This window comes from Plectropomus leopardus, chromosome 13 (assembly GCF_026936395.1).
Source record: "Plectropomus leopardus strain MGB_pleo_1.0 chromosome 13, ASM2693639v1, whole genome shotgun sequence".
Lineage (NCBI taxonomy): Eukaryota > Metazoa > Chordata > Actinopteri > Perciformes > Serranidae > Plectropomus > Plectropomus leopardus.
The window spans coordinates 28,831,865-29,322,500 of record NC_142188.1 but is presented as its reverse complement, the minus strand read 5'-3'; the positions used below and the strand labels follow the sequence as shown (position 1 = coordinate 29,322,500).

General features: G+C 40.1%; 14 protein-coding genes and 1 long non-coding RNA gene across 19 annotated transcripts; 7 read left to right on the top strand and 8 right to left on the bottom strand.

Moving 5' to 3' along the window:
* Positions 1 to 68,992: 68,992 nt before the first annotated feature.
* zfp36l2 (ZFP36 like 2 zinc finger CCCH-type) lies at positions 68,993 to 72,810 on the bottom strand. Its single transcript, XM_042502351.2, has 2 exons — positions 72,336 to 72,810; positions 68,993 to 72,138 (listed from the first exon to the last, which is right to left on the bottom strand). The coding sequence occupies exons 1-2, from the start codon at positions 72,423 to 72,425 to the stop codon at positions 70,939 to 70,941; spliced, it is 1,290 nt and encodes a 429-aa protein (XP_042358285.2). The 5' UTR covers positions 72,426 to 72,810; the 3' UTR covers positions 68,993 to 70,938.
* A 3,018-nt stretch (positions 72,811 to 75,828) lies between these two features.
* thada (THADA armadillo repeat containing) lies at positions 75,829 to 187,397 on the bottom strand. Of its 3 annotated transcripts, none has more exons than XM_088086194.1 (38): positions 187,312 to 187,397; positions 186,432 to 186,513; positions 186,156 to 186,265; positions 185,784 to 185,914; positions 185,256 to 185,404; positions 185,132 to 185,164; positions 184,982 to 185,030; positions 184,021 to 184,214; positions 183,188 to 183,282; positions 182,207 to 182,430; positions 181,264 to 181,976; positions 180,877 to 181,031; positions 180,607 to 180,762; positions 180,048 to 180,155; positions 179,831 to 179,954; positions 178,573 to 178,718; positions 178,112 to 178,340; positions 177,884 to 178,019; positions 177,600 to 177,736; positions 176,792 to 176,942; positions 175,299 to 175,452; positions 164,234 to 164,343; positions 158,842 to 158,974; positions 153,997 to 154,119; positions 153,273 to 153,395; positions 152,588 to 152,679; positions 143,976 to 144,065; positions 137,572 to 137,703; positions 127,553 to 127,721; positions 113,966 to 114,069; positions 110,820 to 110,902; positions 99,628 to 100,001; positions 95,352 to 95,476; positions 91,488 to 91,560; positions 90,933 to 91,083; positions 90,249 to 90,371; positions 77,124 to 77,302; positions 75,829 to 76,440 (listed from the first exon to the last, which is right to left on the bottom strand). In XM_088086194.1, exons 2-38 carry the CDS (start codon positions 186,502 to 186,504, stop codon positions 76,117 to 76,119), a joined length of 5,775 nt encoding a protein of 1,924 aa, XP_087942320.1. In that variant the 5' UTR covers positions 186,505 to 186,513; positions 187,312 to 187,397; the 3' UTR covers positions 75,829 to 76,116. The 3 variants fall into 3 exon arrangements, with proteins under 3 accessions (XP_087942320.1, XP_087942318.1, XP_087942319.1); XM_088086192.1 differs by lacking the exon at positions 187,312 to 187,397 and adding an exon at positions 187,050 to 187,187; XM_088086193.1 differs by lacking the exon at positions 187,312 to 187,397 and adding an exon at positions 187,072 to 187,115.
* Positions 187,398 to 187,613: 216 nt separating this feature from the next.
* On the top strand, positions 187,614 to 226,207 carry plekhh2 (pleckstrin homology domain containing, family H (with MyTH4 domain) member 2). Its single transcript, XM_042502678.2, has 30 exons — positions 187,614 to 187,777; positions 191,141 to 191,276; positions 203,104 to 203,166; positions 203,244 to 203,393; positions 204,882 to 204,965; positions 205,116 to 205,197; positions 205,342 to 205,530; positions 206,517 to 207,415; positions 208,642 to 208,717; positions 208,796 to 208,890; positions 209,061 to 209,220; positions 209,457 to 209,593; positions 209,852 to 209,965; positions 210,888 to 210,974; positions 211,131 to 211,289; positions 211,451 to 211,531; positions 212,239 to 212,418; positions 213,173 to 213,281; positions 214,591 to 214,703; positions 214,804 to 214,983; positions 215,692 to 215,789; positions 218,321 to 218,498; positions 219,531 to 219,686; positions 219,785 to 219,882; positions 220,127 to 220,268; positions 221,263 to 221,399; positions 221,651 to 221,780; positions 222,458 to 222,544; positions 222,782 to 222,931; positions 223,843 to 226,207. The coding sequence occupies exons 2-30, from the start codon at positions 191,154 to 191,156 to the stop codon at positions 224,026 to 224,028; spliced, it is 4,443 nt and encodes a 1,480-aa protein (XP_042358612.2). The 5' UTR covers positions 187,614 to 187,777; positions 191,141 to 191,153; the 3' UTR covers positions 224,029 to 226,207.
* Positions 226,208 to 227,639: 1,432 nt separating this feature from the next.
* Positions 227,640 to 230,744, bottom strand: epcam (epithelial cell adhesion molecule). The gene is made up of 9 exons (XM_042502065.2): positions 230,378 to 230,744; positions 229,526 to 229,627; positions 229,174 to 229,435; positions 229,013 to 229,078; positions 228,846 to 228,912; positions 228,636 to 228,734; positions 228,344 to 228,541; positions 228,192 to 228,233; positions 227,640 to 228,049 (listed from the first exon to the last, which is right to left on the bottom strand). Exons 1-9 carry the CDS (start codon positions 230,436 to 230,438, stop codon positions 228,026 to 228,028), a joined length of 921 nt encoding a protein of 306 aa, XP_042357999.2. The 5' UTR covers positions 230,439 to 230,744; the 3' UTR covers positions 227,640 to 228,025.
* Positions 230,745 to 238,003: 7,259 nt separating this feature from the next.
* On the top strand, positions 238,004 to 270,454 carry LOC148187741 (uncharacterized). Its single transcript, XM_088086888.1, has 26 exons — positions 238,004 to 238,306; positions 238,949 to 238,961; positions 241,670 to 241,725; positions 242,186 to 244,267; positions 245,776 to 245,898; positions 246,030 to 248,024; positions 249,181 to 249,314; positions 249,911 to 250,078; positions 250,287 to 250,466; positions 252,650 to 253,241; positions 253,588 to 253,737; positions 255,631 to 255,848; positions 256,977 to 257,052; positions 257,195 to 257,485; positions 258,268 to 258,504; positions 258,592 to 258,744; positions 259,538 to 259,716; positions 259,912 to 260,104; positions 260,202 to 260,321; positions 260,905 to 261,024; positions 261,770 to 261,790; positions 261,917 to 261,978; positions 262,163 to 262,355; positions 263,391 to 263,519; positions 263,651 to 263,786; positions 268,119 to 270,454. Exons 1-26 carry the CDS (start codon positions 238,087 to 238,089, stop codon positions 268,258 to 268,260), a joined length of 7,983 nt encoding a protein of 2,660 aa, XP_087943014.1. The 5' UTR covers positions 238,004 to 238,086; the 3' UTR covers positions 268,261 to 270,454.
* Positions 270,455 to 275,316: 4,862 nt separating this feature from the next.
* On the top strand, positions 275,317 to 279,877 carry calm2a (calmodulin 2a (phosphorylase kinase, delta)). Its single transcript, XM_042501739.2, has 6 exons — positions 275,317 to 275,444; positions 276,388 to 276,418; positions 277,861 to 278,004; positions 278,102 to 278,208; positions 278,357 to 278,492; positions 278,582 to 279,877. The coding sequence occupies exons 1-6, from the start codon at positions 275,442 to 275,444 to the stop codon at positions 278,608 to 278,610; spliced, it is 450 nt and encodes a 149-aa protein (XP_042357673.1). The 5' UTR covers positions 275,317 to 275,441; the 3' UTR covers positions 278,611 to 279,877.
* Positions 279,878 to 282,672: 2,795 nt separating this feature from the next.
* stpg4 (sperm-tail PG-rich repeat containing 4) lies at positions 282,673 to 296,329 on the top strand. Its single transcript, XM_042502635.2, has 7 exons — positions 282,673 to 282,932; positions 283,104 to 283,160; positions 285,382 to 285,636; positions 287,828 to 287,892; positions 288,176 to 288,221; positions 293,430 to 293,534; positions 295,896 to 296,329. Exons 1-7 carry the CDS (start codon positions 282,843 to 282,845, stop codon positions 296,001 to 296,003), a joined length of 726 nt encoding a protein of 241 aa, XP_042358569.2. The 5' UTR covers positions 282,673 to 282,842; the 3' UTR covers positions 296,004 to 296,329.
* Positions 296,330 to 303,459: 7,130 nt separating this feature from the next.
* On the bottom strand, positions 303,460 to 359,305 carry ttc7a (tetratricopeptide repeat domain 7A). The gene is made up of 21 exons (XM_042502243.2): positions 359,181 to 359,305; positions 357,581 to 357,767; positions 352,496 to 352,659; positions 352,204 to 352,372; positions 346,258 to 346,388; positions 345,762 to 345,886; positions 343,861 to 343,939; positions 343,391 to 343,560; positions 341,016 to 341,079; positions 340,666 to 340,803; positions 338,114 to 338,197; positions 337,116 to 337,220; positions 333,219 to 333,336; positions 332,873 to 332,930; positions 332,506 to 332,578; positions 332,235 to 332,395; positions 324,701 to 324,817; positions 323,967 to 324,079; positions 323,280 to 323,414; positions 320,181 to 320,383; positions 303,460 to 306,053 (listed from the first exon to the last, which is right to left on the bottom strand). The coding sequence occupies exons 1-21, from the start codon at positions 359,235 to 359,237 to the stop codon at positions 305,835 to 305,837; spliced, it is 2,670 nt and encodes an 889-aa protein (XP_042358177.2). The 5' UTR covers positions 359,238 to 359,305; the 3' UTR covers positions 303,460 to 305,834.
* Positions 359,306 to 359,815: 510 nt separating this feature from the next.
* mcfd2 (multiple coagulation factor deficiency 2, ER cargo receptor complex subunit) lies at positions 359,816 to 364,613 on the top strand. Of its 2 annotated transcripts, none has more exons than XM_042502117.2 (4): positions 359,816 to 359,945; positions 361,727 to 361,921; positions 362,079 to 362,238; positions 362,659 to 364,613. In XM_042502117.2, the coding sequence occupies exons 1-4, from the start codon at positions 359,872 to 359,874 to the stop codon at positions 362,788 to 362,790; spliced, it is 561 nt and encodes a 186-aa protein (XP_042358051.2). In that variant the 5' UTR covers positions 359,816 to 359,871; the 3' UTR covers positions 362,791 to 364,613. The 2 variants fall into 2 exon arrangements, with proteins under 2 accessions (XP_042358051.2, XP_042358053.2); XM_042502119.2 differs by having other exon boundaries at positions 359,847 to 359,945; positions 361,730 to 361,921.
* Positions 364,614 to 366,000: 1,387 nt separating this feature from the next.
* Positions 366,001 to 369,534, bottom strand: prop1 (PROP paired-like homeobox 1). Its single transcript, XM_042502459.2, has 3 exons — positions 369,175 to 369,534; positions 367,543 to 367,772; positions 366,001 to 366,372 (listed from the first exon to the last, which is right to left on the bottom strand). The coding sequence occupies exons 1-3, from the start codon at positions 369,266 to 369,268 to the stop codon at positions 366,001 to 366,003; spliced, it is 696 nt and encodes a 231-aa protein (XP_042358393.1). The 5' UTR covers positions 369,269 to 369,534.
* Positions 369,535 to 375,356: 5,822 nt separating this feature from the next.
* Positions 375,357 to 454,426, top strand: LOC148187740 (uncharacterized). Its single transcript, XR_015778547.1, has 5 exons — positions 375,357 to 375,466; positions 376,213 to 376,334; positions 427,740 to 427,881; positions 428,862 to 429,028; positions 454,295 to 454,426. It is a non-coding gene; the product is annotated as an uncharacterized LOC148187740 (long non-coding RNA).
* socs5b (suppressor of cytokine signaling 5b) lies at positions 401,013 to 417,369 on the bottom strand. The gene is made up of 2 exons (XM_042501685.2): positions 416,957 to 417,369; positions 401,013 to 409,189 (listed from the first exon to the last, which is right to left on the bottom strand). The coding sequence occupies exon 2, from the start codon at positions 409,168 to 409,170 to the stop codon at positions 407,488 to 407,490; it is 1,683 nt and encodes a 560-aa protein (XP_042357619.1). The 5' UTR covers positions 409,171 to 409,189; positions 416,957 to 417,369; the 3' UTR covers positions 401,013 to 407,487.
* Positions 422,985 to 442,251, bottom strand: rhoq (ras homolog family member Q). Its single transcript, XM_042501611.2, has 5 exons — positions 441,627 to 442,251; positions 441,219 to 441,277; positions 431,810 to 431,974; positions 429,096 to 429,191; positions 422,985 to 426,953 (listed from the first exon to the last, which is right to left on the bottom strand). The coding sequence occupies exons 1-5, from the start codon at positions 441,766 to 441,768 to the stop codon at positions 426,792 to 426,794; spliced, it is 624 nt and encodes a 207-aa protein (XP_042357545.1). The 5' UTR covers positions 441,769 to 442,251; the 3' UTR covers positions 422,985 to 426,791.
* On the bottom strand, positions 452,776 to 458,976 carry mxtx1 (mix-type homeobox gene 1). 2 transcript variants are annotated; one of them, XM_088086859.1, is made up of 3 exons: positions 455,062 to 458,976; positions 454,318 to 454,502; positions 452,776 to 453,801 (listed from the first exon to the last, which is right to left on the bottom strand). In XM_088086859.1, exons 1-3 carry the CDS (start codon positions 455,081 to 455,083, stop codon positions 453,052 to 453,054), a joined length of 957 nt encoding a protein of 318 aa, XP_087942985.1. In that variant the 5' UTR covers positions 455,084 to 458,976; the 3' UTR covers positions 452,776 to 453,051. The 2 variants fall into 2 exon arrangements, with proteins under 2 accessions (XP_087942985.1, XP_087942984.1); XM_088086858.1 differs by having other exon boundaries at positions 454,318 to 458,976.
* A 460-nt stretch (positions 458,977 to 459,436) lies between these two features.
* On the top strand, positions 459,437 to 467,908 carry tmem254 (transmembrane protein 254). Its single transcript, XM_042502364.2, has 4 exons — positions 459,437 to 459,595; positions 462,332 to 462,435; positions 464,780 to 464,839; positions 467,348 to 467,908. The coding sequence occupies exons 1-4, from the start codon at positions 459,509 to 459,511 to the stop codon at positions 467,466 to 467,468; spliced, it is 372 nt and encodes a 123-aa protein (XP_042358298.1). The 5' UTR covers positions 459,437 to 459,508; the 3' UTR covers positions 467,469 to 467,908.
* Positions 467,909 to 490,636: the final 22,728 nt, after the last annotated feature.

Genomic DNA, 490,636 nt, shown 5'->3' with positions numbered 1-490,636 from the left:
TTATACTCTTTTGGGGAAAATGTACAAAAAAACTAAATAGATTAAATGTCTGGCACAAAAAGAGAAGAGAATTTAAAGTTTATTTCAACTTATTTCAACGTGTGAGCACATTTACCTCATTTGACAATGTAATCAAACCTGTTAGGTTTATGACTTATCTTATGACCACCTGAAACAAATGGCTTAATTGCTCCCCCCTGAGATTATGTTCACTTGTCTAAAGAAAAATCAGATTTTAGGACTCAGTTCTGGACTTAATGACTTTGGTCAGATGGATGTTTTTGGCCTGGTGTACAGGCTGGCACAGGGACACTGCCAGGTGCCCACTGCTCAGGGCCAGACAGCACTCTTAAGCCCTGCCACCTTTCACTCTCTTTAATAGGTGGTGGTGTGAATGCCCGATGGCACTAACACCAGCCTTTGGTGGGCAGGAGGCCTGGACGAACAGAACCTCTTATAAAAGAGAAAAGATAGAGAGAGAGTTATAAAATGAAAGGCCGACACCGTAAAGCACCACTCCAACACAGAGGGAAGACGGAGAATCACCAAAACAACATACCCTCCCTCACACACTCACACACACACAAACACACATACGCACACACTCATCAGCCTGCCAGCCCCCAACATTTACATTAGAAGAGGAAGGACACAGTGGGCCTGTGGAGGAATAGAAGGATGGGGAGGAGAGGTCGGACACGCTATTGGGAGGTTGTAAACACTGTAAGACAGTATCTCCATGGAAGCCCGCACACTGCTCTGAGGCATCTCACCCCCCCTCCATCCAGCCGCCAGCCCCCCAGCCTTTCCAAAGCCAAGTACCCTGACCGCCGGGCCCCAGATCGGCCCCTCGCCTCGCCTGCCAGCCTGGCTGTCCAGCACAGCAGATGTGCATAGAGGAGTGGCCTTGGATGACTGGATCCCCTGGGCTTTACAGAGGGCGAGGGCGGAGGAAAGACGATGAGAGTGGCCTTGACACAGGGCTCGTGTGACCAAGGTCCAGTGATTGTGGAGGGCTTATATGTACTGTGGGTGTCCGTGTGGGTTCATACGTGTACGAGTTTGTATGTGCATGTTTGTGGATGTGTTTCCAGGAGGCATTTCTTCTTCATGTCATTGGTTTGGATTACATGTTGGCCTTCTATTATAGTCTAATATTACTCCTGTGTAAGTACAAGTAAATGATACATGCCATTTGTTTTCTAGCCTGGTAAGACCATCCCGATGACGTGAGCTCAACATTCTGTTTCTCTCGCTCTGTATCAGTGTGGACACTGCCACCCCAAACACTGGACAAACTCTTCAGTCGATCCTGATGTTAAAAATAGCCTCTGCTACTCAAAATATGTGTTGCTATATGGTTCAGACTACACAATATCAGCCCAATTATAGCACGACATGCAATGATGTCTGCTTGGCCAATAAATGAACAACAGAAAGTGTTGTGCACAACAATTGACTGTTTTATCCTGTGTAGTGTGGTGTGGTAGACGACCAATCCGGAATCCCTTAAATTTCTAAAAAGGTGGGGACACATACACCCACAGTGACTTACGTAATATTAATAATGAAAATAGGACAATAATAATCCAATGACATGACACACATCGTGAAGGACAAGCAGCGTCGTAGTCTATCATGTCAAAGTCACTGCAAGATTTTCATGACAACAAAATCAAAACAGAGAAACATGTTGTTTATTCTGAACCTGGTATTAGACAGTAACAGTAGACCTAAAAAATCCCATTTATTCATTTTTGTTAAATCAAGCTTTAGATAAATTCAGTCAGAAGAACATTAAAAACGTCTTTCCTTTTAGAAACTCTGCAACAGCATCATGTATTTCTTGTTTAATTGTTGTTATTGTCTATACTTCTGCAATAACTTCACTAGTTGCTGCATTTACTCTGCTAACATTAGAGCTAGCACTTGTTGTTTTTGGAGCCGCAATTTCTGCCTGCTTTTTTATCAACAACATGCAGTCCCTGATTGGCTATGGTGCTTATGGTGCAGATTCCTGATTGGCCCATTTGGCCCAGACTGGATTTTAATATCTGTTAAGTGTTTGGGGAAGCAGAGAATCCAGACTGTTACGTGCTACGTGTTTTCCAACAAGTATATCATGGTGTACAGATGATCGAAAATAAGGATGGTTGATAAAAAGAGAAATGTCACCCAACACTCGGCAGATACAAATTAGCTTTATGCTAATTCTGGCATGCATCAAATGGTAATATGTTTTTATCATTGTACATGGTTCCTCAAAAGTGCCATAAAATAAATAAATATATATGATGTATTCAAAATGTATGACTTTTGCTATAGACATTAAGGTCTGGAAATGTGTTAATGGAAGTTAAACAGATGTTAAACAGTAAATCATTCTGAAACCATTTGTACTTACACTTATGCACATATCTTTGTATATCTGATTTATATTAATTTGTGGGGATGTCTAGGCACTGTTAGCCTACACTGTAAGAAAAATCAGCAGCAGCAGCATCTTGAAAATCAACCACTCATACCATCCATGCTGCCAGACACCTGTTAGATTTGAATGTGAATTTGAATTTCCATCTGTTTTGCTGGACAGCTAGGCTGGCAGAACTTCACATAGTTTTCTATATGTGAACAGCTTTGAAGTTAAACACCCACTTTCTGTGTGTGATCAACAGCCATACAGCAAAGCCATACAGGCCTTTAAGCTGCAGCTCACTCCTCTGTAAAGGAAGGATGTGAGGATGGAAAGGAGGAGGAGGTGGTGGTGGAGGAGGAGGAGGAGGAGGAGGAAAACAGGTGGGTTTAAATGGTGTTCTGGCTTGACTGAGCCTCCTTTGAGCCTGTGGTCCCATTATACAGCCGCTATTATGAGACCCTCAGGAGCCGAGCCACTACATGGAAGTTCCTTTACAGACAGACAGGAAGACAGACATACTGATAGACACTTATTGACAGCCTGACAGACAGGAAGACATGCACTACTCCCTTTTACCTCCTTCCTTTTCTAAAATATTTCTTGATTTTTAAGAGGCATCCTGGAAGTTAATTTAACTTTAAGACCTTGTCAGTATACTGCCACTAAGTGTTGTCATATATATTTAGTGTTGTTACTATAACTTGCATTGTAATATGGATTGCTCTCTCTCTCTTGTCTCTTATCTGTATTTATCTCACAGGGGGGAAAGGGACATGGGATGGAGTTGCTGGTAGATGGGTGGATGCCCTGTAAAACAGATTCCCATTCACCAGCTCTGAATAAAGGCCTTTTATTGGGAACTCTGTTCGTTAGCCCTCTTACCTCCTGTATTCGCCACTTCACTCCCGGAGAGAGAGTGGGAAGCAGTTGAAAGATACACATGAGTAGGGAGCGGGAAGAGAAGTAAAAGGGTAGTCTAGGAAAAAACAGGCCTTTGGGGCTTTTTTTTTTTTTTAAACACACAAAAGACAGAGTTAGAGAGTGAGGGAGGGAGATTGAATGCTCAGAGAGAGTACAAGAGAAAGGGAGAGAGGGTTTACAGAGCTGGAGCGGGCAGCGCCTGCCAGGCGCTGAGGAATTCATGGTCGATTTGTCCTTGTTCGCGGCCGCTTTGCAATAAAAAGGAGCTGAAGGGGAGAAGGGGCTGGACCGGGCTGAGGGCAAGCAACAGATTGCAGATGCCTCTATTGGAGAGGGCTCCTTGTGAAAAAGTAGGTCCCCCTCTCTGAGTCCCGAGCCACCCTTTAGAGAAAGGAGCCCTTCTCTACTGTAAAGGAGCGCTCGGGACATTGTGGGGCTTGTCAATGGCTCTCGGCTGGGGCACTGGGAGAATACAAGGAGGCCCAGTGTTCAGCGCCGCAGCTCCTTCTATAGAGGCCAGAACCGTAATGGGGGCCCCGGGGGCTCTACAGGGAGTTTAGAGGGCCCAGTTTCAATGGAGACCAAGTCTTTTTAACTGGTACATTGTGCAACTCTCTCCCTCTGTCCTAGAGATGGGAGAGAGGGAAATTCCTATGCAGATCAAACAGAATGTCTTCATTTCCAAATGAACGTGGGATGGACGAAATTTGGAGGGACACAGTTTGAGACATTGAGGGGGCATTGTTTGTGTAGAGAGGCAGGGGGTTAGGTAGGTGGGTGTATGAGTGTATGCACGACTGGATTCATGCATGTGTGTGTGAAGTGTTGTTACCACAGACACTGGTCAGTGACCGGTACATCGCAGGTGAGATTAGAGCCAATCACTGCCTGTTAAAGCACCTGTCAATCATCACAGTGGCCCACTGCACCCAGGGCAACCTCCAGCTGTTTTCCTGTTTGTGTGTGTTTGTGTGTGTAGTCGGTGTGAGGATTCTGTGTGACTGTGTTAGGTAAGGTCAGTCATGAGTTGTTACGATTCTGTTTTCCCATGAAATCATTTCTGTAAAGCATATTTAACCTTTTACAACACAGTATAATCACTTATGGCATTGAGACAGACACACAAACACAGAGAGCTGGCATTTCAGTCATTCAGGACTTGGTTACACGCAACTTAGAAAAGACAAACTTTACACAGTCACCATGACCGCTGCAGAGCACTGTAGAAAATGTAGCTGATAAACAAAGTGCCGTCCAATGGAGCGGCCGTAGGATTTCCCCTAACCTCAACCATTTGAATACACAGTGGGAGCTCAGGTCTTTTTATATCTCCAACTCTTTCATCTGTCGCTATGTGTGCCACGCTCCTAAAAAGTCACATATGAAATGGTAAATGACAATTCCTCTTTTTTTTCAGCGTGGGTCTCATTTACATAGTTTTGGACATTGGTATTAATAATATAACACTGTACTGACCAAGTAAATTGCTGAGATACAGTCAATTCACACATTTCCTGCTGACCTCCTGAGCAGCCATGGAAATGGTGCCTTTGCTTTAGAGGTACGCTATGTATGGTTTTCCAAAAAAAAAAAAAAAAAAAACAAGACATATCCCTCTTTATAATCATCACCTATGGCCCACTAGAGGTGTGTGCTGGTGAATTTTTCTGCTGAAACTCTTTGCTGATTTCCAGACATTGGTGGGTACAGCACTCAAGTGAGGACAGGACTTTATAAAAAGGTAGAAAGTGGGTGCCAGACCATAAAACAGCACACATCCATTAGGAAGCTACCAAAAAAAAACAACACATACGAGGCGCACATTCAAATGAGCAAAACTAGCATAAATGAATATTTGGCTCCTGTTCATTTCCATTCAGTGCGAACAAAGGGTGGCAAAGGAAATTTAATTTTCTTGACATCGCATCAAGTTCAGCTTTGATGAACTTTGACCTGTGAAGTCACAGTCTAAACCAATAGCAGAGAAGTGTGTATGGAGGAGACAGCATCAGTCAGTGTCTCCTCCACACATACTTTTCTGCAATGACAATGAGTGATACTGACCATGAAAGATACAAACTGTCTATGAGAGATGCTGCCTCCTTGGCACTAAGTTGTGGGACAGGCATTGAATGCAAGAAGATTGGAAATGTACCAATATTTTGCATTACTTATTAGCAAGTAAGCTAACATTATCTAGCAAGTTGAGAGGAAAGATGACTAGGGCAGCAAGAGCGTACATTTTACCTTCATTCAGGCTTCTCACAGAACTGTAGTCGATATATACAATCTTTTTTTTATGTTATCGAAAGTTGATAAATATATTACCTTCTGTTGAATAAATTGTTTAAAAATAGCATTTTTATCATTGGCGGGAGATGATGATGACTTTGCAGCACTCTCAGGATGCAGCTTCAAGTTTGTTTTTTTGTTTGTTTGTTTGAATCAACTTTATTGAGACAATTATACAACATGTTTTCAAGCCTAAGCTGAAGCTGCAAGTCTGTCAAAACAGAAGCTGTTATGTTATCCTGTGAGCAATGTTGGTAGGAATTCCCAGATTTTCTACATATGTGATTATGCTTTGTGTAAAATAAATAACCAGATAATATTTTATGCATTTTGTCACATTATCGCTATTGAAATCATGTTACATGTGCTCTGTATGGAACACAGTTGGCCACCTTTGCTTGATACCACTGAGCCTCTGATCTCATGAAGCTAAGGTAGAAGTGTTACTTTTCCCCACTTTTCCCAAAAACTACTAGTCCAAAAGACATCAATCAAAATGCAGACTGTCGTGTAGATATTCTGGTGGAGAATGTGCAAACAAACATGCTTATCTGACTCTAATCAACAGAGAAGTGCTCTCTGAGGTGCGCTAAAGTGTGAAAATTGAATGGAACACCATTAGTTTATGGTAGGTAAAAGTTGAATCAGCATGTTGGCTTGTAAACTGTTATGGATGGTTACAGCAGAAAATTTGTGTGATAAATTCATCTGCCTGATCGTCTAACTAACTGGGCTTCTTGTCCTGTTTACCTTATTTTCTTTTAAGTCATTGCATCCCTAAAACACAGCAGTTACTTCTAGGAGCAAGACTCTATCATTACTGATGGAAACAATGGCTGTGTCTACAAAAAGTAGATCCTCCCCTGTGCTTTAACTCTCTGAAATAAACAGCAGATAATGAACTCTTTGCTCTGAAGTCATGTGAGACACAACTGTGCTTTTCAAGCTATCGTAAAATGAACACACATGCATGCACACACTGAATCCCCAGTTAAAACGGTCATCATCCATGAACTCCTGAACAGGATTAGGCTCTTCCTGCAGAATTCCCTCATCTGGCCAACTGTCTGTAATGTGTGTATGTGTGACTGCGTGCTCTATCTATGCAGGGGACAGAGATACAGGGAGATGAGAGAGCGTGACACCTCTGACTGCCGGGTTCCTCCAATTGTTATGCAGGAAGTCCGCTCCAGCCCCAGATAAAAGAAAACGAGAGGGAAAACACAGAAGAAAGACAGAGAGAGGCAGGACAGGGTGTACACGGAGATGCTCGCTCACCCCAGGGAGACACAGGGGCAAAGGTGAAGGTCGCGGAACAACAAAGAGCCCATGAGCAACAACAAGAATAACAACAGCATGGTGAGTCAGGCCTGTGGTTTTGAGGCTGCACTCAGTTGGTTCAGAGACTGCGTGTGGGTGCGTGTATGCTGAGGAGAGACTCCACAATGACGCACAATCACGCAACACCTGCTCGCTATCTGTAGAGTTCACACAAACACGTATACCACAAACGTAAAGAAAAATTTACATAAAAAGTAATAGTCATCTTACTGAGAGATATGGACATTTTTATATTGTTTACACATCGGTTGTCATTTTCTGTGTGTGTGTGTGTGTACTGTATGTGTGTGCAAAGAGTGGCATAGATATCCAACAGTGGACCTTGGCATCATATTTACAGACAGAAGACATTTTAGAGGTCCATACTTCATCATGCTATAAATCATATCTGAAACTCTCTGATGAATTTATTAAAATTTGACGCAATGGGGAACCTGCAGGTGTAGGATTTTTAAAAGTCATGCTCACGTAGTGCGCAGGGACTTGACTCACTAATGCTGTATTTCCACTGCACCGTACAGCACAGTTCTGCTTCACCCAGCTCACTCTTTTTTGGTATTCTGTTGGCAAAAGTTGTGGATTATACCTGTTTTTTGGTTGTTTTTTTTTTGTTTGTTGGTTTTTGGCACCTCAATTGAGGTTCCAAGTGAGCAGTGCTGATTCTTCTCGAAGGTGGAGTTAAGCTACTACAAACCATTCACTCACCAGATTGGTGAGAAAGAATTGTCACTTGTGTGACATGGGACATCCTGCACAAACCCGCCATTTTAAATAGCCAAGCTAATGTCAATAGCAACCGCAATTTTATTTATTCACCCAATACAGATTTTGAAAAATGGCAGGCAGCAAGAGCACGCCATACACTATGTACACTATGCTGTAAAATTGATCTTTTACTTTCGCCATCAAATGCATACTGGTCAATCAGAGCATAACATCAGCCAGCTGGTTGAACGTTGTGCCTTGGGCACATGTAATAGTATTCGTCTTTACCTGGCAAAGTGGAAAGTAGATAAACCTTAAATATACATTGTTAATAAGATAGCACTGATTGTACCAGTATACACATGCTACTTTTGCTGTGTGTGAATCAAGACCTACCCTGCTTTAACGGCGCAGTGTTACCCACACAGTCAATGGTTGTTCCTTAATGTTACTTCAATTTCAATTCTTGGGGTCACAATCCGATTCAGAATCAATTCTCGATTCAAAACGTTTTCCGATTTAAAATCAATTACCGATTCAAAATATAGGAGGTGTAATTTCAGGATCTACTCCAGTCTGTTCTGCCAGTGGCATATTATGTTATGAAAGCAAAGTGTGTATGAAATTATGAAGGGTTTATAATGCACAAGATTTTTTGTTGTAGAAAACCTTTCTCCCAAGTGTTGGGAATCAGAAAGTGAAAAAATAAACATTGTAATTATTAGAGTTCAAAAAATGAACACACTTTTCCAAAAAAAAGTCCTATAATTTTTTTGCAGTTATTTGTATTTCCAATTATCTGTGCCATTCTGCAAAACAGCTCCTAGCTGTGATGCTGCAGAGGGCCACATCACACTCCTGACACTTCAGAGAGGGGCCTGATTCTCCTGCCTGCTCTGCCTGCAGTCAACACAGAGTTTACATCCATATGAGGCCCTGCTGCTTGTTACACTATCTCTTAATTTACCCTTGTCTCATTATCATTATTATCATTATTATTATTATCATCATTATTATTATTATTATTATTATAGGGGCTACCAGAGTTTATTTTTAAGCACTAGGCGCTGCCATAACAAAGAGCGATAGATACAGTAGGATTAGGCCGATCACAGTGCAGTTTGTTCCAGATGAGTGTGGCATACATAAGCGGGTACAAAACGTACCTCCCATTGGTGGACAAGACCGAAACAAATATCTGACCTCTCCAAAGGACCTATAGGAAACCAATATCATGTTATTATCATATCGATGCTAATGTACTTTTATCATCGAAATATGGATTAAATATGGATGGAAGACACCGTATATCAGATCTATCATTATGGATTTATTGAACAAGGTCCCATACAAACACCTGGATACTGAGGATGCTAAAACGGCACAGAGGGCAGAATTCACTGGCAAAAAAAATTAAGGTGATCCGACAAACAGTCTCAAAGTTTTTAAGACTTTTCTAAATGATAAAAATTTTAGAGGGTTAAGAATAATCGACGTTTAGGATTTTTGAATCAATTCTAAATCGTTAAAAACGATAATCACGATTCTTATGTGAATCGATTTTTTCCCCCACCCCTATAAGCTACATACTAACTCCAACAGATTAATGGACTACTACAAAGGGGGGAGGCCTTGCAAAGGGTCAACCGACAAAACGCAGATCTTTCTGTGTTTGGTTGCTGATGAAAGGAATCAGAGAGTGACATATTGAAGATGATGTCACAGAAGTTTCATCCAGCATCGCTATGGCAATCAGCTAAAAGTCTCACCTACAATGAGGGGGTATGATCCGCAGCGGAAAAGGAAACCAAGAAAAAGACCTGGTACAACCACACCATGCGAAGGAAATAGGGTGTTACACATATTATGTTTCTCGCGCCCCATGGTTTAAATTTTGTGAAAGGCTTTCATGGGGTTTATTTAATGGGCAGCAGAGCCAACTGACAACGGAAGCCTCCTACTGAGCGGACAGATAGAAGAGTGGTATCAATATCTAATCTAATCCTTGAAAAATGCATTTTCAAAAACTGTCACCGATGACTTTTAACATTTTTCGTGATGACAACTGACACATGCAACAAGTTTCTAGCAGGAAAGCTGTTAAACAGGAAGCTTGTTAGCTTTAATGGTGTTTGCAGGTGATCCATTGTTCCTGGAGTTGTTTCCTCTTATTGTCAGCTTCACATAGATAAACAGGTAATACCACACACATATAAACGCATACACATGAGCAAACATGCATTTAGTAAGTGTGATCACAGACCTCAGAATGGTAAACACACATTAGGACAGCCCTTACTGCAGTTAGAGTGTTCAACAGGTCATGTAGACATGATAGATTTCACACCGGGCATGCTAAGTGCTTGTGCACCACTCTCCCATCGTCGTGGTTACCCATCGACAGGCGCACATTGTCACGGCGACGGTTTAAAGGGATGAAGCAGGATTGGCGTTTCATCAGGTCTGAGATTTTGTTTCACTCTGCCCTGCCTGAAGTACCAGCTGCATGGCTGGAGTCAGCGGCAGGAGGATAATGAAGGTATTGTGAATGAAGCTGCAAATCAGAGATAAATACAAACAGACAACCTGTGGTTATCTCAACTCTGCGGCACGCTGCGGTAAAGCCCCGTTCATCTGGCTTCCTGGTAAATGTTACACCAAGAGCACAAATAAATACTGTGTGACTCACGCTTATGTTTACATGTCTGTTTGTGATGTTGTTAGGGTTGGACAAGTATAATTTTAACTGGAGATATTTGGAGCAGATACTGAGCTTCAATAAAAACTAGACCAGCGATGTCATCATCCACCTTGGATATGATTGATGTGTTATTGAACTGTCATTGTCATTAAACAACATGTAGGCTAGGTGTGTGTATTCACAGTTTCACTAGGCTTCAAACAAGTATGCATTGATGTGTGACATTTATTAATTTTATTGCTAGTTTGAGTGATTTAGTGGCCCATGATGATGTACACTATGCTCAGGCTATGCACAAACACGTCTGCCCTCGCAAAAAGAATATAATCGGTTAAATGATGTTTACTGTAATTTTTGCAATAGGCTACTTTTTGGTACAAAGAGGCCAAATTTTAGAATTTAGAATTGAATGTTGGCATAAAACTGATGGTAACGGGCTGCTATCAGCAACTGCTGCAGTATGAGTCTCTGCCTATAAAAGAAATCAACATCCCTTTTCATAAAATAAACTACCGGAGGATAAGGTTGATGATATTCTATATTTTGCACTGTGTGACATGTTTTTTTATTACCATGAACACACATATTTTAGTCGGTTTTGACTCAGTTTCCACATATACCTCCTGCAGATGGAAATACTCACCAGAGAACAAAATGTGTATTCAGCTTCCGATAAAAATAGTTGTATCCTGTTTGAGTAATATTTGCTAAAAAGTACAGTGGCCAGCTGTTTTAGGTCATTCCTGAGCCTTTTTAAAAACGACGATGTACACACAATACATTCATGGCAAGTTGGGAGTGGGAAGCAGCAACGCCACATGTAGCACCACTACAAATTAGACTACATTTCCCTGTAGCTCATGAAAAGCTCAGAAATGTTTGACATGTTGCTCCACCATATATATACGTATATCACACAACAGCAGGTGTTTCTGATCATACGACATGATAAAGCTTAATATGTTAAAGAGACAGTACACTCAACAAGCAGCTTTTCATTCAACCAAGCTACCAACACTACACTTTTGATAAAGGAAGTAAGCTACTAATTACTCCCAAAAAAATGCACCATCGAGATAGATAGATAGATAGTTGTAACATAGTTCTTACATGTAACTGATAACAACATCTCTATGGTAGATATCTCCAACAATCAGCAACTCACACTAAAACAATCTAGATTGATAAAGAGCACTACAGGTAAGAGGCAAAAATATGTACTTATGATTTTGGGGCAAGTTTTACCTTTAAGCTACTTTTTGTGAGACCATACAAAAGTGGAGTGTAACAAGCATGGTTAAACGAAGAGTCGCTTGAAGCTTAAGTAGCAAAAATTTTAAAACAGCTTGTGAGTCACCCATTTTTCAAGATTAGTGCCTTTAGTAGGAAGGACTGGACTTCTTTGTGTGCAAGGATAGTTGGAAAATTGCATAACAGACTTAGTCATTGTTGGTTTTGGTGTTTTCATGGGATTTTTTGACAGAATATAGAATATCGCCACCCTTATCCTTGAACTAGTTTCATGAGTGGCCTGATCAACACTTTCTAGGAGCAGCATCCTTCCTAAGAAAACAAATAAAAGCAACATAGTGAGTCACAAGGCACTTCTGCAAAACTAAATCAGCCACTTATCTGAGATGAGTCATCGCCCACACAAAAGAGGAGGCAGAAACAATGGAAAGTCTATCCATGGCCTTGAGACAGGTTTCACAGTAAGACATGCTCCACTGCAGTCACCTGTTTCACCGCTGGCAGCCATTCATTATCTATGTAACGCCCTGATCCTCAAACATGACAGCAGCAGATTCCTCTGCATGGGCATGTGAGAGTGTGTATACAGTATCTGTGTGTGTATCAGACGCGGTGGGGATGACAGGCTGACAGCTACCTGCAGGAAAGTGTCTCAGTATGTGGGTCGTGTCCGTCAGCCTCTAATCCTCTGTGATGCCGACCTGTTTGAACAGCCAGCAGGTTCTCACCAACACAGTTACGTAAGAGCTGAATGGAGGCCAAGCTAAGACAAACACTAAGAGAGACAGACGGGCAGAGAGGGAGAGATTGGTTTGCACTTGTCATAGTTAATTTACCTGAGTTCTACAATTAGACAGGAATCTCTTGGCACCTCCGAGTTTTTGCAGTGAGTGTGTTCATGTGTCGAAAAAAGGACAGCGTGCATGAGTGTGTGTGTTTGTGTGCGGTAATGAGCAGGTGTTTGACTAAAAAGTTTGACTAAACAAAGTTGGGCAGCTGGAGATTCCCCCATGCTGCTCCAAGACTAACATTAGACATGTACAGCAGGTTAATCGGATGCCACATCTCAGTAAGTGGATGGAAAATAACCAGTGCAACACCTACTGGCTGCACTTAACTTTTTTCTGTGCCAACTAAAGTTGCTGAAAGACCTGATGATAGAAAATAGCAGCAAGTTCTATACAGTGAAACAGCATTAAAACTGATCTGTGTTTTAGATCATCATTCATGTGACCATTAAAGTTCAAATGTGTAGGATTTAGAGGGATTTATCAGCAGAAATGGAACATTATTTTCATAACTAAGGCCACACTCAGACAAGAATGGCCCTACTAAAACAAAAAAATCTGCATTCATATGATAACATTGTGAAAACGATCCTCGTGTACACAGATCTGCAAAAACAACCAAAAATGCTGTAGTATGCATGCTGGGCCAGTAGTACATTGTAATAACACGCCATAGAGGAACACCGCGCATCTGCGCATAAAGGCGCTCTTCTACAGAGCAGTGAGTATAAACAAACACTAAGGCCATGGCAAAAGAACGCACGAGAGCCGGCAGCTTTAATGCCACTTAATTCTATACATTACAGCTTGCCTGGACCTGGATCATTATCACTTTTGTTGTACTGCTTTCAGACGCTTTTCACAAGTATTTCACTCCTTGAACCGTGAGCAAATTGGTATGATTTCTTTCAAAAACAAAAAAGGCAAGGGGAAAGGCAAAGAGAAACTTGGTAAGAAATATTCAACAAATGCAAGAAATTAAGTTATCAATTAAAACAAAAAAGCTTGGGAATTTTTTAAGCACTTTTTTCATGTAAATTCCTTGATTTTTTTTTCTTTTGGGTTGGATGAAATGTTAATGTATAACCAAAGGTAATCAGTTCATCCTGAATCAAATTTCATGACAACCCATCCAGTGCTTGTTGAGATAGTTCACTCAAAACCACAAATGTGGGATTTATTTACCAGAAGACGCTGCGATATTCCAAAGTGAAAGCTTTAACCCCAGAGGAAAAGGCAGGGGATCGACACAGTGACTATGATTTATCCTCAGGCTATAGAAACAAAATTCCAACAATCCATTCAACCGCTGTTAAGATATTTCACTCAAAACCACAAATGTGGGATTCGCCCTCTTAGAACAGTAAATGCATGTACAAAGCTGTGCCAATCTATCCTGCAGTCACCATTATTCATTTGCTGAATGAACAAAATTCCCCCAAACCATCCAATAGTTATTAAGATATTTGAGTCTGGACCAAAGTGGTGGACCAAGTTTGCGAACAATATTTCTATCTGTAGAGCTAATGCTGTTAGCTTGGCAAAATCACTGTATGCTGATAGCACTGAAAACTGATCTGCTGTACAGTGAACTGCATTCAGGGGTTAAACGTCAGCCCGTCCTCAGAACAATAGGCCTGATTCTCAACATAAAATAGCTTTAGTGTGTTGCTCCTCAGTGTCACTGACTGTTGCAGGGCTCAAACACTTGACTTTTTTTACTCTGTAATTATCACAGATTTCTCTTTTTTCACACTGAGCAACATCAGATGTCAGATTTGAAAACGACAGCAGTGTTTTCAAAAGGGTTAAAACAACATTCCTGGTCCTCACATTTTTCTGCTGGCTGATTGGCTGAGAGTGTTGATACAGTGAACCTGCCGAGCCATGTCGTCCTCAATGGCGATTTATCTTTTTAGGGAGAGGTAGGATTGATATGTTGTGATTTACTATGAGACTTAATGTGTAATTTTGATCTTTTTCTCCAAAGTTCTTTAAACCCAATCTATATGTTTGTAAAGGGTAGTTTTAGACACAAATGTATGAACATCCTCTATGTCCATCTGAACCACAGAAAATATGCACCACTACACTCAAGTGCAAGTAAATATTATGGATTTTGACTTTTTGCTGTAAAGATACAGTCCCCTCCCGCCCTCTTTTCTGGGGTAAACCAGACATCCATCACCCCTAGACTCAGACACACACTCACACACACAAACACACCTGGGAATGACATCATTGTGTACTGAGGCCTGATAAGGTCATTAGTGGGACCTGTTGCATAAGAAAGCCCAGCAGGATGGAGTGTTTGACTGAGACAACCATGTGTTCGCCCACACATATACACACACCGACACACACACTAAGTGGGCTACAAGTAGTTAATGATTACAAGAGTAATGTGATAGGCTTAGCTTTAGCTCCCGTCCTATCAAGGATAGGTCCGCTCCCGCCTGTTTTTCACAAACCGTCATTGTTTTCACTGGCATGCAACACTGGCCCCAAACAAAGCCAGTGTGTGTGTGTGTGTGTGTGTGTGTGTGTGTGTGTGTGTGTGTGTGTGTGTGTGTGTGTGTGTGTGTGTGCCAGTTTGTGAGTGTGATTATCTGCAGAGTTCAGTGCCAGTTTGTCAGTGTGTATAAGGTGTGGGTTTGAGAGTAGCTGTACTTTTGAAAGGTGGCAGTGTGCTTATGTGAGTGGCTCATTCAAAGACAGCAGCATCGTTCAAAATGTAAAGGGATTCAGGAGGACATTTGCTCTGACGTATCAGATTGCTCTCTTTTTTCTAGTAGAGTTGCCTTTTAAAACTTAACTACAATTAGGAATGGGTATTGGTACTCGATTTCTTATAGACTCAGTTAATCCAGCACCAAGTAGTATTGAAACGTCTCCATTGATCCTTTCTGTGCTTCGGGTCTGATCCCAGACTATTAGACTCCCTGCTAGACCAGCAAACTCTCTGTTGCTGTTGTCTCAGAAGCTGCTCTCCCCCCGGCAAATGGTCAAATCCCACCTGCCCGTTTAGCACAAGCAAAACAGCAGCAGCAAACATCCAACACCATGTCGTTAAATGGTCCCAACAAACACAAAAAGGGCTCGACTTTGTCATTACACCGATTAATAACCATTACGTAACATTAGCCTTGTCATGCTAACAGTTAGCCCTGTCACTGTGTGTGCATGCGTGCTGCTAAAGAGACTTTAACAACTGTCACAGAGCTCACACTCCTGCAGCAGCAGCAGCTACATACAGTCTGTGGTGTGGTGAATTTGAATGCGGTGTACTCGACCAATTTGACAGTTAAGCATGCCCATTTCCCCTCCTAAACATTTGAATGTATGACTTTTTCTACATGCAACTTCACTCACATTATGGGTATCAATTGAAATACTGAAATACTTTTGTGATACTAATTGGTATCACTTTACTGGCATTAACACTGATATTGTAATGTATTTGATAGATACTCAGCCCTTGGTACAATAGATATTTTAATGTCTGCATGACTTTAATTATACATCATTATTCTATTTGGGAGTAGAAAATAACATTTTAACAAGCAGAACTTATCAAAGTTCACCAACAGTGAAGTTTGACATTTTGTTTTCCATTATTCTCACATACATCTTTCCCATGACTCTCATGACTAGATATGTCTGAAGTCTGGACCTGATAATGCACTAAGAATGAGTCATATGACAGATTTCCACTCTGTTACTCTTTGTTCAGTGTTAAGGTAATAAGTCACTAGTTAAGATGGTGCTTAAAGGAAAACTACGGTATAGTACAACATTGCTCCTATTTTAATAGCCCTGTCCAAAGGACTTATCCGCATAGATAACACTGTACACACGAAGGTTATTGCTGAGATCCCAGATTGCTGAGATCCCAGATTGGCTACAAATGTATTTGGAAAAAAATATAAAGTTTCTTATAATTGCAAACAACATTAGTTAAGAATAAATCAGTTAACTTGAGGGCTTGTTTGTAACCTATCTGATGCTACCTATGTATAGTATCAAAATATAGGCTACTTGAAGTACCTAAAGTAAAATTACTCATCATGCAGAATGTCCCATTTCTGAATCATATACTTATATTATTGAATTAGATTATCATTGAGGCATTAACCGTTCGAAGCCTGGATCAGCATCAATTTTCTTGTGGTGCGTTCAGACACCTTTCACAACTATTTGGACCCCTGAACCATGTTCAAAAATTGAGCCATGAGCAACTTATAACAGTAATGTCCTGCATATTGCAAGATTTTGTAGATTTAGAATTTTTTTTTTTCTTCTTAAAATTAAGCAAAACATGTTCAGAAAACTATATGTATAATCATCATAACTACATATTTTAAATTGTGTTTAGGATTTATTATAATTTTTAACAACTTTTTTTGAGTCATTACTTTGATTTTGGTTTATAGTTTCCTTTTCTTTTGTTTTCCCTTATTTGTACTAATTTTAGTTGTTTTTTGTTTTTTTTTTTAAAACTTTTTACTAATTTCTTCCTAATTATTTGGCTCATTACTTTTTATGTTTCTCTTTGGTTTCTTTCCATGTTTTTGAATGAAATCAAGCCAATTTGTTTAGGTCTATGAGTAAGCATCACTTATGCTGCAGCTGGTAAATGTGGAGTTGGTTTGAACTACTGTACATACTTCCAAGCAGCTTAATCTAAAGCAATATAGCATTGTTTATTAGCTGATTATATTTTGTAATATTACTCTAAATCTGCAGTTGTAAAAAAAATGTAGCAGATCATAAAATAAAAGCAGAAAATGATCATAAAACGGCATTCAGGTATAGTATAATTTATCTCAAATCTCTTTGTACACTGTTGTGCCCATGGCCCTACATCTTTAACTACATGTGGAAAACAAAAAACGCAAAACATCACCTTGGAAGCCAAGTGCAGGAACATGAGCTGACCGACAGTATTAAGATGATAGGGTTTCTTTTTCATTCCTGTTATCAGGCCAACTTAATAACCACAGTGTTCTCCCACACCGCTGAACCTTAATAGGAACATACTTGTAGCTGCTCATATTTCATCCCTGTGATAATATCCAAGGTCTCTACTTAGCCAAGAATCTACAAGATAAAACATGGAGCTGTTGTTTTAAAAGGGACTATTGAAATACAGAATAGGTGTGTATCACAAGGTGCATGCATCAACTTGCGGTTGGCTGTGTTTGATTTGTATTATTTAATCACACACAGTGGTTGTGTCTGTCGGGGTAGGTATCGCACAGCCATAAATCAGTAAGAACATGTGATCTATATCCACATGTCAAGGCAGTCTTTGTGAAAAACAGCCGTTGAAACAATGACTAACATTTGATGACTTAAAAAAAAAAAACACTAAAGAAAACAACCTGAGTCAAGCGTAAATGTTAGCTTTGACATCACAGCCCTAAAGGGTTAATTAAAGGGGCAGAGCTTCAGTTTGTTTAATGCCCAGGGAAACGGGTGCAGTGACTCAGTTGACAGACAAGCATCCAGTTCTGTCATTCCAGGCATAGCAGAGACAGAAGAGAGGAGCTCTGAGCCTGTGGTGTTTTTCCAAGCTGCAGAAATGAAATTTTGATGCAGAGAGGTGTGTCAGCGCAGGATTGGGGAGGGGGGGCAGGTGTAGCTTGTCATGCAATTATAAATCTTTGAACAATTCCTGCACAATAATAATCTGAGTAATCATCCACCTGAAGCTGAAGCTGCAGAGGCCAATAATGACTTAATGATGACTTAAATGAGAGCTGCCAGAGTTACTGCATGATGTCATCAAAACAGCCCATGGTGTGAGAGCTAACACTTGCTGCTGTTAATGCTAACTTATTTTATCTGACCAGCTAATACAATGATACAGAGCTATCCTATTATTTAACACAAACCCATTTGAAAATTATGCAAATAAAAAAAACAAAAAAACAAAACAGTATTCAATAGTTCAATTTTCTCAGCTGTTATTTTGGCATATCATAACAGAAAACCACAGGTGTAATTAATAACATTTATAAGGGCTAGCTGGCATGGCTAACTGGGACATTCAATAGCAACAGAAACACTATTATTATTAATAATTGCACCTGTGCTTTTCTTGCCATGACAAGTCAAAACATCTGCTGTGAAAAGACCAGGGTGAAAAGGCAAACAGAAACACTCTTATAGCACCAGATTCTCAATAGCTTCAGAATAAGCTGCTGAGTTTTCTTGTAAAATGCAATTTAACTTTGGTAGCAAGTTAACAGACCTGCTACATAATTTAGCAAGGCAGTTTGCAAGTCAACTAACAATAATGTTAACATGCTAATTACTATTAGCTAGGTTATGACTGGTCATACAATATTGGCTGGTTTAGATATTTTTGGCTATATTAGTAAGAAAGTAAAAAGTTATGTTGCTCTGAGTGATAATTGCTCTGTAGACATAAAAATCAGTCTCATAAAATCGATAGTTCCAGTCCTTAATTATGATTTACTAAGCCACGTTCAGAGCCATTGTAAAATACTGTATAAACACACAGCTGTGACTGCGTTACAATTTCAGTGGGCCTATTACCGCTCCAGTCATTGATATGTACACAAAACAGAGGGCTCTGCATATCTGCTTTTCTCAATAAAACGAAAACTTTCATAGAAAGTAATTCTCAAGTCATAAAAAACAACTATTCTCTCAGCACCCCCACGAATCGATCAAGCTCCTCCTTGAAATTCTGGTGCTGTGCCTGGCAGAGCTAACTGCCAGCTAAAGCCTGAATCACATATCGTCAGCCAGGATAAGAAAAGTCAGAAGTACACACACTGCCATTCAGTTAAAACACAAAGATACAGTAAAAGAAACAAACAGAACCTACTGAGCTCGACATCACTTTGTTGGAGAAATACCTGTCACTGCTTCTGCTAAACCACCAGCCTTTCATCTTCATCAAAAGTGGACAGACTACAACAACAAGGTAAATTAATGATGTAACTTTAGCTAACTTGCACGTTTTTTCACAGTGTAGCATGGTTCCTCAGCAAGTAGCTGGGATACGCTGTGTGGTTATAAAGTAACTGCACCAAAGAAAACTTGTCATGTCCCTGAGGCACTACTTTGCTTGGTGGAGGAATGATTATTTGTTGTTGTGTGTTTATTCAATGAAATATTGTAAGGTATATGTAGTAACTTATTTCAAAAAGCAATAAATAACTCAAGGCCATGGCTTACAGTTAATTTAGAACAGCTAAGCTGCATTTTTAAGCATGTCACACAGTGTCCAACAATGTCCATTTAACTGTTCTGATATCACTGTAAACCATGGCCTTTAGTGATTTATTGATTAAATATTTAACAACTGAAATGTGTTTAGAGCTACTTCAGAAATAAACCATGGAGTGTATGCAAGATATTTGTTATATTTGTTTGCTAACCTAGTTTAGACCATGAAGGTCTAAGGTCTTCTACGCTTAGTGTCTGATAGAAGTCATGTAATATAAACATAGCTACTGTTGTAACACCATTCATGGTCCAAAAGACCCACCTGTCTGTTTTTATGCTCATATTTATCTATAGGTTCCATTAGCATTTTGCTAACAATTAAATCTACACCAGTTGATGTCTGACATAAAATGTGTTGTAATCTAGCCCAAAATATTAACAAACCAAGTCAAAATATTAAAAATAACCTATTAGAGTCAATGGTTGCATCACAAGGTTAGAGACATAATTCGCACAACCTATAAAACCCACCTTGAATACCTGAACACCTGACAGGCCCTCCATATAATCTACAGTATATCCCTCCAGAGTGGACATATGCACATGTTGAAAATAACAGTGATATGTTTGTTTCCCAGGCAAGTGCAATGAGTGTGTGAAATGCAGGTCAGGTGAGTCATCTTCTTCTCTGACAGCGCTGTCTGTTTTTTCACACTTGAATGGAAAAATACACTTGTGTGTGTTTGAGCAAAGACACACACGGGCTGATTCATGCGCTTTTATGAGTGCCCTGACAGCAGGGCACAAAGCTGTGCTGAAAGGCCCAAGGACATGCAGGAGCATACATGCTTACACACACACACACACACACACACACACACACACACACACACACACACACACACACACACACACACACACACACACACACACACCACTGGGTCTACATTTTCCCTCCCAATTTTCTCACTATCACAGGACTGATAATATCACAAGTATCTTTCTACGCTTGGTTTCTCACAAGCACACACGCACAGGCACACAATTCTCTCCTTCACTAAGTTCTTCGCTATTACACACACAGACACACGCGCGCGCGCGCACACACACACACACACACACACACGCACACACACAGGCTGAATTGCTGGTGCTATAAAAAGACAGCAGTGTTTAACCTGTCCTTGAAACTGAACAGACGGCCAAAGACACACACACGCACACACACACACACACACACACACACACACACACAGAGTGTCACAACCCCATTCCTACACACAGTCTATATTACATAGTGCAATGTTTATGTTTAGAAATGACAGCTCTGTCTGGCTCAGCCTCATATGCATGCGGTGGGGATGTAAAGTGCCACTGTGTCTGCTAAAATGACCACTCAGGCGTAAACCATACACACACGCAAGGTTTCACTCGCTTCCTAACATCCCAAATAAAGTCGAGCATTTTCACTTCTCAGGGTGTATTTGTGTCCGGCACTATCTGGGTTAGAGTTGATCCTCCTCAAATGCCCATCATCAGTTCAACCATCAAACCACAACCTGCACACACACACACACATAAGTTGGACGGTAGTGTGTGTGTTTGTGTGTGCATGCACCACCCATCTGGTTTCTCCACTGTGAAGCCTTTTGCTATTCCTAGGGCAGAGCTGCACTTTTACTCAGCTTTGTCCTTTTGCTGTTGTTTAGTTAGCTGCTTTGTGTCTGATGCTCACTTTCACTCACACACACACACCAATATATCAAATCCCATTAAGGGCCAGCAGCCCCACTCCACACAAAAACACAGTCGTGACCCTACAAACACACACACACTGCAGAAGGAGTGCTGCTCAGCTGAAGTGTGTCGTCCTCCCCTCGTGTGCCACACTCCTCTGTTTCTCTCATTTACCTCCGCTGTCCTCCCTCTATCTGTCTGCTCTGTTCTTGTCATCTTCTCCCTCCTCCTCCTCCTCCTCTGCTCACCCTCCCAGTGATGTTTTGACCTTTGACATGCTGTTGACCCTCACTGGTTTCACTGGTGGCATTCCAGTCATTATTGCTGTCTGATGTCTGGATGCAAACACAGGTCAGTAGGCAGTTTTTTTAATATCATAAACAATCTATTTTTTCTCATTTCTGACTTATTGGGGTCCTGCTGAAATCTTGCTTCAATATTAGCAGAGATTACCTCATTTTTGTCCAAAACACTATCCTTTTATCAGGACTTTTAAGGAATAGCTTGGAGAGACACACTTTCTTGCTCTTTTGCCAAGACTTAGATGAGACAAACAGGAAAGAGTTGGGGTGGGGGCAGTTGGGACAGTGCCTTTTTAGCAAGTTATTTAACTTAGAAAAAAAAAACTCAAGTTGTTAATTTTTTTTCTTCAAAATGAAATACCTATGCAAACCTACAGCCTACATCTAGCGTATGATAATCACATTGAAATGAAAGCTCAACTAATTGCCCCTAGTGGGATTAATAAAGTTGTTTGAATTGAAAAGACTCAAAATTCCATATTTGAGTAATTTATTGAAATATTATTATTATAAAAATATTATAATAAATATTTTAATTCCCCAAATGTTTTCTTTCTCTTCAAAAAACACAGTGAACACCTGACATGGTAAATGTAAGGTGTTCAAAGTATGTATTTATTTTTATTCAATTTATATTATGTGGGTTTTTTTAACCCATAACAAGGTTACCCCAACCAATTTCATAAAGGCAAAATTTCAGGGAAATGTGCTCTTCACAGCCTACATTTAACACAATTGTGCCTGCCTTTCAAGTTTAAGTTTGGCTTGAAAAACTCTCAATTGTTAGCTGACACAAGTATCTTTTAAGAGATCAAATTATTTCCATTACTGTTCGAGTAGTATGTGATTAACGGAAGCTTATTTTTTTATTTATTTATTTTTTTAATTTTCATTATTGTCAATTTTAAAATCCCTCTTTCCACTTCTGTAGGCAGCTGGAGTGTTTTTCCCTCCAAAGCTTAGTGTTAGCAGGTGCTAGCATCTCTTCCTTCCCTTTAAATACACATTTATTTCTGTACAAGTGAAAGGAAAAATCAAAAACCATACTATCCCATGTGCTCACAATGCCTTCAATGCACCACAGCCACATACATCATGGTCATATCTGATAGCTATAATCTTTACAACAATGGTCAACAATGTCCAGAACATTGTGTACCTAGAAATTACATTAACAATCAGACCTCAAAAAGTCAACATTTGCACTTAGTGCTATTCTGGGCTGTGTATACCTAGATATCATTGCATTATTTTGTGTATAAATGTACGTGTGCTTACGTGTGCGTCTGCATGTGTTTGCATGTGCAGTACATGTCTGCCGCCATGGTGAAGGTCACAGAGATTATCAGCAGGGTTGTGTGTGGGAGTGTGGGTCAAAGCATGTGTGTGTGTGTGTGTGTGTGTGTGTGTGTGTGTGTGTGTGTGTGTGTGTGTGTGTGTGAGAGAGTATGTATGCTATCGGCTTGTGCATATAACTTGCCTGTTCCTCTTTGCTCCTCTTTAAGGATGACAACTGCATGCATGTGTTGTATGTGTGAGTGCATCTGTGTGTGTGTGTGTGTGTGTGTGTGTCTGTGTGGGTCTGTGTCTGTGTCTGTGTCTGTGTCTGTGTGTTTCTGTGTGTGCCCGAGCACGTTAAGATTCCAGCGGGCTGTAGATCATTTGCAGGTATGACAGGTCAATCTTCAATCCAGATGGCCTCCCAGACTCCTGGGCTGCATTCCAAACAGAAACAGACTTCGCTACAATGTCACCTCACTCACAACCTACATATACACCAAGCAAGTATATCAGTCAGTGTTTCAAACCCCATACTTATAAATCAATAATTCCATATTAATCCAAAGTGTGTATTGCAGAAGGAAAAGTTGCAAGGCCGCAACATTTTGAAAATGGAATGGTGCCGTACTCACTGACACACTTCACAATCAACAGCTATTGCACAGGGATCCATAAAGTAATAAAAACACACAGGTGAGGTTTATTACCATCGATATGGATTTCATCACTTGAACACAGATGGTACACACACACACACACACACACACACACACACACACACACACTCATATGCACAATGACAGGCTGAGTTTAGCTTTTCTAAGAGCCACTATCTCGTCTTTCAAACAGCTCCACCAAGTATCTCTGCTGCGATAGCCTCAACTGGCCAGCACAATATCGAGTACGAGTGTGTGTCGGTGCCCATGTTCTTGCTCTTAAGTGTTCATTATGGCAGACGTCCTTGGCCACAATGGCCTACTTTGCTATAATTAGCATATTTCTTATCATACAGTGTGCCCTCCAAGGGCAGAGGGGAAGAAGGGAGAGATAGCCGCATGAGATAAAACCCTGGAAGTGAGATAATAGAGCAACCTTCAGTAAAGCAATGGTCTTTCTTTCTCTCGTTGAAAACACTGGAGCATGATGAATGAAAATGGAATGAATGGAAATATGGAAAGAGTAGAGCCCTGAGAATGATTTCAGCTGGACCTCAGATCTAAATAGGAGACAAATGTCAGTTTTTGGCTCGGCCATCTTCTCTCATGAGTCAGGGGTGATGTTCTCAACATCTGTCAGCGTCCTCATTCTCATTTCTCTCTTTCTTTTTCCATCCTTCCGCTCCTTTGCTGAGTCCAGGACAGTTGTGGATGACAGCATGCAATGACAGCTTGCTTAAAGGAGTGCACGACTTATTGCAAGAAGTCCAAAGCCAGATATTCACACCAAAAAAATGTGAAAACTTGTGATCATAAACATAAAAAATTGGGATGAACAAATGTACAAAAAGTCAGATCAACTTTTGCTATAAACTGTGACTGAACACAGATTCAAAACTTTGTCATGATAATAGTGTCATAAATGTGTACAGTACATTTCTGGGTGCATGTGTTCCTTTTTACTGTTCTTCCTGATAACAGGATATGACAGATATGGAAAGACTGTTGGCCGTCTCACTAGCAGAGTTGCCCCTTCACCCACACACAGCATCGCACACACAGGTCAGTCAGGCTACCACTGAGATCAGATGTCCACCTTTTCCATGTAAGTGTCGCTTCACATCTGGTAACTTTTTTTTTCTCCAGGAAATGTACCCTCATCTCCTCATAGAGGCTTTATCATCACGCAGTGCTCACAGTGAAGCTGGAAATGACTGTGACTTTTACAACACCTAACAACCTTCAGTGAAACATAAACATGACAGGCAGGACAATGGGTAATATACATTCAGGCTCACAGGGCAGGATACCTCAGATAACAATAGCACAGATGGGGATGCTACACGAATGACACATTTATAGGTTTGCAGATATAGGCAGCTTTACCAAAGGTCGTAACAGCCGCAATTTACGCTGTATATGATGGAGGTCCCTCCCTCCTGCAGCAACTATATTTCTGGTGTTTGGCAGGAAAACATAATCTTTTGCGTTGTTTTTTGATGCAGAGGGTCAGCAGTTAAGTTTAGGTAACACAATTACTTGGGTAAGTTCAGGAAAATTTGTGGTTGATGTTAGTGGCATCAATCGACTTACATGACAACACATTGACAAATTAACTCTATGTTGACTTTTAGTTTCACATTGGACACAAACACTAGTTTCCTTGGTAAAAGTCCTGTGCTTGCTGGGCCAATCCACATTCACTCCCATCTGCCCTAAGCGGACTTTCTTGCTTTTTATACTACAATGCTGTGAAAAAGTATTTGCTCTTACCGATTTCTTACTTTTTTTGCACCTTTGTCACTCTTAGCCATTTCAGATCAAGCAAACTTAAATATAAGTTTATAAGATAACTCACAAGTAAACACAAAATGCAGTTTTAGGTGCCAATTTTATTTATTAAGGGAAAAAAGCCATCTGAACCTACATGGCCCATGTGAAAAAGTAATTGCCCCCTACACCTAATAACTGGTTTAACCACCCTCAGCAGCAACAACTGCAGTCAAGCATTTGCGATAACTGGCAATGAGTCTTTCACATCGCTGATTTGTTGGTAGAGAGCAGAGTTCATGGTTCCTTCAATCACAGCAAGTCGTCCAGGTCCTGAAGCAGCAAAGCAGCCCCAAACCATGACACTACCACCACCATGTTTCACTGCTGGCATGATGTTCTTTTTATCAAATGCTGTGTTCATTTTATGTCGGATGTAACGGGATGCACTCCTTCCAAAAAGTTCAACTTTTGTTTTATCAGTCCACAGAATATTTTCCCAGAAGCTTTGGGGATCATCAAGATGTTTTGTGGCAAAAGTGAGACGAGCTGTGATGTCCTTTTTTGTCAGCAGTGGCTTTCGCCTTGGAACTCTGCCATGCATGCCATTTTTGCCTCGTCTCTTTCTTATGGTTGAGTCATGAACACTGACCTTTACTGAAGCAAGTGAGGCCTGCAGTTGTTTAGATGTTGTTCTGGGTTCCTTTGTGACCCCTTGGATCAGTCGTTGCTGTGCTCTTGGGGTAATTTTTGTAGGCCGGCCACTCCTGGGAAGGTTTACCACTGTACCATGCTTTCTCCATTTGTGGATAATGGCTCTCACCGTGGTTCGCTAGAGTCCCAAAGATTTAGAAATGGCTTTGTAACCTTTTCCAGACTGAGACATGTCAATTACTTTTCTTCTGATCTGCTCCTGAATTTCTTTGGATCACAGCATGATGTCTTGGGTTCAATATGGCCGACTTCACCCTGTCAGACAGGTTCTATTTAAGTGATCTCTTGATTTTAAAGGTCTGGCAGCATTCAGACTGGGGTGTGGCTATGAAATTGAACTCAGCTTTCCACAATAATATGATTAATCACAATTACCTCATCATTTAACAAGGGGGGCAATTACTTTTTCACACAGGATCATGTGGGTTTGGATAGTATTTTTCTCTTAACAAATAAAATCATTACAGAAATACTGCATTTTATGTTTACTTTAGGGCTGAAACGATTCGTCGAATAATTCGAGTAACTCGATTACAAAAAATGATCGAGGAATTTTCTCTGCCTCGAGGAATCGTTTAATTTTGCCAGCTCAAAGCATGGTATTTCGCCCGGACTACTTCTAATGCAGCACAACGCGCGGACGTCACGCTCGTAAAGGAATAAAAAAGAGGCGGCGTATATGTTTGGTTTTAACCATGGATGAAGAGGTAACAACGAAGAAGGCGATGAAAGCGAAGAGAAAGGCACAAAGAAAAGGCAGAAAATGTCAAAAGTGTAGGAGCATTTCAAGCTGGACACCAAGGCGAACACTGCTGCGTGTATTCACTGTAAGACAGCGCTTGCATACCACAACAGTACGTCTTCAATGCTGCAGCATCTCCACCGAAGGCCCCCTGTTTACTCCGAGAGCGGAGGACCGTCCCCCGAGACAAGACAAAATGAAGTTACCGTAGAGCTAATTACTGAGATTAACGTTACTGTACCTTGCTAACATAACGTTAGCCCTGCGGAGGGTTAGGTTTCTATTAATTATAACTACTGTCGATGCGTGGCTAACGTGCCTTTCATACAGGCTTTATTTAATCTGTAAAAACACAGCGCTGTAGAGTGATGAGGGTGGAAAATAAGAACATAATAAAGCTAACTGGGTAGTTAAAAAAGGAAACCAATGGTTCATTGTTAGGTGAAATGTATTATTGTCTCATGTATATTTATAATTGCTCTTTAACTAAACAAAAATATGTTTTATCCGATTACTCGATTAAACGATGGAATTTTCAGTAGAATACTCGATTACTAAAATATTCGATAGCTGCAGCCCTAGTTTACTTGGGTTATCTTTGTTTAATATTTAAATTTGTTTGATGATCTGAAACAGCTGAGTTTGACACACATGCAAAAAAGTAAGAAATCGGTAAGGGGGCAAATACTTTTTCACAGCACTGTATGTCTGTAGCTCTGAACATCCACCAAAGATGTGGACGTGTGTACAATGGAGCTTTGTGGATGCTGAGTGCTTCTCATGAAGACGGTAAAGGGTGCATTGTGCATCCATACTGACGCAGACTGCCACTGACCAAGCAGCGTTTACTGACGCCCTGGGAGTGAGACCAGGTTGCTTCAGGGAAGTTTGGCAGGATTCTGCCCAACAATCAGTGAAGACTGCAGTTAACCTTTGAAATAATTTGCTGCCAGTTATGAATGTGTGTTACTGAATAAGAGACCATTCATGCAAATGGAGTCTTATGTGAGGGTTACAAAAGGTTGAAAATTGTCAGAAAATGCTACAAAAAGGAGCAGCTTAAAAAAACTCATACATAAGCAGCAAAATAGGTCATTTGTCAGTGCCATCCATTCAAAAGCTCCTTGCATATGGTGACCTCACTGAAAAAAAGGTCAGATGAGGCAAGAAACACAAGCAGTCAGATGATCAGACTGTCAGTTGTGTACATTATTATGCTAGCTTCCTGGTTCACGTTGACCTATCTTACTTGCCATAGTCAGGTTTCTAGCAATGAGCAATGATGGTGTTTCAGAGGCTTCTCAAACCAATTTTTGGTGAATCACTTAATTAAAGTCACCTTTATCGATGTCATTATTAAAGCAGTATTAAGTGAAATGTTTTGCTGCTTGGAAACACACTGTAAACACATCCATATAAGTACTAAAGTAAGTAGATATGGCAAATGTGCTGGCAAACCAGTCCTTATTTACACATCCAGCAGACACAGAGTGTTGTAACACTTCATTTGGGGTCATGTTTCTGGCCAGCTGATAATTAGAAGGCTAATATTTTCTCTCTTTTAGCTCTGTTTTGGTCTCCACCACCTCCAGAGGGAGATATCTGGCTCTTACGCTGCTAAATGCTCCACTATCTTTCCCAGCTAGTCGCTCACATTGACTGTAAGCCCTCTGACGCTGAGCAGGCAGTGTGCAGTGGGTTTATCATGTCTTTTTTTACAGAAACAGCTGCCTATCCTGATAGCAGCATTGATCAGAAAGGTGGGATTGTAACAAACAGTGAAGTTGTGGGCCATAAAACAATGTGCCTAAAGATGTCAAAACACTCCAAAGAGCTGAGCGAAACTGCAAAGTCGAGTGATAATTCAGTCTAAGTTTGTCACTATGAGTGACACCGTTCACATTACATAAAGGCATTTAATCCTTTGTTATTATAGGAATATTGGTCAGTTTTAAATTTAGCGATATTTAACACCAGTGCTTAAGGCTGTATATTTAACCCACGCGGCTGACCATGATGGGGGGCAGAAGGGGAGCAGGCAGGGACGTTTGTGCCCCGGCCTGCCCCGACAGTCCCCAGCAGGACCATGAAACAACAAGAGCCTGTCAGCACCTTCGACTGTCCGCATCACAGCCGGGACACTGCTGTCAGCAGGATGCTATACACACTGACGCACACACACACTCATTCACATACCACCGCCAAACACACACACTCACAGAGAGGGGCAGATACCCCCCACCTACACAAACACACAAATGAATGTTTGGTTAGCCTGTTTGTGCCTGTCAGTCACCTTTACACTACCCCACACCACACTACGCACATACATGGCTGGAGTCGGTCAAGTCTGGGTAACATACAGGCGTGAAATGTCCTTTTCCAGTGATGTCACTTCCTTCCTTTCTTTTTGTCTTCATCTCTTTTTCCTCACGTTTATTCCCTTTTTCCATTTGTCCTTTTTCAAACAAGCACTTACATGATCAGGTTCCTCCAAATCTACAATATGCACCTGTTTTAATAAACAAGACTCACTTTTTCCAACCCAGTTTATTCCATCAGTGTCCCTCCTGCCCCCACACTCTGTCCTTATCCATTCCTCATATATGCATCTCTTCAGCACGTCCATATTAACCACTGGGTGCTCTGCCTGCAGCCAGGTCCTGCAGTGGCAGCAGACCACAGATGGTGCTGAATACTGGATGGAGTGGCAGTATTGCATCATGGAGGCCGGCAGGGACGGGGTTAGATCGGGTGAGGTTTGTTCTCTGTGACCTCTTTTGGCAGACGTTTTGGACTACTGATGATATAGGTTTTACAGGTTGATTCTAGTTTATTAGAGTGTGGCTTTTATTTTTTTTGTAATTTTGGCCATATCAGTTAAGATGAATTATACTTGGCAAAGTAATTGCTGAAACGGGTGAGCACAGATTTCTCCCACAAAGCCAAATGGTAAGGAAAACAAGGTTGTCAACAAACAAGCATTAAGCCAGATTATCAACACAACTTTATTGTTTTATTTGTAGGTTAAACCATGGGTGAGAACATCCACATTGTAAATGATAATCCTTAAATGCAAAGCAACTGTGTCCTTACAACTACGGCAAGTTAAGTAGGTCAAAGTTAAATCAGGAAGTCAAGACTCTATCTTAAGTTTCAGTATTCTTTAACCTGTTCCTTAAAAAAAAACCAACAAAGAAATGTGTATTTTTTCATCATTGTTTTCTTTTTAATGTTCCTGTATGAAGTTTTATGTTGCTATTTGCTGATACAAAAGAGAAGAACATTTGAGCTATGGGCATGGTTAGTCATGTCAGTCCATTCTTTGTTTGGACACATTGTACACAATTCTTGCTGGTATGATGTTGTTGCACTAAATAAACTGTCAAATATATGAAAAGTTAAAGTGTTTATTATTTATAGATTATATATCTAAACAAATATATTATTATAGTATATGGTTTATTTTCAATTGGATACTTTAAGATAAAAGGAAATGTTCTGTGTTTTTTTTCTAGAAGTCCACCCTTTTTATAATTTTATCGTGTGTGTGTGTGTGTGTGTGTGTGTGTGTGTGTGTGTCTGTGAGTGAGATCATGTGGCTGTATTTTTATAGTGCAGTGATCCAGTCATATGATGGTCAACACCTCAGTACCACAAATTGCCTGTCACAAACAGAGGTAAACACACTAGTTTCAGCACATAGTGTACATTTACAGAGCAAACTGTATGCCAGTTTGTCACAAAAAAAACACCAAATATCAATATATATAATAATATATAATCAGCTTCTTAAATATTAAGGGTTGTTGTATGTTTTTTACTGGTATGTGGTTTTCACATGGAAAAAACAAATTTCAAATATGTTCACATCAATTCACATTAGTTTAGGTTTAGGAAAAGCATTGTTGTGTGTTCTCATGTTGTGTACTTAAAGGTTCTGTGACATTCAGAGCATCAATAAAGCAGCAAACCACTTTCGGCTATGTAAATATAAAGTAGGGTAATGGCCTCCTGAGCAGAGAATAAAATCACGCTACCTCTGTGTGTGTTGTTATCTAAGCTTCTCCATGGTTTGCTGTGCGAGGCCTTTCCTGCTGCAGGTGCATGTTAGCGCATGCGTGTATCTGGCTAGCTCATTGCTGCCGCTTTGCACTTCGCTCATACAGTGGTTACCACCAATATCAGTGGCGTGGAAGCGTGGCTCCCACACTTTTGTTCTCCTCTGGTTAACACTGGTAGCTCTGTCAGCACTGTTGCCATTGTTTGTGCTGTTTATGGAGTTAGCACTGTTAGCTGCTAGCCACCTGGCTCAGCTACCTCCATGTTAAGAACCATGCACAGACAACACATGCGCTCTAAATCTCTCATAGATGCCATTTAAAATTACATGATCACCTAAAGATGTGAGGTGACAATATAACTAGGCAATAAGGAATCTACACCTGAAAAATTCTGAAAACATCTCCACAGATTTTCTGCAGATTTTTAAATTAATGTTATTAATGTCTAATATAATATAATATTAATGTCTATTACATTAAAATTTTTCATTCTAGATCACTACTGAGAATTTTTTTTTTTTTTTTGTAAATGATTCTGTTTGGTTCTGAACATGACATTACATATGTACATAACCCAAATACACTTTGATGCTGATTTTTGGTTTTATGTGGGACACAAACTCCAGTCTCTTTGACGATTTCTTGTACTTGTTTTAATAATCTACCACCCTAACCTCTTCCTTCATGGATTTTCTTGCTCTTAATACTACAATACCTGATGTCCTCACTCCAGTCATATGAGGATGGACAGCCTGCAACACATATGTCTGTCACATGCTCACAGTCTCCTGGCTTACGACTACGTGGGTTATATATGAATTACAGTGCATTACTTTTTGTAGGTTTACAGTGAATGGGAACAGCCTGTATAACAACACTGATTTTGATGAGTTTCTCTTCATGAGACCCTGTGCTGTTTTTCAATGTGTTTCATCAGAGTTTACAGTAATGTGACAGACAGAAGCTGACACTGCCAAGGTTCTTGGTTAAGTTTTAACCAAAACTGCTACATGCACTTGTGTGTTACTGCTAAACTGCAAAGATATCACAAGCCAACTCTATGTGCATATGTTGAAGTGCTGAGCCAGGGCTTAAATTACTGTATAACCATTTTTTTCTTGGTTAAAAAGCTAAACTAGACCCTCATTTCCTCTCATATCAGCCCCGGACTCTGGACTGTAATTGACCCTCTTTTCACAGCTAACTTAAGCTCTACTGTACCATCTCGGGTCACATAATCACATCGTAGGTTCAGACACAAGCTGCCAAATCATAATAACTGGGCTCTTTTATATAAGTCAGAGTGTTAGTTATAATTAAGTAGGACTACATTGATTGATGGGTATAAATTAGTCTCTTGGACAGCACCATATATTTGTCTGATAACTTCTTATCTACCGCCATTGCTCTTATCAGCTGGCCTACATACTGGACTTAGAGACATCTGGATAAATGTGCATCCATGTGCTCTGTGCAAACAGCACTAAAAACTGAGGCAATATCTTACACCGATGAATCTCCAGTGTCCTGAAACTAAACAAAAACACTTTTCCAAACCGTTTTTTGCAGAACCGCACGACGTGCCCGGGTGCACATTCACAAACAATTAAGAATGAGTAAAAGTTTCCCAATACACACACAAAGCGTTACGTGAAGCATGAAGGCCTGTTTGTCCGCGGGGACGGCTCATAAAGTGAGTCAGGCATGACTAGGAGGCCTGAGACGAGGAAGCAATCACATCAGGGAGGATAGAGTTTCCATAAACAGGCCGCAGATCAGGTATGCAGCACCAGATTTAAAAAAAGATGTAATTTTAGACAGAGACAGACAGACAGGCAGGTAGACTGCCAGATAGACAGCTGCCCGCCATATTAAATGGCATTATTGTCTCATAACCTTTCAACCCCCCCAGGCCAGAGTTGTTCCTCATGCTGCATTATGGGTTATGACTGGTCTGACCACGACCAGATACAGTTATCCAACTTTTATTCCACTGCCTCGGGGCTCTCTGTCCCAAACAGGGCCTCTGTAGCCGCAGACAGAAGCACAGTACAAGGAAATACAGGAAATATGGATGCAGAATGATATAAAATCTGCTTCATTCACACACACACACATGCACAAAGATCGCAAGATGAGAGCCAACAACATCTGCACATACTTGTGTGCTTTGTCACAAGGTGAAATCTGTTTCTTTGTAATTGTCATGTAGTTTGTCAGGTAGGACCTTTTTATTGAGGAGAACGGTGCTGGACCCAAATAGAAAACAACATTATCCTTAAGTATAATTTATGTATACTTAGTACACTCTTATGAGCACATGATCAATGTACTAGAAGATATTTATAGTGAACTGACAATGTACTTAACATGCTAATGATATATCAGTAGTGATACTAAATATATCAACGTATCTTCAAAGAGCAGTTCATATGAAAATGCACACACAAAAGTTTGTACGATATCTTACAATTTAGCACCCCACAAATGACGTTTCGACCTTAACGTGAACTTACATTATTAACATAAACTTACATTGTTTACATAAAGTTATGGAGGTTATGTCCTATATGGGATTGTCCATGAGTTCCATATTGGTCCAAAGCCAACTGCCCACATGGGTGGGTTAACTCAAGTGGGACCCACATGGGTTATGCTAGGGCTCCCTGGGTACCAAGTTGGTATGGGCCCAAAATGGGCATCTTACCTGGGGCCACTTGTGTAAACCCTGTATCTGGACAAATGTCATGGGGCCATTAGACAATCCAACTTATGGCCCATTTCAAGACTTTTGCACAGTGCAGTAGTAGAGTAAAATACCAATTTTTTTTTTTTTTTGCTAAAAAACATTGGGGTAGAAGAACTTAATAACAGAAAATAGAAAAAACTTAAGTAAACTTTAAGTACCACAAAATTTTAAATTCAGTACTTGAGTAATAAAGACTACATAGTCATCACCACTAGTGAATAATTGGATAAGTTCAAACATACAAACCATGTACCACATAGTATATATGTATTTATGCGTATGGCTCGCAACAAGTTTATTTTTTAGTATCCCTTGTTATTGTTAATTATCAGTATTATCACAAAGCTTTGGCATTATCTTCCTCGTTTTGTCTCCTCATTCAGCGAAGGGACAACAAAGGATGTTTTCAATTACCCAAAAAACAGAGAAAAGCCATCTGCTTGGACAAGGATAATAACTATGCATTATTGCATGCAGACATGATTGAGTGAGAAACCAGAGAGTGAGTCACAGAGCAGGTTCATTAGGGGGCAGATAAGACATGAACGGCTCATATCACAGGAGCAATTTTCAGTTTCACGCTAATCTGAATACTGTTTCAAATAAATCCATCCAGAATCTCATGAGAAAAGAGATAAAAGGGTGCTTCTCAGCAAAGCTGCAAAAGCATGTCAAAAGCTAGCTCCCTAGTGAACTAAAATGAGTCAGCGCTTTGAGGGTTAAACCGAACTTTCAGTCCCTACATGGTTTCACATGCAAATGTGCAATGTGCAAATGTAGGACGCACATTAGGCCTTATGTATCAGGTCTGTTCAAAAGACACTTGGAGGCCTGGTTAAGCAAAGTATGAAGGGTAAAGAAAAACAGTTTGTAATGAACACATAAACAAAAGCAAGCTGATTTAAATTTTTTAATCACTTATAACTATATTGCTAATAGAAAGAGGCAATGAGATGTTCAGATAAACGTGATCACATGACACTACCACCACACACACATATACACACCAAATGACTGTTAGTTTTTAGGTCAAAAGGGGCAAAGGTCATCATGCTGACCTGAGGCTGACGCATACTGTAATGAATCTAATGTGAATGTCCTGACTGCGAGATGGTGTAATGAGCTTAATGTCTGCCTGTGTGTGTTTGGGTGTGTTTATGTGCTGGTGGAATTACAAAGAAGCACTGTTGAAGACGGACTGTTTATCAGGTATAACCAGGGTCAGTTTGTGGCTTTCTGTCACATTCACAGGAGTAAAAAAGAGGAGTAAGTGAGTTCATTAAACCGATTCAGCTATATATTAGTAATAATGACAGCATTAAAACTGTATATTAAAAAGGATAAATTTGGTGATCCCAAGGTTATGATGGTTTATATTTCCTTGGTGCTATACGACGCACCAAACCTTTATCTTGCTGGTGTTGGTTCAGTTGGCCTTAAAGACAAAAAAAAGGGGGAAAAAAATCGTTCTTTTAAAGCACTTATCTCTGATGTTGTTGCATCCAGCCACATAATTTAGTTTTTGTTTCATTTGCTCAAGTTTGGAAATAGCTGTCTCTAAAATAACTGCCTCCACCCCAAAGTGAAATTGAAACTAATGGGATTTGTCTCAGAAGAAAGGAAATGTCATTCAGATTCACACTGATATTTGTAGTGATTCAAAGTACGATGACTTGTAGAAAAAGCTTTCAAAGAGAATCTAATTCAGCATGTTTTGTGGTTCGTTTCATGTGTATAGATAAGGATGCCATATTTTTAAAAATATGGCTGAAGATGAATGTAGCTGTGCTGGATAGATTAGATTTTAGAGGCTTTAAACTAACAAACAGAGACCAGCTTGGAAGTCAGCTCCCATGCCGTTTGCAAGAATCAGTTTTGCGTATCAAGCAGTTTTTGACTGGCAGAAAACCTCAGAGTGGAGGATACCTTAACACCACTCATCTGCATACACTCCAGACACCGCAGTGACACAGACCTGGTTGAAAACTGGCAAAGTATCCCTTCGACGGGACAGTTCAATATTTTTGGGAAATACTCTTAAGCTTATACAGTATATATATAGTACATATAAAGTACATGCAGTGTATATACTGTGTATATACAGTAAATATATTAGGAAGCATATTTTCCCAAAATGTTGAACTATCCCCCTAAGACCCGCAGACATTATAAAAATAATTGACCTAGCTACCCTGAGTTCATCCATTGATTTGTGGAGTCCTGTTTTGAGGCCTCTAGTTTGGCATTTTAGCGGTCATCGTCTTGGATTTTTGGAGCCAGAAGTGACTGTATGTGCACCATGGATGTAGTAAGAACACCTGAATACTGCATTGGAGGTGGGGCCGAATTCATGATAGCCGCTCAGTGGCGTATGAATCAAAAAACAATCTGTTTCCGCGATCTAAAAATACCCAGATTGTCCGCATCATGTGGCCCACAGAGCATGCGCATTAGAGACTTCCGCCGGTGGAGCAGCTGACTTCCAGTAGCACTTTGTTAGTTTGAATGATAATCAAATTATTTAATTATGCAGTTCTTCTACACCAAAACTGTTTTTTGTATCTGGCTGTAACTTGTTTCTTTCTGTTGTTAAGTTGGGCATTTTAACATGGGGGTCTATGGGGACTGACTCACTCTTGGAGCCAGTTTCAAGTGGCCATTCAAGGAACTGTTTTTTGTGGCACTTTTCCATTAGCTTAATTTTTTAGCACTGGAGATTGCCAATTGGTCCAGAGAAGCCCACTGACTTGCCCCATTCTGTTTGTTAAAGGCCACTTAAACTGAACTATACACAAAAACAAATTGGGGGAGAATGTAGACTATATATAGCTTAAGGCCAACAATACATCCATACTGTGTCATGTGTTTCCCACTGAACTAGAAGAGACCTCTTACCAAGCAGTGTATTATGCAAAGTGTGAGAAGCTTCAGAAAGTGGTTTGTCACAGGATACAGGCAGACACTCCTACCCCACACTGTATTAGGTGGGACTGAATAGTAACTTCTATATGAAGAGCACTTACTGTGAGCAAAGTATTGCAAATGTAAGCACTAACGTACAGTGCAGGTCACGAGGAACCCTTGAGAGAGAACTCTAGACCTTGTTTTTCCCGTTGCATCTTGGTTTGGAGCTGTGTAAATGTCTTGTGTTGAAAATAAGCCACAAATTACTATAATTACATTTCATAAAAAATGGCTGAAATTCAAAAGTTTTTCTTGGAAATCTTCATTCATGCATATAACAAACACACACACACAATTTAGAAACATTCCCCAAAAGTCTTGGAGCCCTGTTTCCTGCAGTTTGAACAGTTATTGAAAAACTGATGTCAATATTTTTTTCAATAAAGGTAAATCAATTTAATCCCTATAAGTGGGGGACTCATCCTTCTCTCCATCCCCTTGTGTGTGTGTGTTTGCGTGTGTGTGTGTTTGCGTGTGTTCGTGCACATGCGCGTGCATGTGTGTGAGAGAGAGAGAGATCATGTGGCTGTGTTTTTATAGTACAGTGATCCGGTCATATGATGGTCAACACCTTAATACCACACATTGCCTGTCACACAGAGAGGTAAATACACACTAGTTTCAGCACATACTGTATATTGACAGAGCAAACTATGCACCATTTTGTCACAAAAAAACCCCATCAAATATCAATATATAATAACATATGATCGGCTTCTCAAATGTTAGGAGTTGCTTTTTTTTGTATCATGTTAAATGTAACATTTTGTTTTTACTGGTACGTTCTTTGCACATAGTCAAAAAAAAACAAAAATGCAGAATTCTTGCTGACATTTTTTCTATATCTAAACCTTTAATGTCAATGCTGACACAAACATTTGCATTTTGTTCATCTGACTGAAAAAATTAGTGAGTTCATATGCTTCCTTTGCTAATAATAGCAAGACTAATGATAAAAAATGTTTTAATGTAACACAACTGCTTATCCTGTATGGTAGATTTTATAATATACCTTGTACAATGACGTGTAATGTCCACAGCATGTCGGAAATGATTGGTTTAACCATGAAAAGTACGTTCAGCTGCTACACTTCCCCAGTTCTCTTTCTTTTTGTCTGATAATTTACGTTGTATGTGAATTGTTTGTGATTGCACAAATTATTTGCATTTGGTGCAAAAAGACCTTCAGTCAGGCGAAACAAGTCCTGTGAAGACATCACTTTGGAGTCTCAGAACTTTTCACAATTTTCTTAAGATATCCTACATGAAATTTTTCAGTTTAATATAAAAATAACCGACAGATTTTTCGATGATGAAAATAAACATTATCTGGTTATTAAAGAGACCTATTTTGCTCATATTTAGTTACAATTAGGCCAAAATTTCTACTACAACATGTTTACATGCTTTAATGTGTGCCTGGAGCAGATGACCACATGAGGAAATTAGCCAGTGGGCATCAGCTCGTCACAAAAAACGAAAAAAAAAAAAAAAAGGATTGGATTCAGTTTGCTCACTGGGATTACTTCTACAAACAGATATACATATTCCAGTGGGAATATTGATGGTGATTTACTTTTTCAGAAAAAAAAAGTGTCCTGCGATAATCAAGATTTAGATACTTTTTCACCCTTACAAAAACAACACTCTGGGTTAAAAAAGAATGCTTAAATATGCGCTTGACTTTGTGTACTTTTCTAAACCTGACTGTTTGACACCAACTGTCCTGGACTGCCCCGCTTTGGCTGACTCCACCCAACTGGTTTCCACACACGTTAAAACAAACACTGCGCGCTTTGCAAATATACTGCCTGACCCACTTCCACACTGCAATGTCATGTGTGTGACAAAGTCCTCTGTCATTTGACTGCACCGCCATGTTCCCCAAGGACGGAGCTAGACTGACAGCACGCGCGTGTGTGTGTGTATGAGTGCACTTCAACAAGATGTGTGTATGAGTGACTGGTCGCGCACAACTTCTGAGGGGTTTCAGGAAAATCTATAAATGTTTTGTGTGTAAAATGTGTTTTTGCTATAAAAAAAAGGAAAAAAGTGGTTGTAGTGTGTGTGTGTGTGTGTGTGTGTGTGTGTGTGTGTGTGTGTGTGTGTGCGTGTGCGCGTGCGTGCGTGTGTGTGTACGTTGAGGTAAACTAATTACCATGTGCTACGATCAGCTGTGGCCCCTTAGGCCTACAGGGAGAATTCCTCTGTGGTCAGCCGACCCCGGTTATTCTGTCTATCTCCACCTTCTTCCCTCTTTCTTTCACTGACACGCACAAATGCAAACACACACACACACGCATAATGTGAACTCAGTCACCCCTCTCATGCCACTCACTCAGGCACGTCATGTAGAGACCCAGTAACAGAGAGACTGCGGGAGAGGAACATACATTCACTTAGGCTGTCATTAAGTTCAGTGCTGAACAAGCACACAAAGACATCAAAAACAGCATTGTGGGTAAAGAGTTGGAAAAAGGGTCGTGCCTTTGACTGTGAAGTGGATTAGGGGCATACATAGTGGCAGTTACATAACTGTATCAGTGAGTTTTAATTTGGATGCTTGCCAGGGAATTTAGGTGTTATCTAAAACATGAATGATGCATCGCTGTAACGGCTGAGTCTAGTGTCTCTCAAGCTAGCTACTTACCCCTCGAGCATGTTGAAAACACCCATAAACAAAGCACCAACATGGGAGTGATGGTGCTACCTGCACTGTCTTGTGTAAACTGTTTTGAAGTCATTACGTAACTTCTCTCATGGGGTATCGTAGCCAAGCCATTACCAGCGGCAAAGGTGTTCATAAGACAGTTTCCTAAACACACATGTGGGTGCTTCGGGTTTAGCAACCATGACCTCAAGTGCTTTTCATCTGTAGGAGGTGGGTGCAGGCTGCAAAATGGCCCACAACCCTCTAACCTCCTCACTTTATGATCCTAATGTTAATCCTTGCTTTGGTTGATCATTTATAGCCCGTTTTTATTCAGAGATTGTGCTATACTGTAAAAATAAACCATTTGTTTCAGATTAAAAAAGTAAGTGTCCAGGCTGCCATATTTCTTAAATTGATGAAATGTGAGAATATAAATTGAACACAGCATGCCAGTACAGTGGACTCAAAAGAGTTCGACATTTAACACAACCGCGTCTGCCTCTAGTGTGACATACAACATATGTGTAGGCAATGCTTTATAAACAATAACATTGGCATAAAATCCTGGCTGCTGATCTCGTCCTCTGTGTGGAGCTCCTGAATCTCATTGTTTTCCCAAATTGCAGACATTTACAGCTGCAGTATTTCTTTGAGTAAGCCACTAACTACTACTTTTTAAATTTCCAACGGCTGGTTGCCCACATAACACACCATCAAAATATCACATACGTGAACCTGTCCTGCTAGCTACTTCTTTTACCGAGAACTTGATTTGTCGCCGTTACTACCTCTGTTAACGGCTCAAAGGCAAGACAACTGCAATGATACCTTTAATACAGAGCAGCAAAGTGACATAATGGCACAATAATACCACCTTAAACTGGCAGTCTAAAAGGGCCTAGGAGAATGAAGGTGCCTCGACTACTTGAAAGTATAGCAAAGTATAGCTGTAGCGCAAGTATGATGTAAGACATCTGCATCCGCTCTCTATATTTATCCTGTTGTTGATCACATAGATCATCCGTCTGATTAGCTATTACCAAGAAAAAGCAAGTATATCTGCACGCTATTTAAGAGGACCTTGCTGTGTCAGCTTGCCTTCATGTTCACGCATGTACACATGAAGGACAACCTTTTACATGCACACACAAGCATGTGCACATCTATTTCCAGTCAGTGAGGTTGTCAGAGGGCCGTCGGGACGAGAGATTACCAGCTGTCATGGTTAAAAACACAGGGTCTGCAGCCGCGGAGCTAAATGCTAGCATGAAGGAATCCAGGCAACCACCCACTGACCCCGCTGACCCCTAACACACATGTATGCACCAACACAAACACACCAGGCCTCTTTCCCACCTGCTGGGAGAGTCTGTGTGTGTCACCTCAGTAACCCTAAACCTGTTGGAGGCTTGCATGGCTCTCCCTCCCATATCTCAAGTCTTTTACCTTATTTTCCACCAAACAGATTTACTCTGAAACACAACTCAAAAAACAAGTCAGTCTATATATATATACATATATATATATATATATATATATATATATATATATATATATATATATATATATATATATATCACATATATCAGTATAGAGGCTTCAAGCTACATCACTAATTTAGAAACTGCACATGTTCATTGTGTTTTAGAATTGGATTAGAGATAAATATTTGTACAAGTAAGATAGTAAAAGTAACTGAAAAAAAATGTAGTGAGTGTGTGTTAAGTCTCTTTGTTGGTAGCTCCTGTGACATTTGTCTTTAGCCTCACAGAGTGCCAGGGATGATATATGATATGGGTCGGCAGGGAAATTAGTATTGCCGTGGTTCCCTTCTCATTAACCCATGGGATTTTTTTCAATGGATTTTAGATCACTGCAGAAAAAAAGCTCTTTGGCAACAACCATTTATGATACTGACACCACTTGTATGATTTTTGAATCCAAAAATCAATCACCAGAGAAAAAGTTAACGTTGGGCTATAAATGAACTATGCATGACTTAACGTCACCACCACATGGCTGTAAAGCCGTGTTCAGTGCGGCTCAGTGTGATATCGTTCTGTAGTCTCATTAAGCCACTTGTTAGCAACCACTTTTTTAAAACTAATTGACGTTTAAAAGTTCAAGAGTGAGTATTTACTGACATATTTTATGTCGCAGAACAAAACATGAACGTTTCTAAATTTTGTGTTAACCACAGACTATATTTCAGGCATCTAACCAAAAACCCATTCAATATACCTACTGACTTTGAGACAAGGGAACCAGGAGTACTAAAATGCTATACCATATCTGGATTTTAGGACTCTTTCCAGGGTAATCTATTTATTCAGAAATTAGTCAAAGACTAAAGTTAATTATCTTAGACATCAACTGCCTTGTGGCTTTATCAGCTAACCGGTTGATAAGCCACCTTTAGCATGACAGTTAGCTTGCTGTAAACATGGCTAGAAGTAATATGACCTGCTAGCAATGTGTAAAGCTAGCGCACTAGATACGTTAGCTATTTTGCAAATTAAATGAGATAAAGGTGGAGTAGCAATGATTAGTAAAATCATGCTACCATATCTCGCAAACAATTTGACAATTTGACACATCTATATTGTTTAGATGTATTCAAGAAAAAAGAAAGATCTCATTCACAAACAACACCAATGACAGCCTGTTAGTGTCTCCTAATGCCACACTAAATTAGAGTCCTAAAGTATAATTTCATGATATAAAGTTCTTCATTAAATGAAATATACATTTCCCAGTTTTCTGCCGCCTGTAATGATGGCGAAGGAGGCTGAGGCAAGCCCTCCAAAGCCGAAGGAAAACCACTCAAGGCAAACACACGCACTCTCTCTCTCACACACACGAACGCTCAACCAAAACCAAAAAAAAAAACCAGTTCAAAAGTCATGCATCCTTAAATGCACACGCATACATTGCTCAAAAATTATAGGTAGGGTGGACTAGCAAGACATCCACCCTCGAATCATATTAGCTACTTTACTGTCTGAAAGTCGGGCTTTTATAGCACTTATGCTGCTGAAAACAAGTCAAACCAGAGATAACAATGATCAGCAGAAATGTATATATTTAGGAAAGGAAGGGCCCTTTAGTGGCTGTCTGGGTCTGTGAGTGGTTGTATATGTAGCTATGATAACCCCCAGTCTTTTTTTTAAAAGCCAATTCAAATAAGTTAGGTAAGGTGCCTTACCAAAAACTGTTGTGCTTGAGGCCTAAAAAAAATATTTTCTAGTTCCACATAGAACCTTTCTTGTTTCTGGTGTAGCAGCAGAATAGGAAAAAGAGATAGAGAGAGAAATATGAGACAGAGAGTGAACACAGCTCTGTGGGGAAAGCCATGTGTTCCCCTGACTGTTGATGCACTGATAAAGACTGAATGGATGCGGTGTTGTTTTCACAGAGCAGTTGAATACACGGTGACGTGATTGAGCCATAAGAGAGCTCAACTGTGTGAACCAGCATGTGATACATGGAGACACACTTATTTCCCATGATACCTCTGCAAAAACAGAGGCCTGGTTGGCTCACAATTGGCTCACAATAGCGACTTTTAAATGGCTCTGTTAACTCAGGAATATACACCCTGCCATAACTGTATGTCATCTGGGTTCAAATCAGGTTTGGGATGTGTTATACATCAAACATATTACCTTAAATTTTCATGGAAATAAAAAAAAACATTTTTAAGTATTTCTGTGAGATGATAATTTCAAATATTTAAAAACTGACATGTAAATAAGTGCTCTTAACTATATTGTAAATTTGTTCCAATAACTTTCCTAGATAAAATGACTTGCTGACTGCTGCTTTTGCGTGCCTGGTGCAGTGTTATAGCAAATGTTAAAATGTGGATGCCAACTCCTATGCAAGGGGAGTTACTCTGTAGCCCCGTGGATACTACCATGCAACATTATCGCACCATCCCAGGTTCAGTTCTAGTCTCTGTCCCTTTGTTGCAAGTGGTACACCTCAGTCATCTGTATTATGAGCATGAATTTATAAAGAGAACTGGATACAGCATTGAAGGCAGGGCTCAATTCATTCCTAGTAAAGTTACTCAGTGGTACGTGAAGCCAAAAATGTAAGACGTCCCGGGTACAAATTTATCTGGATCTTTTGCATTATTGGGCCTGTAGCGCAAGCATACTCAAGGCAACTTTCGCTTAGCCTTCTGATAACTTGAATCAGGATAAAATGGCGGACCTTATCTGGATCAAATCCAGATAATGAAAAAAGTAATTCCACATTGGTTGTGGCACTCAAAAAAGAATGTATCCACTGATTTACAGACATCTTTATCATAATGTGATGTATGTGACATGATGTGTGTGACATGACATATGTGACGCGATGTATGTGTAAGTCACATACGTATGTGACGTCTGTCATGTGACTTACGTTGTATTACATAAGTAATAAAGTACTTAGTTAAAGCCAAACCACGATGTTGCGTCAACTTAACCATACATAAAGTTTTATAGCAGAATGGTATCATTACCGTAAGAACTTGTTAAAAACTGTGATTGTTAGAACAGTAAGATAAGTCATTCTGGGGCTGATCATATACGTCACTCGGGAAATCAGTGGAAATCGACTTATTCCGTCATTGAGTTGTGCGAGAGCAATGGATATTTTGATCAGGCCCTAACAGAGACAGAATTATTTGATCTCTCAGGCTTCTGAAACTTTATTTATTCACAGCTATTTGCAAAGTAAGTTGCACCCCCAGCTGCCTCGAGCGTGCTCTAATTCCCAGCAGAAACCAAACACACTCCCGCTGATAACAGTATTGTTAGCTGAGGGCAGATATGACTTTGACCCCGATTCCTCTGGAGGTCTTGCACTTGTGAGGCTCGGGTGGGGTGAGGGGCTGGAAGGCTGTCCGAGGTTAACACTCGGGTCATGCTAATGTGTGCGCAGTCATACAAACCCCTCCACACAGACTAACACTCAAAAACACACACACAGACGGGACAGAGCCAGTCGGTGTGTGCTTTGACGCGACTGACAGATGTTGCTACCTCGTTCCAGCTGTTCCCTACCTGGCCTCTATGGTGAGGTGGGCGGTGTTTGGCGCTAATGACACACACTCTCATGCTCGTACGCACTCATTTGCACACTCACTACCACAGTTATCTCATCAGCAATCTCTGACTCACCAGATTTATGTGTTGTGCGCCAACACACAAACACAGCAGTATTTCAGCTTATGTATGTGTTTGTGAGTGTGTGGGACGGGGATGTGTTTACCATTTGGAGGAATGTACAGTATTTGGTAATGTGAAAAGCAGCCCTCAGTGGTCAGGAGTCGTACAAACACACTCTGTTTTATTGGATGGGCCTGAGATTCCTCTGTGTACTCCCAGGGGCAGGAGCAAGGAATTTAAACGCTTTAACATGCTGTCTCACTGTTGGGGATCTAATACTACTATGTGTGTGTGAGTTTGGAAAGTGAATGTCAACACAAATTTATCTTTGTATTTGTCTATGAGTCTGTAATAAACCTTTTTCAGAAGCTGTAAACTTCTTAAAAGTATAATTTTATATTTGTCTAAAATCTGATGATTCACTGTAAAAAACTACTGTAAATTCTTACAATAACTTCTGTTATTTCTTACAGCAGTTCCTATGTTTTCCATGTCACATGAGTACTCCATGTACAGTTTCTGTTTGCAGAGTAAAGGCTTATAGTATTAGTGAGTCAATAACTCCAGTACAGCATGTGTGTTTTTAAGCATGTAAGGCCCAGTTCTATAGTCCTGTGCTCGCACAAAGTTGGCCTATGGTCTTATTTAACCTGATGCAAAGCAGCAACATGACCACCTGGGTCTCTCATCATGTTACATACATGCATAGGAACACACACAGACTAGTCTTTACGTAAGAATCTAGGTCAGTGTTGCAGCCATGAGTGGAGCAGGGCAGGAGTGAGATCCTGACACAAGGTGAGGAGAAACGTACCCAGCTGCTAACTGGGTTACAGTCACCCATGGTTACATTTGTTGCATTTTTGTAATAGGCATTTTCCCACTCACAGCTCCTGTTGCACCTCCAACTATCTAATCTGCCTTCAGATTGTCTCTTTGTGCTTTTTTTCCTTTCTACTTACATACTAAGATTTTATCTTAAAGGTTTCTTGTTTTGAAAAATGAAAAAGCCCATTGAAAAATTACAACCCAATTGCCATAAAAAAAAAATGTCAGCATTGTATGTTTCTGCATGCCACCAATACGTTACATGTGTCTGTTATTATGTAGCTGATACACTGAAACTTCATGCTGGAACTTAACATTTCAACAATGGCTAACGTGGTAAGAAATTACTTGATTATGGTTAGGAAAAGAACATGTTCTGACTTAAAATACTAAGTTTTGGGGACATAGTGCCTGCTGGAAAAGCAGCAATTTAGTAGTAAATTAAAAAACGAACAAAAAAAAAAAACATTTCATAGCAATATCTCCAGATGGGATGCTAAAAACACCCACATTTGGAGCCTAAAAAGCTGCTTGAAAAATAACTAAAACATGACCGGTTGTTGTTTGCTGTTCTGGAATAGTGGGATGCAGTGGTCTGCAGCTTGGCAGGCATCTGACCTAGGCAACATACCATCCACCATCCCCACCACCTCCTGATGACAAAGTCAGGTGATATACTACATCACTTTAGAAATGTTGATATAAAACATGAAATGTGCAAATGCAGGCTAATATATTTGTGGATTGCAGAAATATACAATGCCAATGTTTTCTTCTATTGACAGGGCTAAAACTATAAGTAATAAAATTAACTTATCATTGTCAGAACAGTTATGATGAGAAATGGGACTATTGTTTTTGGGCTTTCCCTCCAGACTTGTTGGAATGACTTTTTAATGGCTATGACTGACACCGTTATCTTCAGCCTTAAACTGCTGACAGCAGTAATCTATTGATCCAATGATAACATGACATGGTCATTTTCATTCTTCAGCCTTAAACTGCTGACAGCAGTAATCTATTGATCTAATGATAACATGATATGGTCATTTTCATTCTGAGAAAACTCCATGTAAAACTAATGTTTTCCTCAAGATTTCACTGCTAGTGGTAGAAAAAAAACCTTTGAGCCTATTCCTTTTCTGCCAGCAATTTCAATCATATAAACAGCTGTCATTACAAATAAACTTTAAATATACATTGTCATTTATGACAATTGCCTTTTTACATATCCAGCAGGCACGGAGCATTATTTGCACATCTTTGAAGTCATAATTCTGTAAAACTGAAAAAAGTCCAATATTCTCTCTCCTTTTAGCTCTGTTTTGGTCTCCACCAACTCTTGACAAAAATATCTGACTCTTTAGTTTCTAAATGCTATTTGGAGTTAGGCATTTAACATCCAGTCGGATTACAAAAGAGAGAGAGAGAAATATCTAGCTGTTGCGGCTGCAAACAAGGTTGATTAAAGTAAACTAAAAGCATAAAACTGTAAAGCTCTGTAAAGCTCAGGAGAATTATTGCGGTTGATCATACACTGTTTGTCAATACAAGCCATTGATTCTTGTTATATCAAACATAGTCATTTGATCCATTAAATCAAACTGTATCAAATCCATCATATCTGCAGATTACACATGTCTACAGTATATTATGGAATGAAAACCTGCTGCATCTGACCTGATTCACTGAAAACACTGAGAATGACTTCTCTATAGCTCTACTTAATTTCTCTCACACAAAGTCTTCACACATTTTGCCTCTTGGCTTCAGTTGCTTCTGACAACCTCACCTCTTCTGGAAAGACTTTTACAAGGAAGTAAAATAACCCGTCAGTAAATTTCAACCTCAGCACTGGAAACTACTTCTGTGAATATGAATTTTGGTGCCAAGATGTTTGACAGGGAATTAATGCATATAGCCCAAAGAGCGGCTAAAACACTCTGACTGGTAATGAATGACTTCATACACTTCTCCGGGAATGAAAAAAAGAAAAACTTTTTTCATAAACAGTTTATCTAACGCTCCTCTAATAAGCAGCAGCAGAGGAAAAGGACTCAAATTGGAAGTTCTGGCCCGATGGACGGCGCTGGGAAGCAGCAAGAACGTGCCGCTGTGTAAACACACGGTGACAGGTTTGCCGCTTTATCGGCAGAGAGATCTCAAAGCTCTCATTTCCTCTGGAGAGCAGGAGTCCCTGGGGATTTCTGTGTGGATATGAGGAGAGGAGGGTATGATGGGCCCTCTAAAAAATATTATTTCAGTGAGATATGGTTGAGAGTGCCTCCAGCTGGAATTGACCGTTGGTTAAACTTCCCGGACAGCGTTGTCCAATCTTAGCTTAGCAATCATAAATAGTCATGGCAGGCCTGTCAAGCTTTGGATTTCTCTGCATGGTCAAGCAATGAGCATGTGGTTCTATGAAAGCGATACTTACCATTTAGAAACTTGACTTGTTTACCAGCCACAACAGCGACACTGGTATTGTCAAGTCAATTCAAGTCAGTATTGCTTTTACCTAGAGAGTCTTTGTGTGCCATCAAGGAAACATGAGCTCTTGGGGACACCTATAGTAGCGATCATTACCGTAAAAGCCGTTTTGGGTACTTTGCCAGGTGTTTATATGTCTTTATGTCTGTTTGGCCATCTGTCTGTCATCACAATAGCTTCATAACTGTGCAAACTGCTGTCACAAAACTTCACAGGTGTAGATAAGATCATATTAAAGGCCCAGTTTGAAGATGGGTGCAGTCCCAGTAAGGGCATAGGGGCAACAGGCTGAAATGATCCAATTGCATATGACCTTTTTTTTTTTTTTTCTTTGTTTGTTTGGGTTTTTTTTTTCCTTTCCTAGAGCAAACGAGTGAAAAATAGTTTAAACTGTTTGTTTATATGCTCTTAAAGATGAAATTGTAAGGATACCTAATACCAGTATTACTATTTGGAAGCTCTGTCCTGCTCCTAAATTATCTGTCTTGAATTTAGTTCAAGTTTTCTCTCCAGCACCTTATGCAATATTGCATAACATTTGCCATACACATTAGTTAGACCTCATCCTAAAAGCCTTTTTCTTGTTCCATTAAGTGTAACATAGACCTACTGTTGGAAAAATATACTAGTATCTAAGCTAAGAAGCTAAACAGGATTATGTTAAAATAAAATAAACGTCCTTAACACGGCAATACAAGAAAATGCTCCCACTACATGGACCATGAACAGGTGAGGACGCTGATCTTTCCCCGGACATGTAGCTTTAGCCTCAGTCTTTTTTGGAGTTTAAATTACCTTAATTAGCTACTTAGCTGCAGTTGATAAAGTATGCAGTCATTTCGGTTCTGAAAACTGACAGTTGCCAGCTAAAAATAAGAAGTCTGTTTATGTCTGTCTAATTCAAATGGCCCATTTGTTTAGAAGTTATCAAGATTTTTTGGTGGTAAATCTGCCACTGTTATCACTGTAAACTGCATATGTACCGTGCAAGAATGGAAAGCTTTACAAGCTTAGCAGTAAAAGGAGGGCTTAGCTAATGGTCAATTAAGGACGGATCATTCCTAGTACGCAGCATTACTAGTACGCAACTATTAATGGGAAACACTGTCACATATTAGGATAATTATTTAAGTGGCATAGATTTAAGTGACAGTATCTTGCCTTGACAGTTAAACACATCATGTCTTACATAATGCAAAAACACATGAGCGGTTTGAAATAAAATCCTTTTTTTTTTTCCCGCAAAGGTTATGAAGTCCAAATGTTGCTGCAGAACAGGAACGACCCTGAGCGAATTGTGACCGGAGGGTTGGAGGTTCATTGGAAGGAGAGGAAATGTCCTCGTAAACTCAAAACACGTAGCACTCTAAATCATGATCACATAACTGTGTGAGGAAAAACAGTTATTGTTCCACTATCTTTGAGTTTCTCTGATGAGACGCTTGTGACTTTGTGCAGGCCTCGCGTTCAATAAATGGGGTTAAAGAGTTTCCGAAATAGACTCTCTTGGAAATGAATGTTGCATAAGGTCTGGGTGAATAACTGATGTATTGTACTGTAGTGACACACAAACAGGAATGAGAGAGGCAGATTGTGATTCAGGTCCAGGAGTCGAAACGCTTCAGGGCTAATGACTCACCATCTGTCATTATGTTCATTATTGCCATCGGTTAGCAGTCCGACATGCAGAATTTGTCACCGACACGCTGTGCTTGAACTCGCTAATCAGGTGGCATTGGTTTCTGGTTTAGGCTTTTATTGAGGTCTCAGAAATTGTTGTTTTGTGAGATTACGCCATTGGGCGTTTACCTATTGTTTTCATTTCAGTGTGGCATCTTAAATCAAGGTAAAATAAGGCAGATCTCTATGTAGTCTGAATCAAAAAAGCACAACTTGTGAATGAGTCAATATTATTATGACAAAAATCTGAAAAAATGCACTATATTTTGTTTCAGGACACATTTTTTCTTTATTAGTAACATCCACTTTTCCTGTTTTACTTGGACTTGGGGTGATTTGAGGCCATTCGGACTGTGTTTTTAAGGTGACTCAGCTTTTTAAATAAGAGATTACTGAGGTTCATTCCACTAGCTACAGTAACAACAAAGGTATGTGTGTGTGTGTGTGTGTGTGTGTGTGTGTGTGTGTGTGTGTGTGTGTGTGTGTGTGTCTGAGTGGGTCACTGTGTGTGTGTGTGTGTGTGTGTGTGTGTGTGTGTGTGTGTGTGTGTGTGTGTGTGTGTGTGTGTGTGTGTGTGTCCAACCCAAATAAACAGTGAATATGTGCAGGGGTGGTTATGACTAAACTTTTAAATAGTAATTTATGTATTATTAGAGTGAAATGCACCATTGAGAAATCTGACTGTTGTCGGGTAAACTTCATGGGAAACAACCAACGATGTCTTGGAGAAACTGCTGCAAGGCGCTCACCGAAAAAACCTAAACTCCTGCACACACGCACAAGCTTGAGATTGATCATTCAAATAAACACGAGTTTGTTTATCAAATGAAATCTATCTTTATTTACAGTAAACAGAATGTGTGTGTCTGTGTGTGTGTGTGTGTGTGTGTGTGTGTGTGTGTGTGTGTGTGTGTGTGTGTGCAAAGTCCCAGATGCAAAACACACACAGACACAGATGCACACGGAGTCTGCAAATGAGTGCAGGAGGTGTGTTTTCTTGCTCCCCGATGGTGTTTGAGTAAGCAAGTACACACATACACAGGCTTTGCTCAGTGTGTGTTTGCTTGTGTGTGTGTGTGTGTGTGTGTGTGTGTGTGTGTGTGTGTGTGTGTGTGTGTTTATGTGTGTGTTGCTGCAGATAGCTCCCCCTCTCTGGTGTATGAATGAGTGTCCTGAGAGTGCTAGATAAAGGTGGTCTGTGCTGCAGCTCTGCTCCACTGACCCTTAAAGAAGGCATTGATGGGAGGACCGGTGTGCTGCAGCTCCAGGACCTGCAGCACACCGGCAGAGGATGGATGGAGATGGTGGGGTGTGGTGGGTACAGCGGGGTGGAAGCAGGTCTGAGATCTGTACAGGCAAACTCCTAACAGTGAATTTGTGGAAATGGCAGCGGCTGCCAAATGTCAGTTCCGTCAGCATGCAAACACAGCAGAGACCTCCGGTATGTGAGGCCACCGCGGGTTTGCTTGTCCTGTATAGATGCCCAGTTGCTGAAAAGGCCTGAATGGATTTTTAATTGCCAATATAAATACGAGGTTTTTTGTAATGATATTCAACTGTCATGCCCAGATTAACCTGTGTGGGAGCCGCAAGCCAAAAACAAGCTCACAATCCACATTTATTTACCCTTATCCCATGTTTTTGTGTTTACGTGACTGATGTGAAAAACAATCTTTGGAATTGGTTCAGTATTAAAAGAGAAGGCTGCAGCTGCACAACGTCAGCAATGTAACCAGAAGAGTCAATTGTGCACCATCTGTACGTCCACTTAAACTAGCTATTTTTGCAAAAGACAGTCTCAGACTGTTATTCTCTGTGTTTGCAGGGTCTCTTTACCTTAAGCTTGATCCAGTCTGGTCAATGGTGTCCAATTACATGAACCACTGTTTCTTTTCTTTTCCCAAACTTTTGGACAATGCTAAACTATATTTTTTGTACTTCAACACAACAAACTACTCCCAGCACTACTCCAGCCAAGTCACACATTTCCAACCTTGTCTTTCTGCATAAGTCACGTCTCGTGAGATTGAGACCTCTTCTTGAGCGAAATTAAAACACAATAACAAAAAGACTGGATCAAGCGAATGGTAAAGAGACATTTCAGACACTTATAAAAAACTGGGCCAGTCTGTGGCAAAAATAACCCCCTCTAATGGACATACAGTGCACAATTGCCCATGCGCTTACACTGCGGGTGTTGCATGACTGCTAGCTCTCAATACTGGATCAATGTCAAAAACTTTTTTTCACATCTACACAAAAAACATGCGGTAATAGGGTCTAGGTTGAAAAATCCAGAAGGTACCCTTTAATTTAATGTGAAATCAAACACATATAAATGCAGGAATATGTACAAAACTGAAATGAGAAAAGTCAAACCTGGTGTCAAAGGTCAAGGACCTGTCATGTTAGTTGACATTGTGCTTTAATGGTGCATATTCCCAAACAAATAGCACAAAGTAGCTGACACACAGCAAGCATGGATCTTTCAGGGCTTATGGAGCTCTGGGGTCTCAGGGTAGTTGCATGCATAGCACAGATTATAAACCAGCCTCATCGACTGCAACAACTTGTGTTTAACGTACCATTTTTGAAAGGTGTACCAAGATAATAACTCTGGCAGGTGTGATGTACTCATGTATTGCTGGTTGACAGTTATTATGGCCTGAATGTAGGTGAACCAAATATGTGTAAATTAAAGAAATTGTTAGATATTTTGGGGAATGCTACAGAAAGACAGACCTAGACATACACCTAGTTGAGAAGATTGAGACCACCGCCAGCTGGTTAGCAAAGATTACCATGACAACTAAAAAACAGGGGACAACAGCGAGCTTGGCTTTGTCCGAAGGTAACCATTCTGCCTATCAGCATCTGTAAAGCTCAGTTATTTACATCTTATTATTATTACTACTTTATATCTTAGTAAGTATATAATCCATACAAACACTGAAGTGTAAAATCACTTTGTGGTTTTATTTGTGAAAAGACTATGTCTTGGTCTCGCATAGTTACCTCCTGGAGGTCCTGGCAACCATATAGTGACAAAAAGAACTGCATAGTAATTTTGGAAACAACTGCTCTGCACCTAAAATCCACTTGTTCACTCCAAACACACCATTACGATCATAGCTGATATTACTGCAAATCACAAGGTCACAGGTTTGATCCATACAAAGTTCAGTAAAATCACCCTGAACACAAGTTTCAACCTCACCTAAAAATCTGTGGTAACACCATCTGTTCACAGTAACAAATGCATCATGCTGAATCATAGGACATGATCTGATTGTCTTTCAACGTCACGCGAGTATAATGAAAATCTCTACCCAAAGAAGAATAGCTGTGTGGTTATGTTGAGAAATGAAATGGGGTAATCTAATGAGCTCAGTGGAAAAAACTGGATCGCATTAGAAAGAGAAATAGAAACATCATTAGTGAGCACACAAACACTCATTTCCTCTGGCTGGCCGGCAGATTGTATCAACATATGGCTTTTGTTTGAAAGCCGCAGATATGAAATATGGACGTGAGTAAGAGCACTGCAACTAGACCGAGAAGTAACCTACTCCCCTTCTCCTCTGTTAGCACACACACACAAACATACAGGGACACACATGGCCTTACCAGCACCACATCCGGGACTAGGTGACCCTCAGCCCCCTTTAACTCTCAGCCAGATGCAGGTCAAACCTCAAAGGGACTCTGAACTCTCTACCTCTGAGAGCAGGAGACGCCTTCATACTGATGTACTAATGAGCATTCATAATGTATTCATACCACCTTATGGATACCATGTGAAGCACAACATCAACAAAAGATTAAAGATAAAGATGATAATCATCTAAAGGTTCAGAGTGCCTTGACTTTTTTATGAATGGATGAGATCACTAAAAGTTTGTTTCAAGAAAAACAAAGAGTCCACAGCCATGCTAGCAGCTCTAGGAGGCCACTGGTCTGGTCGCATTTCCAGAAGTGTACCCAGCTTTACAATAATGACACAAAGGGCACACTTTGGCGTCTGTAGGAGTCAGCTTGAGCCTGTTTACACCTGATATTTACGTATGTTATCACCACTTGAATTCATATTTCCTCTCTACAGCTCTCAAGCTTAAAGGTCAAAGGGCCCCTTGCACAGTTATTAAGTCCATGCATTCTTGTTAGCTGCTTGCTAACATACTATTAAGACATGTTGTGTCTGTTGTGGATACATTTGTGCAAGTATAGCTGAAGATGTTGCTGTCAGCAGAATTCAACACATCTCCTTCCACAGGGCAAAATCATAGATAGTCATGTAACATTCGTCCAACTTGTCGTAAAATTGTGCAAGTTATAGCAGTTGACACACAGTCACCAAGAAATGAGCATACAGTAGTATAAAGAACACGAAAGCTCACTTAGGGTATGTGGTGGAGGGGACTGATGGGTCCAACATTCATAGGACTTTGGCCCAGAAGAGCAGTGTTTGTGTCCTATGTGAAACTAAATTTCAGCATTTATTTATTTTGTCATGTGAGTTGTTATTCACTCGATAGTCAACCAAGATCTCTCCCTAACCCTGACCAAGCAGTTTCGTTGCCTAGGCTTAACCGCCAAACCCTTCTTAGTCACAAGCGAACATGTGAGTCATCTCAAGAGACTTACCAGCAATCCCCTCTGCATCAAGATACAAACCAAAGGCTCCTCACGTCATGACTACAATTTTGCCAAGGCCTTCTGCCCAAGCGGCAAAATATGATTATTAGGAATGAAATTAATTGCTGAGACTATGCTTAGGTACAGGGGTGCTTTTCACTAAACGCTATAATCATGCATGTCACATCAGCATGCTGATGTTTAGGTATAAAATTTACGATGTTCACTTTCTTACTTCAGCATGTTAGCATGCTAACATTAGCAAATTACCACTAAATACCCAATACAGCTGAGGCTTACGGCAATGTCTTTAGTTTGGTCATAGTATAAAGTAACGTCAAAGTAATGGACAACTTAAAATTTTGGCCTGTGGTGGCTTCATGTGAAGAGTTAAGTAACTGTCACAGTTTTTACTTTGGCTGTAATGCCATAAATTTCAAAATGTGGCACCTCTGATATCTATCAACATCACTGCAAAATGTATTGCCAGCCCCATCGATTAAATGATGAGATATTTGACTGGATAAATGGAAACTTTGACCTGATGTGCTAGATGGAAATTCCGGGAATAACCAAAAGACATTCGGATTCATCCCGAATGACATCTGCACAAAAATTCACGGTAATCCATCCAGTAGTTGCCAGATATTTCAGTCTATGCCAAAGTGGTGGACCAACATTGCCCTCCCTAGAGCCAAGTCCAAAACTTTCCCAAGTACCATGTGTTTAATCTGAGACCGACATTATGTTCTCTGATTACACAAATAATACGACCTATGTTTCAGCCAGGAAGTAATACATCAGCGCTAATTAGGAAGGAAATGCAAAACGAGAGACTTCAATGACCCCAACATACTGTATGCATCATAAAAAAAATGAGATTTTGCATGATTATTATTTGGCAGGTGTGTATGAGTGCATGGCTAAATCAGAAGCATGAGTTATACAAATGAATTAGTTTGAAAAATGTGACGGGACTAATTGGAAAAACAGTTCTGTGGTTGAAGCTTGTCAGGGTGCAGGTATTCATGTGGTATGAACGTAGATTACTTCCTTCCCATGGCCTCTACTATGAGCTTGCAAGATGACTACATTATACAGTATGTCTTGATGATATGTTATATAGTGCGGTATGGATATGTTGTTCATAAAGAGTGTTAGCAGGCCCTCTGTCTCGCTGCATGACAATCTGAGCCTGGCCCTGAGCCTGGGTAATCACCGAGCGGCCGCGCTCATTCACAACGCCAGCTACACCCGTCCCACACAGCCACTCACTCAGCATAGTTAGGCTATTTGTACAGTATAAACATTTTGGATGATTATATGTAATTACTCGGTGCAGCATGGGTGCATGGACATTCACATCGACTCATAAACACACACACACTCAATGGACTGACGGATGGACTTGCACAAACCTGCACACTGACCTCAGGGATTCTCTTCCATGCTGAAAAGTGTTTACCGAGTAATAAGGCAAATGAAAGAAGTCAGGGACATGCTCACTGCCAAGATCCTCTCCAAATAAACACCCCCATTAAATATTTTCATGTCAATCTCCCCACTTATTGCCATACTCCATAATTTTACTCCCTTCTCTCTCACTCCCTGCTCTCTCAAACCGCAGCACTGACCCGTGAAGCTTCATTCATCGCGGCCGAGATCTCATGTGTGGCTCACTCTGTCTTTAACACCATTGGTCAGAAAGTGTAAGTAGGCCAAATGCACGCAATGTCAACACAGCATTCAGTTCTCCAGCGGGCCCCGCCCTCTCGCCTCACAGATACTTCCTTATCGCCTCCGAGCTCAGCTGCCAATCACGTGTCTTGAGACCGCGCCTGGGCTAAGTAAAGCCCCTTACTGAACTAGATAGGACATGTTAAATTTTGCAGCTGTGTCTCCCAAATACCCAGGCCTGAGACTTTCACGCTTGCTTTCCGTCTCTTCCCCCTCACCTTGTGTGAGTTTCAGACCGTTGGCTGCGAAGGCTGAGCGGGCAGTGAGCGACACATATAGCTCAGAGATAGTGATTGTTATTTCCAGGTTCCTCTCTTTCATGGGCACTTTAACTGTTTGCTAATCATATCTACTTTCAAAGCTGGTAGCTGACAAAGCGATTCTATAGATAGTGTAGACGTTTTCTGACCAACATCTCTTCAACTTAATGTGAGATAATGTAAGTTTTAAAAGAGAAAGTAACATTCTGTTCCTCTTAGAAATGAAAATTTGAAATCATCAGCAACAAATTACACACTTGCTCAATACAGCTGTCACAGCATAAAGGCCTTTAAACACCAAGTCCATGTTTTCGTCCAAAATTGGTGCATGTTTAGAAGTAAATATGACCTCACATTGTGTCAACCACGGTTACACACTGACTACAAAACTTTTGTCTGTCAATAAAGTTTTCGAAATGGGTTTGATTTTCTGCCTTTTCTCGCATCCCTCAAATGTGTCACAAAACAAACACCCAATGATCCCAAGTCCAGTTTCTCTGAAAATACACACTCCGTGCAGTTAGTTTCAACTTGTCACTTTGAGCGTTAAAGCTATCAATTCCAGGTGTTTTTATCAGCCCTTCGCAGGCTTTCCCAACGGTGTCTAAAGTATCAAACCTGGGATTTTTCCAGCAACTTTTGTGCCACAAAACATGTTTTTAAGCTAAAAGATGATCTTTTCCTGACATCACAAGTGGTTTTGTGCTTAAACCTAACCACTCAATAACCACAGCTTTGTTGTCAAATGTAACGTAACCATCCTTAACATAAACTTAAAATGCAAACATTTTTTCTGATAATTGGTTTGTCTAACTGCAGAGTGTGTATTTTTGAAGAAACAGGAATTTGAAGTAATGGGCTTTTGTTTTTGCAATACAGCACTGTTGCACAAAGGGATTTTCAGTCCATAGGACATTTTTTCTGGTACAATGAGCAGTCCCCTTTGCAAAAAGCCTTAGAGAGCTGTTTGATTAAGAAGCAGTGAAGAAAATGTGACCTGTTGGACATCCTCCACAGACAGGGGGGCAACAAGAGGTGAAAATATATGGAGGCAACATCCTCCTTAAGTCTTCTACTACAAAGAGAAGGTGATGTAAGCATATCCAGTAATGCACAACAGCGATGATGATGCTTACAGTGGAGTGCTATCAAATAGCAGCACAGAATCATTTCATAGCTCAGGTAGCCGCAGTGCAAAATGCAAAATAAAATGTTTTCAGTATGGTAACAGATTTTAAAAAATGCATCCAAAAAATATGGACTTGGATTATGTTAGCTAATAGTGCTGATTTTAAGGCTCTTGTGCTTCTGACACGCTACGTGTTAGCATTTAAAGTGAGAATATGTACCTTATGAAAGAAGAAATAACAAATACTTCCTCTTACACATGAAAAACTGGATTCTAAAGCAATAAAACACACCCTTTCTGGGGTCAGAGCATTGACAGAGGTACTCGGTCTGGTATGGGCAGTAGCTTACTTTTTCATACTTGTTTGTTAGCCCTGTGTGGAAGAATTTGATGTGCTTCTTCACTCAATTATTTGGGAGTTTCCTTTAATTTTCCCCTTTCTCCAGCTCTATGATAAAAAAAGTTTATGTTTTATTGTAAGTGGTTTTAAGAGAACAGCAAAAGCTGTTATGTAAGCATAAATATGTTATGTTACTTTTATAAGCTTCATTCGTCAAGGGATAATTAGCTTTTTTCTGCATGGATGTGGGAGGTTTATTTAAGTGTCTTATCTTATATTTTAAGTTTATCTTGGTCCCTGCAGGAGATTAGAGGGCAGCCAAGACTATTCTGACCTCTGGTTTAGCCAGAAACAGAATTAGAGCCGGTCCAGGTTAGCATGTGTGTGTAGCTTGTTAACCATACCACAGCGAAACTTCCGCCCATTTGCTCAGCCTGGGCTGCACAAATCTGGAAACATCCTTATACAAAGTCACTTGCCTAAAAACGGCCCCCGCCGGGCCCTTAATGGTATTTACACCCTCTGTATTATTTACATTGGGAAAGGAGTAAAGAAAACATGTTTTATGAGAATGTTCCACCCGCAAAGACGTGATGTCAGCGCCGCAGCCTCGTATACAGGGCGGGGCGAGGTAAACAAACACTTCTCCCATCTTTCTCTCTCTGTCATTTGCAGGGGTCAGAGACGGCAGAGTGAGGTACCTCTCTGCTCGCAGGCTCAAACTGTTGATTCATAAAAGGGACTCAGAGCCGAGGCCTGAACAAGAGCCAGGGGCCAGTGTTAGTAAACTGTGGAGAGACCAAGGGAAGTACCTCATCCGACACACACACTCACAGCTGAGGGTTTACACTGTGCGACGACCAAGAGAAGCATCTCGTCTGCATTGCTCACACACACACACACACACACACACACATACACACACATACACTGAGGAGCCACAAGCATTGGTGGTAAACACTCCTGCCTCTCACAAGATGCTCTGTAAATATTTACAGCTCGGCAGGCGTTGAAGAGACACATGGTGGACCGAGCAGCGCCGGCCGAACGTGACCGGCCCACTCCCTCCGCCCAAGCACATCTCCACCCCTCTGACCATCACCGGACTTCAAATCCACTGGCCAAACAACATTACCTTATTCAGCATCTGCGCGCTGTGGCTTATCTTGGCTTACCTTGTGGCAGCTGGGGAGGTCACCTCAGCGGAGCGTGGGGGCCGGAGGCTGCTTCCTGAAAATAAAGAGAAGATTATGTTTTTACCTGCTCACAATGAGAGAGGCAGTGGTGAACTGAGCGCTAAGGTAAACTGCGACCTCCTGTCAGTGGTCAAACTGAGGTGAAGGTGATATATGAAATGAAGTTATATCAGAAATATTTGTACAGGGCTAAAAAAAAAAAAAAAAAAGGGGGTAATTTAAGATATTCTCACATGGTACTTTTCACTCACAAAAGCACATCTTGTACCCAAATATTGCAAAGTACAACAAACAACTTCCCTTTACATTCATATTTTACATTAATATAACTTCATTTTACCACTGACAATTAGAGATTAGATTAGAGAATAAAAATATGGTGACATTTTTTTTTACTTCACATCACTGTACAGTCCACATGAGAGTTCACAGCATTAACTGTAAAACCAGATATCGTTCTTATACATCCCCCGACTGTAATTTTCTCTTGTGAATTAAACTTAAATCAAGACTGGTAGCTATTGCTAAACAGCAGCCACTGTAGCCACAAGTGGCAATTACAGGATAAAAATAGTTGAATTTCACATGATTCCCTTGAATCAGTTGTTTAAAACCATAGACTGTATAAAATTGGACACAGCCACTGTGACGTCACCCCTTGGTTTGTGGGCTTCTGTTTTGAAGCCTCAAGTTTGGCATTTTGGTTGTCGCCATCTTGGATGTTTGGATCCACAAGTGACCCAAGGCAGCCGTGTTTGGATGAGAGGGTGGAGCCGGGGAGGAGGGAGGGGTGAATCTGTCCAATTAGCTTAGGAGACACCTCGCATACGGCCAGTCACTAAAAACACACCTCTACCTTTCAAATCCATGAACTACTTTATAAACGCTGTGTTTGTGTCCAAGCAGGCCACTAATATGACTATCGGGAAATGAAAACATCCGTTAATATTTCATCGGAGTGTTTTTCATCGGCAGAACCTGTATAAATGTGAATTTCAATGTAAATATCTATTTATCTGTTTTCTTTTTTTCTATATTTATGTTGCACCAAACCACCAGAACAAATTCCTCGTATTGTGTTAACTATACCTGGCAATAAATCTTTTCTGATTCTGATTCTGATTTAGTGATTTTGATAGTGAAACGCACTTTTCACCATTTCTCTAACAGGATGCGTTGGTTTTACCAGTGAAGAATTATCCTACTCAAAAGTGTTTTTTGAAGTAAAACTGCTACTATAAAAAACTAAAAACACTTTACAGTAAAAGTCCTGCATTCATTTATTTATTTACCTTAAGTCAGAACAAAGTACACACACACAATGCAATAATGTTCTTTTTCTCACTGTACATCTTCATTAATTCAATAAACACAAAAATAAAGGAGAAAAAAAGATTTCTTTTCATTTTTTGGCCAGTAAGGGACCAGTAAGACTCTGATCTACCGGGGGGGCACTGATGCACGCATGTATACTCCTGTTAGGTTTAACACATCTAAACACATACAGTGCTGTGAAAAAGTATTTGCCCCCTTCCTGATTTCTTACTTTTTTGCATGTGTGTCCGGTGTTTCCTCTAGGATTTTTTTCAGCAGCGGGGGCAGGCTCTCCGGGGAGCCGTGGCGGCGTAAACAAATGACGCTTTTTAAAGGCTGAATGTAAAAATAAAAATAATAACAAAAATTCAACAATAAAATAATAAAAACAATAAATAATAATTTCTTGATGGGGCTGTAATCAGTGGCAAAGTTTGCACCCAGGCTCAGAACAATGGATTTTTCTTGGTTTTTTGTAGAACAGCTCTAAGGCTCTGTTGTACGGAAATTCCCCAAGAGGTGGCCCGTTGATGCTCAGCAGCATACATGCTGCAAGGTGATCCCCCTGCAGCCTGTTTCTCAAGTCAGTCTTCACCTACAAATAGAAACAATAATTTTTATTTATTTTTTTTATTTTTTTCAACCCATTTAGGGTCCCAGCCTGATAGCCTGTGTTTCCCTTTATGTTTTTCTCCTCTCCTCTCATCTCTCTCTCCTGCACCATCACTTTGCTCTCCTGCTCCTTCACTCGGCACTCCCCCTCCTGCACTCTGCTCTCCTTCACTTTGTTCCACTGCTCCTCCCTGTCTGTTACTTGTCTTATACCATTACATAAAACATTAACGTTAGATAATTTACACTCACGTCACATTTGATTACAAGTGTGAACATAATTTTTTACCTAACCATCATAATTTGAGTCAGTAAAAAGGCTAATGATACCTGACTAGCGCCATCCTCATCAGGTGTCTTTCTCTTCTTTGAAAAATATTTGAACAAGCTCATCTGAAAATGCAGTCAGCAGTTACATCATGACGTGTATATCGCTTAATGCTATCAATTAGTTTACTCACGTTAGCGACACTGAGTTGAGTTGGCACCGGGCCCAATTAACTTAAGCTACGTAACCTTAGCTGGCCATCACTAATAAAATCTATTTTAAGTTTTCTTAAGCTAATAAGTCTACCTTTTCTCCGGTAAGTTGCACGCTATTTTCAAGCCGACACTCCTCTGACTCTCCGACCTGATGCCTGGATGCGAGTAGCTAATTAACGTCGGCACCAGTTAGTTCTGTTGGGGGGTGGGAGGGGGCGGTGGTATCTACCCCAAAGAGTAGATATGGAGCAAGATAGTTATCTGCCTCAGCACTCGTGACACCCAACGCAGTGCAGGACTGTGCTGTGATGCGGCGGTGGTGTATTTGCAATTAAAAAAAAAAAAAACAAACAACCAAAAAAAAAAAAAACGACATTTGAAGGAGCAGCGGGTAGGATTTAGGAGTGGCGGGCCGCCACTCCTAAATGAGTGTAGAGGAAACACTGGTGTCGCATTCAACTGTTTCAGATCATCAAACAAATTTAAATATTAAACTAAGATAAACCAAGTAAACATAAAATGCAGTATTTCTGTAATGATTTTATTTAAGAGAAAAATACTATCCAAACTCACATGATCCTGTGTGAAAAAGTAATTGCCCCCCTTGTTAAATGATGAGGTAATTGTGATTAATCATATTATTGTGGAAAGCTGAGTTCAATTTCATAGCCACACCCCAGTCTGAATGCTGCCAGACTTTTAAAATCAAGAGATCACTTAAATAGAACCTGTCTGACAGGGTGAAGTCGGCCATATTGAACCCAAGACATCATGCTGTGATCCAAAGAAATTCAGGAGCAGATCAGAAGAAAAGTAACTGACATGTCTCAGTCTGAAAAAGGTTACAAAGCCCTTTCTAAAAACCAAACCAAGCCATTCAGAAGGTTTTGGAGTGGCCTAGTCAAAGTCCAGACCAGAACCCAATTGAGATGCTGTGGCATGACCTTAAAAAGGCGGTTCATGCTCGGAAACCCTCCAAGTGTGGCTGATTTAAAACAATTCTGCAAAGAAGAGTGGGCCAAAATTCCTCCACAGCGATGTGAAAGACTCATTGCCAGTTATCGCAAATGCTTGACTGCAGTTGTTGCTGCTGAGGGTGGTTAAATCAGTTATTAGGTGTAAGGGGGCAATTACTTTTTCACATGGGCCATGTAGGTTCAGATGGCTTTTTTTCCCTTAATAAATAAAATTGGCACTTAAAACTGCATTTTGTGTTTACTTGTGAGTTATCTTATAAACTTATAAGGTTTGCTTGATCTGAAATGACTAAGAGTGACAAAGGTGAAAAAAAAGTAAGAAATCAGTAAGGGGGCAAATACTTTTTCACTGCACTGTACACATCTAGATTCACCTGCATATCCACCTGTATACAATCCACAAACCACCTCAACCCTACTACAATTTTTGTTCTTTCTCACATCACACACTTAAAAAAAAACTTTAACTACATATAGGTGCAAGTTTAGTTTGAAATCACTTTACCAAAAATATATGTACTTGACCGAAAACAACAAACTTCTGAATAATTTATTAACATGATGAACTTCTTACACTTTCAGTTCACCTGACCAAGCTCCATTAACACACTCTATCTCTAACTCTAACTCTTTCTATGTGACCACTTTCGCAAAAAATAAATACATAATAATTCACTCAATTTCCAAAGATTGACCCTCTGAATAAAAGTTGAAGCCTGCTATCATACTGCCACAAGCACACTGAATAAAAGTCACTGCATCTGAAATAGAGCTTAAAAAGGCCAAAGAAGAGTCCTGGCTTAGAATATAATGGCCTAAAAAGATCACTGCTTCCCCTGCTAGTGCAAGCTAACATGGTAAAACACACATGCACAACAACAATGTGTCCGTAAGCTCACCTGGTAGAGCAGGCGCTCCCTGTACAGGGGCAGCTGATTCCACCTGTGGCTCTTTGCTGCATGTCATCCCCTCTCTCCCCCAATTTCACACTTGTGGTGTCCTATAAAATAATAAAGGCAAAAGCCAAAAATATAGTCATTAAAAAAAACAACACATATGCAACATTTGTTTTTACTCATAAATCCATGTTACCTGAAGTATGAAGGGAAAGATTTGGGGAAAGATGGAGGTCAGAGGAGAAACGTTGGGGAAAGGCTGTAGGTAGATTTCCAGCTGCACACTGCCAACAGTCCAACACTGCGATCTGGCTGTCGGCAACAGTTCAGAGCAAGTTGCAGCTGGCTCGAGACATCGTCACCTCACAGGGTCCAAGCAGAGTTTCACGGTCTTCTCTGTGTAATGAATACAAAAAATAATCGTTTAAAATAATAGTTTTATTTTCTTGTCCCTAAGAAGGTTTGGGTCAGGACAAGGGCCACAGCAGACATTTTTTAGCCACCTAAAAATTCAGTATAAATCAAAGTGTACACTTTATTTGAATATTTGCTCTTATTTACCTTACACAACAGCTGATGTAGGCAGCAGTACACCAGCAACTCCACCATTCAGTGAAGTAAAATGGTGATGTTTTTCTCAAAGGAGTCTGGTGTTTTTGACATAATGATGGCTTTAAATCACCATCAGTAAACACTGTCATATGGCAAGGTAACGCAGTGAAAATATTATTGGGGGCCTTAAGTGGGCCTTTTTTAGGTGGCTTAAAACTAATCAATGGAGGCAGAGTTTGCTCAAGGCTGTTTGATTTTATGTACATGAGGCAGCAGTTTTCTACCTAAAAGTTATTGTAAATAAACATTGTATTCTGGATGTATTGCTGCGTTCAAATGGAACTTGTGAGCTCATAGTTACAACACTGGAAGCCTTGTACATGACATGTTTGCTTTTTAAGCTTTTTTTTAAGCGGTTAAGTCTACTGTCCACGTCTAGAGACCACCGAGGCTCGCATTTTAGCATTAAATGCAACCCGTCTTCTTTGTAGCTTTCTATGTTGTTCCCACTTTACCACCTCAAAGCACATGAACACAACAAAGTCGGAGGAACAACTTTCCAACAGGGAAACTACAACCTTCCTACATCACATAAATGCAGCGTCAGAGGAAAAAGTCGAGGCTATTGGGAATGTCAGCATTTTCCTCAGACATATTGTGAAATTGCAAAGGACAACTCTATATAACTAAAGTAACAATATATTAACTTAGCATCGACATAAAAAATAAGAGTTTATGACCAGCGCGATGTCTGAAAACTTGACACAACTCATGGACTTGGAGCTTTCCGAAAATGTCAACTTACCAGGTCGCAAATACCACTTGAACTCGGTAAACAAGACCCCAAGTGAACACCGTCACTCCACTGCTATCATTAGCATGATAGCACAAATTCACTAGAATGCTATTCGTGATTAGCGTCCTAGCATGCTAGCGCGCTAACCGCGATTAGCATAATAACCTTTACAAACTAAATATAAGTACAATATCAAAAATGTTCTCACGCCTTACCTTCTGTAGATAACAATACGTCGTCAAACAGGTGGTATGTTCTCTAGCTGAAAGTATGGGCATTAATTCTCTGCTAACATAAACTGTTTTTACATAGTTAGCTGTGTCTGCTATAAATGAGGCTAATGAGGCTGTAGCTCAGTAGGTGGTGCTAACTATAGCTTGTCTTAAATACCTGTTTATATTTTCTCTAAAACGTGTTTTATTTGTGTAATTTTGAATTTCATAGGGTGTTTTCCTGTTATGTAATATTAATTAATTTATATGGTCATTAAAAATAGGTGGTGGAGGGGGGCCATTTTTCTAATAATTTTGAGTTTTGGGGGAGTTTTGAATTTTACAGGTTTGGGTTAATTTTCTATTCTCTAATTTAGAGGTGTTTTGGGGTGTGTTTGTTGGGGGGGAGGTCTATTTCTTAAATAATTTTAATTTGTGTTTTTTTTCTTTTTATAATTTAAAGTTGATCTTTTTTGGGGGGGTAGAATTTTGAGAGCATATGAGTGTTTTCTATTTTTTCTAATAATTTTTCTGTTTTTTTGACTTATTTTTATTTAAGTAACACTTTCAATGCAGAGCTTTGACTTGTAACAAAGTAGTTTCACAGGCTGATATAAGTACTTTTACTGGATCTAAATACTTCACCACTGCATTTGAATTCATGCTAAATAAACACATGAATAAATGTGCCTATCAGATGGCTATGAAATAAATCTTTAGAGTTATTGTACTGACAATGGATCAAGTGCAAAACTAGAGAACATGACAGTACACCACTTCACTACAGTAAGAGAACACTAGAGGCCTCTCATAATAATAGAAATAGCTTGGGTTTTCATGGTGCCTCTCACGAGACTCAAGGACACTTAACATAGAAGAGTAAACAACAAAAAAGGGACAGTCACAGGACAGTACCCTGGAAACCAAATACTGATTTATATAACTTGATTATTACAGTAATAAAATGAGAAATACAGCTTCTAAATCAACATTACAATCATTTAAAATTCAGTGCTGCTTGTTTTCTAACATTGCCAAAATATACATGTTGAAAAAGGGCGCCTGGCCTAAAACATCTGTGTGGCTTAATTAAAAATTCAAATCAGAGTGCTGTGCAGAATAGTATCACATGCAGTTGATAATCCAAGATAAGCATACAGAAGGGACATTTAAGGGTTTTTCTCTGATTTATGACACCAGTGACTCAGGGAAACCAGAGGGCTCTTTTGGGGGTTGTCCCTGCTTAACTGGGAGGTGTTTTGCTTTCTCTTTGATTATAAGTAGCAATTATACCTCATTCAAGATTTCACTTAAATCTCTGTAATCTACATTACAACTAAATTAACAAAACACAACCGGGGGGAAAATTAGATCTCTAATTAGGGACACGAAAATGATTAATAACCTCTGCTTCTATTTGGCAAAACGCCACCCATCTGGCACCCATGTAGGCTGAAACAAAGTCTAAAAAGCATGTGCTGTTACTACTTGACCCCAGGTCTGGGCTTAGCATGCCAAAACAATACCAGGACGAGCCGAGCTTCCCAGTGCAGCAGTGGAACACAAATAGTAACTTCTAGAAGTCGCCACTACAGAGGAGAAGGGAAACTGAAGGAGGAGGAAAAACAGCAGGACGAAGAAGAGGTGGAAATGGGTGGTGGCCAGGAAGTGGGACTCTTCCTGCCCTAATCACAAGTCAGAGAGTGTTTCCTTTCATTGTAGGAGCTCTAGATCCATTAACCAGCGAGACTGCACACACACACACATGCACACAGGAACACCACATACACATCCTTATATTGAAATGTTTTATAGACGCATTTTTAGACATATATATATATATATATATATATATATATATATTACGTTAGTACAATCAAACATTTTGTTGATTGACACACTGAGCCGCACACTCATATTCCCACACAGACTGAGTCACAGGTACGCGATCCTACTTGGCAGGGCCCGGCTCATTGTGCAGCCTTTTGGCTCTGCTCTGATAAACACTTCATTATGAAACCCTGAGGACACAGTAAATATTTGCCGGGGCCCTTATCAGGCTGCCTTATCTTGGCGTGAACTCCAGGCACCACATGACTCCTGGGCCCTTTATTTTCTTAATGCCTTTGCCACCGCTGATAACTTCACAGAATAGCCTGCAGAAAACAGTTCCTCTTTTGAAAGGTCCCTGGAAATCGCAGCACCACAACACTAAAATGGATTTGGTCTAGACATGACTGAATATGACTGATCACAGCAGGGGACAGCCGCGTTCTTGCCCCGCTTCAGGCACCATCGTCCCTGTTTTACCTGCTCCAGCGACTGATAGTAGAAACACATTTACAGCTGCGGAGTTAATCAGTTATGGGTTAATGTCTGGTGTTCAGTTCCCAGACTGATACATCCATCTCAGCCCGTCTGACCTCAGCTCAGAGAAAAACGATATCACTCACAATAACAGCTTTCTGATGGATCGCTGTGGAAGATTCATTAGTGAAGCCACATGTCAGGTCATTCAGATGGGATTGACGTACATTGATTTGTCACGCCGGTGAGCAATCGCTCCAGCTGTAAGCCTTTATCACACTCGCCTAGTCTTCATCATACACCCTTAATCTCTGCGGTGGAAAGTACATTTACTCAAGTATCGTACCTGAGTATTGCTCCTCTCAAAAAAGAAGTTGGAGCCTTTTGTTACCATCTGCTAGGAGACATTTCCCCTCTTCAGATGCAGTCGTTTAAATAACCATTTGATACTGAAAATAATCCAATAATTAACACAAAAGAAAAAAATAGGAGAAAATTCCAAAAGGTACATGACGAATTTTGTGAACATTAAGTGTTGTTTTCGTGTTACCTACCCCATTAATCCTCTTATGACCCCTTGTAGGGGTTAGTCAACAAAGTATGTCGGTCAAGAACGACTACTTTTACTTTTGATACTTTAAGTACATTTTGCTGACAATACCAATGTAATCCTACTTAAGGCGGATTTCGAATGTAGGACTTTTACTTGTAATACAGTAATATTTACATCATAGTGTTGGTACTTGTACTTCCTCTTCCAACCTAAGCTAATCTTCTTATGTACTTCAAGTGGCTGCCCCCTGAGGATGGGGGTGTTTTGTGAGTGCCAGTGTACATTATGACAGTCAAAGGGATAGCACACAACATATTTAAGGATTAAAATCTTATCATGATGTCAAGTATCCACACGGACTTGCAGCCTGACATGTTAGACTGACTTTCCTGTGGATCTGGGCTCCTATACATTTTCCATTTTAAAATTCCAGACCTCGTTCCTCAGATGGTGCAGACGTGTCTCTCATTGCCCTCTGTTTATAGCAGAACATTACAGATTATGTAATATTATATACAGTTTATCCAAGGCTATCACTTTCTTGTGGTGCTGTTGCCTTTTTATGTTTTTAATGAGCTTTCAGGATCAGATGTGTTTTGCATCAGAGCCCACCTACAGTTCACTTCTCCCTTTGTTTGACAGGAGATGGGATTTGGGGTCACGCCTTTCTCTGGAAACTAACAGGTCAGTGCTTCTACTGTATACTTAGGACCAGGGGCCAGAATCTTGCGGCACAAGGCCCCCTGAAGTGTATAAGCCAGGTAGTGGGAGACAGCTGGAGCTCTACTATGTCTGGGACACACTCTGTCCCTCCTGTCTCCAGGTTTTTCCACTAGTACCCCTTTTCCACTAAATTAGCCCTGATTCTTGAACCACTTCTGTTGAGGATTCTTGGACCTCACTTAGTTGCCAAAGTTCCCATTTCAGGTTTAGTTCCAACTGAAAAAAAACCCAACTTTTTACAAACAATTAGGTGCCAGACCCAGAACGGAACTGGTTCCACGTTGGGTGGAAAAAGGGTCTTGGTGACGGTGACAAGACTTGAGATGCGATTCAAGTTCACTCCTTTCTGTGGAAACTAAAAGGTTAGTGCATTTACTGTATACTGAGAACCAAGAGCCAATACTGGCTGCACAAGGGCCCCTGAGCCAGATTGTAGCACAAGACAGTTGGAGCTCCACTGTACCGGGGACACACTGTCCCTCCTGCCTCCAGGCTTTTTCCACTGGAGGAGGAAGACAGGAGTTGTGCTGTAATATCTGATGTGATTTTGTGAGCAACATGAAAGCCAGTAGTGTCATTCTTTCTGCAGTTATGCTCCTGAATATCAGCAGTTTATGTTTTTGATTGGATTTCTAGTAGCTGATGGGGTGGGTGTACTAATATGTACATAGGTAGGTTACTGAGGAGGAAGTGGGTATACTCTCCTATATATTTCAGTAGCTTTTGCCTAATAGGTGAGTACACTGACACTAACAGCCAGAAAAAGAGGTGGGTATACCCCATATACCCACTATGCATCTTGCCACACTTGTAGCATCCTCATACCCAAACTGTAAAAGAAATCACAGCCCAACAGTGAGAAGCTTTTTCAAAATGATTTTTATTGGGAGAACTACAAAAAAATGTACAGTACAAAGTTAACAGTCTCACACTCAATTTGTAGTGAACTGACTCCCCAAAAAATATTACAACTCTCGTTGTCTTTTTGTCCGTTTTTTGTTACATTCAAAAAGCTTTACTTCTGATAAAGTAGTCAAAAGTACATAGTGCGCATCCCCCTGTACCTACTATGTACAAACCAAACGTGTTCATCCACTTCCCTCTCCAGCAAACTCAAGACTCAGACTAGATTTCAATATCAAAAAAAGAAAAAAAAAAGAAGAAAAACAGAGCAAAAGGAAATCAAAACAATAAAGAGGAATGGGGATTTAGAAAGGTTACGGTTGTTGTTGTCAGAAGTGTCTGAGTGGTAACAACCTTTAAAAATAAAAAATAGTTTCAGAATCCAACACTACATTCAGTTCAACCTGTGTATAAAAGATGCCATGTAGGAAAAATACTTTATTTGGTTAATTTTAAGGCATGTCAAGATGGTGAACCCCATAGGCACTACACAATAATACTGGGGCACAAGGGATTGCTACATTCTTTAGCACGTGGCTGGAATCACAGTGTGACCTCGTGCAAACAGAGAGAAAACAAAAATACTTTTTGGTTAATTTATTGACTTGGGTTCTTTGTCACTGAAGTCTGATCTAGATCAACAAAAGAAGTACGGTTTGGACGGTCTGTACAACCACATCGTTTATACATTCTACAGAAACATCTACATAGGGATCCTCGAGAAAAAAAAAAAGCCTTCTACAGCACTGACACACAACCTCAGGAGCAAACAGCAATCACGCAAACTTTTTTTTTAATAAACGTAAACAAGGAAACAAAATTAATGAAATAAATATCACATACGTTCTCTTAAATTAAGATTTTTTTTACTCATTTACAATAAAAATAACCAAGTGAAGTTACAAAAAAAGGAGAAAAAAAACAAAATATATATATTACTGTGAAAAGAACATACACTCCACTTTATGCAGATTAATAATGGCGATCATAATTTAAACATAAAAGAATATAGATCTATTGCTTCATCATACTTGATAAATACAGTATGGACACAAATTACCAATGTAGCCTATACTTTTTTCACAAGATAATAAATAAGTTAAATAGTCCATAGCCAGTTATGCACAGCTATGTAAATCACTCAAAAACAGCTAAAAAAATATATATTCAACCATCAGCAGTGATTTCCCCGAACAAACCCAACTCAAGAGTGCTTTTTAACCAAGCAACAAACTAGACTAACCAAACGAACCACTGGGTGGCGCTGGGAGAAGACAGATCTGGAATGGAAGTTGAAGCTTTCAGAGAAGAAAAAGAAAAACACACTTTGATAAAAGAAAAAAAAAATGTTACTTTGAGTCAAGGCATATTCTTGGCAGGATGGGAGGAAATCTGAAAACCGCTTACAGTCTCTTCTTCTTGTCAAGTCATGTTACCCACACATCTAATCCCAGGAAAAGTGTGGCTTGCCTGATAGAGCAAAAGGGAGAGGGGGGCTGCCGTGAGCCCTCGGGCAAGGCACTGATGGAATGCCTTCTGTTTGCTATCTAAGTTTTAATACAGCTATATTACATACAAAGAAAAAAATACTAAACTAATGCCAGGTCAAGGACACTTTAAACTGAAGCTTTATTGATCCCTGTGGGTGAAATTCTCTTCTCTTGCCCCCCTCCAGGGAGGTCAGAGCAGGGTCAGCACCCCTGGAGCTGGTAGGGATTCAATGTCTTACTCAAAGGCACTTCGGCAGGGTGGTTTGCTGAAACGGGGTGGAGGACCAGGGGGTGAGGGGGCTTAACCGAGATCCTCTGCTTGAAGGACAGTCTACCTCACTCACTGACACCCCCTGGCTCCTCAACCACCCTGCCTGACCCGTCCATAAATCCATATGACAACAAAAATATGATTAGTCATCTGAAATCGACAGCCTGCTGAAGATTGGCAAACGTCTTCCAGCGTCCAGACTTGGGGACTCGGAGCCGCTGAGGCTCCCGGAAGAGCTGAGGGACCCGCTCGCATAGCTCTCCCGGTCAGAGAGCGAGTCTGGCGGGCTGGGAGGGGACTCGAACACCGGCGACTCGCTGAGGCGGCGCAGCGCCTGCAAGTGGCTCATGTTGTAGGTCGGAGGGGAGGGCGGGCACACGCTGCTCTGCATGTTCCCGTAGTAGGCACCGGTAGAGTGGTTGTTAGCGTACCCGCTGGGGGTGTGCACAGCCAGGGGGGCCAGTAAGGCTTTTAAGTCCTGTCCGGGGAAAGAGAAGGCACTGTTGATGCAGGACACGGAGTTGGGTGAAAGCACCTCCTCGTAGAAGCTGGAGGTGGAGGTGCAGGAGGAGGCGGTGGTGGGTGGCGGTGGGGTCCGGGACATGGGGCTGTCGAGCAGTGGAGACTCGAGTCCGTGATGGGTGGAGAAGCCGGAGAAGCTGAGGCTGTGATGAAGCTTTGGTCTGTCCCTCTGAGTGTAGCTGAGCTGCTGCGGCGGGAGGACGTCCCTCTGGTAGCTGCAAAGCTCGCGAGCCGACCTGGACTCCCCCGCCTGCACGTTCGCGTTGGCGGCCGGAGCGGGCCGGCGCTCGTCGGCGTTGTGGATAAAGTGACACCGGGGGCCGTAAGGGCAGAAACCGATGGTGTGGAAGGTGCGGCACGGCTCCGTTTTGTACTTAGGGTGGCGAGACAAGCTCCTCAACTCGTGGTAGCCGTGAGCGAACTGACATTTCTCCCCGTACTTGCACGACCCGTTCTCCTCGAAGGGCCGGCACAGCTCGGTCTTGTAGCGGGTGGAGTTGATCTGAGAGCCGGGCTTCTGCTGCAGCACGCCCCGGTCCCCGTTGTCGCTGTAAGCGCGGTCGCGGAACTTGTTCTCCTTGTTCATGAGGGCCGTGGCGCTGCTGTTGCTGCTCGCTGTGTTCTCCTTCAGGCTGCTGTAGGAGCCCATCGAGTATTTGTTGCCGTTGTTCATCGCCTCCACGTTGCTGGTTGAGTTTCTGCGGAAAAATCCCGGTGTGAAGGGGCCACCGGAGCCCGGAGTCGTGACCGGAGCTCCCACAGCTTTCTTGTCCAGCATGCTGTTGATGTGGAGGGCGTTCATGTTCATGCTTTTATCTTGCTGTAGAGGGGAAAAAAATACAAGTTAGCAATGCACTTCAAATTCAGTGTCTATTTTGACCACATGGCATGTTTAAGAACTGTTCGCCTGCGACGTGACAACTTGTTGCAGCATGCTAACTCCGCAAAGCACGCTAACGCTCAGCGAAGTGCCTCACTCTGAGCAGAAAAACTCTGCACTCGGTGTCAAAGTTTTACCTTGTAAAGCATGTCCATGTCGTAGAACGCAGACAAGACAGTCGCAGACATCTCTTTTCCCCAAGCTTGCTGCCGCACTCCCTCTTTCATGGAGGACCGACCAGGATCCTTGAATGCGACGTGCGGAAACGGTAGTTTGTGCCACGACTGGTTTTGGTTGTGGAAAAAAAAAGTTGCTTTAAAAGTTTATGTGCAGCTTAAGTCCGTAGAAAAGGAGAAAAAAAAGAAGGGGGGATAGGTTTGTATTGTTGAGTTGTAGGTGGCTTTATGTCCTCCCCTCGAGAAGCGCTGAGCCAGAGTGCTTCACTGTGCGCTCGAGCCTTTTTGCCTGGGTATAAATGCCTGGCGGTGGCCAGGGAGGGGCGAGCTGAAGTCGGTGCAAAGTTTTGCGAGGAGCCGCCTCCTCCCCTCCTCTCAGAAAAAAACTTCCATTCACCGGTTGGCCGCCTATTCTTTAACACCACGCCTTGAAATTCAACCCCAGCACCCCCCCTCCTCCTCACACCCCTCTAAACTTTTTTTTCTCTTTTAATCACACAACCAATTTTGTGGAAGTTGGTTTTGCTTTTTTGGTTGACTCTCGCTGAGAAAGAATGTGGAACCATCAAGGCCCTGTGCATGCAAGCTGTTCTCCAGCAAATTAACCATTCACACCTGGCTCCTCTAATGAAGCTGCGCTGCTGATCTCACTCAAAATCACCGCAGCTGAGCTGAAATGAAATGGAATTTGTGTATCAAACTTCCCAGCAAAGTTGTGGGGTTTGAACTACCAGTGACAAGGCCACCCCTCTAGCCTCTGGACCACCACACTTGGAAGCTGACACATGTATTTGTAATGGAAGGAAACTCTTTGCCTCACCCTCTCTCTCCCTGTGGATGGGGTGAGACCACAAGTATGAGCGGAGAGGAGTCCAGGCAGAGTGCAGCACAATTTTTAGAATCCACTGGTTGCATAATCAACTTCCACAGCAGTCTACTACACATGGAAAAACAGACAACTTCATGTGCCCACATGACCTACTTTTGCATGGTCTGAAAACTTCACCTTCAGATCAGAAATCTGTCACTCCTAAAAGCACAACAGAAACAAAAAATGGATTTAGTTTGGTGAAATCTTTTTAAGCCACTCTTCTAAAGTTCCTCCCTGACTTGTTTTTCCCAATCACAGCCCAGACTGCAGGAATGTGGTTTCCATGTGGTGCGGCGGAGCAACACTGCCCCCATGAGAGCAAAATGGGTACTGACTGGGAAAGATTGGGGCGCCACCTGCTGAGCAAAACTGGAGAATTTCAAGGTGCAATCAGGCATATCACACTTTTAGTGTAGAGAAATTCCATTTTTTACACAGAGAGGATAAAGTAGAGCTCCAGACACAGATACATCCATGTTAAGGGATGTTTTGGTCATTTCAACACTCCTTTTTTTAAGTCAGAAACTGCAGTGTGATCGCAATAAGCATGATGTAACCCTTCCAGGATGGCAAAATGTTCACATGAAAATGTCAAACTACTCCACTCTGCTCTTGGAGTTATGTCAAGTTTTAAAAACCACAGTGGAAAGATTGCAGTGTTGGCAGTGGAGGACGGGACTCTATATCAGGGCTCTGCAAAAAAAAAGGCAGATATTTTGGTCAGGGGGGTGTAAAAGCAGCACATGTCACCAGAAATTGCTTGTTTCTGCAAAACTGGTAACCATTACGGCCTTTCTCATATAGGATCATGATTGGAAAAGTGGGTATAAAAATTATTTTTTGTGATTCAATACTCGTTTAAGTGCTGAATGGTTTGGTTGGAGCGGCAGGGAGGGAGGTAAAAAAAAAAAAAGGAAAATAGCAACAGGCAAAAAACAAGTGACATAAGAGCTTGGAATCTACTACTACCAACCCTAAAATTAGGCTGAGGGCTGCCCCAGGACTATTTGCAAGTTGTGATAAATAGTTTAATGTGAAGGACAGACACAGAGAGGCTCCTGAGAAATCCCTTGAACATGTCCTCATCCGCAGAAACCGCTCTCCCATCACACGGCTCTGTTTTTATTAGGGGATGTCGAGCTGTTCCAAAACATTACGTCAGTTTTACTGTAACAGGGAACATGGCTACCAAGGAGGGAGAAGGGTCCAGCTGTACGAGAGGGCAGCATGGATCCACACACATATTCTTACACTTACACCACACACACACGCAGGACAGTAGTCCATTGTGCCGTCCTTCCTAATTACATAACCAGGAAAAGTAGAGGGAAGCATAAAAACACAGTCCGATGGGAAGAATCCTGCAGTAAATTAAATATCACAGGAAAATAACACCTCGTATAAACATACAGTAGAAGTCGAAGCGTACACTGAAATACAATTTTGGTGACGTGTCAGAGAAAACACTTTGCTTTCACAATCCCAAGCCTCGGCCCATAAAGCTCGTCTCACTGCACAATCGCACCATTGAAGTTGGTGCTTGAAGCTTTAGGCCCTGAGTTGTTTTGTTCCAACCTTAAATCCCTGGTAGACGTGGAGAAAGCAGAGCACTCTGTGGACTCAATACTGACACTGTTAGAAAGTTTGTCGTGTGACACATTCCCACTGATAGGAGAACAGGGCGTCAAGTGTTGCTTTTGCACGAACTGGCTTTAGTTATTGTTATGGTTTCTGCACACATATTCACACCATGTTAATATTATTATCTTTGTTTTCCCTCTCCTCACTTTTTATAAAATTATTAACATTAAAGAAGCGAAACATTCTACAACCCCAATTTCTAAAAAAGTTGTGATGCTTTGTAAAATAAAATAAATAAAATCAGAATGAAATGATTTGCAAATCTTTTATGACCTATATTCTATAAAAATACTTAAAAAAAGATATTTCATGTTAAAACTGATTATTCTTTATTGTGAAATAAAGCCTTTTTACAGAATTTGATGCATGCAACGTGTTCCAAAAAAGTTGGGGAAGGGGCATGTTTAACACGTTTTACATCACCTTTTCTTTTACTAACACTCAGTAAGTGTTTGCGAACTGAGGTCACTAATTGTGAAAATTTAATTCTTTCCCATTCTTGACTGATATATGTCTTAAGCTGCTCAGCAGTCCAGGTTCTCCTTTGTTGTATTTTGCGCATCACAAGGCGACACAAATTTTAATGCGAGACAGCTGCAGTCCAGTCTAGTGGCCACACCCTTTATTAGAAAGCCACGCTGTTATAACGTGCAGAAAGGGACATCCCTAAAAAAAAACATTGTGATGGCAGCATTTGTTGCACCAAAACCTGGATGTACCTTTCAGCTTTTTTAAAATTCAGTATTCAATTGTATATTTCACAAAAAAGGTTTATCAGTTTGAAAAAAAAATCTTGTCTGCGTACTGTATTCATCTGAATATAGGTCCCAATGCAAATCATTGCATTCTGTTTTTATTTCCGTTTTAAGTTACGTCTGAATTTTTATGGAATTGGGGTTAAACTTTATGTATTTATTTTTTTTAAAAAATAGAACATTGGAATAAAAATTTCAAACATATTTAATTAAAAAGACATCAAGGAACAATAACCATCAAAATTAAAACATCTGATAATCAACATTTGTAAGACAAAGTATGAGACGAATAAAGTACAAAAATCCAACTCTTACCTTCATTCCCTTGATAGTAAAAAGACCACAAAACCGGTCTGTGGTCTCATGCGTTGGTTATTGAGTTGTATTTCTAAAAAACATTTTCCGTACATTATCAGAAACTTTGATTTAAAACAAAGTTTTCCTAAAATGAAAAAACCAAAGACCACAAACTCTTCTACTTCAGCCTGTCCAGCACATCCAGAGCCAGAGTGGCCCTCTGGTGCCGCAGCACCAGCCGGGCGTGCTCCATGGTGAAGCAGAACTGGGGCAGGGTGGGGAGGGAGTCCAGGGCCTGCTGGGAGCTGAGGGCCTTGGCCTGGGCCTGAGTTGACAATGTGTGGATCTGGTGGACCTGGTCCGGCCCTGTGGTTCCTGCAGCCTGGGTCTGCTTGAAGGTCAAGATGAGAGAGCCAACATGTCTGTGAAGGAGCTTCACCCACTGCACCGGCTCGGCCCACAGGTTCAGATCCCCCTTCTCGAATAGGAAGTCGTCTTCATCCTGGTCACAAGCAAAATGAGAGTTGTTATTGGGATGTTGTTTTCAGTCAGTACCATTTGTGGGTTTTTGGTCACATGGGGGAAACACAAAAAGCTGTCAACACAACATAGACAAATTATAAAATTGAGATGAGGAAAGTTAGCCTTTTTTAGGCCCCTAAAATGCCACGGTCAAGTGAACGAAAGGCCAAACCGCAACAAAAGTTTAAAGTTTCATGCAAAAACCCTCAACCATTCATTGTGCTGGGTCTATCTGATCAGCTGATCTCAAACTGCTTTTGAGGAATAAAAGGTATCATGTTCCACCCATACATTAGCAGATGGCTGCTGCTGGAAACGCAAAAACAACTGTTAAATTAACTGCAATGAATTGAAACGAACTGCTTGGTGGAAACACGGCTTATCAGATAGCACTTTGCACGTAATCATTTAGCCCATAGTATAAAAAAATGACTAGTGAGGCTTTAAAAATACTACACCTTTCAATTTACAGCTTATGATATTTACATGACAATCATCATGGTCACTGGTTTCACTTGATACAAACCATCGTCTTCAAACATCTCGCCTTTGTACTTATTGTGATGTTCCTGTTCCGCTGTGTAACAATGTTAGCTGTCAACATGTATCTGCTCCGAGGTCACGGAGACAAAGTCACTCTTCAGTTAGGGGGCAGTTTCTCACCACACTGGAAGCTTCATCTTCATCCACTTCATTGCTGGCTTCTTCCTCATTTCCCAGCAGCCACTCTGTCAGAGCGAGGACACCCGCTGGTACCTGCCCCCACAGCTCAAAGAGCCGACACAGGAGCTCCACGCCTGCGTCCAGGGCCACCGGAGGACACACGGACACACCTGTCACATCTGAGGACAGAAGAGGCAACACATTTATACCAAATCTGTCAACAGTGTTTCACATTTAAGACACATAACACTTGTGTCGGCTTTGGTGTATGTGACTGTGTCCAGTTTTCCCACATTTACCCAATTCACACAACTTCTGCTGCAGCTGCCATGTCATCAGTGACTGTGTCAGCTGAGCAGTGGTTTAACTAACGCTGGTTTTGACTTTAGTCTTAACTTCAGTTCAGGAATGATCACATGACCTCTGCCCTGTGATCTGAGGTTATGCTCAAGCTCATAATGAGGTAGGAGGTCAGGGAGAAACAGAGAAAGAAAGAAAACTGCAACATTGTAAAATCTCAAAATCGGAGACAAAAGTTTTCTGAGAGGAAGTATCAAAGTGCAGGACTGGATTGTAACAGCTGTTCTTAAAACTACGCCTGGGAATGAAGTCGCTCAAAAGTTCTTTGTAACTATTAGCTTGTTTCAAATGACTGATTTACAAAATGCACAAATCAGCACCATTAAAGCTGGAGAAATATATGAGTCTGCAAAGACTTGAGTGATCCATAAATCGGATGCAAGGACACGTCTGTTCAATAGGGGCATAAATCACTAGTTTCATCACAATACAATATCATTTTCATTCTTTGGACAATACCATATTTGATTCAATTCAGGGGCCTGTTATTAACATGAGATGATATCAGTGAATATCCTCATTGTCTTTTTCTTAGATGCTCGCTCTTGTCTTCTTGCACTGTTTGAATGTTAAAGGAGGTGTGCTTAGAAGGAAATGGTGACACAGACGTGCCATGTGAATGTGAAATAAAGGCTTATTTTAAAGGTTATGATATGTATACGTGTTTTTTTTTTTCTTTTTTGCATTGACGACATTGGATTGTTAATCACTGAAATTATTAATAAGTATCCTTTCCTCTCTCAATATTGCACTGTGTTGTTATTTGTAAATGTGCTAACTGGCTGACTAGCATCTTGAATCTATCCTGTCAGTCTTCCATTTTTCAATTTTTAATGATGAATACAAACTACTGCTGTCTGCTGGTATGAAGAGCTATTTCCTCTCACACAGGTGCAGAATGTACCTGGGAATTGGCTGATGTCTTTGCAGCATGTTCAGTGCAACTTTTTGGATGCCCAGGTGATGCCAATTGCATCATCTCATGCATCATGATGCTATGGGCAGCTTTTGTTGCCACTAATTCTTTAATGCCGGTTTGGTGTGTCTGTGCCATTAGCAGAGGGGGAAAATAAAAGGACAGAGTAAGAAGTCATATATAGGGAACCCTAGACATAATCAGTTGGTGTGAGGTTGGATTTCTCAGCATGTTTCAATGTGTGCTGTCCAACTGAGTTCTTTCTGGTTCTCTGCAGTCACCTGATGTTTGAAAATCGACTTAGAGGCTGGTTTCCTCGATCAGGCTAAAAGTTGAAGATAAACCTGTTTATAACTGGGATTCTACGAGAGCAGATGTGCATGACTTAGACCCAGCCCATGGAGTATCGTATGATGCAGTGGCATGGAAGGAAAAACCATTACGCGTAGTGCTGTATCCCTGCATCCAAAATAATTAAATCCAAACCCTGACTAAAACTCAAGCTGAAATAAATAATTCTAAATAAGTCTGTTTCCAAAGCTGAACAGTGCACTTTTTGTAAAATTCAGATGCAGGGAAAAATGTGTGCGTGTCTGTCACTGCGCCGCATGCCAAAAAACAAGGGGAAAAAAACTCTTTGGGCTGACGGATTATCAAATACGAAATAAATATTCCATGTTTGGAAATGACGAAAACCTGATTACTGATTATGTAGACAATTTTCCACCTTCACCTGATTTCCCTCAAAAACCTGGTTTCGTGTAACTGTTGGTGCTTTTGGAGTTTAGCCTTTTAAATGATGCAGGGCTGAGTGTAGGATCCAAACTTAGTGTGTGTGTGTGTGAGTGTGTTTCTCTGGGCTTGGACGGCCTTCTGGGAAACAAAACTATAACTCATACAACCGACCACGATCGGGGTGTGTATGAGTGAAAACTATTCTGCGCCAATATGCTCACGCAGTAAGCGCACACGTTGCTCTAACTTCCTGTTTACGTGTTAATGAATGGATTGCCCACATGTGCGAACGGGATGTTCACGTAGACTGTCTTTATTAAATTTAATGACTAAATAAATTTATGTTTTTTAGTAGTCTTGTAGTATTTTTAGTCTTGTACAAATAGTCCTCTGTTGCCATAATGCTTTGACACACACACACACACACATCCAGAGACAGGCCCGTCATGAGTGGAGGAAGTGTGAGTGCAAGGACACACACTTCAAACGGAGGGAAAACATAACGTATGACTTCATTTAACGACTCCAGTTGTCCACGCAGCAACTATCTGACACAGAGGTTGTGTGTATGTGTGTGTTGTTCTCCCACCTTGACCATCCTCACCACAGCTGACACCCAGATAACACCAGAGACTTCAAAAGGCTTTCAGAGACACTAGCCAAAACACTACCACTATGGGAAGAGAAGAGGGAGGGAGGGTGGAGGTATACAGACCCCCATCAGCACACATACAGTAAACACACACACACACACACACACACCCGGATTGTTTTTCCTCTTCAGAGAGGAGGCGTAAAATCGTTGCAGAGCCTAAAGTCTGAGCGGCAAGGGAAACCCGCTCTGTGAACATTAGAGGCTGCTGATTGTACCGTATTAGAGGAGATTTAAGAGTTTAGGAGCTTGAGTGACAAATTCCTTTCTTTACCAAGAAGCCGCCTCTCTCAGGGACGGCCCAGCCTCTGATGTCAAGCCTTTACAGCCCATACATAATAGGAAATTTTAGCTGCGTTCAATTTATCTACTTTTCTACGGAGGTTTCACACATCGCTTAATGCGATTCCCCTCCTTGAGCTTTTGGCGCAAAATGCTCCGTTTCTCAAGGGGATTGTCTTTCATGCTGTTGCTGGCATGTGTGTTGGGTGTGTAGTGTGTGAGTACATGTGCTGGCATGAGTTTAGTCCTAAGTAAGCATTGTGTGTGTTGGAAGACTGTGTGAGTTTATGTCAGACGATCTTGTCTCAGCAAATGACAATATCAGTGCCAGTTGGTGAATGAATGGGTTTGAATAAGATGGGGTGAGGCTGTGTGTGTGTGTGTGTGTGTGTGTGTGTGTGTGTGTGTGTGTGTGGCATTGGCATCCACTGGCACACACTGCATCCACTGGCACTGTTATAGTACATCTGAGCTGGGCAGGGCAGGAGTGTGAGGGGAAAACTTAACCTTGTGCCACTTGTGGAAACAGTATAACAGTTGTACCATTCTGAGCTTCTGAGGGTTTTTTTTTTTTTAAATTGAACTAAGATCTTTAGTTGCCTTGTTAGAGACTTTGGCAACCAATGTTTCAGAAAGTGGTTTATATGTAAATCTGCAGGAACCATAACAAACCTTTCATCATGCACACACACTATCATCTCTGCTGAGGAAACATTAAAAACCCCTTTTAGTGGGACACAGAATCCAAATAGACAAAAAGATTGAGAGCTTATAGTTTGAACCTTTGGCTGTGCCATGCTACATGCCAAATCATGCCAACGCTAGCATGGCAACACGCTAACAATGAAAATATTAACATAATGGGGTTCAGCAGGTATAATCTGACATAAACCTGTTTGCATGCTACTGTTTGCTATTTAGCACTAAATGCAAAGTACAGCCAAGGATGATAAGAATGATATATAATAGGAATGAAGTCCATCTACTGATGAAGACCATGTGGTATGGTTACAGCTCTGGAAAAAGCTAGTGACAAGGCCTTGCGTTGGGCTTGTTTTGCCAAACCATGTTTTCTAAGACTTAACTTCCATGAGTTTACTTCCCTAGTTTTCAAATACAGCAGCATTCCAGACTCAAAGTTGAATTCATATTCATTACTGTATATGTTGCAATGTGCCAGTACTGAAGTACAATTATTTGTATGACAGCAAATATAGTATACTATTACAACTAGTGTGTAGTGCAAACTGTGTGCAATGTGTACTCTCTGGCATACAGAATAAGCCATTTTTGCCCTGATAAAGACTCAAGAGTTAAGCTGGAAAAGTTGATGGCTAATTCTTGAAAAATATGAATTAAGTTTTTTGTGTGTGTGTGTTAAATACAGAAGAGGTGGTGCCGTGGTGGTCAAGGGTTTACAGCCCCGACCCATATTTGAATACTGCACAACATTCTTGCAACCTGACATCTATTGTTGCATAGTATAAGATAGCTCTGATCATGATGAAAACTTTAGGTTTCAATAAAGGTTTCATCATAATCAAAAAATTAAAAATCATATGCTGTCTCATTCAAAACTAATCTTATCTTGTAGCCATTCACTTCCTTCCCTGTTTCAGCCATCTTACCTCAATTCATTGCACACATACTGTATACTAGTATTCTGTTGTTTAGTTATTTTCCCACACATTAGTCGTTACTTCCATATGCTCAGACTAAACACAAAATGACCACACCGGACAACTGACAAAGTAGAAATGTTTCTGTTTGGTTGCTGATAAAAGGACACAGCAAGTGTCACGTTGAAGATGATGTCACAGAAGTTTCACACACCGTTGCTATCTCTGAATTCTCCCTACTTCTATACTCAGTAAAATACAAAAAAAGAGGAAAAAACAGGTACCAGAAGTAAGTTGAGTCAAACTGAACAATGCAGAGGAAATGATGCATTAGTAGATTATCAGCATTTTTAACAATGTTCGCATTATTAGTAGACTAAATGTGCCAAATTGTGTAACTCATTATACACTATCAATAATAGCAGACTGTATAATAATGATATCCTTGAATGTTTGCTGTTTTTTGAACATCAGTGTTTGTCACACTGTTGCAGCCTCATTGTGTCTGATTAACAGTTGAGTCATTAAAGTCTTAGAATTAAATTAAGAGAGTGGAGAGACCTTCGCTGTTCAGTAAATCCTCACTGAGCCTCTGCAGCTGGGGGGTGTCGGATGTCCCATTGAGCGGAGGAGGAGGAGGTGGAGGTTAAGGGGTGGATGGTGGGGGTGGGTTTCGGCGGGCTGTCAGGATAGTGAAATGAGAGAAAACACTTCCCTGCCCTCACTCTACTCACTGGTGTCATCATGTCATTCCTCTGCTCAGCCACCCACATCTGAGGGATTTGGGTTAGAAGGCCCAACCTCAACTAACTGCTTCTACTACGCCCATCCAACCAAAGGGCTGTAACCTGCAGACAGACCACCGTTCAGGTCCCTCAGCTACACCTGCTCTGCCCCAGAGTCAGGTCTTTATTCCATATAGATCATATGGGGTGGTGTGGATTCTGAAAATTAGGGATGCACGATAATATCAGCACATCATCAGTATCGGTCGACATTAGCTTTAAAATGAAATACTGGAACTGGCAACATGCTGATTCCTGCTGATATGACAAACTGATACTGAAACTACCTTTTTTTACTGGCAAAATGAACATGAACAAAACATCCTCCCCAAGCCAAAGATTTTTTCTTATTTTGCACAATGAATGAATGTTACATATATTGAAAAGCATTGTATCGTGTGTCTCCATCTGTTGGTGGGCCGTCATGACAAGAGTTTGCTTTAAATCATGTTAATTTCACTACAGGAGAAAAACGACGATGACATAAGTTGGAGAAAAAAGTGGATATATCAGTATAGGTTATCAACCAAATGAGTTACTGTATATCAGCATATTATTATTATTATTATTATATTAAATATTGGCAAAAAATCCCTTATCATGCATCCCCACTAAACATCCATTTTATTAAGCTTGAAAGTGCATCATGCGCGTGTGAAAACAAGACTTTCAGTTGCAGAAAACCACAAGTGACATATACAAGATTTCCAGCAAACACCCACAACATACACCCTCACGAAAGCTCAAAGAAACACTCTTCCTCTCACATGATACACAGAGCATGTGACACAGACGCTGCAGTGGAGCCGAGACACCAGGAAGCATAGGTGTGAGATAGAGAGGTGTGAAATAAAAACACACTCTTTACAGCCCCGACTTCCTCTGGTGGTTGACGAGAAACGCCAGAGTGTGGAGACCGAGAGCAACAACAGCAGCAACAACAACAACAACAACAACAACAACAACAACATCATTCAAATGAAACATTACCATGAAAATAATTGCCCCAAAACTTAGTGAATGGTGAGCATTAACATAGAAATACTGGTCTGAGAATATGCTGGAAGTCTGAGTTCACTGAAGCAGCATCTGTCATGAAGCCCAGTCAGTGGTTCGTTCAGTCAAAGGATCGAATACAAGTCAATTGGTGCCTCAACAGGGAGCCAGCAGAGGCTGTCTCTGTCATGGAAACACCATCGTTACCTGTAGTCCTTTCATTTCCTATGAGACACAAATCAAAGGCGATCTACAGGTAATTGTTATGTTCTGTGGACTCTGACAGACTGTATTGGTAAAAAAAGGTTGTTTGACTGTAAATTCTCAGAGAATTGCTTGTGTTTGTTGACCAGGTCAAAGTAGCAAACTGATACCCTTTTAACACCCCAATTAGCATGAACATGCTGTTTTTTTTAAATGCGGGAAAACCTGCTAAATATAGGCAACAGACCCCTTTTCTCCATCGCCAATAGACCAAAACTCTGCAGTGGACAAGTGTGTCTTTATGTTTTTTCCTAATGTGTGACATTTAGCGTCACGGATGTGTCTAAAAACAGGTTAGTGAACGGCAGAAAGCAGCAATGAAGGCCAGTGAAAATGAAAATTCTTTGAGATATCTGTTAGTCATTCAGTCTCTCTTTCAAACTCAGTTCCGAGTAAATTAAATAATTTGTAAGCCATACTTGGCCGGAGGAGGACGAAATTTGTGGTGCCACTGCCCCGGAAAAGAGATAAAAAAATTAGCACATCCACTCGGCCCAGGTGTCGTATTTCCATAACTGCCAATTGGAGGCAATTGGAGCTGAGCCGATAAATATCCACGACTACTGCAGAGTCATTTGTACCGGGATCTCAACCTTTCTCACCAAAGAAATTAGAAGATATTAGTGGGTTTTTTTTAGTCTAGTTGGAAAGTGGTTTAAGTTGATTTTTGGTATGCCAAAAATTTCACAATTGAAGCACCAAAGGCAGCGATATTACGACTTCTAGTCCCTTGTATGGGCCAAGGTACAAAAATGCTGGATCCAACAATACCCATAATGCAATTCAGTAGCACATTTCATTATGAATCCCCTGACACAATCAGAGTTACATTTTTTAAATTGGAAAAAATACACAAAAAATTGTACAACTGCTTGTAGTAATCTTGTTGAGTAGTCCTCAAAATGTGCAAAATGAGTACAAAATGCTTTACATATAGCATCAAATAACCATACCCCACCCAAAAAAAAAAAAAACTAAAATCTTTATAGACTAATCTGATATTACAATCTCCTTAAAAACAAAAAAGAAATGGCTAGTTCATGTGGTTTGGTGGTTTACTTAAGTAACCGTAATCTCTTTGTACAAAAGTAAATGACGATTGAGGAATAAATTGGTCTTAAAAAGACGAATAAGACGCTTTCGGCATATTTAACTTTGTGCTGCAGTACTTTTTTCATTAAATTCCATATAAAAACATTTAGGTTGAGTCCAGGTAAAATTGCATAGAACTTTTATGTTAAAGTGATGCATGGACACATTTATGTAACCAGGTGCTTTTCTGACAGAGGCTTGTAACTGACACATGTCCTCAGTGTGAACTATCTGTATGATATCAACTCCACATAGGAGAAAGTGACCATTCAGCAACCTATAGCTCCAGCCAGATCTAGATCTGATTCTGTTTCACAATCACAGAGGATGCATAATGAGGCCGACTCACTGTCACACGGTTAGATTGTGAAATACCAACACCAAGACACTCTGCACTCCTATTTTATCTTCACAACACATCACGTTGTACAACCCACAGCTGTAGGCTGCAATGATTACAATGTACACACACTTGAACACAGCCTGCAGACACCAGTCATTTCTGCAGACTTGAGACTTTATTTTACACTGCCGAATCATTAAAATCTCATTCCACATGTTGCCTTTTCAGCCAAAGATGGCAAAAGCAGCAAAACACTATTCCTGTTTGTGTTTTCACAGCTTATTTACTCCAAAAGTAAACTTTACAGCTACAAATTGAAAGTTGAGAAATTCCGTAGTAGTCACAACTGCCTCTTGTTTCTTTGTATTTTATAGGATCTTCTCAACGTAGTGACACTTTTTTTTGAAATCTTGCTCACATTCACGATAAACCAACACGACATCAGGTTTGATGGTTGAGTGAGTATTGTGCTAAAATAGGACGAGGTCTGTTTAATGAATGTCCTTCAGCACTATTGGGTCGTTCACTTCCATTCATGTGCGTCATCCACTGTAAATGAATGAACCGGGGGAAGGACACATGAATGAAAATTGCGACCAGGCATTTGTTGGCTTTACTGTAAGCAAAGTAGGTCACTCCAGGCATGTTGGTGGATAATGGTTCACCGAGAATGGCCTGGAAAGCGTGCACATGTCAGCACAGTGTTTGAGGTCACTACTGCATTTTTAACAGAGTTCAACACTGCCTCACAATAGTGGATAAAACAGAAGGGAGGACTTAAATTGGTCAAGCTTTATGTACTGATGGACAGTTTGCATCACGTAATGTATTTTTTTGGGGGAGTAAGCTTTTAAACTTTCTGTCAGATGATTAGATGATAACATTGATACCACTCTTGTCAATGTTAAGTGGCAACCATGGGACTGAAGTCAATGCAGTAGTGCTAAAAACTGCAGTTCCACGAATGACCACTTGAGGCTTGCTCCAAGAGTGAGCCAGTCCCCATATATACCCATGTTAAGTTGCCCAACTTTACAGCAAAAGATAAACATGTTCACAGCCTGGTACAAAAAATACTTTTGGTCTCTAAAGCTAATTTCCCATTAACTGTTTCAAAAATCCAAGATGGCAATTGCCAAAATGCCAAACTCACGGCTTCAAAATAAGCGTCCACAAACCAATGGGTAACATCACTATGGCTATGGCCATTACTTCGATACAGTCTATGGTCAGTACATCAATCATTATGTTACAGCTAACAGCTGGTTAGCTTAGCATAGCACAAAGGAAAAAGGGTGAAACAGCTAGTCTGGCTCTGTCCTAAAGTAGCAAAATCGGCTTACAAACACCTCTACATTGTTAACTAAAACAAAATTATGTTAGAATCAAGACTACTAATTGTTAAAAACTTTTCTGTTAAAGGAAGGCTAAAGAACACGAGGCTGACATTTTTGAAGATACTTGAGGGGAGAGTCAGCTGAGTGTGAATTTCTTTGCCCTTATTAGCAGATACCACAAAACACAATTTAAGGTAAGTTGTACACAGGCGTCTTATTCAAATGGTAAATTAATCTTACACAAAATCCCAAAATAATGTTAAATTTCTGACCTGATTTGATTAGAATCTATCATATAAATGTCTTAATTTGGACGCAAGCTGTACTTATTCATGTCTTTTTTTTAATCTCCTTTTGTCTTCTTGCACATTTTGTCACAACTTCATGTTTTGCATATTTAAAGTCTAAAATAAATGATTTTGAGAAAAAAAAGTAGAGGATTAATGTGTAGCTTCATTCGCATTTCCCATTTGTCTTCCTAATCACAATTCTAATTGCTGGCCTCTCACACACCACCGTCCAATCCAAATCCCTCTGTGCTCTATATATAAAGGGATCCTTCTGTTCCTGCCCCGAGACTGTCACAGTGCTGGAGGTCCAGCAAGGGTGAGCGGAGTTTGATTTCAGACCCAATTAGCCTAGAGGTATTTGGGTGGTAGTAGTGGTGATGCTGGTGGGGGGTACTGGACGGTGGGATGGGGTTAAATTAGATTTGCTCTTCCTGTCCAGGACAATGGCTCCACTGTGGTTCACAGAAGAAGAGCTTCGACTAAACTGATGTGAATTTGCAGAAATGTCTCTCTCACACACACATTCAATGTGTTTATGTGGATTTTACCTGGTCTAAAATCTACGGGCAAATTTGTCAGCATATCGACTATTTAAGTTAAACAAAAAAGCTGCAAAGCATTTACAGACTTTATCAAAAGGCAAGGAGAGTCATAGCCTCTACTTAGAGCTCACCTCAACATTTTGGAATAGAATTTTTAGACTCATATACTTGGCAGAGTTATGCTAGCAGTTTCCTCTTATTTACAGTCTTTATGCTAAGCTAAGCTAATCACTGGCTGGTTTTAGATTCAGATTTAGTGTATAGACATGAGAGTGGCATAAATATTTTTCATTTAAATTTTGGAAAGAAAGCTTAAAGCCATAATCCCATTCTTTGAATTTAACTAAATTGCCTTTTATGCAAGATGTCTAATTTAGCTAAGCGTTTTGTTTACACTTGCAACTTGTACTGTCAGCAAGAGCAGCAAAACACTTTGAAACAGAGTTTAGACTGCATTTAAATTTCCTTCCTTTCTTTTTAGGAGGGGGATGAGTGTTTTGCATTTTTTCATTTTGTGTGTGTGTGTGTGTGTGTGTGACTGTTGGAGAGCCCAGGTCTGTTCCCACATCTCTGCCTGTCCTCCATATCAAAGGGCCAGTAGTCGTCGCCTCCATCTGACGCAGCTAACACCTCAGATACTTGACTCTGCAACGGCAGGTCATAAAACACACACACACACACACACACACACACACACACACACACACACACACACACACACACACACACACACACACACACACACACACACACGCTATGGGCAGACTATCTGGCTGGCTGGCCTGCAGGGGATGGGAAAGATACACACACGCAAACACACACACACACACACACACACACACACACACACACACACACACACACACACACACACACACAGTGACCTGTATCCACACAAACACACAGTAATGTTGTTTTTCCATTGGCACAGCATTGCACTCTATAGCTGTGGTGTGGAATAGCATGCCAGGCTATTCCATTTCTATTTTCTTGGCCTTCTGACAGCAGAGTGTTAATGTGCTGACCTGAGATATTATGCAGGTCACCGAGCCAAAGAGATCACAACCGGAACCCCACGTCTTTGAACTTTACCACTTTAACTGCACGCTACCCAAGCTCTTAATACGCTTTCCGAAATTTGACATTTAGCAGAATTTCATTTTGGTGCTAATGGCAGAAAAAAAACCTTCAAGTATCATTGACACCAGCTCTTGAACTTAACTTATTAACACACTGACACAGTCATACACAGAGACAGCAGTAACAGCGTTCACACAAAGATGACTTCATTAAATGCCATAGCTCTCCAAGTACCAAAATGTCCTCCCAGCTCCCCGTCGTGTGTTTAATTTTGGAAACATCACTTAAGTTTGAGCTCTCAAAGTAGAAAGATGACATATTGTTCCAATTGAAGGCTTTGTTTTTTTTTTACAGTCACTGGGATGTGATTTCTTTTTGGGTTTTTCTGTTGTTTTTCATTTACATGAGGAATTCAGCTTTTCTGGCAGAGTCACTCATTCATTTGATACAACGTTACCAATTTACCGTCTCATTTCATTTCGCTACATTCCTGCTGTACATACGACACATGATAAAATAGAAGAGGAATCTAGGGCACTTTTCATGAATTTCTAGGAAAGTTGAATGAAGTCACACGCTCAGACTCCTTACCCCCAAAGTGAGTCCAGTTTACGGTAAGTTACACACACTCCACCTCCCCCCTCACACTCGAAATGTAATCTCCAAATGAACAATGAATATGGATGGACAAAAGAGAATCCCCCCCACTCTTTTCTGCACACATAAGGACACCCACTCTGCAATTATGCCTATTGTGTTCTCTTCCTGCGGGAGAGAAAACCTCTCCGTCTTAGTCATGTTGTTGAGCTCCTATCTGATTCTTAGCTGACAGCTTATCTGACCCCGTCTAGCCTTATGTACATAAACACATATAGAACACGCACACAAAAAAATCCTGGCATCAACACACGTTCAGGAATTTCAAATGTCTTTCCTGTATCTTTAGATCATGAAACATGATTTGGATTTTTCTCACTTGTAATAAATAGATTAACAAAAATGTGGGCAGTAAAAAAAAGAAAAGTTCATTTCAGCCTTGAGCTAAAATTACTACTGGACTACATTTCCCTACTGTCCATGTGCAGTGTTGCTATGAAGGGCTGCGGAGACGTTTGAGGAGCTGTTTTGCCTTCTCGTGTTATGTTATGAGATACTATCAGTGGCGACAGACACAATAAGGGTGGCTCCCGGAGGAAAAGCTGGGAAAATACAGGAAGTTGAGTGTTGTGAGGAGAGGAAGTCGCACTATGACTGTTTGTGAGGGGCACTTGAGAGCCGGCAGCTGTCAGTCCTCTAATCGTGTGTGTGCGTGTGTGTGTGTGGGAGAGAATAACGATGGGGATAAGACTGTCATTAGTGTGTGTATACGTGAGGTATTTGCAAGCTGCCATCATATGATTCTTTCAGAAAACCGACCTCAGACATTCACCAAACAATGACACATAACCACCCACACACCCACACACACGCACACACACACACACACACACACACACTTTTCACTCTTGCGTCCCACCTAGAATTAGTGCCCTTCATTCCAGGAATGCTCCCCAACCCTTAGCACGAAATGATGTCATCAACCCTTTTTAACATGTGTTTGCGGTCTTCTTATGTGTGTGTGTGTGCCTCTGTTTATGCATGTGAGTGTGTGTGTATGTTTCAGTAATTATCATTGTTGTCTTACACTTCTTCTGTTTGTGTATGAGTGAATGAGCATGTATATTCCAAGTGGGCAAATATGTGTATCATGTGTATAACCATGGTTGTGTATGTGTGCTGAGAAGGTATGTTGTATTCGTTAGTGTGTATTAATTGTGTGTCTGAGTGTGTACCTGCGCTGAGCAGAGGAGCTGGTACATTAGAGATGAAGTCAGAGGCTGAATCTCTGACATCCTGGTCTTCATCCTGCAGCAGCGTGAACAGACTCCTCCACAGAGAAACTGTTGTGGACAGACCTGACACAGAAACACAGATTGTAACCTGCAAGGTTATTTAAGTTAACTAAAATTAAACTGAAAACTTAAAACAAGGTGTGAAAAAACATTTTAGCTAACTAAAAATCTTTAAAAAAAAAAAAAAGAAAGAAAAACCTATGATATTGTGTACTCATTGAAATGAAATAAAAATATACAGGAAATGTCTAGTTTTAGTCTTTGTCAGTTTGGTCAGCACAAGCATGAGGAGGCATTAAAACTAAACTGTTTCTAAAACAAACAAAAAAAGAAAACAAGAAAACCAACTCTGGAAACTAATAATTAGTTGGCTTTAATTAAAAAAAATTAAAAAGAAAAACTAATGAAAATACAAAACTGTAATAACGCTGCCAACTTGAAGAGCTGGATTTCAGGACCCAAGATTTCTGAATTTTTTTTTTACTCCATTCTTTGCAACACATTTCTGTTCACATCAAAGTATTTAACTTGACTGCCTGGGATGGATCCTACATCTATATTATATTTACATTACTATACAGTATATATCACATTTCTTTAAGAGGCTCCATAACTGAGACTCACCCAGTGGCAGATGGGAGCTGGTCAGCACAGTCCCTGCACAACTGACCAACACCTTGGCAGCCATCAGCTTCACCTCCGCTGGCTGCTCCTCACTGCAGCATGAGCAGACCAGCGCCCCCCACTGAGCCAAACATGCCACTGTGCTCACACCCTACATGATGGATTAATCAGAGAAAACAAAAGTTTATGGAAACATTTTTCAAGCAGCAGTGTTACTTTGGTTGCACAGAATGATCTTAACGTGTGTGTTGCATCTCCGACAGGTGCTTTAGAGCTGCTAACTAGAATCTGCATTTGACGTGTTCCTCCAATAATTTGTTCACATTTTTCATTTTTAAATTCGACTAATAGTTATAACAGAACTACATGAGTGAAAAGGTGACGTCTTGCCCTGCAGTGAGGGCAGTAAGCAGTATGCTCAGATAATGGAAACATGAAACAGTATGGGACCGATGGGTGGTGGCAAGAACCAGCAGCTTCTTGTCTTTAACCAAAGTCTGCTGGCACATTTTGCTGTCAGGTGAAAGACTGTGAGGTCATACAGTCAGTGTTTACCTGAGGGTTAGAGTTCACCAGCTGAACCACCAGTTGAGAGACCAGAGTCAGGGCAGCGCAGTGGAGCTCCACACTGAAACAGAAAATCAAACACCTGATACCAGCTTCTAAATGTCTAAGAATAACTGTGTTGGTTTATTTATAATGTCTGTGCTGGAAGATGGATCTCTCCTCTGTTGCTGTCTAAACCCCCCCACCCCATCCCCCACTCCACATTAACATTTCTAAGAGGAAATGGGCCCACAGCCACTCTGATACATTCATGAAAATAATTGAAAAACCAGAATTGCTGCCTCGCGAGTATGTGCCTACGCACACCACCAAGTTGTCTCTGAAAATATGGATGCTTCACACACATCTATAACCTGGCAGCACAAAAGATATATGTAATAAGCACAGTTTCAATGTGGACACCCATAATTCACCAACTTAGTATCTGACCAAATGTCTCCCCCTCTGTTCCTGAGCTATGACATTGAAAAATGGCCATTAAAGTGTTTTTTTTTTTAGAAAATTATGACACCACAGTGAAGCTGACTTCTGACCTTTTGGAAATGAAATGTCATCACTGTCATCATTATATTCTTTTGGAAATTAGTGTGAAATATTGTCAAAGTTAGCTTATGAATTTATAAGTTATGGCCAAACATGTTTTGTGAGGTCATAGTGACCTTTGACCCTGGGCCACCAAATTCAAATCAGTTCAACTTGAGTCCAAGTGGACGTTTGTGCCAAATTTCAAGAAATTCCCTCAAGGCGCTCTTGAGATTTCACGTTCACCAGGATGGGACAGACGGACGGATGGACAACCCCAAAACATAAAGCCTTCGGCCACTGCTGTCACCTGTGTGGAGGTTAGTGACTGGAGACCTTCTTTTAACCTGAGTTACTTTGCTCCCAGGCAATGTTTCGTTATTTACAATTTATGTCTCCTTCAAACTAAAGCTGTACATTTGTCTTTTTAAGGAAAAGGACAACCAGCCTACCTTAAGAACGATGAAACACACATCAAAACCGGATTGCTGTGGAACTCAAAATGTTAACCTTACTGCTTTTAGTCTATTTACCTTAGATAACTGGTAATATTAGCTGTAAAATAAGAAAGAAAAGCATATCTTAACTCTCATATTGACAGTTTTTAACCCGTCTAAATACTTGGACAGCATAATAGAGCTCTTGAAACCCAGTTACGGCATTTGGTTTCAGTGTGCCACCTTAAGATTTTTGGTGGCCCCATCTGGCCACCCCTATGAAACATTTCTGCTGGTGCCACTACTTAAAAGCCAAATAAGTCACTACATTTTTTTTTTATCAATTTGGGTGAACCAACCCTTTACTTTTACATATAAGTGCAGTGAGAGGGTCTGAAAATGGTAATGTGCTCCTGAGGTTGTTCTGTGGAAACCGTTAACTACACATAACACCCCAGCATCTCCAACTACACACACATCACTCAACTGTATTGACTTACAATCCACAAAAGAAGTGTGCTGGTACTCATCACTACATTATAGATCACAATAGTCTCAGTGCCATTCAATCACACGGCAGACAAGGGCAGCCAGCAACCCAATCCCATCCCTCCCCTGCTCTAATCATAACCCTGGGGCCGCTCCAAAGGGAAAGTGGATCCCCGGGTCCAAAGATTGTGGCCAGGAAAAGGCTTTACAGGGCTAAAAGCCTTTGTAATCCAATCCTTATTCAAGCCTCTATTCTCTTGTCGGGGTGAGAAAAGTACAGCAGTGGCTTGTCAAGGAAGGTGTGTGTGTCTGTCAATGCATGTCAAAGGGCTTACAGTGTGTGCACACACACACAAACACTGGAACACTTTGTGCCAAGTCAGTTTGTGGTAAAACGGGCCCAGAGTTTCTCAAACTCTCATGAAATATGTGCCTTTGAAAGCACATATATCTGCTTTCATCTACGTTTTTTTTTTAATTTATTTATTTTTTCTGAACTACCAGTCTCTGGTGGTGAACACTTTGCTCACCTAAATACTACAACAATATATAACCAACCACACAAACAGCGACACAGATGGGGGTCAGTGAACTGCAGATGTGTCCAGGTGCAGCCAGTGACCCGGTGTGTCCCTCCTCCATGGACTCTGGCTCTGAATGAAGGTTTGACAGCCAGCCTGCCACGGCAGCGTGAGGGCTCTTTCACAAGACGAGGGAGCCAGACGAAAAAAAAAGAAAAAAAAACCCAGGGAAATGGAGGAGGAGGAGTGTGTGGTTGCATCTTGCCATGCAGTACAGTCATGTCTCCTCCATCCATCACAGCTAAAAGCTTGTTTAGGGACTTGTTTTGACAGCGAGTATTCAGGAGGGAGCGAGCGTTTTGTTTCACTTAGTTGCCTCCCATTTCCTGCATTTACCTTGAAATGTATTAGGTATTGGCCTGTTTTATACAATGGTGCACAGAGATTAGGACCCAGAAACCATGATTAAAATGCTTTCTGAACAGAACTACATGCATGAACATGATTAAAAATATATATATTTTAAATGGTCTATGTGAGAGAACTTGGTTGCCTTTTTCAGGATATATGGTGGCTTTTTTAAAATGTATTTATTTTCTACTTATTTTAATTATTGACAGTTCTTTAAAGTTGTATTTATTAATCTAATTTAGTATTATTATTATTAGGGGCATAACATGAATTCAACCAATCAGAGTGTTATTTTTTATTCCTTTTACAAACCAACTGCCTACTCCTGGCGCACATGGCAGATTTGGCAAACCTTTGAAGGGAGCAGTTTTCTGTTGAAAGAAGAGCAGTCAGAGCAGTAATGTCACTGCAGTGAGTATTAGGGGACAATTAAGCAGTAAATCTAAGGACTGTGGTTATAAATTTAATAGAGGAAACAGAACTAAACCTTTAGCTTCTAAAATAATCAATACATTTATGCTGCTCTTATTTGTAAATGTGCACAGCATCTCTCTTAATATGGAGCCGGACAGCAGCTCTGCAGCTCTGCTCTGCTCTCTGCTGTGTTTACATTTTCATCCAGCTGCAACCCATCCCTGTGTGTGCAACAAGTGTATGTGCATTGCTAACTCGCCTATATAGGCGCATCTTACTATTTGAATAATGCACCCTTTAAATAACAGGAAAATATTGCCCTTTACTTTAGACAAGGTTTTTGTTGGTCTCTCTGCTGCCATAAAATAGCAATACGCCAGCAATGCATCTGACCACACCCAGTTTAAGACTATGCCCATGGATGCACAGATAGTTGCATTTGCTACTTGCACAGCATGGGCGCTGCCCGTGAAAATAACAAGCGTTTCTGAAACTGACAAACTGCGCTCACTCTGTTTTTCTGCTGGGTGTAAGAAAGGGGTCAAAGAGGACCAGCAACACTTGTAGTTTAGAGAGCAACTTTATTAGACCCAAGAAAGGGCCCTTTTTCTTGTTTCTAAATTAATGACAGTGTCTTGAGGCTCTCTGGTGGATACAATGTTTGAATCCAGGTACTGTCATTCCCAATTTCCCTCCCCCTCATTACATTAAGGCATTACGCAAAAAAGTGAGAAGAGTGAATCAGTGGCAACAATTAAAAGCATTAAAAAGAAACGCTGAAGTCCCTTCAACTTTCATGACACATTTAACAGTTCTGCAGAGACTTTAGTAGTTTAATGGTTGTAAAAGACAACCAATATTAAAGTAATTTGATACAAAAATCATGCAGTGTCTGTATGATTTTTGGTGTATGGCATTTCAGGGATAATACCTTTTTGATTCTATTTGTAGAACTAATGTCTCATCATTTGGCCCAACTAGAGGCTCACATTAAGGTGGGACTTAAGGATGATGTTTAACATGATTTGTACATGTATACAGTATGTGTCTTCTCTGACCTGTGAGCAGAATTCTGAGCCAAAGCGAGAAGGTGCAGCAGGACCTCCTCTTGAGACAAAATCTTCACACCATCCCTCCACTGGAGCTCACCGCTGGAGCTCAACACACACAACAAGGTGAGCACCTGAGAGGAGGAGAGAGAGGCAGAGACAAAGAGATTGTCAAAGGAGTAAGAAATATTAATGTTGTTTTACACACACACACACACACACACACACACACACACACACACACACACACACACACACACACACACACACACACACACACACACAGAGAGCTCCTGGTGAGGGAAGTTGCTCAGGGCCATCCATCAACACAGCTTTGGTGTCCTCTCTGCAGTGCGGCTGGCAAGTTGCCCCGAGGGTATTTTTACCGCACCGGTCAGATCCTCCCTACGCACACCCTAACCACGGGTACACAGCTGCCTCGCTCTCTCTTTCACACACACATTGCACACAAATATATGCATGAATATGTATGCACAAGCACGTGCATGCACACAAAGATGAGCAGAGTTGCAGCAAGCTTTCATCTATTCAGGTGGCAATATTTCCCTTGTCTTTTGTCTACTCTAAGCATCCTTTCAGCCTAACTTCCTTAACCTGATTTTCTGTCTCCGTCTTCCCTCGCTGCTCACCCCTCCTCTTCATCCTCCACATGCTGTTTTCTTTGCCCGGTCACTCCTCCAGTGAGGGAGGCAGCTGACCGAGGAAAAGACTAGTTTTCCACCGCGTGAGACCCCGTTAAAAACACACATCCAGCCGTGAACACATGTTGACATTCCTGCTGCATATCTCAATGATTATTATTTCTTTCAAGGCCCCAACCTGTTATTAGAGCTTTAAAATAAAGCTTGCTTTATAGGATCTGTGTGGGTGGAGAGCAGGGCGAGCGGGCGCATGCAATCGCTGTGTGTAAACATCTGTGTGTATGTGTGTGTCACTGTTTATTTGTGCATGTGAGCAGTAAAAAAACAAGGCAGCAAGGTAGACCTCCTTGCTGTGAGTCTGTTGTTTTGATTGACTGACTGATCTGATAGTTCAATCAATAATAGTCATCATTAGGTTTAGGAAAAAAAGTGCCATTTTAAAGCTGCACTAATCAATTCTTTAAAATAACAATGGATCCAAAGTCTATGGCTAATGTGGACTCAGCAGTTTCCTGCAGCTCTATGAAGCATTTTTAAGCTCCTTGTTTTGGTTCTTGGGGCCACAATATCATTTCAATTAAAATTTATTTTAGCAAAAAAAAAACCTCTGATAAACCAACTGTGCACTACACGCCCTGCACCAAATGTGAGACAGACAAGCTGGTGGACAAACCTATTTCCCACCCAAATTAGCATCCATGTACAGGAAAGACAAAAGACAAAACCCAGAAGTAATTGGTGTTTTTGTCCAGTGTGAAAGGGGCTACTGTTAAGTGGAACACTTAAGAAAAATATATGTTATTAGACTTAAACCAGAACAGACACAAAAGCAGAGTGAATATTAGACTTATTTGTGAGGGGCCAAAAACATAAATCTGTGAAAAAAAATGAATGCTCACTTTGCTCTGTGGCTGGTGGATACATAAATAGGCACTTGTTTTTTAAAAGGTTTGCTGTAACCACTTTATAATGTGATATCATGTCAATTCTTTCAGTTTCCATTAATGCAATTTTAAGCATCTTGCAAATATATTGCCTCCAGACGGTTAACCTATAATCAGAAACCCTGACTATTGTTCATACAGTTAATGTTGCCCATTTTCCATACTGTGGGAAACAAGTTATTTGTAATGTTCTAATGCACCAAAAAATAGGGTCCAGTAACCACAGCAGCTTATTACACTTGTGGTGGACATGGGATTAAGTGCATTTTTTAAAGAAAAAATTCACAGAAAGTCTATTGGCTCTTCTCAACTCCAGCGAAAGTGAATCAATCATAGCGCCTGAAATGCAAAGCCAGTGTCATTATTCATTGGGACAGCTACATTTCCCTCTCTTTATTGCATAAATGAAAAAATGCACACAGTTTTAATCCCAGCTATTGCCTCTGTGTGCTTTTCACTGTTCATCCACCCGTCTGTCTGCCAGGTATTCAACTGCTAGCCCCAACGCAGCTGCTCTGACCATCTCTGCTGCTTCTGACTTTAACAACCTGCTTTAATGAGCTCCCGTCTTGCAACACACTCGACTGCCCACATACTCATATATACAGAGTCACAGGAAAACATGCCAACTCAGGCGTAGACGCGTACGGACTTTCATAGCTGTAACATGCAAATAAACAGTGACGCCCACCCTGCGTGAACAGACACACACAAGAAGTTATAAAGGTTGGCCAGCTTGCACAGCAGTGCTGTCTGGCCCTTATTTTGTCAGTCTCTTAAGCCTTGACAGCCTCGAGGTGTTGCTGCTTTACATTGGTATTTACTGGCATCCATGGCCAAAGCCGAACCCATGCCAAACAAGGAAAGAGATGTTGACCAAAGAGAAAAACTGCCTGATTTAATTTTAATACATGACTTTTTATCTAAATTTCAAAAAAAATCACAATGCATGCAAACCCTTTAACTGCCTGTTGTGTGTGTAGGGAGAAAAAAAATCATTTTCACAGCAGAAAGACCGTACAACATCATCTGCTCCTCAAGTCATGGCTCCATACACTAAAACTCTCACAATATCATCATGAAATCTCTTCTCCTCACCTCCTCCTACTCTCTAGACATTACTTTTGTTAATGGAATCATGGCAGACAACCTAAGATTTGACTCACAAAACCAAGTGATGACTATCTGTATCACTTTCAGTAAAAACAAAGATTCAGCTAACAAAACTTTAAAACCAGAAAAAAACAGTCTGCATACTACAAGTCAGCATACTTGCTGAGTTACAATTTCCAGTTGGATCAACTTTAATGTCATGAGTCTCCCTCAACACCCACTTTCGCTGTCTTGAGCACTTAAGTGCACATTCATGTGTTACCAGGTAGCAGGCAAGTGTGTCTGAGGCCTGAAAAACACCAACAGCAGTCACCCACACACATCCTAACACCACAGTATTTTGTAAGACACCATGTGTCTTTTCCAAATGTTATTTATAGTTCAATGTTTTTATTTTGCTGACTGGAATTAAAGAGATTGTTCCCTGTGGCATTTCTAATCAGGAGAAATGGAATTTTGCAATTTAGAGTAAAGAGTATTACCCTGAGTGTCCCTGAAGAGTTTTAACAGTTTGAGAATGTGACAGGTTATACTTTCAGGACCATTCAGGCTGCCATATATCCATTTCAGTGCTAATGCAGCAGATTGGGGTGTCTTGAATGAGGACTGAAGATGACAAACATCTTCAGACTTTGGAAGCATCTTTACAGGGCAGAGCAGCAGACCAACACTGAGTCCTTGGCCTACTGCTGCTCCTGCTCCTCTCCCAGAATGCTTCAGTGGAGTCCAGGGTGAGCTATGGCAACTGGCCCGTTGGGGTTGGCGTGTCCTTGGCACAGGGGAGGCTCCACTTAACGGGGCCGACACTTTAACCATTAACGGCTGGCCTGTAAAGCAGCGCCTGGCAAAGAATGCACAACCAAACACACACATACAAAAAAACCCCAAAAAGCTAAAACACAACAAACATAAAACACACAAATCTGCAGCAGCGTGGAAACATACATACAGTAGAGCCAGCGAGTCCCAGCAGTGCTGAGTCATGTCAGCTCTGGAGGAGTGTTAACGACAGGAGCAACAGAGCAGGACAGAGCAGATCTGCTGGCCTCGCTTTATGAACACACTGAAATACAACCTCCTGTCCCCAAACAGGAAATAAGCTGCGTTTTCTCCTCCAAAACTTGTTAAGAGTGGAAGCCTACCAAACCTCTCATGAGTGTGTGTAAGTGAGCAAGTCAGCTCATTGCCAGTGTGCTTGGCGTGTCCCCCTGCGGCCGATTAGCCTCTCACGCAAGCCTCTGCAAGATGGATTTGGACATTTAATCAATTTGCAGCAAATGTCCCTGTGGTTCAGTGAAACTGTGATGAATAGGAAAAACTTATTTTTTGGACAGGTTCCCTTATTGTGTGATGACAAGACTCTGAAATGATGCTGCTCATCGCCTCTCTAAGACTCGCTCACATGAGCACGAACAAGGGATTATACAAACACAAACACACACACACACACACACACACACACACACACACACATCTATAAAAGTGCTAGACACATATACAGGCTCTCAAAAAACACACAACAAAAAAAATGCACCTCCTATAATGTTTTTGTGTGTGTGGTCTCACCTTGGCCAGACACTGGGGGTGTGTTTCATGCAGAGCCAGGCTGGTCAGTTTAGACAGGGTGGTCTCGTCCAGCCATTGTGTACTCCTCTCCTCCTCCTCGTCCTCCTGTAGCCTCGTAAGCACCCCCTCTAGAGCCAGCTCCCTCACCTCGTACTGTGGGCACTGCAGGAGACACTGCGGGAGCTGGCTCATGAGCTGAGGGCCCCCCCACAGCTCAGGGATCTCCACGCTGGCACTCAGGGCCACCCGGGTCAGGCTGAGCAGGTACTGGGTGCTGCCGGGCCCAAGGGTGCTGGAGGAAGCGTCGGGGTTGATGAGGTCTGAGGCCATCAGGATGGACAGAGCTTCCTGACGGAGATCACTGACCTCTGAATCTGACAAAGACATAGACATCTTCATGTTAGCAAAGCACAATGAGGACACAGTTTTAGGATGGATGTTTGTGTGATATATTTACTATAACTTTGGCTGTTATTTCACATTTGAGTATTTAAAGATATGATATGTATAATCCCCATGTCTAAAACTTACATGTTACATATTTTGTTGAGTTGTGTACGTACATTATCTCAAATGTTTCCAATAATTTTTAAACCCAAAATCTGTCATTTTATTCAAAGTAATGGTTGGTCATTCGGATGGCTGTCGGTGGCATCTTATCCCCTATACGCCCTCTAGTTACTCCAACTCCAACTCCAATAATTTGCCATCGTTAATCACACAACGTCATAGAACTGCACTTAATAATGCACAGCATCATTTTTAATTAACTGCATGCCATTTTTGCAATACAGAATCCAGTAGAGATCTTATTTATTTATATGTTTTAATATTGACCCAGCTTCCAGCAATATGCTTCTATGACAAGTAGCTCTTGCCAGCCACCAAACCAATGCGTACAGTAACATCACAATGTTACAATAATGTTGTGTAACATTGGTGTTTTAGGGTTAGTTTGGATTACCAACATCACATAATAGAACAAATAAATTAACGAAACAAAGCAGTGGTGGACCAGCAACTCCCATGTTCTGCTAGGTAAAGTTTATTTTTTTGGTCAAAGGTGTCCTGTTCCACACAATGGGTGTGAATCTTTCTCATGATTCGATTTGATTTCGATTCTTGGGGTCACAATTCGATTCAGAATCAGTTCTCGATTAAAAACTTTTTCCGATCAAAATCAATTACCGATTCAAAATATAGGAGGTGTAATTTCAGGATCTACTCCATTCTGTTTTTCCAGTGGCAGAGGTTTTATTATGTACAAGCTTTTTTGTTGTAGAAAACCTTTCTTCCAAGTGTTGGGAATCAGAAATAAAAAATTAACATTGTAATTATTAGAGTTCAAAAAATGAACACACTTTTCCAAAAAAAAGTCCAATCGTTTTTTTTGCAGTTGTTTTTGTGTCCCATTATCTGTGCCATTATTATTATCATTATTATTATTATTATTATTATTGTTATTATTATTATTGTTATTATTATTATTATTATTATTATTATTATTATTACTATTATTATTATTATTATTATTATTATTATTATTATTATTATTATTATTATTATAGGGGCTACCAGAGTTTATTCTAATGCATGAGGTGCTGCCATAACAAAGAGCGATAGATACAGTAGGATTAGGCCAATCACAGTGCAGTTTGTTCCAGATGACGTGTGGCATACATAAACAGATACAAAGTGTCAGATCGTCTTCCCATTGGTGGACAAGACCGAAACAAACATCTGACCTCTCCAAAGGAACCATGGGAAACCAATATGGTGTTTAGCATCAATGCTAATGTACTTTTATCATCTAAATATGGATTAAATATGGATGGAAGACACCGTATAACAAATGGTCTCAAAATTATTAATATGGTCTATAATCCATTTTTGAATTGATTTTGAATCGTTAAAAATGAGAATTGAGATTCTTATGTGAATCGATTTTTCCACCCACCCACACTGTGAAAGAGTTCTTATACAAGTAAATGTCTAGCATTGAAAATATTACTCACGTAAAAGTAAGTATAGTAAGAAAAAAGAGAAGAAAAAAACATGTAAAAAAATATCTTTAAAAATACATGAATAAATAAATCAGAAAACAACTGAATTGTTTACAAAAAAAATAGGTGGCACTAAATTTTCTAACATATTTTATAAACTCATCTTGTGCTTATTATGTAAAAATCTTAATTTGTAAAGTAACTAATGAGTAAAGCTTTCAGATAAATGAAGTCATGCAGAAGTACAATATTTCCCTCTGAAATGTAGTGGAGCAGAGGTATAAAGTGGCATCAAAATAATAGACTCAAGTAAAGTAGAAGTACATCATTTTATCATTTTGTGTATTCAAGCCTTTCTCTTTTGCTTATTTAACAAAAAGTTTATAACAAACTTAAAGCAGCTGCATGTAGCATCTCTCAGGGCCCTTTACAGACACTGCCATGCATTAATACTGACAGCTTTTTTTTTTTTTTTAGAATTGTTCTGCTGATATCATGTCTTAAATATTTTGTTTATGTTGATATCATATGTCTTAAATATTTTGTTTATGGTGATATCACATGCCTTAAATCTTTGGCTTATGTTGATATCAGAGATTATTTACAGTCTACACTTATTTGCTCTTACTGAATGGCAATTTAACATGTTACATTTGAATTAGCTCATCATTGCAATCTCACTATGTCATTTGGATGTGAAGTATTTTCTTAACATTTCCAACATGGCACATGTCTGAATAAATGCCGTCACATTAACGTAAGATACAGCAGAACAAGGTTATACGGAAATAATTAGCATTTTGGTCCAGCTTCTAGGGAAACTGTAATAAATTATGCCTGTTTCCAATTAGGATTTATAAAGTTTTGGCTCATTTTGACTCTATTATACCTGGCCATGCACATTTAAAAAAGTGTAGCGAAGCGTAGTGAAGTTTTTATAACAATCTTTCAAGAAGTTCAGGCTTAATTTCTTTCGACATATTGAGTCCAAGCTCTCTGCGAGAGAAACAAACAGACACACGGTCCTTTGTGAAGCAAACAGATGCAGACAACAGGCCAGACTGAAGAAGCCAGTCTCCTCTGTTCCTTTCTATTTTCACTTTTATAGGAAAGGCTGCGTCAGTGTCTGTTTGGAAATGCCCATGCCCGTGCCAACCCAGCCACCTGTGAACATACACCCATGGGGAGTGATGGACACACAAATAAACACACACGTGCGCACACACACACACACACACACACACACACACACACACACACACACACACACACACACACACACACACACACACGCGCTTCCTCTGAAATATAAGTATAATCCAGTGGCAGGGCAGCTATAGAGTAACCCAATGCCATTCTAAAGCTGTGCCCCTCCCTACAGTGCTGCTCCAAGACTCCACACAGACCCTGCTTTGACAGCCAACTCAATTAGTTTAACGCGAGTGCGCGCACACACACACACGGAGAGCTTATGAAATCCGGTGCAACTCAATCTGGCCCTGCAGCACCACTCAAAACGAAGCCTGACAAAAGAGCGGGAAATGCCGCATTCCTCAAGAGATGGGCCGGGTTACCGTGGAGACGGGCCAGGTTACTATGGAACATGATCCTCAAAGGGGGGTCTGGGGCCAAATAAGCGTACCCTAATGGTTATAATGGGTGGTAGGGGCACAGTAATGACACCGATGATGAAGGGAAGAGAGAGAGGAGGATGACTGAAAGAGAATGGGAGTGTGTCAAAGAGAAAACGGCTGTCTGTCACGCTGGAGAGGAGAGAAACACGGAGTGTATGTGTGTGTGTGTGTGTGTGTCAAAGGGTCATAGAAACAGCATGCTACCATTAGCTTGTCACATACTAATACATTCAAATGTAACACTACAGTCCTGATTCATACCTGATGATTTTGTGCGTCTTATTAAGATACACATAAATGTTTACACACAAGCTGCAGCCTGGAGAAGCACTAATGGGAGGCAAATGGAGCAAAGGGGCACAAAAAATACTTGGTTTCAACTGAATCTAAATGAAGGGAAGGAGAAACGAAGGTAGAAGAAAGAAAGAAACAAAGAAAGAAAAGGCAGAGGCAAAAACTGGAAAAAAAAATGCAAGATGATAAATGAGAGAAGAAATAGAGTACGAAAGAGAAAGAGGAAAAACATTATTAGTCAGGATACAAAGCTGTTTTTTATGATGGGCTTTATTAGAGGAGTGTGTGTGGAGGAGGTTGGGGGGGGTATTGAGGCATTCCCTCAGCAAATAAAAGGTGTTCCTGTGAGGGCCATTTCAATGTGATTTTTCATGTCTGATCATAAACAGCCATTGTTCTCCCACAGCTGTGTTTATTTAAATCCGTGTCTACAACACTTGTGTCTGTTAATGCTGCTCGTGTGCAAACCTGCACCTGGACCGTGTCCAGACTCCATTAAGTAGTGATTACTATTTGATATTTTGGGATACTGTGGGATGAGGCCTGGCTCAGTGGATTACAGGAAGCATTGAGATCTTTTTGTGTGTTAATAGATGTGTAGGTGTAGTGAGGAGTGCACGTGTACTGGTCTATTTGCTGCTAAAAACACAGCCGACCCCTGACATTTCCTCCAATGTCCTCATCAGCATGAATTTTTCTGTTGGAAACTAAAATGACTTCAACAACTATGGGATGAGAGAAATCCATGAAATCTGGTGTTACTGCTATCCATAGCTCTGCTTTTGAGAAAACACGCAAACATGCATCAGGTTTCCTGAACAACCTTCACAGGGAAGAAGTCAGACTTTGTTGGCCACAAAGTTTGTGGTTGTGCTGATTTTCACAGTTGTCATGTTTTAGCCAAGAAACCTGAGACTTGAAAGCCTTAACCTGGTGTTATTAGCTTGAGTAGACGCCCAAAATGAAAATACAGTGCCACTGCAGTCAGTGGGCTGTAGTTAAGGATGTAGAAGTGTATGAAAACAACCCAACAAACACACACATTAGACATGTAGAGGAAAACATATTCCTAATAATGTAATGCAGTAGAAAGTCATATTATCTGTGAGTCATATTTTTAGAGATTTGAGCATTTATGTGTGTTGGGATGTTTTACAGGATAGCTCAAATACCTAAACTAAATGTAACTACAACATCTGGTTTAAATAAACCCGTCCGACAGTTGGTGGTTTAGGGTAAGATGGGGACTGAACCATGTTTGGATGGAGAACATTGTAATCCAATCCGACTGTAGTAAACTTGAACATAAATGATGGAGGTATATGTAAGTCATGTGCAGGAAGTAATGTAAGAAGTGCTTGAGTGTTGTATTGAGTAAATCAAGACTTTGGATTGTAGTGATACACCACAAAAACTAAACTGTGCTGCATTTGGACTTGAGTGTCAGTGTGTGTGTGTGTGTTGTGATTGTGCCAGTAAACGTCAAGGGTTCTCCATTAGTATCGTCCGTAGACCACTAAAAGCTGGCAGACACTTTGCTGTGTCAAGCTCGAACTTTGGCGAGACGCTTGCACGCGCTCTCGCACGCAAGCACACAGCTGGATTTCACATCAGCTTCCACCTTCATTACCCAAACTGTGAAAAACAAACCCCAGACACTTTGTGTGTGTGTGTGTGTGTGTGTGTGTATGAGTGTGTGTCTGACAGTGTGAGAGAGCTGACCTCCTTCTCATGCTGACTGAGCTTTACAGTTCACCGAGGTCCCTCCCTCTAATTACCCTAAAGCTTTGTCCCTACATATAAATATACACACGTATATATACGTTAGTGTTTGTGGACTGCCCTTTGTCCTAAAGAGATCAAAATAACAGCAAGCTAAGAAATGACGACTCCGTCTAACAGCCACAGTAGCTGGCAGATTCTGAAATTCATGAGGAAGTTTTACTACTTCACTGGCCACATTACTGTCAAATAATATGGCGGCTTGTCAGTATAAAAAAAAATAAATTATGACAAAGGCAGTGCATCTACAGGAGGGAAAATAGAATGAACAAAAATGTTTCAGTAGCTAGCTCCAGACTGAAGCTCTGCTCTCTATTGTGCAAGAATGTTAATGTCATATTAATATCTATATATAGTACATTTTATAAGTTAGTTAGTTTTTATTTTAGTGTCATGCCAGTCTGGCCCATCCCATATGGGATTACAAGACACCATCACAATACAAAGCATGTGTCATCTTCGGGTTTTACAACAAAAAATAAAAGATAAACAAAAATAATAAACAATAAAAATAAAGATAAAGATATATGAAATAAATTAAGTCACAAAGTAATATATTATCAATATTCTTATAGAAAAGTATTGTACAATGAAAAATACATTTTAAAAATTTTACAAATCTACCCCTTTATCACAATAAAGAGTTTGTTTTCTCATCTTCAATGCTTTCTCCAGATTACGAGGTAATCTAAAGGTTTTATATGTAGATAACCACCTTAATCTTTGTGCATCACCCATGTGTACTAAATCAATATCTGTTTTCATGTTACTAAACTATAATTTGCACAATTCCACATGAAAATCGTGCTCTATATCACACATGGGACAAATCTGCATTTCTTTTTCTAAATTTATATACTGTCCAGTCTTCACCATCAGTGGTAAACAAAACATATAGAAATACTCAATATTTTTCACCTGGTATGTTTTTAAGGCTTGTATTTCATTTACAGACTCTTATAGTTCACAACCCTTTTTGGCTGGAGGCCCTTTAAAGTCGAGCAGTGCTCCGTTAGCACCGTGCTGCTGCTTCTTTTTAGGGACTTTTATTTTGATTTGATCATTCAGTTATATTGTATATTACATTCAATAGTTTATTGACATTTTAGTTCTTAAGATTTTACAGTTGATCTACTGCACTGCTCACTTTATCTACCTATCGACCTACTTGTTAATTCAGTGTTTTATTTATTATAATGTCATTATTTAAAGATTACCGAGACCTGAGCATTTAATTTTGTTCTACTCATGCGTTGCATGGCTGTAAAGAATCAATAAAGACTCCTTGATCCTTGTGACCGACTATCACAGCTCGCATGTAAGCAGTTCAACCAAAGAGCGATGTTGTTCTTAGTTTCATTTCAATAGTATCACTGTTCAGATAATGACTATCATTAGTATATTTATTCAGAATTGTTATGAAAAAACTAAAAACCATTGTGGGCAGAAAAGCTTTATTCCTTTCTGCGACCCTACTGGGGGTGCTCCCCATGTTGAGAACCACAGGGCGTAATGTGTGGACTGTAGTACCCTGTAGTATTTCATAAAAAAAGAGGAGGAAGTTCTCTCATGACTTTGCATGGCAGCGGTTTGTGCATAATTCCCAAAAAGAAAAGCACAAAGTAAAATGTGTGCGAGGATCCAAATATGGAACTGCATGGCTTACCAAGCTGCCAAAGATGAACATTAATCACATGCGCTAAAATTATGGTAACGTGATTTTTTGTGTACAACGACAGATTAAAGGATTGGTTTGGATATTTTCAAGTCTTAATACGACACTCCAAAGCCATACATGTATGATGAAAGCTTTATGAGATGTTGTTATGATTTCTCACATTCATACTGACCAACGCAACTACACTGTAAGAAATGATGTTTTTCCACATTTCTTTTTTGTGGGTGTGTTTTTTTTTTGTTTGTTTGTTTGTTTTTTTTTTTACATTTTTTTAAAAGGTTAAAACGGCCATTAAGCCCAATATTACTTCATGGGTGCTCTGAGTCTTCTTGTAAAGAAACAAATTTATATTTACAGTCAGTGTTTTGCCCAAAAACACACTGGGTGTATCCTAGAGGCCTAATAACAAATGTACTGGATGCATTTCTTTTAAAATGTCAAAATACATTTGATTTTTTGAATATTTGAAATGCTAGTTTGTTTTTATCCACTTTTGCTAGCTTGCCAACTGCCAATTAGTGGAAAAGTGTAAGTAAAACCATCACAAATGTATAGTGTGCAGCCTTTCTCACATCCATGAATGACTGGAAACAAGATGGGACCCACCAGTAAAAACACTGCTCCATAGGGATTTAGCAACGCACCAGTCACATCATGGCAAGAACTCTTGCACTGTTCCAGCACAACAGAAAGGTCTGGCTGAATCTATCATAATTCATTGCACGAAGGAGAAAAAAATGCTAAATCCCCTCAAATGAAAACAGCACATATAATATTAAAAGCAGTTTTATCATGCACATTCAGTGTTCCTATGCATTTTCAAGTATGAGATTTCAATGACTTTTCAAGGACCCATCATTATTCACAAGGTGTAACATGAGCACACTGTAGTGTACACTTTATTCCAAGTGTTAACTTCATTATTAAAGCTGCATTTTGGACAAAGAGCGGTACACTGATAGAGTTAAGCTGACAGTTCAGTTGGTCCGATGGTTAATTTGTTTGAAAAAGCGAATACTCTAAACCTTCAAACTACTGCTGTCTACTTTCAGAGCAGTTTAAAAAAAAAGGGGGGTGGGGTCTAATTTGCACTCTGAATGAGAATTAAAAGCCCTTAGCCTCCAGAATCAAATGTTAAATCTAAAAAATGCAGTATCCTACAATCTTAAAGTAGTGGTGGCATTAGTATGGAAACATGTTAAATCACAGTCAGAATGTTATTTTTCTTGTTCCAGCTGTCCAGGGTTATTCAAACATATCAGACCCAAACTCCAATCAAACATAACTCAAGCTAGCTGACAAACATGGGAGAGACAGAACATGTGGAGGAAATGTAGAAATGTACATAATGGTGAACAAAACATCAAGCGTCAGTGCATATTACAGCAATTTTACGTCAACAGCTGCAGAAAATACATTTGTTAGATTATGTGGAAGTTTATCCGTGGAAGATTGGTGTAAGAATTAATTTCACTGCACACAAGAAAATTAAAGGAAAAAGGGATTTTACTAATTCCATGACTTCTCAACCTCTGGAAAACAAGCTTGTGGAATTCCTTACCATGTCGAGGTTTTCCGTAACCGTAGGAACTGCGTAGATTGCTAGCTCGGAGGCTGTTGTTGTCTCACACACAGCGCTAAAACAAAGTGTGTAGATAGGTCTGGTTATGTGAGACTAGTTTCATGTAGTGACGGGGACTTTGAAAACAAGATAGGCAGCCGATGACCGGCTTACACCCAAAGTCTACATCCTGCGGGCCAGACTGACACTGCAAGATCCGGGCGTGTTATTAAAGCTTCGAGCTGCTAGCCTAATTTTTAAACTTGTAGTCATGATGTCACGAGTTAAACATCAAATATACCAAAACTTACAAAATGAAAATTCTGATATAAAGTGTTATAGACACACTCAGACACACTTGTTACGATAAAGATTTTCCAGGGTACTAGCAGATATTTCTTCCAGATAGAGAGAAGAGGAACAGTGACTCATGCAACATCATATTTTACCATCAGCATCTGCTCCCACACTAATAGAGACACATGAGATTCCACCACATTCACTAATACTTTAAACATTTAGGTGAGTTTTTTTCTTTTTCCTACTTTCCTCGACCTCCCTCACACCAAACCTCTTTCAGCTCTTTTTATTGGCACGGCTGAAAAGCAGAGAAACAGAAGACTGGTGGAGGTAGAGATGAAGCAATGGACGGTGGGAGCTTTTTTTATGAGTCCGCATGGATCAAAGGGCTGGGGCAGAAAAATGAGCGTGCGCACGCACACGCACACGCGCGTGCGCGCACACACACACACACACACACACACACACACACACACACACACACACACACACACACACACACACACACACACACACACACACACACACACACACACACACACACACACACACACACACACACAAACAAAGACCGGTGTTCAGAGCTGAGAGGAATTGGCTGGTAAATGCAAAGTTCCTACTTAATGCAGCGTGCCAGTTAAAGAGGAAAAAAAGAGAAGAAATATTGAAAAAGCTGATTGTTCACCTCCTTTACCTCTGGTGCCAGGCGCTCTTAAGAGCCTGCTGCTTTCATATGAACTTGCCCAACCTGTGGCTTTTTAACTTCTGATTTGTTTGAAAAGTGCAATTACACAAGAGGAAAAGGGTGAGGGATTGGAAAGGAGGAGAAGGAAGGAAAAATGGAAAGACAGACCGATGCAGGACTGAAACACCACCAGAGAGAGGGTGAGAAACGAAGCCAAAGACAAGCTAATGATAATAATAGAGAGGCATTAGAGGTGTGTGAGCGAGAGGGTGCTTATTTAGTTATGTAAGGAGCAGAGCCAAGTCAGGCCAGGCCGGGTCTTCAATCTGCAGGCTTGTTTTGAGAAATCCTCGGTATTTCCACTGTCAAGACCAACATGTGTTCAGCACATGGCCGGCCGAAAACATAAGTGCCTCCCCCTCCTCTCTCTTTTTTTCTCTCCTCTGAGTACAGCGCTCCGACACAAACTGGGTCATAGGCACAATCCCACCATCTGTCAGAGATCGCTCGCCTTTGGTTTCACATTCCTCCACTGCCGAGACCCCCGCCGGTCTGCGCACATGTGCACACAACCGCACCACGTACGCAGACACACACGCAGAGACACACACCGGGGGATGAAACTGACTTCTGTCAACAATCAGTCTAAATGGAGAGCAGCGGACAGCCTCGCCAGCAAACGTTGCGGGGTTGTCTGTTCAGACTTGGAAGTATTCAGAGTGCGATTCACAGCAAATGGAGGGAACACAGTTGCTGTTTACTGACATGATAACCTCTCCAGCAACTGGCTGACATCAGCAAAAGACCATACATCACAATCAAGCCTAAAACAAGAGAGGCGACAAACACTTTTCAAACCCTGTTCAACAACATTCACATATTTTCCACTCAATGAGAGACTTAACCATGACATCCAATTTTAAAGATAAAGTAAATCAAATACATATTAAGAGGATAGATCAGATCTTTTTAAGTGAGGCTGTATGAGGTATTTATCATCAGTGTATTACATACAGTATATGACAGTTGGCATGCTCCCAGTTTGGAGAAGCAGGCAGGAGTAAAATATTGTCATTGAGGTCTTACAGCTGTCATCGATGTTATCATTTGTATTTTTTTAAATCTTCATTAAACATATAATTTTTTTTATTTTTTTGTCTTTTTTTCCCAGCAAAATGGTAACAAGTATCAAGTATTTTTCTGGGTATCAATATCAAATTAGAAATTCTAATATTGCTACAAGCCTACTACTCACCATGCAGAAGACTGATCTTTGGCCCACACAGACACACTAACACATCCAGAAAGGCTCCTCTGGTCACCACACAGCTATTTTGTCTGAAAAAAAGGGGAAAAAAGCAAATGTTTTCTGTAATTCTTTAATTTTACTCTCTTCAATCATTTTCTTTCATTCAACAAATGTACCCTGGACATGAGAAAAAAAACCTACAAAAATGACAACATTGTAGTTTAGTTTAGTAATACTGCGTTAAAGTTTCCAGCCCATATACACTGTTTGCTATGTATTGACTGGTTTTACTGTATTGACTTTTGGCATCCGGAAAAACAAAAAAACTTCCTAACACAGGGATGGCAGATAAGGTTACAGCCTACATCACAGGCTGCCAGAATTGCCGCTTGCCGCCATTATGGGTTTTGCTTTTGATCTAGTACAGAACTTTGAAGAAAGAACTTTTTATAATGAAAGCTCTTTTTTATTACGGATGCTCCTTAAATGTTCCTAAACTGTTTATCAAGTTAACGAGAGAACACTGCAGCCTCCAGACATCGATCATCGATTTTTCATAGAGATCCTAGATGAAGTTTTGGTTTGTTTTTTTTCAGAAACAGGCTCATGTCTTACCACAAACTGCTGAATAAGGTCATTGGACATTTGTAATTCAATGAATCTATTGGATCTTTGTGATACTGTGTGATTTCAAGGGCTGATATCATATCCTCATCCTGATCAGACCTCCTGTTGGGGTTTTAAAGCTTCCTGTTTATCTGAAGGGTGAAATAAGGCAAGTTAAGTTTGTATATATAACATGCTTCATACAGAGGCAGCTCAAGGTGCTATACATAGTTTTTTATATAATATACAAATAATAGAAATATTAGTGCATAAAACTTAGTTTTATATTTAAAAAAAGTTTGAAAGAAACAGGGAAGAAAAAAGAGAATAACAAATACATAAAATAAGTAACGAGTATTATGAGCGTGCAATTTATTCTTGACCTTCTAAATAGGAGTTAAATAATAAAAACAATATATTGTGAGTTGAGTCTAATATTTGTACTTCCAGTGTAATGAGATTCCTTTTTTTATGTGCAATTTAGTGAGTCTCACCATTGAGCTCGGAATACAGGGTGTTTTTACACCCAGCCAGTACTGTATTCTCACGTGCACGTACACACACACACACACACACACACACACACACACACACACACACACACACACACACACACACACACGCACACACACAGTTGCCAGTTCTCAGCTTCTTTCATTATTTATGAATCCCATTCTGTTCCATTCTCATTTTGAGTCATTTGTCTTGTTTTAATTGTCCTTCATTCATATTAAGTTGGACTATCTTGAGCAGGATACTCTTGAAAAGAGATTTTTTTTCTCACTGGTACATTCTAATTAGTTGAAGATGAGATATATACATGTTTTTAAAAAAATATGACATAAAAATGTTTGTTAATCATCTTATCAAATAATGTTTTCAGTATGACTCCTGTTAGTTTGTACATGTGGCCATTACTGCACAATAGATGAAAGTCATCTAAATAGAGATTACCCAAACAAAAAGTTACTGTTATTACTGGGTCAACAGCTTCCAGGACAAGACGCTGATTAGGACAGTGATGTGTGTTTTCATTTGTGGTGGGTCCTCAAAGCCAAGTATGTGGGACCATCACATGAGATGCCTGCAGCAGTACGAGCACAGATTTGACTAATTCACTTACAGTTGACACGCACATAAACAAGCTAGGGCCTGAAAAGAGGAACCAATTATTTCCCCATAACCGTAAACATACAATAACTGATTCACTATGAAGCTCACAGCTCTTTGGTTTCTCTATAGTCACGATGTAGGATTAACTATCATTATATTATTTACGAATGTTTACATAAATGCGTTGTATCTGCCAATGGCTTGAGTTTAAGTGGAGCAGCGTGTGTGTGGGCAGAGCGGAGTGTGTGTTCAGTTCAGTGTGCGTTCAATTGAGGGAATGACCACAGCGCCGTGAAAGCCCGCAAGTGTGTGTGTGTGAAAACAAGGGAGACAGTGTGTGAGCTTGACGTCACATTTTCATCACTCGGATATTAATAAGACACACACTCCCACACAAACCCTCTGCACACTTCACACACAAACGCACATAATACACGTGACGGGGCATGGGAAGAGGGCTTGAGGAGAGCGTGTGTGGCTTCAGTGAAAACATCTTTGGGGCAGGGATGAGTCTGTAAAGTGGGCTGGGTGTGTTCTTGTGTGTATGAATGTGAGGTAACATTATAAAACAGGCTGAAAGTTAAATCATTAGATTACAATCCAAACACCAGAGTTGTTCTCAGAGGTTGGTACTTGGCCTAAAGTGCCACCACAAAGCCAAAGTCAACTGTAGCGAGCTCCACGAGTGTCTGCAGTCATCGCTCCAGCACTGACACCCTCTCGGAGCCAGAAAAAGTCCAAAATGACACAACGCAGAAACGGTGTGAGGCCAAAACCCAACACTGACTCAGAGTAGACGAACAATGCATTCCGTCCTTTTTGGAAGGTGGCCGTTTCAAATTAGTGGTGTTCTGGAAGAGAGACGAGGTTTTCTTTTTCCAAAAACAGAGATCCTCTGACCTGCGCTGTCCTTAGATCTGGGCGCCGGGCTCTGTGGTGCTGGCTACGTGATCAAACGGACAGACGCCGGGCGCACTCCGGTGAGCAAGAATTCACCTCGTCATCTTAATAAAGGCTCATCAGTGTAACCAAGCGCAGCTAGCAGGGCTAGTATTGCTAACCCAGCGACCCTGTGTTATCTGCTGTGGGCCGTGGCATAGGGGAGAGTTCAGTCCCAGGCCTGACCTCAGCTGGACAGGATGGGGCCGGCTGGGTAATCTGTGCCCCATCTTGAGGCCTCGATCTTCAGCAAGAGGGCCAGAGGTATGGGCGGGGGGGTCTGCGGATGGGACAGCAGGCGGTTGCTTTGAAATGGAAGCCTGGGCAGGACATGAAGCGGACACGGCCAGGGAGGGGATGAACGCTGAGACAAGGAGCTATTCTTCTGGTGAGCGAGTTGGAAGGGCGGGAGGGATGCCTATCTGTGTGTGCATGCATCTGTGTGTGTGTGTGTGTGTGTGTGTGTGTGTGTGTGTGTGTGAGTCTAGGATTACCGTGAAGCGAGCCACATGCGCTGACGGAGGCCTTCGGTGATGCCATTTCCTGCTGGCAGGGGTCTGTGTGAGTCAGTCTGGTACGAGCGCAGCAGAAACAGGACCTGCATACACACAAATACACCCTCATTAACTGATATACATGTGAGATCTATAATCTATACATATTTATATGAGCCAGGGTTAGCAACACTGACTGAAATGCTTGTGTACTGGGTGGCATAATGGAACTAGATGGCACTCGGCTTGTGGTAGCCAAAGCACCAAAAAAATAACTTTGAAAAACTCAACAGCAATGTCTCTTTCCAGAAATCATGACCATACTCAAGATAAACCACAGACCGTGTTGTGAGCAGTTTCTTGTAGGAACTATTTTCCTCACCTTCACCACTGAGCTAGCTAACGTTACAGCTCAGCCGAAGAGGATGCCATTAATGTTTACATCTCACGTTGAAACGAGCGTCTTGCTCATAAGTAGATGCACTCTTCCTCCTGCACAGTCATACAGGCATTGCTGTTAAGTTTTTGAAATGTATTTTTATGCTGCTTTGAGCACCACAAGCCAAGTGCCATCTAGTTCCATTACATTGAGAGAAGGCCGACATCTCTCCAACACCCTGCAACTCACACCAAAACAATCCAGACTGATAAACAGAGTGACAGGTAAGAGGAAAACTATGTAGTTTCAACTTTAGGATGAACTGTCCCTTTAAGTGATTTGAATTTTTTTTGAGATAGGCTGTAAGTGGCACTTAGCAGGGTCAATCTCAGATATCCGTGTGAGAAAGTCTTGACCCAGTCTTGACTACACACTCACTGACTGCTGGGCACTGGGAAGTACCCTTAAACCAGACAACAATTATGTTATCCCCCTTAAGACAACCATCCTTCCTTGTCACTTGACTTCGGGCCCATGTGGTGGATATAAGGGGTTATGCCAGTAGCAACTGTACATTATGTAATGGAGACAGAAAATGTTTAAGAATTCTAAAAAAGAGTTTGTTTCCCATTGAAGATGAAATCCCTCTTTTCATTGTGGCTGCTGTGACAGTGTGTGACTGAGCCAGTGTGTAGCAGGTGGACTGGTGGTTGGGAGTGTTCAGAGGCCAGGACACAGGCTGGCTGGCTGGCTGGCTGGCTGGGCTGTGTATTCTGGGCCTTGGTAAGTATACTCTTTAAGCCGGGGCCACGGCCACAGACCAGTAGGAAGCCATTCATTACGCAGTGCAGGGAAGGAAACGTGGGGAAAAACCAGGCCGACCACGTAGCACCAAGCCTGGCCACTGAGTCCTGGCCTGCCCCTTCTCTCCTCCTGCCGTCTCCACGCCCAGGCAACACCCACTGGCTCATACAAACAGCTTCCACACCCCTGGGTCCCTCTCGCTGTCACTCTCTGAGGGCTTTTCCACCTACGGGGAGCCAGTGCTGGAGCCGATTCCCAAACCAAATATTGAACCTTTCCAAGTGATTCCACGATCCAAAACTGGTTTGAACGGATCAGTCACACTTGAACTCATCTCCGCAAATATTTGCAGACCGTTGTGTTGACTTCGCTAAATCTCATGTGACTGGCAGATTCCCAGTTTTACACGTTTCACCAGTTGGCAAATGATCTTTTGATACATCTTGTGTTTGACAAGGGAGTATCAAATGATTCTAGCAGTGTCCCATCACTGTGTTTAATACACTGTTACCAAACTAGAGTAATCTTAATTACCTATGTTCTGTTTTGTTGGACTGGTGACAAGTCTGCCAAGCCTTAAACGTTCTGTCCTCTTGAACTTCTTGAGCACACATTATGTCATAAGTTTATCAAATGTGGCCTTGGATGGTGTACTAATATGAAGGTTGACTTGATGGTCTACAAGTCATCTGACGTGGCATTTAACTTAGCAGCAGTCATGTTTGAGGTGATACAGAAGTTTCTGGCTTCAGAATTGTCGAAGTTGGTTTTTTGCTTAAAGACTGTTAAAGAAAAAATCGGAATTTTCTCTGTGGTCACTGGTATGCTTTGTGTCATTGCTTTGTGTTCAGTGCTATTACATCCTGTCATGAAATTGGTCGACTCATTCAGAGGCTCAGGGCAGCAGATTAAAAGCACCGGTGCCAGAGCTGGTTTCAGTCAGTGACAGAGCACCATGCCTTCATTCCTTCTCCCTCCACTCCACACCTCATCCACCGGGCTGGGAAGTCCCTGAATGGGAGGCTCAACCGGCTCAATCCAGCCCGGCATGGAGAAAACCGGAATATTTATAGAAAATGCTGCCTCCCTGTTCCTCCTCCCAGAGACAGAGCAGAACTACACCCCATGTGGGAGGAGATGCTGGGATTGGATCAAGCTCAAATGAATGGGAGACGATAAGACAGCAGCACATGGACCTGCTGTGGGTTCATTAAATTTCAGGATTTTTGTCTTTGACTGTCTCCAAATAATGATTTTTCCCCCTTGTTTTGCCTGGTCTTAATATCACTATAAAGCACCATCCTTCAGTTAGCTACAGCAGCCTCACACACCTGTAGGAAATGTATCATTTGAGTTACTACTCCTTCTAACCCAACTACTATAGACTAAGCCATTTAAATGTGCTTTGTGGAGTTCAGATCAGTGGAATACAATGACACCATTGAAACTATCGTCGTGTCAACATTTGCATCCTCATGTGTTTCCAGGACAACGGACCAGGGAACCACACATAAAAATACTACCCGAAGGAGATAGTGGAAGAACACTCGCAGAGCACAGATCTCAAAGTCCCATTTTTGTAATGTTAACAAAACTAAGAAATAATTAGTGTATCAACACTGTGGTTCAAATCCTTTCAAAAATCCACTGAGTTCTTCCTTTGCGCTTGTTACACCCTTTCTCAAAGTTTCATGAAAATCAGGCAAGTAATTTTTCAAACAAACCAAAGCCAAAATATAACCTTCTTGGCGGAGGTAACTAGTGGTCAAAAACATTGAAGGGTAGCTCTAATTTGAGTTTCAGTTACATAAATTATACATTTAAAATGAAAATGGAATGAAATATTTTAACAAACATACATACATAGAATTAAAATGTAAAAGTAAAGACATTTAAAGGTCCAGCGTATACGATTTAGGGGCATCTATTAGCAAAAAATGGTACATAATATTTTTAACTTCAGTGCATGAAAATAATGATTGTTGTGTTTTTGTTACCGTAGCAACCTCACTGCTAGATGCCACTAAATACTACACACTAGACACAATAACATAACTTGTGACATTAAACGCAAAAACACAATGATGTAAGTGTTAAAGACATTTGAAAGCCCTGACCTTTCGTGCCGTTTCGAATAAATTAGGCAGAGTGTCTGTGACACCTTGCACATAACATTAATATATTTAATGCATCATTAACACAAAGATATTTAGTGCACCTTTAATTACTATATCCTTTTACTTTACAGGGTTGTCGTCAAAAATAGACTCTGAAATTGATTCTGAATATTTCCAATGGTTTCAATACTCATTTTCCGGAGTATTTACACACCAGCTGCACTCTCTTGCTTTCTCCCGTATTCTTTTATTGTTATGTTTGCTACAGTCATTCTGCTGTTCTCTGCCTCTAACTAAGCAGAAAAGTAATTGTTATGTTATAGCCTTCTTAAACGTATCTTTTAATAAAGTTTTAAATCTAACACCCACAATTTCAATGGATCCCAGTGGTATAGAATATCGATGTTTTTCAGGTATTGGTTAAGTTGGAAATTCCAGTATCGTGACAACACTACTTTATAACCAGAGACTAAAAATCAACCCCCCTCTGGAGCTTTGGGCTGCAACTCTAAGTAGAAGAAGAAGAAAAAAACTTTGGTGTGGTAGTGCTAAATATGAAAAAATATCAAAACCTATTTGTACGCCTTGTTTTCTAGTGAGGCATTTAACTGCTTGTGTGTGTGTGTTTCTCTGTGTGAGTGTGTGTTGCAACAAGCCTTGCTCCTCTTTTGGGCCCGGTAAAAATAGTGGTGGTGGATGTGAGGTCCCTTCAGACTCTGTTATCAGCCTGCCCTGCCGTCCCTCCCACTGCCGCAACCACAGACTGACCACATGCTGCAGCGAGCACGCACACACACACACACACACACACACACACACACACACACACACAAGCAAGTGCAAGTGCAAATAATTGCACGCCAATTCATGGCTCAGTCCAGTAAAACACATGCACAAAGCAACATATAAATCGGCATTCACATAAAACCAGATAGAGGTTAGGCAAAGTGTGGACGCGCCCAATTAGGCAAAAAGAGATTCCAATAAAGACGGGCTAAATATAAAAAGACATAAACACACTCTCTCTTGCTCTATATAGCAGTATTCTTGCACAAACAAAGCTTACATATGCACTCTAGACACCAAGTCACACTCCCTCATATATGCATATACCCATGGGCGTGACAGCCAAGTAATTTAGTGGTGTGTGTATGTCTGTGCGTGCATGCAAGAACTCTGTTACTACGTCTTCGTCAAAAGTTGCAGCAGCATGTTTAAACAAGCCCCAAGGGAGCTGTTTCTTATTTCCATTGACTGCAGAGACGTCAATGGTATGTATTTGTGTACTGGCAGCATGAGCTGAGTACATGTATGAGTGTGTGTGGAGGGAGGATGTTCAGTAGCCCCCTGCCATCATTCCTGCTCATGTCTCCTAAAGCAGTCAAATATGAGCCACACCGCTTAAAAACAGGGGTTAGTTCACTTTAAGTTTCCTAAAAAACGACAAAGCCGCTGTAGTCTTGTTTATTCTTACATCGCACACAAGAAAAATAGGTCAGTCTACACAGTGCTCTTTACGTTGTTGACCATGCAGACTCAACTACATGGACCACATGGGAATGAAAGCCTTCTATTCAGACAAAAAGATTAACTTCTTACCACAATCCAAAAAAAAATATCTGGATAAAATGTCTTATAATATGGCATTTATATGTGAGGATATCAAGAAATTAAAATTTGCTAATTTATTTTCTTTGCAGTCACTCTCACTTTCTCTTTTTATAGAACTAGTTCAATAATCAGACATTTGAAATTTAAATCCAGTGCAAGATTTGAACAATATATGCTTTTTTCTAATACATAATTTTTCTGTTCTTGATATCAAAATATTCCTAATTATCTTCTTGTGAATAAATGTTTGCATGGATAAAGTCAAATGGATGGATGGCCATGGATAAAGATGTTTTGACAACGCATTATGCATGCAACCCACCAATTTAGTAGCTGATAGTTAGCAGCGGCCGAAAATGTCTGCATATTTGGTAAATAATGAGGTCCAGGAGCTCCCTACCCTCCGAGCACAGAACAAGATCAACTGCCATATAGCAGGAATAGTAAATGATTGTTATTACCATTTTTTGGGTAGTGTTAAATGTCTCACACGTCACGCCTCTTTAGATTCTGACAGAGTTGAGACAGAGTTGGCTTAGTTCTATGACCTTAGTGTGAAACCTTGCATGCAAATCATGAGTAATACTGTGAAATGGGTTTGACAGCTCTGAAAAAAAAAAAAACGAGTGAGAAGACCTTAAGTTAAGATTATATTGTGAATAAAGTACATTTATGAAAGTCACGGACTTAAAGTGGAGTCCTTGACTCCCTAAGGTATGTGTGGGTAAGTTGCAGGAGGTCACTGGAATTTGGTGGGACTGTGGATATGAAATGGCATTTTAAAATCCATATTATAGAAACAGAGAGGCAGCCCAGTAATATGCCATGTGGAACTCAGTTTATTTAGTGAAAAAGAATCTTAAACATAGTGTTCCAACACTTAAGTAGTTTGAGGAACATTGTGAATGACAGACTTTTTTATATGGCCCCTTTACCTATTAATGTTAAACTTCAGGGCTAATTGTCAAACACCAGCATCTATCAAACACCTGAGGTCCTCTCTAGATTGGACACATCTCATGTCATTAAAAGAAAGCTGGTTTGGTTTTCAGGCCCACACATTCTTTCACTGGTTCAACCCTGAGGGTTTTCTCAGAAAGCCCAGGCAGACCACTGGCCAAAGGCAGCCTTCGTAACAACACACCAAAATAAAATGATTGGAAGAGAGCAGGGAAGAATGCATTTGGGAAAACAACAGCAGCATCAGCGCTGCCAGAGGAAAGGAGGCTGCGACAGTCCTAATTCTCCAGCCTCCTTCTCCTCAGTCTCCGTCTCATTTAGCCTCTGTTGTGGAAATACACAAAGGATTACATCCGTCCAGTAGGCCCTCCTCAAACCACCACAGGCCGCAGCTTTAATACGTCTGGCCTGTACCAGGCGTTGTGGGCCAGGGCTGTTGCTGGCGCGTGTCGAGAGTAGAGTTCGGTGTCGGGTTGGGTTAGTGCTGGCCCGTCCGACGGGCTTGTTAAGCTCAGTTCTGGTTGTGTCAACAGAGGTTTGGGGCACGCTGGAGCGTTTGAAGTGCTTCCAGAGTGTTTTAAAAAGTTTTATCAAAGACAAGGGCCTTACACAGACTGTCCAGAGTACAGGACTGCCTCAGGTTAAAACCAATAAATCACCCTAATCTTGGCCTTTCATTCAAAAGCTGATATCAGTCAGTTGTGTCTTATCTTATTATGTTACTTAAATATGTTATTATTAAACTAAGTTAAATGGAGAACCAGCATTAAGTGTACTCTTGCCAAATGTTGTCATAAGACTTTCACCCTCTCAAAACACTGCAGGGTCTGTCCGTAAAGTTCTGCTCACATCAGCATTTAAAACTGACATTCCATGGTGAAATCGTTTCATTCTAAATTAGTCTCTTTGATCAGCAAATTTGTCCGTGGGGACAAAGTCAACCCATGTGACCCTTTCATGTCGAGCCTGTTAACTGTCTTGTACCATCACTTTAACATAATTGTGCTTTTTTGCAGAATAAAAACGGACTCACAATGGAGGACTTGTTTCTTAAGTACAGTATGCTAATTTATTGTCACATTATGACTGTTGGCAAGCTAGCTCCCTTAGCTAAGATAAGCGCTAGAATTTCTCCAGCTCGTTACCATGGTAGCATGAGTGAGTTCCATGAGTTCTCCTGTTGTAGTTCACCAACTAGTCGCTCAAGCATTTATTACATCACCAAGCTTCTAGCTACTTTTATATAAGGATGTGCGCATGGACTTCACTTTCTGGTTGGACCGTGCATTTACTAAAGCCAGAAAAAATTTATCTGGGGAATGGTCTGCCCTTCTTGAAGTTAGAACGGTGAGTGTTAACCACCACATTTTAGTGTGAAAGAGTCTTACACCATAGTTACAAACTGTTTTTTTATGTGTCACGGACCCCTGAAATGATAAGATCTCACTTCAGGGACCTCAATCTGAAATGATTTTGGTTGTTAGATATGATTAAATCCAGAATTCTACAGTTGAGGAGATAACAGTGGAGTAAATAAAACCTATGATCAGAATAACCACACTTATGGCTCTTATTCTCAGTGTGCTCACTTCTATAGTTAATTAAATAGTGAAAATAAACTGTTCTCCATTTTTCTGGAGCACCCCTTACACTCTCTCAAACTTAGGTGAGAACCACCAGTTTAACTGACCCAAAACTGCTGTTGCAACCTGAAACCTAACTAAAGTGTTGATTTTTTTTGTTATTATTGTCATTGTTGCACAAGTTTGTTAATTTGGACAAACCCTTTGAGCTGAATCATCTCATTTCCAAGGGGGTCATAAAATGTGCTGTATGCGATATTTAGAGCCTTAATATAGCAGGAAACCGGTAATATAAATGAGTAATGGTCCGGCTGCACATGCATGTTAGTGCACATGTGTATCCTAGCTCATCATCGCCGCTTTGCGATGCACTCACACAGTGGCTGCACTCATTCCTGGTACATTGATATCTGAATGGTGTCATTGCAGAAGCATAGTACCCACCTTCCAGTTAACACTGTAAGCACTGTTTATTTGTGCTACTTATGGAGTTAACACTGTTAGCTGCTAGTCGCTGGCTCAGCCATCTCCATGCTGAAGCCATTTGTAGTCAACTCATACACACAGAATGTACCATATAGCCCCTTTAATACATAACAATGTGTATTTCTGCTGACGAATGTGGGAATATGCTTAAAGATATACTATGCAGGACTTGCCTAAGAACACTGTAAAGACTAATAGAGAAGTAAAGTCTCTCAGTCATCACTTATGACCCACTTTTAGCATGTGGCGGTGTATTCATTTGCAGAGACTCTGCCCTCTGCCTTGATTTTCTCATTTTCTTTTTATTTTCTGTGCTTGGGATGTTTATGGGTGTGTATCCCCACAGAGCTCAGGGGAGGTTGAGGCTTTATAAAAAGGTAGCAACTAGGTACCAGAGCGTAAGCAGGAGGCATCTAAGGGATGCAGCACTGAAACAACGTATAGAGAGGTGAGATGCCAAACTAAAGTGAACCAAGGGTCGGCTTTTCCTTTTCCTTTTGCTGGCAAGTGTGTTTACAAACAGAAACTAACAATCCTGCATAGCTTTTTTAAAAGAAAAAAAAAAGAATTGTTTTGCATTAGAGGTCCTGAATCTTACAACAGCTTCAAACGCAGCTCAGGTCTAACCCTGTATGAGTCAAACTGTTCAATTCAGCATAGAAGTCACATTCCTATTCCTTAATGACGTAGAAAAAGTGCAGCACTAGTGGACCAGGGCTGGAGGTGGGGCTGGATGGAAACACTTTGTCGTGTGTGGTTATCTTCACTGTGTGTGAGAAAAAGTCAGCGGGGTAGTTCAGTCTGCCACGGTAGCCGAGATGGTTCCCAGCTCCACACTTGGCCCACTAACAGTTGTTCTTTGACAATAACAGAGGAAGTCATTTCTCCCTCGAGCAAAAACATCTGCTACCTGTTAACGCACACACAATGAAGCATATTAACATACATTAGGCATCTCCCCAGGCTAAACACAATGTCCTCATCACCTCAGCATAAACACATCGCCAGTGTGTGGTGTACATGTACAGACACACACAGTCGTACTCACAATCACTCCTCTCTCTGCCTGAGAGGTCTAAAGATCTTAGCTCCCCATCTTATACGTGAGTGCAGAATATTTCACGCACACACACCGTGGACTGCATATCTCCTCTATCAGTGTGTCTCTGGTGTGATGCTCCCCTCCACACACACACTGCAAGCCTGCATACAGCTCTACAGCTATGCCAGTCATACCCCACTCTCTAACAGGGAGACACTCCTTAAATATCTGCTCCATCATCTCCACAATGCCCCCACCTACCTCCACACCTGCTATCTATAGCCTGATTACAGATGGCCCCTACAGATATACACAACACTGTCAGGACTGCTATCATTAACTCGGAAAACCCCTTCAATCTTTGCATTTATTACGCCGCCATATTAAAAGTCACCCGGTAACATAGAAATAACGTGGAAGATTCAACTTATTCTGTCAGGAATACTTTCCTCCTCGCAGTTTTATAGTATTTTGAAAAATATTCAAATAAATATTTCAATATTTTGCTAAATGACCATTATCACATTGGTTGTGCAACAAAGTGTGCAACTGTGCAGCAAAGTAACAGGTCACATTTATGTAGAAAAATGTTATAAAATTAATGTAATCATGTGTTGAAGTGTGCTGTTTTTTATATTGCTCAGCAGAAGAGATGTATTCATACATCCAGTGAAGCTAAACTCGGAGTGTGTGAGGTATGATGGCTGGTGTGCTTTGGGTGGACGGAAAGAGGAAATTAAATGGCCAAGGAAGGGCTGCAGGCATCAGCTGTGCTATATCCCATACAGACATATTTGTGTCTGTGTGAGTGCGGCGTACTCGACATCTTTACTTATTCTTGTGGATGGGTTAAGTTGATGAATTGAAAAAGAAGCTATAGAAACAGGCATCTAAATTTAAGTGTGGCACACTGTGTCACTAAGAGCCTGGTACAATGAAATATAAAATGTCCATTATTCTAAAAGTCTTAAATGTTTGTAGAAGTGTAACACCATTATACCATTTATAACTGTTGAAGCACGTAGCAACCTCTGGCACTGAAATTGTAGCAAACTCAGAAGTGCCAAAAACTGCAGTTCTCTGCATTACCACTTGAGGCTGGCAGAAGCCAGTCAGTCCCCTTATTCCCCTTTTCCACCGAAATTAGGGAACTGTTTTTTTTTAAATGTGGATAAACTCGCTAAAAACAGGCGAAACACTGCTTTCCCACTGCCAGTGGACCGGAACTGTGTACACAGCTCTGCAGCCTATGAGTAGGCCTTTGTGTGCATCTGTGTGTATATTTTGTTAAGGTATATCATGTTTGATGTCGCAGATTGGCCTGAAAACAGGTTAGTAAGAATGCAGGGAGACCAGTGAAAGTGTTGCTGTGTTAATTTCTAATGTTTGAGCACTGCTTTGGTGGAGATGAACCTAATTTTCTGGCGGCCATCAATTTCCATCAGTGTCTATGGAAGCTAAGCGGAGCCAGAGCCAATAAATATCCATGACTACTGCAGAGTTATTTGACCCTGGAATGAATGCTAATTTTAGTTTTTCCCATGAAATAAGAAAGCCAAATGTTAGCAGGTGTTAATGTTTTTTGTGCAAATACAATCACTTCTGGCTCCAAAAAATCAAGATGGTGACGAAATACCTAACTCAAGACTTCAAAACTGGAGTCCACAGACCAATGGATGGCATCATAGTAGCTACGTCCATTGTTTTTACTATTTATGTCTTGACCATAATTCACACCTTAGTAAGAAAGCTATATCTTGTACAGTTTTTAAATGTATAGCCTAGGCTTTGCTCTAGTTAGGACTTACTACTATGTTATACTGAACAGTATGCGCACGTTGTCTGTACTAATTTTATTTGTACTGCTGCAGGTATGAACAAGTTGCTATAACATGGTGAAAAGAAAACAGATAGCTAATGATACAGTGCTCACATGACACGACACAGTCACGGTGAAGATGAGACATAAGAACACATGACAGGATTAAGAAATTACCTCATGATACAACATTATATAATCAGACTAAATTACACAAGGCAGCACAAACTATGATCTCACCCTTTTGTATGGGAAAGAAAAACAGACAGTGAATGGATAACGAGTAGGAACAGAAGGACATAGCAACAGGAACATACTTAGAAGGACATTTAAGAAAGAAGAGACAGGAAGCAGAGACACAGACAAAGAGGAAATAGATGGAGATAGAACTGAAGAGACAAATGCAGAAACAGATCAGGAGACATCTGGGGAAGCTCCACACATGGCGGCCATGAGAGGAAAGCAAACTAAATTCACTCTCCTCCTGAAATCTCCTCTAAGCCTTTAAGAGGCCCTCCTCCTCCTCCTCCTCCTCATCCTTTGCCTTCATCCCACAGCGGACCTCCCTGCAGTCCAGACCACTATCAAACCATAAGTGATGAAGAAAACGGTGCAGTTTTCATTCTTTGTGTTGACCCCCTCGGCCCCAGCTCTTACCGCTCCGCACTCCCCTGCTCCCACACTGACCCCATCAGTGGCGTTTAATAAAAGGCTGGGGAAACTCCCTCTCCCCTTTTCCTCTGCGTGTGTTGATATTACCGGCAGACTGTTTGGTTGTGTTTGTCAGAGTGTGATGACAGAACTAAACACTGGTATTTACCCTGCGATAACTGCCTTGTCTGGACAGGCTCTGTGTGGAAACTGGGTGTGTGGGACTAACAGAGAATGTATGTGTGTGTGTGTGTGTGTGTGTGTGTGTGTGTGTGTGTGTGTGTGTGTGTGTGTGTGTGTGTGTGGGTGGGGGTGTGTGTGTGTGTGTGTGTGTGTGTGTTGAGGCTTGATGCTGCATATCTATAATCTCTGTGTGGGTGTGCACATACACATGTTATGATAACTGCTTTGCTAATTGCATTTTATATTTTGTCTCTGTTGAGTGAAAACCTCTAATCTCCTGTTGTGAAGACTTTCATGGTTTAACTTGAATTAAAGGATTATGAGCTCATTTAAGAATGGAGTGAATATAAATACAGCACAAGGCCGCTTTTATTAGCTCTGAAAAGTTTAGATTCTCAAGATATGGGTTTATTATCTAATAAAGGAAACTGATTATTGTACAGCAGTGCAGCTAGATGCACCACATAATAAAAAAATATGTCACTGGTATCTACACATTTTAGAATGGCTATTAAAATGAGCACAATTTCATAACTGTTTTCTTTAGCAGGGGGAGGGTGATATTGCCACTGTTAGCTTAATTACCACAGCATTTCACAGAACAGTAGGCTGCATTATTTAAAAAATCATACTGAAAACAAAAACATACTGAATACATTGACTTGATTCATTATATTGTGCTTTGGTAAAGCAAAGTCCTTACTGTACACACAGTTTATACAAAGAGTTTATAATGTTGAGAATAGGGCTGGACGATGTAGAGAAAATGAAATATCACAATAGTTTTGATACCTCCATATCAATCTTGTGAAGATATTGTAGGGTTCACTGTTGGTGTTTTCACAAAATATATACACAATGAGCTTTTTGATATATAATCATCAGTAATGTGGATATAATGACTAAGTGGGTAAAGGCAGTAGAACGGCCACAACTGTATGGCGTGTTCAGGAAACTGAACACTTTACTGTAATACAGCATTTAAAACCAGAGAGGTAAGGCATTGCCAAAAACTGTAGCTCCTCTAATGGCTACTTGAGACTCGTTCCAAACTTGAGCCCCATGTTTTAATGCCCAACTTTACAGCACAAATATACATGTTGACAACCTGGTACAATAAACGGTTTTGGTCTCTATAGCAAATGTCAGCATTCATGAACACTGTATGGGGGTGAATTTCCATATAACTCACCTGTTTATATTTTATTAAGGCTTTAAGTTGCGCATGATTAAGGCCCCCCGAGTGATAGTCTGAAGCCAATCCCAGCTGCCATTGGGCGTGAGGTGTGGTACACCCTAGACAGGTCGCCAGACTATCGCAGAGCTGACACACATAGACAGATAATCTTTCACGCTCACAGTCACACCTATGGGTAATTCAGAGTAACCAATTAACCTGACCTGCCTGTCTTTGGAATTTGAAAGGAAGCCGGAGAACCCGGAAAGAACCCACGCAGGCGCAGGGAGAACAAGCAGCCTCCGCACACCACCGTGCCACCCTAGACCACAACAGAGTTTAACTAAAACCATTCCTAAATAATATTATTTTTTATATTTTAAATGATTTCAATCTGTTATTTTTGCAATTAATCAGTACATTAAAAAATAAGTCTAAATGTGAGAAAATTGTTAAAAATGTTGTTGTTCCCATCCAAGGGGGACATCCTAACAACCCCAAAATTCCATTTACAATAAAGCAAAACAGCAAAATCTTTACACTGTATATGAGTGTACATTATTTAAACACACATGAAATTACAATTTACTTATGACCGACACAGTTTCGAGTTCTGCACCAACAATCAGGATTTGATTCCACCTGAGGTTCCCATCACCAAATAAACACGTGGTCATTGGAAGGATGTATGATTACAGTTCCCGCTGAATATTATGGCATATGTTATGTATATATGAGTGTACTGGTTTGTGCTGATGTGTGTGTGGGCGCAGACCTGCAATAGAGTCCCGTGGATGTGGTTGTGTTGGATCTCAGGTCCGGGCTCTGCGGGAAGCTCCTGTAGTAGCATGTGGACGGTGGATGGGACCTGGGTGACCAGCACAAAGGGGACGAGGGCCCGAGCCGCCATTTCTCTGGTGCGATAGACTGCTGAGCGACCACATCTGCAAAACACACACGCACGGCCATGGAACGTTATTAACATCATGGATAACTGCATTGTTATCATAATCTTTTAGTCTTACATTACGTAACATTGTATGTTTGAGTTAATGGAGGAAGTTAGAAGGGTCCTTATTATCACAGGTCATGGGTTGTTGTTGTAACTGTTGAGTTCAATTTATTTCACAACTTTGTTATGAAAATTATTTCATCACTGTGTATTACCATTATTATTTTAAACTCCTGCCACATTATGTCATGGACAAATTCTCAAGTTAGGAATGTTGACCTATGACTTTAATTTGGACAGTTGGTCGCTATTTTTGAGCATACGTTATATAACATCTCCATCTTCATCGCTTTTTTTGTCTCCCTCTCCCATCACAAAGTCAAGGGATCAGAACGTGAACGGGCCAGAAAGCGACTGATGAACTTGAAATAAAACATTTTCAAATCATAACTATCAAGAAAATAACCTATTCCATCTTGCTTTTGCCCACAGACATCTCTCTTCCTCTCTTTCGTCTTCTCATAGGGTCATTTACAGTATCCACTGATGACGGTGTATGTGGCCTGCAGGCTTAAAATAACCTTGTTTACAAGCTGATAGTCTTTCCTTATCCAATGTCATAACACTGCCATAGCTGACACAAGGGAAGGACGTGACCAAGACCTGAATGAGATGAGAGGAGGACAGGGAGACAAGAGATCTATAGGGTCAGAGCGAGAGTTACTGCTACTGAAGGAAGGAGGCATTCTCAGTCAAAACTTCTTAATATTTGCAAACAGTTCAGGGTCATATCCTCAAATAACCTGATCTCCATTATATCTGTTACTGTACCAGCTGCACTTTCAGCAGCACAGCTCCTGATGTGCTGCAAGGACAGTGGCTGCACTGTCTTCACCGGACTGCAACATGCATCAGTCTGTCCATGGCTAGCCCTTCCTAAAGGCTTGGACATTCTTTACGCATTGAACATTTGCATGTCCGCAGCTCTCAGTGTGCATTAATGCAGAAAGTATGTCTGCACATGGATCTGCTCATACTATATTTGGGTCCACATCAGCCTCCAGCAGTAAACGAGTGTGTGTGTGTGTGTGTGTGTGTGTGTGTGTGCGGGGGGGGTAATTTACCTTCCTCAAATTGGCAACATTGCATGAAACTGAAACTAAGAAGATGATGCTGGGTCTGGAGTGAATGTCTGTCAACTTGGCTAACTGGACCGTGGTTTGGCGGCTGCAGTTTGCTTGACAGCAGCGTTCTGGACATGACGTACAGTCCATGAGGTGGACATGCATATGTAAAAACTATGAAATGGCCTTCAGCCTCACAGTGGCCTGGTGTGTCTGATTTCTTCTTCCAGACCGCAACAGGGAGAAAAGGCAATTATCTAGGTGTTTTGATCCTTGATAATTCTCTTGAACTTACTCTTGCAGCCCCTGCTGCAGGGTAGAGTGGGGCCTATGGTGTGCCCAGATGAACAAATCAGTCTTTGCATGGCCTTGTGGTCCTATTAGGTGCTGTTTCTGTACCAGGCAGTGATGTTCCCTGGGAGGATGGTTTCAGTGGTGCAGAAAAAGTCCTGAGTACTTGAGCGGATACCCAGAATTTCCTCAAGCATCTAAGCTTAAACCATCTCTGCCTTTCCTTTCTCCCAACTGAGTCAGTGATGCCCAGGTCGGGCCCTTGGAGATGTGGACATCAATGTATTTGAGGCTATCCACCCTCTTCAACGAGGACCCATTGCTATTAAAGAGGGCATAAATCCTACACGAGTAGACAGATGTACTGTCATGTCCCCTACTTCTTCTGGTAGGTCTTTCAATTCTTATCTGTGATGAGGCCCAGAACAGCTTTGTCATCAGCAAACATAATGATGGTGTTGGAGTTGAAAGTTGCCACAAAGTTATGAGTGTAGAGTGAGTACAGCAGGGGACCCAAAACACAGCCTTGGGGTGCTCCAGCATTAAGAAGTTCAATGTAGTGTTTAAGTGAAAGTACAGGAAAAGCATCTGGAAGAAAAACTTTTTTTCAAATTAGCTGGTTGTTTATTTCAGTCCACTCACTATGAATTTGAACTGGCTGCCTCTGTGAATAACACATCAAAAGGCATGCAACAGAGGCAGTCACATACTGACGCCCAACTTGCTTGTGTGGATTGGCCTTTAGGCTGTGTACAGTACATAAGAACATACTGTACTCAAGGAATACGCACAGCCCAGATACTTGAATTCAATTTAGTGCAACAAATTTAAATGTATGCCTTTACTATACAGTCACATAGGGACATAACCAAGTACACAGTCACATACACGCACACAGGACAAAAGTCAAAGGAGGACAAGGTCTATATTGGCTAGTCTATAAGCCGACTGTGAAGGCCAAACAAGCAGCTCAGATCCACTGTGGGAAATTCACCAGAAGGTTCCAGAGAAACACCAATCCATCACTACAACAGTATGTAAGGAAACGAAAAGGAAGTTTGCGTTTCGGTTTTGGTATGACATGGTATGATGGTATGAGTGTGAAATTTGTTAAGACACAAACAGATGGCTGTATACAATCTGTGTGAGAATGAAAAACAAGCCAAATACTGCTTGCAAATAATTATTGACGTGTTTAATTTTCTATGAACACTGGAAATAATTTATCAAAAATCTGCTGCTTGCCTGACAGAGATGGGAAAAGACAAGAGGCTTGAAATCAATATGGACTTCAACAAAGAGAGGACTGTTTGAAGCAACAAGTCAACTGTCAACAAATGCTTTTCCACCTGCAGCAAGCATGCCTCTGTCTCTCTCTCTCTCTCTCTCACACACACACACACACACACACACACACACACACACACACACACACACACACACACACACACACACACACACACACACACACACACACACACACACACACACACACACACACACCTATGGCCAGACAGACAACCTTAGACCCTGTATCAAACACAGACAACAGTTTGCATTCCTGAGCTCCACACGCCTGTACATGTGAATATATGTGCACAAGCTCTCTCTCTCTCTCTCGCTTTCTCTCTCTCTCACACACACACACACACACACACACACACACACACACACACACACACACACACACACACACACACACACACACACACACACACACACACACACACACACACACACAATGTCTACTGACCAAAAATCTCTGTCCATTCTTCACTTTCCACCCCTCCCAGCCCCCATTTGGGGCCCATATGTTAACTATCTGTGCTAATTTGTCCCATTGAAACACTTTTGCAAAAGGAAATGACAGTTTGGAAGGGTGTAATTTTAGAAACAGGGCAGTCCCCTGTGGGGTCATAGGCAGACTCTTGACTGGCATGGACAAGACTCATCTGGGCCTCATTTTGGAGAGCCGGGAGAATAATTTCCACCACAGAGACTGTACCATGTTGGCTAAACAAAGAGGCAAAGTCTGTCACTGAAGAATGTTACGCAGGGAACTGGTGACATAATTCAAATTCAAATCTGTTTGCTTAATTCATCCATATGGAAATGATGTAGCTGTCTTAAAACTACCATTATTTTACTTTGTTTGACATTCAAGGGGACAGTCAAACACTAAAATAAAAAATGGATATTTTTCCTGTAGAGCTATTTATCAGTCTAGATTGCTTTGGTGTGAGATGCAGAATGTTTTGGAGATACCGGCTGTAGAGATGTCTGCCTTGTCTCCAATATAATGGAACTAGAGGCACTCGGCTTGTGGTGCTCAAAGCGCCAAAAAAAAATAAATTTGAGAAACACAACAGCAATGTCTCTTTCAAGAAACCATGACCCATTTACACAAGATAATCTGCAGACCTTGCTGTGAGCCTTTTCCACTGAACTATACCTGCCAATCCAATCACTGCCCAGAAGGATGCAAGCATTTACTCATGGACAAGAGGCTTGAGGTCGTGGCAGCGCAAGATATAACCATTAATGACGTCCTCTTTGGCTGACCTGTGAGTGTAAGCTAGCTCAGTGATGCTAGGTGAGCTAGTAGTAGATGCACACTCCCCTCTGTGCAGTGATACGTAGTTCAGTGAGAAAATAGTTACAAATAGTTCCCTAATCAAAATGCTCACAATAAGGTCTGGAGTAACTGGGTCATAATTTCTAGAAAGAGTTATTGCTGTTGAGTTTTCAAATGTATTTTTTTGGCGCTTTTACCACTGCAAGCTGAGTGCCATGTAGTTCAATTACACTGGAGAGAAGGCAGACATCTCTATGGCCGAAATCTCCAACACTTGGCAATTCACACCAAAACAGTCTAGACTGAAAAATAGCACTACGTGGTAAGAGAGAAAATATGCTCTTTTGATTTCGAGATGGACTGTCCCTTTAACTGTTTTGTTTACAGTCAAACCATGATGTATAGAATATGAAAAAGCTCTTTGCTGCCCTCTGAGGTCGTATAAACTAAGACCATGTGGCAATAAACTGTAGTTCTTGTATCTTCTAATAATACAGCGCTAAAGCTGACCTACGTTTAGTATTTCTAAATGCTGGTACCGTATTGATTTCCATTTAGAAATTTGATCGTGGAACAAACAGATTTTCCCTGTCCACTGTCCAAACAAAATGATGATAATGAAAGCACTGAGGTAAATCTTAAATATACGAGATCTCTGCTGAGAAGGAAATGACAGTGGTCCTTTTTGAAGCCTCACTTTGGTTTATGGGCATTACCGTGCCCTTTCAAAAGAAATGAGATATGAGTCAGTGAGGACGAGAAAGGAAAGGAAGGGAGTGAGGCATGGAGGGCGAGGAGAGATGCCTGGGCTGGATATCACAGGACATAAATCACCATCTCAGCACTCTGAGGCCGGAGCATTAAAGCAGAGAGTGAGTGAGGGAGAGGGGAAAGAAAGAAACTAAAAGAGAAACATTGGAGGAGATAAGACAAACTGTAGAGACGTCGAGGGCTGGAATGAAGCAGCCATCAATTCTTAAAATAAATGTGTCTGCTCATCTTCATCCTCCCACTCTGTCGTCATCTTCATCATTGTCTTCGTCATTATCCAGGCAGGTGTGACGCATGAGGAGGCCAGGCAGAAAAGAATGTCAAAAATCTTGCGGGGGATGTTAAGATAAAATGCTGTGTTGTCTGATGGAGGGATATGCGCGAGGAGTTATTAGGCCTGATGCTCCGTCCTGTCAACAGAAGAGGAGCCAAGCGACATTTGATCCTTGAAGGTGGCAGGGTCAGATCATTTGAGGAGAGGGAGGAGGGGGCCGGGGTGACAGTCGTCGACCTCACCAGACACGTCCGCACACGCCTGGGGAGGATGAGTTGGGGGATGGGGGGGCTGGTGAAGAGAAACACGACTAGAGCCAAAGAAGTTTGAGCCGGGCTATATTTAACATTTCCAACATGTGGGCTTCATTTGGGTGGATGTGTGCGCAGCATACCTTCTCTGACAGCGAGACTCAGCCAGGGAGTCAGTGCGCCAGCTATCGGCCGCTTAACTGCACCGACAAAAGACGGGTCCTTAAAGGAGCTACTGAAAGATTTCACTAAATTACTGATAAGTTAAAATTAAAGTCTTGTAAATCAGTTTATCTATAAATATGAGAAACTGATTTGGAAGAATTTCATTCTTATAGGCAACTTTGCACATTTGCCGCTCCAAATGGTTCATGTTTACAGCCCCTCTGTGATCCCACTTCACTTTCTATTTGCCACCTTTTGACCAAAATGTCATTTAGGCTAAAAGGACAAACATATGGTGTTTAAGTGAGAGTAAAGCTGTCTAGCCATGTTATTGTGATAAGGCAAATAAGTTAAAACTCCCACAGTATTAATTAAGAGCATCACAAAAGGTTATATATGGGTATCATTAGTGCTCAGTTCCTCTGAGAAGCCACCCAAAGCACTGATGATGTTGTTGTTAATGATATTTGAATAGTTTTTATATTTTGTTGTGGTAAGTTTGGTAATTTTCCAACCTAGACCCTATTTTCCCATGTGATGTGTAATATTGCAGCCTTTTTTGCCACTTCCACTGCACCAATTTAAAATAGTTATTTTCATTAAACACTTCGACACAAAAACATGGAAAAATAGGGTTCAGAAGGAAAAATACTGAACTTAAAATGTAGTATTTATAAATATGAGATGCTGTGATTACAGTAACAACTTTCTCTATTGTTTGGAATGACAAAACTACAACAGAAGAGGATTTGTTTCTTATTATTTTAAGGGAGAGAGCATGGTGTTAAAAGACAGGGTTTAACCTCCTATTAACATCCCACCTGTTCATATTAGCCATTAAAAGATCTTCACCTGAGATGTATCCAATGTAAGTGATGAGAGATAAAATCCACAGCCCTTTCAAAAATATAGATCAACCTAATATGAGAATCCAGCACACTGAATCTGGTCAATCAAGTGGATGTCTTCCAAAGTTAGTCTTTTTAGTTTAAAATTCCTTCCTTGTGTTTCTCCAAGCAGAAGTTTTTTTTCTGAGCAGTAGTGGAAGAATAACTGTAAGAGGGAGTTCCAGACTAAAAGAACTAAAACTCTGGAAGATACTCACTTGATTTGTCTAACTTGGAGAGGCCTCATATTAACTTCAGATAAAGGTGTTTGTGTGGTACAACAACTGTTGATTTTGTCACCTGTCACTTACAATTCATCCTACAGTACAGTCTGGGTGAACAAATACCCAAACGAGTGCTGTTATCTAAACCGTCAGTAAAGCATTCCAACCTCAAGGTCTCCACCCCCATCTCCTCCCAAAAACACAAACATACTCTGACTTACAGCACACTCCTCCCTCTGCCACTGTAAGAATTCTGCATTTAGCACAATAGCCTTGTTTGAACAACCTTACACTATATGAAAGCTTGTCTGAACACATGATTTGTTTAACATTTTGGGGGAAGGTATCTTTTCTAATAGATGCTAAATGGATGTCCAGTTCTGTTCACCTGAGAGCACGAGTTGCCCCAGGAGCATGTGAGGACAATCAATCACATTATCTCTCCAGCTTTCCATTCGCAAAATATCTCCAGCTGTGTTTGTTGGCATGTTAAGTGATGCTAGAAGCAACATCTCCAAAAGTCTCCATACACTGTAAAATCTGACAAGTTCATCTCACTTGAAAAAATCTTGGAAACCATGCCTTGACAAAGTTAAGTAAATATAACTATAAATCTTAATTTATATTTAGTTTATTTCTAATTGTTAAGTTTTCTCCAAATTTTGTTGCATTTACTTGATGTTGTGTCGTCATTGCAACTTAAAGTGACAAGGAAAATTACCTTGTGTTAGCAACTTCTGTAAACCAAATTAGTCTGACTTAACTTAATCATTAAAAAGAGGATTTTACCAATGATGAGGTTTGGAGATGTGTGAGTTCTGTTTTGTTGACATGATTAAGAAAATACGATTGACTAGTTTGGAACCAGAACAATTCAGATATACAGCACAGTAAACTTGGTTTGCTGAAATTGCTTAAACTTATAAAGACTGATTTAATTAAACTTGTCCAATTTAAGTTGCAACAACCTCACAAAATTAAGTAAATAAAACTTAACTTAACTTAACTTAATTGTTAGACGTAAAGAAAAACATAAATTAAGACTATTACTTAAATGTACTTACATTTTTCAAGGCACTATTTCTTTTTCTTTCTTTTTTTTAAAGTAAAATCAACCAGTGAGATTTCACAGTGTAGAAGTGGGCAGGTGTTTTTCCATCTCACCACCTGGACTCCTGTGGGTTTATTTTATACACATTTGAGAAAATACTTTTATTCCTGTTTTTGACCTGTAGAGTAAAAGGTTACAGTCTGCAGGTATGGAACTGTGTTAGTTCAACGAGGGTCCTCACAAGAACAGTAACACAAACGCATGTGTACAAGAGGTACAAGCTTCAGTTCTATTTGCAGGTGCATAATATTTGTAGACTTCTCCATCTCAGGAATGTAAAAAATGCAGCCTGTAACCACAGTTTCCCATTCGCCTGGAAGGTTCACTCCCCAGTAAACAAAGAGCGGAGTTCCGATAACTCCAGTTGCAATCTAATCAACGCCTGCGACACGAGACGGTACAAACGACAACTCAGAAACACGCTGGAGAGGCCACACTCAGATTGGGGAGGTGTTTTGTCTTGGTGTGCAGAAACAGAAAAAGCTGCACAGAGAAAAAAAGGTGCTTTTATTTTTAGCAGTTTGCCTATATTGTGATACATAAACTGGATTCTGGGGAGTGTGACATCGAACACACAACAATGACATTATGTGAGTCCATATAAAGATGTGGAAGCACCTGCACACATAAAATTAAAAAAAACAAAAACAAATGTGCATCAATGTTTAGACTGCAGGTGTTTTGTCTTTGTGACTGTTCTATACTTAGAAAGAATTCTGGTTCAGAGGAACGTTGAGAGGTTTATCACGGCTGAGAGAGCAGGTGTGTGACCCTCTTGGATTTGATAGATAGTTCCCCAGGCTAATGTTGTTTTTTTTTGTTTTTTTTTCTACGTTTATATAAGTGTTTGAGCTGACAGGAAACACATTATCATTGATAGTAATGACACTATCAAGAAGGGGAGCTGCTGATAGGGAGTGTATTAAACCCATTCCTGTACTGCAGCTCACAGATCAGCGCTGCTGGGACTATTGTGACCCTTTTCCATATACATTTGCCAGTCTGGCTTCACTTGGTTTGACTCAGTGATTTGACTTGGCCACGCTTAAGGCTGTGTTTTTAACTGATGACACACTTGTGCTTTTGTACAAAGGGAACATTTCTGTCCGTTCTGCTGGTGTTATTGTGTTCAATAACTTTCTTACTGTTGTCAGGACTTTTTAAATTTTCTCTTGGCACAGCACAAACATATACCAGATGCCCGTCAGATGCTCACTTGCAGTATCGCGGAAACAACTGAAACAAGGATCAACAGCAGTTTCCTTGTGCGGCATTCAGACGCCTTTAAAAGCTGTTTCACCCTTTGAAATCCAGGCAAGTGTGTTACATTTTGTTAAAAAAACATGGCAAGAAATGTCCCTTAAACTGCAAGAAATTAGTACAAGGTGCCAAGAAAAAGACCTGAAAATTAGTTGTTCTTTTGAAAGGGATTTTTTTTTAAAAATTGGAAAATTATCCTGAAATTATATTCATAACCATTATAATTATATATTCAAAATTATCTTACAGAAAAAATATATACATAAGGTTTTCTTTTTTTCAATTTTTTGCATTTTGGGCTACATTTTTTTGTTTTTGTGCGTGTTTTTTTGCCCCTTTTTTGTCATCTTTTTAGGTAATTTTACTGTAGCTTCTTAGAAAATTTCTTGCCAGTTTTTGTGCCAAGTCTTGTTAAGTTGCTCATTGCCTAGGGATTATATATCTTGTCTGGCCTGGGAACGCCTCGGGGTCACCCAGGAGGAGCTGTAAAGCGCTGCTTGGGAGAGGGATGCCTGGAGTGCTTTGCTCAGCCTGCTGCCCCCGCGACCCAGCCTCGAATAATCGGATGAAAATTTATGCATGGATGGATAGTTTCCTTATATACATTACAAATAATGATGATAAAACCGACGTTACCGCTACTCGCTTGGTGCAAGTCAAACTGCGCTTTGGCCTGACTCCGAAGATGATCCATCTTGGAATGAATTGATGTGAATTTGACATGAATTGTTTTTCAACTGGTAATGGAAACTTTAATCAAGGCAGTATGGTTTAACTCACTGCAGCCAAAAATGCCAATGGAAAAGTACAGGTATATTATGTAAACTATACTACTACTACTAGTGTATGTAAACTATATGATGTGTATGAACATGTAAGTGCCTGTGTGTGTGTAGCACTGACACCCACCTAATGATGAAGGGCATGAAAGGAGCGAGTCCCAGCGGTGAAGAAGATCCATCCATGGGAGAAGGGTAGAGTCGACTGAGCACCAGCAGCAGCAGGAACAGACTGGGGTGAAGCTTCACCTGACCACTGTCACTGAAACACACACAAACACACAAACAAACATTAGTCCGATGTTAAAAGTGCAACCTTGATGTCATCTGAAATGTCCAGCATACTAAAACCTCCACAGAGCATGGGTTTGGTAAGGAACTTTTGCTGATGCAGGCCTGTAAAGTCTAGAAAGACACTGTACAGCGTGTGATTCTGGGCCACACAAATACACTTAACTTGGCCAGTAAAGGGCTGCTGAAAACAATTGGGAAGACAAGTATGTGCATGAAATCTCAGCTATTACCCTGGGGTTGAACTTCAGCTTGCACGCACACTTTGTTCAGTCTAACATTGTTGAAACAGGGCAGCTAATGTTGCTGCAGGAAGTTTGCAGAATTAGATCCCCGGTCAGGTAGGTACGTCGTCGTTAATCCCATAACGTCATAGTTTACATATGACGTGCTCTGTCTGTTGACCTTTATTTTCTTCATAATCCAAAATATTTTCACACTGCTGATTTATTCCCAGGTAATTAACATTCTCCTCATCATCTTTATTTTGGCTGCTTGCTGTCTGCCTGTTGCTGTTTGATGGTGACACAGAATTTCAAAATAAAGGCATGTCCTAAAGATGATAATATGGAGCGATGTTTACACTTTGCATCCATCAATTTGGCATTGTTGATCACTGAAACAATATATCGATCCAAACTGATGGACCATTACACCCCTAGTGAAATCTTTTTTAATCCATTCACAAAAGTACAATTAAGTTGTGGTTTTACTTAAACTTATGTGATGTACTTCCGTCTTATTTCCAGTCTTTACACTTTAAGCTATCCTACGCTAAGCGTCTATTAGATCTTGCTACATACTGTATTTACTGTACAGATTGAGAGATCTTCTAATCCAACTCTCAGCAGTAAAGAAAGTGAGTGTATTTCCCAAAGGAATCACATATATAACAGGCCTAACCTCCGCTAACTCCTAAATGCAGGCTGCATATCTTAAACCATCCCCATTCCAATACAGTCATCTCCTCATCCGTCCTTGAGCTGAGCTTTTCACCTCCCTCTTTTTCTCCATCCAAATCTCATCACTGCCAACTGAGTGAGAATGGAAACTGTCCGTCTCTGCCAGCGGTTTCACAGTTTCACTCTGGCACACTCACAGTGAAGGACGGAGGGAGGAAAATTGAGAAACAGTTAAAAAAAAAACCTCAAACTACAGTACAAAGTAAGGAAAATGACTGTTGGAATATCAGGTATCTAACATGGAGAGGGGCCATGCTTTGCCTTCGGGACAGTTTTATTCCTTCTTGTCCTGCTGTTTAAGTCCAGCTCTGTGAGGGAGGAATAAAGCGGAAATCAACTCCGCAAAGGTTCAAGTTTAGTAATGTTGGAACTGGTGTTTTCTTTTTTTGTGTGTTAACAAAAACACTTAAACTTTAGCAGCATTTCTTTAGCAGTGTGTAATCTGAAAATATCATCTCATAATGTAGGAAAACAGTGTTTACATTGTAGGAAGCGCCTGCAGTTGAGCTTTGTGAAGGTCTGTAAGTATGGAAGGTCTGCTTTTATGAGTGTGTGTGTGTGTGTGTGTGTGTGTGTGTGTGTGTGTGTGTGTGTCTGTGTGTGTTTTTGTGTGTCAGGAGAGCAATATGTCCTCTGGGCCCTGTCATTAGTCATGAGGATCTCATAGAACAGAGACAGAACAACAGACCCCCTGCGAAAACAACTTGTGCTTTTCATTACTTCATTCAACAACACACACGCAGAACCATCCGCTGGGATTGCCACAGATCGGCAAGATGGGAAATGTAATAGCAGCCCAATTAGTAACTGGTCTAATGTGTTTAGTGTCACAGTTTAGTCAAGCCCAACGAGACAGGATGTGATGTCAGGGGGGGGCAGATTGCGGGGAATTGCAAACATATTAGGCCTTGTTGGAATACAGCTGGAGGCTCAAACACTTGACAGGATGAAAGAGAGACTGCGTGGCATTTAACGACATTCTCAAATTCCATGTTGAGCTTTTCCACGAATGTCTGCCCCCTCTCCCCAAACTCCTCAATCATCTCCAGTACCCGGGTGTTTGATGAAAAGGTTATTTTTGAAGAGAGTAGAAACAGAACACTGACCTTGAGCATTTTTATTCTTCATTTAGAAACGGACCTAAAGTGACGCAGTGGCAGAGACTAAAAAGAAGATCTAAAGTAAACAAAAGCTTTAGCTTAACATTTAGTTAACTTGCAGACAAATAAATCACCAGTTCTGTTTACGAAGTCAGATAAAAGTAGTTGGAATATGACATGAAAACTATTTTCTTTAAACCAGTAGCAGATAAGAGTGTTTGTACTGCAACAAATCACTGCAAAGCAGTTTAAAATGTGGGCACTGACCTGAAATAGTTTCACAGATAAACAAGATAATAACATTAGGAATTTGAAATGAATGAATCTACAGGCCATGCAAAAACACATATCTTACTAAGGAGCCTTAGCGGTATGATAAAAGCTCTGGCATATTTAAGCCAAAACCAAATTTGGTGCATTGAAAAAGTAAAAACAACACCGTGTGACTGGAGCATTGGGTGTCTCTGCCACAGAGTGAAGTCAAAGTAAAGGCAGCAACACCAAAAAATAAACACCAGAGCTGAAATTCAAAACAACACATATCTTTGCTTGTGTCAATCGTTATTGCTAATAATAACATTGGAGGAAAAAGATGATAATAGAACTGATAGTTGCAGTCCTTGATTATGATTGGCTGAGCCTTGTTTGAAGCCATTGTAAAATTCTCTATAAACATGAGGTGTAACGATACCTCCATCTGGATCAATACATCGATTCAATGATCAACGATTATCATCGATGCAAAGTGAAAAAATGTAGGTAAAGATTCTCAGTCATCCAGGTCACTGCAATGGTTCGAGTTTAATGGAGGCGTCTCAACTCTGTCACCTCTGAAGAAGTCTCTCAGATGAGAAGTGAACCTTTTTTGTGAAACTCAAGCAAGTAAAGTTGCCCATGACTTTGTACTTAGAAGCAGAGTGAAAACATCACGGTCCAAGCACACCTCCTTCCTTAATGTTCAAACAGGATTCATATTCCTGTTTTTGCTGCCGCCAAATCCACCTACCTTTACCTCCATCCATAGGAGACAAACTACACCAATAATCTGTGCCAGGTTCATGATGTAACTTGAGTTAGCTTACATGTTTTTGTTTGTAGTCTCAAGGGGTGACCCCAAATAGTTGAAAATTCGAAAATTCGATCCAAGGAGCCCAATTTGACTGCCAGTCTTAAAAGCCCCTTTTACACTACCTGTTCAAAGCAGAAATTTCACAGTTATGCCGCCTCACAGCTCTTCATAAAAGGGACAATCGTGGAATGTGGGTACAGAGTTGTCTTGCCCTTAAGCTGGCAATAGAAGTAGTTACAACGCCGAACGGTCTGTATAAAAGGGACAGCCAGCAGAACAGGGCAATGGACAGGACAGGTGTGAGGTTTACACAACATTTTATGTGTGCGACACATCCAGGGGGATTCAAAAAGCTGCTTTTAGCAGTGAGTGGCTAACTCAAAGAAGAGGACCAGTGGCCTTAAATGTCCACAAATTGGAAAAACAATAAGGTTCGGCAGCTCCATAGCTTCTGAGCAGAGGATCAGCAAGATCAGCTGCCATATAAAACAGACGGTAAATGATTGTCATTGCCATGTTATGCCAGTGTCATTTTTTCATAAAGCGCTGCTGACACTGTTGTATTACACATCACGGCCATCACTTCTTCTTTGCTTGCATGATGCTTAACGCAGTTAAAATCACACACTGGAGTGGCATGATGCCGACAATGTTTGGTTCTGAGTAAAATACAAAGGAGGCATCAGGAAGGGACTTTGACACGATCCCTTTTTACACAAAGATACAAAGTTGCAGGAAAATTTGGTTATGTAATAAAAGGATCATTCTACTTCTATTAAATGTCTACTTTCACACAGAATTACTTGTTCCTTACAAATCATGATGTCGAAGCTATTTTGGTATACATTTATTAATCAGAGCACTCACATATCGTGGTACTTGCATCATCAACAACAGCCTTTAGCTGTTTTAAAACCACTGTGGACAACAGCCTCGAGAGGCTTTTACTTAATTCAGATCTTGTACTGATAGAAAACATAGAACAAGAAGCTGTATTTTTTTTTAAACTAGCAAATAAAGAGGAGATTAATTTTTACTCATCAGCAATTACTTATCAATAAGATACAGAAATACAGAAACAGAAAATGTGACTGTTTTCATCTGGGTTAAGGTCAAGATCAAGTATGAACATTTGGGAGCAACTTGGGCAAAATGCTTCCAGGTTAGAATCCATCCACACATGGACGTCGTTTATTACTCATGTGGAGCATCTGATACGCAAAAGAACTTGAGCCCTGATCCAAAGCGTGGTTGGATAACAGACACTGATCCAGGATATTCTTAGCAAACTGCAGGTGCTGTTATGTCTGTTGTAGCAGTGTGAGTATGTGTAGATGCCGTATGTCAGTGGACTTGAATCACATGACTTGGACTCAAGTCACAAATTTGACTCCTTTAGACTGAGCTTGAAAAAACTGAAAAAGACTTTCAACTCAACCTCTACTTGGACAATGACCTGTGACATCCCTTAGATATGAGCATTTCTACTTGGGAATACTTGATACCTTCCCCCAAGCCCAAAGAATAAAAAGCATGCTGTTTAAAAAGTGTGCCATGAATCAGTTCATTTGCCTTCTTTAACCGAATCAACTAATTTCAACTCTTTTCTTTTCAGGCTAGTCGACACTTAATTACCCAGATTCAATTCTTTTGAACCAATCTGACAGCATCCAATCAAGTTACAAGAGAGAACCACGAAGAACTAACGTTATGTTACTGAGCACCAGTTGGAAAAAATCGGACCAAAGATAATTTACTTCGCGTATAAAAAGTACTGTATGAGGTGGTCAACAAAAAACAAATTGCAGTCTGGAAAACCTGCAGGGAGAAAATAAAAGACTGAGACGCAACAACTAATTACTTTGTTTCGACATTTGAAGTTGCACAAAAAAATGGGAAGTAAAGGCCATTGTTAACACAACCAATTCTAAGCTAACATCATCATTCTGTTGTTAAAATGGCATTACATTTGCTAAAAAGCTCATTATGACTCCAAACTCAAAGTTTAAGGCTTGGTACTTCACTTGGGGCTTGAGTGCAGTGTGGAGACTTACTTGTGACGTGCAAAGCAGTGACTTGGTCCCACCTCTGTGCACATGCATGCACAACATGCTGCCTATCTGCATGCAGATTACAGCCACTTTTTGTTCGTGTTTTGCTTCCAACTGTCTGTATGTAGGTTAGTTTGGTCACTAGCTATTCTTAATTTAAAAGCGTTTGTTTGGGAAGAGCATCTGTGGAGGAATGTTGGATTACACAGTACAACTTCACGGTTCCAAATCTCATTTCTGTAATCTTTTCATATACCGTGACCTATTTTGGGAATGCACTTGTACTCCAACTTCCACAAGACTGCCTGAAACCACTAACAGCAGCTCTCTTGCCTCTTGTCCTGCTGTGTATTGCTGCAGTATGGTGCGGTTGGTCTGTTTGGGTGGCGCGATACGCTGAGATGATGTGGGAAGTCAGACGGCTGAGATCTGGTTCCGTGGGAACTTTGTAAATGTTTTAACAAGGGTCGAAGGGAGTGAGGGGAATTGTGAAAGAGCCGGTCTCAAAGAGCATTCAATTAATTGGATCCATATTAAGATAAGGCCGCCTGGGGAGCTGCTGGACGACTCAGATGCTTTTAAAGAGGGAGTTTGGGCTGAGCTGACAAAGATAAGGCCAACGAACCTCCCCGTGGTAGAAAAACAAAACTAAATCTCGAAAGGACATTTGCTTTATTCGGTCGTAAAGTCTAATTCTTTGAGCAAATGGTCGAGATGTTGAGCAAGTGATACTTTAAAAAAAGGCCCACACGAGAAGTCAATCTAGGGCAACACTACTTGATTAGAGAAAATAGCTGAGTTCATGGTTCATGTTCCCACTTCTGTTCCCACAATCTAGTTTTAGGACTGGCGAAAAAGTTGCACGTACTTCACCTCTTCATTTCACCTCCCAGCTCAAAAGCACCACAGCTTAATCAGCTTAAGAAAACAAAAAAGCTGTCTCGAATGGCTTAAATGTTAGTAAAATTAAACCCATAATGGAATTAAGGGAGTGTGAAAAGCCACAGAGAGAGCTGAATGTGGATTGTGCATGTGTGTGGATTAAGAAAGGACCACCTCACCTTTCCACCGTGGCTGCAGCCTCCTCCAGCTGGTTCAGGAGGAACGGATAGAGAGCTGGAAAACGAGTGAAAAACTCTCGGCCGGTCATCCTGAGGAAAGATAAAGAAAGAGCATGAGTTTATTAACAGTTATAAGGCCACTTAGGTATATATCCATGAAGATAAGGATTCTCTTTTCTACATACAGAGCCACCAAGGTCCTGAAACACTTCACTTTTGAAACTCTCTCTTGAAAAAGATGTTCATGTTTTGGTACTTTGAAGGCTGTTTATGAAAGCAGTTCCATACTTAAGTTTTACAGCTTCTCAAGCTTTTTTTTCTAACTACGATGAGAGTCTACCTCAATGGCACTGGTGCTGTGAGGCTACATTTAGGCACAGTGGTAGTAAATGCTAATTTCACCAAACTTATTACAAATCATCTTGAAGGAGACATGAATGTCTGTACCATAATTCTTAATAATCCATTCAACGGTTGTCAGTACTTTCACTCACTCTGTCAACCTATTAAATCAGAGAATGGCTTTAGCCTCAGTGTACCTGGGTCAAACACTTAATGTGAGAGGGATAATTAATTTGCTGCACTGAATCCATTTAGCATAATGTCCGATATTATTTGTAACTCTTTTTTCCCAGAAAATATTGTTTTGCATTCATTTGTATTTATATGAAACCGTTTTTTTCCACATTTCTTTCTGATAAATAAGATTAGTCAAATGAAATAATCAGTAATCAGCAGTGTTGTTCTTGAGCAGATTCTGCTTTAGCACAATCAGTGCTTTTAGTATTGCATTTCCATAAAATGAGAAACTTTGGTCAAAATTGAAGCAGCAGAGGCTGAGATATCTTGACTTACAGTCCCTGGCGTAGGTCAGTTTTCAAAGACAATGAATCCTACACTTTCCGATAACTCAACATTATGGCATCTCTTAAAAATCTGTGGTCTGCGAGGACAAGCCAAGACTACTCCTCCAGAGCCACTGAAGACATTGTGCACCTGCTCTCGGACTATGTTGTCCTCCCTGAGACTTGTAAACTGAGTTTGACAACGAAAATGTGTGTCCGAGTACCACAGATTGTGAAACTTTGGTAGAATTACCAAAAAACAGACCAAACAACACTTTCTTAGAGAAATAATGTCTATAAGTAAACTACATCCAGACTATGAGGTGCAGATGAAAGCGTCTTTGTACTGCATAATCAGCTTAGTTTCATAAAAAGACTGTCCTCCTAAAAGTGAAATAAAAGTAGACTTGCTGCCTATTAGTCCTCTTAACATCCAGAAAAAAACACCGAGAGACAACCCATAAACTGAAATGTGGAATGAATGTAATCAAAAAACAAGCATAACCAGTGCCATTAGTTTTAGACAGATGCCAAAACTGCTGAAGTTTTGAGAAGCATACTGTCAGAGACAAAACGCAACACTAGAGTCTCTACAGAGTTTATAACTAATTGCCATCATGAATCAATGTCAACAGAGAGCAGAACAAAAAACCAGCACTGGTGGATTGACTTTGATACAACATGAATTTCAGCTAATTAAATTACCTAATAGCATAAACGTGACATAACAAGGAGCGGAGTCGGGGAAATGATGGCGAGAGCGCCTGTACTGATAAGACGTGATGTTGTGCCAAACACTCTGTACCAAAACAAATCCAGCCTTTATGTTTGCTTATCCTGCTACAGACAGAAATAAACAGTAGTGTGTATTCACATATACTTAACCATGTGTTGCCATCACGTGTGTTTGAGCTTATGTATTCACTCACACACAACTGTCAATAAAATGACAAGCTTTATATTTAACACTGGCGGTCTTGCTTGCTGCAACCGCCATTCAGCCTCAGGGCCAATAAAGTTTTTATTTAACTCTGCGCGTCTAAATCAAGTCCTCCTAAAGCAAAGAGGTCTGCTCCGCCAAGCACATGATCACAAGCCTGGAGACAGATCGCACACTGCTTCAGTCACGACTGCCACGGATTCTTAACTAATGCACAAAAACACACACAGTCTGGAACTGGTTCAAGTTAGCAGCAGGCACTGCCATGGTAGGACAGTGAGTCATGTGTGAACCCCTTTCAACCTGGATATGACACACTCACCTCCTATGACCCATCACACACACACACACACACACAGAAACACAGATAAAGTGTGAGCACAACTACACACTCACTGCATAAATGCAAGGAAAGAAGGGCAAAAATGATTTAAATCAGAATCTGCCCCTAAATGTGTTATGTTCACTGTTTGCATGCACAAATACAGTGTGTGTGTGTGTGTGTGTGTGTGTGTGTGTGTGTGTGTGTGAGAGAGTGTGTGTATGTGTGTGCATGCGTGCTCCCTGCCCTCCTCCACTCTCTCTAACGCGAGCCTCTCAGTCTGACAAAACTCTCCTGCCTGGAGGACAAAGGTCGTTGGTTGTGTCGGAGCAGATTAGAAGGGGTTAAAGGGGTAAGGGTCAGAAAGGAGGAGAGAGGAGGCGATGTAAATGAAAAAAGCCTGTTCATGTTTGTGAGCTCACAGCTGTGTGTGCATACAGGCTGTATTACCTTTAAAGGGACAGTTCCCCTTAAAATCAAAAATACACATTTTTCCTCTTACCTTTAGTGCTATTCATCAGTCTAGATAGTTTTGGTGTGAGTTGCCGACTGCTGGATATATCTGCAGTTAGAGATGTCTGCCTTCTTTCCAATTTAACGGAATTAGATGTCAATTGGCTTGCAACGCTCAAAATGCTAAAAAATACACTCGAAAAACTCTCTTTCCAGAAATTGGTTACTCAGGATAATAATCCACAGACCTTGTTGTGAGCAGTCTGATGTATGAGCTATCGTCTTTCTACCGAACTACACCCGCCAACCCGAAGGAAGTGCACATCTACTGCTAGCTCACCTAGCACTACAGAGCCTGCTAAGGTTACAGCTCAGCAGAGAAGGACCCCATTAATGTTTGTGTCTTGCACGAGCCTCTCATCCATAAGCAAATGCACACTTCCCTCTGCGTGGTGATACGATTTACAGGTATAGTTCAATTCAAAGAAAATAGTTCCTACATGAAAGTGCTCAGAACAAGGTCTGTAGATTATCCTGAGAAACTGAGTCATGAATTCTCGAAAGAGACATTACTGAGGATTTTTTCAAAAAGATTTTTTAGCACTTTGACCACCAAAAGGGCAAGTACCAGCAAGTTCCATTATACTGGAGAGAAGGCAGACATCTCTATGGCTGATATCGCCAACATCCGGCAACTGAGAGGAAGTATGAGAGATAATGTGCACGTTTGATTTAAGGGTGAGCTGTCTTTTTAAGGATAATGTAGACTATATGCACACACAGCTTTGGGCTAAAACACAAACAAGCTTTTTACAACTAGTGTGCACAATATGAATACAATATGTTTTCAGAATACATAGACAATACATAATAGTATAGAGATGGAGGAGGAAAGTAACCAAGTGCTTAATACTCAGGTACTTTACTTACGTACAAATTTGTGCTTTGAGTATTTGTAGTTTTTGTCACATTAATCTTGTACTTTACTGCATTTCAGAGGAAAAACGTTTTACTATTTGCATCAAACCATTTTCACAGCCGTAATTACTTTCCATATTAAAACGTCACTTAAATGAGCACCACAAGAACATATTTACCCTCTAACATCCCCAATGGCAAAGAGAAAAATGAAAAACTGAACACATTTTTTTTTGTATTAAACCCACTGCAACCACTTTAACTTTACAGTTAAAACCAGCTCCAGCTCGACCAGCTACAACAGAAAAACACAGCAGTATCAACGTTCTAATAATGTTGATACATAACAAAATATCAGTTGCAGGTCTGTACATTAACATAACTATATGTAATGCTTTTTTACGACCTTGAGAACTTCATAGGATATGTCCTTGTTTTCTTATTTAGTTATTAAAGTTAATGTAAATATAACATAAATGTGCTGAGGTAGGTTATATGTAGGAATATGATTAATTTTCTTCTAAGTGCAAGTATGAAGAAAAAGACAGTATTAGTCTCCAGTGGTAGGTTTCAGTTTCACACAGTAGAGCTTGACACATTTGGGCAAAAAAGAAATTAAAAGATGGATAAATTAGATGAGATAAAATTCTTGTTATAATAAAGATGTCACAAATTCAAATTTAAGGCTATTAAATGACTTTTAAAGCGAAACATTTAAAAAAATTGAATTGAAGACATTTGCAGACTCTTCAAGGACCTGCAGATGCCCTGCAATAGTGTTGTGCTTTTACAGCAGGATTTGGAATGCAGGACTTTTACTTGGACCACGATGTGTAGTGGATTGCAGTGTTGTGTTGTTTTGGTTATTTTGCTCAAGAAAAAGATCGGACACTTTATACACCGCTGTAATAAGTTATATAAGCAATCCTGCTGAGGTGTCTTTGAGCAAAGTCACTCTCTGAAGAGAAACATTTACTGCCATGCTCACAGGCCCCATTTGTTTAAACTTAAAAAGACTGACGATTTGAAGACGCTCCAGAAAGGTCAGACAAGGCTGTTTGGCAAAATGTTGATCTTTTTATGATGAAATAAATGTATCAGAGTTTTGAGAGTGCAGCTTTTCCATTCTGGTCTTTTCTCCAAACCACCTAAGTAACATTAATATGGACAGTTTTGCATGAACGAACACATGTAGTGCCAAGTGAGGAGTTGACGCAGGCTGGAGATAACTGGAGGCGTTTGGTTGGAATGCAGAGAGCAATCTTCTTTCTGTTGGCTTTGTTTACAGTTGCATCTATCTCAGCAACGATATCAGATCAACGTCAACGCACGGTCACGGAGCGGAGAAGCCCGAGCTCAGTGGAGCGACCATCCACAAGCAAACATTATGTCTGGATTCGAGTAACTATGTAAAATACACAGCCGAAATTCCCACAGACAGCAGAAGAAGCTCAGTCTTTCCAAACACACAAATACAAGCAACACTGTAAATAAACAGGTTTGTGTTCGAGGGAACTGTGTTTATGCTCCGGCTTCAGTGGACCAAGGGGCCCATACAAACGCGCAGCCAAATATTAGAGTGGACAAGCTGTCACAATGCATTTTCTGCTGCCAGAGATCACAACCGTAAAATCATGGTAATAATACAGACCAGACATACAACAGACTGCAGAAAAGACACAATTAGAAATGAGTTGCAGCTTTCTCGCTCACATTCACTAACTGCTGTATTTCAGGTCAATACAACAAGATTTACTGCCATGACAACTGACATACTACAAGAGCGCTACTGGAACAGAAAAGTGATTATTACTAAACTAAAAATATTTAAAAGTAAGCATGTATAAGCAATGTGAAGAATATATAGGAAAATATAAGTTCAAATGCTACTTTTCTTTTTGTCATTAATCACAGCCCTGTGCATATAAAAATAATCCCACGCAGTAATAATAAGAAAGAAAGCAGCAGACAGAGAGGAGGGGGAGACAAATGAGTGCTACACAAAGCGAGGGAGAGCAGACTGAAAACACAAGTGAAAACAGACCAGATAAACAGGAGCAGCCTTGGCTGGTTTAGAGTATTCAGAGGCCTTCAGAAAAGCAGCCAATAGAAATACAGTAAAGGGAACCAGACAGAGCTTCCTGGAACAGGGCCCGAGTCCTGTGAAACTTTACCCCGGATTATCTGTGGGTTAACAAATCACCTCTGGGCTTAATACAGACCTCAATACAACTATCATATTCAACCAAACGGTACATTATTGCTCATTTTTCTTTTAATAAGCTCTGAATTCTGGAGGTAAATGGACCTGTATGGTGCTTCTTTAGTCGTTCCAACATTCATAGTGCTTTCACCCCACGAGTCACATTCACTGGTGTGTGAGGCTACCATACAAGGTGCCACCTGTAGTTCTCGGTGTTTTTTAATCATTCAGAGACATGGACAACCCAGTGGAACAGCCATCAGGAGCAATTTGGGGATTGTTTCAGGGGTTTAGGCTTCCAAATTTAGCACTGGATATTTTATATAAATTTATCAGTAGGCAAAATGGTGATAGGAACACCAGGGGCACAGCAAGCAGCAATTGTAAAATCGCACGTCGTAAGACCTCCTTGGGGCAGTCAGTTTTTTTCCATAAGAGGCTCTAAAATGTGTAACACGTTGCCAACCAAAATAAAATGAACACAAGATATTAAGATTTTTTAAACAAAAGTGTTAAAGGTTGGCTGTAGCAAAATAAGAGATGTGAGCATTTTTTAATATCTTATAATGTCTTACAGTTGTAAGTGCATGTAATATTTGTATCTTTTTTTTTTTTTTACTGAAACTGTATGATGCAATGCTATGTAATCGTGATGTATATATTAACCTTTTTTGTCTTCTTTTTACCATAACTTTCATTGTATGCAAGCTATTGTATGTAACCATAATAACTTCTTTTTTCTTTTTTCACTTCTATGAAGTTCAATGTGTCACATCGTGTGGAAACCACATTTCTTGAGTAATACAGAATAGAGAAACTAAGAAAAAAAATTATTCCACTCTGTGCATCTCTGAGGGGAAAATGTTTCTTCTGCAGCATCAGATATTTTCCTGTGATTATATCATCCTGTGGAACCTGTTGCAGCACCCAATTTGTTCAATTCCACTTATCCTGCAACTAAGGTAGATACAACAAATCATACAAATATATGTGGAAAGAACACTTGACCTAGATCAGCTATCGTCTTCATAATCAAGATTTCAAAATACTTGGATGGTCGTTTGACATGGCATAATTTACGACTCTTTTCCAGAAACAATCCACAATTTTTCACACCATCCTTGACAGCAAAACAGGTCTAACAACCGATAATCTTCCATCTAAAACTGAAACAGTTAAAACCTCTTGACAGATTCCTCATTTGCACGACTCAACCTCATTTTTGAGTATGTGGCAGCTGCATTTTATCCACCACAATAAGATATGCACCGACAGAGCTCCTCGAACTAAATGATTATTGGCGTGACAGAGGGAACATTTTGGATCTGTGGATTTAGTGGCTTTTGGATTTATAAGTTTGTGGTAATCTTAGAGTTCTGCCCTGAAAAAAACAGTCAGGATATCACCACCAGTTTTTGCTGATTTTGACTATGGAATTTTAAATGATTTTTTTTTACCTAAATTAAAAAAAAAAAAAAAATGAAACTGGTAGAAAGTGGGTCCTGTCTATAAATTTTTCTGGCTGACACACATTAGGATGACCCTGTTTAAATAGCTACCAGAGGGCATGTCTGTTTTAACCCTTTAACACCTGGATTGACATCGGTTTTCTTGGGATGCATTCATAAGCCCAAGAAAAGTCTTATAAATTGAAAGAAAGAAGAGTTTAAAAAAAAGTGACAAGAAAATGCCCCCAAAATGTGTTTGTGGGTGTAGGGGGATAATTATATATTACTCTACTCCAAGAAAATCATCTTAAACTGTCATGCAAAGAGTACTATTGTATTCCGGAGGATATTGTTCACATTTGTGTCGTCTGTGAACATTTCTTGTCCCAATAAAACCAGAAACATGTTGCTGTGTTGACCCTATCAATTGTAGCCCGCAACTGTGAATCCAGCTCTGATACATTGTATTTTTTCATTCATTCCTTCGGATGTTCCAAGGTTGTTGTTTTTTTTATATATATATATATATATATATATATACGTTATTCAGCCTAATAATAACAATAAGTTATGTGAGTTTTAGTTTTATTTTCCAGTGTAGGACTTTCCTTCCTCTTTGCCTTCAGTGTCCTTCCCTTATTGCTGTTAAAGCAGCAGTGGAGACCTGCATCTCCACCAGCAATGATCAGCAATGGGTTTAAGGTAGAGTGAAAGCTGCATTTGAGCCAGACTGGTGTTACAACAGTGTCCCCCTGTGGTGTAAACTAACCACTGTTTATACAAATGCTTCTTTTATCTTGGTTTTAACCAGTGGTGAAAGTATTCAGATCTCTTACTTCAGTAAAAGTACTAGTACCACACTGTGAAAGTATTCCACTGCATCAAAAGTATGGCATTTAAAACCTTACTTTATTAAAAGTATGTGAGCATGATCAGTAAATGTTCTTAAAGTATGAAAATATAATGCTCATTGTGCAGTAAAATGTTTCCTGATGTGTTTAACTATTCTATCAGATGTCTTTAGATTAATATTTATCTCTGCATTAATAGGTATGTGTCACTGCTGTAGATGTTTCAGTTTATGCTCATTTGATCTCCTTTATATAATGTTGGGTAGTGTCTTCTAAAGAAATACATCATATTCTGTAAGATCATATGCTTGCAGTGTGGCTGTCCTGTGAGAATCAGGCATCTCTTAAGAGTTTTCACCAGAAAAACAGCACTGTTTTAAAATGACATGCATTCTTACATGAGTGGAATTAGTTCAAGCCACTGATGGAGTGTCCCTTCTTTGAAGCTATTAAATGAGGACCAAATTTGCTTGTTGCCAAGATCTTTTTTGCACCAATAAATCATGATTTTTGGAGTTCTCTGCACACACATGACTGATAATCACTGACTTGTTGCATCTCATTCTGCACTGATACACATGACTTTGAACCTGAACTGGTAGAGGAGTGTTTGAGAGGGAGAAGCAGCAGACCTGTTCTTTTTCGAGTGCTCATCCTTCCCCTTCTTCACCCCAAAGATCCTTGTGATCAGAGTGCTGAAGAGAAGAGTGGAGGAGTTCCTCACCTGGGAAATAAAATGAAAACAAAAGGAAGGAAGAAAGACGACAAAGAAAGAGTGTGCAAATAAGTATATGCGTCTAATTGTTTCCCTGTATTCCCTCACTAACATAAAACATTTTTGGTAGAGACGCCTTCATAAAGTGGTAGAAAACAGGTTTATTTCAACAGTGTCTGATTTACTAAACAACGAACTTGTAACTCAAAAAAGGTATGTGCTGCAATACAAATGTTAAGAACTAATCACTAAATTCATGGCAAACCCATTTTTAGTCATTTAGTGCAATAACACTAAGATGGCATTGTAGCTGCATTAACTTTCCCTTTTTAACAAGTTACTATTACAATTCATTATTTTTTTAATTTTTATTATGCATCACTGATCTCACATCCCCTCTGCAGTACGTCAAATTCCCCCTAGGGGTAAGTGTACCCTGTTTGAGAGTCACTGATCTAGTCTACCTTCATTCCGATAAATGCGGTGCTCAAATATTAAAAATACGTCCCTGGAGAGGTGCTAAAATGTTAACTGGGGACGATGGGTGCATGTTAATCAGTCTAAACTCAAAAAACAGACACAAACACAAAGTGGAGACTCACCGCCCAAACAGGAGAGGTGAAGCCGAGCACAGCAGCCTGCATTCCATCTGAGACAAAGGGGATGATGTTTTCCCCCAGACGAGTGTCCCTGTACAGAGCCCTGAGGATGTTCAGAGCATGGACCTACAGGGGAGGTAAACAGATGAATTACAATACATTGAGAATTCATGACATCACAATTCACACACTGATTAAGACAACAATCTGCTCTTGAAAAACATGAACAAGATCACTCAAAAAGTGTTTGAGAACACTGTTTGTCAAAAGGTCTTCACAGCTGGTGTGCCGAAAAACTGACTTCTATTACTATTTGAAACGCCAGAAAGATTTTTTTTTTCAAATTACATGAGCTTCAAAAAATGTCTAACATCCTGCTTAGACAAACTTACCAGCAAGCAGCAGCAAAAGTGCAGTAACGTGTGGCTGCTGTCTCCTCAGTGCCATCCACCATCATGATGGGTATGATGATGGTTGTTTCATTGATCAATAGTACACTTACTGCCTATATCCTTAAAAACCCCATTAGATTTGATTTCTAACCTGGATTTTATTGTGACAACAGGAGAGTCAAAATGTATTAGGGATGAGAAGTAAAATGCCTTAAAACATCAATTATGGCAGCACAAATGCTATTTTAGTGCATTCAGGAAACAGCTCTCCCAGGTAAGATCTGACTACATAAAGGACTCATGCACAAAGCTTCTTCAGTACCGGGTGGACAAACCTGCGGGACGGTGGAGCTGTCAGTGTTCCTGTCAGCAGATGGCATGGCCAAAGCGATCAGTTCTCTCATGGTCATTTTCAACAGGCTGCAACTGGACGACTTGGGCTCAGAGGAGAGCAGAGCCTGTGGGAGTAAATTGAAAAAAACATCAAAACAAATCTGACATGCAGCAAGGAGAAAAAGAGTCACAAAACAGGTCCGTGTGTTTAAAGCACACGTTTTAAAGATGCTACTGTTATTACTGTGTCTTCACTTGATTTTGTTTATGAGCACTCCATGTTGTTTGCTTCATTGCATGATTGAGATGTTGTCTGTTTATTCTGGGCATTCCTCTAACTTGTTAAAATCTATTGCCTCAGTACCCATAATGCAATTCAACTGCTGACAGCTCGGTCAGAGAAATGGGCGATTAAGATTTTTTTTAATTTTCAAACTTGTAGTCTACAGCTCCAACCAACGTTGCCTCAAATGATGTCATTTTAGGCAGCGGTTGGGGCCAAGATGGGTTGGGTTTTTTGGTTTTTTTTGTTCTTGTCTTTGTCCCTTTTCAGTAATGAGAAGGCTGTTTAGCTTACTTCTGACATGCAACAGTATGTGTAATAGACATATGTAGCAAAGTCTGTACAGTCCTGGATTCCTTGAAATACAGACATTCATATTATAAGAATATGTACATTTGCTGCCTTTCTCAGTATATAGGTCAGAAATATACTTCCTAATGAGTTCATTTGTAGCACAAAGATTTTTGCTTTTGCAGGCAAATGGCACTCCCACGCTAAAAATGTCTTGTCTTTAAACTTATTGTAATAATGCAATGTTATTCATCTTCAAAAGAAGTCAGAAAGCTGTTATGAACAAAGTAAGAAAAGTACACCTACTGCGTGTCATCTAGACTTTGTTAACAGCCCTTTACATAAAACTGTATGGTGTACAATTTAGCAAAGACATAACAGAGAACACCAAATGAGAAAAAGTTATTTAAATTTTCATGCATTTTGCAATCAAAAGTATTTCACAGGCCATCGCAGGGTGTCCCTGGGAACACCTGAGGGTTTGACTAATACCTGGAAAAACCATTACCATCCCATAAAGTTTTCATGAATTGGAAACACTGTCCACTGCTCCAGTAAATAGGACGAACCTTAGACTTGGCGACTGGAGACGTTTCTAGTCCACTCGGCTCATAAAACCCTCTGGCTGAGCTTTTAGCCAGAAAGCTAACATCATGCTAGCAAGATTTAAAGTCGATTAGATTGCGTATGGTTATAAATAAATATATACATGAAGTAAAATTGTAGCAGCAGACCTCTACAGTATACTTTATTATGCCCATCAGTGTACACAGTGGTATTTTATTATATTAAGACTATAGGAGCTATAAGATTACATAAATTTGCCCATACTGATAACTGAATGACATCATATGTTGGTGCCAGGAATGGGAGTTGGGAATGTGGGAGTGAGGAGGTGACAGCAATTGGCTGCTGTGTGAGGAAGGAGTTATCTTACTGTGGGAGCTGATGGGAGCCAGCTGTGTGTCTGGCCTGGGTTAACGGTTAAGAATTAGGCCTAGGAGGGATGGAGAGATGGAGGATGGAGGTAGGGAGGAGGAGGGGGAGGAGGAGGCACAGTCTGGCTCTTATGAACTCTTGGGGGGTTAGGGTGGAGGAAGGTTAAGAGGAAGAGGAGGGCTAGCCCCGTGTCTGTGAAGTCTGTCCCAGGTGGATCCAGAGCAGTGTGAGGCGAGCGCAGGAGCCAGCCTTCCCGGATCTGACTCTGTCTTTCTGTGTGAAAGAATGCAGCCAGAGCTCTGCCAAGGTGTCAACTTCTGCTTCTCCCCAGACTTCCTCTTTTTTGCTTCCTTTTTCTACTTTATCTCATCTCGTCTGTCTGCCTTCATCCTCATCTTAAGGCATCCATATGTGTTTTCTATTACGCTCTGTTCTGCTTTACTTCTCTCCTTCTCTTCTCTTTACTATATCTTCACCTTTCGCTGTTATATCTTTTATTTGGAAAGGCAATTTCAGCTGCACAACAGGGATGCTCACAGCAGATTATTCCCAAAATGCCACATAAATAATCAGAGCTGAGCACGATGCTGCCATGAAAGCATGTTTCATAAAGTCAAAGTCAGAACACTTGAAAACCTGGAACTATTTTACTCATCAAAATTAAAAATCAAATCTGGCTAAATTCAGCCTGGCATACAAACGCATAAAAACAGAACAGAGTTAATGATGTCAGCAGTGCAGCCATGCGCCTCGTACCCAAAACCACAAGAAAGAGCAGCCCTGCTCTGAAATGACTGCTATGATAAAACATGAACTCTGTCATGTCTCGTTTTAATATCAGTAATCAGAGGAAGTGGGCAGGCAAGCTGCAGCTGAACAAAACAGTGACGCTGGTTAGTCACTGATTACAACACATTGTTAGAGGTGTGCAGGACTGGTGACTGTCAGGGTCAACCAGAGGACAATGTGTGTGCATGTGTGTGTGTGTGTGTTATGAGTCTGTATGTGTGCCACTGAGAAAAAAGGCAGATGGATTAAGAAACTCAGTGTTCTTCCAGCATGAGTGCTCCAGTGGCATGCCAAGAACTGCTGATTGCACTACTTTTAGGAGTAAACAGGAACACAAAACACAGACACACACAGACACACACACACACACACACACACACACACACACAGACACGATTTCTATGACTAACACTCTGACAGTTGTCCAACATTCATTCACAAACCATAACCTTCGCCAATTCCACGCAACACATTCCATATCAAAACATTTTTAGTTTGACTAAATTTTAACCTCAGCTGTCACATGCCCTCGTGTTACAGTACAGACTGAATTCATTTGTTTTGTCAATTGGTCCTTACTTCTGATCCTCAGAACTCTGCTAATGCAGTCACACATTTTGACTGACTTAAATCCAGCAAATTACAGCATCGTGTACATAAAGATCCAAAAAAAAATTCTGTTTTGCCGCATTGAACGTTTAGCATCAGTTATGATTGTGGAAAAATCTCCACATACAAATAAAGCAATGACCCAAAAATTGGAAGAAAAATCCCAAACTGCCTCAAACACCACAAAAGATCACAAACAACAACAAAGGATCACTGTGTCCAGAGAGGATTAGATTTAGTAACAATGGGTAAACCAATGTGACCGTCACTCCACCACACACACACACACACAAGGAACTAAATCAGAGGAATGTGCTGTTTAGTGACAAAAGTCTGCATCTTCTTCCTTCCTTCTCAGTTGTTTGCTTATGTAAAAGAAAGAAAAGAAAAAAACACTTCTGTTGCGAACGGGCTGCTAACTACGGTGGCTGACACAAAAACACAGAAGGCCCTATCTATAGCCAGTGTTGGTTTGTCCATTCTGGGCTACTGTAGAAACATGGCGGTGCAATATGGCGATTTAGGTTGTCAAGTACTCACTCCCTGTGTAGACATAAAGGGTTCCGTCTAAGGTAACAAAAACACACCGATTCTTAGGTAATTATAAACAAATAAACCCATATTACAATACATTATTTTACTTTTCTGCAAATATATCCCCATAAATCCTACACACTGGACCTTAAAGTCCTGCGTCAAGACTAGTGCCATTTTTAAACTTCTTAGCCATGGACTGAACAAAAGCAGTGAATTCAGGCACCATGACACCGATCATTGGTGTTTGGACGATAGTTTGAAGCCTTGAGATTGGCATTTCGACCGTTGCCATCTTGGATTTTTGGAGCTTGGAGTGACCATTTATTTAGTTTTAGTGAGAGCGTGGAGCTGTTTAGGAGCGAGACACATTGCTACACCTCGATTCTGACTGAAAGGTCGGCGTGGTTGCGACTCTCATCACAAGATATCCACACCCAGAAGCATACCCCGCTTTATGGTCCATTTTTACCCTATAGCCTCATTCCCACTGCACAAAAAACCTGCTGACACCTGCTAATATCTGGCTTTTTAATGCAATGGCAATGTGTACGACCAACTTTCGCACCCGGGTCAAATGACTCTGCAGTGGAAACGGGTATTTACCTCTGGCTCTGATTAGCATTGATGGGAACACAAAACCCTCGGGTGAACGTATTAATTCAGCTCCTTAACTGGCGAGATGCAATGACAGGCCGTCACTAATTACTGCACCTCTCATCCTAAGCAGCGCTAAAACATTGTTCCAGATTAGTCTGTGTTGAGTTTGAAAGAAAGACTGAATAAGTAAGAGATATATAAAGAGGTATAACCACTGTTAAGTTTCCACAGACCTCTGTCCCTGCTGCTGTCTACTGTTTACCTGTTCTCTTGCCTGTCCATGATGTTGCACCGACACACAAACAAAACAACCCGCACACATAGACACTAGCTGACAGAAAGGCAGACTTGTCTGCTGCAGCGCTTTTTACAGGCCTGCTGCTGGCAGTGGAAATGCAGTCTATCACCTTTAATTAGCGGGTTTACCCATGCCTCAAAAAACTGCATGCGTGCACTAAATTGGTCGGAAAGGGGTATGAATGGAACCATGACTTACAAAATGATCATTGTGCTGTATTGAGGAAGACTTAAACCTAGCATTTAACACCATACATACATTATGAAAATGTTTATTGAAATAATAAATCAAGTGAGACATTGGGTCATTTTCTCAAAGATTTCTAAACATCAGACTTCATTTTGCAAACTGTGGAGTCGCCCCCTGCTGGCCATTAGAAAGAGTGAAGGCACTTCAACATTGGTTTCACTTTTCAGACCGCGTAGGCCATGTCCATTTCTTTTATATTGTCTATGTTCTTTGCCCAAGTATGATGTTTAAATATCAAAAACCATGCTTACACACCTGGATGTAGAAAGGTATTCCAGCGCTGCGTCGTGTGGCACACAGCTTGGACGATGGATCACTGGATTTGACCTCCTCCAGAACCTCAGAAAGCCAGCGGGCCGGAAGCTGCTGCAGGGCCTGACTTCCACTCCTTACACACACATGTACACAAGCAGATATATTTAAGTAACACTGGTCTAGAATCCTTTGAGATTCTCTTTTTGAGTTAGTAATTGTCACCATATTTAATCAAAAAAGTTTTTTCAAAAAATATTACATCAGATAAATTTCCATGAAGTTACACGTGGATTCAAGTCACATATCCACTTATTAAACTTCATTTTTAAATATTTCTCTAACTATGTATTTACCACATTTGAAAACAAGGCAGCTAAAATTATTTTTTTTTTATGAAAGTCAACCTTAGTCTTTGTTGTTTTTGATAACTGCTAGGGTTGCAGCGGTATACCAGTCTCGAGGTATACTGTGGTATGAAAATTGACTGTTACCATACCATAAACATTTGCTTATCTATGGTATTGAAAGAAAATGTGCTTGAATGGAGAATTTCTCATTTATTTTAATTATTTTAATGTTATACTTCCACTTAAAGAAATGGTTTCAAGTTTCCATTATAGGACTTAAACAACTGTTCAACCTAAATAAAAAAAAACAAAAAAAAACTTCTGTTTTAATTCTTTGAAGGGTCATTGTGACTGACGATATTATTATTTTGATACCATGATACCTTGAGACTGGGATATTTTCTGATGCAGTTATTGTACCATGAAAATTTCATACTGTTGCAACCCTAATAACCGCTAATAAATAAAACTATTTGTAAATGAGCAGGCAGAAATGACTTATGGCAAGTAGATTTCTGACCCAATTTTCTGAAAAAAATAAAATAAACCCAGAGCTGCAAGTCATTTTTAATATTTGTTTAAATCTACTTTGTCAAGCAGATGGATCTAAAAGCAGGTTTCCATAAAAAGTGTTCCATTAAATGATAGTTCAGAAAGTGTCAGATGAATTATGAATCACACCGCAATGTACTTGATCAGCTTTCAAGTGCTCTGAATCATTGGTTCCACAGAAAAATCATCACCATTCACCTCATTCACTGTACAGATGTAATTGCTCTTAAGTCACATCCAACAACCAGCAATGTATCATTTTGCTTTGCTTAAGACACGTGGCTCCATTGGTCTTATGCGTACATAATAGTCAAAAGTGGGTGATATCAAGGAAACTCCCGCTCTAAACTTTGTGATGCATTTACATGGTTATTCTGTGGCATCTGGTACTCAGAGCGTTTAAAGACAATGTCTAAGAATATGATGTGAAGCAGGTCTGGCAAACACACGCCCACAAGCAACAGCTCTGCCCTGTTCTGTAAGAAGCAGCTGTTTAACAAGAGCCGGTGGAGCGGAGAGAACAAATTAAAACAATCCAATGTGGAGGACAGAGCGAGGGCGTCGCTCTGCCACACACACACACTCCAGTGTGCTTCATCACACACACTCCAGGGTCGCCACATAGCCTCACTGACTCACACATGCCGTGAGGTATACACTGTGAACCAGCGATTTCCAACAGGGGGTACTTGGACCACAGGGAGTATTTCTGTGAAATAACTGATCTAATTAAAAAAAAGAAAAGTAAAACTAGTGAGTAAGTGAGCAGCAAGTTGAAAGAGTAAGCAAAAAGTAATTGAAATAGTTTGCTAAAAGAATGGCTAAATGGGTCAGCCTCTGCCACTCTTGTTCAGACTGCCAGCACAAATCCATTTTTTGGCATATCCAGAACATATCCAGTTTGATTTCAGAAAGTCTGGATAACAAAAAAACCACATGAAATGCTATTTTTGCATATCGCATCCAAACCACATTTGGAGGCGAATTAGAATATAACTCAAATCGTATTTTTAGAGATGCATCTCAGTCCAGACGCACGGCCCTCTCAAATCTGATTTCAAAGTGTCTTTTAGCGTCACTCGCAACACAACTTTCATCAACAAAATCCAGAGTGACGGGAATATACACAATGTATGCTAGCCAGCTCTATAGCTGAGTTTGTCTGTTGCAACATGTCACTACCTGATCCGAATCAGATTTTTTTTCCGAAAATATCGTCTTATTCCCATTCAAGTCAGCTGAGCGCTAAGACGGAGGTAGCAGAAGTGTGTGTCTGTATGGGCTCAGTGATGCGGAAACAGCCCCGATCATACAAGTTATTTTACATGTGGCAGTTGAACATTTTTGGTGTTATGCCTGACTGAGCAACTTTCCTAGGAATAAATGGGGTCCCACCTCCAGCTTGGTATCAAATTCTCTTTATACATCTATGGGGCAAAATGACAGACCTCCATTTGTGATGCTTTGGCGTTGCATCACTGGAGTAGCTACAGATACTGAGGCCTACGTCATTAACACAGCAACACATGCAGATAGGTTAGCGAAGTCTGGAAATACAAATCCAATCAGATCATTTGCAAATAAGTGTGGACAGTCTGTGTTCAAGATCTAATTGTATGAAGTCATTAATTGTTATGCAGTTTAAAATCAATTTAAATGAACACATTTGAAAGATGATGGGTGTTGTTGATAGAGGGGTGCTTGAGTTCATCTGACAGGGCTGTGGAGTCAAATTTGACAAAACACGTTGGGAAACACTGCTGTAAACAACTGCAGCTATGAATGCACATGTATAATCGGGGGAACTCAGTTACTGAGAAACTTAACAAGAGAAAGTGAAGAGAGATGGAAAAGAAAAATAAAAATTCAGACAAAATGTGGAAAAGTCAAGAGAGACGCAGAGACACAGCGAGAGAGTGCAAACACAGTGGAACACACCAGAGCCAGATCCCGAGGCAGAGCATCAAAAGGCCGTGGTTAAGCACCCCGCAATCAACACCCCATAACCCAGCACACGGCCTGCATACCATCCACACACTGCTCTTCTCCTCCTGAAAACACACTCACATGCACACATGCCCTGAGCAGAACACACACATACACACTCCCAGTGCTCCTCCACACAACCACTAGAATGTCTCCCTCATTACACAACACACTGCAAGACTGGTTTCTGTACAAGAACAAAACAAGTGAGTTTTGTTTTAACTGCTCAGCACTGGGTGGTTCAAAGTCAACACTGGTGCTGCGACGGCTTTGTGGTTCGTCACCTGCTGCAGGGCCTAAAGACATCCTCCACAACCCACCATTGAGGAAAACAGGGAGGTGCAAGAAAAGTGAGAAATTCTTTCATGTTGTTCAGAATTAAAGATTGTTGTTTTTCTTCCCCTCTGGAGGATAATAGTAGGATTATTTCCATGAATAGCGGAGGTGATGGGGAGTGTGGAGTCGCATGAAAGTCAGGTCATGTCACCACAGACGTCAGATCAGACTGGTGTTGTTCAATGTGCCATGAAAGTGCATGACTTTTAGTCATAAAACGAAACTGCTGTTTTTTATATTTGAATTTAGAAATATTTGGCCATAACTTGCTCACACAAAACACAAAAAACCGCACTGCAATCATTGTATGTAATAAAAAAAATAGGCTGATATCTTAAAATTGAAAGACCTATTATAATATTGAAATAGCAGAGTAGCAGTTCAACGATTCTTCCCAAAATTGTGATGAGAATATCAATAACATGGATGTCAGTTTCAGATAGTGTTGCTTTCAATAGCCTTACAACCATTAACCGGTGACTAACGGCTTCATTAAGAAATAAAATCTGGAAAATGAAGTGAAATTGATCCTTTCAGTTCTGTGCTCCATTGACTCAATGAGCTTTAGCACTGCATTACAATGCATTATCCATATAGAGATAGTAAAATTTTGTGTGTGTGCTGTAAATGTCTTGTGTAAATGGCTTTTATTTTATTTTCAGTTGGCTTTACTGATAGCCCAGCTGCCTCATCATAAGGTAAACATAATGCCCATTGCCCACCTTTCGGTCCTCATTACTTAGCTAACATCAGCTCTGCATTGCACACTACCAGTTCAGGTGGGAGGTAGCTAGTGCTGCTGCACATTTGGAAATTACTCCTGATAAAATGTATTGCTGTGGACACAAAGTAGTCACCCTCCGGTCTCTTCCCAGGGGGTTGCAGTAAGTGAGTGGCTTCATTTTGAGCCACAAAACCTCTTTTTTGTTAACTATAGCCCCTTTTACACTACCTGTTCAAGGTGGGAATATTGTGCCGTCACGTCGTCTCGTTGGATATAAGGTATGATCTTGGATCACAGGGACAGAGTTTGAGCCGCGACGGGAGGTAATAACAGCTCTGAAACAGCCATCGGCAGGACGTGTGGACGTTTTGACGTGTTATGTGTGTGATCCACTGCAGGAGGTTAAAAAACAGCTAGCAGTTAGCAGCTATCTCATAAATGTCCACAAACTGGGAAACAATGATATACTGTGGCTTCTTCTCCTCCAAGCAGAAGACGAGATCAGCTGCCTTCTAATGGTGAATGATTGTTATTGGCATGTTATACCATTGTTATTGATTATAAAGCCCTGCTGAAGCCTATAATATATCTATAATCACACACTGGAGCAGCATGATGCCACCATTGTTTGGTTCTATGCAAAAAAGCAAAGGAGGCATAAACAGAATTAGTAGCGGCCCTATAACGTGACCTTGGTGTAAAAAGGGCATATGTTAGGACCGCTATCCATGTTGACCCCATTAACAGAGCTAACAATAATGCTAAAGGGGGTTTGCGGCTCAAAATTGAGCCACCTACTCACCGGAGCTACTTGGGAGAGACTGAAGGGTGTGTCTAATGTTTCAATGACAACGCTGATGAGTTGTGACAGTTACTAGCTGTATTTGTCAAATAAGCTGCACAACTAGCAAGCTCCCACCAGCTGTGTGGTGCGCAATGCTGTACACTGAAGAGGAGCAAAATTAACCTATAGACTGATATATGTAACCGCTCAAAAGTATTTGTGGTGGTTACCCAATTAAGAAATATCCTAATATCAATCTTCTCATCTCAACTTTGGGAAAAATGAAATATGTGCATTTCCCAAAATGTTAAATGGTTCCTTACATTTAAATAATTTATCTAAATTTCTTGAAAAATAAAATGTTACCAGCTTTTACATTGCATTGTGAGTTGACACACTGTCTTTTTATATAGTCAACAAGCTTATTTTTTCCTGCTCGTGAGTCTCAGTTTGCTGTTCTGAAGGCTCCAGATGATGAATGATGCCAATTATCAAGTCGTGATGTAATTAAGTACATTATACCTGCAGAGTGATACTTAGAGAATTTGCCTTCTTGCTAATTACAAGGCACACTGACACTTGGTGTCATGATGGGAGCTATTGCCTGCGGCCATTCAGCAGTATTACCTTTCAGCCCTTTGCCCTGAATGTGAACACACACACCTGCACAGCATGTCAGTGAGGCGTACAAAGCCCACATAAGCCAGTTCAAAGGCGCCACGATGACGGGACTGCAGGAGCTGCTGACGGAAGTACAGGCCTACCCCCTCCACCTGTAACAGAGAGACACAGAGAGGGAATCAGCAGCTGAACTGTGACAAGGTGCTTTCTAGGTAAGTGTGTGTGTGTGTGTGTGTGTGTGTGTGTGTGTGTGTGTGTGTGTGTGTGTGTGTGTGTGTGTGTGTGTGTGTGTGTGTGCGCGTTATGTATGCATGACTTTAAAGCCTCTCCCTTTAGCCTTCAGCTGAAAAGGATGTCACCAGTTACAGTTTTGCTGTCACAAAAATTATGCTACATGCAAGGTTGCACACCACCTGAAAAGCAAACTGGCTCTTCATATGAAAAATAACACTGACTCTTCCACTCTGGTGGAGGGGACGCTGTTGTCCTCAGACAATATTACCTTCTGTCAGAGGCTGCGCTGTAGTGGAATGAGTTTTAAAGCTATAATGAAAATAATGGTATCATTTGAAACTAGAAGAAAGACTAGGAATGCATAGCCACCAACCATGTCATGCTAACTTTTAGGGAAGGGGGTTAAATAACAGTCCAAATTTAAGTAAGGTACGAACTGGCATGGCCATTTTCACAGGGATCTCTTGACCTTTATTGACATGGTATTCAGAGAATGTATGGTTTTCATAAGTATATTGACAAAACCGGCATTATGGCACATTTTCCCAAAGCCCAGGGTGATATCTTGAAATGAGTCTTTCTGTCTGACCAACTGTCAAAAACCAATGTGCGGTTGGGGGGGATAAGACAGGCCAGAATCAAATTGGTCACACATTAAGATTATGTGTTTTAAAAACCAGGCTACCTGGAAACTCCTGCACATTCACTTTATAATGATAAAAAGAAAAGTAAGACGCTCATTTTGACAAATGTTTTTCAACTACTGTGTAATCTTTGAGTGATAGCATTTTAATGGCTCCATTTAAGTGAAGCGTCATCATCATCTGTCCAATCAGTTGAAAGTTTGGAAAATGACTGGGTGGAGTGCCAAAAAACTACTGTAAAACTACTGTAAAACTACTCTACTTACTTGACAAGTAAGTGGAGCAAATCCTCACAAAAGCTGCATTTCCATCAAAACCAAAAGTTACACCTACGAGGAGGTACCTAGACCCTAGATCTGTTTAGTGTTTCCACCGCAGACAGCACTCTTACATGTGGGGGGAGTTGTTGTCACTTGCTGCTTTGTCCAGTAGCACTGGCTATATTTCCATGTTCACTAGTGATACAGAGTTAGGTCTGCACCCCGTTTCTTAACTACAGAACGGTGCAGGATGCAGGATGAATATAAATAGCGGGTTTATGCATTGACTCCTTCTCAGGCAAGAGTAAGGATTTAGTGCTGCCTGATCACACAGGAACAAAACTCTGCCAAGTGAGGATTAGAAAGTATGAAGTTCACATAATCTGGTCATAAACAATATACATTTTTTTAAACGCTTGAGGATCCACTCATCTCTAAAAGTGCATCCAAGTCATCCGAGAGAGACAACAAAACATGAAACGGTCAGAGTTTCCATATTGAAATTTAAGGTGTGTTGATGGATTCATGTTTTCAGTTTTTACATTTAATAACATTACAAGGAAACATTCCTCTTTAAAAGTTGCTGACAGCTGGCCCAAACAATGACTTTTTTGACAGTGGTTATTAAACCAGCCACAGCTCAGCCCTAAACACAGAGTGTTGGAGCGGCCTCTATCTCAGTGAGTAGAGTGTGCACCCCATGTAGGCTGAGTCCTAAGCAGTGGCCCGGGTTCGATTCCAGCTTGCGGCCCTTTGCTGCATGTCATTCCTGTTCTCTCTCCCCCTTTCCAGTCACTCTCTGACTATACTATAATAAAGACAAGAAAAGCCAAAAGAAAAAAATCTTTAAAAAAAAACCAAACAAACAAAAAAAAAACAACCAGTGACCAGTGAATGGACTGCAGCGTTTCTAGCTCCACCTTTTAGTACCGAACTGTGTGCAAGGAATCCCAAGCAGAAGGGTGACCAAAAATGGGGAGAGTTCCAAAGGTACTAAAGGTACCATCTATTACTTCTCACAATGGAAATACAAAAAATGCAAACCAAAATGAATAAACTGAACTGACCTGCTGGTGGAAACACCCCAGAAAAGAACACCTCTAATCGAATCTGTGAGAGCAAAGCCTGTTACCTCAAACGCCATGACATCAAGCGAGAAATATTCCACCAGTACAATGAAAACAAGGAAAACACTACGATCTAAATGAAACCACTCTGGTTTACTTTGTACTTTGTGGTAGAGTGTGAATCATTTTGTAAAATGGAGCAATTACATCTAAACACATGCATTACACCCGATACAAAGCCAAAGCAACCCACCCTACCCCACCCCTGCAAATGACATAATTCCATTCATTGGAGCACAGTCGTAAAATGAACAATTTAGCAGCTTTGTCATTTCGTTTCACTGTCTCTTAAAAATTCCAACTAAATGCAAAACAGTAAGTCATAAAAAGATTCATGGATGAACTGCATCCTGAAACCCTACTTTAGCCTTTTCTCTATTTGGCAAGAAAAGCAAAGCTGAAACGCTGGCTACACTCTTGTTTTAGAGACACCACTTAGTTTTCAGCCAGTGAGCATCGAGCTTGTCAAGCGTGAGAGCGGCATGTCAGTGGCGTGACAAGTGTGCTCAAATAAGGATGCTGAGACATCCACATAATGGCCACTGTCAGTAAAACCATCCAGTTAGTAATAGTGTTAGCAACATTATTCTAACTATACACACACACACACACACACACACACACACACACACACACACACACACACACACACACACACACAACTGAGTGCTGTGGCAGTGTGTAAACTGGTGAGTGTGTTGCAGGTGAGGCGGCAGGGCGAGGCGGACGCAGAGCTTCACTGCCCTGTCATTTAGACTGTGGTATCACCGCCACCACAGAGGCGGCCAGGCCTCGACTTAGTCAGGGGTGGCATGGAGGGCACAGGGAGGGGTGGCAAGGCCCTGGTGCAAAAAAACTCTGTGTGAAAAGGGAAAAAAAAAACCAACGGCCCCTTAGGGGATGTGGGGTTAGACACAACATCTAAACTAACACAGACGCAGACCCGCAGATGAACCAGGAGTGCGCCAGTCGCTGTAACCTTCGGCTATGAACCCTGATGTCACTGAACGAGAGGACAATGATGAATGGAGACGAGTTTGGAGGAGGAAAACAGCAGGAGAATGTGCTGAAACTGGAAAAATAAATGAATGAAAAATATGTGTAAAATGAAAATATAAAAGGAAGACTGAACGCAAAAAAAATGTAGGGCTTAGACAGCCCGTTTCTGGCCACATGACTGGTCAATAAACTCGACTGACCCTGTGGACCTGAAGTGGACTAACTTAAACACCAAAATATGGACTGAGTAAACCACAGCGGTACCAAGCCCAATGACTTATCACATTGGTGGCCAGAGTGGACTCCCAGCACAGGCCTGACCTCACCGGGGTAAAAATGGCAGCGACAGTCACTGTTAGATGGCCCATGGCTGCTGGGGCCCAGACCGCTGCGGTGCTGAGCTGGGCCGAGCCGGGCCGCGGCTTCGCCTATTTAAAGCTTCCCTCTCCCAAAGGTTCCCGTCTGTGTAACTGTTTAAAAGGACCAAGCGAGCTTCCTGCGCGAGGCAGGGGAGGGTTTGGGGGGGGGCTTTATTTAGACGTCAACTTCCTGTTTGCAAGCGTGCCCATTTCCCAGAAAAACTTCCATGTGCGGAGAGAGAGAAGTTTCCCAAGTCTAATTACATGTATGGCTCGGAGCCGTGACAGTGACCCAAATAGCAAACTTCTCCCCTGACAGCTGAGGGTTAGACAGCACTCTGATAATGTCTGTTGTTGCAGTCTTAGGTTTATAAATGGTACTGACAATAGAACGCCATCAAGTAACGAATCAAATTCTTTTATTACACAATAGACAAATGCTGTTCTCCATTGCTCTAGTCGAGTTCTAGCTGTTGGACGTACGTGTTATACCTGTTGACATGTAATATCAGTTATTATGTTTATGTGTAGTTGAAATATATGTATTTAACTTAGTTATGACATTAGTGAAAGTCTTAATTAAGTGTGGCAGAGTTATAATAATTTTGCATTTTTTAAAATCTCTTTTTTTCTCTATTTCTTTTGTTTTCATTTAGATTTTTGGTGTCAATTCAGTTAAATTTCAATGAATTTTACAAACTCATTTGAGTTTAGGTTGGATTTTTCATGTTAACGTTTCATTTAGTTTTTTTAGTTTTTTTTCAGAGGGGGTTACATTACATTGTATTGTGGCATATATGTCAGGGGCAAGATTTAATAAGTTCAGAATATGTATTTTAATACAAAAAAGTAACTTTGTGAAGGTATTTGAATCACAGTCATGTAGGCATCCTAGTTTAAACAAACATATGCATCAGCGCCCCCCCTGCATGTTGTGTTAACAAATTTCACCAAACAGACAATACTAAACCCAAGTAAAGAAATTTCTTTTTAGTTGTATTTTATTTTAGTTAGTGTTGTTAGTACACAATATTGTATCAGTATTCTTCTTTCTCAAGTCTAGTTTTTATTTTTTATTTAAGTAACTCAAATGCTTTCCCCACCCCACGTTTCAGTTAATTATTATAAACCTTATGTGTCAGACCAAAGCTTTTAACTAATGAAACAGGGTTACAGATCCATGTCTGAACTTCAAGGAGGCTTTAGTTTACTTATATCATACAAATATAGGCTTACATTGCATTTTTATATATTCAGGGTTTCCCACACATTCATCTAATTTTGGCAGCCCACCACCATTAAAACATCTGACACCTCATATAGATTTCCCATTTTTGGAGCTAGGCCGTTCACTTTAAGCGCTGTTGAAATGTATAACCTTTATCACACCACACTCTCTGAGCAGAGACCATACTCCGGGCACAGACGGAGCAGCAGAAGACAAAGCACAGTGAAAGTGAAACTTGACCCTTACATTCTGCTGAGTCTAAAAGTTTGCATTCACTCGCAGCAGCTGATCCTCTCATCCATCCATCTAATCAGATCGACAGATCAATAATCCACCCTAAAACTAACAAACTGCAGCTAAGTAAAAAAAAACTCATGAACAACTCCTTCTGCACTGTGTTTAAAGACTCGCAAAGACCCGGGGCAGAGAATTACAAAAAGGGCCATATGTATAAATTTGCGCTTCTCCCCCAATTCTTTGTTCATCTTTAACAGTATAATATTCGGGAGCATAAAATTCCTGTTTAGAATTTGGATACTAAAATAAAATGGCATTAAGTAAACATTGTGCACTAGAGAGCAAATATAGAGGGATGTCGGACAAAGCATTCCTATTGTGTTCATGGCGGTGTGTGTGTGTGTGGATGTGGGTGTGTTTCTCCCTCAGCTTCAGCGTGGCCAAACAAATGGTCTGTCTCCTCTGTGTAACCAAGGCTCAGACCGATCCAGGCTCAGCTATGCCAAATAAACACCCGAGCTGTCAAACTCCAGCTGACCAGCGACTTTGGTGGTCTGTCCCGCTCATACAGTACAAGGATGCTCACATGCATGCGCGCGCACACACACACACACACACACACACACACACACACACACACACACACACACACACACACACACACACACACACACACACACACACACACACACACTTGTCCTGTCAGTATGTCAAAGTGCTACTCCTTCCATTTTTTCTCTGGTACACTCAGTCACTGTCATAGTTCTGTATAGCTTTCTTTAATCATCAGACAACGTGTAAATTTGAAATATTATCTTTCCTGGAGAGCTTAAATATTGTGTTAACTGATCGTCAACAGAAAAGTTCAGTAATGCAATAAAGACAGAAATCAAACATTACCATTAATGCCCATCCACAACCACTGCTGCTGCCATGGTGCCACCCAGTGACAGAAACATCTGCAGTGTTGCCAGGCCAACAAGGATGTAACACAGGATGCCGGCTGAGGACTGCAGGAGGTGTTGAGCTCACACACATTTTGGAAAGCGATGTGTTTTGGACACACACACCCACACCCACACCCACACACGCACACGCACACACACACACACACACACACACACACACACACACACACACACACACACACACACACAAAACACATATGTTTGCCCATGCATGTCATCGCTGTGGTAGGGCAGAGTGACTGTGCCCGCAAAGACTTTGCCAGACCCAACTTTCCAAACACTATTGGAATCACCCCACTGAACGTTAATGCTAACACACACACACCCACTATTTGCAAATGCATACGCACGAAGCGTGGAACTGATGACAAGGGAATGTGAAAGAAACAGGGATGCGGTGAAGGCAGAGAGGACAGGAGTTCAGAGTTTCCTCTTGTCCACGTGGTTCCGCAGCATGAGTCTGTTAAATCATCGGTTATGTAATGAGGTCCATCGCTATAGTTACCACAGGGGACAACATGCTATCCATGATATCACCGTCAATTATCTCCTCAGGACATTGTGGTTGTGACATCATCATCCAGTCCACTGCAGTGACAGTTAAAACGCCTCTGGCTGTTTTATACGGCCTGATATTGTGTCCATCTGGCTTACAGAGAACACTGGATAAACGTTGGGAAAATTTAATGAAGCATGAAACTGAAAAGTCACTGACAAATTATAACATGCCAAACTGAGACTTACACATGGATTTAACATGTCTCTGCAGAATCTGGTCTATATCAATCTCAAATACTTCACTTAGATTGTTCAATGTCATGCAACTGTAAACCATTTTTAATGTTAGCTGCTAGCATCTGAGCTACACTGGTCCTGAATTATCAGTCAATATTATTGGGTTAGTAAAAATGTTGCGAGTGTGTGAGTGAAGATTCATGTTTGTGTGGTTAATATGAGGCTACCATTAGCATCTTAGCTTAGCAGAAAAACTGGAAGCAGAGAGACCGATAGCCAGAGATGGGACCAAATCAGTGTTTTACAAGTCACATGTACGTCTCAAGTCTTTGTTCTCCGGTTATATTTCATGTACTAAGTCCTCAACTTTGAGTTTCAAGTCCTGCACAAGTCATAATGTGCTCGTCACCAAATATAATGCAAAAATTAACAACAGAGTAATAAAATATTTAAAATTTTAAAAATTATCAAAACTTTAAAAAAAAAATAATTTATTTATTTGTTTTTGTTTTGTTTTTTTTTTTAATGTTTTGGAAGTTGTTGCATCTCTGTCTGCCTTTTTTTTTATTCACAAATTTTGCATGCTGCTGTTTATTTTTTGGTGAACACCAAGTAGTTTTTGTGTGCCAGTGAGCATTTGTTCCTTATTGTTGACAACTGATAACTTGATTGAGTGGCAATTAAGTATTAAGGAGTATTAAGTTTTGACTTGCTGATAATAAAAAGCATTTGGTTGATTAAAATTACTTAATTCTTGGCACACTTTTTAAATAATGGGAGGAAGTATCAAGTGTTTAAGTGAAAATGCTAAAGTCCAAGTGTGGTCACAAAGTCATTAAATTTATAACTTGCGACTGTACAAATCATGTGGCTCTGATCCACAACTCTGCAGATAGCCTGGTGTTCTGCAAAAGTATCAAAATTCACCCACCAGCACCTTTTAAGCTTACTCTTATAACAATCTCAGATAAGCTAAACAACTTCAGGCTAACTTTATATTTACCGAACAGACACGAGCGTGGTATCAACCTTCTTATCGAAATCTCAGCAAGGAAGCAAATAAGTGTATTTCCCAGAAGTTGAGCTTAACCTTTAGAGAAACAGAAGAACAGGAACTGTTAGAGTAAACTTAAACTAACGTCAAATGTTTGCAACAAGAGGTGCTCAGAGGTAACTGTTCAACAGTGCCAACTTACCTATTTTCACACATAGGCAATTGCATACAAAGCATTTTATGTCACTTTATGTTTAAATCAAAGTCAGTTTTTACCGAATGGTGACTGAGCATTGATAAAAAAGAATTGCAGAATGCATATAAAGATAAAGAGAAATATAATTCAAAACCCAATTGCTAATATATCACATACAATACAATGAATGAACCGCCTGCTGCTGACCCTGTAGTAAACAGACTGATTACTATCTTTGCACACATCCCTGACACCCCAAAAAACTGGGGCTTTCCGTCAAACAAACACAGAAAACACACATTCAGCAAATGGCACAGACGATACTTCCTACTTTCTCTCTCAGGACTGTAAATAAACGCTCAACAGGCAAACACAAACACACATGCACACACACCCTGTACCCCCTACACAGACAAACACAGCCTATGTCTGGTACCCTTGTTATTATGGACGTTCACATGCTGAACCACTCAGACAACTATTCCTGTGTGAGTCTGTCTGTGTGTCAGCCTATGTGTGTGTGTGTGTGTGTGTGTATGTGTATGTGTATGTGTGTGTGTGTGTGTGTGTATGTTGTTTGAAGCGCTCAGTGTTTTCCTGCTGGTGGTGGAAGTGATTTGGAAAGAATGCAGTGGAAAGGGAGGGGCGTCGCGGCCGTTAAACCAGCAGGATCGGGCCTCAAATGAAAGCGCGGCGCTAACGAGGGCGGATGCTAATTGAAGAGCCTCCCAGCGTGTTGTCACAAACACACACAGACAAACACACACATTCACATCATTCCCTGCGACCATAGGCATACACACATACAGGGAAACAAATGACACCCCTCTATGTGGAATATCTGCTTTTTGTGTGGATGTAAAAGCTTTCTAGATCTCAGCTGAGGCAGCATTAGCGTCCATGTTAGGGTACGGCAGTTATTTTTGGATTGTCCGATTGTCATTGTATGAGACTGGTGATTCCCGATGTGATCGAGGTGGGGGGGCTGGCCTGTGCTCTCAGCAGCACTCTACCACAGCTCAGCTGTTACACTTTGGTTAAACTTGTTAGCCATCCTATTCCCAAAATGTGACTTCAAAGCAGTAAGAATAGTGATAAGACAGAGCTGAGAAGAGGCAGCAGATGTCTGAGGGGCCGTTTGACAGATGTGCAACTGAAATACAAAAATCAGCTCTGGAGGGAGCACAGCTGACACCATTTCATATTCTAGTTCTGAATGTAGCATATCAACAGTGGATTAGCACAGCAATCTGATTTATCCAGTTCAAAATGACATGTAGGAACACATCAGTCCAAGTTTATTTTACCAAATACTGACTTCCAGTGGCAGTGCTCACTTTCCAAGATACTTCAATCTGGAAACCACACTGTGTGGAACTCACAGGGATTGTTTTTATGTAAGGTGACATTAGGCCAGAGTTCACTGTGGCACTAAAATAATACCACTTTAAATGGAATTTAACAGGGCTCTTGCTCCTTTAAAAAAGTTAGTCTTAGGACTTTTTAAGACCTTTTAAGTTTTACAATACCACAAATTGAAGAAAATAAAAACATGAACTGACATCAGTTACTTAGGTTAGGGACAACTTTGTCCAAATGTTTACATCAACATAAAACATGACTATTTGGGTCAAGTAAAAAGTAAGATGATCTAAAATGCTGAATATTTGTGAAACTTTTAAGAGTGGAACACATGAAAAACAATGAACATTGAATGAACAACTTTCATTTGATTGGATGTTGGTGTTGTTGGTCTCTCTATTCAGAACTGCATGATGTGAAATCCCCTAAATTATATATTTTTTTAAAAATAGATGTCAGCAGTTATTTTGAGATTTTACGATGCAACATCAAGTGATTCTTAACATCCTCGCATTTTTAAGACTTTTGAAAGATTGATTTAATTCATTTTAGTACCAATTAAGGCCTTATTCATAGATTAATGAATTTAATGCCTATTAAAACTTTTTAAGGATCTGCTGGAACCCTGTTTAAGAGCAAACTTTTGATGGAAATACACATCAAAAGTGAAAACATACTCATCCTACATGAACACACTGATGTCACCTCAAAATGAACAGTAAGGTAAAATGACAGTGATAATACTCCGTGCTGACTGCTCTGAGCAGAGGAAATAAACTGATGAGCAGTCTGGCTAGCAAGGCCTTAATTTAATGATGCAGATTCACTGCATGATGTAAATGCATAGAGGAGGTGAAAACAGGGCAACTGCACTCATATCTGTGTTGTGTTAAAGTCCCCTATTGTTCCCCTTTTGAAGTGTTTCACTCTTGTTAAAATGTTTTCCGTAACATTTTCACTGCAAAATCTCACAGCATGACAATGAAACATTCAAGACCCAGCCATCTTAATCTAACAATTTATTATTTTAAGGCCTTTTATTAATTTACATTGCTACAGTTATTGCACTTTTGTCCTCTGAATGAATTGTCGTATTTTTTTTCCTTTTTCTTTCTATCTTGTTATTTCTATTTGTCTGTTACCTACCAAGGGACTACAGATGTAAATTAGCAGTCCTGCTAACTCCAGCATATTTACATTTGTATTTTATACTGATGTCCATTAATATGACTTGTGACATCATCCTGTTGCGCCCTCTTCTTCTGCAGTGGTTTAATGGCTCCCGACATGAGAAGCTGCTTAGCTCAATACGCTTAACTTCTAATATTCCCATAACTGGAGAAGATGTAAACTTCATTTCATGAGCATTCTCTTTTGCAAATTTTGCGCTACATTTTGATGGAAACCTGGCTATTCCTTCTAAGTCCCATTAAAAGATCCAAACCAACAATGCGTTGTCTCTCAATACTTTGGAAGATCACTTTACAGCATTCACCCTTCAGCCAACTGTTTCCAACTTAAACCTGAATCTTTAAAACGGGTCACAAACTGCAGTGTGTGTGTTCATAGTAATGTAGGAACATGTCACCCAGGTCAACAGTGTGGCTCACTGATGTGTTTTTTAAATACTTTTTTGAGCTCTATGGCACAGAGGAGTAAGATCCATCAGGCTGGATACGCACACAACACATGATGCTACCGTTTACAAGGTAACAGCAGTGAGAGACAGAGTGTGTGAGTGTGTTCAGTATGTCAGGATCTCACCTGCTCTTCTGTGATGAGTCCAGAGTGTGTGTGCGTATCGTTGGTGTAGTGCAGAGGCAGGCTCTGACACAGCTGTCCGAGCAGCATGGCCACCTCCTTCATGCTCCGCCAGCAACATACCAGCACCATCTGGGCTGTCACCCTGTAGCTCTCGCTGCCTGGAGCCAACACACACACACACACACACAAACACACATAGACACAGTGAGACACACACACATGCAAAAAGTGACATGGAAAAAGTTTGATCAGTTGTTAGTTTATTACCTAATAATCTAAACTTAAAGACGTATTTGTCTTATTATGTAATGCACCATGTCAAAGCTTTGTATTCAATGAAAACCAGAAGAGTCAATTCATGTGTCTGGCTGCTGCTGTTATTTATGTTGGGTCACACATGAACACACGCACGCGCGCGCACATCATCATTTAATGCGATCCCAAGAACTGTTGGACAGTACACTGTGTGAATGTACCCCACAAAGATGAGATTAAATACTGCCCCCATCAGGACATCACTAGCACTGCATGCACCAGTAGTGATGAGTGCTGGGGAGTGCAGCACTCAACAGTGCCCATCGCAATTGAATCCACTTCTGTTACAGGTACAAAACATAAAACCAATGTTGATTATGGGACATTCTGAACCTAAGTAAAGTAAAACAGTATGATAACGCAACACCAAAAGTGTTTTACTCTCATTATTGACGACTACTGTGTCTTAAATGTATTTGTGGAAAAGCATGCTCTAAATTTTAGAACTACGTTTTCTTTGATGCTATGCAGGATGTAAAATAGGAAGTAGCAGCTAACTGTGCCACTAGCGGATCCTTTTTACAATGTACTCATGGATCTACAAACTACAAATCACTGAAGAAAACTCGACCGTGATGATTCTTGGGTAAGTTCTGTAGTTCAGAGGAGTCAGTAGAACAGTGAAATTCAACTTGTTTTGCCTGAGGACCACTTATGAAAAATGACAGGAGGCCAGGGGCCAGTTTATAAACAAACATTAATAATATGTATAACTACATCCAATACATCAATTGTTGAAGCAGTCCAGCACAGATAAGATGCAAGCATGGCACTTCTTGGATTTATTTTGGCTCTGTGTAAACACACAAAGGCAGCATACAGAAAAGGGTCTTAGTAAGGTCTTGGAAAGGGTCTCAGGCTCTGTAGCGCAATTTCTGTGTTAAAAGGATTACACTGAACCTTAGAATATGGATATAGTGTCTGTGGACTGCTATCTGACTGAGTTATGGCATGAAATAGTATGTGTTTTGATCCAATAAGGCACTGTTGACCATGCTGATTAACGGGCCAAATCAGAGGTCAAACTAATGTGTACGTATCTTTGATTCATGCCTCTCCCACACCCCCTAAGGGAGGTGCGCCTCACAGTCTGAATACATCTAAACTAGCATAATACTGGACTGTTATGAGGCATGGCAAAAAAAATGTTTACCAGCATCAGTGTTATGATCAGTAACTTGCCTGTATTCGGTGACGGTGTGTGTGTGCTTTGAGACTTTGTGTGATCATCTCCGTGGTGTGTGTCCAGCTCTCTGGCACTTGTGAAAAAGTCATTGGTGTCCCTGGGCTGAATCTCTTGCAGGATCCTCTGCAGACCTGCTGACGTCTCTGTCCACACACACACACACACACACACACACACACACACAGAAAAGCATGTCATATTAATAATATATCCTTTTGTAAATTTTTATGACCTTTGTTGTTTGCTTCTATCAGGTAAAGTTATTTCCTGCAAATTCTCTCTGAATGTTATTTTGGTTGATATTTAATACAAAATAACCTGCAGTAAAAATTATATCTTGCACATATCATACACTTATTATTATTGTGTTCTTATTGATCGTATCGATCTGTAATTATTTGTATACTGTGCTTATGTGAGAGATAAAGAGGACCATATAGACATACACACACTGGGCCTCATGCAAGAGTCACTTGTATGAGCAGATTTATTATTAATGGCATGTATGATGGACTTAAGAGAACTGATTGTGTTTTCAGCATCGGTTACATTTATTAGCTCCTGTTAGAAGCAGGACTTGCTCTGCAATGTGAATTTTTATCTTGTTACTCTTGGGAAACATTTCATGAAATAAACTTGCCCCAAACCAGAGCAGGACAGTTTGGTGAATCTTACTGGGTACACATGAACAACCAACCAAAAAGAATAAAGTTTGAGGTTTAGGATAAGAATAGGAGAGTGTTCTTGAACCACTGAGTGTCTGAACCATGATCTAAGGCCAGGCTGAGAAATCAGATTACCTGAGTCAGTATCCATGGGGATGAGCCCTTCTGGGGAGGAACTCTGGACAACAGGGGAGACCACATCAGACATCCTGTAGCACACAGCGATCAGGTCTGACACCAGATGTCTCCACTGCTCATTCTGCTTTAAACTCCTTAACACACACAAGCAAATATTAAACAAGTATATGGCTGAGATCGTGGCTGAATATGCTCTTCAAATACAAAACAGCAAAGCAATGGACCTAAATGAAAGCAGGTTGTGTAATGTATGCATGTGTTTTTGTGATGCATGTACTCACTCAGTGTTCAGATGCTGCAGGACAGCAGTGATGCAGTGAGCTCTGCCATAGAGGGGATAGGATGCAGCCGCCTGCAAGAGAGATGACTCGGCCCTCGACACCTCTAACTGCAGACAGTGCAGCAAGAACTGAACCACTGAGGACAGAAGAAAAAACAATCACTATTTATTTCTTATTCATTGTCAACAAATATACATGTATGTATTAGGCAATGCATCTGGATCTTACCAGCCAGGGTGTTGAGCTCCAAGATGAGGGTCTCAGAAGCATGAGATGGTGATGACAGAGGCTGGAAATCGAGGCCCTGTTCCTGGGCACAATACAGCAGAGCCTGGCCCAGGTCATGCTGGTGGAGCAGGAGGTTGAGGAGGTGGGCTGCTGTGACGCTGTCAAAAGGCTTGGTGCTGGTACTGAGGTCCAGAGCAGCCTGAAGGACACAGCGCATCCTCTCCGGCACCTCATACCATGAAGACCAAGGTGAGATCAGCATATTAACTCGAAATATACCGTACAAGTTAATGATTGTGCTTCAGATAGCGCTGGAATGTAACTTCTGCCAGTTGTAGTGCTATAAAACACTTCGGTGCTGCGGTGGTTGCATAAAACTAAAAGTATTTTGACAAAATCAGAAAGATCTAAAGTATCATATCACATATTATTTCCAGTTGAGTGACTGAGCTGCATATTACCTGTAGTCCCACAGCTAATGGTGGGAGTTGCCGTAGTAACGTTGACGCCAGTTGTTTGACTTCCAGGAAGTTGCTGGCAACACAGTAAAGGACATTCTGAGCATGGGCGGAGGTCACAACTTCACCGAGAGCAAAAACATCAGCTCCTGAGGAATACAGAGAGGTAGAAGAGAAGAAACACATGATGTGGCTGTGAGTGACAAGAGAGCATACGCTGAGCCAGCTGGAGCATCAGGTTGGCATCAAAGTGAAGAGGCTGGCCAGTAATGGATAGACTGCTGCTTCAGAGGGATGTGTTCCAGAGATGTGAGCCGGCTGCTGGTTTTACATGAAATGTGCCAGGCATCATCACTAAGGTGTCCTTGAGTAAAGCACTGAACTCCAAACTGCTCTGAGTGTGTTGGATGAAATACAACATTCAGTTCTGAGCTCTTTGGTGAATCTTACGACAGCCTTACACCAAACAACTTTTCAAGCATTTTACTGATGCAGACAAATTTCCAATGTCAAAATAAAATCATGAGAGTTTTATGATGCCCTCCTGTGATGTGGATCGTAAGATGTAAGGTGGTCATAAAACTCAGTTCAAGCTGTATAAGTCTGTTTCTATCTTGTCTTGACATTCCTATAAAATCAAACACGTTAAATATTAACTTACGTTTTTTGGCTCATACAAATACTGGAGTTCAATTACGTGAACATTGTCAACAACCAATAGCTGCACTCTCTCCAGGACCCAACGAGAGGCAGCAAACTAGAGCAAAATAAAGATAGTAACCATTTAAGGCCACAGAATGCAAATGGTACAGTTTGTACACAAATAAAGTTTTTTTTATAGATTATAGTGATACCAACTTAACAAGAATACTTTCAATATATGACTTTTTATCTTGTGTGTGTTTTTTTTCAGACTGTTAATATGTCATATTTCTTTTTAAATATTTGGCGTAATATTTTCCAGGATGTAGGATGGGACATAATCTCAAAAGGATTTTGGCTGATGCCTCTTAAACCCTGCCAGGTCCCTTGTCTTTGCAAAATCTGTATACCATATGACCAAGATTAATCTTGAATTGTCTGGTACACTTACATTTAAATACATAACATTTAAAATATGCGTATGCTTGTAAATCAGCCTTTGCAGTATATTTGCCATAAAACCATCGTGTTAGTTACAGAAAGTATATTTTTAAACAGCTGTTATGTTTTGCAGAGTTTGTTGAGTCATATGAGTGCTGCTGATGAACAGTAGGCGTACCAGTGCTGAAGGTGAAGAGCTCGCCCAGCAGACACAGCAGGTGGAGGGACATAATGCATTTAGAGAAGGAAGCTCCAGGCAGCAAAACCTCCAGCAGCTTCACACACAGCCAGCGCAAAAACTCCTACAGTACATAAAAACACGTAACAAGTCATTTAGTTCATTTTTATCAAGTAAAAAGACCTCTGCAGTGTTGTGTTACGTCTGTACGGTATACCTTGTAGAGGTGTAGTGTTTGTTGGTCTCTGTCTCTCTGCTCCTGGTCTCTGTCCTGCATCAGTCTCTTCTGCAGCAGCACAGTGCTGTCCTTCATTCTACAAAACAACTGGATCGAAGAGGAACGTATGTACTTATGAACTTATGAATAAGTACAAGAAAATGACCTGAAAATTGTATTTAAAAAAAAAAATGAAAAAAAAAATTATTTTTCCCCCTCCAGACACTTTCCCCTACCCTTTATAAAAGCATTTAAACATTAATAGCCACATTGCTTATTGCCCTTTAACCCATGTTGTTCAAATAAGTAGCACCAATTTGCTCAGGGTTCGAAGGTTTAAAATCCTTGTGAAAGGCATCTGAAAGCAGCACAAGGAAAGTCATGTTGCTCCAGGTTTCAAAGGGTTAAGTGATACCTTCAATTTGATCATTAAATCATGTCATCAATGTCTACTGCGTCATGTGAAAGGGTCGTTAGCACTGCGGATCCCTTTGAAAATCAAAATTCAAGTTTTTTCCAAAACATTTTCACACACAAAAAAGCAAAGTAAACATCTGACCTTCTTCAGCAGGCTCACTGTCTGCTGTCTGACACCCGGTGACTGACTGTTGAGATTAGGCGGCAGGAAGTGGCGGATCAGGTCCATTTCCTGTGAGGTCAGAACTTCGGTGCTGCGGTGGCTCTCACACACTAAGCCCAAAGCATCCATCCTCACCTGGGCAGTAGGATTTGATAACATATGAATACAGTGGAAATCCAAGAAATGTGCCAAGAAAAATTTGTTAAAAAAAAAAAAAAAAGCTGCATATACGCACAAACAGACACTCACTTGATCATGTTTGTGTACCAGTGCTTGTTGGAGAAGAGAGAGGGGGACCAGTCCTCCCCACAGACCCTCCTTTGAGGATGGAACAACACCCTGGGCCCTGGCTGCCCGCAGGCACGTCATGAGAGCTCCCAGTGCACCCCTGCTGCCTGAAGGACCTAATGAGAGAAAAACAGCATTTATAGAACAGATCTATATTCTGTCATAATTGTGTTTAAGAATGCTCCCACTGTAACTGTAGAGAGGAAATTTTTAACTTTACGTCTTACCACAACAGAATCATTTTTGAAGACATATCATGAGCGTAACCACAAGGAAGGAGAGAAAAGAGTTGTAGATAAATGGGAAATGAATATATTTATGTGCACACCTGTGTATTTGTGTATTTACCTGTGCTGCATGGCGGTGCGTCCTGCAGGGCCTGCACCATGTGCGCCAGACTAGAGGGGCTGCAGCGGAGCAGCTTGGGCAGGAAATAGTCCAGGATGTACGTGGTCTGGTCTAGTCTGGCTCGGCAAAGCACCTGCAGCAACGGGGTCACCCACGTCTGGTGCCAATGCTGCATCCAGTCCTCTGTGGCTGCACCAGCCTCACTGGCCAGCTGTGCCTTGTGGCTGACAAACAGCCTCTCCAGGAGGTCACTAGCATAAGGAGCCAGGGTCTGATCACCCATCAGGCCCAGGAGAGAAGAGGGCAGCTGAGGCTGGATGTCAAGCAGGTACCCTGCCCCGTAGAGCTCCACGAGGCAGCCCAAAGAGCCGTACTTCCCCCTCATGTGCCACTCCAGTCCCAGCAGGCTTTGGGTGAGCTCTGTTATGTACGGGTCTTTGGTTGGGTCAGAGATGGACGGGTTGGTGTGCTGATGGAGGAGGAGGAGGTTGCGGAACAGGGAGCGGGTTTGGTGACGGACTCCGTCTAGTGGGTGCTCCCAGTGAGAGTAGATGTGCTCCAGCAGGTGTCGCTGTAACTCTGAGCCTCCGCTGAGAGACTGCTGAAGACGGGGAGGGCAGGGCTGCTTCTCGCCCTGCAGGCAGTCCAGAGCTGCACTGCTCCACAGGGTCAGCACCCGAGCCACCACCATGGCCGTACTGGACTCCTTTATACTGATGCAGAGAAAAAACAGAAAGGCTCTTCACAATGTAGAAAAACTCTAAGTAAACACAGTAACACACAATATTGTTGGTTTTAGTCATGTTAAGCTCTGGGCAGCAACTGTAAAATTTGTTTTTAAGGTTTTTTGAGATGACTCTCAATTGTGAACCTTCTTCTATGATTTAAGAATCACAGCGTAAAATACGTCAGTACTGAACAGGGATCAGTTTAGCGGACCTACCTGACATCTAGATCCAGCAGTGTGTTTGGGACCAACAGCAGCAGCTGTTCCCACTGCGGTCCTGGGAGAGCACCCTTCCAGCTCAACATGGCCAGAGCCCCATGACACAGGTAGAGAGAGACACCCGGTGGGCGAGCGCCGGTGCACAAATCCTCACACTGCTTCTTTAGCCACCGCGGGGCTGAGTCCAAACCCTGCACTAAGCTGCGCAGCAAACTACACACCTGATACACAAACACACCAAGAAAAGAACGACCAAGAAGAATGACTACAGGTATCTGCAAGAAAGATTTCAGCAGATCTTTTTTTCCTGTAATTACTTAAACATTTTTATTTTATTGTATGCTTACATTACATGAATGTTTAAACCATTTAAGGCCACAAATGAAGATCAAACTATAAATCTCAATGCTTTGCAAGGAACTGGAAACAGGAGGTTTTTCTTGCCACATTTTTTACTGTGTATTATGTTGCTCAAACTATAAATGTTAATAACGTATTCATCTGTAGCTACTTAACACTGCTTAGAGTTTGGTGAGGAGCTGTTGGTCGGTTAAAAAGTCAAGTTTTAAGACATCACATGGTGAAACTATGGTGGGCATTTTGCATGACTTTTTGGCTTTTCATTTGACTAAACGATTAATTGCTTTATTAAGACAATAACTGACAAATAAATATTCAAGTTGCGGCCCTAGATTCCTCTATTCAGTGACAACAGAAGCTATATTGAACTTGTACATTCATTTTGAGTATCTGCTCTTTCAGTTTTAATATATTTCCTAGTAGAATATCATTATAATACTGTTTTATGTTGATAGGTTCTACACTGTGTTGTCGTTGTTGTTGTTGTTGCATGTTTAAGAAAGACATTTGTTTCCACAGTCATCACTTTTCAAGTCCGGTCTCATTCAGTTGTAAAGTAAATGTTGTCAAAATATATGTGTAATGTGCACAATCCAGTATTCTTAATCCTCAACTCACCACAGAAGCAACTTCATCTCCACAACCCATGACAGACCTGATCAATAACACCACCGCCATGCCGGCTGTACTCTGCACTGACTGGATAAACTCCTCTAGAAACAGGGAAAAGGGACAGAAAAGGAATGTAATGAGAGCAAAGTATGACCATCAAGGTATTTGTGGTTTCTCACGAGCATGAATGGCCCTCATTCAAAGTTTTGGAGCAATTGGGAGTTTGGAAAGATCATGACACTATGCATGACATCCAGCTTCTACAACTGAGACTTTGCTGAGCGAAGCACTGTACTACATCTGCTCTCGTCAGGCTCCTTGAAACAGATTTTATTGCTTGTGAGCATCATAAGAATGATTTAAAGCATGTTTAAAGACCTCATTTCCTTTCAAAATACTGATTTAGTTGAACTGTAGTATAAAAGGGGACCATGGTTTTATCAACAGCAAAACTAAAAGAAGTCATCCATTCAAAAACTCTCACATAACTCGTGCAGTATAATCCAAGTCTCATTTCTTCAGTCGTACGCTCAGTATTTTCCAAAAAGACAGTGCTTTCCGGACAGCACTTTCCGACAGGGAACAGAACTAAAGGTGAAATATATTTACGCTCTCTTCAAAGCCAGACTCCACTGACCAGAAACAGTACTTTTTTTTCTTCATGAATTGAAGTGAACACAGAGTGAGTAATTGATATACCAGTGGTCATTTGGGGCCGTGAAGTATTCCTTTACGAAAAGTCTGCCTCATATTAAACACTGGGAGACATCAGAAAGAACAAGGTTTTCATGTCTCTGTGTTTGCTGGGTGTTTCTGCATTTCTGAGTCCTGTTTCTTACCATCAGTGAGGATGCGTGTGTAGCAGCCCAGGAGGCTGCTCAGTGTGTCCTCCAGCTTGCAATGATTCTGTTCAGCCTGCAGGGCAGCACTGATGGTCTCTTGGGATCTCTGAATCACCAGCATGGAGGTCTTTACTGCAGCCAGACAGGACTGCATCAGCTGGGCCTGGGCAATGTGACGTCCTGCTAGACCACTTTGACAACAGCAGGGGGCAACAGAGACACATGAATCAACAATAAGCATTATATTGCCGCAAAGCATAAATAGAGGTACAAAAAAGAATTGAAGCAGGAGCTATGGAGAAATATGGAATAGGGAGTATGCATTTATCAGAGTTCCTGCAGCTTAAGGCAAATAGATTTTAAACTTTTAAAGACTTTTTTATGCCACTCAGAATTAAGTTTAAGACCAATTTTCTACTAACCAAAATTGAAGGACAATTTCAGTTTGCCAAAGTATTAATTGTGACATAAAATATGACTTTTTTTGTCCAGTGAAAACTTTAGATTATGTATGTCAAATGTTGGAAAAAAAACAACCCCTTTTAGAGTGAAGCACATGGAAGATAATGACCATTTAACATTATCATAAAAATATGTATTTGGTTTACCAAAAGAATTTGGAAATATCAGGTGTTTATGACTGGCTTTCTTGGACATTCTGTGTTTTTCACTCTGCATGTGAGATTCCACTGCTTGGATTCCCATCATTACGAGTTTAAGAGGAATTTATTAAACCATTTAACGAAAAAATAGATGTTACCAAATAGTTTGAGATTTTATTTTGAAACATCAGATAAAAAAGGCTATTCATAAAATCCTATTTCCCGTGTCTGGGTCTTTTAAGACTTTTCAAAGATTAATTTAAGTCAATTTAAGAACAATTAAGGCCTTATTTTTTGATTAATGGATCCCATTTCTTTTAAGACTTTTTAAGGTTCCGTGGGAACCCTGTTTATACCTGTTCTGGTGAAGGTATTCACTCAATCCCTTGTGAAGGAACTGCAACACTACAGAGAGGAGGGGACAGTCAATTAGATGCTTTAAAAAAAGAAAGAAAAAGTTAAAAAAAACTTTAAATTTTTCAACAAAAAGTAAGCTGAATACTAACCTTCAGGCAGCAGTCTGTTAATGCATCTCTCACCTGGAGATAAGGAGAAGTAGTTATTCTACAACAGGGACTGTGATTTATCTGATATCTGTAGTGAAGCCTGCAGTAGCAGTAACCCACTCACCGAGAGTGAAGCCATCCAGACAGGCAGTGATGGTGTCTACGATGTGTGGATACTGGTCTGAAGGTGGGTTGGACAGACAGTTGGACAAGCAGGTGGACAAACTGTGTACAGTGCGCTCTTGTAGCCAGGGTGGTACTGAACCTAAGGCACTGAGGGAACAACACAGAAACATGTCATTTATCAGGGGGGGCCATATTTGCAAAAAAATCCTACAAGACTTAAAGTAACTCCTAACTGATGGACAAGGAGCTTTTAAGTCTTAACTTTCAGACTCCTAAGTTTCTGATCTGTGAATAATTCACAGGAGTTGACAGTTTGTACCACATTGTGCTACTTGGATAGTGACATGAAATTAACATTACTGCTAGGACATGTTTGCCATTCAAAACAAAATAAAATCTGCTAAACAAACAAACAAAATCTGTTTGCTTCACTAGCAAGTGGCCACTGAAAAGACAATTAGTCTCTATCTTATTTCTTGAAGAGATGTGTTTTGCAAACTGAAAACACTCAAATGTAGCTATGTACCTGGCAATAGCTCGTCGTAGGGGGTTCTTGGCCTGCAGGGAGGTGTAGACCAGAGACAGGGTGTGAAGACAGGCCTCCAGAAGAGCTCCATCAGGTTCCTCTTCACGCAGAGCCTCCAGCTGAGACCCTGCCTGGTGCAGTATGGACACACAATCATCATATAGTCCTGTCTATGACACAACTCCATCCTTATAAGTTTGTTAAATCATGTAATGAAAATCAGAGTAGACACTATAATCTTGTTGTTATATATATTTTTTTTTTTGATGAAGCTGTTTGTATATAAAAATAATGTAATCCCTGCCTGTTAAAGATGACGAGGAAATACCTTCTTACATTATTGCAATAACTTACAATGCTCCTAAAACCAACCTTTTTAACCAGCTGGATCTGCTGCACCGGCTCCGTCAGCTCCAAGCAGGACTGCAGGGTCTGGGCAACCTGCCTGACTCCATCCTCTCCTCCATCCACAGAGAGGGACGCTGGAAAAAAAAAATCACACTTATAATACAATGACAAAATGTAGCTGAGAAGTGTGAAGTCTGTGCTCCATGTTAATATGTAATGGAAACAGTAATAGAGTTAATTGCACTTTTTTGCTTTTAATAACCATAGTTAAATTGATTAAAAGTAGATTGGTCACATTACCTATCAGCTTGTGTAGTTTGTCCTCCTCTAAAACTACAGCTTCTACTTTGGCTGTCTTCTTCTTCACCACCATGGCTCTGCCCTGTGTGAGGAGCACACACAGTTATGTCACTTCCATCACTGTTTCCACATTATAAAAATCTGAACTGTGACCTAGTTGTAGAGATAAAAATAGGTTCAAATTCACTTTCAGACTCTTACAGCTGTCACAATCGAGCAAAACACTGAGTCTTCACTTGGTACCTTTGAATGAACGAACCACCTTGTATTTGCAACAAGTTTTTTTTCTCTTATATATGTCTCACTCATACTCTGTCTTCACTATTCGACTACGTGTCTGTCTCTCTGTAAGCCTCTATCACACACAAATACACACATGCCATCTTTATGTCAATAAAGATTTTTTACTTTTTACGGGTAGCGCATACAGTATATCACTGTACTTTTGCTCCAAGTCCTGCTGCTAGGACTTCTGGTAGCTAACTATTGCTAGCTGTCTGGCTCTGACTCTACGTCCAAAATTTAAAAGGCGGGAAACGAACATTAAACACAGAAACAATAATATAACAAGCCGAACAGCCAACTAAATGTATAAAGTTAAATTTGGGTATTATTCACCTCAGTTCAGCATGAGGTTTACCTGGAGCTCCTCTGTTTCAGCTGGGTGCTGAACCTCGCGTGAAGTTAAAGAACAAAGAGCCTTAAACTTCCGGTGTGTGATTTTCAGAATGAAAGTAAGTTAAAAACCCATGACCAATAACAAAACAAAAGGCCACAGATACCCACTTTTTTGTTAATTTTCATATTATTTTTTCACTATGCATATCGTAATTAATACTTATGTGCAAAATTTTTGTTTAAATAAACGTTAAAGGCTTACTTGAACTTTAAATTTGAAGTCACAGTTGATGAGCTGTCTTCATTGTCCTTGTGAGCTTGCGGAAGCTTGACACACCTGTGGGCCATGCTGCACGTGTTAGACGTCACTTCCGACAAATTGTTACAACCCGCCTTAAGAAGCTGGCCTGTCCATAAAACAGCGCTCCGGCTGATCATTGGTGAATCATGCACGTCAATCAATCACAGACTGCGTGGTCCTGCAGCGCAGAGAAACGCCCACCGAGTGTGTGATTGGGCGTATTACACGAAGCCACGCCCCTTCAATCCAACCCGTCTCCAACTTTTGCCCGAGAGCCGAAATGAAATCCTTTGGGCAAGAGAGAAATTCAGCGTTTTACTCATGAATTAGGATTTTCTCTGCAGGAATAACAAGAAGTTCGAAGACACTGGAGTCGAAATGACGTGAAGTCCTTTGTATAGTTTCCATTTATCAGATATCATCAAGGGTAAGTCGAGAAACTGGAGAAAATTGCAGTATTTAATTAATTAGGAAACGACGGAGAGTTGTCTGAATGGCACTATTTTAGCTAGGTTCAAACGGTGTTTCTTATTCACTTGTAGAGCAAATTAACACTGAACTTTACTAAATATTAGTTTCTAAGTTTGCCGCCAACAGAATGTAAATACAATAGTCAGTACTGTTTTGCAACTACCTATAAATAGACGTACCTATTCAAATATAGGCTGTTGTGTGAACCAAAGAGTGTTTAGCTAACGGGTGTCAATTTATTTAAGCTATGGCCCTAAAAATGAGACACCAAAAAATGTTTTTTTTTTTTAAAATTAAATGGCTAAATAAGTCTTTTGACATCACAGAAAACAAAAATACTTGAGCTATAATGTGTTATTGTCTCTGTAAATTCAATTTAAAGTACCATAAACAATTTAAAGTTACACATTTTACCTCAAGAGTGGCTCACTGTTGATTATTGTAGTCTTTGTGTAAAAAAACAAACCCCTCTTCATTTTAAAAAGATTAACAGTAGTGGTGGGAGAGAAATAGGTACAGCATAGTATCACAACATTTATGTATGCCGATATCGTATGTATACATTATGCCTAGTACCAATTTTTTATTCTCTAAATTATTATAAGTGTAAATACAAATTAAAGTTTTTGTAGCCTTCTAGAATAATAAAATGATGTGCTTTTTCAGTCTACTAAATACATTTTGCTGTTATAAAAAAGACTGAAGTGCACTAAACAGAAAGAAAACTTACTGAATAGTACTGATAGCTTTAGATCATTTTATTGATAGATAAAACAGATGCTAAAATGTAACAAAGTTTTCAAGGTAATGAGTCGCAATATATCACAATATATGTCACTGCAATACTCAGCGTGTCGCAAAACATTTCAAACTGCAATAATGTTGTATCGTAACTGAAGTGTCGTGATAATATCGTGTTGTGGCGTCTTTGGTGATTCCCACCCCTAATAAACAGTGAGTGAAAAGGATTTAACGGCTCACTACATCACCAGACCAAAACACAGGGAGGCACTCAGACAGCCAATTCCCTTCCACTGTCTTTTTACACTGACTTTACTCACAACAGGAAGTGAGACATAGAGAAAGAGACAAAAAGAGACTTGGCGTCAGGGATCAGAGGTTAAATTGCCTTTGGTTTTCCACCAACCACATCCCTTCATCATCACTGTGGAATGATGCTTGGAGAAAAATTGTATCTGTCCTCCATTATAGAAAATTGAGTAATATACCCACAGGGTCTTATCATTGCATTCAACAAAACATGTACTTAGAAGGAAACTGGAGTGAATCAGCTTCATAAAACTGAAAAGGTACTATTGTGGAAAAACTGTAAGAAATAAAAAACACTCGCTATTACTGTCACAACAGCACTGTCAATTTTATAATGAGAATGTTACTGTGATTTTTATTAGTTTGGGGTTAGTTTGGTTTGGTTTATTTAGCTAAAATCTTAACAATAAACTGGATTATGAAGGATACAAGAGAGGGTGGTCTTACAGAGAATCCTCAATAAAATTTTATTATAATAAGCTTATCTGTGCAAACCCTGCTCTTACAGTATGATTCACAGCAATGGAATGAGAGTAGCATTTAAAAATGATACTAGGCATTTTAAAGTGTAGTTTGGCAACACATCTTTATATATTTCTGAGTTAAAATACATTGTTTTTTTTTAATGATATGATGCAAGAAGTGTTACATGGTCTAGTAATTTCTTAGCTCTTATGCAATTATGCTGTTATCCACATGCAATATGTCATATCAAATTCCTTGCCCATAGTCGTTTATGTTGTTTTGCATTGTGGGATGAGACCTCTTTTTTCCCCCTTGCCTTCGTCAGTGTTTACCACAGCAAACAGGCAACAGAAATAAGCCTGTGGAAACCAGTTTATGGCTTTCCTCCACACATGTTTGCAGTCCCTTTGTGAGGAGGCCAGGCTGGTAATGAGAGGTTATTACTTGGAGGAGAAACCCAGACTTTTTATCTTTCTCCTCCTCCATCGGAGATCCTCATCTGTCTCTCTCATCTCTTCGCTTTCTCGCTGTATATTGGCCGTTTTACTACGATAATGTTGGAAAACATGATGCAAGTCCATCAGTCCCAGGGAGGGTGTCGAGGTGTTTTGGAACAACAGAGGTGTTTTTCTGTTTGGCTGGGCTATAGTGATACGCCCACTGCCCAAATCGGTCCAGCTGGGCTCGACCGTGGAATTTTTCAGGTGTTGGCTGGTGGCAAAACATCTGCACAACAACAAACCCTCTGTCTATTTTTTGTCTGTGTGTCGAGATATGTCCAAGTGCATTTGGGTCAGAGAGATGTAGTGTATTGATTTGTAAATACATGACACGATCATTGGACTTCTGTCAAAAATCAGATATGGTCTAGTTTTTTTCTCTTTTTCATGATAGATGTGATGAAGTGTGATTGATTTCATGTTTTTTAAAAAAGCGAGTAAAAAGTTAAAAAAAAAAAAAACAAAAAAAAAAAACAAGTGGGTAAGCATCAATTCTTATGAGTTCTGTTTGGAGATGTTTCCAGCTGACACAAATAAAGTTCTGGGGAAAAAAAACATTACCTGTAACTTTTGGTATGAAAATTAAAGGAACAGTTCACCTTTAAAATAAAAAAATACACATATTTCCTCTTGTCATTAGTGCTATTTATCAATCTAGATTGTTTTACTGTGAGCTGCAGAGTGTTGGAGATCAGTCAGTCATCAGATTATCCACAGACCTTGCTGTGAGAAGTTTCATGTTGGAACTATTTTCTCTCTACTGAACTACAACAGCATCACTGCGCAGAAGCAGTATCTTAAGTAACCAGGTCATTATCTGGAAAGAGACATTGCTGTTTTCAAAGTTTCAGAGTTTTCAAATGTTATGCCAACCAGTTCCATCATAGTGGAGAGAAGGCAGACATCACTAGGGCAGTTATCTCCATCACTCGACAACTCACACCAGCTTAATGTAGACTGATAAAAAGCTCTACAGGTAAGAGGAAAAATATGCATTCTTGATTTTTGAGTGAACTGTCTCTTTGAAGCAGAAGATGTTAAATAGCTATACAAACTCATTTTAAATGTCCTTTAGGAACCAAACTGCAGTCTGCACGTTTGCAATCACTGACTGCCGATGTGCCCTGGAGCACGACGCTGAATCCCGAACAGCTTCACAGACAGTTGGCTCTAGCTGATCTTTCACCTAACTGTGAACAAGGGTTGAAAATGTTTTTTTTCCCACAGGAAACGTATATCGGATGACTGTGTTATTGTATGTATATACTCTGGGTCTCTCACCGCTGTGTGTTTGTGTTTTCCAGAGGGTCGGGCAGTATGGCGGAGGGGGAGGAGGCCATGAGCCAGGAGGACTGGAAGGAGAAGTGTATGGTCCTGGAGGCGCTGCTCATGAAGTTCAGAGTGCAGATAATCAAGATTCGGGAACTCACTGCTGACAAGGTTAGTTAAGTTAGTTAGTTAGTTAATTCATTTATTGTCCACAGTGTGGAGATTTGTCTTTGGTCTCATAAAAAACAACAAGCAGAACAACACAACAACAGCAACAACAACAACAAACAGCAACACTTACACACAGACATCTTCAGGGCAAAAAGCAGGACAGCAATGGCAGTTACATTACAATACATCAACGGGACATGGTGTTCAGTGCCCCAATTGCATTAGGAATAAAGGAATTTTTAAAAATATTACCATTTGCCCTTGGCACTTTGTAACGTCTACCAGAGGGAAGAAGTTCAAACTCCCTGTTGAGTGGATGAGAGGGATCGTTTGCTATTTTTACAGCTTTTTTACTAAGCACTTCCTCGTACATGCAACTTAAATGTTTCTGTCTTATCCCTATGATTTTTGAGGCAAGGTTTACTATCCTCTGCAGCTTGCTTCTTCCTTTTATGTTTAGGTTACCATACCACATTGCCATATTAAAAGTTAGAATTCCCTCTATCAGGTTCTTATAGACTGTTTCCATAATGTGCTTGCTCACTCTAAAGGAGTTGAGCTTGCGCAGTAGATGGAGACGTAACTTATTCTTTAAATCTGTCGTAGCCAAATGGTGAAAGCATCCAGTGTGGGACCAGTTGGAGTCTTGTTTTAGTGGGGGATAGTGTACAGTAAAGAAACAGCTGAGAGGTTTGCACAACACTTGCTGTATAAGTAGTGCTATAAAGGATGCTTTCCTGCAAGAGGGAGATCTGAGGAGGAGATGTGAGGATGGAGGCAGTTTATTCACCAAATGGGACGCCTTCGCTCTCTCCAGCATCATTTTGAAGAAATGGAAATCACTCATGATGCACAGCCTCTCAGCTGTTTCTACAATGTGAGGAAATCATTTTAAAAGTAAAGTAACAAAACTGGTGACACCTGACGACTTCTGCTCCATTACTGATGATAGATCTAATGCTTGTCAGAGCTTTATGGGATGTGACAGAAACAGATATTTAAACTGTGTATACAAAAAGAACAGAACAGATGTTAGGGAGAAAAACAACAAAAACACTCCAAATAAACTCTTGATTGGAGCTTGGATGAGCTACATATTTTTTCCTGAACGATCAAGTGGAAAACTAAGGCTGAAAAATGAGGCCATGCAGAAGTGCCAAAAACTGCAGTCCCTCTAATGATCACTTGACTCCAAAAGCAAGTCAGTCCCCATGGACCCCCATGATAAAGTGCCCAACTTTACAGCAGAAAAAATCCATTTTGGTCTCTCTCGATAATTTCAACATTCATAAGAAAGGTATGGGGGGAGAATTTTTTTATAACACACCCGTTTACATTTTATTTAGGCTTAATGCTACACATATTTAAAGGTGGGGCCACTTGAGTGACAGGCTGTCTGTCAGGCATCGCTACAGTCTGTGAGTCAGATCCACCTCTCGCTTTTCCACAGCTTCAAACTTTCATCCAAATATGGTCACCTCTGGCTTAAAATTAATGAAGATGGCAACGGCCGAAATGCTAAATTCAAGGCTAAAAACAGCAGTACATAAGCCGATGGTGACAGTAGCTACTTCCATTACTTTATACATTTTGGCCAAGATGCACCTGAAACAGAATGTAGGAGAAGAAAATGACTATAAAGGTATTGGCTGATAAAGAAAAATAGACAAAGTCGTAAAAGAGTTTTTATTGATGATAATACAGATTAAACACTAATCTGATCATAATCTTATTTGACCAAAACTGGAGTAACACTGGAGCTACTGGTGGTGCTGTGCTTGCTTAACCCACAGTATTAAAGCACAGTCATGCTGCAATATTAGTTTCACACGACAGGAGACCCTTTAACTGTCCCATCAGATCAGATAACAGATCACTGAAATGATTCCTGTTGTAGCAACGCTGTCTTTTGGTAAGAACTTAAGGATAAAAAACACCTGCAGTTCACTCCCCACTCAGTGTCTCCTTGTTGAGATGCATTTAAGGATTTGTACTTCCTCCATGATGGCAGACCTTTGAGTTGATTTTCAAGGATAGAAGGAACTGTAATGAGCTGAATGTAAAGCAAATGTAACTGTCACCAGCCACCACACTTAGCAGACTTCTTAAACTAGTGTGCTGCTTTTTTTTCCCATCAGCTGCTTAATCACAGGAAATTCCACACAGCTGGCATCCCAGGTATAACATAGTCCTGTATGAGATGGAATGAATGAAAACCAGAAGAGCTTCAGTGTTTAAGCCTTTGAACCATTGTTACTGTATATGGAAACGGATCATGCTCTAGGTTAGCTTCTCAGGAATCTACAGAGGAACAGGGTCGTTACAATAATGTCACCTTCAGAAACTCCAACTTAGGCCGCATTGGCGGAGATATCTAGATATCTAGATTTGGACACTGCACCACAGACGTCAAAATTAAAGAATCGCCAACGTGCAGTCCTCATAAGTACAGGAGGACATGCAGTCTCAAACAGAGGGCCCGTGGTGTGTCTGGTGGGTACAGAGCAGGCCGTCCCTCCCAGCTGGCCGGCACTGGGCCGGCCCAAACTGTTCAGTGGCCTAGATTTGAAGCTGCTCTCCAGGGAGGCTGATTAGAGCTCTAATGTAAACAGCAGTCTGACCACAGGGCTCCGCAACGCACTGCATGATGGGATTGACCCAGCTCCAGTCAATTACAGAGTCAGAGTAAGCTCAGCTGGACAGCAAAACAAACTCCTGGAGAGACTTGGAATAAAGCTTGGCTTTGGTGGGTTTTTGCAGCCCACATAGCACATGTGAAAGTCTCTGCTGTGTATTTTTGGTCTTATCCATCCTATCTGACAGGTTTGAAGTGAACTATTTTAAAAGCATTTTTCCACTGATCATAAAAAGCACAATTAAAAACAAAAAGACACTCAAAGTGATTTTCAGAAGCTTCTGCACAACTTTTTATCACCTTAACCAATTTATTTTTTCTTTTTGAGTGCTGTTGATTGCTAGTTTAGTATTTGAGAGCTTATTAACACGTCTTTTCTGTATGATACTTAAAATTTAAAGTGGTCTAATGTAAGTCTGACTTTTAAAAAACTTTAGAAGTGGGAATCTCCAGAGGCCTCGCGATATGAAATTATCAAGATTCTTTAGTCACAATACAATATTACTGCGATTCTAGTATTACGATAACATATTTTATGATTTATTTTTAAAAAATCAAACGCAAGTTATGGAAAACTTTGTCAGCATCTGTTTTAACTGAAAAGATTAAGTCTGTCCATCTCATGTGAATCATTATTGTGGCAAAAATGCATCTAGAGGACTGTTAAAGCAATACATTTTAATGGGGATCTAAGCACATTTTTAAAATTCACTCTATATTTGATGACATCACAAGTTTGAGACTCCTCAGGTTTCTGGCTTTGAGACAGAGTAACTCGTGTTCACAAATGTTGATTAAACTTTCCTTGGCCATGGAAATAAAATATTGAAATTCTTACTTTAGTTGGGGTTCCCCTTTAAATAAAGCTTTTATATAATAAAATAAAGTTACTTTGCGTCCATGTAGCGATACAATTTTGCAATAAAAAACATTGCGATACTATGCTGTATCAGTTGTCCCCCCCACACTCTGAGGTCATAGCCTTGCAGCCCTCAGCCTGTATTAAGCTGTTTTTCTCATCACACTGTAATGTGAGGTCTCGGAGTTTGATGTCAATCCGATGCAGAACAGCAGTAATCCTTTCATTTTACCTCATTTAGCTCCAATGAGCCAGAGTTCAACCAGAGTTTAACAGTTTTACTTTCAAGGACCACAGATCACAGCTGTTATTATATCCTGATTTCAATATTTTTTTTTTTATCCAATCCCATTCCATAATAATAAAAATGATACACAAATATTGCAGTAAACCTGTAAGAGGTTTAGTATGGTAGTATGAAAAAGCATCTCTAACCCTTTAAAACCTAAACAACTTGGCGTGATTTCCTTCAAAAACGTGGGAAGAAGGCAATGAGCAATGAATGAAAAAGTGACCCAAAAATTAGCAAGAAATTACTAAAAAGTACAAGAAAATTACCTGAAAATTAATAATAAAAATAAATTTAAAAAAAGAGTACAAATTAATTGAAAAACAAACAAGGAAATGACCAGGAAAAGTGTTGAATCACAAAAATGTATAATCATTTTGTAACTTAATTTAAAATATGTAATTATGATAATTCTAAATGTAGTTGTTCCCTAGTTTGTTTCTCTTTTTCCCTAGCCAATCTTGCCCAGCTTTTTAAAAATCATTTTCTGTATCTACTAATTTATTGCAATTTGTGGAACATTTCTTACCAAATTGCTCATTGCCATTTTTTCATGTTTTTGAAAGAAATCGCACCAGTTTACTCAGGGCTCAAAAGTTTATATACTTATAAAAGGCATCTGAAAGCAGCACAAAAAAGTGATGTTGCTCCAGGTTTCAAAGGGATAAATTCTCCATGATCCCACACAAGTTGCATCAAATCAGACATGAATGAAATTGTGTGGCCAATATCAGGCTTATAATAAAAGGCATTTTGCCAAGTCATGCAGATATCAAAACTAGCTTAAAATCTGCCATTTAGCGCAGTATGCATACTGCGCTTATACTGGTCAGAATTCACATGCAGTTATTTTACTCGTGACGATTTGTTGTAGAATGACCCGTCACTTTGTGCTCCCTGACCTGCTGATGCTATGAGCTCATCATGTTAACATCCAGACCCCTGCTGATGTTTTTTCTCTCCGCTGTGGCTCCCACCGCCTCAGCCACAGCTTGTTGTTTTAAAGCTGTGCGGGGGCGCATGTACGTCACTACAAAATCCCCCTAATATCTCACTGTGGAGGTGGACTACTATCAGGGCAAAGAAGTCATTTTGAGTGGTGATTCACTCTGTTGTTGAGGCCTCTGGTGCTGCAGGTCAGTGTCCGTTCATTGATGCAACTGCAGCATTCTGGGGGATTCTGTACTATCTCACAGGGAAATAAGATTTGATAAATGTTTGTAGTGATAGTGTATTTTTTCTAACATCATTAAGATTCCTTTTAAATTCAAAACCTCAATGTGTTTGCTTTAAAATCTCTCTAGTACCTCAACATTTTGAATTCTCTAATTAAGTCAAGCAAAAATAATAAACATGAATCTGGGTAGACAAATTGAAATCCCAGAGAGCCTGCGTGAGTGAACAGAGGAGGGGTAGAAAAAGAATAAAGAGAGAAAAAAATGAGGCATTGTATAAAGATTGAGCTGCCCAGAGGAGGATATACTAACTTTAGTATGCATGTGTGAGTGCAAGTTGAAGTAGTCAGTTATTCTCTGTCTGCACGCGTATGTGTGAAGGTCAAGTCAAATTCAAGTCTCAACTGTTTTTAAAATAAATTTTGCACAAAGGTGAAAACTGTGTGGGTGCAGCTATTTGGGAGGGGCGTAAGTTTTGGCGTGCAGGGCCTCCAGCTGTAACTGTGGGCTACACATCTCATGATGGAGACAAAGAGGCCATGTGTGTCACATTTTCTGTGAGCCGGCCCACCTCGACCTAACTCGCTCGCTGATCATTGTTATTCTCTCTCTCTCTCTGCCTCTCTGAGAAAAACTGTGGAATTCATCCCTGTGAAGAATGTATCAGCATATTGAGTGAGATGAAATTATATACCCCAACATTTTTGTAACTCAAGATGGTTTATCACCATATATTGGCACACTGAGCCCAAGCTCATTGGACCCTGCTGAATACTTTTTAGTGGAAGAAGACAACTTTTCAATTAGCTAATGTGCAAATGTACTTATGTCCATGTGTGCACCCATGGGGTTATATGACTTAAGTGGTTAGGTGTGGTGAGGCACATTGTTGGCATATTGCTATTTAAAGGCAGCAAAAAGCGATTGTGCCACATACCAACATAACCCGGGTCTAAAACAAAGCAATATAAAGGGCACATTGTTACTTACATAGGCAAGCTCACAACACGCCTACACTTTGGTTGATACGCAAACAAGGACGGATGGGTTGCAGGTGGGTAAAATGAAACATCATTAATGATGAAAATATTAATGATATTCTGTAAAATGTGAACATAGCAGAGAGCAGAGCAGAGCTGTTGTCCAACTCCATATTAAAAGAGATGCTGCTCGAATTTACACTTAAGGAGCAGCATAACTTCGTTGAGTATTTCAGAAACTTAAAGTTCAGTTCTGTTAGCTCTGTCAAGTTTATAACTCCATTTTTTATTTTTGCTTCTCAAATGTTCCACGATATTTGCTGCAGTGACATTACTGCTGTTACTGCATAACTCAGCAGAAAACTGCTCACTTCCTCTCGCTTCGTAAACCATTCTGTATTTGCCAAATCTGTCATGTAAAATGAACCAGGTGCAGCTTGCTATTAAAGGGAGATGACTCTTTGATTGATTGAATTCATTTTACACCCAAAATATACCTATGATTAATTAAGGGAATAAACACAACCCCTTTGCCTGTAACGCCTTACTTTGTGTCCAGATTATGAGCCCTTTAGCCAGCAAGGTAGAGTCGGACATGCCCTAAGTGCACGTGCCCCATGTATTTTAGACCATGTGCTATACATTGTTTATTTAGCATGGGACTGACTCTAATTATGGTTCACTGATGTGTTTTTAATAGTGCTAGGACACAGTGGAGCTGCATGACACAGAACAATATAAAACTTTGGAAAAACACACAAAACTTAATATAAGTTGCATCACTTAAGTGTTGTTGATTCAATGACAATAAAAAAAAAATAGAATATCACCAGACTTATCCTTTAAGAGAGAAACTACAACCACATAGAATACACACACACATGCACACATATCCATACTGTACATACAGTGGAGTCACACCAAAACCACAGTGGGTGGAGTGGCATAATATGGTCTGGTCTTCCATTCTGATTATTCCACATTTGGAGAGAAGCAAAACATCCTCCAATGTGGCAGACAGAGTTAACTAGCCATGTGTAATATATATATATATATGTGTGTGTGTGTGTGTGTGTGTGTGTGTGTGTGTGTGTGTGTGTGTGTATGTATACAGCTCTAGCCATCTCAAAATCCCTGAAAAATAGTCTATGGCTTGAGTTATTCAGACTTTTTTTCTTGCCCTTTACACAGACATTGCTTTCCTTCATCCTTGTCTGCCTCCATTTGCTTGTGTTTATATTTTTTTGTTTGTTCAATTACGTATGTGCTTGTATGCTTGTCCTTTTTGTCAAAGGACACTTGTTTGTGAGGTGAGTTGTCCCTCTATTTGTCCACGGCTTTCATTTAATTAGATCTACTGACAAGTGACACATTTAAACACAGCTTACGGGTGTTTGTGAGGATACTTGTCCGAGAATAACTCCCAATTGTAACTATATTTGGTGGAGCTTTTTGGTATTAAACCTGCAGGTCAGCACTGTGAGGCGCAGCGTCTACAGAAAGAGGCTTTGTGAGCTGGCTGCCTGGCTGCGGATGGAGCGATGAGGGGGGGATGGAGTTCAGGAGGAGGTTGGCCACAGAGCGCCAGTTGTGGAATTCCAGGAATGGAAGTTGAGCTGGAGTTTGGATGTGAAGAGGGAATTGACTGCTGAGGTGATAGAGCGTTGTTTTGGAGGCTGAGGGGAGGGCGTCACGTGTGTGTGTGTGTGTGTGTGTGCGTGCGTGTGTGTGTGTGTGTGTGTGTGTGTGTGTGTGTGTGTGTGTGTGTGTGTGTGTGTGTGTGTGTGTGTGTGTGTGTGTTTGTCAGGCGCAGGAACACTCACATTGTGTGTGAGTACGTTTCAGAGAGTCGTACGGGCAGTAACTCTTCACCATAATGTAAACCTCACTGGTCATCCAACAGGATATGACACACACACACCCACACCCAGGCTTCATTCATCCTATATATACCAAGGAGTATGAGGAAAACACACTTGCACGCATTGTCTCATCCGCAGGAGAACACTACCATCATCACACATGTGTTTAGGGGTTTTAATATGTTACGTCTGGTGTGTGTGTGTGTGTGTGTGTGTGTGTGTCTGTGTCTGAGATTGTGTGTCGTCTCCAGCTCTAGCCAAGAGTATAGATGCCCTGTAATTAAGATGCTGTTCTCTGCCAGATGCTAAATTTGTTATTGAGAGAGGCACATGTGGTTTGTCGTTTGCGGTGCAGCAGAGGATCTATATAGAGTGTGCTTGTGTGACATATATTAACCTTTTTCATGTCTGCTTTTGATCACAACACAGAAGAAGGATCAGTGAAAAGGGATCTGCGAGTGTTTCTGTAGTTCTGTACGGTCAAAATAACTACAGAAATAGATCAAGAGAATTCACGCAGAGGAGGCGTGTTTCTATGTTCTTTATATTTGTGGCATCAGAGCAGTTTTATCAGCACAAAAGGACACAGTTGGGTCACAATATCTCTAAAACCAGATGTGAAAGTACCACAGGTTCCACTGACATAAATACACTCACAGAAGATGTATAATTTCCAGGCCATGTGTGGACGTACGGCAGCGCAATCTTATAAAATCTTGTCTGTGGAATTTTATTCCTCCAAATTGCACTGAAATGACAACAGTGGCTGCATACAGGCCTCGCTTCCACTTTGGTCCAGAAACCGTTGAGCAGTGGAAACACTGAGTGGCTCTGACAGGGTGTGGCTGCTCTCTGGACCGAGCTGCGTCCACTTCTTTTGGTCTCTGAGAGTTAACAGAAGCAGGGGAAAGCTGGAGCACGGCCATGCCAGTCTCCGCCAGCTGCGTCCACGCTGTTGCTGCTCTTCACAGTGCGTAGTTCACACACAGTTTGGTTATGGCACAGAACAGCTGCTGCTTTAAGAAATTTGAGCGCTAATTTGTTGATTTCTACAGTGCGTTTAACAGAACCACTGTGCACACCAAGTAGCTGGCAACATCAGAGCACATATGACATTTGTGTGTTGGCTGCCATTTTCCACTTCTAAAATATAGTTCTACGTCACAGTACTAGTAAAACTGTGTTATTTCTAGGAATTTGGGCCGAGGAATAAAAAAAATGAAAATAGCTGTATGGGACTAAAAGATTTTTTTCCTTTTTTATTGATTCAGAGTATCTACAGGTCTTGAAAAGTTTAAAGTAAAAAACATTATAAATCACCTTGGAATTAATTAGAAAACATACTTTACCATAGTCTTAACAGGGGTCTTTGTGAAAGTCACAAAAATGACTTGTCCATACACAGTTCTAAACCGGAGGTGGCTGAGTGCTAACTTTATAAACAGGACTAAACAAGAGGTGAAAGGGGAATACAGATTGTTATCGAGCCAAACCACGCCGAACCTGGCTTTACAGCCTTGTAGTGATGGCAACGTGATGGTAGTATAGTTCATTTATGGCCTAACATTAGCTTTTTACTTCTGGCTACTCCATTTAAGCTTGAACATCATGAAAGTGGTGTTCATTTGTGAAGATTATCCTACTAAACAAAATGTGTAAGTATCATTACCATTTGTTCATGAGCTTATTTTTGCAAAGATCAATGGAAAAATGCCGTAGGCTATTCAACAAAGGAGCCAGGGTGAAATTAGCTTCAAGGATGGCCTCCAGAAAAATGTCCTCCCTGGGGGCACTCTATCAGCCTCCTTCCTACTATTTAATTCGGTCTGTCACCAGGTGCAATCTTCTTGGGGGAAAAAAAATCTCAATTCATGGGCAATTAAGAAGTTTGTTAACCACTGATCAACAGGAATAGGAAAGCACTTTTTTTTCCTGGGAAGGTATCCCCAGTTACTAATGAGTATCAATCTAAGTTCTTTGCAGTTGCTAATAAAACTGCATCATATGCAAAAGCACATCACGTTGCCACTATTTTGACAGATAATGCAATATGAGTTGCAATATTAGGAAGTTTTTGCACCTCATTTTCATTGAAAAATATAAAAATAATGATGCTGTGATTTTTGCTGGATTCTGTACCAACCCAGCATTGTCCCTTATGTTTGAGCACCACAGTTCTTCATTTATAATGGTATTTTATGGCATATTTTACCATTATTAAAAAAATACAGCTTCTGTGCTTTGGACATTGCACTTGGCCATACTGCAATTCCAATAGTATTTTGATTCATTGTGCAGTTACTATCCCCAGTATAGTGGAAATGGTGGATAGTGGAATAAGTGAAATAACCGTGGAAAACAAAATGCAGTGTGGCAATGTTGACATCAACTGGAACCACTTTGGATCTCTTCTTGAAAAAAAGGCCTGTGATTGTATATTTTCTTGTCTGGATTAACCTGTGAGTCCGTCACTGAAAAAAAGGTGAAGCTTAGTTTGCTGTATATTTATTCTTCAATAAATGACTTCCTTCATTATCTTCTGTCCTATTCTTAGCTTTGGTGTGTCAGCCTAATTTCCCCACAGGGATTGTTAAAAGTGCCCTCTAATCTAGTGTAATTTGTACGTGTGTATGTGCACATGTAGCAAAACATTCTAACCACGGCGGTTGTAGAGTTGCTACGCAGAGAATTTCCATCGACATTCCCGCATACTTTCCTTCATCAAGCCACTGAGGTTTGAGAGAAGACATTGGTTTCTCTGCTGCTTCCGCCACTTTGAGCCGAGGAATTTCAGAGGAATGTTGCTCATAAAGTCATCTCTCTCCTCGATTCCTCTAGGGTATTTCATCCCTGTGCGTGTGCGCGTCTGGCTGTGTATCCCGGCTGTGTGACCTTTGGTGCTGCTGCAGTTTTTAACACACTCCCACCAGGTTCCACATGCTCTGCTCTGATCTCAGTACACAAAGAGCTGCTTGTACCTTTATAGATGTGACACCTCATCATTGTTATGTAACTGGTTAAAGGTGCTATGTGCAGCACTTCTGCAGAAATAAAACTGCCTCATCAATTCTGAAACATAAGTTTGGGTGTTGTAAACAAATGGAGTCATTGCCAAAAAGAATGGGCAGCTCCAATTTGGCAATGGAGTCTGGATTTTATAGTCAGCGCTATAGCTATTGCATTTTATAGTTTTAGGGCTTCTAGCACAAACAGAGCCAACAGTTTCTATAATTTTTTACAAAGATAGCCAGCGAAATGACTCTATTGAAATCTCGCTACAGCTTAGAGTGAGACAAGAGAGGAAAAGGAGGTCTCACATTTGAAAAACAGCACTGCAAACAAGCAAGTAAGCAGTTGTTTTCTGTTAACCCTTTGAAACCTAGTAAATCGGCTTGATTTCTTTCAAAAACAAGTGAAGAAGGCAATGAAGAGAGAAAACAAATGGCGGAAAAACTAACTGACATTTAAATTTGTACAATGCAAACATTGCTTGAGCATGAGCAGAAATGCACACTATGGAAAAAATGAACCACACTATTATGAGGTTGCAGAAAATACAATATATTGCGCTATAAATAAAGCAGTATCATAGGGATTTTATCTGAGGAAATAAAATGTTGATAAATGCCTAACAAGTACATGCACATGCAAGATGCATCTGTGAACTTTGAGTATCCAAATTCAGATTCTAAACATTCTTTTGAGTCATAAATGCCCCCAAAAAACAGCTGCAAAGCATCTGCTCTTTTCCAGCATGGCAGCGTTATCTCTGGTAGCTTTCAGCTCTAGCATGCAGCATTTTCTTTGTCTTTATTTGGTGCTGTTGTGTTTGGCTCTGGACCGAAGCAGAGTAGATGTTTCACCTCTGAGGTGAAGCTGCGGGGGGAAATAAGGACTTATTTCAGATCAGATGATGTAGGTGAAGGGAGTGAATTACTATGCAGTTTGTGTATTTGCTTGCACAAGATATTAGGCAAATAAAAATAAGGTGAGATAAAATGAAAACATTGTGCTCTTCCTTTCCTAGATTCAACAGTTGGAGACGCAGGTGATCGATGCAGAAAAACGCGCTTTTACTGCTCACCAGCAGGTAAGGATCCAATCAAGTGTTAACCTGCACTGCTTTTGTTGTTTATATGTATATACAGTATATATGTGTGATTTCAGGTGCAGTGGATGGAGGAGAAGCTGAAAGCTCCAGACAGTCAGTCCGGAGACTCAGAGGTGCGTTTGTTTCAGAGGTGCCAGGAGCTGCAGGCCCTAGTGCAGGAGAAGGAGGATGTTATCGCCCAGCTGGAGCAGCAGCTGGAGGAGCAGGTAGATCACACACACACACACACACACACACACACACACACACACGCACACACAGAATTTCATCAAAGCAACAGATGTTGGGCCAGTGGAGGTTTTTTTCCCTATCTTTTTTTTTTTCAAGGTGCAAAAGAATGTAGAGGAAGATATGGTATGCAGTTAGTCCTCACTGTCACTATATCCCCACAGATTTAAAGGAAAAATTCACCCCAAAAGTGATCATTTGTGCATCATTTACTCACTCAGTGTTACATTGAATTTGTGAAGAAAACTCCATGGAGAGTGAAGAATTCAAAAAACGACATATTTTTCTGATGAATTAAAGTTATAGAGGTCCGCTTTAAAACAGAAAAAATACATTTAAAAAATCAGTTTATTGAGTCTCACACACTTTGTGCTTTATAATCCAAATCTCATTTATTCAGTCGTATGCTCAGCACTTTCCATAATCATGTATTTTCACTAAAACTTCACTTTTCAAAACACTTCCACATAAACATTGTTATGAATGGAAGAGTTTTGTCAGGGCTACTCAATGAAATGCACAAACAGAGTTTAAATACCCAGGCTGGCCAGTGCACGCTACTTGTGTGCAGAAGTGTTTTAAATAGAAAATAGTGAAAATGTATGTGTTTTGGAAGCACTGAGCATACAACTGGTCGAATGAGATTTGGATTATGCTGCACATTTTGTGTGTGAGTTTGTAAACAACAGTTTTGATAAAGTTATGTTGTTGTTAACACAGCCCCGATTTTCTCCAATTCATTAGGAATTTTCTCTGTTTTTGGATGCATTGTTCATTGTGGAGGAGTTTTCGTCACAAATGTAATATAACACAAAAAAAATTTCACATACAAACTATCAATTTATGAGTAATGTATTCCTTGAAGGAGAGCCAAAGTCAGTTGTAAAAGTACCAAACTCTTGGCCCACTACTGAAAGATTCCTTGTAATCCTTGAATAAGTAAAACCTTGATGCAAGAAGAGCAAACTACTTTCCTTTGTTTTATATTTACAAATATTTGTGATCAAAATTTTAAGTTTAACACATTAATATTAGTAATTTTGTTCTTAGCTTTTATCGAAAAGTTCTCCCCCGTTCTCTGCAGTTAAATAATTGTTTTATCTTTGCACCTCTTGTCTGCACTTTTGCTATTTGTAATGATTTCTTTTAACGTAAATCATTTAGTAATTCATTTTAACCTTTATATCTTATCTCTTTACTCTTTTATTTACTCTTCTTTTTTGTCATTTATTTTGTTTTGTTGCTCTGCAAAGCACTTTGAATTACCCTGCTGTATGAAATGTGTTTTACAAATATAGATGTCCTGCCTTGCAGTGATATTCCACGTCCCTTAGTAAAATACAATGAGTTGCTTTCATTTCCTTTTCGCACAATCTCTCTATATGTTACATGTGGCATGGAATATTCTACAGCTGCTGCCTGTGTTTAACCAGAGCCAGCTGATGTTTGTGCATCTCTTTCACCAGAAACAGAGCCGACTCCAAGACGCCAAAACAGTGGAGGAGAAAGCAGCTAAGATCAAGGAATGGGTGATGCTGAAGCTGTCAGAGGTAAATAAATTATAGCTTTAGACATAAATGATTCATACGGATGGAAAAATGTCAGCTGGATGGTGAGTGGGGGTCACCAGTATTTTATTCCTTTGGATAAGTTCCCTGGTCAAATAGAAGGTTTTATGTCGAAACATATTTCTCCTTCAGTTTGAGGTGGAGAACGCAGCATTAAGAGAAACCAACAAGCAACAGGAGGCTCAGATTGTGGAGCTGCAGAAACAAGTGCAGGGTGAGTTCATGTCCTGAGTTATCCTCTAGCTTGAGAATACTGTGCCTCAATGAAAGAAAGTGCTAGTATCTAGTACATGCATGTGTTAGAACACACACAAATGCATAGTAATAATGTTTAAACATGTTTGTGTGTTGCATGCAGCCTTTGAGCAGAAGTGTGGTGGTGGTGGGCGAGGAGTCCTGTGTAGACCAGGAGAGGCCCAGCGTCTCAGCAGCCTGACGTTTGGCTGTTTCCAGGTGAGGGGGAAGAGCCCTCAGGTCCTTACTGGACCAGCACCCTGCCAGAGGACCCTCAGCACCCAGGGAGAGACTGAGGAAAGAGACAAAACTGGTTAGTGCACATAGATTCACAGCTGTATATATGGAAACTGTTTCTGGGAGGTTTGGTGTCTGTAAAAACTGAAATCAGTGTGTCCACAAAATGTAGTGTAGATAGGCATAGATATATAAAGCTGTCATTTAGTCCCTTATGAAAACAAAAGTCTTAATTTAATTTATTTCTTAAAATGTAAATGTATTCTGTTGCATGTATATTTTTTTCTTTCTTAGAAAAGCATTAAACATGTTTACAGTGGTTGCTCATTTCCGCTAGTGTGGTTAAATAAAAGATCCTGTACTTCATGATAGGGCAAAACAAGTAATATCTTTCTATCTCAAAACGAGAAACAATACGAAGCCATTGTTTTGAGACGGTAACCCATTATTTCGAGATGCTAAATCATTATTTGAAGATGCTAACCTATCATTTTGATATGCTTACTTAATATTTTGAGATGCTAACTCGTTATTTTCAGATGCTAACTCATTATGCTAACTTATTATTTTGAAATGCCAACTCATTATTTTGAAATGTTAAGTTATTATTTTGAGACACTAACTCAATATTTTTAGATGCCAAGTAATTATTTTAAGATGCTAACTTACTGTGAGATGCTAACTTATTATTTTTGAAATGTTAAATTATTATTTTGAGATGCTAACTCATTATTTCAAGATGCTCACTCATTATTTTGAGATACTCATTATTTAGCGATGCTTAGTCATTATCTTGAGATATTTATTCATTATTTTAAGATGGTAAGTCATTGCTTTCAGAACATTTCTCATTATTTTGAGTTAATAGCTCATTATTTGGATAAAGTTTTCATTATAATGAGTTTTTTTCTTTAATCACATGGAGGGAAATGGGCTTGCACTTTTTATCATAAAATGATAAAATTATTATTGAATAGGTTGGGAGATTGGGAGAATGGGAGATTATTAATATGTATTATAAGATTAGTGATACAATACCTATTTTTATGTTTGCTTTGACAGAGAAGAATAGTAAGCAGACAGCCTCCTCAGGAACAAACGGTGAAGTACAGAGACCGGAGCAGACCGGCCCACTGGGTCCTCCTCTGGAGGATGACAGGGCATCTGAAGGCCTTGGTGAGACTGCGTGTGGATCTCGTGGTGTCTCCTCTTTGCTCTCCAGCGCTGCATCAGAGGGTGAGGGAGCAGTAGGGTGTGAGGGCAGAGGAGGAGTTGGAGTGTGTGGTCTGGAGTTCAGTCGCCCCGGCAGTGAGACCTACCTGACTGCTTCAGATGACAGCAGCTCTCTGTTTGATGATGACATGCAGCGTGCTGATCGGCCTGGCTTCAGCCTGTTAGGGTCAACAGATGGGACACTGGGAGGGTGTAAGGAGGGAGAGGAGGAAGCACATGGGGCCAAAGTGGAGGACTGCCCCTCCGAGGAGCTAAACAAACGTTTCCAATCCCAGAGAATAGACTCCTCATCCTCCTCTAGCGAAACTAACACTCCCAGCCCCATCCTCACACCAGCCCTCACCCCGAAACGACCCAACCCACCCCAGGACCCAAGGGACAACCCCGCCTCGCCAAAACAGCCTCGGCTGCGGACTCCAGCAGGGTTCGGGTTGATGAATGTGTCTCTGGCAAAGAAACACCTGAGCCAGCCACCAATCAGCTCAGAGGCAACACACGGACAAACACGCAACGCTCTCAGCATGCTGCGCCCCCTCCGGCCACAGGAAACCGACCTAGACCAGGAGCAGGAGGTTGGCATGGAGACGGGCAAGGATGCACCGAAAGTTCCTCTTACCTTAAAGACCTCACCTGGTTCACCTGAACCTGGCACAGAGGCCAACTCAGAGGGGCCAGACTGTGACAGCTCAGCACCCCCCACACCCCCTCTACACAGGCTGCCCTCCTGGGTAAGATAATGTTTAATCTAAACTGTGATTGATAGTGCATTGTGAAGGCTCATACCATCATGAAGTGCTCCACTAAAAAGCATACAAATCAAATTATTAGCCAGATTTTTTCCTCTGTTAATGATAGGCTACATCATTTGCTTTTTCACTCACAGTGTTGTCTGCCGCTAAAGTGCACTTAACAGCGATGAAGAATGTACAGTCTATAGATCAGGGAAACTTTATTTATTTATTCACACCATCAAAAACAGTAACAGCAAACAGGTTGAAAAGAATGCAGATAAACAGAGAGGTTAGAAACCCAAATGGGCTTATAGAAATCCCTCACCAAAGGTCATACAATAAATTACAATACTTTGATAAAAGCAATATACATTATGGTCAGCAATAAATGTCAAAAAGATCAAGACAGATTATTATTGTGAGTGTGTCTGCATGTGTGAGTGTGTATGTGTTCATGTGCGCATAATTAAACAGTATCTTGCTTTGCTCACGGGCCCCTTTTTTTTAAATGCCGGAAGGCCAGGGGTCAGTTAGTAACAAACATTACAAACCCAGTCACAGTAGCAGCACACAGGTTTACACAGTGGCGTTTCTAGGATTTTAAGAGATTTGGGCCTTAACCTGGACTCTATATCCTTCCCTGGCATTTTTTAAATAAACAAGCTCAATTTTGATGTTTTTTATTCACTCCTGCGCCATATATACATTCAAAGTGCAAAGTGCAAAATTTCTATTCATTGTGGATGAGAACATGATCAGCGGCACCCTAACTTGCCATATTTGGTCCACGCAAATTTGCAAATCCTAGGATAGAGACAGAATGACCCCTCCACTCCCCTTATGAATGTCTAGTACTCGTTGCCCTCGTTGGTTGGATTGGTTTGGTTTAGGCAAGAGGACTGGGACTGGTTAGTGTTAGGGTAAGAATGTCAGAGTAAGCCAATCAAAGGTGGGCCATTCCTTCGCCGTCCTAAGAAGCACAAATTTGCTTGGCCCACAGGCTGCAGTTATCAGTGCTATAGATGATCAGTGTCATGTAGAAAACATTGTCTTGACACCACAAGATTACAATACAAAAAAAAGTGCCAGCAACTATGCACTTGCACAGTTAACTTTTTTTGGACATTTCCTGAAAGACATTTTCATAGTGGCTGAATTTTCAGTATTGTTTTTTCTTTTTATATTTATATTGAATGTTAATTCAGCAAGTGTTTTTTTCACAGGAGAGTCGAATCTATGCTGTGGCTAAATCGGGAATTCGACTATCTGAGACGTCTTGCACAGACTCTGCTAGCAAAGGTGAGACAGTCTCTGACAAACACTCTCCAGCTCAGAGATGTTCAGCTGTATTTAATTAATCTGTGATCTGTGTTGCAGACCCTTCGCTCCAGTCCTCCTATCCTGCCTTTGTCATGTACACATCCCTCATCTATAAAAACATGACTACTCCAGTTTACACTACTCTGAAGGGGGTAAGCACACCGTCACACTGCAGAGCTTACTGCTACATTTATTTGAACTTTCATCAGCCTGTAATGATGGCAGCAAAGTTGACATTATGATACATTATTTTGGCTCTATTTATGACTGTGTACAAGTATTGTGCCAATGTCTTGACCATCGCCCTATATTCGACATACAGAAAGCCACCTTGCTGAGCAGCAGTCCATTCTCAGATGAATCGTCCAGCTCCGAGGATTCATCCAGCTCAGGAGAGGAGGACGGCTCTGTCTGCAGCTCCCACACCTCCTCCAGCTCCCGCAAGGACAGCAGTCCAGGCAGCCCGCGCTCTCTCAAGAGAGGTACAACGCACGCTAACATGAAGGCCATGAGAATTTCAACAGCAGCTGATTTAATATGAATCAATAAAAATTTGATTTTTGACGTATTTTGAATATTTTTAGGCAACTATATAAATCCATGCGTATCTTGTATTAAAAACATTTACTGCCAACTGAACATGAGGACAAATGCCTGAATGACAGTAGATGTGTATGTTTATATATTACGTTGTTAACTACTTTTTCTTCCCTTCCAGCTGTGTCCATGTCCTCAATGACATCAGAGAGCGACTACGCCATCCCTCCTGATGCCTACTCCACCGACACAGAGTGCTCTGAACCGGAGCAAAAACTGCCCAAGACCTGCTCTTCAACCAGTGACAATGGCAAAAGTGTGAGTGGAATTGTGCATCCGCAGGTCGGCCTGTGGATCGCCTTACCTGTGACACACCAAATCCACTTATTTGTTAACAAACAAGCTCCTGTATTACATGCTGACATGTTGTCTTTTCGGCACGCTCAATCTCCATAAACATATTTGCAAGTCACTGCACAATGCAACATCATGACAGTAGTCTCAGCAAATCTGAACATACATTACTCAAAGCTGTATTTTATTTGAAAGGTTGGACAATGTACTTAATTCTTGTAGGAGCCGATGGAGAAATCCGGCTACCTGTTGAAAATGGTGAAGACCTGGAAGAAAACTTGGAAGAGACGGTGGTTTGTCCTCAAAGATGGAGAGCTGCTCTACTACAACTCACCTGTGAGTTTAATACAACACTTTTCATTTTGTTGCTTTATTATGGAGGTCACATAATTAAATTTGAGTGTGGTTTTTGATATTTTAACTTTTATATGTTGCATGAGACCTAAACTTTTCAACACCTTCAATATATTTTAATGATTGTCCTTATTTTATGATTAAACACAGTGTGAATGGTATTCACCCTTTTAAACCTTTTGAGCACATGGAAACATGGAAAGAGGTTAAAACACGGAAAGAGAGTAATGAGCAATCAAAAGAAGAAATTACTGGAAAATTTGTTTTTAAAAATGATAAAGAAAAAGAAAGCTATAAATGCAAACAATTGCTTAAAATGTATTGAAATTGTGTAACATGATCTATATATGTAATTATGATAATTAAAAAATAAAAAATTTCCCAACCTTTTTTTATTTTTGTCCCTTGACATTTTTCCCTAGCTCTTTAAAAAAAATGCTTAAATCTACTAATATCTTGCCTTTTCTCAAACATTTCTTACCAAGCTGCTCATTGCCTTTTTGTTTTTTATAAAATGTTTTTTAAAGAAATCGTTCACTGGTTACAATACTTTTGACGGGCGTCTGAACGCAGCACAAGAAAAGTGATGTTGCTTCAGATTTCAAAGGGTAAATCTACTGTTCTGTCAGCAGACCTTTTGTATCTATTCAGCTCTGTGGATGGAGGTCTTTACCCCTGCAGTGAAAAAAAGGACCTATACGTATACCCTATTTTCTGTCATATAGTGTTTCAGTTTCACATCAACAAAGTTCGAAACAATGAGGTAAACCTATATAAAATAATCCCTGTGAGGCCTGTGTGCTGTTACTCATGATTTTTCATTTTAGAAAGTCAGGTTTTATTCTGTTAAAATCATTCCCTATCTTGAATGACAGTGCAGCGATGCAACTTCTTTTTCCCACAGAGTGATGTGATCAGGAAACCTCAGGGTCAGATAGAGGTCAACGCCACCAGCAGCATCGCCCGCGGAGAGGGAAAACAAGTCCTCCAGGTATTCAGCCCAGATTTTGAGAGTTTTGTCCACTCCAAAATATCTTACCCAAATTATTTATATTAACACATTTTAGTAGAAAACACAGTAGCACAATTTAATTCTGATTCCTCTACACATCCAATCCTTCACTTATGTTTTTGTCGTTGTGTGTAGATAGTGACAGGGAAGCGTGTGTACTACTTGAAGGCCGACTCCCCAAACCTGCTGGAGGAGTGGCTCAGGGTGCTGCAGAGCGTGCTCAGGGTGAAAGCTGCCAGTCCTCTCTTCACCCAGCCGGACATTCGCCCTGGGATGAAGGGACTACTCATCAAGGTCCAATAACCTACAAATATGACTGGAACAGTTTTAACAACCGTAACAGTTCAAAATACATACCTTTACCTAAATAAATAAATCTCATATATATTTTCCACCACATATTTTATATTTGATTGTCACTGCAATCAATGAAGTTTCTACTCGTTCTCTGGCAGGTGAAGCACGGCTACTCTAAGCGGGTTTGGTGCGCTCTGATCGGCAAAACCTTGTACTATTTCCGCAGCCAGGAAGACAAGGTAAGACCCAACACAGATTCAAGCAAGATTTACCAGCTATAGAGACAGAGCCTTATTTATCTTACCAGGTTAAAGGAACACATCACCCACAAAATGATCATATGAATATCAATTAATACTCTGTGTAAGGTTGAATTTATGAAGAAAACATTTTTGTGATGAACGAAGATCCAAAAAGGGAGAAAATTCTTGACGAATCAAAGTTATAGGGGCCCGACTTTAACAACAGCAAAACTATGACACCTTTTAACAAGCTCACACATCTTGTATAGCATAACCCAAGCAACCCAAGTTTATGCTCAGCTTTCCTAACACATGCATTGTCACTTCAATGTTACATTTTAAAAAAAACTTCCACATTAGGAGTCTTATGCACAGACAAGTAGCACGCCTGGGCACATTTGTGACCAGATGTCTTGATATTGTTTTACTGATGTTTAAATGCAGACCCCGATGACTCAATCAAGAATTTACTGTGTTTTTGGATTCCTCATTCACCGTGGTGGCATGCAAAAAAAAATTTTTTTCACAAATTCAGTGTATCCAGGGTAATTGATATAGAGATGGTCATTTTGGGCAGAAAGTATTCCTTTGATGTTTGTGATGCTTTGCCCAACCTAAATGTCTATATTGAGGGGCAGTACAAAAGCTGTTACCTCCTTTTACAGTGTGTCTGTGTGTGTCTGTCCATGTGTGTGTTTTTCTAGTTTCCCCTGGGTCAAATTAAGCTGTGGGAGGCCCGGGTGGAGGAGGTAGATAGGTCAAGGGATTCAGATGACGACTTGAAGGCATGTGGGCGGGGCTTACAGGCAGCACCTTTCACCATCGCCATCCACCCGCAAGAGCAAGGACCCACCTACCTGCTCATCGAGTCCCGCCACGAAAAGGTCAGCGTCACTCTGATAGCTCATCTTTTATTGACACTGTTGCAATTTTCCTGCACTGCACATATGAGTCAAGTCAAATTGTATTAATGTAGCCCACTATCACAAGTAAACTGGACTCATGGGGCAAAACATAAGTCATCGGGACAGGGATGCCTTTTTGTTCCTGCAGTTTGAGTTTCTGTATGCGGTGCTCTTTTTCTCTTTTTCATATGTCATGCATTCTAAGCTATGGCAGAGGACGTTTTTAAGTGTATAAATGTCTGCAAAGTATTTAATGTTTATCTGAAGCCAAAGACAAATTACCTTGAAAGTGGACAATAGAGATACAGTATCTATTCTATGAACAAAAAAGAAATCTGGATTACTATCACTGCATCACAGACTTTTAGAAAAATGTTGTCAGTTCAGCACAGAAAATGGAAATAATTAAGTTATTTTGAAGATGAGAATTTTCCCTTTAATTGACAGGCCATGTAGCGTAAAAGGGGGAATGACATACAGCAAAGGGCCAAGGGTGGAATCGAGTCTGTTGCCGCTGCGGCAAGGACATAGTTTATGTACCTGCTGACAACTGCTCCACCAGGCGAGCTCCTGGCGCCCCATAATTTCATATATTTGATACAGAAAAAAACAATTTAAGATCCAGCTTATTTATTCTAAGTTGAAGCCCAATTCTGTTTCCAGTGAGAATTTGTTCTTGTGTTTAAGTTTTGTGCCTCTGGTATCACTGAAGTTCATGTTTGTGGCTCTGCAGGACTCGTGGCTGTACCATCTGTCTGTGGCGGCAGGCACCACAGTGGGGAAAGTCGGTACTGAGTTTGAGCAACTGGTGGGAAAACTCTTCCAACTGGACGGAGATCCAAGTTAGTATTTCCTACGAATGATTTTCATTCTTTGTGCTTTACTATGATCTGACTCATCATGATATTATACCATATTATATCACACAACAATCTGCAACAGTAACCATCTGATAGGGAGTGGACCATTCTGAATGAAATTTGTTCGGAAAAAACTCCATTCATGAGCACACTGTAAACTGTGTAAATATGTTTCATCTTGCTTGTTTTCCTAAAACAAAAGTGAAGAATTTCCCCTTAAAGTCTTAAATTAGATGATCTCACTGTGAGATGTGAGAGATTCTTAGAATTAACCATCAACAACATCATGACCCACTTTTTTCTTGAGTATCATTGTGAATAACCTGGATCGCGTTTTCCCCTCATTTAACTACCGGCACTATTACAAATGTGTCTCAGCTCTCTTTTTTTAACACAACAAACAAGATGTGGAGAAAAGGTACTGATTGAAATACTTTAGAGCAGTCTTAATTGGTTTTAGGATTTATATTTATATTATGTTTGTCTGAACTTAATTGCATAGAATCTTTTACGAGATTTTTATCACTCAATTTTATCACTCAAAGACGGTTTGACCCAAAATAAAAAAAATACAAACCTGTCGTGTTTGTTTGGGTGTGAGTTGCTGAGTTGTTGGAGATATGAGAACTATTTTCTTTCTCTGGAACAACAACCACCGACCTTATCACCTCACAGAGTGAAGCGTCCGTTTGCTAGCTCACCTAGCACCACAAAGCTAGCTGATGTTGAAGCCCAGCCAAGGAGGACACCATCAATGTTTACGTCTCGTGCTTTCAGGAGCACGAGCCTCTCACCCAGGAGTAGAATCATGAAACTAGTTCTTACAATGAACCTGCTCCCAAGGTCTATGGATAATCTTGAGTAAACGGGTCATAATTTCTGGAAAGAGACATTGCTGTTGAGTTTTTAAATGCTTATTTTCGGTGCTTTGAGCTCCACAAGCCGAATGCCATCTAGTTCTATTATACTGGAGAGAAGGCAGACATCTCTGTCAGATCTGCAACAGTCGGCAACTCACACCTAAACCATCTTTATTAATAAATAGCACTACAGGAAAGAAGGGAAATATGTATTTTTGATTTTGGGATGAGCTTTGGCTTTAAACATCTTTTTAAATCTCTTCTGTTTGTTTTGTGTCTTATTTGTTTTTTGCATGTTATTAATGTTTCTCTCATTTTCATATTATATGTCTTTTCCTTTACTTCTGCTTCCCTTTGTCCGGAGCACATTGTGTTTTATTTGTTTTCGTGACATGTTGTCTCTAGCCTCAGTCTGTCTTTCTGTCTTTCAGACTCTCAGATCTGGAGACACCCCATGTTGTGTTTCAGTAAGGAAGCTCTGCAGTCTCCTCTCACCACCCTGCCTTCACAAGCTCTGCAGACAGAGGCTGTTAAACTCTTTAAGGTACACACACACACACACACACACAAAGTTTTAACTTTAATCAGAGAGTGATCTCTCTCTTGCGTCTGTCTTTTAACCCCTAACCATCATCTCTCCTCAGACTTGTCAGCTTTTCATCAACGTTGCCATTGATGCTCCGGCCATAGACTACCATGTCTCGCTGGCCCAGAGTGCCTTGCAGGTGTGTCTGGCCCACCCAGAGCTTCAGAACGAGTTCTTCTGCCAGCTCATTAAACAGACCCGCAGGAGGCAGCCGCACGGCCATCCAGGACCCCTGCAGGTCTATAATCTCACCACACGGGGGCAGTAGTAACACGTTCTTATTCACTGGAAACACTGATGTATGAAGTGAAGATGTCTGAAGTAGTTTGGAGTCATCAGGATTCACAGAGTAAATTATGTTTTTTAATTGTGTAGAAAAAACATGGATCCAGTCAACTGAAATAAATTAAATCAATGTGGCTGTTTGCACCTTCAAATTAGAAACTGTACTTTGAGGAGCCATATCTCCCTAATGTTTGCATGGTTACCTAAAAAGCTTTTATGTGCAAAGAGCAAGTCTTCAGGAGGCAATGAAATGTACACCTAATTTTGAAGAATAGGAGCTCTCCTGTGGTAATGTGATCTTTCATATCCAATAAGCAGATATACCAGTAACACCAGCAGAGGGCAGAAATTACATGTTAGAGTCAAAAGACTAAAATTCCCAAAGTGTGATTTATGTCTCAGACAGCTACAGGGTTTAAAGACAACAGAATGAGTCATGCCACAGTCCTTTGTGATGGTCTACATGAATGAAGTCAGTGTCTGATAAACAGGACCAAAACTAGCTACAATTGTGGTAAATTGTTTCTTAGTAAAACACCGAGCAATAGAAGAGAAGCTGCCGTCTGTTTTTCACATACTACACTAATGCTTCTGGTGCTTCTTGTGTGGTTTCACTGTGAGATATTTGTGACGGTCGATGTGTTTGTGTATCCCTCTTTAGGGTTGGCAGTTTCTAGCCTTGTGTGTTGGACTGTTTCTGCCTCAGCATCCATTCCTGTGGCTGCTGCAGGTTCACCTCAAAAGACACGGGGACTCCAGGTGAGAGAACAGCCGGGGCTCCAATGTTAGCATGAAGAACGGAGGCACAAAATTTAACAAGGAATAGCATAACTGTTGAAAACACAGAGAAATTATTAAAATAAACATTATCATGTCAGGGAAAATGAAACATCAATACCTGTATTTTAGGGACTTATAATAACTTGGCTTGCAACTTAAAATGACCATCATTTTTTCATTGATTGATTTTTATCTACTTGTAAGGTAGTTTCTCAAAATCTAGTTCTTCAAATGCCATGTTTTGTGCAAGATTTGTATTTTTACTGAGCAAAACAATGAGATAGGTGTGAAAGAAAATGTTGTTATACTTGAGTATCGTGATATTATGTTTTGTTGTACTGTACCAATTCTCAAAAGCATGCTAGTGATTTTTAATTAATATTCCTCCACTCTTCCACTCCAATGTTAAAACATGTAAATGCAAAGAAGACAGGCCTATGAAACAGGCACAGTCAAAGAGTTTTCTTAAAATCAGATCTACCACCTTGCGTATTGTATAGCAAATATATATCGCACAGTAGTAAATGGTAACCCCTGTATCATGATACGTATCATATTGCCAGGTACCGGTCAATACTCAGTCCTAATGTTAGAGGCTAATCCCAGAGAATGTTTAGACTTTATTGACAAATTACACAATCTAAAAAGCTAATTAATTGGTTAAAAAATATTTGCCAATGTAATATTCTGTTAGCCAACTAATGATTGACTGAGTAGTCCTTTCAGCTCTAAAATGAACTTTTCTGTGCTGAAACTATGTTGTTTTACATATTATACTTTAATAATACTATTATTGCATTATCATGGAGCCACTTTTCAGTCTTTTACAATCACTTTATCATAGTGTACTAATGCCTGTGGTAGCCTCTGCTGTACAAAAGCATATAATCTTTCTTTGTGTCTCTGCCTCACAAAAACATAATGCTGACTGCAGCAGCTGTCACAGTTTGTTGCTGTGACTGTATATTTGAATACAATTTGGCTGCTCTTTCCCTTACTCCCCCTCAGGGATATACTGAAGGGTGAATTAACTTGAACTCAGTTTATGTGCCTCAGTTTTTGTGAAGAGTAGTTCTTTATGCACTGACGTTATACTGTAGTCATCACGCAGAGGATTACTAGACCTGTGAAAACAGTATATACTGCAAGTATTACATCTTGTGTGGCTCTGGAGGAGATACTTCAAGTCTGAGAAAATAAAAACCTTGAGGATGTCATCAGGGCTTTCTTGGATTTGGGTTTTAGCTTCTTTTTTTTTTTTTTAAGAAAAATTGAACTGCTTGAAAGATGTGGGTCTTTCACGTAAAGTCATGATATCTCTGCGTCTACTTCTTCTATTTGACTATTCTGTTTCAAATATGTCTCTGAGTTTTCCAAACTTATGGAAGTGCAACACAACAGAAGATCACTGGAGTGCCTCTATAAGGCAGTGATCACATGGACAACTGACACTGAAAGAAGTAAAGAAGTTGTATAAAGAGCAAAGTTTGTATAAGAAGTCAGGTTGATTGGTGGATATATCAAAGAAACACAGAACTGTGTGAAACTACATACACTCTGAGTTATTTTAATGCATGTTTACATTGTGATATTGCGTTAAACCTTTGAAACCTAAGCAAGTTTGTTTAATGTCTCTCAGAAACATTAGGGGAAAAGGCAAGGAGCAACTGAAGAAGACCAGAAAAAATTAAAATTTCACAAGATTTTGAAAAAAAAAAAGTAAAGTTGCAAGAAAATAACCTAAAAAGTAAACAAAAAAGTAAAAAATAAAAATCCAAGATGATCAAAAGACAGCACTGAACAAAATATTTATTTTATATATTTTATTATATTTTCTGTAACATAAATCTAAATATTAAATTATTATAACTATAAAAATAGTTTTTTGCACATTTCCCCTATTTTGGGGGGATAATTTTCTAATAATCCTGCCCTCTTTTTTTAAACTAATTTATGGTCATTTTCTTGTTTACTAATTTCTTGCAAAGCTGCTCATTGTATTTTTTATCTTAATGTTTTTGAAAGAAATCAAACCAATTTGCTGAGGGTTCCAAGGGTCAAACAGCTTGTGAACATTAACTGAAGTCAAATGATGTTAATCCAGGTTTCAGTGGGTTAAGTATGTAACCAGACTATGCCCAACCTGTTTCTTTCCCTAAAACCAAACCTTTGCAACTTTACTTTCCTAAACCAAAATTATGTAACTTTACTTTCCCAAAGCTTAGCATTGTAATTTAATTGAACTAAACCTATGTTTCTTTTCTTAAACCTTCTTGTTAGGTGTTAATTCCACATCGTAGGAATCGATGTGTGAGGATACACTGAATTAACATATATCAACTTTAACATAGTATAGGTATATAGTGATCACCCACTAGATGGATTCTTGATTATTGATTGATATTTAGTGAACATGGTAATTGTTTACTTTTATTTCTTAATTTTAGCTGAGTACATTCCACTTACTGAATGGAACTGTACATTCTACTTAAACACCACTGTATCCTCAGGACTGAAGTGGGCAAGTATGCCATCTACTGCCAGCGCTCTATGGAGCGGACCCAGCAGAAGGGTGAGAGGCAGGCCAGGCCGTCCCGTATGGAGATCCTGTCCATCCTGCTTAGGAATCCCTACCACCACTCGCTGCCATTCAGCGTCCCTGTTCACTTCCTCAATAACACCTACCAGGTAATAACACACCACACAGAAAGGCAGATAATAACAGTGATGCCTTCAAAACTCGCTCATGCTAACAGAATGAAACTTGCCTCCACATTCCCACTTCATAGCCTGAAGTCACACTGAGTTTGCACACAACACTCCGTAAAGAGTGTGTATGTTTGAATTGTCATGCACGGCCTCACTGCTCCACCCCTCCTTCTACCTGTACACTTTGAGTCAGGGTTTCTCCAGAGGGAGTGTTTGTTTTTGTTACTCGCTGCTCCCTGTCTTTCTCTCGCTCTCTGTATGCTTGCAGAAAGTGATGACATCATAGTCTAGACTCCTAGTTTCAGCTCTAGACTGGTATAATAAACCTGCTTCATGACTTGTGCAACAAAAATACAATAAAAATAAACAATAAAATTACAATTGGGTTCAATGTGGTCACAGTGCGTCCCTAATCACCTTTGGAGGCGGTTTGGCTGATCAGATCACAATCCAATCACTGTTTTTTGTTCTGTCACGTGGTTTAGCACTAACTGCAATTTAATCGCCCAAAAGGCATTTTAATGAAAGGTGTAAATGATATCTATGAGACTTTAGGGAATCACATACTTGGTTTCTTTATTTTTCAGTTAATGTTTCAATATATCTTTTGAGCATAGACTAGTCTGTTAGCATTTTTATTTCCACAACAATCCTGTTTTAATGTGTTATTATCTATACATGTCTTAGGCAATTCATTGTTCTTCAGATAGGCTGGTTGTCCTTTTTTCTTAAAAAGTCAAGCTGTATTTTAAAGGAATTTAAATGAGTACATTGATTGTAAGGAACTAAATATTTGACAAGGGACTGTGAATAAGTCTTCTCAAGTTTAAAACACCACACAAAAGCTTCCAATTATTTTTAGTGCAGATTTATTTTGCTGTTGCCGTGGCCATGCCTTTGCAGCACCACTGGCTGAAATGTCAATAATTCTTTTTTTGTCTTGAAAAACAAAATAAGCAGCTTTACTGTCGCAATCATTACTTTCACGTTCTCTGCATTAATTGTGTATAGGTGGTGAGCTTCGATGCTTCGACCACAGTCGACGAGTTCCAGTGTCGCCTCAACCAAGACACCGGCATCAGGAAAACAGGGCTGTCTGGTTTCAGCTTGTACACTGATGACCCCACTGGGCGAGAGCTGGAACATTGTCTGCAAGGAGGCATCAAGGTGCATCCTCTGATCATGTGGAGATTTCTTTCAAAAGAAGACAAGTGTATTATTTCAAAACAATTACCATAAATGTGTCTTCTTCGTGTCATCTGCAGATTTGTGACATTATTTCCAAGTGGGAGCAGGCCTCTAAGGAGCAGCACACTGGCAAGTCTGAAAACACCAGGAGCGTCCGTCTCACCTACAAGAGCAGGTAGAGAATTAACCAGCCCGGTGCTGAAAGACAGGCCACGTTCAACAAGTCCACATGTTGATTCGCACTCAGGGTATCTGGGAAATTTGATAATGGTTTACTGTACAGGAATACAGATGAATGTATTTGTAGTACAGGTACTCTCATATCAGTGCAGTGCAAATGTTTTTTTTAGGCTCAACTGTAGTGGATACCAAACGCTTTTTCATCTTAACTCTCTCTTTCTTTACCTTTCCATCCTCAGGCTATACTTCTCTCTCCAGGTCAGGGGGGAGTCAGAGAGGGAGAGGCTGCTGCTGGCTTATCAGACAAATGACGCCATTGTAGCGGGACACTTCCCCGTCAACAAGGAACTGGCTCTGGAAATGGCTGCCCTGCTGGCCCAGGTCTGAAAGTTTTTAAGTAATTGCTTAGTTTTTTTTTTTCTAAATCGGATTAATTTGTACAGTATTTCCTGCCTTAAAGGGATAGTTTGGATCTTTTGAAGTGGGGTCATATGAGGTACTCATCAAAATTCAGTGTATTACATACAGTAGATGTCAGTCGGCACACCCCCAGTTTGGAGAAGCAGACTTAAGTACAGACACAGAAGCAAAGCAATGTACTGCTGTGGATGAGTCAGCAGCACAATGTATTTTAACAGCTAAATAATCAGTATCAGATTAAGTGTACACTATAGAATATTTTGTTGCATAACCCTGCTGTTGCCTTCTTAAAAGCCAAACTTCATTGAGAAAAGCACTAATTTAACAGTGCAGAACACAAGAACTGCTGGTCTGCTGCTGCCTCGAGGAGTTTGTCGGTTAGTGTTATTGTGTGACTTTGGCATTTAAAAAGGTTAGTTTGGATTCACCAAAGTCAATCCATAACATTAATAAACTAACTAATCGAGGTGCCAGCACCGTCCATGTTTAGGCAGCTAAAATGACCTTTTTGTCAATGCAGTCTGGTGGCTTTGACGAGAGCACTGATGGAAACTGAGGCTATTATCAGATCAGCTTCCCCAGTGCGGGGGGCTGTCTGGGGTTAGGTAAAACAATAAAAATATTCTCAATATAGTGACACTTAAACTGATACAGATTTTTTTTAGGTTGCTCTTGCTGTTGGTCCCACAGCTGTACCTTGCTTAGCTTCGATGCCGGACTCCAGTCTGCGTCTTTTAACTGGAGGTGTGCTAACTGACACCTACTGGATGTAATCCAGTGACTACATAAGCACTTCATCCAAACCCACTTCCATAAAAATCTGAACCATCCCTGTAAGAGAAGAACTTATTTAAAATAATATGAATGAAAAACATGAATATTTCATGTGTTGTTTGTAAGACCAGATCCCACCCTGAAAGACAACACAGTATAACAATTGCATGTCTATGTTCAGGTGGAATTTGGGGACTTTGAACGTCCCTTCTCTGCTCCTGGATCAGCCCAGACCAAGTCAAACCAAACCTTGAAACAAGTTCTGGACAGATTTTACCCCAAACATTACCGCAGGGCCTCGTCTGAGGAGCAGCTCAGGTACCAAAACACACTGACAACAGAATATGATTCAGTCTACACACATCTCCTGCTGTCGTGTGTGTGTGTGTGTGTGTGTGTGTGTGTGTGTGTGTGTGTGTGTGTGTAGTTATTTAAATGGCTATACATTTGCACTAATGTCTCTCTTTTGTGTGTTAACTCAGTCATAATGTCATAATCTGTTGTTACAGTTATAGCACGTCGGTTTCCATAACAGTTAACCCCTTAATCCCCCCCCCATCCCCTCTCAGGCAACTGCTGCAGCGTCTCTCTGCCCGCTGGGCCTCCCTCAGGGGTCGAAGTTCCCCAGAATGCGTCAGGATCTACCTGACTGTTGCCAGGAAGTGGCCTTTTTTTGGTGCCAAATTATTTGAAGCAGAGGTAAGTGGGTCTATATGTCATCATATCATCACGCTAGATATAAACATGTTATAATAATAATAACAACTGTATTTGTATAGCACATTTAAACACAGAGTTTACAAAGTGGTTTGATGAACAGGGCAAAGCAAAAGCAACAAGAGTTTCTTGCAGAGGCAACATAACTACAAGAGCCAAACCATATAGCCAGATATAATTTAAAATAGAATTAAAAGAAAAACAATTACAAAACAAAAACCCATACTAATAAGAGTAATTACAGTTCTAAGAATATAGGCAGTAAACATGGAAATAATAGTACTAATAAAGAATACTTCTCTAGAATAAAAGTTAAAGATGTTAGAAAGTCTTATTGTTTTCTTTCAAATTAAAAACATGATACAGTGTTGAGCAAATAAATGTCAACGTAAAACAGTGCACATACAGTGATGTCACAGCTATGAGTGTGTTCACAGTGGTGTTCAGCTCAGGCTGCAGGATGACTGAATTACAGTGATTGTTTTGTAGGAGTCATTCGTCCATTGACTCCATTCAAAACATGCTGTAGATCCACTTAATGTGTCTCCAGTTCTGTGAGGATCAAAAGCAGTGATGCTGTAATGAGATTGTGTAGCGTACTGTTTGCATTTAGTGTCAGTATATCATACTTCCTGTTTGTTCTCTCTGTGTGTTTTTAGTCAATCACTCCCTCTCCAGAGCAGGGTGCACGTGTCTGGCTGGCAGTGCATGAAGACGGTATCAGTGTTCTGGAGCACAACTCTGTCGTAAGCATCTGTGATGCACCTCCCTGCAACTGTGATAAACGATGTCTTTTAAAATAAACATTTCTATTTGGTGTCTGTGGTAAAGTAAAAAAAAAACAAAATAGAATCATCTTACATATATAATTAAGCTCAATTAATATGAACTCTTACAACTCAATATGGTGGTAAGTTGGTTTTATGTAGCTCTCAAAAACTCCACACGAATATATTTTGCATATTGTTTTCTATACTGTCCAGAAGCCACTGGTGTCCCACCCGTACAAGGCCCTGATGACGTTTGGAGGCTGCAAACAGGACTTCATGCTGGTTGTGGGGCAGAGTATTGGTTCCAACGCCGGCAAAGACAAACCTACAGAGAAACATTTGTTTGCTATGGACGCCTCCAAGGTTAGTGAGAGATCAGACTGTGTCTATTTCTATTTAACGTAGGATTAAAATGGAAGTTAGCCATAAACCCGTCAAAGTCCCTAGGCTGCCTGCTGGGCACAACAAAGTGGAAGTAGATCGGAAGATCTTGGTAATTTAGCACATGGAAGTTGAACTTCTCGGACTTCAGGCTCCACTGAGCATCTTTAATAGGAGTGAAGAGGACCAAATTCACACACCTTAACAAGTTCTCTTTACACATCAATGGTTTCCCCCTGTTTTCAGTCTTTGTGCTAAACTAAGTTAACTGGCTGCTGGCTCTAGCTTCATATTGAACAGACAAAGATGAAAGTGATAATAATCCTCTAATCCAAGTCTCATCAAAAATGAAATAAGTGTTATTTTCCAAAAGGCTAAACAGATTTAGGAATAACTAAATTAAGTTAAAAATGTTCAAAAGTCTCTCATAATGTAGCAGAAAAAAGGGTTAAAACTGAGAAATTTAATGTTGCTGAATGTCACAAAATGCCATCTGTTTGTAGCTTTAGTCTTGATGTATAAGTTTGTTGCCCTTGAGAAAACTTGCATCAACAAGATTGTTTCTGACATCAAAGTTTTCTAGATTGACAACTACTAGCACTTTCCTGCATCTTTATATTGCAAGAACTCAGTTTCCTACATCAGCTGAAACAGACCTTAATAAGGATTTCTGAGCAGTTGCAACAACTTCACAAAATTCAGTAAATATAACAAAATTGTAAGTAAATATAACAGTTAGATATAAAATAAACATAAATAAACAACATTGAGACTAATAGTTATATTTACTTACATTTTTTGAAGGCAATCTGTTTCCTAGATTTTTTTCTAAGTAAAATCAAATTGTCAGATTTGATAGTGCATGCTGACACCATGTCGCGTTTCATCAACAGATAAGGGAGATCACCCTCCTCATCTCCAGTTACGTCAACAGCGCTCACCAGCAGAAGGCCGCCGCCCACCACCTGTCTGCCCCGGCTCTGATGGTGGCTCAGCCCATCAGCCTGAAGAGCAAAGAGCTGAGGAGCAAATCCCCGCCAGCACTGGGACGCCCCAGCAAGACCCCCACGCTGCTGTAAAATCAACCCTGATCTCTCAAAGATCCTCCTTTTGCCTGATTTACATTTGAAAATGAAGGATTTATGTACAGCTGACGTCAGTGTCACACAGCTCCTCTTTTGTATCAGTGTAATGCTGTCAAATTGTCTCAGTGGGCCAGATTAATTGCTGGTATGTGGAATGGTCACTTCTCAGCCCACTGGAGGTGAAAAGTCACCTTTAACCATGGGTTCTCTGCTCTCATGTGTTCGGTATAACTTGATATCACAAACCATCAGAGGTTGCAGCTGTGATCTCATCAAACAGTATTCCTGGAAGTCTGCGTCCTTCAATTTTAAGCAGTAATTCCAAAATGGTACCTTTCTCTCCTCTGAACTGAAACTGAAGCAGTGGACTCTATGCATAGGTACAAAGGTACAACTAAGAGGCTTTGCTCAACACTCTATAAGGACATTTTTGTCTCCCTGATGAATGTGTTGCTTTTATGTGCTGAGAGAAAAGGTCAACACTATTTATTGACACACTAAGCTAGCGTTCTGATGTCCTTTCAATCTGCCCATGCTGTGTGGTTCATTTCATTTTGTAAAGATGCTCTTTGAAGTAAATTCTTGTATTCTCGTCTTAAATAACAATGCACAATCATACACAGTGTAGAAGAGCCAATAACGCTTTGTTAAGGAATAATTAGGAGGGTATTTTTGTATCTTTTTTCCTCCTGTAGGGCACAGTAACTCTACCAGGAATGAAGATCCTTACAGTGTTAGATATTGTTGTATAATGAAGGATACTGAACAATATGATGAAAGCAGGAGGCAACACTGCAGTGGCAGAACACTGTTCAGAAAGTGCAGTGAAAATCCTCATGGTTTGTGCGTCCTCTTTGCAATGCAATAGAGTGAAGAAAGAATCACTTTGGACCCTTTGTGCTCTTCGTTACTGAATAGCCAGGCGAGTGGTGGAACTTTAATCATGTACAAATACTTCAAGCCTTTGTGGTGGAGCGAAATCACCAAGATGCTTTTGCTCTTTTGTTCCACATGACATTAATTAGAGAAGTTAAGGTTACTTTAGAGGAAGATGGTTAAGAGGATGTGACAAGTAGGGTACAGGTTGGTGGGAATGCATGTGGCAGCTGAAGGGAAGTACTGTGCTCTCTTTGCTGTTTGCTAACTGGCATGATGCAGAATATGAAGGTATTTTATAAAGATGCAATGGGATCAGATACGGTGACTCATGTAATGTAAAGATAAGCTGGAAGGTATGTAAGGTACTTCAAACAAGCCGATTCCCTCCCACTATTATCTTAAAGGGACAGCTCACCCTCAAGTTTTGGAGCTATTAGCCATAGAGATTTCTGCCTTCTCTTCATTATAATTGGACTGGATTGTGCCAAAAAGCACCGAAAAAGTACATTTGAAAAACTCGACAGCAATGTCTCTTTACAGAGATCATGACCCAGTTACTCATGTATGAACTATTTTCTTTCTACTATACACCCAACAATCGTATCACTGTGCAGAAGGAAGCATGCATATACTGCTCATTCACTTAGCCCTTCTGAGCTGGCTAACGTTACAACTCAGCCCAGAAACTGTTAATGTTTACATCTTACACTGTCACGAGCACAAGCCTCTTGTCCATGAGTAGATGCACGCTGCCTTCTGCGCAATGATACAATCAGCAGGTGTAGTTCGGTAAAAAAGAAAATAGTCTCTACTTAAAACTGCTCACAACTAAAGGCACCAAAAAGGTAAATTCAAAGAATCATGACCTGGTTGCTCAAGATAATCCAAACAGCTTGTTGTGAGCAGTTTCATGTAGGAAATATTCTGTGGGAGTAGTTTGGAAAAATAGTTCCTACATGAAACTGCTTACAACAAGGTCTGCGGTTCATCTTGAGTAACTGAGTCATAATTTCTGCAAAGACACATGACATTTTTCACATGCATTTTTTAGGACTTTAAGCACCACAAACTGAGTGCCATCTAGTTCCATTTCTATGCAACTCACACTAAAACAATCTAGATTGATAATCAGCACTACAAATAGAAGGTGAGTATGTATTTTTGATTTTTGGTTGAACTGTACTTTTAAGCCTGTATACAGTGAGTATTGTCAGGTATTATATTTATTTGTCATATAAAATTATTATCCTTGGATTAAGTCTTATAATGCTTTAATAAACTAAACTACAGCAAACAGTCTGCTGGTTTCACTGAGTAACAGCCCATACACAATGGGCAGCTGTCCAATTCTATAGAAACTGACACTGACACAGTTTTTCCCTACTTCCTGTAGCTACTCTCCCACTAATAAGCCACCCAGCCTCCTCATTGGTTCGAGCGTAACTGACGTGTTGATACCTGCAGCCGGTGCCTGACAGCAAGTGACGCACCCTCATTCCTGTAGTCTTTCACAGAGAAGAGAGAGGGGGGTGGGGAAGGATATATGATACGCGACCTGTCTGAACTAGTTAGAGACATGCTTTTGTCCCTGTGTTGCTATGGAGATGTAGAGAGGGAGGGCTCTGGGGTTGGGGGTGGGGGGCTGGGTGAGGTAAGAGAACTAGTAGGCAAATAATTAATGATAATGCTCTGGCGGCTAATAGCGAATTATCAAAACTGCAGAAATGGAGAAGAATCAAATGCAGGAAGTCTGTATAAATTTATGTTTGATAATCAAACGTAATGCTGATAAGGACTTTCATGAGTAAACAGGTAAAATACATTACAATTATGGGCTTTTTTTGCTATTGTCTTGCATTTGTCACTTGGAAACTAGACATCAGGGGGACTTCTTGTGACACAAAGGTTTAACAGGGACTGTGTCCTAAAGTGCTGCCTTCAGTGTGAACACACCCACACAGAACATGAACACTGGTCATGTTGTGGCATGATACCCTTGTCATTTCACCTAAATACCTGTTCCTTTTTCTCATGCAACAAATTCCCACCTTACACTCTTCTCTCAGATTTCTCCAGCACTAACTTGTGAATAAAGGCTGCTTTATTGTTGCCCAACGCCCTTAAAACTCCATATTTGTTGTGCACATACTTCATGCATTTAGTTATGAGCGAGCTAGAACCTGACCAACAGGTTGAACGCAATGCCTAACAGTTTCAGAGTTACGGCAAGAAATGACTAACCACCTCCTTCTACGCTAACAGGTGTTATCTGAGTCTCAGCCAGTCAGTATCACTAAAACATGAAGCATACTCACATTCCACCAGCTCAGACACATCTTTCACTACAGTCATGCAAATTTAGATTAAATACAAGAGGTGGATTTTCTCTTATCTGTCTCATGTCTGCCACACCCACTAAAAAGCTCATCTGGGGAGGAAACCTGCATTCAACCTGCAGCGTGTAAACAAAGGACTTATTACAAGCCGCCATTACCGAAGCAGCCATCTTATGTGACACAAAAAAGGTTAAAAGTGTCTGACGAAAAAGTTTTTGTGTTGAATTTAGCTGGTTAAGAATAATTTAATCAGTTTAGACAGCATACAAAAAGCTGCCCCACAGTGGCTTTCTCCCTTCCCCCATATGAGCTGCTGTACTTTTCCACTGTGACCCAACTCTCACACACAAACCCTTCCCATTACAAAAGCAATAAACTGCACCACTTCAATTGTCTTTTAAAACATATTTTTTATTAAAAACAATCCAACAAACATACATACAAGTACGAAAGAAACTGTACAACCTATGACGTGGAATTTAATAACAAGTTCTGACAATAAAATGTGGCATGTGCCGGGCATGTTTTTAAAAAGCACAGTTCTTTATGGCATATAGATTGGACGTTATAGACTTTACACAATTTATAAATAAATGGCGGTACCATTAGTGCCATCATCATTAGAAAAAAAAAAGAAAAAAGCAAGTTGATCCTTTACAATCTGTTTTCCTCAAGTAAAATTGTAAAAAAAATGGCACACTCCCACTGCAAAAAAAGTTAATCCAAAAGATGATGTACAAGCTGACTCTTCATAGGTTCCCGCAGTGATGAAGACTTTACATGGCTTCCATTTCTCTTTGCTGAATTTTTTAAATAAAGAAGCAGAAAACAGGTTGTTATAAGGTTGCAAAAGAAACAGGTTGTTAAAACACATTCTAAAATGCAAAAAGTAAATTTTATACAAATTAATAGGCAAAATTAGTTACAGGAATTTCATCTCACCTGAGCTTTGTTGTACCTCTGACTTCGCTTCCTGGCGAAGAACTACACAAACATACAAAAAAAAAAGAAAATTAGGACTCAAAACACTCAACTCAAAGAAAATCTGTACTTTAGCTCAATGAATGATGAATTCTGTCGATAAATGTACTCACCAGGACCAGCAGGCCTGCAACCACAGCCAGCACCACCACCACGATGACAGCGATGATGCCCCCGGACAGGTTCTTCATGGTGAACGTTGGGGCCTCCTCGTCCACATAGTACACCAGGATGCTGTCCATTTCCAGCTTCTGATTGCCAATTGTGGGCTGAAACTTCTCCTGGTCTTTGAACAGGGGCAGCACCTTCACCTGCAGGAGAGAAAATGACAAGGTCAGGCAATGGCCTCTCTTTTAAGCCGTATATTTACCTAAAATATAGAAATATATAATAGTTTCGACATACGTCTTTCTCCATGTAGTAGGCCATGTTGGTGAGGTCAGTCTTGCGTTCACCCTTTGGCTTCTCCACATCCACCACAATCATGCGGGAATCAGCGTCATACTGCAAGACAACACACAGGAAGAAATTAGTGGAGGATTTTTGTATTTCTGTTCTAAAAATTAAATAAATTATGTGAAAATGTGACTTGTTTTTTCCATATTAGACACTCACCTCAACATTCTTCACCATGTCCTTGTTGAAGTTGTCATACCGTTTGTGAATAGCATCCGCAATGGCACTGTGTTAGCGTAAGAAATTACAGTAATGAGATATTGAAACTCACATTAGCAACGTGGGTGTGTTTTATTTATTAACTGTGGATATTTAAATGTACTTACGCCTTCAAGTTCTTGGCATCCACTGGAGTTGTCACAGGTTTGTGTGTCAGCTGAAGACGAACAAAGCTGCAGAAAAACGAGACAAAGAGTGAGCACTTAGTGTTGAACACTATGCATTATGCATTGCATTATTCCACACTGATGATGAGGATGACACTTACTAGGTCTCCACCAGCTTCTCACACTTGAGACTCTTGTCTCCCTTGTCAGTTCGTCGAACGCCGGCGCTGTTAACACACCAGCACTCCTCAGTGTTGTTGCACTGCTTGGCCTTGAACTTGCCGTCGTTCTCACACTCCGGGTCGTAGATGCCATCGTTGTCCACAAAGGCGGTCTCCATTGGCTTTCCTCCTATTGTTCGGGTGTCCAGGCCCTTCAATTTTCTGTACATCTCAGCCTTCATCAGGTAGCACTTAGGGATCACTGAAGGTCAAACAAAAGGCACATCATGAGCAGGTGGTAACCAAACAACCTGACAGGAAATCTAGTGGCTTGATCATATGTTTTACTCACACTTTTTGCAGTCGAGCGCTTGTTTATTGTTGCTGCCGATTAGAAGGGTGCACTGACATGGATTTCCGTCACAGGTTGCCCATTTCATAGTATCACAGGAGCCTGAGCAAAGACAAGGATGGTCATTCAGGATGAAAAACAATCAATATTAGTACTATGTAAGCAAACTCTAATAAAAAAAAACCTAAAGTAACTGGAGTGCAGGTCAAGTTTAAGATTGTTTATTTCAAATATCTAATGAATGAACTTCTAACAATCACTATGCTGGGATTGTGTTGTTATTCAGCATAATTCAACAGAGTAGTATTGAATTTAAAGTTTAAAAAACACAACATATATACATTTATATATATATATGCATCTTGTCATTGGGTTATTAATGGAGGATCTGTTGTATTGTCTGTCACACATGCCAGTAAACAGAGGGGGCCAGGTACAGCAGGTTGACTAGCAGGTTTCTCAAACACCTGGGCGTTGGTTTCTCCAAACAGACAGGTCCCCTGAGAGCGGGACAAATCCTCCCAACCCCCACTCAACTACCAAACTATCTGCGTTTGGTATCCAAAGCGCCTTTAATTTAGTTTTTATCCATCTTTTCTTGAATATAAAGACTCTTTGTACAAGCTAACATCACACTTCATACAAGAAAAGAGGATTAGAGACCAACTACAAGCTGCTAACACATATAAAAGGGAACACTTTAACTGTTTATTCCGGTTTTGTAAATAAAGCTGCTAAGCACTGGGAAAACCTTCTTAAATTAAAACATCACACAATAACGCGATATTTTAGCCTAAACTGCGTTGTAAGGCATTTTTAGACTAATAAAGTTTGAAAAGCCAAACTACTTACAGCTTTGAGCTGAGGCAGACGCCGCGAAAGCAGCCAGAAGGAGAGCAATCCACATTTTCATGATGAGATTAATTAAAAGTCAAGTAAGTGATTAAAAAAAGTTTTCCTCGTCGGTTTTCTATCCGTCTGTCGTCCTCAGAGGTCAAAGATGGAGTAAAGAATGGCGTCCGGGCACACAAGGCGTCCTTTTTGTCCCTGCAGGTGTGTCCTCCTCGTCAAACCTGTTTGGAGAGAAACTCAACGGGCGCGCGCACACTAAGGTAAGGACTCAAACTGGCACGAGCACCACTGAAGTGAAGTTGTTGTAGAGCTGCCTGTTATTATGTCCCTGTTAGTTGTTGTTGTCCAACTGACTAAGAGCTGATATGAAGTAAACTTATAAGACAGGCAGACGTTGACGTCACTCTCATTTGCATAGTTGACAAAGAGGAGGAGGGGGGGGGGGTGTCAAACGCACCTTTTTTTCCGGTATGACCATATTTGGTCTTGCTCTCTCTCTCTGTGAGTCTCTCTCTCTGTTGACATATTTCGTTCTTTAAGTTTGTCAATGAATCAAAATTTCCCTAACTTTCTACGATACTCCCGGTGAAGAACAAAAATGAAAGAAAGAAAGTCACGCACAGTACTTTTGCGGTTCATTTTCTACAGACCATATTCAGCTTCAATTCATTTTAAAACTGTGCTTAATCTGCTGGCTGTGGTTTATAGAGATATTTCTACAAGAATTACCTCCATAGTCTGTGTTAGGGAGTAACTAGTTACGTGTAATGGTGTTAACATGTAAATGAATATCAAAACAAATATGCACTTAAATTATGGTTACTAATCAACATGTTGATGATTACAAAGGGGTTACATACTAATAATTTTTTTCAGTAAAACATTTATGCATAAAATAAGACATTAATTCTGTTGCTTTGCACCTTTTACCACGCAGGACTGCCTTCTTTTAACATATTTCCAGACAATAAATTGGAACAAATTTGAGTTCAACAATTGTGCACTTATGTTTTTTTTTAAGACTTTTCAGCCTTATTGCCCAGACTAATACATTTGTCAAAAAAGTAATAAAAAAATAATCTAATGTCATAAATTAAACGACTTAATTTCTCACTAAAATATGGAAAGGGGATGATGAGCAATGAAATGAGCAATCAAAAATTGGAGTTAGTAAAGTTAGTTAGTAAAGAGTTAGTTTTTAAGTAAAAACTACAAGAAAATTATTTCAAAATTATTTTTTAAAAAAGAAATAAAGAACTTTTTTTTTTTTAAAAAAAGGAAAATTATCTGGGAAAACTTCTTTTAAAAACTAGAATAATTTTATAACATAATATATATATAATAAATATATTATATATATAATTATGGGAATTATAAATATAGCTTTTCTGTTGCTTTTGCCTTTTTTCTGTAGACAGTTTTCCCTACAGCTTTTCAAAAATAAATTTCTAATTCTACTAATTTCTTGCTTCTTTGTGGAACATTTCTTACCAAGTTACTCATTGCCGTTTCCCATGTTTTTGAAGGAAATCGCAGCAATTTGCTCAGAGTTTAAAGGTTTAAATATCTGTGAAAGGAGGATCTGAAAGGAGGATCTGAAAGCAGCGCAAGAAAAGTGACTTCACCCCAGTTTTAAAAAGGTTAATAAAGTAATAAACTAGTTACTTATTGCACTCTCAACAGAGTAACTGTAACCTATTACATTTCAAAAGTAACCATCCCAGTCTTCCTATATTCCCAATATGTTTATTGTACCATTGTAAATGTACAGTATGATATTGTAGTGCTTTGTTTTTAGCACCCAGATTTGTGTGCTCATATTTTATATAAAATAATAAACCAGAAAATATCCCACATTGCACAATGTTTAAGCAAATCATTGTAAATATGCATCTTGTTTATTGTAAACAACATGTGACATGATGACATCATCAGCTGTCCCAGCAGGTATTTTACCTGACAGAAACCAGATGTTGGGAAAACATTTCATAACTATTGTGCGTCACGCTCTGTTGGATGACATCGCTGAGTCACAGCCTCTCAGGTCTCACACAGATTATCTGTCTGAGAACTATTCTCACAAGCAGTGCACCCAGTATTTTTATCCTTATTCATAGTTGATGTCTGTCGAGAATCAATTAGGCAATACAGAAAGGAAGAAGAAGCCCTGCAGAGTGGATGCAAGGAGACTCTAAAATTCAGTTTAGTAATTGTTATTTTACAGAGAGCAAAGGAATACTCGTACACAATTTTTAAGTTATGAGTGTATCTTGGGAGGGGCGGTCTTAGCTGACGTGAAATTTCCTCGAGAGGGAGCAAGGGAAGGGCAGATTTGCGCCTCAGAACATATGTGTGCACTCTCAGGTGCAGTTAAATTTAAAAAAGAAAAAATAGCTGCTGGCAGGGCCGGCTCTACCCAGTTCGCACCCAATAATGACACATCACATGCTAACACATAATTTAGGAACATGCCACTGTTTATTTATTTGTAATGTTAGTATATATATTTTTTTCTAGACAGAAAACACTAAGTGGGGGCGCCAGTGGGCATAGAAAATTATTATTTTATTATTATTTTCCCTCGAGGCCAAGTCGGACTGGCAGCAGATGGCGCCCTAGGCGACCGCCTATATCGCCTATGTCAAAAGCCGGCCCTGGCTGCTGGAGATATGTTGTCCTGGAATGTCTGATTTTTCAAAGACGTGAGATGTAATGATGGGCGGACCGATTCTTTTCACAGTATCAGTTCCTTTGAGTGGATACATTTAACCTTAGAAACTTTTCGAGTTTTGATACTTTATGCAAAGTTTTGTGTCAGCTTTCCCCATGACACTCTCTTAAAGTATGAGAATGTTTGACATCTAGTGCCCACTAAACTTTGCATTTAAACTTTAACGTTTACACGAATTAAGATAAAATATTCATTTTGATGCAATGATTGATCACTCCACCCGTATGTAGGCAGGCAGCACAGGCTCAACACCGTGTTAGAAAAACGTCACTTACCAAAGATCTGTCGTTCTTTGAGGCAGATAGCCAACATCACAGTTACCTCAACAGGCCTTTGCATTCCTGTGTTGTCAAAATAATTTGAAAAATTAGTTTTCAATCATATTTCTTGGCTCACCTGAACCTTTTTTTTTGCTCTTTGTTATCGACATGTTGTTTAAATGCTCTGAGCAATCGAGCAATCGGATCGACATCGGCTTTCTTGTGCTGTATTCAGATACATTTTACTAGCATGCAAACCCCTGAAACCTGAGAAAATTGTTTATATGTTGTTGTTTTTTTCAAAAACACAGGAAAAAAACATACATGTATATATGTACAGTCTCTTAATTTTTAGTTTTTTAAGCGTATTCCTTTATATTCTATTAATAATGTGTGCTCTTTATTCTCTTGTTCTTACTGCATGGCGCTGCTACACCCCAATTTCTCAGTTTTGAGATCAATAAAGTCTATCTATCTATCTATCTATCTATCTATCTATCTATCTATAATAAGCAGTTTGGCAAGCAATGTCGTGCAAAAAAAAAAAAAAATTAAAGGTGACAAGGAAATGATCTGAAGATTATTACAGGAATTATTAAAAATTAGGAGGAAAAAGGTCCATTTATAATTGTTGTTATTATATACTTGATTGTAAAGTTAAAATTATGTTACAGAAAAAAATATATATATATTTCAATCACTACCTTGAATTCGTTTTCCGTTTCTACTGTAGAGATTTACTTTTCTTGCTTTCTCTCTCTTCCCCCCCCCCTTTTTTTTTGTACAGATTTCTTTCTCATTTTTTAAGCCAAATCTTAAATTTCTTGTCATCCTTTTGAAAGAAATCAAGACCGTTTGCTCAGGTTCCAAAGGGTTAAATGAAACAAATATTCTTTATAGCATCCACGATTTTTCCACATAATAATTTAAAGCTCATGAACACCCCATTGGAAGACAATTGTTCGTTCATTTTCACCCATCACTAATGAGACGCCCAACAGCTATTTTAGACAAATACCTTTCACGAGCTGTTAGTTTTCCATTTTCTGTGAATGTAAGGTAGCGGATGTCATCTTTTAAAAACTAATACCCCAGTCTTTAATTATCTCTCTTCAGTCCTGAATTTTGTGACCCTATCTGGCATGAGTTTGAAACAGACAGACAGTTACCACTCTTCTTTAACTTCTTTTTGCAGCCTTGTGTTTGCCAGGAAATATAGCCTATTAGGAACTGTTTTGAATATCTAGTTTGAAATGTTGGAAAGTCCACTTATGCATTTATTATTGGTGTCTCATCTTAACCGTGAGGTCGCCTGCCAATCAGCAGAGACTTCAGGAAGTATAGTTGGCATGTGCTTAATCCCCCATCAAACCAAAATTTGTCATTTTTAATCATTGGTTTTTGCACAGACTAGAAAACATGGGATGCCATGTCATTACTGAGCTTTAGAAATCCTAGTAGGTGGATGTTATAATTTTTCAGAAAGAGCAGGTTAGGTGTATCGGGCTAATTGTCTGCTGCATATAACCCTTATATAGACCAGACAGAGAGTGGCAATGGTATTAATCTTCTTTTGTTACTCTCAGCAAGAAAGTTAAAGAGCGTATTTACCAAACTATTCCTTTAAAGCCACTGAGGTCTGTCACAAAGCATGTCTTCAATATTGCAGACAGACTGGAATATTGATACTAAAAATGGTAGAATTTGTCAAATCAGAGTTCACTAAAATAAATAGCATATGCATATAATATTTTAATAATTTGATTTAAAAAAAAACAACACTGTATGCATTATTTAAACTCAGCTGTGAGAGGTAGAAATGTGGAAAACTATGTAAGAATGCCATCATTTTATGTGCATGGAGTGTTTTTTAATTTGCAAGCTTTCAGCTGATAGGAAAGTTATTGAACATACTGACTTTCTAACACCAGTAAATTTCTTTATTTGTTGAGTCATTTAGGATCACATTTTTTCTCACGAGTCCTTTTCATGCACTTTACCTCATGGCCTTAAAGTTCAAAGATATACAGAAAACATGCAACAAGCACAAAGTTACTTTTTTGCTTTCAGTGTGGTCCATGCCATGCAAGAACGCTGGGAAATAAAAGTATGTAGTTCCTGCCAGCTTAAAATGAAGCAATGCATTTACTGAAATTTTGAAATGTTGTGATGCCACAGAGGGAGGGTTGTTGTGCTGAAAGGAATCTGATCCTTTAGTGAAGCAAGTTCGTACATGCCTTAAAATCACTGCCAAGAAATTGCAACATAAATCAGGTGCATGCAGCAACATATTCCGCATGAGAAAAGCTCACGGTGTGCACTTTTTCCTCTGTGGCAAAAGTGACTGTCACACACAGGAGTAATATAATAATGTTAATGATTGCCGTGTGCATTCAGGTGAGCCGGCGCTCAGGTAGTGTAAGTGCTCCCTCAGTGGAATGCAGCCTTTGCTAATATGAACAGTGACAGCTGTGGTTATATGTTGTTGCTGTGTATAAATATATGCTGGATACTCTTTTGTACACTTTACACAATTTCTCGAGTATTTTTGCAGTTACAAACCAGTAACATACTTTATCATTTTTTACTAATGGGAAATAATAAAAGGCAGTTTCTGTAGTTACATTTGGAGAATTAACACAAAGATAGCTATTTTGTTTGCTGTGAGTATCATCACTATTTCGTATTTGCGCTCTATTGTGTAAAATATTTGGATTTTTTGGAAGAAATTTAAAAAAGAATACTGTACTATTTGACATATTAGTGCAGTATCCACGACAAAGGCCTGGTAGATGACTGAATGTTGTAATGAGCCATTCTGAAACCCATAGGACCCGCTTTAATATTACCCACACACTTGTACCCCTCAAAATGTGCTTTTCAAAATCAAGCTTTGAAAAGTATTATACATTAATATTATTTTCTACTTTCAGTGAGTTAATTTTTTTAACCAACATCATTGTAACCTTTAGAAAGCAGAGCCCTCATTAAAACTAGTTATTGCTCACTTGCTTGCTTAGCCGCTAACTGATCCATTTGAACTTCCATTAACTGTATTATTGTTTATTAACTGTATTTGACTGTTTCTTTTATCTGTGTACTCGACGTCTTTGTAGATGACAGCCAGCCCTCAATGATTCAAAAGTAATAATAATTTTCTGCACTCTCGCATCAGATTGTTTTAACTTCATTCCACCACCATATACAATCAGATGAAGCAACTGAATTTAAATCATATCGATTCAGGCATTTGAAAGTTTGGAAAAACAAACAAACAAACAAACAAACAAACAAAAAAGCTACATGATAGAATACAATTATACTTAAGTGAAAAGATTTTTTTCGCCCCTCTTTATTACCTATGACTAAATATCTGTCTGCAATGTTGTTATTTTTACTGGTGATTTTTATTTTTACATTTTGAAATCATTTATTAATTGATTTAACTTTTTTATCTTTTATATTTTATCTCCTTTCCCATTTATTGTAAATCTGTATCTATCTCTGCAAAGCACTTTGAATTGCCCTGTTGTATGAAATGTGATATACAAATAAAGCTACCTCGCCTTGAATACATCCAGTTCCTAGCAGCCTCGTGCTACATTTTGTGTTTAGTGCTAATAATCATATGTTAGCATGCTAACATGCTAATTCAAGTCTTTTGGGCGAAGCCCTGCTGGACAGGCTAACGGGGCCACCAACGTGGCAGTAATGGCAATAAAATGTCATCTAGATTTTGTCGTCCTGTCACCGTTAACTCCACGGGGAGGCAGTGGGAGTATGAGTGGGCAGAAACTCCATGACGCTTTTAGTCGCCAAGTGCCTTTTTTCATCTACCAGAGAGGGGCCTCAAAGGGCCCCGGTCAGCACTTCCCTGAACAAATCAAACTGTGTTTGTTTCGGTCTCGGACTGATAAGAAATATATAACGCAGACCATCAGTAGTGCAACTTAAATATCAAACAACAAACATTTATACAGGCCCAGGTGATCAGATATTTAAATCTTCTTTACAACAGGCCATAAAAACAGTTCCCACCTGTGGACAGAGCTCATAAACCAGCTCAGTGTTTTGTCTCATTGCTCTACTATCTTTATGACTTTATCTGTCACATGTTGTAATAGCAGGTCCACCATGTCACTTTTAAAAAGATTTAATGACATCTTTTATAAATAGGAGAATAAGCCTCGAGACCTTTTGGTTTTACCTCACAGTATATTCATGTCATATGAATGGGAACAATATAACCAATTACCAATTAGAAGCATGTACAAGTCAGTTCAGCTCATATTTGTAGTATTTTACTGTAGCATTACCCACTTACATTATGTTTTAACAGAGGTCACAGGTCACACCACACTCAGCTTGTAATAGTTTGGTGGTTTGTGAGTAAAGTGGTTATCATATAAATGGTTTGAGTAAAGTCAAGTTTTTTAGGTTTTTTTTAATCATATTGGCGTCAGTAGTGATTGTAATATGATCCACATGTTTTTAATACGCATCTTTAATACAACAGCGATATCTCCAACAAATACAGAAGAACCACACAGTAAAATTTCACTAATCCCTGCTGAACAGGTGACTGAAAGTCATATTGGTGTGCTGTTGTCTTACAGTGAGGAGGACAAACCAAGGCCTCAGGGGACTGGTCCACTTATTGTACGAGAGCTGACACACAAGCAGGGGAATATGGGTGTTCCCCTTCCCAGAGGTTTAAGATGTCAGGGCAGTGCATGGTATGGTGTGGTGTGCCATTGTCCCGAGTCCACGGGGTTGAGGAATCAAGACAGAGGTGGAGGAGAAGGACTAGGAAGAGGCTGCTTGACAACAGAGGTTGGATTCTGTGGAGAGAGACGAGGAAAAGGAGAGAGATCCAGAGGAGGGGAGCTCGCATTTTCTCCCCCACGAGACAAACACCAGGAGACGAGGAAATATGCGGTGAGTGCAAACTTCTGCTCCTGTTTTTTTTTTTTTACTTTTGAATGTCTTCAATGTCTTTCTTGTTAAAGTTTGTTTTAGTGGTGGTCAAAGACTTTATGGGTCAGCAAGTTACCATTAAGACATTTCATGTGACCCTGACCCAAATTTATAATTCTCAATGTTTGTATTGATCTTTGTTTCATGGACAATTTTTGCATGATTAAAGCAGATTATTAGGCTGCAAAAAAACTTATGTTTAGTTTAACCTAAAACCTGTGTTACTGATATCATTTTGTTATTCCGTGTTTACAAAGTTATGGCTATTATTTTAAATATTTATTTAAAGTTATGAATATGGTTTTAATTCTCATGAATTATATACAAAATCATTTTAATCGTTCTGTTTACTGATAGATTTTCATTTGTGAATGTTTATATAGTGCTAATGTATTAATGTAGTAATGTGAGTAATTAATTGTTTTATATTTTCTTCTATTACATGTATTGTCATTTACCCGGATACCATTTATTATAGTCACCTATCTATTATCATATATTAATCCAACTGAATTCATTCAAGCAATGAAAGAGTGGCAAAAATTGGTAGCAGGATATTTATACTTTATATCTACTTGATATCTGTACTTTATAAATTCTCAGAGCAGCTGACAAAGTATACAGATACCTAACTTAAATAAAGGTACTTCTACTACACTGTAAAGATAGAGGTCCTGCATTGAAAATGCAACTTTAGTCAAAGTATTATCAGGAAATGTACTTCAAGTATTAAGAGTAGAAAAATGTCCACCCATAAATATAATAACAGGTGATGAGTCAGGCTTTAATGCATGAAAAAAAGCAGAATTTTACTACATGAAGCACATTTTTACTTCTTACTGTGTGGACTGTAACTTGTGCTTATTTTATTTATAATAATATAATTACAATACAGCAAATCTGGAACCATGACATATTTTTTGCCTTAGATAATAATAATAATAATTTTGACTTAGATTATGAATCAAAATGAAATATCTATATAATGTTTTAGCTTATATATATTTATGTATTTATTTGTGAAGTACAACATATACCTATGAAATGACATGGAGTAGAAATATGAAGTGGCATCAGAAGAAAATACTTGAGTAAAGTACAGGTACCTCAAAACTTGTCCTGAAGTACTGTACTTAAGAAAATGTATTTAGATACATTCCATCACTGAATCCAAAAGTTAACATGCAGAGTTACGGCAGCCACATAAACACAAAGACAAATGAGATGGATAAGAGACATAATACAATAATAGAGACAAATGGTGTAAATTTATAAACACAGTTAAATACAAGTTAAGTATTGAGGGAAAAAAAATGGCTGAGGAGTGCTACTTCATATGCGTAGGTTTCAAAAACAGGTGCTCTTTGGATTTCGAATAATTCAAATAATATATATTCATATTGCTCAAATTGAATAGACCAAATTCCCATGCCAAAATACCAGGTATAGAATATATTTTCAAGTTGCTTGAATTCAATGGGCCGAGTTCACATATTATTTTAAACGTGATTTTTTGATTCTGAATTTGTAAACATTGACGAAAATTTAAGGTGTAATTGAGTCACTGAAAATTTAAAGAATTTAATTCAGGGACAAAAAAAAAATACAGATACAAAATGTCATTGCATGCATGTTCAGTGCTAGAAATTCAACATGAACCAGATTTGCTTCCGTTTAAGTGTAGCTGATGGTTGATGTTTATGAAAGCAGCTGACGTAGTCATCTCTGTCCCGGTTGTGGTCCCTCAGGGAAGCTTGATGTGATTTACAGGAGTCAGTTGTGCATTTATGTAACAGAAGTCTGCCTCTGTACTGTCACTGTCCACCCACAGTCTTAGCCTGAGACACACACACAATAGCCCTGCATGGCCCGCAGGGAATATTGACATTTAGATGGTAACCTAATCAGACCACACTGGGATTGTTGTCATTATTCTCATAATTCATTTTAACTACTTCACCGGCCCATTGCCTGTAAAAATATTGGGATGACTGATAAACCTGAGTAGAGAATTGTGGGAAAATACATTTGAAATCAGGGCCAATTGGTGTTCAACCCAAAACACCTGGAATACAATCTTATTTCAGTTTTACCAAAGAAAACTATAGTATTAAGGAGTGTCTAGAGAGTTTTTAGACCTCTGAACAAGGTGTAACAAAAGTTAGCTCAAGTGTTCATAAATCCTTTGATTAGACTGTGGAACCAAAGAGTCCCACGTGGTGCTCACTAACAACACCAAGATCACTTCACAAAACTCTGCTGAAACATCCTAAAAGTAGTCAAATCTACTCTAAAATCTATTTTTTATTGGCTAAGTCGAGTTCATCTAACACCTTAAACGTCAAAAATCTCATTTGCAATTAGTTAATTTCACAATTTACAATTTTATTGAGGCATCAGTGAATGATAGTGGCACAGAAAAACTGCATATTGTACTTTTGAATTACTTGTGTTCAGAAAACTTGAGTTATTTTGTGTTCTTTTTGGAATTGTGCAACTTTCAGTTTCAAGTTCAGAGGATGATAACGTTTTTTGTTTGGTAGAAACCAGAAGATACATTAAATCTTTTTTTCAAAGTAATACTAGGGAATTAATGATAAAATGTAAAGGAAATCAAATTTTTATTGCGGACTGTGATCATGGAGCCTCTATCATCTCAGCAATGAATGATATGGCTGATGAATAACAAATAAATACATAAATTAGTTATAAAATAGAGTTACTATAAATATACTCAAAAATTCAATAACATTCAATAAAAAACTAAGGGAAATATTTTATATATATATGTGTGTGTGTGTGTGTGTATGTATGTATGTATATATATATATATATATATATATATATAAAACTGGATCTAAATATATTGCAGTGCTGGATAAATCAGTGTAGAGTAGAATGACAATAAATGCTCCCTTTAAATGGTATGACTCAGCATAAGACCATGGGTTTATCTATGTTGTTACACCACCTGAAACAATAGACACCCAGCCATTATTCAGTGGGATGAAAGTAGGCTGCGGAAACAAAAAGTGCAGTCAGAAAGGTAACACATACTTTGCAGTTGGGTCAAGTCAATACTTTACTTCCTATTTCAAGAAAAGAGCTGGATGACATTTCACTGGCCCGGCTACATAATCCTCTGAACTAAATCTGCTGCATATTGTTTAGAGTTGCATGCTGTTTTTGATTTTTTAAAAAGTGCTACAAAAACCACAAAGTGAGTGAATCTAATGTCTCCTTAATGTTGCCAGGATTAAATCCATCCTCTTTCTTCTTAGATACACCTTAATGTTTCTGATTTTCTTTCTGATGCCCTCACAGGTTTTCACTCCTGTGGCTGATAAGTCTGTTTGCTGTGCTGAAATACTGCTGCGCAGGTATCTTACCTTCAATGAAACTATTTATCTTTACAGTCTTTAGTCTACACAAACAAAGGACACCCAATGACACATCTCTCTAAACATATCTCTAAACTTGAGTTGACACACCAGCCAACATTTGTGTGTGGGGCTCATGTGGGTAGTATATGGGCTAAAAAATGGGCCCCATATGGGACTGTTTACAGGTTCCATATTGATCCCATGCCAATTGCCCACATGGGTGGGTTTACCCATAGGAAAAGATGCCCAAATTGAGCCCATACCCAATTGGTACCCAGGAAGCCCTTGCATAACCCATGTGGGGCCCAATTGTTACAACCCAATGGGCAATCCCATATAGGGCCCATTTTTTAGCCCATTTTTTAGCCCATTTACTCCCCACATGGGCCCCACATACAGATGCTGGCTGGGACATAATCAGATTCAATGTTTATCAAGCTCCTCTTTCTCTTTTCAGTTGCCGACCTGAAGGAGTGTGAGACGGCAGGCAGCAAGTGCCACCCTCAGGCCGAGTGTCTGAAGGTCAGAGGCACCTTCATCTGTGAATGCAACATTGGTTTCCAGGGCGATGGTGTGCAGTGCAGCGACATCGATGAATGTCTCACTGGCCTGCACAATTGTCACGTTCATGCCCTCTGCAACAACAACCAGGGCAGCTACACCTGTGTGTGCCTCAACGGATATAACGGAGACGGCACCTCCTGTAAGGACATTGATGAGTGCCAAAGAGAAAATGGGGGCTGCCATGCCGATGCCCTCTGTAGTAACAATGAGGGTGGGCGTCAGTGCCAGTGTAAAGTCGGCTTCAAGGGCGACGGCTTCGAGTGTGTTGATGTTAATGAATGCTCTAACCAAAGGACCTGCCACTGGAACGCCACCTGCACCAACAACCCTGGCTCCTATGTGTGCACCTGTAATGCTGGCTATAAGGGCAACGGAAACTACCTGTGTCTTGACATAGATGAATGTTCAGAGACTCCTCATGTGTGTTCTTCTTCACTTGGCTACAAAGGGTGTAAAAATCTGCCCGGCACCTACCGCTGCACATGCAGCATCGGCTTTGAAAGTAACGGGCAGAGTTGTGTGGACATAGACGAGTGTGCGAGCAACATCTGCAGTCTATATGCAAACTGTGAGAACACCATGGGCTCATACAGGTGTACATGCAACAGTGGTTTTGTCGGCAATGGACTGACATGTGCAGATATCAACGAATGCAGTGGAGATAATCAGTGCGACCTCAGCGCTACTTGTATCAACAGGCTTGGAGGTTACGAGTGCTCCTGTTTGGAAGGTTTTATAGGAGATGGTCGACTTTGTGAAGACGTTGATGACTGTGAAGACTCGGACATCTGCCCTTCCATCACCGATTGCGTCAACACTGCGGGGTCATATTACTGCGACTGTGGCACAGGCTTCATCTTCACGAACAACACGTGCCATGATCAGGATGAATGTGCAGAGGGGCGCTGCAGCCCCAATGCAACCTGCACAAATTCTCCTGGCTCCTTCTCTTGTCAGTGTACAGACGGGTACAGGGGCGACGGCTTCAATTGCGTTGATGTGGATGAGTGCTCACTGGCTACGCAGTGCCACACCAGTGCCCTTTGCAGTAACCTTCCTGGCTCCTACCACTGCAACTGTCAGGTGGGTTATTCTGGAGATGGCGTGCTCCAGTGCAGGGATGTGAACGAGTGTCTGGTAAATAATGGCGGTTGCAGCAACAACTCTGTGTGTGTGAACAACCAGGGTTCCTTTGTGTGCATATGCCCAGAAGGGTTCATCTTGATTGACAAGATTCTTTGTCAGGATATAAATGAGTGTGAGGAACTGAGCCAACCGTGTGAAGTGAATGAAGAGTGCATGAACACTGGTGGGTCATACGAGTGCACATGCAAGGTCGGTTATTACCGCCCTGCCAGCAACATGGACTGCGTTGATATGGACGAGTGCAAAGACAACCCGTGCCACATCAACGCCACATGCCTCAACACCATTGGGTCCCACACTTGCACCTGCAAACGAGGTTTTGTAGCAAATGGCACAGACTGTGAAGATATAGATGAATGCTCTGTGAAGAGTACATGTCACCCTCGGGCACTATGCACCAACTTCATAGGGAGCTTCTTTTGCTCCTGTCAGGACGGTTTCGAAGGTGATGGCTTTACCTGTCAGGATGTGGACGAGTGCACCCTCTCTGATACAACCTGCCCGGCCTTTTCGGAGTGTATCAACTCCCCTGGTGCTCATGTATGTTCATGTTTGAATGGTACAGTGGCCTTCAATGACACCTGTGTGCCACCCAGTCCATTGTGTGACCCTCCCTGCCACAGCCATGGCTTGTGTCATCGATCGCCTGCTGGATACCAGTGTGTGTGTGACCTGGGTTACGTGGGTGACGGGCTGACTTGCTCTGACATAGATGAGTGCCAGAGGGAAAACATTTGTCCTCAAAATGACACAGAGTGTGTGAATATCCCAGGATCGTTTTCCTGTGTCTGCAAGAAAGGCTACACTCTCAATGGAACACAGTGTGTCGGTAAGAAAAGTCCTAATTGAAATTTTTAATTTAATCATTTTAAGTAAATTTATGACGTGCAGTGAAACCCTCAAAGATTTTTCATAGGGGTGGCCAGAAATGAAAATCTTGATGTGGCACACCAAAACCAAAAGCCATAACTGGATTTCAGGAATTCTGTTATGATGTATGAAAACTAAAAAAAACTAAGGAATCACATACTGATATACATTCCTGTTTTACAGTTAATCTTGCAAATTATTTGATATGCAGACTAATATAAGTACAGTTGTCATTTTGGGCTATATATCTAACACCCTGCATAAAGCGCTGCACTGCTCAGTGCAACTGTCATGGCTAGTTTGAGACTGACGCTGTTGTCATTTTCACAGCCAACATACACATTGTATATGTACTAAATGTACTTGCGCCCATCTGTGCACCCATGGGTGTGTAGGTCTTGAGGTGTGGTGAGATGCATTGTCGGCAGTTTGCTATTTTAGCAGCTGTAAGCGATTGACCAACAAAAACCTGTTTTAAGTCACAATGGTGCAGTATTTTCTGCTATTTATAGGGCGCATGATTCAGATAAGATATGCATACACTAGGGGGCTTCACAACACATTTTTACTGCTTGTTTCACACACAGTGACAAATTGTCGGTGGATGAGATGATACATCAATGAAGAAATTATTAATTATATTCTCTAAAATGTAAACATAGCAGAGAGCAGAGCAGAGCTACCGCCGCTGTCCGACTCTCCATTAAAAGAGACGCTGTGCACATTTACACACAAGGAGCAGCATTACTTCCTTGATTATTTTAAAAGCTAAAAGTTTAGTTTACTGCATTACTCTCAGCAGAAAAACGCGCTTTTCTTATCAGCAGAAACCGCCGTGTAAATAACAATACAGCAGGTGCAGCCGTACCTGGCTTTCAAAGAGAATGGGAGATGAGTCTTAGTGTGATCCATGTGCATAAATTACCTGTTCATGGGGCTTATTCAGGTTATGATCATTATCAGGATATATGAGAGTTGGACATGTCCCAAATGTGCTTGCTCCCAGCACTTTAGACAATAAGTGAAGGATTGTTATAATAGGGCCCCTTGAGCTCCACGACAATCGTGTTTTGATACGCTTTGTACATATGTGGTAGGTGGTTGATTGTTCTTGAAAGAAGCTGGTCACTCTTTTTCTTAAAAGACAAATTGACAGCATTAATTTGAAGGATTACATGAATTGTAAAATACAAAACATTTGCTGAAAAGAAACCTACCAAAGTTTTAACACCACATGAAGGCCTACAATTTCTCTTTTTAATTAATTTTTCTTTTTTAAATCATTTTCTTGAGGGGGCAGTGATTGTCCATAGCCACTTAACTAAGTCCTTTTTTTTTTTACCTTATTTAATTTGTAAATTTGGCACAAACAACACAAAAATCACTCACGGATAATACATTCTCCTCTGAAACAATGCTTCATTAAGCTTAATTAACTCTCTCTTTATTTGTCCACCACCTCTGTAGATGTAAACGAGTGTGAGACAGAGCAGCACGAGTGCAGTGAGTTTGCTCGGTGTGTCAACACAAAGGGCAGCCATTCCTGCTTCTGTCTGAGCGGCTTCACAGGCGACGGGAAGAACTGCTCTGGTAAGTATCACTGCCTCATTATTAAACCATCCATTGCAAAACGTGGTCCTTTTGCCCTCATAAGTGGACTCCCCTTTAGCACCATTTTGGACCTTCTTCCCTGACACTGTCCCATTTTGGATAAATTATAGACATTGATGAGTGCCAAGTCCAAAATGGAGGATGCCATCCAGTTGCCAGCTGCACTAACACACCTGGGGCTTTCTCCTGTGCCTGCCCACCTGGCATGGAGGGCAATGGCTTTGACTGCCAGGATGTGGACGAATGTGAGCAGAACTCCACCCTGCCACACAACTGCAGCGCCCAGGCTTTGTGCCACAACACAAATGGATCCTACATTTGCCAGTGCCAGGGTGGATACCAGGGTGATGGCTTTGTCTGTGAGGATGTGGATGAATGTCTGCTGGTCACAACCTGTGGCAGGAACATGACTTGCAGCAACATCCCTGGTTCTTATACATGTTTGTGCATCTTGGGCCTGGTGTATGACTGGGGCACGTGTGTGAGTGAAGACACCTGCCTGAATGCTAGTAGCATCTGCAACCCACTTGCCAAGTGCAATCCATACCAGGGTTCCTTCTACTGCCAGTGCGAGGATGGTTATGATGGAAATGGCACTGAATGCCAGGATGTGGATGAATGTGACGAATCACAGGATCAAGTCTGTCCTTTCTTCTCCCACTGCTTTAATACTAATGGCTCCTACATCTGTGACTGTTGGGAAGGGTTTCAGGAGAATGGGACACAATGCCAGGACATAGATGAATGTGTAACAGGGAACTTCACCTGCCCTGACAACAGTACCTGTAATAACATAGAGGGGAGCTATGTATGTACCTGTGACCCTGGCTTCTCAGGCAACGGCTCCCTTTGTTTGGACATAGATGAGTGCTCCCTTGGCTTCATCCGGTGTCCTGAATTCTCCAACTGCCTAAACACAGTTGGATCTTTTGTCTGTGAGTGCTGGGAAGGTTACCAAGGCAACAACACTTCCTGTGACGATACTAACGAGTGCTTGGACAACTCTACCTGCCCTGAGCATAGCACATGCGTCAACACCAACGGAAGCCACCTGTGCATTTGTGATGGCGGATTTTCCAAAGTGGATGACTTGTGCGTGGACATCGATGAATGCAGTGACATAGAGTTTGGGGAGCTTTGCACCAATGGCACGTGTATGAATGCTATCGGCTCATATTACTGTGAGTGCTTCAGAGGATTTTGGAGCAATGGGACAGAGTGCGTGGATGTAGATGAATGCTCAGATTCTTTTAATTCTTCAGTGTGTCAGCATCATTCAACATGCGTCAACATCCCTGGGTCTTACCGTTGCCCCTGTGATGAGGGGTTTATTCTGAATGGGACAGAGTGTCAGGATGTGGATGAGTGTAACAACCCAGACAGCACCCCTTGCCCTGAGAACTCAATATGTAACAACACAGCAGGGTCCTTCTTCTGCCTGTGTTCTCCGGGGTACACACCCATCAGCGAAGGCTGTGAGGATATCGACGAATGCCAGCATAACACCACCTGCCGCTTTGACCAGGTGTGCACCAACCTTCCTGGAGCGTACAACTGCTCTTGTCCGCTGGGGTATCACGAGGAGAAACAGGCATGTGTCGACACAGATGAATGTGAGGATTCACCCTGCCACCCCGTGGCTCGCTGCTGGAACACTCCCGGATCCTTTTCATGCCACTGCCCTTTAGGCTTCGCTGGAAATGGATCCTGGTGTAAAGACGTGGATGAGTGTGTCGCCCTGACCAAACCGTGCCACCCTCTCGCTCGCTGCCACAACACCCCAGGATCGTTTGTATGTGTGTGTGTGCCCGGCTTTGTGAGTATGGGGCCACTGTGCGTAGATTTTGATGAGTGCCAGGAGGCTAATGGACAGTGTCACCCTGCTGCCACCTGCTCCAACCACGCAGGAGGCTTTAAATGCTCCTGCAGTCGGGGCTGGAATACCACCAAAGACAATGGTCATGGAAATAGAGGATGTGTAGACTTTGATGAGTGTGTGTCCCCCATGGCATGTCCTGGGCAAACATCCTGCACCAACCTGCCAGGATCTTACAACTGTTCCTGTCCCCGAGACAGCACAGTGTGCAAAATGATGACTCAGATGGGTTGGTTATGCCTTTGTTATTCATGCGTTTTTTCCTGTTCATTTATCAAAGTACTTATTACGTTTGCAACCGGCGAATATTCACCCTTAACAGCTGTGCTAACACTTGTGCTAGCTAACTAACTGGGGAAGACAGACTTATTTGTATGTAACATAGATAAGGTATATTTTATTAAAACATAAAGACTAGACAAAAAAGATTTTAATAATGATAACAACTAGCAGGTCTAATTTATCCAGCTCTTATGTATTGTAAAGCTAAACTAGGGTGCTCAGTTTTTCAAAAAATAAACTTGAGTTTACTTTAGTAAGTTTTAGAACTGAAGTTTAATAGCAGACCCTCTTAAGTCTCATTGATTGACAAGTTAACATTACTCTAAGACCGTTGCATTTTATAATGTTTTTTTATAGGTTGACCCTGAAGACAGCGTTGCCCAGGTTCCCTAATCAAAAAACCACTGGGATTTTTACCATTTGGTCTTGGATTACTCAATGCTCTCTAGTAAACAAAAGTTTACGATACCTGCACATTTTATTCAGAGAGATAATCTTTCCAAATGAACAAACATTTGTATGATTTTTGAAGTGTAAATACTATGGCCAGAGGTAAAATGCTAAAGTGAGGCTAACTAACTACACCACACTACAGCTGCATGACTTTAGCATCCCCCGATGCCACCTCAGCGAGGCTTTCAATCATTTGGTATGATAATGTTTTTTTAGTGTCATTTAACCACTTTAACCACCACGCCTTATTTAAGACTCATAAAGTTTCAAAATTCACAATGAAACATTTTGAGTCATAGAATGAAATGTGACAATCTCTTCAGCTTGTGTTAACCACAGACGTTATTTCAGGCATCTAACCAGAAACCAATTCAAAAAGTCATTGAATTCTACACAAGGGACCCGGACATGCAAGAATGCTAACTGGTTTCTACGTTTTAGGACTCATTCCTGCAACACTCAATAGATCAGAGAGGTGGTTCTAGTTTTTTTTTTTTTCAAATGACCCCTACTGGAGAACAAGACACTACCTAACTTATTCATTGTTAATTTTGAATTTTAAATGATTATTACAGATCAAATATATAGGTCATTACAGTGTAATCATGTTGAGCTTTGCCACTGATAAACTGCTTGTGCTCCCCCAATAGAGAGCAGCCTGTACCCCTTTGGAGCAGAGATTGGTGATAAAGAAGTAACAATGGACACAAAAGATGGAAACTCCCCATACATCAAACCGCCAATGGTTTTCCCTCTTCTGGGAAAATCATATGACAGGCTTTATGTGAGTATCTAAGTGCATTTATCTACAACCTTGGAAAGATGTCAGAGAGTGCATACTGACAAAGTTGTATAATGCTTTAAAAGTGTTATTTTATTGAGAAATGTTTTGCATCTGAATCCAAAGGTCTCACAATCTTTGAAGAAATTCCTGGATCCACACTAACATTGAATCATATCTCTTACTTTCCAGGATATTAATTCTAACTTTCCAACAAATCCAATTAACAACATGGCCTCCTTGGCAGCGGTAACAGTAATCCTCAGTGGAATAAAACAGAATGCTGCATAAAATTTGATAGCAATACACATGGCTGGCTACAATATACAGTATATAGATGGCAGCATAAGATAACCAATACAATATGCGATCTGTATGGGAATTACATACAGATCACATATTGTATTGGATTAAATAGTGTAGCAGTCATTCAAACAGCTTATGATGAAATCAGAATATAATACAAAACACGACTAAATTATAAAATAAATAGATAAGAAACAAGTTGCTACACTTGCTGCAATATTGGCAATAAAGTTGTAGTTTCACAACAGAAGACGACAGTCAGCCTTTTATCATATTTGCATTTCCCTTTTCAGCTCTCGGACAATGGCCATATTCAGTTTCAAACTGTCAATGAGAATGAGCAGTACCTGCTCCCAGCTCCTCCAGCCAGTGGTTTCCCCGACGACATGAAAGTGGCTCTGCTGGCGGTCTTTTGGGATGATGCTGACCTCACCCAAGGGGACGGACGACTGTTCTATCAGGTTAGATGTTGTCAAGAAGGGGAGTCAAAATGAGACTGGAACTTGTTTTTCATTTTATGTTCAGGTGAAAGAGCGAAGCAAAAATAGACAGTCATAAATTGGCCTTATCTATCAAAACAAGCTGCGGTGTCATATCTAATGATTTTATAGCTTTATTCTGCAGTCAATGCTTTATATTACTTCTCCTTTGCTTTTTTAAATCTCCCAGGAATACTTTGAGCTGGATATGTCAGATATCTACTCCCAGATAGTGTTTAACCGCACAGCAGAGGAAGTGACAAAGTTTGAGGAGCAGCGAAACAAGCCTGCCTTTACTCCTGCCTGGATCCTCAAGGTCACCTGGGACCATGTGATGCCCGTCTCCTACCAGAAGATCAACTACTCAGAGGTAAATCCAATCTTTTTTCTTTTTTTGTGAATCACAGTTAAACCAAAATTGCTTTCATTATTATTTAGATACCAAAAACGCTGCAACACGTGTTCATCAATAACAGTTTTATATTGAAAGCAATGCTGAACAAGCATACTTTTTCCACTGGCTTGATTGTTCTATTTACAGTTTTAGATTTTGCTATCTTGCATAAAAACACAGCAGCTATTTTGTTTGTTAAATCTGGGTACATAGTATTGATGATAAATTGCCCCTCATTGCAGAGTTCCCATTCCCAGTCTCTAAAACACACCATAACCCCTAAATGCGCTGCTCAGTCATTTGGTAGAGCTCATTTTGAGTTTCTATATCTCAATGAAAAATGTCTTACACTTAAGCTGTCTTTACCATTTGGTTTAGATATATTATGCTTAAAAAAAAAAAAAACACTTGACGTTGCTGTGTTTTTAAAATATGTTTTCATTTTGCCTCCTACAGGAAGTTTGTAACAGGAAAAGTGTGGTTTAGTGTGGTTTGATTTTCAAAGATAGGCATATTTTTCAACACATTATCGTTTCACAGGTCTTATTGAACAGATAATACTAAAAATAAAAAGCTAAAAAGAGTCAAATATTCTTTTAAAAAAGATGCTCTACCGGTTGTCCTTTTATGATAAAGGTTGTGAAACTAAGCTAATGTAATTAAAATTGAGTATTTCCTACAAAATAAAAAAAAATCTTATGATCAATCATTGTTGTTAAATGATACATTTAATGTTATACATCATATATGGGCTGACAAAGTTCAGAAGTGTGATCTTTTTCTGTCGAAAGCCATGTTTAACCAAACGGTTGAATTGGCCTTTTATGGTAAATGTAACGATGCCCAGATAATAAATTTACAATTTTTATGAAATTAAAAAAAAGGATTAATATTCTCTGTTGTTAAAACTATATATCTATGTTATTACATTCTATGCTTTTTGAAAAAAAAAATTATATCAGTATGATTTTTCACCATCTATGAGGTGATTTTAAAGTACTGAAATGGTACATATCTAAAACTGGTAATACCACCAATTCCATAGTAACAAATAGATAAATATTCGTATACTGACATATTAAAAGGATTAAAATGGGTCTGTTTGGAAAAGAAAAAATCCATTACCTTTTTCTTAGTGTTGACCATATAGGGATAAGAATATAAAGTGTAATATATAAAATGAAAAGATCCCAATCATCATCATTATCATCATTCAAAACTCTATCTGACTGAAGCATTACTTGTCTCTTTCTGTTAACTCTTCTGTATCAGTCAGTGTTACTGTTTACATGCATCCTTGTCCTACTTTAAATGCTATTGTTAAGTGTCAGCGCAAAGAAAGCAGAATTCATAACTGGGACACTTTTTTGTTTAACTCTGGTGCCACCTTGGGGCTGTTTCACCTGTAGGGCTCGAATGCAAAGTGTAGTGATTATCTGCTGCCAATTGTCTGTTGTATGTGTCTTGTTTTGTCTTCTTGCAATCTCATTTTTATACTTGAGGTTTATTTGTTTTTATATGGTAGTAGTTGTGTATTAAGGGTGGATAATATAGCCCTAAACCCTAATCATATTAGAATAATATCAGGGCATTTTTGCGATAACAATATTATTGATAGATATGAAAAATATGGAAAAATGCTGTATTATTAATTTCAAGAACATACAATTGCAACAAAATAAATGTTTTTTTTATGTTAACATAAATGTAACATTTGTTTACAACATTAATAAGTCAGTGTGAGATTCAGATTCTGTATGAAATAAATAGTAAATAGTATGATAAAAATTATTGACCACTAATTACACAGCTGAATAGTAGCCAAATATGTGTAAGTAGACTTAGATAGATAGACAGATAGATAGATAGATGCCAACAAGTCAAATGATTGCCGTTATAATGATGTGAATTTTTCCTATCATATTAAAAATTATATCGGTATCATCATGAACGACATTATATGGCATACCCCTTTTGTGTATTGGTCAGTCATACACTGACTGATTAAAATTGGGATAATTGATGCTACTTGCAAGACCCTTTCAGTAATGATTTTGTTTCATGAAGATGTGTACCTGGCATTAACGTACAAATGTCAATAGACAGAGTTAATGTGGGCTTTCACTCTAATTAAAACTGTTCTGATTTGTCATTTTTAGACCAACACTTTCCAAGGTATCCTGACCACGGATGGAGCGCGCTCCTTTGCCCTTCTGCGTTATGGCGGGATGCACTGGGGTCCTGGCCAGAGGCAATACCACGATGCTGTCATCGGCTACACGAACGGAAACTTCTCCCACACGGAGCCCACGGTACCCCCAGGAAACCTCTTCGGGCCCGGGGGCAGATACAGGCCGCAGCAGGTGACAGGAGTCATGGGGAAGTCTGGTCAGCAGGTGTATGATTTGACAGGACCACCGGGGTCAGACGTGGATCATCGTCTCAGGTGCCAGGTGTGGGCGATGAAGGAGCCTGACCCTGCTATGTGGACAAAAGAGCTGCCTTCATGTCCCTGCACCCGCACACAGGCTCTGGAGGACCTGTCGTTCATGCAGGATACTGCTGCTCCAAAGCTGAGGGTGAATGAGCTAAGGGTTCAGCGGTGGGGGGGGGAAAGGGGGCACGTCTTCAAGTCCGTCCTGTCCAACGGACATGGTTCAGGGAAGAGGTGTGTGTATGATCCCGATGGTCCCCTGTTGGCTGGGTACAATGAACGCTACTTCTCCGAACACAACATACAGAAACATATCGGTAATACAAGTGATTTTTATTTCTTTTTTTGGTAAACATGAAAGAAGTATAAACAGACATGTAAGCTTTGTACTGTACCCCTCAACATTTTAGTGATTAATGCACAGGAATTCAGTTAGACAGACAGTAAGCATAGCTGATGGTGAATTAGTTTTCGATATTTTTCAGTCTCTTAGCTGATACGATTGTTATGAGTCATTGTTGCGATTACTGAGTCAGTATTTAGTGTATGTTCAAAGATAATTTAGACACATGACTGTTGTCTGCATTAGACCTGCAGCCTTCTACTTACAGTATGTTGCTTCCACACTTGCCTCAAAGTATTTATTCTAACTTTTCTCTCCAGATGATGATCTCCTGCCATTCAAGTGGTGTTGTAACGAGTCTTCTCTCTGCCACCTCTACCTCAACAAGAGACCACTGGACCGTTGCCAAGGTTACAGCTGGGGCAGTCCTGGCGGCTGCAGTCCTGGCAAGAGGGCGACGCAGGGCGTAGGTGAGGGATTCTTTCCAGTAAACAGAGCTAGTGAAAACCAGCAGAAGATCACACACTGCACAGTAAAGCTGAAGGTGTTAATTGTTTTGAAGTAATACTGATGTGTGCATCCTGTGTCCATGGACTGCATAAAATAATGGATGCAGCCACCATGACGTCACCCTTTGGTTTGTGGTCTCCTGAAGCCTTTAGTTCAGCCATTTGGCCGTCACCATTTTGTATTTTTGCAGCCAGATGTGACCATATTTGAATAAGAGGGTACAGCTAACCTCAATGCTAGCTGCGCTTTTTTAGCACGATACATTTACAGCTATGGGTTCATGGGACAATGCTAATGCTATTTTTTGTTAGCAAAAAACCAAGTGTCAGCTTCCAGGGCTGAAAAAAAGTACAAAAAACTGCAGTTTTTTGAGTGGCCTCAATCTCCATAGACCTTCATATTAAAATGCCCCAAATTAACAGTAGAAATAAACATGTTTACAGCCTGGTACAAAAAAATATTTTTGGTATATATAACTAATTTTCCCTTTCATGACACCTGCAAGGGGGGTTATCTTTTGTATAACTCACCTGTTTTATTAAGGTTAAAGTTACACATAATCAAGGGTGGGCCACTTTGAGTGACAAGCTGTTTCTGGATAGTGTCCTCAGCTTCTCAGTCAGATCCACCTCTCGCTCCTGCACACTGTAGTGTCATCCTCTGGCTCCAAATAACCAAGACGGCAGCAGCCAAAATACTAGACCGGAGGCCTCAGAATGGGAGTCCACAGACCAGTGAGTGACGTCATTGTAGAGACAACATTTTTTATGCAGTATATACTAAAAACAGGCTACAAACCATTAAAACAAAAACATATTTAGTGTAAAAACTGAGCATCTGACTACTTAGAGCGGTGATACTCAACTTACGGCCTGGAGCCTGACCACCATTTTCTAACACAATGAGATAAATTACTGGTAATTTGTTTTGTATTTTAAATTTACATCAGGTGAAAGAGTGCAGTAAAAAACATCAAAATAGAGGTTGTTTTTTTTATTTTTTATTTTTTAAAGTGCCAGTGGGCAGCACGGTGGCTTTGTGGTTAGCACTGTTGCCTCACAGCAAGAGGGTCCCTGGTTCAAATCCCGGTTGGAACGGGGTTCGGGTCGGGGTGGGGGGCCCTTCTGTGTGGGTTCTCTCCGGGGTCTCCGGCTTCCTCCCACAGTCCAAAGACATGCAGCTCAGGTTAATTGGTGACTCTAAATTGCCCTTAGGTGTGACTGTGAGCATGTATGGTTGTTCGTCTATATGTGTCGGCCCTGCGATAGTCTGGCGAACTGTCCAGGGTGTACCCCGCCTTCCGCCCGATGACAGCTGGGATTGGCTCCAGCCCCCCCGCGACCCTTACAAGGACAAGCGGTTACAGAAAATGACTGACTGACTAAAGTGCCAGTTAAAGCCCACAGAGGTCCAAATGACCTCAAATCCTAGGAAATTAGCTAAAGAGACAAAAATAATTTTTTGTACCAGGCTGTAAACATGTTTATTTCTGCTGTAAAACATCCAAATTTAGAGAGGGGACACAAAATAAGAAAAAAAGATTATATAAAAAGGGACACACACACAGAAGAAAAAGAACAGATAGAAAGTTGCATTTTGTTTTTTAATACATTGACTCACTTTTGGAGTCAGCTTCAAGTGGCCATTAGAGGAAATACAGTCTCTGGCACCTATTTGTTCGCTGTATTGACTGTCATGTGACCTGATGCAGTCATGACAGTCACTCAGTGGTTTGTCCATTCCCCTTTCCCTATTCCAACTTTATGCACCTTTTCATCAAAGAAGACCAAAGTATGATTTTTTAGATTTATGAATTTAAACCATTTCGTCTTTCGTCCATGTGTCCCTTTCAGCGATGGTGTACGGCAGCCTCCATTTCATCACCTTTGATGGGACAGAGTACTCCTTCAAGGCCCTGGGAGAGTTTGTGATAATGCGTCTCTCCTCCAGTACCGGCTCTAATATCTTCACCCTGCAAGGACAGACTGACAAGCTACACACAGACGCAAAGGGGATCACTGAGGTCCCAGTGGTGGTGCGCATGGCTGCCTTCCACCAGGGCATCGGCAAGGTCAGGATGTTTGTCTGTGTGGAGGGAAGACAATGTAACTGTGTGTGTTCGTCACTGAGAGAGAGTGTGTGTGTCTTAAAAGAATTGTTACATGTTGGAAAATAATCCTATTCACTTCCTTTCTGAGAGTTAGACATGATGGCACTTTCATGTTTGTGTGTAGTATGCAGCTGGAGCTGGGAGGTCATTAGCCTAGCTTAGCATAAAGAAGCAAGGGGAAACAGCTAGACTGATTCCCTCCAAATAAAAAATACACTCACCATAGTCAACCATAGACAGAAATATAAAAGCAACTATTTCTGGTGTTGAGGGGGTTTATGCTAAGCTAATCACCTCCAGCTATATGATAAACACAACTTGAGCCATTTCTTTCAACATTTTGGAGAACAACATCTGTGTAAATCTATATAATAATTACTCAGGTACAGAACTCTACAGTCTTGACTATAACAGATTAAGTGATTAAGTATCTCCTGCTCTGCAAAACCTACCCATCCCAGGGTTTTCCATGCATGTGTTTATTTTTGGCGGCCTGCCATGATTAAAACATCTGCCACCATAAACTGAATCTATATTTTTGGTTCTGGACCGTTCATTAGGAGAACTACTGGAATATATATATATATATATAGTTTTATATATATATATATATATATATATATATATATATATATATATATATATATATATATATATATATATATATATATATATATATATATATATATATATATATATATATATATATATACATACATATATGTATATATAGTTATTGTATATACTGTTGTTTAATTATACAGTACATACACCACACTCACTCTCGGGGCACAAAGTGTACTCTGAGCACATACGGAGCAACAGAACGACAGGTGCAGTGCTGTGAAACTTTCATTGCGCTGTAGCAGCTGCTCCTCTCTCATCGATCTGATCAGCTCTGACCAGATCGACCCTGCAACTCCTAAAACTGCCGCTGAGGAAAAAAATTAACTTATGACTGACTTCTGAAAGGGGCCACAGAATTTTAAGAAAAGGTGATGAAAAAGGGACACAAACACAAGCTAGTAAAAGAAAGGAAGTGTGTGAACCACCCCTCATAATCTCTTATTTTCTTGTGTTTATTCTCAGATTGAATGGAGATGTGCGGATGAAGGAGACGGACTGCGGGTTTTGGTGGATGATGTTGAAGTCCCGGTCACAGTTGGTAATTATCACCACACACATCTGGCATTTCAATTAAAAAGTTAATTAGAGAAAATCTAAGCCTATAATTAAATCCCACCTACACAGGTATGTCTTAGGACCTTAATCATTTTACACATACTATGTCACAACTGTCTTTTCAGGTGTTGTGCACACTGGTGAGAAGGACTTTGCTGTGCGTTGTCTGTCAGTGAGTCGCTGTGCAGCAGTGTACGCTGGCGGTCTTCACGTGGTGGCATGGCGGGTTGCAGGTCACAATCAGCTCGCGGCAATGGTTGAGGTTCCTCAGATATTCTACAACCGCACCGTAGGTCTCATGGGTCTCTGGAGCTCCAACCGCTCAGATGATTTCCTCATGTCGGACGGCAGGCTGCTGACCTCATCAGACCTCAACCCCCCTTCAGAGGGGATTCTGCATCACTTTGGCTTGTCCTGTGAGTGGACTGTAGATCCATAAAGTTATGCCATTTAATTGTGTTTGGAAGAAAAAACATTTAAAACTTAACTTAAAACATATGTTTCCTCATTAGACAAAACATTTTTGGATGGTGAAAATGACGTTTCATGTTTTTCTCTTATTTTGGTAAATGTGTTTTTGACTTCTAACATTTTCTTTTAACTAAAAGAGGAGCAAAAATAGGACTGCTCTGGTCAATTCTAGAAATCAATGGGTACAAATAAAGTAAGAGCAAACTGTGGATATGAACAAAAATATGGGGAAATTTGCTATATAATTTCCTGCACAAGGCCAGTTGTTCAGACTTTTTTGTGCTAAATATTTTCTTTTCAACTTATGCTAAGTTTTATTTGCAATAACAAAGATGCAAAGACACAGAATAGACATACAGACAGGAGGCTAAGAGTGGAACAGGTATAGAAAATCAAACTGGGGAGATTAACTATAGTTGCTAGTAATTATTTGAATGATTGTTTTAGGAGAGCTGTTTTGTGGAGATAATATGGGCCAGAACGTATTTGAGTCATTATTAACATTAGTGGTTGTAGTTATAATGTAAATTAACAAAAGGGCAGTCAGTAATACCTGTGTGTCTACATACATCATGTCATACATACATAGATATATATGTATATTAATATTGCGATTATCCTGCAGCCCAGTACAATAGTCATAATCTTGATAATTTGGGTGTTTGGCACAGGTACATCTGTCCTTTCCTACGTCTATACGAATCTCTGTATGTGTGTGTCTTTCTAGGGACAGTTCCCATCCCAGAGAGCCTGTTGTTCTCTTTACCTCCACTGAAACCACTGGAGTCTATCTCCTCTGAGCAGCTGTTGCAAAGCGTCAGTCCTGCTGAGGTGGAGGAGCTGAGGAGAACCTGTGATGGCAGCATGCAGTGTGTCGTCGACACGTTAGCGTCCGGCAGCTCTGAAGTAGGCCTGTGGACTCTGGACGCCAAGAAGCAATTTCAAAACCTGGCTCTGATCTACGGTAAGATGGTTTTACTTTTGGTTTTAATTTCTGTGTTTTCACAGCTGATCTGTACTAACTCAATGTGGTGTGTGTGTGGTCTGCCAGGTAACATGCCTCCCATAGTGACAGAGCCCACAGTGATCCACTGTAAGGTCAACTCCACTGTCAACGTTCAGATCGAGGCTCAGGAACCAAATGGAGACCCCATCACATACTCGCTGACACATCCCAGGCCTACACACACTTCCATAGGCAGCGGTGAGACACTCACACGTTTTTCCATCATATCAAAGAGAGCCCCCCTCCTCCATCCATGTTACAGATGACGTTACTGTTGACATTTGTTAGTGGGATGGTGAGCCTACTGCTGTAGCCAGCAGTTAAGTCTTTCGGCAGATGGGACATTTCGGAGCTGAGTCAGTGGATGGGTCACACGGAGAGAGACACGCACAGGCAAACAGAACGCACAAAAGACTGACAGAAAAGGATAAAATGCTGTTTTTACTCATACTGATACAAAAATCTTTCTGCAAATGTAGAATTTTCATGTTTTTTTTAATTTATTAAACCAGAGGAAGACCGAGGAATGGCCTTTAAAAGGGAGAGTTCACCCCAAAATCGAAATACATATTTTTTTCTCTCACCTGTAGTTTTGGTTATCAGTCTAGATTGTTTTGGTGTGAATTGTCAAGTGTTGGAGTTATCGGCCGAACTGGATGGCACTCAGCTTGTGGTTGTGCTCAAAGTGCCAAAGATATACTTTCCAAAAACTCAACAGCAATATCTCTTTAAAGAAATCATGACCCGGTTACTCAAGATAATCCACAAACCTTGTTGTGAGCAGTTTCATGTAGGAACTGTTTTCTTCTTCACCACAATACACCCGCCAAATGAATAATGCAACACACACCTAAATAATCTGGGTTGATAAATAGCACTACAGTTACGAGAAAAAATATGTATTTTTGATTTTTTGGAGAACTGTCCCTTTAAGAATGCCACCTATAAGAATGTGTATGTGAATGCATGACTCTCTGTTACATTTACCAAGGTGACGGCTTCCTGTCATGGACGCCCCAGACCACACAGCCTGTCAAGCTGACCATCAGAGTCAGTGACGAGCTCACCAGCTCCCTGTTCACTCCCATGCTGCGTGTCTGCAACTGCCTCAACGGAGGCTCCTGCCAGTACGACAGCATCACTGAAAACCACCAGCAGGGAAAGTTCCAGGTACATTTTTCAGTTATACACTCACTCTATTCATCACATCTGACATTCGAGGCTCCATTTAAAAAAACTGCCGCTTTGTGCTGATGTTGAACAGGAATAAGCGGGTGTAGTGCAGACAAAATGTTGTTTTAAATGTGTGCAGTATTTTAGCTTGTCTGTCCCTCTGCCTTTCTGTTCCACATTCTTCGCTCTCAGGTGGTGGGGTGCCTGTGCCCAAAGGGATTCAGCGGAAGGTTTTGTGAGAAAACGGCAGATGTATGTCGGGGCAAACCTTGTTTCCGAGGAGTGCAGTGCCAGTCAGAGTCCGAGCCCGGCCAGTTCACCTGTGGAGAGTGTCCCAACAATACTGTCTCTGCGGGGAAACAGGGATACAAGTGCTTTGAGCATGGTCTGTGGCACTATGTGTGCACTCACATTATCATTATGAGAGATTTTTTTTTTACCCATTTACTATAATTGATCTCATTCCTGTTTCGCTTTCTTAGACATGTGCAGCCCTCCTTTCCCTTTCCCCTGCCACGAAGACGCCGACTGTCTCAGCACGAAACTAAACTACACCTGCACATGTAAGCCAGGCTTTACTGGAGACGGACACAACTGCACAGGTATTCAACACCCAACACTTCAGCATGAACAGTAATACATTTGTTTATAAGGTTTTAAGCTTTTGAAACATAAGCAAATTGGCTTGATTTCTTTCAAAACCTCGGAAAGAAAACAACAAGTAACTTTACAAGAGCAAAAAAAAAAGAAAGAAGTAAAAAAAAAAAATTACAAGTAAATTAAGTCATAATTAGTGAATGTAACGATCAAAAACACAAGAAAATAACTTACAGATAGTACTTATAGACATGACTTTTCTGTATCGAAATTTTTTATATATAAGTAAAAGATTTGTAAATATAGTTTTCTGGACATTTTTCCCATTTTTTGATAATGTCTAGCATTCCCTGCCAGCTAATTTTCAGATTATTTTCTTGCCGCCTTTAAATATTTTTTTTCAATTTGTCGGACATCTCTTGCCGAGTTGCTCATTGCATTTTTTTCCATATGTTTAAAAAAAAATTAAACCAATTCTTTCAGGTTTCAGAGGTTTTATAGCTTGTAAAAGATATTTGAATGCAATGCAAGAAAACTAATGTCAATCCAGGTGTTAAAGGGTAAACAGTATTTGTCTTTGTATTGTAGATATAGATGAGTGTGCAGAGTTGGCGACCTGTCCAAATGCTAAGTTTGAGTGCAAGAACAAGCCCGGCTCTGTGGAATGCTCCTGTAGATACCAGAGGGCCAAGGACACGGATGGATGTGGTACGTGCACAATCATACGTGTTTGCTTTGATTTATCTGGCAAATTACAATTTTATTTTATTATTGAGAATATGTTCCAATAATGTTTATTTTTAAGCTAATTTACTGTGCCCTTAAAGGATGCTACAAACAACCCCAGCACATGATCCTTGGTATCTCATCCAAATGTTGAATATATTTTTATGCCTCTGCACCTGCGACAGCTTTCACTGGAGACATTCATTTTTTGGTTGTCCGTCCGTACAACATCTGTTTGTCTCATAATGGTGGACGCCATATCTCGGCAATGCCATAAGGGTATTTCTTCAAAATTGGCCAAATGTCTGCTTGGATTCAAGAATGAACTGATTAGATTTTGGTAGTCAAAGATACCTTTAACCTCACAAAAGATGATTTTGACCATAACTCAAGAATCAATAAGCTAATTATGACGCATTTTCACACAAATGTCTAATGGGATAAAATGATGAAGTGATGGCATTTTATATGCAGATTGTCAAATGTCAACTTCACTGTGACATCATAATGTTCTCTGTGATACACTTAACAATGTGCAGTTCCCCCTACAGGGGACAGGGGATGTAACACAGTGTCTTGGGACTCTTTTTTTATAAACTCATAAACTCTCTTGCAGTGCTAGTTTGTATATTTTTAAAACATAATGTCTTTGTGCTCTACATTAACTGCACTTGTCCAATGTGTCATCCATGTATCTAATGCACTTCTGAATGATGTTTCTCTGCAGGGGAATCTGCCAATCCTCCAGGTGATGTCTCCCATGTTGCCTCTATAGCTTTATTTAGTTCTTCCTCTGGTGTTACCATGGTAAATATGCCCATATATGGTAATAAGAGGTCATCACACAGCTGTTGCTGCTGTTTTTTATCTGCAGGTTGTAATGTGTTCAATGTCTCTGTGGGCTGGACCAAGAACAGATCTGATGGACTCAAACAGGTGTGTGTGTGTGTGTGTGTGTGTGTGTGTGTGTGTGTGTGTGTGTGTGTGTGTGTGTGTGTGTGTGTGTATGTGTGTGCCTGTATGTGTGGGCAGGGGGGATGCCTGTGAAACAGTGATAATATATTTAAGTAAATAAAAACAATTTTTTCTATTGCCTAATTACAGTCTCCTCCTTACACAGCTGGTGCACATCCTGTCGATGGGTTTCCAGAACAAATTCTACAACGCCAGCAAGAAGGATCCAGCACAGGGCGCCAATCCAGATGTGGCCGAGTATCGTATCAACGTGTCCAGTGACACGCCCCACTGGTACATCAGAGAATACCTGGCCAGAGTCAGCAGCCACTATGACATCAGGAGCGTAGAAGTTGATGGTAAATGACCAATACTTGTAGTGATTTTCACTTTTTTCCAACTTCAGCATCATAACTGTAACTAATATAATACAACCTTTCAGTTTGCCATAGTAATATGGCGTTAAAGTAACTATAAGAAACCTTTATTTAATGTTGATTTTGTCTGCCCCTGTGGACAAAAGCAGTCGTGTTTTCAAGAGTGAAGAGCAGCACTGCCTCATATTGATCTGGTATGTGCCTATCAAATCCCTTAGTTTTCTCTCGTGTTTTGGCCCATGCTCTATCACTTTTTTTGTTTTCCGCTAACGTCCAGCTTTTGACAGGAAGCTTCAAGTCCCGAGTAAAAACATTGACACTTCCAGCCAAAGACGAGCCAGGTCCTTTAAAATAAAAGCGCCATGGTTCCTGCTTTGATTTATTTAATTATAACAGTACTTTTTAAAATTTCATTTTAAGAGTACCTTATCTGAATTATTTTACACCGTATTTTATTAAATGTTGTTATAACAGTAGCATATTCAACTTTAGTAAGACAGTAACTACTTGATTTTAATTTATTGTAACTGCAGTTCATTTAATAATTTTTGTATTTTAATAGTTAACATTGGTTTAAAAAGACATTTCAAAATATCGAGATATATATATCGTGTATTGTGAAATAGCCTTGAAATATTGCAGTTTCAAAGCTATATCGCCCAGCCCTAGTTCCTTTTGTTCATTGTGGTAGATTCTTGTAGATGCCATTAGGAGCACTGGGTGGAGGCAGAGGCATCTCATGTACTACTGTCAGGATTTAGTGACAGTTTCAGCAAATATTACGAAAAGTTATTTTTATCAAAGCTACCTACTGAACCTTTAAGAGTAACAATATTAGAAATACCCAGTCTTCTCACTGATGGTCTCGTTTTTGTATGTAGGTCATTTAGGGTATTAAACTGAGACTGTATCGGCTCTAAAGTGTCAAAGCTACTGCAGCACTTTTTTTAATGATGGCAAACTGTTGGTAAGACTGCCTCTCTCTCCCACTTGCTGTTGGACTGTCCACACCTACAGATCTGGATGAGTGTAAGGCCAAAGAGGCGGTGTGCGTCCCTCCTGCCCTCTGTGCCAACACTTACGGAGGCTACAGGTGTGTCTGCAACGGCACAACTGATGTGGATGACTCCCAGTCCTGTGTATTAGGTGAGCATCTGAGCATGCAAATGGCATTTTTTAACATTTATCCCTCGAACCCTATTAAACATGCTGTGACTGCGATGACAGCTTTTTGTGAAAATGTTTGCCATGACTTAGTTTGATTTGACTCTTTGCAGACAGAGACAAGGTGAATGACGTGGAACTGGACCTTGTTCTGGGCTTGGTCCTGGGCATCGGCATCCCTCTGCTTTTGCTGTTGCTTCTGGCTGCACTGGCCTGCTTCTGCTGCTGCAAGAGGACAGTTACCGGAGAGTGAGTTAAATCACAATGACATAGAATCTGCATACAGTTTTACTTTATACACAATATGCATGACTGACTGAATTACACAGATTGGAGGGTTTTAACTAATGATGGTCTTTGAAAGCTGATAACATTATTATACAGTAGTTTGATCTGAGCTCCTGATTATGATATTCTTCCACTTTTTTGTGCTGATAAGGAAAACATACACACGAATAATCCACCAAAAATATGTACATTTTGACTAATGAAAATAACATAAAAATAATTAACTAATTTATTTATTTATCAAGGCCTACTAGCCTACTACATAGAGTACTGTGAGTACATCTGAAGCTTCGGTCAGCCTAAATTCTCAAAAGCTGCGAAGGATTTTAATGGTGACCCGGTTTTTGCATTGGGAGTTAAAAAACACAACACTCAAAGACAATTCTTAAACCAGAATAAAACATTTCTCCTTTTTGCCAATAAGTTATATTTTTGCCAAGATATGAGGGACTGTTCATAATATATGAGAGGGGAAGGGGTGGTGCAAAACAGGGGAGGCACTTAAAAAATTTTATAAAAGCACTGGGTAGGGACTTATGTTTTTTGTTATTTGGCTTGGGAGGGACATTCAAATTTTATTTGTCCTACTTGTTTGTTTGTTTTTTTTATTACCCTCAGAATTCAAAAACCTGCAAGTGGGTTTGGAAGTATGTTTACTTTTTTAAAAATGCCAAAATTACTCCATTTATTACCATTATTATGTTCACACATTGCTAACGCAGGCTGTTTGCCTATTGGTATCCAGTTATTTTTGGTAATTTATTTGTGGTTCCAGAGTAAAAATTAGATTAAATTTAAAAAAGACGAATAGAAAAGTAACACCCCAGACAGCCCCTCCTTTGATAAATAAAGTACAGTCCCTAAATGCAAACCTGATGATTGTCTCTGGCCATTTACATCTATTGCCCACAACCATTTTTTATTGCATTCATTGCTTTGTAATGACCCCGTAGGCCATTCCTCAATCATCCTCACAATGTAAAACTATGGCTATGGAGTCCTCAGAGGCGATCACTTAGAAACTCCAAAAAGACCAGAGACTCAAAGCTTCAGTGCTTTTGATAAATGTATCAACATGCCCTTTTCTGTTGGCACCACCCTTCTGCCGTACTTATGATATTCCCTCACTAATGGCAGAGATCTAAAAATACCAGTGTTGTCTCATTGTTCATCCATATAACAATCGTCTTATGGTGGGCAGTAAACCTCCCTCATCATGCTTGTTTTCTGACATGTAACGAGCATTACAGCCTCGCTCAGACTTTCTATAGTCACACAGACCTTCAGAATAATGGCCATTGCAGTGCTTTAAAACTCTAATGAGTAAGAAAAATGTGTTTAGGTGGGTCAGCAGCTTGTGTTGGGCGGGGTGAGACAGGGTTCATAGCAGGTCACCACGAAATATATTGCTGCAGAGGATAACCACACACACACACACACACACACACACACACACACACACACACACAGCGTTACACACTCAGTGTTTCAAGGTACAGTAGTCAAGTAGGTCTGCGCAGAGACAATCCTTTACAGCAACTTGAAGGCTTTAAATCTCATCCTCTGTACTGCTGCAGCAGCACTGCCTTCTTGTATTTAACTTCTCAGTTGGAGGACGGACTGCCCACTCTCTTACTATATTAAACAAAAACACTTCCTACTAACAGCTTTGGTACGAGTTATGAAACTGCACTGAGTAACACTGAGGAATGTTTGCAGATAGAATATACAGTAAACCACGGTAATGATGAGGGTAACACATCCACACATTAAAGGTGCTATATGTTCACAGGAAAAAGGCTAAAAACGGCATAATAATAAAACGATACAGTCAAATATCTTAAAGGAATGGTGTGATTCTCGGGGAATACGTACATTTGCTATCTTGTTGAGTTAAATGGAAAGCCTGATAGAAAAGTAAAATAACAGAGAACTTTTATTTTGAAGAAATTGAAGACATTTCCATCATAAAATGATGCATTGATGCATAAAAATTCACCAGAACACCAGAAATTAAGTTTTTGAAATTTCCTAGGGGAAGGATTTCTTGTGGAACAAAACCTATGCCCACACTAGGATGTTCCAGTATAAAACCGTTTTTCCTACAGAATTGCAGTCCAGTTTATTATGTGTGTCCTTTTTTCATTCTTCTGTGTCCCCTGTCTAAATTTGGATGTTTTTGTGGGTTCTTGAACACAGTACTGGTGCAACTCGTCAAGAATTCTTTTTTTCCTCTACAGCTGTTTGAAGAGTTTGAGTCGTGGGGTGGATAATTGATCTATCGCTCTGATCAGAGCTGATCAGATCCATGGATGAGAGATGCAGCTTCTGCAAACATTTGTGTCAAGTTTCACTTTATCTGCGCCTGGCCTTTTGCTGCTCCATTTGTGCTAGGAGTAGGCTCTGTGCTCCAAGAGTGTAGTATAATCAATAACCAAGTGGTATATCGAGTATATTCTGCTTCTATAACCATTGTACTTACTGTATCTTCATATTTGTATTTATTTTTATTTTTCTAGGATTCTTTTTTACATTAGGCAAGGGACTACCAAAGTAGACTAGCTCCCCAGCCAACTCAGCTGCATTTACATTTACAAAGCACAAACTACAGCTCTAAAAAAACAAAATGTATAAGTGACGGCAGATGTTTTAATTGTTGCGGGCCACCACAAATAAATGAATGTGTTGGAAACCCTGGAAAATACTGCCAAAAAAGAGCTTGCCTCTAGCGTGCCTGTTTAACGTGTTGTTTGTACTGTCGTGTTTTAGATTTATTACTTGTGGGTATTCCTTTAAATTAATATAAAATCACGTGGTGTTTGCTATCGTGAAGGGGATTGCGAAATATTTTTAGGACTTAGCTTGACCACAAAGATCAGTCACAAAAAAAGTGTTTGGTTATCATTTAATCACATTGTCAACTGCACATAGAAAATATATTACATCACAGTACCATTTTAATACAAAGCCGAATTAAAATCTGCTGTAACTGCTAAAGTACATCTCGTATCCATGTGTGCACGTGGATGTGCATAGCCGTGCATAATAATGTGCATGTGTCCTTGGCCCAAGCATGTGTGTACAGATGTATGGCATCTGGGCCAGGTGTTAGTGTGCCACAGAGACACATAATCCCCCTGATGACTGGCCTGCTTTCTCTGCTATCAGTAAATAGACCCTATGGATATAATGGAAGGGGGTCGGCGCCAGCATTGTGGGATTATGTTGTTAGATTAGAGTGAATAAGCAAAAGTCAGGTAAGAGGTTATGGCGTTGTCCTTTAACAAGACAGACAGAAAGAGATACTGGGATTATGTGTTATGATATAATACTTCATGTCACTGATGTATGAGATATAATAGAGCACAAGTGGTTTAAATTAATGAATATGTTGTTCCTTTTTTTAACTTCCACTTAGGTGCCATCAGTGTAGGTTTTCACAACATTTTTAGATAGATAGATAGATAGATAGATAGATAGATAGATAGATAGATATTTATTAGTTCTTTCAGGAATTTTGTTTATAGATGTATTTAATTTTTACAACATTAAATCTTTGAAATACTATAAAATCAGCATAATTTATGCACCTCGACTACAATTTGGATTTAGCTCAGTGAGTTTAAGTGCACATTGCACACATTAACTGTAATCAGTGTCTGAACAAAGGGTCTGAAGGGTCTCATTGTCAAGAATTGTGTTGGGTTTTTTTTGGTTATTTTATTCATATTATAATTCATGGCCAGGTTGCACAGTCTGTACCTCATTATCGGATAGGATATATATATATATTTGCACAAAGAATAATGATATACAATCCAAAGCATCTGAACTGCAAATCAGCGAGTCTTGGAGGAGCATTCGGGGATGTGTGTTTCATGTTTTTAATCAGCTTTAGCCCCAGATTTCAGCATCTTTCAACACTCAGAATATCTAGGCTAGAGCCTGTGCATGAATATTCATGAGTCACCGAGTGCTCCACAACAACTGCTGCCCATCCAAACATTTCCATAAATTGCTGGAAATGATTGTCTACTGTATGGAGAGTTATAGAAGGCACCAATTTAGAGAGGTACAAAATGTGCAGAAATCTAACTCCTGGCTTTGATGGAGATATATCACCACTAGATACAATTACACAGTACATAATGATCAACATGATGCAGGCTGAAGAACTCCTTATATACAGTGCAAGAGACAATAGGGACACTTTACAGTTTTTATCACTTTACGGCTGACAGTGGTAGTTTGGCGTTTACTGCTGCATTCTGATTGGCTTCTGTTTTCTTCCAGCCTCCCCCCCATGCTGCCAGAATACATCCAGGAGCAGTACAACCCTCCGCCCTTCAACTACTCCGACCCTGCCCTGCACTACATAACCCACAGCAGCCCTCGGATCCTGGACAGCTACATACCCAGGCAGCGCTACAGATAGTACATACCAAAAACTCACACATACAGTATCTACATTAATCCCTCAAACAGGCACTAAAAAGCTTGCACACTTGCACGCAATAATGCACCAGCTGACAAAACCAAGCACTTTTGGAGCCCCTGTATGTGTTTTATAAAGACAAGATGAATGACTCTTATTTATATCGTAACACACAAGTAATTAAACCTGAGTGACTTTTAAAGTCAATTATTTCCAATCCTCTTCGCTGAGCGATGGACCTGCCAAGTTTGAGCTGGAAGTTTTTTTTGCCAGGACAACAGTTTACAGTCAGGGTCTGACCCAGCAGAACTCAACCATCTCTTGGCTAGAGACAGTGATGAAAAGCAAACCACTGCAGTGGTCTTTAGTTTCCAGCTGATACTAGGCCAACTGCCTCCTTGATAGGAACATTAGCATCTGCCAGGATACCTGGCGTCAGACTCCTGCCCTCTGCTCACAATCACACTGAGCCTCGAGCCTGCTCAAAATGCACAGTGATGCATCCATATCTGAATCAGTCATAATCACTAAAACATAGTCAATTTATGTGCTGTTGTTTTGCAAGCACACAAACCATTAAAAAGTAGGTGACACTGTTTTATTAAAGCATTCATCCCACTTTGGGATTACACTAAATTATTGTTCATTGCTGGATTGTGTCCCAGATAATTTAGCACAGCAGAGCAATTCAGTCTTTCAACTGGCAGCTGTCTTTTTAAAGCTGGACTGTCACTACAAGTTAGAAAAAAAAGATTTGTAAATATAATATAAATCATTAAAAGTGCCAATTTAGCAACATTGTGCTGTGGAGATATTATTTCAAGAACAAAGAAACTTAAATGTTGTAACCAACGTGTCACTTTACAAGAGGGGAAACAGACTGTGTGACTTTAACACAAGAAAGGATTGTTTTTCTTGCATGCCTCAACAGTGAACGAAGAATCCAAAAACTGAATTTTTTTAAAGAATTGAAGTAAATGGGGTCCATGTTTAACAAAATACCCCTTTACGAACAATCACACAAATTGTTCAATATAATCCAAGTCTCATTCAGTCATTGTCTTTCAGTTGTGTGTTCAGTACTTCATAAACACATGCAGTTTGCAAAAACCTTTCTATTGAAAACACACCACTTACAGTACTGTATATGTGAAAGTATTCAGATTGTAACGTTTTGGTAAAAGTGCATATGTTTGGGAAACATTTAGCATACAACCTGATAAATGAGACTTGTATTATTCGACTCAAGTTGTGTGATTGTAAATAGATGTTTTGATGTAGCTTTGACGTGGCCCCCATGTACTTCAATTCATCAAGAATTTTCCCAGTTTTTGGATCCTTAATTCACTATTAAAGCATGCAAGAAATACAAAGTTTTTTTCACAAATTAAAAGTAACACAGGGTAAGTAACTGACATACAAATTACCATTTTGAGGGTGAAGTGTTCCTTTAAGATATCATTTAACAAGAATGCCACTCTTTACGTTCTCTAGGGATTTTCTCTGCAGCTCACCCTAACCTTTGACCTCTCACTGGAGAGGAATGTGAATACCACGTTTGTCATCTTCCTGCAAGCTGATACATGTCATGTAATGAGGCTGCTGAGAGATTGTAATTGTGTAAGGACTCAATGTCTTTAAAGGTGAGCATGCCATTTTCACATCTTACTCTTGGCAGGGTGAAAAATTGAATCATAATCTTGTTTTGGATTGACAATCGGGGCAGTATTAATCAATTTATATAGTTAATTAAAGTCAAATAAAGCACACTGTGGCCATCAAAGTAAAGTGGACATTAACGACAATGATCTTCATCTCATCAGTGCCAGAATAAATAATCTTACAGTGTAAAAATACTCCATTACAAGTGCTGTTAGGTATTTTAACCTATAATTAATGAAAAGAAATCACTAAGCAGAACGACACCGTTTATGTAGTGTTATATTATTATGCTATATTATATTAAATTATATTATTATTATTATTATATTATACATATAGTATTACATTATTATTGATGCACATGTAAACAGCATTTTAATGTTGTAGAGGTGGACCTAATTACACAACTTATTCTACAGAAATACATGGTATTGTTGGTGTTGATCATATTTTTGTATCTTTGTACACCTTCAAATAAGTAAATATCAACTAATTAAGTATAATTATAGCATTAAAAGGAAATATTCAGGTACACTTTTAAGATATTTTTCTTAAGTAAAATTACTTGTATACTTAGTTATTTTCCACTGCTGCATCTCCCATAATTAATTCTTTCTTTTGCGACGTCACTCTTTTGCTGTGCTGCAATTTCATCTCCAGCCACCAGGTGTCGCAGCTGAGTCTTCCACACGAGGCAGATCAATCACATTTGTTTATGAGTAGGGTTTAAGTAGAAATGCAGCACTCTCACAGCCACAAACGCACACACAGTCGCTCACACACACACATGCACAGGCGACTAGACACCTGCTCTGCAGCCTTCATCTGGAAGTGGCCACAGCATGCGGTGGAGCCCGCTGCCCCCCTGCAGGATGAGATCATCTGAGAGGGGTGCGGAGCGAGGCAGCCCTGCAGGTCCCTGCCACACTGCAGAGACGGACCTGGCCTATGCTACAGCCCGGGTCAAGGACAGGGCGCTGCTAAAACACTCTCAACACTGTCAGTTCCTTTTTGTGGTTACGCACCAAAGTACTTGTGCACACAGCTACCCCTGCATTAACCTCTGCAGTGCTTCTCCAATCCACTGGTTTCACTTTCAACAGGGCTGATTGAGAAAGTGAACTTAGACAACACTACATACAGGAAACTTCTGGAAAGAATTTTAAAGAAAAATCCATAGCAGGTAAAACTCCTGACAGCTGTTTCAGACAAAAGCCACAGCAACAGCAGCCACTGAAAAACAGCCACTGAGGATGAAATCACCTTGGCGAGAGAGCTTTGTAGTGCCACACTTCTGGAAGGTTCCAAGTAGCACTGTTTCATGTGCTGCTGAAGGCTGCAGTGTTTGAACTCCAGTTCTCAAACTGACTGCAGCAGACAAGCTGGAGGCAAGCCAGTGAGGGAAGGAGAGAGGAAGGGAGAGGGACAGAGTTAGATCGAGTCAGAGAGAGAGAGGGAGAGAGGACAGGAGGGAAATGAAAAGAGAGAGAGAGCGAAGATCAACAGCAGGGATTCTATTTGACAGCCAGTAAGTGGTTTTGTCCCTCAGATCCCCTCAAATAAAACAACTGACATGTGCAGGTTTAGAGATGCTTGATGATCTAGTGCTGGGGCCACAAACAGAGACACGTTAGGGGGATAGAAAACTAAGTGCATGCTTAACACTATATCCATTTCATCACAACATGATTGAAATAGGCAGGGAATAGCAGGCCCGACCAAATCCTCTTATCCGATTTGAGGCCATTAATCATTTCTCCCTCATGATGTAATTTTGGAAAACATGTCATTTCTCAGTAACAGGTAGGCCAGAATGCCGATGGGATTGGCTCCTGTGCGACTAGCCTGTTGTTGGCCCTGCTGATGCCTCTTATTGCACGGCTGTAAAACCATTCACGCTTACTGGGGGCGGTTTGCTGGAGGCCGTAAACTTTGTCCATTGACTGAGCCAGACCTTTGGCCTGAGCATGCTGGGAAGCATTAGTGGTAATTCTTATTAGACGCTTGTCAGATGTAGCCGACATTGCCCGTGGGTCATAAAAAATACATGCGTACGCAAACACACCCCTTTCCTGTCGTATATACCATCAGTGCAGATTGTATGGGAGAATTTGCATACAGGCGTATAGGCCAGTCTCACATGCACGGATGTCCAAACACACCCAAAAGCAAACAGATGCCTGCATGTGCGCTCATACAATGTCTTTTCACTTATAGCTTGACATCCATGACGCACAAACAACTGCCATTCACTCCCATGAAAGGTGATCCACTCCCTTGGCAAGGAACCAGCAGGTGCATTACTAAACCTCATTCATTAATAATGGCGTCCGTGTCTTTCTGTTACACAGGTAAACATCTTCTCATATTTGTCACCAGCACTACATCCCTCAAAGTCCCCCTAAAGCCACTTAGGTGCACAAAATCGCCTTCTCTTTAGGCTTTTTTCCTTAAAAGCTGCTTTATAGCACAATTGCGCAATAACACTACACACCATATACTGTATCTCGCATGCCGTGTGCCAACCTGCCCCCACTGCCAAAACTGAACTGTCCCACATGGTAGGCTTTTCCTGCAAAGGGAACAATGCTAACTGCTATCAGCGGGAGTGATGTTAGAGGCTATTGGGAGGTGACATTAATGAAGATGGAGGGGGCACCTTCAGCCCTGCTTCAGCTGAACCAGAATGACCTTTGACCCCTGCAGTATGGAAACGAAAGCGCTCGTTTTATATAAATGTTCTGGGCAGGGCTGCGTCCGATAAGGACTCATTACCTGAAGTGGTTACATATTCACAGATCTGATAAGACGAGGGTAGTAGAGAACATAGTAGAGAGCATAGTGTGTGGATTAATCTAAGTAAAAAAAAACCAAAACAAAATCAGTTAACATAATACCTAACATTCATAATGCAAAAACACTGTAAGACTGTACCGTGCACTGTGTTATGAATCCTCCTTGGCTTACATCATGCAGATTGGTTTCAGGTTTATATAGACCGTAAAGTCACGTCTCCTGGGCTCCAATATTCCCTATCCATATTAACCTCCAACCTAAAATCACCTTTGACCTGGAGCAGGTCCTCTGAGGCCTGGGGATCATTGAAGGGCATGTCATCAACCAAAAAAAAACAGCTGATTCTGCAAAGTGGGTGCAGGGTGGCTATGGAAATTTGGCAGGAAGACAGAGGTAAAAAGGTATTCTGATTTAGATTTATGACCGCACAGTAAACCATTGTCTCTTAACAACTGTTTGATTGGAGCAATTTACCATATAGGTTCTATAAGAATGTCTAGAACATGTGGTTATCAGAAGAAATGCAGCCAAGTGTTCATTACAACTACATATGACATCGTAGTGACGGGCAGAAATCAACAAATGAATCATCCTGAACTACTTTTTTAAGGTTTTTACCAGGTCACCCTGTCAAATGTCTGAATGCTCATGAATCCTTGATTATTTACCACTTTCTGCTATCACAGGGTACTGCTCACACTATCTGCTACAGTGGGTGAATGAGAATCGATTGAATCAGACTCAAGTCGAGGCCTCTGCCAGCTAAGGACAGTGCTCACTGGATGGTCATTCTTCTGACTTCAGTGAGTCCATGAGATTTAAATGTGGAAACAACAAGGACGCTGCAAAGAGGATGTGTTCTTTTTTATTGCTTAAAGCATGTAAACACACTGCTAACAAGGAGCAAAGAAAACGTGTCAAACGATCCGTGAAATAAGATCGAGAAGTCAATTTTCAGATGATTCTGACACCACATGTATGCAGCATAATGTTGTGTTATATTACAAAGTGCCGTAGAGAAACTGGCACCATATTTAGCGAAAAATGTCAAAACTCAAAAGGTTTGATCCATTTACTTGAATCTACTCAAAGGAACCGAAACTTTGAAAGGAATCAGTCCGCCCGTCACTGTTACATAGCATCTAAGTTCAGCAGTATTTTCAGAGAATTAATACGTAAATTCATACATACATGTCGTTCACACATGCTCCAGCTTATCAGGTTCTTGTGACGGGCCTTTGTGCCGTCACCTTTGGAATTACATAATCTGCACAGTGACAAAAACCCTGTCGCAGAAAAACAGATTTAAATGAAAAGAATCCAATGTGCTCCAGATTAGGTAGGTTGGGAAAAAGCCTGGCTGATTCTAAAGCTGCTCAGCAGATCACATGGCACAGGCAGCATCACCTCTGCAAACAGCGCAGATGGAAGTGGGAACCACTTTGGATCCTCATTCCTTCCATCTACGTGTGAGATATTGAGCTTTTTGCAATCCCCGCTCTCTAGTGTGACATCCGTGTCTAATAATAAGAGAGGCAGCAGAATTGGGAAGGAAGGGGGGCTGTTTTGGGACGTGGAGATTCTAGTACATTCTCTGAGTGGTTCTTCACATCACTCTCCATGCACATCCCTGTCCACCCTCCTCCTCCTCAGCGTCTCCCATGGGATCAGGCCAGAGACAGGTGGTCACTGGGAGACCAGTCAGGCATAAGCAATCAGGCTATCAGATACTCCCATCCACACCAGCAGCACAATTAGACCTGAGAATACAGTCACCTGACAGCATCACCTGCTACAGTCACATATTACACACACACACACACACACACACACACACACACACACACACGCACACTTATTACAAACTATTACACTCAAACACTTCAGTCCTGACACTGCATCTCATTATGCATAACATTTAAAGTGATGAAGACTGTCACAGCAGACATAAACTTCAGGCAACACACACTGAACTCTATCACAGTCTATGTAACAGCCATTAAAAAAAGCATAGGTAACAATATAATACAAATGAAAACACAAGAAAAGAAAAACATTGCAGCAACAGGAAATACACAAACTCATGTAAGCACAAACTGGGTCAGTAATACCCCAGTTACAAGTACCAAACTATGCTCCTGGTAGCTAATTACTTATCAAAACTATCTTATTGGGTCTCCCTAAAGATGATGCCCATATGTATACACACTGTGCAACAAGCTTGTCTGCTATGCCTGTGGCACTGACTGGGATGTCTATGGACAAGATGCAGCGGCAGCGCAGACCATGGGAGTGACGCATTGCAGGTACAAACACACCAATCAGAGAGCGCGATTTCTTTCAGCGACGTCTTGTGCCCCATCACAGAGTAGCAGAAAGTATTCATACTCCGTTATGTAGACCTGTAACTATACGCGATATCATTTCTAATAGTGACGTCAAAACTCACACCACAGTCGTGCGAGGGTGCTATTGGTGTATTTTGATTTTCGCGTGTAGCTTATGTTGTCTCTAAGCGTGTTTTTGATTATTTTAATAACTGAGGAAAAAGGAAGTTGGCGGAGGGATATTGAAAAGAGGAGGAGTTTAGGGTAGCCGTTAAAGGCGAGTCCAGTTGCTTCTATCTCAGTGTGTTCATAGAGGCTGTCAGTCCGCGTAGGCTTCGTGTTGGCTCTAGTTTATTACGGATTTTGTCGTGAACCAGCCGCTCCATCTACATCGAAATGGTAAGAAAAAGCAAGTTTACATTTTCTCTACAGTCTAGAATCGGTTGGCAGTCCCACAGCATCTGTCGTTTTTTAAAAGCGCGAAATTAATGTCAATAACGTCACCAGTGGCTAAGCTGAAGCCACCGTGAACTAACTTACCGCAGTGCTGGTCGAATAAATGACAGCTTGCTAGATGCTAGGTAATGTTAGCTTGTTAGACAAAGCTAACGTTAGCTGAAGCTGCGTTGGTCTGAACAAGTTCAGTGAGTTAACATCTTTGTGTCTAACGTTAGCACAGTCACATCAAACTGTATTATAGGGAGTTACGTTCTCCAATAAAGTTGCGTTCATGCAACTCTTATCAGCATGATGGACTGTACTGTAATGGTGGCCGTCTAACATTTGTCCGTCAAATAACGGTATTTGTCACACTTAACGATAAACGCTGATTGAAAATAATGTTGTGACTATTTGCCAGGCGATGGCTTGCTTGTGACGACTGCTGTATTAGTCAGTCATTCTGCTAAAAGTGTGCAGCGTTGGTGATCGTCTGTAACTGAGCCGGCATATCATGGTAGCTAGCTAACTTTAGCGCTTCCTAGCTAACATTTACCGCCAAATTGTAAGTCGTCCATTGTTTAATAAAGTTTGCGTCATCTGACAGTCAAATGTAGAAAGATTTGACGTTAAACGGCACGTCCTACATTTTATCGAGATTCCTGTGGGCTTCCAAGTTTAGTAACAAGATGGTTAGTTAACCGACACGAAAACGCCTGTTTTGTGTTATCTTGTAGATGATGTTACAGCTAGTCTAACTTCCAGATGAGTCACCAGTGTACAATTAATGTGTTTGTATCAAATGCAAAGGAATAAATGGGGGATCTGACTGTGAGGTCATCTATGTTGTTCTAACATATTAAATCTAATTCTATTTTTTTTTGCTTCATGTTGTATTTTACAGGCTGATCAGCTTACAGAAGAGCAGATTGCGGGTAAGACATCGCTGCATTGATCTACTACTTGCCTCATATCCTGCCAAGTGGCCTTCCTTATGGATCCTTGCATCCCTTGCAGTGGATTTATACTTTTGCCTTTTAAGGCGTTCCTCAGGGCAGCCTACTGGTCATAAAACAGGAATGAATGAAACGGCTGTTGCTTGCTGGCTCTAGAGCACAGAAGGACTCCCTCATGGAAAACTTTGCATTTTCATGGTTGCCATGTAATATATGATGTAATCTGGAAGGGCTGTGTGTTCTGGAGAAGTGTTGGCAGTCAGCTTTTACATGCAGTGCATGATGTGTCCTTTGCCCTGGGTGTGTTCTCTTTGGATGGCATGATTCAAGCACAATTGTGATAGTAACTTGGGTTTAGTACACTGATATCCTAAGATGAGACCTAGATGATGTAATCTAAATCATGCAGGCGGAGTGTGAGTGTGAGTGTGTGTGTGTGTGTGTGTCTAGGCTCTGCAGCCAGTATGTGCTCAGGGATTCTTACTGTAATGTATTCGGTGCATGTATAAAATGTGGCACAGTTGTAGTGGTTTCCCTGATTAGATCTTCCGGCTCCTCTTTACTTAATTCAGTTTAGGTCTCAGGTTTCACAATTTGTTGATGATGATCTTGCTGTATGTTGCCTCATGTTTTGCTGACGCATGACGGTTTAAGATTTATGCAAACAGCATGATGTTACCATGCACTTACATGTTCTGTTACCTTGGGGAAATGTACAGTCATTTAAAGCACAGTAAGCATCTGCAGTGATGTGAGTTTTAATGGCCTATAGCAGAGGAATTAAGAATCCTTTCCCGTCCCTGACACTTCCTGCAGTTGATGCAGACAGTAGGCCTATCCTCATAACAAAAAGGGTGTTGCCCTGTGTGTTTGACCCCGCAAATGGCAGGGCAGGTTGTAGTTTTTGTGACGCTGATGAGTTGCTGCATGCCACTACACATTGCCCGTTGGCCTCATCACACTTGATGAGTGTGTCATTGTTCCTCGTCCCTCACGGCTCCACCAAACCACCCAGGCTGTCGTTTGCTGTTGATGTAGCCTGACTGCCCTGCTGCCTGCTCTCGTGCAGGCTGCCCTTGTTTAGCCAGAAACAACTGCACTTGAAACCCAAAACAAAGAGGGCTCATCAGTATGCCGTAGGTAGTTTATTACTGAAACATATTTAATGTAAAGCCTCTTTGACTGAGTCCTGAGCTTATTTGGGGTTTGTGTGAGGGTGATTTACAGACTTAAGGAAAAGAGGAGTTCATTATCCAAGGTGGAATGATAGCATTATATGGATTTTTAATCTTTTTTTTAGCCTTTTACAGTGTTTTTTTAATCCAAACTACGGTCTTAGTTCTGCTGTGTATATTTAGCAAAAGGTGTGACATCTCTGCCCAACTAAAGAAGCCTATCTACTGTTTTTTTTTTGCTATCAGAGTTCAAGGAGGCATTTTCGCTCTTCGACAAGGATGGAGATGGCACCATCACCACCAAAGAGCTGGGCACAGTCATGCGCTCTCTGGGCCAGAACCCCACAGAGGCAGAGCTGCAGGACATGATCAATGAAGTGGACGCTGATGGTGAGAACTCAATCTGGCCTCAAAACCTGCTAACCACACGCATACTGTTGATTTGCTAGATGGAAATCCCTCATCGATGTCTGATTTCCATCTTCAGGAAATGGAACGATAGACTTCCCAGAGTTCCTGACCATGATGGCCAGGAAGATGAAGGACACAGACAGCGAGGAGGAGATCAGAGAAGCATTCCGTGTCTTTGACAAGGTAAATGCTGTCTGCACTCCCACACACACACACACACACACAGACACACATACATACATACATACATACATACATATATACATACATATAACACACATATGTGCAGCATTTTTTTAAGACTGTGTGAACTAACTGATGTAAATTTCAGGATGGCAATGGATACATCAGTGCTGCTGAGCTGCGCCATGTGATGACAAACCTTGGGGAGAAGCTGACTGATGAAGAAGTGGACGAGATGATCAGAGAAGCAGACATTGACGGAGATGGACAGGTCAACTATGAAGGTTGGTAGATGTTGCGTTTTATATTTTGACTCCATTTAGGTCTCTCGTAGGATACTGAGCCGCAACATTTCTTTTTCTCCCCCCTGCAGAGTTCGTACAAATGATGACGGCGAAGTGAAGGCCTTGTACAGATTTCGTATATAAATAATTTGCCTTTTTTTCTTTGTGTAATTTATCTGTAAAATCTTAATAGCCCCCCTTCGTCCCTGCCCCTTCTGCTGTCCAAAGGAACTGCATGTAAACTGCATAGGCTCTTGTCCCCATGTCCCTTTCTTTTGCTGTCATGGTGTTTTGGAGTGACGGAATGGTCATACAACCAGAAGCCTGTGGAGGCCCCTGGGAGCCGGAGAACTTCGAATCTTCCCGTCTTGTGTGCTCGGGGCCCCTCCACGCATGGCGACATTGGAAACCTGTCAGCTGGTTGTCACTTGGCAACACTGTTGGCATGGAAACAATGTAGAGGAGTTTAACTCTGCATGGACTACGGACAAAGTATATATGGAAATCTCTCAGCATTGCACTACTGCAAAAAAATGACACGGGTGTATCTCCTAGGTACTCGTACAAACTCTTTTTGTATCTGCTGTTCTATATACCAGAAAACGACTAATCTTACCATGCTTTTTAATGTTTTACTCACTACTTTTACTTCTTTCTTTTTCTTTTATTTTTTTTATGACCTCTGGTCATGCCTCAAATAATCCATTCCAAGTTGTATATTTTTGTTTTCCAATAAAATTTACAATCTACCCGGATTTGAAAATTGTCTTGTTTTCTCAGTCATAATGGATCCTTGAGTTTGTATACCCTGTAATAATTCCCATTTTTGTATTGAGGACAGGATGCTCCGTTTTTTGATAGGATATTTTTTTTTCTTGTTGCTTAGAAATACACATGAAATGTTTACCATTTTAAATTTAAAGTGTCCCCTGTTAATTTCAAAAAGCACTGAGGAGCATCAGCCAATGCCTCTTAATGTTCAGATAAGCTCAGATCAAATCTGTATTGTCATTAAAATAAAAGCACTGAGTGGGATCAAAGGCTTCTATTTTGAAGTGCACACAATGGTACTCGACATTGGATTAGCCTTGTACTGTCCAGGTCCCCTTCTGACTACATAGGCCATGTGTTGTCTGCTACTGTTGGCACAGCACCATGTAGAAGCTGACTGCCTCATGTCTTACTTGGCATTTGCCCCCAATCACGAGGTGCAGGTGATAGAGCATACATCAGAAACCATGGTGTAAATAGAGGTGTACCTGTTTTGTTTTTTTTTTGTTTTCTTTTTGTTAATTTCTGATTATTGAGTTTGTTACAGTAGCTTGCAGAGATACTAAGTTTGTTATTTTGATGAATGACAAAATAAAGCTCTATTGTGGACCTCAGCTCTGCCTCTTGGGTGAAGTTTGTTTCCTTTATTGAATGCAGTAGTTTGACAAACATTTGTAATGCAAATCTAGAAAAAAAAAACCTTCAACTGTATTCTTTTTATGAAGTAATGTGATGGTTTTGACTGTCCGTTGGGAGTGGGCTGCAGTTTTTTGGTCAGTCATGCACGTTAGGGCCCTACACAACACACAACTTGTACATTAAAGCAGACTGTGATGTAAATTTAATTAAGTACCCCTTATTTGATTTTCCTTAATCTTGTGTTACATGTGTGGCTAAAAATGAACGATATCCCTTTCAGAGTCTGCTTCACTTCCAAGTCATAGGACACGAAGGAACACTATGATCCACACCAATTTCAGGTGTGAATCCATGACACAAGTGGCTCTCATCTTGTCAAAACTAATTATCACAAAACTCTCCCAGCTGAAGTGTCGTCACAGTCTACTTATAAAAAAGCTGTTAATTGCACAGCACACGTAACACTGGTCTTGGCTCTCCAATGTATTCACACATTGTCCAAACATAAGAGTGAACATCAGGTGCTGTGATTAAAAGGGAGACAACCTCAAACAGCTCCTTTGCTAGCTGTGTGTGTTTTCTGCGTGTGTCTCCTCGTGCACTCTCAGGCCACATGAGACTTCCTTGACAAGCAGTGTAAAGATGAATTCTTGGCTCATTCAAACCATGTGTTGCATGTAGCCTAGCAACCAGGCTGAATGTTGCACTTTTGCTCCCAGAGCGAGATTTTCACTTCAGGTGATGATCTTTAGTTCTGTTGTACTGACAGTGACAGAGTGTGTGTGTGTGTGTGTGTGTGTGTGTGTGTGTGTGCGTGCTTCTCACACTCCAGCCTAGTATGCCACAAGAGGTAAGATACTTAAAGCTTCATGCATAAAGAAGAGGGTTAGTTTGAAAGAGTTTCTCAATATGAGTATCACACTCTAAAACCTGCCGTGTTCCTAATTTCCTCATTTAAAGAGCCCACTGTTCATACACATAACTACACACGAGACAACAGTATTCAAAAAATGTGGAATAGTCGAAATTGAATTTTATGATTTAATATTTAAGCCTTTGAAAACTGAGCAAATTGGCTTGATTCCTTTCAAAAACATAGTAAGAAGGCAGTGAGCAATAAATGAAGAAATGACCCAAAAAATAAAAAGAAATTAGTAAAAAGTAAGAGAACAACCTGAAAATTAGCTTTAAAAAATGTTTAAAAAAAACAAACAAACAACAAAAAACAGAAACGGAAATGACCTGGCAAGGTCCTTAAAAAGGGGCTTGACATAATTTTATTTGTGTAATTATAATAATTAAAAATTTAGTTTTACCCTAGCTTTTTTCTCTAGACATTTTGTTTTAGCTATTTAAAGATATTTTTCTAAATCTACTCATTTCTTGCAGTTGCAAGTTGCTCATTGCCTTTTTCTCATGTTTTTGACAGAAGTTGCACGAATTTGCTCAAGGTTGTAATACTTGCGAAAAGCATCTGAAAGCAACACAAGGGAGGTGATGTCACTCTAGGGTTCAAACTCATGTCAAAGGATAGAGGGGTGAGAGAGAAATCTTTTTTTTACATTTGAATTGTGCCATGAATTACACTTGATTGTAGGGGAAAGAATGAGACTCCAAGGTTATCAGGGTCATGTTTGATGGGATGATGGACTTTGGGGAGATGGAGTTGTGATGATGGGATGTTGTTGTTGCTGGGGGAGGGATTGTGAAAACTGCGATAAACAAGGTAGAGGGGGGTAGACACACCTGTATACGTCGAAGCAGGTGATTGAACTGATGAGGCGCAGGTGATTTGAATCAATGGGAAAGAGAAGCTTGGTCTTGTTACTGAACCTCAGTTTAGTTACTACATTTATTGTTAAAATATTTGAGTTCACTGAGTTGGTTTCACACGCAACAGCGTTGACTCAAACTGAAGGTATATGTTATTCATTGCACAATTTAAAGTAGATCCAAAAATTATTTGTCTCGCACCATCGACTGCTGTACATACTTTTTTTATTCCTGAAATCAGGTTCCATGGGGGACAGAGGAGTGGGGACTTTGCCTCTCTATCGGACCTCAGGTGCCCAGCTAGCAGGGAACTTTCCCACAGCATTGGCTAAAGTTACATACAAGTTGCAATAATGTTTTAAAGAAAGCATTTTAGCCTAATGTTCAAAGAACATTTTAAAGATGTTTGGCATTTCAAGTAATGTTCCTGTAAGGTTAAATGCTGGCTAAAACATAATGTTAAAACATTCTGGTGATGTTTTGGTGATGTTGAGAGGTGACAGAGAATTAAATAGAATATTCTTTTTATAAAATGTTCCCACAATGTTACATAAGAAGAAAGCAACATTCAGAGATTACAGACCTTTTTTTTTTTTTTAAAAAAAAAAGAAAATATAATGTGATATGTAGCATTGAAAAAAAATGTTTATAGAGAATGTTACCCTAAGAAAGTGTTACTAAAACAGTGCACTGATTGCATTGTACCATTCTCGGAACATTTTTTTAAACCAAAAATGGCTAGCTCTTAATACCCTAGTTTGGTAACCAATGCTTATTAATAGGCTTGTCCTTTACACGTATTTGGTAGATGCGACATGTATTCCTGTTTTGTGTTGTACTGAATTGCAGTTTGCACTGTGGTGGAAACTTCTAGATTTGTATATTCTAATCAATATCACAGTATGTCTCCAAATATCACACGATGGTGGACGATGATAACGAGGACCAAGTAACAAGCTGCAGAATGCACAGTGTGTTCCTCGGTGCTGGCTTGGTGCATTGTGTCTTACTCTCAGTCAAACTGGTCGGTGAGTCTAAATTTAGCCCTCCACCAGGCCAGCTTGTTGAAAAATTGATCGATAGTGGAGTCGCTGCTATAGTAACAGTCCCAGTTTTAATGGTGGTCAGGTGTCAGTGGAGCTCCAGTCGAGCAGATAGTGAGCAACAATGAGCACAGTGCAGGAGACGGCCGTGTGGAAAAACAAAGCCGTCTCCAAAGTCAGTGACATGTCCAGGGGTGGCAATAAAACAGATAAGGTAAGGCTCTTTAAAGCCCTCATAACTCGGAGCGGTTAATGAGGACGAGCTGGACTGGTTAAGAACAGGATGACACATGTGGAGATGCATCAACACATTGTTGGCATAGCAATGTCATCATAGCAGAAACTATCTACTGTGTTTTGGCTTGTATCCTGTTCTTATCTGCAGGGCGATGACAAGGTGGACCTGTGTGGCCGGGGGAGCTGGTGGCTGGGAACACTGAAAGTAGGTGTCACGCTGCAGAGTGCTATCAGAGCCTGTCTACCGAGGAGGAGGAGGAGAGGCTGCTATGTTGGCTTCAGTGCAGGCCCAAACGAGTGGCTCATTAGCTCATGTGTAGTACATTTTCAGTTAATGGCTTTTATTGCATAGCACTATCCCATTGTCTGTGTCCAAAGTGTGCAGTCTGCCAGAAATAAATCCACTGATACTACAGTGAATCCAGTCCCTAAGTGCCTTACAGAGCTTTCGTGGTAATAATGCATGGACCTAATTAATTATCAGTTTATCTTAATGTGGTCCCAGCTCTCAGGCTCCATTATTAATCAGCTGGCTAACAGATTCTAGGTGGATTGACAATTAAATGTAAATTGAAAGAAAATACAGCTGGTTTGCTGTACATTTACAGTGCATTTATGCAATTAATATAAGCTTATACAAACAGACATTTTTATTATGAAATGCCAGAGTTTACATGATGTGCCAAGATATTGCTTGCCAGTACTTAAAGATGAATGAGATTCAGTTAAAGTTCAGTAGCATTCTAAATCAGTGGTTCCCAACTGGTGGGATGCGGTCCAAATATGGGTCATGGGTGCATTCTGAATAGATGATGATGACTGATGAACATGTCAAATTTGTAAAAAAAAACACACTTTATTTTGAAGTACAGTAATTTTTTTGCTCAGAGCTGTTAACTCTTGCAATATGTTTTATGTTCTAAGCCAATGTCTTGTTTACATTTTATGAAATAAAATTGAATTTGTGGTAATTTATCAAATGTGCAGACCATGTACTAAGGATTACGGACTAGCTGGACCAGTTAGTAACCCCTGTTCTAAACAATAATTGGAAATAACTATTGCATTTTGCTAAGTATGAAAATCTAAATTTCAAAAACAGTTATACCATCATAAAAGAGTTTATTAACTTATGCTAGCGTTCCAGCTGCTTGAGCTGAATCTGGCACTTGCGGACAACAGTCCAGTAACGGAGACAACATGTCTGTTCAATGCGCTAACTTTGCTCCATTATGCTGCCTTGTTGTTCTGTAAATAAGGAATGGAAATTTAAAAAGCAGCTAATAGCAGTTAGCAGCTAACTCACAAAAAAGAACACCGGCCATAGTGTCTGTAAATTGGGAAAACAAAGTGATTTGACCTCGCCTCTTTTGATTCTGCAGTGCTGGTATGCTGTCTAAAAATCTGGGTGTGTTTAAATACTCACAAAGAAGGGACTTAGTAGCGGCTCTGTAACACAATCTCTGTGTAAAAAGGGTTTATCGGAGAACCTGGCCATGTGTAAACACATTCTCTAGCCTACTGATGTAGACTGTGTCAATAAGCCTGCCTTTGGCCAGCTACCTAGAATGGCATTTGACCCCCATTTTATCTGCATGATCACGTTTTCAAAATCCCTCTCACTACAGGAAACAACAACTTTCGTGTTAACAACCTACATGTGGAAAACAGCTACTTTTGACAAAGATTTGGTTTGTGTAGTATGATATGCCTTCTCCGTTCTTTGGGTAAATTGTTGCAAAGGTCTACAATGAACAAAACACCCTTGGAAAAGCCCAGACTCCATCTCACATGACTCTCATACCCGATCCATTTTCTGACGGCGAGTTGGAATTAATTCCCCACATCTTTTTACCACGGCGGAGGCATGAACCATTGACACTGACCTCACCAAATTACTGATTGGTTCCACTTCACACGAGCTTCTGTGATATCATCCTGATAATGTTCTGCAAGAACCACAAACAGCTGGCGAATCATCTGCGGTTTTAACGGGGAGAGAGCTCTTCCAGAGCAAAATAATAGTGAGGCTTTACCTCTAGGGTACAGATTATCCAATTATTGTCTTTCGTCACTGAAAGTTAAATCACACACACACGTCTGTTAGGCCTACTGTTTTTTGTGACGTTCCCATTTGTGGAAAATTAGCCTTTTTGAAGACAGTGCTTGCCTCCCCATGCGCAAATATTGCACTAAAACAAGTTTCCCCTGACACTAGGCCTATTTTACAAGGGCTCCATTGCTGCATCCTGGGCTTTGCAGTGCCCAAGACTATTGTGATTTGTTTCAAGAAATAAGAACAAGCCAGAGCACGATAATATATGGCTCCAGACCTTTCTCTAGCACTGACACAGCACTGTGGAGAAAGGTCTGGCTATGTCAGACAAATACATTCCCTAAACGTCTCTCCTCTCACCTCCTTACAGGACACACCCATCCCAGGTGTCTATCACATCCGTGACTTCATTGAAGAAGCTGAACTGAACCCAGTGAGGAAGACCTATGGGTTCAAAGGCATGGGCAGAAAAGCCCAAACTCTGGGTGTGCGTAAAGGGGATTTGCTTCTACCCGGGGCATATGACTTCACTGACTCCATCCAGGAGGTCCTGATGAACAAGGCGTCCTACTCTTTCAAAAACTGTCCTCGGCCTGACATCGTCACCCTAGGCATCAGGGATAAGGTAGGATCAAACATGACCCTCAGTGATCCTGCTGGCATTAAGAAACTCATTCATTTCTTTTCATTTATCTAATTTTCAACTGTACTCTTTCTGTTCTGACACCTGTAAAATGACAAAATTGATACAACAAACAGGAACTCCCCAGACAGAACACAAACCATGGGAAGCATCAAGAAACAGAAGAACAGTACAGAACAATAGCACAGCAACAACATTTAGTATTTTAGCACAAAGTAGTCATGCACGCAACATGAAACAACAGTGCACTAAACACAACATGCAGACATGCAGAGCAGCAATAGGGAGAAACAGAGATAAAATACAAGAGTCATAACGTAGACCCTTAATACAATGTTAAAAGATGCAGTTATAAAGGAATAGTTCACTGTTTTGAGGAATACACTTATTTCTTTTTTGTGATTTATTGAGAAAGTTAGATTGCACTCTTGTGTCTGCATGTTTAAGTCAACCCTGTGGTGCATTTGACCACTAATGGTGCTATGGAGCAGATCTTAAAAGTGTCTTATTAATTCCTGATAGACATGCAAGACAATGTCAACGGTGGCCCTGAGAGGTCAACACACTGCAAATAAGACAACATGCAAACTGACAAAAGCAAATAACAAGAAGTCTGTCTAAATTTGATGACACATTTGCAGCTTTTATAAAACATTTTCAACAACTTGGTGACACAGGAAGACATCAACTTGACGACCATAAAAAAAAGTGCTGCAAGATACACAACACAAGTGTTGTGAATTATAAAATGTATTTTCTTTGTTACGATGATTGCATTATACAGATATTGTAACATTACCAAGAGGCCAATGCTACATTCACAGCAAATATCTGAATAATATCTGAATCATGCCATCCCAATGTGAAAATAAGAAAAAAAAAAAAACTTATATTCTTTGTAATTTTCCAAGATAGTGGACCTCAATAGCTTCATTATCCACAAACAACAACAACAACAGTTCCAGCAGTGTGCATCACTTTCAACTGTTCCCTGGAAACACTCCATTGTGTTATGAGTTTCTTACAGCACTTTTTTGAAATGCTACGCATGTGCCTTCAAATTGATGTTTTTGTGTTGATAAAAGCATTTTTGCTGCTGTGAATGAGGTGTCAGATATATTTGATTATTTATTCATTTGCTTGTGTCTATTTGCATGTGTTCTCTTTGCACTGCACTGAGTTTTCAGGGCTACTGTAGGCTGTACATAGATGTGGCACATGCAGACAGACGCTGTAGCCGTCCCTTGGTGAATAAAAGCCAAGAGTAGTGATTTTTCCAAGTATTGTACAGGGCTGCTTTGCTAAACCCTTCGAAACCTGGACAAATTGGCTTCATTTCTTTCAAGAACATGGGAAGAAGGCAACTTAAGATGAAATAACACAGAAAAAATTGCAAAAAATCAGTAAAAAGTACAAGAAAATTTCCGGAAAAATACCACAAAAACCCCCAATAACAACCAACCACACAAAAAACAAAGTTATAAAAAACAGGAAAATGGCCTGAAAAAAGTTGAAAAAAATTATATTACCAAATATAATTATGGTTATCAGAAATATAATGATTTCGTTTGAATAATTAAATTACTTATTTCTTGCAATTTGAGGGTCATTTCTTGCCAAGCTGCCTTTTTCCACAAGTTTTCCACCAGCAATCAAACCAATTTGTTTCAGATTCAAAGGCTTAAATACTTGGGAAAGTGAAGTCCCTCCATGTTAACATTAGTTTTTCATGAAAATTATAAAAGCAATAATGTTTGTGACAGAACACCCCCTAAAACCAAAAAAATACATCTTTACATATCTGTTAGAGTATAGATGACATCAGTTTTTCACATTCTTCATATGTATGATGTATTGTTGTTTTTGAACTTTGGGAAAAGTCATTTCAAGTTATTATTAACATGAAGTGTTTTCACTCATAGCCCCTTACATAGTATGCATTTCTTAGCTTCAGGGTATAATTAACTAGTTGACACATCATCAGTACACTGCTTCAAAGTACAGTAGATGTTCTTCAAAATACACCTGCAGCAGACTAACAGGAAATAGAACGTGCTGGAAACCCAAGCCAGGTGTTGATGATGTAACACAACCAACTGAAAAAAAAACAAACGCTTATGCTGATACCGTCATAGATATTTAAACACCTCTTAATTTTTATTCCTTGTGCCAGCATATAAACACTTCACCGTGCGACTACGACGTGACAGCAAAACCAGTGGAGAAGATTCCCTGCAAGTAAGCTCTCGACAAACAGCCTCTCTTTAACTCTCAGATCACAGCGGAGCAGACAACCCATGAATCATCCCTTGATCGCTGAATCCTTCCCCCTCTCACAACTTTCCTTCTCTTCTCTCATCTCCTCGCAGCACAAAGATGGAGGAGCAATCACCAACCTGCTCCCTCATTTTCTCTGCCTCTGATCATGCATGGCCTTATTCTTTTCTTCTCTCACTCTTCTTCTCTTCGTCTATTTGACAGCCACCCCCCGCCCCCTCTCTGTTCTCTCCTCTTCTTGCAGGCATGTGATGTTTCGGTCCAGCGTGCAGCGGATCAGCTTTCCTCCTGTAAGTATCTAGTCACCAAGACGAGTTATTAGGGACCATTCAGTCTTTCCATTGCCCACAAAAAGGCTTCATTACAATACACTTTCAATAGGTTTTAGTTACAAGCTATGACCTAATGTGTATCTGGTGCTGAACACAGGCTAGTTATGACAACCACAAGGGTCAGAGAAAACCGATCCCACAGGCTGTCCGATTGTATCATTTGCCCAATCTGAGGGCCCGTTATGGCACTGTACTAGCTGACCAGTCAGCTTTGGTTCATATTGCAGTGTTGCAGCCTTCGCCGTGTGTCCATGCTGGTGGCTGATGGATATTTGAGCCGCGCTGGCAGCTGCTGAGTGTTGACAGAGAAGGAAAGGTGCTAAGAAATCCCGAGGGTGTTATTACTGCAGAGTTGGGAGCAGTTTTCTACTGTTAGTGGTGTCACAGCGACTCTAAGACAAGTTTATTGTCAAAGGTTAAGCACCTACACAAATCCTGCAGCGAGGTTAACTGAAAGCGCGGATCATTCAGACAGGAGACCTGGCGTGGGCAGGCGGACATTAGCGGATCAGAATTGAAGTGTCTTAATGGTTTACATTGGGAACTCTTGGTTCACCCTGAGCCTTGCCTCTTAGCTCTGAATAAAATGAAGTAGATTTTTGCATGTCCAAAGAAAAAGCGCCAGTGAGCTAAAGATGCTTGAGAACACAACAACAGCAAAAAAAGATGTATATTCTCTTTTCCTGATTTGACTTAATTTCTCTATCCTGGGGCCACTGTGTGTCCCAGATTTACATGTTGTGCTTTTTTGCAATATCGACTGCACGTGCTGCTCGGGAGGAACAAATCCTCCGTTGAGATTCAAGCCTGTTTGAATTAAAGTCATAATCCAAAACATTTTCAGTACAGACATTCAAGGTCCCCAGAGGATAAACCCTACTTAATTTGGTCATCCTCTGACTTTTCCTCTACCGTCACCATGAGGTTGATATTTGTGATTTTGAGTAAATTATATCAACAGTTATACAAACAAGTAATGGTTCATATGATATCCTGCGAAACTGCACACAGAACAGTTTGTATGATGGCCGGGGAGTTAGTACCCAATGAATGAAGTTACATCCTTAATAAAACTACCACTTTGGTTAGGTTTAGTAAAAGAAACACATGGGTGGGCGTCTTAAGGTTTGGCAATTACAGTTATTGTAGTTGGATTTAGGAAAAGAAACTTGGTGACGACTTACCTTAAAATGACTTGAAGTTCACTCAAAAATCACAAGGTTGTGAGCACCAGACTCCTATGTTTTGTAACCCCAACATCCCTCTAAACCAGACTACTCAGGACTGCTTCTTTCTTTACTACTGAAAGCTGATTGTTCATAGAATCGAATCTTCCAAAATATGTGTGTTATGAATGAATTACTGTCTCATCATTCAGTGGGAAATATAGCAATTTTTGTTCATTACTTTTGTAGAAAAATGCACTAACAGTGCATGAGCACAGCCTGCCTCACATGATGAGTTGACTTGACTTTTTGGCTACTACTGCCTTCAGCTTTACTTTGTGTTTTCAGATGATTTACAAATGTTAGAATTCAGGATTACCAAGTACACTGTTACCTGTACCTTATCTGTACTGTTACCGTTACCTTATGTGTATCCAAATCCGTACTGGGAGGATTTTAAGGCAAATGTAGGTGTGGCCTAATCAGAAGATGTTATTTTAAGCCTGAAATTGACATGGGTCAATCAACAGTTGATGTCGTTTTTTTCTTCTTGTTTTAAAATCAAAAAACTATTTTTCACAACAGCCTCGGAATTGAGCTTTAGATAAATTATGATCAAAAGTGTTAAGAGATTGAACACAGCTACCTGTGACAGATACCTGTTTCATCCAACTATTCGGCGCAACCATAGCTATCGTGCTAACAAGCTACACTAGAATGAAAAATGTGGTTATCGTTGTATGTGATAATAATGTTAGCATTGTCATTGGGAGCATGTTAACATGCTGACATCCGCATTTAGCTCAGCCTCGAAGAGCTGCTAATGTAGCTGTGGCATCTTTTTATCTTGAAAAGGAAAGATTTTTAGGTTTACGGAGGTAAAATAGCCTTGCTTTTATTTTCCCCATCAAAAATATGTCACGTTAAATTCACCTCATGTCACAGAAAAAAATAAAAAACTGAAGTGTCCAGTTGATTTAAGGAGTACTGTTTAGCATGCTCTCAGATGCAGCGATCAAAAACAGGTCAAAGTTTTAAAGTTTCACAGACATCCACAGCATGTGCCAGTTACCTCCGCCACACAGGAGAACGTTCCTAATGTGCTGTGCCATAGTAGGAAAGTAGGCCAGGTGCTTTGGCTCAAACACACTCACACAGTTTCACTACCGTGTGCCGGCTCCCGTGAAATACACCTGCATTAGCACCTCTGGGAGCATCAGGCAGGCACGCGGGGCTCAGCGGGCCAGTTGCCGCGGATCAAGTGAACTGGCCACTGGGATCAAATGGCATGTAATGGTAGCATCTATCCCTCCAAGGGGCAGAGGAGAGGAAAAGACACCTTCCTTACTCCTTCTGTCAGAATCAGGGAGCAGCTGAAAATGAAAGGCTGGTCCTCTGTTCAGGGACAGGGAGACAGTTTTATGTCTGAGGAGGAGGGTAGAGGGGGGATGATGCTATTTCTGCATGGCACGCCGCTGGTGGTGACCAGTATGTGTGTTAGTGGGTAAGAGGAAAGGAGAAGTGAAAGGCAAGGAGAGAGAGAGAGAGACTGACTTTTGACAGAGACCCTAAACGCAGATCACATGGACAAACAATAAAAACACGACTCAGTCAGAGACCTACAAAGGCCATAAAGACAGGAGTCAAGTGATATGTCAGAGGTCTTAAAAATACGGCTATGGGACCTTAAAATAGATCTGGGGTATATTATATGTGCATCCTTTAGATGACTTTGGTATCAGCGTAGTATAACAATAGGTTTATATGAGCTTATAGGTCTATGGGTCAAAGAATTTAGCTGTAAAATGTTAGAGGTCATGACGTACAGTAGGCGAACACAGTGGATGCTTAAAACATCACGTTTGCTTCGATTGATCTCTGTAGGGTTTACACAGTCAGCTCGTTTTGTTCTGATGCTTAAGAGCAATGCAGTTTATTTAACACGACACCATAAAAACTTAAGGTCTATGTTCGCCTCTGTAAAAACATGGCCTTATTCTTCAAGGTGCTTGTACTTTTCCAGAAAAACATGGTGCTAGCCAAATAAATCAAGGAATCTGTGCATACTCAGCTGTTTCCTTGTGTTTCTGTAACTAAATGACTTAAAGTGCGCACAAGTAGATTGTACTTAGCTAAGCCACGGGGACTGGGAAACAGTGGATTTAATTCTGCTGGATTACCAAAACTTTGCCCATTGAACAAGCTAATTAGTATCAGCTGCAAGCAACTGACATTTTTAATTAAATATATACTTCACCCACAAAATAATCATTTATGTATCACATACTCACCTTTTGTTATGTTGAAAATGGAAACAAGGCCAGATGGAAAAATATTGAACAAACAATGGGAAAAGGCTTCCCAGTCAGTGCGTTAATTGGGGACCCATCACTACACAAACAACTTATCGATCAAGATAATCCATGGATCACTAATTCATTAAAGCTTCTGAGTGATGTATCAAAACAGTTCAATTTAAAAAAGACGCTCGAAGGCCTGAAATGGTTTGCTTATGACCCACAATTCACACCTAATCAACACGACCATAGATTCAAAGAATGGACCTCCTTAGGGCTTACAACATATTATTGATTAATAAATAAAGGTACGGTTAGAAGTTTCCAAGATCTCAAGGACAAATTTGGTTTACAAAACCAGGACCTATTCAGGTATATACAAATAAGAGATTATATCAGGAAAAAAATTATAAAAAATTATGAACCTGAAAATGATATCCTACAGGTATTCGTAAAAGCTTATAAAGATGAACCTAATAAGAAGATAATTTCAAAACTATACATAAGTCTTCAATCTCTTAACAAAGAAAATACATCTAATGTAAAATCAAGATGGGAAACTGAAGGCAACACCATAATTGCCCAGGAGAACTGGAAGGAAATTTTTAAACAACAATGGAAAACAACAAATTCTCCGCTCTGGAGAGAATATGCATGGAAAAATGTCATTCGCTATTTCTATACTCCATATCAAAAGAGAACTTTTTCCAATCAGACAGAATGTTGGAGATGTTGTGGAAGCGAAGAGGCGAATCACTATCATATATTCTGGTGTTGCCCTGCTGTGACCCCATTTTGGTTACGGGTACATCAAACTCTAGAGACTGTGTTTTCAACAAAAATAACTTTCTGTTTCAGTTTGTTGTATTTGGTGGATCTACAGGATCTGGATTGGAGGAACAAAGATAAATATCTATTGAGAATATTACTGGTGGCTTGTAAGAAATCAATAACGAAGAAATGGCTGAAGAGGGAGGCACCTAGTGTAGATGAATGGATTGATACAGTGTACAGCATCTTTGTAATGGAAAGAATCACTTTTAATTTAAGAACACAAAAAGAGGCATTTATTGATAATTGGCAAAAATGGTGTGCATTTGTCTCTACCATAAGACCAGATTTCAAGTAATTTCAATCTGTACTATCAGAATACTTATAAGTACTCATTACTTTATTTTTATTTCTTTTTTCTTGATTTCTCAACTGGAGGTATTTACCAGTCCCCCTATGTACGCTTATACTTTTTCCTTGATACTTCTATACTCATTTATAGGTCTTCATGTTGATTATTTGACTGTTTGTCTGTTTACATGTAAAATTAAAAACCAATAAAAAGTAAATGACAAAAAAAAGAAAATGGAAACAAAACGTTTTTCTCGCATGTCTCCATGTTGAACAAAGAATCCAAAAACAGAGAAAATTCTTGTTGTGTTAAAGTAAATGGGGGCGTTGTTTAACAACAGAAAAACTATATTGAAACATCTGTTTAAAAACTCTCTCAGAAGTCAGAAGTATAATGCAAGTCTCATTTACTAAGTCTTATGCTCAGAACTTCCCAAAACAATAAAATGTGTTATAAAATGTAACATTTCAGCTAAAATGCATGTTTGGGAAGCACAAATTTAACACACAGTTTACTGAGGCTTAATCACAAATCAATCACTCTATCAATTAAAAATTGTTCCTTTCTCTGACCACATTAGAAGGAAGGACCTGCTCCATGCCACTATAATCCACAGACCAGACCAGGAAAGGGCATCACTTCCTGCTTTAAATCCACATTGCCACGTCTCCACTGTGTACACTCTGTGAGTCCAGTACTTCATATTTGATTACATGTTCAGTATAGATGCACACAGATCATGTGATAATATGTCCAAGAATACACTATTAGTAGGGTGGCTAGTTTGTTGCTGTCTGTCACTGTCATAGGACTATAAATTTAATTTACACAGTTTCTATCCAGAGTTAGTCAGCCCTCCCAGAGCTTCAAGGCCCCTCTGTTATTGTATGGTTTTATCAGGTAAGTCAAACGTAACTGAAAAACTCAGTGTTGTATGTCGCAAAAACTGTACATGTACAAAAACATTAGAAAAAACTCAAAGTATGGCATGTTGAAAAAGGTTTAAAATTCATACTATAGTTTGTAGAAAAAACTCTTAAAGAAGTCTTACTATAGTGTGATAGGAAAAAGTCAAACGATAGCATGCCAAAAGCACTGTTTTTAAATTTTACAGTAGTATGATGAAAAATGTCAAAATATAGCATGTCGAAAAAACGGTGAAAAAAGTCATATTATAGTATGTCTACAGGAGGGTTAAAAGGTCACAATATAGTATCTCAAAAAAGATGTTCTAAATTCATACTTAAGTATATTGAAAAAAGTAATATTATAGCATGTCAAAAAAAACAAAAATCATAGTTTAGTATACTGAAAATAAAAGTATAATGTGTAAAAAAAACTTTTAACAAAGTTATATTATAGTATATCAAAAAGTCATAGCATAGTATTTTGAAGAAAATCCAAAAGAAGTCATAGTATAGTATGTTGGCAAAAGTGATAAAAAAGTCGTAGTATTGTATGTCAGTAAAAGTCATGGCATAGTACGTCAAAATAATGTTGAATCAGTCACAGTACATAGTATGTTGAAAAAAGTCACAGTTTAACAACAAACAACAAACAAACTGTTAGTGAAGTTAAAAGAATGACATTTGGAAGGGACCATTCCTAGGGTCAGGGGGTAATAGACCCAAACTCTATTAACTATTGTTTGTCATGATTCTGTTGTTGTGTGGACTTTGTTTGGGTTTTTTTTTCCTGTTTGTGTTTACCTTCTTTCATGTTATTCATATTTTTTTCCTGTTTTATTTTGTAGTATCACTCCTCATGTGTCATGTCTGGTTTTTGTTCCCTCCTTTGTGTGTTTTCCCGTCTTAGTGTTTCCCTGATTGGTTTCCCTCACTAGTTGTACAGTCCTCACTTTCCTTTGTGGTTTCCCTTCTTTTCCCTGTGTCCACCTTCCCCAGCTGTGTCTTGTTTTTGTGATTGGCTCCCTGTGTATATATACCAGTGTGTCTCAGTTTGTCTGTGGTCCTCCTTGTTGTGTCTCCAGTGTTTGCTGCTGTCTTCACCCCTGAGTTCTTTCTTGTGATCCTTGTTGGTTTCAGTTTAGTTTTTGATTTGCATTTCATTTTTTCTTTGCGTTTTGGTTACCTGCTTGTCTTTTGGATGTTTCATCGGCATTAAAGCTCCCTTTTGCGTTTGTACGCCTGTCTGCCCTTTTTGTTCTGCATGTGGCTTCACATCTGAGCTCATACAGGACATTAGCTTAATATGTATGTGCTGCTCATAGTACAAAACACGATAGTTTAGTGCCATGTGAAGTGGCAGCAAGTTACACACCAAATCCTTCTTGGGTCCCTCAAAAGTCAAGAGCCGGCCCTGTTTATATTCTCTTAGTTGCATTAAAGCAGTTAAATTGTCGACGAGTGAGTAAAAATACAATAAACTAACGCTTGGATTAGATTCACTAATGACCTTTTCATCATTTTGACGTAAATCCCTCACAATTTAACCCTTTGAAACCTGCTTTTTTTCTAGGGAAAAAAGAAAGAAGCTAGGGAAAAACTATACTCATAATTATCACAATTACATTTTTAAAATATTACAAAATTATTATAATTTTTAAGTACTATTTCCAGGTCATTTATTTATTCATTCATTTATTAATTTATTGATTGATTGATTAATTTATTTTACTTTCCAAAATGGTTTTTCAGGGGATTTTCTTATACTTTTTATTAATTTCTTGCTAATTTTTGGGTCATTTCTCTGTTGCTCATTGCCTTTTTTCCATGTTTTTGAAAGAAATCAAGCCATTTTTTTTTTCCATTTTCAAAGGGTTAAAGAGTCATGATACAGATAATTCCTGTAATTAAAATGTAACATCACACCATTAAATAACAGAATGCAGCAAAGAAAACACACCTGAGATGGAAAAGCACAGCTATCTCATGGTTTCAGCACTTCAGAACACGTTTTGTAGAGACTTTATATAGGAGCTAACATTTCTCAGCAACATTAAGAGAGAACTTTGGAAATAAAAAGGGTCTGTCTTTGAAAGACACATTCATATGTTTGTGTGTGTTATTGTCTGTGTATTCCACAGAAGACCCCGGGGCCAGGGGCCTATGAGCCATGCTGGAAGTTGGGCGACCGTGTGAACACAGAGGCCGTAGATCCATCATTTAGCCTCTTCTTCCGCAAAAGTGTCTAGTGCCTTGTTCCACCATCACCTCCTCATCCCGTCAGATTGGCACATCACACACGAGGACCCTTTATAGAAATAAAAGCAAAATCATGAATGCACAAAAGAAAGCAATATTCCAGTCTCTTATTACTTGGACCAATGTACTATTTCTGCATGTCAGGGAGGGATTTTGTGGTCTGCCAACGACATAATAAGCTACATTCGCTGTGCTCAAATCGCTTTAGTGACGCCGGCCAGGGAAGCAGAATGATCTTATCTGCAACAAAGGGTACTTCATTCCACTTAACTACATGTTCCCGGTATTGCTCTCTCCCTTCATCTCTCCTCTCTCCTGCTCTCTCCCTCTCTGCCGGCAGTCAGGCTGCTTTGCCTTCCTACTATCTCTGCCCTGCGATGCACTCAGGAGGAGGAATGCTGCTCAGCCATGCGTCACATGCACATAGCTTAGTGTGGCATGCTGCACCCTCAGATAACACATTCAGTATTAGGGGCCAAGGCAGTGGCACACAATAAAACAGCTATTCTTATCGCTACCTACTCCGCATACTCTTTTCTTTTCACGAAACAAACAAACACAGCCAATAATGTCGGGACACAGGGAACAGCGGCGATAGGAATCGCCTCTGTGTGGAACATAATGGCGGTGTAGATTACAGCACAACAGGGGATAGGCACCACAATAAAAAAAAACAAACAAACATTGCAGATTTGTTAGTGTGATCCTGGACAGTGTTTTTTTTATCGTTTACTTCCTCAGAGAAGGGTTTTGCTGAGCATGCATGCAATTTGTCAGCACTGCTTCATATTCATAGAGTTAGACACTCATGCCTAAGAGCGGCAAAATTTTGTGCCACAGCCAGTAAGACAGTTGTCGAGGGAGCGGAGACTTATATTCATCCATTCTGCCCACCCAGATTCTGTTATCGGATCCAAGGATGGAAATATGTGCTATGATAATTAGAGCCCACTTGCTTGAGCTTTATTTTAGTGTTATATTGCTTTTAGAGCATGAATAATCACCCATAGCAACACAGACTGTGGCAAGGAATCATCGTAACACAATTAGAAAAACAATAATATAACTGCTTCATTGATGGAAAGTCACATTACTTTATGAACTTATTTTTGAGCTCATTTGGATGTAGACACTCAACTAGTTTGGCAAGAATCTATAAATTTCCCAAGCTATCATCAGTGGAGCACCTTGCTGTATTCTAGTATCCTATAATATGAAAATATGTGGATGTTGTTTACAGCTTGTTCATATTGTGCGCTGCTTATACAGAGAAGAGGAGAAAAGTGGGGTCATGAGTGCTATGATGTTACTGGAGGAATCTTTGTGGGTTTAGCTGCTTGTTAGAACCAAGCTGTGATCTCCAGTGCTGAAAGATGACGTCTATGCAGTAGTGGCACAAACTGCAGTTCATCTAATGGCCACAAGAGGCTGGCTCCAAGTCAGTCCCCCTACACCCCCATGCTAAAAAGCCCAACTTTACAGCAGACATAGACATCTTTACAGCCTAAGCGTACAAAAACAGTTTTGACCTCTATAACTAATTTCAATATTCATGACAACTTTATGGAGGCAATTTAAAAAAAACGGTTTAAATTTTATCAAGGCTTAAAATTACGCCTTTTTAAGGACAGGGCCACTTTGAGTGACAGCAGGGTCATGTAGCTACGAGGGGACATAGGTTTGTACGGTTATGTTGGTTTAGTGATGTAAGCCCAGAGTACAGATGTAAGTAGGTGGGTTTCCATTTACCCTGAAATTACACAAATTAAATAGGGCCCTGCTTTCAACACTGTATCCAGCTCTTTTTATACATCCATGGTTCAGATATGGCCACTTCAGACTCCCACAATCCAAGATGTCAAAATGCCATCCTTCAAAGCTTCAAAACAGCATTCCACAAACCAATAGGTGTCATCACAGTGGCTATGCCCATTATTTTGTACAGTCTATGGATAACAGAAGAGCGTTTTTATTTATATTTGAGTCATGTGACAGAATCATGGAGTGACTCACAGAGCGATGAGGTCACAGGTGAAATCTAGCTTTGGTGAAGAGTTGCTCATATCCACAAAACGCCTCAAACACCTCCACTTGTGTGTCAACACTAAAGGTCTGTTGCTGAACAGCATCCCTAAATCTGGTAGGGATTGTTTTTGTCATTTGCTCAAGGGTGCTTCGGCATGTTGGACATTAATCATAGGGAGAATTAAGACTAGAGGCTTATTTCAATAACGATTTGTTAGTGAAAGGGTATCTTAGAGCATGTGACATATTGTAGTATACACCACAAGGCGTTTACTCCTTCACCCGTATTGACATCAGTGGAGTGTTTTGTTTGGGACAACAGTCAGGCGAGCTGCACGGACATTATCATGGCACATCTACTTGGCCGACTTTAATCCCCTCCACTCTGTTTTCCTTCAGTTGCAGACACTTAAGAGCTTGAGGAGGTTCAAGAGCTGGACTCTTATTCCCCCGTCATTATTCTGGAAACAAAGGAGCGCACACTTCCACCCGGAGAGGAAGACAATCTTATTAACACGGGGCTTTGCATGGAGCCTCTAGAAGGCTGGGCATGTGGATCCACTGCTTGTGAGGAAGACGCAATGAGAGGGATGTGTGTGTGAGTGTGTTTGTGTGTGTGTGTTTGTGTGTGATGCGCAGCCATTCTGCCTGTGGTCAAGGCATCAAGCCCCCAGTAATCTCTTGTCTCTCTCTTTCAACCCCCCCAGTGTTCTTCCTCCATTCTCATCTCAGTGATCTCCACGGTCCTGCACTGATCTCTGACATATGCCTCATACTGACGACTTAACACCCTCCATCTCCCACAGCCTGCCTCGACCACAGGCACGGCTAGGCACCCTGTCTTTCGCTGTCAATCAAGCTCCCCCCTCGTAGACACACATTGCTTCAAAGAGCACGCACGCAGCCGCACAATGCCACGAATGCACACGCACGCATGCACTTTTGATCCTTTGCTTTTTTAAAAATGCACTTGCAAACCTGCAAACACGTGCACACATACACTCCCTTCTTGTGCCATCCGTATTTAAAATGCAATAAGTGAAAGCTCTAAAAGTGGACTTCCGCAGAGAAAATGATGAGGATACGGCAGAAAACCTACCGCACACACATTATCTTTTCATCTGTGGTTGTGTTTCCTGTCTTCAGTGGTAAGAAGGCAGTTTTAAGTGCGATTTAAGACGTGAGTTGTGTTGGCACGGTGGAATTATATCATTTAAAGGTCATGAGAACATCTGGTGTCAGGGGCAGGTCGCACCAGCAGCCCGAATATCAACCGAAACAGCTTAATGAGATCCGGTCAACATTCAGGAAGCGGTGTAGCACATCAGTGAGGTCTGGAGTAAATCTGTGTTTCTGGCAGCGGTGACCCTGCTACTCATTGGCACAGCTGGGCCATAGTCAAGGACGTCAAATTAACAGCTAACTCGGGGCAACATGCTGAGAAAATGTGACCCTGCTCCAGAATGATGACGAAAGCAGACCGCTGAAATTTCTTAAGAATGTGCACAAAAAAATACCCATAATCCAATACTGGTGTGGGACAAATGCCATTATCAGCTGCTGAGTCGCTGCTTAAGGTCGCCAAACAAACAACCCCTCGAACAGAGGAGCCTTTGTTTGTCAGTGACATTGTGCTGAACTAAAATGGCCTCCCAGTATCACAGAAAGCTCCTTTTCTCCCTCGCTGTTAACATGAGCACCTTGAGCGACTCCAGCCAGCAGAAAGAGGGTCAAACAAAGAGGTGGCAGGTTCAGAGGTGCTGCTCCCTCGTGTCCCCTTTAAGTCCAGGTCACATTCGCTCTCATCACCACATCCCCACACTAAGGGTGATGACTAGCCGGCTGGAGAATTTAGCGGGCAGTGTGACACACCGGGAGGGTGACCAGGTATCCTTTTACCCCCCTCGAGCTGCTGATAGACGCATCGGAGCAACGTTACACTTTTATTAAATGACATTTAAAAGTTTAATCAGCTGCAATGGGCCACTGTTAGCGAACAAGGGGGTCATTGTTTAAGTGGGTAATGGTGCTGGCACTGTCGTGGTGTGCGTGGACGTGTACCAAGAGTGCTGGAGGCCGATCAGGTGAGCTGGAGTGATTGATGGAAGAGAGAGCACAGTGCCGGCCAAGCTGAAGCGTTATTAGGCACGGCGCTTCACGATGCCAACCTCATAAATGAGCATCAGAGCAAGTCCAAAAATGAGGCAGATGATGGCAACAATGCAGGGATAAGTCAACACTTATTTCATATCATTAGACAGGGTTATCAGATCTGGTTGCACAGCAAATGACTGCATTGTGTCTAAAAACGTGACCTTTTTGCCCTTTGTTTTCTGCTGTTAGCTTAGCATAAAGACTCAAACAGGGAAACAGCCAGCCTGACTCGGTCCAAAATGAACGAAACACCCCTGCCAGCTCCTCTTAAGCTCCCTAATTAACATGTTATAAATCTGTTTGTTTAATTTGTAGACTTAGACTTAAGTGTTAAACCAACAAGTTGTTGTTTTATGGAGAGTTATGTGAGGTACTATTGTGAGGAAGATTTAGAAATGTTGGTGGGCAGATTTTGTTGCCTTTGGATTGAGCCAGGCCAGCTGTTTCTCTGTTTCTGCTAAGCTGACTTAATATTTAATGCACATGAGCAAGAACAAAAAGTGATTTCCAAAAATGTCATTTTATTCTTTCAGCCACCAGTAGAAATTTAATTCCTGGATTTCATGGTGATGCATTTGTATTATAGCATGTATTAAGTTAGATAAGATGTCGTAGCCATAAACAGCAGCTATAGATTATGTGAAGTTAAAGGTCCAGTGTAGGGCAGTGATGTCCAACTTGTTTTGCCTGAGGGCCACTTTGGCAAAATAATGGGAGGCGGGGGGCCGGTCACAGCTGCCCTGCACAGGTAGGGTGTACACAAGAGCATTTCTATGATTTGAGGACAGTAGGAGCTTGCATGGACCTCTGTTTCGGGGTCTGGGGCTCCTCCCGCTGAAGTTTTTTTGATAATGCACTATTTTAATGCTGTTTTTTTAAAAAATGAATAAAAGTATTTTCCTGGTGAAGGGGGGGGGGACTGGCACCCTAATGAGGGCCAGACTTTGCCTTGCCTCTCCCATATGTCAATTTAGGCATATGGGAGATAGTTTCAGTTTTGCAACCTCACAGCTTGATGCTAACCGAATCCTACACACCTTTAAGTCATGCCGTGTGGGATGGGTTCACCATGTTCCTGGGATCACACTGTTATTGTGCCTGCTACAGTGGGAAAGCGACGGTATTTGGACGAACTAATCATGATAATCAACATGAGAGCCATATGACTTGGCAGCCCAAGGCTGGATTACAGACCCCGATGCAATACCTCCACTCACATACCAATGCCCCCGTAAAATATCTTGTTTTGGACTTTAGCAACAGAGATAGCACAGTGCAATCCCAGGAACATGGTTGACCCATCCCACATGGCATGACTTTACTTCAAATTCCTCATAAACAGGGTCAGCAGGTCTATAAAATGACTGTGAAATCTTTGGTAAACAAGAATTGATATTTTGACATGACTTGAAGTATTTCTGAGAATGTGCTGTGTTTTTCCTGACCTTTCGGCAGTTCTCACACCCTCATGAATGCTTCCTTTCATCAACATGTGCTTTGAACTCCGCTGGAACACATTTGCCCCTTGGGGCATGAACTATGTATACGTCTACTGTAGTGTGTCATTTTATTTATAAATGAGATTACGGAAACACATCTGATCCTCATAACCTCCATCACACCCCTCACCCAGCCATGACTCCCTGGCCTTGTTTGGACATCACAATGATGGTTTATGGTTTCCTTCTTGGCGCCCTGCACCGACACCACCCAGCCCATGCCCTCCATATGCCCCTGCAGGACTGGCATCAACACACACCACTGCGACCTGAATACCAGGCCCACACACACACACACACACACACACACACACACACACACACACACACACACACACACACACACACACACACACACACACAATATGGTCACTACCCTTGATCGTCACTTCGTTATTGGTCATTATTCTATCCAATATGGCTGTGACTTATTTGACAAAGCTGTGTGTGGAGGTTGTGTGTGTGTCTCAGGCAGCCATTAAAGTACAGTAAGTACTGAACACTTGACACCAGTTGCTGCCAACCCTCATATCATACACAGACAATGTTGTGATGCTCCGGCGTAACCAGAGCGACACACCTGGGTGCTCTGACATCACGATGACGCAGGCGCACAAACACAATAAGATTAGCTCATTGATCCCAGGTGTATATACTGTATATATTTATGTGTGTGTGTGTGTGTGTATGTGTGTGTGTGTGGTGACGCTCGGTCCAGTGAAAAGAGCTTCCTCTTGTCATTCTGAGAGGCTTTGCAGCAGGCTGCTTCCTCCATTAATCTGTCTCCTTTTACTAGAGCTGTCAAGACCGTGGCATGTGTGTGCGCGCACGAGTGTATTCAAGCATTTGTACTGTACCGCACAATGTGTTCATGTGTCTCTCATTGTCAGTGTGTGTGTGTGTGTGTATTAGTGCATGTGTGAGCACACCATGTAATATTTCACTCCTTACCCACAGGGATTAGACCATTCATCTCCCGAAGCCCCTGTGTAGGTGTCACACACAGCGCTAATGAGGAGAGGATGGAACAAGGGAGAGCCGGTGAGCAAGGAGGGAAAAAGTAAAAATAGATTTTTTTTTTCGGACGGCAGAAAAGAGGCGACAGTGATCGATAATTCCTGCATGGAAATCGAAGTATTGACAAATGGGAGGGATTTTTTTAAATGCCTGGAGCGACAGGGACGTGGGCGACTGTGGAGTTTAAGGAAAAGACAGAGAAGGTAGGGATTAGTGTTTGTAGCCCTGCAGGGATAGAAAGGGTTAAGAACTGGGGCTTTTGCTGGGAGCAAAGACTCTTCCCATAACACAAATCAATTTACACCATCCTGAGACATTGATTATAGCTGGCTCATACCTCACATGGTAACAGCAGACATCAAACAGACACTGTCAAGCCTGTAAAACCACACAACGGGGGCATTATCTGCCGAGTGTGTGTGTCTGTGTGAGTGTTGTTCAGCAGACCAGATATCTCTCTGCTTCCCCAGTTACTCAAACAAGGGGATGGCTGCTAGGCAACCAAGCCACATCACATCACATCAGGCAAGCCGGGAGAGAGCGAGAGACATCGAGAGAGAGAGAGAGAGAGAGAGAGAGAGAGAGAGAGAGAGAGAGAGAGAGAGAGAGAGGAGGAGGCAGAAAAGTGTGCTGGCAGTATTACATAAGCCGGCAGCCCAGTCCCACTGCTCACATTAATGTGGTTAGGCACTCGGAAGTGATGTCCATTAGTCACAAGTGACAAGGCAGGTGAAGACGCGGCATCCAGCAGTGATTTTTAAAAGCCATTGTTGTTTATAATGGAGAGCATTACGAACAGATGAGTCAAAAAGGAATAACATACACACACACACACACACACACACACATTATGAGTGTATGAGTCGCCTACTGTACCGAACAAACAGAATAGGGACTGATAACACCCCAGAGGGATGGTTTAAAACAAACACACATGAGTGAAGATACATAAAATGAAGACATACTGCATGCACAAACAGGCTTACACATAAAACAACGACATATGGAGTGATATTGTCCCTGCTCGAAAATATATGAGCTCTTATTTGAAGATGAGACAGTGGGGGTGTTTGTGTGTGTGTACATGAAAGCTGCGTCAATCAACATGATCATCAAAAATACATCAAGGGCTAAAATAAAGATGAAGTGGAGCTGCTGTTGTGACTGACAATAGCATATATATATATATATATATATATATATATATATATATATATATATATATATATATATAGAGAGAGAGAGAGAGAGATAGGTATATATATATATATATATATAATCTTTGTGTCTGCATAACATTCTATGTTGTCAGGATGCAACCAGCACATCTCTGCTATTTATGAACCATTAAATTGCTATCACATCATTCTGATTATTACAAATATTACTCATTTGTCACAAAATTGCAAAAGAGCTATTACTTACGACTTATAACTCCATAGGAGATGTACATTGTTACAGTACTTACATCACAACATTATTCTATCTATACAGTACATCACTATGACATCTGAATGCCCCTGTTGCTTTTTCTGCACAAACAGTATTGTTGTTCAATATTAATGTCATTGTTTTTGTGTAAATACATGAAGAAAAAAAAAAGTAATTTTCTGCGATTTTTCAACTGATAATTTGTTAACAGTGAATAATGGATGCTAGGACTGCTCATATATAGTATTTGGACAATAAGATTGATAATTGAGAGAATGACAATGAAATTCACAGAGACTGACAACAAACATTAAATAAATACTTGTTAAAGGAATGCCTTCAAATTTGGAAAATACACTTCAGTCACTTTCTTGCTGAAAGTTGTGTAAAAAGATTGATACCACATTCATATCTGCTCTCTAAATATGAAGCTAAATCCAGAGGTAATTATGTTAGCTTAGCGTAAAGACTGGAAATGGGGAAACAGCTAGCCTGGCTATGTCTAAATAATACAAGAGATCTGCATACCGTAACAATGGTATTTGTGGCCCAAAGTCAGTGATGACTTTTTAAAATAACAACGTAGCGTAGTGTATTAGTAGCCTATGTGTGGCATACTACGCTAGTGACGTTAGATTAGTAACAAAGGAAAGTACTTATTCAAAGCCAGACCATGCTTTTTCTAAACCTAAACACAAAGTTTTCAAGTAAACTTTGATCATTTCATTGCTTACAGGAAATGTTTAAAACTGCATTATGACGATGATATATGTCGTTTCGGAAGTGGGTGGAAATGGACCTTTTATTTGTGAGAAAGTCTTGATTGGAACCCCTGTTATCACCCTCTGTCTTAGACGCTAAACTAAAGTTTGGGTAACATTCTCCATGAACGCCAAAGAACCTTAAAAATGTTTTGTTGTCGTTAACATATCATATAACAATCTAAATCTCAATCTCAAGCCTTAATAACATCCTGAAAACATTTTCTGATGTTGCTTTAAAAAGTGTTTTTCCTTTGTTCTCATGTAAAATTGTGGGAACATTTCATAAAAGGGCATTCTATGATCTGTCACTTCTCAACATCAACAAAACATTACCAGAAGGTAAAGTTAAAACTTTATGTCTTGGTTGGCATTTGACCTTACAGGAAGATTATTTAAAATGATAAACATCCTGAATAGAGTCTTTGAAAATTACATCAAAATATTTCTTTGAAACATTATTACAACTTGGAGGTAATGTCTGCTAGTGTTGTGGGAACGTTCCCTGCTAACTGGGCAGCATGTCTCGAAAGCAGAAAAAAAAATTGTTGGAAACAGAATATACAGAACAGTTTTTTGAGTTTTTTGCTGACGGAGATTACTTTTACATATGTTTATCTCACTGTTTGAAACTTTGACCATGTATAACATGAACATCTGATATTGTAACATTTTCTATATTTGACAGAAAATCAGGAAAAGTATAATAGGCTGGCTGTTACATTATATTTAACTGGCAGATATGAGTGGTATTGATCTTCTCATCAAGTTTTTGGCAAGAAAGCTAAGAGCCCAAAATGTCAAACTTTTCATTCAAGGAATATTTTGTCCCCCCAGCACTACTTTTAAATGTATCTGCATTAGTGTATAATTATCCAACAACAGGTCATTTCCTTAACCCTATAACCCAAACCTCCACCCCAGCCCTGGCCCCTCAAAGCTCCCTGGGGATGATGGTGAAGGGGCGGATGGGGCAGGAAGCTTCCAGCTCAAGGGCAGTCAAGAAGCAGTCAGGGGCCTGGCTGGCTTCCCGAGACTGCAGGGCCTCGCCCAGGCCGCTCCATGCCTCATGGGAGGTACTGTGGACCTGAACAGCATCACGGAGGACCTTCTCTCCGAGGTGGACACGCCCGGTTTTCACCAGCAGCCGCCCCTGGATGGACAGAAGGATAAAAGGGGGAAATATAAGAAATTTAGGTTTGTAAGTAACTACAAAAAAGTCAGTAAGTAGATGACCGAAATGGAACAAAGTGGTTCAATCCACTTGCTGATAGACCCATTTCTGAGCTAAAAGTTGACCTGTGGCGTGCTCTCGTTTTCACAATACATAACGGTAATATTGCATTTAACTTCAGTAACTCCTCCCTGATGTTTTTTTTTCATCCTAAATGTCTACCATTAAAACATTTTTCATAGCATGATAAGCTCAAGTAAGCAGATGGTGGCTTTTTGCAGAAAAAAAAAAAAGCCAAATCTTGGATTATAATGCCTGCTGTCCTGTGCACTGGAAAAAAAGGAAAAAATGCAGCAACAACAGCCAACTGTACTACACTTTACTAGAGTCATATTTAACTGGGATTGTACAACTGAAGGGAGAAAATCCACAAATCGTGAGATTAGGAGCAGTTGTCTGCTGAGAGATGATGTTGGGAGTTGTGCACACAGACACGCTCACAGTAATGAAAGCTGATGCTGTGTTTAACCTGTTCAAGTTGGAGGACAGACTGCTGGTCAAAGGGAACATTTAAGTGCAATCTAATTATTTAGAAGTATAAACTGCATCATTGCATAACCAACATTTGCTGATCACCAGCAGCTAGCTTAACATTAGCAATGGTAACTGCACATAGTCAGACTCCTAGGAAGAGTGGCAGGCTTTGAAGCAAATTTTTGTAGTGGCTAAACAGTGGAAAAGCAACTACCCAGTCCATTACGTAATGTCATTGGGCCCAAAAATACTTTTTTTTGTAACCCTTTTATTGTGAAAGAGACATCTTAAATTAGTGGACACATTTTTGAACTTCAAAACCCTGTGAAATGACTTTCACTATCAGAATTGGAAAGTCTGGAAGACCTGCACAGTTGATTGATTTTATCCCCATTCAAGTTAGCAAAGTGCTAAACTGGAAGTAGCTGGAAGTCTCTTGGGCATCTGCTGTATTGGCCACACAGTGCGGAAGCACTGCCAATCAACTGCGTAGTTTTATATATGGCAGCTGAACTTTTTTGGCTTCATATTTCAGTGAGCTACTTGTATAAAAATAAATGGGGGCCTGCCTCCAATAGGCTACTGTATCCAGTTCTCTTAATACGTCCATGGTTCCAAAACCCTCCAAGTTTGAATGAGACAAAACAATTCTAAAATGTAGGTTTACTAGTGGCTAACATTGGCAAGCCAGCTAAAACACACAAACATGTAAATAAGACAACTTTGTAGCTAACAAGCTAACAAGTAGCTACCAGACCAGTCTGTCCAATGCAGAGAGACCAAACTGATATCAGTGATTCATCAGTCTCTCAGTAAGAAAGTGAAAAAGCTGACACCCCTGTCAAAGTCGAAATGTGATGTATTAATTGAATTCCAAATTATAATGCCTTACACTACTCATTACTAACGAATGTAGCAGTGCCTAACACTGCTCATTACCAATCTTAAGAAAGTTTCTTACATATTAGAATGACTGAACTCTAGCTATATTGGAAGGCTGAAAAACTACTAAAATTGTATAAAAACGCTTGGAAATAATGAGTTTATTGCCCAAAACATTCAAAGACAGTGGCATGTTCCTTAAAAGGACACGTTATTCCAAAGTCTTCATTTGCAGTGGCGTGCTAGGCGATTACAACTTGCCCAGGGCTCTGCCAGGGAAAGTGGTGGGTATGCATGCAATCTCTACACTTGCTGATTTTATAGTGTATGAATGTACAGTACTGTATATATGTTGTTTAAAAAGCTACGAAAGAAAGCAACAAGAAGTGTGTCACTGGCACTATCATGTAAACAGTTTGGAAATGTGAGTTGGATAAATGCTTGTTAAAGCTGATGTGTAAGAAAAATAAGTGTCGCTATGAGGGTGTGTGCGTGTGTGTGAAGGAGTATATAGTATGCAAGACAGAGAAGGAAATCATGGATGATATCTGCTGTCACCGCGTTAAAGGTCGTGCAGAACTTTGTGTGAATGTGAAAGACTGTTGTGTCTCTTCGGAGCTCAGCTCAGTTGGGGTGCGGTGTGTTAGAGAGCCCGGCAGAAGAGGCTGTCACGCAACTGACCAACAGCATGGAGTCAAACCCCCCCCCACACACACACACGTATACAAGCAATAGTGTCACATGCACACTCAAGGTGACAACAGGCAGCCTCTCTTGCACTATATCATCCTCTCCCTTACTTTGACTATCTGTATCACACACACACACACACACACACACACACACACACACACACACACACACACACACACACACTGAGCTGGCCTGAGGTCAGACAGACGAGTCTTGTTATGCAGTCTCTGCTCACAAGCTCCAGATTAATTGGGCTGAAATTCACATAGCTGTCTAGGGGCTCTGATGCAACTTTCAATAAAAGCACACACACACAGCACACACACACACACACACACACAATATCACTCCGTTCTCCTTTTCCTCACTGCTGCTGTCAGGAAAACACAGAGGAAGATGGATTGAAACTCTTGGGTACGGAGAAAACCTGTCACAGGATGTGCAAACAGGGTTGCCAGCTTGTGTGTGTGCATCTATATGAGTGTGCATGCATGATAGTGTGTGGGTGTATGCTCGAGGAGGATGATGTATTCCTTGCCGCCGGTTTGGCCACTAGCTTCCACATCTTACTGTCTGTGCTCTTGTCTCCAGACTCACAGGGGTTACATTGTTCCAACATTTCTAGCATAAACAAGCCAGCTACTGGGATAACACAAACACACACCAACACTCCCACCCTTCCATCTGTGCCACATGTCAGTTATGCTGGTAACTATGGAAAAGTTGATCCTTCTAGGCCAGCAGCTCAATCAAATAAACACTACCGTACACTATGGTCTGATTGAAACAGAGGAGAGGCCCAACAAGACAAGCTGACAGGAAGGCACACACACTCACCAGTGGCTGTCTGTAAATTGCTAAAAGGAAGAGTTCAACACTGTCTTTTTGAGAATGAAATTGAAAGAATGATATTTATCTCACATCTGTGCATTAAGTACAAAGCTTGCTAAAGGACATGGTTAGCCTAGCTTAGTATTGGGGAGACAGCCAGCCTTGTTCTTGTCTTAAACAATATTATCTTGTTTATTTTTTACATGAACAAAGATGTAAAAAGGAAAATTTGTGATTCAGCAGAAGTTATACATTGAAGCAATTTCTTGACAAACCAGAGTTCATCCACCATCCAAAAAGGCTACTCTCATTTAGGGTCTCTGACTATAATGTAGGTTGTGTGACTTTCAGTGGTCTGTATGTATGGCTCGGATGTACTGTATAGGTTTTGGTTTTAGCTTGGTCACACCAGCATTTAAAATGGCAAAATTATTAGCAACATACGAAATTCCAATGGAATCACTACAATAACTGGATTCACTTGTTGGGACTAAGCATTAGCAATTCTTTTTTAGTGACTTTGTTTAGTGATAATTGTTACACCTTATATTCACCACTTTAACCAAAAGTAATCTGTCTCTGTCTCGGCCACACTGACATTTAAAGTAATTAAATGCCTGAATATCCGAAATGGAGGAAGCTGTCGTAGCTTCGCTGTGTTCTACCATTGCGTTTTATTTCACCTCATCTGTCAAAGTATAACCTCCCCACCAAAGAGATATGGCTAACAGACAGATATAACACAGTAGTCGACAGTACAAATATGTCTTTTAAATGAACTGGATCAACTTATTATCCTTTTAGTGATCAAGCTGATGAGTGAGCAATTGGTGGAACCATTAGCTTGTTTCCCTCTTCAGTTAAATAACTGAATCAGATGATCATTCCTGTAAACAAAAGGGAGTAAACAGCACTGTATGGAGAAAATAGAAAGAAGCTCAGGGAGCTTTTGTGACTAACTCGGGGTGGACTGCCCATTGTTCCGACAGCCTATAATTCTGAAGACCCAATAGTCCAATAAATAAATGATCCACTGAGGAAAAAGAGGATGTGTCCAAAGGCCCATTATGCCAAAACAACTGTGCATTACTCCTAAGAATTTTTTTCTCAGCAAACAGACAACAAAGCACATGGTTCACTGTCATGCTGAATGACATCATAGGACCTTTCTACTAAGTTAAAGACATGGCCCGGCCTTCTCTGCACTCTGCTTCTGATTGGCTTGTACTCGTTGCCTTCAGTTGGTTGGGTTTAAGCACGAGGACTGATTTTGGTCTGGGTAAGGGTAAGAACACCAGGGTAAAGATCAGGTAGGTCCAGCGATGTCTCTCTGCATAGTAATTAGCCATGTGCTTTGGTCTGAGAGAGTGCTATTGGAGAAAAGGTCCTTCCAAGCAATGAACATTTGTTTTCAGGATACTGGGATGTTGGACTGGCCCTTTAGTCTGATTGGATTATAGGGGCCTCAAAATTATGAGTTGTCAGAACAATGACATGTTCTAATTTGTCCTGGTGTTGTGCTAGCCCTCTCACTGTCAGCAGTTAGTATGTCACTAATTTTCAAGAATGGAATATTCCGTGGCGATATGCAGATTTCTCTCACTGTGTTTGGTAAGACAAGGCCTTTCTTGTGGTAAGACTGGGAAAGGGTTTGCATTTTTTTTATTTGCATCTGCACACAAAGTTGTTGCATTTTTGTTTGTGTAGCGGCAAAATAAACTAAATATAACATGTAAGTACACTTTAGAGGTTTTAGTTAGATGGTTTTTTTTCATTTTGGATGAAGCCTGGTTAGTGCCCTGCCTCCAGTCTTTATGCTAAACTTGGATAACAGTGTCCTGGTTTTAGCTCAGTATCTAACCCCATTGATCTTCTTATCTCAGTCTTGGTAAAACAAGCAACTTAGCATTTTGCCAAAATGTTGAACTATTCCTATAAGTTTGACAGAAAAGGGTATTAGAGAACGTTGAACAAGAACTGAAAATGAGTAGGAATGAAAAAGTAGGGAGAAAAATGTCCAAGGGAGTGAGCTGATAGGAGAAGTGAGTGACCAAATGTGTGCTCAAGAACATTTAGTTTGCTACCAAGTGATTCTGGCAATGCACTGATAAAACTGGTATCTATTGGTTTTTCTTTAATTACTCTCAGCCATCTGTCTCCAGTTTTACCTTAGCTGATCCCATGGTGCTTGGCAGCGCAGGTTTGTTTCTTGTCGTGCCATTAAAGCACAACTGAGCTGAGCTGAGCCAAACTGAGCGAGTGGGCAGTGGTGTTTTCATCCATCTTTCAAGCTACATTTAAGCAAACTTTTGAAATGCTGCAAACAATACACAACGTTTAATTAAGCGTATTTCCATCAGCTAGATTGAGGGGACTGAGAAAAGCTTCTTGAATGTCACAAACAAACACACCCAACAGAGATCTGATTATGGAATTGATTAGCATTGGGGAAATGAGTTTTTGTTCTTCAGTATCAGCTGATATTATTCATATTTCATACTGTGCAAAGACAAAAAGGACTACTTTGTAATATACAAACGTACCAACTACAGCTAAGCAGTAACCACAGAGATTTATTTATGGGAAAAATATTTATTGGATAACTTCTTTATGACTAAAAACTTTTTTCTGCCTGAAGTCAGAATAAAAACTTTTCATTATAGTTTGCATTATTTAATACTTGGATGCAAATCCAGCAAATGCATAAAGGAACACACTCAAAGCTATAGCATCAGCTGTAAACAAATGTTTGAGTGGATCCAAATGTAATTAACGAGATACTGACCAAACCATTGGTTAGCTAGATACACGACATAACCACAAAATCAGTCAGTAACAAAATGGTCATATGGATTAGTTCCCAGAAATTAATGTCTTCTAGACAGTGTAGCGACAGCTGAACTCTAAATTTAGACTTGCAATCTGCTGTTTTCAGCCATGCTACTGACAGAGCTGAAGAGCTGTAGCTGTCGAGACAATTAGGACAATAAGAATAACAAGTTAGGTTTGGGTAGATGGTATAACAGTTTTAGTCCAGAGAGGGTTAAGTGTGTGCTTGGCATGGTTCAGGTCATGAGGTCCATAATCATACAATATGGCAACCAGAGGACGTTATGTCATCCAAAAGCCGTCTCTTAAACCGCTGTAGGCTAACATCTAATACACATACACAGTGTAACCCAGTGGCCCATTGCCCCGCCACTGAACCAGGTCGAGGGCCTCTACCTGAACCTATAATCCCATCAGTGGTTAAGTCTGAGCTGGCAGGGAGAGGTGAACCAAGGCTGTTGTATTTACCTCTTACCTCATATTGACTTGAACTTTCCTTTCTTATTAACCCATTCATATACCAAAACCAAATCTGTTTTTTTAGTACAAAGATACAACAAGCAGCTTATTTAGCATAGACTAAATCAGAAAACAGCTAGTCGGGCACAGTACAAACTTAACTGGAGATCTTGAGAGATGTTCTTAAGGATATTAGACTATTCATAATGTGGTTATACAACTGGAATAATAATCTTATAACATCTGTCTGACATTGTCATATATTCTTGCTCGTTCAAACTCTCCATTGAAGCTTCATGTTGTTTGTACTAAGTGCAATCTTCAAAGCCCAGACTCTATGTTTCTTCTGCCTGAAACTTAAAAAGGAAAACCTCTTAACACTTTCATTGAATCTGCTGTCTACAGTATGTTTAACCCAACAGCCAGAAAAAACTGTCGAGGATACATTGAAACTCTACAGAGAAACAACACTATGCTTAATGTGGGGTTATAAATAGGCATAAAAACTTCTTGGTTATAGATAGGAAAAGATTGTTTTGGTTTAAAATACCTGTTTTTTCAAAGCACATCACCACTGGAAACACAGCGTGGTAAAAACAACTGTTTTTCATCCCTCTATCGCCCCATGAAACACAGCTTTGTCTCAGTAAAAAAAAAAAAAACATTAAAAAAAACCCAACTACTTTTCATGCCACTATCCCCACAACAAAAAGCAGGGATGTCTCCCCTAAACTACCCCTTTTCATGCCACAATCCGGGCATGAAACAGTGATGTCTAGGTAAAAAACATTTGCTGTATGTAGCACTATCCAGCAGCGACAGTTACCTATGAAACACACATTCAGTGCGTAAAAGGCCACTGGAAACAGTTGGTCTCAAATAGTGGTCTGTAGCAAAAGAGGCATCTCACCTCGGTGACAGGCCATCCACCATCCCCTCCTTTCCTGAGGACAAAGTCATCTCATAACCGTCACTTTAGAAATGTTGATATGATATGTATGAAATGTGCCGATGTAACATATTCATGGTTTGCAGAAACGTACAATGCCAATATTTTCTTCTGGTGACTTGGCTGGTATTCTTTGTTTTTGTCAGCATATGATAAGGACCATGCTGACCTTTACATCTTAAGCATTTCCAGCATGTAACGTCAGCATGCACCTGAACGGCATGTTTACATGGCAGATAAGAGTGTGTATGTACGTATTCAGCGTGCATGAGACAAAATAAACAGCATACAATGTGTCTGGAATCGAGTTCTGCATTGCAAAGTGCATCCTTACCTTCCCTCAAATTAGAGCTGATATATAAATATACAGCAGTATAAATGCAACGCGGCACACACACACTTGTACACACTCACGTGGGAATATAGCAACAGGAAGGGGAAGAAGAGGGAATGAAAGGAAGGGGTGATAGAGGAGCCACCGGAAAGGAAAAGGAAGAAAGCAAGGAAAGAAGAGTGTGAGCGAGCGAGAAAAGCTAAACTGGGAACAATGAACAGAGAGGGGGATGGAGAGAGAAAAAAAGAGAGAGGTGTCAAAGAAAACGGAAAAAATAAGTGAGCCCAGATGAGCCATACATAGCAACGGAGGCACCAGCCAACTCCCAATCGTCTCTCTGCACCCCCGATTTTCTCACTCTCTCACACACTCCTTCCTTCTCTCTCTCTCTCTCTCTCTCCCTTTCCGTGGTTATCAGAGGTCTTGCTCAATAGAATATATTTCCCTGGTTGCTAGGCAATCCCATAAAGCGGCAAGAACGTGCAAAGTGTTATAAATAATGTATTTGCATTATCTAATCAGCTGACAACCACCCCCATCCACACAGAGAGAGGAGAGGAGAGAGAGGCAGAAAAAGACAGAGAGAGGGAGAGAGAGAGATGGGGGGCATTTGATAATTGGACTGCGATTAATTAAATGAGCAAAAGTCCTTGTCCTTGAGAGTATACATGCATATGTGAAGCGGTGTATGAATATGCTTCAGCTAGAGAGGAGGAAAAGTAAAGGGTGTGTGTTAACTGTGTGTGTGTGTGAGGCTGACTCAGAGCAGGCTCAGCTTCAGAACAGGAGGGATGAGATGTGGAGGATGTTGGGAGTGGGTCAGATTCATTTCATGCCATCGCCGGAAGCCAGGTTGGGCCGTGTTTCAGGATCAGCTACCCATCAGAACACACACACACACACACACACGCACACACCGCATGCCACACATACACACACGTCAACTATACACTTACCATAATGAGGTTAACAGCACAGACAGACAAATCTGTAAAAGCTGACATTGCTAATACTGTGATAGATGAACAAAATAGACTCCTGTGGACTAAAACAACCTGGCTGTGACATTAAACTATAAATCTGTAGGTAGCCATTAGCACAACCATATATCTTACACACACACACACACATACACACACACACACACACACACACACACACACACACACACACACACATACACACACATACAGCATGCCAACATCCTATACTGGTTCCCTTCACTACCACACCCTTATCCATCCAAAAATACTCTGAAACCAGCAGCTGACCAGAGCTGTGAGTCACTGTCTGATCACTGCATTTCTCTCTCACTCTCTCACTCCTACACACACACACACACACACACACACACACACACACACACTCAAAGACCATGTGGACATGGTTGATGCTAATATGTAGAGGTGGAGTGAGTAAAGTGGTGTGCGGTGAATAAGGGAAGATGGTGGTGGTGTTCTTATTATGAACCGCACCGCAGGGGCTGCTGAGCTTCTGTATGGCTTCCAGTTATGGGTTTCCCTTACTCACATTTCCCTTTCCTCATCTGCTGTGGCGACTGTGGAGAAAATTACGACTTCCCTCCACTCTGGTTGGCTTGGGTGATGCTGTGCATAAACCTCAGGAAAAAAATCCTTTTACTTTATTTCTTGTTCTGCTTTTACAGGGGGAAATTTAGCTGTCAGTGTCAGTCAAAATGCTCTAAAATCTAAAGGAAATTTGGATTTTCCATTGTCAACGGCCATAAAAATGACTGCTGTATTAAAAGAGAGAGCAGCAGGCTAATTTTCTAGTGGTGCACAGAGTGGTGCATATAATCTTTTTCTCCATATATTTTTTGTCTCTATCTACACTGTAAATGTTGAATAAAGACATTATGCTATAAAAATCTGAATAAAATGTTTAAAGTCTAAAGCTCTTGAGGCTTAATACTGTTTCATAATAATAATAATAGTCAAGATCTTGGGTTTTCTCTTATAGTGTGGACTTAATTTTGGGTTTTTATGTTTGTGTTTACCTTGTTATTTATGATATGTTCCTGTTTTTTTGTGGCATCACTCCTCATGGTTAATGTTTGGTTTTACTTCCTGTCTTTGTGTGTTTTCCTGCTTTTGCGTTTCCCTGATTAGTTTCACCTGTCCCTCACTAGATGTACAGTCCTAACCTGTTCTGACTGTCCCTTATGTTTTTCTGTGTCCTCTGTTGTCCCTGCCTTTGTCTGTTTCCCTCCTGCTTTCTATCGCACCTGTCTTTTATCAGTCTTGTTTGTCCTTCTCTGTTTTCAGTCCTCCCTACAAACCTGTTCTGTTTTAGTCTTGTTTGCTCCATGTTTGTGTTACCTGCTGCACCTTTGGTTGTTAGCCAGTCCCAGTTTTTCCCTCCTTTTCCCTGTGTCCACCTGCCCCAGCTGTGTCTCGTTCATGTGATTGGCTCCCTGTGTATATATATCAGTGTGTCTGCCTTTGTCTGCGGTCCTCCCTGTTGTGTCCCCCACATTTGCTGATGTCTTCACCCCTGAGTTTTTCCTTGTGATCCTTGTTGGTTTCAGTTTATTTTATTTCTGTGTTTACTTCTATTTTGGACATTTTCATCTGCCTTAAAGCTCGCTTGCTTTTTGTTTGTACACCTGTCTGCCCTTTTTGTTCTGCATGTGGGTCCTCATCTGAACGCCTATGTGACAAATAATAAGTGTCCATAAAAAATATTCCACAAAGAAAATCAGAAGGATTTCATTGTGAAGCCACAACAGGGGCACATCTTGTTTTATGTGTGGCCTGAATCACGACAAAAAAAAAGATCTTAAGGACAGTCAAGGAAAGTACAGTATGTACTTTTGCAGAATAATAGCTCAAGTGTAAGAATACCAACCAAGAATATCACCAGAATTCCCCTTAAGGCAGAGCAGAATAAATGGGCCACCGGCACACAAAGTGTCCACAGCAGATACAGTGTAAAAATAAATGCATGAATCTAGAGCCACAGAGCGGCAGCAACTGTAGGTTGTATTCTGGCAGGCTGATGCGAGCCAGAAATATGGGGAGCGATCCAAATAAAAATGTCCCACACACTGTCCCACTTAGGCTCCATCACAATGCAAAGAAGTATTTACCCTACTGTTCCATTAGCATGTCTGATATGCTGTATAATCCACAACATGTAGTACTCAAGATAGCAGTGTTTCTGTATTTGGGCTATTAGTACCTACTAAAATGTGGACTTTAATGCAGGTTCATACAAGTCAAAAAAAAGGTCCATATGTGCCAAATCCATGGTGGAAGGCACACGCACACACACACATACACACACACACACACACACACACACTTTCAGACTAAGAACACATCTGCCCTGTAAGAGACCCAGAGTATAGGACACTGCCAGCTGGCTTTGTTTCAACTTCTCACCCCCTGGGATTGGTTCTCCCACAGGCCAAATATGGAAGAGTAGCGTACCTCCGTCTACCCCAATGGGACTGCACTTCCACACACACGCAGACACACACACACATCCACATTAAAGTGCACAGTCGGAGCAAAAGCATTAGCCTTATGTGGTCACAAGGTGGCCAGCACTCAAGTCAAAGAGATATCAACCAGCACATCTATGGTCACTATGGAGACCACAGACATTGTGTGCATGTGTGGTTGTGAGCGTGTGTCCGGCATTGTCAGTGGATTTAGGAATATCCCTCTCTGGTCCTTTCACCATGACAACAGTGAGAGTTCAAAGGTCATAGCAGCTGTGGTTAATCCAGTGGATCATCTGGAAGACAGACTGGGAGAGAGCCGGAGCGAGGGAGTGGGTGGAAGTGGGCGAGAGAGGATCTCTTTAGTGCGGAAGTGAGAGAGAGAGGATCTGCTCAGATGAAAGAGATGTGGGGGAGTGATCAGGAGAGAGAAGGCGAGTCTTTGAGCCGAATTTATCATTTGTTGGTTATGGACCAAAGTCTGTTTGTTTCTATTTTGTGAAATTTGAAGTTTGCCCACAACAAATCAGCACCAGCGCCATAATGTGATAATTTGAACTATAATGACCACAATTCTGACACTGACACAGCACAGCATTGCACAAGTGACAAAAAGATTAATGATTATGAGCAGCTGCCATCGCTACTGCCAACTTGAGAGCTAATATTAACAGTTAATAGCGAGCTAGCCTAATCATTTCTGCTGAATTAAACAGGAAATATTCTAATTTTATCAGCCAACCTTTATGTTTCCCCTCAGAAAGGGATAATACTCATTACTACACACAGTGTAGCTGAGTATATGAGGCTAACTTACTCTGTAGCCTTGTGGAACTCAACTCTATTTTTTTAATGTGTTGATTATAAGCAGCTGCCATTGCTCTTGAGAGCTAATATTAGCAGCTGACAGCAAGCTAGCCTAATCATTTCTGCTGACTTACACAAGAAACATGCAAATTTAATCAGCCAACCTTTGTTTCCTCTCAGAAAGAGACAACACTTATCACTACATACAGTGTGGTTGAGTATATGAGGCTAGATTACTCTATAGTCTTTTGGAACTCAACAAATGTTTTTCCAAAAACGTAAGGATTTTGAGCAGCTGCCCATTGTTACTGCCAACTTTTTAGCTAATAGTAGCAGCTAATGGCAAGCTAGTCTAAAAATGTCTGCTGAATTACACATGTAAAATGCTAATTTTAGCTACTAATCTTGCTGTTTCTTTTCATGGGGACAAAGCCTACTTACTACTACATACAGTAGCTGAGTTTATAGGGCTGATAGCCTTTTAAAAAAACAGAACAGATTTATTCAGTTCCAAAAGAGTAATGATTATGAGCAGCTGCCATTGCTACTGTCAACTAGTATTAACAGCTATTAGCAAGCCAAACTTGTTGTTCCTGCTGAATTGCACAAGATATAAGCCAACTTTATCAGTCAACCTTTCTGTTTCCTTTCAGAAAGTGAATACCACACAGATGAGTATATGAGGATAATTTGCTATAAATGACTATAGGTACTACAGCAGAGAAAAAAGTTGAGTATAGGAGGCTAACATTCTCTGTAACCTATTAAAAAAACAGAAGAATTCAAAGTTTGTTCAGGTTCAAAAGAGTAGGCTAATGAGTGGCTGTTTTTACTTCCATATTGGAAGCTAAAATAAGCAGCTAATAGCAACACAGCTTCAGCATTTTGATTGAATTGTGTTCCGCTCTTCCAACACACCTGATTCAGCCTAATGAAGTATTGATTAGATATTGATAAAACATGCCAGGATACATTAATGCTCTGATGAAGAATCACAGATATTCCAGTTGATATTGATTCGTCAACCCTTTCAAAGCAAAGACATTGTTATCTATGTGATTTATTCATATACTTGTTTAGTATTATCCTGTTTAAAATAAGGTTAGGTATTATGGTATTGATTTTCAACATTTTTACTGCAAGCAACCACTTTTTCCATCTTTTAAGGGAAGACTACTGCGGTAGACCACTTCTTTTTCTCTGCAATATTATAGCAATGCATCACTGCCTTCCACATAACAGTGGGGTGTCATTAATTTCTAAAGATGCCAGGTTTTTAGCCTACCTGTTGAGATGCAATCACTTGGCATGGAAAGAAAGATATTTCTCGAGATGACATCATGTGAAAGTACACCTTCTTAACCAACTGGCTGTGTGTTTGTGTACTGTTTGGTGGTGTGTTTGCAGTAGTAAAATGTAACATTTACTCAAGTACTTATGTACAATTTTGAAGCACCTGTAGTTTGCATGAGTAAGTCCATTTATATTATGTTACTTCATACTTCAACTCCTTTCCATCTTAGATGCTAATTTTGTACATTTTACAATACAACACTTAGTTGATAACTTTACTTTGTGGATTCAGAATATAAATACAAAATCTAAAAATATTTTCAAAACAATATATAAATTATGATGTAATATTATAGTTGAAGCTAAGCAGCAGCATATAAAGTAAATAAAATTGTCCCAGCTTTTACCAGCTGCAACATTAAAGCGATGTAGTGGCATATTAGTGCATCATTGATCATAATTCAGTAATATAATATATATAATTCTGAAATCAGCCATTCTGCACAATGAGCACTTTTACTTTTGGTACTTTAATACTTCCTGACTTTTACTGATTGTGATTTTGAATGATGTACTTCTACTTGTAATAGAGTATTGTTACATTGTAAGTATTTAAGTAACTTATTTTCTGAGTGCTTTCTCCCCCACTGTGTTTGTGTACAGTTACGAAGACCTGACAAAATGTATAATTTTGTCCAAGTTCTGATTGAATTAAGTGGATTTAAGAACAACATTTAAATGTTTGCATTCCTACATGACTGTGTGTGTAAAGTTCTTGTGCCAAAAACATTGTAATGCAATTCAGTGAAGTCAAATAAAGCATTAAACATGTGTGCATGGATGTGTGTATGCACACACGCGGCCTGCATCTTACATCAGCGGTAATCTAATAGAGTCAAGTAATGCAATTAAAATCTGTTTGCGTATCCACGCATGTTGTGGGTGCGTCTGTATGTGCATACTCACCAATGAACACAGTGTTACATCAAATTCAATTTATCAGCCTCTAAAGCTTTCCCTGTCTCTCACCATGTGCACAAGTATGCGCTCTCCTGTGGGATGGATGGCTAGGGCCTCGTCGTACAGGCCTTTGGCTTCGTCCAGTTGGCCCCGGAGCTCAGCCAGACGGCCCCGCTGCAGCAGCACGGAGTACGAGTTGGGGAAGAGTGCGCTGGCCTCGGCTAAGCAGAACTGGGCTTCCTTTAGCCGACCGTCTGCCATGAACAACTCCCCTGGAGGAGAGGATGGGGACAGAGGAGGGAGGAAGAGGGGTGAGGATGGTGGGAGGTAGGGAGTTAGGATGTGAGAAAAAGGTGGCAAAAGAGAGAGAAAAAAGAGTGATGCGGGGAGGATGGGGCAGGATGGTAAGGGGCAGAAAAGAACAGAGAGCAAGGAAGAAGAGGGATAGGGAGGAAAAGAGGGTGAGAAAATGAAAGATGAAGAACGATGGAGAGAGGATCAGGGAGAGGGAGAAATGAGAGAAATGTATTAATCCCATCAGAAACATGTGAGAGTGACAGAGATGACTTAACTGTGAGTTCAGCGGCATGACATTAATGTAAACTGTGCAGTACTCAAATACAAACACAAAACACTACACTTGGATGGAACCCCCCACAAAACACACACACACACACACACACACACACACACACACACACACACACACACACACACACACACACACACAGACAGTGTGAAAGGGAGAGTGGGAGCAATGAAGTGTCTGGGAAGTCATGAAACTCTTGCCTAAATATGGCCATCGCATACTAACGCTGCCTGCCTTCTTTCTTTGCCGCTGGGAAGATGAGGACAAACCCCAGGCACACACACACACACACACACACACACACACACACACACACACACACACACACACACACACACACAATCACGCCTACATGCAAGTCATTGTCCAATAAGATTTGAACACAGAGCTGACCAAAGGACCCGCCCCTGGGACCTCAGCAGACCAATATCAGGACGGGATGCTGACGCAGGGAGCTGCCAGTCATCCTCCTGAGTGGACGCTGGGTCAACACCCAGAGAAACCCTGAGAAAGAAACTCTTCAGCTCTGACAGCAGTCACAGAGAGATAGTGAACTGTGTTGCATAAATACATTGTACACGCCGTCTGCTCCTGAGCGCTGTGTGAACCCATGTGTGTGTTTGGTCGCGGATGTTTAGTTTGTTTACCTGTATCTCATAGATGCACAGATGGGAAATACTTAGTGCATGCATGCTACCATGGCGAGATGAAAAAGAGCCATTTCCCAGCCTCAGGGTTCCTTTTCATAGCTACACTTCGGGGAAAAAGGATTCAGTGAATGCTTTCTGGTTATGTAAGGCCGTTTCCTGCTCCTCACCTGAGCTCTCAGAGAAAATATTTCATTTCATGCAGCCTATTTACATGTTTGAAGGTATGTGCGTGTGTGTGTTTTGGCATGGATATATACAGCTAAATGTATTTAAAGTTTTAAAGTGTTTTTTTTTTCTCCCTATGTGGCTGATGAGGAAGTCAGATTGTGAGAGGAAGTGACCGATGAGAAGAGGAATGTTGGGAAGGAGAGAGGGGGTAAAACTGGCTCGGCCCTGAGTAAAGAGACCCGACCCTGGTCACACACACACGTAATTTAGTTCAAATCAGCAGCGAGCAGATTCCATTTTGCCTGTTCTCAGCAGAGAAATAGCACAGTTCAAAGGTTGGACATAGAAAATAACCTTCGAATTACAGTAGGCCACAGGGGACTCAACCCCGCGGCCCCCCCAACCATCCCATCCTGCACTGTAACACGCTGGTATGCTGGTTGCATCACTGCCTTCGCTCGGCTGCTGTATGGATTCCCGTTCTCATGCCTCATACACTCCAGCTGAGTGGATGGATGGAGTGTTTGTTTGTGCGGAGCATCTCTGCACTCTCTCCCTTCATTTCCTGCTAACGCTCTGCTCCTGTAAACTTCCACAGGCAGACTGAGGCTGAAGGGGTGGAAGTAATAGCGGTATGCATCACTGCCATTCTGCCCTTAATAGAACAGTGGCCACGTGCATGCAGGTACGCACTCCTATAAGGTATGCACCCTTTAACAGGGCTGAAATGGTTCTACCCACTAAATTGTTAAACATGCCCTTGTATACTGTTGTTTGCAAAAGCAGAAAATGGCTGCAGTAATGACATTGAATTATGTCATTTTACACTATACACAAGTATATCATCTCTGGCCAAAATTGTTTTGTTGTACATATGTGACCCTTATTTATGCCACGGGATTTTATAGCCTTTCATTTATAGCTGACCTGAAGTAAATTTCTGTGTCTGCAGTGCTCAGAACATGATAAAATGTGTGCTCATGTTGTACTAAGTGAATAAACGATACCTCACTCCCTAGAGATTGAGATTCAACTGAGCTCGTAAGCAGGTCAGAACGCTGCGTAAGACAGTTACACAGTAGCATCTGCACAGTACAGGCTGTGTAGAGAAGATTCTCATTCAGAAGTTTCCATCTGATATTTTTATTTTAGACTGTAAAAAAAAAATGGATATAAGCACCATAACATCACCTGTTGGTTTGTGGACTCGCCATCTTGGATTTTTAGAACCAGAAGTGACCACATTTGGACCAGAGGGTGGAGATATCTCTAATACTAGCTGCTAGCTTGGATAGCATATTACATTTATACTTAAGGTTAACTGTAATAATTCTAATGTTAATCTTCACTAACAAAAAAACAGGGTTAAAACCATTAAAACAATGTACTCACTGGAAAAACTAAGCATCTGACTCCTGAGGGTCTGTTAGTAAAACCAAATGCTGAACAAGACTTTTTAGGCGATCGAAATGTTACAATTAAACTTCATAAGCAACAGTCTATGTCAATTCAATTTGAATGTGGCCATTATTATTTAAAAGGCTTAATGGCAATGAGACCCACAAAACCGTGGAATCTGATTACTTTTAATTGCCAGTTTTCAAACAAACATTTCCGCATAGTCAACTTTTTACATTGCAACTAGCTGACTTGCACCGCAGACAAGAGTGAACATAAGAATATAAAATTCTTCCAAGAGATTCCAACTCTAAGGTTTGAAAATTTGTTGTTATACGGCAGTTGTGTATGCGGATGTCTTACCAGCTTGCAGCCAAATGCGTTCCAGGGTGTTCCAGATGTAGGTGGGTCCTTGGCGTCGGATGGAGCTGAGGTCTGATACCTCAGAGAGGGCTGCTTCCAGACGAGATGCTGCAACTGACGAAGGGCTCAATGAACCTGTGAGGGAAAGAGAAGGAATAAAAAACACTTACTTTTAGAGCTAAAAATGACTGTTTGGTTTTTTTTAGGTTACTTGAATAGATTACAAATAATGAACAATAAAAACAACATTTTGTTGTAAAAACACTCAAAATCTATTCAAAAGCCTCAAAACATGACAATATGAATCATAAAATAAAACATTTGCCATCAGAAAATAATATAATGACAGTAGACAGCCATTCTGAGAAAAACAAACATTAATTATCTGCTCATTTTCAGAACATCAATAGATATCCTGTGGCTGAATGGCAAGTGAACAGATCCTTGACCCCGCTAGAAACACAGGTGTTAAGGTGAGTCGGATCACTGATATTTAATATTTCAGGCAAACATAGTTTCAATCCACAACAGGTCAGATGCTGACCCACACACTAATTTTCATTTACACAACACCAGAGAAAATGGAGGAGGTGTTTAACTTAAAATAATCGATTCAGCATGTTGAAATCCAAACATGTACAGTGACAGCTGCTTATTAGAAAGACTTTAACCAGGGAGAGAGCAGACCAGTGGAGGCGTCCTGGAAGTCAGGCAGGGTGAGGTGGATAGAGGGTTTCCTGGCTCCGGGGCTGACCTCTGCCCTCTCGGCCATTGGTATACTGCTACTGTCATCTGTCTCACTGCAACACACACACAAACAGTGCAGCACAAACATGATGAACAAACACACGCACGAGCACTGATGCACACACTGCATACACTGTGCTGACCTCAGAATCATAAGGTTCGGCAAATGCTTCATATTAAACATTTCTTTCAAGTGTTGGAAGTTCAGTTTTAGATTTAAACATCGACAGCCAAACAATTAAAAAAGAATATGTTCTGTCCAAGCCACTCTCTAGCTTGGTTCAATTAAAACATTTAATAAATAAATGAGTCCATATGGTTAAATAAATAAATACTTTAATGATTTAATTTATTTTTTTAATTTTTAATTCTTAAAAAAATGACTACTTTTATTTATTTCAGAGGACTTTTACTTTAAAATTCCATATTTATTTATTTCATGGGACTTGTATATCCAAATGCCACATTTATTTCCCAGCTCTTTTTTAAATTTCATCTGTTTTGTTTAAATGAATGGTGTGAGCTTATCTCAAGATTAAGACCAAAGCAACAGCACCAGAGCAGCACTGAATCACAATCTCTTGCTCCACACTCATTCAGCATATTTATTTAATTATTTAACATTGACATGAATGGAATTCCATAAAACGCACATTTTGCTCGCACACACCCACCTGGAGCGGCTGACATCATAGCGGCTTTGCCACTGTTGCAGCATCTCCTCACAGGTCTGCAGGGCCACAGCAGGGCCAAAGAGGGCCTCCTGAAGCTTCACCTTTGTGAACAGCAGACTGGACCAGAAAACACACACACACACACACACACACACACACACACACACACACACACACACACACACACACACACACACACACACAATCGTCTTAATTAATTGTTATACTGCTTGTGGACCACAAACAGTATCAGCTGTTTTTATACCCGTATGGATTTTAACCTGCAAACTGAGTAAATCAGCGTGGAAGGATGATACTGTTGGCCTGAACCCAGTCAAACCTGTTCTTATTATCACTGATCACACTGGTTAAAGTATCAACATACAACATAACATTCAGTGACATGAACTGTGCTATAATGAAGTAAGGCTTTCAGTACTTCTTACTGTCGACTTTTGATAAAAAATGCATCTAACCTGCAAACAGCTCTATATTATCCCATGCAGCTGACGGTTACAGATTTAGTTCTAAAAACAAAGAAGCATATGAATAAGCATGTATGTACATAGTCATGTTCATGAACAAGTGTTTGAGCTTCTACATTAGCTTTGTAAGTGCTTAGAACCCATCAACATCTCACTGATGCATGTGGTGAGAGGCACACGTGGATCGATACAAACAGAGGGGGTAAAGATAGTCATCAACAACAAGCTCTGAGAGTGCATAAGCCACAGTGTGTGTGTGTGTGTGTGTGTGTGTGTGTGTGTGTGTGTGTGTGTGTGTGTGTGTGTGTGTGTGTGCTGTAGTGTGTTGAGAGGTTGATGAGTACAGGCCATAGAGTGTTTCCGCTCTGCCCTTTTAGTTGAAGACAACTGGTTAAGTGATGCGGGAGTCTCTGATGTGAACATGTGTGTGTGTGTGTGTGTGTGGTAATTGCCAGAAGGGGCTCTCAGAGGATGCAGTCTGTCATGGGCATCACTCATCCATGAGTGTGAGGAGAGAGAGAGCCAGAGAGGCAGAGAGACTATGGTGTTGGGCCCACTGGATGCCCGCCTGCCTTGCCTGTCCACTGCCTCTCTGTTCCTCCAGAGGTCCAGGGGGAGTAGGGGAAAGGTAGAAGGGAGGAAGGGAGGGTACGCAAAAATGGATGAAGGGATGGAGAGAGGGCGAGGATCAATAGCAGAGCAAGACGAGATCGTGTCAGGGGAAAAAACTCTCAGTGAAATGTGCCTCGTTACGGACTCACGGGTCGGTGGACGATTGGGGGAAGGGTGTGTGTATGTGTGTGGAGGAGGGTGTGCGGGGAAGATGGAGGGATGTTGGAAAAGAAAAAAAATTGAAAGTGCATGTGTGTGTGGGAGGAAGGGGGTTGGATTTTCTGACGTGCGGCTGACAAGTGCTGCCGAGGGACGCTGTGTTAAGGATACGCCTGCCAGTAGGGGTCCACCAGAGTGTGTGATTGTGTGTGTGTGTCTCTAGGCTACCTATTACCAGTGTGGCAAAGCATTTAGAAGCACTGTGATGGTACAAATCCGTCCTAATGTTGAAATGTGAAAAAGTGTGTATGGGTTTGTAACATACGCACAAAGACCTGACTTCGCTGACTCTGTATCCTGCATGTGCAACACAAAAAGCCACTGAAATTGAGTGTACTACAAATTTCCAAAATAAAAGTTGTTGTTCAAGGAATGGCTGAGTTTTAAAAAAAAATGTATTGTGCCTGTTTTTTCACAAACACTGGTCTCATTCAAAGATGAATTCTAATTGTATCAGCTCTGTGTTGGTTTTTCTTTCAAGCTATCATCAGTGAAACTCAGCACCTCCTGGTGAATTTTTTTCTTTCACAAAAAGTAGAGGGTACAAGCTTCTGTATGTCAACATTTCTAGGGAAGAAGTTAATTACGAAGCTACATATTATGCTGTTGAAAAACATACATTTGTAATCTGCATCTTAAATCACTTCACTTTTAAACTTGGGGTCAACTTTTGAGGCACTGTGTTTGTCTGGTTTCCTCCCCTTGGCAACAGCTCATGGGTATTATAGTTTTTAGAGCTGTCCGCCAAGCCAAAATTATGGATAGAACATGATTCACCAAAAAAAAAGTTGAAATAATTGAAACAACAAACATAGAAGTAATGGTTATCTTATCCAGAGGAGACCAGTGTATCTGGGATACTTTGCTGATTTCCAACCTGTTTTGTAAAATAGAAGTGTCAAACAAATCTTCCTGCTTATCTTCACTGACTTTAGGGCTGTTGCCTGAATTACAAATTGTACTTTTGCACTTTCATATTGCCCACCACCACAGACAACTAGAGTATAGAAGCGGATCAAGAGAGAAGCAAGTCTCTTTCTCTCAAACTCAAACAAAACTGAAATCAGACGGTTCAACTAAGCATTGCTTATTAAATACAAACCAAGACTGCGTTGACTATTTCTTTACAGAAACATATTTTAGCTCACTATTTGACTGTAATTTCAGATTGTTTGTTACCAGCTGGCTGCCATGTTATTTCCTTGAAAAAAAAACGGACAATCTGGCATCAACATAACTAAGCAGTGAGAGTGTTTATTGTCCACTGCGGCACAGTACAGTCTGGTACTTGTGAAGCAAATGCCACAGACCTTTTTCTTTGATTTCTCTGGTCACTGGTTTTTGTCTTTCTACTGTTTAGACAACCCCGTTTTATTCAAAGGCCATCTTTGGAGCAGTGAAATACTTCTTTAAGCATTGTTGAAAGACAAAATTAAAATGTTACAGAGCAAATGTGAAGGACGACTTAAGTTTGTATTGATAGTGAACAGTATTGTTGGGAAGTAAAGCAGAAAATGGGATAGACTGTACAAAAGTATTATAAGATATACTTATAAAAACTGGAAAAACTACTCATGAAACTCTTCTCTCATTTCAGGATATCTAAAAGCCCTTATTCAAAATGCAAAGCCACTATCTGAGAATTTAGACCTACCCATTGGCAGTTAAATTACATATTTAAAACTCCCTGAGTTTAAAAACTGTGCATATAACAGTATTATCAAAGTGATCTCAATCATCCAAGTATAGAGTATTTTCCACCTTGTTATTCAACACTCGATCACAGCCAGTGTTTCCCTTGCAGCGTCACGAAAGATAGATTTCATCAAGATTACAGCATTCAAAACTACACATCAGATTACAAAGGCTGTCATTTCGAGGCTCCTGAGAGTGAGCCTGGTGTGTGCAGAGCGTAGTGTTTGAGGACGGATGGCATCAAGCAGTGTAACTCTGTGTAAATGCTCGGCGGAGGCCAGCTAAGAGTGGTGAGTGCCAGCGTAAACTCCATATAAAAATAGCTAATAATGTTCCCTTGAAAAAGTGGTATATCTACAGTACTACTCATTCTGCACTCCCACAGATCAGAGAGTGTATTCTCTACACGCACATGGACGCATGCATGTATATATATATATATATATATATATATATATATATATATATAGAGAGAGAGAGAGAGAGAGAGAGAGAGAGAGAGATAGATATATATAGAGATATAGATACAGCATATACAATGCATGCATAGAGATTAACACACACAAGCCTGTGCAGACATGCTTGCTTTGTGTAGCAGAGCAACAGCCAGGCATGCATGTGCACGCTAATACACATGCTTGCACAGATGCACACGCATGCACATGCACACACACTTGCTCATACTGCAACATCCCGTTAGATGAATGCAGAATCAAAGGCTGGGATTAATCATTCTCTTTAGTACAAACTACGAGACCATGATCACTCTCTCTCTCTCTCTCTCTCCCTCTAACACTCACGCACACACGCACGCTCCCACACGCACACACACACACACACACACACACACACACACACCCTCCCCCTCTCTCCCTCTCTCCCTCTCTCGCCTTAGCTCTCTCAATCTGCAGCAGAATCCCATTTCACATTGAAATGCATGCCTGTTTACTGGGTGATTAAAATTTCAAAGAAAGGGGAGAAACAGACGTAGAGATAAAAAAGATGAGAGGCAAGGAGAGACAGGGTGAGAAAGAAACAGAGAGTAAGGAAGAGAAGGAGAAAGAGAGACACAGGAGCCGGGGGTAGAGAATGTGGGAGAAAAGGAGAAAGGAGAAATTCAGTGTGCTACAGTGAGCTGACAGTTTGCTGTGGTGCAGAGAGGCAGTGGCTAACAAGAATCACACACATGCACGCACACACACACACACACACCCACACACACACACCCATACACACATACTCACATTCTGACACACAAACATGTATGTGCCAGATTACAATCTAGCACACACGTACGCCCACATCCCCACATCACTACACAAACACACACACGACTGTCGCGGCATGCCCAGCTCCATGCACGATGCAAGCTTTGATCTCTGATGCTTGCTCACAAATCCAAAGCAAATGATATTCAATGAGCTTGTTACTGAGAAAACACCTCCTTTCTCTCTTTCTCTCTCTCTCTCCCCATCTCTCTTTCTGTCTCAATCTCTCATTTTGTGGCTCTGAGGTCTGCAGCTCGGCCTCAGTGCGATGATCCTAAGGGTTTTGATAAATGCTAACCGAGTTTCGATTCATTGTCATATACATATTGCAGGTTTCGGGTTCAAATACTGATGATAATTAAATGTTACAATCGAGTACTTGTCCAATTTTCACTGGGAACATTCTTCTCTTAACAGTGACCTACTATTAGTTGTAACTGATTAAGTTTACATTTTATGTACTAAACAATGTACACTAGCAATGTCAGTTACTGAGTCATTCTGGACAAGTACAAAGCAGACTAGACCTTGTGTTTGTTACACTGCCACCAGGGGCGTAGTGGTGGGAGGAAAAGTGAGACTGATTACTCAGGACCCCGATGGGAGGGGGCCCTTGAAAAGCCTATAATTAAAGTTTGGGTTTTTTTTGGTGTTTTTTGCATTTTTAAAATGTTATAATAATATAATATTTACTGTCATAACTAAATAAAAATTGGCTCTGTGACTGATTTTTGTATAAGGCAAAATAGTGGAGGCTCTCTAAGGCCCCTCTTACCCCTTACAAGAGGTGCAAAATGCTTTGGTTAACCCCTTGAATGCATCTAGAGCCGACTGATTAAATTGCTTATGCAGCTAGAGCACCAACTAGCTAAAATATTTTAGATTCGATTATTATTTTGTATGCATCTTATAGCATATTTGCATTGTTACATAAACAGTGTCATAAATTAGCATCATAGCTACAATGTTGTATGATTTATAGCCTTTTTTTTGTACGTCATGTTATAAGCAGGTTGAAAAGGCTAATATCAATCATACATGTGTCATGCTTGAGTAATGTTGATTGCTAAATTATCTGTAAAAAAGAAATCAATTTCGAGGAGGGGTGGGGACACAGAGACTGCTAATGGATAGGGCCCATAATTTGGCGCTACGCTGCTGACTGCTACACTCAAACAAGCGGTCCTACTTTGAGAGAAAGATAAAGGGATGAAAAAGTGTGTTAGCTGTCAGTCCCAGGCCAGTTGGACCCAAATGAATTGGGCCAGGTCAGGCTAAGGCTAACATTTCAGGCCTGCGGATCTCTGCTGTCTGTCTCTCTTCAGCTTTCAGTAGTCTCCATGCTTAACAGGCATGATAGATTGGTGAAATTATGATTAGAAACACAGGTCAGTGCATCTTAGAAGTTATATTGAAGTTAATGGACACTCAGTAAGAATTAATTGTAATTCAGCTGTTTCATTCAGTGAACCAGCAGTTTATAGATTTGTATCTCTCTCTCGCTCTCTCTCTCTCTCTGACTCAATGTCTCTCTGTCGCTCCATAACAACAGTTTGGGAACAACAACTGATGCTGCCTGCTCTACCCATATGACCTCATGGTTACCGGGGCGATGGGGATTCCTGGCGCAGAGAGTGATGTGATTGGCTGGGCTCGGAAAAGAGCTCTTAAATGGGTCAAAGCAGTCAAGTGTCTCTATGGAGGAGGTGTGTGTGTGTGTGTGTGTGTGTGTGTGTGTCTACGTGTGTGTGCATCTAAACAGAAAGAGAACAGATTTCATCTTCTATTTGTACATACAGTACTGATCAGTAAAGCTTGTGTAATTATAAAGCCATCGTCTCTCCTGCATCCACCCACTCCGTCTCTGTGTTCTCTTCTTCCTGTCAGGCTCTTACATTCTTCCTTCCCTTCGTTGTTTCATCAATTTGCTTGTTTTTCTGCATTTCCTCTCTTTTCCTCGCCCTCCTGATGTATGGTCGTACCCCATCTGTCTGTGCTGGGACCGTGGAGGCCAACACTGACCCCAAATGGCTGCATTATGAAATGCTTTACTGGGCTTTGAAATGGAGAGAAAACACATCAGAAAGATGATGCAACACGCTTCCATATTATGGTTAGTGTGAAATAATTGGCCTGGATAGTTGATGTTATCCACGCATGGTGCCACGGAGCTTCCTCCTCTGCTAATGAATGTTTTGTGTTTGTTCAGGATGACGGACTGGAGTCCTTCCTATGAGATAATGGGAGCATTTTAAACCATGCTCGGGGCCTATACTGCTGCTGACCTGCTATTAACAATTTCATTTCAAGCTGGATTCTCATTTAAAAAATTGTGACATATGACTTAACTTCTTTGAGTCCTTTCAGCCGAGAAAAAAAATTCAATTTAGGAAAAAAAAAAATGCAATAATTTCACTGTGATTGCATTTTTTGCCATTAAATCAAATACAAACGCAAGGTAATAAAACCTCTATATAATAAAATTATCCCTTTCCTTTTTAGCAATTGTGATATACTTTAACGTATAACATGTATCTGCATTTTGAACTTTGGTCAAGTGTTACACTAAAGGGGATTATGCTGGTGAAATGGATGCATGGTAAGAAACGCCAACCTATATCCAAAAGGTCAAAGGTTCATTCAAACCCTGCAACATGTCTTTTCAAAGTGACCAAAGCAGATCTCTGAATCTCTACCTGCCCGAAAATAATTAAAGTTTAAATGTTGGGGTCAGTTTATGTGTGTTTTAAGCTTTTAGTGCAACAGACGGGTGGGTTTCTGTGTCAGATGACTCAGTTCTGTCGGAAAGGCTATGGCTCGGGTCAGAGCTGCAGTGTTAAAAGGGTAAGGGTGTATGACGGGCATAGGTACCGCAATGCAGGCCTCCACTCTGGCACGGCTAAATAAGGCGTCAAGTTTGTGTGTGTGTAAGTGTGTGTGTGTGTGTGTGTGTGTGTGTGTGTGTGTGTGTGTGTGTGTGTGTGTGTGTGAGTGTGAGTGTGTGTGTGTGCTTGGACTCCAACACAGTTGAGCTGAGACACCCTATCCCTATGGGGAGGACTAGTGTTAGGACAGGGCCTCACTGCACCACTCACTTGAGCTACTCTTACACAGACACACACACACACAGAAAAAACACCCTAGTCTAAAAGTCCATCTGTACAGCCATCGATCAGTGCCTCATCATCAATTCACCAACACTTCCACCAACATTTTCTGTTGCCTGTGTGAGTGGGACAGTTTAGTGGGTTTTACTTGAAGTTGCTGGGGTGCTGGCTGAGGGCCAAGCCCAGGGTGTCCAGGGCGTGACGGTGGTGTTTCTGGGCGCTCAGCAGCAGAGTCAGCAGGTGGAGGGAGTGTAAGTCGTCCCCACGGAGAGATAAAGCTGCCTGCAGGGGCTCTATGGCTGCCGATACCTGCCAGACGTACAGACCATCTCAGGTCTAACTTAAAATCTGAAATGTTTTCTAATCATTCATAATATTAACAAAAAAATTTAATAACTTTTCTATTTTTCTGCTTATACCTGGCGTACAAGGGCCAGCTGGAGAGCCAGGTACATGGCAATCTGAGCATCCTGGGGGTCTAACGAATGAGCTCTGTGGAGGAGAGAGAGAAAAGCCTTACAGCAAACTTGATCAATATATGAAACTTCAAAAACCTGGGTCTTAGTAGCATAAAATACGAACCAAATCTAAAGCCACAATAGCTGTTCTTTGAAGCTAAAATGCTCACAACAACAATGCTAACATGGCTATCCCATGCAGATCTCCTGCAAACATGTTAACCACCTTTGTCTATTTGGTAAGGCTGAAAATAAAATGCTACACATATGATATGAGCAAACTGTGAAACAATACAACATGATGGAGAAGAAAAGAAAATTAACCTACTTGCTTAAAGCTTGTAGTGCTCTTTTGTTGAATTCATTACGATCAGCTTTCAGAGGTGCTGAGGAGAGATGAAAGAAATGTTTATTTGCCACAGTGGTAAAACTATATGTCATATAAAGTATATAAAGTGACAGCAAAGTGGGGTCAACTAGTCCTCACACTTCAACAGAAAAAAGGTGCATGTTATGCCCTTCTAAAAAATGAATCCTTAAAAGAATAGTTTAAATTTTAATTGATTGCTCTCCATTTGTCAAACATGTAGCTATAGCCAGGAGACAGTTAGCTTAGCTTAGCATAAAAAGTGAACAAAGGGGCAAACTAGCATGGCTAGTTTGAATGTCCTCACCATCAGAGGCCTGTAAACTGCAGCAGAGTCCCAAGGACAGATAGGCTCGAGGTAGAAATTCTCCAGCTTCTTCCCCCATAGACACCACAGTCTGTGACAGAGCCTCAGCCTCCTCGAACTGGACACAAAAACATACACTTAATTAGCAACCAAAGAAACTTGACTTCTTATACTTCACTGGGTAGATGAAAATTAAATCAAAAATTAAATTAAAATAAAAAATTAAATCATCCCTTAGCATTACACCTTCATTTTGCACAATCAAAATGGAGTGTGAAGAGAAAACATTAACAAGATGGCTACACGCAACAAAAGAAACCGATGAATGTATTTTCTACATCAAAAAAAGATCTAAAAATTACAATAACTATTGTATTTTTGCTGTTTTAATGTTATTCAATGTAATATGGCCTTTATAACAAGCATAACAAAAAAATAGCTAATAGTAGGCTGATGTCTTGGTAGCTAACTAACACTGTTATTTCTGATTTGTGTATAACAGTCCTGCATTTTGACATATTTCCATGTCATATTTATGTCCTGTCTTTGATGGTATATGATGCCCGAAATTTAACTAAAGTCCAGTAGCAACACTGCTTGTTACCGCTCCTCTAATATCAGTGCAGACATACTGGGTAGAAGCACAGGTTGCTAATGTTAGCCTACTGAACTAGTGATCTCTTTTATTTGAGGGCTCATTTGATCATCTGATAACATGAAACTTAATTTGTGAACAAATCGCGAGCGTCCATGCTTTCCTATCTCCATCAGATAAATGGCAAATGTAATTGTGAGTATACCAGTCACATCTGCATGACGATGACAATACTGATGAGATTTCAGGGTCTTGACGGGTTTGCCCATAATGTAGGAGAAGATTTCAACCACTACCCCTTGTTCTGAGGGGCAAAGGGGCACTTGAAAAGAAGGTGTAGGGATAAAAATGTGAATTCTGATTGGGCCAGTAACCAGTTATATTAAACAAATAAATCTCTTATGAGCAATTTGAGAAACTGTACTGTAAGCAGGACCTGCAACAACCTCTGATACATGACCGTGTGAGAGGAAAGACTTTGCTGCACTGAGCCGTAAATGTGGCTAAGGTGCAGCAGGGGAACGCAGTATTGATGGCTGAACCCCGTGTGAGTTTAGTGTGAGGACAGTCCGAGTAGATTCAAGGACGACGCAGAGTTTGCTGAAGGACACACACAAACACACACACGCTCGCCCACACACGCAGCAGTCGACTGCAGGCGCTGTGTGGCCGAGCCGAGCCGAGGTGCTCTGAGCCGAAGAGAAAGTGTGTCACTCTGTGTGAGGTATGGCTGGTGCCGGGCGGGCAGGCAGTTGGGTAGGTGGGCGTAGGGGGGTAATGCCTTTGACGGCACGCCAGCACAACAGCAAGCCAACTGCTCTGACACCCTCCCCCTCCTCCTCCTCCTCCTCTTCTTCCTCTCTTCATCCTCCTCCTCTGCTCTCTCTGCCTCTCTCTCTGAATCCAGCCCTTGCGAGTTCAAAGCCTGCACACAATAGCCAGTCTTTTAAACACACAGCTCGTCCATGCACATCTTAGGAGGATTAAGTTTTTTTTTTTTTTTGCCTCGTTTAAATGGTGTGAAAGAAGAATGTGTCGCTGTTGTCGGGTGAAAACCTTGCATCTGCAAAACTGCTCTTCAGGAATTTATAAAAGCAGCTTTGCTTTCAGTTCGCCGGCCCTGCAGTTTTTAGTGACGTCACGAGTTTGGAGAGGGTTGCATGTGCCCTGAGATCCTTTTTCACATGTGTGGGAGCGCGCTGAAAAATATGAAGAAATAATCACGAGTTCTGGTCTGTTCTGTGGGCTAGTGGACCAATGCAGTGAGCAAAAAGAAAATGTTGCTGGGTAGATAATAGTCCAAACTATCCAGTGGAGCTGATGGTGGATAATGGTGGCCCATTTTATGTAATGCCCCACTGCACTATGGCCATAGTGTCCCATTGTGATTAAGGCTGTAAGCTCCTTACTGTCTCCGGCCTGCCATGATCTCCAGCCACTGACAGATGTGCTCTCTCCGTTCGCCCCTGTTAGCTCCTCTTTTCTAATCTCTGACCCCTTTCTCTCTCTTCTCTCTCTGTCTCACTCATTCCCCCTCTCTCTCCGTCCACCATAAATACTGCTGCGGATGTGACTTTCCTCCTCCTGCACAGATCATGAACAGGACTATCCAAACTGGTTGGAGCTTCACGGTGATGTGTATCTCCCTGAGTGACCTCGGTGTCAATCCTGAAACATTAGCCACACACTGATGCTGTGTTGTGACTCTATGTACACATTAAACATTCTTTAAAGCTGCCGTCCGTGTGGTGCAGAATTATGTGACCCAACATCACCTTTCACCATATCATCTTATGAGTGTTCGCCGAAGCTGAGGGGGCAGGTGTAACTAAGCGAAAGTGAACATGCATGGATTATAGAACTGATCGTCTGCGATACTGCGTTCGTCTGCAGATTTATGATATCTCATTAGTTCCGGATAAAGAATGGATATGTGCCACTCTGTCTGTAATCCTGTGAAATTTGATCCTTTACATATATTTATCTGGATTTGTAATAAGTCATTCGCCTAATTTTAAGTCCTTATTTAGAATATTACTCAGATCTGCTACTGATGATAGAGCAGCATATAGAGTGGAATCATCCACAGACATAACAGCTCGAGCTCTTTTTAAAAACTAATGGAAGATAATTAACAAAGACAGAAACAATAGGGGTGCCCAACAAATGCCTTGAGGTACCCCACATGTAACCTGTCTGATCTTCGACAAACAGCCACACAGCTCTGCAGTTAGAAATCGCTGGAAAAAATATTTACATTGCTTTTATGTAAACCTCCTTTTATGTAAATTTCTCAACAATGTTGTGGTGAAAGTGTGGCTACGTTTAGGAACAAAAAAAGGGAAAAGATCACATTTTGGCTAAAACATCCACATTTGGTGGCACAAAAGTTGGTGGAAAAGCAGGGATGGTTTGGTGAAAAATCACTAGGGTTTGGTGGCTCAAATGCTTGGAAACGTTGCAAAGGATCAGTAACACTTGGTATCAGTTGCTCAAACAGTTTGGAAATTGAAACTAATTGTACTTTTGGAGAACCATGAATTCTGCACAATGGGCATTTATTTTTAGGATAGCGGGCTGTCAGAGAAATGGGCTTGAGGTCTGGTGGGACATTTTTCAGACTAATGAGACTTCAGAATTCTGGCCTGTTGCAACACTGGCATGGTGCTGACCAACTTTGCCATATGGCTCTGAGCTGCTAGCATGGCTAAACATGAGCAAATATTAGATAAAAGCCAGAAAAACAACCTGTCAGAATTTGATTTCTCCTTATTTTGTACCTGGTAATTATCTCATCACCCATGTAGGGATCCCGATTCTCACATTATTTCACAGATTTTCAGAATGCCGAAGAGGTTAATGTGTCCAAGGTTTCACAAGAAAAAAATAAAACATTAGCGAGTTGGAAAAAAAATAAACCTAATTTTGTGCTGCAGCAATGAATACTTTCTGTTTTTTCATTTTGATCGTCTCATGACCCCTCAGAATTATCTTGGGAGTCTTTTATGGGGATGTAAACATCTGCTACTGTGTATCTACTGTATCTACTCTCTAAATAGAGGTGTTAGCAGGAACGGTATAAGCCACCACATGACTAACTAGACAGGGAGAACAGCTCCACCTACAGACACTCATCCATAGAAAATTCAGAGGTATCACTGCAACAAGTATCTCTGGGAAATGTAGAGCACATACATAACAGCAACTAATGGCATGAAAGTACATTTATAGATCATCATTTTAATGTTAATTTCTGTACATGACTCATTCACATGGCTATGTGAATGTCAGTGTGTATTCACCCAATGCAGTTGACCAATGCAGACTTTAGCAGCCAATAGGGGCAATGAAGGATCCTCTGGTCTCATCCTGGCACACTCTTTAAATACAGACACAGCACCAACCCCCTGGAAGGAATACACACACACACACACACATACAAAAATGTCAGTGACAAATGATTCATGTGCACACAGCAGCCAGTTATCATGCAGCCACAGATGACATGGATCGCTTTAAAGCGAGTGTATCAAACACACATCAACTGTCCTTACACAGCCCTAATAGACCCATTTAGACACACAGTCACTTAATACATGTAGGTCAATCATTAATGGACCACATGCACGCACACACGCACTCGCACACATGCACGCACACATATGCACGCACACACGGCTGGCCCTAAATAGAAAGCGGATCTGACGACACTGAGGCGGCCCCTTCTCCTTCTAGGGAGCAGCCTATTTCTAGAGCTCTCCATTGATCTGCAGTGTCACTTTATCCTGCAACCCAGATCAATTTTTCTGTCACACACACACACTAACACACACAGACACACACTGAGGGAGACAGAAAAAGAGAGAGGATTGTGACTTATGCTGGCCTCGGACTCCCATTTGAAGAATGTGAAGTGTTTTTAACATTACAAGAGTATTCTCTTAATTTAGCAGCTAATGGTTTCAGAAGTGTTTCCCAATCATTTCAGTTTGATTTTTGAGGTAGCACATGGGAGTTGCCACGACAGACCACGTATGCTGTACTAAATGGGTTGGGGTAGTTGAATGCCCTTTCAGTGTCCTTGTTTTGCAATTAATTTACTTCTTAATATCACATCAAATAAATTTCAACCTATCTGCACCTCCAAGCAGATCGCACTTATCTGCGAATACTATGTGTTGCTGAACACGAGTTTGATGATGGAGCCCAGCAGTGTACAGGACAGAGGTATGGTGGAAGATGGATGTCGCCTTCGGGTGTGGCGTGACTGTTGCTGGTATATAAGAAGAAATGAGCTCACCTTCCCGGCTGCCATGAGTGACAGGCCCAGCTGGTGCCAGAGGTGGAACTCGTTAAATGAAAACTTCATGGCTCGCTCCAGACACTGCAGGGAGAAATGCAGCCACACACAAATGTTTTAGTGGCATAATTCATATAAGTGGGAATGCGTAGGCTCAGGCAGAGTGTGGCCAGGTAGACCCAGACTGAGCCCAAAAAAAAAGATGTAAAATGCAAATGAAAAATGTGTGCTCAAACTGTCCTAAGCCATTAGGAGAGCAATCTTTAAGTCAGGAAAGCCAGGGTTAGGAACATTAAATTTATTCCCTCATTTTCCCTCATTTACATAGTCACTAAACTGAATGGCCACTCTTCCTGAATACATTTTTCTAGCTTGAAATGACTGTCAGTCACCACTCACCACCCACTCAGTGCTGTTCCAGTACATAATGATGTGATTGATGTGTGTGTGGACGAGCAGAGGATGGCGTGGAGCGCCGCTCAGTCAGATGTTGTCAGTCATGCAGAAGTGAGCTAAACCAGGAAAAAGGTCTGCCAAATATCCTGATTAAATAATGTGCGCTGATTATAAAGACTGCTGACCATTAACCATGCAGACAAATACGCCCTGCTGTATAGAGCTCAACAAAGCAAATTGCAATAATGAAAATACTGCTAATATTTATTTAATGATATAATGACTTAGCTCAGTGTCAATTAAACATACATGAAATTCTGCTAAACTTTCACTGCTGCTGCTGCAGACATTATAGTGCTATCCCTAGTTAACCCTGCTAAATTACACATAACAAATCCCAATTTAACCCCTGGTAATGAGGATGATATGCAGAGTCAGAGCAGACAAACTGGGAAACAGGAAACAGCTAGGCAAACTGACTAAAGTGCTGTGTTTAATGTAAGTTCTTGACAGTTATACTACCAGTGTACCTGTCTACCTATTTTATAGTTTTAAATTTTAATCGCGGTCATGGTTCATTGACCCACAAGTACATAACGTAGCACTGCTAACAGGACCAGGAGTCTACCAGGCCCCCAGGAAGTGCACCATGCACTGAAGCCAATTTTCGTGAGACGTATCTAGCTGCAGCCACATTCTGTTCAAAGCAATCCCAACACGTCACTGTAAACCACTTCAAACACCAGTAAAAAACAAGCCCACCAATGCAACAATTATTTTAACCCTGCAACACGATAATGCATTTAATAAATATCAGACTAAATGTAGCAATAATTCACTTAATTCATCTACATGACTGTGTGTACCAAATTTCAAATTGTCAAGATATTTAACTTGGCAGCAAAATTCCAACCTCAAGGTGGCGCTAGATGGAAAGTCAATAGACCGCAGATGCCATTAGGAGTCATTCACTGGGAACCTTGAATATATTTACCAAATTTCATGGCAATGTATCCAATGCACCAAAATGGTGGATCGGCTGTTTGACATTTCCATCCTTAAAGTGATGCTGCTAGCCTAGCTAAACTGTCCCCGTACCTCAACCAACTACTTTCACATTAATGCACTCATATTATTAATTCAGTGATTTAACATTTATAATAAGACATGACTCTGAAAATTGTCATAGAATGAACGTTTATTTAATACATTCATAAAAACAGGGCTTTTACTCATAATGGACTATTTTTATATTGTGGTTTACTGCTTTTATTTATTTACAAGGTTTGAATACTTCCATTATAATTAGCTCATTTTATTCAGCAAAAATGTCAAATAATTGTAATTTTGTTCGTACAAGCCTCCAGCCTTTTTTTAAAAAAAGAATTATATTCCTTCATGGATGTAAGATGTACAGGATGCATCTGCGTTATTCAATCTTATAAAAATACATATTTGTGTATCCTCCTTCTGAAATTTGATATAAGAATCAGAACCTGCTGCAGACATCTCATGGATTGATTAATGCTTCAGTAAGTCTGCAATCAATCAATGTGAATCTTATTCATCACATCAGAGATGGATGGCACTGACTGGCTGACATCTAATTCTTAACAAATGGCCCATACTGGCCCCATATATCAGCAAACCGATCCACTGGTCCAAGTGGAACTACGTCGGGGTGTATGAGTGTATGTGTGTGTGGTCGCCCTTATAGGATGACTGATGCTATCTATGAATCAGTCAGACAGGTAGACAAACCTAATTTTAGACAGCTCCTCTAACCTCCGCCTCCCCAGCTTCCTACATCTGGGTAGAGGTCACATCAGGAGGGGATAATAGAGTTTGTGAAGAAAAAAAAGCAAGAGAGAGCAAATAGAAGAGGAATTTGGAGTGAGACACTGAAAGAAAAATTAGAGGAAAAAGTAGAAAAAGACACATAATCCCCTTGCTCAAAGTGATAAGGACATTCATTAAAAAGTTTGGCAAAGGCAAAGCTCTCACTAACACATCTCATCTCTCACGCCTTTGCGCTCCTCCCCTCAGACCTCCAGCGTGGAAAGTGTGTGTGTGTGTGTGTGTGTGTGTGTGTGTGTGTGTGTGTGTGTGTGTGTGTGTGTGTGTGTGTGTGTGTGTGCGTGCGTGTGTGGCTGCACCTCAGAGAGCATGCCGTACTGCCCCCTCCTGGCCATGCCAATGGTGAGCAGGTCATAGACAGAGGTGGCATCCTGCAGACTGGCCTGACGAGCTTCAGCCTGGTCTGGCAGACGACTGATGACCGCCTCGCCGCTGGCCTGGACGAACACAGATGCTGAGTGAGGAGGAGGAGGAGGAAGGAGGAAGAGGAGAAAAACTAAGGAAGGGAAAAGTGATGCTGATGGTAAAGAAAGTGTAAATTCCTTATATGTCTTTTGAATGAAAAAAGGCTGAGAATGTGGAGAGAATGGGAAACACGAGAAAAGGCTGAGAATGTGGAGGCGTGTGTGTGTGTGTGTGTGTGTCTCACCATGGACTCTGTGATGAGCAGCAGCAACACAGCCTCCTCCACCACGTCCTGAGGACAGAAGCAACTGCCAGGACACAGGAAACAGGAAATAGTACCAATAACAGGAAGTCTATCCCTCACACACACACACACACACACACACACACACACACACACACACACACACACACACACACACACACACACACGCACACACGGTTTTTCATGAGGTAGATTGTTAGATTGCTGCAAGTGTCCAGTTTCTGTCTCACTTGTGGTGCTGTAACACAATCCGGACCACCCTGGCTGTATCACTACACAGCTCTATCTCAGATGTCACACACTCTCTCTCTCACACACACACACACACACACACACACACACACACACACACACACACACACACACACAGAGACATATTGGCTGCTCATTTTCTTCCATCTCTACCTCTCCCATCCCTCTCATTCATCACTTTCTTTGCCTCTCCTCCCTCTCGCCTCGGCTCCGTGTCCTATTAAAGGACACATTTACCAGACACCGTCATGGCCTTTTCAATAGAGGTAACTGGTGACAAAAGCCCTGAACAATACTCAAGTACAGCTATTCCTCGGGGTGAAGTCTCCTGTTCCTCCTCTCCTTCTAATCTCAGACATGGATTTAGATCTTCACTTATGATAGTGTGGGCAGGATTAGTCATGTGGTGGTGACTAAGTATGGCTCGCAGGGCCTGAGCAACGAGCACAGGATCCCTGCAAAGAGGGGAGTGCAGAACGGAGGCAACAACACGTTGATAAAGTTTAGCGTGCCGATGCAGATAACCAGTTTGTCATGTTGGGATCGTGCGATACAATTTCATCCCTTGTGAATATTTTGTACCTTGATATGTCACTTCATGATATGCTATATTCTGCCATGTAATGGCATTTTATGCTGTTCATGGTCATGCTATAACACAGCTTTGCTCAATACTCGATTCTGATTGGTCAATTACAGCACTCCACAGTCTGTTACTCCTGTAATAAGTGAGACAATGTATGGCGAGCAGGTCATTATCGTGAAACAAGCCCCTTTAGGGAGAAGTAATCGTGTCAGGATCAACATGTTGGGGCTTATTTTGCAATAATGACTAGCTCACTACGCAAAATGTTATGTCATGTTATCTTGTTACAATATGGTATGTTATTTTGTCATGTCATGTCATGTCATGTCATGTCATGTCATGTCATTATGTCATGTCATTATGTCATGTCATGCTATCTTGATGCCATGTCATGTTCTGCTTAGTCATGTTATGCTATATTATGCTGTTATGTTATGCCATACTATGTTATGTCACTTTATTTTGCTACACTATGTTATGTTATGTCATGTTGTTATGGTGTCATGTTATCTTGTTACATTATGATATGTTATCTTGTTATGTCATGCTATGTTATTGTGTCATGTTATGTTATCTTACAATGTTATGTTATATTATGTTATGTTGTTATTTTATGTTGTGATATCTTGTTACGTTATGCTATGATCTAATGCTGTTATGATGTCATGTCAAATTATCTTATGTTCTTATGCCATGTTATCTTGTTACATTATCATGTTATGATGTCATGTCATCTTGATGCCATGCCATGTTTTGCTAAGTCGTGCTATGCTGTCCCATGCTGTTATGTTATGCCACGAATCACAATGACAGTTAATTAATAAGGAGGCTAGATTATCAATGTGTTTGTAGAGCCAAAATTTGCCATTAATCCAACTCATTGCCCTATGCATATTCACAGGTATGAAGCAGGTGGGTGTAAAGGTGTGTAGTAGTTGCTTTTTGCTTATTTTTGATACAAGCACAGTCCTACATCACACTGATGAGAGGTGTGTGAGATTATTTGGGTGTGCTGGGATTCCTAACCTTGAATGACCCAGTGTTAACTGCTAGCCTACGAGCACTCTCAGGAAAGTCTGTTACCTGACTTTCCATGTGAACAGGCAAACTTTTACTTTGTAGAGACATGACTCAGATTCAAGCCTCCCTGATGATGACTCAGTTAGTACAAAAAAAAAAACACTTGAACAAAGAGAATCGATGCCAACTGCCAAGTGCTATGATTTTTGGGAGGACACTATCTTGGACAAAGCTGATGGCACATTGGCTGAAAGTGCAACTTGGACAAAGGAACTTGACACCTAGAGATAACTGCTGTGGGGCTGACACAAAGAAGTAACAAAACACAATCCCAGGAGGCTTCACCCTTCTGAAATTTTGAACTTGGCTAAAGCATTTAGCACACAAACATCTGGATCACACAGACACAAGAAATAAGAGGATGAAAACAGGTAAAAAAAAAATTAAAAAAAAGGAAATGGAAAACAGTAGTAATATAGAAATGAAACAAACAAACCAGTCAGTGCTGTAACGTTGTGGCGGTTTAACAGTGGGGTAGATGGCGTCTTTGGAGGCTGCGGCTCCCTCTCTGTGGAGCCAGGCTGAAGGTGGGGGGCCCAGTGGGGGCCAGTAGCTGTCCTCACTCACAGAGCTCAGCAGCACCTCTGCTAGCTTCCTCGCCGCAGACTAATGGGAAACCACATTATATTACTTACATACTTCTTAATGCATATTCTGTGTTCAAAGCAGTGTATTATTTTCTCATCATATATTGTGTAGATTTTCCTATGATTCACTAAATTGCCTGCCGGGTTAACTTGTTCAAAGTGTAGGCACGCTGATCTGCACAACCCCTGATACACTATAGAATCATGAATGTTTAGCGGCTAGAAATGCAAACTACAGCAACTGTGTGTGTGTGTGTGTGTGTGTGTGTGTGTGTGTGTGTGTGTGTGTGTGTGTGTCTGTGTGTGAGAGACAGCTCACCTTCCTGAAGCTCTGAGACCCTCGTGACTCCACCACCCTGAGCACCCTACGCAGTTGGTGAGCACCCTGTGCAAGATGACTAATGAACACACACACACACACACACACACACACACACACACACACACACAGTAGGCGTATATCTGTGTGATGTATAGATTGTGAAGGTGTACCTTTAAAAAAATAAATATATACGTAGAAGAAGAGGCTAACAGTAGATAAAAGAAAAAATAATAATACACTTCTGATATCAGACTTTTAACAGAGGTGTAGCTGTACAGAACGACGAGAGGCCACAAAGAATATCACTGATATTCTGACTGCAGGCTGCTTTATATTCCCCGGGTCTCAGCGAGCCATATAAACAACAGAGAAATTCTACAATGGGTACAATGAGAAGTTCACCCAAATGCTGGTGTTTTGTTATATTTGATCCACCCCATTTACATCAGTGATGGTAGAAGTATCTAAAAAACACATCTCTGTAACAATATTATAGAGGGTCCTGGATATTTTAGAATACATTTATTTATAATTTGTCATGCTGTTGTCTACATTAGCATATATTTACATTTATTATGTTGTTACTATTACTATTATTATTATTATTAGTAGTAGTAGCAGTAGTAGTAGTGGTAGTATAAATAATTATTTCATTTCATTTATTTATTTATTTATTTTTATGCCTTACTTCGGTCTCACTTACAAATAAGATAAATGACTTCCTCATTATATAAAATATTAGTATTTTAAAACCGAAACATTTTAATCTTCACAAAGGGATGTAATGTCATCTATTACTGGAGGGCTTTGTATCAGTTTTAGTGAGGAGTACCTAATAAACCAGAAACCAGTGCACGTTCAGACACTGCTTGGCTTTTCTGAGTCTAAGAGCAACACTTACACCTTCTGGCCACAAATCAAAGTGCATCTCTGCTGCACCTACGTCAACGGGTGTTTAAAAGCTTCTCCTAATTTATTCTCCTTGCAATTTAAAAAGCCTAGGGTTCCCTCCGTTACTGTTTAAGGTTAAGTAAGGAAAGACTGCAACCATTCATCACAGTGAATAACCAGTGATGTAATGTTAACACGGGAAGAGGAACTCCAGCCAAAAACCAACTATATAACAAAAATCTATTTAAGGAGATTTAGTATTTTATTATCACCAAATATGCATCCTTGCTATGTAAGGTCATGTTTGTTTTTTTTAACCTGACATTGTTCAACCCCTGAATATCACGGCAAAATTATTTTAAAAAAAACAAAACAATAAATTAAATTTTTTAATAGCGCAGGCAAATAGTGGAAAAGAAGGCACACACTGTGAATGTGTATGTGTTGTGTGTGAATGTGTGTAGGAAAGTGGTGGAAAATGAAAATACCAATACAAATATACCATACTGTAAAAGACATTCTATAACAAGTAAAAGTACCACAAACTACAGGGAAAAGGTAGAAAAGTATTATGGGGAAGTATTATAAGGAAAAATCTAGGTATCACAAGTAAAAGTATTCCCTCTAAGCGATTAATGATACACTGTACAGTATATATACTTTATATTATTATTATATAGCACAATATTAGATTTATACTCATGTGTTATGTTAAAGTAGAATTTTTGTTGTAGATAGTGTAAGAAAAAAAATCTGTCTTTTAACTGTTTTATATTAAGCTGCAGTTAATGATTCTTTTATTGTGGATTAAGCTGCTGTTTTTGGTTTTTCTTTTTTTGTCATCAATAAATTAAATGTCTTAGCATCATTATTAAATACAGTGCAAAGAGACACTTTCAAATGTCTTGTTTTGTGAACCAACATTCCAAACCTCAAAATGTTTCAGTTAACAGCAATTAAAGACAATAAAAATGCCGAGGTGTTTGGCCAGGGTAATGTTGACTCACCCTCTCTGCAGCAGACAGAGGTACGCACTCTGTAATGACGCCTGCAGGAAGTAGCCCAGGTCGATGTCCGCAGGTGGAGGAAGCAAACTGGCTTTTGCTGTCTTAGCGTGGGGTGTTGTTACCATCTGAAAAAACACACACAACCACATTTGCATTTCATTATATTGAAACCTCTAGGTAGCCTTGAAGGGACAGTTCACCTCAAATCAGTTCAGTATTTTTCAGTGGAAATAGTTTTGGTGTGAGTTGCAGAGTGTTGGAGATATCAGCTGAGAGATGTTGGCCTTCTCTCCAATGTAATGGAACTAGATGGCACAAAAGGAATACATCTTTCCAAAAATCAATACTTGGTTACTAAAGATAATAAACAAACCACGTTGTGAGCAATTTCATGTAGGAACTATTTTATTTCTACCAAACTACACCCGCCTGCCGTATTACTTTTGCACAAAGAAGGACAGTGATGAACACCGACATGCACTCTATAAAACTCCACCTTATCGAGCTCCTGCAGGAAGGATAGAGAAGCGTCGCAGGCCTTCAGGTAACAGGACAGACTCTCCTCCTCCCTCTCTGACAGACGGACACGAGACACTGCAGAAACTATCTGGTGGTCCAGAGACAGACCTGAAATGCCAGCCAGGAGACCATTAGACCAACACCGGTTAGAATTCACGAACAAAATTCTAGTTTCTATCTTCAGCTGGCAAAGTTAGCACTGAATACCTCGCTGACAAGTCATGCAGTTAACACAAAAAAAGACAGTGACAGGTATGATTTATTTTACAATAAAAAAAACAACAACTTTCAGCTTGTAATTAGTTAGAAATCAAAAGTAGCACAAGGATGACAACATCTGTATTTTGTATGACTGAAAAGTAAAGCAATTAATCAGTTGTCGTATTTGGAAATATCAAAATGAATGAGAAAAGAAGGTCTGATTTTGATGAGACTTCCATCTTCAGATATTACAAATAGTAATAAGTCACAGTAAGTCATACATATTACATTGAAACCTGATTTTTTTTTAAAACAAATGAGAAAAATGAGAAATGTTTCACCAAATGCAAGAAATTGGGAAAAGGTGACAAGAAAATAATCTGCAAATTAGTTTTAAAAGAGAGAGACGGAGAGTGAGAGATTAAGACATTATTATACGTTAATAATTATTAAATATATATATATATATATATATATATATATATATATATATACACACATATATACATATATACTAATATATATGGAAAATGTCCTGAAAACTACATTTAAAATAAAAATTAACTAATCATTCTTAACCATTACGTTTTTATTTTTTTAAAAAACACAAACACTTTTTTTTTTTAAACTCTTTTTGGGTCAAATTTCAGGTAATTTTTTTGTAATTCATATTTTTGTACCCTCTTCCTGTGTTTTTGAAGGAAATTTGCCAATTTGCTCAGGTTTTAAAGGGTTAAGACGCTGCATATGACACCACAGAGAATAAGCATAAGATTAATGGTTATGATTATTTTTTGGCATTTTAGCCTTTATTTGAAAGGACAGATCAATAATGTGAAAGGGGGAGAGAGAGGGGGCCACGAGCAGAAGTCGAACGAATTCTTAAAATAACATACATGAAGGCCGCAGTGGCCTCCGGGACACTGCCTTCATGTATGTTATTTTAAGAATCAAAGAGGTAGGAGTCTTTTTGGATTAATTTTTGGTACTGTGACCATCTCCCCTCATTTTGGAAATGTGATATTTTATCATCGTGCATACACTGTGATATACTGCTAAATCCTGGCATTAGTTTATTAGTAGAGACGACAGCAGTGGTGGAGTATTCATGTAAAGGCTCAGTCCGTGACCCCACTTTTTCCTCGTGTTCCTTGCGTCTCCCTCATGTCTCCTCCTCCCCTGCGTGTCTCTGTGTTGTGGGCGTGCCTTTCCCTCACCTGGCTCCTGATTCAACTTACACTCCTGTCTTCAATCGTCTCATCACCATGCAGTATAAGAACCCAGGCGCATCTCTCACTCATCGCCACATTGTTCCTCCAGACTCAGTGGTACTAACTTTTTGGCTGCTCAGAAGCTTGAAACCAGAGGGTTTTTTTCCTTGTGTTTTTTGAGCCTGCTAATTGATAGTTTTCTCCTGAGCCTCTGAACCACAACACCCTGCCAAGCCCTTCCGCTCAGCTGCTGGCTTTACACAGCCCCAGCTAAGCACACTTAGTACATAAAAAAGCCCACTCAGTCCTAAACACACTTGGACTAAACCCGAGCCACGAGGCAAGAAATCTAGGAGTCATAAATCCAATTTTGATTTTAAACCACATATATGCTGGATCACAAAATCAGCATTTTATCATTTAAACAATATTTCCAAAGTCTCTACTTGCTCTACTTTCTGGTCGACCAAAGTTAAATACAATTAATCAGCTGCAAGTAATTCAGAATCCTGCAGCATGAGTTTTGCCTAAGACCAGAAGGAGAGCACACATTTTTGTAAAATATTTTTTTTACACTGGCTGCTTGTTAGTTTTCACATTGATTTTTTTTATAAACTTTTATGAGTTTATAAAGCACTGCATGACCTTGCAACAAAATACATCTCAGAGATGCTTTTAGATTATGAATCAGGAAAGCCCTTTCAATCCTCTGACTCTTCTTTTTTAGCTGCTCCACAGAGAAGAGCTAAAACATATGGTGATTCTGCTTTTAGCCATTATGCTCCAAAATGCTAAAATAGCCTGCCGGTGGATCAGAGAGGTGCTGGAAATATTAATAACTTAAATCTAAACTAAAAATCTATCTATTTAGTCTGGCTCTTATATAGCATCTTACTATCACTATTTTATGGCTTATACTCATTCTATTTCTTAAGATCCGTTTTTGTTAATTTTCTTTGTTGTTCTTGTTTTTGTTTCCTCAATCAAACTATGAAGCACTTTGAATTGCATTCAGTTTGTTTGACAGGTGCTATATACATAACATTTGATTCACTGATTGATTAGTTACATTCAACCTCTGCAAGACAGGTGGAGTCCACATGATAAAACATATATTGATCTCTCACTATTGGCAGCCAGGAAGCAGTTTGTGCTGCAGATTGATGCCCTGCTGATCATAGACTGTATAGCTGCTAATGCATGAATATGGAGGAAGAAGTGAACAGGGTACTTCGGGTCCAGATGCCGGCTCTGATGTCTGTTATCGGACTTATTGGTACAAATATACAGAGCTTCCAGGAATATTACGAGACTGCAGCAGCCTTGGGCCAGACTCCAGGCCTAATCAAATAAGCAGACAGCTGCCGATAGACAAGACATCATCATCCAAATATTCACATCTGACTTCATGCCCACAACAATATGCAATATGTACACAAAACACCATGGGAAGGGACAATGCAGCCCCCCCCCAAAGGATCTGGTCTGTTTGCTCACTGCAGCTTGTGAAAGTCCACTGTGAATATCTTTCCAAACAATCAGAGGAAATCAAAATCTTCTCCTACAGCAATAAAAGTCTCCTCAATTCCATGAGGTCATGTCCGATTATCAGGAAACAGGGCGTGTAATGACATGATGATGATGATGATGATGATGAGCATAATAAGATTATCCAGAGCTCAAAGGACTAAAGACATTGTAATCTTGTGTGAATGTGACCTTTGACTTTTAATGATGCTGCTATTCAATGTATCAAAAGAGACAAAATGCTTGATTCTATCTGACAGGGGAAAAAGAAGCACACATTTAAAGTCAACCCGAAATAATCTGCAATAATAAAAACTACATTTTTGGACTTCAGACAGCTTGCGAGCATGTGTGACTGTGAGTAACACTTCCTCAACATATGACTCACATCGAAATCTGCTAGTTGCACTAAATATGTTCCCTGAAGGGCTTACTTCTTAATGTTTACTGAGCAAAAATGTAAATGCAACACTTTGGTTTTTGCACTCAACTGATATATTTCTCTAAGACTTTGGTTGCAAATTTGCTAATTAGTGAGCACTTCTCCTGTTCCAAGATAATCTATCCAAGTGACAGACTTGACACTAAAATGTGCAGTTTGATTACACAACACAATGCTGCAGATGTCTCGAGTTTTAAGGGAACGTGCCATTGGCTTACTGAGTGCAGAGCTGTTGCCTATGAACTGAATGTGCATTTCTCTCTTTTTGTTCTTTTTTTTTAATAATAAAAATAATGTTTATTATATTATGTATATTTTTTTTTTACCTCATGTATTGCAGCTAAAACAAAACATAACATTTATAGCGACTTATCATCTTAATAAAACTGCTAAGACAGGAGATAACACTGAGTGCTTTTTAAGGTCTGACATAAATAGTCCACTGTAATAAATTTTCCTGTAAAATTACAGTATTACTGGTAGCTGTAGTTGCAGCCACCATACATTTATTTTACAGTGCCACTACCGTAAGTAGCATAAGCACTATAAGAACACAAATATTTTAGTACTATTTTAGCTTTAAATTTATAACAGTACTCTACAGTAGAATGTGAGGTTTACAGTATAATATTAGCTGAAAAAGGTTTCAAGATTTTCTTCTGTGTTTCACTGTATTTGGTAATACTACCCATTACTGTTCAAATTCAGCCGTATTTTTACAGCAATTTCACAGTTACAAATTATCCCTTAAAATGACGATAAACTACTGGAAGCTGGAGTGTCAGGCATCCTGACTAAATATTACTTGAACAGTTTTTTTACCATTCAATTTATTACAGTATTGTACAGTAGAATGTGAGGTTTACAGTGTAATATTGACTCCAAAAAGCATCATGATTTACAATTCTTTACTGTAGTTTTTTTTAAACTATATTAAGTTTGGGTACATTTTTCTTTTATTGCCTTCTCCCTATTTTTTAAGAAATCAAGCCACCTTCCTTACATTTCAAAGGGTTACACATGTAAAAAAATGGGAACAAAAACATAATGCGTTTAAAGTTTTGTTCAGTACAGTTACTCTACTGTATATCCATCCCATTATAGACGTTATGACTTAAAGTGTCTTTAAGCAGCTTGGGAGAAAACACGAAAGTCTTCTTGTGGACCAAAGTTTCACATTTCTCCCTTTGCAGCGTCAGTATCATCCACAAGCTGAGGTTAAGACTCTTGGGGTCACGAAAGAACTTTGCGTCCAACAGGCTGATGTTTTCCAGCCGTGTTACATTTATTTCCACAGACTTAATTTCATCAGTCTGCCCCGCTGCCTCACTTCCACATTCAAACCCCATACAAGGTCACTGTGATTTTAGTTGTGTGATAACTCCTAGCAAAGAGATTAGGAAGGGGATCGTCAAGGAAATGTATGCAGGCAGCTGTTGAGTCTCGCCTGCGGTGTTTTTCAGGGCATCATGCCAGACCACAGTGCTGCTTCAGCTTACGGAGGGCTCAGGCTGACAGGTAGGAGATCTGCTGTAAATGTAAACTGTTCAACACTATAATGGTCTGAAATCCCAGTGAGAGGTAACATAAGGTTTGTCTTTACATTCACTGTTTCCTACCACAGCGCAACGTCTATTCCTCAGGTCTAGACGCGATTTTGGACGCATAATTGTAAGCAGCACACATCCTAGAGAAAGCTGTGAAGGTCATGGACACAGCACAACAAAAAAAAATACAACGCCAAGTGGACAAAGCTGGTTCCAGAGCAAGAGTGAAACTGGGTTTACTGGTGAGCACTGAAGGAGAGGATGGGGATGAAGAGCGATTTGGAGTTGGCCTGTTTTCTGCTGGACATTAAAGGTTCCTGACCAGCATCTCCTGTGTTCAATGATGTCAAATTTCTGTTTTTCTAAATGAAGTCTGGCTTTGAAGAGAGCGATACAACGGAAATGTATGTCTAGTTAAAGTGTTAATAGTCTTAATATATACACTTAAACTGATGTTGGTTATTTTAAAATTGTATAAATATGTTTTTTCTGCTACCTCCATCCACAGCAGTACATTGCTTTTCTTCTGTGGTGACACTCCAGCCTGCTTGTCTAAACTGGGGGCTTGCTGACAAATATCTACTGTATATAATAGACTGACTTTGGATAAGTACCTCATACAACTCCACTTCAGAAAATCCAAGCTATCCCCTTAAAGTACTGTGAGTCAAACTGAACCTGGAGGTCCGTCTATAAACTGTGTTAAATGTTAACAACTCACGGTTTGGGGTAATACTTTGACTGTTTGCATTTTTTTTTCTCCTCAGAAGAAGTTTGGCTTACTTGAAGGTTAGTTTACAGTCTACATGATCACCTGACTGTGAGTGTTTTTTTTGCCCCATCTCACTTTTTGTGACCATGTTTGCAGATTTCAGTAACCACTTAAGAAGTGCAATGCTTTTTCTCTCCGATGGCAATGATGGGAAAAAAATGTAAAAGTAACCCAGGTTGTAAAAACCTGGATTTGCCTTTGATTCTTCAGAAGTATCAGGTACCTTTGATGACAAAAGCCTCAGCCAGCAGGCGGAGGTGGTAGGTCGGCTGCTCATCCCGCGTCAGCTCCTCCAGTCCCACCCTGGCACACATACCCTGGGCATCCCTGTAGCGACCCTGCACATAGTGCACCTTAGCCATCAGCAGCAGAGCCTCGTTCAGGTACCTGGGCTGGAGGACAAGAGGAAATCAATAATTTGGCAATAAATGACACAAGGTATTTGTGTTAAAGCTTTCCGTGAGAGAGGAATCTACAAGTATCGAGTGACCTGAAGGAACCTGGATGATACTGACTGTGAGACGGCCTCGGCTGAGGATGGTGTTGAGGTGGCCTTTGGCCCGGGACAGTTTGGGCTGGGTCTTATCCATCAAAGGTGTTGAGCTGCGTAACAGGTCCATGTTTTCCTGCAGACACTCCTCCAGCAGCGCCTCGGCCATCAGCAGCATCCCATAGTCATCTAGAAAAGAAAAGTCAAAAGTGTTCTGAGTTTGTTGGGATAGGTCTGAGCTCAGGGGTCATAGGTCATTTGTTTCTGTAGCCAAAGCAAACCTCAGTCCATCCATAAAAAAAAGCATTTCCCAGCAGCTCATGGAGAAGAGTTCAAACATGCCACAGTCCTGACGGCTATTTAAAAGCTACAGTTTCCATTTCCCTCATATTTTCCTTAAATAGCTTTAACATTGTAATCATATGATAAGCAATCCAAGTCCACCTACTGTACACTGAAGATATTACTCAAACTCTGGTCTGACTTGCTTTCAGAGTCTAGTAGTAAACCTCAGTTTTTGTGTACACATTCACTCGATTAAAGCCTTCCTGTTTAGCTTTTCCTTTCTCAGTGCGTGTGTTCTGTCGCCAACTTTGTGAGCAGTGTTTACGTCCTGATATACTTGACATATTTGCCAGTTAGTTTTATCAGCACAGCCGAGGCTAAAGCTATCAGTGAGGGGAAGGTGAGGGATAAACAGCAGGACGTGTCTCAGCCCATAACCACAGCAAGAGCTATTTAATGATTTCACACAAGTTGGAACGTAGACTTTGAAATGAGTCTGTGTTGCAATAAATAACCAGGTAGTTACAGTGTTGTTGGAATAAACAGGTTGAAATAAAATATTCTTGTTTCCATGCAAGACGAAATAAAATCAAAGAAAGTTATTCTTTAAACTGTGATCCTCTGTTGTCATTTTGTGATGTACTGTTGTGTGTATGTAGGTGGACAGAAGCAATAACCATATTTGTGCAAAAGCTCATCAATTGAGAAAAAAGTGTTAAGAGGCTACAGTCACAATTTTTACATTAGCAACGGAGCATGTGACTATTTGTGAAAGGGGTCACTAGCAGTCATAATCCCACGCAAGCATTAATACTTAAAAAAAAATACTTTTAGCATGTTTTGGATGATTCGTTTTACAGCCCACAAATGTATTTGTTTTGATTTAGTGGCATATCTCATCAAGTTCAGCAGCTGTTTATGTTAAACAGCTCTAAAACTCATTTTACACTTTACATGGAATTACATAGACAAAGTTAACAGCTAATGTAAATTAGCGGAGCATTTAGCGGCTAAATAGCCAGAAATTTCCTTCAGGAATTGGTGGAGAATAGAGCTAAAAGGAGAGTGAATACTGGACTGACATTCAGGTGGACGAAAAAACATCTCCAAACGAAAGCTAAAAAGGAATACTCCCTGTCTGCTGGTTATGTAAATAAGCAACTGTCTGCTAACATATTGGCTCCATCAACTGGAAAGTGACGAGTACGTTTTGTTTCTGCTGCCTCCCAGTGGCCAAAACTTTTTATTGCCGGTTTAGAGTTCACTGTGGAGAAATAGGTGCAGGGCTGATACCAGGATTTTAGGAATTCTGTGGTCAGGATTCCCCTATAAACACTCCTACCCTTAGATGATTTTGACCAGATGCTAAAAATGATTTCTTGAAGTTTATTCCTCAATCATATTTTCTGTAAAACATACTTCCCACTTCCCATTAAAGGTCCTGTATGTGACATTCAGAGCATTTATATAGCATTGATTGTATTTCATTTGTTATTTACGACATCTATTGCACGTCTGTCCGTCCTGGAAGTGGCGAAATGGCTTCCTGAGCAGAGAATGAGGTCACACTAGCTCTTTGTGTGTGTTGGAATCTGAGCTTCTCTGTTCTTTGTTGAGGTAAACCAGTCCAGCCCAGTCTGCATGTTAGTGCATGTGTGTTTCCCACTGGTTAGCTCCATGCTGCTGCTGCTTTGCACCGCACACGTGGTTGTTTTGCTGCTATCGGGCCGGCATAATTGCGAAAAGTGTAGCGCCCACCTTCTGGTTCACACTGTTAGCTTTGTCAGCATTGTTGCTGCTGTTCAGCGCTGTGCATGGTGTTAGCATAGTTAGCTGCTAGCTGCTAGATTAGTCACTTCCATGTTGATAACCGTGATAAACTCCCACTCTCTGAATTTATAGAACCCCTTTAATAAAGAAAAAGCAATTTCATTGCCATGAAAACAATTCTTGTGCGGAAAATACTGAACCCTAAATTGTATGTATGAAGAAAACTGCTAGCAAACGTGAAAGTAAACTTCGCAAAGGTTTTGTGAGGGAGGAATTGCATTCAACATGTTTGTAAGACCTTAAGGACACACAAAATACTTTTTTTTAGAAAAGAAACATTGTCACTTTTTTGTTTACAAGACAACTTGACAGAGAATCCTTAAATGCACTGAGTCTTAAAATACTGGAATCTGCCTATAAAATAGCCACCAAGTTCTTGAACTGTAGAATGTTATTTCCCACGGGAAGCTAACCCCAAATTCCCAAAACAAATACAGCGGACTGCCACGTATGACCTCAGTATCCTAAATGAGAGCTATGAATTGGTGTATTTGCAAGGACTAGGTCTATATTTGATTCATCCATGTGAGACTGTTTACTAGAGGGGCCAAATATCAACCATGCTCTTTCCTTTTCTGACTTTGACTGACATCAAATTAGATTAACACATCTTCTCACTGTATCACCTAACTATAAATTATCTAAGGTAAAATACTTCAAACAACAACAGACCTAAGAATGTAGAGTAATCTTTACTGTTTTACAGCAAAGTGGATTTTACACCAAGTTTACTGCGCGTTTGACGTTTTTTTTGTGATCAAGCAGCTTCACGAAAAACTTTGCAAAACCCAGTTTCATTTCATACAGATGTTTTTATACGATGTAATTAAGTACTTTGATTATACTTTAATTCTATTCAGTCTTTTGGCATTTTTTCTTACTAGATTCATTATTATTTGTATTTATTTTTATTTCTTTATTATTTTATATTTTTTTGTTTGTGTGTTTACTTTATTTGCTTTTTAAATATTTTTATTACATAACACTGACATTTTTTAAGCATATATTCTATACAGATTTTTAAATATAAATTATTTTATTTGCATCTTTTTATTTTTGTTTATTTATTTTTTTCTTAATAAATTGATGCATTTTGTAAACATGTTCAACGGTCAATAATTTTGTAAAAATGTTTGCAAAGGTATTTCTTAGTGTGACTGTATAAGGGTTAATTCCTTATTACTTTACCCACCATGAAGTTCCTCTATTTCTAACTGAAAACCACCTCTTCTGTCTTGATGCAACATACCTTCCATGCACACTCATCGTCAGATCAGCTAATGTGACCCATGCATGCGCACAGTAATACTACATTGATTTAACACTTGAGTGCATGTGCAGGCAGGGAGAAAGTGCAGGTCGGCACTATCAGTCAGTTCTGGGCACGATAACAGCGGACATGCAGCCGAGTCACCTGAACCCATATTTACTCTGCTGAGGTGAGAGGTGGAGGCAGCTCCATTAGCGAGCTGGCAGAGCAATGCTTTATGAGGCACACAGTGATAAGTGTGTTTGCATTTCTTTGAGCGAATTTACAGTGTGGAACGATTTCAAGGTTGTGTACTGGAAAATCATGTTTGGTATAATCCATAGTTGGTGGTGCCAGGCAGGTATATCCTGTATGATGGCTGTTAACAATGTGCAGGGCCACAGAGTACCTTTGATCATGTACACACTCTTTCAGTGTGTGTACTGTAAACTTTCAGGGAGTGACATTTTATTGTTGGAGCAATCCTGCAACCCCTCTCTGACCCCTGCTCTCACCCAGTAAGACAGATGTAAGCAACGTATTATTGTGACCAGTGGTGGAAGAAGTAGATCCTTTACTTAAGTAAAAGTACTAATACCACACTGTGAAAATACTCTGTTACAAGTAAAAGTCCTGCATTAAAAATGCTACTGATGTACATGCAGTTAAAATGTACTTTAAGTACACTGTAAAAATTAACTATTTGTTTTAACTTAAAAAAAGCTCATGTCCAGGCTGCTGTAATCTTTTTTAAGTTGACTGAATTTGAAAAGACAAGTTCAATAATTACAAAATTACCTCAACTTTTCTTTTCATATTCAGTCACCTAAAACTTTAAGGCAGCCCAAACAGTAACTGTTTGAGCTAAAACAGTTTATTTTTTACAGTATATTGAAAAGTAACCACCTTTTTCATTATTATTATTAATATTATTTTTTAAATTTTATTTTGTTTTATTGTCTATGGACCTCCATATGAGCTTAGTCCTTAATAAATTTTTTGAATTGAGTTGAATTAAATCAAACTGAATTTAAAGTAAAAGTACCCAATGCAGAAAAAAATTCTTTGTCAATTGTCTAATATTTTCTTTGTTGTGTGTGTTTTTTTTTTTAAACAACTCTTTAGCTTTCAGAAAGATGCAGTAAACGTACCTCTTGAATGCAATGGAGTAAAAGTCTAAAGTGGCCTTAAATAAAATACTAAGGTAAATATCAAAGTACTTTAAATAGCCTATGTACTTAAGCACAGTAGGCTGCTTGGGTAAATGTACTTAAATATGATAATTATTGATACTTGTAGAATACATGTGCAGAGGAAACCTAAAGTACAGAAACCCACTCTCTCTTGTGAAGAGTCCAAAGTCCAACTAGTGTACTTGTGCACTGCAGAACATATCCTCTCTTGATAAACACTTTTGAGTCTTAAAATCATACTTTTTACAAATCAATTTGAAAGAAAAATACAAAACCCGTTGAGATGCAATAACTCATCATTGATCCCAGTGCAAATCAACTCATAAATAGCATTTTTAGTCAAGGTTTTCTTACACCTAGCAGACTCAAAAAGCAATTTCCTGAAACTTCCAAAAAAAAAGTGGACTTTACACAACTTCTGAAACTTACAGTAGACACGAGATTCATCCTGTGACTTTTTCTCCATAGTTACTTTTTTTTACAGTGTGCAGATCAGTCAAGCGACAGAGACACCTCAGCTTCACCCCCTCCAGGTGGTCACGAGTCCACTCACCGTCCTCGTGAATCCGCGCCACCTTCATCTGGTCGATGATCATCGGCATCTTGTCCCACTGGCACTCGGCCCGGTAGCGCTCCAACTCCGCTTCCAGGCGAACTTGGGTGAAGGAGACCCGGGCTGCCATCGCTGCTCTGTCCCGGTGGTGACTGTATTCCCCGGACACGATGGGAGTAACTGCAGACTAGCAGGAGAAATAAATGTGTAATCTTTGCAGTGCGGAGGGGTGGGGTGAGGGTTACTACAGGAGCAGCAGGTCATCACACACAACATACACACGAGTAAATACTGAAATACACGGTGGTTTATCCTCACTGTGAAAATATGTTTCACAGGGGCGTTTGTAGGATTTGAGGAGACTGGGGGCCCAGCCCGAATCTCAGAGGGGGGGTTCCAGGGGGATCATCCCTGGGAAAGTTTTTGATGGACAATCTTTATTTTGGTGCTTTTTATATGCACTCTGGCAACTTATTTACCTTTAAAACAGTTGGATTTTTTTTTTAAACTTTACTGAATTGTGATGACAAAAGTATTAGTTTTCAGTAATGAGCACAGACTACTTGCCATTAATAAATATGTATGGCTGGAAAAATACTTAAATGTATGTGTTTATGTTAATGTTGGTAGAATAACTTAAGACATTTATTCAAGTTCAATTATGAATTGAATAACAAGTTATTTTATTCTTGGCTGTTAAAAAAATATTATTAAACCTATTCTTTTTCGGAAAAAAAAAATCTACAGATGCGGGGCTATTATTTGGATGTTAGTGTAATTACGGTAAATAATTAATTAATTTGTAGTAAATCTAAAGCAAAACTGAGTCTTCATTTTTATTTACAATATTTAAAAAGTTAAGTCATTTTTTCAACATGAACCCTATTAACTTGCCATTTCTTTACTGCCATCTTGCAGCACTTATTACAGTGCCTGCTATTAACTTATGCATAAATTGTCTGCTCTAGCATTTGGCAATGCATTAGTGACTCCTGTCAGTATTTCTTGAAATGAGTGTGGCATTTTGAGAGGGCTTGATCTGTGGCTGTTAGAAGGAAAATGAAGGGTGTCCTCCTCCCATGTCCTTAATCTATTCCGTTAACACTTTAACTGGATCAGGGAGGGCTTAAACAGTAATGCAAAGAAAGCAGTACTCTTCTGCAGCAGTGTGGATGTCAGTTGAGAGAGGATAGATGTGCATATATTTGTTGTTTTTTTTGTTTTAATAGTGTTCGTTTCATAATGACATCATTGGAAAAAAACAATTTGTAATCGCTTGGCTTGCTCCCTGATCTGTGTTCAGCAGCTCTTAACGGCTAAACCTCCTGGCTCAGATACAAAATAATACATATGTCAGCTATTGCATTGTGACATGTAATTACACTGTAGCAATGATGTAGGATATAAACCAGGCAGAAAAACTATGTGTTGCTACTAAATTGGGAGAAAGGCTGTGAACAAATTAGACAAGGGGAAAATTCACATTAATCCGCCAACAACAAGGGTGTAAATACAGGGGATGACAGGGGTCACTGACTACAGAGGGGGGTTCTGAGAGTCTATTTCAGCTACTTTATGACATAAAAAAAAAAAAAAAAACCTCAAGCCTCCTGAACAGAGATTTAGTAGCGTCATTTTCTCTCTGGAAACTTGACATCTGCTTGACACAAATCGACGTTTGTCCCCCTTCTCTGTGTGCTCCCCCATACAGCGTGCTCCTGTGCGGTACAGGTCTGACAGCTGAGCGGCGGCTATCCTCCCCCTGCTGACGTCATCAAAGATTCACCTCAAAGGTTTTCTTCTCTTCCAAGATAGTTCACATCGAAAAACACTCCGTCTCCTGGAAACTGACATGCGCAAAATGCGCACAAATTACATCCCGAGAATGCGAATATTTTGTCAAAAAATGTAAAAGTTTGTATCAGTGATAGCTAATATACTGATAAGACTTCGCAATTTAAGGGTCTGTTTTTGTTTATTAGGGAAGGCTGGAGTGTGACTTTCTTTTTCTTTTTTATTTTGACCCTCGCCAAAGCTGCAAATATTTTTTTGAGCTCTTCTGAGTGACTGGCTGAAAAGCTATGGCCCTCCCTCCACCATGAATTAATTATGGTGGAGGAAGGGTTCAGTCGGGAACAGGTATAACTACAAATGTCGGTGAACACGGTCGTTGGTGCAGGGAAACCTCTCACTTCAGCTGTATACTCTTTGATTATTTCAACCAATCATAATGAGCTGTCGTGTCCAAGTGGAGCTACGGCAAGTCGCTTAGTCCATAAAGGCTGTGACTGATGATTGCTGCCAGCCAGCTACTGAAACAACAGAACTGTCCACAGAGTCGAGAGAAGCTAACGTTATTTTTCAGGTAAGTATCAAACTAGCCTGATAAATATTTAGATAACAGAAGGTCTTGTATGTTTTGTGCATTACATAGGTTATGGTATTTTACCGTGGTTCTGAAACGAAGCTTCATGCTAGCTGATGTTATTACAGCCTTTTTGCGAACGATACATTTCCGTTAACTTCTGCTAAGATAACGTTAGTTATTATGTAATCTCAGGGTACATCAACTGTTAAGCTCCATGTGGTATTTTTTACAGCTATTATATGTCGATATTTAGCCAATTGTTTCACTAAGTTCGTCTTTTAGCGTTACTTGTTGACAAGGTTTCCATATGGATGAATGAATTTGCACAGTTTTGATTTACAGTTATGACTTCACTGATTGTCCGATAAGACAGCTCTCCTTATTAGTATGTAAATATAATGTAGTTAGAATATGACATTTAAAGGGGAAATAGACCTGTAACACTCTGTAAGTTAGAATATACATACGCTATAAGTGAAAACTGTGAGGTAAAACTGAATTAGGGACTGTGCTTTATTTATCAGAGTGTGGCTAGGGTGGACTTTTTATATCATGACCCTCCCTTGAGCTGCAAATATGTAACACTGGACTTTCCTGAGTGACTGCGGAAAATGCACGATCCTCCCTCCAACATTAATAACTATATTTTATAGTTTCTGGCTATAATAAATGGTGTGATTCTGGAGATGTTTTAAAGAAAACATGCCTTTATAACCTATTTTGGGGTTTTGGGGTCTTGAGAATATTTAACCCTTAAGGATTTTTTGGCACATTATCTGTGCTTTTCATTCTTATTTATTTATTTTATAAATATAATTTTGGATGTGTTCATGCATATGGCAAACATTTTGCAAGACTGTGTATTTTTGTTTAATCTTGGAATTTCCAGCTCAGCTCCCACAATAAGTTTCAAATACATCATGTAAACAAAATTGTTACATTCATACTCATTCATGCATTCATTTTCTGTAGATGTAGATTTTTCTGGAGCCAATCCCAGCTGTCATCACATTCAAAAAAAAAAAAAAAAGTGTGATTGAAACCCTTTCAAACTTGCATTTTTTGATCCTACAGCCATCAAAGCATAAAAAAGGCATGTATTTTTTCTGGTTGTCATTCTGGGCTTTTGTCTTGGAATTTGAAAATACATGCTATTTCCACTAGGTGCACCATCACAGTCAATGTTGCTGCTAATCATTGACATATCCCAGGTTGTCATCATCACAAAAACTTTAAAAAATCTACTTTGCGTGTAGTTTATCGAAATTAATTCATTTTTTGTGTTGTTTTTTTTTTCTTAAATCCCAAAACATAGTAGCATCATGACAGAAACCTTGCATTTAAAGGGTTAAAATTCTGAAAATTATTGAATATTTGATATTTATGATTAGCACTGATGTTGGTTTAAAAAAAAACAAAACAAAACTTTAACTTTTTCTTCGCATTTTGTGTGCAGATCCATACGAGTGTGCGTAATATTAAAGCACCCCTAAGGGTTAAAATAAATACAAAATATTTCAAGGTGAATATCCTCCTCTAAGCCAAATCAAAAACATAACCCCCTCCAGTGTGCTTAAAAAATATTTGAAGTGCCTCCGCTGCACCACCCCTTCCCCTCTCATGAATAACAAACAGTCCCTTACAAACTGGTGAAAAGTAGAAAGCAATATGCATAACCACTTTATATAAACAGGCTACTATACACAGCACAGTCTTTGGTTTAACTTTCTGTGTCTGTGTGTGTGTGTGTGTGTGTGTGTGTGTGTGTGTGTGTCCAGCAGAATGAGGAGTAGCAGGTGTAGTCTGCAGTGGGGGGGTCTGCTCCTCCTCCTGTCCTGCTGTCTGCTCTGTGTCCGCTCTCAGGTGGACCCACAGCAGCACCAGCAGCCCCCGCCGCCAGTCGTAGAGAGTGCAGCTCATGTAACCGGCCACGGTCACGGTCGCCTGGACAAAGACATGGTCCAGGACAAAGAGTGAGTGGTATCTCCACGTTCAAACATGTTCTCTGCCAGGACTGTAGATGCACAATTCAGGACTCATTTGCACAAAACGGTGAACTTTGAACTCAGCAGCAGTGATCACATACTCTGTAACCGCTGGATTTTTTTTTGCTTTTCTTGTGTCTGATAGCCACATCATGGAGCATTTAGAGGGAGTGATAGACAAACCAGAGAAAGACATGTCCCCCCAGGAGCTTCAGCTGCATTATTTCAAGATGCACGATTATGATGGTAATAACCTGCTGGATGGACTGGAGCTCGCCACAGCTATCACACATGTACACAAAGAGGTAGGCGTGTGTGTGTGCGTGTGTGTGTGTGTGTGTTCTGTTAGGTGTGAACATAATGCCTGTTAAGTACTCGTAACCACTTGTCAATGACTGCTAAAGGATGGAGTAAAGAGGGCATGTGAGGTAATGGCTTTTTATACTCTATATGTTTTAGTAAAAGCAGTCGCTCTTATATTTTGATATTTTTTATCACAAAGATTTGCTTGTACTACCCTTGAAACATGATTATTTTATTTTATTATTTGCACAATGCTGTGTGAACCCATTTGCAACAAGTACAGAAACTCTATACTGCGAATAAATGTGAAAAGAATGCTTTTCCAAAATAAAAATCTAAACTTACAAATATTGGATCTCATTGATATCTGTTGTTACACTTACAAACTGTTTTGTTTTTCACAATCTGGTTTTCTGTCTCAGGAGAGAGGAGAGAACAGCCAGCCGATGAAAGAAGAGGACCTCATCACCCTCATCGATGACGTTCTGAAGGACGATGACAAAAACAATGACGGCTATATAGATTATGCAGAGTTTGCCAAATCCCTGGAGTAAGATGTCATCAGAGCGCTGACACTCTTCATGTCCCCAACAACAACAACAACAACAACAACAACAACAACAACAACAACAACAACAACAACAACAACAAGGAATCTACAGAGAAGAGAAGGCAAGCCGCCAAACTGTCTACAGAACCACCGGCTAATCTCACAGGTGATCAGTCAGGATTGTTAGTAATTTATGTCCAAGTTTTGGGAAAATGTGTGCTAAAAAAGCTCGAGATATGTCTTTTTAAGTGATGTCCAAGCTTGTAGCTCCAAAACTAATGATGCCAGTGATTAAATAAGCAAAAAACAGCAGAAAAAGAAACAGTTTTTAGTTGGACTCTGGTGTGTGCTCACACTTTGACATCTCTGCCTCACTCTCTGTTTCTGTAGGTTTCTTGAAATCACGCCTGTTTAAAGGGTCAGTTCACTCAATATCACTAACAAAGACAGTTTTCATGGTGTCTAACCATAGAAATATACTTATAGTTCTGGTTGATGAGGTTTGAGAGATCTCTGCAGTGACTTCCTCCAAAACGTCTATAAACACAAAAGCCCAATACCTTAATTTGAAAGGAATAATTCAAATACACTGAGGTTAGTAGACTCATCAGCGTAACTTTATGTAATTTTTAGACGAAATAAATTTCAAACTATCTGCATTGCTACTGCTGGGGAAAGTTAGTAGATTAGTTGTAATTTTGTTATTTTTGGGTGAGATGGCCCTTTATACGTGCAGCTCAGTAGTGTGTGCTCTTCTTTTTAAAGGTGCTACACCTAATTCACTGTGTTAGACCGATAGCATCCAAATAGAATGTCATCACTTTAAATGGTACCCAGTTTCCGTTTGAAACTGGTTTCACTCTGTGCAGTGTGCACACTGGACTGGGACTCACACTACTTTACGTGAACACACTGTTTCTGTCTGATACTCGACATAGTGGACCAAATGATTCCTTCTGTGAATCTACTTCATTTGCTGCCTGTGATGAGGATGAGACGAACGGGTCGTTCTCATGACTTCAGAAAGTGGCCTTGACTTGCTCAGATGTACAGTAGCCTGATGTAGTGTGTGTGTGTGTGTGTGTGTGTGTGTGTGTGTGTGTGTGTGTGTGTGTGTGTGTGTGTGTGTGTGTGTGTGTGTGTGTGTGTGTGTGTGTGTGTGTGTGTGTGTGTGTGTGTGTATACAGTAGAAACCCTGCTGAACTGATGAGGTTGCAGGCCGAAGACAATATTGAATGTTGCCAGCAGAGCCTCTGTGCAGCCGTTGGCACGTTTCCTCCTGAGGTTGTATTCAGCGTTGTTTCTATGACAACATGAGCCAATCAGCATCATCTTCACTGTACAGTCTGTGAGCCGGCTGATACTTGACATGAACTTAATGCTACAGAGTGAATGTTAACGCAGCACCGTACTGCTAATTCTTTATCACTGGATAATCTAGATTTACAGCACACTGGTCGATGCTGCTGCCGCTGCGTTGTTTAAAAGCTTCACAGGTTTCCAGTCAATTCTAGTTATAAACCGTTCAATTTAACAAGCGTTTGCTTCAATCATTAGCTGCCTTTCAAACAGACACGGATTAAACATGTCACGTCTGTGTGTGTGTGTGTGTGTGTGTGTGTGTGTGTGTGTGTGTGTGTGTTGACGTTTGTTGAATCCATCTGCGATTCTTTCTATAAGTGTGGATGAAATCTATATTTTTGCCATTCAGTATTGATTCTTCAATCAGTTCAGGTTGTTGATTATATTTAAAAGATAAACCTAAAAGCATAACAGTTGCAACTGTGTTGTCTCTGGAATGTGAAATATTAAAAGCTGTAATCTAGAGACATGTGATGTCTTTTTTTTTTTTAAGAAATGGATTGTGTGTGGATTTCATTCACAAAGTCACAATTGGAAGATAAAAAAAGATTATAAATCTTTATTTGTCAGATGTACTGAAAAGTAATTGCATAGATGAACATTGGCCCTTAAATGTGCAAGATAGTGCACAGTACAACACATGCAGTAGATATAAAAACAAAAGCATTTTTTTCCTAAATTGCAGTATAGAAATGTAGGTGCATAGTTAACTCTTTCAAACCTGGATTGACGTCACTTTTCTTGCGCTGCAGTCAGATGCTTCTCACAATTATTCAAACCTTGAACCCTGAGCAAATTATTTTGATTCCTATTGAAAATATGGTTAAAAAAAAAACAAAAAACTAGCAACTAGTTTTGATTTCTATCGAAAATGTGGTATATAAAAAGAAGATCAGCAAATTGCAAGAAATTAGTAGATTTAGAAAATGAACAGAGAACTGTATTTATAACTATTATAATTATATGCTTAAAATGAGTTTTACTGAATTATTTTAATCATTTAAGATTTTTTTTTCAGGTATTTTCCTCTTTTTTTGTTTTTATGCTGTTTTTTTGGTCATTTTCTTATACTTTTTTTAAATCACAGATTTCTTGCTTATTTGTTAGTCCTTTCTTTTTTCATTGCTTATTGCCTTCATCCCATGTTTCTGAACAACGTCAAGCCAATTTGCCCAGGTTTCAAAGGGTTAACTTATAATAGTAGACGAGTATGACCAACCCACAGTGCACTCGCAGTAGCTCTTGCCCCAGCAGTGGCTGTTGAGGAAAGGTTCAAATCAGAATTAATAAGAGTTTGGGCTTGTCAAATGATATTCGGCAATAATTTAAACACCTGTGGAAAACTGGAAGTTCAGCACTCAAAGATCCCACACTATGTATGAAACTGAAGATACTTTTACAGCCAAAATCAAGGCCAGACTTTCTACTTGTAACTAATATGTGTCTGCAGTTTAATCACGATGTTGAAGCTTTGCGTGCTGAGTTTCACACTCAGTTTTCTGCTTTAAATCTGCACTCAGATACACATCAGTCTGTGGAGCCTCGCCGCTGGTATCATTTTTGCACAAAACTGGATTATAATTCTTTTCGGCACATCAATAAATCTGAATTTATTCTCGAGTTTTTTCACTTCAAAAAGGCTGACTTGCAACCACGGCCTAAAGCTTCAGACTCTGTGGGGAAATAAAACTGAAATGAGTTAACGCTGCTTAAATGAGTACGAGCGTGCGCGTGAATACCAAACGAGCTGAGAAGGACTGTTCATGATCACTCAATATTCTGCAGCTGAAAACAAAGGAATAAAATCATTTTAATGTATATTTGGCTTTTTTAAACTGGCTTCTGTAACTTCTTAGCTCCAGTGTGAGGCGGGGTCCAGAGGCTGCATGGAGGCCAGGGAGAACATGTTGGAGGTGAGGTTGCTCCTCAGCGGGTTGTACCAGTCGTCGTGCTGCCGCTGGCTGGCTGGTTGTGGTGGGATGCTGGGGCAGGGGCACTGGCCCGCTGGGGCCGAGTGGCGGGAGTACGCCCCAGAGGGCAGCATGGGAGGGAGGCGGGGGATATGAGCCAGAGGTTGGGTGAAGTACTGTCTAGCCATGTTGGGTGGCTGGACGTGCACGCCTCCCAGCAGCGCCCTGTGACCCGGCATCACACCGACTGGGAGAAGTTTCTGTGAGGCGCGCTCCTGCTTCCGCTGTTTGGCCCTTCTGTTCTGAAACCAGACCTGCTGAGACAAGGACAGATAAGGGACAAGTCCAGGTTAGAGACATGTCCAGGTTAGCTGGCCTGCACACAGTGGTACATGTAATACTGACAGTATAATGCATTTCAATAGGGTGGGTTCAGCAAAAGTGGGACATTTAAACATTTATTTTACCACTGAAGCACAACAACACTGCCATGTGTTCAGGGAAAGTGAGCCTTCAAATGAATTAAACCACAAGTATTTTAAATAGTAATGTTTTATCAAAAATGCATGTGTTTGGGAAGTACCAAGCATACGACTGGAAAAATGAGACTTGGATTATATTGCACGTGTGTGAGAGTGTAAATGGATAATTTGATAGAGTTTTGCTGCTCTTTAACGTGGCACCCACTTCAAGTCATCAAGAATTTTCTCAGTTTTTTCAGTCTTTGTTCACTCTGGAGGTTTGCCAGAACAACAAAATGTTCTTCACAAATTCAGCATAACAGGGTGACTAAACAAGCATTTTTGGGTGAAGTATTCCTTTTAGGCGTTAGCCATAGACAGAATAGATAATGGACATATCCACTTGTTTGATTGTCTCCCATTTGAAGCCTTGAGTTTGGCATTTTTACTTTTGCCAAATTGTGTTTTTGGAGCCAGAAGTGACCATTTTTTGGACGAGAGGGTGGAGCTTACCCTAATGCTAGCTGCTATCATGCTTGGCACAGTGCATTTCAAGTCTAGGTTTAATTGTGAAAATGCCAATGCTTTTTTTCACATGTGAAAAACAGCCTTAAAACCCTTGAATAAAAACTTTTTTAACAGAAAAACTGAACATCTGACTCCTTAGAGGGTCTTTTAGTACAACCAAATGCTAAACAAGACTTTCTGGGACAACTAAAATATCATAATAAACTTCTATGAGCTAAAAAACACACTAAATTAAAGACATCTACGGCTACGCCTTTGCCAGCACCTCGCTAGCAAGTGGACTATTGTACTTTATCTAAATGTAATAAAGAAAAAATAAACTGAATCATTCTTCAGTATTGGGAGTCCTCTGGAAACAAATAACAGTTGTATTATAACAACTGAATTAGAGGAGTAGTTTGGTATTATTCCATCAAAATATGAGAGTGACTTCATAAAGCTGCGGCTGCTCGTCATCACTGCCGGAGAGTTTAAGTTGTGGGAGAATCGTCCCACCTGTATGCGAGCCTCATTGAGCTTGGTGACGCGAGCCAGCTCCTCTCTGCAGTAGATGTCAGGATACTGGTTTTGTCCAAAGGCCACCTCCAGCTGTTCCAGCTGCTTGTGGCTGAAGGTGGTGCGGTGTCGCCTCCTGGCCGGAGAAGGGTAGACCCTGCCCCGCCTGCCAAGGCTGACACCCACAGAGGTCTCACACAGTGACCCTTTCCTCACCGACTCTCCTATATCTGTTTTCAGGAGGAAGAGAAAGAGTTTGCTGAAAAGACATTAGCGCTTTTGCGGACAGTTCTACAGCTCCTGTTTCTTTAGTTACTTGGCACGATACAAAAAAATGGCCTAAACCTGTAAGGGCGCATTTCACCAATGACTGTCTCAAAAAAGAGGGATTAAGCTGACTGGATGGTTCCCACTGCTGCAGGCAACCTGAGAGCCACAGAGCTTTAGCTGCTAAAGACAAGCTCGTGAGAAAAAGATACCAGAAACTGGAGGATTTGACCAAGATTATAACCACAAAGTGACTAATCTGACAAATTGGTGTGTGGAGCTGACCTTGTCTGTGCACATGGCAGTGAGAGAAGACACAGAGGAGGCTGATTTGATGGGGGGTATTAAAATTGTCCTGTTCCTCCTCACAAATATGTTTATTCTCTTCATTATTTTTTCCAAACCTGGTACTTTGAATACTGTTATCGCAGTAAACATTTCTATTTGGCTGCTAGACTATCATACCAATAGAAAATTATTTTTTTATGGCTAAAAAGTTTCACATTAACCCATTGAAACCTGGGTAAATTGGCTTGATTGCTCTAAAATAATGGAGAATACGGCAATGAGCAATTTAAAAAAATGACCCAGAAATTAAAAAGAATTTTTTAAAAACAAAACAAAATAAAACAAACATACACACCAGAAAATTACCTGAAAATTAAAAACAAGAAAAAATGAAGAAAAAAAAGAAAGGGTTAGTAAAATAAAAAATTAAAATAAAAAAAAACAAACAAACAAAAAGACATTAAGACATAAAAACATTAAAAACTGATTTAAAATCATTAGAATCCTATTAGACATGAAAAAGATATAATTATGGTATATTTAGATGTAGTTCTCTGGGAATTTTTAATTAGATTTTTTAAAATGATTTTTTAAATCTACTAATTCCTCGAAATTTCTTCCCTCAGTTGATCAGTGCCTTTTTCCCCATTACTTTTTTTCTTAAACAACTCAAACCAATTTGCTCGGGGTCCAAAGGTTTAGATACTTGTGAATGACATGTAAAAGTAGCACAAAAAAGTGATGTCGATCCAGGTTTGAAGGGTTGGAGCAGACTCAGGAGGCAACATGTTGTGCCAGTTTCAAAACTGACATTTAATTTAACAAGTTTGATATTAAAGACATTCCATGTGGTTTAAAATCCTCAGAAACAGCTATTAGACCATCACACAGACACAGATACATGAAAGTAACTTAAATAATTATTGAGAAATAATACTAAAAACATGCAAAAACTGGCAAGATTTTTTTAAAAGCGTGTTATTGTAGAAGAAAGTACATCATTGCTTGATGATATGATGTACTGATAATAATATACAGCTGACAATAAAATTTAAATGTAGTGTTTTTTTGACTCACCTGCAGTGGAGCTGACAGTAGCCATATCAGAGTAAAGCTCTGCACAGTCCTGATGACTCCTCACTGCGTCTCCTGCTACCTTCCCCTGGGCCATACCTGCAGCTCTGCTCACTGACGGGACGATGTGCACACGTCTGAACCCCCACTCAGACACAACTGACCATAAAGTCACATGTCGTGCCCCATGTCCCGCCCACCTGCTTTACCTTGACCTGTGTGAGTGTCTGTGCCAGGTTAATTAGTGGGACTTCCTACAGTTCTTACATTTTGCAGAACATCTTTCTAAAACACTGCTTTCAGACGATGCTGCGGGTATATGTATAGAAATTTATATATCTGGACAAGTCAGTGAAACATTGGTAGGTGCTGATGATTTCAGCGGCAAACTTCACTGTGTATTCCATAAGGATATTTTTATGCATGCTGCTGTAAATGTCACCTCCAAATTCTTCTATTTCTCCCTGTAAGATTCAATACAATATGACACAAATATAAAAAATTTAAAAAAGAGAAAAAAAAAGAAATAAAATGAAATAATAAAATAAACAAGAAATGAAATTGAATAAGATACATAAATAAAATTAAATTAATAAATAAATAAAATTGCTCCTTGACCTCAAGGGACTGTGTTTGGATGTTTCAGATGTTTATGTTTGCTTTGTTTAATCCATTTTCCATGTAAAAGTGTAATGTCATATATAAAAACATAGACCAAGTCATGATGAATAGCAGCTATTTTAAAGACGTTTTTAGTGTAGACTTTCTCTGTTTTATTATAGAGATATTGATATAGAAATTTTATGTATTCCTTTTTTTATAATTACCAAGGACAAATTTGCATCCCTTTTCTGGTCAACCTTTTAAATTCAGTCAGAAAGAAACAAATAAATAAAAAATGTAAGCTAAAAAACTAAACAAAAACTGAATAGACAAACCTCTGAATGTAAATGCCTGTGTGTGGCATATCTGTCTGCATTTGCACTTACACATGTGTTAAGACGTGTTAGAGAGTGTGGCTCTGTATATATCACATATTAAAGATTTAAATTGTCATTGCATTTTAATTCAGGTGATAAAGGCAAGACAGTGTTTGCGGTCCTGTTACAAAAATAATAACCGTGTGAAAACAGTTTTTTGTATTTTTTAGTAGTGTAGTTTTTTTAACTCATAAATTTCTGCTTTTGCTGTTATATGTTTGTTCACGGCTGGTTTTTGTTGAGCTGCAGCTGCCTGTGTGACCACCAGGTGGCTCTGTGATGTCACTCAGAGATCAACTGAATGACAAAACCTCATAAGACCGGATCCTCATCTGTCCTTTTTTTTTTTGGCGGGGGGTGTGAGCGTGGAGACCTCCCAGCTGAGTACACACCCCAGTCTTCCACAAACACAACCCCTCTCAGGTCAGACTCTGCGTTGGGTCCGCCGTACCTTGACTGACAGGGCACCCTGTCGGCTGGATTAACTCAGCTGAACTCCCGTGTGACCTCTCAGGACCCCCGGCTGCTATCAGTGGTTCCCATGATGCTAAACTCAGTCCGGGGCCAATACACAGAGGAATGGCCCTCTTGCACTGCGCTGGATACTAGGAAGAGACCCATTAATGTCCCACTCAGCACTGAGTCATGACAGGACATGGAAAGCAGCTCACATAGTTGTAGCGCAGCAGCTGGCCTTTTTATCAGGGCTCAAACAAGACAGTAATTCATCTACCACTATATTTGTATAACAATGCTATTTGCTTCTGTGTGTTTATTTATATCTATATCCATATGGTGGCAGTAACTTGTACTTTAAAAAACTCTTTTAATGTGTGTTGGGCACATGCAGCTTATACAAGGAGGTCAGATCATATTTCTGATTTGATCTAATTTCTAACACTAGGCTGTGTTTGCTTCTAAGTAGCTGCAATCCTTCTTGTGTAACAAATCATCAGCCATTTGACCTGAGCGATACATGCGACTCCCAAGAACCAGTAAATCACAAGTTCAAACGCGGACAGGAGATGTGTCACACTGATACAGTAGATTGTCCAGGAACTTTGCCAGGAAAGTGTTATAGACAAAATGCGGTGATTTAATGGGCCGCTGCAGAGGCAGTCCTGCAGCAGCGTCTCTAACATATGAGTTCTCATGTTAAGATGACAAATGATCCTTGAGATTGAATCAGCTTTACTGTAGATTCCATGAGAAAAATCCCTGGCCTTGTCCTGGCCGCTCTGCATAGCAACGTCTAATTTGATTCCTTGTGACACGTCGTCTGCAAGGGCCAAGTCAGGCCTGTGTGTCCTGGAAGAGCTTCTATCTTTCCAGTACTGTGTGTGTGTGTATCACAACACCCCCACACCCCCCAGCACAGCATACTGTCTGTGTTTTCTGTCTGCAACTCCACTTGTGTTTATCTCCTTAATAAATACCACATACAACTAAAGTCAGTCATTCACCAACCTTGAAATGTAAGATCTTCTCATGCTTTTCTCTCATAACGCTTTGAAGGAGGTTGATTTTATATCATATGAAGTTATCTCATCTCGCTGGGAGATTTTTGCTTGCGTCTTCGAGGAAAAACTAGGTTGGATCAATATATAGAAGTTTTATATCCCCCAAAAAATGAAGACCATATTTTGCAGACACTCCAGACTTCCCATCTCAAAAAAAGGATGTTACCATATGTCCTCTTCTTCATCCCAGATGTGGGTCCACAGGAATTTGGTTGAAAGCACACAGAGCATAAGATGAACATTTGGCATTACAGTAGTGAAACTGAGGTAAAGTTTTAGATTGGTGGCTGAGTAAAATCAATTTAGTGTTGTAAAGTGGTTCTCCTTTGTGCTGAGCTATATAGCAGCACAGAAGTTTCCCCAGAGAAAAAACCTTGTTGTACAATCAAAGACAGTGATGAGGCTTTTTAAAAATCATCCTGTGTTTGCGGCAAGCCTCCTGTCCCAGAATTTACCTGGTATCACATGTTGCTTTAAAGCTGCCATAATCAATATATAATAATATATCAACACTGACTTACTATTCCATTGTGGCACTTAGCCCTTTGAAATCTGGATTGACATCACCTTTCTTGTTCTGCATTGAGATGCTTTTCACAGGCATTTTAACCTTAAAAACATATTTAAGTTTGTTTAATTTCTTTTGAAAACGTGAACAAAAGGCAACGAGCAAGAAATTGGTCAAATGTGAAGAGAAAATGACCTGAAATTTGTTTATTTTTTAAAGAGAGATAAAGAGAGAATTCATTATATTAAAAAAAATGGGGGGAGGGTGGGGCATTCAAAAACCTACGTTTATGATTATTATCATTATATGTTTAAAATGATGTTAGAGGAAACATGTACATTGTATATTTATATATATATATTAGCATTTTCCCAGGTCATTTCCTTTTTTTTATTTTTTAATTTTGTTTTCTACTTTTCTTGTATTGGTAATTTTCAGGTAATTTACTTGTAACTTTTAACATTTTTTTGTATTGGGTGATTTAATGCTAGGTTACACATCGCCTTCTTCCCATGTTTTTGAAAGAGATCAAGCCAATTTGCTCAGGTTTCAAAGGGTTAAAGCCACTGAGGGGCTGCACAGACAGGCTACTGACTGACATGCTCTCCTGCTTTATCCGACTACTGTTTGTCTGGTGAAAACAAAGAGTCCAACTTCCTCATGTTGTCTTTGATGCAATTTATTTCACCATTATGATCTTCAATGAAACAGGTAAGCATCCATGAATCTGTGTCCACAAACATCATGCAAAACAATACCAATATGTCAGGCATACATTTGTGTTGATATGACTCAGTGATGTGGTCAAAAACCTGTATGTGGTCCTTCGACTAGCAGCAACTGTCCCTGAACGAGTCTCACTGAACTGATGCAGCCAGGCCACAACAGTGACCCCTACAGGACAGGTTCGTATCCTACATGCATTTTACCAGGAATGGCTCCTATACACACTGAGTCATTTCCCATCATTGAAAGTGTGCAGCCTAATACACCAAAAACCAACAACACATGAATAAACTTTGTCCCTTTTCTGTTCCCGCAAGTCTATCTTTCCATCTTTCTATTATTAGGCTGCAGCGGGGGCGAGACGACCTGGAATCTTCTGGATCGTCTGTCTGTTGAGCGTGGTGAGGAAGTGATGAACGGGACAGGGGACAGAGTGATGTGATTTCCTTTCACAGGAATTGCAATAAGTATACAGCAATTGATCTTGCTTTCATCGGCGTCAATGAAACCGTGTCATTACAGAGATCACCAGAGGTCACAGGTTTGATCAATGTTGCAGCCAGTGCGTCCGATAGAAAAGTCATTGACCTGGGAGATGAAAGCTTCCACATTGTTATTCAATCTGCATAAAAATCGGTAAAATGTGAACATAGCAAATTTGTTGGAAAGAACTGTCTCACCCTCTCAGTTTCACTTCCTGTCTTATACATACAAAGACACACATGCCCACACAATACAGTACACACACTCACACACCCCACATCTCCTACAGTGTACTTGTAAAAAAAAAACATGCAAGTCATATTACACAGGGTGCTCAGTTTCAAGCATCAAACACACACACACACACACACACACACACACACACACACACACACACACACACACACACACACACACACACACACATGTGCCCCTGGTGCACACAGGCCTCTGTGTGGTTGTGGCCGTGTCCAGTATGGACACATAGAGGAAATTCTTCCCTCCCAATTTCCCGGGACTGAACTGGGAGTGACCTGGTTGGCAGACACACAGCCCCGATGGAAGGAATGTAACTCAACTCCCCCCGCCTCACCCTCAGCACCCCCCTCATCCATCCAGCAGTCTGCTGGCCCAGCTGTGTGTGGACAGAGAGAGAAACATAATGCACCGTAGGGCGAGAAGGACGTCTTTCATCTCTTACCAGAAACTCCTCACAATACTTGTGAATATTCATAATAGTGGAGTCTGGCAAGTGTCCGTTGTGTCAAAGATCCATTTCTGTTCGACATCAGGTCTCTGGGCGTCACTGAGGCGCTAACAGACAGTCCAAAACATATGTTTTATTTTTTCTTATGCAACTCAGAAAATACTTCCAGTCCCAACAAAACAACAACCAATTGCAACAGAAACACGGAGCAAAAGGGAGCGACACAAGTTGAAGAGTGAAAGCACAGGGAGCAGTAACACAAGGCAAGAAAAGAAACCTCGCAATAAAACCAGAGAAAACAAAAACACAAAAGCCACCACATACTCATTCATAAATCCTAACAGCAACAAACAACAGTGGAAACAGTAACAGAAATAGCATGTCAAACTAATGTTTAAAGCCTAATGTCTTGTTCACTTCATTTTAAAGTTATAAACAATTTGACTTGCAAATGCATCCTCATCCAAGTGGTAATTATGACTGGAAATATAGCTTATACATGAGCTTTAAAAGAGGCGCTAATACCTAAATTTAAAGCTTATTTGGTAAAGAGACACTATTTCTATCAGCACATGACCAGAGCTGTCTTTAGTCTTGAAGTTTGTTGCCTCCAAATTCCTCACAAGCGGCTTCATCACGTTCTCCGTCACGGCTGCCAGAGATGATCCACTGCCATTCGACTTGGTGGCCAATTTCAATTGGGAGCATCTCAGGCTGCTCCCAGACCAGCTCATGTCTCTGCTTATAAATATATACGAATGCCTTTATCTATTCACAAGTAGTATTAAATTAAAGTACCCCTTCAGCCAAGTTTTTTTTGGGGGGGTACAGATGATCCCAGGCTGGAGTGGGTGTGATGAGGGGCCCACTTTGGAAAATGTTGCCCCCCCATTTATAATTTCTAATGGCGGGCCTGCCTCTGGACGTGGACAGTAGGGTCCATGTTGGCGTTACCTAGCAGTGGTGCTCTCACCACTTAACATTTGAACAACAAGCACGATGTGTACACAGCTTCCCCATATCGTTACTACGAATCACGAGTTACATTTGAACGCAGCATTTACACTGTGATGACGTCACATATTTCAAAATCGTTTTTTCGGCTCCAGGAAAGTTTGACAAATATAAAACCAGCATGGTTCAAAAACACTCTGAATGTGAGATTCAAATTTGCCCTTGTTTGCAGTTGGAGGGGTCCTGTCAACAGACCACCGGGAAAAATTTGCTGGCAGCTTTCCAGCAAATTTTCGGGTTAACAACACGGAAGTGTCGTAGCTGATCATAACGCGGGATCCGCAAAGGTAAAGCCAGGTGACTGCACGCGCTGGGTAGACGCTGCCTGACACTGTCGGAGTGGACCCGCCGATGAACGGTAAAAATGTAACACGGATTCAACAGTAAAAACGCCAAATAATGTTGTCAAAACAAAACGGTAACAGTCTGTACAATGATGTAAACTCGTAGGTGTGTGTAAGAGCCCTGCTCAGAGAAACCCAACCAGACACACGAATTTGGTGAGTCGCGGAAATAAATAAACACATAAATAAATGCTGCGTCACGCGGTGCTAGGCTAACCTAGTGAGTTCAAGTGAATGGACCCAGAGCTAACAAAATGATGCTAACTGACGAACCCTGCATTTAGCCCACTGTTGTAGAGCTCAGCTAAAGCGAAACTGTTCTACAGTTCACCTGAGAAGACTATAAGCTATAAATGTGACATTTGGAGTAATTAATTGTTCAGTGTTTTGTTTGGCTAACAAACAATCTATGTTTTTTTGTTCAGGTATTTTATTTATATTTTATATTTATTTCATTGTTATGACGAGTCTGGTTAAAAAATAAACTGAAGATAACAACATGTGTTAAGTTTACATTGAATAGCTGTAATTCATGTGACATTGTGGTTATGTAGTTAAAAAAAAGCGTCTGCAATGTTAATTTAAAATAGAAATGGAATTTTTCCTGATGCATTCAATTACTGTTCATGTCATTTAAAATATATTGACTGTACAGTTTACATTAATGCATGTTTTGTTGAAGTTAAAGGAATTCACAATTCCTGACAAACCAGAGAGCTTACTGATTTATGAACCGTTGTGGTCATGTCAATAACTGCAGGTCAGGTTTTCTGAGTTGATTTGGAGTTTGATGTTGAGCCAACCCAGACGAGACCTCCAGATCCCTGGACTGAAGAACCGGCAGCCAGATACTGCCAACCTTACTCCTCTTCTGCCACTACGGTAGGACAAGCATCATATACTGCACCAGGCCAGCACCTCACTTACATTCACCTCTCAGCACCACTTGCACAACCCCAAATCCTAGACTGTGAACCCCCTTTTTTCTGTGACTTAGCTCAGATAAGATATTTAAATTCCTTCCTTATATGTGACGCATCTCTGTGCCCATGGAAGGACTGAATCGTAAACATCACTGATCTAAGTGAATGAACTGAGTATAATATTTACTGTGCCTTGGTTACGATGAGTTGTTGTCTAAATGGTGAATAGTGAACTATTTTAAGGTCGAGGCGGGTTGTAAATGTATAATATCGAACTGAGTATTGCTTTAATAGTTCTTCTTAGCTTATGTTGGATCCAAGGAGTGGAGTTTGAAATTTTCATCTACATTTAAAGGGTACTCCCTGAAAGACAGCAAAGTTGTTGTTGAACAGAAACTTAGATATCTTCGAAGAATTATTTTGTACATTAAAGTTTTGTTTGTAATAATTATATTCAGTGTCGAGCATGCATAGTACCAGTTCACAGCTCCTTGTCTTGTGTGGTCACTGAATACTGCAAGTTGCCTTTTCTGCCTCCTGTTTGGGTATGTTATCTTCTGATTCTGGTCCAGTGTGAAACATTGTTTATTACTGCAGTACTTTTACTGCCAGCAGTGATAAGAGCGGTGTGCTACAGATGGGTTACTGAAAAACCAGTCAAATTGGAGGTAAAAAAAAGTGGTCTTGAATATTGTTCTGCAGTGGCCTGCAGCTTTGCAGGTGTTTTGCCTACGGGTCACGCTATCCACCATCCCCTCCACCTCCTGCCAAAGCTCATACACTGTACATGTGGCTAGAGCTGTGCATTTTAGAAATGTTATTACAATACATAGAAAACAAACAAATATAGCCTATTAGTGATTTGCAGAAATGTATAATGCTAACAATTCCTTCAGGTATCTGGGCTTTCATTTTTCATTACCTTTGGTTTCACATTACATGTATGCAATATAAGCACAGTGAGGCTAACAAAACACTGATTTGAATAAGACATTTAAGTAACATTACTGCATTTCTTCTTGGCGCCACCCTTAGGCCAAACTTTTGGTCTGTTGCCTCCCAAGTGAAACTTAAGTGTAGAAAAGTTTTGGGTACATTCCGAATCGCATCTTAATTAATTTTACTTTTAGTAGGTCCTATGGCTGCCCTTACATAGTGTACTGTTAAATACATTATGCACAAAATCGCGACATACTACTTCTTAACTGCGCCCTGAACTCTGACCCTCTTGCTCATGTATCCATTACCATGGAGAAAAGACCATTTGAGGAGCTTGTGAGAAACGGAGATCAACCCAGAGAGCTCTGCTGATGTTACTATGCAATATATGTAGTTTAACCCTTAAGTCATAACTGCGTACACTGTGGGTTCAAACATTTTCTATTACTAAAATTAGCCTACATATGCATTTCTATCACTGTTTTATTTTTTTCTTCGGTGGTAATCTCTGAATATTTTGTTCGCTTAAACAATTTTTTATATTATATAATTAAATTGCTATTCGACTGTCATCGGTCACTTTAATGTGTTGTTATCCAACACTATGGCTTCTGTCGACTGTCAATCAGCTGTCATCTGTTTGCGGCTTAGTTGATGTGACGTATCTTACGCTGCACAGAGAATTGTGGGTCAGAAGAGCCAGAAAAGCATGCTGGCTGCAAAAAATATGTGAATATCCTGGTATTTCTGGCATACTGCATCTATCATACTATGTACTGGGACATACTGAATCTTTTTCTGGCATACTAAACAGTATGGTAGCATGTCTGTCTCATTTTAATTTTCTGATTATTAGAGACTTATTAGTGTGGACTCTAGTACTTTGAGTGTTGTTGTTTTAGAGCTTTTCAGCTTAAATCGTTTTTATTTTCCATTTTATTCAGACAGATTTGCAGTTTGTTGAGCTTGGACAGTACAGATGGTTTCTGCAAAGTATAGCTGTTCATCCCAATACAGTTACAACCTGAATCATTTGGTTATAGGTCTGTCTTTCTGACAGCTGGGTCAGGGTGAAGTGGGAACCACTGCGCCCATTATGACTCAGCAGACAGTGCGGTATGCAGCACCACCCTCAGAGCCCATGTGCCTGCAGCAGTACACTGCGTATGACATTTAACTCATCTAGGCCGTCATATCACCCCGCGCCGTGGGAATCTCATCTTTCCCAGCTCCAGATATAAAGCCAAGAATGCCAGGTTTGAACTGGACAGGTTGTTCTGGGCACTGCGAAGGTGTCTCATTCACCAAGCTACACAATGCAGCTTTGATTCCTGCAGCCTCAAATGTTGTTAAAGTACAATATGTTTTTGATTTTAGCTTTAAATGTAATTCTGCAATTTTTTGCCGTTTTTGTCACACTTCCATGAAAGTGTCAGCTTTGTTGAGGAGTGATGGAGATAATGGTGGCGTGTGGCAGCTCGCCCTGTGTGAGGTTTTCGAGGTTCAGCTGTTTGGCAGGGAGGGCCGGTGGATTTGCAGAGCTGTTGTCTGGATGCCGCCTCCTGCTCCAGAATCCCTTGGTGGTGTCCTCTTTCTCCCCCTCAGACAGCCTTTTATTGGCTCCTCAGGCCTCCTGTGGTCCTCAAAGGCACTCCCCAAACTCAGGCATGACACTCTGTCCCCAACACTGGCCTTATCCGCTGCCACAGGGGAGGAAATGTCCTGGAGGAGCTTGAGAGTGGCATGGTATAATTATCTATCTACATCTCTTTCTTCACCTTGGTTTCCTCCCATGACACCTCTATGGCTCAACCTTGTACCAGGGTCAGTATATCGACATCTGCTCAATAAACTCTAAGCTATGGCAAAGACGAAGTATAATTACCCCCGTGAAAGCTGCTTATATCAAATTATCCATAGACAAATTAAAGCAATGACTGATTGATAGGGTGTTATTACTTTGTTGCTGTTACAATATTTTATTGTTTTCTATGCCATAGCTACAGTTGCTACACCAACCATACTTTGCTAAAAAATTCATATATACATTTTTGAAACAATGGGGCCCTTAATATTAGACGCAGGACTGTTGGTTTTGTCGACTAAAATGACAACTGTGACATGTGGCAATCTAGCTACTAAAACTAGCACTGGATGTAAATATGGCTTCATATCCTTAGCAGCTAAAGACTCCAGACTCTCACATTGGTCAGATGTAAAAATGTTTGTTGGAATGAAAATCGCCTTGAGGATGTTTTAAATGTCTGACAACATTAGAATTTCACATTGCGTGGACGTCAACATTATGACGTCCTGCAGACGTTGGGTTTTGTTTTTCCATACCTTACAACTAAATGTTGTTATTCTATGTCAAAAAGACTTTGGAATGAGATGTTTGGAAGGATTTTGTTACCTAAAGCTAGTGTTAGCTTCATGAGTTCCTTAACACACAGTCTCTGCTGATTTTTCTATTTTTCAAATTGATCATTTCAAGAGTGAGAACCCTGTACTGATCTTAAATAAACCATCGATGGCTTTTTTCCTGATATCATGCTAGAGGACTGAGGCTAAAGCTGCATGTGGCCTACCAGGCAAAATGTTAACCAGTTGATGATATATGAAGAAGACATGGAGGAAGGCTATTAAAAACATTGCATATATTACATTTGTAGAGCTACTTGGTCATAATTTATCATGAGAGATAACAAAAAATGTTCGTTGTAATATAACATAACACACACATTACATACTTTGACAAGCATCACAGGTTTGATTTAAGCTACAGGCTGTTGTTTGAATTTCCAAATAGGGAATTTAATTTTTAATATGAAATGAGTAACAGTTTAAAAAGGAAAGGCTTGAGGACAAATTGGATTTGTGAACGTTACACTTAAATAATGACATAAAAACTACACAGGTACAGTTAGCTGCATAAAATAAAGGCTCTCAGCTTACATTAGGGCGACAAACACGCTGTATATTAGTGTTTACACTTTCTCATCCTCAAACTCTATAAATGGAGTATCTTGGTATCTACACCTGAGTGCATCATACTTTCGCTGACAGGCCAGCCTTGCCCATGGTTTCTTAGCTATGATTGGACTTGGGGAAGAGTTTAGCCAATGGTGATTCACAAAACTGTCAGCTAAAGTGATCTGTAAAAAAACAAGAAAAAAATAATGGATGTTATAAAGATTTAATCTACAACTCATTCCATACATGCACATTTTGGACTGACTGCATCCCAAATAACATTCCTCCACGGCCCTCTGGTTATGTCTTTTCTGCTTGTGCAATCCTTGTTTATGAGCATCTATTTGCATTGATTGTTAGGCGCTTCCTCTTGGCCAACAACTTGCTTTTCATAGTTGGGGTGTGTCAGCATCTTGCTGGTCGTAACCATGGTGATGGCAGCCGGTCTGAAAACGCTGCTTGCTGCCTCTCCTACATGTCTGCACTCCACTCATGCTGTTATGTCACGGTCATCTGTGATAAGTCCTGCTCTGACCCCCGGCACGCTACACTAACCCCACGGAGCAGATCGCCATGCATCACCAGCCAATCATATACTGCAACACCACACATGCACACACTTGTACTCATGTAGACATGCATGCTTCCCGAGTTATCACACGTGTAGACTATATTTTGCCTCGCAAACTCATATGTGCTCACTCAAGTCAGATCATCAGCAGTTACTTTTATGACCTCTGGTCTTGTGGGCTATAGGATTTCTGCTGCTGTTACAGTGCAGATTGTAGTCTAGTCTGCACGCTATTCTTAGCACAGCTATAAGTGAAAACATGAGCTGGATATATGCTGCATATTTCAACAAGTCAACTTAAACATCTGATGAACAAGGACAGACATATTCATATGCTGTCTTATTCTGTTTCTACATGTTTTTGTCAAAGATTTACTGAGAGTTTGCAGCTTTTGACTAAAGTAATTCCAAGTCAAAGGCAGATATAACTTTGTTTCCAGCATTGCATACCAGCCTCTGTACGGTTATTATAGCGCAAAAAATGATATCTCTTAAACTAGCTACATCACACACATCAAACCACAATTAAAAACACTCAATCTTGAAACAACACATCCAGGATGCAAAAAGTAATGGCCATGAAAGGGAGGAGTGGAAGTTTGCAGTATAAAGGGAATTGGCCATTTCCAAGTTGGGACACAAAAGGGGAAACTCCAAAAATAAAAAAGAACACAATAAAAAAAGAAGCCCATTAATGCCATTTATCTGACCTTGTATCAAATTTGACTGCAAACCATGCCACTACTCTTTTTACTCAGCCAGCGGAGAATCATATAAAACCGAATAAGCTGGATAGCTTCAAGCATTTTGGATCCAGTTTGACCACCCATTATGTGGTTGACACAGCAGCTCTGCTATTGGTCATACATTTGCATGTAAAAAGTTCACTAAAGTTGAACTCCACTTGAAAGCAATACTGCAATTCCATTTCAATAATTGCATCCAGTTTCAGATATTGCCGTCATAAATTCTGGTACGATGGGTCCTAAATATAATCTTCTGTCCTCGTGTCACCCTGCAGCTCCTGTATTTTTTTCTCATTCACATAGGTGAATCACATATGTAGGGCTGGATATCCAATTCCAATAATTTTTGGACACCAACCAAAATTTCAAAGACTGCAGAATACCAAAGGTTGGCATTGTCAAACTTGTCAGAGTGAGTATTGTCATTCAGGAATAGCGGGTACTCAACTTACTTGACCCGGGGCCACTTTTGCAAAATGACAGGAGGCCAGGGGCTAGTAAGTAAGCAAACTTTACTAATATTTGTCAAATAAAATGAGTGATTAATGTCCTTACTCATCTTTGCCAGGAGCCAAATCCAGTCACAGCAGCCCTGCTCTTTGTGGATGCTTTTTAAGCACTCTAGCCATGAGCGTACTATGAAACAACGGGCCTCTGGGCAAAGATATGCAAAGGGGCCCACCACTCCTGCACAGGAGCAAGACACAAAGGAGGTGGTCTTGGTTTTGTGTCTCTTTGTAGTCATTCTGCCTCCTTGTGGTAGTTTTGCATTGTTTTGTAGTTGCATCTCTTTGAGGTAATTTTGTGTCTCTTTGAGGCAAGCGTACATATGGGCTCTTTCAGTAATCCATCCATGACTCTGGTAAAATAGACTCTAGAAAATAGTTGGTGGGCCAGCTGGCACCCAGTTGTGGGCCAGATGTGGTCCATGTGCCTTTAAGTATCACTGGATTAGATGTTTTCATTTTTTAAGTAGTCATTTTGCTAATTGTAGACTGAAAATATTTCAGCAAATTCAGATGCAAACTGTGCATTTTGGAAGTTTTTTCCTTTTTGTTTTGTGGGATTCAGGCCCCCCCCCCCAAAAAAAAAACAAAAAACAAAAACAACAACAACACATGTGCACAGAGCAATATTAGCATTCATTTGGAATTGTGTTTGTGTCACATTTATTTATTTAAGTCCAATATTAACTTTGCTTTTAGCTCTGTTTTGTATTCCAACAGCTCTTGATAAAAATACCATACTCTGTAGCTGCTGAGTGCCTCACTGTGTCAGCCAACAATATGCTGGCTTTGTCTGCTGTTTGGTGCGCGTGTGGCACTTAGGTTGGTTTATATGTTATTGCAGCTTCGAGCTGCTACTGCAAACAAGGCTGATGAGAATGCTAAGCATGAACCAAAACCAAAACAATGAGCTGAAAGAAGTTAAAATGCACTGCAGGGCTGAGGGGAACTGTAGAGTGATAATGCTCTGTGAGATGATCACTACCAACAAAACCATTTACATTACACTTAGTCATTTGACCCAGATTAGTGCAGCTTGAAATACCATTATCCTTATTCAATTGTCATCAGTTTGACATGTAGTGTTTACATGTGTTGGTACTTTGCTGAACTTTAATTGTTGTAAGTTATCACCCTTCACCTCGCAGCAGTAGATTACAATCTAAAGTACACATGAGCTCCCTGATCCTAATCATTGTGTTAATATGCACACAATATCACAGACATATGCGGCCTATAAGTCTATCTGCAGCCTGCCTCCCCTCTCGCGGCCTCATCTCCAGCAGTCAATTAATGAGCACAACTTCCCCTGAGTTTGTGGAGGTTTCTAATGGTGCCAACAGCAGCCACACCCGAACAGCTGGAACGAGGACAGAAGCACACAGCTGGGAGGGAGAGAAAGAGAGGGAGATGAGTGTCAGTGCAGCTTAACACCGCTAACGCCGACAGCAGAAACACAGGGAGAGGAAAACATACAGTACACAGGCTGAGCAGCTAAAATGCAACGCTAATGCCCCATGCTAGTGAGTGTGCACTTTTAACAGCAGATTTGAGGGCACATTACGAGTGATTCAGAATAGTTATGGCATAAAAAGCCTCAGTGTATGCGCATGTGTATGTGTGAACGGGAACAATGAGGCCATTTATGAGGTGAATACCGCAGCCTTTAACAAGGGCCCTTAACATATTAATCATGTGACCTGCTTGAGCTCAGAAAATGTCTTGAGAGCCCCAGCTTCACCCCTACATCAAAGAAGATACAAAAGTACAGTTAATACAGTGCTGCATGTTTTAGGATTTGTTTTTTCAACTGCAGGTTATTCTTCCCTAAAATCCTGTTCTTAACCTTGAAGGGATCTTTTGAAGTGGGGTTGTAGATGTTGTTGGGCATGCCCCCAGTTTGGAGAAGCAGACAGGAGTACTGACATGGAAGATAAGCAATGTACTGCTGTGGATAAGGATCATTAACAAAACGTATTGTCCCACCTAAAAAAAGTCTACACTATATTGAGAATATTTTCATTGCTTTGCCTTTCTGTCAGTCAGCCCGTTCTAATAGGAAAGCAGTTAACGGCTTCAGGTCACAATTTATACTCTTGTGAAAGCCACCAGACTCCATTGACAAAAACAGTAATTTTATCTTGGTGAGCACGAGAGCTGATGGTTTTGCCACTGCTTTGATCAGTTAGTTTATTTGTGTTATTGTGTGACTTTTGTGAATCCAAACTAACCTTTATAAATGCAAACGTCTCACAATAACACAAACAAGCTAAGTGATTGAGGCAGTGGTGGGCCAGCAGATCCTGAGTTCAGCAGTGTTAAATTACTGTTTTTCTCAATGGCTTCTGGCTTCGTAGAGAGCGATAAAAGAGTTTCATTTTACTGCTGAAAATCAGCATCTGATAGTAAGATAAGGCAGTGAAAATGCTCTTAATATAGCGTACAGCAGCAATATAGCGATGTCAAAAGCCACCTTTCGCATCTGCATGATACGCCTCAACTGATCGGTATCAGTTGAGAACGCGGCCGGACACGACCTATCACAGTGCTATTATACGCCACCAGATGGTCTGATGGTCTGACAGCTGGACCATACGGGCCACAGCAGCCTGATATGCAGATGGGTGGCGTCAATTGAGAACACGGACGGAAGGAAACTGTCGCGTCCGCATGATATGCTACAGAATGGCATTAGGTTAAAACTCTGCCGGTAACATAACCTTGCCTAAACATAACCGTGTGCAGTGTAATACCATTATGTGCATTTGTTGACATCAAAGTAGTGGCATCCTGGAACGTAAATAGCAGATGCAGAAGGATACCTAGAGCTTAATATGTAGACGCAGAAGTTCACTGATAAGCGGCAACATGTGATGACTAAAATACAATTTGTTACTGAGCCCTCCACAGCAGGACATTGCCTTGCTTCAATGTCAGACTCTGGCCTGCTTCTCCAAACTGGTGGTGAACCAGCTGACATCTACTGTATTTTATATACTGTCAATGGCTAAGCACCTCATACAGCCCCACTTCAACAAATGTGAACTATCCCTTTTAAATGACTGCAGCTATTTGAGGACATGCGGCTAATTTCATTATCCTGTGCAAAAGTGTTTCATAAAATTACATCAGGTCTAATGCGAGCACAAACAGGAATTAAGTATGTGTGAAGGAGTGGGAGCAGCCCTGACCTCTGACCTATAGAGTATACGAGCCGGGCCGCCTTTGCCCCATCGAGGCTGTGATGTCACCCCCGAGTACAGAACAGGCAGTGCTGGAAAAGAAGTCCTGAAAAAAGAAGTGATGAACATGGTCCAGCAGAATAATTATATGAGAGAGGGAGTGAATCAGGAAATAGCTTTTGGTTTGGGAAACTCAAGAGTTTGAGGGAGCGCTGCCATGTGCTAAATGAAAACAGGATTTGAAAAAAATGGGAGAAAGAGAGGAGAGCACAAAAGGAGTGGGTTTTTTTTTTTCTCGCAGAGAGGTGGCAGGGTATCCAGTGGTCAACGAGGAGTGCATCCCTTAACCTCCCCTCCCTGATCCTTCTCTTCCTCTAACTTTTCTGTACAAGACTCCCCCCTTTCCACCAACTTCTCCTCCTCCTTGTCTTTGGTTTCTCATTCTTTGCTGGCTGGCAGTCTCTCGCCGCTTTCCTCACACATTTTAATGGGTATCTTCCCAATCACGTTTTTTATTGCAGGAAATTTCTGCACACCACATTGCGTGAGCCGAAGGAGTGCTCCATTCTTAGCTCGGCACCGCTGAGTGCCAGGGTGTGTTGAGCTTGCCAGTGTGTGTGTGTGTGTGTGTGTGTGTGTGTGAGTGGGGTTAGGAAAGGGGGAGGTGAATTGGAGTGGCGTTAGTGTCAGTTTGATGCCAACATTACAGCCCTCGATGCCCCCTCCTCCTCCCTCTCTTTGTAACAATAGTGAAGTCAGGGAAGGAGGTGCTGGGAGTCATTGCGAAAAGAAAAAAAATAGCGTGTTGTCCTCTCTGAGTCAGTATTGTGTGGAATAATATCACAGGAATTTTACTTTTACTAACCCCTTTTACCCCACCCATCATCACCCTAACAAACCTTTGACTTCATTTGCGAGCGCTTCACCTCCTCACCTCACCCCCTCCTCACTTGATTTTTTTTCTCCCCCTGGCAGCCACCTGGCTTTTTCTCTGAAAAGAAGGCCGTGGTTTTTGGTCCTGCGGTTTAATTGAAATAATATTTGCTGTACTCCGCTGCCTCCCCAGCTCTATTCTCCCTTAACAACGGGCATTATTTTTAGCCTCTGCGCCGAGTTCTGTCATTTCCTGTTGCAGGGCTTGCTGCTGCTTTCGACCACAAGCAGACTCAAAACGCTCTGTGCTTCGCTTCCACCGTCACACCATTCCTCACACACCCCGAGCACAGCGGGCCCCCAGTGAGCTGTCTGTGTCTACACCTCCACCGCAGAGATAAACCATGATACGCTCGGGCTGTGTTTCGCTGCTGCATTTAATTTAGGACTGACACCTAAAATCGTCTTGTAAAACAAGTGAAAAAAGCTGTTTAAACAATGTCACATGTTCCTATAACAAATCAGCAATTCAGCCAATAATAAAGCACTAATTTAACAAAGAATGTTACTTTTGAAATCTGCAAACCATTAAAAAAATTTCAACCAGGGAGTTACACACTGCTAAATTCAGAATCAATGTAATCACTGCACAGAAATGACAAGAATTTATGGTGAAAAATTCAGGTGGTAGAGAGACTCGAGGACCTCACATGCAGTGCAAGACAAAGTTCTGGACAGTAGACTATACAGATCACTCCACAAATATACATTCAACAGGCAGAGGAACGCCTGCCTGCATTTGTGGCTCTCGGCACGGCTGCAGCTGCAGAGGGAAGTGCAGTGACTGACCGACCTGTGCTCAGATCCATCAGATCATAAGGGACTGAATACAATACAGTGAAATACATGGAGAGAGTTCCACATTTATGAATTATGAATCTTAGCTCATGTTCATAGAAATACATGTCCTACATTCACACTGATAATTTTACTTCATCTACTACAGTAGATGAAGTAAGTACATTAAAAGTGTACATTAACCATACTTTGGGTAGTTTGATCCTGTTTTCACTGCCTTGCAGGAAGTGATGCTTTTAATGTTTCAGATTTTTTGGGAATATACAGCATATGTAATGGGTAATTATCTGTAAGTGGGTTTCCATTACAGTTTTGTGCTTCCAGTGAGTGATGTTATGGCTTTTCTTGCGATATTATGCACCTTCTCTTCTCGCTATAACTTTCCAAGACGCATGGCAATGGATGTTCAAAACATTAGCAGGTTTATTTCTATTGCAGCCACCACACTAGCCGTCATTATTTCCAATCAAAAGTGGCGTAGGTGTGTCATGCAAGTGATAATGGAAAGGCAAGCCCCTTATACGTGGGAGCGGCCACGTATGAGGGATTTCTGGGAGGTGATAGTCCATGATTTCACAGAGGAATTGTGGATTCAAAACTTGCGGATGATCCTCTCAACTTTTGAAGAGTTATGCGATGCAGTAACACCTCTTGTTGAGCCTGCTGCATCATGAGGGAGCCAGTTCCTACCGACAAGTGCGCAACCTTACCATCATGTGACCTAAAATAGCAAAAAAAAAAAAGTATTTCCATTGCAGTTTTGCAAAATATGGCTTTTTCGAATTGCTTGAATTACTACCTCATGCAAGTGTAAAAACTTTTTTGTGATAAATGGGATTTTTTCCCATTTTATATTCAGAATTTCAATTTGCGCATTTTGAAGGTTAATGGAAACCAGCCGTGTCATGATTGGTTCTTTTCATTTCTTTGGTTAAATGAAATTGTACCTATCATAGTAATTGCTGAGATCTGGGAATGTAGTGATATAGCCCTAATGAGGTCAGGCAGTGCTTAATATGATGTAATTTTATTTTATTTAGACTGGGACAGTGCACAATGAAATTATATAAAACAAGGAGAGCTTGCATAACATAAATATATGTTACATAACTGTTTTCCATCTGGTAGGTTAACCAGATTATGTGAATAACTTAATTTGAAGGTAAAACTGAACATGGGCACCCCTCTATATCAGTTATTATCCCGCGTTGCACAGGTAAAGTGTTAGTGAGCACGATTATGGTAAGGACAGAGGGCCGGAGTTGAAATATGAAGTCAGTCTGTAAGCTATAATGGATATTTAAAATGGACAGTTTGGGTAATAATGTTATTGTGTGTAAGCCAAATCAACTAAAATTCAGCCAAACACGCTAAGCTGGGGCTTTGTAAGGCTGGCACCGTTTTTGTCACTTTCAACAAAAATTTTGGAAAGATCCAAACCAATGACGTTTTAGTTAATGTCTCAGTGCTCACAGTCCCTGAGCCCAGTCATTCCTACTGAAGACACAAATCTTAAAAAACTCAAGTAACATAAATATACTGTATAGCCTCATATTTTAAAAAGGCTACATCATTTTCTGAAACTGCAGGTTGCTGTAGTTTTTAGCAAACGTTACTCAAATAGGAGTAAATAGTGCATTTGTTGGGGACTATTTTCAGCTGTGTATTATTACACATTTGGTGCTCTGGTGAGTATTTAGGGCAGCAGGACGGTGAATGTGGGATTGACTTAAAATAAACTACAGTGTGTGTGTGTTCATGGCAATAAAGGAACATGTCAGCCACTGCAACAATGTGGATCACTGACAGTTTTTGGGCAACAATGTAATGTTATGGCAGAGGGACTTTGGGCACATAGACAGTATTTGTTAAAAGGATACACTCATTGATTATTAGTAATGAAACATTTTTTGTATGATCACCTGCCTGCTTCTGTTTCCTGCTCTTCTGGATTTTTTTGTTTTGTTTTTAGTGACAAGTTCATAAATCTCAGCATTTACAGTAACTTAGTGTCCAGGTTGTTATTGATAGGAATACTTCTAATAGGGGCAACCAAATGGGGTCACTGAAAATCTTGGGATGGCACACCAAAAGCAAAAGTCATGACTAAATTTCAGGAATTTAGTCATACTGTGGTAGTTTACAGGTTAGTCAAAAATATATCAGTATGGAGAGTTAAGCAATCGCATACTGATATTCTTTGATTTCCTATATCGCAGTTAATGTTAGAAATTATTTGACATGCAAAGATCCAATCCTGTTTCATTGTGTTGTGTATCTGTAAAGACAGCTAACCAGTTTTATTTTGAAGTCCATTGATTAAAAAGAGCCAAAGATTGACTTGGAACAAGTTTAAAAACACCAAACAGAGGTCTCCAATTCCTGTTGATCAAGTAATGTATCAGACTCACTATGGCCGCCCTGGTCCCAATGATCCAAAACTATGCTTTATTGTTATGGTTTAAATTATGGGTGCTCAATGTTTTGATGATTGTTAGGGGTGCCAGCAAAAAAGTGCAGTTCTATGTTGTTCACCAAAATTGATCATTTTAGGGAGTGTACTTTATTAGGGTAGGGGAGTAGTGGAATCACTGGGGTGCGTGTTTTTTTTATTTCATTTTTATTTTTTTTAATATCATGACCTCCCTGAGTGACTGACTGCATGACCTTCCCTCCACCATTAATAACCACATTTCACAGATTCTGGCCATGATAAATTGTGTGATTATAAATGTTTTTTATTTTTTAAAGGAAACCTGCTTTCAAAAACATGCTACGTTCTGATGATATTTAAAATAAATACAAAATACAACCATTTAAATTTGAATGTCTGGGGCGGCCAGAAGCTCACCTGGTAGCACAGGTGCCCTATGTACAGAGGCTGTGTCATTGCCACAGTAACTGTGGGTTAGACTCCAATCTGCAGCCCTTTAATGCATTTCATCCCCTCTCTCACTGTCCTATCCGAACAAAGGCAAAAGCCAATTTTTTTTTCCTCTCCAGTGCTAAAAAAAATATCCAAAGTGCCTCCCCCATTTTGCACTTCCGCTCCCTTCTTATAAATAACAAACAGTCCCTTGGCTAACAGCACTAGATTGATGGGAGGTGCAGTTTCATGCAGTGTCCTCGTGGTGTATTTCATGTAAGCCACAGAGATTACATTGTACATTGTACTACATTGCAAAGCTTGAGAGAAATAGCACGAAATCTGAAAATTTGCTTACAGCATCAGACAGATACCTGAGTCAGATTTCCTTGGTATAAGTGGGTGTGCACAGAGGAGTTTTGACCAGAGGCCGCAGGTTCAGATCCGCAGATGCCCTTGAGCAACAGCCCACAACACAACAAGCAAAAGCTCCAGTGGAGTTGCTCAATGACCTGTGGTTGATTTGGGCAGCTCCCATGCAGGATTCTGAAGCCGAGCGTTGCTGAGAAAAGAGCAGAGAGCTCCAAGAAGCATTTCTGAGGACACAAAAATTACAAGAAAAAGCATCTAAAACGGCTCTGTTCATTTTTCACTGAAGCTGAAACTATTGCCATGCTTGATGATAAAGGTTGTGTGGTCTACAGTGTGGAGTCATGGTGAAAATATTTACTGAAAGTAGCGTGAAACTGCAGCTTGGCACAGTGCTTGACTTAAAGTAATGTAAGCATTCCTTTACAACATCCCTTTTATATCCCATCCCATTTATAGTATGTCAAAGAAGATCATTCAACACGGCAGACGCTCATATATTATGCTTCTATCCCTGGAGCAGAGTTACATGTGTCAAAATTGCCAGACAAAATAAAACATGTCAGCAGCATGTAAGCAGCATATAAAGACTCAGGACCAGATCGTCCAGAGAAAATACGTCAATACATTAAGAAAACAAGAGAGCCTTCCACAACCTGGGTGGGTTGTGGTCATATAGCTGGTACCCAGCATTGTGACAACAGCTGTGTGAGTCACTGGGAAACAGAGTGAGGGGCCACTGTGACACTTCTCCCCCCTTTACTCCTCCTGGAAAAGACCCTGGGGTCTGGATGAAGGGCCTCTGGGCTCCTTTGTGGTCACCCTTAGCTGATTCACTCTTCTGGGAAAGGAAAACTCAAAACAGCCTTGTTTCTCAATGTCTTCCTGACCCCCTCTCATTCTCTTGTGTCTTTTTATTTCTCATTGTTTCCCTCTATGCCTTGCAGACACCATGACAGGAAAGAGTTGCTGATGCTATACACTGTGCAGGCTGTACAGGATATTTTTGCATTTTCTTACTATGGTTACCGTTATTAACAAATAATCAGTTACATTTTTTTAGCACTGCCATGTAAGTGAGGCTTTAAAATGGCATTCACTTGGTTATTCATTTAGTTTAAAGCTGCTGTAAACAGTACTTTTATATTTCTAATGGCTCAGATGACTTTGACTTATATTAAAGGTGTCACCTGACTGCAGTTCCCCTTAGCTCTACAGAGCTGTTTAGTGTCTTTCAGCTCATTGTTTTGGTTTATGGCCTGTGACTTTAATGCACATTCTATCTTATGCATGTGTTTGTTGTCTGGATGTGATGGATCATGAATGAGGAAAACAGCGCATGGTGTCAACACAGTCGCCCCTTGAAAGCATTTATGGTGTTGGTTGTACACATGAAAAGTGATTGGAGTAGTTATGTGAGGGAATTAAAAGAAGAAATTTTGACAGAAAGCGAGTACAATCCCTGCAGACTTTCACAGTTCTGCACACTTGGTCACTTACTCCTTAAAGGAGCACTTGATCCACAAAATAATCATTTGTATATCAGTTTCTCACCCCATGTTATATTCAATTTGTTAGGAAAACTATGTTTTTCTTGCATGCTTCCACATTTAAAACACATCTACACATAAGTAATGCATCTGGATAAGTTTGAACTCTTCTTGTTTGTGTCTTAGAGTTTCGGTTTAGTGAAAATGTATGTTTGTACTGTACATGTTTGAAAACGTACTTGAGCATACAATTTCTTAAATGAGACTTGGATTATTCTGCATGAGTTTTGTAAGAGTTTGTAAACAGATGTTTTCATGTAGTTATGCATGTTTTGATGTAAATGCTGGACCCCTATGACTTTAAGTCATTTCTATTTTTGTCTGTTTTTGGATCCTTCGTTCACCATGGAGGCGTGCAATGAAACAAAATTTTCTTCCATGCATATCAGATTGTCTGCCAGGAAAAGTTTCCAAAGCAGCTCCACCAGATTATCCTCCTGAATTGGGGTTTTAGATGCTGTTAGATAATCTAGCAGGCACTTTGTTTTAAACTTACTGACGCTCATACTCTTGTTGCAAACATTTTATTTTGTTGCTTTACAGAAGTCGTGTGACATCTTTGAACCCAAGATGGCGAATAACTGATGCAGTGCTTAAAGTGTTTTTGCAACTGTAATTTGCAAAACTGTCTACAAACAGAGTTGTTATGGCAATGAGTTATACTTAGAGCATCATATGTGGTATACCATTATGTGTGGTAACTTTATTATGCATTTTTATGTTTCACTTTAGCTGTAATGTGGCTCAGTAGCATAAGGTCTAGTTAACACAAAAGCACGCACAGACCCTGGTGTTTTTTCAGTGTCTGCTGGAGAACCTAATACTCAGTGGTGCTTAATCATAATTCAATTAATTAAAGAGTGACCAGTATTCCCAATGCCAATGACCCTGGCAGCAACCTGCCATAAGAAAATACAGCTCCACCACATATCCCATAGCTCCACCACAAGGCCTATCTAAACCCATCGCTCGCCTGTCCTGCTGCCTCCATAATGGTGCACCAGCCACCGCAGAGGCCATCGCTTCAGCTCCAGGCCCCATAGCTCCTCCACCACACTGCCTCTGCCTGCACGGGGAATGAGGGATTAAATATAATGCTCGCATGTCAAGTCTGCGACGCAAGAGAGGGGAGCAAGGAGGAAGGAATTTGTCAGAACTCCATAAACACATACATGGATTCGGCTCCTGGTGCCAGAGCTCCGAGCGAGGAGAACTTTCCGGTGGCTCGCTGGAGCGACGGGGAGGCCGAGGGTGAGAGTAAGCAGGACTGCCGAATGAGCCCAGGGTTTACGCAGAGGCCAGCCAACCAGCAATGATACACTGCGCTGGAGGAGAAGGACACACGGGAATGGGGAGAGAAGAAAAGTGGTGGAAATGAGAGCAGAGAGGCAGAATGAAAGGGGAAGAAGAGGATAGATGGGACATGCTAAAACCCTGCAATCTGAGCTGGATATAGGTTGACGATCAAAACACCCCCCTGATATGTATGTGTGTACATACATAGTACATCCATCTAGAAATAGACTGAGATAGGATCAGGGAGGGAGACGGTAATGGAGAACGAGAAAGAGTGAAGGGGGGGGAATTAAAAAGACATGCCCACTGAAATTTTCCAGTGTCTCTGCCAGAGAACAACAAAAAAAGAGAGGTCAGTCCAGATGCCGTTCACTGACTGTTCACATGTGGTCCAACTTCCCCACAGCGGAGGGGTGGAGAGTTGACAAAGAAGAGGGGTGTCGAAGAACGAGGCTCAGTGTGGTTGGGTTATAGATGGGGGTTTGGCTTTAATCAGATTATGTGAAGCAGAACCTGGACTTCATTTGGCGAGCAGATGTTGGACAGGTGGGGAGTCAACTCTCCAGGAGGTCTGCAGGGGGCATAGCCAAGGTCACGAGGTGAAGCTACCGCGTACTTTTGAGAAGCCTCCCAGATCCAGCAGTATCAGGTCCAGTCAGGACTGAGTTATTGATCAATTAATTTGACAAGTAGAGCGGCAAGACAAAGCTGGACTCGTGGATCTTCCTCTTTAAGTCTCTGCTTTGACTCTCCTGCTCCAGATGATTGGCCGTGTTGCTCTTGGCTCAGCCGGTGGAAGAGGAGCAGCCTCCAGGCCCGGCCCTCCGCGGCCCTCTCAGCCACTGGGAGGTGAGCTCCGCAGTGGGTGTAAAATACTGTCGGGCGGATATATTTCTGCAATGAAATATGGATGTAAGCGTTGTGTGAGCGCGCACCCCGGCTGTGTACGTGAATCCGCCTAAGGTTAACTGGAGGTCAACGCTCACTTTGCCGCCACAGACTTGGCGGCACTCCAACATTGGAGAAGCAGTGGCAGGGTCTCTTTCCCGCACACTGTCCTATCCCTGTCTCTGTGCGCTCTTCCTCCCTGTCCTCTTCTTCAGTGTTGCTGTAGTTTGCGTGCAGATAACATGCAGGGAGCCATGTGGTGTGTATCTGCGCTGAGCTCTGGGCTTAGCACCGTGGGTGTGGAGAGAAATGTGGGCTCAGAGCAGGAACAGTGAAGGAAATGAAAAGCCTGACTAGTTCACAAGTGAGACAGGAGTCAGATAAGTTCAAGAAGGAAAGTTCCCCCCACACACTGATGCTGATTTGAGAAAACAGGACTGTAAAGCAGCTGTCCTAAAAACACAAAATAATGCTAAGCTGATTACTTGCAACATAAAATAACAGTAAAAATAAAAGAAATGTTTTTTTTCTTGCCAAGAGTTAAATGAAAAGCTCGATACCACTTCCACATCTGTGCGCTAAACATAAAGCTTTAGCCAGCAGCAGATTAGCTTAGTTTAGCATTAAGACTGGAAACAGCTAGCCTGGCTCTCTCTCTACACTCTCGCTAGCTCATCTCCCAGTTATAACACCTCCTATATACTTAATTAAATCTGTGCAAAACCTGCGTTGGGTAGTAAGGCACATAACCCCAATGTTTACACTGCCTGTTCAAGGCAGGAATATGGTGCCGTTATGCCACCACCTTGCTGTTCTGAATAAAAGGTACCATACCAGAAGAGGACAGAGTTACTGTGTGACCAGGACAGGACCATGGGTGGGATTGGTGGGATGTTTTGATGATGTGTTGTGTGTGTGACCCATCAAAGGAGATTTAAATAGCAGTTAGCGGCTAACTTAAAGACAAGGAACAGCAGTTGGACAGATTGGGAAAACATTGAGTTTTGGGAGCTTCTTGCCTGCAGAAGACAAGATCAACCAATATTCAACAGGAAGGTTAAATGATTGCTATTGCCATTTTAATGCCATTGTTATTTTATGTCACACCAGACACACACTGTTGTATGTAATGTCATACCTGTCACGCCTCTTTTGCTTCTGCAATGTCAGCATGTTGTCTAAAATCACACACTTGAGCAGCATGATGCCACCTTTGTTTAAAGAAAATACAAATGTGCCATAAAGAGGGGACTTCGCAGTGGCCTTATAGTGTGGTCTCTGTGTAAAAAGGGCTTCTGACAGAGCTGGCTGGCTATTATTCCTTATATGCAGTATTTGCACTCGTTTCCTTTAGCTTGTATTGTTGTGCCTGAGCATGTTTTTGGTGAACTGAGCATATCCGTTTGCAACTGATAAAAATGAACATGAGTGTCATTCGCTCTTGCGACAGCAAACAATGCTTGAGCGCAGTATTTTACAACACCCGTCATGATGCTGTTGTGTCAAAGAGAGTTTCCCCATTTATGTGCGTTTTCCCCGACCTAAATCTAAACCAAACCTTTTCCATTACACAACCACGGAGGGGGACGCTACACATTTAGACTGGAGGAAACACTATTTGATGGGATCAGAGTTAGACACAACACCTGCATGGCTGCTGCAACCAGGATTTCAGACAAAGCAGCTACACATACTATTGAAGTCAGTTCATATGACTATTTGAAGGAGTTTTATGGACAAATAAGTACAGATTCCAACAGATCTGGTCTGAAAAACAGGTCAGCCAGATTGGCAAAGAATTTAAAATAACAAATTGAGTTCAAGCATCCAACAAGTCTGAGGAAATATCTTTGAGTGAATGATGATCAGTGTTTTATTTTATTTTTAAAAAACGAAAGAAATGAACTTAGGTCATTTATTAAGGCTGTGAATTAAGTTCAAAATCCAAATTGTTAGCAAGGTGAAGTAGTTCATTTTAATCTGTCTAAACTGAACTTTGAGATTGCTCTTGTGAAGTGGAAACGTGCACAGCACTGCTAACTGACTGCCGGCTCTCTTTATACTGAGAGCCAGTGTCATGACTACATGTCCAGGCATGCCCCTGATCCAGTAGCTTCTGTAGATCAATGCCATTTCTTATTGAACATCTTTCTTTCGTCTTTTTTTTCTGAAGAAATGAAGAGTATTCTGAGTACTCTTCATATAAGACAAAAGATTTTTAAAAAAGTGATTTTAACAAATGTAAACAATAATACATTTGTGAGAATTCAAAACTGCAGCTTTAGTGAAAATTTACTAACAGCGTAGGTTCTTGATTTTGTCTATTTTATTCACCAGCACGTTCTCTTGTCTTGTTTTTTTTTGTCTGACCTCACCCTAAACCCTTAACTTGATCATGGACACTCCTATTTTAGTCAAGCTGTTACTTAATATCGATATTATTATGTATGTATGTATTGGAGGATGGGAACCTCGTGTGAGTATGTATGCATGGGACCACACAAGGTGCCAGTGCGCATCTTTGCTCATGTATTGATGTCTCTATTGATGTCTCTGACTCTCATACATGGACTGAACCAGAGGACTGTTGAGCTCTGTTACGAGGCTCGAGTTTTAGTTATTTATTTATGATATTACAAATTTGGATTTTGCATGGATTTTTTTCATGTTTCTGGAAAAGAACCTGGAAGTTCTTTGGCCGTTTTTAATGCATAAATGAGCTATAAATGTGCAGTGAGGCAGATTTTGTTACCTTTGCACATAACCAAGCTAGCTATTTTCCCACTTCCAGTCTTCATGCTAAGCTAATATAAGCTAAAAGGCTGCTGGCTGTAGCCTTTTTCCATAGACAGACATGAGAGTGGCATCGACCTTCTCATCTATCTTCAGGCAAGAAAGCAAATTACTATTTTACCCAAAGTGTCAAACTGACTGTATTGATGAATTAACTACAGCACTGGACATTTATGAGACATCTAACTGTACCACAGTATTTTGCACTTTCCCACACATAAAAGAAAAAAAGATTCAGACAAGAGGGCACATTGCATGTGAGAACACTTATGTGGAACAAGACTATTTAAGTGTGTCTCACCAAAAAAAACATTTTTTTTTGAGTGAGCCCTCATTATCAAATGGCATAAAAACCATAAAATAACATTCTTGGCAAGAAGTGCCAGACAAAAAAACCTTTTTAACTTGATAGCGGTGTGATAGTTCTCACCCTTGCCGTGCCTTTTGATGCTGCTGCCAACAACAACTGCTTATTGCAGCTCAATGTGCCAAGCAGAGATAGAGCGCAGCGTACAGAGGAGGCCGGCACGCCGCGCTGATAAGGAGGCGTCTCAGACAGAGCTGACTGGGCCACACTCAGATGAAATCTGGAGGGTTTGGCCTGCTGATAAACTGACAAGAACTTCATCATCTGTACTTTCATCCTCCTCCCCCTCCTGTTGTCAGTGACCCACATCCAACTCCAGATTCCACAACTTATTGCTGCAGAGTTATTGCTCGCTTTCTATTATGGCTCGCCAGAGGATTTAACAGGAGACTTGAGGGTGTGTTTGGAGAGCATCGACACGAGTGTGCTGAAGTATACGAGTTTGTTCCTCAGTTTTGTTGGGTTCTTGTCCTCCCTTTGAGCTCACAAAAAGTTTCCTGCCCTGTATGGTAGCTTCCCCTTCCCCTCACCCTCTCCCTCCTCCTGAGTGAGCGTCAATTATTCATAAGCCTTGGGTAGCTAACTTGAAACCGATAACCCACATGCTATTTATACTTCATTTCAAATGAACAAATACTTAACTGTGAAGTTCCAGGCAGCTTGGTCGTGTCTGTCTGCATAGCTGCTGCCGGGCACACTGAGGGGAGTTGGAGTGTGGGTATGGCCGAGCGGGCGGCTGGGTGGAGCGCGGGGGTCATCTGTCCATCGTGGAGAAAGGCTGAACCAGCAGCTGCACAGTGTGGATGAGACTACAGGACAAGACTCAGGAGATACTAAGGCTGGGAAATATTGCCTTTAAAATAATATCACAATATTTTTAGGCAGTATCATGATACACAACATATATCGCGATATTTTGAAGTCTCCCTTAAACTACTGTAAACTCCTAAAATAAAAAATATTAATTAACTACAGTTACAGTAAAGTTACATAAACTACTATTATAATAAAGTTTAAAAAATACTGTTATGTTAATTAACATAAAGTATAAAATTCAAGTACCGTTTTAGTAAAGTTAAAGAATCATAAAAAATTAAATAAATCAAAGCAGAACCCATGGTACTTTTATTTTGAAGGACCTGACTTGTCTGGCTGGAAGAATCCAATTCATATATCAGCTGTATTTACAAGACATAGTGGTGCTCTTTGGTCCCATAATGTCATGTCATTTTCTGTAACCGCTTGTCCTCGTAAGGGTCGCGGGTGGTCCCATAATGTGACTAAATAGTCACAGTCTGGAGCTCTGCAAAAGCCCTGCTTTTTGTGTGTGTGCCTGTGAGAGGCAGAGAGCTGTTAGAGAGAGAGGGACAATCAAAATGCTGCTGACTGTTTTATTCTGATTCCACACGTTCAGTATTACTTTCCAGCTCCTCCATGTCTGTGTTTCTTTTTTTTAGTGCTGTGCATTATGTAAATGCCCTTTTGGCTACGCAGATAGACGCAGTGTTATTAGAAGATGTAAACGAAATAAATGATAGAGCACAATACCAAAGGATAGAATAAAAATTTTCAGATGATATATTATCATATTACACAACCCTAGGAGATACTTTACGACCTGTGACTCTCAAGATATTGTAATTCTTTAGTATGCTAGATATAATATAATGAATTTTATTGCTCTAAATGAATGATGAAAGCTGTTTATTTAAAAAAAAATAAGAAAAAAAATCATGTTTCCTGTGTCCTGTTGGTTCCTGATGCAAAGACTTTGTAAACAGAACAAAATAAAACATGACAAAAGTAGGTCTGTTTTAAATACTAATTGAACTACTTTTACCTATTTGTAGTAACTCTCTAAATTGCAGTTTTGTAGACCACCTAAACCAAGACTAAGCTATGACCAAGGCCAAAGTGTATTGAGACTGAGACAAGACCAAGACCAGACCAGTGAGTCCCACACTGCAGGACATACTTGATCTAAAAGATGCAAATTATTGTAAAAATATCCACAGGAAACAAATAAATTCCTCTTTAACTCTTTTATTGCTATACTGTATATATGTTTGTATGTATTTTGTATACTGAGAAATGTCTTGATAAAATAATCAAAAGGCATGGCAGAGATTATTTTAGTGTGGGAATTTTGCATTGTTTTCTATGAGCAAACAGATAAAGACTAACAAACTGAAATCAGATTAACCATTTTTATTCACTACTTCTTTTTTGCACCTGCAATTCAGTAATATCCCTGTGGTTGTGGTCTTGACCACTCTTGAAATAAAATCCAGAATCCTCTTTGTCTTAGACAGAGTAAAAATACGGTCAAGTACAAGAGGAGCTTCAAAAAGTGTTCTTGAGGCCGATCTTGAGTACTATAATGCTTCTAAATTGTAGACAATTTTATTTTTATTTTTTGATATTTTTCTGGTTCTGGATCTGCCCATGGACCTGATTCAGGCAGGTGGGAGTCATCCCACCATCCTCCGGGTCAGCACCTCACTGGCTGGCAATGAAGGCTTTTTTTTTCAGTTTACAGCTAGAAGCTGCCCACCAGTGAAGCTGTTTTTGGGATACACAGATTGAGATCCCCAAGCCTTATTTTGGAAGCTTGCTTTGATAGGCCTTTATTCCCAATGGCCACAAAGCCATGACTCAGGCCGGCAGCAGTGTTTTTATTTTAGCTGTAGAATGAGTGTATTCAGGTGTACAGATCCGTTAAAGCTTGGAATTTTCTTGTTAACGATTTATCTTTTTGATTTTTAGCGATATTGCTTTTTAAAAACCACCACGTTTATGTTATTGCATCAGTTGATATGTTTACATGCACACTAATATTCCCTTATTGTTCTAAATATGACAAAATACAGAATTTGATATGGGTCATGTAAACAGCATATTCCGTTTGGATTTTCCAAATGTAGCATTTTCCGAACAAGACGTGGCATAGGTCAGTATTATTCAGGTTTTAAAAGCATTATTTGGATATGTATACAGTGTATTCAGAATGTTTATCTCAATTGGGGTTTTTTATTGCAGTTTGCGACACACAGTCTCTTGCCTGTTTATGGGCGGCTCGGTGGGTTTTCATGGATATGTTGTACACAAACCAACTCGCCAATAGATTGCAAGTCTGGATAGAAATGAATGCCCAAGAGAAAAGCCCCTATTTTTGGTCTTAAGAGGGAAACACACCTACTTTTTAACCTAATCAAAGACTAGATTATCAACAGGTTTTGGGATATGTAAAAATATCACAACACCAACCTTTAAAGAGGGTGGTTGAAGCAATAACAGAGGCAGTCTGTGTAAGCACGGTTCAACAAGTCCACTTCCAGTAGGAAACTCTATTTTGATTTAAAGAAGCAGAATGACAAGTGGCTCTAGCTGTTTGCTTTTCCATATTTTTCTGACGTGATAAACTCCATGCATGTTAATTGGAGACTGTGTGTTGAAGGGGATATTGTAAGAATATATATTTTCAGTAGCTATTTTACAGAAATATTGTCTTTTTGAAAATAAGGGCATAAATCGGAATGTTTTGTGCATGTTAACACAGTGAGTGTCAATCGATCATTTCATGATCTAAATGTGACATTAACAACATGTTAGGTGAGCAACTTGAACACACTCCTGGCACCGTTTAGAAAGAGATATGTGGTATGTACTGAATGCTGAGCCTTTGGTTTCTGTGATCCACCACCATTGTCTCTTGAACATTAACTGAAATCAAACACCCATGTGTCACCCTAAACTCTGACCAATTCACACCCTGACTCACTGCTACGATACTTCAAGGCATGTATTACAGCGTGATAAAGAACAAACAAACTCAACATTATATCATGGGCCAGTGTGGATTACACTTAACAGTTTTATTTGGAATATTAAGACAATGAAGCATAAGCCAAGCACCAAGAGTGACAGCTACAAGTGTCGCATCATACGGCTCTTAAAAATGAACAGGTTATACTGGAAAACAACTGTTTTTTTCTCTCTTTGAATGGTGAAGCAGATACACAGAACAGACAGTGAAATGTGAACATGATTATGCCATTTACACGCTCCAAATCCTACCTGACCGGAAGAAATTTTTTTAAAAAAAGGAAAGAAAAAGGAAAAGCGAGGAAAAGCAGAAGAAAATGGAACGGCAATATTCGTCTGACGGCAGCTTGGTCAGCCTGTGGCAGTGGCTGCGGCCCGGGACTTAAAGGGGCTCTTGTGATTGGTCAGAACGAATAAGGCAGTCTGGGAACACGGGCGGTGCTGCAGAGTGACAACCATTAGTTCCCATCATTGTCAAGTCCTGTTGCCTCGGCACCGACATCCACACAGCAACCAATGTGCACATACAGCATTAAAGTGACAGAGGATTGCAACCATTGTTACACTACACTCCATTGCATATTAGGGAGAAGTAATAATGGAAAATAATTCTTTCATACATCTTTTTCTGTTTGCATATAGCACTTAACCCAGCTTTCTAAAATATATATGGGAAAAAATGTTTAAAATATCTTTTTGTTTGTCCTCTTAAGAGCTGAAACCATGAGTCGTACCGAGGTGGGGGGGTTTAGATGTCCTTCATCCAGGGGTGTTTAGTGGGACAGCTAGTGACACAGCCAGCCTGTCTCTCATCTAGACCAGACCCAGTGGTTTCTTGCCACAAATGAGGCTCTCATAGTGCAGCTAAATAGTGTCATACTAATGACAATATAAGGTCAAAATAGTTCAATTCACGGCATTTTTGTTTTAAGAACATAGAATACACACATAAACATCCATCTTTGCTTTCCCTTTTTTGGGGGGAGTAACACAGAAAGGTGGTGCTGGCTAAATGTGGTCCATGTTTACACATCCCTGGCTTTAGGGGTGGGGTGGTGGTGGTGGGAGGGTTTGTGTCAATACCTGGGCGTAGTGCAGGTGTCAGAAGAAGTGTGATAGCAAGTGTGTGCAAAATGTATGTGTTCCAGACAGTTAATGCACCACAGAAGAATAAAATATCTTTTCATCAGGCTCCTATTACATCATTCATCATACATACGTTGTTTTTTCGTTTTTTTGAAATCTCTCCTAAATCTACGGGTTATATGGCAAACATGTGCTACGGTTAATGTCTGATATTTCCCATGGGGAAAACTGGGTTGAGAGGGTCCTGGGACTCTCCTTGCAACGGGGCCTGCCTGAGAATAAGAGAGGGGTGGTGGGATGGGGGGCAGAGAGGCATTGTTCATAGGAGTCACTGTCATCACCCCTCACAGTCGTGTCGACTCTGCATCCCCTCCACTAGAACCCTCCGTGTGGCTCTGTCCATACACTAATATACTCCCGCGCAACACACACGCATGCACCGAGTCTGCAGCATGGGGGAGAATCCATCGACACAGCTTACAACGCCTGAATATCAGCGAAATATTTCAGGATCGCTGGTATTTTTTCTAAACACTCAGACAAGTTTCGCCATTTTGAGCTAAAACACACACAGTGCTGCCGTTAAGTATTTTGACAGGGAGGAAATTATAGTTTTGGCTCTGCAGTGCAGCATATTGGTAACGTAATGTTGACTATAAGGTGACAGTGACAAAGCTCTTTTCATATGAAACCCCCAAAGTTTAGTGAAAGCAGGCCAACAATGGCTTTTAACATGAAGACAAGACAACCAATGAGGGCCAAAACAGAATGTTTTAATCCAACTGTGGATCAGAGAGTCAAAAAAGCAAGAATAGAATAGCTATCAGAGCTAAAATAGAATTCAGCTTTGATTGGTTGCAAATGATGTTCAGCCAAATACTAAATACTAGGGTTGGGTGATATGACGGTATATACCATGCAGCAGGAGAAATGTATCAATCTGGAGCATCCAGTAGCTCATCTGGGAGAGTGGGTGCCCCATGTACAAAGACTATATCCTTGCACAGCTGCTGCTATTCAGTTCCAACCTGCGGCCCTTTGCTACATGTCATCTCCTTTCTCACCCCTTGTCATGCTAATGCCATCCAATCATAAAAGGAAAAAAGCCACAAAAATAAATCTTTACAACAAGAAATGCATCCACCGGTAGAGATTCGGCAATGCTGTTTCTATTGTGAGAGCTATCCGGCTATGTAGCAAATACGGGCTGGAGACTCGATTGATCTTATGATTCCCAGCCTGATATTGTGAATCCAGCTGCTTCGCAATTAATTTGGGTAGCCACACAGGAGAAAAGTGAAGTTTTAACTGAAGTTTTAACTGTAATTGTTCTCAGGAACCTTTAAGCTTTTACTGTTAAAACTGTGTAACTGTTTTAGGCTTGTTTATAACTTAAGTGTTGTCTCATGAGAAAGTTTTTTGTTTGTATGGAAGTTCTAAATAAAAGTTTAGAAGATAGAAGATTAGGTTAATTACATTATGTTTATTTTAAACCATTTTAAAATTAAATTTAGGGAACAGTTACATACAACTGTATTGTGATAAATACCTTTACCAGAACTGGGAATTAGCACCAACCACATAAAAAATGCAAGGAACTGCTAGATTTGCTTCACTTACCATCTCAAAAACAATAGCAATTTATGAGTAGCTGGTAGATTTTTGAATCCAGCAGTCAGGTGAAAAAAAAGTTTATAAATGAGCATATATCATACTGGTAGATTGTGGCCATATAGCCCATCCCTAATAAATATGATTTTAGTTTCTAAAAGTTGGGGCCTTTGTACAAAAGGCAGTACAACTCCTATCACCCAGTAAGGATGCAAAGTAAAGCCTTCAGTTGTCACTATGCCCAACTGTCATTTCAAATCCAATATGCTGCAGTAAAGAACCAACACAAAGAAAAACCTGCCACTGTCCTTATACCTGCAGACTGCACTGTAGAACAAAAATACACAATTAAAGTGCTATTTACTTCAACGAATCCCAAACCCTCTCTGTGAGCAAGCCGCTACCACAACAGGAAGCCAGCTCCATCTCTCCTCCTCCTGGGCCTGGGCTCCTTAAAGTTAACTTTAGGGTAACTCGCCCTAGCAGGGTCGGATAGAGAGTGGAGGGGGAGGACAAACAGGCCTTAGTTCGCTCTCCACCGCAGTCACCTCCACATCAGCACAGTGATGTTAGGGATGTGGCCAGATGGAGAGAGAGCAGTTGGATATAATAATAAAAAAGGCCTCCCTCAGCCACACAGCAGCCATAAGGCAACACAGAGTGGCCCTTTTAGTACCCAGTAAATTTATATCCCAACATGGTAAAATTAGCCTGTGATTAGTGCCTGTGAGTGGGGTGGGGCGTTGTAAGGAGTTGTATGCTATTGCTAGGCACTGGCAGTAGCATGGTAGACAGGTGACCATGAGCAAGATAGTATTGATGTGTGTGGGTTTTCAAATAGATATATTTCTCCTATTTGACAGTGTGGATGCTAAAAATCCTGAATCATGAAAGTGCACATAAAAGCAACTCAAATGTTTTTCCTCTCCACAAAACACTCACTTTTGCCACTTTAACACATTCAAGCTTTCTGGGAACAAAGTGCAGGGCAGTGGAAAATGTTTTGGACTTGAAGAGATGTAATTCTGATTGATTTGCACTGCGGTAGTGAAAGTGAAAATTGGCCTCTGAGATATGACAAATGATAACCCTTATACCTTCACCAATTATCTTTTACCACCTGCATAAAAATGTGTAATTTCCTGCCTGACAGATAAGTGAAAATATGATAACAGTTTGGCGGAGAAGGTGCTGAGCATTGAATTTCAGGGTAGAGGTGAGCTTGACAGGGCCATGTTTAACCCCATGAATTTATATATAAAGAAGAGCAGTCAAACATACTGTATTATGGATCTAGCTTCCATTTGCTTGCATTTGAATTATAATTTAGCAGAACACCACTGAGCACACTGATAAGCTTTAGCCTACTAGTTATTACACATAGCTGTGTACAAGAGCTTTGGTCACGGGCTCAGATATTCAGGGGGCAAAAAAACACACCGACATTTGTTCATGGTTCATCCGTACTAATGAGAACTAAAGTAACCTTGAGCACATGAGCGCAAGCACACAAACTAAAATATGAACTAGTTTGAGAACTCTGTGTATTAAGCTTTCTGATGTTAATGATCTTGTGTGTTTTACTTTTAACATTTTAGTTTTACTCATTACTTGCTGGGTTTTCATCTACGTACTTTCAAGTCAGTTCCTTTTTTAAAAAAGCCTGGTAATATGCAATTTTATTTTTTTACTGCTAAGAGTTAGAACAAACACTGTTGCTAATGGCTAACTTGGGCAATGTCATCAGAGGTTCAAAACTCACTGTAGAGAGTTAACCTTCATGCTCAAGCTGCAGACTACGACCCAGACGTGTGAGGGCTGGACATTGATATCTTGCTCTGAAATATGCTACAGTAGGGCTGACATTGGACCCACTAACAACCTAATACTACCATTCAGGCCATAATGTGGCGAGAGACTAATACATGCATTATTGAGTGAGAACAGATGTAACTAATGTGCAACTCATCATTTTAATAATCTGTCATAGCTTAAGCAACATAGCACCACCGATATTTTAGCTGTTATAAAAACTTTAACATGCACCACATGTAAGTGAGCTTGAAGCTCATGCACCTCTATACTCTTATTATAATCCTCTTCAGTCTCATTTGATGGCATCTGAGTGGACTGTGTTGAAGCACCTCCTGTTGCAGGTTTTGACTACAAAGCAACTGATTATGGAACAGGATAAATGGCTCTATAAAAAGGCACATAGGTTACACTTATTTTCTCTTCACACAATGAGAACAAAACAGAAATGGCCGGCTAGCCAGCAGTGTTTTTGTTTCAAGTAACATAGCTAAAATCATTCAGGTTACATAACTAAAGCTCTCAAAGATATGTCGACCTCTCGAGAGTTGAGTGTTGCCTGCACTCGGTGCTATCACTATGACTATAAATGCAACTGGGCAATGAGGGGATTTGTTGGGGTTGAGACCTTTTAGTTTTAAGTTGTAAAGTGGGGGACATCAATACCCAAAAAGGCTACACTGGCTCTTCCTTTTGGTGACACAGTGCTCTTCGTAAAAACAGCTCAACACATGTTAACATGATTTTATAAGAGAAATTATGGAGGAAGGGGTACTGCAATCTAATCCTGCAGTTTACAGTTTTAACAAGCAGATTATTATTATGTCTTAAAAGTATCGTAAGAGGTTAGCTGTTTTCCCCATTTATGATCTTTGACTACATGAAGTCTCCCATGAAACAGCCTTTTAATGTTTACATGGATGCTAGCATTTTGATTTTTCATCATCTGAGAAGCCTTGTCAGCATTTCTGTCTGTAACCAAAGTTAAAAACTATCTACAACAGGGTTACAAGTGTAGTGAAGAAAAACAACAATTAAGGAAATGCAGGGTTGAAGCTCTCTGTATACCAGATGCCACCAAAAGATGTCAACTGAAGGAAGCAGGTGTAAAACTAAACACTATCAAGTCATAACAGAATTCCATGAAGACACCCTGCTGCTCAAATGTTACCCTAGGAGCTCAATTTCATACAGGATGAAATGGCCTGTGTGCATACATGCACAACAGAGTGCAATGAGCTGAAGTGTCTGTGGCCGATGAAGAACTGTCGCACTGCTGTGACAACTGTAACAATGGTCCTTAGAAAGCACTTCATTTCCCTGATGTGCTGTCCTGAACTTTCTGGACCCTCTCAGAATCTGTCCCTGGCTTAGCGGATGCTCATGCGTGCAAAGAGATGGCAAAGAATGTGCCTTATGTAGCTCGATCCATGGGACAAGCTCTGACTGCAATATAACAATAGCATCTCCAGATGCCCTCTCAACCCACACACACACATTAAAACCCTCTTGGGAAGGTGCTCCACTAGGTGCTTTGACAAGCTAAGGAAGAAAAAAAATAGAGAAAGCACTAAGTGAACTGTACAATTTAGCCATGTGGGCCTAAATAGCAATTTGGGATGAATAAGGGAGACATGCAGGCAGGTCTACAGGCAGGGTGATGTTGTGGGATCAGGCAGACATTTAGCACAAAGCAGGAGAGAAAAGACACAAAGCGCTGATATTTGCGCCTTCCCTCCCTGTCAAAACAACCTGTTCAACACAAAAACATGTGCTTGCCAGACAGCGTTATACTGAATATAATCATATGTATTTTCTGTGATGTAAGTAATAACTAAAACAAAGATTAGAATGAATCTTGTATAGCTTGTTACATTTAATTTCCATCCCCCACCAGAAAGAGAGCCACGTCAGTATAGCCTCTAAATTGGCTAATGAGGAATATTTTAAGTTCTGTAATCCTCCTGCAGTGTGTGTGTACAGGCGATGGAGAAGCCCACCCTATTTGACCTTGAGTGGTGGTTCCCTCTCCAGCCAGCGAACTCGTACTTTCTGTTTATAGTGATACTCCTTGAGGAAGTCCTGCAAGGCAGGCGGCAGCGGCAGAGAGCCTATACCATCGTAAGTGGTCCAGCGGCAGATGGCGGCTCGTGCCAGGTGCTGCAGGCCGAAGGGAAAGGTCCGATGGAGAGGTGCCGTAAGCAGCGGTTCAAAAAACATGCAGGCGCTGGGATCCTTGTAGTGCTCCAGCAGTCCTGTGACGGTGGAAGAGTGGAAAACACAAGGGTCGTGTGCGTCGAAGCTGAAGTTGTGGTTCCACTGCTCGATGCGGGCGTGCAGTGAGCGGTTGTAACGTCGGAAGCTAACGGAGAAGAGGTAGTCCTCCTGGGCTGAGTCACGCAGCAGGAAGGTGCCCTCTGGCCTTCCATCCAGCAGCGCCTCAGCCTCATAGCGGTCCATCACGCCCCAGTAGCAGGGCAGAGCTGTGATCTGCAATAGGTCCGGCACCAGGCAGTGGATGTAGTCTATCTGGGTGTGAACCTTCCAGGGCCCAGGCTGCTGCCGACTCAGATGACCGTCCCCAGAGGCGTGCCTCTGTTTAGGCCTCCTGGCCTGCAGACAGAGGGTGGTCGAGTCCTCCTCAGAGTCACAGTCCTGGGCTGACGCTGCAGCCCCCAACACCTGCCCACAGGCCCCTGATAATCCAGCACCTACAGAGCTGCCAGCGCCTGAAGCCCGGCCATCCCCAGAGGCCTCTCCCATGCCGGGAGCCATCTTTGGTCCCAGTTTGTAGAGAGAGGAGCCCGGCACTGAGGCCTCCAGGGTGTGGATCTGTGCATTAGGTGGTGGGTCCACACCTTCCTCGATGCTGAGTCTGCGGCGCTCACGTAGACGTTCCTCCTCATCCTCAGGAGAGGGGTGGGCCGGGTCAAAGGCATCCAGCAGGGCAGTGGAGGAATGCGGGCTGACCGGTGCTGTGTGTTGCTTGATCAAGTGCCACTTGTGAGCGAGGTCTGAACCTGGTGGGAAGGGGCAGGTCTCCAGCATGAGCTCTGTCAGGTGAATCTTACGTTTGGAGGTGACGGGGTTCTTAGATGAGCGGGAGCGTCTGCGCGCGGGCAGGGGTAAGCACAGTCCTACTGTATCACTTAGACGCTGGCGCAAAGACCGAGCAGTCAGACTGCGTCCTCCAGATACAGAGTCACTCATCTCCTGGATGGAGCTGACTCCGTAACGCCTGTCCCTACGGTTCCCACTCCCCCGTAAGCGCCCAGACCGCCTGTCTGCCTCCAGAGAACTCTGGGTTTTGGTGGAACATGAGTGTTTTTTCTTGCCCCCCCATGGAGCATGACGGGAATAGGAGTCTCTCCGGGCCAGGGGAACACCCCCTGATCCCCCCCGCACATCCTCAGTGTCCTTATCGATTGTAATCTCTACTATCTGAGGGATGTCCGACACACAGTTATGATGGCGACGTCCTGCTGTTACCATTGGCACTGGCAGGAGGCTCCGGGACGGGCTTGAGGCTCCTGATGCCTGAGCCTCACCTGAGCTGCCTTGGCCGAGATCCACCACACAGTGGACGGCATCGGCATCAACCCTGCTTTCACTGGGTCCTGAACTGTGAAACAGCGTCTGGCATTTGCTCTTCAGGTTGCTCCACATGTTGCCCACTTTCTTCATCAATAGGAGCCCCTGGGACCTGTGGGCGACAAGAGATAAAACTGATTAAGTCACAGGTGGAGAACTCTTCCAACAGCAGTGGTGCCTACATTTAACACGGAGGCACGAGCTACATAAAGAATGTCCTACATTTAAATTCCCCAGACTGCTGTGTATCTAGTAATTAGACATGGTGAGAGTATAACGGGGCCAAAGTGTCTGAGAGGTGGGTGAGCTTGAGTAGTTGGAACAGCAGAGTTAGGAGTTGCCAGGCAGACGTGCAGGGACACAAGGCCACAGCTATAAATGAACCCAGGATCTGCTCACAGCTGATCTGCTGGTATGTACTGTATTACAGAGCCAGTCTAGACCTGACCAAAAACTTTCCCTGTAACAGCAGCAGACAGGGCACATGTACATGCACATACACACTTGCATATGCTGTTGATTTATCACTCTACTAGACTGTGACAGGGATTTGGAAGTAGTAGCAATGAACTGCATACAAATGGTGCAAATCTTACTGTTTGCAGTGGCCATGGGTCGGTGGCCTGCCAAACACAAAACATGGAAGGATTTTAAAAATTCAGTATTTCTGTCATGGTTTTCAGACACTGGACTTAATGGATTTATTATGATTCACATTTTGGTGTTTCCAGTGTATCCAAATCACTGTGGAGAACAGGGTTATGTTTGCAATGGTATGGGATTTTCACAGTACAATTAACGTCTCAGAAAATCTCACGTTTTTGAAGTATCATGATATTACACAATTTTCGACCCTTAAAGAAATAAAAACAGGTTTACTACTTGATACATATTTTGATATTTGATATATTGCGAGAAATGTGGAACTCAATAACATAATCCTGATTTATATTCGATCAGCACTGCCTAGTTTTACCGCATGATCACATTTCAGTCTGAGTTTGTGTGTGTGTATGAGAGAGAGAGAGGTGGCGGTCTGAATCTCGATTTCCTATACTTCGTGTCCGTGGTGGAGGCATGGGTGGTGGGCAGTACAAAAATACAGAAGCACAGCCTGTAGTTCGGGCCATAGCCCGAGAGCTAGCAAAATTACGTCATTTTACGGATTTTCACAACTGGTTAGATGTAGGGAAGTTTATCAGAGTTCATATATACATACCATTCACATTGATTTGCTACAAAGCTTGTAAAAATTGGCAACATATCCCTTTAAATATCATGCCAATATGCAAGTCTTTGCACTAATGTTTTAGCTTTTTGTTCCTAAAAGTGAATAACATTCACTGAGTGAACATTTATGACATGGTTGAAAGTAGTTTTATTCCAATTTGGACGGAAATTGAAGTATATTGTAACCGATAACATTATTTAACATTGACTTTACCCATGAGTACAAGCTGCAGGCAGTACTGATTAGGACATACACTTGTAATTGCTTTTGCTATTTACTAAGCTACAGGCACACAAAAAAGGATGCTGGGCCCTTTGTAGTGTCCCTCTCACCTCTTTTGTTTTCTGTCTGTCTCTGGGCTAAAAGAGGCTATTTAACTACCAGGCATTGTGTCGACCTACCTACAAAGTGTACCTCGTAACATTGATAAAGACATTATGGCTTTGCACAGTCAGCTGTGATGGAAACAGGTTCTGTGATGCACAAAAAACATAGGCTAGTTCTCAACACATGACTGATTTAGTTGATTTGCTGAGGGCAGGTCCAATGCTATCACTAACAAATGATGTCAGTGTCATCCCTCTTATTGACTTGATCTAAACTCACTAAGATGACGTCTCTCCACTTGACAGTCATTCCATGTTTGCAATACATACGCCCACAAAACAGCCTGCAATAAATTTGTTGCTATGAAAAAATTCTCTTATTCGCACAGTGAAGCTACATCACCAAATGACTCACTCTCTGCGGTTTATCTCCTGTTCTGTACTCCATGTGCATCTGCACAATAAGCTGTCAGGTCTGTTGGACGTCTTTCTTTAATTTTCTCAAGTACAAAAATCCACCAGAACTGACTGTGCTCCCAACCTGATCACCACTGGCTTGAGATGGAGCTTCAGTGATAAACTAGACTTAGTAACTTACCAGTAATTTATCAACTCATCAAACAACATCCAAAGCAAAGCACCCAAATGCTTTTTAACACCAGATGCCAAGTCAGCAAACTCATTTAGTGTAGTAACATCGTAGTAACGTGTATGTGGCAATTTTAAGTAAATTACACTTATAACAATTAGTCCGGTAAAATTTAAAATCAACAATCTTGCTTTAAAATTACTGTTTCAAAGCTGTGTTTAAAACCTCATCTCTGCTATAAACAATGAGCTCAGTGTAATCACTACAACACATACTGTCTCAGAATATTTCTCAGTAAGGTGTTTAGTGCTGAAACCCGTGGTCCAGAAGTTTTTTTGCAACTGCATTACAAAATTATTATCATGTTTGATAGATATGAATTTGATTTTCATCTCCTGCATGAAAAAAAAAGTCTCAGATGAAGTTCCTTACATTTTAAATCACATCAGTTTCCAAGGACCAGTTCACCTCTACATCAGAGCAGTTTCATGTAGGAACTATTTTTCTTTCTACAGAACTACACCTGCCAACCGTATCACCATGCAGAAGGAAGCGTGCACCTACTCATGGACGAGAGACTCATTCTTTTGACAGTGCGAGACGTAAACATAAATCACGTCCTTCTCGGTTGAGCTTAATGTTAACTTGCTCAGCGATGCTAGGTGAGCTAGCAGTAGATGCATGCCTCCCTCTGAGCAGTGATCTGGTTGGCAGGTGTAGTTTGTAAGAGGAAAAATAGTCCCTTTATCAAACTGCTCTCAACAAGGTCTTTGGATTATCTTCAATAACCAGGTCATGATTTCTGGAAAGAGACATTGCTGTTGAAATTTTCAAATGTATTTATAAGCGATTCAAGCACCAGAAGCAGAGTGCCATCTAGTCCTTTTATACTGGAGAGAAGGCAGACACCGCTACGGCCGATTTTTCCAACACTCTGAAACTCACAGCAAAGCAATCGAGACTGTTAAGTAGCACTACAGGTAAGACTAAAAATATGTTTTGATTTTAGGGTGAAGTGTCACTACAAGTGTGTTGTTATTGCTGTTGCCATTGCATGTAGTGTCATATTAACAGTATACGGAATCTCATCTGCAACATCAGGCAAAAACTCACATTTTCAATGATAGTTTGCTGTCGTACAGCTTTATTAACAAAACTTACCACATATTACGCAATTGTTTAATTAAATTAATGACATGGGCTGTTTTCAGGTTCAGTTTGTAGGATTTCAGAAATTATTGTTAGAAAGGAAATAATATTCTTGACAGTGTTTTCATTAAGGTATAATAATCTAAAAAGTAAGAATTGTTGTGTTTATTTAGCTTACAATGAGCCATTCATGTCTAGGAAGCAGATCCTCTTACATGAAGTTTGCCATGTTGCACCGCCATGTTTCTACAGCAGACCAGAACAGACAAACAGGACACTGGCTCCAGAGAGGATCTCTTGCAGTTGTATATTACCTAAAGGCCTTTGTAGGTTCCCTGTAAGCAGGTGTGGCATTTTAAAAGTTGTATGCATATTTTGATGATTATTGGCATAATATCATAAACTACAATCATTTTGGCCCGGACAATCTTAACATGAAATAATGCCTTTAAATGCATTTTTTAGGGATAAAAAAATAAATAAAACTGATGCCCTGATGTTGAACTAACAGGCTTTATTCTAATATAAGAATTTGAGAATATTTACATTGGGAAATGTAAATCATTGTACACTATTACCCCTGTGTTATGAAAACTTGGATACCGAGCAAATGTAAAAGCAGCAGTCACTTTAAACTGGTTAGATAAAGTGCTGCAGGTAAGAGAAGCTGACACCAGTATGGCTAAACTCAGACCTGCAGCACGTCACTGAGTAAGCAACACCTTTTATTGTGCCATATAGAAAAACAACTAACAGTGTGCCCACAGCAAAGGCTCTGGTCATAGTTCCTCACATTATGACAAGTACCCACACTATATTGAACATAAACTATCTTCGAGATGCAAAATAATGTTGTAGCAACTGAGTACATCTTAAATGAGCTAAGGTTATCAAAGATGCAACTTAACTTGAGCTGCAAAATGTAGCCAGTCGATTAGGCACTGAAAACTAATCGCCAACTATTTAATGAAAAAAAAAGAAGTAATTTGATAGCTCTCAAACTGTAAGAAATTGCTGCTCCTTTACACTTTTTAAATTACAGTACATTTAATAATGTAATATACAGTACAATGACATTACCACTCTGCTCTATATTGTTGTCAAAAACACTTATCGATAGATATCGATTCTGAATATCTGAAATGGTTTTCACAGCATAGTTACACATGTACCAGGCACGCTCTCACTCTTTCTTACAGTTAATGTTTGCTACAGTCATTCTGCTTTTCACTGCTACTAACAAAGAAAAGTCATTGTCATTTTACAGCATTGTCATATTTACCTTTTAATAGAAATAGAAATAATCATCTTTTATGCCCTAAATGCCAAATCTTCCTCAATAGTATCAAAATGATATTGAATATTAATTATTTTAAAAAGGTGTTGTCCTGAAGTTAGAAATTAGAGTATCTTGACAAAACTAGTGCTGTATGATGTTGTGGATTTTTCTCATTATTTTCTGATGTTTAAATCAAACAGTTAATTGAAAAATAATCTGCAAATTAACTGATAAAGACAATAATCATTAGTTGCAGCCCTATTTGCAACAGTGATTGGAAATTAATTACCATTCCTAGAGGTTATAAAGTATTGTAAGGGACATTACTACAATGACTAAAAGGTGTAAGAGAGATTATTTACTTTTCTTAACATATATTTTTTAACTGCCAGTACAATAAGTATAGTATGCTTCTTAGTTGTTGTTATTGTAGGTGTATACCAGTACAATTTAATGAACCATGTAGCATATTATTACTAAAATGACATAAAATAAAACTAAAGCAGTGCTTCCACTACAATACCACACAATGCAGATTAACTGCAATGTTACTACCGTTAATTAAGTATAAATTTCAGGATGGTGACTCAATGGCATACTAATACTCTTAACAATTCCTCGTAACAACCTTTGGGTTCAAACTGCCTAACTTGGACAGGCAATCAAAGGTTTCACCAAAAGAGCAACATGTCTCAAAATGTAGTTGAACTATTTGTCCAGCCAATTCGATTTTAGAAAGCAAAACATGCAAACAACTGTCTCTCATTCGTCAAAGTTTTTGTTGGAGCACAAAGTCTTACCAGCCACAACCTAAATTTGCCATTTGTCTTGTTTCTATGATTGTACAGCCAACATGAAAACACTGATCTACAAGCTAAAACTGCATGTTCACACCCTGCTGTCTTTCCTCCAAGATGAACTGGAATAGTGAGGCTAATGTTATATCAGCTACATCTTGAGAGGCTGCATTTTCCATCCGGGTTGGTGTGTTTTATCCGTCAGCTTGCTAATCGCCTCAAAAATACAAACAGTGAAAAGTTTCAGTGACTTATGCAAGGCTAAAAGAGGCCAGGATCTCCAAAACATTGTTAATTTTGCCCTTGATTATTTTAAAACATATGTACAGCTTAATTCTGTAACTGTTGCCACAATTTAAATATGGCATATAGGCAATAATAGAGGTCCCTAAACAGGAAAAAACATGTTTGCAAACATACTCCTGTGCACCACACGCTGGATCACCACAGACTTATACTTACATTGGAAAAAATTAACGTATTTGTTCGACACATTTAGATAGCCTCACTGTCAAGTGATGATAAATATCAAGGATTCAGAATATTAGCCTTACAAGCAAAGAGACAGAATGCTAGGAGTTGTACAATGAAGACAGGCATTTATGAATAACTACAGATGTAAGGAAATTACTACAGAGAGCCAAAAAACTGTGCTAGTGTGTTTGATAGCTAATCTGCCCTGTGTCCTCCTTTGCCTGGCTTTAATGTTATTACATGTAAAAAAAATAAATAAAAAAGATATCTCAGAGCTACCCAAAAAGAGACAACTATAACAGTATCGTAGTGATCAGATTTGTCACTACATGATTGCATGTCCTTTTTTAGTACTTCCCTTCAAAATTTCCAAGTTATAATCAAGTTTAATTCCTGCTCTAATCATTTCAGCAACATTAAAACCTAGAGGTTTAATCAGATTTGTCATAACATGGTTGCATGCTCTTTTTAGTGCTTTGCTGCAGAATGTCAAAGTTATAATCAAGTTTAATGCTTGCTCTAATCATTCATGCAACATTGTAACCCAGAAGTTGTAATTAATGTCTATAACAGGACACAAAACGTCTACTTCAAGATGGATTATTTTAAAGTATAGTCGTCCTATATAACTTTCAACAACTATTGCCATTGATGACAATGGCAACACCAAAAGTGCGATCCAGTCTACAACCATTCAAAGCCGCCCTGAAACAGAACTAGGCTACTTCTGCTCTCCGGCAGCCCAACACACCCATTCTCCTGGGATCATACTGATCTAGAGAGGACTGTAAAGAAGACAAGATTAAGGGAGAACGCCTTCTCTGCTCAGACCAGACCAGAGTTAATGAGATATTTGCAGCGTTTTGCATTCTGTAAGATATGTGGGTTGGCAGGAAGCCATACACGATCTGTAGATGACTCATAAATTGAACTGATTCTTCCGATCACTTAAATCTCAGGAAATATTAAAACTTTCAGTGGACATTTTGATATATCCATATTCAGCATTTTCATCCTCTATAATGCTTTTTTGAATAAAAATAAGCCATTCAAATCAAAACATGATATGCAGGATAAACTTATTCTTGCAACCCAATGTTGCATTGTTATTCAGATTGACAATGCAATATTGTTAGTAAGAAAAATGATTCTGCCCTTTGTTAGTAGATTGCACTCAGTAATTATTCAAAAAATTCATTCAAGTCAGACAAAACAAAAAGCAACATTAACTCAGTTTAGATATGGCAAGTTGAATAAAAAAAAACACACCTTAACTAGCAAGACAAACGCTCTTCAGAGGCAATGTTAACTGCATTAAACAGTCCCTTCTACAATATGTAAACTGTCTTCTTTGGGTATGATCTTGTCATACAGATTGACGTGGCCAGTAAAGTTTTATTATGCTAACGATTACCACTTTGACCGAATATAGGTATGTTTAAACACTAACTTAATGTCGATAGAAGACCCACGACTATCGAGTAATAACGTTATTATTGCTGGTGTACATAAATGGTTGTAAGGCCTTTACATTTCTAGAGGCCCCACTTTTCCCTGGTCCCAGCCAAGTTAGCAGACTTGCTAACACGTTAACCATCCACAGACAGTCCCAGTACACCGCTAAATGTTGCTACAGCCCGGTCGATAATGTTAGCTGGGTTCATACTTGCCAAGACAGGTTAGTGAGTTCACTCATATGTGTAATGTTTTTAAGAAACAACTCAGAAACGGTCCTCTGTTGGTTAGTAACATGTATGAGCTAGCTTAGCGCAGACTGCTTCGCTAACTTGCGGTTCAGGCTTACGAGCTGTCAAAAATGCTAGCTGTTAGCATTTCCTAGAACGGGAATTTCTAGCATTTTGGCTAGCATTGGCTAACCATCCAGCTAGCGGGGTTAGCGTGTTAGCTTGTGAAAAGACGACACAAAAAAATTGCACAAATACGTCAAGCGGTGTTATGCCGCTCAGAGACGTTGAGTAGACAAATGTGACATGCTTGAGAAGTAGTGGGTTGTTTCTTGAAGTCATATCTTACCCGTGTGCTTTTTGAAAGCCCTATTCAACAGCTCTCTTTGTCTGCAAAAAATGGCTATTAAGAGAAGTCAGGCATACATCCCCCTTGCGGACCACGGTGTCGGATGAAAGCACTAAAGATACGCGGATACTTGATGGTATCATCCCGAATATTTTAAAATTAATTCGTTAAATACTATTCAGAATTATTTAAGAAGCTAAATTAGTCTTTAAGCGCCGCGAAAACCCGTTCTTCATCATGGTGGGGGTCTTCTATTCTGCCGTGGTCGCTGCTGCCCCTAGCAGCCAATATGACGGCGGTCTCAGCAGACAGAGAACCGGAGAGGCGGACGGTGTTGAGCGTGAGGGAAACCGACTGACGGCAGATCAGTCCAATGGAGGAAAGGGAAAAGAGGGCAATTTCCGACCGAGCACGCGCGCAGGGAATACCCTGGAGCTGGCTCCGCGTGATGGGCGTCTCGTGTCACCAATGAGCGAAAGAGGAGGATGAGGCTCTCCACAGGCAGCTACTTGGAAACGTGGAGAGGTGAAGTGATGCTGGTGGTGTCACAGCTAGGCCGGACCACGGACTCACTGATGTCATCCAGGTATTAGAACCAGGAGCAGGGCTCAGCATCAGAGGAGAGGGGAACCCCAGAAGGAGGAAAACCAGGTTTAATATCAAAATATTTTTATTTTGTACAGATACAAAAGTAAAGAATGAGTAAGAATAATTACAATAATCACATTATTCTCACTACATGCCCTCCACCCCCACCCCCATAAGGATCATGCCCAGGGGCGTAACTCCAAATTCTGGGCCCTATGAATCCACATTGTTGGTGGGCCTCTCCGCTCTTCCTTTCTTTATCCATAGCTGCTTTTACACAGAGATCATGCTATAGGGCTACAGCAAAGTCCCCCCTTTATCATCCCCACGCTTTTTTGTTAACCAAACGATGGCGGCATCATTTCGCTCCAGTGTGTGATTATGCACTGCATCGCTGCATACTGCAATCAAAAGAGGCATGAAGGGCGTGATGTTTATCGCAGATGGGTCTGCCTCTATCATGACATGTAATAAATGCGTCGGCAGCACTTTCTAGACAATAACAAAATGTCATTGTTTTCCCAGTTTCTTGACAGTTACACATGCTGTTTTTTGAATTAGCCACTTTGCCTATAGCTGCTTTTTATAGCTGTGTTTTTTTCAGGCCTTTTGAAGGCCCACCTCCCATTCGGACCCTAAATAATCAGTCCTTCTTGTCCCCCCCACTACAACAACCCATTAACCCAAGGCTAAAGTGCCAGTTAGGCAAAATAGGCAACTTCTCTGGGTCTCAAAAAACTCTGGGGCCACTGAAAGCTCCAGGCTTACTGTTTGTCAAGTAGTTTCCACTTATTTAATTGAAAATGTGTTTAGGATTTCACATGACTAAAGCACAATATTGGGCCCTGAGACAGAAGCACTGTCTAGAGGAAGGTCCTTGTGTTATTTTGTTCCCTCAATGTTTCATAATTGTAAAATCATTGGTATTTTATCAAGTTACTTTAAATTACTAGCAAACCTTGGGCCAGGCACAGATGGCTCACTGAACAGACCCACAGGGGCCCAGAGTGTCAGGGTGCCTCCTGGCCTTGACTTGCAAAAATACAAATGTCAAATGAACACATTTTGGATAGGAGAGAGACTCAAAATGACCAAAAAGCTGTAAAGAAACTGCATTGAGGCAAAAAATAACTTTTAAACAGGCAAAACAACCACAAAGAGACACAAAGCTGCTACAAAGAGACATCAAATAACCACAAAGAGGCATAAAACAACCACAAGAAGACACAACATAACTACAAAGCAATAAACAAATGACCAAAAGACACAAAATTACCTTAAAAAGACCCAGAGAACTTTAAAGAAACACAAAACACGAAGAGAAACAAAACCAAAAGGACACAAAGTGACTAAAAAGCAATAGAAAAATGACTGCAAAAGTCACAAAATTACCTGAAAGAGACCCAAATGACTACAAAGAGGCACAAAACAACCACAGAGTCATAAAACAGCCACCAAAAATGCACAAAACAACAACAAAAAGACACAATACAACCACAAGCCAATACAAAACAACTACAAATAGACATAAAACAACCACAAGGAGAGGAAAACCAACCACAAAAAGATGCAAAACAACCACATGGAGACACTAAATGACTGCAAAGCAACAAAATGACCAAAAAAAGTCACACATTTATCTTAAAAAGGCCCACACAACTACATAGAGACACAAAACAACCACAAAGATGCACAAAACAAACAAAGAGACATAGGATGACCACAAGGAGGGGTCCTTTGCATATCTGTGGTCAGGGCGCCCAGTGTCTCATAATACGCCCATAAGGCCAGGCAATATTCCAGCACAAAAAACTGTACACAGTTGCCCTAGGGCATGTTTATGCCCCTTAACTATCCTTACAATATTGAATACATTTAGAGTACACACTAAAGTTGTTTATCAATGCAGACAATGTTATGCATGCACTTATTTGCAGAAATCACAGGATGGTAAAAGCTAGTGTCCCTCTAAATTAAACAAAGTCAGGCACTTTATAAAGCCAGACACCCTCTTAGGGCCACAAGTGCCATAGAATTATATGTGGCATTATGTTGTCCAGAGCAGTGTGTCATAGCTTGCACAAAAGTAAATCTTAGAACAATCAAAACGCCTCAAAGTCACTCGCACCCACACATGAGGTCATCTCCTGGAGTGGGATCATTCATGAACACATGACACGGGGCGTAATGGGATGTGGAAGTGGTGTGAGTAATGTAGTAGTTAGCCGGGGCTGAGGGTGAGTTCAGGGGGAAATCACCAGCAGTCCGAACACATTAGCTTTTACATCTCCGAGACACTGATCTAATTTGTGCTTATGAGAGGAAATGAAAGAGAATTGCATTAGCACTGATTCGTCTGCCAGGAGTGATTCACACTATTTTAGTCAACATGGACCTCTCCTACCAGGTCGATGCTGTGTCATCTGCAAACAATCCACACTGAGGAGATGATAACTTACTACTGTGTCCAGGGTGACTGAGTGTGATTCACTTGGCTCTGAAAGACAATAGTCTGATGACAATAGGATCACACCAGTTCTGCTATAAATGAGAAACATGTTTCTAACTAAATAGAGTTTAGTCTCAGTGATTTCATTTAGAATATGACGAGGATTGTTCACATTTTAAAACAATACTTTGACCACTAATTTTCAAGATTAAAGCAGCAAGCGGTGGAGTTTTCTTCACTGGGATCATTGTAAAAATTTCAATTGAAGTCTCAATCACTAAAAAAATGACTTTAAAGTATAAAGGAAAATTTAATCTAAAGCTACAGTTTGCTGTTTAGTTTGCCTATGTTCTTTCATTTTATTGCTCTTTATGGACATTATTGTTACATTTATGCCTCTAAAAATAAAAATGTAACAAAATCAAAACAAAGCTGATGCACTGTTTAATGCCATTGATATTAATAATTAGAAAGAAATGTCTTTTATTCTGCACATTTAGAAAGAAAGACATAAAATTCAAAATATTTTGAATGTGTTGTATGAATATATGGACATGTCAGTTTCTTTGAGTTATTCATGTAGGGATTAAGATGAGGTTGCCATCTTGTGGCAGAAGGGTGGAAACAAAATTGCATCAACATCCATGTAACATTTATTAATCCAAAGTAAGTGTCTAAAGTGAATAACAATAACAATAGTGGGGGTCTTCTAATCATAAATATATAAAGTTATAAGTAATATTATTATTACAATTACTATTATTATTATTAGAAGTAAAGGAGACATACAGCAAGCACAATGAGACATGAAATCTCCACAAAGCAATAAAAAAAAACTAAAAGTCACAAACTTATGTCAAAGAGACAAAATTATCTCAAAAGGGCCCAAGCGACAACAAAAAGACACAAAACAACCACAAAGAGACAAAATGACCACAAACAGCCAGGTGCAAACAGGTGCATCATGACTAGAGGTTATACTAATAATAATAATTAATAAAGTATTATTATTATTATTGTTATTATTATTATTATTATGGAGGAATATTTACTAATCAGGTATTATTGCATACAGGTCTCATCACGACTTAAAATACGTGCTTGTTTTGTTGCAGCACATTATTTAAAACTGTAATCAATCAATGCAATGATGATTTAGCACTCATATTCTGTATATTTTATGAATAGCTCAGTCATCAGTAATATCAGGCTAGATAAACAAAAATTTTTAGATATATAAAGGATACCTTACACTGTCACACCTTTTAACATACACTTATGGAAGAACCGGAATCATGACCATTCAGAGAAATTAGTCTACTTTTTATAGTCAAATCTGTCTTTAGAGGTTCATTGTGCTGATTTGACTTCTCGGACATGATGTGATCTCTCGTTTTTCAGGGTGAAGACTTGAAAAGCCAAGTAATGCTCAGTGACATTAATTATCAAGTAAACTTACAGTTTTGATGTAACTGTTGTGCATCCAATCAATGCAGAGTCAGTGTTGCAGTCATTCTGACCTGTGGGTGATGGTCGAAAGCTTAATCATATAGGATGTTAGTCTGAAGAATGGTCAGCTCATTTCATGTCCTGCCAACTTCCCCCAGTGCAGCTCAAGTGAGTCTTTGTTGAATCATACTGCCCAACCCAAATGGAAATGAGCAAATTAATCTCTGCTGTCCAGAACACATGAATAAGTGTTGCTTCATTGATATCATGTGGAAAGTTTGGATTCTTTGACCAGTAAGACGGCCTTTGTTCAGTTGGCTGTTCTACTTCAGAAAAACTGTAAACTGTTATACTCTGCCTCAAAAAGATACTCAAATGACTACAAAGAGACACAAAACAACACAAAGTGACAGAAAATGACCACAGAGAGACACAAAACATTGACAAGGAGGTACAAAATGACTACAGAGCGACAAAAAATGACCAAAAAAGTCACAAAAGTACTTCACGATTACCTTTCTTAAACACCAATGAGTCGGGACTTAATTTGGGCATATAAATTGACTTAAATTAGATAGGGACACTAAACAAGTGCTCATGACTTTTGTAGGTTTATTATATTATTATTCTGTTGTTAAAATGGAATTACATTTGTTGAAGACCGCATTGTGACTTGTTAGGTACTCAAAACACAAAGTTTAGGACTTAGGACTTGAGTGCAAAGACTTGAGACTTGCAAAATGCTGATGTGGTCCCACCTCTGGTTTTAGTAACTGTGGCCCTGGTATGACTTTGTATTAGATCAAAACCACATTTTATGGTATTGCCTTTCCCTTATGCAAGTTAAATAACTAAATATGCCTTAAATTTTGTTATTAATATGCATTTTTAACAATTAATTTTTTTTAAAAAGTCAAGTCAGCTTCATTTATAAAGTGCCAAATCACAACAAAAGCTATGTCATTACACTTTTCATATTGAGCAGGTCTTGGCCATCTGCCTTGACTATAATTAAACTGTGAAACAAGGGCAGCTGACTAAACCCCTAATAGCATTAGTATCCAGTGGTTGGGGTACTTTCAGATGGAAAACTGAGTAAAAGACTAGATGGCATGTAGACATGCCCTCTAATATCTAAGTAAAAAGCAGAAATGTAAGGGATATTCTATACCAAAAACTAGCCAGCAGGTGGTGCTCAAGCTCCGGAGATCAACACAACTCATCCTTGTTCAGACTGAGCAGTGGCATTAAGAATAAATTTATGAAATATCACCAACTTTAAGAGGTTGGCAAGAAAAAGCACACTTTATAAACAAAGGGTATCAAAGCATACTCAGACAAACATAAAAGATTTTTGTGTATTCATTCAAACACACCTCAAAGCTTGATACCGTGAAAATGCTTGTCACCTCAACCCAATGATGTCAGACCAAAAACGAACACGAATGCCCTTAGTTCCAAGAATAAACACTGTGAAAGGTTATTTTTCAAATGCTTTCTGCAGCACCTCTGATGCTGTCAAAGTTAAACCCTCCAAGTCGGTTTATTAACACAGTAAACACATTTATTGAGAAGAGAGGAGCATCAATGGGAGAATGCATTGGTGGCTGCGGCACTTAGGTCCTGGATCCTGAGGGTGGACCTTCACACAACGAAAGCAAGCAAAACTGTCCGAGTGAGAAGGCTGTTCACCCTGCGATCCACTCTGCTGCTCAGAAAGACAGTTATACAACGCAGGCTGGGACAGAGAGGAGCACCATTTACATTAAAGCTTTAATCAATCATCATATCTGACTCTCAACACAAAATTAATACAAGTCATTTAGCAAGAGTTGGCACCTTTGATTAATATCTTAAATTATAGTTAGAAAAAGCCAATAACAAATGCATAAAAAGAAGGGTTGATTTTTGGGATGTTTGACTTGCAAGAAAATTTCAGTCACAATCTCAAGGTATTACCTACAGTACAATAGACATGTAGGCTGGAAACCTGTGTTGCATACAGTTGGTGTGGGAGCTCATAGGTATTTTGACTAATTTCTAAATCCTGGTAAACTTCACCTGTTACCTCAATTTATATTTGTAATGTTATTACTTGCTAACATGGATTAATGAATGCTTATAGGACATATTTCTATGTCGGTGCTAAAAAGAAGTGATTGGTAGCCTATATGGGTGGAAGTTGAACTAATGTTGTTTCTGTAGCGTATATAAAACTCTTTGCAGTTGTCGTGAAAGTATCTATTGATTTGCGATTTGGTTATTCAAACACTATTGAAGGATTGACTTCTGCAGACAGGGTTTCACCTGCAATGTGTTAATCCATCACTAAGTTTGTGTGTTAAGTCCTTTATGTGCTTGTGACTACGAGCTAGTTAAAAATGAGAGATTTACATTGGTTTACACCATGAAAATTTAAGAAATATCTTATCTAGGCAACATTGATACATTGATAATTATCCTTAGGGGGTAAATTCCCAGTCACTGTAGCATCAAATGTCAACATTTTAAGGTGGCCAAGTCATACATTAAACTTAAGTGCTGATCATTGTGTAATTTTGTAATGGTCCAACTTGTCTTCTCAAATTCAGTCAGTTCAAAAATAAGATGCCGCCCGGATACTTACTATTTTAAGTTCAAACAAATGGTTTGGTTTTTTTTCTGATGGCTCGAACTCACAAAGTCCCATTTGGCCAAAAAATGTCCATTTGAAACGAAAGCCTGTTTCTCCAACACTTCGCTGCATTTCCCAGCTGTGTTTGAACCAACGATCCACGGTGTTTTTCACCAACCCGTCCTTGCTTTACCAGTGGTTTTTGTGCTTCCAAACATGGATGTTTTAAGCCTAGACATGGTCTCTTGTGCCTAAACCTAACCATGCATCCACCACATGTTTAGAAATGTAAAGTATACAAAATAATGAACAAATGTAACATATCTGTGAATTACAGAAACCAAATGCAAAAAACTGTTGCCGATAAGGTTCTAACTGCAGGGACTGTGTATTTCGGAGGATTGAACTTTGGTGTAATGAGTGTCTGTTTTTGGAATCAAGGGCTGTCAGAGGTATGGGCTTTTTGTCTAGTGGGACATTTTTTGGACCAAGAGAATGTCAGAAATTTGGGCCGTCGGAAAAACGGGCAGTCCCAAATTATGTTTACTGATGTTATTTAATATTAGTTAGCCATTTAGTCTAACATTATTAGCATAACATATTGTAGTTTGAGGTATATGGTATTGTTTTGGTTAAACAGAACAGAATTTGAAGTTTGGCTAACGCTATGAAACAGCTATGCCTGACAGATACTGTGTGTAAATAATAGCAATCAACAACTAATCTGAAAGTAAGAACAAGTTTGTTTGGTGCAACTTGTTTTAAATTAGTGATGTGTAGATCTCCACTTAGTTAGGCTAACACTTTTATTAAGATGGGTCAAGGTTGAACAAATGAACAGCTGCTGCAACCCCTTCCTGTACCCTTTCCAAAAAGTTCACATTAACTTATTTTCGGTATTTTCAGAGAATCGATATGTGTGATTATTTTAGAGACTTGATGGACTACGATTGTGCGTGGTAAGCTAGTGTGCTATGCTCATACTTGTGCCTGATGGACCAGTGTGCATCCTCTGTGCTTCAATCGGCCATTTCTGGGAGAGGGACTGTGTTTGAAAGCAGAGGAATGTGCTTTGTTGTGCCGGCAAATGAAGTGGCGCTGACTGTGCTTCATGTTGTGCATTAGATGTACAATATTGGGTCGCTTTAGCCACCTGATTTTGATGAAAGTGTGCATTTGATTCTTTGGATGCTGGATATGAATCAGCGTTTCATTTCTAAAATGAGATTCCTTTTCTTTTTGTCTCTTCTTTTTGTCTATATGGAAGCCAAGAACAGCAGTCCTTCCAATTATTTTTTTATTTCCTTTATCTTAAAATTATGAGTTAATTATTTTGTTATCGCCGAAAAAAACAGCTTTAATATCATGAGATCGCAGGTTAATTATTTTTGTTTTCATGAGAAAATGAGCCTTGTTATCTTGTGATCTTGAGATAATTAACTCATTATCTTGAGAAAACAAAGGACCGATTTCTCGAGATAACAACATAATTTGGCATGGCACTAATAAACATTAGCCTGTAAGTATTAAGGGGAAACAGCCTTTTGTTTACGTGCGATTACAGGATGATTATCTTGTGATCTCAAGATAACAAATCTCGTTTTCTCAAAGTAACGAAATAATTATTTTGCGATCTCCAGATAACGGAATTAAAAAAATAATTGGAAGAACAGCCAGTTTGGCCCTCCTTACTTCTAAACCCTCTTTTAGGTGATAAAAAGATGACACATTATTGCAGGAAAGCAAAACAAAAAAAAACATACAAAGTAAGCCATAAGCTGACAAAATAACATTTGCACAGACTAGATCATCTCTATTTTAGAGATATAGAATCATAAACTCTTGATAATATATATTTTAGAAATGGATAATAGACCTCTCCAGTTCCTGATAAATACCTCAGCCCCGAAACTTACAGTATGTTTTGGCATGCCACACTATAAAATAATGGGGTTTTCATAAGGCAAAAACAAGACTGTAAAACTTGAAAATAATACAGTTCTAGGTCCAAAACTTGTTGTCTGAACATCATCACACTCGTCATTGATTTGTGTTGTCCACCACACAATGCAAAGCACTTTATGTGGTTTCATTTGCAGATTCTTAATTGACAAATAATTGGAGACAGACTTTATGGGCCAATAGATACTTTGTAGCACAAGTTTTAAATTGGAGAAAAAAAAACTGGGCCCTTGTGTCCAGGAATGTATCCTGGACACTGTCACAGTGTCAATTAAGTCAGCCTCTCATTATTTATCAGTCGCAGGCTTTCTCTGCTCTTGTCTTGAGAAATGCACAAATCAATAATGTAGCTTTCAAAACCATAAAAAATGATATGAAGTCTTTAAAATGTAGCATATTTCTTAAAACTGAATTTTTGTTTTTTTGTTTTTTCTCTGCATGACAGCTTACAACAATTTTGTACAGGAAAAATGATTAAAAATGGTTATAAAAGATGGTACTTTTGAGGCAAAAAGTCTTTTTGAAGAAGAGACTGACTTGGGTTTTGTGCTCCTTTGGTAGTAAACTGCATCTTCAACCTGTCTTGGACAGCAGAAGAGAGTTATGGCCTTTCAAGAGCCCTGCAGCTTAAAAGTAGCTCTTGTTTTGTCCTTTTCAGTCCTCACTCTCTCTTGTCTCACTCTGCTGTCTGTGCATTTTTCTTTTGTCTGTCTTTTGCCTTCAGTCCAGGTTTGGTTTATGGTTGCTTGCTGAATGATCTCTGGGTTTATGTATCACGTGATCAGACAGCAGTTGATGCAGCGCGGTCCCAGTCTTCTCTTCAGCGCTCCTTTCTTTTTCTTGGGAGTCAGGATAGCAATGATGGCCTCATCAAATACTGTCTTTAGGCCCTTCTGCGTCAAAGCTGAACATTCCACATAACAACATGCACCAATCTGAGGAAAAGAAAAGACGGTCCATCAGTCAGAAAGATCCAGAACGGTACAATAGTCAACGAGCAGTTATCGTAGACTAACCCCTTGAAACCTGACCATTTTGGCTTAATTTCTGTCTAAAACATTGGAGGGCAATGAGCATTTTAACAAGAAATTATCCAAAAACTGTGTAAAAAGTTACAAGAAAATTACTGAAAAATATGGGGAAAAAAGTAAAGTACAGAACAAAACAAAACAAAAAAAAGAAAGAAAATGACCTCAAGAAAGTGCTAAAATTTTTTAGCAAAAGTATAATTATAAGAATTCAAACTATAGTTTTCTGAAAATTTTACGCTCAAAAATTTTCAGCTAATTTTCAGATCAATTCCTTGTCAACTTTCAAAAATTTCTCGCCAAGTTGCTCATTATGCTTTCCCCGTTGTTTTTGAAAGACATCAAACCACAATTTTCTGAGGTTTCAAAGGTTAAAATGATTGTGAAAGGCATCTGAATGCAGCACAAGAGAGCTGATGTTTATCTAGGTGTGAAAGGGTTAAGTTAAAGGCATAGATTGGCCTTCTTGCAAAGAAGATCCATACCGCTCTCATATCTGTGTGGTAAATACCAAGCTACAGTCAGCAGATGGTTAGCTTAGCAGGGAAGTTAGCCTGGCTTTGTCCAACTGTAATAGAATTTTCCTACCAAAACACAGTAATTAACATGTTATATGTTGTTTGTTTAATCCATACAAAAACCAATGTGTAAAAAAAATACCTATTTGTCATTTTGCTTGTCTTTTATGTGCAGGATGATTTTTTTGTCTGGGTGCAGCTGTTAGGCAACCAACAGAGACTCCTGGAAGTAACTGGTCCCATCCCAGAAATAGTCCCCCCCAAATGCCGAAGAACTGTTTTACACTTTGCCCAGATGAAGAGACAATATGTAATGTGTAAGTGAGCTTTACACTTAATGCCAGTGTATTTAGAAGCCTAATCATTGTTGAGTTGTACTTGAAATGCCTCTTGTGTATATGCAGCCAGTGAGACATGACCTTATGTTTGCCTATAGCCCCCTTTAGATATGCACTTCATTATGTAAGCGCGATGACAGTTTTACACAGTGGATGTGAAAAAGTACCCCAGTCACTTTCATTTAGAAGTCACAGTGGGGATCTTATTATAAGAGGTGGAACAGAGTCATTTCTTTCAAGTCACAAGTGAATCTTAAGTCTTTGCACTCAAGTCTGGACTCATCTCAAGTCAAGACTGCTAATTTTTTCATTTTTACCAATCATGAATTATTGAGCTTTAGAGGTGGTCAAAGGCAATTGTGTTCCATTTGGGCAGAACCAGGCTAGTTGTTTACCCCATTTTCCAGCCTTTATGCAAAGCTAAGTGGCTCCAGCTACATATTTATCATACAGTTATGAGAGTAGTATTGTCGGGTATGTATGTTTAATACAAATGGATGCTTCGCGCTGTCAATCCAACCTAAGGGTAATACACAAGAGGCTATAAACTGGGGCTAGTCACATTTTTTCATCATTCAAATCTAGCAATTTTATAAAATCCCATTTAAATTGGAGCAGTTTATTGTAAGGATTTCTAATTTTGATATGAACGATAAGAAAGACAGGTCGTCTATGCTGACACCAGAGAGTTGCAGGATAATGTTCATGGTAAAATACAGCTCACATTGAAGGAAATGGCTCTAATGTGGGTGATTGTCAAATATCTTGTGGCCTCAGAATACTTAATGACTCCCACGAGTAATAAATCCCACCTAAATCCTATCTTACTTTGCCAGTTTGCATGATTATTAACTTTTGAATGAGTCGAATGTAATTTTTGAAAGTTTGACTTTTATTCTCGGCTACTGCCTGACGGGAGTGATTAATCACAGACCACATTTTGTGTCTTTGTCCTGCAGCCTGGAAATCCTCTGGACGTCCATGTTGACCCAGAATGTAATCCTGAATTCATTTCAAGGCAAAGGATGTGATTTCAGTCATTTCACTGAGGAAAAGACATTCCTACAGAGACAATCCTCAACACAGAGGAATCTAAGTGGACCTGACAGCTAACTTCTACAACACTGTAAGTGAAAATGCAAGCTTCCAATCTCTTTTCTTATTACTAAACTTCAGTAGGAACAAGTACATACCTCCTTCGCTAGCTTCTGTCCTTGCTCAGTGGGTATGGGCTTCTCCTTCATGTCATTCAGTTTGGCAATGGTCTTGGGGTCATCACGAAGGTCGATCTGAAAGAGAGAAGACACCTTTCTCTTAGCCAAATTACCTTGTTAATATGGATAAGAAATAGAATAAGAAAAAGAATACCTTGTTGATAGTTTCAAATCAGGCATTACGAAACTTTTCTCTGTTCTTCTAAACATAGCCACGAGCTGCATAACTGACAGTGTGTTTTCTCATTTTGAAACAAAGCCATGTTGGCCCACACTTCCTGCTCTTGTGCAAAGCGATTTCACAGCCAACCACAAGGTTCCTCGCTCCTCTTTTATTCATTGCAGTGCTCAGCACACACAACTCATCCCCAGCTCAGTAATAACCAGTTATGTATGATAAATGCATCCACCTGCACAATCTCAAACTGGGAGCAACCTTCATTAACTCTTTTCTCAACTGGTGTGATTTGTGTCAGTGTGGCTCACTCTTATGAAGCTTGTGTGTGCATATCAGCATCCGGCCAAAGAGCTGCAAGTGAGTTATGACGGGATCTGATAAAAGGGCAGTAAACATCAGCTGACACAAGATAAATCAGACACCCACTCAATTCTCCTCATCACTGCTGGGCCTTGGCTGCACTGGCATTTGGTTGCCAGGGAACACCAAAAATCACCCACAAGTCAGTGCTCATTTTTAAGAGGACATATGGTATTGGCAGTGGGTTTTAAGGCTTAAGAAATGATCTAATACTTAGGATTAGTGTCATCTTTTAACATCTACATGATTTAGGGATGTCTCTATTGAAGATCAGAAGACATAAGCTCAGCTTTAGCATCTTTACATAGGTCAAGTGCTGTTTTAAACATTTCTGATTTAATGATTACCTTTAAGCAGTGACGACTCCTGTATGAAGCCACAGACCTTTTAAACCCATATGAGCGAGATCGGCCTGAGGTCCCCTAACAGCCTGGTTAGCAGGTTGTTCCAGATTTTTTAATCTAATAAATTAGGTCTTCTTTGGCTCAGGTTCAGGGAACTTGGTCTGTAGTAACAGGAGGCTAAATCATTTTTTTTTAAATAATTAATGCACTGAGAATGATCACCTCTCAGCTCTATGCAACATTTGTGCACCTTTCAGCTCATTGTTTTGGTATTATACTAAAAACAGGCTAAAGTGGTGAAGAGCAGCTGGCTACATTAATTGCATTTGCCACAGCCAGGAGGGATGTTTCAGGTGGGAAGAAAATCTTTGAAACACTGATCACAGGAGTCACAGGTCTTTCTTTACTGGTTGGCTGCGGGTATTCTTAGGCCGCAGTTTGCTGCTTAAGGCTGCTGCATGTCTGCTGGATGGGTAAATAGCTAACTGTTTGCTAACATGCAAGACGGAACAACTTTATTAGGTGATAATATTTTAATGGTGTTTACAGCTTGTTCCACTGGCCCAAAGTGGCTAAAAAATAAATTACTTTATATTTTAAGTATTAATACATGGTGGTTAAACCAACAGTAGAAGTAATTCTGTAGTATTAATGTTATACATAATTTGCAATTACAGACAAGTTTAAGTTTGCACAATGTTCATACTGTAGGAGATAATCCACTTGCCATATTTAGATGAAAAAAAACCATAGCACTTAACAGTTGCAAATACTGATGATCCATCCTGGTTCAACTTCAGTGTTTTCGTGAGAAATTGTGGATCAAATCACTTTTTTTCCATTGCCTGATGTAATCTTACCAATGCATGGATGCAGCAAATAACGTAAATCTAGTCTAAAATGTTACTTACAGCACATAATGCTAATATCTACAGTGGTGGTAATGGTTGCTGTGGTGTGACACGTACCACCAGGTGGTTAGAAGTGGCAAGAATTCACTTCTGGTGTTGCCAGGCAGATTTTTAAAACACATTTCCAGCAAGGGGATAGTTGCTGAGCCACCAAGTTTGGTGCTTGGTGCTTTAAGACGTGACAAGTCTTCCCCATTTGTATTCTTTCTTAAAATAATCTTAGATCGCTGAATCTTGGTCCTGTTGACGCAGGGCGCAGGGAGTGTATGCTCCTGAAATCATATTTATTAAGGCTCTTTTGCTCAAAGACTGTCTCTTCTATGTATTTTGTGTTTATGTGATGGTTGTATCATCACAACTAAGAGAGAGCCACCATCCAGACAGCTCAACAGTCCAAAACCTATATATATTCTGTTTATGAAGATGTATAATGAAGAAAAGTATCAAGTCAACACACCTGAAAAGCTGGCACTAGCAAATATTTGGCATTTTTGCTTAAAAACCTTTTATAAGGTTTTGTGATTCTCCATGTATGTCTACTGTGTTTTATGCAAACCTCCTTCAAGGTTTGGAAACATGCCCATGGTAACACAGCCAAGGTGAATTCAATGCATATTTGTCTCTGAATGATAGATTGCTCTGTTGGCCACTGTTGCCTCTTGAGGTTAAATGTACATTGTAGCTGAATGTGTGTGTTTCTAAACAGTAACAATAGCCAACAAAGTCTAGATGTAAAATTTGGCCTAAAACCTTATAGTTCAGTACAGTGTAGGTACAAATGTTATTGTATCCTAGAATATATAGGCATATACTATATGAATAAAAAACACTCATCAACTCAGCAACAATTTGAAGCTGGGTGTGAAGGCTGCTGGCACAAATGGTGAATTATGGACTGACCTGGGTGCCAATGAGCAGGTAGGGGACACTGGGTGCATATTCCTGCAACTCGGGGACCCATTCTTCACGCACATTCTGGAAACTGGCAGGGTTTACCACAGAGAAGCATATGAGGAAGACATCGGTCATTGGGTAGGACAGCGGTCTCAGGCGGTCGTAGTCCTCCTGCAGGGAGAAAGGACAGTATTAGTTAACATTTGGGGTCAGGGCAGGATGAGAGGTCAGGACAGGGAGCAGACATGATTCATTTCCGTTTTTAACATCTGAGAGATTATTACTCATGAATTTTTAAAGCGTGTGAAAATGAGCTCAGACTGGAGCCAGGAGAGCTAACTTTACATTGGGTTTAGCTTGCTAGCTCCTTGGCTGTTTTATGGGAATGATGTGAAACATTATGACAGGAGTGATGTGCATAAAGAACCGCACTTTGAATTGAAGAGAAGAGACTGTGAAGGGGATGACCTTCACACAAGAGCTGACAGAGACATTAAGGGATTATTCTACATTTGCAGCCCTTTAATGCGAGCTGAGCACAAGGCATCGCCACAAGACACTGAAAACCAGACACCCTGCCATCTCCCATATTGCATGAGTGGTGTAAACGGCTAATTCACAGACGCAAGACTGTCCTTTGTGCGTCGCGTCAAGCGCCCCCTTGTTCTCACTAAAGATAAACCCTTTTGACAGAGTGTCCGACTTGCACACATATGAATATTCATGACCAGTTTCACTTCTTCCTCTGATGGCACACATCGGGATGGTTTTCTGCTGCTAGCCCAATGACACGGGCGATCAATGGATCTCCAGTAATTAGATATGACTCAGTCAGACCAACTCGTACCAAGCGAATCAATCTCACTCTCTTGTCTGGGGAAATTTATCATCCGCATGCTTGAAATCAAAGCAAACTGAATGCAACGTCCCACTGTGCCAGAGATAGTTTCAATGGGACAACGGAGCGCTGGCATGACAGTCTTTCATTCTGATGCCTTCAGCGAATCCCATTCTCTGCCAAACACACACGGCACAGTCCAATGCAATCACGATGCTATAACCCCAGAAATAAGTCCTTCTCACGCAAATGCATCAAGGGGAATGGTTGTGCAAATGAGCTAAATGTTTCTTCAAGTTTCTTCAAAAAACTGTAGATCTGCCAAGAGAGGACGTCATCTTTAGCTGCCCGTGTAATGAATTACTGACTTCATATTAGATTGGAGGAGTAATATAAATCTTCACGCCTGTGCTCATGTTGTAGATTACTCAAGTGCGCTCCACTGAAGTGAGTCAAGTGGTTATGATTCAAAAATGTATGAGCTGTCCATCCTCTTACTCCCAAATGAGTATAGATTTTCACAGACGTGGATGGTGCAGGAATTTCAAGTATTTCTTGGCTGGTGTTTTGTGGTGGTTCTGGTGTTTTTCGAGATGCAGCAAGTTGGAGATCGTCACATTAGATGATTGTTTTGCCAGTCAAAGTCGTACAAATAACTGTGACCGTCAGCTTACCTGACAATGTCTGAATCTCCTTATGAGATAGCAGAGACAAATGATATGTCATGACATGTCCGATATATAGATTTATATATTTACCGTGCACCAGTGAACAAAAACATAGACCATCAGGAAACTTTTTTTTTGCTTAAGTGCGCAATGATCGCAGAAAAACAATCTTACCTTATATAACAAGTTTGTTTCAGCCTCACTCCCTCTTGACTTTAGCGCTTTGTTTAAACTTCTTACTTTCATTTCTCTTCTCTGACCCTGAGCTGAACTGCCAATCAAAGTGATTCCATTCTGCTACTGACTGCTGTTTCTCACGCCTATTCAAAAAGCTGCCAAAAGCAACAAAGGCCCAACGATGTGGGACACACCACAAGGACTAGGGTGACGGACACTCACTGACAGAATAACATTGACCAGCCAACCAGCTTGGTGTGTCAGGGCCTTTAATGTTTCCTCTAGTACCATCATCAGGTCAACATTTTAATTTGTTCAGTACTTTGGTTTTTGACCAAATACCTGCAAAACTAATGACATCTGTCAGCCTCTCTTGTTTGCTTTGTGTTATTAAGAAAATGTTTGCATGCTACACTAGTGCTTCACTTATTTTGGAAGCCCGGGCTTGGACTGATGTTGCACCCTAGTTGACCCCGTGAAAATACAAGTTGGAAAACTAAGACGTTGTTAGCAATACCAGTTTTAGCCAGGTTAGCCATTGTTAGATTACCAGTTGTAACAGTGCATTGTGCTGCATTTTGTGCAAAAACGCTGTAGCAACAGATCTACGGATAGAAGTTGGAAAGTACTGTGTGAGGGACTGTTTTAATGAGATACAAATAAGACAGAAGTGCCAATAAACAACGTAGGCTATTAGTATAGTTTTCACTATTGTTGGTGCTCTGAGCAGCCATCTTGGATTTTAAGGAAGGTCTGGGTTGGTGAAAATCCTGCAAGGAAATCTGGAAATCTGACCTCAGGGAGCATTCCAGTTGAAATTAGTGATTGGGCGCTCAGAAATTTTGACTTCCCAGTGCAGATGTAACACACCATAAGAAGGTGAACATGGTTAACATTCTCATTAAACAGCAGCATGTTAGCATGCTGACATTAGCATTAAAGCACTGCTGTGCCTAAATGCAGCCTCACAGACACGCTAGAATGGTTGTAGCTTCTTTATCTGCCTACTTTGGAAGTTTCAAGCACCATTTTCAAGTTTTTGGTCAAACTTCAGTTTCCAAGGTCGACAATGACCTTTGACCCTCAATTAAGAGTTTTTTTCTAGATGAAATAACTAGATAGGGGTGACTGTTTTGGGCTAATGAAGCAAATTAAATACCTGATACCTTTGCAAACAACTTAATAAAATCTGTAGTCAACAAATTCATACTATACTACTCAATAACTACTCAATCCGATCTGATAGGTTACTATTGTTATTCAGCTCACTTAACTCTGTGTGGGCCCTAACACACCATGTTGATGGTTGGCTGTTGGGTTTAATGTTGAGCTGTGGGTGAGCGTCTGTTGCTCTGATTTTTGCAGTGTGTGGCATTGTCTGCTAATTTTCAAATGATTTAGCATGTTGAATTGGCAGCTGAGCCAGCGGAGCACAATAGTGGGTGAAATCACTCTGATAGGCAGTTCAGCTCAGCGCACAAAAAGAGAACTATAAGTGAGGAGAGCAAACAAATGATTTAAGTCAAGAGAGCGCAAGAACTTTTTGAGACACAGATGACGTGAGGCGACATATCAGTCGGCCTTGGTCCCCTCTTTGATGTCAGCTTGGTGTCTGTGCCTTTAGGGAGAACATGTAACGCCAGGCACATGCTGTTTCTGCATTCATACAATATGTGCTTTCTTCTGCCGCCTAAGATTCATTATATCTGTGACATGGGATCAAGTATGCTGTGTGTCTACATATCTCTATGTGTGACCTTTACTTGCACAAGTGAACCCTACAATCCCCCAGTGAGCCACAGACATAAAGGAACACAGTGTAGGCCACTCAGCAGTTTACTGTCAACAGGCCCGGAGCTTCTCTGAGACCCATCTCTGCCTCTCACACTGTTTCCTCAGTGCACCCCTGACACATTACCAAAGACAGTATGCCCGCCGGCCACTCCGAGTGTATATAGCAAGAGTGTGTGTACTCCTACGTGGCTCTGATGCTCTATCTTATGTTTGATCAGCGCCTGGTCGAGAAATGTTTACACTCATGCTGCTGTTAAGGTGCTTCAGATAAAAGTTTCCACCTGAATTATGTCACACAGGTTTAGTGCAGTTCAACAGTTCATGAGTACATCACTGAGACGTTTCATAACCGTCTGCAGTAAATATTATGATCAGTGGAAGAAGAAAAAAGAGGGCGGGTTAGTGGATGATCTATTGACTCTAACTTCTCTCCATACATGTCCATACATTTCCCTCTGAGCAAGACTCTGCGTCTTCATTTGGCCAGCGTGTCAGCTCGGCTGTGTGACTGCGCTCTGTTGACTCAGTGACATATGAGTGCAGTGATATCAGTGAGTCATTCCCTCCTCCTACAGCTCTCTCTTTTCTATCTTTTCTACTCCTCTCGCCTCCTCGGGGCTCTATAAACTGGCAGTGTCAACAGAGTCAGAGACGCCTGCTCTAACATGGCCGACGGGCGGGAATGCAAGCCCAGACACAAGACGCTTCTATTCACAAAGTTGCGTCTCTGATCTGCAAATCTGCATATTTGGCAGAACTGGATTTAACTCCGGGAATCAAAGGAGAGCTATTAATGCTCGTTTCTATTTTACTGTTCCTTTAATGGTGATTAATGATCATTAATCAGAGCTCCAACGCTGATGCACTCTGTCTATTCATGCCTGTATAGTGAGAACATCCTGCCATACTCCATTCAAGGAGCTGACAGTTTAATGTTGCCTTTAATGGCAGTGGCACATAAACTGTGCATGATTCAACATAAATTAAGACCTTTTATGAGTCATTTGAAGGAACTCTTTTTATATACATCTTTTAAAAATGTTTTCCTAAATTATAGCAAAATCTGAATATACTACTTTAGGTAATTGGGGCGAGATAATCAAGGAAAAGACTGTATTGCTGAAATGATTACTTCATTAGTTGATCGTCAGAAATTCAATCTTTGATAAATATTTAAAGAGGAATTTGACCAATTATACTAATAAAGTGGTTGCTGTCCTCACCATGGTCAGTACTACTTTGCCTGTGGGGACAGATTTATAATGTCGTTTGTAACTCTGGAGGAGTTTTATCAAGTCCCTTATGATGTCATCAGGCCTTATTTCAGCTTCAGCTTGGAGTATACAAAGCTGTTAATGGATAAGGTTGATAATATATTATTTATTTCATATAACCATGATTAACATCCCATTCACTTTTCAAACTCGTAAAATAACGCTGCTCTGTCAGTCCTTTCGGCATATGAGTGTGACACCAAAAGCCACCTTCCGCGTCCACGTGCAATGATGATAATACAGTAGGACAGAACAGCTGGTGTTGTTATCATACGCTGGCAGACAGCCGGATGGTAGCGGCTACATCTACAAGTGACACGTATAGATGCTGTCACTTGATAACGCAGCTGAACGAAACCGGTGGCGTGCATCTGAAATGCTGAAGGACAGCATCAGGTGTAATAAAGCTGGCAGTAACCGCGTAATATAAGGAACACGAGTGTGTTCATAGGATGGGTGCATGTTGAGGTGGATGGGTCCCACAAACAGTTGAACAAACATTGCAAAGAGTTCGGAGTTAGCTTCCAGTGTAGATGTTCGTTTGTATTTTTTCTGCACCTTACCATGTGCCTCTTTTGCCTAAACCTAACCATCTGTGACTTTGGTGCCTAATACCAACCATTGTGACAGTCTATACTGTTGTTTAAACATAGGGACTGTGCTGCGTCATCCCACCACATGTGCATTTCTTGACATCAGGGTAACGGGCTGCGTCATCCCACGACATTTGACTCCAACCTGCAGCCCTTTACTGCATGTTTCTCCCCCTTTCACACTTGACCTCTCCTATCAAATAAAATCCAAAATAATCTTTAGAATTCACAGAACAATTACTATATTATGATATACACCTTTACTGTGATATACAGTTACATATACTGTTACAGAAGATTTTGGCCAGTACGCCCCCCCCACTCTTAAGTGTTACATCTTCAGCTGAAAGCCTGAGCTGAGGCATGTCTTTAGCATTCCTGTTTGTCTGTGTCCAAGCAGCTGAGTGGTGACAGGCTCCCAGCTGGGTGAAACCATTTCCAGTCACCCCCTTCCAGACCTCACCCCTATCCCCACCTGCCACCTTCCAACCCCCACTGGGACCTCTGGGGGTCACTGGGCCACTTTAGGCTGCTGAGTCAAAAAACACTCATCAGACTGTACCAAACAGTCAGGAGGGAGGGGGAACAAGTGGAGTGAAGTGGTACAAGTGATCACAGGATGTGCAGTTGAGTGTGAGAGCAGTTGACAGGCTGAGTAAATGAAGAACAGCCTAACAACAAAGTGGGGGTTATCAGGGCACCAGGGCACAGATCCCACTGGGTCACAATTCTTGAGTTCCTCTCCCTAAAGCGTTTCCATGGGTACCACAGCACTTAGCATCCACTTCCTGTTTCCTCCTGCTCCTCCTCGGGCAGTGATGCTGGATTTTCTTGAGTGCAGCAGCAGCAGCAGCAGGAGAATGAATGAATAAGTAAAGACTTTCCCCTCTGTTCTCTCGTCACATTCGGCGAAATGGTCTTCGCAGACCTTCCATATGGAATAATTCAATAGGCAGCGGCTGGGGGAGCGACGTGGCAGCGCACAGACAATAGCAGGCAGGGCAGCGGTATCAACAAGCAGACAGAGCACAGTGGCACTCGGCTCAATGCCGAGCTGTGATTATGCGACCCTGACATGTAACACAGACGTGACAGCATGGAATTGCATCCGATGTGGGCAAGTAACGAACAGCAAAGCATTGTGGGAGCTCCAGCCACACCAGGAATATAAATATTACAGGCAGCTTGAGGTCAATTGAACATGTGTAGCACAGGCCAGAGGTGGAGATGATGAAAGGAGAGTTTAACATGACAGAGTGACAAAGAGAAAGGAAAATGAAACAGAGAGTGCTGAATTTATCCACTATTCCTCCTCCCTCTTCCTCACCCCTCCATCTGTCTCTCTTCCTCTTTCTGTCCTTCCTTTCACTCTCTCTCTCTCTTTCTCTCTCTCTCTCTCTCCGTCTCTCTTTGGGGCGCCGGGTCTTTGATCAGACGCTGAAGCTATAAACATTACCAGCTGGCCTTGTGCTCCACATAAAGAGGTCAACAGAGTCGGGGGCGGAGGGGGCTGCGTTTTGAAGAGCAGTAACTCTACTCTTGGTGGCCGGCAGCACCCATGGCAGACATCTGGGAGAACTTCTCCATTTCAGAGACACTCTGAATCAGCTAAAAACAAACCCTCCTCTGACACACACACACACACACAGCGTATCAAACACGCCAGAATAGACAATAAGATTGTGTTCCCCTTTTTTACTACAGAGTAGTATCACCTCTACCATCTGTTTTCTCGAGAACAGAAATATATCGCAGCCACAGGTAACTGTCTGGGTGGCAGGGAGGGAGGATGGCTGTGATTTACTATTCATGGAGTTGTACATTTTGGCATTCATGAATGAACAGAGCAGAGAAACTGCTGAGTATTACCCGGTTGACCTTTCGGTGACTAGTTTTTGTCTTTCCGCTGAATGGATCCGATTACAGATTGTGACTCATTCTAACTCGACACAGTTAAATCCGGCCCGAGGAAAGCGTTAACTATTCACCATTTGACATGTGTACAGTTTTAGGCTGCTGGGAAGACAGGAGGTTAAAGGTTTTGGGGTCAACAGTGCAGCTGAAGGCAGTCCAAGCTTAGAGGTGCTTTATGGAGTTTCTTGTAAACAAACAAAAGTTGTGTTTATATTCAGTGTTCACCACCAAAATGCATTGTGTGTATAAGCACAGCTGCCGGTATTGTATAGTGCTGACAACTCTTGATCAGTGGAATCACGTCAAAACCAGACTCGATCTGAGCATGCTCCAAAAAAATCAGGGGTCCTGCTTGGAGAAAAACATCGCTCCATAGTGGAGTTGAGTTGATTTCTGTTTTTGCTGGCACAGTTTTTAAAAGGTAGCCTACATCAGCAACCTGTACTGCTGGTGTCATGGCATTAAATCCAACTTATATTACATAAGTAATAAGCAATATGACAATATTAGTAACATAAAATAATGCTTGTATATGAACTGACTAATAGAGACACTAATGTCTGACAGGCTGTACGCAATTTACTACTGAGCTGAGCACAGCAACATAAAGGAGATCACATTTCAGTAGAGGTTGTGTTTGTTTACTAGAAAGTTCATGTTTTTTGGGGGGTGACTAGAGGATACATGACAGAGTTCATCTTCTAAAATGAAATAAGACTGAGCCAATGTGGCAACATTTTGGATTTGAAGCCAATGACAGAGGTGTTCTAACTGGCCACCAGTGGCACTACCCACCGCTTTGAGCTGAACTTACGTTAAACGCCCTGTTCCTATATATTCCTGTCGCTTGCTTTGAAAGCACTGCAGTGGATGAGGAATGGCTGATTAGATCAAGTAGAAAAAAGGCTTATTTATATGAGACCTTGTTATTTTGTTACAAAACCTAAATAAGGTGGCAGCTGGCTTGAGGAAGATCACCGACAACCTCTTTGTTGTTTCATGTCATTTCCAGCAAATATTGCAATAAAATCTGTTTTTCTTTTTAAAAAGTTCAACTATAGAAAGATATGTTACTGGCCCATCTTTTATGCCTATACAGTCTTATTTCAAACGCACAGCTGATAGCTACTTGGATGGTTTGCATGATGTAAAAGAAGTGCATATATAAGGGATTCAGTATGGACATAGAGCTCTGATGTTATGTGAATCAATGTGATGATCGAATGCTTGCTTGCTATTAGGGACACAGAGTCATTATGTTCCAACCTGGGGCAGCTGTTGAGTGAAATGCGACACCGAGTGGTAAAATTTGGTATATTGGTCCAGTGTTTGGCTTAATATCAAACAATTTTTTTTCATACATATATTCGCTCTTTACATTAAGACATCAGGATAAATGTGCACTCTAAAATGTGAGTATTAATGATTTGTGGCTGCAACTAGCAATTATTTTCCAGGCTTTTTAATCATCAACATTTTGCAACAACAATGAATTGATTATCAAAACTGTTGTGGATTAATTTACATCAATCGACTAACCAATCACTAAACATTTTAGGGCCGAGTTATCACACAGTTGAAACAATTAATCATTTCTGCCCTATAACTTTAGCCTGGAAGCTCTGGTGGCAAATAATGCACCATATCCTGTGCTGATGCCCTCAATGAGCCTGTGTTAACATGGTTTCCTCTGTCTCTGTGTTTACACTGGCTCTTCTGCTGAGTGGAAACATTATTGTGTGTGTGTGTGTGTGTGTAGGCCAGTGCATTTTCAGTTTTAACTCTTGCCCGCTGAATGGCACATTGTAAAGAAAAAGCCCAGGCATTAGGCAGCCCTATTAACAAACCTGTGACATCACTACTGGACATAGGAGCCCTGTTCTCCACATAATAGAACTATTGAAACCCCTTCACTGCCATCACTGTCCGTGGAACACCAGATTCTGGCAGTAAACCCATGTGCGAAAAACCATCACCTGTTGCAGCTTAGTGTCTGGCCTGAATCTGATGCCTGTGGGCGTGTTGGAGGCACCGTCGGATAGTTATTGGTCCCAGGAGCACATGGGGAGGCCAAGATAGAGATGGAGTGAGAGAGTGTGTGTGAGTGTGTGTCCTTGACATGCTTGGCACTTGGCCAGAAGAAAAAATAAACTGTACCTGACCAGCTGTGTCATACAGTCCGAGCAAGTACTGCTTCCCACCAACGTTGACGCTCACTGCAAGGAAATGACAAAGAGCAGTTGAGAGGAGGAAGGAGAGGGTGAGGGTGGGGAGCAGAAAGGGAGTGAGGAAGGAAGGGAGGGAGGGGGGGACTCAGGGTCCCCAACCCCTCTCTGCTATGAAGAAGGCAAACAAGTGGTTTTGATTATAGCAACAGATGCAAGCCAATGCAGTTGGAGAAAGAGTGGAGGCAGGAAACAGGGAATTCACTCAACATTATATTTACTCTTATTCGATTTTAATCTGAGAAATGACACAAACACACAACAGCAGCAGTTCAACCTGTCGTGATGTTATTATTAGACGCTAATGATAGACAGATTAATGGAAAATGTAAATTCCTACCTGCATAATGATCAAACACTGTGGGGACATACTCCTCTGGAAAGGCGTCATTGGCATAGCTCATCAGAAGACACGTTTTTCCCACTGCACCGTCTCCGACCACGACGCATTTTAACATGATAGTACCGGTTCCGTTAGCCATGATCCCGACCTTACCATCATTATCACCGGCCCCCCGACGCACTGTAGTCCTGACCCCCTCCTGCTGCTGCTGCTGCTGCTGGGCGGTGATCCCCGCACGGCGGGCATCACCAGCGTCGGAGGCGGACTGCACGGCGCACCAAGTGCATCTTTCTCTCCACACCACCGGTTACAGTACTCCCGAATTTGATCGCGAAGGAGTTCCCTTTTTTTTACACGGCTGACAAAATGGACAGGACCTCTCCCCTGGTCTTAAGAGGTCTCAATATAGGGCTTCCCTAACCGAGAAACGGACGTGTTTTCTCCGACAAGTACCGCCGCTGCAAGTCTGCGCTGCTGCTGCTCCGTCGTGCCCGCTCCCCGGTGTGCTCCACGCCTGTGCTCTCGCTGCCTGGCGCACTGTGCTGCTGGTGGACAAGGTGGGTGCGCTTGCTGGAGAGGCGGAGCTTGGTTTTGAAAGCAAGGGGCTCTGGATAAAGTACACTCCGCCTGGTGGGGACCAAGGACTGTAAGAAATGACATCATAAATGTCAGGAAGATTTTATACGAATATACATTCTTTTAGTCCCTATGTAGGAATATTCGGGTTGCACTGTGCAACCCCAAAGGAAATAAAACAATGTCTTGAAGCAGCTTGCAAAATGCCAATAAGCACAACTACCACACACACACCATAGGGCCCTGTTAGCCCATATATACTGATAACTCAGCAGCTTACAGGCTAAATACATTAAGTCTATACAGGAATATTCTAAGACGATTATAAGGGTGTCATATTGAAAACACAACTTTAACATCACCCTAAACCCACCATAGGGAGCCGATCACTCTGTCCTTAAATATAGACAATAGAATATTGATTTCCCTTTGGCTAGACATGCATCTGTCCTACCAGACAGTCCAGCTTAACATGTAAGAGTATACCCCACCTGTTTGTTTAGACATTTACATGTTGACACTTAAGTCTGACTCTTAAATATTTCTATATTTAGGGAACTAGTCTCTGTCTGCTATGCATATGACTTTGTGGTCGAGGAGACACAGACACATACATAAGTCTACTGTGCTTTCGTGTGTGTGTCTCTGTGTGTGTGTGTGTGTGTGTGTGTGTGTGTGTGTTAAGGATGGATGGGATATGTGAGACGGGACTGGGAAGCTGCAGATGGAGACGCCACAGGAGGAGGGATGTGTTTGGGAAAGAAGTGGGGGAGATACAGAGATTTGACCTCTGTGTTGCAGTTGACCAGGTGTGGGCTGTCTCCTTGAATTAGTGCACTCACAACCATCTTAATAGAGTGCCTCTCTATAAATGGAAAGGAATGAGCATGTACACAGACATGCATATCTTTTTTTTTGTCTCGATCTCTCTGCTCTCTTGGCCAAATGTTCAGAAATGTGCAACGTAAGATAAGATGTGACAATATTTACCAGCTGTCATCTTCTTAGTACACATCTCTTATGTCCTTTACATAAAATGTACAGGTGTTGTGCAAATGACCTGTTTTTAACCATTTGATCGGATAAAGCATCACTAATACTCATTCACCATGTCCCTAACACAGATAGTATCGTTTCATCTGAGAAACAAATGCATCACCAATGAAATGATACCGATTTAATATGGCTTTAGAAGTCCATTTGCATGATTCCGACACAGACATTTTCCAGCCTGTTATGGCGATTTTCGCTTGTCATCACCATAGATGAGGTCAAAAATAATTTCCTTATAACTTGCTATCTTAATTGGTGCAAATGCATGTTCATGAAGTCTTTTTAGCCTCTACTTTGTATTTTTGACGTCACAAAAATATTAGATAATCACTTTAATCACTATTTTAATAATGCAGCTGTTTGAATCAGCAAAATATAGTTATGACAACCTGTATAATGTTACACATTCACTGGAACACAAACAACATGATAATCAAGTGAGTCACAGTTGACAGGAAATTTGGCTTCTTCTTGGTTACTGATAACTGATTCTGTGAAGTAAAACGAAACCAGTAACCGCATATAAGGGCACATTAAAAACAGTACAATAAGAGCAATTAAACATGATAAAATTAAGCTGCCAAGATGTAACACTTAAAAAAAAACTTTTAACATAGTTCTCCACTTTTAAATCCACATGCTGAATGATGGTATTGTTAATATTATTGAATACTATTACATTTACTTTACATTTATATACATAGCCTATTTTGACAAACTGTTTGCTTTAAAATTTCAGCATGGTCACAGTTCTAATATTCTGCTTCTCTTTTTCACTCTTTCTCTGTGTTTCCTGGTTGAAACTAAACTCTGAGACCATCTATAGGCTGATCACTTGGTTGATGGTCCCTAGTCGGATGTGAGCTGTCCAATCAGCCGCAGGGGGTGGGGCTGAGGATTCTCCTGCTATCATCACATTTGACAGCTGCTGCAGCAGCTCACATGACCAAACAACAATTACCTCATACATGTAGTACTCCTGCTGAAGGTGTTGCATTGGAGACAGCGCTCCCTGCACTGGGCTGGGCAGGCGAGCAACAAGGGGGCTCTCAGCTTAAATGACAAAAGTCAGCCTGCTGGGATGGTCTCTGATGGATGCTCCATACACTCGTAGCCCACTATGAGACTCCTCACATCAATCAATATGATATTATTATGATCCCATAGCTAGTTCTGCGTCATTAAATAAAAGGTGGGTGAGCTATCACTTCTAGTGAGGGCTGATCACGAGGCAAACAGATACCAGTGTGCTGTATATCCTCACAAAAACAGAGTTTACATGACCATCATCACATGCACAAGTTTGACACTGTTTACTCTGATGTACTGTATATCATCTGTCTGTATCATCATATTTGGGGTGTCCATTATGCTGTGCAAAAAGCCAGGCTAACCTAAAGAGCTTTATTTTAAATTCAATGAAAGTTATATAATTTTCCATAGAGACATTTTGATGTCCCTGTTTTTATATTGATAAGACATCCAGATTCTGCCATCTGATCTGAGGATGCATCCATTAAAAATGGATCTAGGAATTAAATATTTCACTCTCTGTGATATAACGGTCCTAAAACGCATCTTGACTGGTCAAACGGGATAAAAAAAAAATCTCTCTGAAGCTACTTACAATTATAAATGGCATATTGAATTTATGCTATTTATAAGCAATATATGTGTTGGCTTTCAGAGGCTTTGGCTTTTTCTGCATTTTTACCAGCAGGGCCTTTTTTTTTAATTTCTTTTAAAATTCTCAAAATTATATTTTCCAATACTGATGCATTTTTATATTCCAATGTATCCTCATACAATGGTTTGTATGATATCTTACAGAAGTGCATGTACAACGCTGACGTTACATACTTAACATAATGTCAAGTACTTAATGCAAAGTTTACCTAGCTTAGGTTTAGACAAGTAAAGTTCCTTGGATCAGGTTTAGAAAAGAAACATAGTGATGAAATACTTTAAAATAATTCATAATTCCCTTGGTTTCACAAAGGACAAGATCACTAGTCTCTTGGTAAAAGTCCCGTCTTTGTTTGAACCATCCACCACCTCAACCTGCCTCCTTATGTGGAATTTTGCTCTTTATACTACTTCCTTCTTTACTCCCATCAGTTAAATTCTGGTGCATTACTTTTCATAGGTATATGTATGAACAGTGCATGAGAACAGCCTGTATATTCCTACAGTGATTAACAGCATATCTATGAAAGTTAGTTATGGTACTTATTGTGTCATACACATACAAGTGACCAGCCCAAATGGACTATGAAACAGTTACCACAGACTGAAATATCTTAACATCAATAGTATGGACAGGCCTAAATGGACACAGACGTTAATGGTCTCCAGAGAACTAATCCTATTGACTTTGGCGATCCCCTTACTTCTCCTTTAGTGCCAACGTTAGGGTGACATTTTTACTTCAGAGTGAAATACCTAAACAACTGTTTGATGGATTACCATGCAACTTCAGCCTGTTCTCATTCTGAACTTGTAAAATAGCGCCACTTTGTCAGTGCTTTTGGTATTAGCGTGCAACACTAATCTTTCGGCATCTTTCGCATGTAGATAAAAAGCTGCTTGATAGCGTCGTTGCCATGTGCTCCTGTTGTCTAAACATCATCATCATGGTAGCAACCCCAGAGCATAAACAGCAGACAGAATGATACCTAAAACACTGACAAAGTGGCAACATGTGACATGTTGGGATGAGAATGTGCTGGCAATATGGTGCAGACAGTCATCGTCTTTGTGAATGTAATTGATCCCCTGACTTTTATTCTAGTGCCATCATTGAATCAAAGTTTGAATGTTTTGTCTGACCATTATGGCCTCACAGACCTGCTTGCAGGGCTGTAGACTCTCTTGTTAGGGTAAAACATTTCACTAAAAAGTGTAGTGCTTAAATGATTTAATAAAGAGCATTAAACCACAAACCTGTCTTCAGTCTCACCTAAATCACACACCCTTTTCTCCTCACGGAGACCATTAAGCCTTAGTGTTTTGAGCAGTAGTGTACTGTAAAGTATCATAAGTGATCTTTTTAACCTTTGGTTAAGTTCTGCTTCAGATATATGGCTCTGGACTATAGTTGTTTCTATAAAAACGCTACTGTTATATTAGTGATCCTACCATTTTGTTTTAAACCTCTCTGTGATAGTACTCTTATCTCTAGTTCTTGGTGAGTTTCTGACTTACCGCTCCACATGTTCGCCATCACAGCAACATTCTTGTTATATTTCTGCAGGGAGTTATCCACGTAGAACTTTAAATTATTTTTAAAGACATTCTTTGAAGGGCATATATTGTGTTCATGCCGTGTGTCTGGTTTATTTGTGTAGGTTAGCGCTGGCAGGTACCAGAAGATTTTGCTGCCTAGGAGTTCATTAGTGAGCTGCTGACCTTATTTCCCTTGTGGATGATATTTAATATCAACTGTCTATTTCTGTATGGAGCTAGGTTTAAAGGTTGAGGCTTCAATAAAATGTATTGGTCGGCAACATTCTGCATCTCAGCATATTCAACTGTAAACAGACGTAAACACAAGTCACGCCAGGTGGTCACGTTGTCTGTTCTCAGAGGTGATGATAAGGATGGAAATGAATTTGTTTTTACGAGTATTTTATGCTCTTTGAATGAATATGAATGAAAGTAAACATATTCAGTGGTATAGTATTACATCAGTCTATTTGCAGAGGACTGCAGTCTGGCAAGCAAGTCTGGCAAGTGCTCTTCTATTTTAGGAAAGGCAAACAAATGCAAGAGCTCTTCGCTCCCATGTCTCCTATCCAGTTTCCAGATACTATCTTCTATAGTACACACGCATAAGCATGCAGACACAAACACACAAACACACAAACACACACACACACACACACACACACACACACACACACACACACACACACAGAGAGAGAGACTTCCTCCCTGTCACTGAACAACATCAATCACAGTGTGGACGTGCAAAGTGAGGATGAGGCTGTAGACGGGTGAGAGTGGCGCAGTGCAATCACACAGCTCTCAGATGAGCTCCTAAATTAGAGCGTGTGGCCAGCGTGGACTCCCTGGGAGGGTTTGGTTAAATTACAGGCCATATTTTTAGTGAAGGCTAGGCTTCATCCCTGGAACTGCCAGCAGCTGAGGACCATCACTCACACGCCTGTCTGCCCCCAGTTTGTTCAACACTGGAGCTGTTAACACTTGTTTGTGTGTACAGTTGGTAAGCAGCAGTATGACCAGAATATTTCCTAGAAACAGTTAACTGTTTTATTGCCTTGTGTGTGTTTGGGTATATGTGGACACTATAAAAAAAACTATTAATTAATATTTGTTTTAAAAAATGTTAGTGTTTGGGCTGCCTTTTTTAAATCAAATTGACTGAATTTGGAAAAGTCACGTTGAGGTAATTTTGCAATGATTCAACTTGATTCCTCAAATTCAGTCAACTTAAAAAATAAGGCAGCTCAAACACTAACTTTTTTAAGTTAAAACAAATAGTCTTTTTACAGTGCATTACAAACAAAAAAATTCACCTCAAGTGTTATGGTCGTTATTTGGTTTGTGTGTGTGTGTGTTTGTGTGTGTGTGTGTGTGTGTGTGTTTGTGTGTGTGTGTGTGTGTGTGTGTGTGTACATGTGTGCGAGAAACACAGACGAGCTGATCGGTCAACAAGGCGTATGTGTAGACACTGACCACACGTCATGGCAGACAAATTGGTCATGCAGAAACATCACTAGACACCTCCAACCACACTCACTCACTCACACACACACACAAAACCCCTCATCACATGAAATCCTCAGCTGATTACAAGTGGACACGTCTGTAAGTAGGCTAATGGGTGAAGAGGTTGGACATTTGTATTATTAAGTAACCCTGGAACACATGATAAACCTCATGACGTTTCACGCAGCATGCTGAATGCTGGATTCACTGTAACTGAGTGTAGTTTTAGAGGAAATGTTTCTGTTATGCAATCGCTGCTGCCCGTAACAGGGCCGAGATGAGGAGACATTTACAGCAAACAAAGACAGCTGATTCGCACCATAAATATTTCTTTCAAGCTTGTGTAATGGGAAAGGTCCTGTTCACACCAACATCTAAAGGTCTGATGGATAATTACGTTTTTCACGGTTGAGTCATACACAGTTCGGGTAAGCGTGGGAGCTGTCATAAGATCACATCATATTTGGCTTGGTTTTAAGGTAAACAAGCAACAACATTTCCCAACTATAAAATAAAACATACTGGCAGACATCAAAGGTGTAGGTCTTGTTTCAGCATTGAGGGTGGAGACATGAAAAGAGGGATTGGGGGGTCCTCCCCCACGAAATTTTGAGTGTCAAGCACTTAATTTGCTGCACTCTGCTGTGAATTTTTATGCATAAAATTTTGACTTTTCTGCATTAGTTTATGGTGGGAATGCCTCTCATTTTGTCAAAGGAGAAGAGCTCGGCTACTTTTTTGTGATAATTGGGGGAGGCAAAAAATGCACATGTTCCAAATATTGTGGGGTGTGTGTCCTCTGCATCCCCAACCCCCAAAATCTACACAGGGAGACATTACATTTGCCAGTCTTAGGTAAGATTGTTCACAGGCAACATTATTTCAAGCTGTTGACAGTTTGAAGAGAGATTATAAAACAGATCACCCCACTGACTCCATGTCATCTGCTTTGTTTTAATTGTGTGTATTTTGTGTGTGTGTGTGTGTGTGTGTGTGTGTGTGTGTGTGTGTGTTAATTGAAGCCTGTCTTCTGCTGTCTTTAATTTAAACCACTCAAAAGTGCCTGAATGTGAAAACATTGTAAAGGGGTGAGGTGAAAGTGCAGAGAGCTTGCAGTATGGGCTAGTTAGCAGGAGCTCCAGGATAGCAATGAAATGGTAATTTCCACACATTTACTTTATTCTGCAGTACTTAACATCGACCGTACATGCCAGGTTTCCACAACACTATATGTCATACATGAGCAGTAGAACATAGACACATAACCTGCACCTACCTCGTTACTGTTGAGAGTCCTATCTGGATGTCAGAGCAGTGTATAGTGACACTGTGTGTTCGACTCTCAACTGTAGTTTATCACAGCAAAACAAAAAGAAGGCACAACCTTGTGGCGCTATTAGGCATTGCAATAAAACCACAAATTTGACTGTTGAAATATCAGTGCTTGAAAATATTGCCTGTACCGTGACATAGAAGAAATGACCTTTAAGACACAATCTGTAAGACGGATCACCACAAAATTTTTGTTTTCACGGTCCCTATTGACTTTATTTATCCCGTGGCTTTTCATTTAGCATCATAATGAGGTCAAAATAGGCCAATAGTCCAAAAGGCTACTTTGGTTTATGACCAAATACCTGCAGACTAATAACACAACTTTACTTTGTGTGTTTACTGATAATTCGCTATTTTTAGCATGATAATATGCTAAACTAAGATGGTGAACATGGTAAATATTATCTGTCTAAATGCTACCATGTTAGAATAAGCATGTTAGAGCAGTGTGTCTGTGCCCCGATAACTGAATGAGTGTTTGACCTACACCTGCAGCAGACATGGCGTAGGCTAACATTAGCATTCATTTGGAGTCGTCTTTGTGTCCACCTGATAAATGTCAGTTCATCCATTTTTCTTTGAGCTCTGTTTTGGTCTCCTATTCATCAGTTACCTAACTGCTGCTGTTTGGTGTTGGGCAGGTAGTGGCTATTCGTGAGATCCATGGTTAATTTAAAGTATTGACTTCAAAGCTGTGGTTGGTTACTTTTTTTAAGAAATTACTTGCTGTCTCTATATCCACACAGTAGTACACGAGACAGATAATCTGTGGTTCTTCTGCCTCCTTGGATAGCTTCTAATGGCCAAACCACGCAGTGGATTCCTCCAAATGTCATTTGAGGCAATTGGAAGAGGAGGAGGGACAAGGCACAGTAGCCTACGAATTTGTTGACATCACAATGTTCACTTTTTTTGTGTATGTGTGTGTGTGAGACCAGCTTCTTCCCAGACAGCTCGGGCACAGGAATATAAAATTCTTTCAGCTTTTGCAGTAGTTAATAAAGCAGTAGATAAAGCATGAAAATATAAAGTATCCGAAGTAAAAGAACTCATGATGGAGAATGGCCCATGCAGAATAATGTATGTAGTCCTGGATAATAATTATTATTCATGTGTTCAACACTTTAATGTTGCAGCGGGTAAAGGTGTATTGTGAAACTCCCCCTTTGACCAAAAACATTTTACCATAAACTTAACCTATGATACTACATCATTAAATGTTGATTGTTGATTACATTTTGTATTATTAATCTTAATCTGCAAATTAACTAAAGCTGTCAAATAAAACATTTGCCTGTGAAGTGTGGTGGAGAAGCCTGGAAGTATAAAGTAACAGAAAATGGAAATATTAAAGGAAATTAGGCTACAAGTACATCAAAATTGTACAAAAGTGGAGTTAATGTGGGCTATTAGTCTTAGTTACCCTATAGGGCATTGCCACGTTGCAGCCTATGCATATTAGATAATGGTCACATGTTAAAAAAATAAGCTACTCAGTTATCGGCAGAATTATTCGAAAATTGAATTAATCAAATTTTGCTTTGCAAGTATCCTTTGCATCCAGCATCTCGTTTATTGAACGTCACATGCTGCTGAACACCTGCCCAACACACGTCAGACGCCGCCAGTCTGCGACACTTCCTCTGCTGATCTATCTTTAGTGAGTACATGAGGAAAGAGTCATGTTCCACCCTGCGTCAGGCCCGTTGGGTGTTTGTTCTGGCAACAGGAACCATCGCCAGACACTAACAAAAGGACAACACCCTTCCTCTCATCTTGAAGATGAAGGCAGGAAGCCAAAACAGTCTAAACAACATGAGCACATATTACTGGGAAACAGTGTCAAGCCTCAAGCCGAGCATCCTGTGTATTGTCATGGGCTTTTTCCATTGCACGTTTGATGAAGAAATACATTAAAGTCATCAGGTCATTGGATACACAGGGCTGATGCACATAGGGGGTGGTTTGTTGGTAAAAAGATGAGATTTCTTTCATCTTGACCTGGCAATTTAACCCTCAATTTAACCCCCAGCTGATGGGGGACTGACTGAGGTTCTGTGAGGAAAAGTAAAAAGACAATGACCTTTCAGATAAGCTGAAGTGTAAAATTACAAAATGGCTCTTGAACAAAAACCAAATTATAGGAATAAAGCACTGGAATAACGGAGCTTCATTATAGCTAATCAGTATCAGCTAAGTAAAATACATCAATAAATAGTATTGTCAGACTGTGGACTGTGTAGCCAGCTAGCTATCCTATGCTCCCATGTTCAACAGTGTAATATTCTCTTAACACACATTAACCTTCCCATTGTGTTAATGCCATTCTTGTCACTCTCTGTCCCCAAAATGGCCTTTTGTTTACTCTGTATATCAATACATGAGACATATCTGACAAAGCCATAAATAATTTAGATCAAATTCAAGATTAAAATTGATGAGTAAGATTGCATGAACCCAATCTCCTTACCAGGTCTTTTTTCCTAACCTTAACTTGTTTGGACATGGGAATAGTAAGCTGTTACCTTATCTTATCCTGACCTTTGAACTCTTCACTAACCATAACTTGTTTAGAAATGGGAATTAAACGTAGCCTTTAACCTCTTTTGTGATCCCTAGTTATTTTTTTTTCATTTCTTAATTTGTCAGTTAATTAATGCTTGTAATATTTTGTTTTCATTTCTCGGGCTACAATTAATTTTGGAACTGTTCTGACAGAAAGAGTGATTATATTTAGACAAAGATTTGTGCCCGTACAATGTAATCAATCTCAGAGTCATGATTTTAGTCCCCTAACCTCACGCATGTCACAGTAAGCTTATACAGACCTTGGGGACATTCCCATTATGTGCTATATGGGTTACAAAGGACCTTGAAAACACTGTCATGTTCCCATTATGTGCCATATAAATCTGTGGAACATAGGACCATGGTAAGATTGAACTATGGGTAAATAAAAGTCATAAATGTCAGATCTCAAAATATGACAGCCCTTATAATGCTCTTGCTCTTAGACAAAAAACATTCAAATGCAAATGTGTTTTCAAAGAGTTAAAAGTGATAACTTTTATTGGTGTGTCTGTTATGTGAGCATATGCTATAATGTGAGTCATTTCATTATGTGAAAAGCTGAAAAAGTTCTTTTGAAACTGAAAACTAAAAAAAAAAAGTCTTTTTTTTTTAAACAGTTTAGAATTCTTTGAGAAAAAAAACTTCATTTTGGCCTTTGTATTCCTCCAGAGGAGGTTTAGCTGAGATCTGATCACAGAGGCCATCTGCTGGCTGTAGTGTGTGACCTACTTCCCCCAACTTGATAGCATACCTGTCCTATCGTGGTAGCAGAGGAATGGATTTGGCTCTCCTGACATCAACAGAGCCAAATATTATCGGTTGTAAATGAACTTAAAGCAAATTCTTTTGGGGGAAAAAAACAACAAAGGAAAAAAAGTCATTGTGGTTTATTACGACTGATTTATTTGTATAAAAGTGCAGAAAATCACAGGAGGGTATAAATAAAGCAGAAAAATGAATAAATACATTAATCAATAGAGACTGTAGTCAGTATGGGATAAATAAAATCGTGAAAATGTGGATCCCATTTCCGATAGTTCGTCAGACTTTTTGGATTTCTTCTATATACACATCTCAAAAGCAGAACATAATGACTGGAATCAAAATAATACAAATGATTTTTAGTTGTCCATTGAAAATCCTTATGAATGAGTCTTTAGCAGAAAGCCATTTTATCCCCAGTCACATGGCTGTCCAGTCCCTCGCCTCCCAACCAGTCCTCATTCAGCTCCCCCAGAATCTCCTGCAGGGACAGCTCTGGCAGGGGGGCATGCTGAACTAGCGCTGGATGTCCGGACTCCCCTCCCAGAGGAGCGCCACTCCAAGAGTCCTCCAGGTGGGAGTACTGACCTTCTGCTTGTGGGCTGTTCTCCAGATTGGCGTCCCAGTATCCAGAATCAGGGGTGTCTGGACTTGAGGAGTGGGAGGTGGAGCAGGGCATATACATCTGCTGCTCTGCTGATCCTGGGTACACAAAGGCTGCCTGACTGGACGTTGAACTGTAGTTTCTCATCTCTAGGGGAGAATGGCACCACTGTGGCATGACAGGGGAGGATTGGGTACTTGGCTGGGACCAGAAGCCCCTCAGTGGTGGGCTGGAGCCGCCTCCCAGGGATCGGCCCTGCTGGAGCCCGTACACAGAACCATAGTGTCCATGCTCATCAATGGTGGAGTAGGCTGGAGGGTGCTGTCCATAGTAGCATGCTTCCTCCATCTCCTCCTTCACCTGGGTGGGGTAGGCTGGTGGAGGGCCCTGAGACGGCAGATGGACAGAGCCAACCTGCAGGCCCCTGCTGGCTACAGTGTGAGGTGATAGAGCATCGTGGATGGGGCTATCAGACTGCCAAAGCGCTTTCTTGGCTCCTTTGCACTTCAGGGTGCGAGCTCTTCTGTTCTGAAACCACACCTGGACAGGAAAGAGAGAAGAAAGGAGCTTAGATTGAAATCAGGACAGATAAACAACACATTCTGTTCTGTTAATCATCTCCTGGCACCAGTGCAGTTGGGGGAGAGCAGATCTAGTAATAGTAGTAGTAGTTAGTTGTCAGATCTATGCTGTACGCTCTATCTGTCAGCTCAAACAAGAAACTGATAAAAACAACTGGTGTCGTCTTTAAAGATAAAGAAATAAAGTGATAGAAGAATAGCTGTATCTACAATCCTATGCAGAATGCATTTGAAAACAGAGCCTTTTTATGATAAGGAAAAAAGCCTTTCACAACACAGCTAAACATCTCCGTGTGTGTGTTTGTAGCTACTGTGTGAAAAGCATTTGTGCATTTAATCTTGAAACAACACCAGTTTCCAACTCCTCAATTAACGATAATTCCTAAACCTGCAATTTCACTGAGTCTAAACAGCTCAGTTTAATTTATTTCTTCATCATATCTGTTCCACAGATACATGGATTCTGTCAGTGTACCTGGATGCGTGACTCTGGCAGGCCTGTGGTCTGGGACAGGTTCTCTCTGAGGCTGATGCCAGGGTAAGGGTCGGTCTCGAAGGTGGCACGCAGGAGCTCCACGTGCTCTTTGGAGAAGCTGGTTCTCTTCCTGCGACTGGCGCTGCGAGAGGAGCTGCCGCTGGAGGCTGCAGGTCTGGCATCATCTGAAGGAAGAGGAGAGAGCAGGTTGCACATCAGACAGGAGCCACAGGAGGTGTAAGTATTGTGTAGGTTTCCAGGCAGTTTTCCTGAGGAATTAAGTGCCGATTAGTCTTTTTCTACAATTAATGCTACTACGCAGAAAGCTATCACTCTGTTAGTACCACTGCCAATGTGTGTTTTTTTCATTGGTTAAACCAAAGCTGGTTCTAATATTAGTTCATTCTTGAAGAAGTTTTCAGCTCCCCTTCTGTAGATAGTAGGTTCATGAGTCGCCTTGTAGTACAATGCAATGAGTACTAATGTGTCTGCACAACCTAATTAATCTAGAAAAAAATCTGAGGAGGCTTCTCTGTTATTGCTGACACTACCTGGGTCATGATGATGCACCCACTCACCTGGCAACTCAGGCCAGTTAAAAAAACCCTGAACTGACTCATCCAGGGCTACATCATACAAAAAGGTTTCAACAGCTAACACAGATTATGAATACAAGAAGCAAAACAGACCACAAAAAGATGGTTTTCAACAAGCAATGTTATAGATTAAAAAAGCATTTCTTACCGTTATTGGAGTCCTTCCACATAGAGGCGGTTAAGTGAATGAAGCTCTGGAAACAGATGGATTTCTAATGGATTTCTGATGTGACAGAGGTCAGTGTGATCCTTCACTGAGAGTCTCTGACTGTGTCTCCTGCTCGTGTCAGGGTATCTTTATATTGATCACCTGAGACCCCAGAAGGCCATGGTAGAGGCAGAGGAGTGTCGGGGTGGGGTGAGGATGGGTGGTTTTCAGAAGTCCTCTGACCAGAGTGGCCCCTCATCTCCCCGTTATCACCTAATCCCTTTCAAAGAGGCTGTAAGGTCAATGGCAAATATGACCCACAGCAGAATGATCTCGGGAGAGACAAAGGAAAGTCTTCCTGTGATTGTTAGCCTCATCGATACCACTTACGACTTGCATGTGACTGTGTTTTTTGTGGTGTTTAGTGCTGCTGAATTTGTGACATGTCAAATATTATACATGTAAATGAAAGCCCAGAGACAGAAAATATATTTTTTTCATACATTATTGTTTTTTTTTCTTTTTTTACAGCATTATTTTGTGCTTATTAATGATCAGAATCAGAGATACTTGGCTGATCTTCGGGGGAAATTCAGTAGTATTACAGCTGCTCTTATATATAAGCACAGAAAAATCTACAAGACAAAAAAAGCATGTGTGTACATTTGAATTATTGCAGTAAGTTTTGCAGCATTCAAATGAATGTACCGATTATTGCACCAATAAAGCAGTAGAGCACAGTCTAGAAAAATGAGCAGGAATAAGTGCAACAGGCTGAAAGGAACAAGTACTTTGACATTATTGCATATTATTATAATGCATGCATATATATATACATATATATATATATGTATAGCCAGTATTCCAGCACACATACATAGTTTTTTGTTTAAAGAATGATTACAACCATATCTTAATTTTTTAAGCCTGCCCTGTAATTCATATGTAGCTACTGGGAGTCATCTGATTAATGTTAGGCACAAACATCAGCAGCTTTGCAAACTGTTGAGCACTGATCAACCAACAATAGTCTTAAAGAAATATTTAACTAACAGAATGCAGAATCACAAACACTCTGAGCTGAAGCCTATCAGCGCCTCCTGTTTGCTTTTCATATGCAGAGCAGCCCCCTGCTATCACAGGGACAAACAAAGCGGGGTAATTATTCTCTGATGAAGTGGACGGTTACACAGCAGCCTCACTGCACTAAATAGGTGCATCAAACTAAAGTGGTTTAACATGTCCAGGCCCTGCCCCAGCTGTATGCAGATGTTGTGACCTTTAACTGTATGTCAAGTCATTCTTCTGTGCTCTTACATGCTGCTGGAAAATGAAACAAAAGTCATGTAATTACTTAAATGAAAAATCAAGCTTTATACAGCCTGTATTCATTGTACCATATATGACCATTCTGCTGTCTGTTTACCGACATTTTTGACCTTTGACCTTTTGGTTGCGTTTCATAATTTCTGAGCTGCCACATGTGAAATTTCATTGAAAATGTAAATGCTAACAGACTGAGTCAAATAGTGCAAAAGGGCAAAGTGCAGATTTACAGTATTTATAGAAAACAATGCAGCCTGGAATCTAGCAGTTATCTTTTGCAACAAAACAAGCTGAGGCCATCTCTTTTCATCTTTATCTGGAAAACTTGCAGAATCAATGTCTCCATGTGTGGAGACGGCTCCTTAAAGTCCCACCAACTCTCTCTCTGTGCTTTATCCAAATCCTATCAGACCTAATACAACACGTTGCCAACTGTGTTGGCTGCCAAACCCATTAAAATGAAATGATGATCTCAATGAATTCTGGATATATTAAATTAAAAAGAACTTAAAATATATGTCAGTATCTAAAATGAGTCTGATAAAATAATAAAATAGGAAAGAATCTTATCAATGAACCACTTCAGCAGATTAAATACTTGCATAACCAGGTTTACATACAATGATCGAATGATTAAAGATAACTAAACACTAGTTCTGAATACAGGCATTCGGCTAATGCAAAAATCACTAGAAATAGCTTGGCTTAGTTTAGAGATCTGCATATTTGAAAAAGCAACAAGTCTTCTGATCAGCTTATCTCTCCGTGTAAATTACAAAGAATAATCCTGCAAACAGGAAAACTGCCTTGCTGCCAGTGTATAGCTTTGCATCACAGGGATGCAAAAACAAAACAAACAAAAAAACAAAAAAACATCACAGTTAGACCTGTAATTGTATTAAGCTGAACTTGGATTGAGTGTCCTGTGCATTTACTGGGAGTAAAGTTGGACATGCATTTAAAATGCAAACGTTAAAGTTTTGCTCATCAAAGCAATAATATCATCCAAATTTCAAAGTGAAAAATAAAAAGTACAACCCAGTCTATGAAACAAATAATTATTCCACCAATATGCATCACATTTGTTGATTTAAATGATAGTTAACACTGACAGAGATGATTAAAGAATGATCAAATAGTAGAAAATACATGTGATATACTTAACATACGCAGTAAGGCCTCGGGCAACAGTAAAATATACACAAAGTGTATTGACATATAGTATTTAAGACATTTTTGAGCCCCTCTCTCGAAATCCAATATCTTGATTTACTTAGTTTGTGCAGCTGCATACCTCCTTTTCCTATTATCTTATTTGTTTGGAAGCAGTAAAAACACTGTGAAATAACCCAAAACACTATTAAAAGTCTACTGTTTTATTATTCAGTTACTAATTAATAAATGACAAACTGGACACTGCCACAGTATAATCTTCAGTGGCAATCTGACAATTATTAGCTCTTCACAGGAGTAACAGGACAAAGTCTTAAAGACAGAGCTTTGTTACTCAATGCACCTTCTCCCAGGAGTGTGCTCACACTGAGGAAAAAAGTGACAAAATTAAGTACACTCCCATGTTAGTATTTATGCTTAGTTGCTTAATTTTCCACTTATGGTGATAATGGACAAGTTTAAATAGAGGTGCTATGCACAGTTGGAGGTCATTTTAAAAAAGGTTTACAGACCCGAGACAGCTCTACATATGTTTCAGAAAACAGAAAATAAAGTATTAAATGCACAGAAGAACATTTAGCTTCATCTTTAAGTTTTGAACATTTTCATATTAATATTAACTTTCTAAAATTACCTTCTGCCAATAGATAAATAAATTTAAAAAAAAAAAACAGTATTTCCTAAAGGATGGAAAAACTGTTGTATCGTCTTCAGTCTGCCTTAACAGTATGCCATGAGGACTAATAGACAGACACTACATTAGAAGTTATTAGGGATGTGTTTTTTTTTTCGAAATGATTATTATTATTTTATTTTTATGATTTTTTTTTTTTTTTAAATCTTGGCTTAAGGGACATACAACTTCAAATGGTTGTATTTTGTATTTATTTTAAATACCCACTGAAACCCCAAGCCCAGTGGTAAGTTTTAAGTGCATGTTTTGTATAAAACTTTCCAAAATGTATTCAAGCCATACATTTTAAACACAGAATTATTATTATTTTCAAATTCCTGCTGTCCTTGAGTACACGATACATGATGTAGACTTCCATCTTAAAAATCATTTAATGCATGTCTCATTTAAAATTTTGCCAAAAATAAACTGTTTGCATGAAGCAGATCCTGTAAAATAAATAAATAAATAATTCTACGCTCCTGCATGCATGACAACAAAGCAAGGCTTTCTTTGACAATGGCAAAAAATATGGTTATTTGTGATGGAGGGAGAATTGTGCATTTCTTAGGGGGAGGATAAGGGGAAGCTAAAGAGATAGGTAGAGAGAGAAAAGATAAAGCAAAAATGAAACAAAAATAAAAAAACAACAAAGTGACACCCAAACCACCTCTATTGTCTGATAAATAAAGTACAGTCCCCTAGAAATATTATTGTACTTAAATAATAATAATAATAATAACAATAATAATAATAATAATAATAATAATAATAATAATAATAACAATAATTTATGAGACTTATGTAGCACTTTTCTAGGTGCCCAAATACACTTTACACGAAATGCAAAAAAAAGTAGTAGCCTACAAGAATATCTTAACATCTCTTTCATGATATGTAGTTTTAATCTTTCTCCCCTTTCGTCTTTGAAGGATCTTTGTACAAACCAACATTGTTATATGGTAAAAGTTCAACTAACTGGCCACAAGAGGGCAACATCACACTGAAATGCTGTTTAATGAGTTTACTGCGGGTTATTATGTGCTTTAAATGTATATATAGCATTGAGAAAACTCCATAGTGAGCAAACCTGACATGTTCATATCAAAGACTGATTAACTGTCTATTTTTATCGTGTAAAACATTTCATTTATGTAATACCCCCGTGAAAATGAAAAACACACCACCCTGCCCTGCCTCCCGTCAGATCTCTTCTCACTGCTGTTACCACACGGTTGTATTTGACAGCGGGACCAACGCAGAACAGCAGCAGCTATGGCTAAAAGTGATGGATGCGATTACTTTAAAAGGACCAGCCTGTTTTGGATTGTCTCCGTGACATTCGGGATGGGATATTTCACAGTGAGTTCATTAAACCAACTTTAATCGAAGGACAATGGACTAAAGACAAGTGTTTCATATAATTTCTCCCGGCTTTGTTAATGCCACCGTGTTGTGTTGCATAAAATGTCCTCCGGGTCGTGTAAGGTATTTTTCTCAAAATATAAAAAAGTTACTGTCGTGAACACGGGAGGAAATTTCTTTATATTTGTTACTATATTTCTAGATAGAAATATTCAGATATTTTGTGAAATTGTTATGTTGGCATGTAGCCTTCGAGGTCATTGCCAAGTCACAGTTTAATTGATAGCTAATCTTATCTGGATCATTTCAGTCCTCTGTGAGAGCACAGGTAAACAAACCTTTGTCCAAAGTCCTCTTGACATGTTAGCTGTCCACCGTGGCCTCGGTATCATCCGTTGTCCTATTAAAACAAATAAAATGCCAAACTCCATTCAAAAATGTGATGACGTTAGCTTAATGTTGCCGTATTCTCTGGCAAATGCTCAAAATATACCGCGGATCATAAGCTAAGTTTGTAACTTTGTCAATAGATGTTTGGGTGTAGCTCATGTATTCCACAAGGGCAAAGTCAATAAAATATATGCCGAATTGACCAATGAACACAAAATATTTATAAAATGTAAATTCCTAAAACAATTGTCCTCCGCTGTGCTGCGCAGAAAGCTAACTTGAAAAACATTCACATTTTTAAATGGACTTCGATGCCATTCTCCACGCAAAGAGTCACGTATGGCAGACAGGTTTACCACCACTTGCCACGTACACAGTAATGTACATAGGAAGAATACCGTAGTAAGTAGACTAAATGATGAGCAACACACCAAGTTTGACTGTTTTTTAAGTTGTTGTATATCAGTTATAGTTGGAAAAACATATTTGTACACCGTTATTTGTGTGTCTGACATCTCAACCATAACTGAACTGCAGCCTCCGGGCAGAGGGGCCGGTCCAACAATACCTCTTTGTGTTTTTATAAGCCATATGGACACATACCTGACATGTCAAAGGTGGACGGAAGTGGACAATAGCAGTTGCACAATGCTATATTATGTCACTTGGATTTCACTGGGATTTGTAGTATGCTCACATGCTCCTTTGTACTACATTTGGTTTGTTTGAGGGGTGTAGATTTGTAATAAGGCAAAACTAAAGCTATTAAATTTGACTTGAAAGTTTAGATTTGTCATGTCACACTTTTCTTTTGGTACAGTACACAGACAAGAAGAAATTTAGAATTAACAAATTGTTTTCTATATGCTTAATAATATGATTAATCTGCTTTGTATAATGTAGATTAATGTTTAATTGCATTATTTTGCTTATCTCTAAAAATGGGTCGACCGACATTGGTTTTTCAGGGCTGATAGGGACACAGGTTATTAGTACTTAATGAAAATGATAACTAAAATTTGGAACCAGTACATTTCCAAGAACAATGAAAATATTTCTGTCACAATTTAGAATTTGAAATGTATAATAAATACAAACTCCAGCATAAATATATGTTTAAAATGCCTTTAGCAAATCAAACTGAAACTTTCAACATCATATACAGCAAGCTCCCTGCAACTTTTATTTTAAAGTTAGATGAAAAATTTAATTAAAAAATGAATTAATTAAAATATCTCCCTGAGGTTTTACAAATTAAAAGTTCCTCCATGCTGACACCGTCTTTGCATGTATTGCAGATGGCCTTCTCTTGTGTTGGTTAAGGGTAATAGGCACACTTTTTCATGAATTAATTTTTATCAGCGATCATTAAAATAAAACTTTGATACAGATAATAGGAAAAATGCCAAATATTGACCAAGATAATAGGCCAGGCCGATAATCTGTCGACCCCTACTTTAAAATATATTCATTTAATCATTACACTGTTATATTCAATGATATAATAGGGGTAAATAATTACTGTTGAGGAATTATTTACCTTTTGGAAACAATAACTAATCAAAAAGTTTGAATGGCCATGAATGGGAAGCAGGGTCAAAAAGTGATTGCCTCCTAACCCCTGTTCACTTTCTGTCTGTACAGATGTTATCAGGTTAACTGGTTGCAAGCGGATATGAATAAAAATCTGATATTGACTGTAACATAGAAGATATGGAGTAAGGGTCAAAGCCTTAAAATACATCATCTCATTCAGTTTCACATGACAACCCACCAAAAACCCCAACATGGTGCAGAACTGATTCTCCTCCAGAACTTTGTTAATATCGGTGACACATCACTATACAAGGCTGCTCTTTGTGGTACATACAGCTGTCACGGTCACGACTCCTGCAAAGGATCAGTCATATTGCTGTTCCACGAACCAAAGTCTTATATTATAAAGCTCATTATTGTCACTGGGTAAACTGAAACAACTCGCTGCCTAAGAACACACAGATGATTTCAACTGGCACTGGAATTTCCAATAAATTGACCTTTTTTGTGTGACTTTTAAAAGGAAAAACCCACTCATGCTTCTTTTGATCATCTGTATGCCATGAAATGTGTGTCCAATTATTATACAGTCATTATCAACACAAACAGTCCTTTGACTAAATTATCATGTTTGGGGGATCCCTGGAATTCTGCTTGTGGCTCAAGAAGTTGCAAAAAGTTCATGTCACAGCATTAAATTGGTTGTAGTTTGCTTACAAAAAAGACAAATGATTCAATTTAGAAGTTTTTCTCAAAATAAACAGTATGTTTATGTTAATTTTGACCTTCTGTGTCTGTGTTTTGCAGTGCATTGTTTTTGCACCAGAGAAAATCCCACTCGAACACCTCGGTCCATTTGGAAGCTTCTGCCAATACCTTGTAAATAACTATGCCGGCATTATGTACAAAGGGTAAGTGATACAAAGCTAACACCATGCCTCTGAAATGTTCTTGTTGATTACCCTTAGAGTAAATAAGACATATACATAGGCATTTGGCCATTGTACCTACAGTCTTGACAGCTCTCACATGCTCCAGTAAAAAGTATGGAGATTAAACCTCATTAGAGAGAAACAATCACCAGATTCTCTTTACAGCAGAGCAACATCAGTGACAATCAAATGATTTGTAAAGTACCCTCACAGGGCTCAAATACATTGTTTAATCAACTATCACCTTAGTGTTTTTCCCCTATTCACAGATCGTTGCTACCACTTCCACTACTGGTAGGAGCGCTCTGCTAATTAGTCGTTCTAGTCACATGACTACTGCAGCACTAGCAGAGTATTACGGCAGCCATCAAAAGATAATGTGTTGTCGTTGTTAAGGTCACGTGACACACAAGACATTGAGGGCTTTACTGGAGAGCACCATTCAGTCTTTGTGGTGTGATATTTGAGAAGTGGGTTTTAGGATGTCATGTGACTCCTGTTCAGTCAGCACTCAGTGATGTAAAGGCAGCTGGGTGTTACTCGTCTATGCATGAGGGGAAACAGATCGTGGTGTCCAGTTTCAACATGTTTCAAGGAGGGGTTTGGAAAAAAAAGGAAAAAAGCATAGTATCATATTTTGCATGGCAATATTGTACAGGGCTCCACAGTCATGGGAAAGTCATAGAATGACAAAATCACAATTTTTATGCCTGGAAAAGTCATGGAATTATAAAAAAGTCTTTGAAAGTTTTGAAAAAGTCATGGAATTCTTTTTGCGTGCATTGGAACTATTGCATTGATCTTTCATGGATAATATCCCATGTAATCTATAATAATGGCAAATCAGTTTCCTGTAGCTGTCAACATAATTTGCTGTAATATGCACTGATTTGTGATAACGTTATGTTTACCATCATGTACCTTTCTCTATCTTCCTTTCCCGTTCCACCTCTCTCTTCACGTGAGCCTGCCAGCTGAAATTATGTACATGTAGAATTTGAATCTGTGAAAAACACCAGGCAGGTTGGTCGAGAATTTTTTTAATGTGTCCTTGAAAAATCATGGATTTTTTTTTTTTTATGAACATGTGTGGGAACCCTGATTGTATTGATACAGAGACCCTGAGTATTAATAGTTTTATAATATGATTATATGTTCATATTGAAAATACAAATTAAAGTTTTGGCCAGTGCTGGTAAGAAGTATTAAAGTCCTTTACTTAAGTTAAAGTACTAATAGCACCTTGTGAATATACTCCGTTACAAGTAAAAAAACTTGCATTAAAAATGTTAGTTAAGTAAAAGTAAGTAATTTTAATCAGGAACATGTACTCAAAATGTTAAAAGTAAAATTAGCCAATGCAGAAAAAATTAAAACAAAAGAAGAAATGCAATGCAAAGCAAATAATTTTTTAATAAAGAAAAAAAAACAACTGAAAATAAAAAAAACTCCCAAAACTCAATAATATTGATAAATATAATAAATAATAAAATAATTCCAACCCAAAAGCAAAATTATAAAGATAAGAGAAAAAGCCATCCACAACCTCAGAATTAAAAAAGGACCCCCCCCCCAAAAAAAAATGAAATTGGTGATTAAAAATAGAAAAAAATCACCAAAATAAATGTTTACCAAAGTAGTTTGCAAATCATTTACAGTCAGTCAGCTAATTGAATAATCAACTAATTGTTTCAGTTGTACAACTGTTTAGTCATGTATTTATAACAAAACATAATATTTTCTAAATGTATTGTATGCTTTTTGTGCAAAAGTTTTCATTTGTAAAGTAAAGTGTTCAGATAAATGTAGGGAAGGAAAAAGTACAACATTTCCCTCTGAAATATAGTTGAGTAAAAATATGAAGTAACATGAAAACAAAATAATCAAGTAAAGTACAAGTACTTCAAATTGCTACTTAAGTACAGTACTTGACTTTTACTTAGTTACAGCACTGCTTTCAGCAGCCTACCAGAATGATAAAATCAATTGCCTTTAGTCTGCTATACACAGTTTGCTGCAGTCAGAATAACTGAAGTGACAAATTTAAAACCTTTATCTTAGATAAAAGAAATAGTGACATTTTTTTCCTTTGAGGATTTAATTTACTGTTGAAAAAAGTGATCATTTTTAATATATGGCAATGTATGTTACATGATGCTCTGTAAAAACATTTAAATATATAATAATATTGCATTGTTCCATGAGAGCACGGCTGTCTGAACATATCACTTTAAGAATGTATTCATGTCTATGTTATATTGTGTTATGATCATGGAATTGAACTGAAAGCTTGAGAAGTCTAATGCGTTTCTTTCTGTTCCAGGTGGTGGGCTGCCTGGGCTGTCCATGTCTTTGAGGCCTTTGTTGCGTTGAGGGTATGCAGGTAAGAATGACACAAACCTGGTTGTCCACTAGATGGTGCTCTAATCACATTTTTACAAACCAGTCCCCCTTAACTCATCTTATAAAATTGGGCCTCCTCTTAAATTTTAAATCCTCCAAAGGCCTCAAAACTAATCTAAAACACACCGTATATCAGTATAAACAAACACCTAAAAGCTGCCTTTTCGCTTGGTTTTACCTCATGAGTCCCCCTGGACATTATTACTATGTTACAACATTACATTGCATTTTTAAAAGGCATTTGTTCAATTTTGTTGTATTTTTTGTATATGTAGAGTAAATGTAAACCTTGGAAGTCCAGTGAACATTACCTGTCCGTCCATCTGCCTGTCCGTCCATCCATCCATCCATCCTTTTTTCATCCGCTTATCGGGGTTACAGGCTGAGCAGAGTGCTGCAGAGGTCTCTCTCCCAAGCAACTCTTTCCAGCTCCTCCTGGGGGACCCCAAGACATTTCCAGGCCAGATGAGATATATAATCCCTCCAGCATATTCGGGGTCTTCCTTGGGGCCTCCAACCAGTTTAATGTGCCTGGAACAACTCTAATTCGAGGTGCAAAGGAGGCATCCTGATTAGATGCTTGAACCACCTCAACTGGCCCCTTTCATGGCAAAGGAGCAGCAGATCTACTCCAAGCTACCCCAGATGTCTGAGCTCCTCACCCTATCTCTAAAGCCTCCTGCAGACTGTGAGATTTTTGCAGTCTTATAAGTTTAGTGCAGCTACACTCTGCAACATGGATGTTAATAAATTTGGGAATGACATCAAGTTTGATGTATACAGACTGTGCGATGATATCACCTAATGAATCCCAGGCTACAAAGTACGTCCATTAATGTGGATACGCAAGAATAAAACCTTGTTGGTGTGTGTCATCAATCTATGCTACTGTAGCGGCAAAAGGAAAATATAAAAAAACAAATCGAGCCCTTGCTATAGCAGCATTTATGTGTGGCAGAAAAAAGTCTGAAGAAGAGGAGGAGGAGGAGAATGTGGTTGTGGCGGGGGAAAAGAGGCCAACTTGGCACACCAATTTTACAACAGTTTAAAGTAAATATTAGAATCTACTTGCATTTATCAGTGCCGTGTGGAACAGTGTGTAATTTTATGCTATCTATTGGTTGGTTAGTAGATGTAGGTCGTAAAAGCAGCCACACCGTGAGATGGTCATCCTAAATTTTGTGGAGAAAACTCATTTTTGGCTGCTTGACGATGGCAGTGCACGTAGATGCAGCAGCTGGTAGCTCAGCAAGTCCTTGCTACTTTTTTCCCTGTATTTTTCTATTTTTTCGATACCACGCCCCCTCCTGCTGAAGCACTACTTTTCTATGATAGAGTGGCACTTATTAACATCCAGAGAAGTTGTGTGGGGTTTGGACTGAATGCTGCAGACCACAACAGGATCTCCACTGGTGGACTGTGCTGAACGGCGAGTTGGTCCAGAGGGGAGAAATAAAAGCAAAGGCACCAGGTGGAGAGAGGGAGGAGAGCTGGTATCAGGGCAAGGCTGAGCCAACTTGGACCGAGAGCTGTCCTTCAGCGCCCACATTACTGCAGACACCACGCCAAATTCATGCTCCTTTTTGCCCTCACACATGAACAGGACCACAGGATACCTGAACTCCTTCACTTGGGGTAGCGACTCTCCCAAACCAAAGGAGGCAATACATTTTCCAACAGAGAACCATGGCCTCCGACTTGGAGGTGCTGACTCTCATCCCGACCGCCTCACACTCAGCCACAAACTGCCCCAGTGCATGAAGCCAACAGAACCATATCATCTGCAAAGAGCAGAGTTGCAGTTCTGAGGTCCCCAAACCAGTGTTTAGAAACACATTAATGATCAGTGTTCCTCAAGTAACAATGTTTTATTTATCATATATTGTCCCGTTTGTCCATAGGAATGAAGGTTTCAAAGTTTTCTTTGTAAATAATGTAAATTAATGGCTCGGGATGAGCAGTTACAGTAAGGCCGCAGATATGCTTGCTGTTTAACCTTGTGTTTGGGTCCGGCTGCATCATGAGCATTTTTGTATATTAACGTGCCTATAACCGACACGTGATACTGGTGGATAACTCTAGAGGGCACACGATAGAGCTCAGATTGTATACAACTACCGGACTGCCAGGTGTGTGGGATGTAAAAAACAGACAGGGCGACACTCGAGGATGTTACTACATTGTTAATGCTGAGATCAAGGCAGAAAAGGCGACAGTGGTGACAGCGTTGGTAGTACATAAGGCCTCTGATTCAAGCTTGTTGAGACAATGGAGAGTACTTGTCTACGCTGCTGTGTTCATTTTGTCGCACCTGCTGTGCATCTTCACTGCCCCTGCAGTTGATATACATAGTGCATCTCGAGTCCGCTTCACGTATGCGTGGTGGCCATCATGCATATACGTAGTTAACAGCAAGTATATCTCTGGCCTTTGGATCTCAGCAGCTAGCCTGACTTTAGTTTATTGTTTCTTCTCTGTGCCCCCCCAGTAACAAAGGCATCACCAACACGGTCACACGCTTCCTTTGGTTTGTCCAGACCTTTCTGTTTGGCTTCGCCTCCCTCGGCCTGCTCCTCAAATACGACCCGGAGCGCCCCAAACAGCACTGACTCCAGCAGGAAGAGGAGCCCACAGAACAACACTGCATAAGCTGAATCCAGAAAATCAATCACTACCTTGTGCCTCTTCTTCTTCCACTGTCTTTCTCCTTGATATCAAAGTGGATGAAGAGTCCTGAGCCTTTGCTGTTATTTTTACTTTTAACATGAAAGTATTGAAGTGAAGAAATATCTTTGGTAGAGACACTACAGTTTTTCTTACCTTACTCAGTTTCATCCCATGGAGTGTCTCTTAATGAATGTTTTTATTGATGACAATATTAACAGAAATGATTTCATATTAGAGTTCTCTCAATGAATCTGTGTATTTAGTGCTGAACAAGGGCAATTATTTTGTATACCACAATGGTTTGAGATCAATTTCTAAAACTACAAACTGGGAGTTTTTAACATTAATGCAAAATAAAGAGTGACTAACAAAGAACATGAAATATGTTTTGCAGCATCATTTTTATTCCTCATGAAATGCTCAAAATGCTTCCAATATTTAATAGAATTTAAAGTTATTCGTGGTGTATAGTATGGTGAAAAATGTGAAATTTTGAAAAAATGCTGTTTTTGGGACATGTCAAAATGCTGTTTTTGGGACATGTCAATTTTGACATTTTTTGCCATGCTATAGCCTTGCCTTTTTTTTCATTTTTTCAACGTGTATTTTTATGGTGTTTTTGGCCCTTTCAGCAAGATTTTATGCCATGGCGTGAATTGGCACAGTATTTTATGCTGTTTTGAGGTGTTTTGAGCTGTTTTTGGGACATGTCATATTTTGACATTTTTGCCATACTATAGCCTTGCCTTTTTTTTCATTTTTTCAACATGCATTTTTATGGTGTTTTTGGCCCTTTTTTTAAGATTCTATGCCATGGCGTGAATTGGCACGGTTTCTTATGCTGTTTTGGGGTGTTTTGAGCTGTTTTTGGGACATGTCATATTTTGACATTTTTGCCATACTATAGCCTTGCCTTTTTTTCTTTTTTCATTTTTTCAACATGCATTTTTATGGTGTTTTTGGCCATTTTTCCAAGATTCTATGCCATGGCATGAATTGGCACAGTATTTTATGCTGTTTTGAGGTGTTTTGAGCTGTTTTTGGGACATGTCTTACTTTGACATTTTTGCCATACTATAGCCTTGCCTTTTTTTTCATTTTTTCAACATGCATTTTTGTGGTGTTTTTGGCCCTTTTTTCAAGATTCTATGCCATGGTGTGAATTGGCACGGTTTCTTATGCTGTTTTGGGGTGTTTTGAGCTGTTTTTGGGACATGTCATATTTTGACATTTTTGCCATACTATAGCCTTGCCTTTCTTGTCATTTTTTCAACATGCATTTTTATGGTGTTTTTGGCCCTTTTTGCAAGATTCTATGCCATGGCGTGAATTGGCATGGTATTTCATGCTGTTTTGAGGTGTTTTCAGCTGTTTTTGGGACATGTCTTATTTTGACATTTTTGCCATACTATAGCCTTGCCTTTTTTAAAAATTTTTTTAACATGCATTTTTGTGGTGTTTTTGGCCCTTTTTCCAAGATTCTATGCCATGGCGTGAATTGGTACAGCATTTTATGCTGTTTTGAGGTGTTTTCAGCTGTTTTTGGGACATGTCATATTTTGACATTTTTGCCATACTATAGCCTTGCCTTTTTTTTCAGTTTTTTTAACATGCATTTTTTTGGTGATTTTGGCCCTTTTTCCAAGATTCTATGCCATGGTGTGTATTGGTACAGTATTTTATGCTGTTTTGAGGTGTTTTGAGCTGTTTTTGGGACATGTCATATTTTGACATTTTTGCCATACTATAGCCTTGCCTTTTTTTTCAGTTTTTCAACATCTATTTTTGTGGTGTTTTTGGCCCTTTCAGCAAGATTTTATGCCATGGCGTGAATTGGCACAGTATTTTATGCTGTTTTGAGGTGTTTTGAGCTGTTTTTGGGACATGTCATATTTTGACATTTTTGCCATACTATAGCCTTGCCTTTTTTTTTTTTTTTTTTTTTCAACATGTATTTTTATGGTGTTTTTGGCCCTTTCCGCAAGATTTTATGCCATGGCGTGAATTGGCACGGTTTCTTATGCTGTTTTGAGGTGTTTTGAGCTGTTTTTGGGACATGTCATATTTTGACATTTTTGCCATACTATAGCCTTGCCTTTTTGGTCATGTTTTCAACATGGATTTTTATGATGTTTTTGGCCGTTTTAGCAACATTCTATGCTATGGTGTGTCTTGGCACAGTTTTTTATGCTGTTTTGAGGTGTTTTCAGCTGTTTTTGGGACATGTCATATTTTGACATTTTTGCCATACTATAGCCTTGCCTTTTTTTTCATTTTTTCAACATGCATTTTTATGGTGTTTTTGGCCCTTTTTCCAAGATTCTATGCCATGGCGTGAATTGGAACAGTATTTTATGCTGTTTTGAGGTGTTTTCAGCTGTTTTTGGGACATGTCTTATTTTGACATTTTTGCCATACTATAGCCTTGCCTTTTTTTCTTTTTTCAACATGCATTTTATGGTGTTTTTGGCCCTTTTTCCAAGATTCTATGCCATGGCGTGAATTGGTACAGCATTTCATGCTGTTTTGAGGTGTTTTCAGCTGTTTTTGGGACATGTCATATTTTGACATTTTTGCCATACTATAGCCTTGCCTTTTTTTTCAGTTTTTCAACATCTATTTTTGTGGTGTTTTTGGCCCTTTCAGCAAGATTTTATGCCATGGCGTGAATTGGCACGGTTTCTTATGCTGTTTTGAGGTGTTTTGAGCTGTTTTTGGGACATGTCATATTTTGACATTTTTGCCATACTATAGCCTTGCCTCTTGGGTCATTTTTTCAACATGCATTTTTATGGTGTTTTTGGCCCTGATTGCAAGATTCTATGCCATGACGTGAATTGGCACAGTATTTTATGCTGTTTTGAGGTGTTTTCAGCTGTTTTGGGGACATGTCTTACTTTGACATTTTTGCCATACTATAGCCTTGCCTTTTTTTTTTCTTTTTTTCAAAATGCATTTTTGTGGTGTTTTTGGCCCTTTTTTCAAGATTCTATGCCATGGTGTGAATTGGCACAGTTTCTTATGCTGTTTTGGGGTGTTTTGAGCTGTTTTTGGAACATGTCATATTTTGACATTTTTGCCATACTATAGCCTTGCCTTTTTTTTTCATTTTTTCAACATGCATTTTTATGGTGTTTTTGGCCCTTTTTGCAAGATTCTATGCCATGGAGTGAATTGGCACAGTATTTTATTCTGTTTTGAGGTGTTTTGAGCTGTTTTTGGGACATGTCTTACTTTGACATTTTTGCCATACTATAGCCTTGCCTTTTTTTTCATTTTTTCAACATGCATTTTTATGGTGTTTTTGGCCCTTTTTCCAAGATTCTATGCCATGGCGTGAATTGGCACGGTTTCTTATGCTGTTTTGAGGTGTTTTGAGCTGTTTTTGGGACATGTCATATTTTGACATTTTTGCCATACTATAGCCTTGCCTTTTTTTTTTTTTTTTCATTTTTTCAACATCTATTTTTGTGGTGTTTTTGGCCCTTTCAGCAAGATTCTGTGCCATGGCGTGAATTGGTACAGTATTTTATGCTGTTTTGATGTGTTTTGAGCTGTTTTTGGGACATGTCATATTTTGACATTTTTGCCATACTATAGCCTTGCCTTTTTTTTTTCATTTTTTCCACATGTATTTTTATGGTGTTTTTGGCCATTTTTGCAAGATTCTATGCCATGGTGTGAATTGGCACGGTTTCTTATGCTGTTTTGGGGTGTTTTGAGCTGTTTTTGGGACATGTCATATTTTGACATTTTTGCCATACTATAGCCTTGCCTTTTTTTTCATTTTTTCAACATGCATTTTTATGGTGTTTTTGGCCCTTTTTGCAAGATTCTATGCCATGGCGTGAATTGGTACAGTATTTTATGCTGTTTTGAGGTGTTTTGAGCTGTTTTTGGGACATGTCATATTTTGACATTTTTGCCATACTATAGCCTTGCCTTTTTTTTCATTTTTTCAACATGCATTTTTATGGTGTTTTTGGCCCTTTTTTTAAGATTCTATGCCATGGTGTGAATTGGCACAGTTTCTTATGCTGTTTTGGGGTGTTTTGAGCTGTTTTTGGGACATGTCATATTTTGACATTTTTGCCATACTATAGCCTTGCCTTTTTTCATTTTTTCAACATCTATTTTTATGGTGTTTTTGGCCCCTTTTCCAAGATTCTATGCCATGGCGTGAATTGGCATGGTATTTTATGCTGTTTTGAGGTATTTTCAGCTGTTTTTGGGACATGTCTTATTTTGACATTTTTGCCATACTATAGCCTTGCCTTTTTTAAAAATTTTTTTAACATGCATTTTTTGTGTGTTTTTGGCCCTTTTTCCAGGATTCTATGCCATGGCGTGAATTGGTACAGCATTTTATGCTGTTTTGAGGTGTTTTCAGCTGTTTTTGGGACATGTCATATTTTGACATTTTTGCCATACTATAGCCTTGCCTTTTTTTTCATTTTTTCAACATCTATTTTTGTGGTGTTTTTGGCCCTTTCAGCAAGATTCTATGCCATGGCGTGAATTGGTACAGTATTTTATGCTGTTTTGAGGTGTTTTCAGCTGTTTTTGGGACATGTCATATTTTGACATTTTTGCCATACTATAGCCTTGCCTTTTTTTTTTTTTCATTTTTTGAACATGTATTTTTGTGGTGTTTTTGGCCCTTTCAGCAAGATTCTGTGCCATGGCGTGAATTGGTACAGTATTTTATGCTGTTTTGAGGTGTTTTCAGCTGTTTTTGGGACATGTCATATTTTGACATTTTTGCCATACTATAGCCTTGCCTTTTTTTTCATTTTTTCAACATGTATTTTTATGGTGTTTATTGCCCTTTCAGCAAGATTCTATGCCATGGCGTGAATTGGCACGGTATTTTATGCTGTTTTGAGGTGTTTTGAGCTGTTTTTGGGACATGTCTTACTTTGACATTTTTGCCATACTATAGCCTTGCCTTTTTTTTCAGTTTTTCAACATCTATTTTTGTGGTGTTTTTGGCCCTTTCAGCAAGATTTTATGCCATGGCGTGAATTGGCACGGTTTCTTATGCTGTTTTGAGGTGTTTTGAGCTGTTTTTGGGACATGTCATATTTTGACATTTTTGCCATACTATAGCCTTGCCTCTTGGGTCATTTTTTCAACATGCATTTTTATGGTGTTTTTGGCCCTGATTGCAAGATTCTATGCCATGACGTGAATTGGCACAGTATTTTATGCTGTTTTGAGGTGTTTTCAGCTGTTTTGGGGACATGTCTTACTTTGACATTTTTGCCATACTATAGCCTTGCCTTTTTTTTTCATTTTTTCAACATGCATTTTTGTGGTGTTTTTGGCCCTTTTTTCAAGATTCTATGCCATGGTGTGAATTGGCACAGTTTCTTATGCTGTTTTGGGGTGTTTTGAGCTGTTTTTGGAACATGTCATATTTTGACATTTTTGCCATACTATAGCCTTGCCTTTTTTTTCATTTTTTCAACATGCATTTTATGGTGTTTTTGGCCCTTTTCGCAAGATTCTATGCCATGGGGTGAATTGGCGCGGTTTCTTATGCTGTTTTGAGGTGTTTTGAGCTGTTTTTGGGACATGTCATATTTTGACATTTTTGCCATACTATAGCCTTGCCTTTTTTTTTTTTTTTCATTTTTTCAACATGTATTTTTGTGGTGTTTTTGGCCCTTTCAGCAAGATTCTGTGCCATGGCGTGAATTGGTACAGTATTTTATGCTGTGTTGAGGTGTTTTGAGCTGTTTTTGGGACATGTCATATTTTGACATTTTTGCCATACTATAGCCTTGCCTTTTTTTTTCATTTTTTCCACATGTATTTTTATGGTGTTTTTGGCCATTTTTGCAAGATTCTATGCCATGGTGTGAATTGGCACGGTTTCTTATGCTGTTTTGGGGTGTTTTGAGCTGTTTTTGGGACATGTCATATTTTGACATTTTTGCCATACTATAGCCTTGCCTTTTTTTTCATTTTTTTTAACATGCATTTTTTTGGTGTTTTTGGCCCTTTCAGCAAGATTCTATGCCATGGCGTGAATTGGTACAGTATTTTATGCTGTTTTGAGGTGTTTTCAGCTGTTTTTGGGACATGTCATATTTTGACATTTTTGCCATACTATAGCCTTGCCTTTTTTTTTTTCATTTTTTCAACATGTATTTTTGTGGTGTTTTGGCCCTTTCAGAAAGATTCTATGCCATGACGTGAATTGGTACAGTATTTTATGCTGTTTTGAGGTGTTTTGAGCTGTTTTTGGGACATGTCATATTTTGACATTTTTGCCATACTATAGCCTTGCCTTTTTTTTTCATTTTTTCAACATGCATTTTTTTTGGTGTTTTTGGCCCTTTTTCCAAGATTCTATGCCATGGCGTAAATTGGTACAGTATTTTATGCTGTTTTGAGCTGTTTTGAGCTGTTTTTGGGACATGTCATATTTTGACATTTTTGCCATACTATAGCCCTGCCTTTTTTTTTTCTTTTTTTCAACATGCATTTTTATGGTGTTTTTGGCCCTTTCTGCAAGAGTCTGTGCCATGGCGTGAATTGGTACAGTATTTTATGCTGTTTTGAAGTGTTTTGAGCTGTTTTTGGGACAGTTCTTATTTTGACATTTTTGCCATACTATAGCCTTGCCTTTTTTGTCATATTTTCAACATGCATTTTTATGGTGTTTTTGGCCCTTTTTTCCAAGATTCTATGCCATGGCGTGAATTGGCACGGTTTCTTATGCTGTTTTGGGGTGTTTTGAGCTGTTTTTGGGACATGTCATACTTTGACATTTTTGCCATACTATAGCCTTGCCCTTTTTTTCATTTTTTCAACATGCATTTTTATGGTGTTTTTGCCCTTTCAGCAAGATTTTATGCCATGGCGTGAATTGGCACGGTCTTTTATTCTGTTTTGAGGTGTTTTGAGCTGTTTTTGGGACATGTCATATTTTGACATTTTTGCCATACTATAGCCTTGCCTTTTTTTTCATTTTTTCAACATGCATTTTTATGGTGTTTTTGGCCCTTTTTCCAAGATTCTATGCCATGGCGTGAATTGGCACGGTTTCTTATGCTGTTTTGGGGTGTTTTCAGCTGTTTTTGGGACATGTCATATTTTGACATTTTTGCCATACTATAGCCTTGCCTTTTTTTTCATTTTTTCAACATCTATTTTTGTGGTGTTTTTGGCCCTTTCAGCAAGAGTCTGTGCCATGGCGTGAATTGGTACAGTATTTTATGCTGTTTTGAGGTGTTTTGAGCTGTTTTTGGGACATGTCATATTTTGACATTTTTGCCATACTATAGCCTTGCCTTTTTTTTTCATTTTTTCCACATGTATTTTTATGGTGTTTTTGGCCATTTTTGCAAGATTCTATGCCATGGTGTGAATTGGCACGGTTTCTTATGCTGTTTTGGGGTGTTTTGAGCTGTTTTTGGGACATGTCATATTTTGACATTTTTGCCATACTATAGCCTTGCCTTTTTTCATTTTTTCAACATGCATTTTTGTGGTGTTTTTGGACCTTTTTGCAAGATTCTATGCCATGGCGTGAATTGGCATGGTATTTCATGCTGTTTTGAGGTGTTTTCAGCTGTTTTTGGGACATGTCATATTTTGACATTTTTGCCATACTATAGCCTTGCCTTTTTTTTTTTTTTTTATTTTTTTAACATGTTTTTTTTTGGTGTTTTTGGCCCTTTTTCCAAGATTCTATGCCATGGCGTGAATTGGCACAGTATTTTATGCTGTTTTGAAGTGTTTTGAGCTGTTTTTGGGACATGTCATATTTTGACATTTTTGCCATACTATAGCCTTGCCTCTTGGGTCATTTTTTCAACATGCATTTTTATGGTGTTTTTGCCCTTTTTCCAAGATTCTATGCCATGGCGTGAATTGGCACGGTTTCTTATGCTGTTTTGGGGTGTTTTCAGCTGTTTTTGGGACATGTCATATTTTGACATTTTTGCCATACTATAGCCTTGCCTTTTTTTTCATTTTTTTAACATCTATTTTTGTGGTGTTTTTGGCCCTTTCAGCAAGAGTCTGTGCCATGGCGTGAATTGGTACAGTATTTTATGCTGTTTTGAGGTGTTTTGAGCTGTTTTTGGGACATGTCATATTTTGACATTTTTGCCATACTATAGCCTTGCCTTTTTTTTCATTTTTTCAACATGTATTTTTATGGTGTTTTTGGCCCTTTCAGCAAGATTCTATGCCATGGCGTGAATTGGTACAGTATTTTATGCTGTTTTGAGGTGTTTTCAGCTGTTTTTGGGACATGTCATATTTTGACATTTTTGCCATACTATAGCCTTGCCTTTTTTTTTTTTTTCATTTTTTCTACATGTATTTTTGTGGTGTGTTTGGCCCTTTTTCCAAGTTTCTATGCCATGGCGTGAATTGGCACAGTATTTTATGCTGTTTTGAAGTGTTTTGAGCTGTTTTTGGGACATGTCATATTTTGACATTTTTTCCATACTATAGCCTTGCCTCTTGGGTCATTTTTTCAACATGCATTTTTATGGTGTTTTTGCCCTTTTTCCAAGATTCTATGCCATGGCGTGAATTGGCACGGTATTTTATGCTGTTTTGAGGTGTTTTCAGCTGTTTTTGGGACATGTCATATTTTGACATTTTGCCATACTATAGCCTTGCCTTTTTTTTTCATTTTTCGACGTCTATTTTTGTGGTGTTTTTGGCCCTTTCAGCAAGATTCTATGCCATGGCGTGAATTGGCACGGTCTTTTATGCTGTTTTGAGGTGTTTTCAGCTGTTTTTGGGACATGTCATATTTTGACATTTTTGCCATACTATAGCCTTGCCTTTTTTTTCATTTTTTCAACATGCATTCTTATGGTGTTTTTGGCCATTTTTGCAAGATTCTATGCCATGGTGTGAATTGGCACGGTTTCTTATGCTGTTTTGAGGTGTTTTGAGCTGTTTTTGGGACATGTCATATTTTGACATTTTTGCCATACTATAGCCTTGCCTTTTTTCATTTTTTCAACATGCATTTTTATGGTGTTTTTGGCCCTTTTTCCAAGATTCTATGCCATGGCGTGAATTGGCACGGTTTCTTAAGCTTTTTTGGGGTGTTTTGAGCTGTTTTTGAGACATGTCATATTTTGACATTTTTGCCATACTATAGCCTTGCCTTTTTTTTCTTTTTTCAACATCTATTTTTGTGGTGTTTTTGGCCCTTTCAGCAAGATTCTGTGCCATGGCGTGAATTGGTACAGTATTTTATGCTGTTTTTAGGTGTTTTCAGCTGTTTTTGGGACATTTTATATTTTTACATTTTTGCCATACTATAGCCTTGCCTTTTTTTTCATTTTTTCAACATGCATTCTTATGGTGTTTTTGGCCATTTTTGCAAGATTCTATGTCATGGTGTGAATTGGTACAGTATTTTATGCTGTTTTGAGGTGTTTTGAGCTGTTTTTGGGACATGTCATATTTTGACATTTTTGCCATACTATAGCCTTGCCTTTTTTTTTTTTTCATTTTTTGAACATGTATTTTTGTGGTGTTTTTGGCCCTTTCAGCAAGATTCTGTGCCATGGCGTGAATTGGTACAGTATTTTATGCTGTTTTGAGGTGTTTTCAGCTGTTTTTGGGATATGTCATATTTTGACATTTTTGCCATACTATAGCCTTGCCTTTTTTTTCATTTTTTCAACATGTATTTTTATGGTGTTTATTGCCCTTTCAGCAAGATTCTATGCCATGGCGTGAATTGGCACGGTATTTTATGCTGTTTTGAAGTGTTTTGAGCTGTTTTTGGGACATGTCTTACTTTGACATTTTTGCCATACTATAGCCTTGCCTTTTTTTTGTTTTTCAACATGCATTTTTATGGTGTTTTTTGACCTTTCAGCAAGATTCTATGCCATGGTTTGAATTGGCACGGTTTCTTATGCTGTTTTGGGGTGTTTTGAGCTGTTTTGGGGACATGTCATATTTTGACATTTTTGCCATACTATAGCCTTGCCTTTTTTTTCATTTTTTCAACATGCATTTTTATGGTGTTTTTGGCCCTTTTTTTAAGATTCTATGCCATGGCGTGAATTGGCACGGTTTCTTATGCTGTTTTGGGGTGTTTTCTGCTGTTTATGGGACATGTCATATTTTGACATTTTTGCCATACCTTTTTGCCTTTTTTTCATTTTTTTTAACATGCATTCTTTTGGTGTTTTTGGCCCTTTTTCCAAGATTCTATGCCATGGCGTGAATTGGTACAGTATTTTATTCTGTTTTGAGGTGTTTTGAGCTGTTTTTGGGACATGTCTTACTTTGACATTTTTGCCATACTATAGCCTTGCCTTTTTTTTTTTTTTTCATTTTTTCAACATGCATTTTTATGGTGTTTTTGGCCCTTTTTGCAAGATTCTATGCCATGACTTGAATTGGCACAGTATTTTATGCTGTTTTGAGGTGTTTTGAGCTGTTTTTGGGACATGTCATATTTTGACATTTTTGCCATACTATAGCCTTGCCTTTTTTTTCATTTTTTCAACATGCATTTTTATGGTGTTTTTGGCCCTTTTTCCAAGATTCTATGCCATGGCGTGAATTGGCACAGTATTTTATGCTGTTTTGAAGTGTTTTGAGCTTTTTTTGGGACATGTCTTATTTTGACATTTTTGCCATACTATAGCCTTGCCTCTTGGGTCATTTTTTCAACATGCATTTTTATGGTGTTTTTGGCCCTGATTGCAAGATTCTATGCCATGGCGTGAATTGGCACAGTATTTTATGCTGTTTTGAGGTGTTTTGAGCTGTTTTTGGGACATGTCATATTTTGACATTTTTGCCATACTATAGCCTTGCCTTTTTTTTTTTCATTTTTTCAACATGCATTTTTATGGTGTTTTGTCCTTTTTGCAAGATTCTATGCCATGGCGTGAATTGGCATGGTATTTCATGCTGTTTTGAGGTGTTTTCAGCTGTTTTTGGGACATGTCTTATTTTGACATTTTTGCCATACTATAGCCTTGCCTCTTGGGTCATTTTTTCAACATGCATTTTTATGGTGTTTTTGGCCCTTTTTCCAAGATTCTATGCCATGGCGTGAATTGGCACGGTATTTTATGCTGTTTTGAGGTATTTTCAGGTGTTTTTGGGACATGTCTTATTTTGACATTTTTGCCATACTATAGCCTTGCCTCTTGGGTCATTTTTTCAACATGCATTCTTATGGGGTTTTTGGCCCTTCTTGCAAGATTCTATGTCATGGTGTGAATTGGCACGGTTTCTTATGCTGTTTTGGGGTGTTTTGAGCTGTTTTTGGGACATGTCATATTTTGACATTTTTGCCATACTATAGCCTTGCCTTTTTTTTCATTTTTTCAACATGCATTTTTATGGTGTTTTTGGCCCTTTTTCCAAGATTCTATGCCATGGCGTGAATTGGCACAGTATTTCATGCTGTTTTGAAGTGTTTTGAGCTGTTTTTGGGACATATCACATTTTGACATTTTTGCCATACTATAGCCTTGCCTCTTGGGTCATTTTTTCAACATGCATTTTTATGGTGTTTTTGGCCCTTTTTCCAAGATTCTATGCCATGGGGTGAATTGGCACGGTATTTTATGCTGTTTTGAGGTGTTTTGAGCTGTTTTTGGGACATGTCATATTTTGACATTTTTGCCATACTATAGCCTTGCCTTTTTTTTCAGTTTTTCAACATCTATTTTTGTGGTGTTTTTTGCCCTTTCAGCAAGATTCTATGCCATGGCGTGAATTGGTACAGTATTTTATTCTGTTTTGAGGTGTTTTGAGCTGTTTTTGGGACATGTCATACTTTGACATTTTTGCCATACTATAGCCTTGCCTTTTTATTTTTTTTCATTTTTTCAACATGTATTTTTATGGTGTTTTTGGCCCTTTTTTCAAGATTCTATGCCATGGTGTGAATTGGCACGGTTTCTTATGCTGTTTTGAGGTGTTTTGAGCTGTTTTTGGGACATGTCATATTTTGACATTTTTGCCATACTATAGCCTTGCCTTTTTTTTCATTTTTTTTAACATGCATTTTTTTGGTGTTTTTGGCCCTTTTTCCAAGATTCTATGCCATGGCGTGAATTGGTACAGTATTTTATGATGTTTTGAGGTGTTTTGAGCTGTTTTTGGGACATGTCATATTTTGACATTTTTGCCATACTATAGCCTTGCCTTTTTTTTTTTTTTCATTTTTTCAACATGTATTTTTATGGTGTTTTTGGCCCTTTCAGCAAGATTCTGTGCCATGGCGTGAATTGATACAGTATTTTATGCTGTTTTGAGGTGTTTTCAGCTGTTTTTGGGACATGTCATATTTTGACATTTTTGCCATACTATAGCCTTGCCTTTTTTTTTTTTTTCACTTTTTCAACATGTATTTTTGTGGTGTTTTTGGCCCTTTCAGCAAGATTCTGTGCCATGGCGTGAATTGGCACAGTATTTTATGCTGTTTTCAGCTGTTTTCAGCTGTTTTTGGGACATGTCTTATTTTGACATTTTGCCATACTATAGCCTTGCCTTTTTTTTCATTTTTTCAACATGTATTTTTGTGGTGTTTTTGGCCCTTTCAGCAAGATTCTGTGCCATGGCGTGAATTGGTACAGTATTTTATGCTGTTTTGAGGTGTTTTCAGCTGTTTTTGGGACATGTCATATTTTGACATTTTTGCCATACTATAGCCTTGCCTTTTTTTTCATTTTTTCAACATGCATTTTTATGGTGTTTTTGGCCCTTTCAGCAAGATTCTATGCCATGGCGTGAATTGGTACAGTATTTTATGCTGTTTTGAGGTGTTTTCAGCTGTTTTTGGGACATGTCATATTTTGACATTTTTGCCATACTATAGCCTTGTCTTTTTTTTTCATTTTTTCAACATCTATTTTTGTGGTGTTTTTGGCCATTTTTCCAAGATTCTATGCCATGGCGTGAATTGGCACGGTATTTCATGCTGTTTTGAAGTGTTTTGAGCTGTTTTTGGGACATGTCTTATTTTGACATTTTTGCCATACTATAGCCTTGCCTCTTGGGTCATTTTTTCAACATGCATTTTTATGGTGTTTTTGGCCCTTTTTGCAAGATTCTATGCCATGGTGTGAATTGGCACAGTATTTTATGCTGTTTTGAGGTGTTTTGAGCTGTTTTTGGGACATGTCATATTTTGACTTTTGCCATACTATAGCCTTGCCTTTTTTTCATTTTTTCAACATGCATTTTTATGGTGTTTTTGGCCCTTTTTTCAAGATTCTATGCCATGGCGTGAATTGGCACAGTATTTTATGCTGTTTTGAGGTGTTTTGAGCTGTTTTTGGGACATGTCTTATTTTGACATTTTTGCCATACTATAGCCTTGCCTCTTGGGTCATTTTTTCAACATGCATTTTTATGGTGTTTTTGGCCCTTTTTCCAAGATTCTATGCCATGGCGTGAATTGGCACGGTATTTTATGCTGTTTTGAGGTATTTTCAGCTGTTTTTGGGACATGTCTTATTTTGACATTTTTGCCATACTATAGCCTTGCCTCTTGGGTCATTTTTTCAACATGCATTCTTATGGGGTTTTTGGCCCTTTTTCCAAGATTCTATGCCATGGCGTGAATTGGCACAGTATTTCATGCTGTTTTGAAGTGTTTTGAGCTGTTTTTGGGACATGTCATATTTTGACATTTTTGCCATACTATAGCCTTGCCTCTTGGGTCATTTTTTCAACATGCATTTTTATGGTGTTTTTGGCCCTTTTTGCAAGATTCTATGCCATGGCGTGAATTGGCACGGTATTTCATGCTGTTTTGAGGTGTTTTGAGCTGTTTTTGGGACATGTCATATTTTGACATTTTTGCCATACTATAGCCTTGCCTTTTTTTTCATTTTTTCAACATCTATTTTTGTGGTGTTTTTTGCCCTTTCAGCAAGATTCTATGCCATGGCGTGAATTCGTACAGTATTTTATTCTGTTTTGAGGTGCTTTGAGCTGTTTTTGGGACATGTCATACTTTGACATTTTTGCCATACTATAGCCTTGCCTTTTTATTTTTTTTCATTTTTTCAACATGTATTTTTATGGTGTTTTTGGCCCTTTTTGTAAGATTTTATGCCATGGTGTGAATTGGCACGGTTTCTTATGCTGTTTTGGGGTGTTTTGAGCTGTTTTTGGGACATGTCATATTTTGACATTTTTGCCATACTATTGCCTTGCCTTTTTTTTCAGTTTTTCAACATCTATTTTTGTGGTGTTTTTTGCCCTTTCAGCAAGATTTTATGCCATGGCGTGAATTGGCACGGTCTTTTATTCTGTTTTGAGGTGTTTTCTGCTGTTTTTGGGACATGTCTTATTTTGACATTTTTGCCATACTATAGCCTTGCCTTTTTTTTCATTTTTTCAACATGCATTCTTATGGTGTTTTTGGCCATTTTTGCAAGATTCTATGCCATGGTGTGAATTGGCACGGTTTCTTATGCTGTTTTGAGGTGTTTTGAGCTGTTTTTGGGACATGTCATATTTTGACATTTTTGCCATACTATAGCCTTGCCTTTTTTTTCATTTTTTCAACATGCATTTTTATGGTGTTTTTGGCCCTTTTTCCAAGATTCTATGCCATGGCGTGAATTGGCACAGTATTTTATGCTGTTTTGAGGTGTTTTGAGCTGTTTTTGGGACATGTCATATTTTGACATTTTTGCCATACTATAGCCTTGCCTTTTTTTTCATTTTTTCAACACGCATTTTTATGGTGTTTTTGGCCCTTTTTCCAAGATTCTATGCCATGGGGTGAATTGGCACGGCATTTTATGCTGTTTTGAGGTGTTTTGAGCTGTTTTTGGGACATGTCATATTTTGACATTTTTGCCATACTATTGCCTTGCCTTTTTTTTCAGTTTTTCAACATCTATTTTTGTGGTGTTTTTGGCCCTTTCAGCAAGATTTTATGCCATGGCGTGAATTGGCACGGTCTTTTATTCTGTTTTGAGGTGTTTTCTGCTGTTTTTGGGACATGTCATATTTTGACATTTTTGCCATACTATAGCCTTGCCTTTTTTTTCATTTTTTCAACATGCATTTTTATGGTGTTTTTGGCCCTTTTTGCAAGATTCTATGCCATGGTGTGAATTGGCACGGTTTCTTATGCTGTTTTGAGGTGTTTTGAGCTGTTTTTGGGACATGTCATATTTTGACATTTTTGCCATACTATAGCCTTGCCTTTTTTTTCATTTTTTCAACATGCATTTTTATGGTGTTTTTGGCCCTTTTTCCAAGATTCTATGCCATGGCGTGAATTGGCACGGTATTTCATGCTGTTTTGAGGTGTTTTGAGCTGTTTTTGGGACATGTCATATTTTGACATTTTTGCCATACTATAGCCTTGCCTTTTTTTTCATTTTTTCAACATGTATTTTTATGGTGTTTTTTGCCCTTTCAGCAAGATTCTATGCCATGGCGTGAATTGGTACAGTATTTTATGCTGTTTTGAGGTGTTTTGAGCTGTTTTTGGGACATGTCATATTTTGACATTTTTGCCATACTATAGCCTTGCCTTTTTTTTCATTTTTTCAACATGCATTCTTATGGTGTTTTTGGCCCTTTTTCCAAGATTCTATGCCATGGCGTGAATTCGTACAGTATTTTATTCTGTTTTGAGGTGTTTTGAGCTGTTTTTGGGACATGTCATACTTTGACATTTTTGCCATACTATAGCCTTGCCTTTTTATTTTTTTTCATTTTTTCAACATGTATTTTTGTGGTGTTTTTGGCCGTTTTTTCAAGATTCTATGCCATGGTGTGAATTGGCACGGTTTCTTATGCTGTTTTGAGGTGTTTTGAGCTGTTTTTGGGACATGTCATATTTTGACATTTTTGCCATACTATAGCCTTGCCTTTTTTTTTTTTTTTTCACTTTTTCAACATGTATTTTTATGGTGTTTTTGGCCCTTTCCGCAAGATTTTATGCCATGGCGTGAATTGGCACGGTATTTTATGCTGTTTTGAGGTGTTTTGAGCTGTTTTTGGGACATGTCATATTTTGACATTTTTGCCATACTATAGCCTTGCCTTTTTTTTCATTTTTTCAACATACATTTTTTTTGTTGTTTTTGGCCCTTTTTCCAAGATTCTATTTCATGGCGGGAATTGGTACAGTATTTCATGCTGTTTTGAGGTGTTTTGAGCTGTTTTTGGGACATGTCATATTTTGACATTTTTGCCATACTATAGCCTTGCCTTTTTTTTCATTTTTTTTAACATGCATTTTTTTGGTGTTTTTGGCCCTTTTTCCAAGATTCTATGCCATGACGTGAATTGGCACAGTATTTTATGCTGTTTTGAGGTGTTTTGAGCTGTTTTTGGGACATGTCATATTTTGACTTTTTTGCCATACTATAGCCTTGCCTTTTTTTTCATTTTTTCAACATGCATTTTTATGGTGTTTTTGGCCCTTTTTCCAAGATTCTATGCCATGGCGTGAATTGGCACGGTATTTCATGCTGTTTTGAGGTGTTTTGAGCTGTTTTTGGGACATGTCATATTTTGACATTTTTGCCATACTATAGCCTTGCCTTTTTTTCTTTTTTTCATTTTTTCAACATGCATTTTTATGGTGTTTTTGGCCCTTTTTCCAAGATTCTATGCCATGGCGTGAATTGGCACGGTATTTCATGCTGTTTTGAGGTGTTTTGAGCTGTTTTTGGGACATGTCATATTTTGACATTTTTGCCATACTATAGCCTTGCCTTTTTTTCATTTTTTCAACAGGCATTTTTATGGTGTTTTTGGCCCTTTTTCCAAGATTCTATGCCATGGTGTGAATTGGCATGGTTTCTTATGCTGTTTTGGGGTGTTTTGAGCTGTTTTTGGGACATGTCATATTTTGACATTTTTGCCATACTATAGCCTTGCCTTTTTTTTCATTTTTTCAACATGCATTTTTATGGTGTTTTTTGCCCTTTCAGCAAGATTCTATGCCATGGCGTGAATTGGTACAGTATTTTATGCTGTTTTGAGGTGTTTTGAGCTGTTTTTGGGACATGTCATATTTTGACATTTTTGCCATACTATAGCCTTGCCTTTTTTTTCATTTTTTCTACATGTATTTTTTTGGTGTTTTTGGCCCTTTCAGCAAGATTCTATGCCATGGCGTGAATTGGTACAGTATTTTATGCTGTTTTGAGGTGTTTTGAGCTGTTTTTGGGACATGTCATATTTTGACATTTTTGCCATACTATAGCCTTGCCTTTTTTTTCATTTTTTCAACATGTATTTTTATGGTGTTTTTGGCCCTTTTTCCAAGATTCTATGCCATGGCGTGAATTGGCACGGTATTTTATGCTGTTTTGAGGTGTTTTGAGCTGTTTTTGGGACATGTCATATTTTGACATTTTTGCCATACTATAGCCTTGCCTTTTTTTTTTTTTTTCATTTTTTCAACATGTATTTTTGTGGTGTTTTTGGCCGTGTTTTCAAGATTCTATGCCATGGTGTGAATTGGCACGGTTTCTTATGCTGTTTTGGGGTGTTTTGAGCTGTTTTTGGGACATGTCATATTTTGACATTTTTGCCATACTATAGCCTTGCCTTTTTTTTCATTTTTTCAACATGTATTTTTATGGTGTTTTTGGCCCTTTCAGCAAGATTCTGTGCCATGGCGTGAATTGGTACAGTATTTTATGTTGTTTTGAGGTGTTTTCAGCTGTTTTTGGGACATGTCATATTTTGACATTTTTGCCATACTATAGCCTTGCCTTTTTTTTCATTTTTTCAACATGCATTTTTATGGTGTTTTTGGCCCTGATTGCAAGATTCTATGCCATGGCGTGAATTGGTACAGTAATTTATGCTGTTTTGAGGTGTTTTGAGCTGTTTTTGGGACATGTCATATTTTGACATTTTTGCCATACTATAGCCTTGCCTTTTTTTTCATTTTTTCAACATGTATTTTTATGGTGTTTTTGGCCCTTTCAGCAAGATTCTATGCCATGGCGTGAATTGGTACAGTATTTTATGCTGTTTTGAGGTGTTTTGAGCTGTTTTTGGGACATGTCATATTTTGACATTTTTGCCATACTATAGCCTTGCCTTTTTTTTCATTTTTTCAACATGCATTCTTAGGGTGTTTTTGGCCCCTTTTCCAAGATTCTATGCCATGGCGTGAATTCGTACAGTTTTTTTTTCTTTTTTGAGGTTTTTTGTTCTGTTTTTGGGACTTGTCATTTTTTTATTTTTTTTTCATTTTATAGCCTTGCCTTTTTTTTTTTTTTCATTTTTTCAACATGTATTTTTGTGGTGTTTTTGGCCCTTTTTGCAAGATTCTATGCCATGGTGTGAATTGGCACGGTTTCTTATGCTGTTTTGAGGTGTTTTGAGCTGTTTTTGGGACATGTCATATTTTGACATTTTTGCCATACTATAGCCTTGCCTTTTTATTCATTTTTTCAACATGCATTTTTATGGTGTTTTTGGCCCTTTTTCCAAGATTCTATGCCATGGCGTGAATTGGCACGGTATTTCATGCTGTTTTGAGGTGTTTTGAGCTGTTTTTGGGACATGTCATATTTTGACATTTTTGCCATACTATAGCCTTGCCTTTTTTTTCATTTTTTCAACATGTATTTTTATGGTGTTTTTGGCCCTTTCAGCAAGATTTTATGCCATGGCGTGAATTGGCACGGTCTTTTATTCTGTTTTGAGGTGTTTTGAGCTGTTTTTGGGACATGTCTTATTTTGACATTTTTGCCATACTATAGCCTTGCCTTTTTTTTTTATTTTTTCAACATGCATTCTTATGGTGTTTTTGGCCCTTTTTGCAAGATTCTATGCCATGGTGTGAATTGGCACGGTTTCTTATGCTGTTTTGAGGTGTTTTGAGCTGTTTTTGGGACATGTCATATTTTGACATTTTTGCCATACTATAGCCTTGCCTTTTTTTCATTTTTTCAAAATGCATTTTTGTGGTGTTGTTGGCCATTTTTCCAAGATTCTATGCCATGGCGTGAATTGGCACGGTATTTCATGCTGTTTTGGGGTGTTTTGAGCTGTTTTTGGGACATGTCATATTTTGACATTTTTGCCATACTATAGCCTTGCCTTTTTTTTCATTTTTTCAACATGCATTTTTATGGTGTTTTTGGCCCTTTTTCCAAGATTCTATGCCATGGCGTGAATTGGCACAGTATTTTATGCTGTTTTGAGGTGTTTTGAGCTGTTTTTGGGACATGTCTTATTTTGACATTTTTGCCATACTATAGCCTTGCCTTTTTTTTTTTTTTTTCATTTTTTCAACATGCATTTTTGTGGTGTTTTTGGCCGTTTTTTCAAGATTCTATGCCATGGTGTGAATTGGCATGGTTTCTTATGCTGTTTTGGGGTGTTTTGAGCTGTTTTTGGGACATGTCATATTTTGACATTTTTGCCATACTATAGCCTTGCCTTTTTTTTCCATTTTTTCAACATGCATTTTTATGGTGTTTTTTGCCCTTTCAGCAAGATTCTATGCCATGGCGTGAATTGGTACAGTATTTTATGCTGTTTTGAGGTGTTTTGAGCTGTTTTTGGGACATGTCATATTTTGACATTTTTGCCATACTATAGCCTTGCCTTTTTTTTCATTTTTTCAACATGTATTTTTATGGTGTTTTTTGCCCTTTCAGCAAGCTTCTATGCCATGGCGTGAATTGGTACAGTATTTTATGCTGTTTTGAGGTGTTTTCAGCTGTTTTTGGGACATGTCATATTTTGACATTTTTGCCATACTATAGCCTTGCCTTTTTTTTCATTTTTTCAACATGCATTCTTAGGGTGTTTTTGGCCCTTTTTCCAAGATTCTATGCCATGGCGTGAATTCGTACAGTATTTTATTCTGTTTTGAGGTGTTTTGAGCTGTTTTTGGGACATGTCATACTTTGACATTTTTGCCATACTATAGCCTTGCCTTTTTTTTTTTTTCATTTTTTCAACATGTATTTTTGTGGTGTTTTTGGCCGTGTTTTCAAGATTCTATGCCATGGTGTGAATTGGCACGGTTTCTTATGCTGTTTTGGGGTGTTTTGAGCTGTTTTTGGGACATGTCATATTTTGACATTTTTGCCATACTATAGCCTTGCCTTTTTTTTCATTTTTTCAACATGTATTTTTATGGTGTTTTTGGCCCTTTCAGCAAGATTCTGTGCCATGGCGTGAATTGGTACAGTATTTTATGCTGTTTTGAGGTGTTTTGAGCTGTTTTTGGGACATGTCATATTTTGACATTTTTGCCATACTATAGCCTTGCCTTTTTTTTCATTTTTTCAACATGCATTTTTATGGTGTTTTTTGCCCTTTCAGCAAGATTCTATGCCATGGCGTGAATTGGTACAGTATTTTATGCTGTTTTGAGGTGTTTTGAGCTGTTTTTGGGACATGTCATATTTTGACATTTTTGCCATACTATAGCCTTGCCTTTTTTTTCATTTTTTCAACATGCATTTTTATGGTGTTTTTGGCCCTTTTTCCAAGATTCTATGCCATGGTGTGAATTGGCACGGTTTCTTATGCTGTTTTGGGGTGTTTTGAGCTGTTTTTGGGACATGTCATATTTTGACATTTTTGCCATACTATAGCCTTGCCTCTTGGGTCATTTTTTCAACATGCATTTTTATGGTGTTTTTGGCCCTGATTGCAAGATTCTATGCCATGGCGTGAATTGGCACAGTATTTTATGCTGTTTTGAGGTGTTTTGAGCTGTTTTTGGGACATGTCATATTTTGACATTTTTGCCATACTATAGCCTTGCCTTTTTTTTTTTTTTCAGTTTTTCAACATGCATTTTTGTGGTGTTTTTGGCCATTTTTCCAAGATTCTATGCCATGGGATGAATTGGTACAGTATTTCATGCATTTTTGAGGTGTTTTGAGCTGTTTTTGGGACATGTCATATTTTGACAATTTTTTCCATATTATAGCCTTGCCTCTTTGGTCATTATTTCAACATGCATTTTTATGGTGTTTTTGGCCCTTTTTCCAAGATTCTATGCCATGGCGTGAATTGGCACGGTATTTCATGCTGTTTTGAGGTGTTCTGAGCTGTTTTTGGGACATGTCATATTTTGACTTTTTTGCCATACTATAGCCTTGCCTCTTTGGTCATTTTTTCAACATGCATTTTTATGGTGTTTTTGGCCCTTTTTTCAAGATTCTATACCATGGGGTGAATTGGCACGGTATTTTATGCCTTTTTGAGATGTTTTGAGTTTCTTTGGGGGCATGTCATATTTTGACATTTTTGCCATACTATAGCCTTGCCTTTTTTTGTTTTTTATTTTTTCAACATGCATTTTTATGGTGTTTTTGGCCCTTTTTTCAAGATTCTATGCCATGGTGTGAATCGGCACGATTTTTTATCCTGTTTTGAGGTGTTTTCAGCTGTTTTTGGGACATGTCATATTTTGACATTTTTGCCATACTACAGCCTTGCCTCTTTGGTCATTTTTTCAGCATGCATTTTAATGGTGGTTTTTTTTTTCAGTTTCTGCGACATTCTATGCAATGGCCTTTCATGGCCGGTTATTTCATGTTGTTGTCGGGTGTTTTCAGCTTTTTTCGGACATGTCATATTTTGACATTTTTGCCATAGTATAGCTTTGCTGTTTTGGTCATTTCTTCATCAATTTTGTGCTGTTTTGGGGTTTTTCCACCTTATTTTTTGGACATGTTATATTTTGATTTTTTAGCCATAGTATAGATTTGCCTTTTTTGTCATTTTTTCAACATACATTATTATGGTGTTTTTGGTTGGTTTTGCAACATTCTATGCTATGATTTTTTTTTTCCATACTATAGTATGTCCTTTTGGTAATTTTTTCAACATGCTACGATAAGTTGGTTTTGACCTTTTTTTAAACATTCTATGCTATGACGTGTCTTTGTGTTTGTGACCGTTTTATGTTGTTTTCAGCTTTTGTTTTTTTTTCATAAAATTTTCATATTTTTTGCTCTACTATAGTACATCTTTTTTGATCTTTTCACATGCTGTATTGAGTTGGATTTGGCCTAATGTGTTTTGGGACATGTTGAATTCTGACATTTTTTGCAATACTCTATGTTTCTTTCGGTCATTTTTTCATCATGCTATATTGAGGTATTTTTAGCACTTTTTTCAACATTCTATTCTATGATGATTCTCAGCATGCTGTTTCATGTGGTTTTCAGCTGTTCTAAGCTATTTTTTGTACATTTCTTTTGGTCTTTTTCCGTTATTTTTTCAACATACTTTATTAAGGTGTCTTTGACCGTTTTTGCAACATTTTATGGTATGACTTGTCTCAGCTTGCTGTTTTCTGTGGTTTTCAGCTGTTATTAGCTGTTTTTTGGACGTGTAATTTTGACATTTTTCACTATACTCGATCAGGGCTTTGCAGTAATTTTTTTCATAGTGCTGTATTAAGTTTTTTTGGCCATTTTTGCAACATTCTATGCAATACAACGTCACGCAATGTTTTGTTATATGGTTTTCAGCTGTTATTAGCTGTTCTTTTGGACATGTCAAATTTTAACATTTTTCACCTTACTATATTATATTTTATGTATTGCTTTTTCTGTCATTTTTTTATTGTCCTGTGTTTTAGGCTTTTGACCAATTTTGCAACATTCTATGCCATGATGATTGTTTCTGCAGCATTGTATGCTATGACTTGTCTTGGCATGCTCTTCTATGTGATTTTAAGCTGTTTTTTGGACTTGGCATAAAAAAAATATATAAAAACGTTATAGTAGTGCATATCATCACATTGGTTAAAACATCATAGTATAGTATGTCATTCAAACAATTAAAAATGTCAAAGTATCTTTTGATGTCCAAAAACTTGATAACATAATGTTGTGTGTCATTCCAAAAATTCACACAAATGTCATAGTATAGTATGTTGTGCAAAAACTGATAGAAAAGTCATAGTATCGTATATCACAGGATATTGTTCAAAAAATAATAAAATGTTAATGTTTAGTTTTTTGTTCAAAAAAATGATCAAAACATTGTGATGGTATAGTATGTTGTTAAATAAATGAAAAAAAGGTAATGGTATTATATATCAATAAAAAAAATAAACAACTTCATTGTGGAAAACACCTCATAGTGAAGCATGACGACAAATTAAATAAAG

Excerpts from the sequence above, each read along its gene's own strand:
- socs5b (XM_042501685.2), bottom strand. The coding sequence starts at position 409,170 with ATGAAGAAAGTGGGCAACATGTGGAGCAACCTGAAGAGCAAATGCCAG.
- ttc7a (XM_042502243.2), bottom strand. The coding sequence starts at position 359,237 with ATGTCAAGTTTCCAGAGAGAAAATGACGCTACTAAATCTCTGTTCAGG. Across the intron at positions 340,804-341,015 it reads TGCTCATCACAGAGTCCATG|GCCAGCGGCGAGGCGGTCAT; the intron begins GTGAGACACACA and ends GTGTTCGTCCAG. Across the intron at positions 333,337-337,115 it reads GCATTGGTCAACTGCATTGG|TTCGAGGAGGCTGAGGCTCT; the intron begins GTGAATACACAC and ends TTTTGTGTCCAG.
- mcfd2 (XM_042502117.2), top strand. The coding sequence starts at position 359,872 with ATGATTGCTGCCAGCCAGCTACTGAAACAACAGAACTGTCCACAGAGT. Across the intron at positions 359,946-361,726 it reads AAGCTAACGTTATTTTTCAG|CAGAATGAGGAGTAGCAGGT; the intron begins GTAAGTATCAAA and ends GTGTGTGTCCAG. Across the intron at positions 361,922-362,078 it reads GACATGGTCCAGGACAAAGA|CCACATCATGGAGCATTTAG; the intron begins GTGAGTGGTATC and ends TGTGTCTGATAG.
- prop1 (XM_042502459.2), bottom strand. The coding sequence starts at position 369,268 with ATGGCCCAGGGGAAGGTAGCAGGAGACGCAGTGAGGAGTCATCAGGAC. Across the intron at positions 367,773-369,174 it reads TACTGTCAGCTCCACTGCAG|ATATAGGAGAGTCGGTGAGG; the intron begins GTGAGTCAAAAA and ends TCCTGAAAACAG. Across the intron at positions 366,373-367,542 it reads TCAATGAGGCTCGCATACAG|GTCTGGTTTCAGAACAGAAG; the intron begins GTGGGACGATTC and ends TTGTCTCAGCAG.
- thada (XM_088086194.1), bottom strand. The coding sequence starts at position 186,504 with ATGGTGGTGAAGAAGAAGACAGCCAAAGTAGAAGCTGTAGTTTTAGAG. Across the intron at positions 186,266-186,431 it reads CAAACTACACAAGCTGATAG|CGTCCCTCTCTGTGGATGGA; the intron begins GTAATGTGACCA and ends TTTTTTTTCCAG. Across the intron at positions 95,477-99,627 it reads ACCCCCAGTGTCTGGCCAAG|GTGCTCACCTTGTTGTGTGT; the intron begins GTGAGACCACAC and ends TCCTCCTCTCAG.
- tmem254 (XM_042502364.2), top strand. The coding sequence starts at position 459,509 with ATGGCTAAAAGTGATGGATGCGATTACTTTAAAAGGACCAGCCTGTTT. Across the intron at positions 462,436-464,779 it reads GCCGGCATTATGTACAAAGG|GTGGTGGGCTGCCTGGGCTG; the intron begins GTAAGTGATACA and ends TTTCTGTTCCAG. Across the intron at positions 464,840-467,347 it reads GTTGCGTTGAGGGTATGCAG|TAACAAAGGCATCACCAACA; the intron begins GTAAGAATGACA and ends GTGCCCCCCCAG.
- zfp36l2 (XM_042502351.2), bottom strand. The coding sequence starts at position 72,425 with ATGAAAGAGGGAGTGCGGCAGCAAGCTTGGGGAAAAGAGATGTCTGCG. Across the intron at positions 72,139-72,335 it reads ACATGGACATGCTTTACAAG|CAAGATAAAAGCATGAACAT; the intron begins GTAAAACTTTGA and ends TCCCCTCTACAG.
- rhoq (XM_042501611.2), bottom strand. The coding sequence starts at position 441,768 with ATGGCTAACGGAACCGGTACTATCATGTTAAAATGCGTCGTGGTCGGA. Across the intron at positions 429,192-431,809 it reads ACCTGCTCATTGGCACCCAG|ATCGACCTTCGTGATGACCC; the intron begins GTCAGTCCATAA and ends TCTCTCTTTCAG. Across the intron at positions 426,954-429,095 it reads GACAGAAGCTAGCGAAGGAG|ATTGGTGCATGTTGTTATGT; the intron begins GTATGTACTTGT and ends TCTTTTCCTCAG.
- LOC148187741 (XM_088086888.1), top strand. The coding sequence starts at position 238,087 with ATGTCAGGGCAGTGCATGGTATGGTGTGGTGTGCCATTGTCCCGAGTC. Across the intron at positions 253,738-255,630 it reads GAGGGCGACGCAGGGCGTAG|CGATGGTGTACGGCAGCCTC; the intron begins GTGAGGGATTCT and ends TGTCCCTTTCAG. Across the intron at positions 259,717-259,911 it reads ACCAGCAGGGAAAGTTCCAG|GTGGTGGGGTGCCTGTGCCC; the intron begins GTACATTTTTCA and ends CTTCGCTCTCAG.
- mxtx1 (XM_088086858.1), bottom strand. The coding sequence starts at position 454,533 with ATGTGCAACCTGCTCTCTCCTCTTCCTTCAGATGATGCCAGACCTGCA. Across the intron at positions 453,802-454,317 it reads TGCCAGAGTCACGCATCCAG|GTGTGGTTTCAGAACAGAAG; the intron begins GTACACTGACAG and ends TTTCCTGTCCAG.
- stpg4 (XM_042502635.2), top strand. The coding sequence starts at position 282,843 with ATGAGCACAGTGCAGGAGACGGCCGTGTGGAAAAACAAAGCCGTCTCC. Across the intron at positions 283,161-285,381 it reads GGTGGCTGGGAACACTGAAA|GACACACCCATCCCAGGTGT; the intron begins GTAGGTGTCACG and ends ACCTCCTTACAG. Across the intron at positions 287,893-288,175 it reads GTGGAGAAGATTCCCTGCAA|GCATGTGATGTTTCGGTCCA; the intron begins GTAAGCTCTCGA and ends CTCTTCTTGCAG.
- plekhh2 (XM_042502678.2), top strand. The coding sequence starts at position 191,154 with ATGGCGGAGGGGGAGGAGGCCATGAGCCAGGAGGACTGGAAGGAGAAG. Across the intron at positions 203,394-204,881 it reads AGCAGCAGCTGGAGGAGCAG|AAACAGAGCCGACTCCAAGA; the intron begins GTAGATCACACA and ends CTCTTTCACCAG. Across the intron at positions 208,891-209,060 it reads TTTACACTACTCTGAAGGGG|AAAGCCACCTTGCTGAGCAG; the intron begins GTAAGCACACCG and ends TTCGACATACAG.
- calm2a (XM_042501739.2), top strand. Across the intron at positions 276,419-277,860 it reads TACAGAAGAGCAGATTGCGG|AGTTCAAGGAGGCATTTTCG; the intron begins GTAAGACATCGC and ends TTTTGCTATCAG. Across the intron at positions 278,005-278,101 it reads CAATGAAGTGGACGCTGATG|GAAATGGAACGATAGACTTC; the intron begins GTGAGAACTCAA and ends TTCCATCTTCAG.
- epcam (XM_042502065.2), bottom strand. The coding sequence starts at position 230,438 with ATGAAAATGTGGATTGCTCTCCTTCTGGCTGCTTTCGCGGCGTCTGCC. Across the intron at positions 228,735-228,845 it reads ACATGGTGAAGAATGTTGAG|TATGACGCTGATTCCCGCAT; the intron begins GTGAGTGTCTAA and ends GTTGTCTTGCAG. Across the intron at positions 228,234-228,343 it reads TTGCAGGCCTGCTGGTCCTG|TTCTTCGCCAGGAAGCGAAG; the intron begins GTGAGTACATTT and ends ATGTTTGTGTAG.